The sequence below is a fragment of the Mobula hypostoma genome, chromosome 19 (assembly GCF_963921235.1).
Source record: "Mobula hypostoma chromosome 19, sMobHyp1.1, whole genome shotgun sequence".
Lineage (NCBI taxonomy): Eukaryota > Metazoa > Chordata > Chondrichthyes > Myliobatiformes > Myliobatidae > Mobula > Mobula hypostoma.
In genome coordinates this window covers 19,496,275-20,042,581 of record NC_086115.1, presented here as the reverse complement: position 1 = coordinate 20,042,581, position 546,307 = coordinate 19,496,275, and the positions used below count along the sequence as shown (strand labels likewise).

Here is a 546,307-nt window from a genome sequence, read left to right as displayed (position 1 = left end):
TGATTAACAAAGCCACTCCATCATGTCTCTTACCTCCATCCCAGTCCCTTTTGAAACATCTAAAACTCGGATGTTTCTGCCCTTGTGACAGCCAAGTCTCTGTAATGGTTACAATGGTGTAGTTCCATGTACTAACCCATACCATAAGTTTATCCTTCTTGTTCCTGATACTCCTCACAGTAAAATAGACATTTTCCAGCCCATCCAACTGACTACAATTGTGCTCTTTCCACTGCCTATCCTTCCTCACAATCTCTCCACATGCAGCGACTGGCTTTACACCAACTACCCGACCTCTGATCTACCTTCTGGTCCCCATCCCTCTGACAAACTAGTTCCAACCCTTTACCAGCAGTTTTAAGCGTCGTGCCGAAGACGGAATCAAGGCGGCGTTGTCAGGGCACCAGAGAATATTGAGGTGACTGAACTCGATGTTCGGACGGAGGCTTCACGCCGTGCCGACTCGGAAAGGTCGATTACAGGCCGAGTCAGGGTGGCGGGGTGCGGACACGTGAGCGCACCGATTCGGCTGCGCGATGTTTGGATGGGGGCTTAAGCGCCGTGTCGAATCGGAAAGGTAGGTTACGGGCCGAGTTGGGGTGGCGAGGGCGATTGAGCCTTATGTTTGAACATTGATTTAAGTGCCGGGCCAGGTTGATAAGGTCAGGATGGCGAGGCCCGAGGTTGAAATCGCTGCTCCATGACTCGGCTCTGTGCTGAATTATCGGACTCTCCTGGTGGACCTCAGTTCAGAAAGCTGTTTGCTTGCAGTTGCTGTTTGCATGACGTGTTTTTTCTCTCCGCACATTGGGTGCACGATGGTCTTTTTTAAAATATGGGGGGGGGGTCTTTGTTTCGTGGCTGCCTGTTAGGAGACGAATCTCAAGGTTGTATAATAGTTTGATAATAAATGTACTTTGAACTTTTTTGAACAGTTCTAGCAAACCTGCTCACAAAGGTATTGAACCCCTTGGAATTCAGCTGTTCCTGTAATCTTTTTGTACAGGTCATACCTTCCCCAGAAGAAATCTCAATGATCTACAAATCTGAAACCCTGCTCCCCTGCACCAATTCCTTTGCCACACATTCATCTGCCAAATCATCGTATTCTTACCCTCATTGGCACGTGGCACAGACAGCAATCCTGCCTTTAGCTTTCTATATTCTCTCTTCAGGACCTCATCCCTTTTCCCACCTATGTAGTCGGTACCAATATGAACCACAAATTCTTGGTACTCATCCTACTCTTTTAGAATACTGTGGACCTGATCTGAGATGTCACTGACCCTGGCACCAGGGAAGTAATATACGTGGGAGTCTCTTTCACCTCCTCAGAATCTCCTGTCTGTTCCCATAACTATTGAATCCTCTATCACCACAGCACTCCTCGTCTTCCCCCTTTCCCTTCTGAGCCACAGAGCCAGGTTCAGTATCAGAGACTGGTTACTGCGTCTTCCCCCTGGTGTGTCATCACCCCCCCACCCTGACAATATCCAAACCAGTGTACTTATTAATGAGGGGAATGGCCAAAGGGTTTCTCTGCACTGCCTGCCTCGTCCCTTTCCCACTCCTGACAGTCACCCAGAAAAACATTAAGAAAGGCCACCCAACCAGAAATGACACTCCGTACCTGAAAGTTGGACGTGTAATTCCTAAGGGATGATCCAAGAAAAGCTGGTGATGCTCCCTTTCCCCAGTCCCTACCAGTCAGTGTTGATCTTATTGCTCTCTGTAGACGCAAGTTGGCGTCTGCAACAGTGACTATGTACGGGTCAGAAGTAAACGAATGACATTTAGGAATGTAGAAGTCACTAAAAATGTGCAAGTTATTGTCTGGACCAATGTAGCATAGGAGGTATGGAATGATACAGAACAAAAGGAAATCAATCAATCCATTGTGCCTCCTTGATACCAATTTACCTCCATTCTCCTGCTTTCTCCCTACAGCTTCGTAAGTATTTTCCCTTCAAGTATACCTCCAATTCATTCTTTGAAAGTTACTAATGAAGTAACTTTAAACGTGTTTACAGCAAATCAAACCAACACAACAAAGAACCCAGCTGCTGGGAGCTAGTAAGCATCATCTGAATCCTCGCCTCAGCACCAACCTTGTCTGTATATAACCTACTTTGTTTCCATGGAAGAGTTTGACAGAATGCTGAATGAGGAGCTTTACACTTTAACTTACCTTGTACCTACAATAGGAGCTATATTCTGTATTTATCATATTCTTAACCCTGGGTGGAGTGTTTAGTAGAATGAGTTTTATTCCATTTCTAATACATTCACTGGTTGCTCCTGGAGTATGTGGGACAGAAACATGAAACGGGCATAAAAAGTCATCAAACTGTGTACACACCAGTCTATTAATATGTGCCTTAAGCATTAGAATCTGTGAACCTTTTTGATTTGCTGACCTTTCAGTGGAGTTAGTGACTTTCAATATCTTTGCTTTGTAATCAAAAACACTGAGCACTCCATTATATCAGTAATAAAAAACATTTGCCTTTCACTGTAGGGCTGCTAAGTAGAAGGGTCAAGGGTACGCTATCGCTTCCACGTTAATGCAGAGCTGATCCAACTTTGTTTAATGAAGCAGTTGATTATTCGATTGAAAGCCCCGCTGCTGGCACATGCTGGGTAAGGTGGCCACATAATGTTAAGTGAGCAGAGCGTCGATTCCAAGGCACTCAGCTCTAACCTATGTCACTAACAGAGACGATGAGGTAAAGGGGAAAGGCAGAATGTTCTCAAAGTTTCTTTGAGAAAGCATGGTTATTGACTTTTAGGAGTCCCTGGCCCACGGCTGCTCAAAATGGAGAAACATTAGAGGTGATATTGAGAATCTCTGGTGTGATTGTTGGGAGCAGACAGAAACCTGGTGAAAACAGTCGATAAAGAAAAAATCTATTCCTTCCTCTCCTCCCCTCTCATTGTAAATCGAGACATTGAGCACAGGTCCTTTGGCTCACCAAGTCCCTTCCTCTCAACAACCACCCACTACAGTAAACATCATTTCTTTTGCTCTCATCTACTCCTCCCAGATTCTGCCATTAACCTACAGCAGCTAATTAATCTGCCAACTCTCATATCTTTGGGACGTGGGAGAAAACCCATGGAGCCACATGGAGAACATGAAACACAACAACAGCATGGAATCGGGGTGTGCGGCTCAGATCTGGAGATTAGTTCCATTGCTGCAGGAAACTTGTTGGAGGCGAGGTGCAACACAAAAGATCGATGAAAGTGTTGGCTCTACTACAGGCTGAAGGTTAGAATTACAGCTTGCATGTTGTATTAAAACAAGTGTGAAATGGGGACAAATTTCTGCAGTTTGAGGAGAGTAACCACAAACCCTCCCAGATGACCAGCGACCAATCCGGATATCAGAAGTTTTGACAGGAGGGGATTTCACTCAGGTCCACTGCCCGAGTAGAAAAGGGAACAGTGGGTCGCTGCAGTGAAATAGAGCATTTAAAGCAGGGGCAAGTGCCGCAGCCATCATCGCAGTGGCCGACTTTGGAGTAGACGGGGTCAGAGAGGCTTCAGTCAGAGAAAGCAAAGGAAAGAGAAACTCTAGGTTAAGTTTTTTTTTCCATTCTTTATGTCTGCTCAGCTAGGACAGTAGAGATGCCAGGCAAGATAGTGGAATGCTCCCCTTGCGGGACTTGGGAAGGCAGGGAAGCCACTAGTGTCGCTGACAACTACATCTGTAAGAAGTGCATCCAGCTGCAGCTTCTGACAATCCATGTTAAGGAGTCATTCGGGGTGGGAGGTGCTGAAAGAATATTAGGTAGGACATATAAAGAGGTAGTACAGAACACAGGAAACTGGGTGACAGTCAGGAAGGGGAAAGGGGTTCATGGGCCAATGCAGGTGCCCTGTGGCCAACCTCCCCCCCCCCCCCAACTACAGATATATCACTTTGGATTCTGTTAGGGGGGGCGGTGGGCAATGACCTAACTGAGGAACATCACAGTAGGTGGGTCTCTGGCACTGAGTCTGACTCTGTGACTCCAAATTGAAGGGGGGAGAAGAGATATGCTGTGGTGATAGGGGATTCATTAGTTAGGGGAATGGACAGGAGGTTCTGTGGGCAAGGATGAGATTCCTGGGTGGTGTATTGCCTCCCGGATGCCAGGGTTTGGGACATCTCAGATCAAGTCATCAGCATTTTTAAGTGGGAGGTTTAACAGCTAGAAGTCACAGTCCACATGGGTGCGATGATGGGTGAGGTTTTGCATAGGGAGTTAGGTGCTAAGTTAAAGGGCTGTGATCTCAGGATTTATACCCATGCTACGTGCTAGAGAGGCCAGAACTAAGAAGATTATACAGATTAATACATGGCTAAAGAGTTGGTGTAGGAGGGAGGGCATAAGATTTCTGGATCATTGGGCTCTCTTCCAGGGAAGGTGGGAGCTGAACAGAAGGGAGAGTTTGCACTGGAACTGGAGGGGGATTAATATCATAGCGGGAAGGCTTGTTAATGATGCATGGTGGGATTTAAACTGGAGTTGCAGAGGGATTCAACCAGAATGCCAGAACAGTGAGTGGAGAGGTTGTGGAGACAGATGTTGGCAAGACCTCAGACAAAGTTAGGAATCAGAAGTTTGAGCATGGTGCAACTTGAGTCCTGAGCTGAATTTAGGAAAGGCAGATGATGGTGCTGAAGATGAGGTAGCTGGTTTTACAGAGTCAGTGTGTAGTGGGGAGAGGCTGATGATAGGGCAAAATTGCAGTCAAAAGGATGACTTACAATGTAAATTGCAGACAAAATCAAAAAGGCTGAATACAGGACTGGAGGTGTTATATCTGAATGCACGCAATATACAGAATAAGGTAGATGAATTTGTAGCACAGTTGCAGATTGGGAGATATGATGTTGTAGGCATCACTGAATCATGGCTGAAAGAAAATTATAGCTGGGAGCTTGACATCCAAGGTTACACAACGTATTGAAAGGACAGGCAGGAAGTCAGAGGAGGTGGTGTTGCTCTATTAGGAAAAATGAAACGAAATCATTAGAAAGAGGTGACATAGGGTCAGAAGGTGTTGAATCATTGTAGCCAAGAGCACTCGCATGGATCCCTGCTACGGCTGCTTTTTTGTCGGCTATCCGTAACAGTCTATATTCTGAACCTGCACCGGTATCACTCCCCCACTTTTCCTACACTACATCAACGACTGCATTGGGACTGCTTCATACACCCATGCTGAGCTCGTCGACTTCATCAACTTTGCCTCCAACTTTCACCCTGCACTCAAGTTCACCTGGTCCATTTCCGACACCACGCTCCCCTTTTTTGATCTCTGTCCCTATTTCTGGAGACATGTTTATCTGTGGATATCTTTTATAAACCTACTGATTCTCACAGCTACCAGGACTATACCTCTTCCCACACTGTTACTTGTAAAAATGCCATCCCCTTCTCTCAATCCCTCCATCTCCGCTGCATCTGCTCTCAGGATGAGGCATTTCATTCCAGATCTATTGAGATGTACTCCTTCTTCAAAGAAAGAGGCTTCCCTTCCTCCACCATCATCACTGCCGTCTCCTGCATCTCCTTCATTTCTCGCTAGTCTGCCCTCACCCCATCCTCCTGCTACCCTACCAGGGATAGGGTTCCTCTTGTCCTCACCTACCACCCAAATAGCCTCCGCGTCCAGCACATAATTCTCCGTAACATCTGCCATCTCCAACAGGATCCCACCACCAAGCACGTCTCTCCCCTTGACCAAATTTCAGCTTTCTGCAGGGTTTGCTCCCTACACGACTCCCTTGTCCATTCATCCCTCCCTACTGACCTCCCTCCTGGTATTTATCCTTTCAAGTGGAACAAGTACCACAAATGCCCCTACATCTCCTCCCTCACTCCTATTCAGGGCCCCAAACAGTCCTTCCAAATGAGGCAGTACTTCACCTGTGAGTCTGTTTGGGGTCATCTACTATATCCAGTGCCTCCGGTGTGGCCCCCTGTATATCGGTGAGACACATCGTAGATTGGGAGACTGCTTCATCATGCTCCATCCGCCAGAAAAAGCAGGATCTCCCAGTGGCCATCCATTTCAATTCTACTTCCCAATCCCATTCCAACATGTCAGTCCATGGCCTCCTCTACTGCCATGATGAGGCCACACTCAGTTTGGAGAAGCAACACCTTATTTTCCATCTGGGTAGCCTCCAACCTGATGGCATGAACATCAATTTTTCAAACTTCCGGTAAACTCCCCCCCTCCCAACTTTCACCATTCCCATTTCTCTCTCTCGTCTTACCTGCCCATCACCTCCTTCTGGTGTTTCTCCCCCTTCTCTTTCTTCCATGGTATCCTACCCTCTCCTATCAGATCCCCCTCCTCTAGCCCTAGACCTCTTTCACCAATCAACTTCCCAGCTTTTACCACCTCTCTCCCTCTCCCGGTTTCACCTCCCACCTTGTATTTCTTCCTCCACTCCCCCCACCCTTCTTACTCCTCATCTTTTTTTTCCAGTCCTGATGAAGGGTCTCAGCCCAAGATGTCAACTGTTTACTTTTCTCCATAGATGCTGCCTAGCCTGCTGAGGTCCTCCAGCATTTTGTATGTGTTGCTTGACTGATAAGTAGTTCTAACCTTTCAGGAAGTTCCTGAACACTTAATTAGCCAAGTTCACAAGCAGTACTGATTCCTGTTTAAATTTACTGTTTCAAAATGTAGATGAAAGCAGATAATTTCAATGCTTGTAGATCTTGATAAGGAGATGTATATGCAAATACAGGTCAGGAGAAACTCGGTCACAAAGGTTGCCAACAGGGGTTTGCAAATGAAGCAGAAACTATGTCAATATTCAAGATTAGATTGGCTATGTAAATGAGGGAAGATGGTATGAAGAATGTAGGACTTGTGTGGGTAAAGGTGATTTGAAATTCATGGTTTGTTTGAGGCAAATGGGCTTTTTTCATGAGGTAATTCTTGAGTATTTCCAGTTTGAAGTTAGTCATGCAATGGTTGGAAACATTCAATGGAGGAAGAATCTTTAAGTAAATCAGACATTATTTACCACTCAAACTGTCATTTCATCTGCTGGAAAAGATATGGAATGAAGGCATCTGCAGTTCTCTTGTGTCTTCATCGATCCTCCTGTCACTCTGTGCTTCCAACATTCTCAGACATTCTTTTATGTTAAAACTTTCCATAGTTTTGAAGACCCTTTGTGTTCTACTTCTTGGATGACAATATCATTTAATAAGTAACCTCTTGTCTCATTTTGCCGCACAGACACATGGTATAGGACTACTCATGAAGCATGTTTTCAGTGTGGAGCCTCATTAACGGGGAAAGGGCCATGAGATCACTTCTCAACTTTTGGTGACTCACTGTCAGCACTTGGTTAATTAGCTGAAACACTGCAAGTCAAGGTAAAAGTGAAACCAAAACAAATGACCAAAATAGAGCTGATTTAACTTTAAAATGATTAATCTTACATCTATTCAATTTATTTGTTTCAAAGGCACATTGATGCCAATTATAAATCCAATTGCCCATTGATGCAAATTTCAAAATGGCATCTTTATCAAAAAGGTTGTTGCTACAATCATTTCAACGTCACTTATTACAATCGAGAACACATTTCAAATACACCATGACTCTAAAGAACATTCAGAGGTCATTAAAGGTACTGATTACCTTAAGCTCCTGTATTTACACATATTATCGTCAGGAATGTACAGAAAATAATATAGGGTAAAGCAACAAACACATAAGAACAAAATTAAGAGCAATGGTAGGTCACAAAGCCCCCTGAACCTGCTCTGCCTTTCAAACAATCTTAACAAGCTAAAAACCTCAGTGAAAGATGATTTACTGAGGGGGAAGGGGTGGGTTTCTGTGGATTCCATACATAATCATCTACTCATAAACGGATTGCAAACAGGCTCGAAAACTCTAACCAAATTTATAATAGTGTGCGGCCAACTCCATGAATAACCCAAATGAGGAAGTAAGATTAGTGAGCCAGGAAATGGGGTTGGTAAACTGGAGCCAGGATTGGAAAACTTGATAGGATCTGAGTATTGGGAACTAGGGTAATGGAACAAGGAACAAAAGAGGAACCAGGGAGGTAGAATTGAGAATCTGGCCAGTACATATATTTCTCCATAGCTCTAATATGTATAAGTCTACATGGGAACTGGCAAGTCAGAGGACACCAGCTCTGTGCTGACCTTTAATGCCTCTCATATCTGAACTTTAAAAGTTAGCATTAATGTACAGAGCACGCAAACATCCAGAGATATTATTCACAAAGGATGTTCTGACCCTTTTGAGGCTCGTGTTTATTAGAACAGGAATTAGTGTACCTCAGCAATTGAAGGAAAATCGGGAACCAAGATCAGAAATTTGGGAAATGGAATTCGAGTTGTGAAATGATAAAAATAGAAAATACTCAGCAGGCCAGGCAGCATACATGGAGAGAGCCATTGTTTCAGATTGACAAAGCTCACTTCAGCTGAGAAATATCTGAAATCAGACAGGGGACTGGCCTTGCAGAAGGACAGCATATTGGCAACAGTGATCACAACTTACACACATAAAACAGTACAGCATAGGACAGACCCTCAGCCCACGATGTTGTGTCAAATTAATTAAATCAATGATTCCTAATTAATCTAATCCCTCTTCCAACACATTGGCCATATTCCTCTCTTCTCTGCACATTCACATGCCTATCAAAGAGTCTCTTAAATACTCCTATGCTACCTGCCTCTTCCACCATCCTGACAGTGCATCCCAAACCTCCACCCCTTTGTGTAAAAAAAACCTGCCTTCTACATCCCCTTTATACTTTCCCCCTCTCACCTTAAATACACAAAGTGCTAAACATTTCAAGACTGGGAGAAAGATACTGGCTGTCTTTTCTATTTATGCCTTGTATATTTATAAACATCTTTTAAATCACTCCTCAGCCTCTGTCTCTGGAGGAAACAGCCCCAGCCTGTCCAATCTCTCCTCCCAGCCCATGGCCTCCAAACCAGACAGCATCCTGGTAAATCTCCTCTGCACCTTCTCCAAAGCCTCCCCATCCTTTCTATAATGAGGCGACCAAAAATGAATGCTGAATGCTCTAAGCACAGCCTAATCAGAGTTTTTTTTTAAGCCATGACATAATTTCCTGGTTCTTGAACTCAATGCCTTGACTAATAAAGGCATGCATGCCATATATACCTTCCTTTCATCCTATTAACCTGTGCAAACACTTTTAGTGAGCCATATATCCGGATCACAAGATCCCTTTGTTCAGAATCCTGCCATTAACTGTGTCCTTTTCCTTTATGTTAGATTTCCCAAGTGCGGCAACGCACACTTGTCCTGAATAAACTCCAACCACCAATTCTCTGCCCACAACTGGTCCATACCCTGCTGTATTTTTGGCAATCTCTCATGCAATCCACAGTGCAAACTTCCATGCAAACTCTGTGTCGTCTGCAAACATCCTCACCTTAATCAATTGTATACAAGACAAACAACACCTCAGTACCGATCCCTGAGGAAGACCACCAGTCACAGACATCCATCGGAGTAAGACCCATCCACCATAATCCTCCATCTTCTATGGGAAAGCTAATTTTGAATCTACTCAGCCAAGGAACATGAATCCCATGCACCTTAATTTTCTGGATGAACCTAGCAGGTGGAATCTTAATGAATGCCTTACTAAAATCCATGTAGACAGCATCCAGAGCTCTATCTTCATTAGTCATACAAAACTATGTGTACTATACCCGACTGGATCATTTTTCTCCGTACATACATAAATCTTATCCTTTCCACAAATTTCCCTTCTATTGACATGATACTCACTGGTCAGTAAATTTCCAGGTTTATTCCTATTTCCCTTTTTGAACAAAGGAACATTAGCTACTACCAGTGCTCCAGCACCACACCTGTGGTTAATGAAGATCAAAGATCTTGGCCAAAGCCCAGCTACGTCATCTCTCGCCTCTGTCAGTAATGTGGATATATCCCATCAGGCTCTGGGAACTCATCCGCCTTAATGTTTTACAAGAGACCTAACACTACCTCTTTTCTAATCCTGAATACCCTAGCATCTTAGCATGCTTTTCCGTAGTCTCTCAATCCTCTACATCCTTCTCCTGGGTAAACACCGGGGCAAAGTGTACTCATTTTGGATCTTGGCCACTTCCTCCACCTCAAAGGCCACTTCGCCACTTCCTCCACCTTCTTCATCTTCAAGCAGTCCTACCCTCTCCTTAGTTATCCTCTTCCTCTTCAGGTATGTGTATAATGCCTTAGGATCTCTCTTTGACCCTACTCATCATGACCCCCTACTAGCTCTCCTAATGGATATATGCTGGTCCTTGCAGAAATGCACTATATTGGGGCGGGGCAAATTATGACATAATTAGACCGGAAATTAATTGGAAGCAGCTGTGACTGAGCAAATCAACACCAGTGGGACGTAGAGTCATCGGACATAGAGTTATATAGCATCAAAACAGGTCTGTCATCCCAACTACTCCAGGCCAGTCAAGATGCCTATTCCAAGCTAGACTGATTTGCAGGTGTTTGGACCATAATCTCCTAAACCTTTCTGATCTGTGTACCTGTCCCACTGTCTTAAATCTTGCTTCAGTACCATCTCCTCTGGCAGCTCATTCCACATATCTACTGCCCTTTGTTTAAAAATATTTCTTCCCAAGTTCCTATTAAATCTTTCTCCTTTCAACTTAAACCTGCACCCTGTACTTCTTGATCCCTCAACCCCGGGAAAAAGACTGAGTACTTTTACCTAATCTGTGCCTCTCATAATTTCATACAGTTCAACAAGATCACTTCGCAGTCTCATGTGCTCTAAGGAACAAAGACCTGGTCTATCTAACCTCTCCCTATAACACAGTCACTTATCCTTGTAAATCTTTTTTGCACTCTTTCTAGTTTAATACTATCTTTCCTATAGTAGGAAACCAAAACTGAGCACAATACTCCATGTATATTCTCAGCAGTGGTCTCCCAATTTTATACTCAGTGTCCTGACTTATGAAGGCTAGTATGTCAAAAGCTTTCTTCAGCACCTCACCTACCTGCAACTCCACATTTAGGGAATGCTGTACAGCGAAAATGGAACTAGTACTCCCAAGGTCCTTCTGTTCCACAAAACTCCCCAGGGCCCTGCCATTCACTGTGAAATCCCATCTGGATTTGTCTTTCCAAAATGCAGCACCTGGCACTTATCTGAATTAAGCTTCATTTGTCATTCATTCGTCCACTTACGCAGCTGATAAAGAGCCCCCCGTAATTCTTGGTAACCTTCTTTGTCCACTTTACCACTTTATTTTAGTGTCATCCCCAAACTTGCAAATAATGCCTTGTACGTTCTTATCCAAATGGTTGACATAGATGAAAAATAATAACAGGCCCAGTACCAAACAATGAGTCCACGACTAGTAATGGGCCTACAGTCCGAGAAACAGCTTTCCCCATCTCCCTGTGCTTTCTACCATCAATGCAATTTTGTATTCAGTTAGCCAGCTTTCTCTGTATTCCATGTATCTAACCTTCCAGAGCAGCCTTATCAAAGACCTTACTGAAGTTCATGTAATCCTTGTCGACTGCCCTGCATTCAATGACTTTCTCAGTCACATCATCAAAAAACTCATTCAAGTTCATAAAACATGATCTCCTCTGCACAAAGCCATGCTGACCATCCCTGATCAACCTCGGTCTTTCCAGATCTTATCTCTCACAATCCTCTCCAATAACATACATACCACAGATGTTAAACTTACTGGTCCAAGTTTTTCTTTGCCATCCTTTTTGAAAAAGACACAACATCCACTACCCTTCAATCTACCAACACCTCAACCTGGACTCCCACAATTTCTTGTCTAGCCTCCCACAGAGTTCTTCTATAAACCTGATCAGGCCCTTGGAGATTTGTGTAACTTCATACCTTTGAAGACACCCAGCACCTTCTCTACTATTATGAGGACTATCTCTAGTTCCAAAGTTGTTGTGGGAGGTGCTGAAAGACTAGCCAAACAGAGCTTAGAACTGGCATGTTCCATTAAGCAGGAAGAACAAGGATGGAAGGGTAATGGAATCTTGCATAATTGAGATGGTTTATGAACTTAGTCAAAAAGAACAAGGAAGCATTCTTAAGATTTAGGAAACTAAAATCAGACAGGGCCTTTGAGGAATATAAGGGCAGCAGGAAACAGATCAAGCTAGGAAGTTTCAATCACCAAGATCATTATGTGCTGTGTCGTATGTGGGCGATTATGATCTTACGTCTGTCTTTAATCTACCTGGGGGGAAGACTCCCTTCATGCTGTTATTCTTACTCTTTTCTCTATCCATAACCATGATTGTTCTTGGCAATTATTTCTACAGAAGTGGTTTGCTATTACCTTCTTCTGGGCAGTGTCTTTACATGATGGGTGACCCCAGTCATTATTAATACTCCTCGGAGATTGTTTACCTAGCATCAGTGGTCGCATAACCAGGACTTGTATTATGCACCAGCTGCCCATACCACCATCCACCACCTGGCATTAGGTGACCCTGATCAGGGGTGGGGGGGGGGACTAAGTAGGTGCTACACCTTGCCCAAGCGTGACTACCAAACTTGTGGAGGAAAGAAGCACCTTAAACCTCCTTTGGCAGAGACCTATCTCCTCCATGCCACCCAAGGAAGTTCAAAAGGGGCCATGAAAAGTCCTTGGCAAGTAGGATTAAAGAGAATCCGAAGACATTTTATATTTACATTTAAAAAGGGAGTACAAACAATCAAGGACATAGGATGGAAAGTATAATTGGAAATAAAGGATATAAGCAATATTCTAAACTAATATTTTGTGTTAGTACTCACCACAGAGAAGGATGCAGAGATTTGAGGAACTTGAGATCGAGAAGTAGCTGGGGCCGGGTGCAGGCAGATTTGGAAAAACCAGATTGTGACTGGATCCCAAGAGAGAGAGTTTGTAGAATGCCTATGTGTTGGCTTTTCAAGCAGTTTGTGGCGGAGTCCAATAGGGGAAGGGCAATTCTGGATTGGGTGTTGTGTTGTGTAATGAACCACATTTGAATAGAGAGCTTAAGGTTAAAGAACCCTTAGGAGGCAATGATCATAATATGATAGAATTCACCTTGGAGTTTGAGAAGAAGATAAAGTCATAGTATAACAGTGAAGCAGGGGTTCACAATCTTTTTTTGTACTATAGACCAATACCATTAGGCAAGGGATCCATGGACCCCAGGTTGGGAACCCCTGCAGTGGAGTAAAGGAAATTACAGAGGAATGAGAGACGAGCTGGCCAAGTTGAATGGGAAGGAACACTAGCAGGGATGACAGCCGAACAGCAATGGGTAGAATTTTTGGGGGCAAAAAATAATGGGAATTTACAGGATTGGGAAGATTTTAAAGAACAACAGAAAGCAACTAAAAGCCGTAAGGAGGGAAAAGATGAAATATGAAGGTAAGCTAGCTAATAAGATAAAAGAAGAGACCAAAGGTTTGTCCAGATATATAGAGAGTAAAGGAGAGGCGAGTGGTTATCAGACTGCAGGAAAATAATTCTGGAGAGGTAGAACTGGAGTACAAAGAAATGGCGGATGAAGTTAATAAGTATTTTGCATCAGTCTTCACTATGGAAGACACTAGCAGCATGGTCTTATGGTCTTTCGAAAAGCTTTAAAACTATAACACCAACACATATCAGAACAGAATTAGGCCATTCAGCCCATCAATATTCTCCACCATTCCATCATGGCTGACTTATTACCCTTCTCAACACCACTTGCCTTCCTTCTTCCTGTAACCATTGATGCCCTTACTAATCGAGAAGCTATCAACCTCTGCTTCAAATATACGCAGTTACTTGGCCTCCACAGCTGCCTGTGGCAATGAATTCCACAGATTCACCACCCTCTGGCTAAAGAAATTCCTCGTCATCTCTGTTATAAAGGAACATACTTGTATTCTAAGGTTGTGTCCTCTGGTCCTAGACTTCTGCTGTATAGGAAAAATCCTCTCTGCATCTCCTCTATGTAGGCCTTTCAATATTCAATAGGTTTCAGTGATATACCCCATAATCTTCTAAACTCCAGCAAGTACAGCCCCAGAATCATCTGATGCTCCTCATATATTAACCCTTTCATTCCTGGGTTAACCCTCTCCAATGTCAGCATATCCTTTCTTTGATAAGGGGCCCAGATCTGCTCACAATACTCCAATGACCAATGCCTCATAAAGGCTCAGCATGACGTCTTTGCTTTTATGTTCTGTTCCTCTTGAAATGAATGCTAACATTGCACTTGTTTTCTTTACCACCAACTCAATTTTCAAGTTAGTCTTTAGAGAAATCCTGCATGAGGAATCCCAAGTCCCTTTGCACTTCTGATTTCTGATTTTTCCCCCTTTATAGAATAGTCTACACCTTTATTCCTTCTACCAAATTCATGATAATATACGTCCCTACACTCTATCCCATTTGTCTTTTACAGATTTCCTGTTTCCTCAATATTACCTGCCCTTCTACCTATCTTTGTGTCACCTGCAAACTTGGCCATCAGCTGCACAAAGCCATCAATTCCATCATTAAAACCATTAATGTACAATGTGAAAAAAATGGTCCCAACACAGACCCCTGTGGAACACCATTACTCACCAGCAGCCCAAGCCAACCGTAAAAGGTTCCCTTTTCTCCTGCCATTCAGCTAATTTTTCTCCATGCTGGTAACTTTCCTGTAAAACCATGAGCTCTTGTTCAGCTTATCTTGTTTAGCAGCCTCATGTCAGCATCTTGTCAATAGCCTTCTGAAAATCCAAGTAAACAACATCCACTGACTCTCCTTTGTCTATCCTGTCTGTTAGTTCCTCAAAGGACTCCAACAGATTTGACAGGCAAGTTTTCCCCTTAAGGAAACCATGCCTATTTTTATCATGTGCCTCCAAATATCCTGAAACCTCATCCTTACTGTAATAGTAGACTCCCAACATCTTCCCAACCAATGAAGTCAGGCTAACTGGCCTATAATTTCCCGTCTTTTGCCTCCCTCCTGTCTTAATGTGTGGAGTGGCATTTGCAATTTTCCAGTTTTCTAGAACCTTTTCAGAATCTAGTGATTCTTGAAAGATCATTACTAATGCCTCCACAATCCCTTCAGATACCTCTTTCAGAACCCTGAATGTAGTCCATAAGGTCCAGATGACTTATCTATCTTCAAATCATTTAGCTTTCCCAGGAACCTTTTCTTTAGTAATAGCAACTATACTCGATTCTGCCCCCTGACAGTCTCAAGTGTCTGGCATACAGTGTCAGAGAAGAGTCGATATTTCATCGCTTGCCTTTGTACAGGAGGGTGCAGTGAAAAGGGGAATGAGTGTTGGTGCAGATGAAAGAACCAGAAACTGCAGAGGGAAGAGTCCAGTGAAAATCTGGAAAGGACAGTGATGAGGTGCCACACACACCTCAACCAAAGAGCCAAAGCCCCCTTCCTGGTGAAGGACTCACTTCAGTTTACTGTGTCTGATATGGTCTCCAAACATATATTGGTTCATCTCCATTCAGACTGCAAGTGTGATTTGAGCTTCTAATTGCCTGTTACTTTAATTCTCTATCTATTACCACACATGTCTCTCTGCATTTGGCCTTCAACATTATCTTAAGGAACAGGACTTCATCTTCTGACTTGGAACATTGTTGACATTGAGACTCAGGACTAAATACAACACTGAATACTACAATTTCACAGAACAACCCTTTCCAGTTTATACTAATAGTAACCAGCATTAATTCTTTATATTTCATATTTCCAGTATCTACAGGTTGATGCTTCTCTGGTATGTAGATTACAGTTCCAGCTTTGTTCTTCATTGTCCTTTTTTCTTTCCTCCTCCGGTTTTATTTGTCTCCAATTTACCTCTCCTCCAGTAGCCTTCACCAGTCTCTCTCTCCGCTGGCAGAAGCACCACTTCTCTCACTTAGCCTCACATGATCTCCACATTACCATCCCCATTCTCCTTGGTCTCTTCACCCCCCACTTTTGATGCAAATTAAAACACCTTCCATTTCCATTTCTCAGTCTAATGAGGGATCGTTGACCTGAAATGTTGACAGATTTTCTCTCTGCTGCATAATTTCAGCATTTTGTCAGATTTCCACAATCTGCAGTTTTCTTTTAGCTTTTGGCAAATTATGAATGAAGTTCAGGAGCTATGATCACGAAGTCAGCAATGAGAATGGGGCTGTTTCAGAATCCAGAATCTTCACATCAAGAAGCAGGATCAGAGAGATAGGATCCAGGATCAGAAACCTTGCTGTCAATTGCTGGTTCGCCAAAGCTCTGTTTAAAGCTCATGGAACCCTTTCTTCTTGGTGTACAATCAGTTCTGGATGGAAACCAAACTACTGCAAATCAGCATTGGAAATCATGAGTTGGAGTGAGAGAATTGAGAACAAAGAGAAAAGTATTTGGAGCCAGTCTGAAGTAGGAGGGGCCCAAGATCCAACAATTCAGGATTTACAACTGAGTGTCAGGACCCATGATAAGAAAGCGGAATCAGAATTGGAGAACTGAGATCCTGGGATCATATCTTGTTGTCCATATTTGTGATGAAGATGGATCCACATGGCAGTCATGTTTCATGACCTTCTTGAAGAGGATATCAACCCTGTGGGTGCAAAGCATTGATTAAAAATGAGTTCCAAAGCTGAAGAGTTCTCCCTTTGTCTCCTCTGCTTCATCACAATTTGTACTGCTGTGACTGGTGACCATTGTCTCCATTCTGCTGGTGGTGTAAGTGCTGCTTCGGGTTATTCGGTAGCTCATTGTTTTTGTTAGCTCCTGGTGATCATGTCGACTGAATTGTACAAAAGGACAACACTGGAAAGCTCTCTTGAATCCAATGCGAAATCTGAGAAATTACAGTAAAATAGAATTTATTAAAGTACTGTAAGATGTAACATCTTTTCCCAGATGAGTCCCAATATTTTCTTGTTAAAGAAACCCAATGTTTGAACTTACTATTGAATTTAGTATAAATACCAAAGCAGCAGAAATCCCAGAACATCTTACAGTGTTGCCATATAACCCACACTTCAACTCATCACAATCAATTTCCATTTCAGCAATCTTCTCAATACCATTTATACCATTTATTTCACAAGCTATTGTTCACTGAAGTCCTTCTAGATGTCTCTTCTTATTCCTAAATTGGGACACAGTCCTTCAGAAAAAGAAAAATGAATTATAGGGGAGATTCAGATTGCAATAATCCTTTGTGAAATTCTGGGACATGTTTTGTAACATTAATTCTTAATAGCCTAGCCTGACTTTTAAGGCTGCCTCTCCTTGTTCTGGCCCTTGCCACTTGAAATATCTTGATTACTTTCAAAAAACTCATTTAGATCTTTTCTTCATCTTCTGCTGGAACACAGTGGCTCAGCAGTAATGCGGTAGCTCATGCAGTTGCTTCCCATCTCCAGCCATCCAGGTTCAATTCAGTGCAGAGTTCGTATGTTCTCCCTGTGACAACATGGGTTTCCTGTGGGGGCTTTCCTTTCCTCCCACAACCCAAAGACAAGCTGGATTCTAGGTTAATTAGCCACTGTGAAGTCCCTGGTGTAGATGGGTGACTGGAGTTTCAGAGTGGAGTTAAGGAACATGTGGGAGAGAATAGGTTACACGAGGCTACAACACAGGGAGGCCATTCAGCCCATTGTATCCAACAGTTAATGAATAGTTACCCAACTTTTGAGTGTTTTATCCATACTCTGAAGGACAAGTCTCATCAAGGGCACAACCAAATACTTTAGGAACGCAATGTGGCTTATTTGCCTCTTATTTTCCTACTGATTGAAAAGGCTTTTCCTCATCTCCCCTTTAATCCTATCCATTTTTCAGGATCTGACCATGAATGGGAAGATCAGCATTTACTGCCCATTCCTCATTGTCCGTGACTGACTTGGCCATTTCCGAGTCAACCACATTGATGAGTCTGGAGAAAAAGACAGGCCAGAAGGTGAAACAATGGATTTCCTTCTCTGAAGGACATTAGAAAATCGGACAATGTTTTACAACAAGCTGGCAGTCATCATTTTTCTCAACAATATTTTCTGTTAATACCAAATTATTGATTGAATTTAAATCCCACAACAGCCAATGGTGGGATTTGACCTCAGGTTTCTTGGTTTGTTTTTCCAGGTCTCTGAAGTACTGGTACTTTGATACAATGCCCTGTGATATCATATCCTACACGCCGAGCTTTTTGACATGTCTACTGAAGAAATTAGAATAATGAGAAGAACTTATCTAAACCACTCATAACGGCATTGACCTCAATTGATGTTTCCGATAGATTTCTCTATTCCAAAGACACAAATCCCAGCCTATCTAATTGTGAATTATACCTGACCTCTCTGTTCTTATATTCTATGCTTCAGTTACTTGATGTTTTTAACTACCTTTAAAATACACTCCAAGGCTTCTTTGTTCTTCCCAATCTCTCAGTATCTGCCCATTAGTGTATTCACTGGCCTTGTTGTAGCTCCATGATTTTCTTATATGTTGCCCTGTGCCCATAAATCCTGTTGCAACTAAGTTTTTCATTGCATCTGTGCATACTTGTACTTGCGCATAAGACAAAAAAATATCAATGTTGACTTTGACTTTGACCTTTCTGAGGTAAATTCCATCCACCGTACTTCTACCCAGCTGATCAAACAATGTAAACCTTTCTGCAGCCTAAAACTTTCTCCTTTATTGTCAACCACATTGCCAGTGTTGGTGTTGTTTGCAAATTTCTATATTATTTTCCTCTATTTAAATCTACCAAGCTCGGGACCTTTGCGAATGTACTGATGAACAGCCTTTCAGTTGCAAAGACATCCTTCAGCTGTTATCTTTTACTTTTTGCCTCGGAGCCAACTTTGGATGCAGTTTGTTACTCTACCTTGGGTTCTTAATTTCTTCACCAGCTTGTTCAATGAGATAAACACAAGAGCTTTTGCAGGTCATAAACGCAAGAGATTCTGCAGATGCTGGAGATCCAGAGCAACACACACAAAATGCTGGAGGGACGCAGGAGGTCAGGCAGCATCTATAGAAATGAACAAACAGTTGATGGTTTGGGCCGAGACGCTTCATCAGGACTGGAAGGGAAGGGGGAATGAGTAGATGGAGGGCGGGGAAGGAGCACAAGCTAGAAGGTGAGGTGGGGGAAGTAGGCTGAAGTAAGAAGCTGAGAGGCGATAGGTGCTAAAGGTAAAGGGATGGGGAAGAAAGAATCTGACTGGAGAGGAGGGTGGGCCATGGGATAAAGGGAAGGAGGAGGGGCACCAGGGAGAGGTGAAAGGCAGGTGAGGAGAAACGTTAAGAGGGGGCTAGAATGGGGAAATACAGAAGAGGGAAGTGGGACAAAAATTTACCGGAAGTTGAATAAATCAATTTTCATGCCATTAATTTGGAAGCTACCTAAACAGAATAGAAGTTGTTGCTCCTCCAACCTGAAAAGTGGCCCAAAACAGCCCTTCCAGGTGAGGCAACACTTCACCTATGAGTCTGTTGGGGTCATATACTGTGGCCGGTGCTTCCGGTGTGGCCTCCTGTGTATCGGTGAGACCCAACATAGATTGGGAGACCACTTCGCCAAGCACCTACACTCCATCCACCAGAAGGAGAAGGATCTCCCAGTGGCCACCTATTTTAATTCCACTTCCCATTCCCATTCCAACATATCTATCCGTGGCATTATTGACTGTTGCAATGAGGTCACACTCAGGTTGGAGGAACAACACCTTGTATTCCGTCTGGGTAGTCTCCAACCTGAAGGGATGAACATTGATTTCTCGATCTTCCAGTAATGCCCCCCACCCTTCACCATTCCCCATCCCCCATCCCCTTTTCTCTCTCTGACCTTATCTTCTCGCCTGCTCATCGCCTCCATCTGGTGCTCCTCCCCCCCCCTTTCTTCCCTGGCCTTCTGTCCTCTTCTATTAGACTCCCCCTTCTCCAGTACTGTTACCACTTTCACCAATCAACTTCCCAGCTCTTTTCTTCACTCCTCCCCCTCCCAGTTTCACTTATCACCTTGTGTTTCTCTCTCCCCTCTCCTTTGAAATCTGCTCCTCATCTTTATTTCTCCAGTCCTGCTGAAGGGTGTCAGGCCGAAATGTCGACCGTACTCGTTTCCATTGATGCTGCCTGTCCTACTGAGTTCCTCCAGCATTTTGTGTGTTGTTGCTTGGATCTCCAGCATCTGCAGATTTTCTCTTGTTTGTGATTGGATGGGCCAAAACACCTGTTTTTGTGCTAGAATGTTCTATTTACTCAATGACTCCATGACCATTCAAATTATTCATTACTTGTGTACTAGGTTGATACTTTTTGAGTTATATATTTGGGGCACAGCCAATGTTACCTCTCAATTTTTCACAGCTGCATGAACCAACCATTGCTCTGAGCAGGAAATTTTTACACTGCCTGTAAACTGCCTGTAATTTTTTTTTGTTGTATGCATACTATGAATATTTAGGATAAAAATTGAAAAACCACATACTTTTGATTTTATTTATTAATTGAAGGGTATGATGAAATACAGTACAATAAAGAAAATATTTTACGTTTGTAAACTTTTTCGAGCTGCATCCAATCCCACCTGCGTAATGACAAAGGGTATGTGTGCGAGGGCATTCCGGTGACTGTGTGGCCACGCGTCTGCACAGCTTGAAAGGAACAGTGCCTACTGTACCTCTTTCCTCCTTCACAGTCCCTGGCTTCTCGCCATTTAGAAACTCCATCAGATCCATTTCCCGAAGTTAAACATTAAACATGTTCTGTTTGCTCATTTCCATCTGCTGATGTCCTTTTGAAACTTCAAACTACCAGATACTTTATTTACTGTGCCAAGCTTGGATGAATGGCCCTATATTTTTCAGTCAGCATTAGTCGTAACTGAGAAAATAGGGGCAGGAGCAGGCCATTCGGCCCCTCATTCCTGTCCTGCTCTTCAGAATGATCATGGTAGATCTGCTCTAGGCGTTACCTCATCTTCTGTGTCAATTCCCTGATCTGCTTGCTCTTTTAAGCTCCAGGGTATGTAATTTCAGAGATTCACCACTGTGCTTTTTGCATACACCAGTGTTAAATGACCACCCACTGATTATATAACTATGTCCCTTTGCTTGAGATGCCCCAATCATGGAAACACCTTGACAGTTAGTCCATCACACCCTTTAAGGAATGTATATTTTCAGTCAGATCATCTTCATTCTTTTAAAATTTGTATTGTATAGATTTTTTTTTAGTGAAGAAGCTTATCCCAGGAGAAAGCCAAATGAATCTCTCTCGGACAGCTTTCTTCTTTAATGAGAGGAACAGAACTGCACACTGCTCCAGTAACAATCGTAACAACACTTCTCTATTTCTGAACTCAAGTCCTCATACAATTATGACATTTTCCTTCCTGCTAATATGTTGTGATTTGTGCAGAACACTTAAATCTCTCTGTATACAGAACATAGTACAGCACAGAACTGTCCCACACTCTCCTGCCAAACAAAAGAACTACTACTACGTCGACTCAGGCCTAGGGGGCCGGCGTAAGGCAAATGAAAGAAACTAGTAATTAAATGACTAACTAAACTAATCCCTCTGCCTACATAATGTCCATATCCCTCCATTCTCTGCACATTCACCCGCCTATCTAAGAGTTTCTTTAACCCTTCTGTTATAACCATATAACCATATAACAATCACAGCATGGAAACAGGCCATCTCAGCCCTTCTAGTCCGTGCCGAACTCTTACCCTCACCTAGTCCCACTGACTTGCACTCAGCCCATAACCCTCCATTCCTTTCCTGTCCATATAGCTATCCAATTTAACTTTGAATAATAACATTGAACCTGCCACAACCACTTCTGCTGGAAGCTCGTTCCACACAGCTACCACTCTCTGAGTAAAGAAGTTCCCCCTCATGTCACCCCTAAACTTTTGCCCTTTAACTCTCAACTCATGTCCTCTTGTTTGAATCTCCCCCACTCTCAATGGAAAAAGCCTATCCACGTCAACTCTATCTATCCCCCTCATAATTTTAAATACCTCTATCAAGTCCCCCCTCAACCTTCTACACTCCAAAGAATAAAGACCCAACTTGTTCAACCTTTCTCTGTAACTTAGGAGATGAAACCCAGGTAACATTCTAGTAAATATTCTCTGTACTCTCTCAATTTTGTTGACATCCTTCCTATAATTCAGTGACCAGTTCTGTTGTAGTTGCTTCCAACACAATCCAAACATTCACCACCCTATGTGTAAAAAATCTGCCCTGCACTTCTCCTTTAAACTTGTAGGGGTAACATAAAAGATGAGATAATAGAAATTGTTCTACATAATTCACAAACACAATCATTGAGTTGTGTTCTCTTTAAGAGATGGTGTCTGACATAATGATGTCAGGGAAAGGCGACTGCTTTTGGTTTAGTTGGTAATGGAAATAAAGGGCTGCGGCCTTTGATGAACACATAAAATGACTCGCATGTATTTTATTCTCAAGATCCTACAAATTTATTCCCTACCTTTAGTGCATGCCCTCTGGTATTAGACATGTCGAGATTGAAGAATCAAGAGTCGAGTTTAGTTTCACGTGCATTGAAGAACACAGTGAAATGCATCATTTGTGTTAACACCCAACACACCTAACATGCTGGGGGCAGCCCACAAGTGTCACCACACATTCCACAGCCAATGTAGGATGTCCAGCAGACAATATGGAACACAACAAAACAATAACAGCAAAACAAGCCTGAATTCCTCCCTCCCACCCACACACCTACCCCAAGACAGTCCGTATTCTTCAATTCGCAGACCCGGGACTCCGGCCAATGGACATCAACTTCCAGACTTCTGATTCAAACCCTGGTCCTTAATTCTTCGGACCTGCCAATCACTCAACACCAGGCCTTGAACTCCAGAGTCGCTAATGATGGGACCCTGAAAACTAGGCTTCGAAATCTGGCGTCACTGATTCCCGAACCCAGTGGGCCATCGGAACTCGTACGACCTGCCCTCACAGAACTCCAACTCTGGAATTCACTGTCAACTCAATAACCCTGGGGGAGCCATCATCCTTCATCCACACTGGTCCGTGTCACTGTCCTTCGAATGCGGAGTAGTGACTGGGACCTCACACTCAGGCCTGTTCGCTAATTCTTCTGATTCACCCACAGCCCTGTCTCTAAAACTCTAACCTGACCCCTAATTCCCCCTCTCTGTCCCCAAAATCATCCCCACAAGCCCAAGAAAAACACTACAACTAAAACAAAGCCACAATCTCACCGGAAGTCACAGCTTGGCGCTATCTTGAGCATTGAATAATCTGAGAGTAAATTTTCAACTCTGGGAGAAAGATACCACATCTACTCTATTTATGCATCTCATAATCTTATAAGTGTTCATCAGTTCTCCCCTCAGCCTCCACTGCTTCAGGGAAAACAACCCAAGTTTCTCCAATCTCTCCTTATAGCAGATTTCCTCTAATCCTCCATCGTGGTAAATCTCTTCTGCACCCTTCCAAAACCTTAACATCCTATGTATAATGGGGTGACCAGAAATCAGTGCAATACTCCAGAGTTTTATAAAACTGCAATATAACTTCCTGACATTTGAAGTCAAAGTTCAAAGTAAGTTTATTATCAAAATTCATATATGTCACCATATACAAACCTGAGATTCATTTTCTTGCAGGCGCACACAATAGAATAGAATCAATGAAAGACCGAAGCAACTTGGGCGTTCAACCAGTGTACTAAAGACACAGAATGTGCAAATACAAAAAGAAAGAAAATAATAACAATAATAAATAAATAAGCAATAAATATCAAGAGCATGAGATGAAGAGTCCCTGAAAGTTAGTCCATAGGTTGTGGGAACATTTCAATGATGGGGCAAGTGGAGTTATCCCCTCTGGTTCAAAAGCCTGATGGTTGAGAGGTAGTAACTGTTCCTGGACCTGATGGTGTGAGTCCTGAGGCTCCTGTATCTCCTTCCTGATGGCAGCAGCGAGAAGCGAGCATGTGCTGGGTGGTGGGGGTCCCTGATGATGGATGCTACTTTCCTGTAACAATGATTCATATAGATGTGCACAATGGTGGGGAGGGCCTTACCCGTGATGGACTGGGCTGACCTTCCATTCAAGGGCATTGGTGTTTCAAACTGTGCTTTGATTCAGCCAGTGAATATACTCTCCACCACACATCTATAGAAGCTTGTCAAAGTTTTAGATGTCATGTCAAATCTTTGCAAACTCCTAAGGGAGTAGAGGTGTTGCTATGCTTTCTTCATAATTCCATGTACATGCTGGGCCCAGGACAGGTCCTCTGAAATGATAACAATGAAGAATTTAAAGTTGCTGATCCTTTCCACCTCTGATCCTCTGATGAGATCTGGCTCATGGACCTCTGTTTTCCTCCTTCTGAAGTCAATAATTAGCCCCTTGATCTTGCTGACATTGAGCAAGAGGTTTTTGCTGTGGCACCACACAGCCAGGTTTTCAATCTCCCTCCTAAGTGCTGATTCGTCACCACCTTTACTTTGGCCAATGACAGTGGTGTCATCAGCAAACTTCAATATGGCATTGGAGTGTACTTAGCCACAGAGTCATAAGTGTAAAGTGGGTAGAGCACAGGGCTAAGCACACAGCCTTGTGGTGTACCTGTGCTGATGGGGATCGAGGAGGAGATGTTGTTGCCAATCTGAACTGACTGGCGTCTGCAAATGAGGAAATTGAGGAGCCAATTGCACAGGGAGGTATTGAGGCCAAGGTCTTGTTAATTAGTTTTGAGGGGGTGATGGTATTGAATGCTGATCTGTAGTCAATAAAGAGCATATATGCATCGTTGCTGTCCAGACGTTCCAGGGTTGAGTAAAGAACCAATGAGAAGGTTCATTGTGGACCGGCGGCTCCACTAGGCAAATGGAGCTGATCCAAGTCGCTTCTCAGGGGTTAATATGTTTCATCACCAGCCTCTCAAAACACTTCATCACTGTGGATGCAAGTGCTTCTGGACAATAGTCACTGAGGCAGGTTCCCACGTTCTTCAGCACTGGTATAATTGAAGCCTGCTTGAAGTAGGTGGGTACCTCAGACTGCTGAAGGGAGAGGTTAAAGTTCTCAGTGAACACTTCAGCCAGTTGATCAGCACAGGTCCTTAGTACTTTGCCATATTCTCTGTCGCTTGATTTTACTTTATAAGAGGTAATAGCATTCAAGCCCTGCCACAACTGTTGAGCATCCTTCGTTCATTCGTGTTTAGTCTGGAACTGCCACTGCGATGGCTTTCTGGCGATTGCACCTGGACTTCTTGTAACTTTCTCGGTCACTGGACTTGAATGCCTCTGACCCGGCCCTCAGCAGATTGCCGATCTCATGGTTCAACAGGGGCTCTGGTTGGGGCAGACTCTGAATGATTTTGTGAGGACTCACTCGTCTACAGCTGTTTTAAGTCAGTGCCTTAACTGCTAAAAACAAGCATGCCATGCCAGTTTCAAGTTCAAGTTTATAGTCATTCAACCAGACACATGGATAACGTTAAACAAAACAATGTTACTCTGGGGCCAAAGTGCAAAACACAGTACATATATCACATACTGCACATAAAATAATATCGACACAATAATACTAACAGATAATTTAAAAAATATTCTTAAGATGTACAAGTAATGTCATCTTTTTCACACTATCAGCCTGTGCAGCCATCCTTGGGAGCTATAGACTTGGATCCAAGATCCCTCTGCACATTAACTCTGTTAAGGGTCTTGCCATTAACAGTGCACTGTCCTATTACATATGATATCCCAAAATGCAACACTTCACATTTGGCCGGATTAAACCCCATCTGCCATTTCTCTGCCCACGTCTGAAACTGATCTATATCCTGATGTATCCTTTGGCAACCTTCTACACTATCCACAGTATCACTGATCTTAGTATCACTGTAAACTTACTAACTCAGCCTTCTACATTTTCATCCACATCTATATCACGAACAGTCACTGTAGGGATCCCTGTGGAACAATATAGTCACAGACCTCCAGCCAGAATAGGTGCCATCGACTTCTGTCTTCTATGGGCAAGCCAATTCAGAATCCAAACAGCCAAGTCATGATGGATCCATGCATTTTCATCTTTAGCATGAGCTGACTTTGTGAACCCTTTCAAGTACCTCTTTAAATCCATGTAGACCACCACCCACAGCTCTACCTTCAATCATCACTTCCATAGAAAACTCAAACAAGCTAGCAAGACATGAATTCCCTTCGCAAAGCCATGCCAACTGTTCCTAATTAGGCCATGGTTTTCTAAATGCTCATGAATCCTATCCTGAAAAATTCTCCCCATTAACTTTCCTACCAATGATGTGAGACACATTCATCGACAGTAGTTTCCAGGAATATTCCTTTGACAACCTGTTATTCTGCCTAGTCCCATCGAGCTGCAACTGGCCCATAGTCCTTCATACTCCTCCCATCTATGTACTTATCCAAGCTTCTCTCAACTTTGAAATCAAACCCACATTGCCACTTCTGCTAGTAGCTTATTCCACACTCTCACCACCCTCTGAGTGAAGAAGCTCCCCCTCACGTTCTCCTCAAATATTTCACTTTCACCCATGACCTCTGGTTGTCTTCTTACCCAACCTCAGTGGAAAAATGACGCTTTCATTGACCCTATCTATACCCCTCATAATTTTGTATACTTTTATCAAATCTCCCCTCATTCTTCTACGCTCCAGAGAATAAAGTCTGAACCTATTCAATCTTTCCCTATAACCCAGGTCCTCAAGTCCCAGTAACATCTGTGTAAATTTTCTCTGCATTAAATTCCAACTGCCATTTTCTAACTGGTCCAAATTCCACTACAAGTTTTGATAGCCTTCCACATTGCCCACTATACTCCCAGCCTTGGCATCATCCACAAATTTGCTGATCCACCACTCATCCAGATCATTGAAATAGATGACAACAGCGGACCCAGCACCAATCCATGCAGAATGCCTTAGTCACAAGTCTCCAGTCAGAGAAGCAACCAACTTCTATCACTCTCTGGCTTCTCCCATGAAGACTTAGGGATTTATCCACCCTAATTGGCCTCTAGACGGCAAGCAACTCCTCCTCTATCCTCTATATACGGTTCATGGCATCACTATTGTTTTGTCTCACTTCTATAGACTTTGTGGCTATCTCCTAAGTAAATCCAGATGTAAAAAGTCTACTCAATATATCCCCCTATTCTTTCAGCTCCATGTCTATATGACCACACTGATCATCAATTTTGTCCCTTGCTATCCTTTTGCTCTTAATGTATCTGTAGAAGCCCTTGGGATTCTCCTTCACCTTGTCTTCTTGAGCAAGCTAATGCCTGAAGGCATGCAGTTGGTAATATCTATCACATCTTCTGAGTTGCAGGACATAAGCGATATCGATCATTAAACCATAAAACATAGGAGCAGAGTGGTTAGATAGATTAGAGAGATACGTTCCTGATTAGTCGGGGCATGAAGGGATTTAGGGAGAAGGCAGGTGATCGGCCATGATGGAATGATGGAGCAGACTCAATGGCCCAAGTTGCCTAATTCTGCTCCTATATCTTACGGTCCTAATTAGGCTATTTGGTCCATCGAGTCTGCTCTGCCATTCCATCATGGCTCATTTGTTATTCTTCTCAACCCCATTCTCCTGCCTTCTCTCCGAAACATTTGGTGGCCTGACTAATCAATAACCTATCAACCCCCGCTTTAAATATACTCAATGACTTGGCCTCTACAGCCATTCATGGCAATGAATTCCACAGATTCACCACCATCTATTCCTTCCCACCTCTATTCTAAATGGACAGCCCTCTAATCCGAGGCTGTGCCCTCTGGTCCTAGTCTCACCCAGCACAGGAAACATCCTCTCCACATCCACTTTATCTAAGTCTTTCAATATTCGATAGGATTCAATGAGATTTCCCCCTCGTTCTTCTGAATTCCAAGGAGTACAAGCCAGGGCCACCAAACACTCCTGATACATTAACCCCTTTATTCCCAGAAACATTCACGTGACTCTCTCTGGTCCCTCTCCTTTTGTCAGCACATCTTTTCTAAGATAAGGGGCCCAGAGCTGCTCTCAATACTGCAAGTGCAGTCTGACCATTGTCTTACAAAGTCTCAGCATTACATCCTTGCTCCCATATTCTAGTCCTCTCAAAATGAATACTAACATTCTCTTCCTTACCACCGACCCAACTGACAAGTTAACCTGTAAGGAGCCTGCACAAGGACTCCCAAGCCCTTTCGCAGCTCTGACTTTTGAATTTTCTCCCCATTTAGAAAATAGCCTATGCTTTTATTCCTTCTATAAAAGTGCATACCCATACACCTCCCTGTACTATATTCCATCTGCCACTTTTTCGCCCATTCCCCCAGTCTGGCTAAGCCCTTCTACAGACTCCTTGCTCCCTCAACACTAACATGCCCCTCCATCTACCTTCATAATGACTGCACACTTGGCTACAAAGCCATCAATTCCATCATCCAAAACATTGACATATAACGCAGGGGTCTGTATTTCTTCCCAATACCGACCCCTACGAACACCACTAGTCATCAGCAGCCAATCAGAATAAACGCCCTTTATTCCCACTCTTTGCTTCCCGCCAGTCAGCCAATCTTCTGTCCATGCGAGCATCTTTCCTATAGTACCATGGACTCTTATCTTCATAAGTAACCTCATCTGAAGTACATTGTCAAAGGCCTGCTGAAAATCCCAAGTAAATAATATCCATTGACTCTCCTTTGTCTAACTGCCTGTAATTTCCTGAAAGAATTCCAACAGATTTGTCAGGCAAGGTTTCCCCTTAAGGAAACCATGCTGACTTTGGCCTATTTCATCATGTGGCTCGAAGTACTCCGAAACCCCATCTTTAATAATCTTTATCCAACATCTTTCTAATCATTTAAGTCAGGTTAACTGACCTATAATTTCTGTTCTTCTACCTCCCTCCTTTCTTAATGAGTAGAGTGACTTCTGCAATTTTCCAGTCCTCTGAAACCATTCCAGAATCTAGTGATTATTAATGCCTCCACAGTCTCTTCAGTTACTTCTTTCAGAACCCTGCGGTTTAGTCCATCTGGTCCAGATGACTTATCTACCTTCAGACCTTTCAGTTTCGCAAGCACCTTCTCCGGGCACTACACTCACTTCAGCCCCCTCACACTCTCAAATTTCTGGCATACTGCTAGTGTCTTCCACAGTAAAGACTGACTCGAAATACTTAAGTTCTTCCACCTTCTTTTCTTTCCTTATAGTTTTTTTTAGTTGCCTTCTGTTGTTTTTTTTAAAGTTTCCCAATCCTCTAACTTCCCACTAACGGTTGCTATATTATATGCCCTTTCATTTGCTTTTATGCTGTCTTTGACTTCCCTTGCAGCCACAGTTGCCTCATTCTCGCTTTAGATTTCTTCTTCATCTTTGGGATGTATCTAACCTGTGCCTTCTGAATTGCCCCCAGAAACTACAGCCATTGCTCTTCTGCCGTCATCCCTGCTGGTGTCCTCATCCAATCCACTTTGGCCAGTTTCTCTCTCATTCTTCTGTAATTCCCTTTACAGAGTTGAATTCTATCATATTATGATCACTGCTTCCAAAGGGTTCCTTTACCTTAAACTCCCTAATCAAATCTGGTTCATTACACAGCACCCAATCCAGAATTGCCATTTCCCTAGTGGACTCAACCATAAGCTGCTTTAAAAAAATATCTCATAGGCATTCTACAAATTTCTTCTCTTGGGATCTAGCACCAACTAGATTTTCCCACTTACCTGCATACTGAAAACCCCATGACTATCATAGCATTGCCGTTTATACATGCCTTTTCTATCTCCCGTTGTAATTTATATCACATTCTGGCTGTTGTTTGGATAATTTCCATCAGGCTCTTTTTGCCTTGACAGTTTCTTAACTCTACCCACAAGGATTCTACATTTTTGATCCTATGTCACCCCTTTCTGAGGATTTAATTTCAATTTTTACCAACAGAGCCCCCCCATCCCCTTTGCTTACCTGCCTGTCCTTTCAATACAATGTGTATGCTTGGAGGTTAAGCTCCCAACTATCATCTTCTTTCAGTTATTCCTTAGTGATGCCCACAATGTAATACCTGCTAATTCTCTAATTGTGCTACAAGAGAAGGGCTTATGGTCTAAGATCATTCTGTATACTGCATGCATTCAAATTTAACACCTTCAGTCCTGTATTCATCATCTTTTTCAATGTTTCCCCTATGTTACATTTCAGCTCATCCTACTGACTGCAATTTTGCCCAATCCGTCCCTCCTCACTGTCTCACTACACACTGCATCTACCTGTATACTAACTGCCCCAGCTTCAGCTCTATCACTCCAGTTTCTATCCCCTTGCCAAATTAGTTTAAATGCTCCTCCACAGCTCTAGCAAACCTATCAACAAGGACACTGGCTCTCTTACTTTTTGTACAGGTCATACCTTCCCCAGAAGACCCTATGATGTAAAGCCAAGATCTTCATTGAGAGCATCCCAATACTAACTTCAGTTCCCTATGCCATTCAAAGTTCCCTGTTCTCATCAGCCGAGAGCTGACCCAAGCCAGCATTCTGAGAGCACCAGAGGCTGACACGTGTTGTTGCAAAAATGCACTTCCTGCTCATTTTACTCTTCGTTTGTTGGCAAACCTTTTGGTTAACCATGGAGGGGGCAAGATAAAGATGAGGAGGGGAGGAGTGAGAGAAAGCTATTCAGATATTTTATTTCTGACATCCTACTCTAGTGAAAGTGTTATTTCACCTTCAAAGCAGAAGTTACAGTTGACTACAACCATGATAAAGTTTTGGATTTGTTCTCAAATTCTCTTCATATTCCCACAACAGTATCACTACAGCTGCTCAGACTACCAGTCAAGTCTTTATGTGTTATAAATGATAAGGGTTCTCATTTTGACATGGTGTGCCTGAGCGGGATTAGTTCGCATTCTTCAGATTTGCCTTTGCTTTTGTTTTATTCCTCAATAAATTTTTATTCAAGGAATTACTTCACCTCAAAAGGTAATCGTGCATTCCCCACACTAGATAATCTTAATGCTCATGTTATCCTATACAGCATTGCAAGAATAAAGTCAGCTAGGAATCATAATATTGAAATTAGCAGAGATTGTTTTGGAACATACCGAAATACTTTGTCCCCTGCCTTGATAATCACTCTGGGCCCCCAGATTATGAATTGATTCTTCCTCTATGTGAGAGCTTACTGTAATGATCATTGAACCCAGCTTTGATGCCTAGTTTTACCGGGGATTCGGCTTCACCAGCCGATGGGGTCTTGGGGCAGAATTGCTTTCTTATGGTTGGAAAAGACTTGCATTGGGAGCCAACCTCATGCACCCAGTGGGATACACTGTGTGGTAGCAACATATTCCAACAAGTATGTGACCAGCAATGGACAATTTACCATTCCTCAGAGCATCCACTTAACAGAGGCTCGTGCAAACAAGTAAATATTGTTTACCTGTATACTCACCTACTCCAGTCTTGCTACCAGGTTGTATTGCTGTTGTTGTTGTTAGTCTCCCAATTGTCTGGCCCAGGTATCTAGATAATGGGTCCATGTGCCTATCAGCTCCTATCCATCTGTCTGCTCCTGCCTGATCACAGATCCCTATGTCAATGTGCTCAAATATCTGGCTCTCTATTTCTGTGACCTTCCTATCATTGAACTATTTTTGCACTCACCGGTTGTTTAAGCAGCAGTAAATGATGGGGTTATACATGGTGGAGCTCATGGCAAGCCAGAATATCCCCAGGTACACTTGTTGGATGTATGTTTTAAAGTAGATGTCTTTGTTAAAACTTCCCAGGATGAAATACAAGTGGTAGGGCAGCCAGCAAACGGCAAAGGTCAAAACCACGACAATCATCATCTTTACGACCTGCAACAAAGTAAAGAGCATCCAGTGAGTTGATGGAATTTGCACTTAACTTGGGCTAAATCAATGAGATGTATCAACCTGAAAGTATCGAGGAATTGGAGGTTAGACTCCAACGTTCAGAACAACCCTAGAAAAATGTCATTGGCACAATAAAAACTGTGTCTGAGATCTTGGAAAGATGACTTTCATGCAAGCTCCTTAAAAGCTGTTCCTAAGAAAAATATTTTAGACTGTTATTAAAGTTGAGCTTCATGACCACTTTAAAGGAACAATGGTTGAGGGGATGCCAAACATGACTTCTGGCAAAAGAAGTTTAATCGCAAAGTTCAAAGTAAATTTATTATCAAAGTACCTACTGTATATGTAACACTATACAACTCCGAGATTCATTTTCTAGTGGGCATACTCTGTAAATCCAATAACCGTAATAGAATCAATGAAAGACCACGCCCAAAAGGATAGACAACCAGTGTGCAAAAGACAACAAACAGTGCACACAAAATAAATAAATAAATAAATAAATAGAGAGAGAGAGAGAGAGAGAGAGAGAGAGAGAGAGAGAGAGAGAGAGAAATAAATAGAGAAATAAATAAATAATACTGTATCAAGAACATGAGGTGAAGAGTCCTTGAAATTGTGAGGGAACAGTTCAGAGATGGGGCAAGTGAAGTTGAGTGAAGTTATCCCCTCTGGTTCAAAAGCCTGACAGTTGAGGGGTAATAACTGTTCAAGAGCCTGATGGTTGAGAGGTAGTAACTGTTTCTGAACCGAGTGGTGTGGCCCCTTGGGCTCTTGTACCTTCTTCCTGATGGCAGCAGTGAGAAGAGAGCATGTCCCGAGTGCTGGGGTGCCCTGATGATGGATGCTGCTTTCCTGCAACAACACTTTGTGTAGAAGTGTTCGATGGTGGGGAGGGCTTTACCTGTGATAGGCTGGGCCATATGCACTACCTTCTGTATGACTTTATTTTCAAAGGAATTGGTGTTTCCATACCCGACTGTGATGCAGCCAGTAAATATACTATCCATTACACATCTATAGAAGTTTGTCAAAGTTTTAGATGTCATGCTGAATCTACACAAACTCCTAAGCAAGTAGAGGCAATGCCATGCTTTCTTCGTAATCGCACTTAAATGTTGGGCCCAGGACAGGTCGTCTGAAATAATGACACAGAAGAATTTAAAGTTGCGGACCCTCTCCACCTCTGATCTGCAATGTGGACTGGCTCGTGGACCTCCAGTTTCTTCCTCCTGATGTCAATAATTAGCCTGTTGGTCTTGGGTTGTTGTGGCACCACTCAGCCAGATTTTCATCTCCCTCCCATTTGCTGATTCATCACCTCCCTTTATCCAGCCAGTGATAGTGTGCCGTCAGCAGACATAAATATGGCATTGGAGCTGTGCTTAGCCACCCAGTCTCAAGTATAAAACCACGAGAGTAGACTATGTGGTGCACCTGTGCTGATGGAGATGGTGGAAGAGATGCCAATCTGAACTGCCTGGAGTCTGTAAGTGAGGAAATCGAGGATCCAATTGCACAAGGAGCTATTGATGCCAAAGTCTTGAAGTTTTGAGGGGGGTAATGGTATTAAATGCCAAGCTGTAGTCGATAAAGAGCATCTTTATGTGTGTTTCTTTGCTGCTCAGATGTTCCAAGGTTGAGTGAAGAACTATTGAAAAGGCATCTGCTGTTGACCTGTTGTGCCAGTAGGCAAATTGGTGCGGATCCAAGTCACTTCTCAGGCAGGAGATGATACGTTTCATCGCCAGCCTCTCAAAATACTTCATCACCGTGGGCGTAAGTGCTACTAGACTTTAGTCATTGGGGCAGCTTGCCATGTTTTTAGGCACCACAGTATAATTGAAGCCTGCTTGAAACAAGTGGGTATCTCAGACTGCTGAAGCAAGAGGTTGAAGATCTCAGTGAATCCTCCAGCCAGTTGATCAGAACAGGTCTTTTAATACTCAACCACGGAACCCATCTGGGCTGGATGCTTTCTGTGTGCTCACCCTCCCGAAGAATGCTCTCTTGTCAGCCTCAGAGACTGAAATCACAGAGTCATCACAGGCTGTGAGAGTTCGTGATGGTTCCTCACTGTTTTCAGGTCAAAGTGAGCATAGAAGGCATTTAGCTCATCTAGAAGCGAAGTCCTGTTGTCACCTATGTCACTTGATTTCATTTTGTAAGAGGTGAGAGCATTCAAGCCCTGCCACAGCTGTCGAGCATTCTTCATTGATTTTAAATTAGTCTGAAACTTCCACTTTGCCTGTGAAATGGCTTCCTGGAGATCGTACCTACACCTGAAATGGTTTGAATAATGCGAAAAAGACAGGGTTTATAATAATCGCTGGTCAAATATTATGTATTACAATTCCCAATAATCTTTCAATCCTTCTGCTTAGAAAGTTACATCTGTATTATTGACAGACATCTCTCAGGATTGACTGTGAATTAGTTGTAGTTGTGGTGTTTCTCAGTGGAATTCTACACCTAATAAAGTAGCCATTGAGTTTATGTTCATGGTTTTCTGCTGCTGTAGTCCAACCTCTTCAAGGTTCAATGACTTGTGCAGTCAGAGATGCTCTTCTCCACAGCACTGCTGTGACACATGGCTATCTGAGCTACTGTCGCCTTCCTGTCAGCTTGAACCAGTCTGGCCATTCTCCTTTGACCTCTCTCATTAACAAGGTGTTTTCACCTGTAGAACTGCCCCTCACTGGATTTTTTATTTTTTGTTTTTCGTACCATTCTCTGTAAACTCTAGAGATTGTTGTGTGTGAAATTCCTGGGCAATCAGCCACTTCTGAGATATTCAATCTATCCCACCTGGAACCAACAATCATTCCACGGTCAAAGTCACTTGGATCACATTCATTTCCTCATTCTGATGTTTGATCTGAACAACAACTGAACTTCTTGACCATGTCTGCATGCTTTTATCCATTGAGTTGCTGCCACGCGATAGGCTGATTAGATATTTGCATTAATCAGCAGGTGTACAGGTGTGCCTTCTAAAGTAGCCATTGAATGTATGTGGATCCCAAAGTCTGAGGCCAAAGATTTTGGAGATCACTATCAGTGACTGGGATGAATGCAAGAGGAGTAAAGTCCTTCTGTTAACTTATGTTAACACTCACCTTAATTTTAGAAAAAAGATATTTTGGATGTTAAAGGCACTTGATAAACAATAATTAATTGATAATGAGACATATAGCACCTTTAAAATAAACTACACAACATCATTTATGCAAAATCATCATAGACAAAATTATCATTTGAAGAATAAGATACATGGGATGTTACTAGGACAGATGACCAAAATTTTGATCAAAAAAGGAAAGTGTGCAACACAACAAATAAAGGTAGAAAGAATTCCAGAGCCCAGAGCTCAGGCTACTGAGGGCAAAGCTGCCACAGATGGAACAACTGAATTCAAACATGAACTAAAGCAGAGAAGCTATGGTACAAGTATTAATTGGTCATCATCTTACAGGAAAGATCTGATTGCTTTGGAAAGAAGATTCACTAAAATGTTGCCCGAGAAGGAGTTCTTCAACTATAAGATAAGATTGCATAGTCTGGTACGTTCTATTTGAATCAGACGAGGCTGAAGTGTGAACTGCTTGAGGTGTTTATTATGAGGGACATAGAAAGACTAGATAATGAGAAACATTTCCCCTTGGCTGTGTATAACCAGAGGAATAGGTTTAAGTTAACTGGCAGGGGATTTAGAGTTATTTGAGGAATATTTTTTTTCTTCCAGATCCTTGGGGTCATTGACAATCTGTGGTCTGTGTTCTATCCTGTTTCAGCTTATTTGCTGCTTTCTCCTAGGTTTAATGCCTCCATTTTAAAATGATATTCCAATTAAATTGTAACATTTCAACACCTGGTTCTGCTGTCCAGCTATGTTCCAGATGCTTTACTCTGGTCCACAGGATCTAACAGCATTTGGATAGACAGTGTCATTAAATGGAGTCAGCATGGCTTTATGCATGCAAGGTTATGCCTGATGAAACTTTTACTCATTGAAGCGATAACTAAGAAAGCAGATGAAGGCAGAGCGGTGAATTTTTTTTTCTACAAGGCCTTCAACAAGGTGAAGGCTGATTCACCTTCTTATCTGGAAGTTTAAAACCCACGTAACCCAGGGAAAGTGAGGTGGATTCCAAAATTATCTCAGAGATCGGACACAGAGTGTGGTGATTAAAAAGGTTGTTACTTGGAATGTCATAGTCATTCTTTATTGATCCCGAGGGAAATTGGTTTTCGTTACAGTTGCACCATAAATAATTAAATAGTAATAAAATCATAAATAATTAAATAGTAATATGTAAATTATGCCAGGAAATAAGTCCAGGACCAGCCTATTGGCTCAGGGTGTCTGACCCTCCAAGGGAGGAGTTGTAAAGTTTGATGGCCACAGGCAGGAATTACTTCCTATGACGCTCTGTGCTGCATCTCGGTGGAATGAGTCTCTGGCTGAATGTACTCCTGTGCCCACCCAGTCCATTATGTAGTGGATGGGAGACATTGACCAAGATGGCATGCAACTTGGACAGCATCCTCTTTTCAGACACCACCGTCAGAGAGTCCAGTTCCATCCCCACAACATCATTGGCCTTACGAATGAGTTTGTTGATTCTGTTGGTGTCTGCTACCCTCAGCCTGCTGCCCCAGCACACAACAGCAAACATGATAGCACTGGCCACCACAGACTCATAGAACATCCTCAGCATCGCCCAACAAATGTTAAAGGACCTCAGTCTCCTCAGGAAATAGAGACGGCTCTGACCCTTCTTGTAGACAGCCTCAGTGTTTATTGACCAGTCCAGTTTATTGTCAATTCGTATCCCCAGGTATTCGTAATCCTCCACCATGACCACACTGACCCCCTGGATGGAAACAGGGGTCACCAGTACCTTAGCTCTCCTCAGGTCTACCACCAGCTCCTTAGTCTTTTTCACATTAAGCTGCAGATAATTCTGCTCACACCATGTGACAAAGTTTCCTACCGTAGCCCTGTACTCAGCTTCATCTCCCTTGCTGATGCATCCAACTATGGCAGAGTGATCAGAAAACTTCTGAGGATGACAAGACTCTGTGCAGTAGTTGAAGTCAGGGGTGTAAATGGTGAAGAGAAAGGGAGACAAGACCGTCCCCTGTGGAGCCCCAGTGCTGCTGATCACTCTGTCGGACTAGCGGACTAATGGAGGCTGGTGACTAGTGCTGTGCTGCATGGGTCAGTGTTGGAACCCTTGTTACTTATAAAAATTATTTGGGTGCAAATGCAAAAGACGAAAGCAGTAAGCTTGTGGATGAAGTGAAATAAGGAACTGTTGATAGTGAAGAAGGTTATCGTAGATTACTGTGGGATCGTCATCAGTTAGGGAAGTAGAGAAAGGAATGGCAAATGGGTTTCAGTATAGGTAAGGCAGGGGTTGATGTTGGGACCACTTCTTTTCACGTTATATGTCAGTAACTTGGATGACAGAATTGATGGCTTTGAGGCAATGTTTGTGGGTGATACAAAGGCAACTGGAGGTCAGGTACTGTTGAGGAAGCAGAGAGTCTGCTAAAGGACTTAGAGTAGGAGAATGGGCAAAGAAGTTGCAGATGGAATACAGTGTTTGGAAGTATATGGTCATGCACTTTGGTAAAAGCAATAAAGGCGTAGACTATTTCTACACAAGGAGAAAATTCAAAAATCAGAAGTGCAAGGAACTTGGGAGTCCTTGTGCAGGATTTCCTAAAGGTTAACTTGCAGGTTGAGTTGGTGGTAAGGAAGACAAATGCAATGTTAGCATTCATTTCAAGAGGACTGAATATAAAAACAAGGATCGAATGCAGAGGACCTATAAGATGTTGGTCAGACAGCACTTAGAGTGTTGTGAGCAGGTTTGGGCCCCTTATCCAAGAAAAGATACATTGGCATTGGAGAGGGTCCAGAGGAGGTAAACAAGAATGATCCCAGGAATGAAAGGGTTAACTTATGAGGAGCATTTAATGGCTTTGGCCGTACTAGTTGGAATTTAGAGAAATGAGCGGTAACTTCATTGAAACCTATCGAATACTGGAAGTCCTAGATAGAGTGGATATGGAGAGAATGTTTTCTATAGTAGGGGAGTCTGGCACCAGAGGGCTCAGGCTCAGAATAGAGGAACGTCCATTTATGAGGAGGAATTTCTTTATTCAGAGGGTGGTGAATTTGTGGAATTCATTGCCACAGATGGCTGTGGAGGCCAAGTCATTGGGTATATTTAAAGCAGAGGTTAATAGGTTCTTGAGCTGCCTAATTCTGCTTCAATGTCTTATGGTCTTAAGTAAACATAAGGCAATAACATTTGAAAAGGCAAACCAGTTGGACTTATACAATGAATGGTAGGGAACTAAGGAGTGTGAAAGACGGACGCTCTCACAATATAGCTGCAGCATGCCACCTTGGAGATTCCTTCACTCCAGGGAAAGCAGAACCAGCCTATTCAATCTGTCCTGATAATGCAAGCCCTCTAATGCAGGGAACATCCTTGTGAATATCTTCTGCACTTGCTGTTACTTAAGCACATTCTTCCTATAACAGACAGACCAGAAATCCTCCACACAATTCTCTTGAGTGGAACCTAATGAACATTTTGTACAACTGTAAAATTATGCTGGACTTTTACACTCAAAGTCTCTGGAGCGTAAAACATAGAACAGCACAGGAACAGACAATTCATCCCACCATGTGCTGAACTGATTATGCCAACCCTTTCTGCCCACACACGATCCATATCCCTCCATTCTCTGTACATTTATGAGCCCAAGAACCTTTTAAACCCCATGTCAAATCTACCTGCACATTCCAGAATCCACCATCCTGTCCTGCGCATCGCCTTTCAAAATTTCCCACTCTCATCTGAAATGCACGTGTTACAATACGCACCGGAATGCGACAGCTTCTGAGTTTAGATGCTCCGACTCTCTGGAATATGGATAGCTGGTGCAGTCCCTTCAAAGATTCAGGCCCATCTCCCCACCCCTCTAATTGGCGGCCATATTTTGGTGCCAGGATTTTAATGTTTAACGAGCACCTGAACTGAGGTTCAGTGATCAGTCGTCAACCCTGCTTTGGATTCTCATCTAGCGTCTGGTTTAGAACTCTGTCCTCATCTCAGTCTTGTATTGTGTCTTGATTCTAGTCTCAGATACCCCAGCACCTGGGTCCTCAGCATCCTTGACCAGGTCTCTTGTCTCAGTATGCCCTCTGGTATTAAACATTTCAACAATGGTACAGAGTTACCAGCTGTCCACTCTAGCTGTGCCTCTCACAATGTCATATACTTCTGAAAGATCTCCCATAAGGTCATAAGACATAGGAGCAGAAGTGGGCCATTCAGCCCAGCGTGTCTGCTTCACTATTCTATCATGCCCAATTTATTATCCCTCTCAACCCCAGTCTCTTGCCTTCTCCCCATGACTTTTGATGCCCTGATTAATCAAGAACCTATCAAACTCCACCTTAAATATATCCGATGACTAGGGCTGCGCAGGCATCTGTGGCAATAAATTCCATAGATCCACTATCTCTGGCTAAAGAAATGTATCCTTATCTTTGTTCTAATTGGACATCCCCCAATTCTGAGGCTGTACTCTCTGGTCCCAGACTCTTCCACTACAGAAAGTATCCTCTCCACACCCTCTTTATCCAGACCTTTCGATATTCAATAGGTTGCAGTGAGATCCCCCTCATTTTTCTAAACTCCGGTGAGCACAGCCCCAGATCCATCAAACACTCATGTATTAACCCTTTCATTCCTGGGATCATTCTTGCAAATCTCCTCTGGACTCTCTCCAATGTCAGCACATCTCTTCTGAGATAAGGGGACCAAAACTCATCGCAGTACTCCAAGTGCGATCTGACCAATGCCTTATAAAGCCCCAACATTATATCTTTGCTATTGTATCCTAGTCCTCTCAAAATTAATGCATTTGCTTAGCTTACCACTGACTCAACCTGCAAGTTAGCCTTCAGGAAATCCTGCATGACAACTCCAAAGTCCCTCTGCACCTCTGACTTTTGAATTTTCTCTCCATTTACAAAATGTTTACACCTTTATTCCTCCTGCCAAAGTGCATGACATACACTTCCGTCCATTATATTCAATCTAGCATTTCTTTGTCCATTCCCCCAATTTGTCTAACTCCTTCTGCAGACACACTGGTTCCTCAACACTAACTTCACCTCTATCTATCCTTGTACTTGTCCACCAACTTGGCCACAAAACCATCAATTCTTTCTTCCAAATCACTGACACACAATGTGAAAAGAAGAGGTCCCAACACCCTCCTGTGGCATACAACTAGACACCAGCAGACAACCAGAAAAAGCCTCCCCTTATTCCCACTCACTGCCTCCTGTGAGTCGGGCAATCTTCTATCCATCGTAGTACCTTTCCTGTAATGCCATGGGCTCCGATCTTGTTAAGCAGCCTCGTGTGAGTCACCTTGTCAAAGGCCTTCTGAAAATCCAGATAAACAACATCCACTGACTTTTCTTTGCCTATCCTGCCTGCTATTTCCCCAAAGAATTCCTATAGATTTGTGAGGCAGGATTTCGCCTTTAGAAAAACATGCTGACCTTGGCCTATTTTATTATGTGCCTCCAAGTACCCTGAAACCTCATCCTTAATAATGAACTCCAACATCTTCCCAATCACTGAGGTCAAGCTAATTGCCTCCCTCCTTTTTTTAAGGAGTGAGATGACATTTGCAATGTTCCAGTCTTCCAGAACAATTCCAGAATCCAGTGATTCTTGAAAGATCATTATTAATGCCTCTACAATCTCCTCGGTTACCTCTTTCAGAACCCTAGGTTGTGGTCCATCTGGTCCAGGTGATGTACCTACCTTCAGACTTTTCAGATTCCCAAGCATTTTCTCTTTAGTAATAGCAATGACACTCATTTCTGTCCCCCTGACACTCTCGCATTTCTGCCATTCTGCTCGTGTCTTCCACAGTGAAGGCTGAAGCAAAATACTTAATCAGCTCCTCCACCACTTCTTTGTCATCCACTACTACCTCTCCATCATCATTTTCCAGCAGTCCAATATCTGCTGTAGTTCTTCTTTTACTCTTTATGTATCTGAAAAACTCTTTGTATCTTTTATATTAAAATTTCTCCGCACCTCTGTTTTGAAAGGGCACCCCTCTATCCTGAGGCTGTGCCCTCTTGTCCTAGACTCTCCCACCATAGGAAACATCCTTTCCACATCAACTCTGTCCAGGCCTTTCAACATTCAAAAGGTTTCAATGAAATCCCCCCCCCCCATCCTTCTGAATTCCAGCAAGTACAGACCCAGAGCCATCAAACATTCCTCGTATGATAACCCTTTCATTCCTGGAATTCTCCTTGTGAACCTCCTCTGGACCCTCTCCAATGCCAGCACATCTTTTCTAAGATGAGGGGCCCAAAACTGTTCACAATACTCAAGGTGAGGCCTCACCAGTGCATTATAAAGCCTCAGCATCACAACCTTGCTCTTGTATTCTAGACCTCTTGAAATGAATGCTAACACTGCATTTGCCTTAGGCTTCCTAATCAAATCTGGGTCATAACATAACACCTAATCCAGAATTGCTGCTTCTCTAGAGGCTTCAACACAAGCTACTCTAAAAAGCCATCTCGAAAGCATTTTACAAACTCCCTCTCTTGGGATCCAGCACCAGTCAGATAGTCCCAATGTACCTGCACCCATGATTATTGCAACATTGCCCTTTTGACATGCTTTTTCTATCTCCTGTTGTAATTTGTAGCCTACAACCTCGCTACTATTTGGAGGCCTGCATTATAACTCTCATCTGGGTCTTTTTACCCTTGCAGTTTCTTAACTCTACCCATAAGAATTTTACAGCTTTCAATCCTATGTCTCCTCTTTCTAAGCATTTGGTTCCATTTTTTATCAATAGAGCCTCCAGACTTCCTCTGCCTACCTGCCTGTCCTTTTGCTACAACGTGTATCCTTGGATGTTAAACTCCCAACTATGATCTTCTTTCAGTCACAAATCAGAGGTGCCTACAACATCATACCTGTCGATCTCTAACTGCAAAACAAGATCACCTACCTTATTCCGTATACAGCAAACATTCAAAAATAACACCTTCAGTTCTGTATTAATCACCCTTTATGATTCTTGGCCCCCTGTTACGCTTCTAATCGTCCCACTGACTGAAATTTCACCTTATCATCTGCCTGTCCTTCCTCGCAGTGTCACTGCACACTGCATCTAGTTGTATACCAACTGCCCCATCCTCAGCCCTATCCTTCCAGTTCCTACCCCCCTGCCAGATTAGTTTAAACCCTGCCCAACGGCTCTAACAAACCTGCTGGCAAGGATATTGGTCCCCCCTAGGGTTCAGGGGTAACTGGTCCTTTTTGTGCAGGTATTACCTTCCCCAGAAGAGATCCCAATGATCCAGAAATCTGAAATCATCCCATTCTTACCCTCACTGGCACATGGCCCAGGTAGCAATCCAGAGATTACTGCCCTGGAGGTCCTGCACTTCAGAGTTTTGTCCGACTCCCTATATTCTCACTTCTGGACCTCCTCCTTTTCCTATCTATATCGTTGGTATCAGTATGTATCACGACTTCCGTCTGTTTACCTTCCATCTTTAGAATGAAGTGGATATGATCTGAGACATTCCTGACTCTGGCCCCAGGGAGGCAACATACCATCTGGGTGTCGCTTTCACATCCACAGAATCTCCTGTCTGCTCCTCCAGTTATGGAATCCCCCACCACTACTAAACTCCTCTTCTTCCCCCCGCCCCATTCCTTTCTGAGCCCAGAGCCAGACTCAGTGCCAGAGATCCAGTTGCTGTCGATTCCCCCGGTAGGTCGCACCCCACTTCCCTCCCACGGTATCCAAAGCTGTATACTTATTATTGAGGGAAATTGCCGAAGGGGGTGCTCTGGTCTGGCTGCCTACTCAATTTCCCTCTCCTGACAGTCGCCCAGGTGCCTGCCTCCTGCAACCTGGGTGTGACTACCTCCCTGTAGCTCCTATCACCCTGTCCGTTTCCTGTCTGAGCTAAAGGTCATCCAGCTGCAGTTTCGGTTCCTTAACATGGTCCTCTCAGTCTCTGCCACTCCAGGGAAAACAACACTACTTTATCCAACCTCTCCTTGCAAGCTCATACCCTCTCGTTCAAGCAGCATCTTAGCAAACCTCTTCTGCACCCTCTCCAAAGCCTCCACATCCTTCCTATAATAAGGCAACCACAATTCGGCCATCCTGTCTACCTGTGCTTCCATTTTCAGTGGACAATCTATTTGAACTCTGTTCAACAATACTCTCCAAGGCTCTGCTTTCCCAAAATGCATCACTTCACAATTGTCCCACTCACATTGCGTTTGCCATTCCTTTGCCCACTTTGCCAGTTGCCTTATATCTTTGTGTAATCTTAGACAACCTTCCACTATAACATCAGTTTTGGTGTCACCTACAAAGTTAAGTACTAATCATGTCACTTACACTTCCTTCCATATCACTAATATACAGTATATGACAAACACCAGAGGACTGAGCAATGATCAATGCAATCACTACTGGTCACAGGCTTCCAGTCAGAAAAATTACCTCCCCATCATCACTCTCTAACGCCTTCCACCAAGCCAATTTTATATCCAATTTGCTAACTAACCCTAGATCCCATGGGTTCTAACCTTTCAGACAAGCCAAGCATGCCAGAACTTGTCAAAGGCCTTGCTAGAGTCCGTGTAGCTATTGCCATTACCTTGCCTATATCATTGGCTTGGTCACATCATGGAGGATAGAATTATACAGCATGGAAACAGGCTTTTTGACCCATCTTATTCACGCCAACCGTAGGACTTGAGCAGGGGGTCAAGTGTTGCTCCTCTCTTGGGCCATCTCCACGTTGCTTAAGAAGACTTTCCTGAATATACTTAACAATTTCTACACCATTAAAACTCTTAGCTCTACAGCAGTTGACTGTTTATTCATTTCCACAGATGCTGCCTGACTTGCTGAGTTCTTCCAGCATTATGTGTGTTACTGTGGATTTCCAGCACCTGCAGAATCTCTTTCATATGGAGACACGAGAGTCTGCAGATGCCGGGATATGGAATAATAAACAGTCTGCTGGAGGAACTCAGCAGGTCAGGCAGCATTGCTGGGCTGTCGACATTTCCAGTCAAAACCCTTCATCAGGACTGAGAGTGGAGAGATGAGATGGCCGGTGTAAAGAGTAAAAGAGGGGTAGCAAGGAAGGAGTCCACTGTCTCAAAACAAATACAATTATGGTCACAGGAGGCAAATCGCTCCGTGACTGCCACTTCAGTTATTTGTCCTGGGTCATTCCCTAAGAGATCTGGTACTGTGCCCTCCCAAATAGGGCCCTCTATACATTGACCCAGAAACTTCCTGGACACATTCCATAAACTCGGACCCTTAATGCTCTGGGTTGCCTAATCAGTACAAGGAAATTAAAATCTCCCACAAATACAACCCTACTAGTCTGACAACTATGAGCAATCTCTCTGCACACCTGCTCTCCAGTACACACTGACTATTGGGCGGTAGGGGGGGTTTCTATTATACAGTTCCGCGAGAGTTCCCAGGTTCTAACCACATAGCCTCATGGACAATCCCCCAAGGATGTCACCTCTAATTACAATTGTTACGTTCTCCCCTATTATTAGGGTAGCACCCCCTTCCTTGCTTACTTGTACCTCTGTTCGTCTGTACTATCTTGTATTGTAAAGAGTTATATTTCGTGCTTGTCAGATTTATCACCACCATGGACTTGAGTGTATGTGAACTGGCTGTAGGATCTTTAATTACACTACGGGGAATACAGCCATGAGAATGCAGTACCACTGTGGGAACAACCGTGGGTGTTATCTGTACATAATAAAGAACTTTATTTCCCAGTGGGCAATGCAAGGGGTTCACCTGGAACCGGATGCTGTGTTGGTGACCTGGTCAGGGCACACAGTTCAGTAATAAAATGTTCTAACGTAAACCCACGCCAAGTTTGTCTTTATTAAGAACAAACATAACATGGTGTCAGAAGACAACGTGAGGTCTGAATGGACAGTAACATGCACAACTGAGAAAGAGACTGCGCGAGTATGAAAATTGTTAGCAGCATGTGAGGTTGGACGCTACTTACAATGCAGAGAAGCTGGCCAGTGAGGTAAGAGAGCACGTTGTTCCTGAAGTTCAGCTGTCACTGGATTCAGGTGAGAGGCCAAGAGTTTCCATCATGGTTAAGCTAAGTTGTCCCGCACCTATGCAGTTTACTAGCAATCTAACTGATAACTAGAAACACTTCAGTGATTCAATATATATTTAGCTGCTAGTGGGACCAATGAAGAATTGAAAGCATCTATTTTTCAACATGTAGATGCTTTGGACATCTATAACAGCTTTCAAATTAATAAGACATCTTTTACATTGGACATTCTGATGATAAAATTAGAGACATATTTTGTCCCAAGTAAAAACATCACATTTGAGAGAGATAATTTATTTCACTATGACCAGAAACAAGGTGTTGGCTTCAACCAATACTTAGCTGAGCTTCACACAATGAGTAAGTTCTGTGAACTTGGAGATTTGAGAAACTCACTAGTTAGAGACAGAATAGCTTGCAGAATTCCAGATAATGGGCTCCGAAAAAGGTTGCTCTGTGAAAAAGATTTGATGCTGGAAAATGCTGTGAATATGTATAGGGCAGCAGAGACCACACAAGCACAAGCTAAGGAGCTGCACAGGACAGACACAACAGTGTATGCTGTGAAAACAGAGCAGCAGCGCACAAGGCGTTTCTCAAAGCAACAACAAAGCAAAGAGGAAGGCTCAAACAGCAAATACGGTGAACGTGGACGTAGTCACATTCCAAAGGCATGTCCTGCTTATGGAAAGTCCTGCAATAATTGTGGAAAGAAGAATAATTTTGCAAAGTGCTGCAAAGTTGTGGCTACCAAGGGAAAGGTGCACACAGTTGATGAGGAAACGGAGGAAATCTTTGTGGATTCTCTACAGATTGCTGGAACTGGTAAAACAAAATGGATTGTTCCAGTGACTGTGAATGAGACAGGTTTTCCATTCAAGTTTGACACCAGAACCCCAGGTGAATCTGTTATCCATGGATGCTTACACAACTTTCACAGTAAACAGCAAGATTTACCCAGAGAAGTTAAAAGTAATGGGCTACACTGGAGAGAATGTTCTAGCAACCTTCAAGTACAAGAGGCAGCACCTAACCTCACAGCTACAGATTGCAGAAAAGAGAGTACAGCCAATATTAGGTCTGAGTGCATGTGAAAAGCTCAACCTGGTGAAAAGAGTTTTTACAGTGCTTCACAGACCAAAGATGACCATACAACACTCATGGAAGAGTATACAGATGTCTTTGAGGGGCTCAAATGCTTACACAAAATGTGTAGCTCTTGTTGTCCATGCATGCAGGAAAGTTCTGTTTCCACTTAGAGACAAACTTAAACAAGAACTAGCATGCATGGAACAAATAAGTATACGGAAATTTGAAGAACCAACAGAACTCAGTGATCATTGTGCAAAAGAAAAACAGAGCATTGTGGATATATCTAGTCCCAAAAGATCTCAATAAGGCCATCAGGAGAGAGCATTTTAAACTGCCATCATGGGAGGAGATCATGTCCTGGTTTGCAGGTGCCAAGTTGTTTAACAATCTAGACTCATCATCTGGGTTTTGCCAGGTAAAGCCTGGTGAGTCAAGTTTGAGACTGTGTACTTTTATCACACAACAGGGAAGATATCACTTTCTTTGGCTGTCGTATGTGATTCCATCTGTACGTGGTCTACTATAAAACCATCCACATGATTTTTGAGGGCATACATAGAGTCGAGACCATGATGGGTGACATCATCGTCCGGGGATCCACCATGGATGAACGTGATACACGACTGAGGTGTGCATGACATGACATAGAATGTTCATTTGGAATTAAATGAAGAGGAATGTGAGTTGGTGTTAAGGCACTGATCTTCACAGGAAATGTCATATCGGAAGCCTGATCCAAGAAAGACATCAGCCATTGAAAGCATGAAGAGGGGCCAAAACAAAGAGGAGGTGAGACGTTTCTTGGGGATGGTGACTTACCTGGATAAGTTCATTCCTCGACTCTGTCTACTGTGTCAGCACCATTTAGAACACTCCATGAGTAGCAAAATTAGTGGATTTGGTCTCACGAGTGAGAAGAGTGTTTCCAGATGCTGAAAAGAATCGTAACTGAAGAGCCCATGCTGAAGTTTTATGATCCAGAAAGGTGTACTAGGATCTCAGCTGATGCATCCCAGTACAGCCTTGGAGCAGTACTACTGCAGCGGCATGATTACACATGGCAACCTGTAACCTATGCATCAAGGGCTTCAACAAGTGCAGGAGCCAACTATGCACAGAGAAAGGGCTTCTTGCCAGCATGTATGCATGTAAAAGTTTCCATCAGTCCATCTATGGACAAGCTTTAGAAGTGGAGACAGACCATAAACGACCGGTCTCAATTATGTCCAAACCACTGAACGACTGTCCCATGAGGATGTTCATAAGGCTGCAGAAACGTGATACAAAGATAATCTATAAACCAGAAAAATAGATGTTTGCAGCTAATGCGTTGTCTTGAGCAGCTAACAAGAAAGAAAAGGGTGACCAAAAGGTTAATGCAGATATACAGGCCTACGTTGACATGATTGTCACCTCCCTTCCAGTAACTCCTGATAGAACAGAGCAGATTAGGAAAATAGCAGGGACAGATGAAACAATGAAAGGACTGAAAGAGACAATACAGAAAGAATGCAGAATGACTCTCCAATGTGTATTTGGGATTATTGGGCATGCAGAGCTGAACTGTCAATAGTGGAAGATATGGAAGGTTTGTGATTCAGTGTGGCTATGCAGGGAAGTGCTCCAGAAGATACATGAAGGGCATCTTGGTGAGGAAAAATGTAAACGTAGGGCTCAGGAAGTGATGTACTGGTCAAGAATAATCCAAGACATCAGCCAGACCACTGCTTCATGTGAAATATGCCTTAACTACAGACCAAAGCAGCAAACAGAATTGCTTACACCACACCCTGTACCAGACAGGCCGTACAAAGTTGGAGTAGATTTGTTTGATTGAAGTGGTAAAGTCATATTATTGTAACAGACTACTTTTCCAGTTACCCAGAGGTTGCAACACTGCAATCAACAATCAGCAAAGCGGTCATCACTTTCCTGAAAGCATGGTTTATGAGGCATGGAGTTCCACGGGAAGTGGTGTCAGACAATGGTCCACTATCTTTGAGCTGTGAATTTCAGTCTTTTGCCAATGTTTGGGGGTTTCAACATAAAACTTCAAGCCCACATCACACAAAATCTAATGGCCTAGCAGAGAGTTCAGACATGGTAGTGAAGGATCTCAGGAAGAAAGCACAAGATGGACGAGAGCATTACCCTAAGTCTGAAGTTTTACAGAAGTGCGTCACTGCAGAATGATCTTTCACCAGCCCAAGTGCTGATGGGTCGCACCATATGCACTAACCTTCCAACACATGAAAACCTGTTGACATTTAAAGGAGCACACAAGGTCACATTGGCTAAAGTGGAGAGGAAAGGAAAGAAAAACAGAAACAGTATCACGATAAGACTGTGAAAAGCCTTCTAGCCCTGAAGCCTGGAGATCAAATTCGAATCCAAGATCATGATCCTGGCACATGGCCAATGCAAGGATACATGCTACACATTCCTACCAGATTCAAATGAAGTGAGAGAAACGTCTGAGAAGAAACCAGGTGGATCTATGACCACAAGCTCCAACTCATAGCTATGATGTGTCACCAGTCAGTACACCAAAGGGGCCAACATATGTAAAAAAATGAACATGTTGATCAGAGTTCTCAGAAGGACACAAATATTAACAAAGTGAAGCAAGCACTATACCTATGGAAACAAATAGCAGACCTAAAAGGACTACTAAACCACCTCAGAGACTGATTGAAAGGAGATGAGTGGATAAGGGACTGTACTTGCTGATTACAATTGAAGTCGAAATGTTAAATAGTTGAAAATTCAAGAAAAAAAGAAAAAGAGACCAGCTATGGAATCTTTATTGGAAAGGATTATTATTCCTTGCAGGTTTATGAGGACCTAGTGTTGTCATGGTCCGGATCGGGGTCCCTTTAAATTTACCTTGTTTATGTTACGATTGGACCGTTGATTCCCTGTTTTCCCATGTCCCTCGACTTTGGTGATTAGAGTCAATTAACACTCGGCTGAACCGGTAGTTTATAGTCTCCGGCTTTCAGCCGTTCGGCGCGAGAGCGTCTGCAAGGTCATCTAAAGTCACGGCGTGCCAATGTCATCTGGCCACAGCAAGCCTAGTCTCTGCCGATGCGAGTGCTGGTAATTCGCCTCTCCTCACCAGAGCAACCTTGTCCAGTTACCTCGCCAAAGCGAGCCTGAAAAGTTTCCTCACCGAGGTGGGTCCGTCAGTTAACCCGCCGGAGGGAATCAAGAACCGCTGTCTACTATTCCCGGGCCAAGTCGAGAGCTCGCCACTACCTGGAGGTTCCAAGTCAAGTCCTGGCTCCGGCGACATTCAAGTTCCAAGTCAAGTCCTGGCTCCAGCGGCATTCAAGCACCAAGTCAAGTCCTTACCCTGGCGGCATTCAAGCACCAAGTCAAGTCCTGGCCCTGGCGGCACTCAAGCACCAAGTCAAGTCCTGGCTCCGGTGGCATTCAAGCACCAAGTCAAGTCCTGGCCCTTGCGGCATTCAAGCACCAAATCAAGTCCTGGCCCTGGCGGCATTCAAGCACCAAGTCAAGTCCTGGCCCTGGCGGCATTCAAGCACCAAGTCAAGTCCTCGCCCTGGCGGTATTCAAGCACCAAGTCAAGTCCTCTCCCTGGCGGTATTCAAGCACCAAATCAAGCCCTGGCCCTGGCGGCTTCCCAATTCTGAGTCAAGTCCTGGCCCTGGTGGTCTGTGATTCCTGTCCTACCCCCTTGTCTGAATCTCTTCTCTGCCCCTTTCGCCTCTAGCCCTCGTCTGCAGCCCCCGCTTGCACTTCGGTCTAGTTCCATCGCCGGAGCTAGATAGGTACTGTCTGGTGTTCATTCGTGTTGGTCTTGTCTTGTCCTCGCCTCCGTGGGGTAAGTCAGGCCGTCTTGCTATTGCTCCGCGGGGGGTCATGTCTTGTCTTGTCTGGTCCTCGCCTCCGTGGGGGTAAGTCTGGCCGTCTTGCCGTTGCCCCGCGGGGAGTCATGTCTTGTCGTGTCTTGTCCTCGCCTCCGTGGGGTAAGTCAGGCCGTCTTGCTATTGCTCCGCGGGGGGTCATGTCTTGTCTTGTCTGGTCCTCGCCTCCGTGGGGGTAAGTCTGGTCGTCTTGCCGTTGCCCCGCGGGGAGTCATGTCTTGTCGTGTCTTGTCCTCGCCTTCGTGGGGTAAGTCAGGCCATCTTGCCGTTGCCCCGCGGCGAGTCTTGTCTTGTCTTGTCCTTGCCTCCGTGGGGTAAGTCTGGCCATCTTACCGTTGCTCCGCGGGGAGTCATGTCTTGTCTTGTCCTCACCTCCGTGGGGTAAGTCAGGCCGTCTTGCCATTGCCCCGCGGAGAGTCATGAGTCCCGGCCCTATGTCCTGTAGCCAAGGAGGCATCCCGGCTCTCTGTTCTGTGTGTGAGTTCTGGCCCTATGTCCTGTACCCAAGGAGGGGTCCCGACTCTGTGTTCTGTGTATGTGTCCATGGTTCCGTGTACCTGCTCCCCGAGACCGGGGCTCTGTTTGCCATGTTCCTCCTCTCCCTAGCCCATGTCATGTCCTTGCCTGGTTCTGGGGTCCGAGCCCGAGGCAAGACCCAAGTACTGTGTCCTTGCCCAGTCTCTGGCTCGGAGTCCATACCCTAGCCATTTCATGTCTCCTCTAGTTCTGGGATCCAATTCCGAGTCCAAGCCCAGACCCTTGGTCCCAGCCCTAGTCGTAGTCCTGAGTCCCTGTCCAGTTTGCTATTTCCTGCTCCTGCCTTGCTCTCCTGGTATCGAACAATAAATTAAATCTAAGTAACCTCACAAGATGTGTCTTGCATTTGGGTCCACCCTTGTTCCCAATGCCCCGCCATTGTGACAAGTGTTGTGTTTTTTTTTCAAAGGGGAGGATATGTTATTATGTGCATATAATAAAGAACTTCAGTTCCTAGTGAGCAATGTGAAGGGCTCACCTGGAACCGAAAACCACGATGATGAACTGGTTGCACGTGCACAGGGTTGAGTAGCAGTTCGGTAATAAAATGTTCTAACATAAACCAACACCAAGTTTGTCTTTATTAAGAACAAACATCATAGTGGGAACATGAAAGTTAGGTGAATACAGGGATGGGATTCGAAGAGTGTGACAAGTGAGGGTTTGTTCTGATTTGGTGGTTTGAGCCAGTGCTACGCATTGGTCCACTTACTGCAGCATTTCACGTCACTGAAATGGGTACTAAAATAACATTCAGTGGGCTTGAGGTAGGTTTTCAGGGCCTCACTGATGACTGGCCACAAACAATGCCACCAATAGACAGAATGGCAAGTGTGCTACAGTAAGTGGGGCCCATGCATACCTGGGTAAGTATTTTAATACTTGCTCTCTTTTGTCCTGATACACAAAGTTATGTAGTTCTAAGTAGATAATTGGAGGTTTTGTCTTTCTGCCTATCCGAGCTGAATCCAAGAACCTTTTGGATGTAACACAACACATCTGTCTCCTGGAATATTGAGGTGCCAGTCCTGCCCTTCTCTTAGCTATGTTTCTGTTATAGCAATAGCATCCGATCCTCAGAACCAATCCACACTCTGTGTTTGTCCACCTTACCTGTTAAACCTCAAGCACTGAAATAAATGCAGATTAATTGAATATTCTTTTCCCTGCCTTTATGGCACCCCTGATTTTCCTGATTACTCGCCTTGTTCTCACTGGCTAATGCTTTATCCCATGACTTGCTCCTGCTCAGAATCCCACCCCCTTTCAATCTACTTTAAACCCTCCTGTGTAACACCAGCAAATGTTCCTGCAAGGACATTGCCCCTCAGGCTCAAGTACAACCTATCCCCCTCATACAGGTAGCCTCTACCCCAGCAGAGATCCCAATGATCCCAGAAGCTGAAATCCTGCCCCCACACCAGCCCTTGAGCAATGACTTCATAAGCATATGGCACCAGAAGTTCTTCATTCTGTGGTATCTTGTCCCTTGTCAGACCCGTGTTAATTGTATCAACATGTAGAATGACCTCTGGCTGTTTTCCCTTCTGCTGGAGAATTTTCTACAGCCACTCACAGATATCCTTGATCCTGGCACCCAGGAGGCAACATTCATCCTAGCATCCCTTCTACAACTACAGGATCTCCTGTCTGCTTTCCACCCCCTCACTAATGAGTCTCCCGTCACTATCACGTCTCTGATTGCACTCATCCCCTCTGAGCCTCAGGGCTGGTCACAGTACCAGAGACGTGTCTACTATTGTCAGCTCCTTTTTTCTTTTCTTTTTCAATCTTTTTATTAATTTCATAAATATAAACATAACATAATAGTACAAAGTTATTGGGAATACATTGTTGTACTTAACATCAGAACCAAATAGTACTTAATTAACAAAACTCCCAATCATATAGGATACCAATGAATAATACAGAACAAAAAAAAATCTGGACAAAAATCATGAAAAAAGAAAAAAAAAACAAAAACAAAAAAAAAATAACCCCCTCAAAAAAAACTAATCTAAATAGAATTAATTAACTAAACTAAAAAAAAACCTGGGCTGTTTTAACATCGTAAAAGATGGGAGAAAAGAAAAGCTTAGTGTCAACGACTCTGTTCCTCTCAACTAACACTACAGAGAAGTAAAACAAGTTTGGAAATGGTCAAATTACATCATATGAAAATGCTGAATAAATGGCCTCCAAGTTTTTTCAAATTTAATGGAAGGGTCGTAAACCACACATCTAATTTTTTCCAAATTTAAACACAACATAGTTTGTGAAAACCAATGAAATATAGTAGGAGGGTTAATCTCTTTCCAATTGAGCAAAATGGATCTTCTAGCCATTAAAGTAAGAAATGCAATCATCCGACGAGCCAAAGAGATTAATTGATTTGATTCTATCACTGGTATCCCAAAAATAGCAGTAATTGGGTGAGGTTGTAAGTCTATATTCAAAACCGTTGAAATAACATCAAAAATATCTTCCTAATATTTTTCCAACAAAGGACATGACCAAAACATGTGAGTCAAAGAAGCTATCTCGGAATGACATCAATTGTCAGCTCCTGAAAGGCAACTGCATCTGAGGGGGTATATTTGTTAGTGAGGAGAATGGCCACAGAAAACTCTGTACTGTCTCTCTACTCCCCTTACCGTCCTGGAGGTCACCCACCCATCTGAAGCCTGTGCCCACCTCAGTAAAGGACTCATCTCTGATGTTCTCAGAATCCTGGATGACTACTGCTCAGCATTCAACACAACCACACCTTCAGTTCTAATCAAAAAGCTCCAAAACCTGGGCCTCTGTACCTCCCTCTGCAACTGCATCATTGACTTCCTCACCAGGAGACTACTGTCAGTGTAGATCAGAAATAGTATCTGCTCCTTACTGACAATCAACACTGGCGCACCTCAAGAATGTGTGCTGAACCCACTGCTCTACTGTCTCTATACCCACAACTCTGTAGCTAGGCACAGCTCAGACACCATATATAAATTTACTAATGACACAACAACTATTGTCAGAATTTCAGATGATTGTTCACAGGAACAATCTTGCACTCAGTGTCAGTAAAACCAAGGAATTGATTGTGGTCTTCAGAAAGAGTAAGTCAAAGGAACACACTCCAGTCATCAATGAGGGATCAGAAGTGGAAAGGTTGAGGAGTTTCAACCTCCTGGGTATCAACATCACTGAGGATCTATCCTAGGCCCAATATATTGATTCAATTACAGAAATACAACAGCAGCTATATCTTAAAAACGCAAACAACAGGAATTCTGCAGATGCTGGAAATTCAAGCAACACACATAAAAGTTGCTGGCGAACGCAGCAGGCCAGGCAGCACCTCTTCCTAGAGATGCTGCCTGGCCTGCTGCGTTCACCAGCAACTTTTACGTGTGTAGCAGCTATATTTTGTTAGGAGTTTGAGGATAATTGATATGTCACCTTAGACATTTGCAAATTTCTACAGATGTACCATGGAGAACATTCTAACTGGTTGCATCAGCATTTGGTTTGCAGGGGCTACTGCACAGGATCAGAAAAAACTGCAGGAAGCTGCAAATGCAGCCAGCTCCATCATGAGCACTGGCCTCCCCAGTATCCAGGACACCTTCGAAAGGTGATGCCTCAGAAAGGCAGCATCCATCATTAAGGACCCCATCACCCAGGATTTGCCCTCTTCTCATTGCTACCATCCAAGAGGCTCATACTCAACATTTCAGGAACACCTTCTTCACTTCCGCCATCAGATTTCTGAATGGTTAATGAACCCATGAACACTTCCTCAGTATTATCCCTCTCTTTTGCACTACTTATTTAATTTATTTTTTATTTATATACCTTATTGCAATTTATAACTTTTATTATTATGTACTGCTACTCCAGACCAACAAATGCTTTCAGAGGCTGGTTAAGTACTACATCTGCAGCATACTGCCACCCACACTGGACTCCCTACAACTCACCTACTGATGCAACTGATCAATAGATGACACAATAGCCACAGCTCTACACGCTGTCCTTACACATCCGGAGAAGAAGGACGCTTATGTGAGAATGCTGTTCTTGGACAACAGTTCAGCATTCAACACCATAATTCCCTCCAGGCTCGACGAGACCTCGGCCTTCACCCTGCCTTGTGTAGCTGTATCCTGGACTTCCTGTCAGATCGCCGGCAGGTGGTAAGAGTGGGCTCCCTCACCTCTGCCCCTCTGACCCTCAACATAGGTGCCCCTCAGGGCTGTGTACTAAGCCCCCTCCTTTACTCTCTGTATACCCATGACTATGTAGCCACCCACAGCTCCAATCGGCTAATTAAATTTGCTGATGACACTACACAGATTGGCCTAATCTCAAATGATAATAAGGCAGGCTACAGAGAAGAAGTCATCACCCTCACACAGTGGTGTCAAGAAAACAACCTCCCCCTCAATGTCACAAAAACAAAGGAGTTGCTTGTGTTTAACAGGAGGAATGGAGACAGGCTAACCTCTATTGACATCAATGGATCTGAGGTTGAGAGGGTGAACAGTTTTAAGTTCCTCGGCAAAAACATCATCGAGGATCTCACCTCAGACAGTTGAAGAAGTTTGATGTGGGCCCCTACATCCTAAGAACTAAGGGCACAATTGAGAGCATCCTGCCTGGTATGGGAACTGTACTTCCCTCAATCGCAGGACTCTGTAGAGAGTGGTGGGGACAGCCCAGTGCTTCTGTAGATGTGAACTTCTCACTATTCAGGACATTTACAAAGACAGGTGTGTAAAAGGGGCCCAAAGGATCATTACAGACCTGAGTCACCTCAACCACAAACTGTTCCAGCTGCTACTACCTGGGAAATGGTAATGCAGCATAAAAGTCAGGACCAACAGGCTCCAGGACAGCTTCTTCCACCAGGCCATCAGACTGATTAATTCACGCTGACACAACTATATTTCTATGTTACATTGACTATCCTGTTGTACATACTATTTATTATAAACTACTATAAATTGCACATTGCACAATTAGATGGAGATAAAACATTAAGATTTTTACTCCTCATGTATATGAAGGATGTAAGTAATAAAGTCAATTCAATTCAATGCAATTTCATGACATATGCCAGTGATATTAAACCTGATTCTGAGTTTCGATTCCTTTACCCAGTCTGTCAGGAGCTGCATCCGAGAACACCTTCCATAGATGTAATTATAAGGTCCCCTCACTTCCCACATCTTTATGGAGGAATGTTCCACACTAAGTCAAGTGCTAAGAATAAAAAAGAAATTAAAACACCTCCCTACATATTTTGAAACATAGAACATAGAAAACCTACAACACAATACACACCCTTTGGCCCACAATGCTGTGCCGAACATGTACTTACTTTAGAAATTACCTGGAGTTACCCATAGCCCTCTATTTTTCTAAGCTCCATGTAGCTCTCCAGGAGTCTCTTAAAAGACCACCTCCACCACCGTCGCCAGCAGCCCATTCCACACACCCATCACTCTCTGTGTAAAAAAACTTAACCCTGACATCTCCTCTGTACCTACTTCCAAGCACCTTAAAACTGTGCCCTCTCATGTTAGCCATTTCAGCCCTGGGAAAAAGTCTCTGACTATCTACACGATCAATGCCTTTCATCATCTTATACACTTCTATCAGGTCACCTTTCACCCTCCGTCGCTCCAAGGAGAAAAGACCGTGTTCACTCAACCTATTCTCATAAGGCATGAGAATACTTGCTCCTCTAATTCCTGTTTATGAGTTGGGACCTTAAATATAATCACAGCAAAGTAATCAACCCCTCCTGATATCTAGATTCACCTCTTGAGAAATGAATTCCAAAGCACAAAGTCATGTGATGACCAAAAGAGATCTTGATGGATTTATGAAAAACAGAAATTATTTGGTTTCAGAAATAGATTACCAAAATATTCCCTGCCTTCCAGAACAGATTACCAAAAAAATTGACTAGTTCTCTAAGCAACAGAGAAATTAATATCTGCTTTGCTAGTCTGTTTGTGTGATCAACCAGCCTTGTTTTGGCTAGCTGTTCCTAAATGCAATGACGTGATGATTTGGTGACCTATTCCAGGTATCAATCATTTCTTTTTGTAATCTATTAGAACTTAGAAAATCTACAGCACATTACAGGACCTTCAGCTCACTATGTTGCGCCGACCATGTAACCTACTCTAGAAGCTGCGTAGAATTTCACTACCACATAGCCCTCGATTTTCCTAAACTCCATGTACCTAGCTAAGTATCTCTTAAACGACCCTATTGTATCCATCTCTCCACCTTCGCCGGCACTGCATTCCACACACCCACCATTCTCTGTGTGAAAAACTTACCTCTGACATCCCCCTTGTACCTACTTCCAAGCACCTTAAAACTATGCCCCCTCATGTTAGCCATTTTGGCCCTGGGAAAAAGCCTCTGGCTATCCACACGATCAATGCCTCTCATCATCTTATACACCTCTATCAGGTCACCTCTTATTCTCCGTTGCTCCAAAGAGAAAAGGCCAAGTTCACTCAACTTGTTCTCAAAAGGCATGATCTCTAATCCAGACAACATCCTTGTAAATCTCCTCTGCACTCTCTCTATAGTACCCACATCCTTCCTGCAAAGAGGCGACCAGAACTGAACACAGTCCTCCAAGTGGGGTCTAACCAGGGTTCTATACAGCTGTAACATTACCTCATGGCTCTTGAACTCAGTCCCATGGTTGATGAAAGCCATTACATCATACACCTTCTTAACAACACAGTCAATCTGCGCAGCAGCTTTGAGTATCTTGTGGTCATGGACCCCAAGATCTCGCTGATCCTCCACACTATCAAAAGTCTTATATTAATATTATTTTCTGTCTTCAAATTTGTCCTACCAAAATGAAGCAGTTCACACTTATCTGGGTTGAACCATCTGCCACTTCTCAGCCCAGTTCTACATCCTATTGATGTTCCATTGTAACCTCTGACAACCCTCCAGACTATCCACAACACCCCCAACTTTTGTATCATCAACAAACTTACTTACCCAGCCTTCTACTTCCTTATCCAGGTCATTTATAAAAATCACAAAGAGGAGGGGTCCCAGAACAGATCCCTGCAGAACACCACTGGTCACCATCCTCCAACAGAATATGACCTGTCTACAACCACCCTTTGCCTTCTGTGGGCAACCCAATTCTGGATCCACAAAGCAAGGTCTCCTTGGAGCCCATGCTTCATTACTTTCTGAAGGAGCCTCACATAGTGAACCTTCTCAAATGCCTTACTGAAATCCATATACACTACACCCACTGTTCTACCTTCATCAATGTGTTTTGTTACATCCTCAAAGAATTCAATCAGGTTCGTAAGGCATGACCCGCCCTTGACAGAGCCATACTGACTATCCCTAATCAGATTATGTCTCTCCAAATGCTCATAAATCCTGCCTGTCAGGATCTTCTCCAACAACTTGCCCACTATTGACGTAAGACTCACTGGTCTATAATTTCCTGGGTTATCTTTACTCCCTTTCTTGAACAAGGGAACAACATTTGCCACCTTCCAATCCTCTGGTACTCCTCCCGCCCTTTTGATAATGCAAAGATCATCTCCAGAGGCTCAGCAATCTCTTCCCTCACGTCCCACAGTAGCCTGGGGTATATCTCATCCGGTCACAGTGACTTATCTAACTTAATACCTTTCAAAAGCACCAGCACATCCTCTTTGTTAATGTCTGTACACTCCAATGTTTCAGTCTGCTTTTAGTCATCCCCAGAATTGCCATGTTCCTTTTCACAGGTGAAAACTGAAGCAAAGTATTCATTAAGTACCTCCGCTACCTCCTCGGCTCCATGCACGTTTCCACTCTCACTCCTGACTGGTCCTATTCTCACATGGCTCATCCTCTTGCTCTTCACATACTTGTAGTCACAGGAACTAAGACTCAATAACTTATTAGCATATAATGCAGAAATTATTGACCTGAGCATTAAATTACCAAGACACAGCTGGTTGTCCTCTAAAGCAAATTACCAAAATGAAGGTAATTGCTCTGAAGAATAGATTTTCATCACAGAATTATTGTAGACTTGTTAGATTGGCAAAACTGAGGCATGTTGATCTCAGACAAATGGTATTAATGCACTCAGCAACAAAACAAAACAGTGATTGATTTCTGCATGACCCAGCACATGAGCCTTTGTTCTCAGGAATATAATTTGAACAATGATTGATGCCTGGAAGAGTTGAACAATACATTGAATCATTGTTTTCAGAAGCTTTTAACCAAAACAAAGACTAATTGAACTCATGGTATCAAAAGAGATACTCATTGTACTCTGGAACATATTGCCCACACCAAGTCAATAACTTTGTCACTAATCACAACAAACAGACGTTATTGATAAAGAAGGTAACCAAAACAGAAGATGCTTTACCTCCTGAACATGTTACCAAAACAGAGAATCATTCAAGTGATAACTATATTGTCAAAATGGAAAGTAATTATCTTCCAAGGAGAGAATATTAGAGACATTAGACAGTGAGAGATTTCAATAGATAACAAAAAGAGATTAATCAATCTCAGGAATAGATTACCAACACAGGGCCGCTGATCTCAGTTAACCATTAAGAATTCTGCGTGCCTGAGATAGTAAAGAGCCACTGGTGAACGCATTGTGGGAGTGAGATTTGAAAGAGTAAGCAGGGCCAGTTAGGACATTTTGCGTGCCTGAGATCACTGGGCAATTAGGTTCTTGCCAAGGGACAATAGAAAAAGAAGTCGGGTTTAAGCAGAGTGGTGATTGTGGGAATGCCATAGTATGTGTAGGTCAGTGTTCGAGTGGAGAGTTGGAAGCTTTGGCGAGAAGAGGAAAAGGCAAAGGGAAGCTTCTGGCAAGTTTCTTTCTTTCTTTGTCTATTAGTGCAGAGCTAGTGTAATGAGAATGAGTCCAAGGTCAGTGCTGTGTGCCTCATGTCAGACGTGCAAGTTCTAGGAGACGTCCAGGCTCCCTCATAACTACATCTGTGCGGGGTGCATCCAGCTTCAGCTCCCAACAGGTGGTGTTAGGGAACTGGAGCTACAGTTGGATGACCTACCACTCATATGGGAGAACAAGGAGCAGATAGTAAGACCTAAAGTAAGGTGATCACCTCCAAGTTCCAGGAGGCAGGCAACTGGATAACCGTCAGGAGGGGGAAAGGAAATAGGCAGCCAGTGCAGAGTACCACTATGGCTGTTACTCTCAATAATAATTATATTGTTTTGGATACTGCAGGGGGGAGCGATCTATCAGGGGAAATTCGCAGTGGCCAGTTCTCTGGCATTGAGTTGGAATGGAAGGGGATGGCGTGGGAGAAGAGGATTGCAGTGGCGATGGGGATTCAATAGTTAGGGAAGCAGACAGGAGATTCTGTATGACCTGTACAAAAAGGATGGTTTAGACAAGGGGGAACCAATATCTCTGCAGGCCGGTTCGCTGGAGCTGTTGGGAAGAATTTAAATAGCTTGGCAGGAGGGTGGGAACCAGAGTGATAGGTCAGAAGATGGGGTAGTTGGTGTACAGGTAAATGCAGCAAGTAGAGAGAAGGTGAAGAAGGAAAAGCTGTGGACGGGCCATAATTGTAGTACGTGGGATGGGTTAAAAATGTCTATTTTAATGTGAGAAATATCAGGAACAAGGGTGATAAACTTAGTACATGGAAATACGATGCTGTGACCATTATGGAGGCTTTGGTCTCACAAGGGCAGGAATGGCTGGTGAATGTGTGAGGGTTTAGATGCTTCAAAAGGGATAGGGAGGGAGGTAAGAGATGGAGGAGTGGCATTACTAATCAGTGATTGTATCACAGCTGCAGAAAGGGAGGACCTCGTGGAAGGATTGCCCATTGAGTCAGGGGTATTACAAGTATTCTATAGACCCCCTCCTTCCAGCATGAGCAACGGGGGCACTGAAGAACAGATCAGGAGGCATGTTTTGGAAAGCTGCAACTTAACTGGATTGCTATCATGGGGGACTCCATCTTCCTTAATAGTGCTTAGCACCTCCTTAGTGCAAAAGGTTAAATGGGGGGGAATTTGTTAGGTATATCCAGGAAGGATTCTTGAATCAACATGTAGACATGCTGACTAGAGGACAGACCATATCAGATCTGGTGCTAGCAAATGAACTAGGTCAGGTGTCAGATGTCTTGATGGTGAGCATTTCAGAGGCAGCGACCACAACTTCCTGACCTTTACTTGGAGAGGGATAGGAGCAGTATGGGAAATTGGACAAATTGTAGGAGGAACTTGGGAGCGTAAATTCAGAGTGGATGCAGTCAGGGAAATGCACATTGGAAATTTGGATATTGTTTAGGGTGCACTTGCATGGGGTCTGCATTGTTTGTCTCAGTGAGGGAGGGAAAGGGTGATGGAGGAAGGAATCATGGTTAACAAGAGTTGTGGAGCATCTTGTCAATAGGAAAAAAGAAGCTTACTTAAGATTTAGGGAACAAGGATCCAGCAGGGTTCCAGAGAGTTACAAGGTAGCCAGGAAGGAGCTGAAGAATGGACTTAGAAGAGCGAGAAGGGGACATGAGAAGGCCTTGGTGAATAGGATTAAGGAAAACCCCAAGGTGTCCTACACATATGTGAAGAACAGGAAGGTGGCCAGAGTGAGGGTAGGACCTATCAGTGATAAAAAAGGAAAATGTGTGAAGTTGGACGAGGTAGAGAGAACTTAGTGATTATATTTTTTAAGTATTCATCACTGAGGGGGACTTGACGATTGTGCAGACAGTGTAAAACAGGCTGATATGCTGAAATGTGTGGACATTAAAAAAGAGGATGCTTTGAAAATCATAGGACAGATAAGTCCCCGGGGCCAAACTGGCTATATCCCTGATTACTACGGGAAATGAGGGAAGAGATATTGATTGCCTTTAGCGATGATCTTTGCATCTTCACCGGCCATAGGAGATTATTGGAGGGTGGCAAATGAGGGAGTCTTTCAAGATGGTGCCATTAAATGGCAACTGTTTGCTGCAACTCCGATGGGAATCATCAAGTATTCCTGTTTAGGACTACGACACAGTCACGGCCATGAGTACTCCGGTGAGCAGCATGAACACTCCCTCTCCTTTTGCGCTGCCACTTTATTTTATATATACATCTTATTGTAATTTATAGTTTTTATTATTGTGTATTGCAATGTACAGCTGCAGCAACACAACAAATTTCATGACACATGCTGGTGATACTAAACCTGATTCCAATTCCGATTCTGATTCAAATGTTATTCCTTTGTTCAAGGAAGTGAGTAGGGATAATCCTGGGAATTCTAGACCACTGAGTCTCACATTAGAGGTGGGCAAACTACTGGAAAGAATTCTTAGAGACAGAATTTATGAACATTTGGAGAAGCATCGTCCAATTAGGTATAGTTGGCATGGCTTTATGAGGGGCAGGGCATGCCTCATTAGCCTGATTAATTTATTTGAGGATGTGACAAAGGACATTGATGAAAGTAGAGCAGTGGATGTGGTGTAAGAAGATTTTAGTAAGGTACGTGATAAGGTTTCCCATGGTATGCTTATTCGGAAAGTCAGGAGGCATGGGATCCAGGGAAACTTGATTGGGTGGGTACACTATTGGCTTCCCAATAGAAGGCAGAGGCTGTAATGTGCCCGGAGCTTGGTAACAAGTGGGGTTCTGCGAAGATCTGTTCTGGTCCTCCAGTTCTTTCTAATTTTTATGACTCGGATGAGGAAGTGGAAGGATGGTAAATTTACAGAAGAGATGAAGGTTGGTGGAGTTGTGGACAGTCTGGAGGGTTGTTGTCGGTTGCAATGGGACTTTGAAAGGATGCAGATCTGGGCTAAGAAGCGGCTACGGAATTCAACCTGGAAATGTGTGAAGTGTGAAAAAGCCTGAATCGAGGCCTGGGCCTGACAGCGAGGATTGACCTGAGGTTTGGCCAATTTAAGAGCCGGGCCTGATGGAAAAGGTTAGGGTGTCAGGGTCAGAGGAACTGGTCTGGTATTCTGCTTGCTGTTCATGAGGTTTGCTCACCTCTGCGCTGAACTGAGGCTGTGGCCTGCAACTAATGGGCTCCTGCATCGGCTTCATGGCTTTGAACACTTTTGTGAACTTCAGTTTTGAATGTTATTTGCTTCCTTTTATTGTTTGCATGATTTGGTTTTTTTCTTCACATTGGGTGTTTGATGCTCTTCTTTTTTAATGGTTCTATTGTGTTTCTTTGTCTTGTGGCTTCCTGTAAAGAGATGACTCACAAGGTTGTATATAGTATACGTCGATAATAAATGTACTTTGAACTTTGATTCACTTTGAAATTTCAAATTTGAAGGTGGAATACAGCGATGAAGGCAAGACTTTTGGAAGCATGGAGGAACAGAGGGATCTTGGGATCCACGTCCATAGATTCTTTGAAGTTACCATGACATTTGATAGGGTTGTTAAGAAAACATATGGTATGTTGACCTTCATTAGTTGGGGGATTAAATTCAAGAGCCACAAGGTAATGTTGCAGCTCTATAAAACTCTGGTTAGACCACACTTGGAATATTATATTCAGTTCTGGTTGCCTCATTATAGGAAGGATGTGGAAGCTTTAGAGAGGGTGCAGAGGAGATTTACCAGGATGATGTCTGGACTAAAAGGCATGTCATATGAAGACAGGTTGAGCAAGTTCCACCTTTTGTCTTTAGATTACTTGATAGAGGTGTACAAGATGATAAGAAGCATAGAGTGCATAGTCAGAGACTTTTCCCAGGGAAGGAATGGCTGATGAAAGAGGGCATAATTTTAAGGTGATTGGAGGAAAGTGTATAGTGGGAGGGGGATGTCAGAGCTAAGCTCTTTACACAGAGTGTACGTGCATGGTAGATCCAGTGAGGGTTGGTGGTAGAGGCAGATGCATTAGGGACATTTAAGAAACTGTTAAATAGGCACAGGATTGATAGCAAAGTGGAGGATCTTAGAGTAGGTTAACAGTTCAACACAACATCATGGGCTGAAGGCCCTGTACTGTGCTTTGGTGTTCTATGATTGTTATTGATCCCGGGAAAGGAGTCGTTATTCCCAGAAACACAGCACTGTGTGTTATGATTTTCAGGAATGTAGGAGCTATACAGAGTCAATGCTGTCATGACTAGATTACTAAAATAGGTTAGTTGCTCTCAGAAACAGATTATGTCAAGGACAGAAAAAAATTGACAAGACACTGATCTCACAATAGGTTACCAAAGAAGAGAGTCATTTTCACAGGCTTAGAAGCCAATGAACACTTCCTCTGAAGAACTGGTTAACAAAACAGAGTGACTGATCATTTTTACCCCATGTAGTCCTCACTTCACCATTATTGTCAATCTAGAAAAGCAACTTTGATTTACCAAGTGCTGGAAGCAAAAACAGGTTTCCTTAAAGTTAGATTGGCAGCTGAGACATAGCCACAAGGAAAGGTGCATACTGAACAGTGAACGAGCTACAAGACCTCACACCAATTGATCAAGCCAACTCTGATACATTCAGAGGTGGAGATGTTTTCTGATCCATTTACAATGTTCACTTCCATTCCAAACTCTTCAGTAAATGAACAGACCATTGCCCTCATTGCAGTAAGATAGTCTGCAGTCTACAAGTTAGGCAATGAACATTTGCAGCACAAAATATCCAGGCTATTACTAGCAGAGTCTAAACAGATATGTTGAACATCTAGGGCCTTCACCAACACTAAGTTCCCCTGGGGATGCCAATTTAACTGGATTAGCTGCATAAAACCAGGTAAGATAGCAGCACACTCAGTCACAGCGGTCTCTCTGGGTCCAAACCAAGGTGTAATTGTTTGTCCTTTGCAATCACAAGACACTCCTGGATGTTAAGAACATGAAGTGCTGCAGATCTGCTCCCCGGTGAGTTGTTCAATGGCGATGGAGCTAGATGTGTTACACACCGTGTTGCTACAGCCACCCAAGGAGGAAGGCATCAGAGGTAATGTGTGCCCCAACAAATGGAACAAATAGTTGTCTTGAACGTTTCTTCTTGAGATCGCAAGACACTGTTGGACATCAGTAATGTAGAATACTGCAAGTCCGGTTCACTGATTGATTGGCAAACCGATGACGGGGAACTGCACAGCCTGGGCTGTTGCATGGACCAAGCCCTCATGCCTTGGAGTCTCACACAGGGATGGAGACACTGGAGCTGGTGTAGGAGCGAGCTGTGATCCACGCTGGGCTGAGGTCTGGCCCGTCCCATCGGTGCTGCTCTCCAGTATTCACTCAGTGGGGGATGTGTTGGATTGCGTTTGTCTGCTGCTGCAGTAGCACGTGATGTGGACTGCTGTGCCATGACACTCGGGCTTGAGCTTTATACTACTTTTGTGACTGTATATTTTTCTTCTATAGTAACCATCTGCGCTGTGTGCTGTTGGTGCTGTGTTTTCCGCCTTGGCCCTGGAGGGATGTGGTTTTGTTTGGCTATATTCATGTGTATGGTTGAATGACGATTAAATTTGAACTTGAACATCAAATACTATCACTGCAAAAGTTTGGAATCTTGCAGCAAGTGACTGATCTCCTGAGATCTTAAACCTTTTCCAATGTTACAAGGCACTTCGGGAGTGCAGTGGAATACTTACCTGGATGAAAGCAGCTCCAACAACATTCAACAAACTTGACACCATCCAGGACAAAGTACCGTCCACATCCACCAAAATGCAGTTATTCCCTAAAACTACGGAGATGCCACCACCATGGACAACAGTGGCAGCAGGGGTTCCCTTCCAGCCACGTACCTTACTGACTCTGATATAAACTATTATTTCCTCATTGTCACCAGTCCTAGAAATTTTATGGAACAATATCATTAGAACACCATCACCATAAGGATGCCATTGTTTCAGAGGGACACTGCGACTTTTCTCAAGAGCAATGAAGGATGGAAAACTCTGACCATTAATGTAATTGGTCAAAACGTACATAATTCACAGCCACCAACATTGAGTCAGGGTTCACTTTAGCAGGCTGGTCTGACGTGATGATGTAATTATGTAAAGTACTTTTACCGTGCTTTGTGTTCGGTGTATGCTGTACAATAAATGAGTTGTTATATTTTTTCTTAAACACAAAACGCCTACACCGTTTTTATTTGCAAAAACCTACATTGGTGACCCCCAATGTTCTAGAACAATTCCAGAGTTATTGAACATGTCGGCCGATGCGTTTGGTTTGAAGCTGCCGGGTTTTAGGAGCAAAATGCCATTTCTTGGTTTCTACAAGCCAAAGCCCTATTAGCACTGCACGAGATCTTCACCGACAGCACCAGATATTTCTATGTGGTAGCATTGTTCAACAACTCCACGGCTGTGAGAGTGGTGAGTCTACTAGAACACCCGTCTGAATACAATAAATACGTATCACTGAAAACTAACTTTTTACAGACTTTAGGACTACTAGTCTGAATACTCTCCTTGCTCAGCCTCAGCGATGCTAATCCTTTGGAGCTAATGGGCCACATGCTGTCTCTGCTGGGAAATCACCATCCTTGTTTTATGCTACAAGTGCCTGATCAAGCCTGCATAGCCCTCACTAACGCACACATGAAGGACTATAGGGAACTTGCTAAAACGGCTGATAGTCTACACTCAGCCGGGCAGCAATGTATCGTTCCTCCTCTTTTCCCTGCTTCGATATGCCTGGCCAGCAATGCTTCCAACAGAGGAGGCCTGCAGCTGCGGAACAAACTGCGCCGAGTCTATGTTTTTACCACGTCACTTCGTACCAATGCTGGGAAGTGCCGACCGCCTTGTAGCTTCGACAGCACATCGGGACATCAGAGGTCTGCGAACACTGTGGGTTCCAGCTGCCAAGGTCATCTACTGTTCATTATGGAAGGCGTTCAGGACGATGCTTCCTGTGTGAAACCAGCGCTCCAGTGATTGTGATGCCAGCGTTGCCTATTCATGAGAAGCCAAAGAGCGACGAAACCTCGCTGGAGGTCGCCAGTGGCAGCAGGATCCAGATTTACGGGACACGATGGGTGGCGCTCTGCTTCAATGGGCGATGGGAATTCCTCCTGGCTAAAATGGCTAGACCTCTGCTCGGTGCAGATTTCCCGTGTGCCCGAGGACTATTAGTTGACCTTAAGAACACCCAGCTTGTGGAAGTCAAGGACTCGGGGTCATTATGCTGCTCCCCCAGTAAGTTCCCCACAATGACTCTGTCAAGCGCCTGCTCCACTGCATGTGTTTACTCAACTTTTGGGCAAATTCCCAAACCTCACCAAGCCCACATTCTCCACTGCAGTCACAAAATATGGGATCAAGCATCACATTTCTACAACTGGCCTGCCAGTCCATGCCCGCATGCATAGACTAGACCCAGAAAAGCTGTCAACCATGAAGGCTGAGTTTGCCAACATGGCATTGTATGCCAGTCGATAGCTCCCAGGTTTTGCCCCTCCATATGGTCCCTAAATCCGATATCGACACCTTAACAAGGCCACCACCTCCAATCCTTACCCGCTCCCGCACATCCAAGATTTTTCAGCATGTTTCACCGGAAAGTTAATTTTTTCTAAAGTCTGTCTAGTTAGAGGCTCTTTTCAGGTGCCTGTGTGCTCGGAGGACTTTCCCAAAATGGCTGTGGTAACCCTATTTGGCCTCTGAGTTCCTGCACATGCTGTTTGGGCTGAAAAATGCAGCACAGATTTCCAACGGCTGGTGGACTCTGTATTAAGACTTAGATTTTCTTTTTGTTTACCTGGATGATATACTTGTCGCCAGTGTATCCAAACCCGAACACTGATCTCATCTCTGCACATTTTGAGCACTTAAACCAACATGGGTCGATTATTAACCTTGCTAAATGCCAGCTTGGGCTGTCAACTATTGACTTTCTCAGGCATCACATCTCCGCAGAAGGTGCAAGACCCCTCCCATCAGAAGTAGCTGAGATAATTGACTTCCCACCTCGCCGCACTATTAAAAAATGACAGGAGTTTTTAGGCATGGTGAACTTCTATCACTGCTTCATTTTATGAGCTGCTGAACTAATGGTCCCCCTGTATATCTGCTTAAAGGCAATAACCCAAATCATGTGCATGACTGGTCAGCGGATATGACCAGAGCATTTGATGACATCAAACAAGCTCTTTCCAGTGCAACACCGCTGGCACACCTGTTCTTCAATTCACCTACAGCCATTACTGCTGACGCTTCAGATTATGCTGTGGCTGCTGTGCATGAACAGTTGGTTGGAAGCGTGTAGCAGCCACTCACATTTTTCAGGTGGCAGTTCCGTCCTCCTAAAAGGCTTGACTGTGAGCTTCTTGGTCTCTATCTGGCTGCCCGCCATTTCCATTTTCTTCTGGAGGATCACCATTTCACTGCATTAGTTGACCACAAAACCCTCGTGTACATGATGGCCAAAATATCAGACGCTTGGTCTGCATAGCAGCAACGCCAACTGGCCTAGGTATCAAAGTTCACGACATATCAGGAGGGGAAATAATGCCATGACTGATTGCCTCTCATGGCCAGCCATTGAGGCCATAAATATAGGGGTTGACTATACCAACATGGCTGCTGACCAAGTTACTGACCCAGAGGTCCAGGCTTGCCGAACAGCAGTCTTGGGTCTGCGGTTGGCTGACATTAAGTTTGGGGAAGCTGAGGTTTCTCTCCTGTGCGATGTCTCAACTGGTCGCTCTTGTCCCATAGTGCCTGCAAACTGGAGACGGACATTTTTGACTCCATACATGGCCTCTTGCATCCGGGACAGAAGGCCTCGCAGAAACTGGTAGCACTGAAGTTCGTTTGGCACATCCTTGGAAAGGACATGTGTGATTGCACTGCAGCCTGTTTGGAGTGCCAGCAGGCACAGGCGTGTCATGCCCAGGTGCCATTGGCACCTTATGAGGTCCCCAAGTGACGGTTTGCCATGTCAATGTTGACCTTGTTGGTCCTCCTCCTCCTCCCTCCCGCGGTTTCACTCCCCTCCTTACCAGGGTGGACCATACCACCAGATGGCCAGAGTTTGTCCCTTTAGCATCGACAACAGCCGCAGATCGGCTCCAGCATTTATCAGCACCTGGATCGCTCGGTTTGGCACCCTATCTGATATTTTCTCTGATCGCGGTGCCCAATTCATATCAGACCACTGGGCTGCGATGGCCCGGAACCTTGACATTAGGCCACACCCCATGCAGTCCAATGGCCTATGCGAGCGGTTTCACCACTCCTTAAAGGCTGCTCTGAAGGCTTCCCTGACGGACACATGTTGTCATGATCATCTCCCATGGGTCCTGTTGGGGCTCAGAACAGCTCCAAAAGAGGACCTGCAGTTGTCCACAGCTGAGTTAGATTAGATTAGATTATGAGGACACGCAGTCCCCTTTTATTGTCATTTAGTAATGCATGCATTAAGAAATGATACAATGTTCCTCCAGAATGATATCACAGAAACACAAGACAAAGCAAGACTAATAAACTAACAAAGACCAAATAATTATAACATATAGTTACAACAGTGCAAGACAATACCGTAATTTGACAAAGAACAGACCATGCGCACGGTTAAAAAAAAGTCTCAAAGTCTCCCGAAAGTCCCATCATCTCACGCAGACGGTAGAAGGAAGAAAACTCTCCCTGCCTTGAACCTCCAGCACCGCAAACTTGCCGATGCAGCACCCTGGAAGCACCTGACCACAGCCGACTCTTGAGTCCGTCCGAAAACTTCGAGCCTCCGACCAGCCCTCTGACACCGAGCACCATGCACCATCTCTGCCGAGCGCTTTGACCCCGGTCCCAGCAACAGGCAATAGGCAAAGCTGAGGGTCTGGGGCCTTCCCCTCCGGAGATTCTTGATCGCACAGTAGCAGCGGCAGCGAAGCGGGCATTTCAGAAGTTTCTCCAGATATTCCTCCGTGTTTCTCACATCTGTCTCCATCAAATCACAATTGTGCACGGTACCTACTTACAAATACGATATAATTCGGAACGGCGCACGCACTGCGTCACACCACCATCTTCTCCTCCCCTCAGATTTGGTATATGGGCGGCTGTTACAAGTGCCAGGGGATTTTATTCCCAATGGCACAACTGCCTGTTTGGCCTCTCAGCAGTTTTCCAGCCTCCTCAGTAAATTCAATTCCTTTTCACCCATTCCTACCTCCCATCGTGGCGTACAGCACCCTTGGGTTCCTGTTAACTTACATTCCACCTCGTTTGTTTTTGTCTGCCATGATAAACACCAATATCCCTTTAGGCCCCCTAATGATGGCCCGTTCTGCATTTTGGGATGGGTGGGGGGAAAGACTTTCATCATAGATAAGAGGGGTAAGCCTGAATGTATTTCAGTAGATCAGCTTAAACCGGCCCACCAAGATTTGGATGATCCCACCACCCTGCCCCTGCCATCAGGCCATGACCATGAGTGCGTCAACACACCTCTGGATGAAGCAGAGGTCTCTGCTGTTCCTCCACCCATGGAAGATAGGACCCAAGCCAGGCAGCTCATCCTAGCTCTGGAGAGGCTTTAGTGAATCCTGTGGGGGGGAAGGGGGCCTGTGTAGGGTAATGTAATTGATGGAAGCTTACATAATTCACAGCCACTGACCTTGAATTGAGGTTCACTTTAAGAAGCTGGTCTGACATGATGACATAAATTATGTAAAGTACTTTTACCGCGCTTTGTGTTCAGAGTTTGGAGTACAATAAGTGTTTTTTCTTAAACATAAAATGCCTCTGCCATTTTTGTTTGTGAAAACTTACAATACCATCCTCCCAAAAAAATTGAAAAGTCTGTTCCTGAAATTTGGCTCCTTTTAAGTCAGTGGGGATTATCAAAACGGATTCAGTGGTCATCCAGATCATAGTTTACCAAAGTAGATAGTTGGTGTTATCAGCAATGATTCACAGTACAGAAAGTTATCAATATATAAACGTTGCTGGGGGTGAAATTGTTGTGGGCTGATTAGCTGCCCCACTGTTCAAAAGGAGAATCTGACACGAGTTGTTTATTAATGGTATTCAGCCATTGATTTGGAAGCTGGGAAGGACTTTAGGCAAATCATCCATTCCACTGTAAACAACGTCTATTTACTCAGCAGAGTTTATTCAAACAGTACAAGCAATCGAGAGGTTATTTAAAATGCCTCTATGAACTGGAGGAAACAGACGTGTGAAATTAAAGCAGTTTATAGCAAAGGTACAGCAAATAGCAAAATAAACATGTGAAACAAGCTGATGTTCTAGGTGCCACAGAGAGAAATATAGCGAAATGTCTATTCAAGTTGGAAATGACAGTGAATACATTCTGCTACAACAAATAGATCCGTTGGTTAGATCGGTTGGGTTTTGTGATACCAGTAAATCATTCACCATCCTTTCCTAATCTCTCCACAGTGAGAGATAATATTCAAAGAACCTTGGCAGAAATGCTTCTCCTTAAGCCCACAATCAAACGCAACTAACTTGTAACAGCTTAGCGATCAGGTTAAATAAACCATAACAATTTTGTGTTGTCCAAATTTTGTGAGCCCATGGTAGAACAAAGGGTCTTATGCTTGGTTAAATAATACTATACAATATTCATCTTCTATAAACAAGTTATGAGTTTTGCCACAAACCTTTCGTTTTGCTTTTAGCTGCTCATGATATCTCTCTGTTGAGTCTCCAGGTATTTCACTGGCCCATAGTGTTAATCCCACCTTTGTGTATGTGACTCCCATGACTATCAGTGGCATCAGGTAAATCAATGCTATCACCACCAGCTGGTACCTGCAATACACAATCATCAACGATGGTGACAAATCTATTCCAGAAGAGATTTGCAAAGATTGTCATGAGAGCTCATTACATAAAGTCAAAACTTCGTGGTTTGAGAGTGAATTCTGAAAATGGATAAGAAACTGGCTGAAAGGTAGGAAATGTGGAATCTAATTTACCAGATACTTTCCACTCATGCCTGTGCTCTGATTGCCATCTGTGTAATTTGAATTTGAATTTATTTAAACCTTATATCTATCCCACAATGTGAGAGAGTAAAAATCTTTGTGTTATGACTCTGTCACAATGTATAAACATATGAATTTATAAATCTAATGGCTTGTAGGAAGAAGCTGTCCTGTAGCCTGTAGGTCCTGGCTTTAATGCTGCGGTACCGTTTGCCAGACGGAAGCAGCTGAAACAGTGTATGGTTGGGGTGACCGGTGTCCCTGATGATCTTCCAGGCCTTCTTTACACACCTGCTGCTGTAAATGTCCTCAATGGAGGGAAGTCCACATCCATATTGGCAGCAAGGAATGATTATTACTTCAAGGCCATCAACAATCTAAGGGTTGAATCCCATGCATTATTCTTAGCTGGGACATAGACTGCCAGTAAAGATTTTTGAATACTTTGTACAAACTTTCTCTCAACTCTCCATGTCTCATTCATGTCCTGACTTTGGAGAGGGTTCAAGAAAATGATTCCAAGACTGAGGAGCATTTGATGGCTCTGTACTTACACTCACTGGAATTCAGAAGAATGAGGGGTGACCTTGTTGAAACCTATCAAATTTTCAAAGGCCTCGATAGATGGATGTGGAGAGGATGATTCCTCTGGTGGGGGAGTCTAAGATCAGAGGACGTGGCCTCAGAATAGAGGGACATTCCCTTAGAATGGAGATGAGGAGGCATTACCTTAGACAGAGAGTGGTGAATCTGTGGAACTCGTTGCCACAGGTGGCTGCAGAGGCCAAAAGAGGTTGAAAGATTCTTGATTAGTCAGGGAAGGCATGAAAGAATACAGGGAGAAGGCAGGAGATTAGGGCTGAGAGGAAAATTGGATCAGCCATGATGAAATGGCAGAGCAGACTCGATGGGCCAAATGGCCTAATTCTGCTCCTATATCTTATGGTCTTATGCCTGTCCTAGCACGCAAAGTCAGCTCCAGTGGCTGGGCGGATGAGATCTACAGAGCGATCCAACAGCCAGGAAGGAGCTACTGCAACGCTCCATGGAGAGCGAAGCGCTTGACAAGGTACAGAAGGTGTCATGGTCATCCACTGGAACCAAGGAAGACCCCAGTTTGTGACGTTTGTTTGTACGACCTGACCCAGTCTTCTGCGATACAGAGAGTGGAACTGCCCCAGTACAACAGGTTTTCTTTCCACTTTAAAAACTCTCACACACAGGTTTCATTGATTTGCCTTTGTACATTCTGCCACAGAATTAAAGGTTAACTCACTAAGCGCACATCCTGGTGATGAGCAGAACAAAGACTCACAGCTCTTAGAATGACAAAATCATTGAGAAAGGTTTTACTATTTTTTGCCAATAAAACATGGTTTTATTAGTGGGGTCTGTCTGTGAAGTTTATGTTTAATCCCAGCATGTCTGAGGTGCAGATTGAAAGAAAGTAACAAATACAGCAGCTGCAAAATTGATTGGAAATGAACAGACAAGCCTGGTTACTGATAAAGTGGTAGATAGAACATAGTAAGTCAATTATAGGCCAGTTGTATCAGAAATTTCAGTAGTTTTGACAAGGGTCAGAAGCCTGTAAATTTGTACAGTATGTTAAAGCAATGGAATTTTATTTTAGATGAATAACACATTGAAATGATGGGCAAGATTGAAGTTGTCTAGAATCAGACACAAGAAGGCAATTTTGTTCATGTGTGATGCAGACAAACTTACTTGAATCCTTTGGGACATTTGTTCTCCCGGTTAACATAGTTCTAAGGAACTTACAAAATCATTTCAGCCCAATACCATCAGTAGGTTGTAAGTTTAGAATGAGTTAACAGACAGAAAGCAAGGAGTCCCTACAAAGGACTGAGAGAACAGCTGAGAGGATCATTGGAGTTTGTCTACCATCCATGTGGACATTTATCAGGAGCGCTGCATACGCAGGGCCCCTCGTATTATTAAGGATCCCACCCATCCATCCAGCATCCTCTCTGACTTTCAACCATTAGGCAGGAGACTAATTTGGATAAAAATAAGAACTGTCAGGAAGAGAAACAGGTTCTTCCCCAGGCCATAAGGCTTCTGAACTCCCTGCTGCATTGTACTCAATGTGTCATGGGTTAATCTGTTCTGTACCTACCAAAATTTAATATTAATGCACTTTAGTTTGTTATTTGTGTGTGATTCATCTGTAGATTTTATCCTTACCTTCATAAGTTATCATATGTCATGTGTGTTATTTGTACTACTGTGACCTACACCCTAGTTTGGAGAAACGTCTCGTTTCTATATACATTATATGGTTATATATATTATATTTACATGTATATATTAAATGACAAGAAACTTGACTTGACTTGACTTGATTTGAGCGGTGATAACTGGACCTTTCTCAGATTAGCTGGTTCAAATTACAAGGGTATCACAGTGTACTGACTTGTCCTTAGTTCCAATTATTCAGTGATTTGACAGAGAGAATTAAATGTCAATTAAATGTTTCTTTTCTTTCTATTTTGTTTTTTCTCTTTTTCTACTTCTGTTTTCTCAGAATCGGAATCAGGTTTATTATCACCAGCATGTGACATGAAATTTCTTTTTTGCTACTTTATATATATACATAATGTACATATCATATATATGTCTTATTGTAATTTATTGTTTGTTATTATGTATTGCAATGTACCGTTGCCACAAAACAACTAATTTCATGACATTCAGTATGCCAGTAATATTAAACCTGATTCTGATTCTGATTTGGATTCACTTTTAAGCTTGTTGGTGTTACAAAACTAGATTGAATTGTGAGTTGGAGAGAGAACTTAAACAGGCTTCAGGCAAATAGAGACAAGTTGAACAAATGTCTAAAACCTGGCAGATGGGAAAATGGAAACATGGTAATTGGTTTTGGAGTCCAAAAGAGAAAAGCAGGTACATTTTAAATGGTCAAAGCTTGAAGAAAAGAAGTTTATGTTCAAACAGCCTTAACAACTTATCTTTTGATTCTTCCCATTTTAAAGGTGTGGCCATGGGAACCCAGATAGATCCCAGCTACTCTTGTCATTTTGTTGACTACATTAATAGTCCTTGTTACAGTCTTACCTTGACGTCCCTTCCCAACCCTCCCTCTGCAAAGTCAATAACCACATTGCTGCTGATCCCATTTTACCACCTTTGCTGCTAACTTCAAATCCCTCTGGGCCATTTCTGACTTCTCTCCAGATCTCCTGGTCTCCACCCCAGGAGATGATCTATCCACTATTATCTACCATAAACCCACTAACTACCACAACTAGCTCCACTACATCTCTTTCCACTCTGTCTCCTTTCTCTCCTTCTCCATCACATCTGCTTTAAGACTTCCTGTTCCAGGACTTCTGAAATGTCATCCTTTTTCAGGTAACACGGCTTTGCCTCTACCAAAACCGATGGAGCCCACTCACATTTCCTCCGACCCACCTCTCCCCAGATAGAACAGAGATAGACGTCCCTTGGTCTTTACCTTTCACCCACAAATATCCACATCCTCACATCCTTGGTCATCTCCACCAGTTGCTATGTGATCCCACCACAAGTCACATCTTACCCTCTTCCCACTTTCTGCAGGAACAGCTCTCTCTGTGATTCTTTGCTTGCCTGCTCCTCCCCCACCCACCCACCCATCTCCATTTCCCAGCCCACTCCTCTGCTGTACACACCTCCTCCCTCAGCATCGTCCGAAGGTCAGGCAACCTTGTTTATATCATATTGTCATTATCCCCTTTGTTTTACTCTGTCAGAGACATTCCCCACCAGCATACTCTCACTCCCTACTTCTGTTGCAACCACACTCAAAATGCTGGAGGAACTCGGTAGGTCAGGTAACATCTATGGAGGGGAATAAATAGTCGATGTTTTGCGCTGAGGCCCTTCATCGGGACTGGAAATGAAGGGGGCAGAAACCAGAAGAAGCAGATGGGGGATGGAGTGCAATTTGCCAGCTTATAGGTGAGACCAGGCAAGGCGAGTGGGTAGGGAAGGGAGGATGAAGTAAGAAGCTAGGAGGTGATTGGTGGAAGAGGTAAGTTGCTGAAGAAGAAAGAATCTAATAGGAGAGTACAGTAGACCACGGAAGAAAGCTAAGGAGGAGGGGAACCAGAGGGGCTGGTGAGAAGAAGAATAGGAGTGAGAAGGTAACCAAATGAGGAATGGGAAAAGAGAGGAGGGAGGAGAAAGAAATTACTGGAAGTTGGAGAATAAAATTTTAAAAAATAAAATTGATGTTCATGCCATGAGGTTGGAGACAACATAAACAGAATATGAGGTGTTGTTCCTCCAACCTGAGTTTGGCAGGAGAAGAGGCCATGGACGTGTGTCAGAATAAAGGGAAGTGGAACTGAAGTGGGTAACGACTGATACTTGTCAAAGCAGCCCCCAATCTACACCAGGTATCACAGATATAGAAAAGGCCACACTGGAAACACTCGATACTGTAGGTGACTGCAACAGACTTGCAGGTGAAGTGTTGCCTCACCTGGAAGGGCAGTTTGGGGCCCTGAATGGTGATGGTGAGGAGGTGTAGCACTTGTCCTGCTCGCAAGCAGGATTTCCAGGATGGAGAGCCGTCGGGAGAGACCAGTGGACAAGGGAGTCACATAGGGGGCGATCCCGATGAAAAGCAGAGAGAGGAGTTGGGAAGGATGTTGTTTTTGGTAGAGTCCATTTGGAGATGGAGAAATTACACAGAATGACAGAGAAATCTTCTTTTGGCTCCTACCCAGTTCTGATTTAGGCTTTTCGATCTGAATCAACAACTATGTTTCCCTTTACATTGGTGTTGTCTGTCCTGTTGAGTATTTCCAGTATTTTCTGTTTCTATTTAGACTTACAGCAGCTGTTTTATTTGAAATTCTAAAGTTATCTGCCCTAATTCTTCAAAAGTTTTCCCCACTAAATCTAAAAACAGGGGCATACGTGCTTTACCTAGAAAGCATTTATTCTAAAATGAAATCTGTAAACAGATTTGCAGCAGTTCTTGTCCTCTGAACCTATGGAAAACTTCTGTGCAATGCCAATGGCTTTTAGGACCACCTGGTAAAGGAAGCCTTTGAAATAAAACTAGAGGAAAAGAATTTTAGTAAAGATGAAGGTCTCACTCTAAGTAAGAACTGGAATTCCATTGCAAACAAAGTGGGAGAGCAGAAACCTGATTGGATGAGGACTAACCAATCAGGAGGGATGGATTACTGGGGTATAAATACCACTGGGCTAGACATGCCAGGCATCATCCCTGAAGGAGATGCCAGAGTTTGTCATTGAAATGTCGGTTACAATTGATACTTGTACCCGGCTGGAAGCCCAAGAAGAGTTTATTCGCCTGTGGAAATCAACTTCTAAAAATAACCCTCAATTTCACAAATGGCATTGTAACATAAGCACAGGGAGCTGATAAACAGGTTCTTACGCCAGTTGATGTTGTCCTCCAACGTCTCCAGGCCAGTCCACTATACAGATGATTCTGCTGCCCAAGTACTCTATCCGAGCATAAAAACACTGTGGGAATGCTAGGGCCAGAGCCAGGAGCCAAATGACAACAATCACTATCTTCGTTGAGCTGGATGAAAGTCTCGGCTTCAGGGGGTAGATGATGGCAATGTATCTGTACAGTGAAGCAGAACAAGTGTTATGTAGCATTTCTTACTAGTGCATATTACTATCCACAGTTCACTGATGCAGAGATTGCACATCACAGAAACAGGCTTCTTCATCAGACTTATTTATGATCCAAATTAACTATTCTCACTCTGCTTCAAAGTTAAAAGTAAAGTTTATTATCAGAGTATATGTATGTCACCGTGTACAACGCTGAGATTCATTTTTCTGTGGGCATACTCAGCAAATCTATAGAACAATAACTATAACAGGATCAATTAAAGATCAACCAGAAGACAACAAACGCAAATGCAAATATAAATAACTAACAAGTACATGAAATAACAAGATAAAAGAGTCCTTAAAGTGAGTTCATTGGTTGTGGGAACATCTCAATGGATGGGCAATTGAGTGCATTTAGCCCCTTTTGTTCAAGAGCCTGATGGTTGAGGGGTAGTAACTGTTCCTGAACCTGGTGGTGCAAGTTCTGAGGCTCCTGTACCTTCTTCCTGATGGCAGCAATGAGAAAAAAACATGGCCTGGGTTGCTTGAATTCATTAACCAACCAATATTTTTTTCCACTCCTTTCCTCCATTCTTCAGCTCCTTCCTGTCTAGAGCCTTGTCTGATCCTTGCTTCCTAAGCCTTCAAAGCTTGCTAGAGTAGATTAAAAGAAATCAGAGTAGGTTAAAAGGTTGGCACAACATTGTGGCTGAAGGGCCTTCACTGTGCTGTAATGTTCTATCTTCTATGTTCCTTTCTTGTTTATTTGTTTATCCACTTTCCTTGAACATAGTAAGCAGAAGCAGGTGTTTGTCATTTGGCCCCTCTTGCTTGTTCTACCATTCAATAAAACTATGGCTGATCCTTTGGTGGCAATTTCCAGACCTAACCCTAAATCCATTGATTCCCTTGATAGAGAATTCCAAAGATTCGCCATCCTGAATGCACTGACCCCTTATTTTGGGACTGCAAACACCCCTCTCCTCCCCACCCCTAAATCCCTTACGACATACAACAAATAAGGGAAATATAATCCCTGCATTGACTTCGTTAGACCCCTAACAGAGTTTGGACACTTCAATAAGATCACTCATCAATCAGTTAATCCTGTCCTTGGGTGTATTGGTCAGCATGGAAGAGATGGGCCAAAGGGCCTGTTTCCACACTATATGACTTTAACAAGACTTTTGACAAGTTCCTGCATGGTAGTTTGGTCCAGAAAGTTAGGACACTTGGGATCCAAGGAGTTTTGGCAAACTAGATCCAAAATTGGTTTAGTGATAGGAGGCAGAGGAGAAGTCTTGTTTTTCTGATTGGAAGTCTGCAACCAATGGTGTACGATAGGGATTGGAGTTAGGATCTTTGTTGTTTGTCGTAGATGTATACATGATTTGAATGAGAATGTCTGTGACCTGATAACTAGGTAGAAGATAGTAAAGAAGATTGTGAAAGGATACTGAAGGACAGGTCAGCTGGAAAGTCACTTGTTGTGGTAGCAGAGAAAGCTAATCCAAAGAAGCATGATGTAATGCAGTTTGGGTTGTCAGACATAGGCAGTAAACAGTAGAGATATTAGAAGCTTTGATGTACAGAGACTTCGGGGTGCAAGTTCATTACTACCTGAAATTGGCTACAAAAGTGTATAGGATAGTCAAGAAGTCACTTAGAACAGTATAGCAGTTCAGACACAACATTTTGTGGAATCAATTAACTGAATGAAGTCTAATTAAACTAACCCCCACTGCCTGCATATGATCGGTATCCCTCCAATCTCTGCAAATTCATGTGCTCGTTTGCAAGTTGTATAAAGCTGCAACATAACTTCCTGACTCTTCAAATCAGTGCCTTGACTAATAAAAGTGAGCTTGCCTTCTTAACTGCCCTGTCAGTCTGTGCAGCCACTGTCAGGGAGCCATGGAGCTGGGCCCCAAGATGCCTCTGTACATTAACACATCTAGTGGTCCTGCCATTAAAAGTGCACTGTCCCTTTTATTTTGGATCTCCCAAAGTGCAACATCCCACATTTGGCTGCATTAAATTCCATCAGCCATTTCTCTGCCCATATCTGCAAATGATCTACATCCCACTTATAACAACAGGAATTCTGCAGATGCTGGAAATTCAAGCAACACACATCAAAGTTGCTGGTGAACGCAGCAGGCCAGGCAGCATCTCTAGGAAGAGGTGCAGTCGACGTTTCAGGCCAAGACCCTTCATCAGGACTAACTGAAGGAAGAGTGAGTAAGGGATTTAAAAGTTGGAGGGGGAGGGGGAGATCCAAAATGATAGGAGAAGACAGGAGGGGGAGGGATGGAGCCAAGAGCTGGACAGGTGATAGGCAAAAGGGGATACGAGAGGATCATGGGACAGGAGGTCCAGGAAGAAAGACGGGGGGGGGAGGGGACCCAGAGGATGGGAAGGGGTATATTCAGAGGGACAGATGGAGAAAAAGGAGAGTGAGAGAAAGAATATGTGCATAAAAATAAGTAACAGATGGGGTACGAGGGGGAGGTGGGGCCTTAGCGGAAGTTAGAGAAGTCGATGTTCATGCCATCAGGTTGGAGGCTACCCAGACGGAATATAAGATGTTGTTCCTCCAACCTGAGTGTGGCTTCATCTTTACAGTAGAGGAGGCCGTGGATAGACATGTCAGAATGGGAATGGGATGTGGAATTAAAATGTGTGGCCACTGGGAGATCCTGCTTTCTCTGGTGGACAGAGCGTAGATGTTCAGCAAAGCGGTCTCCCAGTCTGCGTCGGGTCTCGCCAATATATAAAAGGCCACATCGGGAGCACCGGACGCAGTATATCACCCCAGTCGACTCACAGGTGAAGTGTTGCCTCACCTGGAAGGACTGTTTGGGGCCCTGAATGGTACATCCCACTTATCCTTTGGCAATCTTGTACACTATCCACAATGTCACCAAAACTTGTATCAACTGCAAACTTACTAACCCACCCACCCATCCACATTTCCATTCCAGACATATATAGATCCCAGTACAGATCCCTGAGGAACACTACCAATCATAGACCCTGCCAAAGTAAAACCCATCGACCTCTAAACTCTGTCCTGTATGGGCAAGCCAAATCTGAATTCAAACACCAACTCACCTTTGATTCCATGCATCTTAAGTTTCTGGATGAGTCGCCAATGAGGGACTTCTCTAAACACCTACTAACATCCACGTAGACAACATCCACAGCTCTAGCTTCATCGATCACCCTCATCACCTGTAAAAACTCAGCCGAGTGACTTGCTCTGCACAAAGCCATACTGACTATTCTCAATTAGGCCATGGTTTTCCAAGTGTTCATAAATCCTCTCCAGTCCTTACCACTGATATCAGACTTACCAGTCTACAATGTCCAGCATTAATGTTATTTCCCTTCTTGTACAGAGGAACATCACTAGCTACTCACCAGTGTCTGGGACCTGGCCAATTTAGTTTGCTTGCCTTCACAGGCAGAGGTATTGAGTATGAGAGTTGGCACATTATGCCAGTGCTGTAGAGAACATTGCTTAGGCCAGACTTCAGAAAGGATGTGGTAGTGCTAGAACAAGTACAGGAGAGATTCACAAGTTGTTGCCTGGAATGGAGCACTTGAGTTAAAAAGAGAGATTGGCTAGGCTGGGATTGTTCTCAGCACAGAGCTGGAAGCCGTGTGGTGAATTTATAGATGTTTATAAAATTATGAGGGATGTAAATAGGATAGGGTTAGAGTCTTTTCTAAAGATTAGAGAGTCTAAAACTAAAGGACATAAATTTAAAATGAGAGAAGAAATATCAACAGCAGATCATGGGGGAGGTTTGAGAGAGAGAGAGAGAGATAGAGATAGAGAGAGATAGAGAGAGGGAGAGGGAGAGAGAGAGAGAGAGATAGATATGGGTGAATAGAACAAGCTGCCAGAGGAGGTGATGGATACGCATACTATTGCAACATTTAAAGAGCATTTGGACAGGTGCAAGGACAGAAAATGAACAGAGGGATAGGGATCATATGTAAGGAAATAGACTTAGTGTATTAGGTATCTCAGATTGGAAATGGACATGTGGACTGACAGCATGCTTCACTGCTGTAATACTGTGACTTTATGACCAAACTACAGGGAGTTTTGATCCAGTCTACCTCATCACTCACCATATGACAAAACCACAAACCAATCAATCAGCCTGGTGAACTGTCCCTGCATTCCTTCTATCGCACTACATTCAGGAGGTGACCTCACCAAGCTGATATATAATTGGACAGAAGTATCTTTACTCTTGCTGTCAAGTCCACTTGCAAAGAAGCCCAACAGACCACATGCTTGCTGAACATGAATGCTAACTTTCAGTAATACATACACAATGACACCTATATCCCACTGAACATGAACATATATAACCCATTTCATTTACAAAGTACCCCAGCTTTAAGCTTATTTCTCCTGAAGTGGGAAGACTCATTTTTTTCTACATTATATTAAATATGCCACATCCGTCTCCTGTCTATATTCACCTGAACTCTCTCCACCTTCCATACAGCTCACACTGCTATCCTTGCTTTGTCATTCCTTTGTCCACTCGCACAATTGATCTACTGGGCTCCTCATAATTGTATAAACCTCTAGCAGGACACCCTTCAGTCTCCGGCACTCCAGTGAAACAATCCCAGTGTGGAAGAACTGAAATTCCTGTAAATCTACCTTCTGGTTCCCCTGTAACAACCTTTATTTAGTAATTTCCTCCAATCCCTATTGACTGACTAATTCTACAGTCCTTAATCTCAGGGAGATGTGAACACCTCATGGAATCAGTAACAATCCCTCCTGCACTGTTCTGCATTGGTTGGATCTGCTCAGACTCCAGCTCATCAACTCTGCACCGAGCTCCTCAACCTACTGACACTCACTTTAATTACAGGCGTCAGGCACCCCAATAATTTTCATTAGGTTGCAAATATAACAGGTGACATAAATTAACCACCTTGCCATACTTTTCTTAGAAAGTTTAATTTAGTAATTTCACTCTTCCACCATCACCCTCAGTGAAATTCCCGAACAATCTGTAGCCATTGCAATCGGAGGCGCTATCGCACCCGTCAGCACAAATGTTGTAGAGATTATTGTAGGATTATTTGTTTATTTAGAGATACAGTGCGGAATAGACCCTTCTGGCCCTTCAAGCCTTACTGACCAGCAATCCACCAACTTAACCCTAGCCTATCACAGGATAACTTAAAATAAGCAATTAACCTACTAACAGTAAGACTTTGGACTGTGGGAGGAAACCAGAGCACCTGAAGGAAACACATGCGCCCACGGGAAGGAACGTACAAACTTACTTACAGAGGGTGTCAGATTTGAACCCCAAGCTCCATTGCCCTGAACTGTCATCGCACTAACCACAGCTTTCCCCACCTCCTGCTTTTGTTTTACCATTCCTTTCCAACTTCTGTTGAAGTTTCATGATCCCCCAAAACCGAGCAGAAGCTGGTTGAATGGAAGGGATAGTTCCTCACTATCAATAATAAGTAGTTGCATGAACTAATCAGTGCTATTCCTTACACTTCAGGCTTAGACCGTTCCCGTATCACTATCGTCACAAGCAGTATTCCATTCAGTCTGTAAGTCTACAACATCATCTCCTCATCTCTGTTCTAGAAGGACATTCGTCTATCCTGAAGCTTTGCTCTCTCATCCTAGAATCTCCCACTTTTGGGAACATCCTCTCCACATTCACTCTATCTAGGCCTTCCAATATTTGATGAGTTTCAATGAGATTCCCCTTCTTTCTTCTAAATTCCAGTAAGTACATGCCCAGAACCATTAAATGGTCCTCATATGTTAACCCTTTGATTCCTAGGATCATTCTCGTGAACCTTCTCTGGACACTCTCCAAAGCCACCACATCTTTTCTTAGATAAGAGGCCAAAACCACTCGCAATACACCAAAGGCGGTCTGACTTATGCCTTATGAAGCCTTAGCATTGCATTCTTGTTTTTATATTCTAGTCCTCGATATGAATGTTAACACTACATTTGCTTTCCTTATTACTGACTCAACATGCAAGTTAACCTTTAGGAAATTCTGCATTAGGGCTCCCAAGTCCCTTTGCGCCTCTGATTTCTGAATTCACCCCCTGCTTGGAAATAGTCTACACTTTTATTCCTTCAACCAAAGCCCATGACCATACACGTCCCTGTTACAGAAGCATTTATAAAAATAGGTCTGATAAAAGGTCTTCAGCCTGAAGTATCACTCCATTTCCCTTTCTACAGTTGCTGACGACTGAACCCAGCATTTAATATTTCTGTTTATATTATAGAAACATACATGGTCTTTAGTTTTACATAATGAAGCATAGAATACAAAAAAAATTAGGAACGGCACACTAAACCTTAAAATAATACTGATTGTGATTCAGCTGCAGAGGTAAAAAGAGATTTTTGGGGTGATGCCAGGGATAAGGCATTGTAGTATTGCAGAAAAACTACAGAATTGAATCCTTTAAATTCATCGCTAAAGGAGAAGCGAACAGCATTGAAACAATATTAATACTTAAATACATGTCCTCGTTATCCATCGCTAAATGTTCTCTTCTGAAAAATCAACTTCCAACACTCACAACACGCTGGAGAAACTCAGCATGCCATGATGAGGCTAAACTCAGGTTGGAGGAGCAACGCCTCATATACCGTCTGGGTAGTCTCCAGCCCCTTGGTATGAACATAGAATTCTCCAACTTCCGGTAATTCCCTTCCCCTCCCTTCCCCTATCCCTATGTCACTCTGCCCCCTCCCCCAGCTGCCTATCACCTCCCTCATGTTTCCGCCTCCTTCTACTACCCATTGTGTTTTCCCCTATTCTTTCTTCACCTTTCCTGCCTATCACCTCCCTGCCTCCCTTCCCCCACCCCTTTATCTTTCCCCTAACTGGTTTTTCACCTGGAACCTACCAGCCTTCTCCTTCCCACCCTCCCCCCACCTTCTTTATAGGGCCTCTGCCCCTTCCCCCTACAGTCCTGACGAAGGGTTCTGATCGACCGATCTTTTCCATGGATGCTGCCCGACCTGCTGAGTTCCTCCAGCGTGTTGTGAGTGTCGCTTTGACCCCAACATCTGCAGAGTATTTTGTGTTTACAACTTCCAACACTCCTCTCTCTATTCCAGTGGCCAATATTGCATCCACGCCACTGTGCTATTTTGATCCAGCAGACATGGTCGAAAGAATTAAAGCCTATTATATGGCATCGTTTTAAAAGCCTTTTAGAACTCCAAATATACATCATCACTGTACCACCTCTACAACCGTTTGCATCTACGGTACCAAAATACCCAACAGAGTTTGTAAAGCAACGGCGGGTAACAAACTAAGGTGTGGCAGCGAAAGGGGCTGAGAGTGAGTGCAAGGGTTGGGGTTCCAGCATTTTCCAACACTGACCAGCACGCTAAATCCCGTGTTCTGTTTAAACTTAGCAGCCTCACTAGAATGTTTGCTTTAATGCCGAGTAATACCTAAAAAGAATGAACTAAATGCATGTGTTGGGTCGTGAACACCACTCAATAGTCTGGAAGACCACAGGAGTTTTACTATAATGGGTTTGCTCCCTGGGAGCTGGCAAGGAAGTTCCGTTTGGTTCAATGGAAGGGACGGGCTAGATCGCTTTCTTTAGTCGTTCTCAGATGGGACTGCTATCTCACTAAGGCGCTGTAGAATCGTTGTAAGATGTGTTCTTTCCTATTCCTTTCCCCTTTCAATGTAGCTCGCCACACCACTCCTGTCGCTGGCTACGGCAGTGATGTCTGTGACAGAATGGCCAGGCCCTTCTGAATACCAGCACCTCCTGGCATGCTACGGTAAACCCCTCGTAAAGCCCGAACATAACGTATCCACCGGCTCACCCGTTACTGTTCCGACGTTACTATTTGCCAAGAAACTTACTACCATTTCCACAGTGATAAAACGGAGCTGTGGAGGCGCCAATCTGCTGTCAGCTGAATCGCGCCGAATAACCGGGGGTTACTTCACGGAGATCATTTCACTGAAACGAAGAAAAGGGAAACCCACGAAAGTAACTAACGAGGAACCCGCCCAAACGGCGTTTACACCTGCGGGCAGATAGTCAGCATTAACGAGTTGGGCCGAAGGGATTACGAGCTGGCTCACGACTCGATATGCCCCTGTGCACTATCTCCACCCTCTGAAATCCAATCCGCCAGGTTAGCAAAATAAGAAATCATTAAGGAAGTCCTTGTTGAGGTGGAATCACAGAATGTGATCTCTTCACTTTAAACAAAGACGGAAAGCGATTCCAAGAACTAAATACCCGGCACCGAGGTTTAAACTAACCGGAGTGCGTGGAAGGAACGCGGACGATTCTGCAGAGATGCCAGAAATCTTGAGCAACGCACACAAAATGCTGGAGGAACTCAAGGGGTCAGGCAGCATCGATGGAGGGGAATAAACAGTCCGTTTCGGGCCGAGACCCTTCATTGGGACTGGAAATTGCTTCGGTCCACTTCTTTTCCAGTCCGAAAACGTCGACTGTTTATTCCCCTCCATAGATACTTCTCGGCCAGCTGAGGCTGTCCAGCATTTTGTGTCTGTTGCTCACGCAGGGAGCAGCTCGCTCTCCGTCCCGGTCTACTCTCCCGTGAGGAGAGACTCCCTGCCGCCGTGCCCTTGTAGACGACGCGCAGCCAACCTTACCTGTCCAAGGCGATGGCAGTCATCGAGTAGATGCTGGCGAAGACGGCTGTGATGGGCAGAAAGTTCTGGAAGCGGCAGTAGTGTAGACCAAAGTACCAGTCATTGTGAACGGCATAGATGAAGTTGAAAGCGGTGTTGAAGGCAGCCATGGAGGCGTCCGCCGCCGCCAGGTTCACCAGAAAGTAGTTGGTGACAGTTCGCATTGTCCGGTGCGCCAGAATGATCCACACGACGATCACATTGCCGCACACCGCCGTCAGCACGATAACCGAGTAGGCGATTGCCCAGAGACACACTTGCCATGTGGGCTGGACAAACATGTTGCCCAGGGTCTCATTGGTACAGGGAACGGTCTCATTCAGCTCGGCTTCCATGGCTCTCGCCTTTTCCCCCAGCCCGGGCGTTCGGACCCACCGGCGGGCAGCTTCAGTCGCGCACCACGCGCCGTCCGATCCCGGGACTGAACGCCAGCCTACAGTTCACAGACGCTAATATTCCGACTATTTCCACAGAAACTCGTGGGCCAGCTCATAATGCCATCGTGGAGACAGAGCCCGCTATCCCGAATGCGGGAGAAACGCAGCTCCTGCAGAAACCAGCCTGCAGTCCGCTAGCTGGAGAAAACCAACCCGCTCTCCCGGCACCTAAGGAAACCAGCCTGTTCTCCGGCGACCACGGGCATGAAACCGATGTCCCAGACCACTGTATCGGCTCACACTCTTTAGAGCTGCCAACTCTCCCGGCAGCTGGAACTTGCAGCAGACGCGGAGAATCAGCCCAGACTGCCGACGGAGCAGCCGACCCGCACGGGAGCTGGAGAGAAACTGTCTGCTGTGTTAGTGGTCGGTTGCAACCGGTGCACTGCTTCAACAGGTGCAGGGCACACGCCTCGCTCCTCCAACACCGGAAAAGACCAGCGGACTCTCCCAACACGCGGAGAGACCAGCCCCACCCTCCAAACACCGGGAAAAAAAACCAACCCCTCTCCCCCTACAACCAGAAAGGACCGACCCACTCTCCTAACACCCAGGGAGACCAGGCCCACTCTCCCAACACCGGGAGAGACCAGCCTCACTAAAGACACAGCCAACTATCCGAGCACACCACCAACACAGGAGAGTCTGTCTGCAGAGACTGGAAATCTCAAAATGACGGAGGAACTCGGCAAGTAAGGCAGCATCCATGGAGAGCAATAAATCGACGATTTGGGCAGAGACCTTTTGGACTTCTTTTTTTCATCCTCACCTGGTCTCACCCATCACCTGACACGTTTGCACTCCTCACCCTGCCCTCACCACCTTATTCTGGCTCCTGACCTGCCGAGTTCTTCCAGCATTTTGTGTGTGTTACTCAACTAGCCCAGGTTCCAGCTGAAGTTCAGTATGTGGAGGCTTTGGTTCAGAAGACGTTTGCCAGGATTAGAGGGTTGGTGCCATTAGACAACTTTGGATTGTTTTCTCACAGGTATCAAAGACTGAGTGGAAGGAACCCCGACAGAAGTTTACAAAGTTAAGAGGGGCAGAGATGGAGTAGATGGGCAGTACCTTTTACCTAGTGTAAGTGGGCAGAGCAAGCTTTTTACACAGAGAGTTGTGGGTGCCTGGAATGAGCTGTCATTGGTGGTAGTGGAGGCAGTTATGATAGTGGTGTCAGATGAACCTGCAGGGACTGGAGTGCCATTGTGTTCAGCTTAGACATGATGGGCCGAAGGGCCTGATCCTGGCTGTAGTCACTTTTGTCAGGACTTGGAGAAACCCAGTCCACTGTCCAGCCCAAAGACAGCAAGGCACAATGCCTGAATCTCAGAGGAACAAGAGAATGCCGTCTGGACCCAAAGTGAACCAATTCACTTTCCCACTGAGGCTTGTCCCACCATCCCAACTCCTGTAGAATTCTAGCTTAATATTCCAGCTTTGGGAAACATTTAGCCCCCTATTATGACTCTTGGAGAGACTCAGCCTCCTATCCCAGCAAATGGGTAGGCTTTGGTCACCATCCCAGTAGCTGGGGAGGCTAACAACCATCCCAGCGGCTGTGGTGACCCACATCTCTCCTCCAGCAGCTTCTAAATCACCATCCAATCGCCTCACATCTGGAACTGAAATTGGAATCGGTTTATTATTGTCACGTGTACCGAGGTACAGTGAAAAGCTTGCCTTGCGTACTGTTCATGAGGGTCAATTCCAAGCACAGTGCATTGGGTAGTACAAGGTAAAACAATAACAGAATGCGTAATAAAGTGTGACAGCTACAGAGAAAGTGCAGTGCACATAGACAGTGTGGTGCAAGATCATAACGAGATAGATTGTGAGGTTAAGAGTTCATCTTACGGTACCAGGGAACATTCAGTAGTCTGGTAGAAGCTGTTGACTCTGGTGGTACATGTCTTCAGGTTTTTACATCTACTGCTTGATGGGAGAAGGAAGGAGAGAGAATGTTCAGGGTGGGTGGGGTCTTTAATGCTGGCTACTTTCTGAAGTAGCAAGAATTATAGGCAAAGTCCATGGAGGGGAGTCTGGTTCCCATGATGTGCTGAGCCTTATATCATTCTGCTAGCTATTCCCACTATCTAATTGTAACATGATTATTTTATCATTATTTTCCATCTTTCAAGCCAATCCCATCCATTACGTTAACCTATTAGTATTTTGTAGCATTTCTGTGTCTTTTGCAGTCACGGGCAGAGCATTTGCCACATTAAACCAGTACGACGTTCAGAAAGGATAGTTTCTATGGTGCATTGATACAAATTGGTAAAGATCAATATTGATGATGTACCGTACTTCTTTAACCTCAAGGGAGAAGAGGCATTGGTGAACTTTCTTGGCCATGGTGGCTATGTGGTTGAACCAGGACAGGCTAGGGTAATGTTCACCTCTCACAACCTCAGTACTGTTAACAGAAGTAAGCTCGTGTGCACCACACCCCTTCCTGAAGTCAATGATCAGCTCTTTCATTTAGGAAAGGGTTGTTGTCATGACACCATCTCCTATCTCCTCAATCTCCTTCTTGTACTCCGCTTTATCATTATTTGAGATACAGTTATCTCAAATAATTTTGTGCTGTCATCTGCAAACTCGTGGACGGAGTTAGAGCCGAATCTGGCCACACACTCATGAGTGTACAGGGAGTGGAGTAGGGGGCTGACGATACATCCTTGTGGAGCACCAGTGTTTAGAATAATCGGGGCAGAAGTGTTGCTGCCTATTATACTGATTGAGGTCAGTTGGTCAGGAAGTTGAGGGTCCATATGCAGAGAAAGGTGTTGATTCCCCGGTCTCAGAATTTGGTGATGAGTTTGCTTGTATTTAGTATTGAAGGCTGATCTGTAGTCTATAAACAATAATCTATCATAAGTATCTTTACTGTCTAAATGCTCCAGTGTAGGGCTAGGGAAATGGTGTTCACTATAGACCTTTCTCAGGGTAGATAAGACCATAAGATATAGGAGCAGAAGTAGGCCATTCGGCCCATTGAATCTGCTCTGCCATTCAATCATGGGCTGATCCAATTTTTCCAGTCATCCCCACTCCCCTGCCTTCTCCCCATACCTTTAATGCCCTGGCCAATCAAGAACTTGTCTATCTCTGCCTTAAATACACCCAATGACTTAACCTCCACAGCCGCTCATAGCAACAACTTCCACAGATTTACCACCCTCTGACTAAAGTAATTTCTCCACATCTCTGTTCTAAGTGGACGTCCTTCAATCCTGCAGTTGTGCCCTCTTGTCCTAGACTCCCCTACCATGGGAAATAACTTTGCCATATCTAATCTGTTAAGGTCTTTTAACATTTGGAATGTTTAGGTGAGATTCCCCCCTCATTCTCCTGAACTCCAGGAATACAGTCCAAGAGCTGCCAGACATTCCTCATACGGTAACAGTAACCCTTTCATTCCTGTATATTGCTGTGAGCTCAGGTTGTCTGGGAGGCTGGAGTTAATGTGCACCATGACCAGCATCTCGAAGCACTTCATGATGGTGGATATCAGAGCCACTATGCGGTACTGATTAAAGCATGTTACCTTTTTTCCCCATGGTACCAGGATGATAATAGTCTTCTTAAAGCAGGCGTGAACCTCAGATTGAAGCAGGGTGAGGTTAAAAATGCCTGCAAATATCCCCTGCCAGCTGGCCTGCACAGGATTCAATGACATGGCTAGGGACACCACCCAGGTCAAATACTGTCCATGGGTTCACTCTCTGGAAGACTGACCTGCAATGGTGACTGTGGGTTCAGCTTCATTAAAGGCTGTCAGGTTGGGTGATGACATTCCAGTCCCATTATGAAGAGTCCAAGCCAGGATTCCAGACCTCAGGAGACCTACCACATGATCTTAGGGCCCACACAATCTCACAGTTGGTCAAATCCATCACCACCTGAGCAGGTTTAGGAAATGCACCCTGCACTTGGGGAGACCCAATCTATTAGGATGTATTCTGGAGTTATGGAATAAGGCAAATATTAACTTCAACACAGGGAGTCTCTCTCCGGAGTGACTCCAAATACTGTCAGCTTGTGTGTGCCAAATAAATATTTAGTATTACCGGCTGCGTGTCTCTCCAGTAACTTTCATTGACAACCGCAACACAATCCCTCATTGCACCACTTAAGGAGATGGAACACCCAGAGATACCGAACACAGCGTCATAGAACCCAGCACTCAAGGAGATCCAGCTCATTGTGCTAAGCTCTTGGGGAGCTCGCCCAACACACAAAGAAGTCTGGATCACCTTCCCAAAATGGGAGACGCCCAGCCCAGATTTTAACACTCACTGACATTCTAGAGCAATTTACAGTGGTCATTCAAGACCATATGGTCTTTGGGCTGTGGTGTGAATCAAAGAACCTAGAGAAAGCCCACGCAGTCACGAGGAGAATGTGCGAACTGTCCCAGTCGCAGAGAGACCTTGCTCACTATATCAGCAAGAGGAGGTGTGGGGGGGGGGGGGTGGTGTGTGGAAGATTTTGACCACTAATCCTGCACTTAGGAAGGCCTACAACACTATTCCACAGCACACCTTCCTGCACAATTTCTGATATTTTGTAATATATATTCTTTTTACTCTATCTGCCATGTTTATAAATTGACAATATCAGCTTTGCTCCTCATCATACCAAATAAGCATCATCTATTTGCATCAACAGATTCCATGGGCATCACCTATTAGTAGCCCCATTCATGCCACTCCAGACTTTTTCAAGCCCTGCCAATATGATTACAACAATATCAGTACAACTATAACTTTATTTGCTGCTCGGCAGGTGTGGAGAAATATTGCCAACATCTGAAGTAATCTGATTGCAGGAGAAAGACAAATGAAATTCAAACAAATCTGCCACTGGAATGCAATTCCTCAGGGCCCAATACAGAAACAATGTAACATTAATGCTGGCAGCATAGTTACTCAGCCAGCAAAAACCTCTTCAATGTAAAAGAACTTTTAGATAGATAGAACAGTGGTAAATATAAATCATTCTGTGTAAGAATGAAGATGAAGAATGTGCCATAACCAAAATTATTTTGAGCTGAAAGATGAGAAGTGGGATGGCTCATCAGCCCTTCCTTTCACTGCATGAAAACATTGGGCTAAATGGCCACTTTCTGCTCCTTAAATATACTAATTTTATAGGTTTTGGTTTATGCTTTTATCAGTAATACAATAGTTTTGGTTTCTTAGTGTTTATTGGTAATACAATAGCTTTAGGAATGGCAGTAATACTGGAACAAACATATTGACAACTATTTCAGAATCACTTACAAAATGTTACAAAATATTAATAGGTTAATTTAATGGACAGGACTGGTTAAAAGTTGGAAAATAGTGGTCAAGAATAATTATGTCACAATTAGATAGCTATCAGAATGATATAGGGATCAGTTTCTAACCTATGACAGATAATGGACTGAATGTAAAATAATAAAGCAATTTGACGACAGAATATGAGGTGTGGCTTAGCTGCAGATTCAGTGTTGGGCAGGGTAGGTTGAGATGGAGTGGAGGAGTGAAGGGAAGAATAGAAACAATTGCTGAAGAAATTCAAAATTAAGATGGACACTCATGCACAAAGTCAACGGAAATGCCAGCGGTCATGGAAAGCAGGGTTGATGTAGACTTTCAGCTGTGATCCATACTGAGGTGAAACTAACAAGAAGTTCATATTCTCATGTAAAGAATTTTCTCGCCTGTACTCCCCAAAACAGAATGAGCCAACAGCTCCTCACATTCCAATGTTTCATTCATTTATTTTAGTCAGGACTGTAAGCTAAACATGTCAGGATAAACACCAGTGTTCTTAATGTTTGAACAGACCTGAAAGCTGCATGACTTTCTCCTGTGTTGTTATGATCTACTGATACATATGAGGCAAAGTACTCATTAATCACCATTAATAAGTCTTAAAATATCTATTTTACTTAATCTTCAGTAACATCCTATCATCATGCAGAAATAATCAGAAACACTTTGCTTCCACGTCTAATACCCATTGTACTCCCAGTCTCAGGAGATACAGAAATACATTCTAATCTTATGTGCTGCACAAGATCCATATCAGTCTACTCACCACTTGTCCATGGGTCCATCTAAATACAGTGGATTCCAGTTAACTTGGCCATCGTTTAATTGGGGCAGCTGCTTATTTTGGATAACTCTTAAAGAACAAATACAATTGAGAAAATTGCTGGGATTCCCTTCCTTAATTTGGGTCGCATGCCACTTAATTGGGGGAGGACAAGTTACTGCTGAACAGGTTCTAACTAGTGTCAGTGGTGCACACCTGTATGGCCGTTGACACTGCCGTGTGCTTAAAGTTTTTAAATAGCACCAGTTGTGTGTGTTTGTGTTCAAAAAGCAGTGATTTTGTCACTGATAGTTGGTGAAAAATAAGAACTGTTTTGGTCACTGAGGTTTCAAGCATTCAGGCTTGGAGATATCACAAGTCCCAAGCAAAAATGAAATGATTTCACTACTTCAACAAGTTAGGAACTACAAAGGATTTGAAGGTATAGACAGTCATCTTCAATGTTACAATAAAAATGAAGATTTGGAGGATGCAATCGTCAAAAACATTGTCTGAAAGCAGTTGACTATCTGCACTAGGTGCCTGTACTGATTTTGTTCATTTACAGTCAGTCAAAAGAATGCAGCAGCATACACAGGATAAATTCCTCCATTGATAACTATTAGGAACTAATACACGGTTTTATAGTACTATAGTACTATTGGTTCTGTTCTAATTTGTTCTGTATTTTATTTACATACATCTTGCGTCACTCAGTTTGACTTCTTTATATCTTTTTAACTATTTCTATGAAACTTCGGCTAATTGGCACAGCTGCTTAATTGGGCCAATATATACTGGTCCCGATGTGTCCTAATTAACTGGAACCCACTGTAATGCTTAAATGTCAGTATTCTAACTTCCACTTCTCACTGTAAACCTCTGCCCCCTAGTGGTGTGACATTTTCATCCTGGGGAGAAACTCTGTCTGTACCTATCTATCTGTGCTGCCACCTTCAGGGTTTCTCGAACCTGTACACCAAGTTCCTTATTATTAGTCCACTCAAAGTGCATCACCTCACCCTTATCATGATTGAATTCCATTTCCTGAAATCTTCAGCATACCTCCATCATTATAGAAGTAGTCTGCAGCAACTTCATTTAACTCATCAATGGTTCTGATGAAGAATCATTGACAGAAAATTTTAACTGCTTCTCTCTCCACATACGCTCTCCCATCTACCGAGCATCTCCAGCATTTTTTGTTTTATTATCACAGCTGGATGTCAGATATCAGAATGACTGGGCCACTTTTAAGATGGTCTTTGAGCCTTGCTCAATGGATACCAAAGTCAAAGCACTCCACACGAGGTGTCAAACCTTGTAACAGGGAAAGTTGTTAGTGCTGTTGGCTGTCAAATAACCCAGCCCCAGAATATCATTTTGACATTTTCTCAGGGCAGAGATCTAAATACCATGCTTCTAGCCAGCGTCTGTCACTGAAGTCACCTGTGCCTCCAATCTAAGTACCACGATAACAAGGGCAAGTCAAAAGCTGACAATCCTTATATAAGAAACAAGAGAAAATCTGCAGATGCTGGAAATCTGAGCAACACACACAAAATGCAGGAGAAACTCAGCAGACCAGGCAGCATCTCGGAAATGAGTAGAGTTGATATTTCAGCCCAAAATGTCGACAGTACTCTTTTCTTAGATGCTGCCTGGCCTACTGAGTTCTTCAAGTATTTTGTGCGTGTTGCTTGAATAAGAGATCTTTCCTCATAAGATAAACCTCTCATCCCTGAAATCACTATAAAGAATCTTGCCTGCGCAACCTCCAAGGTAAATATCTTATTTCATAACTATGTTATTTCATACCAAACCTACATGGAGTATTATGTGTGATATGAACAAGGTCCTGTACATTTAAAGCAAGACTTCCCTCCTTTTGACCCTCTTATATTAAAAATAAACAATTCATTTTTTTTAGATTATGAAGGCACACAGTCCTCTTTTATTGTCAATTAGTAATGCATGCATTAAGAAATGATACAATATTTCCTCCGGTGTGATATCACAAAACACAGGACAGACCAAGACTGAAAAAACTAACAAAACCACATAATTATAACATATAGTTACAACAGTGCAACAATACCATAACTTGAGGAAGAACAGTCCATGAGCACAGTAAAAAGTTCAAAGTCTCCCAAATGTCCCACATCTCACGCAGACGGGAGAAGGAAGAAAAACTCTCCCTGCCATGCCCGACCTCAGTCCGACTCTGAGTCATCCGAAAACTTCGAGCCTCCAATCAGCTCTCTAACACCGAGTACCGAGCACCATCTCTGTCCGAACGATTCGACCTGAATCTTGGTCGCCAACAGCAGGCAAAGCCGGGGATTTTGAGGCCTTCCCTCCGGAAGGATTCTCGATCGCGCAGTAACAACAGCAGCGGACCTGCGTTTCAGAAATTTCTCCAGATGTTCCTCTGTGCTTTCACGTCTGTCTCCATCAAATCAGAATTGTCCATTGTCGCTATTTGGTTTTCCATATCTATTCCATATCTGCAAACTATGCACCTAAGCCTTTGTAAATGGATGGCAGCTCTCTCTGAACATTAGTGTTTATTAGTCTCCTACTATTTGCTTAACTTCCATTTTGCTTGGCTCCGTGATGCCTCACTCAGAAAAGTAGTGGCAAGGGTGTCCAATCTCATTGCATCTCTGCGACTGAACTCAAACTGGACACACCGGAAGCTGTGGTAGAACAAAAGACCCCAATGGAAAATCCTGGCAATTCTGGACAATGTTTCTCACCCTCTGAATACCACCCTGGCTGACAGAGGGGCACTTTTACTAACAGACTAAGACAACTGCGCTACTCCAAAGAGCGATATATGAGGTCATTAGGCTCTATAATAAGTCAACCTATAGCCGGGGAAGTGATGACCCCTTTCTGTTAGACTGTTTGAGGTAACTTATTTTTTATTCTTTCTTGCTTCTCTTCTAATAATTGTATATCTGTGCACTTGTAATGCTACTGTGACACTGCAGTTTCCTTTAGGATCAATAAAGTATCTATCTATCTTTTCTATTGGCTGAGGATGGGCTGATTGAGCAGTAATGAGATAGGCTGGATTTGTCTTGCTTCTTCTGGGGACGGATCATACCTGGGATTTTTTTCTTATTGTCAAGAACATTCCAGTGTTGCAATTGTACTGGGAGAGGTTGGCCAGAGAGCCAACTTGGAGCTTGGTTCCTCGGTACTACAGTTGGGATATGGTCTGATCTCATAGACTTTGCTGAAACTAGTGCTTACATGCGTTTTTGATATTAGATGGTGTAAATGGAATTGTTTGTACCAGCTACTATGAAAGTGAGATCTTGGCAGGGGGGTGAGCTGGGTCTTCCACTCAGCAGTTCCATTCTTGCCAGTGACTTGTTTTACTACTTACCTGCTTAGCCTTGCCAGATTTGAGGAACAGAGAACCACAGAACAGTAGAGCACAGGAGCGGGCGCTTCAACACATCGATTCTGTGATGACCACAGCACCACTCTCATTAATCCCTTCTGGCTGCACATGGTCCATATTCCTCCATTACCTGTTCATGCGTTTGTCTAAATGCCTTTTTAAAGTTGCTATTGTATCTGCTTCCTCTGGCAGAGTGTTCTAGGCACCTGCCACTCTCTGTGTACAAAAACTCGCCTTGCAAGTCTCCTCTAACTTTCTTCCTGCTCACCCTAAACTCTAGAATTTGATATTTCCACACTTGGAAAATCTACCCTGTCTATACCACTTGCAATCATATATACTATTATCAATCACTCCTCAGCCTCCAATGGTCCAGGAAAGGCAATGGAAGTTTGTCTAGTCTCTCATTATAGCTAATGCATTCCAATCCAGGCAGCATCCTGGTGGACCTCTTCTGCATCTTCTCCAAAATCTTCACATTCCACTCTACTGTGCTGACCAGAACTGCACACAATACTGTTCCGAAGAGTCTGGCCATTTACTGTATATGTTCCTATTGTGTTTGACTTTCTAAAATGTATCACCTCACACCTATCTGGATTAAACTCTATCTGCCATTGAACATATACTCTTTATGTGTGGTGGTGGTGGTGTTGGCATCCGCTAGCCTTGCGAGACCATGGATCTGTGCCTGGAAGGTCTCGCTTCAGTCTGTGTTAGAGCAGCGTCTGTTGTGGCTGTAGAGGCCCACACGGGAGTGACAGTCTCGGCTGCAGCGACTGCACTTGAAGGCACTGTCCTCCAGTGTTGTCTTGGTGCTGTTTTTCCGATGAGTGCGCTTTTCTTCAGCAGCAAGCCTCAGCTTCTCTTCTCCTCTTTTTAGACCTCTGCGTAGTTCCAGCCTCCAGTGAGAGCGACCGCTTGCGATGTCCTCCCACCTCTCAACATTCATTTTCAGTGACTTCATGTCTCTCTTGCAAACGTCTTTGAAACAAAGATGGGGCCGTCCTTGTGCTCTCTTGCCGGAGGCCAGTTCCCCGTACAGCAGGTCTTTCGGAATCCTTCCATCTGACATGCGGTGTACGTGGCCCAGCCAGCGGAGACAGCGTTGTTGGAGCAGGGTGAAGAGGCTGGGGATCTGGGCGCGGACCATGACCTCATTGTTGGTGACTCGGTCAGTCCACGTGATGTCCAGGACGTGTCTCAGGCTGCGAAGGTGGAAGGCGTTGAGACGCCGCTCTTGTCTGTAGTAGAGGCTCCAGGTCTTTTTGTGTATATAAATAATAAATGGAAGATGGGGATTGATACATACAAATGTAGATTGCTGTGTGTGATTGAGTTTTTGAGCAAGTGAAGATTATTGATGAGGATAGGGCAGGGAGTGTTGTATACATGGACATTATTAAAGCCTCTGATTGTGTCCCTTGTAGTAGGCTGATAAAAAAGATCAAGGCACCTGTGCTCTACGATCACTTGCTAGATTGGATTCAAAACTATCATCCATAGAAGCCAGAGGGGTGTTATTGTGACTGGAAGGCTGGAATCAGTGGTGTTCCACAGGATGCATTTCTGGGATCTCTGCTGTTCATGACATAGAGTATATGAAGTTCTAGGTGGGCTGATTAGTAGGTTTTGCAGATGGCAGAGTTGTGGATAGTGATGAAGGTTATCAATCAATAGAGCAAGATACAGATCAGTTTAAATCTGAGCAGAAAAATTGCACCTGGAGTTTACTCCAGACACTTTATTCAGCTAAATGCAAGAGGAAAATGCACAGTAAATGGCGGGACCCTTTGGGCACTGATGTACAGAGGAATCTTGCAAGCAAGTCCATAGGTCCAGAAAGTGACAGCACAAGTAGATCAGGTGATACGAAAGGCATATGGCACATGGCATACTTGCCTTCATCCATCAGGACACCGAATAGAAAAGTTGGCAAGTCCTGTTGCAGCTGTATAAAACTTTGGTTAGGTCACATTGGGAGTATCTCACCATGATGTGTGTCATTCTACTTGGTGAAACCCAACCTAAAGCACTCATTATGGCCCTCGCCCACTTCCGTGCATTAAATCACTCATTTGTTCTAGTGTGAACTACCCTTTCCTTAGGTAACATCTTGCTTCTAAAAATATGCATAAAATTCTTTGGAATTCTCCCTAATCCTACTTGCCAAGGACATTTCATGGCCCCTTTTAGCCATCCTAATTCTTTGTTCAAGTTCAATCCTGATTTATTCATATTCTTCAAGATCTTGTCTGACTTCAGCTTCCTAAACCCTACATACACTTCCCTTTATCGTTTTGACTAAACTGACAATATCATTTGTTACCCATGGTTCCCAAACCTTGCTGTCCTCATCTCTCAGCCTTATAGGTATATACTTACCCTGAAATCTAACCAACTAGCTTTTAAAAGGCTCCTACATATCAGATGTGGATTTACCCACAAACAGCCACTGCCAATCTACTGCCTAATACTGTTACCATTAGCTTTCCCAAAACTGGCACATTCACCTGAGGACCAGCTTTTATCCACTTAGGTTAGGCCTCATTTGGAGTATAGTGTGCAGTTCTGATTACTGCATTAAAGCAAGGATGTGGAGTCTAAAAGAGATTGACCAAGGTGTTGCCTGAGCTACTGTATGAAGAGAGGTGAAGACAAATGTGGACTGTTTTCACTGGAGCATAGGAGCCTGAGGGGTGACCTGATAGGAAGGTGGAAATTTCAAGTATTGATGGCCATGTTCAAGGTGAGAACAGGAAAATTTAAATAAGATTTATGAGGTAAATCTTATTTACACTGAGGGTGGTAAGTCCCAGAATGTGCTGCCAGAGGAGGTGACAAAAGCAGACGCAATAACAAACTTTAAGAGGCACTTAGGCAGGCAAAAAAATGAAGGGATAGAGAGAAGGTGAAGACTGACAGAATTAAGGTTGGCACAAACACCAAGAGCCAAAGATCCTGTTCATTTTCAGTACCGTTCTATGTTAAGGTGATGAAAAGGCATAGCATAAAACATAGAGCAGCAGTCCCCAACCACTGGGCTGCAGACCGGTACCGGGCCGTGAGGAAACGATATGATTTGGCGATGTGAGTCAGCTGCACCTTTCCTCATTCCCTGTCACGGCCACTGTTGAGCCATTATGCATGCGAGGTCATTACACATGCGTCATCCATGTCAGCGCGGGAAGGAGATCAACTCCTCGAGCTTGCAAATGATGGCGGGTTGAAAAGTATGTTTGACATAACATCTCTGCCGGCATTCTGGATCAAAGTCAAGGCTGAATATCCTGAGATAGCCACGAAAGCGCTAAAAACGTTGCTTCCATTTCCAACATATCTCTGCAATGAATGCAACGAAAACTAAATTGCGGAATAGACTGGACATTAGGAACCTCCTTCGAGTATCGCTGTCTCCCATCACCCCTCGATGGCACCGTCTTGTTGTAGGAAAACAAGCCCAGAGCTCCCACTGATTCAGCGATATTGGTGTGTTGCAATGATTTTATATGTTCATACGGGGAAAATATGTGCTGTGTGTTTAATATCCAGACGTTACTTAAAATGTTAAGATGCTATTGACTTATATAACCATATAACCATATAACAAATACAGCACGGAAACAGGCGATCTCAGCCCTTCTAGTCCGTGCCAAACGCTGCTCTCACCTAGTCCCACCAACCTGCACTCAGCCCATAACCCTCATTCCTTTCCTGTCTATATACCTATCCAATTTTTCTTTAAATGATAATATGGAACTTGCCTCTACCACTTCTACTGGAAGTTCGTTCAACACTTACTTCAAGCTCCCCTGTCCTCCCCAGTAATTGACTTATCACTATATTCATGCGAGGAAAATATGCGCTGTGTGTTTAATATTAAATTCGTTAGATAAACCCTTTTAGAAACGAAATTGAGTGTATTAGCCACTTATCACCTATATTCCAGTCATGATTAACACTCCCCCCACCCCCGAACAGAATTACCAAAAGCGATTTGTAGAAAAAAATCGATACGTACACGCATGCGCACTGGTGCCTGCACAAGACTTCATGGTCATTGTAGTCTTTTCAGGGTAAACACAACGTATTTGACTGCTACTCTTGCCCTCCACCCCCCGCCCCCCCTGCCGGCCGGCCAGTCCGCAAGAATATTGTCAATAATAAACCAGTCCACAGTGCAAAAAAGGTTGGGGACCCCTGCCATAGACACAGTAGGTCAAAGGGCCTGTTCTACTATCATATGACTAGGAACTCTTTAAGATGAGTATAGATGGTTATTGATAGTTCCTTCCTAGCATGTCGTATCAGACAGTCAGCCATTCTTGTCTGGCGCGTAGTGTCGGGATTGATCTCCTTCCGGATTAACCAGGTCACAATATGAACGTTCCTGACTCGACCCTTGTTTTTTATGAGGTTGAGTGGCTAGCTTGACGATCAACCCGGCACGGATGGAAAGCGGGCTCGGGGGGGGGGGGCGGCCCAATTTGGATTGGAACTCGGGAGCCTTCGCTCCAGTCCAGTGCTGATGCCATTGCGCCACCAGCCAGCCGTTATTGATAGTTGCCATAGACACAGTGGGTCAAAGGACCTGCTTCTAGTGTCATATGACTAGAAACTCTTTAAGATGAAGCTGAACATAGCTGCAGAATTTCCCGCCCTTTCTTTTACACTCACATTGGATCCACTATCATTGTGAATGAGGATATCCTTTGAATATCCTCCTTGCTTTCATTTGCGACTGAATATGGCAGACTGCAGAACTTTGGACCGATCCTCAGACTGTGATCGATCTACTTTTGTAGTTAGGCGTGAATTGGCCTAATATTGCAGCTGCCCCAGATCGGCTACTCGTTACTGGTCACAGTGGATGCTGACGTACCCCCTAAACCAGACCAAGAACTCAACTGGACATGTACAACTCAGAGGCCGGCTATCCTGTGCAAGTGACTCATCTCCTGACAAAGCAAAGCTTCTCACCTCTATAAGGGACATCAGGAGGGTGATAGAACACTCTTCATTCAATCGGATTGCGCAGCTGCAACAACATTCAAACAAGTCAAGTACACTTAGGCTAAAGAAGCCCATTTGATTGGTACCCAGCAATGACCCTTTCTATCAAAGGTACACTATCTGAGTGTGTGCCACCTATAAAATACACAATAAGTGCTGACCTAGGTTGCTCTGAGAAAACCTCCAAAACTTGCAGCCTCCTTAACACTAGAGTAGGCTAAAAGGTCAGCACAGTATTGTGGGCTGAAGGGCCCGTACTGCGTTCTATTGTATATTCTACAGTATGTTCTATAAAACACAAGGGCAGCTGGTGGATCGGAGTGTCATCTTTCTGTAGGTTCCACTCCAAGTCAGACATTGAATTGGAAATATGTCACAATTCTGTCATACCATAAAACTAAACACATTGGGCGAGTACCTTAAGCTGAAGGACTAAGAGGTGAGAGAGATGGATCACCACCTTTCCAGGAGCAATTAGAGATCCTAGCCCAGCCAGCAATGTTCACTTCCCAAAAAGTGAATAGTGTTACGTACCCCGTAACTGGGTTGCCAAACCAGCAGAAATGGATCACTCAGTTGGAGGGATTACTAGAACTAAGAAAGTTTTATTAAAGAAACAAGCAACACAGTACTCTAATCAAAAAGATAATAAATGCAACAGTTCAGCAATGATAAACATACATGTACACAAAATTAAGATAACAGGATCAATCAAGCTCTATCGTTGTCTAGGGGTAAATGACCAATTTCAAAGTGACGCAAAGTTCAGTTCAATTTAGTTCAGTTCAGTTCGCAGACAATGGGGGGAAGGAGAGAGAGAGCAAAACTAATGAATATTCAAACGGCTTCCACACACAGACCTTGGCAGTCAGCTTTCGTGCGAGCCCTTCGTGATGTCATCTGAGGTCACCGACCGTGACCCCTCCGTTTCCAGATACGAATCGTTTCCCTGCGGTGAACCTGGCACCCAGGCAAGGGTGGACACACACCAGGTTCCCGCCGATCGTGCCTTTCCACCCTGAGCGTCTATGGCTTGATCCCGTGATCAGCCGTCCAAAAGCTTCCCACCGACTTGTGAGAGGCGCACCGCTTCCAGGGTCTTGTTACCTCGGGTGTTGTGTGTGTGTGCCTTAGCGAACCTGTCCCTTTTTATCCCCCTGCTGGGGTATTGCCTGTCCATCACTTCAAACAGTTCAGGGTTCAAAGGGGGAGCCGCTCTTGACAGCTCTCCTTCCCCTTCATTACACATCTCCAAATGCTGCTCCATTGTTTTCCTTATCTCTCTCTCTCTCTCTCTCTCCTGAAGACAGGTGGCAGACCAACTGCTGATCACACAGGACAGCTAACATCTTAATCTATGTGTATTCTCGTCACAATAGGTATATAGGTCTACTGGCTTGATTGTAATGGTTGACTGATAACACTGAAAATGTATCTCCATATCACTCCAATACTGTCCAAAGGGCCTTAATGGCTGTGAGCAATAGCATCTGAGTAATCACCATACACACTGAGATAAAGTAGCAAATAAAACCCACAGGAAATTGTCCTCTTAGTATCAGCAGCAAGGTTAATTTTCTTTGCAACTGGTTTTACTTCTTGCTGATGTTATTGTGGTGAGCTTGTATTAAGTATTTTCATGGAACAAAGTTAAGGCACAGAATAGCATGAGCGAGTTACTTTTTAACTTCTAGTGTAACACAAAATTCTCTCTAATATTATCTCTCTAGCATTCCATTTCCTTCCAGTGAAACCCAAAAGTCATGATTTTTTAGGCTATGTAGAACATACTTCAGAGGTATGTCAAAAGTTCAAGGTGTGTCTGATGTCAAGTATGGGCAAGACCAGCTAGAAAGAGAGATTTCCTTCCATGAAGAACATTGTTGAGCCAAATGGGCTTTTATAACATCATGCTGGTTAGCTTCTCTTTATTCTTCCATCTTTTCCCTGGATTTTCAACACAATTCTTTCCAACCACTTTACCACTACATCTTTGGTCCCTTTCCTTTAAAAATTATTTTACGTTTACAGCCCTTTACACCTCTAAAGTAATTGTGCCCTTTGCTTGTGGATGATGACCCCATCCTATACAAATGTGGCTTACCAAGTCAAGGAAAAGCATCCTGGGAAATCTACAGGGCCTGAGATGTGCAGGCAGTAAACCTCAATTGTTTTACATATCAGCCAGTGCTTATTTAATACAATATATATATTTTATAGTTATAGCTAAACAGTCACAGAGCACTACAGCACACAATCAGACCCTTCATCCCACCTAGTCTGTGCCAACCTGATCTTCTGCCCTCTATATCCACTCATCCATGTACCTGCCTAAACTTCCCCTAAATGTTACAATTGAATCTGTATTTACCACTATTGCTGGCAGTTCGTTCCACACTTGCACTTCTATTTGAGTGAACAGGGTCCTTCTCAGATTCCCCTTAAATATTTCACCTTTCACCCTAAGCCTAGGACCTCTAGTTCTAGTTTTATCCATCCTGAGGAGGAAAAGCATGGATGCATTCACCCTTCCATATCCTTCATAATTTTGTAAACGTCTATAAGATCCCTCCTCATTCTCCTGCTCTCCAGGGAATAAAATCCAAACCTATTCAACAATTCCTGTATCTCAGGCCCTCAAGTCCCAGCAATATCCTTGTAAATTTTCTCTGCACTCTTTCAATCCTATTGATATTTTTCCTTTAGGTAAGTGAGCAGAACTGCACACAATGCCCTTTTCTTATTCTGGTGTCTTCCCCCTTCCTTTCCAGTCCTGAAGAAGGGTCTTGGCCCGAAATGTTGACTGCTTATTCATTTCCACAGATGCTGCCTGACCTGCTGAGTTCCTCCACCGTTTTCTGTGTGTTGCTCTGGATTTCCAATATCTGCAGAATCTCTTGGCCTTACCAATGTCTCATACAACTTCAACATAACATCCCACCTCCCGCACTCAGTGCTCTGATTTATGAAGGCCAATGTGCCAAAAGCTCTCTTTATGACCTGTGATGCCATCTTCAAGGATTCCCATATGTCTTTGTTCTACTGCACATCTTAGAACTCTACCATTCACTGTGTAAGTTGTACCCTGGTTTGTCCTGCCAAAGGGCAACACCTCACATTTATCTGCATTAAATTCTATCGGCTATTTTTCGACCTACTTTTCCAGCTGGTCTAGATAACTCTGCAAGTTTTGAAAGCCTTCCTCACTATCCAATATAGCTCCATATTGCATGAATTAGAGAAGCAAATATATAGGGAAGTATCTTAATTTCTTTTTTATCCTTAGCATATACAGTATATGTAATACAAAAAGAGGGGAAAAATACTGAGGTAGTGTTCATGGGTTCTTCGTTCATTTCATTGAGACATCTAATGGTGGAGGGGAAACAGCTGTTCCTGAAACACTGAGAGTGTGTCTTCATACTCCTGTGCCTCCTCCTTGACGGTAGCAATGAGAAGAGGGCATGTCCTGGGTGATGGAGGTCCTTAATGATGGACGCCACCATTGTGAGGCATTGCCTTTTGAAGGTGTCCTGGATGCTGGAGAGGCCAGTGACCATGGTGGACCTGGCTGAGTTTACAACTTTCTCCAGCACTTTCCAATCCTTTGCAGTAGCCCCGCCGTACCAGATGTTGATGCAACCAGCTGGAATGCTCTCCACGGTACATCTGTAGAAATTTGCGAGTGTCTTTGGTGACGTTCCAATTCTCCTCAAACTCCTAATGAAATACCGCCACAGTTATGCTTTCTTTGTGACTGCATCAATCCGTTCAACCAAGGATAGATCCTCAAAGATGTTGCCATCCAGGAACTTGAAACTACTCACCCTTTCCACTTCTGATCATCCACATAATCATGCAGATTGTTGATATAGCTGATAAACAACAATGAACCCAGCACTAGTCTACAACACACAATTAGTTACTTGCCTCTAGAAACAGAGACAACCATCTACTACCACTCTCTGGCTTCTCCTGCTGTGCCAGTGTTGAATTCAGTTCACTACTTCATCCTGAGTACTAAGCATCTTAACCTTCTGGACCAATCTCAGAAGTGGGAATTTTCAAAAGTCTTACTATATACACAAGATCCACCACTTTTCCTTCACCAATTTTCTTGATTATTTCCTCAAAAATTCTGTAAGATTGGTTATACATGACCTACCACACACAAAGTCATGTTAACTATCCATAATCGGGTCCTCTTTATCCAGATACTTATATGTCCTGTCTCTTAGAATACTTCTCAAAAATTTACCACAACTGACGTCAGACTCACTGGCCTATAATTTCTCTAACTTATTTTTATACACACATTCTTTCTCTCACTCTCCTTTTTCTCCCTCTGTCCCTCTGAATATGCCCCTTGCCCATCCTCTGGGTTCCCCCCCCCCACGTCTTTCTCCCTGGGCCTCCTGTCCCATGATCCTCTCATATCCCCTCTGCCAATCACCTGTCCAGCTCTTGGCTCCATCCCTCCCCCTCCTGTCTTCTCCTATCATTTTGGATCTCCCCCTCCCCCTCCAACTTTCAAATCCCTTACTCACTCTTCCTTCAGTTAGTCCTGACGAAGGGTCTCGGCCCGAAATGTCGACTGCACCTCTTCCTAGAGATGCTGCCTGGCCTGCTGAGTTCACCAACAACTTTGATGTGTGTTGCTTGAATTTCCAGCATCTGCAGAATTCCTGTTGTTAACATTAGCTATCCTCCAGTCTTCCAGCACCTCACCAGTGACTACGGACATTATAAATGTCTCTACCTGGTCCCTGCATTTTCTGCACTAGCCTCCTGCAAAATACAAGGGGATGCTTTGTCCTGCTCTGGGGGTTTATCCATACTAATTACCCCCAGATCAGCCAGAACTTCCTCTTCCATCGTCCAGATTTGGCCCATGACCTCATTACTCTTCTGCCTCAGTTCTATAGACTCTGTGTCCATCTCATGAATTAATACAGATGCAAAAGGAATTTCATTTAAGATGTCCCCCACCTCTTTCAGCTCAAGCATGGATAGCACGCTGATCCTCAGGAGGACAAATTTTGTTCCTTACAGTCTTTTTGCTCTTAATATATACAGTACCCAATGGCCACTTTATTAGGTAAATACAGTATGTACACCTGCTTGTTAATGTAAATATCTAATCAGAAAATCATGTGTCCATAACTCAATGCATAAAAGCATGCAGACATGGTCAAGAGGTTCAGTTGTTGTTCAGACCAAACATCAGAATTGGGAAGGAAAGTGATCTATTTGACTTTGACCATGGAATAATTGCTTAACCAGATAGGGTGACTTGTGTATCACAGAAACTGCTGATCTCCTGGGATTTTCATGCACACAGACTCTAGAATTTACAGAGAATGGTGTGATTTAAAAAAAAACTATCCAGTGAGCAGCAGTTCTGTGGCAAAAATGCCTTGAATCAGGTTTATTATCACCAGCATGTGTCGTGAAGTTTGTTAACTTAGCAGCAGCAGTTCAATGCAATACATAATATAGAAGAAAAGGATAATAAATAAATTACAGTATATGTATATTGAATAGATTAAACATCGTGCAAAATCAGAAATAATATATATTTAAAAAGTGAGGTAGTGTTCATGGGTTCAATGTCCATTTAGGAATCAGATGGCAGAGGGGAAGAAGTTGTTCTTGAATCACTGAGTGTGTGCCTTCAGGCTTCTGTATCTCCTACCTGATGGTAACAGTGAGAAAAGGGCATGCCCTGTGTGCTGGAGGTCCTTAATAATGGACGCTGCCTTTCTGAGACACCGCTCCTTGAAGATGTCTTGGGTACTTTGTAGGCTAGTACCCAAGATGGAGCCGACTAAATTTACGACCCTCTACAGCTTCTTTTGGTCCTGTGCAGTAGCTCCCGCCCCATACCAGACAGTGATGCAGCCTGTCAGAACGCTCTCCACAGTACATCTATAAAAGGTTTTGAGCATTTTTGTTGACATACCAAATCTCTTCTAACTCCTAATGAAGTATAGTTGCTGTCTTGCCTTCTTTATAGCTTCATCGATGTTAGGACCAGGTTAGATTCTTAGAGATCTTGACACCCAGGTGTTACGTAACCGGCAACAATGAATATCAATCGAGACAGGTTATATAAAAACAACCAAACATTTATTAAACACAGATAAACGATAAGGAAAAAACAAACGAAAACTTTAATTGGAAGTTAACCGTTATGCAGCCGTTCAACAAATCGTCACTTGGCACTGGTTCTTAAAGCGTTAAATGCGAAAACAATTCTTAAAGCGATAAAGTCAGATATAGTTCTTAAAATGGTAAATTCGAAAGTCCAACAGATTTATACGTTCAATTGGGAGAGACTTCTCTGGAGAAGGATTTCTTCATAGATGTGACTTTCCTGCTGGTTCTGTCCAAAGGATTCACGACGCAGTAAGTAAACAGTTTGAAACAACTGACCTTAGTTTCTAGAGAGCAAACTTTTGCATGAACTCTTTTCTCTTTTGGCAAGAGTTATCTCCGATGCAGGTTGCTACTCCTTCAATGAAGACTCAATAAGGTCGATCCTTTGTTAAACTGCCAAACGATGCCGACTCCTCTCAATCCCTTGGGTCCTGTACTTCGATAAAGTCTTCACTCTCCCTTCTACTGCTGGAATAGGGTAAATCAGCACATCTAGCCAAAAATTTCCAGTCCAATAATATTGTATCTTGCAATAGAACGCAACACTCCGTTTTAAAAAATGAAACTGCATCACAAAAACACACAACAGAAACGGAGACACAGCATCTTCTACCTGGAAATCTACAAACTAAAAACTAACTGTGTCATCTGGGGTCTTCCCTTATATACCCATGATGCACATGTCATCACATGACCTCACATCGGTGGGAAAATCACATCAAGTGACCTCCAAAAGACCATTACATCATTCTCACAAAAAAAACAGATCTCCTTGAGGCATGTAACACAGGAACTTGAAACTGCTCACTCTCTCCACTTCTGACCCCGCTATGAGGATTGGTATGTGTTCCTTCGTCTTACCCTTCCCGAAGTCCACAATCAGCTCTTTCATCTTACTGACATTGAGTGCCAGGTTGTTGCTGCGACACCACTCCACTAGTTGGCATATCTCACTCCTATACACCCTCTTGTCTCCATTTGAGATTCTACCAACAATGGTTGTATCAGACCAATTTTATAAATGGTATTTGAGCTATGCCTAGCCACATAGTCATAGGTATACAGAAAATAGAGCAGTGGGCTAAGCACACACCCCTGAGGTGCACCAGTGTTGATCATCAGCGAGGAGGAGATATTATCACCAATCCACACAGATTGTGATCTTCCAGTTAGGAAGTCGGGCATCCAATTGCAGAGGGTGGTACAGAGGCCCAGGTTCTGTAACTTCTCAATCAGGATTGTGGGAATGGTGGTGTTAAATGCTGAGCTACGGTTGATGAACAGCATTCTGACATAGGGGTTTGTATTGTCCAGGTGGTCTAACGCCGTGTGAAGAGCCATTGAGATTGTGTCTGCCATTGACCTATTGTAGTGATAGGCAAATTCAATGGGTCTAGGTCCTTGCTGAGGCAGGAGTTCAATCTGGTCATGACCAACTTCTCAAAGCATTTCATCACTGTCGATGTGAGTGCTACTGGGTGACTCACATTATCCTCCTTAGGCACTGGTATAATTGTTGCCTTTTTGAAGCAAGTGGGAACTTCCACCCATGGCAGTGAGAGGTTGAAAATGTCCTTGAATACTCCCGCCAGTTGGTTGGCACAGGTTTTCAGAGCCTTACCAGGTACTCAGAATGCCAGACATGTACAAGCTGACAGGAAGGTGACAACAACTCAAATAAATATGCGTTACAACAGTGGTGTGCAGAAGAGCATCTCTGAATGCAGAGCATGTCGAACCTTGAAGTGGATGGGTTACAGCAGCAGATGACCACGCACATACACTCAGTAGCCATAATATTAAGTACAGGAGGTCCCTAATGAAGTGGCCACTGAGGGTGTGGCCCCTTGAAGTCAGCTCGTATGGATGGACTGAAACCAGACATTGGCAAAAGGGAGAAGCTGACAACACCGAATTGGAGTGAAACTGGTGTTCCATATACTGAGCTAGTGCAATCTGCCAAACAAGTGGAACATGATATTGAAGTCCGAGTAAGATCATTATAGGTGGGGCTGTTACCTGTTCATCAACAGCTACAGCTGCTACAGGCAATTCAACAACCAACATCCAGTAACCAACAGAAAAAAACAGGAAAGGGCAAGGTTGCAAAGGAAGGGGAGGCAGGTAGATACAGATTTCCTTTATATTGAGTGTAATTCTATTGTACAGCTTCAGGATATCAGAAAACACTTTGTAGCCAATGAGGAACCTTTCAAGTTTAGTCCTTGGCATAATGTAGTAAAGTGACAACTAATTTGTACGCAGCAGGTTCCTATAAACAGTAATACTGAGCTTGATAAATATTGGCCAAAATATCTGTAACTGGTTATTAGGTCAATTGGTCATTATAAATTGTCCACTGTTTAGGGTAGGGTTAATTGGTGGTTTGAAAGGCCAGAAGGGTCTACTCCATGCTGTATCTCTAAGTAAATAAATATACAAACAAATAGATAGATAGATAATCTAACCTGAATATCAATAAAATAATGCAAGGGATTTTTTATATCAATATGAATAAAATGATTCCACTGGAAAACGATGCTGAAGAGGTAGTAATGGGGGATAACAAAATGACGGATGAACTGAATAAGTATTTTGTGTCTGGCTCTTCACTGTGGAAGACACTAGCAGTATGGTGTCAGGGGGCATAATGTGTGTGCAGTTACAACAACTAGACAGAAGGTTCTTGGGAAACTGAAAGGTCTGAAGGTAAATAAGTTACCTGGACGAGATGGTGTACCCACCAGAGTTCTGAAAGGGGTGGCTGAAGAGATTGTGGAGGCATGAGTAATGATCTTTCAAGATTTTGGAATGGTCACCCAGGTGCTGCAAGGCTGCCCAGGCACTCAGTGTTACCTGAATGACATAAAGTAATTTTTATTGGTAAGGATGGCATGGAACATATCCAAAACATCAAGACTGTGTTAAAAAGATTAAAAGATTATGGGTTCAGAGCATAATGCAACAAGAGTGAATTCTTTAATCCAAGCATCACTTACTGTGGCCACACTATTGATGCACAAGAATTACACAAGTGTGCTGAGAAAATTCAAGCAGTGGTGGATGCTCTAAGGGTATAAGATGAATCACAGTTGTGGTCCTTTTTAGGATTCTTCAACCACTGTAGCAGGTTCCTGACAAACCTGGCTACTGTGCTCCATCTCTTGAAGTCATTACTGCAGACTGGGAAGGAATAGCAAAGGACAAAACAAGGTGAAGTGACTTTCAGAAAGGCAAAGGAAATGGTGACACCTAACACTGTACTCACATATTATAATCCGCATCACTCAGTGAAGCTTGTCTGTGACACCTCACCTTATGATATAGGTGCAGTTGTGCCTCACGAACACCCCATAGCCTTCGCATCCTGTTCCCTTACTGCTGCAGAGAGGCCTCGCGTTTGGTTTGGGTTGTAAAATGTGTCAACCAGTACTTGTATGGGGGAAAGAGTTTACCCTCATTACTGATCCTCAACCACTCGTGTCCATTTTCAATCCACAGTAGGGTGTTCTACTAACAGCAGCTGCCCAAATACAGAGGTGGGCTCTGTTTCTTGGAGGACACAATTACAAGATTGAATTGAAGAGGACAACTAATTATAAAAATGCTGATGGATTGTCCTGTTTACCCTTGCAAAAGGAAATACTGGAAAAATTTACAAAAACAGACACTCCTCTTGATATGTTCTCTCTAACGCATATCGAAAGTCTTGGATCAGGAGAGATGATCCAAAGATAAACCAGAAAAGTCCCCACACTGTCTCCGGTCTACATGGCCACCCAAAATGGCTGGAATGTACATCAGAAACTTCAGTTCCCCCATTGTTACCAGCACTAAGATGAGCTTTCCCTTGATGGAGGTTGCCTTATGTGGGGATTGAGAGTTGTCGTACCATCAAAGCTCAGAGCTAAAGTGATGGAGGAGCTACATACCGGTCATCCAGACATGGTTAAAATGGAAGTGCTGGCTTGAAGCTTTGTCTGGTGGCCTGGCATAGATCAGCAAATTGAGCAACTCATCATGCACTGTTCGGGATGCCTACATGTTCCGAAGATGCTGCACCTCTCCATCCCTGAGAATGGCCTGCATTGGCCTGGCAGAGGATTTGTGTGGATTTCGCTGGACCATTCATGGGCACAAATTTCTTGGTAGTAGTAGATGTAGCTACAAAATGGCCAGAAGTGGTCCCAATAGCCTTCACTACAGCCTCACACAATGTTAATGTGTTGAGAAGCCTCTTCTCAAGGACTGGTGTTCCAGAACAGTTAGTCAGTGACAATGGACCACAGTTAGTGGGTAAACAGTTTCAGTCTTCCTAAAAATGAATAGAATAAGACATATTGCATCTGTACCGTACCACCCAGCTACAAATGGCTGGTGGAAAGGTTTGTCCAGAGTCTAAATAACACACTGTGAACAATGTCAGTGGAACACACTGCACTGACCCTAAATCAGAAACTCATCAATTTCTTCGTTTTATATCACAATGCAGCTCACTCCATAACCAGCCATGCTGTTCCTGGGTCGTTCATGCTGCTGAGACAAATTGAGGACTCCTCAAACAAGGAGGTTCAATGTTTCATTCCTGGACCGGCAGCCCTGGTGAAGGACTACAGAAGTATCAAAAGTGGGTACTTGGAAAGATTAAGGACAGACTGGACCACTTTCCTACACAGTGAAGATTGTGTCTGATGTCATCTAGAGACGACACATCGATCAGTTGAGGAGAGTAAATTGTTAGAGAAGAAAGTTGGTTACTGCTGCCAGAACCACTTCCAACAGTCTCAACTCCTACAACTATCACGGAGGAGGCCCCAGAACTAAGATCGTTTCACAGCCATAAGCCTCACCCGACAAGCAGTGTGATCCTTCTTGTCAGCAAAAACATTATCTCACAAGAGTAAGAAAGCCTTCGCAGCAATGAAACCTTCAGACCTGATGGAACAATTTAAAAATTGACAATGCTGTGGAAGTCTGTACATAGTAGTTGCATTATACGTATAGTATACTGTGTACACAGTTGCTATGTATTCTCTATTGAGTTGGAGTTTATATCTAAGCAGAGAGAAGTGTTGTGTATTTGATATTTCAGTAATATTTGAGTAATCTTGTATACATATTGCCTGATTAAGCATTCTTGTCCACTTAAATAATTCATTATGGGTTACATGTATGAATACATGAATCGCATACGTCATTATGTTACCAGGTGATACATGCGCACGTCACTGAAAGTAAACACGAAGTTAGACTCACATTTGCAACTCCCACATCTTCCTTTTAATTAGTTTAATACTTTGAAGTTAGAAAACATAAAAATACCCTTCACAATTTTGTATACCTCTATCAAATCTCCCCTCAATCTTCTAGGTTCTAGAAAATAAAGCCCTAACCTATTCAACCTTTCCCTATAACTCAGGTCCACAAGCCCCGGCAACGTCCTTGTAAATTTTCTCTGTACTCTTTCAATCTTATTTACATCTTTCCTGTAGGTAGCCATGCAGTTTTGGTCACAATACTCCAAATTAGGCCTCACCAACATCAATATAATTTCAACATAACATCCCTACTACTGTACTCAATACTTTGATTTATGAAAGCCAATATGCCAAAAGCTTTCTTTACAACCCTGTCTACATGCAATGCTACTTTCTATGAATTATGGATATTATCTACTATGATCTTCAGTGCCCTACCACTCACCGTAATAAGACCCACCTTGGATGGTCCTCCCAATGTGCAACACCTCACATCTGCTATTTTTCAGCCTATTTTTCCAGCTGATCCAGATCCCACTGCAAGCTTTGATAGTCGTCCTCACTGTCCACTACACCCCCAATCTTGGTGTCATCTGCAAATTTGCTGATCCAGTTCATTGATATAGAAGACAAACAAGAATGGGCCCAGCACTGATCCTTGCAGCACTAGTCACAGGCCTCCAGTCAGAGAGGCAACCATCTACAGCCACTCTTTGTCTTCTTCTGTAAAGCCAATGTATAATCCAATTTACTACATCTAAGCGACTGAACCTTCTTGACCAACCTCCCATGGGTACTTTGTCAAAGCCTTTGCTAACATCCATGTAGACAACATCCACTGCCTTGCCTTCATCAGCTCTGCTAGTAACTTCCTCAAAAAGCTCCATATGTTTGGTTGGTGCATCCCTGTCTATCCAATATTTATAAAGCCAGTCCCTTAGAATAACTTCCAATAACTTCCCCACTATTGGTGTCAGGCTCACCGCCTATAATTTCTTGGCTTATTCTTAGAGCCTTTCTAAACAAAAGAACAACATTAGCTATCCTCTGACCCTTCACCCATGGCTATGATTGTTTGAAACATCTCCACTAAGGCCCCTGCAGTTTCTGCACGAGCCTCCCACGGGGTCTGAGGAACACATTTTCAGGTTCTGGGGATTTATCCACAGTAATTTGCCGAAAGACAGCAAACACCTCCTCTTCTGTAATTTGTACGAGGTCCCTGGTCGATGCTGCTTTGCCTCACTTCTATACACTCTGGGTCAATCTCCTGAGTAAATACAGATGGAAAAAAATCACTTAAGATCACCTCCATCTCTTTTGACTCCACATATGGACTATCATTCAGATCTTCCAGAGGACCAGTTTTGTCCCTTCCAATCCTTATGTTCGGACAATCCCTTAGGATTGTCCTTCACCTTGTCTGTTGAGGCAACCTCATGCCTTCTTTTAGCCCTCCTGATTTCTTTCTTAAGTGTTCTCTTGCATTTCTTATACCCCTCAAGTATGTCATTTTGTTCCTGCCTGCTTATACCTGCTATCTGCCTCCTTTTTTTTTCTTAACCAAGGCCTCAATATCTTTCAAAAACCAAACTTTCCTAAAGCTTGGCACCCCAACACTCATCTCTTCCCTGGCACCACTAACTCTCTTCCCCCCTCTGATCCCAGTGTTAATTCTTGCTGTGTCTTCACCATTCCCTCCAACCTTCCCCACTCCGAGGCAGAATGTTCTGTTCACAGCTAGGGCCTTACCCTTGTCCCCCTTTGCCCGCGCCTCAGTGAGTTCCACGCACGCCACAACATCAAGCTCTTCTTCCCTCGTCTCTGTCTCTGAGCCCACTTCTTCGGCAAGAATTACGCATGGCGCACTGATGACCTCTTCTCCTGCCTTCAATCCTCCTCCTGTTGGACACCCCGATCTGGTTCACTGCTTGCTCCGGATGTTTTCATTTCAAATTGCCAACAAGATATCAACCATCTTGACTTCAGCATTCCTCTGTTCTCCTTGAACCTTAACTCTTCTGAATGCACTGCCCTCCACGCCCTCCTCCCCAATTCCAACCGTATCATCAAACCTACAGTCAGAGGGGGTGCTGTTGTAGTGCGGTGCACTGACCTCTACCTTGTTGAGGCCAGGTGGCAATTCTTATTCACCTACTCATACCCACCCTTTGAAGAGAACTCCTCTCCCCCATCAGAAAACTGACCTTTTCAGCTCTGGAGAACTCCCATCCACTGCTATCAAACTCATAGTTCCCTTACCCTTCACTGCTTACTTTTACCTCCTACCCAAGATGGACAAGCCTGACTGACTGGTAGGCTTATTGTCCCTGCCCTACTGAATCCGTGTCCTTCTACCTCAATTCCATCTATCCGCCTTAGTCCAGTCCCTTCCCACCCACATCCTCAACACTTCTCATGCTCTTGATCCCCTCGGTAACTTTCAACCCTGGCCATGGCTGCCTCATTTTCACCTTGGATCTTCAGTCCCTATACGTTTCTACCCCCATCAAGAAGGCCTGAAAGTTCTTCACTGTTTTCCCAACAAAAAAAAACAACCAATTCCGCTCTTCCGCCCTCCTCTATCTGACAGAACAGGTCCTCACCCTCAACAACTTTTCCTTCGGCTCCTCCCACTTTCTCCGGACTTGAGGGGTAGCTTTGGGCCCCAGCTATGTCTGCCTCTTCACTGGCTATGTAGAACAGTCCAGGCTCAAAGCCTTCCCCAGTAAAATTCCCCAACTCTTCCCCTGCTACATTGACAACTGCATTGGTGCTGCTTCATGCATCCACGCTGTGCTCATCAATTTCATCAACTTTGCCTCTAACTTCCATCCTGCCCTTAAATTCATTTGGTCCATCTCTGACAACTCCCTTGTCTTTCTCGATCTCTCTGTCTCCATCTCTGGAGACAAACTGTCAACTGGCATCTTTTATAAACATACCAATTCCCACAGTTATCTTGACTATACTTCCTCCCACTCTATGTCCTATTAAAATGCTATTCCCTTTTCTCAGTTCCTTTGCCTCCACCACATCTGTTCCTAGGATGCTGCTTTCCTTTCCAGGACATCAGAGGCGTCCTCCTTCTTCAAAGAACAGTGTTTCCCCTCCTCCATCATTGATGCAGCCCTCACCCACATCTCCTCCATTTCCCAAACATCCACACTCACCCCATCGTCCCACTGCCTTAAGAGTAATAGAGTTCTTCTTGCCCCCACCCCATGAGCCCAAGAGCCTCCATATCCAACACATTATCCTCCACAGCTCTGCCATCTCCAAAGGGATCCTACTACTAAACATATTTTTACCTCCCCCCCCACCCCGTTTTCCACAGGGAACGTTCACTCCACAAATCTCTTGACCGTTCGTCCCGCCACACTAATCTCCCTTGCTGCACTTAGTGCTACACCTGTCCATTCATCCCATCCCTCACCTCCATTCAGAGCCTCAAACACTTCATCTGCGAATCTGCTGGGGTTGTCTGTTGTGTCCGTTACTCCCAATGCCAGCTCCTCTACATTGGTGAGACCCAACGTAGATAGGGGGACCACTTTGTTGAGCACCTTCGCTCCTCACCTTCATTCCTTGTGGTCAACTATTTTACTTCTGATGCCTATTCCTGTTCCATGGCCTCCTCGTGCCAGGATGAGGCCTCCCTCAGGGTGGAGGAGCAACACCATATGTTCCATCTTGGTAGCTTCCAACCTGATGGCATGAATAGCGATTTCTCCTTCTGGTAAAAACATTTATTTTCCCTCCTCCTCCCATCTCCTTCTATTCCCCACTCTGACCTTTTACATCTTTTCACCCGCTTATCACCTCTCCCTGGTTCCACTCCTCCTTCTCTTTCTCCCATGGTCCACTATCCTCTCCTATCAGATTCCTTCTTCTCCAGCCTTTTACCTTTCCCACCCACCTGACTTCACCTATCACCTTCTAACTAGCCTCCTTCCGCTCCCCCCACCTTTTTATTCTGGTGTCTAAGCTCTTCCTTTACAGTCCTGAAGAAGGGTTCAGCACGAAACATCTACTGTTAATTCATTTCCATGGATGGTGTCTGACCTGCTGGTGTGGTGGCAAGGAAGACCACCCCTTCTCCCAATGACCAGGTGCTGTTGTTTACCGTGGCCAATGCAGTGGATAGTGAGGTCAGCTGAAGGGATCACTGGGGTCCCTCTTCTCGCCATTACAGACATTTATACCACACACTGCATCCGCAAAGCTAACAGCATTGTGAAGGACTCCACACACCCCTCACACAAACTCTTCTCCCTCCTGCCATCTGGCAAAAGGCACTGAAGCATTTGGGCTCTCACGACCAGACTGTGTAACAGTTTCTTCCCCCAAGCTATTAGACTCCTCAATTCCAAGAGTCTAGTCTGACAGCAACCTACACCCACACACACACTCAACTGAAAACCACTCCACTCCCTTTTGCAATTTTTGCTCATTTCTTTCTCAATTCCTGCTAAAACATTGCTTACATTTACACTTACATCATTTATTATTATATTGTAATTTGTTCTTTATTGTGCCTATTGTCTTGCTTATTAATTATTGTACTGTCTTGCACTGTTTTGTGCACTTTATGTAGTCCCGTGTAGGCCTGAAGTCTAATGTAGTTCTGTGTTGTCTCAGGTAGTCTAGTGTAGTTTTGCATTGTTTCATGTAGCACCATGATCCTGGTGGATCATTGTTTTGTTTTTACTGTGTACTGTACCAGCGGTTATGGTTGAAATGACAATAAAAGCAACTTGACTTGACTTGACTTGAATTCCTCCAGCATTCTGGGTGTGTTGCTTTGGATTTCCAGCATCTGCAGATATTCTCATGTTTATGTTCCCTAAGTCCATTATCCTAGCCTTTTATTCTGACAGGAACATATAAAATCTGTACTCTCAGAATTTCACTTTTGAAGACCTGCCACATACCAGGTACACCTTTGCCAGAAAACACCCTGTCCTGATCCACACCAGGTACACCTTTGCCAGAAAACACCCTGTCCTGATCCACACTTGCCAGATCCTTTCTGATATCATCAAATTTAACCTTTTTCCAAATTTAGAAACTCATCCTGTGGACCAGACCTCTCCTTTTCCATAATTACCTTAAAAGTAATGGCACTATGATTCTATCCCTAAATAATGCAAAGTGTTCCCTTACACAAACTCCTGTCACCTGCTCCGTCTCATTCCCTGATAGGAGATCTAATATCACATTCTCTCTAGCTGGGAACTCTAAGTATTGATTAAGGAAACTTTCCTGAACACATGTGACAAACTCTTTCCCATCCAGCTCTATTACAGTACGGGAGTCACAGTCAATATATGGAGAGTTAAAATCACCTACTATCACTACCTTATGTTTTTTCAACTATCTGTGATCTCTCTACAAATTTGGTCCATTAAATCCCATGGACTGTTGGGTGGTCTATATATAATCTCATTAACATGGTCATACCATTCTTATTCTTCATTTCTACAATAAAGCCTCTCTAGATGAGCTCTCCAGTCTGTCCTGACTGAGCATCCCCATGGCATTTTCCCTGACTAGTAATCCACCCATTTCCCTTTAATCCCTCCTGTTAAAACAGCAGAACCCTGGAACACTGAGCTGCCATTTTTGCCCCTCCTGCAACCAAGTCTCACTTATTCTGGCGTTCTGGTTCTCATCCCCCTGCAACTCTTGTATAAACCATCCTGCCCCACCCCCGCACTAGCAAACCTTCCAACTGGGACAGTAATCCCCCTCCATTTCAGGTGCAAAGCATCCCTTCTGGACAGGTCCCACCTTCTCTGGAAGAGAGCCCAATGATCTAAAAATCTGAAGCCCTTCCGCCTGCACCAGCTCCTTAACCACGTGTTAAACTATATGATCTTCCTATTTCTGAATTCATTAGCATGAGGCATGGGTAGCAATCCTGAGATCACAACCCTGGATGTTCTGTCCTTTCACTTAGCACCTTCTTTGCAGAAGCTTGTCACTCATCCTGCCCATGTCATTGGTGCATACATGGACCATGACCTCTGACTGCTCACCCTCCCACTTTAGAACGCTGAGGACTTAATCCAAGATGTTCCAGACCCTGGCACCCGGGAAGCAACATACCACCTAGGAATCTCATTCTCATGCATGGACCCTCCTTTCTGTCCCCCTAACCAACAAATCCCGTCACCACAGCTCACACAGAGCCAGACTCGGTGCCAGATATCTAACCGCTGTGGTCTCTATTCCTCTGCTAGGTCATCCCCCACAACAGTATCCAAAGCGGTATATCTGTTATTGAGGGAAATGGCCACAGGGTACTCTGCACTGGCTGCCTATCTCCTTTCCCCCTCCTGACAGTCACCCAATTACGTGTGTCCTACACCTTGGTTGTAACTACTTCCCTGTACGTCCAGTCTATCAAACCTTCAGCCTCCCAAGTGATCCGGAGTTCATCCAGTTCCAGCTCCAACTCCTTAACATGGACTGTTAGAAGTTGCACCTGGGGGCACTTGTTACCGGTGTAGTCATCAGGGACGCCGGAAATCTCCCTGCCTTCCCAAATCCTGCAAGAGGAGAATTCCACTATCCTGTCCAGCATCCCCATTGCTCAAAATGTGCGATAAAAAAGAACAAAAGAATAAATAACAAAAAAAAAGCAGGTCTCTAGAATTGAACTCCAATGCCACGAGCTGCAATAATGTTGTGCTAACCGCTACACTACTGTGGCACCACTGAGGTGTTTCATCTGAAATACAGCACCTTTACAGCATTCTGGCAATTAAGTATCAGCCTGTGATTTCATACTTACCTGGATGAAAAAACTCTTCTTGGGCTTCCAGCCAGGTACAGGTATCAATTCTGACCGATATTTCGATGAAAATGGCAGAGTTTGTCATTGGGGATGATGCCTGGGCACATTTAGACGAGTGATATATATACAGAATATACAGGATAGTGGAATTCTCCTCTTGCAGGATGTGAGAAGGCAGGGAGACTTCCAGTGTTACAACTAAGGTGTAAGTGTGTATGTCCCATCTTGTTTACAATCAAATTCCAGTTCTTAATTAGAGTGAGACCTTCATCTTTGTGTCATAAGGGGGGCATTGGAGGCGGACCTAAATGCAAGACACAGGCACTGAAGTACCAGGAACAGGACTAGGTGTGACAAGAAAGCAAGGGAAGTGGGAAAGAAACGACGCTGGACAAGACACAGGCCCTGGACAAGACTAGGATACAGGGCCTGGGCTAGGACATGGACAAGAAACACAGAACCCGGACGAGGAACTAGGAACAAGAAGCCTGGACTAGTGACAAGGAGCTCCGGAACCAGAGCCTGGATAAGGAACCTGGGTCTTGGTTGGGACTCAGAACCTGGGACTTGACCCAGGCTCGGACTCCAGATCTAGGCGAGGACAAGATGTGGAAAGGCAACAGGACTAGACATGGCGGCAGGACGCGGGACCAGAACTGGATGAGGACACGAAGCTAAGACTTGGACTTGGGAGACTGGAACGCAGAACACAGAGCCTTGGTAATCTTGGGAGACAGGAATGCAGAACACAGAGCCTTGGTCTTGGGAGACAGGAACGCAGGACACAGAGCCTTGGTCTTGGGAGACAGGAACGCAGGACACAGAGCCTTGGTAATCTTGGGAGACAGGAATGCAGAACACAGAGCCTTGGTAATCTTGGGAGACAGGAATGCAGAGCCTTGGATTTGGAAGAACAGGAACATGGAACACAGAGCCGGGACCCCTCCTTGGGAACAGAACTTGGGGCCGGGGCTCTACATAGAGTCAGGACCCCTCCTAGGGAGCAGGACGTAGGGCCGGGATTCATACACAGAACACTGAGAGACAGTTCCCAACTCAAAGTAGCGGCAAACAGCCGGACCTACCTAGCGAAGGAGGGGACACGGAGACAGTTCCCAACTCAAGGTAGCAGCAAACGGCCGGGCCTACCTAGCGAAGGTGTGGACATGGAGACAGTTCTCAACTCAAGGTAGCAGCAAACGGCTGGATCTACCTAGCGAAGGTGAGGACACAAAGAGATAGTTCCAAACAATGGTAGACAGTTCCTCATCTAGACACAGCAAGGCTCCAGTCTTGCTCCGGCGAGAGAACTTGACAGCGATACAGGCGAGGACGCAAGCGAGTTTGCAGGCAAGGCTTCAGGAGGAAGGTGAAGAGAAGGGAAGGGAACAGTCCAGCTACTGAAGTTTCTTCTTCTTCTTTTTTCTTCTTCTTCTTCTTCTTCTGTTTCTGGCTGTTTAGACGCATCTGGGCATATTACAGCCCTCCACAGGATGTATAATTAATTATAGAACTTCAAGGAACTCAAATTCTCGAATACAGCCTAGTCTCATGTATAAACTGAATAATAGACTCTTCAATCAGATGTTGATTCTCTTGATGGCCAAACAAAGATTTAATAGAAAACCAAAATAAATTTAAGCCAGATAGCGTCTTGAACAACATGCTTCTTTCAATTTTGTATCGATTACAGCTCAGCAAAACATGCTAGACTGTCTCTGGACTACCACAGTCACATAATCCAGTAGGATGTTTTCCTATTATCTTTAAATAATAGTTTAACCCACAATGCCCCAACCTAAGTCTTGTAAATTTCACCATATCTCTACGACTTAAAAGGTAACAGTCTGAGACCTTTTTAACTATGGATGACTAGAAAAATAATGCCTGCCCCTTAATTCATTTTTCCAATCCTCCTGCCACTTCTTCGCTATACCTTTTTTAATCCTACTTCTCAATTCTGCTCTGCCTAGGGGAAGTCTAATTTCTACTTGCCTGCTCTGTAAGGAAGACTTTGCAATGCCATCCACAATTTCATTTCCCTCCACCCCAGCATGCCTAGGTATCCATGAAAATCTAACTGCACAACCCATCTTCCCTACTCTAAACAACACTAAGAGAATCTCAATAACTATGTCAGGATGAGCTTTTGAGTTACTCCCTTTTATAGACTCTAAGGCAGCAGCAGAATCCAAACAGATGATAACCCTACGTGGTCGAGAGTCTTCTATCCACCATAAGGCCCAGAGGATTGCTAGTAATTCTGTTGCAAAGACAGAAACACCACCTGAAACCCGGTGACCAATCTTAACTCCAAGTTGAGACACACACATCCCAAATCCTGCCCTACTGCTCTCTGGGTACACTGAGCCATCAGTAAAAATCTTCAGATAAGATCCCCATTTATTATTTAAATATTCATTTGTGATTAACGCTGATGAAATTGCACTGCTTCCTTTAAACTGAAAAAGGAGGAATAGGTCTACTTCTGGTTCTGGAAGGAGCCAAAAAGGGACAGGTGGCAAGCAAATTTGGTCAACTATGTCTTCCTCAGTCAGTTTCAATTTCACAGCCCAGTTATTAAGCAAATCTAAAAATGGGAATCTTTTAACTTTACTTCGGCACTCCAACTTCCTCTACAAAAGACACTTTGATGGACAGCTGTGATTGAATCCATTTAGTTTTACCCAATACTGCAGGCCCAACTGAATTCATCTTAAATGTAGAGGCACTTCCCCCATCTCCACACATAATGCCGGGACTGATGTTGAAAAGCTCCACAACAGAGTCTAAGTGCTTTGGACTGCACAGTGTCCAGTTTTCCAAGCAATGCCATGGCAGCGGAACCATAAGCAATACAGCCATAATCTATAACTGATCTAACCATAGCTAGATATATTAAGTACATAGTTTCCCGCCCTGCTCCCCAGTCGCATCCAGCAATACTTCTCATAATATTTAAAACTTTCTCACACTTTCCAATTGTTTTATCGATATGAACCCTCCAAGTAAGTCTTTCATCAAACCAGACACCTAAAAACTTGAATACCTTGACTTTTTCTAGTGAGGAATCATATAGACACAATTCACAATCAGGAATCTTTCTTCTAAAGCCAAGAATCATATATTCGGTCTTAGAAGCAGAAATCCTGAAACCCCATTTATTAGCCCAGTTTTCAACTGATCTTAAAGCCTTTTGTACCTGCCTTAATATATACTTGATGTTTCTTCCTCTTTTCCAGATTGCACCATCATCTGCAAACAGTGATTTGCCAAACCCTGTCCCTACCTGATCAAAGATATCATTTATCATGACATTAAAAAGAACTGGACTGATGACACTTCCTTGAGGGCTACCATTACCTATTTTAAATGACTTGGAGCTTGTTCCGCCTATTCTTACTTGAATTGTCCTTTCCTTAAGGAAATCTTTGATCCAATTAAACATTCTACCTCTAATTCCCACATCATAGAGTTTAATTAATAAGTCATCCTTCCATAGTGAGTCATATGCTCTTTCAATATCTAGAAATACTCTTACCATTACTTCTCTATTTTGAAATGCTTTTTAATATCATAATCTAAAAGGGCAACAGATTCCATTGTTGATCTTCCAGTTCTAAAACCATTTTGATAGGCAGCAAAATATCCCTTATTTTCCAAAAAATAAACAAGTCTGTTGGTGACCATTTGTTCCATAGTTTTACAAAGCACTAACGTTAAAGCTATAGGCCGATACGAACTAGGACTACACGCGTCCTTACCTGGCTTTAAAACTAGCAACTGAAGCTGAACCCAGGAGCTGTTTCTACAGCCAGCCCAAAATGGGAATCATGTGCCTCAGTTAAGGCACACAATAGGACAAGGGAAAACTAGAAAACCTGGGATAAGGAACAATGGACCAGACCGTGAACCGGAATACAGACTTCACGGACCGGACCATGATACTTTGTTAAAATTCTTATTCTCTAATCTTATTTCAATAGCCTCCTTCACCAGGCAGCCCTGGTGGGACAGTGGAAACCTGATTAGTTGAGGACTAGCCAATCAGGAGGGAAAGATAAGGGGGTGTATAGATTAGATTAGATTAGATTATGAGGACACTCAGTCCTCATTTATTGTCATTTAGTAATGCATGCATTAAGAAATGATACAATGTTCCTCCAGTATGATATCACAGAAACACAGGACAGACCAAGACTAAAACTGACAAAAACCACATAATTATAACATATAGTTACAACAATGCAAAGCAATACCGTAATTTGATAAAGAGCAGACCATGGGCACGGTAAAAAAAGGTCTCAAAGTCCTGATAGCCTCATTATCTCACACAGATGGTAGAAGGGAGAAACTCTCCCTGCCATGAACCTCCAGCGCTGTAAACTTGCTGATGCAGCACCCCGGAAGCACCCGACCACAGCCGACTCTGAGTCCATCTGAAAACTTCAAGCCTCCGACCAGCCCTCCGACACCAAGCACCGAGCACCATCTCTGCCGAGCACTTCGACCCCGCCCCGGCCGCTGAAGACTCAGGGCCTTCCCCTCCGGAGATTCTGGATCACACAGTAGCAGCGGCAGCAAAACAAGCAATTCAGAAGTTTCACCAGATGTTCCTCTGTGCTCTCACGTCTGTCTCCATCAAATCAGAATTATGCACGGCACCCTACTTGACAGATAACAGATATTCATCACCGGAGTGGCCGCTGCGCGTTGCGTCCTCCAGGAGAAGGAGAAGTAATACTGGATGGACGTGCCTAGGCATCATCCCTAATGAAGATGGCAGTTTGTCATTGAAATGTCGGTTAAAGTTGATACCTGGCCTGGCTGGAAGCCTGAGAAGGGTGTATTCATGATATATGCAGGGAAAGCACTAGATCCTTTTTCACTTACCTGGATGTTTACTGCACACACTCAACAGGAAAATCCAGTCCTTCTAATAGAGGTGCATGAGAGGCACAAATAGAGTGGAGAACTAGAGATTTTTTCATAGGGTGTAAAGGGCTAACACGAAGATCATCATTTTAAGGCAATTGGAACAAAATATAGGGGGGATGTCAGAGGTAAGTATTTTTGCAGAAAGTGGAACAGCCTGCAAGGGGATGGTGGTAGAGGGACACATTAGGGATATTTAAGAAAGCTTTAGATAGGCACATGGATGATAGAAAAATGGAGGGCTGTGTAGGAGGGAAGGGTTAGAGTAGGTTAAAAGGTAGACCAAATAGCCTGTAGTGTGCTGAAATGTTGTAAGTTCTAGAAGTCCACAACCCTGTCTCCCATTATCCAGTCTTTTCCCATCTACATCTAGGACGCCTTGCATACATTTTTGACAATATCTGATTCCCTGGCCTCCAGGGTTTCATCTTCACTGTGGATGTTAAGTCTTTATCGACATCTGTCCCCTGTCTGGAAGGTCATAGATCCCTCCTTTTCTTTCTCCACCAAAGATCCAGTCAGCCCTCTTCCTCCAACATTCACGTCCACCTGGCAGAACTTGTGACAGCCCTCAACAGCTTCTCCTTTCATCGCTCACGTTTCCTACAAATGGAGGGTGTAGCCATTAAGGCCACTCACATGGTAACTGGCTGCACTTGTCTTTTCGTTGCATGCATGGAATGGTCCTTGTTCCAGACTTTCTGCCACTAGAACTCTTTCCCGACCATACTGAAGCTGCTTCCTGCACGGGCGCAGAGCTTGGCACTCAAGTTCACCCTGCATTGAAGGCGAGAGGGAGTAAATTCTAAGAAGCTGTGAGGGCCAAGTTTTTTTTAGAAAGAGAGAGGTGGATGCCTGGATGGAACCACCAATGTGGTAATGGAGGCAATATAACAGCGTTGTATAAGACCTAGGCACACGGCTATACAGAGAATGGAGAGATTTGGACCTTGTGTAAACAGAAGGGACTAGTTCGGTAGACTTTCACTGCATAGCTTAACTTGCTCAGCACGTCGTGGCTGCTCTTGTGCTGTACTGTTCTATGTTGTTCCATGTTCACTTGACTCTTTCTGACATGCCTTTTCGCGTTCAAGATAACTCCACTCCATCTCAGGAGTCAAACTTTCCACTGACATCCACTATAACCCCACTGACCCCCCCCCCCACCACACACACACACACACACACACACACACACACACACACAGCAACACGTTTGAAGTTCAAAAGGCAGATTTATATTTAAATAAAACTCGAAACGCCAACGGGATCACTGATATCCGACTTCATTACCGAGGCTTTATGCAAAGGCTAGAAAAGATAACACTTCCTGTCCTCAAACCCAAACTCTGAGTACAGTACCCTCGTCATACTCAGAAGAAATGAAATACAGGATACCTTTAACTAAATCAACAACATATTCAGCGATGTCAAGTCTACAATGGAAGGAGAAAATGAGAACCGACTCGCGTTCCTGGATGTACATGTCACGGAAAGGACTGGCGGTACACTACAGACCCCGTCTACCAGAAGGGTACACGCACGGACCAGGTACTGAACTACCACAGTAAACACCCAGCCTGCCACATGAAAAGCTTCACTCGCTCCTTATTTAAGAGAGCACAAACACACTGCAGCACCACTGAACTTCGAGCAAGGGGAAAGAAGCGCTTACTCAGAGTGTTCCAGAACGACGGCTACCCACGGATTTTCATCAGGAGATGAGAGAAAGTCACGCAGACCTCAATGCACATTGAAATGTGCAACCTTGCCCTGCGATCAGAATTTATCAGAACTGCTGGACTGCTCGAACCTCACGGAATCACAAACCAACAGGGACTTTAAGGTAGCTTGTCTCAAGAATCAAAATACCATTAAAGGCAATCAACAAAAGCAATATGGTCAACACACATCAAAGTTGCCGGTGAACGCAGCAGGCCAGGCAGCATCTCTAGGGAGAGGCACAGTCGACGTTTCAGGACGAGACCCTTCGTCAGGACTGTCTGTCTGTCTGTATCTTGTTTTACGGCGGTTGGCATCCAGCTTAATGGTGCATTACCGCCACCCTCTGCTCCAGAATGTGCACTAGACATATATTCTAAATCCCTTCACCCAATCGCGCGCACACACACACACAAACCTACACTTCACCCTCCCATCTTTGACCATCCTAGTATCCTATTCCTGCTTATTCGTCATATTCTATAAAAAACCCCTGTACCCCTTAAAAACGCTAAAAATACCCGGACTTGTGCTCTCTCACCCATGCCCAGCAACCCTTTTAATGTGAATTCCTGCACCCCCAACTCCCTTAATTTATTCCTCATCATCTCTCTCTGTATCCCATACTTCCTGCAACTCAGAACTACATGTTCTACTGACTCCTCTTCCTGACATTCCTCACACAATCCCGTCTGGTGTTTCCCTATCATTTTCAATGTTTTGTTTAATGCACAGTGCCCCAGCCTTAACCTAGTCCACACAGTTTCCTCTCTTCTGTTTCAATTACCTACCCTAGTAACTGCAACACTCTTTTGTATTTGATATAAATGCCTCCCTTTCCCCTCCCTGTCCCATCTTTCTTGTCACATTGGGTTGACTTTTTCCCAGATTACACACTTAACCTCTGCTTTACTGATACTAATGTGCATTTCCACATTTTCTTTCTTTAACGCCCTCTTTGCCAACTCATCCACCCTCTCATTCTCCTTCACCCCTACATGTGCTGGAACCCATAGAAATTTTACCTGACCTCCCTGATTTGCAATTCTTGTAACTAACTGAAGGACTTCATAAAGTACATGTTGCCGACTGTTTGTGTGAAAAGACCTTAAACTTGCTAGAACTGAGGATGAATCTGAACATATCAATGCTTTGGCTTGTCTGGCTTTCTGCACCCATTGCAACGCAACCAACACTGCCAGCATCTCCACTGTAAACACCCCTAACTTATTAGATGTTCTTCTGCTGATTCCAATTTCTTTTGCTGGTATAACCACCCCAAACCCTGTCACTCCTGTTTCAGGTTCCTTCGCACCATCCGTATAAATGTGAGTATAATTACTATACTTTTCCATCACATGACAGTTAAATGCATTTACCAAATCTGTTTTATATCTTTCTTTCCGTTTTACCTCTAACAAATGCCAGTCTATGTCAGGCCATACAAGCTTCCATGGAGCTACAACTGGATAAACTACTGAAGGACTATCCTCAGATCAAATACTCCACATTCTTTCGCAATATCATTCCCTACCCGACTAAAGGTATCCCTCTGAAACCTCCCATTTCCCAGCACTCCTGCAACACTCCTTTAGTAGGGTGAGAATCATTGTGCCCCTGCAAGTTAGCCCAGTAGTTTGCCATCAGTTGCATCCTTCTTAGTTCCAAAGGCATTATTCCCATTTCTACCTGTAGGGCTGACAATGGTGACGTTTTAAAAGCCCCACTGCACACTCTCAAGGCCTGAGCCTGAATCACATCCAGTTTTCTTATAAGAGACCTAGCTGCTGATCCATATACTATATTTCCATAATCCAATATAGATCTTACTAAAGCCACATACATTCTCTTCAAAGCTGAACAACTTGCTCCCCATTCCCTACCAGTCAAACATCTCATCACATTTATTACTTTTTTACATTTCTCCTCAACTTTCCTGATATGGTCTGCCCATGTTAATCGTAAATCAAATATAACTCCCAGAAATTTAAATGATGCAACCCTTTCTAATTCAACCCCATACATCCTTAACTTCTTCCCTACCTCAACCCTTTTCCTGTTAAAAAATACAGTTTGAGTTTTATCTACTGAAAATCTACATCCCCAATCATAACCCCACTCCACCACTTCATCAATTGCTTCTTGTAGTTTCCTGATTATACGGTCCATGTTCCTGCCTCTTTTCCACAAGGCCCCATCATCCGCAAACAGTGACCTACCTATATCCACTGGTACCTTTGTGAAGACATCATTGATCATAATGATGAAAAGTAACGGGCTAATCACACTACCTTGAGGTGTGCCATTTTCCACTATGTACTGTTTTGATAATTCTGATCCAATCCGAACTTGAATTTTTCTACCAAACAAAAAATCTTTAATCCAATTAAAAACTCTCCCATCACTTATACTACCTTTAATATAACATATAGGCTAAAAATGACACAGGTCAAGCTAAGCATTAAAAACAAAAAAAAAACACACTGGGCAACTTAAACACCCGAGATATAAATCCCAAATATTTACATTTTGCTGGTTGAAAGGTTTTGTTAGTCAGTTTCGGCAGCATAGCAGTTCGACCCGATCGCGTTCCACAAATTAAACTGGAAAAAATGAACAAAGAAGTGGATTGTGAAAATTAACAGTTTGCTTCGGCATGAGGCACCTTCAATGCTGCATGAATAACCTAAAAAAAAGTCATTGCTCTTCTCGTTCTTCTTCTCCCCAGCGCGAATGGTAAAACTCTTTGGCCGCCTCTGGTGTATCGAAATAATGCTTTTTACCTTCATGCATGACCCGGAGCTGGGCAGGATACAAGAGGCAGAACCTGACCCCTTTCCCGTAAAGCAGGGATTTCACCTCCTTGAAAGCTGCTCGTTTTTTACCCAGCTCCGCACTAAAATCTTCATTAAAAAAACACGCGGTGTCCGCGGAAATACAGCTCCTGCTTCCGTCTGTTGATGATGCGTTGCTTATCTTGAAAGGAGTGAAAGCAAACCAGGAACGTTCTTGGTCTCGTTTGCTTGGCTCCAGAGACACCGGATGGTTTACGTCCGACTCGGTGAGCATGCGAAAGCACGAGAGGACTTGGGAAAAAATCTGCCCCCAGCACTTCGTCAAAAAACTCGGTCATAAATTTAACAGGATCCGAACCTTCCAAATTTTCAGGAATGCCGGCCACTCTCAAATTGGATCTCCGTGACCAATTTTCGAGGTCATCAAGCTTTCCCTTCAGAAATGCGTTTTCGCTCTGCAACGCTGCAATGGCGGCTTCGGCGCTCACCAGTCGGTCACTGTAATCATTCAGGCTGTCTTCAACCCCACGAATGCGTTTGTCGTGTGTCTCGTAAGCAGACATAATTTGTTCCATGGTAGCATTCACTGGTGATAAAGCATCTTCAAGTTCTCTTTTTAGGGCAGAATGCACCGCTTGCGTCATGTCAGAAATAAGTACTAAACGAAGCCTCTCCAAGTCATCGGGTAGCGCAGGGCCGGGTCCAGGTCCAGCAGCGTGCAATGGCACCATTACTGTAACATCCGCCTTCTTGTTCGAGGCTTCGCTATCCTTTTCCCCAGTTTTACTTCGAAGGTACATTCTACTTGCCATTTCAATATCCAGCTATGTCCCGCGTTGTTCACAATGGTAAATATTCAGTTATCTCGAGCATGCGGCAACGATAAACAGGTAGATTTTCAATAAAAATCGGGAGCCACACTCACACGCACCAACTCACTCCATACTCGACCCCGGAAGTTTTAAGGAGGGGAGCCACCCTAGATTAGATTGAAAGTTGGGTTGTATGGGGAACACCTTGGAAGTTTTCTGTTGGGTACTGCCTACGATCATCCTCAATTGGGGAAGTAGATCTAGGTTTCGGGGGTTAATTGGGTTTTGTTGTTGTTTGTGTAAAGGGGTGGGGGAGTGTTTTGGGGGATTACCATGGCAGTTTATTCTTTTGTGTGTTACGGATTGATCAGACTTTCTTTTCATTGTGCGTTATTATGTGCAACTTATGCCCTCGCACTGTTTTGGATTGTAGGCCCTGTGTGTCTTTTGATATGGTTAACGTGAGCGCTGCTGATGGAGGCCACCCTGTGAGGTTTATTTCTTGGAATGTGAAGGGGCTCAGTGGTCCGGTTAAAAGAGTTAAAGTTTTCTCTCATCTGAAACAATTAAAAGCAGATATACTATTTCTACAAGAGACACATTTAAGAGTGGAGGACCATAATAGACTTCGTAAAGCATGGATTAGTCAGGTTTTTCATTCCAGATTTAATAGTAGGTCCAGGGGGGTGGCAATATTAATCACCAAAAGAATGCAGTTCACACCATCTGATGTAATCAGTGACCCTAATGGTCGCTTTATTATAGTCTCTGGCTCTCTCTTTCAGATACCTGTTATTTTGGTAAATGTTTATGCTCCTAATTGGGACGATGTCCAATTTGCAAATAAGGTTTTGTCATTAATACCTAACCTGAATACACATAAGCTAATATTTTCCGGAGATTTGAACTGTGCTGTTGACCCACTGCTTAATAGGTCTTGCCCTAGGGGAACATTTTCTGGTATGGCAAAGGCCTTCTCGATGTTTATGCAACAAAATGGTTATATGGATCCTTGGAGATTTTTGAATCCATCAGTTAGGCAATTCTCTTTCTTCTCTCATGTTCACCACTCCTATTCCAGGCTAGACTATTTCTTTATAGATAATTCCTTGATACCTATGATTAGACAAATTGAATACACTGCTATAGTTATATCTGATCACTCGCCCGTGAAACTGGACCTATGTTTTCCTTTAAACATTAGAGAACGGCCTCTGTGGAGACTTAACCCCCTTTTGCTTTCTAATGAGAAATTTTGTAGTTATATATCGGCTAACATTGACACATTCTTCGAGACTAACAAAACTGAGTCGGTATCGTACTCTTTACTTTGGGAAACTTTAAAAGCTTACTTGAGGGGTCAAATAATATCTTATACTTCACATGCCAATAAAGAGCGTAGGAAGGAAATGCAAGTGTTATTGAAATCTATTTGGGACCTGGATAGAAAATACTCTGAGGCACCCACTGCGAAATTATATAAAAGCCGGGTTGATTTGCAAGCGAAGTTTAATCTTCTATCTACAAACCTATCAGAACAATTAATTCTTAAGACACGTGGCCTCTATTATGAATATGGTGACAAGGCGAGCCAGCTTATGGCTCATCAGTTGAAACGTCAAGCTGCATCACGACTTATTCCTCAGGTAAGAGACATGCACCAGAACTTGACAAGCAATCCAAAAGAGATTAATAACATCTTTGCAACTTTTATTCCTCTTTGTATGCCTCAGAGTTCCCCTCAGATAAAACAAATATGGATTGTTTTTTAGATAATTTGGAAATACCAACTCTTGAACCAGAGGAAGTGGAGAACCTAGATCGGGCTCTTGGGCAGGAAGAGATTAATAATGCCATTATGGCTATGTAGAGTGACAAGTCCCCAGGTCCTGATGGTTATCCAATAGAATTTTATAAGAAATTTAAGGATAAGCTCACACCGGTCCTTCTAGAAGTGTTTCAGGAATCTTTGGAGAACGGCTCCTTACTCCCTTCTCTTTCACAGGCAGCTATTTCACTACTTCTTAAAAAGGACAAGGACCCGACTCAATGTGGATCATATCGCCCCCATCTCACTTTTGAATGTAGATGTGAAAATTTTGGCTAAAGTGCTTGCATGTCGTTTAGAACGTCCCCTTCCCAAGATAATTTCAGATGATCAAACAGATTTTATTAAAAATCGCTATTCTTTTTTTAATATCCGTCGACTGGCTGATGTGGTTTATTCACCGAGTGATTCTCCAAGTCCAGAGGTTGTTATCGCCTTGGACGCGGAGAAAGCATTTGATAGAGTGGAGTGGGTATACTTATTTAGGGTTTTGGAGAAATTTGGATTTGGCAGAATATTTATAGCTTGGGTTAAGCTATTATACCACTCGCCTTTAGCGTGTATACAGACAAATTATTTTCGATCTGACTATTTCCCATTAACATGTGGCACTCGCCAAGGCTGCCCACTGTCCCCTCTTCTTTTTGCAATTGCAATTGAGCCTCTTTCTATTGCACTTAAGTCAACTACATTATTTCAAGGTGTTAGGAGAGGGGACATGGAACACCATGTATCCCTATATGCTGATAACATCTTACTTTATGTTAGCGACCCTATAGGTAGTAGTCCTGCTATTGTGTCATTATTAGGTCAATTTAGAGCCTTCTCTGGCTATAAACTGAACTTTCAAAAAAGCAAATGCTTTCCCATTAATAACTTGGCCCTACATATCCGACAGGAATCCTTGCCCTTTCCTTTATCTCAAGATGGTTTTGTATACCTAGGAATACATATTACTCGCTCTTTTACATCTCTGTTTGAAGCTAACTACAGGCCTCAGGTTAGCCAAGTGAAGGCTGATTTCGAGAGATGGCGCAGTTTACCCCTTACTATAGCTGGGAGAATTCAGTCAGTGAAAATGACTATACTTCCTAGATTTCTCTATTTGTTTCAGTGTTTGCCAGTTTTCTTATCTAAGTTATTTTTTAAATCAGTTGATCAAGCTATAACCTCCTTTATTTGGGAAAATAAGGTCCCAAGGGTTAATAAGCACATTCTTCAAAGAGGTTGTGATGTAGGTGGAATAGGTCTTCCCAGCTTTATTCATTATTACTGGGCATCGAACATTCAAAAAGTATTATTTTGGCTTCACCGGCCAGATATAATCTGGTGCCTGCTTGAGTCACGGTCTTGCCACTCCTCATCTCTCCCAGCTTTGGTGTATTCTTCCTTACCATTGAAATCCTCTCAATTCACATCTAACCCGGTCATGCTCTCCACCCTCAAAATTTTTAATCAATTTCGCTGCCACAATAAGTTCATATCAGCTTCAGTTTTGGGCCCCATTCATAAAAACCATTTATTTCCTCCCTCCACATTCAATTCAGCTTTTAGACAATGGGGTTTGAACGGTCTTATGCGCATTAAGGATTTGTATACTGCTAACATATTTGATAGTTTTGATAACCTGCGTGGTAAGTATGGCCTTCCGCATAATCATTTTTTTAAATACCTGCAGATTCGCCACTTTGTCAAGGAAAAATTTCCCTCTTTTCCTGTTCTACCACCTGCTATGTTATGGGAAAAATTCACTCTTAGCTTTAACAATAAGGGGCTGATTTCTGAACTATACTCTCAGCTGATGTCTTTGGGAGTTCAAGATCTAAACAAAACTAAGAGTAGGTGGGAGGACGACCTCGGTATGGACCTTGCGGAAGAATATTGGGCAAAAGTATTGAATAGGGTTCATTTCTCATCATCATGTGCTAGACTGGGGCTCATACAATTCAAAGTTTTACACAGGGTACATTTAAGTAAAGCCAGACTGGCAGACATATACCCTGGGACAGACGGTGGCTGTGACAGGTGTTCCTTCTCTCCAGCTGGTTTAATACATGCATTTTGGTCATGCCCTCGGCTTGATGACTATTGGGCACTGGTTTTTAAAATTATCAGTGAGATTTTGGGGGTGACACTGAGACCTTGCCCGCTTATAGCTGTATTTGGTGTGGCAGATGATGATTTGGGTTTAAATGCAAGCCAGTCGGATATCATTGCATTTACATCGCTATTGGCCCGTAGGAGAATTTTGCTGGTTTGGAAATCTACCACTCCCCCAACTGCAGCTGCTTGGTTAGAAGATGTAATATTTTTTCTGAAATTAGAAAAGATTAAATTCACTTTGAGGGGGTCTGTGAAAAAGTTCTATTTGAAATGGGGACCTTTCTTATCATATTTTGGGAGTCTTAAGGAATTACCTACCAGTTGAGCGCATTTGATTGTACTTGGGAAGTTGCCTCCCATTTAACACACCTATAATTTACCTCATAGGGTGGTTGATGAATTGTAAATATGAGTGTATTTTGGATCATCTGACATGTTGCAGATGTGTATGAGCTGTCGTATTGAAGTAGTGTGGGGGTATGGTTGTGAAATGTCCGTACTTGTATTTGTGAATTGTTGTGTTGTAGATATATTAGCTGCCATGATATGTTCGGGGAGGGCGGGTGGGGGGGAGGTTTGTTTTGGGGGTACAATACTAAAGCAAAATGGAGGAAAATGTAATCCATTATATATTCTGTATTACGTCATTCCTTCAATAAAAAAAATAAAGAAAAAAAAACTCTCCCACCAACCCCCATCTTGTGCAGTTTGATTAATAATCCTTCCTTCCACATCATATCATAGGCTTTTTCAATGTCAAAGAACACTGCCATTACTGACTCTCTATTTGCCTGGGCCTTCCTTATTTCAGTCTCTAACATAATCACTGAGTCCATGGAATTCCTTCCCTTTCTAAAACCACTCTGATAACTTGCCAGCATTCCCCTCTTCGTCAGGACTAACTGAAGGAAGAGTTGGTAAGAGATTTGAAAGTGGAAGGGGGAGGGGGAGATCCAAAATGATAGGAGAAGACAGGAGGGGGAGGGATGGAGCCAAGAGCTGGACAGGTGATTGGCAAAAGGGATATGAGAGGATCATGGGACAGGAGGCCCAGGGAGAAGGAAAAGGGAGAGGGGGGAAAACTCAGAGGATGGGCAAGGGGTATGGTCAGAGGGACAGAGGGAGAAAAAGGAGAGAGAGAGAGAGAGAAAGAATGTGTGTATAAAAATAAATAACGGATGGGGTACAAGGGGGAGGTGGGGCATTAGCAGAAGTTAGAGAAGTCGATGTTCATGCCATCAGGTTGGAGGCTACCCAGACGGAATATAAGGTGTTGTTCCTCCAACCTGAGTGTGGCCTCATCTTGACAGTAGAGGAGGCCGTGGATAGACATATCAGAATGGGAATGGGATGTGGAATTAAAATGTGTGGCCACTGGGAGATCCTGCTTTCTCTGGCGGACAGAGCGTAGGAGTTCAGTGAAACGGTCTCCCAGTCTGTGTCAGGTCGCACCAATATATAGAAGGCCGCATCGGGAGCACCGGACGCAGTATATCAGCCCAGCCGACTCACAGGTAAACTGTCGCCTCACCTGGAAGGACTGTCTGGGGCCCTGAATGGTAGTGAGGGAGGAAGTGTAAGGGCATGTGTAGCACTTGTTCCGCTTACAAGGATAAGAGCCAGGAGGGAAATCGGTGGGAAGGGACGGGGGGGATGAATGGACAAGGGGGCCATGTAGGGAGCGATCCCTGCGGAAAGCAGAGAAAGGGGGGAGGGAAAGATGTGCTTAGTGGTGGGATCCCGTTGGAGGTGGCAGAAGTTACAGAGAATTATATGTTGGACCCGGAGGCTGGTGGGGTGGTAGGTGAGGATAAGGGGAACCCTATTCCTAGTGGGGTGGCGGAAGGATGGGGAGAGTGGAAATGTGCAATGGGAGAGATGAGTTTGAGAGCAGAGTTGATGGTGGAGGAAGGGAAGCCACTTTCTTTAAAAATGGAGGACATCTCCTTCATCCTGGAATGAAGATCCCCTCATATCCCTTTTGCCAATCAACTTTCCAGCTCTTAGCTCCATCCCTCCCCCTCCTGTCTTCTCCTATCATTTTGGATCTCCCCCTCCCCCTCTCACTTTCAAATTTCTTACTATCTCTTCTTTCAGTTAGTCCTGATGAAGGGTCTCGGCCCGAAACGTCGACTCTACCTCTTCCTATAGATGCTGCCTGGCCTGCCTCACCAGCAATTTTTAAGAGACAGATATTCCTTGGTCCTCACACTTCACCCCAATGGCTTTGATATCTTTCATATTATTCTTCATATTATTCTTTATAGTTTTCACCAGCTGCAACAGTATCCCTCCAGCAGTCACCTCTTACCCTCTCCATTTCTTACGGCTTTCTTGCAAAGACCAATCTTCTGTAACATCCTGGTTTGTTGATCCCTCCCTGTCCTGGTACACATTCTCTCTGCAACTGCAGGAGGTGTAACTCCATTAGCCTAAATAGCCTTTCCAGCCTCCTAAAAGTTTCCATACCTCTATCAGGTCACCTTTTAACCTCTTTGGCTCCATGAACAAAGCAATCACAGCTTATCCAATATCTCCCAATCCAGGCAACATCCTGGTGAAAATGCTTTGCACGCTCGCTGGCATTACCACATCTTTTCCAAAGTGTGATGATCAGAAATACTGACAATAATCCAAGCACAGTGTCACCGGTGTTCTGTAAAGTTACAGCATTTACATTCTATGTCCTGACCTGTGAAAGAAAACATGTCATGTGCATTCTTCACCATTCTGTCTACTGGTGTTGCCCATTTAAGGGAACTTTGTACCTGAAAGTCAACATTCCTTTGCAACCTTCCATTTACAGTACATTTTGTTGCTATTCAACTTTTTAGTATGAAGTCACCCTTAAACAGCTATCAAAGCTTTCTTGAATATTCATGTGGATTCATGCAGCCTGGTATGGGAATATCAATGCCCTTGAATGGAAAAAGACTGAAAAAATAGTGGACACAGCCCAGTCCATCACAGGTAAAGCCCTCCCCAGCCCTGAGGACATTTACAAGGAGTGCTATCGCAGGAGAGCAGCATCCATCGTCAAGGGCACCCACCATCGAGATCACGCTCTCTTCCCGCTTCCACCATCAGAAAGGAGGTACAGGTCCCACACCACCACGTTCAAGAACAGTAATTATCTTCAATCTTCAACCAGAGTGGATAACTCCAATCACCCCAAACCTGATTCCACAACCTATGAACTCACTTTTAAGGACTGTATGACTCGTGCTCTTCATGCTTATTATTTATCTATTTATTTTTCCTTTTGTATTTGTAGTTTGCTGTCGTTTTCACTATGTTGTTGGTCCATCTCTGCCATATAACTATATAACCATATAACAATTACAGCACAGAAACAGGTCATCTCGGCCCTTCTAGTCGGTGCCGAACTCTTACCCTATCCTAGTCCCACCGACCTGCACTCAGCCCATAACCCTCCATTCCTTTTCTGTCCATATAGCTGTCCAATTTAACTTTAAGCGACAACATAGAACCTGTCTCAACCACTTCTGCTGGAAGCTCATTCCACACAGCTACCACTCTCTGAGTAAAGAAGTTCCCCCCCCTATGTTACCCCTAAACTTCTGTCCTCTAATTCTCAACCCATGTCCTCTTGTTTGAATCTTCCCCACTCTCAATGGAAAAAGTCTAACCACGTCAACTCTATCAATCCCCCTCATAATTTTAAACACCTCTATCAAGTCCCCCCTCAGCCTTCTATGCTCCAAAGAATAAAGACCTACCTTGTTCAACCTTTCTCTGTAACTTAGGAGATGAAACCCAGGCAACATTTTAGTAAACCTCCTCTGTGCTCTCTCAACTTTATTGATATCTTTCCTATAATTCGGTGACCAGAACTGTACATAATACTCCAGATTTGGCCTTACCAATGCCTTACACAAATTCAACATTACATCCCAACTCCTATACTCAATGCTCTGATTAATAAAGGCCAGCAAACCAAAAACTTTCTTCACCACTCTATCCACGTGAGATTTCATCTTCAGGCAACTATGCACCATTATTCCTAGATCCCTCTGTTCTACAGCATTCTTCAATGCCCTACCATTTACCATGTATGTCCTATTTTGATTAGTTCTACCTAAATGTAGCACCTCACATTTTTCTGCATTAAACTCCATCTGCCATCTTTCAGCCCACTCTTCTAACTGTCCTAAATCTCTCTGCAAGTTTTGAAAATCTACCTCATCATCCACAACACCACCTATCTTAGTATCATCTGCATACTTACTCATCCAATTTACCACCCCATCATCCAGATCATTAATATATATTACAAACAACATTGGATCCAGTACAGATCCCTGAGGCACACTGCTACACACCGTCCTCCAATCTGACACACAGTTATCCACCACTACTCTTTGGCATCTCCCATCTAGCCACTGCTGAATCCACTTTACTACTTCGATATTAATGCCTAACAATCGAACCTTCCTAACTAACCTTCCATGTGGAACCTTGTCAAAGGCCTTACTGAAGTCCATATATACAACATCCACCGTTTTGCCCTCGTCAACTTTCTTAGTAACCTCATCAAAAAATTCAATAAGTTTTGTCAAACATGACCTTCCACACATAAATCCATGTTGACTGTTCCTAATCAGACCCTCTCTATCCAGATAATTATATATACCATCTCTAAGAATATCTTTCATCAATTTACCCACCACTGACGTCAAACTCACAGGCCGATAATTGTCAGGTTTACTCTTAGAACCCTTTTTAAACAATGGAACAACATGAGCAATACACCAATCCTCCGGCACCATCCCCGTTTCTAATGACATTTGAAATATTTCTGTCAGAGCCCCTGCTATTTCCACACTAATTTCCCTCAAGGTCCTAGGGAATATCTTGTCTGGGCCCGGAGACTTATCCACTTTTATATTCCTTAAAAGTGCCAGTACTTCCTCTTCTGTAATTGTCATACTTTCCGTAACTACCCTACTTGTTTCCTTTACCTTACACAATTCAATATCGTTCTCCTTCGTGAATACCGAAGAGAAGAAATTGTTCAAAATCTCCCCCATCTCTTTTGGCTCTGCACGTAGCTGTCCATTTTGTTTCTCTAAGGGACCAATTTTATCCCTCACTATCCTTTTGCCACTAACATAACTGTAGAAACCCTTTGGATTTATTTTCACCTTACTTGCCAAAGCAGCCTCGTATCTTCTTTTAGCTTTTCTAATTTCTTTCTTAAGATTCTTTTTACGTTCTTTATATTCCTTGAGTACCTCATTAACTCCAAGCTGCCTACATTTATTGAAGATCCCTCTCTTTTTCTGAACCAAGTTTCTAATATCTCTTGAAAACCATGGCTCTATTAAACTTTCAACCTTTCCTTTCAACCTAACAGGAACATAAAGATTCTGAACCCTCAAAATTTCACCTTTAAATGATCTCCATTTCTCTGTTACATCCTTCCCATAAAACAAATTTTCCCAATCCACTCCTTCTAAATCCTTTCACATCTCGTCAAAGTTAGCCTTTCTCCAATCAAAAATCTCAGTTCTAGGTCCCGTCCTATCCTTCTCCATAATTACACTAAAACTAATTGTATTGTGATCACTGGACCTGAAGTGCCCCCAACAAATACCTCCGTCACCTGCCCTGTCTCATTCCCCAACAGGAGATCCAACACTGCCTGTTTCTTTGTATTTTGTATCTTGCGGAGGGTTTAAACTAAGTTAACAAGAGGATAGAGACTGAAGTGATTGGACTGAAGATTGGGGCTGTTGGTGCACAAATAGATGCAATGTGTAGTAAGACTGTGAGGAAGGACAGGCAGAGATGAAGGGGCAAAATTTCAGACAGCGGGATAAGATGAAGGGTAACATGGGGGCAAAATTGAAAAGGATGAATACAAGACTGAAGGTGTTATATTTGAACGCATGCAGTATATGAAATAAGGTACTGTATATAATTTTGTAGCGCTATTAGAGATTAGCGGGTATGACACTATTGGCATCACTGAGACGTGGCTAAGAGAAGATCATAGCTTGGACCTTAACATTCAAGGATACACCTTGTATCAAAAAGACAGACAGGTAGGCGGGGGGTTGCTCTGTTGGTAAACATGAAATGAAATCCACAGAAAGAGGTGACATAGGATCAGAAGGTGCAGAAAAATTTGTGGCTAGAGTTAAAAAACTGCAAAGTTTAAAAAGTCCCTGATGGGAGTTATACACATGCCCCCATACAGTACCAAGGATGTGGGATATAAATTTCAACAGGAAATAACACAGGCAATGATGTAATAATGGCAATGTTACCATAGTCTTAGGGAGTTTTAATATGCAGGTAACTGGGAAAATCAGATTGGTGCTGGATCCGAAGAGAGAGAATCTGACTACGAGATGGCATTTTAGAGCAGCTTGGTTGAGCCCACTAGGGGAAAGGTAATTCTGGATTGGGTGTTGTGTAATGACCCAGATTTGATTAGGGAGCTTAAGGTAAAGGAACCCTTACCTTAAGGTGATCATAATATGATAGAATTCACCCTGCAGTTTGAGAGGAAGAAGATAAAGTCAGATATTTCAGCAATGTTGTCCAAAACTAACCACAGTCTACAAATCAGTGAACTTGAATAATTAAAGGACAGTGGAAGTAGAAAAGCTAACAGTCTTTGTTCTTGTCATGTGCATGAAGAAAATGGAGGTGGCCATTTTGTAAGACTGTCCTTGCAGCCCCCATTTTGTGAACTCATTAATGAACTGGTTCTTGCTCTGGGATAACTTAATCAGAGCAATTGAATGTGGACACAAGAAATTTCAGCTAATGACCTGCTAGACCTGAGAGCATTCTCAGACAAGTATCTATGTAAAGTGGCAGGTTTTCAGGAGGAGGTCACCTACTTTGACTGGGTTTGAACCAGTCAGAGTTAAAAAGAGCAAAGGCATGAGTTTGAGGGCAGAGACCATAGAACAATGCTGGTTGTAACCCTGGACCAAGGGCCAACAGGATGGAGATGACACCTTTGAAATGATGAGAGACACTTTAAGAGGAGCGTTAAATGCAAAAGAGCCACAACTCTCCAGAGACAAACATGGTTTTGGAGGACCACATGAACATGTGGAGATTGGAGCAGGACCATGAGGAATCCATAGCAGCGTAGACTCCTTTCTCAGGTAATACCTTTTCTCTTCATTAACTGTTCATGCAGGGTCAGGGAATCCTAGTGGGTGTGTACACAAGTAGTTAGCTTGTGAACCCATGTGCTTCTTAGTTGAGACAATAAAAGTTACTTGTCGGTAAGTACAGATTCTCTTTTTTCCCTCTCTCACCTTATTTCCTTGCCCGCCCATCACCTCCCTCTGGTGCTCCTCCCCCTCTTCTTTCTTCCATGGCCTTCTGTCTCTTTCACAGATCAACCTCCCAGCTCTTTACTTCATCCCTCCCCCTTCAGGTTTCACCGATTACCTTGTGTTTCTCTCTCCCCTATCCCCACCTTTTAAATCTACTCCTCAGCTTTTTTCTTCAGTCCTGCCAAAGGGTCTCGGCCCAAAACGTCGACTGTACTCTTTTCTATAGATGCTGCCTGGCCTGCCGAGATCCTCCAACAGAATTATAGTGGAGTAAAGGGAATTACAGAGGCATGAGGGATCATCTGGCCAATGTGATTGGAAGGCAACACTATCAGGGAAGAGGCCTGAACAGCAGTGACTGGAGTTCCTGGGATCAATCTGGAAGATACAGGATAGATACACACCAAGGATGAAGAAGTATTCTAAAGGAAAAATGAGGCAACCTCGGCTGACAAGGGAAGTCAAAAACAGCATAAAAGCAAAAGAGAGAGCACATAATATAGCAAAAATTAGTTGGAATTTAGAGAATTGGGGAGCTTTTAAAAACAAACAGAAAGCAACTAAAAATACATAAGGAGAGAAAAGATTAAATATACCTAGCCAATAATATCGAAGAGAATGCCAAAAGATTTTTCCAATATATAGAGAGTAAAAGGGAGGCAAGAGTGGATATTGGGCCACTGGAAAATGATGCTAGAGAGATAGTAATGGGGGACAAAGAAATGGCAGACAAACCCAAGTAGTGTTTTGCATAAGTCTTCAATGTGAAAAACACTAGCAGTATACCAGAAATTTGGGAGTGTCAGGGGGCAGAAGTGAATGTTGTTGCTATTGTTAAAGAGAAGCTGTTTGAAAAACTGAAAGGTCTGAAGGTAGATAAGTCACCTCAACCAAATGGACCACACCCCAGGGCTGTGAAAGAGGTAGCTGAAGAGATTGTGGACACCTTGGTTATGATCTTTCAAGAATCACTAGATTCTGGAGGACTGGAAATTTGAAAATGTCACACCACACTTTAAGAGGGGAGGAAATTACAAGCCAGTTGGCCTGACTTCAGTGGTTGGGAAGATGCTGGAGCCCATTGTTAAGCTTGAGGTTTCAGAGTATTTGCAGGCACACGATAAAGTAGGCCAATGTCAGCATGGTTTCCTTAAGGGGAAATCTTATCTAACAAACAGGCAGGATAGACGAAGGAGAGTCAGCGGATGTTGTTTACTTGGATTTTCAGGCCTTTGACATGGTGTCGCACATGAGGCTGCAAGATAAGAGTCCATGGTCTTACAGGAAGGGTACTCGCATGGAAAGATCAGTTGATTGTCAGGCGGTAGAGCCTGAATAAAAGGGGCCAATTGGGGTTGGTTGCTGGAGATAAATGGTGTTCCACGGTGTTTGATATTGGGACTGCTTCTTTTCATGTTATATGTTAATAATTTGGATGATGGAATTGATGACTTTGTGCCCATGTTTGCAGATGATACGAAGATAGGAGAAGGGGCAGATAGTGTTGGGGAAGCAGGGAATCTACAGAGGGACTTAGATTGGGAGAATGGTAAAGAAGTGGCAGATGGAATATAGTATAGGGAGGTGGATGGTCATGCACCTTGGTAGAAGGATAAAGGCATGGACTATTTTCTAAATGGGGAGAAAATTAAAAAATAAGAGGTGTAATGGAACTTGGGATTCCTTGCGCAGGATTCCCTAATGATGAACTTGCAGGTTGAGTCAGTGTTAAGGAAAGTAAATGCAATGTTAGCATTTGTTTCGAGAGGACTGGAATATAAGAGCAAGGATGTGATACTGAAACTTTATAAAGCATTGGTCAGACTTCACTTGGAGTATTGTGAGTAGTTTTGGGCCCTTTATCTAAGAAAGGATGTGCTGGCATTGGAGAGGATCCAGAGGACGTTCTTGAGAATGATTCTGGGATTGAAAATGGAAACATATAAAACACAGAACACAGAACAGGCCCTTCAGCCCACAATATTGTGCTGAACCAGTTAGAAAATATATCAAAAAAGCCCCAAAAACTAATCCCTCCTCCCTACAACATCCATAACCCTCCATCTTCCTCATATTCATGTGCCTGCCTATGCGTGTCTTAAAAGCGTCTAATGTAAAGATACTCCCTCTCTACTCTATCTATGCCTCTCATAGTCTTATAAACCTCTGTCAGATCTCCCCTCAGACTCTGCTGCTCCAGAGAAAACAACACAAGTTTATCCAGCCTCTTATGGTAGCACATGCCCTCTAAACCATAAACCTTCTTGACCACCCTATCAACCTGTGTATCCACTTTCAGGGAGCTATGAACTTGGACCCCAAGATCTCTCTGCTCAGCAACACTGTTAATGATCTTGCCCTTAACAGTATACTGTCTCCTTGCATTTGTCCTGCCAAGGTGCAACACCTCACATTTGTCTGGGTTAAACTCCATCTGCCATTTCTCAGCCCATACTTGCAACTGGTCTATATCACATTGTATTCATTGCCAGTCTTCTACACTATCCACAACTCCACCAATCTTAATATCATCCGCAAACTTACAAACCCACCCATCTATATTTTTGTCCTGGTCATTTATATATATCACAAGCAGCGGAAGTCCAACACAGATCCCTGTGGAACACCACTAATTACAAACCTCCAGCTCAAATAGGTCCCTTCAACCACTACTGTCTATCTTCTATGCGCAACCCAGTTCTGAATTCAAACAGCCAATTTGCCAGGGATCTCATGGATCTTAATCTTCTGGAATAGCCTCCAATGAGGGACTTTGTGAAACACCTTGCAGACAATATCCACTGCTCTACCTTCATCAATCTCTCTTATCACCTTGTCAAAAAACTCAGTCAAGTTGCTAATACATGACTTGCCCCGCACAAATCTGTGCTGGCTCTCCCTAATTAGGCCATGGGTTTCCAAATGCTCATATTTCCTGTCTCTAAGAATTTTCTCCAGCAATTTCCCTACAACTGATGTGAGACTCGCCAGTCTATAGTTTCCAGGATTTTCCTTTATTCCCTTCTAAAAAAGGCACAACCAATATCCCCTCTAAGGTGTGCGCATATGCACGTGCACGCATATTTTGCTACTAGCGCACAAAGGAACTTGAACTGCGTCCAAAAGTTTGTCACCCTTTACCTTGTTGGCATAGTCATAGTCATAGTCATACTTTATTGACCCCAAGGGAAATTGGGTTTCGTTACCGTTGCACCAACCAAGAATAGAGTATAGATATAGCAATATAAAACTATAAATAATTAAATAATAATATGTAAATTATGCCAGGAAATAAGTCCAGGACCAGCCTATTGGCTCAGGGTGTCTGACCCTCCAAGGGAGGAGTTGTAAAGTTTGATGGCCACAGGCAGGAATGACTTCCTATGATGCTCTGTGTTGCATCTCGGTGGAATGAGTCTCTGGCTGAATGTACTCCTGTGCCCAACCAGTACATTATGTAGTGGATGGGAGACATTGACCAAGATGGCATGCAACTTGGACAGCATCCTCTTTTCAGACACCACTGTCAGAGAGTATATTTCACAATCGTACACAATCACATTTCCTTTTCCAGTTTCTGATGCAAATGGTGTTGACAACATGGAGATGCAATGATTTGTCTGCAGATTTTAGAGTTTACATATTTATACATTTTTATTGAATAAATTATTGATTCACTGTGTCGAATTCCAAAGAAGCACGAAGGAACTTATAGTTCATTTAAAGTGGAATGGCTGGAGGAAATCAGCAGGCCAGGCAGCATCTATGGAAAAGAATACAGTTGACGTTTTGGGCCGAGACCCTTCGGCAGAACCGATAGATGCTGCCTGACCTGATGAGTTCCTCCAGCATTTTGTACGTGTTGCTTTGGATTTGCAGCATCTGCATATGTTCTCTTGTTTGTAACTGGTGTTACCCGCATGTATTGTCACGATGCAAAAGTTGCTGGAGAATTTGCAAGTGGGAAGAAGTGGAGTGATATTTGGAAACTTGAATTTTTGAAGTGTCATTGAGCAAGCAAATCACATATGGATGATGTGCAAAAGCTCCAGCGAGAAAATCCTTCATTACCCGCTACAGGCCTGCGACATATGTTTTGTGAGTACAGATGAATAAGAGTGAAAATAATCAAACCCAGAGGAGATTAAAGTTCTTATTGACAGTGTTTTGCTATCTGTTAAAATGAATACCTCTTTATACAAAATTCAGTGTGCACGTGTTGTTGTCACAGGGCAAAAATTTGCACAGCACAAGATTTTTGTGCACATTGGCCATTACAAATTAGAGAGAAGACTGGATACAACAATAGCCACTCATCAGTCCTCTGGGAAGTCACCTGTAGCTAGAAAGAACACAAAGGTACTGGTCAAGGGCCCAGCAATCTCATTTCTTGCCTCCTTCAATAACCTGGGGAGTTATCCACTTTAAAACTCATTGAGGCCCAACACTTCCTCCTCCTTGACCTCTCAACACCCTAACATATTTATCCAGTCAGCACTGATCTACCTTTTCCTTGGTAAATACTGAAGCAAAATACTCATTGAGTACCTCACTCACATTCTCCACATCCAAACAAATGTTCCCCTCTTTATCCTTGAGTGATCCTACCCTCTCCCTAGTTATCCTCTTGCTGTGGATGTATGTACAGAATGCCTTGAGATTCACCTTAATTGTACTTGCCAAGGACTTTTCATGGCCCCTCCTGGCTTTCCTAATTCCCTTCTTTAGTTCTTTTCTGGCTTCTTTATATTCCTCATGTGCTCAGTTTGATCCCAACTTCCGAAGCTTTACATACTTTTCCTTTTTCTTCTTGTCTAAATTCATCACTTTCTGGACATCCAAGGTTCTCTTACCTTTCCATCCCACCCTTCCTTCTAACAGGAATGTAACTTCCCTGCACTCTGTGCAATTGGTCTTTAAACACCCTCCACATGTCTGATGTGGACTTGCTAGAAAAATGTCGTTCCCCATTAACTCTTCTTAGTTCCAGCCTAATGCCCTTGTAATTTGCCCTACTCCAATTTAAGACTCTCCAACAAGGAGCATCCCTATTCTTATCTTTTACTACCCTGAAAGTTAAGGAGTTGTTCTCACTGTTCACCCACTGAAAGGTCAGTCACCTGGCCAGGCTCCTTTCCCAACACGAGGTCCTCTCATTAGACCATCCAAATATTGATTTAAGAAACCCTCCTGGATACACTTAACAAATTCTGTCCCATCTGAACCCCTTACACTAAGAAAGTCCCAGTTTATATTAGGGAAGTTAAAATTCCCCATACAACAACCCAATTATTTTTACATATTTCCTTAATCTGATTACATATCTGTTCCTCTCCCGGTGACTATTAGGGGGTCTGTAGTACAATCCCATCAATGTGATTGCAACTTCCTGCTCCTGAGTTCTACCCAAATGGACTCAGTATCTTGACCCCTCCATTATGTCTCCCCTGAGTGTAGCTGTGATATTATCCCTGATTAGTAGTGCAATTCTTCACACACACACACACACTTCTTTTACCTCCTTCTCTATCTACCTTTTCTAAAACTTCAGAAACCTGGTACATTAATTACCCATTCCTGCCCCCCTCTCAGCCAAGTCTCTACAATGGCCACAACATCGTAGTTCCATGTACAATGCTCTAATAAATTCATCACTTTTACCCATAATACTCCTAGCATTAAAATATACACACTTCAAACTATCAGTCCCATTGTACCCATTATTTCAACACTTTCCCTGACATCCACCTCCCTGTCTGATCCTTCACTTGTTGACCTGGTAATCTGCCTACCAGCACTCCCACCCCCCACCCCCCAGAACTAATTTAGATCTTCCCAAGTAGCAATAGCAAACCTCCAGGCCAAGATATTAGTTCCCCTGAAGTCCAGGAGCAATCCATCCCTCTTGTACAGGTCACCCCTTCCCCATAAAATGTTCCAATGATCCAAGAATTTGAAACCCTGCCCCTGCACCATCTCCCCAGCCACTCATTCATCTCCGCTATCATCCCTTTCCTATCTAGACTATAGGTATTTAATGGCTCTGTGCTATGCTTTAAATATACTCAATGACAAAAGAAATTCCTTCTCACCTCAGTTCTAACTGGACGTCCCTCTGTTCTGAGGTCCTATTGGAACCATTCTCTCCACATCCACTCTATCTAGGGATTTCAATTAGAAACCCCTCCTTGTTCTAAACTCCAGCTAGGACAGACCCAGAGCCATCAAACGCTCTTCATGCATTAACTCTTTCATTCCCGGGATTATTCAAAATGTCTATATCTGAGTCCTGAATCTCCCGATAAAATGCCAGTAGCACCACATGAAACTGCAACCATTCAGCAGTGCACTCTACCTGTGGACTAAAAACTGCACTTAGAATCTAACAGTTCAGATCAGCAGCAGCGTCCCTCGTCAACTTTCTGAGATTAGTTCTTGCTAGTAGAATTCTTAAAGTAGCTTTTATATATTGTGTCTCCTTACAAATATTGTCTCAATGGCAATCTTTTTAAAAGTACTTATCAACTAACGATACCCGTTTAAATTACATCTACACTAGTTACTTAAGTTTCTAATTTGGACCTTCCTTTGTTGAACCTATTGTGTGAGGCTCACAATGCTTTTCTGATCACGAATTCGTTCGTGAACGGGCTTTTCGATACGTTTGTTGACTTCCTGAACTTAGATAGTTATTTCCCGCATTGCTGCTTGTTAATTCGACCAGAGATAAAGTCTTTATATTGAGGAAACTATTTATGGAAAGGGAGTTGTTGGTAAAACTCCAGTTTGCCAACAACTGGACAACCAACCGCCCTTCCTTGGCCGCTGTTCCCACCCTCGCCCACGGTGGAGGGCGCACTGCTTCCTCGGTTGGTTTTGGGGCTTGGCTTGCTCTGATTGGTGGCTGTAATGTCAGTCACAGATAATCGAGTTGCTGATTGGCGACTGTGCCAGGGCGTGGTGGAGTCTGGTACGAATAAACCGGAAAAGAGTTTGTCAACCAGGACCTGACTTCAGGTAAAGTGGACTGACAACGGCTAGAATGGCAAATCGCGCAGTGGGGCCGCGCAACTATTGCCAACGCCTCAGTTATATGTACCTCAAATTCACGCTGGTCGCGTACGCCACCTTCTTCTGGGTAAGTGTCAACCGGCAGCGGCGGCAACTCGTGTGAAGGGAGGGAGAGCACTGCATATGTGGTGGTAGGAACAGCCCACGTCCGAATGTCAACAGAGCACCTGAACTTCGGGAACAAACTGACATTAACCAGAACCACCTCTTTCCTGACAATTATTCCATCTGAATTAGTTTTCCTAACTATGGCCCCGCTCAACTCTTGTTGAAATACGTATCCATGCCCTTGTTATATTGTGCAAAGTTCAGATCATCCAAGACTTTTGCCAGTATTTTAACATTCATCACCTGCTTGCTGGCAGACCTGGTTAGTAAAGCGATCATTTATAAAATTCTCACCTTTTGTGTTTACACGTCTCTGCATGGCTTGCCTCATAACAGCACAGAAGGATGCCCTTCTGCCCATCATGTCCATGCTAACCAACTGCATCGGTCCATAATCCAGTTTACCTTCATGAGGATATAGCCTTCTTTCCCCTGGTGATTCAAGTGCCTGTCTGGATTCTGCTTAAACGTGTGAGAATATCTACCTGTAACAGGTGCTCAGGTGGTGCATGCCAAACGTCATTACAGTCTGTGTGTAAAGATATCTTCACACCCCAAAACCCAGATCCCTTCTAAGTCTCTCCTATAAACCTCCTACCTCCCACGTTAAGCCCAAGGGGAAATATTCTTATTATCAGATTGAGAATCAGGTTTAATATCACTGGCATATGTTTTGAAATTTGTTGTTTTGCGGCAGCTGTACATTGCAATACATATTTAAAAACACTATAAATTACAATAACATGTATGTATATAAATATATTAAATTAAATCCAGTAAGTAGTGCAAAAAGAGAAGGAAAAAAATACTGAGGTGGAGTTCACGGGTTCATTGTCCATTCAGAAATCTGATGGTGGTGAGGAAGAAGCTGTTCCTGAAACATGGAGTGTGTGTCTTCAGGCTCCTGTACCTCCTCCTTGATGGTAGCAATGGGAAGAGGGCAAGTTCTGGGTGATGGGGGTCCTTACTGATGGATGCCACCTTTCTGAGGTGTCCTGGTTGCTGGAGAGACCAATACCCATGACAGGGCTGGCTGAGCTTACAACTTTCTACAACTTTTTCCGATCCTGTCCCTCCATACCAGACGCTGATGAAATCAGTTAGAAAGCTCTCCATGGTACATCTGTAGAAATTTGTGAATGTCTTTGATGACCTATTAATTCTCTTTAAACTTCTATTGAAATGTAGGCACTGTCAGGACTGCTTTGTAATTGCATCAATATATTGGGTCCAGGATAGATCCTCAGAGATGTTGTCACCCAGGAACTTGAAACTGCTCGCCCTTGCCTCTTCTGATCCCTCATTGAGGATTGGTGTGTGTTCCTTCAACTTCCCTTTCCCGAAGTCCTCAATCAGTTCCTTTGTCTTACTGACAGTGTGTGCAAGATTGTTGTGACACCACTCAACCAGCTGATCTATCTCACTCCTGTGTGCCTCCTCATCACCATCTGAAATTCTGCCAACAATAGTTGTATCGTCGTTAAGTTTACAGATAGCATTTGAAATGCGCCTAGCCGCACAGCCATGGGTGTGAAGAGAGCAGAGCAGTGGGCTAAGGATGCATACTCGGGGTGCTCCAGTGTTGATTGTCAGCAAGGAGGCAATATTATTTTTGATCCACACAGAATGTGGTCTTGTGGTGAGGAAGTTGAGGATTCAGATGCAGAGGGAGCTATGGATGCCCAGGCTTTGGAGCTTGTTGAGTAGAACTGAGGGAATGATTGTGTTGAATATTGAATCAAGAAACAGTGGCCTGATGTAGCTATTACTATTGTCCAGGTGATCCAAGGCCACTTGGAGAGCAGATGAGATCGCATTTGCTGTCGACCTATTGTGGCAATGGGCAAATGGCAGCAGGTATAGGTTCTTCCTACAGCATGAGTTGGTTTTAGCCATGTCCGATCTCTCAAAGCACTTCATCATAGTAGTTGTGAGTGCCACTGGGTGATAGTCATTGAGGCAGCTCACCCCTGCTCTTCTTGGGCACCGGTATGATTGTCACCCTTTTCGAGCAGGTGGGAACCTCTGCCTGTAGCAGTTAGATTGAAGATATCCTTGAATACTCCAGCCAGTTGGATGGCACAGGTTTTCAGAGCCCTACCAGGTCTACCATCAGGACCCGATGCCTTGAAAATGTTCACCCTCTTGAAAAATGTTCTGACGTCAGCCTTCAAGACAAGGATCACAAGGTCACCAGATGCTGCAGGGATTTGCACAGGTGTAGTTTTATTCTCCCTTTCAAAGCATGCATAAAAGGCGTTGAGCTGATCTGGAAGTGGAGCATCACAGCCATTCATGATGTTAGGTTTCACGTTGTAGGAAGATAATGGCCTGCAAACCCTGCCTGAGCTGACGTACATCTGATTCTGTCTGTAACCTCAATCAGAATTGTTTTACCACCCTTAAAATAGCCTTTCAAAGGTCGTAACTGGACCTCTTGTATAGCTCTTGATCACCGGTCTTGAACCACAGATCTAGACATTAGCAAACTATGAATCTCCTGGTTCATTCACAGCCTTTGGTTGGGTATGTCTAGTATGTTCTTGAAGACACACACTCATCCACATAGGTCTTGATGAAGTTAGTGACAACTGTAGTGTAATCATTCAGACTCAAAGATGAACCCTTGAATATTGTCCACCCCACTGACTCAAAGCAGTCCTGTAAGCGCTCCTCTGCCTCCCTTGGCCCTCACCATTGGTGTTCAGACTCTGCCTTTGCACTAGGAGTAGAAGTACAACCAGGTGATCAGACTGTCCAAGGTGTGGGTACGGGATGGCATAGTAAGTGTCCTTGATGGTGGTATAACAGTGATCAAGTGTATTGGCTCCTCTGGTTCCACAGGTGATACGTTGGTGGTGGTTGTTCAGAGAGTTCTTCATTTAGTCTGAGGTGGAACGTACACCACTACCAGGATTTAGATTATGAAGACACGCAGTCCTCTACTATTGTCATTTAGTAATGCATGCATTAAGAAATGATACAATATTTCCTCCAGTGTGATATCACCAAACACAGGACTGACCAAGACTGAAAAAAATTAACAAAACCAAATAATTATAACATATAGTTACAACAGTGCAACAATACCATAACTTGATGAAGAAGTCCATGAGCACAATAAAAGTTCAAAGTCTCTCAAATGTCCCACATCTCACGCAGACAGGAGAAGGAAGAAAAACTCTCCCTGCCGTACCCAACCACAGTCCAACTCTGAGTCATCTGAAAACTTCGAGCTCTGATCAGCTCTCTGACACCAAGTACTGAGCGTCATCTCTGTCCGAACGATTCGACCTCCATCTCAGTCACCAACAGCAGGCAAGGCCGGGGATTTTGATGACGGTAGTTCCAGCAGCACAGCCCAACATTCTCTCTGTCCTCCTCCACACCCCCCTGGCTCTACACACACTGGAGGCTCTGGTGGATTCCGGCAGAGGAGGTAACCTTCTGGACTGGACTTTGTGTGTGCAGCACTCCCTACTGAGCATATTTCTCATCCTGTCGGGAACACGGCCATTAATGGACATCCCTTCGGGTCTGAGATGGTCAGAGTGTGCACACCACCTGTTCACATGAGCATCAGAGAACACTGCGTCCATTCACTTTCTCCTTATTGATGCACCCAACGCTCCTCTCATCCAGGGTTATTCCAGCTGTCCACTCACAACCCCCACGTTGCGTGGTCATCTGGTTCACTGCTGTGTTGTGTACCCACCTGCCCACAACCTCAGCTGACTTCACCCGAGAAATCCACGTAAACAGAGGAAATTGTCGACCTCACCAAACTCCCACAGGAATACCTTGACTCAGCCATCGCCTTCAGAAAAAGGGAAGCCAGCCCTCTGCTGCCCGACAGACCACATGACGATGCAATCTGCCTTCTCCCGGGCACCCACCCCCCACCCCCCAGGTTGTCTGTTCACCCTCTGCCTTTCTTTGCCGAAGCGCTAGAGCACAGCTCCGTTCATCCATCCCAGTCCCCGAACGATGCGGGACTCTCAGCATGAAGAACCACTACCCTCTCCCATTTTTAGATAGCACATTCAAAACACTCCACAGGGCCCAGATATTCACCAAACTGGGTCTGTGGAGCGCCTACAACCTGATCCACATCCACAAGGGGGTGAGTGGCAAACAATGTTCATAACACCCAACGGCCACTATGAATATTTGGTGATGCCTTTAGGACTTTCCAACAGTCCAGCCGTTTCCCAAGCCTTCAACAACGAGATCCTCTGAGATATGCCACGAAGGTATATGTTTGTCTACCTCAACAACACCCTCATCTTCTCCAAGGACCGAGGACCCCAGAGATCACGTCTGTCATAAACGTTCAGTCCTTCAGTGTCTCCTTGAAAACCAGCTGTATCTGCAAGTTAGAAAAATGCCAGTTCCACACCCCAGTAATTTCCTTCCTGAGTTATGTCCTTTCATCCATTCATAACTATGGACCCAGAGATGGTGCACAGCATAGTTGAATGGGTCCGACGGCGCTCCCTCAAACAGCAACCTCAAGCATTTGCTCCTAGCTTTCAGTTACCTTGTTGCCTTGTTGTGTTAAGTCTCTGTTCTGGCTTGTTATTCTGCAGTTTATTATTAAAGTTATAGTTCACCACTATATAAAATAGTACAGCACGGTACAGGCCCTTCGGCCCACAATATTGAACCGACCCTCAAACCCTGCCTTCCATATAACCCCCCACCTTTAATTCCTCCATATACCTGTCTAGTAGTCTCTTAAGCTTCACTAGTGTATCTGCGTCCACCACTGACTCAGGCAGTGCATTCCACGCACCAACCACTCTCTGAGTAAAAAAACTTCCTCTAATATCTCTCTTGAACTTCCCACCCCTTACCTGAAAGCTATGTCCTCTTGTATTGAGCAGTGGTGCCCTGGGGAAGAGGCGCTGGCCATTCACTCTATCTATTCCTCTTATTATCTTGTATACCTCTATCATGTCTCCTCTCATCCTCCTTCTCTCCAAAGAGTAAAGCCCTAGCTCCCTTAATACCTGATCATAATGCAGACTCTCTAAACCAGGCAGCATCCTGGTAAATCTCCTCTGTACCCTTTCCAATGCTTCCACATCCTTCCTATAGTGAGGCGACCAGAACTGGACACAGTACTCCAAGTGTGGCCTAACCAGAGTTTTGTAGAGGTGCATCATTACCTCGTGACTCTTAAACTCTATCCTTCCACTTATGAAAGCTAACATCCCATAAGCTTTCTTAACTACCCTATCTACCTGTGAGGCAACTTTCAGGGATCTGTGGACATGTACCCCCAGATCCCTCTGCTCCTCCACACTACCAAGTATCCTGCCATTTACTTTGTACTCTGCCTTGGAGTTTGTCCTTCCAAAGTGTACCACCTCACACTTCTCCGGGTTGAACTCCATCTGCCATTTCTCAGCCCACTTCTGCATCCTATCAATGTCTCTCTGCAATCTTCGACAATCCTCTACACTATCTACAACACCACCAACCTTTGTGTCATCTGCAAACTTGCCAACCCACCCTTCTACCCCCACATCCAGGTCATTAATAAAAATCACGAAAAATAGGGGTCCCAGAACCGATCCTTTTGGGACACCACTAGTCACAACCCTCCAATCCGAGTGTACTCCCTCCACCACGACCCTCTGCCTTCTGCAGGCAAGCCAATTCTGAATCCGCCTGTCCAAACTTCCCTGGATCCCATGCCTTCTGATTTTCTGAATAAGCCTACCGTGTGGAACCTTGTCAAATGCCTTACTAAAATCCATGTAGATCACATCCACTGCACTACCCTCATCTATATGCCTGGTCACCTCCCCAAAGAACTCTATCAGGCTTGTTAGACACGATCTGCCCTTCACAAAGCCACGTTGACTGTCTCTGATCAGACCATGATTCTCTAAATGCCCGGAGGTCCTATCTGTATATCTTCTCCGCTGTTCTGCATTTGGGGAAAGCCGCTTCTAGATTTCCTGACATCTGTACTCTTGATCTTGGTTTTAATCACTGTGTTGCTGGTAATCTAGCTTTCAGATTCCAAGGCCTTCAATTCAGGAATGCCTTCCATAAAACTTTCTATCTTTCTTTCCTTCTTTAAGATGCAGCTTATGAAACTTAACACCTCATGGTGTATCCTGATGAATTTTTACTCAGCCATCATTGAGCGTGTTGTGACCACCTCCGTCAGCTCCGTCAGTTGGTTTCCTGCTGCCTCCTCTCTCCAAGTCCAGGCTGCAAAAAGTGATCCACTCATCAAAGAAGATCATTGTCTCTCAGCTACTGACATTAAGAGACCTGTTTACTGCCCTAGCAAAGAAAACATCTAAAAAAAATTACCGCTGACTCCACCCTCCCTCATAGTCACATATTCACCAAATTGCCATCAGGGAGAGACTACAAGTTCATCAACACCAGGACTACACATCATCTCTGAAGCTTCTGTCCTGTAGCTACCCAGCTTCTCAACAATACTCACTCAGGTGTAATATCCTAACTGTCCCTGCACAACATTTATTAAATGGCCTTTCCTACTCTACTCGTTCTGTTGATAATTATTGAATCTTTTCATATGTTCACATTCATTTAAGTTTGATTCTTGACGTTTGTGTATGTGACTATTCAGCTAATTGCTCATGGCTGTTTGCGCTATTGTCTTGTAAACTGTTGGTTGTTATTGTTTTGTCTGTTATGGTATTGTCCCGTGTTTTATGCTTGGCACCAAACTGCAATCAATTCTGCTGTGTTTCACGTACTGGCAATAAGGTGAATCTGATTCTGAAAAGCTGCATCCTTGATTGTTCATCTAGTCTAAAATCTCCTCAGGTGGTTTCCTTTGATAATGCTACTGTTGAACACTGGGATGTTTTCCTTCGTGTGATGCACCACAAGAGCACAGAGTGTTCTGAATTTTTGTACCAGGAAGCCTGGCACTGGCACATCCTCAGACTTCGTATTGCAAACCTTTGTATTGTCCCATGGAAGGCAAGAAGAGAAGAAGTTAGATCTTTCATTTCACAACCTTAATACACCCCAAAGAAACTTCATTCAATGATATAGTTACTTTTGCCAATTAGGAAACACTGCTAACACGAGGAAATCTGCAGATGCTGGAATTTCAAGCAACACACATAAAAGTTGCTGGTGAACGCAGCAGGCCAGGCAGCATCTCTAGGAAGAGGTATAGTTGACGTTTCAGGCCGAGACCCTTCGTCGGGACTAACTGAAAGAAGAGCTAGTAAGAGATTTGAAACACTGCTGTCAATTTGCAGGCAGCAGGTTTCTACAACTTTTAACAGCTGCTGAGGTGACATAAGAAGCAAAAATTGCTAAATACACCAGGGGTAACTTCCCTGCCTTTCTTCCCACAATCGGCTGGTTTTGTCTGTGCTTTTCAAAAGCCAGCAGTTGAAGGTATCATCTGAGAAGGTACCATGCTGGTAGTGCAGTGCTCCTTGAACTGGAATATCAGTCTAGGTAACATGCCCCAGAGTACAGTAAGGAAGTTTTGAAACTTGTGACTCCAATGTGAAACTGTTAACACTGAGATAAAGCTAATGTTTGTAGGGTGTCACCAGAACATCAATGAGGCATATAGGAAATTGAGCGGATCCTGTTCTCGGTGAGCTGCTATGGGACTGAGTTAATATGAAATATTGTTATAATTGATGATGTCCTTTGTGGGGGTACGGCTGTTATAGAGAGTGTAGTGTTATTGTGGTGTTGGTGTTATGGAGCCGAGTGTCAGTTCATCAACACAGTGTCATTCATGAAACATCAACCTCCCTTCGGTTTTGCAAATTCAGCTTGACACACTGATTATGTATTTTGTTCCAGATTCCTGCAAATGTAGTCTCTCTTGTGTTGCTACACCTTTCCCGTTGATTAAGCACTGGAAATGATGATGTTCTTCCTTGTGGTTATAGAGGTAACACTGCTCCCGCCCCTATCCCCATCCCTGATGTGAAGAGGGATGTGAGTGATGCGAGTTCTTCTGAAGACCACAAGACATAGGAGCAGAATTAGACCATTTGGCCTATTGAATCTACTCCACCATTCTATTATGGCTGATTTATTATCCCTCTTAACCCCATTCTCCTGCCTTTTCTCCATAACCTTTGAAACCCTTACACCCTGAAGTCAATATCAATCTCCTTGTTGACATTGAGGAAGAGGTTATTTGCCTGGCTCTTCCACCTCCTCTCTGAAGGCTGTCTCATCATTGTTGGTGATGAGCCCCACCACTGTTGTGTCTTCAGTGAACTTGACAATGTGATTGCCTGGGTGTTTGGCCGTGCAGTCATGTGTGAGCAGACTGTACAGCAACGGGCTCAGCACACGGCCCTGGGGGGGCACCTGTGCTGAGGATGATGGGGAGGGAGCAGGTGGCTGTGCATCTTGACTCTGGGGAGTCTGTTGGTTAGGAAGTCCAACACCCAATTGCACAGTAGTACATTTAGACCGAGCAGTAGGAGTTTGTTCACCTTGATCTGTGGGACAATAGTGCTGAATGCTGAACTAGAATCCAGAAACAGCATTCTGGGGTACTGTCCTAGTTTTCTAGGTATGTCAGGACCAGGTGCATAAAGGGGGTCTGTTGGTAAGCATATCGGTGAGTGTCCAATGTGACAGGAATAGAGTTTTTGATAAATGAACTTACCAGCCGTTCAAAGCACTTGATGACGTTTGGCATCAGTGCCGCTGGGCAGTAGCCTTTAAAATCTGAAGGTGGCGTGTGGGGAATGCAGCCTGAATGAGTGAAGTGTTGAAGATGCCATTGAATTGGTGTGCACACTCCCCGAGTACTTAGCCTGGGGTGTTGTCTGGCCCGGCCACCTTACGGGGGTTGACTCTCTGCAGAGTCCTTCTCATGTCTGCTGCTGTTATGGACAGTGGGTCACTCACCTGGGAGAGGGGCAGCTTTCGTAGCTGGCATTGTGATGCATGTCTCGAAGCATGCGTAAAAGTTGTTTAGAGCATCAGGGAGGGAGGTGTCACTGCTTCAGCCGATGCTGTTTCTCCTTGTATAGTCTGTAATGCCCTTAAAGCCCTTAAAGTTTCGACATATGCTGGGATCATTATCAGAAAGGCGTTCCTGAACTTTTTTGCGTGTAGGTGGTCTTTTCCCTCTTGATGCCTAAGATGAGGTTTCTTCTGGCTGCTGCTCTGAGAGCTGTTCTGTCGCCAGACTTGAAGGCTCCATCATGAGTCTCAGAAGATGCGTTGTTTATCCTGATACAGCTTAGAAGACGAAGGCTGATAATATGTAATAATGATAGTTTGATGGATGCCTTGTAGGCATCAAAATATTAAGCTGTGATTTTAAAAATTCAATAAGCATGCTTATTTGTGTGACTAATTCAGATGTTGGTAAATTCACCCTCATGTATATCTGATTATATAATACTGCCTTCTTGAGTTACCACTGTCCTTCCTGTGATGTCTGGTAGGGAACGCCAGAATTTGGCAATGTTTCCAAGTGGGGATAGTGATGACTGAATGGTGTGTTCTCTTAGGCTGGTTACCTTCTTTGTTCTGATGGTAGAGGTCTTCAATTTCAGAGGTTGTCAGAGTATCCAAGATAAGTAATTACAAAGTATTTGTGGATGGTGTACAATGTGCTGGCAGTTGTTTGCTTAGCCCTGCTTGAAGAACTTCTTGAATGTTGTAGGGTCACGCACATCTTCACAAATGGACGTACCACTTTGAACAAACTTTTAGAAATCTATTTCTTATTTCCTTATATTGCTTGGGTTTGTTTTGTCCTGTGGAATTCTTTTCTGATTCCACACTGAAGTACTATATAATTGCAAATTAGTGTTGAGTTGCTGTAGTGCACTCATAAATCATACATATTGTAGCCAAAGTATAAATTAATAACGGGAGGAATGGATGCTTCATCAGCTGAATGAGCCAATCATGAGTTACAGTAGCTATAATTCTCTTTCCACAGCTGTTGCCAGAGTGCATTTTCTATTTTTATTTAGATTTCCAACATTTGTATTTTCTTGGTAACGGGTTTTGGACTCGGAGTTCAGGGTTCATGCTCAAAGTTATTAAGTGCTGTATGTCCCATGTTACTGAACAAAATACTGTTTGATTGTTAAGAGGTGACTCGTTCACTGCAGAATTCCCAGTATTTAATTGTCTTTGCAACCAATATTTTTGAAGGCTCTACAGTTGAATGCAAGTTTACTTTTTAATGTTCAGGAATTCAGTGATGGGAAAACAATTGATGGTCAAAAATAAATAATCTGTTCCTTTTTAGATTTATGTGACAAGAATTTTACTTGTGAGTTTACTCACCAGAATTACAAATAGAAACATATGATGCAACCTTATTACTTCTTGAGCCAATCAAAGAAAGTTTAACTTTGAAATCTATAAAACTGATACAGCAGTTTTCTGGACTGAACTGCTTGGGCTCCACCAGTCACAATTTTTCATTGGCGGTTGCTATGACCATTGAGTCTATGGGACAAAAAATCTTTGTAGAACAAATTGCAGATCATTTTTCCTATTCTTCCCCCATTACCTTACTTTATGCCTTCTCAGATTCCTTTTTTTAAATTGCTGAATGGCTAGTTTCCGTCAGCCTTGCAGACATTTAGTTAAAATTACAATCACTGTCAGCATATAAACTTTTCTCTTACGTTCCCCTTGGATCTTCTGCCCATCGGCTTAAATCTGTGTTCCTGCTTATGAAACATCCGCTAGTAAGAGAAGTTTTTTCTATTTTTTTCTGTATCTAAGCTGGGATCAAACTTCCCCTCAACTTTCTGTGTTCAAAGAAAAGGATAATTTCAGTTTCTCCAATCCGATCTTGAAGCTATATTTACCCATCTCATTTCTTATCGTGGTACAGTATTTGTGTTCTGGACCTTCACAGCTGATGACATGACTATTATTAGCAGAATCTCAGATGTACAGGAGTGAGATAGATTGGCTGATTGAGTGATGTTGCAACTAAAACCTTGCACTCAACATCATTAAGACCAAGGAATTAATTATGGACTTCAGGAAGGGGAAGCTGAGGAAACACATACCAGTCCTCACCGAGTGGTCAGCAGTTTCAAGTTCCTGGATGTCAGCATGCCCAACATATTGCTGCAATTATGAAAAAGGCCATCAGTAGGAGTATCTCATTAGGAGTTTGAAGAGAATTGGAATGTCACCAAAGACTCTTAACAAATTTATACAGACGTACCATGAACAGCATTCTAACTCTTTGCAATATTTGGCGGAGCACTGCAGAGGATCGGAAGAAAGCTGTGTAGGGTTGCAATCTCACCCTGTCATGGGTGCTAGCCTCCCCAACATTGAAGATGTCTTCAAGATGTGATGCCTCAAAAAGGTGTCATCCAACATTATGAGCCCCCCCATCACCCAGGATGTGCTCTTTTGTTATTATTGCCATCAGAGAGAGTGTACAGGAGCTTGAAGACACACACTCAATAATTTAGGGACAGCTTCTTTCCCTCTGCCATCAATTTCTGAACAGATAATGAACTCATGAAAGCTACCTCACTATTTTTGCTCATTATTTGCACAACTTGCTTTAATTTTTTTAATATATTTCTTATTGTAAGTTATAGTTGTAAGTTTTCTGTATTGTACTATACTTCTGTTGCAAAACAACAAATTTCATGACATATATCTGTGATATTAAACCTGACTCTGATGCCTTTATTGATAACCAGAATTACGAAGAAACAGAATTGTAAAATTCCAACCATTGGGTATGAAGTTTCATTTTCTCTTGATTTCCCTGTTTGTTCCGCTAGCCCACCAGGCCCTCTTCACACTCTACCACATCACATGCTTGGTGTTTGAAAATTTACTCTGTATTTTCATATCTAAGTCTTTAATGTATCATTTGTCCCATTATTGAATTTTGGAAAAGCCATTGTTCCAATGTTACCCTCATTTTAAAAAAGTCAGTTTAATTGAGCACTATTTACCTTCAACAAAGCTCTTGGCTCTATTAACTGGGCTTCTTCAAATGCCTAGTAAATTTTCTTTGATTTATTGTTTCTTAAACTTTTCCCACCACAGATGTTAAGCTGACCCATCTATACTTGTCAGGCTTGTCTATACACCCAATTTCATTCCTTTGTATCAAGACAGGATTGGAAGACTATGGAAAGTTGCCCCTTGATGCTAGTTGATTTTGATTTCATTTGAGTTTCTTGTTGCTGTACTCAAAATGATATAGACTCAAGGGACTGCAGATGATGGAATTTGGATCAGCAATCTCCTGGAGGAAGTTCAGTGGGTTGAACCCCATTCACGGGAAGAAAGAAATTGTCTACAGTTCAGATCAAGACCTTGCATCAAGACCGTTGGTGTTTCAGGCCAAAATTCTGCACCAGGGTTCTACTGCTGTGGTTTGACCAGAAATGTCAACAATTCCTATCTTTCTGCAGATGGTGCTTGACCTGTTGTGTTTCTGCTTGATGTATCTATGTGTCTTTCACCTTGAGCTGAATCTTAACTCTCATAACACAGGAAATGGAAGTGAGAGTCGGAGGAGGGCTTGACACCAACAGGTGGTAGATCTGAAATTCTTTGCAGAGTGTTTAGCAGAGGCAATGCAATGCAGCTGTTGTGACCAATTATAATACCATAAGACATAAGACAAAGGAGGAGAATTAGGCCATTCCATCTTGGCTGATTTATTATTCCTTGCAGCCCCATTCTCCTACCGTCTCCCTGTAACCTTTGATGCCCAGATGAATCAAGAACCTATCAGCCTCCACTTTAAACATACTCAGTGACTTGGCCCTCACCACCGTCCATGGTAATGAATTCCACAGATTCACCACCCTCTGGCTAAATGGACATGACCCTGTATCAAGACAGTTTATTCTATTTTGAGGCTGTGCATTCTGGTCCCAGACTCTCCGACAATTGGAAACATCCTCTCCACATCCACTCTACCTAGGCCTTTCAATATTCGATAGGTTTCAATCAGATCTCCCCTCATTCTTCTAAACTCCAGCAAGTACAGGCCCAGAGCCATTAAACACTCCTTATATGTTAACCCTTTCATTCCTGGAATCATTATCATGAACCTCCTCCGGATCTTCTCCAATGCCAGCACAACTTTTCTTAAATAAGGGGTCCAAAATTGCTCACAACTCTCAGAGTGCAGTCTGGCCAAAGCCTTGTAAAGCCTCAGCATTTTATCCCTACTCTTATACTCTAATTCTCTTGAAATTAATGCTAACATTGCATTTGTCTTCCTTACCACCAACTCATACTGCAAGCTAACTTTTAGGGAATCATGCACATGAACTCCCAAGTCCCTTTCCACCTCTGATTTTTGTATTCTCTAACTGTTTAATCTACCCCTTTATTCCATCTACCAAAGCACATAACCATACACTTCTCTACACTATATTCCACCTGCCTCTTCTTTGACCATTCTCCCAATGTAAGTCCTTTTGCAGACTCCCTGCTTTCTCAATAATACCTGCTTCTCCACCTATCTTTATATCATCTGTAAACTTGGCCGCAAACCCAAATTCCATTATCCAAATTGTTGGCATATAACAGGAAAAGAAACAGTTTCAATACTGACCCCAGTCACCGGCAGCCAACCAGAATAGCCCCTCCCCTTAATCCCACTATTTGCCTCCTGTCAGTCAGCTAATCTTCTATCCACGCTAACATCTTTCCTGTAATACCATGGGTTTCTACCTTGCTAAGCATCCTCACGTGAGGCACGTCGTCAACTCTTTCTGAAGATCCACGTAAACAACATCCACTAACTCTCTTTTGTCTACCCTACCTGTTATTTCCTCAAAAAGTTCCAGCCAATTTGTCAGGCAAGATTTCCCCTTGATAGTTTGTCCTTTTTCTCTGTATGGTTTTTTTTTCATCCCTTCTGTTTGTTTTTAAAAGCTTCCCAATTTTGCTATATTTATATGGCCTTTCTTTTGCTTTAATGCTGTTTTTGACTTCCTTTGTCAGCGACGATTGCCTTATCCTCTCATATAAAAACTTCTTCATCTTTGGGATATATCAATCCTACGCCTTCTGAATTGCCCCCAGAAACTCCAACTCTCATCCCTACTAGTGCCTCCTTCCAATCAACTTTGGCCAGCTCCTCTCTCTCTCATGCCTCTGTAACGTCCTTTACTCCACTGTATTACAGATACATCTGACCTTCTCCCTTTCAAACGGCATGGTGAATAATATCATATTATGATCACTGTCTCCTAAAGGTTCCTTTACCTTAAACCCTCTAATCAAATCAGGTTCATTACATAACACCCAATCCAGAGGTGCCTTTCCCCTAGTGGGACAACCACAAGCTGCTCTAAAAAGCTATCTTGTAGGCATTCTATAGATTTCTTCTCTTGAGAACTAGCACCAACCTGATTTTATCAATCTACCTGGAATTTATTCACTATGTCCATGAGAGTTTTTTCTAACAATATGTGGCTGGCCCCACTAGAGACTGTGTGCAGCATTTCCTGTTTGGAATGGAGGCTGGCAACAAACAGAAACGAGGGAAGCACATTGGAACCAGTGGCCATAATTTTAGATTTTAGATTTAGAGATACAGCAAGGTAACAGGCTCTCCCGACCCAGCAAGCCCACACCATCCAATTACATCCATCTGACAAATTAACTTGCTAACCCACAGGTCTTTGTAATATGGGAAGAGACTGGAGCACACAGAGGAAACCCTTGCAGTCACAGGATGAACATGCAAACACCTTATAGACAGTGGCACAAACTGAACCCTGGTCACTGGCAGTGTGGTAGCATTACACTAACCTCAGCACTAGTGTTTTGCCCAACTTCCATAATTCTAAAAGATTGGACTGTTCCACACATTAAAGTCCTAAGTCAGGGTGAGGCAAATTTTGAGGGCGTCACACGGGAATTTGCAAAGGTTACTAAGGTGAGGCTGTTAACAAGCAAAAGCATGCCTGGCAAGTGGGAGTCTTTTAAAAGTGCAATGAGGAGAGTTCAGGGACAACAGATTCCTGTTAGAGTGTAGTGGGAAATCAGGAAGAAGGAGGAGGTACATGGCAGGCTTAGGCAGTTGGGATCAAGTAAATTCCTTGAGAAGTGTTAGGGATGCAGAGCCACAACTAAGAAGGGAATCGGGAAGGCTTGAAGAGAACGTGACATGAGATAACCTTGTCGGATAAGGTACAGAAGAATCCTTAAAGATTCCATTGGCATACTGGGAGTAACTAAGGGAAGAATAGGTCCCATTAAGGCAACTGTGGTTTTCTTTGTGTGGAGCCACAGGAGATAAACAAAGTCTTACCTGAATACAGTGAAGAAGGTTCACTAAGGTTACAACAGGTTCTAGATCAACTATAAAAGTGAGGCAAGGAATCGCAGATGGAATTTAACTCAAGGCGTGCAAAGTAATGTACCTTGGGAAGATAAACCAGGATAAGACATACATAGTGAGTGATAGGGCCCCAGAGAGTGTTGTAGAACAGAGAGTTCCAGGGGTATAAGTATATGGTTCCCTGAAAATAGTGACACAGGTAGACAGGGTGGTGGAGAAGTTGTACAGCATGCCTGTCATCATTGATAGGGACATTGAGTACAAGGGTTCGGATATTATATTATAGCCATATAAGACTTTCATGAGAACACATATTGGGTGCAGTTTTGCTTGCCCAAATTTCGGAAGACTATGATTAAGATAGAAATAGTGCAGATCAAATAGACAGCCAGTGACTTTTTCTCCAGGTGGAAATGGCTAATATGAGGAGGGGGGGGCATCATTTTGAGGTGATTAGAAGAAAGTAATCTTTTTACACATAGAGTGGTGGGAGCATGGAATACACTGCCAAGGGTGGTGGTAAAGGCAGATACATCAGAGGCATTTAAAAAATTCTTAGATAGGCACGTGGATGATAGAAAATGGAGGTTATGTTGGAAGGAAAGGTTAGATTGATCTTAGAGTATGTAAGGTTGGCACAACATAGTGAGACAAAGGGCCTGTAGATACTATAGTATTCTACGTTCTGTTTTCTAAATGATTCACAAGGCTCTTGCTGGGACTTGAGAGACTTGATTAGATGGGAGTCTTTTCCCTGGAGTGAAGGAGGCTGAGGGCTGCTCTGATTAAGGACCTTATAACCCAACGTTTCAGGAACAGCTTCTCCTCCTCTACAATCTGATTTCTAAATAGACATGGAAACTATGAACACTACCTCACTATTTTTTTGTTTCTATTTTTACACAACTTATTTAACTATTAAGTATATATATTATTTAAAATAAATAAATTGTGCAAACCTTATATATATATTTAATTTAACTATTTTATATATAAGGTTTTCCACACAGAGGGTGGTGGGTATGTGGATCGAACTGCCAGGGCAAGTGGGAGAGGCAATTACAATTGCAATGGCTGAAAGCTATTTAGATAGGTACAGTATATGGATAAGAAAGGCTTAGAGAGCTGTGGGCCAAATGCAGGCAAAAAGGAGCAGCTCAGGAAGGCACTTTGGTCAGCATGGGCAAGTTGGTTCGCAAATGCCCGTTTTCCTGCTGTATGGCTACAAATGGACTAGCTGTGTGAGTGTTAAAGTGCCTTTGAGGTCAGCCACTTTGATCCACGTGACAGAGAAACAGAGTATAGTTTGTTGAATGGTGAACAATTGGTTAGTTTTAATATTCAAAGGGACCTTTGTGTGCTGTGTGCATGTCATTAAAAGTCAACACACTGGCACAACAAACCACCAAGTAGGCGGGTGGTGTGTTCGCTTTCATATGAGAAGGTTTCACTACTTTGATTAAGGAAATATTGTTGCATTTGTATCAGAGTTTGATGAAACTGCACCTGGAGGATTTGTACATTTGGTTAGGTCACAGCTAGCGTTCAGGTCCTCGGGCCAGAAATCAGGAAGGACATAATTGCACTGGAGAGGATACAGAGGAGGTTCACCAGGATGTTGTCTCAGATATTTTATTCATCCAGAAGATAATGAGAATCTGAAACTCTGCCTGTTGCAAATACTCTCACAGCAACTAATGGAAGTGCTGCCCTCTCCCTACCCCTCCCCAGCTCCAGGTACCTGGACTCAGATCTGACCTGTTCAGCTGTCTGAGTGGCATACAAGTTTTTCCCAAGAATGTGTGTGTTTCCTCTAATATTCCAGCTTCCTCACACATCTCAGAAATGGTCAGTAATGGCCCTCTGTAAAATGCCCCTGATAAATCCTTCAAATCTTCATTTTTATTGTAACATTCAAGATGATTGTCGATACCTGCAAATTCTTCATAGTTCCTAACTAGTTGAAATAGTGAAATCGTTCCATTTTCACTCACAGCCATTTCCGGCATCTCCAAGCCTGAATGCTTGAAACTGCAGCGAGCAAAACTATTACAAATTGTCTTACTGCTTATTTCTCGCCAACTATCAAGGACAAAAATCGCTGCTTTTTGAACACAACCAAATGCGTCTGACGCTATTTAAAAATTGTTTGCTGCGTGCACTGCATAGTATCCAATGGCCGCATGCATGCAGCCAGCGCTAGTTAGAAACTGTTCAGTGAGAGTCTCCCAACCCCATTAAGCAACATATCGTGCCAGAAAAAATGAAGGGAATCCTGGCAATGTTATCAATTAGTTTTTGTTCTTTAAGAGTTGCCCCAAATAAGCAGCTGCCCAATTAACTAGAATCCACTGTATAGTGTATGGTCATGCCCTTTAGTAGAGGAAGTAGAGCTGTAGACTATTTTCTGAACAGGAGAGAATTCAGAAATCGGAGGTGCAAAAGGAGCCCTAGTGCAGGATTCCCTGGAGGCTAACTTGCAGGTTGAGTCAGTGGTAAGGAAGGCAAATACAATGTTAGCATTCATTTCAAAATGACTAGAATAGAAAAGCGACATTGTAATTCTGAGACTTCATTAGGTTTTGATCAGACCATACTTGGAGTATTTTGAGCAGTTTTATCTAAGAAAGAATGTGCTGGGCCGGCTAGTGGTGCAACTACATTGGCACTGGACCCGGAAGTGGAGGTTCCCGGGTTCGAAACTAGTCAGGTCCGCTCCGAGTAGGCTTTCCATCCGTGCCGGGTTGAGTGTCGAGATCGCAACTTGGTCCCGTAAAATGAAGGGAAAATACTGCGAAATTGTCTGTGTGAGGAGTGGCGCCCCACACAGTCTCTCTCTCTCTCGCTCTGCGCCTTGTAAAAAGCCATGAAAAAGACATCATCACAGACGCACACACGGACACGCAGACGCACAGACTCGCACGCACACAGACGCGCATGCACACACACGCACACAGACGCGCACGTGCACGCACACGCACAGACGCGCACGTGCACGCACACGCACAGACTCGCACGTGCACACACACGCAGACGCACAGACTCGCACGCACACAGACGCGCACGCACACACACGCACAGACTCGCACGTGCACACACACGCACATGCACAGACTCGCACATGCACACACACGCACACGCACAGACGCGCACGTGCACGCACACGCACAGACTCGCACGTGCACACACACGCACACAGACGCGCACGTGCACGCACACGCACAGACTCGCACGTGCACACACACGCACACGCACAGACTCGCACGTGCACACACACGCAGACGCACAGACTCGCACGCACACAGACGCGCACGCACACACACGCACATGCACAGACGCGCACGTGCACGCACACGCACAGACTCGCACGTGCACACACACGCACACGCACAGACTCGCACATGCACACACACGCACACGCACAGACGCGCACAGACGCGCACGTGCACACACACGCACAGACTCGCACGTGCACACACATGCACACAGACGCGCACGTGCACGCACACGCACAGACTCGCACGTGCACACACACGCACAGATGCGCACGCACACACACGCACACAGACGCGCACGTGCACGCACACGCACAGACTCGCACGTGCACACACACGCACAGACTCGCACGTGCACACACACGCACAGATGCGCACGCACACACACGCACAGACGCGCACGCACACACAGGTGCACACACCAGAAAAAAAAAGAAAAAAAAAGAAAGAATGTGCTGGCATTCGAGAGGGACTTGCGAAGATTCACAAGAATGTAAAGGATTAACATAGGAGTGTTTGATAGCTCTGAGCCTGTACCTGCTGAAGTTTGGAAGAGTGAGGGGGGATCTCATTGAAACCTATCGAATATTGAAAGGCCTGGATAGAGTGGATGTGGAGAGGATATTTCTAAAAGCGGGAGAGTCTAGGACCGGAGGGCACATCCTTATAATAGAAGGACATGTCTTTAGCACAGAGATAAGGAGAAAATTCTTAAGCTAGAGGTGGTCAGTCTGTGGAATTCATTGCTGCAGAGGCCAAGTCATTGGGTTATTTAAAGTGGAGGGTGATAGGTTCATTCATTATGTGCTGTGTCATATAACGTGGGCGATCATTGTCTTGGCCATAATTGTTCTTGGCAAATTTTTCTATAGACGTGGTTTGCCATTGCCTTCTTCTGGGCCGTGTCTTGATTAGTAAGGACATGGGGAGAAGGCAAGAGAATGGGGTTTGAGAGGGAAAACAATCAACCGTGATGGAATTGTGGGGCAGACTCAATGGGCCGAACGGCCTACTTTTGCTCCTATATCTCATGTCAGGGGCGTTAGAATTAGAGGACATAGGTTTGAATGAGAGGGAGAAATCTAAAGGAGATCTGAGGGGTATATTTTCTGAGGTTGGTGAATGTTTCAAAAGAGGGGCCAGAGAAGATAGTAGAAGCAGATGCCATTGCAATATTTAAAAGACATCAGAATAGGTGCCGGGGGTAGGAAAGGATTTGGGAGGAAATGGGCCCTAAAGCAGTGAGCTGGTAGCATAGATAGACATTACAGTCGACATGGACACATGGGCTGTCAGGGCAGCAATTGTGTTCTGGATCTCACCATTCCAGCTGGTTGCTAGTTCCTCTCTGACCTCCTCCGGACAAATGAGTTGCCATTAACGACATCTTCAGGCTCACGGCTTCAGACACTGTCACAAAGGAGACGATTGAGAAGAAGCAGTGCAGCAGAACTAAGGATGCCTGGGCACCAGAAACAGATGAAAATTTTCAAAGCACTCTTACAAAGTGTATAGGTTGGTCAGTGTAAAAGTGAATCCTGACACACAAGTAGTTAAAAGCATCTGACTAGTTAACAGGTTAGTAAATAAATGGTTAACAATAGTTTTATTTTTAGATTGTTTTTTTTCACACCACTACTTATGGGTTTTCAATAGTTAACAGAAGCAGAAGCCAATTTAATAGCAACATCCTGAGATCCTACCTTGAAGTGGTGAAAGGGTTGGTGCATGTCATTACAGGAAAGAATGGTGCAGTTTGAAAAGTTTAATGAGCTTTGAAGAGCTCAGCATTCGAATGAATAACAAGATACGTCCGTTTCAGAATTAACCTAGTTACCGTGAATGAAAGAGCCATAGAGTCAAAGGATCTTTACAACGTGGAAACGGGGCGTTCAGCCCAACTCATCGTGTGTTATTCCCATCTACGAGCAGTTGGTCATAGCTTCTCGGTCTGGGCGATTCCACTGCGCACCTCGAAGCCTCATAGCTACCGTCAGTGATCCTGCTTCCAGCACTCCGTCCAACAGCGTGTTCCAGGCACCTGCTCATCACTCTCTGGGTCACCTCAGCTTCCCTTCCGAATCTCTTTCCCCTCACTCTAAATCTGTGTCCTTTAGTTTCATCCACTTCTGACATGGTGAATACTTCCCTGCTGTCTAACTTACCTCTACGCTGCATAGTTCAGCAGTCCTCAGTCATGTGACCTTTGTTCCAGGGAGGACAGACTGAGCCTCTCCCACTTATCTCCATTACTGAGCTGTTTTTTCTCAGGCACTTCTGCCTCCTCTCCTCCCCTTCATGTGGCACAGTGGCAGAACCACACACTGGGCTCCAGCTCAGCCCTGACCAAGGTTTCGTAAAGTTGGAGAATAGCCTCCCTAACTCTGTATTCAATGGCCCCTGATGAAAGCCAGTATTCCATAGGCCTTCCTATCTTTGTGAAATACCTGTTTAAATGATTCCGTTTATTATCAGAGGATGCATACAGCATACAACCTGAAATACGTAGTCTGCGAAGATATCCATGAAAAACAGAACCCCAAAGGAATGAATGACAGAAAAACGTTAGAACCCCCAAGCCCCCTATCCCCCTCTCCCCACATAAACAGCATCAATCTCCCCCCTCCCCACTGTCAGCCCCTACCACCCACCAAGCAACAGCACAGCACACAAAGAGAGACCATGATCTCCAGTCAACAAAATCTATTGTTTGCCTGACAGTTTGACTTGTCACAGATTCATTCTCTTTCTCTCTCTCTCTCTCTCTCTCTCTCTCTCTCTCTCTCTCTCTCTCTCTCTCTCTCTCTCTCTCTCTCTCTCTCTCTCTCTCTCTCTCTCTCTCTCTCTCTCTCTCTCTCTCTCTCTCTCTCTCTCTCTCTCTCTCTCTCTCTCTCTCTCTCTCTCTCTCTCTCTCTCTCTCTCTCTCTCTCTCTCTCTCTCTCTCTCTCTCTCTCTCTCTCTCTCTCTCCCCCCTCTCTCTCTCTCTCTCTCTCTCTCTCTCTCTTCCCCCCCCCCCCTCTCTCTCTCTCTCTCTCTCTCTCTCCCCCCCCCCCCCCCCCCACTAACAAGAGACAGTGAGGTGTCATCCATTTCACAATGAAACCGGAGACCAACAGTCACCATTATGATGTCACAGTTTGCCATGTCATTTTTTATTCTGACATTCTCTGACTCGAGAATCATCAGCAAACCCTCCGCTCCATTGAGAGAGAAACAGCAGACGCTCGACTACAGAGAGCTCCATCCACACATCCGTCACAGCGAGATCCTGATGCTCCTTCCCCCGCGACGTATCAGTCAGCGGTATCGGCTGCACCCCAGCGCCTTCCATGCCACGACTGAAGAGTGTAGGAAAATGGCGCCTCTCAGTCGGTGAGTTCCAAGAACAGCAACTCATCGCCATGAGAAAAAGTATTTTTTGAGTGTTGTTGCAGATCAGGGACCTCAACAGAACCCCAGCCACCTTGAAAAGGGAAAAAAAGAGACATTAAAGAGAGGAATTTAAGCTATTTCCGCAGATTAGCTCGGAGAGTCTGCCATTTGGCACCATCTTAACTCTGCCCATTCTTTACTTTCATGGATCTTTGGATGTTCTCCAAGGCCCTCTGTTCCTCAGTAAGACCCTACCATCCATGGTGTACATCTGGGCCTTTTTAGTGCTCCCAAAATGCACCACCAGTGGATTAAATTATTGCTTTGCAACCTCGAATGAGGGAGCAAATGGGAGATATTAGTTTAAATGGCTTTGCCTTTGATGGCTTCTCATTTTGTATGCTTTCCTCATGGAAGCAGAGGTGAATTAATGAAGGTTTCTACTCCCTTCTGTTGTTTGTGATATTAAGTAAATGACTTAGCTAAACTTATCAGTGGACTGGTTAGTAAATTTGTAAATGACACAATAATTGTTGGAGTTGGGGATAGTGAGGAAGGTTTTTGAAAGAGACAGCAGGATAAAGAGCAGCTGGACATATGGATGGAGAAATGGCAGACAGAGTTTAATGCAGACAGGTGTGAGCTGTTTCAGTTTGGGAGATCAAACACAAGAGGAAACTATATAGTAAATGAGACCAAAAAAAGCAAGACAAATTAACTTTGACAATCCGTTGATGATGCTGGGAAGTGGGGATAAATTTGCTCTATTTTCTGATTAGGAGTTTAATTTGATTTCCACAGATACTCATAATTGAGTGTTTTCAGGATGCAGGTCCACACTGCTATCAATTCTGTGGGACTGACAAAGGCTAAAACTGATTGAAGTGATTTATGCCATTGAACACACAAAATCACTGTAATCTCCTGCATTTCAAATGTGGATATCATTGCTGGTGGCTGCTTGTTACGCATAGCAGTATAAACAGAAGCTAGGCTGTTAGGTTCTAGCAGTTGTGTTTTCACATACAGTGTGGCCTTCAGAACTGATTCGGATTGTCAACTTGGCCCTCTGCCAGCTTAAGTTGTGCACCCAGTACCTGAACTTCTCTATTGCTATCTGATTTCTAATATTAAATTGCCTTAAGACATTCATTTTAATTTGCTCCACAGTTTTTGTTATATTTTATTGGCTTTTACTGTGAAGACCAATATACTCATTTCCTCCTTTCATATCATAATTTGTCCTGCCTCTGCCTCTAAGGAACTGATGTTTACCTTTGCCTTTCCCTTTATTTTTACACATTTGACATATTCATTACCTGTGTAAAATGACGCAATCTCCAGGTTTTCCATTTGCCTAATTTAATCTTCCTACTAAATGATGTAAAATTATAGAATTGGAGGCCAGCAAGTGTGGAACCATATTAATCGATAGGTTGCTGTGGAAGAGAATGATTTCGTTTGGCAATAGCCATTACTTGCTGCTTTTCACCTTCACTGCCGTTCCTCACATTGGGCCAGGCCACTTAGACCCAGAGCCAAAACCGTTTCTTCTTCATATCTGGGTGAATTTGGGTAGATAGCAGAGCTGTCAAACAGAAGATCATCTGACCACCTGCTTGCCAGTAAGCTGGTCCCCAGACACACCACTAGTGTCATTACTTGATCATTAAAAACATTACAATAAACAAAGAGAAATTCCACTGGAAGAGTTCTATGACAACAATGTATCTACATTTAAAATTCTTACATCTTATATCTATATTTAAAATTCTTAGAGAGGGAAGTTTGAAGCTTGGTTTGTCTGGCTGTTGTCCTGCACTGAAGAATTATACAGGAATAGCGAGAATGTTGATTACCAGAGTGCTATACCTGGGCCAGAACCTCAGCAGCTCCTACATCAAGCAGCAAAAATTAGTTGAGATAATATTTTCTGCACTACCTTCCTCAGCTTTGCTGTATAATCTATGCCTATGGATCATCTTGAACACCATGCTGTCATTGCATTTTCAAATAATTCTTCGGCAACTTGAGTATCCAAAATCCTTTAGAATGTGTTTTGAATCTTAAAATAATAATTGGATTTGCGTGAAAATTTTTTTTAAAAAACTGAACCCTTTAAAAATTGTGAAACATGTTTGCAATTTGGGTATAAATATCTAAGGTTTTATTATTAAGTCTACAGATGAAAGGAAAGTTAGTAGCAAGGAAAATTGTCCAAGTCTACAGGAGGATACAGATGAGATTAAAAATTGGGTGGAGCATTGGCAGATGGAATTTAATCTCTTGAGAAGTGTGAGCTCATAGAATCAGAGAGTCATACGGCTCAGAAACAGGGCCCTGGTACATGCCAACCAAAGTTCCCAGTTGCCACTGTTTGGCCCATATCCCTCTAAACTTTTACCATCCATGTACCTGTCCAAGCACTTTTTAAATGTTGTTAATGTAGCTGCTTCAACCACTTCCTCTGGCAACTCTGAGCGAAACTTTCTCACTTTAAACCTACGCCTTCTAGTTCCTGGTTCCCAAACCTGGAAAAAAGACAGCGTGCTTTCACTCTATCTATGCCCCTCATGATTTATACACCTCTATAAGATCAACACTTATTTTCCTATGCTCCAATAAATGTAACTATGAAAATGGACAAGGGAGAGCCAGTAGATGTAGTGTACCTGGACTTTCAGAAAGCCTTTGATAAAGTCCCACATAGGAGATTAGTGGGCAAAATTAGGGCACATGGTATTGGGGGTAGAGTACTGACATGGATTGAAAATTAGCTGGCTGACAGAAAACAAAGAGTAGCGATTAATGGGTCCCTTTCGGAATGACAGGCGGTGACCAGTGGGGTACCGCAGGGTTCAGTGCTGGAACCGCAGCTGTTTACAATATACATTAATGATTTGAATGAAGGGATTAAAAGTAACATTAGCAAATTTGCAGATGACACAAAGCTGGGTGGCAGTGTGAAATGTGAGGAGGATGTTATGAGAATGCAGGGTGACTTGGCCAGGCTGGGTGAGTGGGCAGATGCATGGTAGATGCAGTTTAATGTGGGGTTATCCACTTTGGTGGTAAGAATAGGAAGGCAGATTATTATCTAAATGGAGTCAAGTTAGGAAAAGGGAAAGTACAACGAGATCTAGGTGTTCTTGTACATCAGTCACTGAAAGCAAGCATGCAGGCACACCAGGTAGTGAAGAAAGCTAATAGCATGCTGACCTTCATAACAAGGGGAATTGAGTATAGGAGCAAAGAGGTCCTTCTGCAGCTGTACAGGGCCCTGGTGAGACCACACCTGGAATATTGTGTGCAGTTTTGGTCTCCAAATTTGAGGAAGGACATTCTTGCTATCGAGGGAGTGCAGCGTAGGTTCACAAGGTTAATTCCTGGGATGGCGGGACTGTCATATATTGAAAGATTGGAGTGACTGGGCTTGTATACACTGGAATTTAGAAGGATGAGAGGGGATCTGATTGAAACATATAAGATTATTAAGGGATTGGACACGCTGCAGGCAGGAAGCATGTTCCCGCTGATGGGTGAGTCCAGAACCAGAGGCCACAGTTTAAGAATAAGGGGTAGAACAGAGTTGAGGAAAAACTTTTTCACCCAGAGAGTGGTGGATATATGGAATGCTCTGCCCCAGAAGGCAATGGAGGCCAAGTCTCTGGATGCTTTCAAGAAAGAGATGGATAGAGCTCTTAAAGATAGCGGAATCAAAGGTTATGGGGATAAGACAGGAACTAGACACTGACTGTGGATGATCAGCCATGATTACAGTGAATGGTGGTGCTGGCTCGAAGGGCTGAATGGCCTACTCCTGCACCTATTGTCTATAAATAAAATTCCAGCCTGCTTAAACTCTTTCCATAACTTGGTCCCTCGAGTCCTGGCAACATCCTTCCAAATCTCCTCTGCACTCCTAACTTAGTAACATCTTTCCTAAATGATAATCCAAACTGAACCCAATATTTCAAATGCAGCCTGGCAGTGTTTTGTACAACTGCAATATAAGATCCCAACTCAGTACTGCATGATAAAGGCCAGTATGCCAAAAGCCTTCTTCGCCACCCTGTCAACCTGTGTCTCCATTTTCTGGAAAGTGTGTATCTGTACTCCTGTCTCTTGGGTCCCCTCTGTTCTACAACACTTCTCAAGGCCTTACCATTCACATTCCTAATCTCATTTATATTCCCAAAGTACAACATCTTGCACTTAATTGGAACTTAACATCATTTGTCATTTCTTGGCCCACTTGCCCAAATGATCAAGAACACTTCGTAAGTCCAAATGAATCAGCTTGAATGTTATTGCTCTGGAATTCAGTAGAGATTCTGCAGAATCTCTTGAGTTTACAATGAAGATTAAAGTGTAACAGCTACTGAAAAATGCAGTACAGGCAAACAATAAGATGGAAGATCATAACGGGCAGATTGTGAGGTCGAGTTCATTTTATCATACAAGGGACCCATTTAATATAACAGTGTGAAGGGGACTGGGGACATTACTGGAAGCTCGTGAAATCCCACCCCCCTTCACCATTCCCCATCCCCTTTTCCCTCTTTCAACTTAACTCCTAGCCTCCCCAGTGCCTCCTTCTTGTGCTCCTACCCCTTTTTCTTTCTTCCATGGCCTTCTGTCCTCTCCTGTCTGGCTCTCCCTCCTCCAGCCCTGTATCTCTTTTACCAATCAACTTCCCAGATCTTTACTTCATCTCTCCCCCTCCCAGTTTCACCACCACTGATGTGAGACTCATGGGCCCCATCATTTCATGATTACTCTATCTCCCTTCTGGAGCAAAGGAACAACATCTTGTGTTGCCTGGCCCGCTGTGGGTACAATATGCCCAGACAGGAGAGTAACACAGTGGGTAGTTCTGCTGCCTCAAAGCTCCAGTGACCCTGGCAAAATCCTGACCTCTGGTCATAGTCATAGTCATACTTTATTGATCCCGGGGGAAATTGGTTTTCGTTACAGTTGCACCATAAATAATAAATAGTACTAGAACCATAATAGACCATCCTATCGGCTCAGGGTGTCTGACCCTCCAAGGGAGGAGTTGTAAAGTTTGATGGCCACAGGCAGGAATGACTTCCTATGACGCTCTGTGCTGCATCTCGGTGGAATGAGTCTCTGGCTGAATGTACTCCTGTGCCCACCCAATACATTATGTAGTGGATGGGAAACATTGACCAAGATGACATGCAACTTAGACAGCATCCTCTTTTCAGACACCACCGTGAGAGAGTCCAGTTCCATCCCCACAACATCACTGGCCTTACAGATGAGTTTGTTGATTCTGTTGGTGTCTGCTACCCTCAGCCTGCTGCCCCAGCACACAACAGCAAACATGATAGCACTGGCCACCACAGACTCATAGAACATCCTCAGCACCGTCCGGCAGATGTTAAAGGACCTCAGTCTCCTCAGGAAATAGGGACGGCTCTGACCCTTCTTGTAGACAGCCTCAGTGTTCTTTGACCAGTCCAGTTTATTGTCAATTCGTATTCCCAGGTATTCGTAATCTTCCACCATGTCCACACTGACCCCCTGGATGGAAACAGGGGTCACCGGTACCTTAGCTCTCATCAGGTCTACCACCAGCTCCTTAGTCTTTTTCACATTAAGCTGCAGATAATTCTGTTCACACCATGTGACAAAGTTTCCTACCGTAGCCCTGTACTCAGCCTCATTTCCCTTGCTGATGCATCCAACTATGGCAGAGTCATCAGAAAACTTCTGAAGATGACAAGACTCTGTGCAGTAGTTGAAGTGGTGCCAACGTCCTTTAGTTTGTATGTTCTCAGAGTCGGCTGTGGTCGGGTGCTTCCAATGCATCGGCAAGTTTGCGGCGCTTGGAGTTCATGGCAGTGAGAGTTTCTCCCTTCTACCGTCTGCGTGAGATGATGGGGCTATCGGGACTTGAGACTTTTTTTTACCGTGCCCATGGTCTGCTCTTTATCAAATTACGATATTGCTTTGCTCTGTTGTAACTATATGTTATAATTATGTGGTTTTGTCAGTTTTAGTCTTGGTTTGTCCTGTGTTTCTGTAATATCTCTCTGGAGGAACATTGTATCATTTCTTAATGCATGCATTTCTAAATGACAATAAACGAGGACTGAGTGTCCTCATAATCTAATCTTTTTATGACCTTGTGCATTTCCTCTCCGGGCTGGCAGATTAGTTGGTATATGAAATGTAAGTTTTGGGGAGAAATGGTGGAACTATGGGGAAAAATAAAAAGGGATTAGTATAAGTACAAACGTTTGTAGATACTGTAAGGTCAGTGAGCTTATTAGGCTGAACTGCTTGTGTCTGTACTCCCTGGCATGGTGACATCATAATTCTGCACATTGCGCTGCGAAGCCGCTCTTAACACTAAATAGACAACTAATTTATAAGTCTGCACTTAATACATACAAACTTGTAACACCTGCACAATGTTAATGTGCACAATTATGTAAGCTGTCTCCAGGCAACTCTCTGTCTAATCTAAATAACATTCATTTAAAATGGCCAAACACACTTAGGATCTGCTGGACTGTTAGATGTTATTAGATCACTTTTGCCAGATGTTTTACAAAGAATGTTCCATTTTCCAGTAAACCAGATGAGCTTAGAGGAAACAGGGCCAGGTGAGTTTTCAGGGAGCATGGGACCCTGAGCCCTAAGCAGTTGAAAGGATTTAATGGTCCCAGAACTTAGCTGAGTGAAAGGGAGGCAGGAAGTACTCCTGATTCTAAAGCCCTGGGGATTCCTGATGATTGGACTATTGAAGTTCCACTGAAGTCTATCTGTCATGTTCTCAGCCTCTCATGTGTCTATGTCCTTTTGAAGTCTTGTTACATCCTCTTCATAATTCCATCTAGGCGTTTGACAGAGGTACAGGAGACTGCAGATGCTGGAATCTGGAACAAAGTCCAGCAGCATCTGTGAGGGAAAGGAATTGGTGCTGTTTCAGGTTGAAACCTGCATCAGCTTTGAGTTGGAGTGCTGTGACGGAGGCTTGAGGTGATTGAAGTGTGGAGGGGTGAAAGGTTGTAGGCTGAGTGAGGAGGGGGGAGATGGTTTGTAGATTTGAGTGGCAATGGCAGGTGGATGATAGATGGAGGCAGACAACAAATCATCTCTGGCTCCTGTCTCACCACTCCCACTCTGACTATTTCCCCAGTCCCAATGCAGGGTTACAACCCGAAACTTGGGTGCTGATATTTTCTTTGCTCAGTGTAGATCGAGAATAGCTCAGTCTTGAGCATCACTTTGTGTGCTACCCCATTTTAATCAGCCTGCTAACTTAAGGGAAACTAATTTATTTCCACTGTGTCCTTTTGGTTTATTAACCCCATCTTGATCTAAAGTGTGCCATTATATTGCGCCAGACGCCATGTGTTGTAACTTTATTGATCAACCTCTGGTAAGGGACCTTACAAAAGCCATCCAAAAATCCAAATACCCAGTGTCTGCTTGTTCCCCCTTGCAATATTCTGCATTTCTGTTCCTCCTCCCAAACTAGGTAACCTCACATTTTCTCTCGTAATACTCATCTGTTTTATTTGTAGGAAAGTTTACCCCACAGTGTTCACTTCCATCAAGTGAAGCTTATAAAATTGTGAGAACTTTGACGGGCCCTGTACCTCAAGAGGTACAACGAGGGGAGATTCAGAATCTAGCTTGTGAAGTCCTGCCAGAATCTAGCTGATGGGTGACTGACTGTTTAAGCCATAGAATTGTACAGCACAGAGGGAAGTGGATAGGGAGGTAAGTATCTCATTTTTTCCCTGGATTCTTGTTTGTTAAGGAAACCCCACTAATCCAGGACAATTGAGTGTCTTTTATCAAACCCAGACTTTTATCTTGTAGAAGACAATGAAAAGTGCTTTAGGGGGTTGAAGAGTGAGTTGCCCATTTAGGGAAACACAGCCTCTGGGTTGCTCTTGTAACTGCAGAATTAATCTTGGTTGTTTAATTACTTTTATAGAGGTATATAGAAGAGTACAGCGCAGGAACAGGCCATTCAGCCCACAGTGTTCTGCTGAACCAGCTAAAAAGCAAATCAAAAACACCCAAACACTAATCCCTCCGACCGATACCATGTCCATATCCCTCCGTCTTCCTTACATCTACGTGCCTGTCCAAACGTCAGTTAAAAGCCTTTGATGTACCAGGCAGCGCATTCCAGGCATCCACCACTCTCTGAGTAAAAAAACTTACCCCTCATATCCCTTTTGAACCTACCCCCTCTCACCTTAAATGGATGCCCTCTGGTATTAGACATTTCAACATATGTCTAATATATATCATCATAATCTATGGTCAACATAGATCTATCCCCTCCCCCACAACTGGAATCGAAAATGAGAAAAGCTTGGGGTCTGCTGGAAACCTGGAATGAGAACAAAACATATTGCCAGTATTCTGCAGAGGCAGCATATTTGGAAAGAGAACTGGGAAGGGAGCAAAATAAGTTAGTTTTAAGATGCTGAGAGGGTAAATGAGAGATGGATAGGACAAAGGGAATAGCTTTGAAAGAGTTGCTGAAGTTATTTCAGTATATTCAGAGTAAACTTGTAAATGAGTGAATGAGGGCAGATAGAGAGAGGGAGAAAGAGAGAACACAAACATAGGGATGTGTTGGAGCTGTGAATTGGGATGAGACTGGCAGCAAATGCACAGAGAGCATCTGTGGGACAAAATAAAAACTGAGTTGATGTTACAAATGGATAACCTGTGGCAGAAATGGCCAGATCTGACTCAAACAGTTAAATTCTATAATGATTCCAAAAGGATGCAGGGTGCTCAGATATCATGGTACATGCACAGTACACTAGACCCAAATCCATTAAACTCAATATAGATCAGTATTTCCAGATCCCTCGGCTCTACCACACTGCTTAGTGCCCTACTGTTCACTGTGTAAGACCTGCCCTGGTTTGTCCTCCAAAGTACCACACCTCACACTTGTCTGCATTAGGTTCCATCTGCCATTTTTGAACCCATTTTTCCAGCTAGTCCAGGTCCTCTGCTGTTCACTGAGCACCCCCCCCCCTCCCCAATCTTGATGTCTTTGAGATTTGCTGAAATTGTCATTTGGATTGTTGATATAAATGACAAACAACAATGGTCCCAGCACCAGTCCATGCAGCACACCACTAGTCACAGGCCTCCAGTCTGAGAGGTAACCATCTTTTACTACTCTCTGGCTTCTCCTGCGAAGCCAATGTCGAATCCAATTTACTACCCCATCCTGAATACCAAGCAACTGAACTTTCTTGACCAGCCTCCCATGCAGGATCTTGTCAAAGGCTTTGATAAAGTCCATATAGACAATATCTACTGCCTTTCTTTCAACAACTTTACTGGTAATCTCCTGAAAAAGGTTTAAGATTGGTTAGACACAGCCTACCGCACACAAAGCTGTGTCGACCTTTTTTGCTAATCAGGCCCTGGCAATCCAGATACTTATATATCTGATCCCTTAGAATATCTTTCAATAATTACCCACAACTGACATCAGGTTCACTGGCCTATAATTTCTCAGTTTAGAGCTTTTCTTGAATAATGGAACTACGTTTGTCATCCTCCTGTCCTCCGTCACCTCACCCTGACTAAGGACATTTTAATTATCTCTGCCAAAGTCCCTGCAATTTCTTCACTAGCCTCCCAAGGTCCAATGAGAACCTTGTCAGGCCCAGAACACTTATCCAACCTAATCTGACTCAAGACAGCAAGCACCTCCTCTTCTGTAATCTGTTCATGGTCAATAATATCACTGCTGATTTGCCTCATATCTATAGTCCCTGTGTCTGTCTGTCGGGCAAATACAGATGCAAAAAAACCATTAAAAATCTCGCCCATTTCTTTTCGCTCCATGTAAAGTTTGATTCAGCGATAAATGCGGAGTGGGCCTTTCCAGCCCTTCGAGCCACACCATCCTAGCAACCCCGTGACCCGAATTAACCCTAACTTAATCATGGGATCATTTATAATGACCAATTAACCTACCTGTTAGGTCTTTGGACTGTAGGAGAAATCCAGAGCACCCAGGGAAAACCCACACATTCCACGGGAGGATGTACAGAGAGTCCTTATAGAATGGTGCTGGAATTAAACTCCAAATTCTGGAACGCCCTGAGCTGTTATAGTCGTGCTATTCGCTACGCTACCATGGTGCCCCATGTGACAACGCTGATCAAGGGACCAATTTTATCCCTTGCTATCCTTTTGCTCTTAATATAATCTGTAAAAGCTCAGGATTGGCCTTCAACACACACACAAATGCTGGAAGAACTCAGCTGGCCGGGCAGCATCAATGGAAAAGAGTACAGCTGAGCCCAAAATGTCGACTGTGCTCTTTTCCATAAATGCTGCCTGGCCTGCTGAGTTCCTCCAGCATTTTGTGTGTGTTGTTTGGATTTCCAGCATCTGCAGATTTTCTCTTGTTTGTGATAGGGTTCTCCTTCACCTTGTTTGCCAGAGCAACTTCATGCCTTTTTTTTTAGCCCTCCTGATTTCCCTCTTATGTGTTCTCTTGCATATCTTATACTCTTTGAGTACCTCATTTGTTCCTTTCTGCCTATACCTGCTATGCATCTCCTTCTTCTTCTTATCCCGAGCCTCAATGTCGCTTGAAAACCAAGGTTCCCTAAACCTGTTATCCTTGACTTTTACTCTAGCAGGAGCATACAAGCTCTCTACTCTCAAAATTTCATTTTTGAAGGCCTTTCACTCATCGAGCATCCCCTTGCCAGAATACAACCTATCCCAAACCACACTTGCCAGATCCTTTCTGATGCCGTCAAAATTGGCCTTTCTCCAGTTTAGGATCTCAACCTGAGGACCAGTCCTATCCTTCTCCATAAGTATGGACAAACTAATGAAATTATGATCACTAGATCCACAGTGTACCCCTACACACACCTGTCCTGTCTCGTTCCCTTTCAGGACATGCAGTATCACCGTCTCTCTAGATGGGACTCTATTTTGATTAGGGAAGTTGATTAAGGAAAATTTCCTGAATACATATGATAAACTCTATCCCTTCCTGTCCTTTTACAATATGAGAGTCCCAGTCAATATGTGTAAAGTTAAAATCACCTACTATCACCACCTTATTTTTCTTGCAACTGTCTGCTGCCTCTCCACCAATTTGCTCCTCAAATCACACTGACTATTGGGTGTTCTATAATATAATCTCATTAACATAGTCATCCCATCTTATTACCCAATTCCACCTATATAGCCTCAAGAGAGAAGCCCTATAGCCTGTCCTGTCTGAGCACTGCCGTGACATTCTCTCTGACTAGTACTGCCACCCTCTCTTCTTTAATTCCTCGCATTCTATCGTGTCTAAAACAACGGAATGCCAAAGCTGCTAGTCCTACCCCTCCTGAATGGCTAAAATATCATAATTCCACATGCTGATCCATACTCTGAGATCATCCACCTTACCTTCAATATTCGTTGCATTGAAATAGACACATCTCAGAACATTATTCTCACCTGCACACATGGGGCAAGGCAGAGTCATCTGCGTGCCCACTCTGCTCCAAGCGAGGAACCCTGGAGCACATCCTCAGCGGCTGTGCAAGGGCACTTGGTGAGGGACGGTATAGGTGGAGGCATGATCAGATCCTGAAGACCATCGCTGAAGCCATCAGCGCAGGAGTTGAGTGGGCGAAGCAGTCCCGACCCTCCAAGCAGACCATTGCCTTTGTCAGAGCTGGGGAGCAGCCAATACCTGCCAAAAGGACATCTGCAGGCATTCTGACCTCTGCAAGGGACGGGCAGCTGTTGGTGGACCTCGAAGGGCAGCTGAAGTTCCCCAACCATATCGCAGCCACCACCCTGCGACCAGACATTGTCCTAGTGTCTGAGTCTACTAAGCAGGTGGTGCTGCTGGAGCTGACAGTCCCATGGGAAGATCGCTTGGAGGAGGCCTTTGAAAGGAAGCTCTCCAAGTACGCAGGACTGGTCAGCAACTGTCAGCAGGCTGGATGGAGAGTGAGGTGTCTCCCAGTGGAGGTTGGTTGTAGGGGATTCATAGCCCGTTCTTTAGTTAGAGCCTTCAGCATTTTGGGCATCGAGGGAGAGAGGAAGAGGAGAGCCATCCGCAGTGCCACCGATGCGGCAGAGAGGGCCTCAAGATGGCTGTGGCTCAAAAGAGGGGAGCCATGGAGTCATAAGTAGCTAGCCATCTGGTCACAAGCTGGGCTCTGATCAGCCCCGGCTGGGTCACCTGGAGGAGGTTGTATGATGTTGAAAGACCCGAAACACCCGATGATTCCAGGAACATCACTGAAGATGTGTCCAGAAGCATCAATAGATGTATGTACACAGCTCACCATGTTCAAACCTTTCAACATCTTTCCCCACAACCATGCTATGTGCGATGCTGGTATTCTGATTCCCATACCTCTACGACTTTAGTTTGAACCGCCTGGAACAGCACTACCAAATCTTCCTGGAAGGATTTTGCTCACCTTCCCCCTCGATCTGAGATGTCCCTGACCCTGGCACCTAAGAGGCAACATACCATCCAGGAATCTTGTTCTCTTCCACAGAACCTTCTGTCTGTTCCCCTAACCAATGAATCCCCTAACACGGGGGTCGGCAACCCTTTTGCCTCTGTGGGCCGGATCGTGTATTAATGAGCGGATGGTGGGCCAGATAAATGCCATAAAAAACTTGAAATATGGGAATTATCCATTTAAATACATCTAGTTATGTTTTGCCTCAAATTAATGAATAACACATGCTAGAAAATCATTTGTGCTTAAGGTTGCCTACCCCTACCCTAACACAACTGGTCACCTCTTCCCTTTCGAGTCACAGAACCAGACTGCTGTGGCTTTCCTCTGCTAAGTCAACCCCCCTCCGCCATTAGTATCCAAAACAATACACTGTTATTGAGGGGATGGCCACAGGCCACTATCTACCCCTTTCTCTCTCCTGACAGTCACGCAGATACCTGTATCCTGCAGCTTAAGTGTAACTACCTCCCTGTATATACTGTCAATCAACCCCTCGACCTCCTGAGTGATGCGGAATTCTCCAGCTCCAGCTCCTCCGAATCCGGGGAAGAAGTGGCAGGGATTCAGTTCTCAAAATAGAACAGGGAAAGGAGTGAGGTATATTATGAGATTGGTTTTAGATTAGATTAGATTATGAGGACACGCAGTCCTCTTTTATTGTCATTTAGTAATGCATGCATTAAGAAATGATACAATGTTCCTCCAGAATGATATCACAGAAACACAAGACAAATCAAGACTGAAAAACTGACAAAAACTACAAAATTATAACATATAGTTACAGCAGTGCAAAGCAATACCGTAATTTGATAAAGAACAGACCATGGGCACGGTAAAAAAAAAGTCTCAAAGTCTCTCGAAAGTCCCATCATCTCACGCAGACGGTAGAAGGAAGAGAAACTCTCCCTGCCATGAGCTTCCAGCGCCGCAAACTTGCCGATGCAGCATCCTGGAAGCACCCGACCACAGCCGACTCTTGAGTCCGTCGGAAAACTTTGAGCCTCTGACCAGCCCTCCGACACCGAGCACCGAGCACCATCTCTGCCAAGCGCTTCGACCCCGGCCCCAGCAACAGGCAATAGGCAAAGCTGAGGATTCGGGGCCTTCCCCTCCGGAGATTCTGGATCGCACAGTAGCAGCGGCAGCGAAGCGGGCATTTCAGAAGTTTCTCCAGATGTTCCTCCGTGCTCTCACGTCTGTCTCCATCAAATCAGGACTGTGCACTGAAACTGGAAAATCCAGCACTCATTCCAGAAGGTTACAAAATGGACAGGTGGAGGTAGATGTTCTTCATCTTTACGCTGAGCTTCACATTGTCAGTGTAAAGACCACACGCAGACCGGGTGAAATGGGTGGAACTGAGGTTTAAAGTGACCTGCAGCACAAAGGTTTGAATCACCCCGGTGTGCCAGGCACAAGTGCTTCACAAAATAATCTCCCAGTCTGCTTTTGGTTTATCAAGTGAACACATGCAGCAGACTGGAAGAAGTGCGAGTAAATCGCTGCTTCACCTGGAGTGGTTGTCTGGGTCCCTGCTGTCTAATCTGCTGAGGATTTCTTTCCTTAGCTCAGTTTTCCAACAGGAGTCAGAATCAGGTTTAATATCACTGACATATGTCATGAAATCTGTCAACTTACCGGCAGCAGTATAATGAAACACATGATAAATAAATATAGAGGAAAAACTGAATTACATTAAATATATATATATAATACTTAAGTTAAAATTAGTATTGCAGGAAAAAAGAAATAAAAGTGTGTGAGGTGGTGTTCATGGGTTCAATGTCCATTCAAAAATCAGATGGCGGAGGGGAAGAAGCTGTTCCTGAATTCTGAGTGTGTGCTTCAGGCTTCTGTGCTTCCTTCCCGATGGTAACAGTGAGAGGAGGACATGTCCTGGGTGGTGGAGGTTCTTAATGATGGACGCTGCCTTCCTAAGGCACCGCTCCTTGAAGATGTCTTGGATACTATGGAGGCTAGTACCCTTGATGGAGCTGATTAATTTTACAAGTTTCTGCAACTTACTTCGATCGGTAGCCCCCAGCACCAGATGGTAACACAACCTGTCAGAATGCTCTCCACAGTACATTTGTAGAAGTTTTCGAGTGTTTTACTTGACAAACCAAATCTCCTCAAACTCCAAATGAAATATAGTTGCAATCTTGCCTTCTTTATAGCTGCATCAATATGTTGCATCCAGGTTAGGTCCTCAGAGATATTGACACCCAGGTACATGAAATTGCTCACTCTTTCCACTCCTGATCCCTCTGTGAAGACTGGTTTGTGTTCTGTTGTGTACCCTTTCTGAAGTCCACAATCAGCCCTTTGGTCTTGCTGATGTTGAGTGCAAGGTTGGGGCTGTGACACCACCCAACTAATTGGTACATCTCGCTCCTGTACACACTTCCATCACCACCTGAAATTCTGCCAACAATAATTATATCATCAGCAAATTTATAGATGGCATTTGAGCTGTGCCTAGCCACACAGTTGTGGATGTAGAGAGAGTAGAGCAGTGGGCTAAGCACACACCCCTGAAGGAGGAGGAGAAGATGGCGGCGCGACGCAGCGCACAGCGGCCACTCCGGTGATGAATATCTGTTATCTGTCAAGTAGGGTGCCGTGCACAATCCTGATTTGATGGAGACAGATGTGAGACCATGGAGGAACATCTGGAGAAACTTCTGAAATGCCTTCTTCGCTTCCGCTGCTACTGTGTGATCCAGAATCTCTGGAGGAGAAGGCACCGAGTCCTCGGCTTTGCTTGTTGCTCAGCGGCCGGGGTGGGGTCAAAGCATTCGGCAGAGGATAGTGCTTGGGAGCCTGTATCGGGGGGCAGGTCAGGCTCAACGTTTTTGGATGGACTCATGGTCGGCTGTGGTCAGGTGCTTCCAATGCATCGACAGTTGTCGGCGCCTGGAGATTTGTGGCAGGGAGAGTTTCTCCCTTTTGCTGCCTGCTATCGGGACTATCGGGAGTCGATCAGAACTTTGAGACTTGTTTTTACCATGCCCATGGTCTCCTCTTTATCAAATTATGGTATTGTTTTGCACTGCTGTAACTATATGTTATAATTATGTGGGCTTGTCAGTGTTAGTCTTTGGTTTGTCCTGTTTTTTTTTTGTGATATCACTCTGGAGGAACATTGTATCATTTCTTAATGCATGCATTTCTAAATGACAATAAACGAGGACTGAGTATCCTCACCATCTAATCTAATCTAATCTGTGTGGTGCACCAGTGTTGTTTTCAGTGAGGTGGAGATGTTATTTCCTATCAGCACAGATTGTGGTCCACAAGATCACAGTTCCTCTGTCCTAATAAACTATCCTTCATTTCGCTCTCATTTCACTGGTATTTAAAGCTGTAGACTTCCTGCGATTAAGTATATGCACAGTGAAACATAAGACATAGGAGCGGAATTAGGATACTCGACCCATTGAGTCTGTTCTGCCAGGATTAAGGCAAGATGGTACCAGTGACCAGCGGCAACATCCTGCAGACAACTCACAAAACTACTAGGTATTTCTCTAATTATAAATATACTTCTGAACTGAGATCAATTGCATTTTAAGGATGTCTTTTTGAGCTGACTAAATGATCTGGCACTATCGCAATCTCCTGTGGGATTCGGTGAGGTTAAGAGTGGAATGTGCAGGTGTTGCCATCAGTCCCTGATGGGAGAACACAACCCCGTGGTTGGCTCCATTACTCCACGCCAATTAAAGCATCAAGCAAGATTAAAATTGACAAGGATGAGAGCGGAAAACAAATGGATGTCCAGTGCTGTCTGCCTGTGTTTGACCTGTCTCCCTCTCTCTGCTGCTGGCAGAAGGTGTATAAGTCTTGAGTCCCACACTACAAGGTTCGTTTGCCTCGTGGATCTTGGCTGTGGACTTTGCCGTTTGATGTTTAATGTCCTTGGCGCTGAATGCATGCTGCAGCTGTTGACTCACTTTTGGGGACTCTGCAGTTTACATTCCATTTGTCTGTCTTTACTCTTTTTTATGATCTGTGTGATTCAGTTGCGGTGCCTCGGCATGGAACTTGCCTTGCACCCTGTGGCCTGCAGCCGACAACACAGTACTGAGCTGATTAAGTCAGTGGATGTGGCTCGTGGACTGTTGTGGGGACTCTGTGGGTTGATATTTAATATTCTGTGTGTTACTTGCTCGCTTTTTGCAATTTGTTTTTTCGAGTGTTGGGTGTTTGATGGCTTTTGTTGTGTGGGGTTTTTTGTCTTTAAACAGGTCCTATGGTGTTTCTTTGTTTCGTGACTGCCTGCAGGAGGACAAATTTCGGGGTTGTATACTCTATACATACTTTGATAATAAGTGTACTTTGAACTTTGAATTCCAACATAGCTGATTTATTATCCCTCTCAATGCCATTCTCCAGTCTTCTCCCCATTATCATGGATGCCCTGACTAATCAAGAAACTATCAACCTACACTTTAAGTATACAGTGACTGGGCCGCCACAGCTGTCCATGGCATTGAATTTCGCAGATTCATCACCCTCTGACTAAAGAAATTCCTCCTCATCTCTCTCCTAAATGGATGTCCCTCTATACTGAGGCTGTGCCCTCTTGTCCTCGACTCCCCACCTTAGGAAACATCCTCTCCAAACCTGCTCTATCTAGGTGTTTCAATATTCAATAGGTTTCAAATGAGATCCCCCCCTAATTCATGTAAACTCCAGCGAGCACAGGTCCAGAGCCACCAAACGCTCCTCGAAATTTAACCCTTTCATTCCCAGAGTTATTTTTATGAACCTCCTCTGGATCCTCACTAATGCCAGCACATCTTTTCTTAGATAAGGGGTACAAAACTGCTCACAGTATGCCAAAAACAGTCTGGCCAATGCCTTATAAAGACACAACATCACACCCTTGTTCTTATATTCTAGTCCTCTTGAAATGAATGCTAACATTGCATTTGCCTTCCTCACCACTGAAAATTAACCTTTAGGGAATCCAGCACAAGGACTCCTAAGTCCCGTTGTACCTCTGATTTTGAATTTTGAAATTTCTCCCTGTTTAGAAAACAGTCTGCACCTTTATTCCTTCTACCAAAGTGCATGATCATACACTTCCCTATACTACATTCCATCTGCCATGTTTTCACCTTTCCCCCAATCTGACCTTCTGCCGATTCCCTGCTTCCTCCACACTGCCTACTCCTCCACCTATCTTGTATTGTCTGCAACCTTGGCCACAATGCCATCAATTCAAGCCATCCTGAGAAAACTAAAGAAATTTGGCCTGTCCCCTAAAACCCTCACTAATTTTTATAGATGCACCGTAGAAAGCATTCTTCTGGGGTGCATCACAACCTGGTATGGAAGTTGTTCTGTCCAAGACCGAAAGATGCTGCAGAAGTTCGTGAACACGGCGCAGCACAGCACACAAACCAATCTTCCGTCCTTGGACTCACTTTACGCTGTTGGAGCAGTGCTGCCAGGATAATCAAGGACACGACCCACCCAGCAACACACTTTTCGTCCCTCTTCCTTCCGGGAGAAGGCTCAGGAGCTTGAAGACTCGTACGGCCGGATTTGGGAACAGCTTCTTTCCAACTGTGATAAGACTGCTGAACGGATCCTGACCCGGATCTGGGCCATACCCTCCAAATATCCGGACCTGCCTCTCGGTTTTTTTTGCACTACCTTACTTTTGATTTTTCTATTTTGTATTTATTATAATTTAAATTTTTAATATTTACTATCGATTTGTAATCCAGGGAGCGGGAAGCGCAGAATCAAATATCACTATGATGCTTGTACGTTCTAGTATCAATTGTTTGGCGACAATAAAGTATGAAATATAAAGTATCAATTACATCATCCAAATTGCTGATATATAACATGAAAAAGTGGTCTCAATACTGACCCCTGTGGAACACCACTAGTAACCAACAGCCAACCAGAATTATTCCCACTATTTGCCTCCCATCAGTCAGCAATCTTCTATCCTTGCTAGTAATTTTCCTATAATGCCATGGGCTCTTATCTTGTTAAGCAGCCTCATGTGTGGCACATTGTCAAAGGCCTTCTGAAATTCCAAGTGAACAACTTCCACTGGTTCTCCTTTGCCTATATTGCCTGTTCATAGAATTCCAACAGATTTGTCAGACAAGATTTCCCCTTAAGGAAACTATGCTGACTTTGGCTTACTTTATCAGCACCTCCAAGTACCCCGAAAACATTTCCTTAATAATAGACTTCAACATCTTCCCAATCACTGAAGTCAGGCTAACTGGCTGACAATTTCCTGTCTTCTGCCTCCCTCCCTTCTTAAAGAGCAGAGTATATTTGCAAATTTCCAGTCCTTTGGAACCATTCTAGACTCCAGGTGACTTATCTACCTTCAGACCTTTCAGCTTCCCAAGCACCCTCTCCTTAGTAGTGGTGACTTGAATGAGACTCGAAATAAATAATGGGAGGTATTAACGGGAATAGTAAGGAAATGGGAGATCCTTGACCATCAATGTGTCATTATACAAGAAAACTCTAAAGAATATCAATATCGGCAGGCTAAAGAGATGGAGTAACTGCAATTTTCTGCAATGAACCTAATGTTTCTGTACCTGATGGCCAGCATTGTAGAGTCTAAAAAGAAGTAGCTACAAGGATTGTGTTACGATCTTCCACATATCTGCAGATCCTAAACATGTCCCAACAGAGGGAAGTAGAAGCCATGTATCAATAGACCTATCATTGGAATTCACTACCAAGGAAGTGACAGTGTGACATCCTTGGTAGCAAAGTTAGCATCAATTTTGAAAGGGGAGTGAAGTATGGCAAAGTATAGAACCAGAAGTGGATAGTGCATTTGTATTCCTAAAAGGCATTCAATAAAATGCAATGTATGATATAATCAAGTTCAAGTTTAATTGTTATTCAACCAGACACATGAATACAGCCAAATAAAACAGTGTTCCTCTAGGACCAAGAGTTGTGTATTTAATATTTCAGTAACATTTGAGTAATATTGTAAATATATTGCTTGAGTAAGCATTCTTTAGTTGTTGAAATAATTCATTACAGGGTTATATATAAAAAATACATGAATTGCATACATCATGACACTACCACATCATATAAGTGTACCTTGCTTCAAGTAAAAACAAAAAGTTAGACTTGCATTCCAAACTCCCTTGTTTTTCTACTAGTTTTATGTTTTGGAGTTACAAAACATAACAGTGGAGACAAGGATGTTTTAAACGAACCCCGAGATGACTACCTATCTGTTGAAGTGCAGTGAGACGTTTGAGTTAAAACAAAAGTGAAGTGAGACATCTAAGTTAAAAAAGCGCAGCATAACGTTTAAGTTAAGAAAAGGTAGAAACGGAGGAATTTAGCGGTTCATAAACAGTGAGTACTAGGTGATAATAATCATAAATTTTTAAAAAGAGCAGAAATAACTGGTTACATCAGAAAGGTAGACCCGTTCAATTGCTCAAAAGTTAACTGGCTGCTATATACCGAATGAAATGAACAGCTTTTGGAGAAGTGAGTGTCAGTTTTGCTGATTGCTTTGGGTTTAAAGACAGACAGTTTGCTTAGAAGTTTGACTGCTCTTACTAAACCAGCTGAAATGAGCTCTGTTGATATCGTGAAAGTAATATAGGAACATTTAGAAATGAAACCATTGTTGATTGCAGAATGCTTTAGGATTCAAAAGCACAATCAAAAGGAATTGTAACTGTTTCAGTGTATGTGGCTGAACTGAAGTTGTCTAAGCATAGTCAGTTCAGTAATGGGCTTAATGATGCACTGAGAGATCATTTAGTTTGTGAATCTTATAAAACAACATTCAAAAATGGCTCCTAACTGAAGCACAACTTGCATTTAAAAGAGCAGTTGAAATTGCTGTAGCAATGGAAACAGCGGACAGAAATGCAACTGAGTTGCAGTCAGGAATGAAAGTGAACATGAACAAAATTGCATCATCTAAACAGAAACCAGCCTGGCTAAAATAAATTGTGTTACCATTGTGGTAGGAGCTCATGTTCACCAAACAGATGCAGAATTAAAGACGAATCTTGCAGAAAATGCAACAAAGTAGGACACATATAAAGAGCATGTCAGGCAGATAAAAATAAATGGTCAGTATCGTTAAGAGAAAAAGATAAAAAGTCAAGTAACAGTTTCAAAAAGAGCACTAATCTGCATGCTGTTGATGAAAATTCTGAAAATGATGAGTGACACAGAACAGAGTAGCCTTAAGATTTACAATGTGAAAACCAACAATAGACAAGCAATAATGGGTTACGCCAGAAATGAACAGCAAATTAATTAAAATAGAATTGGTTGCTGGCTCAGCTGTTTCAGTCATTCTATAAAATGAGTTTGAATGACATTACAAAGATATTAAACTGAAGCCTGCAGATATCCAGCTAAGAACTTATGCTGGAGAAATGATCATTCCTGTGGAACTGACATTTGTAACAACGAAATGCAACAACCAACAAGCCACATTGAGCTTATATGTGGTAAAATTAGGAGGGCTAGCATTGGGGGGGGGGTGTGATTGGCTGGGACAACTACAACTTGATTAGAGATCCATCACAACTTGCATGTCATATCCCCCGCAATGAAGCCATCTGAAAGTGAATTAAGAAAGGTACTAGATTGTGCCAAAGCAGTGTTCAAGGATGCCATTGGAAAACTCAAAACGCAAGAGGAAAATAAGGTTAAATGAAAATGCTACAACCAAGTTTTACAAAGCCTGTCCAGTTCCTTATACCATCCATGATAAAGAAGCCAAATTCACATGGAGGCTGAAGGAATCCTTTCCCATGGGCAATACGGTGATCCCAGTAGCAAAGAAGAAAGGATCTGTCAGGATCTGTGGTGATTTTAAGCTCACTATCAACCTAGTACTGAAAGTAGATCAGTAACCTCTGCCCAGGATAGAGGATATTATTACAAACCTTTCTGGAGGAAAACATTTAAGCAAAGTGTACTTTTTTGGGCTTACCTACAGATGGAGATGGAAGAAGAGTCCAAAGTGTTTCTCACCATAAGCACTCACAAAGGGCTTTATAGATATAATAGGCTTATTCTTGGAGTTGCATCTGCAGAAAGCCATGGACCAGGTGCTGTACGGCTGTCCAGGTACTCAGTGTTACCTGGGTGACATCATTGTTAACGGTGAGGATGATAAGGAACACCTCCAAAATTTCAAGATAATGTTAAAAAGATTTGAAGATCATGGGCTCAGAGCATGACACAACAAGTGTGAGTTCTTTAAACAAAGCATCACTTATTGTGGTCACATCATTGACACACAGGGATTATACTTTATACTTTATTGTTGCCAAACAATTGATACTAGAACGTACAATCATCACAGCGATATTTGATTCTGCGCTTCCCACTCCCTGGATTACAAATATTAAATAATAAAAATAGTAAAAATTAGTAAATATTAAAAATTTAAATTATAAATCATAAATAGAAAATAGAAAAATGGAAAGTAAGGTAGTGCAAAAAAACCGAGAGGCAGGTCCGGATATTTGGAGGGTACGGCCCAGATCCAGGTCAGGATCCGTTCAGCAGTCTTATCTCAGTTGGAAAGAAGCTGTTCCCAAATCTGACCATACGAGTCTTCAAGCTCCCGAGCCTTCTCCTGGAGGGAAGAGGGACAAAAAGTGTGTTGGCTGGGTGGGTCGTGTCCTTGATTATCCTGGTGGCACTGCTCCGACAGTGTGCGGTGTAAAGTGCGTCCCCAGACGGAAGATTGGTTTGTATGATGTGCTGCACCGTGTTCACGATCTTCTGAAGCTTCTTTCGGTCTTGGACAGAACAACTTCCATACCAGGTTGTGATGCACCCTAGAAGAATGCTTTCTACGGTGCATCTATAAAAATTAGTGAGGGTTTTAGGGGACAGGCCAAATTTCTTTAGGTTTTCTCAGGAAGTAAAGGCACTGGTGGGCCTTCTTGGCAGTGAACTCTGCTTGGTTGGACCAAGTCAGGTCATTTGTGATATTGAACCCGAGGAACTTAAAGCTTTTTGACCTGTTCCACTTGCGCACCACCGATGTAAATTGGGTTGTGCAGTCCACTACTCCTTCTGAAGTCAACAACCAATTCCTTCGTCTTGCTGACGTTGAGGGATAAGTTATTGTCTTTGCACCATGCCACCAGGTTCTTAATTTCCTCTCTGTACTCAAAGTCATCATTACCCGAGATACGGCCTACAATTGTTGTGTCATCAGCAAACTTATATATTGAGTTTGATGGAAACTTGGCTACACAATCATGGGTGTACAGTGAGTACAGCAGGGGACTGAGTACACAGCCTTGTGGGGCACCGGTGCTCAGAGTGATTGTAGAGGAGAGCTTGTCCCCTGTTTTTACAGCCTGGGTCCTGTCTGTGAGGAAGTTGAAGATCCAGCTGCAGATCTGAGTGCTAAGGCCCTGGTTCCGGAGCTTAGGAATCAGTTTATTTGGAATGATGGTATTAAAGGCAGAGCTGTAGTCAATGAAAAGGAGGCTTACATATGCGTCTTTATTCTCCAGGTGTTCTAAGGAGGAACGTAGGGCCAGAGAGATGGCATTTGCCATTGACCTGTTGCTCCGGTAGGCGAATTGCAAAGCATCGAGGTTGACCGGTAGGCTGTGGTTGATGTGTGCCATAACCAATCTCTCAAAGCACTTCATAGCAATTGATGTCAGAGCCACAGGTCGATAGTCATTCAGGCATGCCACCTTGCTCTTCTTCGGCACTGGGATTATCGTTGCCTTCTTAAAACATGAGGGGATCTTAGACTGAAGCAAGGAGCAGTTGAAGATGTCAGCAAACACTTCAGCTAGCTCGCTTGCACAGGCCCGGAGAACCCGTCCCGGGAGGCCGTCTGGGCCTGTCACCTTCCTTGGATTTATCTTCAGGAAGGCCCTTCTAATGTCCTCGGTGACGATGAATCTCGATGCCACCAGGTCCGGTTCATCCGGAGGGAGCAGGACACTCCTCTTCTGTTCGAATCTTGCGTAGAATACTTTAAGTTCATCAGGAAGAGAAGCGCCGCAGTTATTGATATTCCCAGCCTTTCCTTTGCGCCCAGTGATCTCATTTAGACCCTGCCATTGTCTACTGGCATCCCTCTGGTTAGCCTGGGCTTCCAACTTGGCTCGATATTGCCTCTAGGCGCCCTTAATAGCTTTCCGGAGTTCACGCCCAGATTCCGTGTAGCTTACACAAGTATGCTGATAAAAATGAAGCAATAGTGGATGCCCTAAAGCCAAAGGATGTGTCACAGGTGCGGTCCATTTTAGGAATGTCAATTAATATAACAGCCAAACCTGGCTACTGTGCTCGACCCCTTGAACTCATTACTACAGAACGGGAAGAAATGGCAATGGACAAAGTAGTGTGAAGTGGCTTTCCAAAAGGTGAAGGAAATGGTGACGCCAGACACTGTACTCACACATTCTGATCCACATTGTCCAGTGAAGCTTGCCATGCACTGTTCGAGATGCTGACACTTCCAGAAGAAAGGTGTCGAGAACTGTCAGAGCCTCCTCCTGCAGTCCCAGAGTCAACTCCTACAACCACCAGGGAGGAGGCCCCAGAACCTGCGATTGTTTCACAGCCACAAGTCTCTCCTGACAAGCAAAGTGAATCACCTTGTCAGGAAAGACTTTATCCCACAAGAGTAAGAAATCCTCCCCAGCGATTAAACCTTTAGGCCTGAATGGGACAATTTAAAATTTACTATGCTGTGGATGTCTATATAGTGGTTGTATTATATAGTATATTGTATATATATTATAAAAGTTGAAATGCATTCTATATTGAGTTGGATTTTGTAGCTAAGCAGGGAGGAGTGTTGTGTATTTAATATTTAAGTAATATTGTAAATATATCGTTTGAATAAGCATTCTTTGTTTATTAAATAATTCATGTTATATGACTCACATTCCAGGCGCCCTTGTATTTCTTCCAATTAGTTTAATGTATTGGTGTTACAAAAAATAACACCGAGTGCAAAGCATATTATCAACAGTTACACACAGCTTACAGCTCATATAGCATATGCAATTATGATAGCAGAAAATATACAGTTACAAATAAATAAATAATATAGCCCAAGTCCCTGAGTGTCATGGCCTGTAGATTTATGGTGCATGGATGTTGGCCTGGAGCCACGTTTCTGCAAGAACATAGCTGCAGCAGTTTCTCATACCGCGCAGTGCAGCTGCAGACCAATTCCATCCAGCTTGTCTTCCATCGAGTGAACACTAGAGGGCAGCACTGTTGGGAGGGGCTAGCCCCAACCCAATACAGAATCCAGCGACATGCAGCCAGTCTGGCAACTCCTTCCTTGGCAGTCACAGCAGGCGACCCCGAGGCCTGAGGCCTGGTCTGCACCACAGCCAAGGCCATGCAGCCGTTGGTCTCCCCAATGAACCAGTGGATCAGACTCACAAACAAGAGAAAGTCTGCAGATGCTGGAAATCTGAGCAACACACACAAAATGCTGGAGGAACTCAGCAGGTCAGGCAGCATCTATGGAAAAGAGCACAGTTGACGTTTCAGGCCGAAGCCCCTTGACAGGACTCACATATTCTACATTACCAGTGTCCGACAGGGTCCTACGATCACAAGAAAGGTGTCTAAGACAATCACCTACACCATCCATTCAACCACACACCACCTCTATACACCACCTCTTCTCCTGGTGGCGCAAACAGGTTACAACACGGTGCACAACAAATCTAGCTCCCCTACTATCGAGCAACTCACTAGTGGTACTTGTAACACACATAAAAGTTGCTGGTGAACGCAGCAGGCCAGGCAGCATCTGTAGGAAGAGGTGCAGTCGACGTTTCAGGCCGAGACCCTTCGTCAGGACTTGTAGAACTTGATATTCTTGATAACCAGCAGTGTCTTGCGATTGTGAAAAAGGACATGAAGGACAAACAATTAATTGGTTGGTTGTACCCAGTGTTGCTGTGTGTCTGAGTGCGTCACCATCTTACCGTTTATGGTTTTGGGTGAATGTATTAGCATGGATAGCAAATTGGCTCATTAACAGAATCAGCAGAAGCAGCCTATTTGCTGAATGGAAGCTTTATCATGTAGCATGCAACAGGGATTAGCGTGGGGGCCTCAACTATTTACAGACTACACGAAAGAAATTAGTATACCATTTTCTCAACGATACAGAGACAGGAGGGAAAGTAAATTCTGAGGAGAATGCAGGCCCTGCAAAGGGACGAAGATAGATTAAGTGAAAGGGCAAAATGTAACAGAGCTTATAAATGTGAGATTATCCAGTTTTAGTAGGAAGAATAGAAAAGCAGAATATCACAGAAATTGAGGACGGTGGAATGGAGAGAGATCTGTGGTTGGAATCTTGGCTCATATTGCAAAGAGGATGGAGTTCCAAAAGAAGAAACCATTGCTGCTGACTACACCTGGACTATTAAGTACAAGTCTGGTCATGTTATGTAATGAATGATTTACTTGTATTGGAAGGAGTTCAGGAAAAGCTTCACTAAATTGGGTCCCAGGATGAATCGTCTTAGAATTCTTTAAATCATAGAGGAATGATGTGCCAGAAGGAGACAATTCATCCCATGTCTTCCTGGCTGGTCAAAAATGAACGATCCAGCCGAAATGCAATGCTGTGCAGTCAGTCCACAGTCTTGCAGTTCTTCCGCCCAAGTACTCCCTGGTGCGTTGAGTTTTGTTTCTCTCACTCTCGGAGGCAGTGGGCTAAGAGGGATGATTGCATAGTTGGGGCTACGCTCTTTCACAAGAAGGAGAAGGATCTTATTGAAACAAGAAAAACTCTTGCGTTAGATAGTGAGTTGAAGTTTCACCCTCCGGGATAATAAGGAATCGTCCATTTAATATTTATCATAATTCCTTATGACCGGGAAGGAGGCCATTTGGCCCATTAAACCTATGCTAGACTCAGAGCCCATTCCCCATTGATCTCCCTGCAACCAGTTCTCTCTGTATGCCCATCAATTCTTCACCGATTCTCCTGTTTTCCAACTACACCATGGACAATTTACCATAATGAGTAACATGCAAGCGTGACCTTGGAGTGTTGGAGGAAACTGAGAGAAGCCCACACAGTCACATGGAGAACATGCAATTTCTTACACCACACCTGTGTTAAATCAGTGCCTGGATTTATTATGCATCACATGGTACAGCCTTAACTCTCAAAATAAAGTATACTGTACTTTGTTATCCTTGAGCAGTAATACAGGAGTTCTACTGATCCTGTGTGAAGTCTACAGGATACATTGCTAAATGTACTACTTGATAGCTATAAGACTGCTTGATGAATTGTTATCAGGTGTGGGGCTTCACAAACAGACACATCAAACACGGAAATGGAGTGACTACATGAAGTGGTTATAGTAACTCTACACCATCATTAAGACTTACATGAATAGAATTTGCTCTGAATATCAGTGCTGTGGGGTGACTGATGGAGGCTCAGTGGCAGGAGTCACAAGAAGAACCAAAGAACCCAAGAAAAGAACAGAATTAGGCCACCTGGTCCTCAAGCCTCGTGTTGTATTTGTACTCACATCTCATTGATCATTCCACCACACTGTTTGTAAAAAGAAGTTGCCCTTCAGATCCCTTTCAGATTCTTCTCCCTCTCAACTCAAACCAATACCCTGTAGTTTTAGATTTCCCTACTCTGAGAAGAAGATTGTGACGATTCACCTTATCTAACCCCCACATTACAAACCTCTCCAAGGTCACCCTCAGCCTCCTACATTCCCAGCCTATCCAGTTCCGGAAACATACTTGATGCTACCACGTCATATTTTCTGTGGCCTTTCCAGCCTAATGACATCCTTCTTATAACCAGGTGCCTAGAACTGCACACACTATTCCAAGTACAATGTGGCCAAAGTCTTGTACAGCTCAAGCTCTTATATTCAATCTAGGGACCAAGGAAGGTAAGCAAGCCAAACACTTTCTTCACCACCCTGTTTCCCTGTATCTCCACTTTCAGGGAGCTAAATATCTACAGAAGGATTGTCAAAAGTTGTTTTTGGGTTTTTTTTGTAATTATTGCATTGTTTCTCATGACTTGTCAATCATTGTCAAAAGGGCTTGTTAAAAAGTTGGCATGCCAGTCCCAGATTCCTGCTGCAGGGCTCTTTTGGGAAATGGCTCATCTGCCTAATTCACTGTGGTTTCTGATTCCATCTTTGCTAAATCATCACCAGTGATGCCCTCCTCTTCCTTATGCCTTTTTTAAAATTTCACTTACAGTCTCTGTTGGTGATATTTGTACCGGTCCTTCATGATATTTCAGAATCTTCAGTATATCTTAGCTCACGTTTTAACCCACACTGTTTTGTTCAATAATCACCTCTATTCTTAGGTAGTCACATGGGAGAAATCTAATATTAATGCAGTTAACTCCTTTCTGACCTTTCCCTTCTCCTCATGAGGTCCTGCAGTGCAGCCCTGGTGGGTTCTGCGATCTTCTGTTTGTATTTCCTGCTTTCTCCATTGCTACACTGCAGATAACAAATTTTCTTGTCAATAAGCTTTGGAGTTTTATCTGATCTCTACAACTGCTCTTACAAGCCAATGGAACATCTTTGACTGCCCCTCCGAATTTTTGTTGTGTCTGTCTAAAGCCTGCTTTTAAGTTTGGCTTTGATTTTTTTCATATTGGAGATTCATCTAAATTCAAATGGTTCTAAGTTAATAATTACATCCCTGTCTTTACAAATCTGTGATGAAGTTCTATCTGGCATTATGGTATTTTAATTATGCCCTTGCTGCCTTAGAATAATCGACCTTTACTCAGTGGACCTCTTTGTTTGAAATGCTCCACCTTCTGATTAACAGGTGACATAATAGGAACCTAGGTAAACTGAAAACTAACAGGGTAACATCAAGTACAGTGCTGCAACATGCAGAGAACGAAAAATGCAGATTTCAGATAAGGAGTGATATAATCACACTGAGATGCAATAGCATGTGATTAGTATAAAGTGTGTGCTTAATGGTTGGCGTAGGCTCAGTGGATTGAGAAGGGCCTGTCCTCATGCCGTGTCTCACTATGATTCATAAACAGGACCATTAAGTGGCAGTTTCAACTAATTATTGGCAAGCTGAAAAGCAGATTTGCAAGAATCCTGGCGGGGCATCATCCTTGTGCCCAGAGTATATAGGACAGTGGACATATTTGGATGCAATTGATCTTTGCAAAAACAGAATTCCACATTGCTATTTTATACCAATGTATTTTAATGTGTTGTTTTTCAGATAATAGGAGGATTGATCCTGTGCATTGGGATATATGCAGAGGTTGAAAGACAAAAGTACAAAACATTGCAAGGTGTCTTTCTGGCTCCGGCTGTAATCCTGATTGTCCTCGGAATTCTGATGTTTGTGGTTTCCTTCATCGGTGTTCTAGCATCTCTCCGGGATAACTTGTGTCTTCTTAATGTGGTAAGATATTCTCTATTTATAACTTGTTTTTGCATTGAACTTTCACCTCTGTACTTTGTTTCAAAGTAACCTGCTCACTTTGAATTGAATTGAATTGACTTTGTTACTTACATCCTTCATATACACGAGGAGTAAAAATCCTTGCGTTACGACTCCGTCTAAATGTTCAATGTGCAATTTATAGTATTTTATAATAAATAGTGTGTACAACAGGACAGTCAATATAACAGAAATACGGTTGTGTCAGCATGAATTAATCAGTCTGATGGCCTGATGGCAGAAGCTGTCCCGGAGCCTGTTGGTCCTGGCTTTTCTGATGCGGTACTGTTTCCCAGAGAGTGGCAGCTGGAACAGTTTGTGGTTGGGGTGACTTGGGTCCCCAATGATCCTTTGGGCCCTTTTTACACACCTGTCTTTGTAAATATCCTGAATAGTGGGAAGTTCACATCCATAGATGCGCTGGGCTGTCCGCACCATTCTCTGCAGGGTCCTGCGATTGAGGGAAGTACAGTTCCCATACGAGGCAGTGATGTAGCCAGTCAGGATGCTCTCAATCGTGCCCCTGTAGAAAGTTCTTAGGATCTGGGGCTCCATGCCAAACTTCTTCAACCGTCTGAGGTGAAAGAGGCACTGTTGTGCCTTTTTCACCACACAGTTGGCGTGTACAGACCACATGAGGTCCTCGGTGATGTGGATGCCGAGGAATTTAAAGCTGTTTACCCTCTCAATCCCAGGTCCATTGATGTCAATTGGGGTTAGCCTGTCTCCATTCCTCCTGTAATCCACAACCAGCTCCTTTGTTTTTGCAACATCGTCTTGAATGCTACGCTCAGATCAAGGGAAGTTCAGGTGATAATGATGTGAAATAGAAGTCATTGCTGCTAAGGTCATGAATATAAACATCTGCTGCACCTCAGAACCAATTACCAATTTCACATGTCCTGTCTGATATTGGAGTTGTTATCTTTTTTGTGTGCTCATAAAAAGAACATTATTTGATTATTCTGCTAAACAAGGTTTTGCCGGAAATCATTTTGTATTTTTAGAAAAGGTTGATTGCATTAGAAGGAAAATTCTTGAAATATAATAACTGGTCATTTTTAGTTGTTTGGAAATGGTAATGTTATCTAATGTACATTAAATATATTTGTGTCAAATTCTTTTCTCTCCTGGTCTAACAAAGGCAATGATAGGTTTTATCTTAGATTTTTAATGCACTACAGCTATATAATCAGTTGTTCATAAATTGATTTTCTTTTGCAGATGTTTAACATAAGGAAAACTTAGATAACTTTGATACAATACTGTTCTGACTTATATCCATTTCAGGGATCAACTTTATTCACCTTATACATTTACATCCAATGGTGAATTTATGTGAAATTTTAAAAAATACTCTTGCAGGATAAGGATTGAAATATTTTACACCAATAATCTAAATAAATTTATGCAGATTGACTTGACTTCCTAACTAGTCCCTCAGAAAAAAGTGGAGTGTTTAATTTAAACTGACACATGAGTGCATTGCCAATACACATACAGTATTAGGATATTTTGGTCAAAGACACAGAGTACCTGGTCAAGCACTGTAAGAATATTCTAAAGTACAATATTTCACCTCTCATTCTAGAAAATACAGATTTCTCTTCGTATGGAAAGCCTGTCATCCCTGGAATCAAATCTGTGAACATTTATAGCACCCTCTCCGAGGCGAGTACATCCTGTTTTCAAGCTAGGTACATGTCAACACAATCCTATATACAGTAACTGCAGCAGGATACCTTTAGCTCTATTCAAATCCTCTCTTAAAGGGCAGCATATCACAAGCCTTCCCACCTGCTTGCTGCGCGTTACTTTCCAGTTAGTTGTGCATAAGGTCCTGGGTCCCTTTGAGCACCAACATTCCTCAGCCTGTCACCATTTCAAGGTTCTCGCCGGTGTCTGTAAGGAGTTTGCACACTCTCCCCATGACTGTGTGGGTTTCCTCCGGGTGCTCCAGTCTCCTCCCACATTCCTAACTCCAAGTTAGTAAGTTATGGGCATGCTACATTGGCGTCGGAAGTGTGGCACCACTTGTGGGCTGCCCCCCCCCAAGCACGTATTCTGACCACGTGTTTCACTGTAGGTTTTGATGTTTCGATGTACATGTGATGAATAAAGCTAATTTTTAATCTTTAGTGTGCAATTCTGTTTTCTCAATGGAGATAGATGACTTCACAAATTTCCTCATTATATTCCATATGTCATATTCTCACCACTTATTTAGCTTGTCTATATCCTCTGAACCTTCCTTATATCCTCCGCTCTGCTGAATTGTTTAGTATCATCAGTAAACTTTGAAAATATTGAAGTAAAAACTGTAAAATCTAGAAATACTCAGCAGACCCGGCAGCATCTGTGGAGTGAGAAAGGTGTTGTTACAAGTCAATGATTTTTTCTTTGAGATTTGAGAAAATTTAGAGATGAACAAGTTCGTAGATACAGAGAAAAAAGGAAGGAAAGAGAGAACAATAGTAAAGGTCTCAGATAGGGTAAGTGATGGAAGGTGTGATCATGCAAGGTGTTAGGGATAAATAAAGGTAAATGCCTTTCTTTTGTTGTCTCATAGTGCCTTACAAGGCTGGTGGGATGGATCCAGGATCAGGGGGTGTTCCTCATGTCAGATGTGGGAACTTTGGGAGACCTCCCGTCTCCCTGATTGCTACATCTGCACAAGGTTCATCCAGCTGCATCTCCTTACAAGCCATGTTAGGGAACTAGAGCTGCAACTGGGTGGCCCACAGCTCATGTGGGAAAATGAGGAGGGGATAGGTAGGAGCTACAGGGAGGTAGTCATCCCTAAGTTGCAGGAGGCAGATGGCTGGGTGACAGGAGAGGGAAAGGGAATAGGTAAATAGAGCAGAGTACCTCTGTGGCCATTCCCCTCAATAACACTGTTGGGGGAGACATCTTACCAGGGAAAAGCTGCAGTGACCAGATCCCTGGCACAGAGTTTGGTTCTGTGGCTCAGAAGGGAAGGGTGGAGAAGAAGAATGCCATGGTGATAGAGATTCAACAGTTAGGGAAGCCGACAGGAGATCCTGTGGATGTGAAAGAGATACCCAGAAGGTATGTACTATATGTTACCTCCCAGGTGCCAGGGTCAGGGACATCTCAAATCAAGTCCACAGCATTCTAAAGGGGGAAGGTGAGCAAATAGGATGATTTGACAGATAAATGTGTGACGGAGGCATTTGTGCAGGGGATGGGATTTCAGATTCGTGGATCATTGGGCTTTCTTCTGGGGAAGATATGACCTATACAAAAAGGACAGGTTACATTTAAACGAGAGGGGGACCAATTTCCATGTGTGCAGGTTTTCTACTAGGGTTTAAACCACTTTGGCAGGGGGATGGGAATCAGAGTAATGGGTCAGAAAATGGGGCAGTTGGTGTGCAGGTAGATGCATCATGTAGAGAGACTGTGAGGATGGATAGGCAATTGACAGGGCAAAATTACAGTCAGTGGGATGGTTTCAAATGTGTCCATTTTAATGCAGGAAGTATCAGAAATAAGGGTGATGGACCTATGACATTGTGGCCATCGTGGTGTCAGATGTCTTGGTGGATGAGCATTTTGGAGATAGTGACAACTCCCTGACCTGTGCCATACCATTAGCCTTGGAGAGGGCAAGGACCAGGTGATAAGGGAAAGTTTTTAATTGGCGGAGGGAGATTATGATGCTATTCGGCAGGAACTTGGGCGCATAAATTGGGAACGGATTTACTCAGGCTGTACAATGGAAATATGGAGGTTGTTTAGGGAGCAATTGCATGGAGATCTGGATAGGTTGGTCCCATTGAGGCAGGGGAAGGGTGGTGGGATGAAACCAATATCCTTTCTCTGGTGACATCCTTGCCTCATAGTTGACAAGAGATGTGGAACATCTGGTCAAGAAGAAGAAAGAAGTTTAGCTTTAGGAAGAACTTCAGGTTTAGGAAGCAAAGATCATACAGGGTCATAGAGAGTTACAGGTTAGCCAGAGCTGAAGATTAGGCTCAGGAGAGCTGGAAGGCAACATGAGAAGGTATTGGTAAGTAGGATTAAGGAAAATGCTAAGGTGGTCTACACATACATGAGGATGACAGGAGTGAGGGTAAGAAGTTCAAAGTTCAAAGTAAAATTTATTATCAGAGTACATACATGTCACCAGATACAACCCTGAGATTCTTTTTCTGCAGACGTACTAGACAAATCTATAGAACAGTAACTGTAAACAGAAGCTGTAAACTGTAAACATCAAGAACTGTAAACTAAATAAACTGCTCAAATTCAGGTAAAATAAACACAGGTAGCAATTAATAACGAGCATGAAATATCAAGATAAAAGAGTCCTTAAATGAGTGTAGTTATCCCATTTTGTTCAAGAGCCTTTTTTAAACGCAAACAACAGGAATTCTGCAGATGCTGGAAACTCAAGCAACACACATAAAAGTTGCTGGTGAACACAGCAGGCCAGGCAGCATCTCTAGGAAGAGGTGCAGTCGACGTTTCAGGCCGAGACCCTTCGTCAGGACTAACTGAAGGAAGAGTGAGTAAGGGATTTGAAAGTTGGAGGGGGAGGGGGAGATCCAAAATGATAGGAGAAGACAGGAGGGGGAGGGATGGACCCAAGAGCTGGACAGGTGATAGGCAAAAGGGATACAAGAGGATCATGGGACAGGAGGCCTAGGGAGAAAGACAAAGGGGGGGGGACCCAGAGGATGGGCAAGGGGTATATTCAGAGGGACAGAGGGAGAAAAAGGAGAGTGAGAGAAAGAATATGTGCATAAAAATAAGTAACAGATGGGGTACGAGGGGGAGGTGGGGCATTAGCGGAAGTTAGAGAAGTCGATGTTCATGCCATCAGGTTGGAGGCAACCCAGACGGAATATAAGGTGTTGTTCCTCCAACCTGAGTGTGGCTTCATCCTTACAGTAGAGGAGGCCGTGGATAGACATGTCAGAATGGGAATGGGATGTGGAATTAAAATGTGTGGCCACTGGGAGATCCTGCTTTCTCTGGCGGACAGAGCGTAGATGTTCAGCAAAGTGGTCTCCTGGTCTGTGTCGGGTCTCGCCAATATATAAAAGGCCACACCGGGAGCACCGGACGCAGTATATCACCCCAGCCGACTCACAGGTGAAGTGTTGCCTCACCTGGAAGGACTGTTTGGGGCCCTAAATGGTGGTAAGGGAGGAAGTGTAAGGGCATATGTAGCACTTGTTCCGCTTACACGGATAAGTGCCAGGAGGGAGATCAGTGGGGAGGGATGGGGGGGACGAATGGATAAGGGAGTTGTGTAGGGAGCGATCCCTGCGGAATGCAGGGGGGGGGGGAGGGAAAGATGTGCTTAGTGGTGGGATCCCGTTGGAGGTGGCGGAAGTTACGGAGAATAATATGTTGGACCCGGAGGCTGGTGGGGTGGTAGGTGAGGACCAGGGGAACCCTATTCCTAGTGGGGTGGCGGGAGGATAGAGTGAGAGCAGATGTATGTGAAATCCTCCCTTACCCATCTTTCCCTCCCCCCCCCTGCATTCCGCAGGGATCGCTCCCTACGCAACTCCCTTGTCCATTCGTCCCCCCCATCCCTCCCCACTGCTCTCCCTCCTGGCACTTATCCGTGTAAGCGGAACAAGTGCTACACATGCCCTTACACTTCCTCCCTTACCACCATTCAGGGCCCCAAACAGTCCTTCCAGGTGAGGCAACACTTCACCTGTGAGTCGGCTGGGGTGATATACTGTGTCCGGTGCTCCCGATGTGGCCTTTTATATATTGGCGAGACCTGACGCAGACCGGGAGACCGCTTTGCTGAACATCTACGCTCTGTCCGTCAGAGAAAGCAGGATCTCCCAGTGGCCACACATTTTAATTCCACATCCCATTCCCATTCTGACATGTCTATCCACGGCCTCCTCTACTGTAAAGATGAAGCCACACTCAGGTTGGAGGAACAACACCTTATATTCCGTCTGGGTAGCCTCCAACCTGATGGCATGAACATCGACTTCTCTAACTTCCGCTAGGCCCCACCTCCCCCTCGTACCCCATCTGTTACTCTTTTTTATGCACACATTCTTTCTCTCACTCTCCTTTTTCTCCCTCTGTCCCTCTGAATATACCTCTTGCCCATCCTCTGGGTCCACCCCCCCCCTTGTCTTTCTTCCCAGACCTCCTGTCCCATGATCCTCTCGTATCCCCTTTTGTCAATCACCTGTCCAGCTCTTGGCTCCATCCCTCCCCTTCCTGTCTTCTCTTATCATTTTGGATCTCCCCCTCCCCCTCCAACTTTCAAATCCCTTACTCACTCTTCCTTCAGTTAGTCCTGACGAAGGGTCTCGGCCCGAAACATCGACTGCACCTCGTCCTAGAGATTCTGCCTGGCCTGCTGCGTTCACCAGCAACTTTGATGTGTGTTGCTTGTTCAAGAACCTGATGGCTGAGGGGTAGTAACTGTTCTTGAACCTGGTGGTGCCAGTCCTGAGGCTCCTGTACCTTCTACCTGATGGCAGCAGTGAGAGAAGAACATGGCCTGGGTGATTAGGATCTTTGATGATGGATGCTGCTTTTCTCCGACAGTGTTTCATGTAATGTGCTCAATGGTTGGGAGGGCTTTACCCATGATATACTGAGTCAAATCTACTATCTTTTGAAGGATTTTCCACCCAAAGGCATTGGTGTTCCCATTCCAGGCCGTAATGCACCCAGTCAGCACACTTTCCACCACGCATCTATAAGTTTTCCAACGTTTTTGATGACATGCCAAATCTCTGCAGACTCCTGAGGAAGTAGAGGCACTCTTGTGCTTTCTTTGTAATTATATGTATATGATGGGTCCAGGACAGGTCCTCTGAGATAGTGACACTCAGGAATTTAAAATTACTGACCCTCTCCATCTCTGATCCTCCAATGATTACTGGCTCAAGGACCTCTGGTTTCCCTCTCCTGAAGTCTACAATCAGTTCCTTGGTTTTATTGACAGTGAGTGAGAGGTAGTTGTTATTACACCACCCAGCCAAATGCTCAATATCCATCCTGTATGCTGATTCATCACCACCTTTGATATAGACCGCAACGGTGGTGTCATCAGCAAACTCGTATCTGTACTTAGCCACACAGTCATAGGGGTAAAGCGAGTAGAGCAGAGAGCTAAATACACATCACTGTGGTGCCCCTGTGCTGATGGAGATTGTGGAGGAGATGTGTTTGCCAATTCAAACTGACTGAGGTCTACAAGTCAGGAAATCCAGGATCCAATTGCACAAGGGAGTAGTGAGGCCCAGATCTTGGAGTTTACTGATTAGTTTTGAGGGGATGATGAAGATAAACGCTGAGCTGTAATCAATAAAGAGCATCCTGATGTATGCACCTTTGCTGTCCAGATGTTCCAGGATTGTGTGAAGAGCCAGTGAGATGGCATCTGCTGTAGACCTGTGGCTTCGGTAGGCGAATTGGAGTGGATCCAAGTCACCATTCAGACAGGACGTGCTTCAATACCAGTGTCTCGAAACACTTCATCACTGTGGGTGCAAGTGCCACTGGGCGACAGTCATTTAAACAAGTTACCACACTCTTCTCGGGTACCGGTACGATTGAAGTCTTGCCAGGTGGGTATCACTTGCCGAAGCAAGAGATTGAAGATGTCTGTGAGTAGACCAGCCAGTTGGTCAGCACAGGTCTTCAGTACTCAGTCAGATACTCTGTCTGGACCGGATGCTTTCCTTGGATTCACTCTCTTGAAAGCAGCCCACATGTCATCTTCAGATGCTGAGACCAAAGGATCATCGGAAGACATGGAGGTTCATGATGGTTCCTGCCTGTTCTGATGATCAGAGTGAGCATAGAAAGCATTGAGCTCATCCGGAAGTGAAGCCCTGCAGTCCCAAATGTCACAAGGTTTAACTTTGTAACTTTGTAGGAGGTTATGGCATTCAAACCCTACCACAGCTGTTGAGCATCCCTCGTTGATTCCAGTATTGTCTGGAATCTCCACTTTGCCCAAGAGATCACTTTCCAGAGATCATACCTGCACCTCTTGTAGCATTCTTCATCTCCAGACTTGAATGCCTCTGTTCTGGATTTCATTGTTCATCATGGCTTCTGATTGGGGAAAACCCTGAACGATTTAGTGGTGGACACACTCATCCACAGCTGTTTTAATGAATTCTGGAACGACCCTGCTGTAGTCACTCATGACCTCAGATGAGCCCAGACTCAAGGTAATTCCGTAATCATTACTGCACTTCCTGCGACCACATTGTAGTTGTCTTGATACCTGGAGCCTTGCTCTTTCAGCTCTGTCTGAACACAGGTAGGATCAATCAGGGATAGAAAAGGAAACATGTACCTAAACCAGAGGAGGTAGGGAAGGTCAATGTTCACTAGTGTGAGGGACCTTGATGTCTGTGAAGACAGCATAAAATAGGCTGACATGCTGGAACATGTTGACGTTAAGAAAGAGGATGTGCTGGAACTTTTGAAAAACATTAGGATTGATAAATCCCCGGGGCCAGACAGGATATATACCAGGTTACTACAGGAAGTGAGGGAAGAAATTGCTGCACCTTTGGTGATGATCTTCCCATCTTCACTGGCCACAGGAGTGGTACCAGATGATTGGAGAGTAGCAAATGTTATTCCTTTGTTCAAGAAAGTGAGTAGGATAACCCTGGGAATTAGACTAGTGAGTCTTACCTCAGTGGTGGGCAAATTATTGGAGAAGATTCTTAGAGACAGAATTTACAAGCATTTGGGGAAGTATAGTCTGATTAGGAATAGTCAGCATGGGCTTTGCGAGGGGCAGGTCATGCCTCACAAGGTGGAATGAATTCTTTGAGGACGTTGATGAAGGTCGAACAGTGGATGAAGTGTATATGGAATTTAGTAAGATCTTTGATAAGGTTCCCCTTGGTAGACTCATTGTGAAAGTCAGGACGGATGGGATACAGGGAAACTTGGCTGTGTGGATTCAGAATTGGCTTGCTTATAGAAGGCATAAGGTGGTAATAGGTAGAGCATATTTTGCCTGGAGGTCGGTAACCAGTGGTGCTCCTTGGGGATCTGTTCCGGCACCCCTGATCTCTGTGATTTTTATAAATGACTTGGATGAGGAAATGGAAGGATGGATTACTAAGTTTGCAGATGACATTCGACAGCTTGCTCTCCATTATCATACTGCCCTGGCTTGTGTATCACATAGACAGCTGGGACACATCACCCATGGTCAACCCTGACAAATGGAGGGCCTCAGATGACATGAAGGTTGGTGAAATTGTGGGTAGTGTGGAGCTTTGTTGTAGATGACAGTGGGACATTGACAGTTTGCAGAGCTGGGCTGAGAAGTGGCAGATGGAGTTCAACTGGAAAAGTGTGAAGTGATTCACTTTGGAAGGTTAAACTTGCTGGCAGAACACAGGGTTAATGGCAGGATCCTTAGCAGTCTAGAGGAATAGAGCAATCTTGGGGTTCACATCCATAGACCCCTCAAAGTTGTAACACAAGTTGATAGGGCTGGTAAGAAAGCGTATGGTATGTTAGCTTTCATTAGTCATGGAATTGAGTTCAAGAGTCACGAGGTAATGTTGCAGCTCTCTAAAACTGGTTAGATCGCACTGTGTTCAGTTCTGATCATCTCATTATAGAAGGATGTGGAGGTTAAGTGAGCTAGGGCTTTTGTCTTTGGAGCAAAAGAAGATGAGAGGCGACTTGATAAAAGTGTACAAGATGATAAGAGGCATAGATTGAGTGGATAGCCAAGATTTTTTTTTTCCTCAGGGCTGAAATGGCTAATACGAGGGGAGCATAATTTTAAGTTGATCGGAGGAAAATATAGGGGGATATCAGAAGGCAATCTTTTTTACACATAGAGTCGTGGGTGTGTGGAATAACCTGCCAAGGATGGTAGTAGAGACAAATACATTACGGACATTTAATAAACTCTTCAATAGACACATGGATATTAATGGAGGGTTATGAGTAAGGGAAGGGTTAAATTGATTTTAGAGTGGGTTAAAAGATTGGCATGACATCATAGGACGAAAGGCCAGTACTGTGCTGTAATGTTCTAGCTCTTTGTTCTGAAAGGTATAATGCTGCCTAAAAAATACTAGGCTTGAAAAATACAGATTTCAGCAGAGGAAGACCAGGGATGAAGAGTTATCTAGTCAGAAGTATGAAATAGACTGAAAAGTATTTCAGATATGTGAAAATTCAAGTGGGTTCTTACAAACTGAGCTGGAAGAAATTGAATTGAGGAATAGAAAGCAGCGGAAAATTTAAGCAAATATTCTGTTCCTGAAAATCAAAACTGGAAATCTGAAATGAAAACAGAAAATGTCTCCTCGGGTTGGAAGGTGGAAAATGTAACTTCACTACTTAAGAGAAGTGAGTGAGAGAATAGAGAGAAAATGGAACTGTAGATGAGTTAGCCTGAGTGGTAGAGAAGAATTTATCATAAGTAAACGATGACAGTGAACTTAAAATAATAATATACATCAGTGTGGTAGCATCAGCATGAATTTAAGAATGTGGCATTATGTTTAACAAATGGTTGACTGTTTCTAATTGGTAACTAATAGGTTAGATAAGGGGGAATAAGTGGTGCTTTTCAACCTTCAGGAGGCCTTTCATAAAGTGCAAAAGACAAGATTATTGATTAAAATTAGAGAAAGTGAGATTGGAATAATATAATTGATTGTGACTGCTTAGAAAACAGTGGGTAGGAATAAAAAGATAGCTTTTGAATGGAATGCTGTGACTAGTGACATGTCGTTGCTTTATAAGGCATTGGACAGAGCACATTTGGAGTATTGTGAGCAGTTTTGGGCCCCAAATCTAAGAAAGGATGTGCTGGCCTTGGAGAGGGTCCAGAGGAGGTTCTCAAGAATGATCCCTGGAATAAAAGGGCTAATTTATGAGGAGGGTTTGATGGCTCATGGCCTGTACTTCTTGGAGTTTAGAAGAATGAAGGAGAATCTAATTGAGACCTACCGAATATTGAAAGATCTGGAAAGAGTGGACATGGAGAGGATTTTCCAACAGTGGGAGAGTCTAGAATCAGAGGGCACAGCTTCAGAATACAAGGACATCCCTTTAGAACAGAAATGAAGAGGAATTTCTATAGCCAGGGGATGGCGAATCTGTGAAATTCAATGCTAACAGACGGCTGTGGAGGCAAGTCATTGGGTATATTTAAAGTGGAGGTTGATAGGTACTTTCTTTCTTTTCTTTTTAAATCTTTTTATTGAATAAGAATACAAAAAGGTAAGCCATATAGGCACTAATACACTGTTAGAATATAATAAAATTACAGAAGATATTAATACAAAAAAATACTACAAACAATGTAATTTAAACATAACGTACCAAGGTAACATAATAGTATACTAATTTTTATATATATATCAATAGAGAAAAGGAAAAAAAAAACCCCAAAAAAACCACCGTGCAACTAACTAAAAGCAAAGCAAAGCAATGGGCTAACTTGAAACCAAACAGAGTTAAAAAACTTAAAATCACGTCCTCAATCCCGACCTCCATTAAAAACAGTAAAAAAAAAGCAAGAAGGGTATATATTACATTAAATGAAAATATTGAATAAAAGATCTCCAGGTCTGTTCAAATTTAAATGAGGAGTCATAAAGATTGCTTCTAATTTTCTCCAAATTCAAGCATAATATCGTCTGAGAAAACCAAAAAAAGGTAGTTGGAGCATTGAGCTCTTTCCAATGTTGTAAGATACATCTTTTCGCCATTAAAGTAAGAAATGCAATCATTCTACGGGCTGAAGGGGAGAGATTACTGGAAATTTTAGGTAGTCCAAAGATAGCAGTAATAGGGTGAGGAGAGATATCTATATTCAATACCTTGGAGATAATATTAAAAATGTCTCTCCAAAAAGTTTCCAGAGTAGGGCAAGACCAAAACATACGAGTTAAAGAGGCTATCTGCCCCGGACATCTATCACAAAAAGGATTAATATGAGAATAAAAGCGCGCTAACTTATCTTTGGACATATGTGCTCTATGAACAACTTTAAATTGAATTAGGGAATGTTTAGCACAGATAGAGGAAGTATTGACTAATTGTAAAATCTGCCCCCAGTCATCCACGGAAATGATAAACCCCAATTCCTGTTCCCAATCTACCCTAATCTTATTAAATGGAGCTTTCCTAAGTTTCATAATAATATTATAAATCATAGCCGATGCACCTTTCTGACATGGATTAAGGTTAATTATAGTATCTAAAATGTATGTAGGAGGAAGCATTGGAAAGGAAGAAAGTATAGTACTTAGGAAATTTCTAACTTGTAGATATCTAAAAAAATGTATTCTTGATAAGTTATATTTATTAGATAATTGTTCAAAAGACATAAGGGAACCATCTAAAAATAAATCCAAAAACCGTGAAATACCCTTAGTCTTCCAAATTTGAAAAGCACGATCCGTAAAAGAGGGAGGAAAAAATATGTTACCTAAAATAGGAATCACTAACCTAAATTGATTAAGATCAAAAAATTTTCTGAATTGAAACCAAATACGTAAGGTATATTTAACTATCGGGTTAGACACCTGTTTAAGGCATTTCAAATCAAAAGGAAGAGAGGAACCTAAAATAGAGCCAAGTGTATAACCCTGAACAGATTGTAATTCCAATGCTACCCATTTAGGAATGGATAGTATATCCTGGTCAAGTAACCAGAATTTCATATGTCGAATATTAATTGCCCAGTAATAAAATCTAAAGTTAGGTAATGCTAAGCCTCCATCTCTCTTAGCTTTCTGTAAATGTATTTTACCCAGTCTCGGGTTTTTAGGTACTTAATTAATTAGGGTGCCAAAGGGTTCAGGGAGAAGCCAGGAGAAAGTGATTGAGAGGGAAAGTAAATCAACCATGACTGAATGGCTGAGCAGACTTGATGAGCCATATGGCATATGGCTCCGATGTCTTATCTCTTGCATTGGAAAGATCAGTGCTGGAGCACCAGCTCTTTCCATGATACAGAGAGGAGGACCAAGTGTAATATATCTTGGTTTGAAAAGGATACAAAACTGGGCGTCAGTGTGAGCGGTGAAGAGAATGCAGAGAGGCTCCAAAACAATGTTGACAGACCAACTGAATTCAAGCATATTTGGCGGGTGAAATATGTGTAAAGATGTGAGGTTATTCACTTCTGTCAGAAAAATAATAACCTGGACGTTTCACATCATATGTCACTCATTAGAAATCTGATCCTAATTCTTTTTTCGTATGGTGAGAGGTTGAAAGACGTTAGTTTTCAGAGCTTACTAACTTAGGCATTATTGTACAGGAGTAATGGAGAGTTAACATGGTGATATTGGGTGGGACTACAACTAGAGGTTAGGGGTTAAGAGTGAAAGGTGAAAAGTTTAGGAGGAACATAAGGGGAAGCTGCTTCACTCTGAGGTTCATGAGAGTGTGGAATGAGCTGCCAGCACAGGTGGTACATGTGAGCTCGATTTCAACGTTTAAGAGAAGTTTGGATAGGTACATGGATGGTAGGGGGTATGGAGGGCTATGGTCCCAGTACAGGTCAATAGGAGTATGCCATGTAAATGGTTCAGCACAGACTAGATGGGCCAAAGAGCCTGTTTCTGTGCTGTATTTTTGTATGGCTCTATGATATAACAGCCAGCTGGGATAGTACTGTAAATAGTTTGGTGATCTTCATTGCAAAAGGATTCGAGTACAGGAGTTAAGCTATGTTATGCAATTTCTAGATGCAGGCGAACCTGCGGAGTGCTCCAACTATCTTCAGTTCCATTATTCAAAGTTCACCACATTGACTTGTGGAGCAGTACAACTGAGAGGGGGGTGGGGTGAAACTGGTAGAGACAGTGCAGTTATACCACATGGGACCTGTTCTGAGGAAAAGTGATATACTTTGTTCGCTTTAGGAGAAAGCAAGCACACTAAGACAGAAATTTCTTAGGAGGTTTGACAGAGTAGATAGAAGCTGAATGAACTGCTTCAGTTTCTTGTGTTGCTGCAGCAGCCATTCGATGCTTTACCTAAAGAAGCAAATATCAGCTTTATAAGTGGAATATTGATAATAAGAGACATTGTAGTCAACCAAAATGACATTAAGATGTTACTATGATTTTTTTTTTCTTCACGCAATTATAATATCTATCAATTCTGTGTAAAGCAATATCAAAACCTCACTTGCACTTCCTGAACCCACAAACAGTATTTCTAAAAATATTGGTGCATTTATTAAGTTTAAGACTAAGACAGAACTATTTTCTTTTTCTACATAGTTTCTCTGCACACTTGCAATTGGATTGATACTTGAATTGATTGGTGGAATCGTAGCATTGATCTTCAGGAATCAGGTAAGTAATTAATACCTCATCATTAAATTGATCATAATGCATATTAGCAGACTTTGAATTGTTAAGCTCTGCATTAACCTTTTTATACTCCATTTTGCTATTGTTTTTCCTTTGCTTAATATTGTTGGATAATTAGAATGATCCTACACAAAAAAAAAGCACAAAATGGACTTTCATTTCCAGTTTTTAATGGAGACATTTGGGTCTCATTTCTAATCATTGTTTTAGATTTTGACAACAGGCAGTTTTGTTCCAGTTCCAATTATGGATATATGGCAGAACAAGATGGAATTTAATTCTCCCTAGTGTGAGTTGGTGCATTTTTGGGGGGACAATAAAGAACAGCAACAGCCAACAGTAAGGCCTAGGGAATATTGAGGAACATAGGAGGAGACTGTGTCACAAATCCAAGGACCTCTGAAGGCAGCATCCCAGGTAGATGACGCGATACTGCCTTCATTAGCTAGGTCATAGAATATACAAGTTTAGAGCACATGGTACAACATTTTCTAAAGGATTTGCAAGGCCACAGCCAGAGTACTGAAAGCAGTTTTGATCATTACACTGTATGAAGGATGTGATTGCCTGAAGATTGCAGAGAGAAAACTCTCCAGGATGTTGTCTGGGATAGAGTGCTTCCATTACAAGGCTGAATACAGTTTACCTGGAATGGAAAAGGCTGAGGGGAATTTAGTAGAGGTTCAAAGTAAATTTATTATCACAGTACATATATATGTCACTATATATGACCCTGAGATTCATTTTCTTGAGGGCATACTCAATAAGTCCATAATAGAATAATAAGCAAAACAGAATCAATGAAAGGAGATTAATGACAGAAAGAATGAATGTTGTACAAATGTATGAGGGAATAGACAGTATAAAGCCCTTCCCAATGGCAGTACTTGGAAGTCTAAAGCTAGAGGGCATAGAGAAGAGTAAGAGTTTTAGAGGCTCTGAGGAGGAACTTTTCGTTCAACATTAGAATGCACTGCCTGAATGGGTGGTGGAGGCAGGTCTCTCTCACAAAACTGTCACCACGGCAGTGTAGTGGTTAGTGCAACGCTGTTACAGCTCGGGGAATCGGAGTCCGAAGTTCAACGCCAGTGCCTTCTGTAAGGAGTCTGTGCACCCTCCCTGAGGAAAGTGTGGGCTTTCTACAGATACTGTGGTGCCCTCCCCACAGTCCAAGGACGTACAGGTTCATGGGTTAATCGGTCACTGTAAATTAGGTTAGGCTTAATGGCAACTGTCAGTGGTTGTTGGGTGCGTGGCGCGAAGGGCTGGAAGGGCCACTCTGAGCAGTGATAGCGTCACCCTAACGGCTACGCTAACGTAGCAGCCTACTCGGTCCGGGAGGTGAGATCACATGAGATTCAGGGTGAGCTAGACACAATTGGGAGGATTTGGCAGAAAGAGTCAAAGGGTAATGGTGCTGAGTTGTCTTTCAGATTGGAGGCCTGTGAAAGGTGGTGCGTAGCAGGCATCGATGTGGATGCACTGTTGTTTGTCAGATATACTTATGATTTGGATGAGAACATAGGCAGCGTGATTAGTAAGTTTATGGATGGCAACAAAATTGGTGGTATAGTGGAAAAAGAAGAAGGTTGTCTGAGGTTACAGTTGAATACTGAACAACTGGGAAAGTGGGCAAAAGAATGGCAGATAGAATTTAACGCGGACAAGTTCCAAGTGATGCGTTTTGGGAAATTAAACCAAAGCAGGACTTTGTAAATGGCGAGTATTGTAGAAGAGAGAGACCTTGGGGTACAATCACATTGTTCCCTGAAAGGCGAGGAAGTGCATATGGCACCCCTTCAAGGGACAGGCACTGTGTACAAGAGTTAGGACATCATGTCACAGCTGACTAGAATGCTAGTGAGACTGCATCTGGAATAGTTCTGATCAGCAGACCAAACGAAGGATGGCCTCCAGTTTGGACCCACCAATAATCTCATCCGATTGACTGCTTCTCCTGACACTTCTCTCTCCAGATTCTATGGAGCACCTTCTCTGCCATGTGGCAATACCTGTAGACCCTGTCTCTTGCTCTGCCACAGCTCCAGGCCTCAATTTCCACTATCTGCTAAGGAACTCACCTACACTTTATCTCCACCAGATCCATGCCTTTATCCACTGGTTTTTCTCCTTCCTCATGTCCAGGAATGATCGGAAGATCACCTGTCTCCAGACTGCGAGGATGCTGTTGTAGTTTGGTTTGACTGACCTCTACCTTGCTGAGGCCAGGCAGCAATTCTCAGACATCTCCTCTTACTTATTCCTTCAACAGCTCCACACCATCACCAACCTCATTGACTCTGGAGATCTCCCATCTATTGCACCAACCTCATAGTTCCCTTACCCTGCACTGCTTATTTCTACCTCCTACCCAAGATCCATAATCCTGACTGTCTAGGTAACCCATTTGTTTCTACCTGTTCCTGCCCACTGAACTTGTCTCTACACATCTCAACTCCATTTTGTCCCCTTTTCCCACCTATAAAAACAACACTTCACATGCTCTCAATCTCTTCAATTGCTCTAAGTTCCCTGGCTCTGATTGCCTCATTTTCACTATGGATACCCAATCTCTATGTACGCCTATACCCCATCACTAAGGATTTAAAGCTCTTTGTTGCTTTCTAGACAACAGACCTAACCAGTTACCCTCCACCACCGCCTTCTTCTGTCTGGCAAAAGTAGTTCTCTTCCAGCTCCTCCCACTTTCTCCGAACCCAAACTGTAGCCATAAGCCCCACCTCGGCCTGCCTTTTCATTGGCTGTGTGGAATAGTCCATGTTCCAAGCCTACACAAGTAACACTCCCCAACTCTTTCTGCACTACGTTGATGACTGCATTGGTGCTGCTTCCTGCACCCATGATGAGTTCAACAATTTCAGCAACTTTACCTTCAACTTCCACCCTGCCCTCAAATTTACTTGGTCCATCTCTCTCCACTTTGTGAATCTCTCTGCCTCCATCTCTGGACACAGATTGTCTAGTGTTATCTTTAATTAATCTACTGACTCTCACAATGACCTTGACTATACCTCTTCCCACCTGGTATCTTGTAAAAATGCTGTTCCTTTCTATCAGTTCCTCTGTATCTACTGCATCTGCTCTCAGGATGAGGCTTCCCATTCCAGAACATCTTTGATGGCCCCCTTCTTCAAAAAAAATGGACCACCCTTCCTCTACCATCAATGCTGCCTTCTCTTCTGCTCATGTGCCCTTCACCTCCCTGTAGGGCCCCGCCTTCCCTTTCACCGTGGTCCTCTCATTGCTCCTGTCAGATGTATTCTTATTTAGCTCTTTACATCTTCCACCTATCACCTCCCTGCTTCTCACCATCACCCCTCCCCCACCCACCTACCTTCCCCATCACCTGGTTTCACCTATCACCTGCAAGTCTGTACTCCTATCGCTCCCCCCTCCTTATTCAGGCTTTTTCCTCTTTCCTTTCCAGTCCCTATGAGGGGTCTCAGCACGAAAAGTGAACTGTTTGTTCTTCTCCATAGAAGCTGCCTGACTTGCTGAGTCTCTCCAGAATGTTGTGTTTCTGCATTTTGAAGATATGGTTAAGTTAGAGAAGGTTCAGAAAACATTCACAAGGATTTTGCCAGGACTGGAGGCTTTGAGTTCAAAGGAGAGACAGCAAAGGTTGGGAGTGTTTTCTGTGGAGTGAAGGAGACTGAGGGATGAACTTACAGAGGTTCATAAAGTCACAGTCTTCTTCCCATGGTAGGGGAGTCCAAAACAAGAGGACTTAGGTTTGACGTGAGAGAGGAAAGATGTAAGGGGACCTGAGGGCAAGTCTTTCACACTGAAGGTTATAGGTATATGGCACAAGGTGACAGAGGAGGTGGTAACAATGACAACATGTAACAGACACTTTGACAGGTACCCAGGTAGGAAAGGTTTACAGGGATATGTGTAAGTGCAGACATATAGGCCAAGTAGCTCAGCAAGGTACCTTGATTGGCATGAATGAGTTGGGCCAAAGAAGGTATTTTTGCACTAGGACCTTGTTGTGCAATGACAATCGTGTCCATTTTACTCCTGGTGAATGGAATCCACACTGATCCGTGCAATCGCTTGGTTACTTGGAGGAGGCAGCTGAGGGGATCTTGGTGATATCAGTTGATTATCTTAGATTGAAAGTTGTGCTTATCTTCTTCTCACCCTCCTCCTTCCCCAACTTAGGAGGGGCCCTGTGTTCCTGGATTGCCACGTGAGTGCAGTTGATTACAGTCTGAGTTCTGAAGAAGCAGAAATTGCTGGTAGAGAACGTACAGAAGTGTTTTCTTCTAGAGTACAGAATGCCAGCAACCTTCATAGTGCTGCAGTGAGGTGTCGTCTAGAGTACTCATTACCTCATGACTCTGGAGAGGTATTTCAGGCACCTGTGACCCATGTGGAGGTCCCCTGTATATGCCTTCTGCCTCCACCCTCAGGTCTCCTAGTATTACGTTTGGTATCTGTGGCACCTGATCTGAAAACCCAGCTCCGATAATCTTCTATTATATGGATGATATCATTAGCTATTTTTCTGTCATTGGAATTGCAAATACCAGATTTCATTTCCATTGGCATCCCACTTCAGGCTGAAAGACATTTCTCACTGTGTAATGCGGAGAAAACAGCCCTCTGCAATATGATGTCTGTGGCATTGTGTTCATTCCAAGTTGACATCATTCAGCAGGGTATCTGCATTATTTGATTGATCTTTGTTTAATACACTCGCTTGACATTTTAAACACAGAACGGGTTCTAACGTGAATTTGTACAGTCTAAGAAAACTACGGAGATGCTGGGAATAAATTACAGTACCTTAAGTCAAAACTTAGGCATTCTGCCTGAGTGCAAAACCAAGTACGTGCATAGCTTCCAGAAAAAAATAGGTGTGTTTGGTGGTTTCTGAAGATAAGAAATCTGTTTGAAAAGTATGTAAGTCAAAATGATTTGGCTGCAAGATAAATCTGATAGAGATGGGAGCTGATGACCACTTGAAGTTATTGCAGAAAATATTTGCCAGTGCATATGTCCAAGTGAGACATTTGTGTTGCATGTATATGGTGGTGTTCTATAGTGGCATTGAATGGTGCACTCGTACAAAATTCGACTGTGTAAAAAACCCACAAGAATATGGAACAAATTTTTAAACAGAGGACTAAACCCCGCTTTGACTTTGGTTTAACATTTCCAAAGCTGCTTAACATGCTGTTGGAGAGTATTTCAATATTCACCATTCAGAATCAGAATCAGGTTTGTTATCACCAGCGTGTGTCATGAAATGTGGTAACTTAGCAGCAGGAGTTCAATGCATTACATAATAATATAGAAAGAAAAAAAATAAATCGATCAATCAATTACAGCAAGTAGATATATATGTACAGTTGAAGTCAGAAGTTTACATACACCTTAGCCAAATACAGTTAAACTCAGTTTTTCACAATTCCTGACATTTAATCCTAGAAAACATTCCCTGTCTTAGGTCAGTTAGGATCACTATTTTAAGAATGTGAAATGTCAGAATAATAGTAGAGAGAATGATTTATTTCAGCTTTTATTTCTTTCATCACTTTCCCAGTGGGTCAGAAGTTTACATACACTTTGTTAGTATTTGGTAGCATTGTAGTCACGCGCAAAGGCACTACTAAAGAAACACATGGAGGCAGAGAGAGCTGAACTCAGAATGTCTTTACTGATTCAAAATTGCACGCTTAAATCTCCCCTCCCATGGGCCCCCTGCGACCCACGGGGCGGACGTGACGTCAGACTGTCCCCGGAAGGTCCGCCCCGAGCAGGTAGTTCCAAACGCGCCACTACGTGTCTGCCCGTGGCTTCTGATGGTGGTTCGAGTCCCGTGTGTGCGGACCGCCACACCCCCCCCCCAGAAACATCCATCGGGGGAGTGGAGCCCCCCAGTCTGTGTGGCTTGCCTGGGTGGCCGGCCTCGCCAGCGCGGTGCGGGTACCCTCACTGGTTGCTCAACGTCCAAGTGCGCCGGTTTCAGGTGGCTCACTGTAAAAGTCTCTTCCCGGCCACCCACCTCCACGACACACGTGGTTCCGTTGTGCCAGATCACCTTGAAGGGTCCCTCACACGGCCGCTTTAGAGATGACCTGTGCATGCCCCTGTGAATAAAAACATACTCACAGTATCGGAGGTCTTTAGGGGTGAAGGATAGCATGGGACCATGCCTGGAGGATGGGACTGGTGCCAGGGTCCCTACCTTGTCCCGAAGCCTCGTTGGCACTGCTGCTGGAGTTTCTTCCGAACCTCGGGCCTCTGGTACGAACTCGCCTGGGACAGTCAGGGGGCGCCATAGACTAATTCCACCGAGGAGGTGTCCAGGTCCTCCTTGGGGGCTGTGCGGATGCCCAGCAGGACCCAGGGAAGCTCATCTGTCCAGTTGGGACCCTTGAGACGTGCCATCAGGGCCAACTTGAGGTGCCGGTGGAATCGCTCTACCAAACGGTTGGACTGGGGATGGTACGCTGTGGTGTGATGCAGCTGGGTGCCCAGGAGCTGCGCCAGTGCTATCCACAAACCAGACGTGAACTGCACCCCTCTGTCGGAGGTGATGTCCATTGGGAGGCCGAACCTGGCGATCCAGTTTGCAATGAGTGTCCTGGTGGAGGACTCAGTGGACGTGTCTGCGAGCGGTACGGCTTCCGGCCATCTGGTGAACCTGTCTACCATGGTAAGGATATACCTGGCACCCCGGGAGTCTGGCAGGGGGCCGACGATGGCCACGTGGATGTTTTGGAACCTCCCGTGAGTCGGCTGGAACTGCTGGAGGGGGGCCTTCAGGTGCTGCTGGACTTTGGCGGTCTGGCAGTGTACGCAGATCCTGGCCCAGTGTCCAAACTGTTTGCGCAAACCGTGCAAGATGAATCTGTCCACTACCAGCTTGATGGACGCCTGGATGGACAGGTGGGCCAGGTCGTGCAGCGTGTCGAACATCGATGCCTCCGTGTTGCTGGTACCACGGGTTGGGGTTTGCTGGTAGACACGTCGCACAGGAGTTGATCCGCTGCCGGGCCGATGGAGACGTCCTCCAACTGGAGCCCCGAAACGGCAGTGCGGTAAGCCAGGATCTCGGTGTCTGACCGTTGTGCTTCTGCCAGTGCTGCATAGTTTATTCCTGAGGACGATATGCCTACTGAGTGGAGGCAGGGGCGAGACAGTGTGACGGCGACGACGTTGTTCTTCCCTGCGATGTGGCGGACGTCCGTGGTGAATTCTGAAATAATGGACAGGTGCCTCTGCTGCCGAGCCGACCATGGGTCCGATACCTTGGCCAGTGCGAAGATGAGGGGCTTGTGGTCCGTATACACGGTGAACTCCCTTCTCTCGAGGAAGTATCGGAAATGCCGGACAGCCAGGTAGAACGCTAGCAACTCTCTGTCGAAAGCGCTGTACTTCACCTCTGGTGGCCGTAGGTGCCGGCTGAAGAAAGCAAGTGGTCGCCACTGGTCCTCGACGAGCTACTCCAGGACTCCGCCGACCTCCGTGTCGGAAGCGTCGACTGTGAGTGTCGTGGGTACATCGACTCTTGGGTGCACTAGGAGGGCTGCCTTTGCCAGCGTGTCCTTGGCCTGCTCGAACGCCTCCATGGGCTCCGCGTCCCGTGTCACTGCTTTGGCCTTGCCGGCCATCAGGCTGAACAAGGGTCTCTGATGCGTGCCACCACCGGCATGAACCGATGATAAAAGTTGACCATCCCTACGAACTCCTGCAGGCCCTTGACCGTGCTGGGCTTGGGGAACCAGTGGATGGCCTGGACCTTGTCCGGTAGGGGAACTGCACCATCTCGGTTGACTCTGTGGCCCAAGAAGTCGACCTCTGTCAGCCCGAACTGGCACTTTGCCGGATTGTTTGCCGGTCCGTGGTCGCTCAGGCGTTGGCAGAGCTGGCGCAAATGTGCCACGTGCTGTTGGTGCGAACTGCTGGCCACCAGGATATCGTCCAAGTAAATGAAAACGAAATCCAGGCCGCGTCCCACTGAGTCCATGAGCCTTTAGAAAGTTTGAGCTGCATTCTGGAGATCGAAAGGCATCCTCAGGAATTCGAACAAGCCGAACGGGGTGATGAGGGCTGTCTTGGGCACATCGTCGGGGTGCACTGGGATCTGATGGTATCCCCTGACCAGGTCGATTTTCGAGAAGATGGTTGCTCCGTGCAGGTTCGCCATGAAGTCCTGGATGTGGGGCACCGGGTATCTGTCGGCGGTTGTGGCGTTGTTGAGCCTTCTGTAGTCTCCGCAGGGCCTCCATCCTCCTGCGGACTTGGGCACCATGTGCAGTGGGGATGCCCACGAGCTGTCTGAGCAGCGTACGCTTCCCATCTCTTCCATCTTACGGAACTCCTCCTTGGCGAGGTGGAGCTTGTCGGGTGGGAGCCTGCGAGCTCAGGTGTGCAGCGGCGGTCCTTGTGTAGGGATGTGGTGCTGCACGCCGTGCTTGAGGTCGGCCGTGGAGAACTGTGGGGTGACTATGGAGGGGAATTCTGCCAACACCCTGGCGAATTCGTTACCCGAGAGGGTCACGGAATCCAGGTGGAGGGCCGGTAGCTTGGCTTCTCTGAGCTGGGAAGTCTGGAATGTCTCGGCATGGACCAAACGCCGGTCTTTTAGGATGACCAGGAGGCAGTTGGCTGGTAGGAAATCTGCCCCTAGTAGTGGCTGTGACACCGCTGCCAATGTGAAAGTCCAAGTGAAACGGCTGGACCCGAAATGCAGTGAGATAGTTCGCAGACTGTACGTCCGAATACTGGTGCCATTTGTACCGGTGAGTTCGGGGCCTGGGACCGTGTTACGAGTGTCCATGTTCGGGGGGGGGGGAGTATGCTGACTTCGGCCCCGGTGTCTACCAGGAAGCGCCGCCCAGAGTGTTGGTCCCAGAGGTACAGGAGGCTGTCTCGGTGGCCAGACGTCATAGCTATTAGCTGGGGCTGGCCTGGCATTTCCCAGAAAGGCACATGGTAGACGGCAGCGGCGCATGCCTGAGCCCCATCTTTGGTGATGGAAACACCATTGTTCCGAACTTTCGTCTTTCTCCCCCGTGGGTCTCAACGGTCTCGGTTGTGGGGACTGGGCTTTGGGGCGCTTGATCGTGGCTAGGCCAGTGGAGGCTGCTCCACGTTGCTTGCTCTGCCAAAGGACGTTTGTTTTAGCCGCGATCCTGTGTGGGTCACTGAAATCCTCACTCGTGAGGAGGAGGTGAACGTCCTCTGGCATTTGCTGGAGGAACAAGTGTTCAAATAAAAGGCACGGCTTATGGCCGTTCATGAGTGCCAGCATATCATTCATGAGCTCGGATGGCGTGCAGTCGCCCAGGCCATCCATATGTAGGAGCCGCACGGCCTGTTCGCGGTGGGAGAGTCCGAAGGTACGGATCAGGAGCACCTTAAGCTTAGTGTACCTGTCCTCTGTTGGTGGCTGGCGTAGGAAGTCGATGATCCGGCCTGCCGTCTCCTGGTCGAGCGTGCTGACCATGTAGTAGTACCGCATGGCGTCGGCTATAATGTCTCTGATACTGAACTGGGCCTCAGCCTACTCGAACCAAACGTGGGGCTGAGTGGCCCAGAAAGTCGGGAGCTTCAGAGAGACCGTGCTGTGTGAGTTGCTCGAACTCATGGCAGGTCGCTGAGTCGCCGGCTCCAGATGCCGTCTGGAACGTCGGGGTCACCAATGTAGTCGCGCACAAACCCGCTACTAAAGAAACACACGGAGGCAGAGACAGCTGAACTCAGAATGCCTTTACTGATTCAATCTCCCCTCCCATGGGCCCCTGCCACCTGCGGGATGGACGTTACGTCAGACTGTCCCCGGAAGGTCCGCCCTGAGCGGGTAGTTCCAAACGCGCTACCACATGTCTGCCCGCAGCTCCCGATGGCGGTTCAAGTCCCGCGTGTGCGGGCCGCCACAGCATTGCCTTTAAGTTGTTTAACTTGGGTCAAACTTTTTGGGTAGCCTTCCACAAGCTTCTCACAGTAAGTTGCTAGAATTTTGTTCCATTCCTCCAGACAGAACTGGTGTAACTGAGTCAGGTTTGTAGGCCTCCTTGCTCACACACACTTTTTCAGTTCTGTCCACAAATTTTCTATCGAATTGAGGTCAGAAAATGATGTCAAGTCTTGTTCATCCTTGGGAGAAATTTCCAAATGCCTGAAGGTACCACGTTCATCTGTACAAACAATACTATGCAAGTATAAACACCATGGGACCACGCAGCCGTCATACCGCTCAGGAAGGAGACGCATTCTGTCTCCTAGAGATGAACGTACTTTGGTGCGAAAAGTGCAAATCAATCCCAGAACAACAGCAAAGGACCTTGTGAAGATGCTGGAGGAAACAGGTAGACAAGTATCTATATCCACAGTAAAACGAGTCCTATATGGACATAACCTGAAAGGCTGCTCAGTAAGGAAGAAGCCACTGCTCCAAAACCGCCATTAAAAAAGCCAGACTACCATTTGCAAATGCACATGGGGACAAAGATCTTACTTATTGGAGAAATGTTCTCTGGTCTGATGAAACAAAAATTGGACTGTTTGGCCATAATGACCGTCATTATGTTTGGAGGAAAAACGGTGAGGTTTGCAAGCTGAAGAACACCATCCCAACCGTGAAGCATGGGGTGGCAGCATCATGTTGTGGGGGTGCTTTGCTGCAGGAGGGACTGGCGCACTTCAAAAATAAATGACATCATGTGGAAGGAAAATTATGTGGATATATTGAAGCAACATTTCAAGACATCAGCCAGGAAGTTAAATCTCAGTCGCAAATGGGTCTTCCAAATGGACAATGACCCCAAGCATATCTCCAAAGTTGTAGCAAAATTGCTTAAGGACAACAAAGTCAAGGTATTGGAGTGGCCATCACACAGTCCTGACCTCAATCCGATAGAAAATTTGTGGGCAGAACTGAAAAAGCGTGTGCGAGCAAGGAGGCCTACAAACCTGACTCAGTTACACCAGTTCTGTCTGCAGGAATGGAACAAAATTCCAGCAACTTACTGTGAGAAGCTTGTGGAAGGCTACCCAAAATATTTGACCCAAGTTAAACAATTTAAAGGCAATGCTACCAAATACTAACAAAGTGTATGTAAACTTCTGACCCATTGGGAAAGTGATGAAAGAAATAAAAGCTGAAATAAATCATTCCCTCTACTATTATTCTGACATTTCACATTCTTAAAATAAAGTAGTGACCCTAACTGACCTAAGACAGGAAATGTTTTCTAGGATTAAATGTCAGGAATTGTGTTGAATGTATTTGGCTAAGGTGTATGTAAACTTCTGACTTCAACTGTATATTAAATAGTTAGATTAAAATAGTGCAAAACAGAAATAATATATAAAAACAAAGTTGCAAGCTCAGTGTTTCATTGTAAACTTATTCTCGTGTTTCTTTACTGTTCACACCATCCCAACCCTAAATCATTTTCTTAACTCCCCTCCCAAAATATTTAACTGCCTGATCACTCCAGTCCTCAAGATATGATGTCAGAATCTGAATCAGAATCAGGTTTGAAATTTGTTGTTATGCAGTAACAGTGCATTGCAATAGATAATAATAAAAACTGTGAATTACAGTTAAAGTAAATAAGTAGTGCAAAAAAGTAGGGAGGTAGTGTTCATGGTTTAAATGTCCATTCAAAAATCTAATGACAGAGAGGTAGAAGGTGTTCCTGAATTGTTGAGTGTGTGCCTTCAGGCTCCTGTTCCTCCTAGCAATGAGAAGAGGGCATGTCCCGGGTGATGGGGGTCCTTACTGATGGATGCCACCTTCTTCAGGCACTGCTCCTCGAAGATGTCCTGTATGCCAGGGAGGCTAGTGCCCATGATGGAGCTGACAAGAGCTTACAACTTTCTGCACCTTAAAATCGATCCTGTATAGTGCCCCCCGTACCAGACAGTGATGCAGCCAAGTAGAATATTCTCGTGAAATATTTGTAGAAATTTGTGAGGGTCTTTGGAGACATACCAAATGGCCTCAACCTCCTAGTGAAATATAGCCATTGTTGTACCTTCTTTGTAGCTGCATCGATATGTTGAGGTCAGGATAGATCCTCAGAGATGTTGTCACCCAGGAACTTGAAATTGCTCACTCTTTCCACTTCTGATCCTTCTATGAGGACTGGTGTGTGTTTCCTCGTCTTATACCCTTTCTGAAATCCACATTCAGTTCTTTGGTCTTACTGACACTGAGGGTAAGCTGGTTGCTGTGACACCACTCAACTAGCTGATATATCTCGCTCCTATGTGCCTCTCATCACCATCTGAAATTCTGCTAACATTAGCTACAGGTATCCTCATAGCTGTAGTTTTACTCTCCTTTTCAAAGCGTGCTTAAAAGGCGTTCAACTCATCTGGGAGTGAAGCATCACAGCCACTCATGATGTTGGGTTTCACCTTGTAGGAAGTAATGGCCTGCAAATCCTGTGGTCTTCAGTCTCTGCTTATACTCAGGGAGCAGAAGTTCAGCCAGGTGATCAGACTTTCCAAAGTGTGGGCGGGGGATAGCACAGCAAGTGCTGTTGGAGGAAGGATAACAGTGGTCCAGTGAGGTGGCTTCTCTGGTTCCATTAGTGAAATGTTGGCAATAAATGGAGACGTTTTTCAAGCCGACCTGGTTAAAATCCCCCAAAATGATCGGGAAGGCATCAGGATGTGCTGTTTCATGCCTGTTGATTACGTCTCTCAGTTCGGGTGGGATGTACACCACTACCAAGATGATGGCTGGAAACTCCTGTGGCAGATAAAATGGGCAACACTTGATCGCAAAATGTTCTTGGTCTGGTGGACAGGACTGGTACAGCATTCATGTACCACAAGGAGTTGATCAGAAAGCATACTCCACCTCCTCTGCCTTTGAAAGACTCAGCGGTCCTATCTTGGCAGTAAATTGTGAATCCACCATCTGTACCACGTTGTCCATGACTTTGGGAAACAAAAAACACAATAGGTGCTAATGTCCCTTGGTACAGTAATCTTGCTCTTGGGTCATCAATTTAATTTACCAGAGCCTACATTGCCCAGCAGGATAGTCGGTAGTGGGAGCCAGAAGCCTTGTCTCCTTAAGTGAACTTTTAAACCAACGCGGCATTCTCTCTTCCACTGTCTCAAAGGAGAACCACACCAGTGACCAGAGACTACGATCCAAAAGTAATTGACTTTGAGTAGCAATAGATTTTTTTAATTGCCTTAAAATAATGTCGCTTACACTATTGTCCATGGCTGTAGCTGTGGATTTCAGCTGTAGCAGTCTAAAATGGGAATGTTTGCTGATTTCCATCAGAGCGGCTCACTCAAGTTGCCTTCTTAATGGCGCCCTGAAAGTGCTTCGATACATAAAGTATTTCTCAGCTTTCAGGTCATTCCCACTAGTTCTATTTCCTTACTTACATCTCTACTAATATAATGTCTTTCATGTTGCCATCAACTCCCACCCACCCACTCTCCACTCACATAACACCACCCAAAGTAGGGGAAATTTACTGCAGCCAAATAACCAGCCAACATACCATTGGGATGAGGAAGGAAACCAGAGCACCCAGGTGAAACCCTGTGGTCACAGGGAGGACATTTAAACTCCACCACAGGTCAGGACTGAGATGCCCTGATTTATAGGACTTGGCTTCTTTCTGTGCACAGTTGCAGTCTTCTAAAATAGTTGTGTCAGTTGTTGTGGAGAGCATCCATGAGACTTTCCAATTTTCAGTAGGGAATCGTCTTGTTTCTCAGAACATAGACAGGACTAGGTTTAAATCTAGAGGAATATGGAAATTGCATGATAATGTGTTCTGTTTAACATGAATTTATATACATTTAAAGGCAAAAATAAACACATTCAGAGATTTGGACAGGGAACTTTACTCTTGAGAATGATTTAAGATATGAAAATCTTAGCTCTTTGAACAAATTACTTCCTGTGGTGATTTTGCCAGCATTTGAATGTCTGCTAAGAGAGCCCTCTGCATAAAAACGTAATAAATATAATGTTAAACTTGTGTACCACCAAATACATAATCACAATTGAAATTCAGACACTGTTCTAAAGGATATCTAAAGGTAACAATTGATAAATAACTGTTATATCTCTTATATAAATATGAATATTCAGAATGCCTGCATTACATACAGTATTTCATTGTCATTATTATTGATTGGTTATGAATTCCATCAAAGCTTTCAAGGTTTAACTTTGTGTACTTTTCTCCCCAGACATTAGACCTCATGAATGAAAACATCCGCCGAGGAATTGAACATTATTATGATGACCTGGATTTCAAGAACATAATGGATTTTGTCCAACAGGAGGTGGGTCGGATTTTAAAATATTGGTGTCTCCATGTACAGTATGTGAGAAGGTTTACAGGCATCGCTAATTCCACTGTCTGATAATGTGGTTTCGTAGCAAATTTTGAGTAGAAGGGAGGCCAGGACTCAATTAAATAAAATAACCCTGTTGTAGATGATGAATTTTTTAGGAACTTAGCAAATATGTATGCTACCAGACTCAAATGAAATCTAAGCAAAATGAAAAGCAATAGCCGGCTGGTCAGGCAAAAATGTTTCATGTCGGCTACCCTTCCTCATAGCTGATAATGATGAAACAGAGACAGATACTCACAGTAATATCCATGATGGGACAGAGACCATGGAATCAAAGTTATACAGCAAGGAACCAGGACTTTGGCCCAACTCGCCCATGCTGACCGAAGTCTACCTGTGCTAGTACCTGCGTTTAACTCACATTCCTCCAATCCTTTCGCAGCCATGTACTGATCTAAATGTCTTTTAACCATCGTTGTACCCACCTGCACAGCTTCTTCTGGCAGCTCATTCCATTTACACACCATCCTCTAGATGAAAGGTTTGCTCATGAGGTCATTTATAACTCTGACTCCTGTCACCTTCAAGCTATGGCCTCTTGTTTTGGACTCCCCTACTCTGGGAAAAACTGGGACCACTCCTCAAGCCTCCTGTCCTGTTAACATCCTTGTGAATCTTATCTGCACTCTTTCAAACAACAACGTGTACAGCTGTAACATTAACATCCCAGCTCCTGTACTCAATATCCTAACCAATGAAGGCAAACTAGACAGGCTCCTTGGTTAATGCGTATCCGTGTCTCCACTTCCAAAAGGCTATGAATCTGTATCTCTAGATCTCATATCTTTGGCCCTTGTGTCATCTTTGTTCAGATGACACAATGACTGAGAACAGTTAGAGAAAATGAATGAACATGCTGGACAGTGTGAGGAAGAACAAAGCAATTGCTGGGAATCTTAGACGAAAGAGAAATTGAAAATGTCCAACAGATCACTGCATCTCTAAGAGAGGAAGATAATTGTACAGAGATGGATAAACTTCATCACAAGTGGCTACTACTAGATCCAGCTAAAGCACCTCTCCTGTGCCATCTATACCTTTCAGGACTTTTACATTGACCATATCCTACTTGGTACTGGGGTGATTGAAATCTCACATTATCACGAATTTTACATGTTAGAAATTTGCTTACAAATTTACTCTTTGGACTACTTTGAAGTCTAAGGTACAGTTCCAATAATGTAATTGCCCTTTTTTATTCTTGAGTTTAACTTGCATCATCATTCTATGAGTCATGGTGTCGTAGAAAAGTACAGCACAGAAACAGCCCCCTCGGCCCATCCAGTCCATGCCGACCCGTTTAAACTGCCTACTCCCATCGAAATGCACCAGGACCGCAGCCTCCATACCTCTACCATCCATGTACCTAGCCAAACTTTTCTTAAATGCTGAACCCAAGCCTGCATGCACCACTTGCACTGGCAGCTCATTCAACACTCTCATGACCCTCTGAGTGAAAAGGTTTACCCTCATATTCCCCTTAAACCTTTCACCTTTCACCTTAACCCATGACCTTTAGTTGTAGCCCCACCCAGCCTCAGTGGAGAAGCATACTTGCATTTATCCTATCTATACCCCTCATAATTTTGTATACTTCTATCAAATCTCTTAATCTTCTATGTTCCAAGGACTAAAGTCCTAACCTATTCAATTTTTTCTTATAGCTCAGGTCCTCCAGTCCCAGCAAAATCCTTGTAAAATTTCTCTGTACGCTTTCAACTTTATTTTATCTTTCCTGTAGGTAGGTGACCAAAACTGCACACTATACTCCAAATTAGGCCTCGCCAATATCTTGTACAACTTCAACTTTACATCATATCTCCTGTACTCAATACTTTGATTTGTGAAGGCCAATATGCCAAAAGCTTTCTTTATGACCCTATCAACCTTTGACACCACTTTCAATGAATTATGGACCTGTATTCCCAGATCCCTTTGTTCTACAACACTCCTCAGTGCCCTGCCGTTTACTGTGTAAAACCTACCCTGGTTGGTCTTACTGAAGTGCAACACCTCAGGCTCGTCTGCATTAAATTGCATCTGCCATTTTTCAGCCCATTTTTACAGCTGGTCCAAATCCCACTGTAAGTCATAATAGTCTTCCTGGCTGTCCTCTACACCCCCAATCTTGGTTCATCCACAAATTTGTTAATCCAGTTGATCACGTTATCTCCAGGTCATTGATATAGTTGATAAACAACACTGATCCCTGCAGCACTCCACTAGTCACAGGCCTCCAGTCAGAGAGGCAACCTTTTACTGCCACTCAATGGCTTCTCCCACAAAGCCAATGTCAAATCCAAATTACTTCCTCATCTTGAAAGCCGAGCGACTGAACCTTCTCGACCAACCTCCCATGCGGAACCTTGTCAGATCCCTTGCTAAAATCCACGTAGAACACATCCACTGCCTTGCCTTCATTATCTTTCCTGGTAACTTCCTCGAAAAACTCTATAAGATTAGTTAGAGACAACCTACCACGCATGAAGTCATGCTGAGTATCCTGGATCGGTCCACGTCTATCCAAATATTCATATATCCAGTAACTTTCCCACTACTGATTTCAGGCTCACCGGCCTATAATTTCCTGGTTTATTTTTAAAGCCTCTCATAAACAGCGGAACAACATTGGCTATCCTCCAGTCCTCCGGCATCTCACTTGTCACAAAGGATGATTTAAATATCTCTGCTAGAGCCCCGGCAGTTTCTGCACTGTCCTCCCACAGGGTCCAGGGGAAACACTGTGTCAGGCCCAGGGGATTTATTCACCCTAATTTGCCGCAATTTTCTCCCTTGGAATCATTTTGTTCTTAACATATTTGTAGAATCCTTTAAGATTCTCCTTCACCTTGCCTGCTAAGGCTACCTGATGCCTTCTTTTAACTCTCCTGACTTCTTTCTCTTGCATTACTTATACTCCATAAACACCTCATTTGGTCCTACTTGCTATACACCTCCTTTTTTTCTTAACCAAGGTTCCCTATACCTGTTATCATTACCTTTTGTTTTGACTGGCACATACAAGCTTAGTACTCTGAAAATTTCACTTTTGAAGGCCTCCCTCTTACCAAGTACACCTTTGCTAGAAAACAGTCTGTCCCAAAGCACGCTTACCAGATCATTCAATGTGAATCTCAACCCATGTGCCAGTCCTATCTTTTTGCATATTTACTTTAAAACTAATGGCATTGTGGTCACTAGATGCAAAGTGTTCACCTACACAAGCTTCTGTTACCTGCCCTGTCTCATTCCCCAATAGCAGATAAAGTATCGCGTACTCTCTCATTGGGACTTCTCTGTACTAATTAAGAAAACTTTTCTGAATGCACTTGACAACCTCTATCCCATCTAGTCCTATTACAGTATGGGAGTCCCAGTTAACATATGCAAAGTTAAATCACCTACTATTACAGCATTATGTTTCTTGCAACAGTCTGCAATCTCTCTACAAAGGGGAGGAGAAGATGGCGGCGCGACGCAGCACGCGAGGCCGCTCCGAAATGATATCGTATTTGTAAGTAGATACCGTGCACAATCCTGATTTCATGGAGACAGCTGTGAGGAGCACGGAGGAACATCTGGAGAAACTTCTGAAATGCCCGCTTCGCTGTCGCTGCTACTGTGCGATCGAGAATCTCCGGAGGGGAAGGCCCCAAATCCTCGGCTTTGCCTATTGCCTGTTGCCGGGGTCGAAGCGCTCAGCGGAGATGGAGCTCGGTGCTCGGTGTCGGAGGGCTGGTCGGAGGCTCGAAGTTTTCGGACAGACTCAAGAGTCGGCTGTGATCGGGTGCTTCCAGGGTGCTACATTGGCAAGTTTTCAGCGCTGGAAGCTCATGGCAGGGAGAGTTTTTCTTCCTTCTACCGTCTGTGTGAGATGATGAGACTTTCAAGAGACTTTGAGACTTTTTTTTTACCGTGCCCATGGTCTGTTCTTTATCAAATTACGGTATTGCTTTGCACTGCTGTAACTATATGTTATAATTATGTGATTTTTGTCAGTTTTTCAGTCTTGGTTTGTCTTGTGTTTCTGTGATATCATTCTGGAGGAACATTGTATCATTTCTTAATGCATGCATTACTAAATGACAATAAAAGAGGACTGTGTGTCCTCATAATCTAATTTAATCTAATTTGTTCCTCAGACTGCTGGGTGGTTTGTAATATAGCCCCTTTAACGTAGTCATACCTTTTTATTTCTCAGTTCCACCCATTACACCTCACTAGTCTCCTGACGGAGCACTGCAGTGACATTTTCCTTGACTAGTAACACCACTCCTCCTCCTTTAATCCCTCCTGCTCTGTCACGTCTAAAACAATGATCCTTCGAACAAATCATTGTTTTTCATAGAACCAAAATGGCCATTTCCCCCACCCCTCAATTTCACTTTTCCACTTTCCTCCCTCTTCAAGTTTGCATGAGATGTCATTTATCTGGATTGTGTTGGTGCAGTGTTCACTCCTCTCCCCCTCCCCCCTTCAGTCTGATCCATCACTGTGGCCAATCATTCATTTGCATCAAATTGCAACTTATACGGGTCAAAGATGACCTGGGACTCAGGTCGGCTGATGTCTACAGGATTTCCTGTGACTGTGGAACAGTGTATATTGGCCAGACGGGACATACAGTGGAAACCCGTATAAAGGAACACAGGAGGTGTTTGGGTTACCTGGAGAAATCGGTGGTAGCAGAACACTGCATTCACAATAGCTTGAGGACTGACTTCGAGAGCACTGAACTACTGCACCACACCACTGGTTTTTGGGACCACCTGGTGGAGAAAGCCATTGAAATAAAACTAAAGGAAAAGAGCTTTAACAAAGACAAAGGACTTGCTCCAAGTAAGAACTGGAATTAGAAGGTGATGAGGCAGGAAATGCAGACTCAGTATTTCTGATATTTATGGAAGATGTCCCAGCTTTTGCCTGAAAATAGAAAGGTATATGATTGGGTAGTTTAAGCAGCCAATTAATGATGCAAAAATTGATAATACTTCTGGTTGTGTGTGACAAAATGTCTTCACCTGCTCCGGCATTTATGGGTTGTCATGGGTGAAAGCTGATTGAGTGTGATTAGGAGATTTGGGGATCGATCAATATGTCAGGCCAAGTGGTCGGTACTAGGGCTTGTGAGGTGTGCTAAGGTGTGTCAGTTTCTAGGGTTCATTAATCTGCATAGGAGAAGATCATTATCCTATCGTTGAGGTGGTTTATCAGGGTAATTTTGTGCTGGCAAGAGGGTGATGATTGGCAGATTGTTGCATTGGGTGGGAACGGTGGGGGATATAGGGTTAGCACAGCAGATTGCAGGCTAAGTGGGTGGGCTGTGTCAAGCAAGGATGGTGAGCTTTTGTGGGATGGCTGTGGTTTCTGGGTGTTGGTGCTGGTATCATCATTGCATAGGGATGGGGAGCCTGAAAAAGAGCTGGCTAACTAGATACACCAACTTCAGCAGCATTCCCAGGCTTGACTTAAGTTGTCTGGGCTCCTCTATTTCTTAACGTGTCAGAGTGGACCCCAGAAGGATGAAAATTCTGTTCAACTTACTTCAGTGTATTTACTGTGTCTTGTATTTAACTGAAAATGAATGTAGCACACAAAACTTACAAGATGGATGATATAATTTCTAGGCATTTATATCCAATGTGGAAATTAATTTGTAAAATTCATAACCAATGCTGGAACTCTAAACAGTATTTCAGAGTACTTGGAGTTACTGTGTTGAGCTAGACTATTGGCATTGTTTTCTTTCCCCTTACCACACTGCTTTCTTTAGAAATAAACTGAAATATTGGTTATGTTGGCTTTGTTCCAGTTTAAATGCTGTGGTGGACAAGATTTCACAGATTGGTCAGCAAATATGTACCATAATTGTGAAGGAACTGGACCATTGGCTTGTGGTGTACCGTATTCATGTTGTGTTCATAATAAGGTAAGACTCATTCTGTTATGTTATTTCCAACTTGTTGGAAAAGTTTAGCATCATAACTCTGGATATGTTATAACAAGCAGTAGTAAATCAAGACACCTGGACTTCTAGCCAACACAGCAAGTCATTCATCTGGGAAGCTTCTTCAACTCTGATCCATGGTAGGTAATTTTCCCACCATGGTGGATCAGAACTGAAGAAGCCTCTCAGGTGAATGGCAAAACGTCTTCTAGACAACACAGTTGCCTTGATTTACTACTGCTTGATATACAATGACCTGGATGACTGAGTACCTTCACAGACACTCTGGATCCATTAGGTAAGATGAGCATCCTTTGGTGGCACATGTATGCCCTGATGACTTACACAACTGCAACATAATGTCCCAGCTCCTATGCTCAGTACCCTGACTGATGAAGGCTAGCACACTAATCGCCTTTTTCACCAACTTGTCTACATGTGATGCCGCTTTCAACAAACTACATTCTCGTACTCTGAGGTCCCTCTTTTCTGTTACACTCCCTAGTGCCTGACCATTCATTGTATAAATCTTATGCTGGCTTGACTTTCCAAAATGCATTACTTCACACTTACCTGCATTGAAAACCATCTGCCCGCTTCTCAAACTGATCAAGATCCCTCTATAATCTGCAATAAAGCTCTTCACTATCAACAATTTTGTGTCTTTACTGATCAGACTTTGTGCATTTGCATCCAAATCATTTCTATAAAAACTAAACAACAAGTGTCCCAATACCAGCCCCTATAGTTAGTACACCACTAGTTTCCAGCCTCCATTTCAAGAAACAACCTTCAACTACCATCCTTTGCTTCCTACCTCCCAGCTAACTTTGAATCCACCTAACTTGCTGTCCCTGTATCCCATGGGACCGAACCTTGCAGACTAGCCTGTCGTGTGAAATCTTGTTGAAGGCCTTGGTGGAGTCCAAACAGACAACATCCACTGCCCCACCTTCATATCTACCTTTTTAGTTACCACTTCAATCTAAAAGATTCATCAAGCATGACTTTCCACGCATTACTTCTTGCAATCAGACCCTCTCTATCCAAATGCTGGTAGATCCTGTCCCTCAGAACTCAAAAGGGCACTGATATGGGGTTATTATATTTCAGAAATCACAGAAATGTGATAGAGGAATGGCAGCTCAATATTCCTAGCTATAGTATTTTCAGGCATGATGGGGAGGGGCTTATGAAGCTCAAAAGGGGAGGGGCTTATGCTCAAAAGGGGAGGTGGTTTTGCTCTGCTGACCGGGAGAGCAGCGCATCAGTATTCATAGAGCATAAAACATTTCAATATACTACAGGCCCTTCAGCCCACAATGTTATGCCAACCTTTTAACCTATTCTAAAATCAATTTAACCTTCCTCTCCTACACTGCCCTCTATTTTTCTATCATCCATGTGCCTACCTAAGGGTTTCTTAAAAATCCCTAATGTGTCTGCCTCTACCACCACCCCTGGTACCTACCACTTTCTGAGTAAAGAACTTATCTCTGACATTTCCCTTATACTTTCTTCCAATAACCTTAAAATTATGCTCCCTTGTATTTGTTATTTCTGTCCTTGGAAAAAGTCTCTGGCTACCTACTCGATCTATGCCTTTACCATCTTGTGCAATTCTATCAAGTCACTTCTCATCCTCCTTCACTCCAAAGGGAAAAGCCCTAGCTCACTCAACCTATCCTCATAAGACACACCCTCTAGTCCAGACAGCATCCTGGTAAATCTCCTCTGCACCCTCTCTAAAGCTTCCACATCCTTCCCATAATGAGGCAACCAGAACTGAACACAATACTCTAAAGAGTGATCTAACCAAGGTTTTATAGAACGCAACATTATCTCGTGACTCTTGAACTCAGTGCCCCAACTAATGAAGGCCAACACAACATACAGCTTCTTAACAACCCTATCACCATGTGTGGCAAGTTTGAGGGATCTATAGACATGGACACTAAGATCGCTCTGTTCCTCCACACTGCTAAGGATCCTGGCATTAACCCTGTATTCTTCTTTTATTGGGGAAGGGTTAACTCCAGGAGTTAAAGTGAAAACCTGGGGCAAGTAGAATGGAAGACAACATCCACTAAATGGAAAGTGTATAAAAGCAAAATGTTATAAGATCAGAGTCAACATGTCTCCATAATGGGAAGGGGCAAAAATGATAAGATTAGGAAACATTGGTTTAAAAAAATTGAAAGTTTTATTGGTTTAAAAAAGTAAAATATGTCAAGTATAGGAAATTGTTATCAAGTGCTACTTCAGAGGTTTATAGAAAATATAGGAGTAATCTTAAGGATATAGTTAGGAAGACAAAAAGAACAATGAAATAGTACTGAACAACAGAACTAAAAAGAATTCCAAAGCTTTTATAAATAAATTGGAAGCAAGAGGGTACCTAGGGAAAGAGTGGCCACCCTCAGGATGAAAAGGGAAGCCGTTATGGGGAGCCAGGCAGATATGTACGGAGTCCTCAATGAATACTTTACATCATTATTAAGCAGTGAGAAGAATGGGGAGAATGGAATGTTAGGTGAGGAGTCTACTGATAGTTTGAAACTTGTGTTATCAGGGGAAAGGAAGTATTAAAGAGACCGATGCACATTAAGGTAGATAAAGCTCCAGGGTGTTATGGAAAGCAAAAGGGGTTTTTGAGACTCTGTTGGAGATTTTTGTAATGTCTTTATCCAAGGGTGATGAAGATAGAAGCGTAGCTTTGTGTGTAAATGTTTGAAATGAGAACAAGGGACTACCACAGATCCTCCCAGAGGAAAGAAATGGATATAAAAAATGACACCATTGTTTCTGAAGGGTGATTAAGGCACTAAGGATGCAGAGGTGGGTAGACACTAACCAGGCACTAACCAGAAGAAGAGAATATGAGTCACATTAAAGAAGGGGCAGGGACAGAGGAAACAGAAGGGAGTATTGGGGCTGATGGGAGGGACAGAGGAGAGTGGTTACTAGAAGTTGTCACGAATGGGCTGGCAATATCGGATCCCAAGTGCAGAGGAAAGACAGACTCTGATGTAGAGATGGCAACGTGAGTTTATTCATAATAATTCCAAAAGAACATTGGTAGATCGGCCAAGTGAGACCGTGAGAAGTAAAATTCTCAAAACTGGGACCCTGCAATTAACGTTAGTCAGGCATCCACTTAAATAATACAAGTAACACAGAATACCCGAGCCTAACAAAATAAACTTAACAAACTTAAAGAGAAGGCACGAGGAGACCACATTACAAAGATCAAGTCACTTGAGAAAAACACAACAAACTCTAACTGTTTAACAACTGTCATTGAACAACAACTAACCAATTCAGGTGCTCTAAAAACCTCAGGGCACAAAGCTTTCCAGTGCTCCACACAGCCCGAAGAACTCATTACAAGGGCCCCCCTTCCCTCCATGGATGCACCTGATGGCCCAGGGAGACCTGAAATCTCAAGAACCAGAGGAACCCCGAGAGACTGAGAGACCAGGGAACCTTAAGGGGAACCTGGAGCGAGACATAAAAACATAAGAAATAGGAGCAGGAGTCGGCCATCTGGCCTGTCGAGTCTGCTCCACCATCCAATAAGATCATGGCTGATCTAGCCATGGACTCATCTCCACCTACCTGCCTTTTCCCCATAACCCTTAATTCCCCTACTATGCAAACTACAAGACCAGGAAACTTTGAGCAGGGCCCCAAGAGGGAGGTTTGGGAGTCCTTGAGATGGGGAGAATATTGGGGAAAAAAACTTGGAAACATTGAGAAAAGTCTTTGGGAAACCTGGAGAACCTTGACAACCCTGAGAACTTTGAGAATCTTGAACACTTAGACAGGAACACTTGGACTTGGAAAAAGCCTTGAGACCTGGAAACCTGGTTCCTTGAAAACACGAAACTCGAAACCTAGGGAGGGATCCTGGAAGGATCTTCCTCACAGTGTTTCATTCTTCACTATTTTCCAGAGGCAATTAGAATGCAGAAGGCTGTACTCTCAATTTTACAGGTTGAGACAGCATAGGCAGGCTTATGTTATCACTGAGCGAGCTGTCTCCGTGTAAATCTGTTTAATTTGTTATACGAAAATTCATTTTCACAGTCTGTAGCATGATTTTCATCAAGGGGCCAAATGTAAGATAGTGTACACTTAATAGGGTTACTTTACTTGTGTTTGCACACTCTAGCCAGGGATCAGCTGTTGGAGAACCTGAATGTTGATTCGTTGAATCAAACGAACTTTATTGATAAGCTTGCTTGAAGCGCTCCATTGTTATGCAGACCCAAGTCATAGGAATCTGAGGCTGGAGACCAGGGTACTTGCAACTTGAAAAGCTCGGAAGAGAGACTGGAGAAACTCAAAAAGTAGACTAGAGAAGCTCAAAATGTACACTCGGAACGTAGACTCAGGACACTTAGAATGTAGACTCGGGACATGCACCGAGAATAGAAGGCCCACTTGCCTCCAGCCGACCAATATCCAAAATGCTGCTGTTCCACCTCTGCTGGGTCCGTTACTTGGCAGAGTCTTTCCATCATGGATGTACGCTGGCAATATCGGAACCCAAGTGCAGAGGAAAGACAGACTCTGGTGTAGAGATGGCAACGTGAGTTTATTCATAATAATTCCAAAAGAACATTGGTAGGTCGGCCAAGTGAGACCATGAGAAGTAAAATTCTCAAAACTGGGACCCTGCAATTACCGTTAGTCAGGCATCCACTTAAATAATACAAGTAACACAGAATACCCGAGCCCATCAAAATAAACTTAACAAACTTAAAGAGAAGGCACGAGGAGACCACATTACAAAGATCAAGTCACTTGAGAAAAACACAACAAACTCTAACTGGAATCCCTGAGCCTATGGACTTTGTGTAGGTAGGGGAGATTAGTGTTTGAGTGTATTTGATTTGCTTTTTAGCTGGTTCAGCACCACACTGTAGGCCGAATGGCCTGTTCCTGTGCTGTTCTATGTTCCACGTTCTACCCGTCCAAGTGTCTTAAATATTGTTGAAGTACCTGCCTCAACCACTTCCCTGACCGCTTGTTCCATAGAACCACCACCCTCCGGATGAAGTTCTGAACCTTTGCCTCTTACTGATTGTTGTTGGTGAAACAGTGTGGAGATGCAGGCATTAGTAGAAAAAGAAGTTTGAAAGTATTTAGATCTGTGAAAAATAACTTGTATGCTCTTTTTCATTTCAGATGGATGTTGTCAACACAATGTGCGGATATAAAACTCTTAAAAAACATGTAAGTATCTTTAAAAGTAATTTATTCTCCACTCTACTTCCAGAAAGCTTTTCTATTTCCTTTCCTTCTCGACTATGAGTGATGCACTGGTCACTATGCATTTGAGGGGATGTCAGTGACACAGGCCTCAATTGTTCATTCCTAACTGCAGTGCAGTAGATAGTATTGAGCAGTTCAATCTTCTCCCAGTAAAAATATTCGCACTGTGTGGGTGGCTATTGAGACCCAGCAATGATAAAGCAACATACATCAAAGTTGCTGGTGAACGCAGCAGGCCAGGCAGCATCTATAGGAAGAAGCGCAGTCGACGTTTCAGGCCGAGACCCTTCGTCAGGACTAACTGAAGGAATGTTGATTGATTTACAGTACGTACCAAGGTAGAGAACGACTTGAAAGAGAAATTGCAGTTGTAGTTTTCCCAAACATGCTTGACTTTCTGGGTGGTAAAGTTGCAAGTTTGGAAGGTCATCAAAACCATTGATGAGTTGTTGCATTGTATTTTATTGTGCATTCTGAGACGCATTTGTCAGTCCATATGTGCATTTGAGGAGCTGCGAATGTGTACTGCAGCTGCTCTATGTAGGACAGTGGTCCCCAACCACCGGGCCGTGGACCGGCACTGGGCCGCAAAGCATGTGCTACTGGGCCACGAGGAAACGATATGATTTGGCGATATGAAACGATATGAGTCAGCTGCACCTTTCCTCATTCCCTGTCACGCCCACTGTTGGAACTTGAACGCACGCGAGCTCATTACCCACATGAGGTCATGACCCACGTCATCCATGTCAGCGCGGGAAGAAGATCAACTCCTCGAGCTTGCAAATGACGGCGGGCTGAAAAGTATGTTTGGCATAACATCTCTGCCGGCATTCCGGATCAAAGTCAAGGCTAAATATCCTGAGATAGCCACGAAAGCACTGAAAACGTTGCTTCCATTTCCAACGTATCTCTGCAAAGCAGGCTTTTCTGCATTGAATGCAACGAAAACTAAATTGCGGAATAGACTGGACATAAGGAACCCCCTTCACGTATCGCTGTCTCCCATCTCCCCTTGATAGGACCATGTTGTTGCAGGAAACAAGCCCAGGGCTCCCACTGATTCAGCGATATTGGTGTGTTGCAATGATTGTATATGTTCATACGGGGAAAATATGCACTGTGTGTTTAATATTAAATTTGTTAGATAAACACTTTTAGAAACGAAATTGAGTGTATTAGCCACTTTTAAGTGACTTAGTTGACTTATCACCTATATTCCGGTTGTAATTAACACCCCCCCCCCACACCTCGTCAGCCGGTCTGCAAAAATATTGTCAATATTAAACTGGTCCGCGGTGCAAAAAAAAGGTTGGGGACCCCTGATATAGGAGATGGTGGACCTCGTGAAATAGCTGCACTATGTAAGAGACGGTGGACCTCGTGCTGTAGCTACATTATGTAGGAGATGGTGGATGTCATTTTAGTTCCTGGTGACCACGTCTGCAGTAACTCTCTGTTGCTTAAGGAATTCAGGCTCAAAGTTGATGACCTGGAATCTGAGCTTCAAACTCTGTGATGCATCAGGGAGGAGGAAAGTTACCTGGACACTGTTTCAAGAGGAAGTCACGCCCTTTAGATTAACTACTTCAAATGTGGTCTGTAGCCAGGAACAAGAGATATGACTGTAGGTGAGGCAGATAGGGATATCCAAAAGGTAGTGATGGAGGAGCCTCAGTCCTCGAGTTTGCCCAACAGGTCTGAGATCGTTGCTCCCTGTGAGGATGAGAATAGGGGCTGTAGGAAGGACGAGCTACTGAACTGTGCACTATGGTTCAGAGAGCTATTCGGGGGTTGGGTAGAGGAGAGAAATATACATGCTGTACATAGTTGAACTTAGGGATAGCGTAGTTAGGAGAATAGACACAATCCTCTGTCACAAGGATCAAGATTCCCAGAAGATGTGTTGTTTGCCTGATGCCTGGGTTCGGGACATCTCATCTGATCTGCTCAGGAATTTAGAGTGGGAGGGGAAAGATCCAGTTGTTATGGTCCATGTGGATACCAATGATATAGGAAGAACTAGGAAAGAGGTTCTGCTGAGGAAATTTGAGCAGCTAGGGACTAAATTAAAATGCAGAATAAAAGGGTAATAATCTCTGGATTGTTACCTGAGCCACATGCGAATTGGCGCAGGGCTAATAAGATAGAGGTTGGTGTTGGAGCAGTGGGTTTGAAAAATTTGTGGGACATTGGCACCACACTGAGGAAGAAGGAAGCTGTTCTAATGGGTGGGCTCCACCTAATCCATGCTGGCACCAGGGTCCGAGTGAATCACGTACATAACTAGGGGTGTAAGTAGGGCTTTAAACTAAATAGCAGGGGGAGGGGGAGTTCAATAGCTTTGAAAGGTTTTAATAAAGTAAAAGGGAAGGAAAGTGCAGGAGAGGTTACTGACATCTCCAGCTTAAAGAATAAGACAAAAAGTTTAGACAAGGATTAGAATTTAACTACAGGCAACATGGAGACAAAACTGAAAGGAAGGGCGATGAATACAGGACTGAAGGTGTTATATTTGAATGCATGCCGTCTACATAATAAGCGACATGACCTTGTAGCTCAATTACAAGTTGGCAGGAAGGACCATCACAGAGTCATGGTTGAAAGAAGATCAGAGCTGAGAGCTTAACATCCAAGCATACTCATCATATCTAAAGGTCAGACAAGTGCGCGAAGGTGGGGTGACTCTGTTGGTAAAATCTGAACTCAAACTCTTAGAAAGAAGTTACATAGGATCAGAAGATATAGAATCCTCATGGGTAGAGTTGAGAAACTAGAAGAGTTAAAAGACCTTGCTGGGAGTTGTATACTGTACAAGCCTCCAAACAGTAGCTAGGATGTGGGGTACAAATTACAATGGGAGATAGAAAAGGCATGTAAAAAGGGCAATGGGGGATAGTCATGGGGGATTTTAATATGATTGGCAAAATCAGGTTGGTGCTGGATCCCAAGAAAAATAATTTACAGAATGCCCAGGCTTGGACTTTCAGAGCATCTTGTGGTTGAGCCCACTAGGGAAAAGGTAATTCTGGATTGGGTGTTGTGTAATGGACCAGATTTGATTTGAGAGCTTAAGGTAAAGGAACCCTTAGGAGAGAGTGATTGTAATCTGATAGAATTTACCTTGCAGTTTGAGAGGGAGAAGCTAAAATTAGATGTATCAGTACTACAGTGGAGTAAAGGGAATCACAGAGGCATGAGAGAAGAGCTGATCAAAGTTGATTGGAAGAGGACACCAGCAGGATGATTGCAAAGCAGCAGTAGCTGGAGTTCTTGGAAGTAATTCAGAAGATGCAGGATTGGTTCATCCCAAAGAAGGAACAATCTTCTAAAAGGAGGATGAGGCATCGATGGTCAACAAGGGAAGTTAAAGACAGTGTAAAAGTCAAAGAGAGGGCATACAATACAGCAAAATATAGTGGGAAGCTTTTAAAAAATCAACCAAAGACAACTAAATAAGTAATGTGAGAAAAGATGAAATATGAAGATAAACTAGCCAAGAATATAAAAAAGATACCCAAAGTCTTTTCAGATATAAAGAGTAAAAGCGAGACAGGAGAAGATATCAGGCCACTGGAAAATGATGCTGGAGAGGCAGTAATGGAGGACAAAGAAATGGCAGGTGAACTCAGTAAGTATTTTGTATTAGTTATTATTGTGAAGACAACAGCAGTATGCCAGAAATTCTAGAGTGTCAGGGGGCAAAAGTGAGTGTAGTTGCTATTACTAAGGAGAAGGTGCTTGGGCAGGTGTAAAGTCTGAAGGTAGATAAGTCAGCTGGACCAGATGGACTACATGCCAAGGTTCTGAAAGAGGTAGCTGAAGAGATCATGGAGGCATTAATAATGATCTTTCAAGAATCTCTAGATTCTGGAATGGTTCCAGAGGGCTAGAAATTTGCAAATATCACACCACTCTTTCAGAAGGGAAGGAGGCAAAAGACGGAATTGTTAGTCTGACTTCAGTAGTTGGCAAGGATGAGGTTTTGGAACACTTGGAGGCACATGATAAAATAGGCTGAAGTCAGCGTGGTTTCCTTAAGGGGAAATCTTGTCTGACAAATCTGTTGGAATTCCTTAAGGAAATAACAGACAGGATAGACAAAGGAGAGCCCGTGGATGTTGTTTACTTGGATTTTCAGAAGGCCTTTGACAAGGTACCACACATGAGACTGCTTAACAAGATAAGAGTTCATGGTATTACAGGAAAGATACTAATATAGATAGATGATTGACTGACTGGCAGGAGACAAATAGTGGGAATAAAAGGGGCCTTTTCTTGTTGGATGTCTGTGAATAGCAGTGTTCTGCAGGAATCGGTGTTGGGACCACTTCTTTTCATGTTATATGTAAATTATTTGGATGACAGAATTGATGGCTTTGCGGCTAAGTTTGGAGGTGATACAAAGATAGGTGGAGGGGCAGGTGGTGTTGAGGAAACGGGGAGTCTGCGGAAGGACTTGGACAGATCAGGAGACTGGGCAAAGAAGTGGCGGATTGAATACAGAGTAGGCAAATACTGAAACTGGAGGTCAAAGGGACTTGGGAATCTTTGTGCTGGATTCCCTAAAGATTAACTTGCAGGTTGAGTCGTTAGTAAGGAAGGCAAATGCAATGTTAGCATTTATTTTCAGAAGACAGGAGCATAAAAGCAAGGATGTATTGCTGAGGCTTTATAAGGCATTGGTTAGACATCACTTGAAGTATTGAGAGCAGTTTTGGGCCCCAGATCTATGAAAGGATGCGTTGGCATTGCAGAGGATTCCGAGGAGGTTTATGAAAGTGAACCCAGGAATGAAAGAGTTAATATACTGTTTGGGTAGCGTTTGACGACTGTGAGCCTGTACTCGCTGGAGTTTGCTAGAATGGGGAGGGGAGAATCTAATCAAAATATATCAAATACTGAAACGTTTAAATAGAGTGGATGTGGAGAGGATGTTTCCATTAGTGGGAGAGTCTGGGACCAGAATGCAGGGAATAGAAAGAGAACAGAGGTGAGGAGTAATTTGTCTCACCAGAGGAAGGTGAATCATTGAAAATCATTGCCACAGCCAGCTGCGAAGGCCAAGTCTTTGGGCATATTTAAAGTGGAGGTTGATAGGTTCTTGATTAATAAGGGTGTCAGAGGCTATGGGAAGAAGGGGGTTGAGAGGGAAAATATTTCACGCATTATCGAATAGCAAAGCCAACTCAAAGGGCTGAATAGCCTAATTCTGCTTCTCTGCTTCTATGTCTTATGGTCTAACTTCCTCACTTGTAACATTATGATGGAAGATAAGGTTTGAAGAATTTTCTCTGTGACATCCTGCAGCTGGACTGTCCATCCTATTGGGCGGAGCCCTGCATCAAATTCTCTATACAAAATCACCAGCGAGTTTTCCAGGCTGATGCTTTGGGTCAACTTTTAGAGTCTGGTGGCTAAGTTCAAGTTTAAGAAGAACGGCCAGCCAGTGTTTTACATTGCCTTATGCAGTGGGTCCAAAAGGTAGAAGACAAACTTGACTGACTACAAAGAGAAGATCTACAACCAACCGGCCTGGAGCAAATTTGTAGCAAGCAAGAGGCCTTGAAACAAAAATATGGTACACACGCCAGGTCGTGATTGTTTGGTGCCAGTGACAAAACGTAGACTCGCATGGTGCAAGCTGGCTACCAGCTTGCACTTGAGCTGACAGACTGAAAAATTAAAAGGCAACATTTGAACCATACACACCAGCGAAGCTACGGAAGTATCCTCTGTGGATGGAACCTGCATCCCCGCAGATAATCTAATGGATGGTTCATCAGGAAAAGAGGAGATTCACAGTCCACTGCCCTCAACATCAGCTAACCAGGAAGGCACAGGGAGGGACGTTGCCTGCCTGCGACTGTCCAAAAGGGTGCACCAGCCAGTTGACCGCTACCAAGCGTGATAGATAGTTCATCATTTTTCTCTGTTTACCTCACTTATTCCCTTCCTCTGCGGTTTCTATTATCATGGGGTGGATGTAGAGTACCAGATCTTCAGGTCAGTTGGGAGAATGTGGCACGTGAACATGCAGCCATTTGATAGCATGGTGAATCAACTGGGCCTCCTGATTGTGGAAGGCTCTCTCCTTAAGCAAAGGCTTTTGGGTGCACATGTTTTTATCTTGGCTCCTGCACCGTACGTTTCACAACATGTACAGGTATTAGCAGGACTCAGTGAAAACGTTTAATCATACTTCTGTGTTGTTGATCTTGCTCCATGCATACATAACAGAATGACGGGCATCCAACAACAAAATGACCTTATCTTAGTCCAGGTCTGACCATGGTGGAGACACTTTTCCTTCATTCTCATTGACTTGCATTTTGCCTTTTCACACAGTCAGTGACAGTAACTCTCGTGCCATTTCCAGAAGTTGGCTTTTTGTTCTATGCCTCGACCAAACCCACAGTGGGACATGGTGCTGAGTGATGATGGCACACTACACCCCGCCCCCCCGCCACCAAACGAAGCACCAATGAGGAGGTTAAATGTGAATAAGTGCCACATAAGCACATCGTCCAACTCTTTGCTGCAAACTATGATAGAATGAAATGGCTTCAGATGCCAGATTATTCTGCTTTTTTAAGAACTTTATTGGATTTTTGAACACCATTTTGCCGAGATCACAATACAGCCTTGGTTGGCTATATAGGGCAAAAGAACTGAATTTCCAAAGCTTTGAGAAGGTGATTGCCCCTCACAATGGAGACGGGAATTGCTCCAGCAGTAGGGGAGATATCAGCCACTTAGAAAGATACTTGTATTTGTAACTAGCAACATAAAAAATCAATTTGGAGTATAGTAATGTAAGAAGAAGCTTCTCAAAACCAAGGGTTAGCAATAAATGGCCTGAAGACAATGTTCATATAATGAGAATTCATTTTTAGAAATGTGAATGAGGTAATTCTACTCTCAGTCATAATGTTTTAGAGTTTTAAAGATTAGTTTTATTTTTCCGGTGTACATTGAAACATACAGTGAAGTGCATCGTGTGTGTCAACAACCAAAGGAGCCCAAAGATGTGCTAAGTGTCGCTGTGCATCCAGGGCCAACATGGCATGCCATAACTTACTAACCCGAACCCATACACGCGTTTGGAATGTAGGACGAAACTAGACCACCCAGAGGAAATCCCCGCAGTCATTGGGAGAATGCACAAACTCTTCACTGGTGCTGTAAAGCACTACACTGACTGCTATGCTATTGTGCTGCTCATAAGTAATTAAGTAATGCTCTTGTTGCATAGGCATGAAAGGGCACTATGAAATGTGGTTTTTGAGGGGGATGCAAAGAATATCATGGACGAAACGAATATCTAACGAGGACGTCGTGAACAGAGCAAACGCAAACAGAGAAATAATGTATGAGATCATGAAAAGGCAACGTAATTTCATTGGACATGTGATTAGGAAAGAGGCGTTAGAATGCATGGTAATTATGGGAAAGATGGAAGGGAAGAAAGCAAGAGGAAGACAAAGACAAATGATGATGGAGACAGCAGCCAGAGAAGTGGAAATGAATACCAGTGAACTGATCCACTTGACCCGAAACAGGAGTGTGTGGGCCATGGCAGTCAAAGTTCAAACTGGGCATGGCACCTGATGATGATGATGCCAAAGCAAATTCTGAGATCTTTCAATAAATAGATTCCTGGTTATGACTGTCCACCTGGAGCGGACAATTTGCTCATATGAAACCCACATATCGCACAGTAGATGGGTCCATGAACTCAGGTGGGTTATCGTGCTGCTTCCTGGACCCATGTCTTGCACCTCAAGTGATTACAATAACATGCTTTTGAAGCCCACATACTGTGTTACACACAAAATGCTGGAGGAACTCAGCAGGCCGGGCTGCATCAATGGAAGATGAAGGGTCTCACTCTTTTCCATAGATGCTGCTGAGTTCCCCCAGCATTTTGTGTGTATTACTTTGATTTCCAACATCTGCAGATTTTCTCTTGCTTGTGATTCAACCCATATAGTGTATGATTCGCTTCCAGGTCCTATTACTAATGCTGTAATTATCATTGCATACTAAATGCAGAAGGAACTCAGTAGGTTGGCTAACATCTACAGATGGAAGTGAACAGCCAATGTTTATTACAAAAAGCAGAGACCCTTCACTAGAACTGTTTATTTCCCTCCACAGATGCAGCCTGGCTTGCTGTGTGTTACTCCAGACTTGCAGAATCTCTTATGTCCATATATTTTTCATGTTAGAGGTCTGGTGCAAGCTTCTCACACTCTTTACTTCCAAGTTCTCTGCAGTTTTGAATTCTTTGCATGAGCAAGCTTCAGATTCTCAAGGCATATGCATGTGTAGTTACTATTTTGAAGTCTTTCCTGCAAGCTCGTCACTGGCTCTGGCTGCTATGTATGTACAGCATGTGGTTTATCCCAAGCTTAAAGCACAGGGCACAGGGAATAAATCCCCTGCTCTTCTACAAATCAGTGCAATCACATCCTTTGCGTCCATGTGAGAGGCAGAGAATTTAATACCTCTTCTGAACATCAGCACCCTCTGACACTGCAGCATTAGAATGTCAGCTCCTGTCCCTCAAGCACAACCTTCTAAATCTTAGGTGTGTGTTCTGTCAACTGAGTCAAGACTGACACCCATATTTCATGCTTTTATCCACAGCGCCTCAGTCTTCTTAGTATCATCTATGTCCGTGGGTGCACAGATACGGTCCTGAATTGGTTCTTGGCACACCATGCGGCTATGGCTGCTCTCTTGTTGGGTATAATAGTACCACAGGTAACTTTATTATATCTTATTTAATGTCATGTTTTACAATTGATAACATTTCTTCCTCGGATATGCACAAACTAATACTGTCTCATTCCTCAGCCTCAATAAAAGCACTCGAAAGACTTACTTTAGATAGTAATGTCTTAAGTGATTGAGCTAATGGAAGATCAATCACTTTTACTAATCTTTTACTAATCCTGCAGAGCATACCAGTCCAGAACAAATAAAATTCCAGCAGAACTGTTTGACAATTATCCGGAATATAGAGCCGACCACACCATAGGGCAGCTTTGTGTAAACTATAAAATGAGGAGTTTCTTTTCCACATTTTGCCTCCTTTTCCCACTTTATGGATTGATGTTGAAAACATTTCCTGTATTTATACTCATGACTTGCAGTGTGTAAATGATTTGCATCAAACAAAATTTAAAATATCATATAATTCTATATAAATCCTTCTGCTGCTGAGTTGAAACCAAAAGGAATTTGCACTGGTGGAATGCCCTCTGCTTTGAGGCCATCGAATAAGGAGAACTTCTGATGAAACATACTTATTTAAATTCTTGTGCACTGTTTTCTTACAACAAATAAACCTATTCAAAACCAATGGGTCAAAGAGTCCATACCACATTCTATCTACTTCAGTTATATCCAGTTGAACTTCTGCCTAAATGATTGTGAACTCCAGTGAACTGACTCCTTATTTGCCATTCCCTTAATCTTTGTTCTTTCATGATTGGACTTCGTCCTTTTAGAGTCTTTCTCCAAGTCAGTCCCCCTCCTAGATCACACTGCATCTTCCCTCAGATGCACTTACGGTCCCTCCTGCACAAAACTGCTCCACAGCCACACACTTCGGCTAATCAGACAGTTCTTCCTAATTCCTAGTCTTGCACCACCAAGGAAAACGAGATTTCAGTGCATGGAAAACTATTGTCCGTCACTATAACTGAAACGCTCCATCCTAGGCACATCTGGTACATATTCTCTGCACGGTCTCCAATTCAATCACTTCCTTCCCACAGTGTGATGACTAGAGCTGTAAACAAGTATTCCATTTCTGGCCTACCATTGTTTCTTATCGTTATACTGTAAACTTGATGCTCTTGTATTCTAAGACCTGGGTAATGAACATAAGTGTCCCATATTCTTTCTTCATGTCTTATTTACTTGCACTGCCATTTTCGAGGATCCTTGGACTTGTACACTGGTTCTCCCTCCTCCCATTCCTGCCATCACCATCTTTCTTGGATCCAGCTATCACCCACCAGCTCTTACTCCACCCCCTTCCCCCTACCTTTTACACCAGCCTCCCTCTTTCTTTACAACCCTGATGAAGAGTATCAATCTGAAAAGTTCACTGTCCATTTCCCTCCATAGATGCTGCCTGACCTGCTGAGTTTCTTTGTGTGTTGCTCCATATTAAAAACATTGTCATCCAAATTGTTAATATATAACAAACAGCAGTGTATCCAAACCTCTAATATCTGTGGCACACTGCTGGTTACAGGCCTCCAAACTGGAAAAAAAACCCTCCACTGCCACCCTCTGCCTCCCTCCTCCAAGCTAATTATGTACCCAATTTACATTCCATATGATCTCACCTTCCAGTTCAGCCTACCACAAGGGACATTGCCAAAGGCCTTGCTAAAGTCAATGTAGACCACAGCTACACCCTCCTCTCAGCGATCTTCATAATCACCTCTTCAAAAAAGTTCAATTAAATTTACATGACACAGTTTCTCACACACAAAACCATGCTGGCTATTCCTTGCCTTTCCAAAACAGAGACACAGGAGAACTGCCTGTCTGTGGCCCTGATGAGAAGGCCTGCATCATTACTGCTCTCCTGGGCTTTGCCCAACTTGTCCATCACCTCCGTCGTGAGCCACTCATGGAGTCACTGATCTGGCCACTGCTGCTATGTTCCCAGAGAGGCTATCTCTCCAACAGTATCCAGTCCTCCACTGGTTCTCACAAAACGCATCACTTCACATTTGTTTGGAATAATCTCCACCTGTCATTTTTCTGCCAGTTGCACCAACATCTCCCTGCAGCCTTCCACGTTGTCAAAAACTCCACCGATGTTCAGCTCTTCCACAGACTTACTAAACTCGCTTCCCGCATCCACTTTGAAGACATTCATGTACACTCGGTGGCCACTTTATTGGGTACAGCTGTACATCTGCCCATTTATGCAAATATCTGATCAACCAATCATGTGGCAGCAACTCAATGCATAAAGGCACGCAGACATGGTCAAGTGGTTTGGTTGTTGTTCAGACTAAATATCAGAATGGGGAAGAAATGTGATCTAGGTGACTTTAACCGTGGGATGATTGTTGGTGGCAGACAGGGTGGTTTGAGTATCTCAGAAACTACTGATCACCTGGGATTTACACACACACAACAGTCTCTAGTTTACAGAGAATGGTGCAAAAAACTAAAAACATCCAGTGAGCAGCAGTTCTGTGGGCAAAAACGCCTCGTTAATGAGAAAGGTCTGATGAGAGTGGCCAGCTGATAGGAAGGCGATAGTAATTCAAATAACCACGCAATACAACATTGTTGTGCAGAAGAGCATCTCTGGATGAACAACATGTTGGACCTTGAGATGGATGAGCCACAGCAGCAGAAGACCATGAACATACACTCACTGGCCACCTTTTTAGGCACAGGAAGTACCTAGTAAAGTGGACACGGAGTGTATATTACAATCAGCAAGGTATCCAAGGCCGATACTTGTGGGACACCACTGGTCAGAGGGATCCAATCACAAAACAATCCTCCATCTCCTGGTGCCAAGGTGTGTGAGAACAGCCTGCCTGTAACCTTGTTGGGGGAAGGATGGTGATAATTGTGCTTTTTGGAAGTAAGCTGAAGAGGGGCCTGTTGTGTTGGAAGTAGGGGGTGAGAAAGGATGAGGAATGACCTTACACAGGTTAAAATGTGTAAGTCTCAGCCACAAGGAGAGATCCTTGAGTGGATCTCTGTTATTTCTTGAGAGAAGAGATTTGCCCTGATCTCCTTGACACATGAGGAGGAAGGGGCTGTATGCCCCGTTCTCACTCCTGATTCTTATGCTTTTATCCAATATGTCAGTTAAGAAAACTGACAATTTACAACTCGCTCACCAGACAGCATTATTAATGGCAGGTTTGGGTCGGTCACGGAGACCAATGTAGATTTTCAGTTACGTTTGTAGCCACAAAGATTATGCAAAAGATCTACTATTCAATCTCTAAACGTGATGTGGTCTATTAATACTCATGAAAGTAGGAGTGTGTGAAGATGAAAAGCGGTGGATGGAAATTCAACAGCTTTCATTCGCAACATGTCAAATGGTTCATAATTTCCATTGCGTTTGGCATTGGTTCTAATGAGGATTAATGTTTATTAACATTCTATTTTTAGACAGGATTCAAACAAGTGAACATCTTTCATTTGCTGAGGTTTTATTATTCCTCTTTACATGGTAATTGGATTCCCTGAGTGTTTTTGCGCTGCTCCGCAGTGTAACGTGTGCAGTGGGTGACTGTTGTGTCAGGCACAGTGTAACGTGTGCAGTGGGTGACTGTCGTGTTAGACAGTGTAACGTGTGCAGTGGGTGACTGTCGTGTTAGGCACAGTGTAACGTGTGCAGTGGGTGACTGTTGTGTCAGGCACAGTGTAACGTGTGCAGTGGGTGACTGTTGTGTCAGGCACAGTGTAACGTGTGCAGTGGGTGACTGTTGTGTCAGGCACAGTGTAACGTGCAGTGGGTGACTGTTGTGTTAGACAGGGTAACGTGTGCAGTTGGTGACTGTTGTGTCAGGCACAGTGTAACGTGTGCAGTGGGTGACTGTTGTGTCAGGCACAGTGTAACGTGTGCAGTGGGTGACTGTTGTCTTAGGCACAGTGTAACGTGCGCAGTGGGTGACTGTTGTGTCGGGCACAATGTAGCATGTGCAGTGGGTGACTGTTGTGTCAGGCACAGTGTAACGTGCAGTGTGTGACTGTTGTGTCAGGCACAGTGTAGCGTGAGCAGTGGGTGAATGTTGTGTCAGGCACAGTGTAACGTGCAGTGGGTGACTGTTGTGTCAGGCACAGTGTAACGTGCAGTGGGTGACTGTTGTGTCAGGTACAGTGTAGCATGTGCAGTGGGTGACTGTTGTGTCAGGCACAGTGTAACGTGCAGTGTGTGACTGTTGTGTCAGGCACAGTGTAGCGTGAGAAGTGGGTGAATGTTGTGTCAGGCACAGTGTAACGTGCAGTGGGTGACTGTTGTGTCAGGCACAGTGTAACGTGCAGTGGATGACTGTTGTGTCAGGCACAGTGTAGCATGTGCAGTGGGTGACTGTTGTGTTAGGCACAGTGTAACGTGCAGTCGGTGACTGTTGTGTTAGGCACAGTGTAACGTGTGCAGTGGGTGACTGTTGTCTTAGGCACAGTGTAACGTGTGCAGTGGGTGACTGTTGTGTCGGGCACAGTGTAACGTGTGCAGTGGGTGACTGTTGTGTCGGGCACAGTGTAACATGCAGTGTGTGACTGTTGTGTCGGGCACAGCGTAGCGTGAGCAGTGTGTGACTGTTTTGTCAGGCACAGTGTAATGTGCAGTGTGTGACTGTTGTGTTAGACAGTGTAACGTGTGCAGTGGGTGACTGTTGTGTTAGACAGTGTAACGTGTACAGTGTGTGACTGTTCTGTCAGGCACAGTGTAACGTGCAGTGGGTGACTGTTGTTTTAGACAGGGTAACGTGTGCAGTTGGTGACTGTTGTGTCAGGCACAGTGTAACGTGTGCAGTGGGTGACTGTTGTGTCGGGCACAGTATAGCGTGTGCAGTGGGTGACTGTTGTGTCAGGCACAGTGTAACGTGCAGTGTGTGACTGTTGTGTCAGGCACAGTGTAGCGTGAGCAGTGGGTGAATGTGTTAGGCACAGTGTAACGTGCAGTGGGTGATTGTTGTGTTAGGCACAGTGTAGCGTGTGCAGTGGGTGACTGTTGTGTTAGGCACAGTGTAACGTGCAGTCGGTGATTGTTGTGTTAGGCACAGTGTAACGTGTGCAGTGGGTGACTGTTGTCTTAGGCACAGTGTAACGTGTGCAGTGGGTGACTGTTGTGTCGGGCACAGTGTAACGTGTGCAGTGGGTGACTGTTGTGTCGGGCACAGTGTAACGTGTGCAGTGGGTGACTGTTGTGATGGGCACAGTGTGGCGTGTGCAGTGGGTGACTGTTGTGTCAGGCACAGTGTAATGTGTGCAGTGGGTGACTGTTGTGTTAGACAGTGTAACGTGTACAGTGGGTGACTGTTTTGTCAGGCACAGTGTAACGTGCAGTGTGTGACTGTTGTGTTAGACAGTGTAACGTGTACAGTGGCTGACTGTTGTGTCAGGCACATTGTAACGTGTGCAGTGGGTGACTGTTGTGTTAGGCACAGTGTAGCGTGTGCAGTGTGTGTCTGTTGTGTCAGGCACAGTGTAACGTGTGCAGTGGGTGACTGTTGTGTCAGGCACAGTGTACCGTGTGCAGTGGGTGACTGTTGTGTTAGGCACAGTGTAACGTGCAGTGGGAGACTGTTGTCTTAGGCACAGTGTAACATGTGCAGTGGGTGACTGTTGTCTTAGGCACAGTGTAACGTGTGCAGTGGGTGACTGTTTTGTCGGGCACAGTGTAACGTGTGCATTGGGTGACTGTTGTGTCGGGCACAGTGTAGCGTGTGCAGTGGGTGACTGTTGTGTCAGGCACAGTGTAACATGCAGTGTGTGACTGTTGTGTTAGACAGTGTAACGTGTGCAGTGGGTGACTGTTGTGTTAGACAGTGTAACGTGTGCAGTGGGTGACTGTTGTGTTAGGAACAGTGTAACGAGTGCAGTGGGTGACTGTTGTGTCAGGCACTGTGTAACGTGTGCAGTGGGTGACTCGTGTTACAGAGTGTAACGTGTGCAGTGGGTGACTGTTGTGTTAGACAGTGTAACGTGTGCAGTGGGTGACTGTTGTGTCGGGCACAGTGTAACGTGTGCAGTGGGTGACTGTTGTGTCGGGCACAGTGTAACGTGTGCAGTGGGTGACTGTTGTGTCGGGCACAGTGTAACATGCAGTGTGTGACTGTTGTGTCGGGCACAGCGTAGCGTGAGCAGTGTGTGACTGTTTTGTCAGGCACAGTGTAACGTGCAGTGTGTGACTGTTGTGTTAGACAGTGTAACGTGTGCAGTGGGTGACTGTTGTGTTAGACAGTGTAACGTGTACAGTGTGTGACTGTTCTGTCAGGCATAGTGTAACGTGCAGTGGGTGACTGTTGTTTTAGACAGGGTAACGTGTGCAGTTGGTGACTGTTGTGTCAGGCACAGTGTAACGTGTGCAGTGGGTGACTGTTGTGTCAGCCACAGTGTAACGTGTGCAGTGGGTGACTGTTGTCTTAGGCACAGTGTAACGTGCGCAGTGGGTGACTGTTGTGTCGGGCACAATGTAGCATGTGCAGTGGGTGACTGTTGTGTCAGGCACAGTGTAACGTGCAGTGTGTGACTTGTGTCAGGCACAGTGTAGCGTGAGCAGTGGGTGAATGTTGTGTCAGGCACAGTGTAACGTGCAGTGGGTGACTGTTGTGTCAGGCACAGTGTAACGTGCAGTGGGTGACTGTTGTGTCAGGTACAGTGTAGCATGTGCAGTGGGTGACTGTTGTGTCAGGCACAGTGTAACGTGCAGTGTGTGACTGTTGTGTCAGGCACAGTGTAGCGTGAGAAGTGGGTGAATGTTGTGTCAGGCACAGTGTAACGTGCAGTGGGTGACTGTTGTGTCAGGCACAGTGTAACGTGCAGTGGGTGACTGTTGTGTCAGGCACAGTGTAGCATGTGCAGTGGGTGACTGTTGTGTTAGGCACAGTGTAACGTGCAGTCGGTGACTGTTGTGTTAGGCACAGTGTAACGTGTGCAGTGGGTGACTGTTGTCTTGGGCACAGTGTAACGTGTGCAGTGGGTGACTGTTGTGTCGGGCACAGTATAGCGTGTGCAGTGGGTGACTGTTGTGTCGGGCACAGTGTAACGTGCAGTGTGTGACTGTTGTGTCAGGCACAGTGTAGCGTGAGCAGTGGGTGAATGTGTTAGGCACAGTGTAACGTGCAGTGGGTGATTGTTGTGTTAGGCACAGTGTAGCGTGTGCAGTGGGTGACTGTTGTGTTAGGCACAGTGTAACGTGCAGTCGGTGATTGTGTTAGGCACAGTGTAACGTGTGCAGTGGGTGACTGTTGTCTTAGGCACAGTGTAACGTGTGCAGTGGGTGACTGTTGTGTCGGGCACAGTGTAACGTGTGCAGTGGGTGACTGTTGTGTCGGGCACAGTGTAACGTGTGCAGTGGGTGACTGTTGTGATGGGCACAGTGTGGCGTGTGCAGTGGGTGACTGTTGTGTCAGGCACAGTGTAACGTGTGCAGTGGGTGACTATTGTGTCAGGCACAGTGTAATGTGTGCAGTGGGTGACTGTTGTGTTAGACAGTGTAACGTGTACAGTGGGTGACTGTTTTGTCAGGCACAGTGTAACGTGCAGTGTGTGACTGTTGTGTTAGACAGTGTAACGTGTACAGTGGCTGACTGTTGTGTCAGGCACATTGTAACGTGCGCAGTGGGTGACTGTTGTGTTAGGCACAGTGTAGCGTGTGCAGTGTGTGTCTGTTGTGTCAGGCACAGTGTAACGTGTGCAGTGGGTGACTGTTGTGTCAGGCACAGTGTACCGTGTGCAGTGGGTGACTGTTGTGTTAGGCACAGTGTAACGTGCAGTGGGAGACTGTTGTCTTAGGCACAGTGTAACATGTGCAGTGGGTGACTGTTGTCTTAGGCACAGTGTAACGTGTGCAGTGGGTGACTGTTTTGTAGGGCACAGTGTAACGTGTGCATTGGGTGACTGTTGTGTCGGGCACAGTGTAGCGTGTGCAGTGGGTGACTGTTGTGTCAGGCACAGTGTAACATGCAGTGTGTGACTGTTGTGTTAGACAGTGTAACGTGTGCAGTGGGTGACTGTTGTGTTAGACAGTGTAACATGTGCAGTGGGTGACTGTTGTGTTAGGAACAGTGTAACGAGTGCAGTGGGTGACTGTTGTGTCAGGCACTGTGTAACATGTGCAGTGGGTGACTCGTGTTACAGAGTGTAACGTGTGCAGTGGGTGACTGTTGTGTTAGACAGTGTAACGTGTGCAGTGGGTGACTGTTGTGTCGGGCACAGTGTAACGTGTGCAGTGGGTGACTGTTGTGTCGGGCACAGTGTAATGTGTGCAGTGGGTGACTGTTGTGTCGGGCACAGTGTAACATGCAGTGTGTGACTGTTGTGTCGGGCACAGCGTAGCGTGAGCAGTGTGTGACTGTTTTGTCAGGCACAGTGTAACGTGCAGTGTGTGACTGTTGTGTTAGACAGTGTAACGTGTGCAGTGGGTGACTGTTGTGTTAGACAGTGTAACGTGTACAGTGTGTGACTGTTCTGTCAGGCATAGTGTAACGTGCAGTGGGTGACTGTTGTTTTAGACAGGGTCACGTGTGCAGTTGGTGACTGTTGTGTCAGGCACAGTGTAACGTGTGCAGTGGGTGACTGTTGTCTTGGGCACAGTGTAACGTGTGCAGTGGGTGACTGTTGTGTCGGGCACAGTATAGCGTGTGCAGTGGGTGACTGTTGTGTCAGGCACAGTGTAACGTGCAGTGTGTGACTGTTGTGTCAGGCACAGTGTAGCGTGAGCAGTGGGTGAATGTTGTGTTAGGCACAGTGTAACGTGCAGTGGGTGATTGTTGTGTTAGGCACAGTGTAGCGTGTGCAGTGGGTGACTGTTGTGTTAGACACAGTGTAACGTGCAGTCGGTGATTGTTGTGTTAGGCACAGTGTAACGTGTGCAGTGGGTGACTGTTGTCTTAGGCACAGTGTAACGTGTGCAGTGGGTGACTGTTGTGTCGGGCACAGTGTAACGTATGCAGTGGGTGACTGTTGTGTCGGGCACAGTGTAACGTGTGCAGTGGGTGACTGTTGTGATGGGCACAGTGTAGCGTGTGCAGTGAGTGACTGTTGTGTCGGGCACAGTGTAATATGCAGTGTGTGACTGTTGTGTCGGGCACAGCGTAGCGTGAGCAGTGTGTGACTGTTTTGTCAGGCACAGTGTAACGTGCAGTGTGTGACTGTTGTGTTAGACAGTGTAACGTGTGCAGTGGGTGACTGTTGTGTTAGACAGTGTAACGTGTACAGTGTGTGACTGTTCTGTCAGGCACAGTGTAACGTGCAGTGGGTGACTGTTGTTTTAGACAGGGTAACGTGTGCAGTTGGTGACTGTTGTGTCAGGCACAGTGTAACGTGTGCAGTGGGTGACTGTTGTCTTGGGCACAGTGTAACGTGTGCAGTGGGTGACTGTTGTGTCGGGCACAGTATAGCGTGTGCAGTGGGTGACTGTTGTGTCAGGCACAGTGTAACGTGCAGTGGGTGACTGTTGTTTTAGACAGGGTAACGTGTGCAGTTGGTGACTGTTGTGTCAGGCACAGTGTAACGTGTGCAGTGGGTGACTGTTGTCTTGGGCACAGTGTAACGTGCGCAGTGGGTGACTGTTGTGTCGGGCACAGTATAGCGTGTGCAGTGGGTGACTGTTGTGTCAGGCACAGTGTAACGTGTAGTGTGTGACTGTTGTGTCAGGCACAGTGTAGCGTGAGCAGTGGGTGAATGTTGTGTTAGGCACAGTGTAACGTGCAGTGGGTGATTGTTGTGTTAGGCACAGTGTAGCGTGTGCAGTGGGTGACTGTTGTGTTAGACACAGTGTAACGTGCAGTCGGTGATTGTTGTGTTAGGCACAGTGTAACGTGTGCAGTGGGTGACTGTTGTCTTAGGCACAGTGTAACGTGTGCAGTGGGTGACTGTTGTGTCGGGCACAGTGTAACGTGTGCAGTGGGTGACTGTTGTGTCGGGCACAGTGTAACGTGTGCAGTGGGTGACTGTTGTGATGGGCACAGTGTAGCGAGTGCAGTGGATGACTGTTGTGTCAGGCACAGTGTAACGTGTGCAGTGGGTGACTGTTGTGTCAGGCACAGTGTAATGTGTGCAGTGGGTGACTGTTGTGTTAGACAGTGTAACGTGTACAGTGGGTGACAGTTTTGTCAGGCACAGTGTAACGTGCAGTGTGTGACTGTTGTGTTAGACAGTGTAACGTGTACAGTGGCTGACTGTTGTGTCAGGCACAGTGTAACGTGCGCAGTGGGTGACTGTTGTGTCAGGCACAGTGTAGCGTGTGCAGTGTGTGTCTGTTGTGTCAGGCACAGTGTAACGTGTGCAGTGGGTGACTGTTGTGTCAGGCACAGTGTACCGTGTGCAGTGTGTGACTGTTGTGTTAGGCACAGTGTACCGTGCAGTGGGAGTCTGTTGTGTTAGGCACAGTGTAACATGTGCAGTGGGTGACTGTTGTCTTAGGCACAGTGTAACGTGTGCAGTGGGTGACTGTTTTGTCGGGCACAGTGTAACGTGTGCATTGGGTGACTGTTGTGTCGGGCACAGTGTAGCGTGTGCAGTGGGTGACTGTTGTGTCAGGCACAGTGTAACATGCAGTGTGTGACTGTTGTGTTAGACAGTGTAACGTGTGCAGTCGGTGACTGTTGTGTTAGACAGTGTAACGTGTGCAGTGGGTGACTGTTGTGTCAGGCACTGTGTAACGTGTGCAGTGGGTGACTCGTGTTACAGAGTGTAACGTGTGCAGTGGGTGACTGTTGTGTTAGACAGTATAACGTGTGCAGTGGGTGACTGTTGTGTTAGGCACAGTGTAACGTGTGCAGTGGGTGACTGTTGTCTCAGGCACAGTGTAACGTGTGCAGTGGGTGACTGTTGTGTTAGACAGTGTAACGTGTGCAGTGGGTGACTGTTGTGTCAGGCACAGTGTAACGTGTGCAGTGGGTGACTGTTTTGTCAGGCACAGTGTAACGTGTGCAGTGGGTGACTGTGTGTCAGGTACAGTGTAACGTATGCGGTGGGTGACTGTTGTGTCAGGCACAGTGTAGCGTGTGCGGTGGGTGACTTGTGTTAGGCACAGTGTAGCGTGTGCGGTGGGTGACTGTTGTGTTAGGCACAGTGTAACTTGTGCGGTGGGTGACTGTTTTGTCAGGCACAGTGTAACGTGCAGTGTGTGACTGTTGTGTTAGACAGTGTAACGTGTACAGTGGCTGACTGTTGTGTCAGGCACAGTGTAACGTGCGCAGTGGGTGACCGTTGTGTCAGGCACAGTGTAGCGTGTGCAGTGTGTGTCTGTTGTGTCAGGCACAGTGTAACGTGTGCAGTGGGTGACTGTTGTGTTAGGCACAGTGTAACGTGCAGTGGGAGACTGTTGTCTTAGGCACAGTGTAACGTGTGCAGTGGGTGACTGTTGTCTTAGGCACAGTGTAACGTGTGCAGTGGGTGACTGTTGTGTCAGGCACTGTGTAACGTGTGCAGTGGGTGACTCGTGTTACAGAGTGTAACGTGTGCAGTGGGTGACTGTTGTGTTAGACAGTGTAACGTGTGCAGTGGGTGACTGTTGTCTCAGGCACAGTGTAACGTGTGCAGTGGGTGACTGTTGTGTCAGGCACAGTGTAGCGTGAGCAGTGGGTGAATGTTGTGTCAGGCACAGTGTAACGTGCAGTGGGTGACTGTTGTGTCAGGCACAGTGTAACGTGCAGTGGGTGACTGTTGTGTCAGGCACAGTGTAGCATGTGCAGTGGGTGACTGTTGTGTCAGGCACAGTGTAACGTGCAGTGTGTGACTGTTGTGTCAGGCACAGTGTAGCGTGAGCAGTGGGTGAATGTTGTGTCAGGCACAGTGTAACGTGCAGTGGGTGACTGTTGTGTCAGGCACAGTGTAACGTGCAGTGGGTGACTGTTGTGTCAGGCACAGTGTAGTATGTGCAGTGGGTGACTGTTGTGTTAGGCACAGTGTAACGTGTGCAGTGGGTGACTGTTGTCTTAGGCACAGTGTAACGTGTGCAGTAGGTGACTGTTGTGTCGGGCACAGTGTAACGTGTGCAGTGGGTGACTGTTGTGTCGGGCACAGTGTAACATGCAGTGTGTGACTGTTGTGTCGGGCACAGCGTAGCGTGAGCAGTGTGTGACTGTTTTGTCAGGCACAGTGTAATGTGCAGTGTGTGACTGTTGTGTTAGACAGTGTAACGTGTGCAGTGGGTGACTGTTGTGTTAGACAGTGTAACGTGTACAGTGTGTGACTGTTCTGTCAGGCACAGTGTAACGTGCAGTGGGTGACTGTTGTTTTAGACAGGGTAACGTGTGCAGTTGGTGACTGTTGTGTCAGGCACAGTGTAACGTGTGCAGTGGGTGACTGTTGTCTTGGGCACAGTGTAACGTGTGCAGTGGGTAACTTGTGTCGGGCACAGTATAGCGTGTGCAGTGGGTGACTGTTGTGTCAGGCACAGTGTAACGTGCAGTATGTAACTGTTGTGTCAGGCACAGTGTAGCGTGAGCAGTGGGTGAATGTTGTGTTAGGCACAGTGTAACGTGCAGTGGGTGATTGTTGTGTTAGGCACAGTGTAGCGTGTGCAGTGGGTGACTGTTGTGTTAGGCACAGTGTAACGTGCAGTCGGTGAGTGTTGTGTTAGGCACAGTGTAACGTGTGCAGTGGGTGACTGTTGTCTTAGGCACAGTGTAACGTGTGCAGTGGGTGACTGTTGTGTCGGGCACAGTGTAACGTGTGCAGTGGGTGACTGTTTTGTCAGGCACAGTGTAACATGCAGTGTGTGACTGTTGTGTTAGGCACAGTGTAGCGTGTGCAGTGTGTGTCTGTTGTGTCAGGCACAGTGTAACGTGTGCAGTGGGTGACTGTTGTGTCAGGCACAGTGTACCGTGTGCAGTGGGTGACTGTTGTGTTAGGCACAGTGTAACGTGCAGTGGGAGACTGTTGTCTTAGGCACAGTGTAACATGTGCAGTGGGTGACTGTTGTCTTAGGCACAGTGTAACGTGTGCAGTGGGTGACTGTTTTGTCGGGCACAGTGTAACGTGTGCATTGGGTGACTGTTGTGTCGGGCACAGTGTAGCGTGTGCAGTGGGTGACTGTTGTGTCAGGCACAGTGTAACATGCAGTGTGTGACTGTTGTGTTAGACAGTGTAACGTGTGCAGTGGGTGACTGTTGTGTTAGGCACAGTGTAACGAGTGCAGTGGGTGACTGTTGTGTCAGGCACTGTGTAACGTGTGCAGTGGGTGACTCGTGTTACAGAGTGTAACGTGTGCAGTGGGTGACTGTTGTGTTAGACAGTGTAACGTGTGCAGTGGGTGACTGTTGTGTTAGGCACAGTGTAACAAGTGCAGTGGGTGACTGTTGTCTCAGGCACAGTGTAACGTGTGCAGTGGGTGACTGTTGTGTTAGACAGTGTAACGTGTGCAGTGGGTGACTGTTGTGTCAGGCACAGTGTAACGTGTGCAGTGTGTGACTGTTGTGTCAGGCACAGTGTAACGTGTGCAGTGGGTGACTGTGTGTCAGGTACATTGTAATGTATGCGGTGGGTGACTGTTGTGTCAGGCACAGTGTAGCGTGTGCGGTGGGTGACTTGTGTTAGGCACAGTGTAGCGTGTGCGGTGGGTGACTGTTGTGTTAGGCACAGTGTAACTTGTGCGGTGGGTGACTGTTGTGTTAGGCACAGTGTAACTTGTGCGGTGGGTGACTGTTGTGTCAGGCACTGTGTAACGTGTGCAGTGGGTGACTGTTGTGTTAGGCACAGTGTAACTTGTGCGGTGGGTGACTGTTGTGTTAGGCACAGTGTAACGTGTGTAGTGGGTGACTTGTGTTAGGCACAGTGTAACGTGCAGTGGGTGACTGTTGTCTTAGGCACAGTGTAACGTGCAGTGGGTGACTTGTCTTAGGCACAGTGTAACTTGTGCGGTGGGTGACTGTTGTGTTAGGCACAGTGTAACTTGTGCGGTGGGTGACTGTTGTGTTAGGCACAGTGTAACTTGTGCGGTGGGTGACTGTTGTGTCAGGCACTGTGTAACGTGTGCAGTGGGTGACTGTTGTGTTAGGCACAGTGTAACTTGTGCGGTGGGTGACTGTTGTGTTAGGCACAGTGTAACGTGTGTAGTGGGTGACTTGTGTTAGGCACAGTGTAACGTGCAGTGGGTGACTGTTGTCTTAGGCACAGTGTAACGTGCAGTGGGTGACTGTTGTCTTAGGCACAGTGTAACGTGCAGTGGGTGACTGTTGTTTCAGGCACAGTGTAACGTGTGCAGTGGGCGACTTGTGTCGGGCACAGTGTAACGTGTGCAGTGTGTGACTGTTGTGTTAGGCACAGTGTAGCGTGAGCAGTGGGTGACTGTTTTGTCAGGCACAGTGTAACGTGCAGTGTGTGACTGTTGTGTTAGACAGTATAACGTGTGCAGTGGGTGACTGTTGTGTTAGACAGTGTAACGTGTGCAGTGGGTGACTGTTGTGTTAGGCACAGTGTAACGTGTGCAGTAGGTGACTGTTGTCTTAGGCACAGTGTAACGTGTGCAGTGGGTGACTGTTGTGTCGGGCACAGTGTAACGTGTGCAGTGGGTGACTGTTTTGTCAGGCACAGTGTAACGTGCAGTGTGTGACTGTTGTGTTAGGCACAGTGTAGCGTGTGCAGTGTGTGTCTGTTGTGTCAGGCACAGTGTAACGTGTGCAGTGGGTGACTGTTGTGTCAGGCACAGTGTACCGTGTGCAGTGGGTGCCTGTTGTGTTAGGCACAGTGTAACGTGCAGTGGGAGACTGTTGTCTTAGGCACAGTGTAACATGTGCAGTGGGTGACTGTTGTCTTAGGCACAGTGTAACGTGTGCAGTGGGTGACTGTTTTGTCGGGCACAGTGTAACGTGTGCATTGGGTGACTGTTGTGTCGGGCACAGTGTAGCGTGTGCAGTGGGTGACTGTTGTGTCAGGCACAGTGTAACATGCAGTGTGTGACTGTTGTGTTAGACAGTGTAACGTGTGCAGTGGGTGACTGTTGTGTTAGGCACAGTGTAACGAGTGCAGTGGGTGACTGTTGTGTCAGGCACTGTGTAACGTGTGCAGTGGGTGACTCGTGTTACAGAGTGTAACGTGTGCAGTGGGTGACTGTTGTGTTAGACAGTGTAACGTGTGCAGTGGGTGACTGTTGTGTTAGGCACAGTGTAACAAGTGCAGTGGGTGACTGTTGTCTCAGGCACAGTGTAACGTGTGCAGTGGGTGACTGTTGTGTTAGACAGTGTAACGTGTGCAGTGGGTGACTGTTGTGTCAGGCACAGTGTAACGTGTGCAGTGTGTGACTGTTGTGTCAGGCACAGTGTAACGTGTGCAGTGGGTGACTGTGTGTCAGGTACAGTGTAATGTATGCGGTGGGTGACTGTTGTGTCAGGCACAGTGTAGCGTGTGCGGTGGGTGACTTGTGTTAGGCACAGTGTAGCGTGTGCGGTGGGTGACTGTTGTGTTAGGCACAGTGTAACTTGTGCGGTGGGTGACTGTTGTGTTAGGCACAGTGTAACTTGTGCGGTGGGTGACTGTTGTGTCAGGCACTGTGTAACGTGTGCAGTGGGTGACTGTTGTGTTAGGCACAGTGTAACTTGTGCGGTGGGTGACTGTTGTGTTAGGCACAGTGTAACGTGTGTAGTGGGTGACTTGTGTTAGGCACAGTGTAACGTGCAGTGGGTGACTGTTGTCTTAGGCACAGTGTAACGTGCAGTGGGTGACTGTTGTCTTAGGCACAGTGTAACGTGCAGTGGGTGACTGTTGTTTCAGGCACAGTGTAACGTGTGCAGTGGGCGACTTGTGTCGGGCACAGTGTAACGTGTGCAGTGTGTGACTGTTGTGTTAGGCACAGTGTAGCGTGAGCAGTGGGTGACTGTTTTGTCAGGCACAGTGTAACGTGCAGTGTGTGACTGTTGTGTTAGACAGTATAACGTGTGCAGTGGGTGACTGTTGTGTTAGACAGTATAACGTGTGCAGTGGGTGACTGTTGTGTTAGGCACAGTGTAACGTGTGCAGTAGGTGACTGTTGTCTTAGGCACAGTGTAACGTGTGCAGTGGGTGACTGTCGTGTCAGGCACAGTGTAACGTGTGCAGTGGGTGACTGTTGTGTTAGACAGTGTAACGTGTGCAGTGGGTGACTGTTGTGTTAGGCACAGTGTAACAAGTGCAGTGGGTGACTGTTGTCTCAGGCACAGTGTAACGTGTGCAGTGGGTGACTGTTGTGTTAGACAGTGTAACGTGTGCAGTGGGTGACTGTTGTGTCAGGCACAGTGTAACGTGTGCAGTGTGTGACTGTTGTGTCAGGCACAGTGTAACGTGTGCAGTGGGTGACTGTGTGTCAGGTACAGTGTAACGTATGCGGTGGGTGACTGTTGTGTCAGGCACAGTGTAGCGTGTGCGGTGGGTGACTTGGGTTAGGCACAGTGTAGCGTGTGCGGTGGGTGACTGTTGTGTTAGGCACAGTGTAACTTGTGCGGTGGGTGACTGTTGTGTTAGGCACAGTGTAACTTGTGCGGTGGGTGACTGTTGTGTTAGGCACAGTGTAACGTGTGCAGTGGGTGACTTGTGTTAGGCACAGTGTAACGTGCAGTGGGTGACTGTTGTCTTAGGCACAGTGTAACGTGCAGTGGGTGACTGTTGTCTTAGGCACAGTGTAACGTGCAGTGGGTGACTGTTGTGTCACGCACAGTGTAACGTGTGCAGTGGGCGACTTGTGTCGGGCACAGTGTAACGTGTGCAGTGTGTGACTGTTGTGTTAGGCACAGTGTAGCGTGAGCAGTGGGTGATTGTTTTGTCAGGCACAGTGTAACGTGCAGTGTGTGACTGTTGTGTTAGACAGTGTAACGTGTGCGGTGGGTGACTGTTGTGTTAGACAGTGTAACGTGTACAGTGGGTGACTGTTGTGTCAGGCACAGTGTAACGTGTGCAGTGGGTGACTGTTGTGTCAGGCACAGTGTAACGTGTGCAGTGGGTGACTGTTGTGTCAGGCACAGTGTACCGTGTGCAGTGGGTGACTGTTGTGTCAGGCACAGTGTAACGTGTGCAGTGGGTGACTGTTGTGTTAGACAGTATAACGTGTGCAGTGGGTGACTGTTGTGTCAGGCACAGTGTAACGTGTGCAGTGGGTGACTGTTGTGTCAGGCACACTGTAACGTGTGCAGTGGGTGACTGTTGTGTTAGGCACAGTGTAACGTGCAGTGGGTGACTGTTGTCTTAGGCACAGTGTAACGTGTGCAGTGGGTGACTGTTGTCTTAGGCACAGTGTAACGTGTGCAGTTGGTGACTGTTGTGTCAGGCACACTGTAACGTGTGCAGTGGGTGACTGTTGTGTTAGGCACAGTGTAACGTGCAGTGGGTGACTGTTGTCTTAGGCACAGTGTAACGTGTGCAGTGGGTGACTGTTGTCTTAGGCACAGTGTAACGTGTGCAGTGGGTGACTGTTTTGTCGGGCACAGTGTAACGTGTGCATTGGGTGACTGTTGTGTCGGGCACAGTGTAGCGTGTGCAGTGGGTGACTGTTGTGTCAGGCACAGTGTAACATTCAGTGTGTGACTGTTGTGTTAGACAGTGTAGCGTGTGCAGTGGGTGACTGTTGTGTCAGGCACAGTGTAACATTCAGTGTGTGACTGTTGTGTTAGACAGTGTAACGTGTGCAGTGGGTGACTGTTGTCTTAGGCACAGTGTAACGTGTGCAGTGGGTGACTGTTTTGTCGGGCACAGTGTAACGTGTGCATTGGGTGACTGTTGTGTCGGGCACAGTGTAGCGTGTGCAGTGGGTGACTGTTGTGTCAGGCACAGTGTAACATTCAGTGTGTGACTGTTGTGTTAGACAGTGTAACGTGTGCAGTGGGTGACTGTTGTGTCAGGCACAGTGTAACGTGTGCAGTGGGTGACTGTTGTGTCAGGCACTGTGTAACGTGTGCAGTGGGTGACTCGTGTTACAGAGTGTAACGTGTGCAGTGGGTGACTGTTGTCTTAGGCACAGTGTAACGTGTGCGGTGGGTGACTGTTGTGTCAGGCACAGTGTAACGTGTGCGGTGGGTGACTTGTGTCAGGCACAGTGTAGCGTGTGCGGTGGGTGACTTGTGTCAGGCACAGTATAGCGTGTGCGGTGGGTGACTTGTGTCAGGCACAGTATAGCGTGTGCGGTGGGTGACTGTTGTGTTAGGCACAGTGTAACTTGTGCAGTGGGTGACTGTTGTGTTAGGCACAGTGTAACGTGTGCAGTGGGTGACTGTTGTGTTAGGCACAGTGTAACGTGTGCAGTGGGTGACTGTTGTCTTAGGCACAGTGTAACGTGCAGTGGGTGACTGTTGTCTTAGGCACAGTGTAACATGAGCAGTGGGTGACTGTTGTGTTAGGCACAGTGTAACGTGCAGTCGGTGACTGTTGTGTTAGGCACAGTGTAACGTGTGCAGTGGGTGACTGTTGTCTTAGGCACAGTGTAACGTGTGCAGTGGGTGACTGTTGTGTCGGGCACAGTGTAACGTGTGCAGTGGGTGACTGTTGTGTCGGGCACAGTGTAACATGCAGTGTGTGACTGTTGTCTTAGGCACAGTGTAACGTGCAGTGGGTGACTGTTGTGTCACGCACAGTGTAACGTGTGCAGTGGGCGACTTGTGTCGGGCACAGTGTAACGTGTGCAGTGTGTGACTGTTGTGTTAGGCACAGTGTAGCGTGAGCAGTGGGTGATTGTTTTGTCAGGCACAGTGTAACGTGCAGTGTGTGACTGTTGTGTTAGACAGTGTAACGTGTGCGGTGGGTGACTGTTGTGTTAGACAGTGTAACGTGTACAGTGGGTGACTGTTGTGTCAGGCACAGTGTAACGTGTGCAGTGGGTGACTGTTGTGTCAGGCACAGTGTAACGTGTGCAGTGGGTGACTGTTGTGTCAGGCACAGTGTACCGTGTGCAGTGGGTGACTATTGTGTCAGGCACAGTGTAACGTGTGCAGTGGGTGACTGTTGTGTTAGACAGTATAACGTGTGCAGTGGGTGACTGTTGTGTCAGGCACAGTGTAACGTGTGCAGTGGGTGACTGTTGTGTCAGGCACACTGTAACGTGTGCAGTGGGTGACTGTTGTGTTAGGCACAGTGTAACGTGCAGTGGGTGACTGTTGTCTTAGGCACAGTGTAACGTGTGCAGTGGGTGACTGTTGTCTTAGGCACAGTGTAACGTGTGCAGTTGGTGACTGTTGTGTCAGGCACACTGTAACGTGTGCAGTGGGTGATTGTTGTGTTAGGCACAGTGTAACGTGCAGTGGGTGACTGTTGTCTTAGGCACAGTGTAACGTGTGCAGTGGGTGACTGTTGTCTTAGGCACAGTGTAACGTGTGCAGTGGGTGACTGTTGTCTTAGGCACAGTGTAACGTGTGCAGTGGGTGACTGTTTTGTCGGGCACAGTGTAACGTGTGCATTGGGTGACTGTTGTGTCGGGCACAGTGTAGCGTGTGCAGTGGGTGACTGTTGTGTCAGGCACAGTGTAACATGCAGTGTGTGACTGTTGTGTTAGACAGTGTAACGTGTGCAGTGGGTGACTGTTGTGTTAGACAGTGTAACGTGTGCAGTAGGTGACTTGTGTTAGGCACAGTGTAACGTGTGCAGTGGGTGACTGTTGTGTCAGGCACAGTGTAACGTGTGCAGTGGGTGACTGTTGTGTCAGGCACTGTGTAACGTGTGCAGTGGGTGACTCGTGTTACAGAGTGTAACGTGTGCAGTGGGTGACTGTTGTCTTAGGCACAGTGTAACGTGTGCGGTGGGTGACTGTTGTGTCAGGCACAGTGTAACGTGTGCGGTGGGTGACTTGTGTCAGGCACAGTGTAGCGTGTGCGGTGGGTGACTTGTGTCAGGCACAGTATAGCGTGTGCGGTGGGTGACTTGTGTCAGGCACAGTATAGCGTGTGCGGTGGGTGACTGTTGTGTTAGGCACAGTGTAACTTGTGCAGTGGGTGACTGTTGTGTTAGGCACAGTGTAACGTGTGCAGTGGGTGACTGTTGTGTTAGGCACAGTGTAACGTGTGCAGTGGGTGACTGTTGTCTTAGGCACAGTGTAACGTGCAGTGGGTGACTGTTGTCTTAGGCACAGTGTAACATGAGCAGTGGGTGACTGTTGTGTTAGGCACAGTGTAACGTGCAGTCGGTGACTGTTGTGTTAGGCACAGTGTAACGTGTGCAGTGGGTGACTGTTGTCTTAGGCACAGTGTAACGTGTGCAGTGGGTGACTGTTGTGTCGGGCACAGTGTAACGTGTGCAGTGGGTGACTGTTGTGTCGGGCACAGTGTAACATGCAGTGTGTGACTGTTGTGTCGGGCACAGCGTAGCGTGAGCAGTATGTGACTGTTTTGTCAGGCACACTAACGTGCAGTGTGTGACTGTTGTGTTAGACAGTGTAACGTGTGCAGTGGGTGACTGTTGTCTTAGGCACAGTGTAACGTGCAGTGGGTGACTGTTGTCTTAGGCACAGTGTAACATGAGCAGTGGGTGACTGTTGTGTTAGGCACAGTGTAACGTGTGCAGTGGGTGACTTTTGTCGGGCACAGTGTAACGTGTGCAGTGGATGACTGTTGTGTCAGGCACAGTGTAACATGCAGTGTGTGACTGTTGTGTTAGGCACAGTGTAGCGTGAGCAGTGGGTGACTGTTTTGTCAGGCACAGTGTAACGTGCAGTGGGTGACTGTTGTGTTAGACAGTGTAACGTGTGCAGTGGGTGACTGTTGTGTTAGACAGTGTAACGTGTACAGTGGGTGACTGTTGTGTCAGGCACAGTGTAACGTGTGCAGTGGGTGACTGTTGTGTCAGGCACAGTGTACCGTGTGCAGTGGGTGACTGTTGTGTCAGGCACAGTTTAACGTGTGCAGTGGGTGACTGTTGTGTTAGACAGTATAACGTGTGCAGTGGGTGACTGTTGTGTTAGACAGTGTAACGTGTGCAGTAGGTGACTGTTGTCTTAGGCACAGTGTAACGTGTGCAGTGGGTGACTGTCGTGTCAGGCACAGTGTAACGTGTGCAGTGGGTGACTGTTGTGTTAGACAGTGTAACGTGTGCAGTGGGTGACTGTTGTGTTAGGCACTGTGTAACGTGTACAGTGGGTGACTGTTGTGTTAGGCACAGTGTAACGTGTACAGTGGGTGACTTGTGTCGGGCACAGTGTAACGTGTGCAGTGGATGACTGTTGTGTCAGGCACAGTGTAACATGCAGTGTGTGACTGTTGTGTTAGGCACAGTGTAGCGTGAGCAGTGGGTGACTGTTTTGTCAGGCACAGTGTAACGTGCAGTGGGTGACTGTTGTGTTAGACAGTGTAACGTGTGCAGTGGGTGACTGTTGTGTTAGACAGTGTAACGTGTACAGTGGGTGACTGTTGTGTCAGGCACAGTGTAACGTGTGCAGTGGGTGACTGTTGTGTCAGGCACAGTTTAACGTGTGCAGTGGGTGACTGTTGTGTTAGACAGTATAACGTGTGCAGTGGGTGACTGTTGTGTTAGACAGTGTAACGTGTGCAGTGGGTGACTGTTGTGTTAGGCACAGTGTAACGTGTGCAGTGGGTGACTGTCGTGTCAGGCACAGTGTAACGTGTGCAGTGGGTGACTGTTGTGTTAGACAGTGTAACGTGTGCAGTGGGTGACTGTTGTGTTAGGCACTGTGTAACGTGTACAGTGGGTGACTGTTGTGTTAGGCACAGTGTAACGTGTACAGTGGGTGACTTGTGTCGGGCACAGTGTAACGTGTGCAGTGGATGACTGTTGTGTCAGGCACAGTGTAACATGCAGTGTGTGACTGTTGTGTTAGGCACAGTGTAGCGTGAGCAGTGGGTGACTGTTTTGTCAGGCACAGTGTAACATGCAGTGGGTGACTGTTGTGTTAGACAGTGTAACGTGTACAGTGGGTGACTGTTGTGTCAGGCACAGTGTAACGTGTGCAGTGGGTGACTGTTGTGTCAGGCACAGTGTAACGTGTGCAGTGGGTGACTGTTGTGTCAGGCACAGTGTAACGTGTGCAGTGGGTGACTGTTGTGTCAGGCACAGTGTAACGTGTGCAGTGGGTGACTGTTGTGTTAGACAGTATAACGTGTGCAGTGGGTGACTGTTGTGTTAGACAGTGTAACGTGTGCAGTAGGTGACTGTTGTCTTAGGCACAGTGTAACGTGTGCAGTGGGTGACTGTCGTGTCAGGCACAGTGTAACGTGTGCAGTGGGTGACTGTTGTGTTAGACAGTGTAACGTGTGCAGTGGGTGACTGTTGTGTTAGGCACTGTGTAACGTGTACAGTGGGTGACTGTTGTGTTAGGCACAGTGTAACGTGTACAGTGGGTGACTGTTTAGTCAGGCACAGTGTAACGTGTGCAGTGGGTGACTGTTGTGTCGGGCACAGTGTAGCGTGTGCAGTGGGTGACTGTTGTGTCAGGCACAGTGTAACATGCAGTGTATGACTGTTGTGTTAGACAGTGTAACGTGTGCAGTGGGTGACTGTTGTGTTAGGCACAGTGTAACGTGTGCAGTGGGTGACTGTTGTGTCGGGCACAGTGTAACATGCAGTGTGTGACTGTTGTGTTAGACAGTGTAACGTGTGCAGTGGGTGACTGTTGTGTTAGACAGTGTAACGTGTGCAGTGGGTGACTGTTGTGTTAGGCACAGTGTAACGTGTGCAGTGGGTGACTGTTGTCTCAGGCACAGTGTAACGTGTGCAGTGGGTGACTGTTGTCTCAGGCACAGTGTAACGTGTGCAGTGGGTGACTGTTGTGTTAGACAGTGTAACGTGTGCAGTGGGTGACTGTTGTGTCAGGCGCAGTGTAACGTGTGCAGTGGGTGACTGTTGTGTTAGGCACAGTGTAACGTGTGCAGTGGGTGACTGTTGTCTTAGGCACAGTGTAACGTGCAGTGGGTGACTGTTGTCTTAGGCACAGTGTAACATGAGCAGTGGGTGACTGTTGTGTTAGGCACAGTGTAACGTGCAGTCGGTGACTGTTGTGTTAGGCACAGTGTAACGTGTGCAGTGGGTGACTGTTGTCTTAGGCACAGTGTAACGTGTGCAGTGGGTGACTGTTGTGTCGGGCACAGTGTAACGTGTGCAGTGGGTGACTGTTGTGTCGGGCACAGTGTAACATGCAGTGTGTGACTGTTGTGTCGGGCACAGCGTAGCGTGAGCAGTATGTGACTGTTTTGTCAGGCACACTAACGTGCAGTGTGTGACTGTTGTGTTAGACAGTGTAACGTGTGCAGTGGGTGACTGTTGTCTTAGGCACAGTGTAACGTGCAGTGGGTGACTGTTGTCTTAGGCACAGTGTAACATGAGCAGTGGGTGACTGTTGTGTTAGGCACAGTGTAACGTGTGCAGTGGGTGACTTTTGTCGGGCACAGTGTAACGTGTGCAGTGGATGACTGTTGTGTCAGGCACAGTGTAACATGCAGTGTGTGACTGTTGTGTTAGGCACAGTGTAGCGTGAGCAGTGGGTGACTGTTTTGTCAGGCACAGTGTAACGTGCAGTGGGTGACTGTTGTGTTAGACAGTGTAACGTGTGCAGTGGGTGACTGTTGTGTTAGACAGTGTAACGTGTACAGTGGGTGACTGTTGTGTCAGGCACAGTGTAACGTGTGCAGTGGGTGACTGTTGTGTCAGGCACAGTGTACCGTGTGCAGTGGGTGACTGTTGTGTCAGGCACAGTTTAACGTGTGCAGTGGGTGACTGTTGTGTTAGACAGTATAACGTGTGCAGTGGGTGACTGTTGTGTTAGACAGTGTAACGTGTGCAGTAGGTGACTGTTGTCTTAGGCACAGTGTAACGTGTGCAGTGGGTGACTGTCGTGTCAGGCACAGTGTAACGTGTGCAGTGGGTGACTGTTGTGTTAGACAGTGTAACGTGTGCAGTGGGTGACTGTTGTGTTAGGCACTGTGTAACGTGTACAGTGGGTGACTGTTGTGTTAGGCACAGTGTAACGTGTACAGTGGGTGACTTGTGTCGGGCACAGTGTAACGTGTGCAGTGGATGACTGTTGTGTCAGGCACAGTGTAACATGCAGTGTGTGACTGTTGTGTTAGGCACAGTGTAGCGTGAGCAGTGGGTGACTGTTTTGTCAGGCACAGTGTAACGTGCAGTGGGTGACTGTTGTGTTAGACAGTGTAACGTGTGCAGTGGGTGACTGTTGTGTTAGACAGTGTAACGTGTACAGTGGGTGACTGTTGTGTCAGGCACAGTGTAACGTGTGCAGTGGGTGACTGTTGTGTCAGGCACAGTTTAACGTGTGCAGTGGGTGACTGTTGTGTTAGACAGTATAACGTGTGCAGTGGGTGACTGTTGTGTTAGACAGTGTAACGTGTGCAGTGGGTGACTGTTGTGTTAGGCACAGTGTAACGTGTGCAGTGGGTGACTGTCGTGTCAGGCACAGTGTAACGTGTGCAGTGGGTGACTGTTGTGTTAGACAGTGTAACGTGTGCAGTGGGTGACTGTTGTGTTAGGCACTGTGTAACGTGTACAGTGGGTGACTGTTGTGTTAGGCACAGTGTAACGTGTACAGTGGGTGACTTGTGTCGGGCACAGTGTAACGTGTGCAGTGGATGACTGTTGTGTCAGGCACAGTGTAACATGCAGTGTGTGACTGTTGTGTTAGGCACAGTGTAGCGTGAGCAGTGGGTGACTGTTTTGTCAGGCACAGTGTAACATGCAGTGGGTGACTGTTGTGTTAGACAGTGTAACGTGTACAGTGGGTGACTGTTGTGTCAGGCACAGTGTAACGTGTGCAGTGGGTGACTGTTGTGTCAGGCACAGTGTAACGTGTGCAGTGGGTGACTGTTGTGTCAGGCACAGTGTAACGTGTGCAGTGGGTGACTGTTGTGTCAGGCACAGTGTAACGTGTGCAGTGGGTGACTGTTGTGTTAGACAGTATAACGTGTGCAGTGGGTGACTGTTGTGTTAGACAGTGTAACGTGTGCAGTAGGTGACTGTTGTCTTAGGCACAGTGTAACGTGTGCAGTGGGTGACTGTCGTGTCAGGCACAGTGTAACGTGTGCAGTGGGTGACTGTTGTGTTAGACAGTGTAACGTGTGCAGTGGGTGACTGTTGTGTTAGGCACTGTGTAACGTGTACAGTGGGTGACTGTTGTGTTAGGCACAGTGTAACGTGTACAGTGGGTGACTGTTTAGTCAGGCACAGTGTAACGTGTGCAGTGGGTGACTGTTGTGTCGGGCACAGTGTAGCGTGTGCAGTGGGTGACTGTTGTGTCAGGCACAGTGTAACATGCAGTGTATGACTGTTGTGTTAGACAGTGTAACGTGTGCAGTGGGTGACTGTTGTGTTAGGCACAGTGTAACGTGTGCAGTGGGTGACTGTTGTGTCGGGCACAGTGTAACATGCAGTGTGTGACTGTTGTGTTAGACAGTGTAACGTGTGCAGTGGGTGACTGTTGTGTTAGACAGTGTAACGTGTGCAGTGGGTGACTGTTGTGTTAGGCACAGTGTAACGTGTGCAGTGGGTGACTGTTGTCTCAGGCACAGTGTAACGTGTGCAGTGGGTGACTGTTGTCTCAGGCACAGTGTAACGTGTGCAGTGGGTGACTGTTGTGTTAGACAGTGTAACGTGTGCAGTGGGTGACTGTTGTGTCAGGCGCAGTGTAACGTGTGCAGTGGGTGACTGTTGTCTCAGGCACAGTGTAACGTGTGCAGTGGGTGACTGTTGTCTCAGGCACAGTGTAACGTGTGCAGTGGGTGACTGTTGTGTTAGACAGTGTAACGTGTGCAGTGGGTGACTGTTGTGTCAGGCGCAGTGTAACGTGTGCAGTGGGTGACTGTTGTCTTAGGCACAGTGTAACGTGTGCAGTGGGTGACTGTTGTCTTAGGCACAGTGTAACGTGTGCAGTGGGTGACTGTTGTGTCAGGTACAGTGTAACGTATGCAGTGGGTGACTGTTGTGTCAGGCACAGTGTAACGTGTGCAGTAGGTGACTGTTGTCTTAGGCACAGTGTAACGTGTGCAGTGGGTGACTGTCGTGTCAGGCACAGTGTAACGTGTGCAGTGGGTGACTGTTGTGTTAGACAGTGTAACGTGTGCAGTGGGTGACTGTTGTGTTAGGCACTGTGTAACGTGTACAGTGGGTGACTGTTGTGTTAGGCACAGTGTAACGTGTACAGTGGGTGACTTGTGTCGGGCACAGTGTAACGTGTGCAGTGGATGACTGTTGTGTCAGGCACAGTGTAACATGCAGTGTGTGACTGTTGTGTTAGGCACAGTGTAGCGTGAGCAGTGGGTGACTGTTTTGTCAGGCACAGTGTAACGTGCAGTGGGTGACTGTTGTGTTAGACAGTGTAACGTGTGCAGTGGGTGACTGTTGTGTTAGACAGTGTAACGTGTACAGTGGGTGACTGTTGTGTCAGGCACAGTGTAACGTGTGCAGTGGGTGACTGTTGTGTCAGGCACAGTGTAACGTGTGCAGTGGGTGACTGTTGTGTCAGGCACAGTGTACCGTGTGCAGTGGGTGACTGTTGTGTCAGGCACAGTGTAACGTGTGCAGTGGGTGACTGTTGTGTTAGACAGTATAACGTGTGCAGTGGGTGACTGTTGTGTTAGACAGTGTAACGTGTGCAGTAGGTGACTGTTGTCTTAGGCACAGTGTAACGTGTGCAGTGGGTGACTGTCGTGTCAGGCACAGTGTAACGTGTGCAGTGGGTGACTGTTGTGTTAGACAGTGTAACGTGTGCAGTGGGTGACTGTTGTGTTAGGCACTGTGTAACGTGTACAGTGGGTGACTGTTGTGTTAGGCACAGTGTAACGTGTACAGTGGGTGACTGTTTAGTCAGGCACAGTGTAACGTGTGCAGTGGGTGACTGTTGTGTCGGGCACAGTGTAGCGTGTGCAGTGGGTGACTGTTGTGTCAGGCACAGTGTAACATGCAGTGTATGACTGTTGTGTTAGACAGTGTAACGTGTGCAGTGGGTGACTGTTGTGTTAGGCACAGTGTAACGTGTGCAGTGGGTGACTGTTGTGTCGGGCACAGTGTAACATGCAGTGTGTGACTGTTGTGTTAGACAGTGTAACGTGTGCAGTGGGTGACTGTTGTGTTAGGCACAGTGTAACGTGTGCAGTGGGTGACTGTTGTCTCAGGCACAGTGTAACGTGTGCAGTGGGTGACTGTTGTCTCAGGCACAGTGTAACGTGTGCAGTGGGTGACTGTTGTGTTAGACAGTGTAACGTGTGCAGTGGGTGACTGTTGTGTCAGGCGCAGTGTAACGTGTGCAGTGGGTGACTGTTGTCTCAGGCACAGTGTAACGTGTGCAGTGGGTGACTGTTGTGTTAGACAGTGTAACGTGTGCAGTGGGTGACTGTTGTGTCAGGCGCAGTGTAACGTGTGCAGTGGGTGACTGTTGTCTTAGGCACAGTGTAACGTGTGCGGTGGGTGACTTGGGTCAGGCACAGTGTAACGTGTGCGGTGGGTGACTGTTGTGTCAGGCACAGTGTAACGTGTGCGGTGGGTGACTGTTGTGTCAGGCACAGTGTAACGTGTGCGGTGGGTGACTGTTGTGTCAGGCACAGTGTAGCGTGTGCGGTGGGTGACTGTTGTGTCAGGCACAGTGTAACGTGTGCAGTGGGTGACTGTTGTGTCAGGCACAGTGTAATGTGTGCAGTGGGTGACTGTTGTGTCAGGCACAGTGTAACGTGCAGTGGGTGACTGTTGTGTTAGGCACAGTGTAACGTGTGCAGTGGGTGACTGTTGTGTTAGGCACAGTGTAACGTGTGCAGTGGGTGACTCTTGTGTTAGGCACAGTGTAACGTGTGCAGTGGGTGACTGTTGTCTTAGGCACAGTGTAACATGAGCAGTAGGTGACTGTTGTGTTAGGCACAGTGTAACGTGCAGTGGGTGACTGTTGTGTTAGGCACAGTGTAATGTGTGCAGTGGGTGACTGTTGTGTTAGGCACAGTGTAACGTGTGCAGTGGGTGACTGTTGTGTTAGGCAGTGCTCCTGCAGGCAGCAACACATTAAAGTCCCCTCCTCTTCAAGTAGTCAAAATCCTCCGGTCTCTTGGCCTGCTGTCAAATGCAGCACAAGTTACTCATGAATCCTTAAACCATGAAAATAGCTTTAAAACTTCCCAAATGATTTTGAGTTCGCAATTATAATCAAAAATGGCCAACAAAGAATTTGTGAAATGTGAATTAATCTATCTTATTGATATACTTGTAAAGTGATACAGAATGGAAATACCTAGATCCCTGGCTCGATTTGTCCATGCTGACCAAGATCCCATTAGCAACACACACACACACACACACACACACAAAATGCTGGAGGAGCTCGACAGGCCAAACAGCATCTGTGGAAAAGAGTAAACAGTTGATGTTTCGAGTCAAGGCCCTTCAGCAGGACTGAAAAAAAAGATGAGAAGTTAGAGCAAGAAGATGGGGAAGGGCAGGTGATAAGTTGTTTGAAATCATCAAACAAAACTTATAAAATTACAAATCTCGTTGACAAAATATCCAGATAGGTATTTTACTTGGAAATCATTGCATACAGCACAGATTTTGTAGCTCTACTATTCCATTAAGCCATTCAGCTTTAAATGAACTTGCAGATCTTTTGTGCCATAGAGCACTAATCGCAGAGTCCTAGCTTTGAGGACATTAGATCTCAGCTGAGCCACCGACGTTCTGTTAGAATTGTTATAAGTAAACTCTGGTTGCCACCTCTATCCTGGAGCCTGTCTGTCCCACACACTTGGGTTCCCACATTGCCAGTGCACCTCGTGACAAGACAGGGTAGTTGAATGCTCCTCTTGCGCAATGTGAGAAAGCAGGGAGATCTCCAATGTCCCCGACGACGACACCTGCAAGAAGTTCATCCAGCTGCAGCTTCTAACAGATTGTGTTAAGGAGCTGGAGCTGGAATTGGATGAACTCCAGATTATTCGGGATGCTGAGGACAGGTAGTTTCACCCAAGATACAGGAGACAGGATACTGGGTGACTATCAGGAAGGAGAAGGGGGAATCAGCAGCCAGTGCAGGGTACCCCTGTGGCCATTCCGCTCAACAACAGGTATATCACTTCAGATACTGGAGGTAGTATGACCCAGCAGAGGAAAGCCACAGCAGTCAGATCTCTGGCACAGAGACTTGCTTTGTGGCTGAGAAGGGAAATGGGGAGAAGAGGCGAGCTGCAGTGATAAGAGATTCATTGGTTAGGAGAGCAAAAAGGAGGATCTGTGGACGAGAACGAGATTCCCAGATGGTACGTTGCCTCAAAGGTGCCAGGGTCAGGGACATCTAGGATCGAGTCTACAGTATTCATAAGTGGGAGGGTCAGCAACCAGAGGTCATGTCTGTGTCAGGACCAAAAACATGGGTAGGAGGGGTGATGAGGTCCTGCAAAGTGAGTTCGGGGAGTTAGGTACCAAATTTAAAGGACAGGACCCCAGGATTGTGATCTCAGGATTGCTGACCATGCCACAAGCTAGAAATAGGAAGATCATAACTTTAACATGTGGCTCAGGAAATGATGCAGGAGGGGAGGCTTCAGAATTTTCGATCAATTTTCAATACCAGGTAAGGTAGGACCTGTACAGAAGGGGCAGCTTGCACCTGAACTGGAGCGGAATTAATATCCTAGTGGGAAGGTTTGCTAATGCTGTAAAGGTTGGGAAGGCGGGTTGGTCGGTGGGGGCGGGGGGGGGTAGTTAGTCTTGAGTTGCAGGAGGATGGGAATCAGAGCACTAGAACAGATTGTGGAGTGGAGAAAGATGTTGTTAAGCCTACGTACAGAGTCAGGAATCAGAAGTTTGAGCATGGTGGTACTAGTGTCCTGAGCTGTGTATATTTCAATGCAAGGGGCGTGGATCAGCATTCGGAATTGGAACGTTGTGGCCATTATTGAGTCTTTGATGCAGGAGAGGCAGGACTGGCAGCTCAATTTTCTGGGGTTCTGTTGTTTTACACGATAGAGTGAGAGGGATTAAAGGGGGTGGGATGGTATTACTGGTTATGAAAAATGTCACAACAGTTCTTATTCAGGATAGACTGAAGAACTCATCTGGTGAGGGTTTATGGGTAGAACTGAGGAAAAAGAATGGTATGACCATGTCAATGGGGCTGTTATAGATTATCCAATAGTCCGTGAGATTTAGAGGAACAAATTTGTTGAGAGATCTCAGACTGTTGCAAAAAACATAAGGTTGTTATAGTGGGTGATTTTAATTTTCCATATATTGACTGGGACTCCCATACTGTAGAAGGACTGGACAAGAAAGTTTGTTAAATGTATTCAGGAAAGTTTCTTTAAGCTGTACGTAGAGAACCAACAAGAGATAGCGATAGTAGATCTCCTATTAGGGAATGAGACAGGGCAGATGACAGAAGTTTGAGTAGGGGAACACTTTGCACCTAGTGATCATAATGCCATTAATTTGCAGGTAATTGTGGAGAAGGATAGGTCCGGTCCTCGGGCTGAGATTCTAAATTAGAAAAACCCCAATTTTGATGGTATCAGAATGGGTCTGGCAAATGCGGATTGAGACAGGTTGCTTTCCAGCAAAGGTGTACTTGGTAAGTGGGAAGTCTTCAAAAGTGAAAATTTGAGAGCAGAATTTGTATGTTCCTGTCAGAATAAAAAGCAAGGATAACAAGTTTAGGGAATCTTGGTTTTCAAAAGATATTGATGTCCTGGTTAAGAAAAAGAAGGAGGTGTATAGCAGGTATAGGCAGGCAGGAACAAGTGAGGCATTTGAGGAATATAAGAAATGCAAGAGAACACCTAAGAAGCCTACACTGGGATGCCTACCCTGAAGAAGTTTAGATCTTCCCGTTGACCGGAGTTCAGTGCAACCCTCTCTCACTGCTCCCCCTCTGTGACCTCTGCTGCCCTCCGACTCCACGACCAGACCCACTACCACAGCCACGTATCCTTCCTGGGAGCCTGTCTTCACCGCCATCTTGTGCCACGTGGTTCTGGATCCATTTTCAGGTTTCTCAGTTAGGATCCACCGAGGGCCCCAGATACTCCTATTCAATTGACTGCTTCTCCTTCCGCATTCTATGTGCTGCCCTTTCTGCCGTGCAGAGATACCTAGTGGCCCTGTCCCAGTCACCGCTACAGCTCAGGCCCTTCTCTCCTCCACCTGCAACAGACCTCCACTTTATCCTCCACTGGATCCATGCTTTCAACCACCAATTCTTCGCCTTCCTCACATCCAGCAAAGATCAGAAGATCGCTCGTCTCCAGACCACGATCCTTGCTGCCTCCTGCTCGGACTTTGATTCCATCGGACACCCCCAGATTACGGATCTCCCCGAATCCATCCCTGGCCCGACAGCTCTGCACTCCTCCATACCAGTGACAATACCATCACCATCACTGGCTCCAACGATCCCAAGCAGATCCAGAATCCGGATTCCACCGCTATCAGTGCTGGTTCCTATGACCCCTTGACACCTTCTAACTGCTGATTACGTGACCTCTAGCTCTGGTTCCAGCCCGGACCTTGACTGCCAGCACCTCCAGGCCGAGACTTTACGCATTGCTGCTGGACCCCGTCTCCCCTTCCCTCACCATGACTCTGCAATCTCGTGTCTCTCTGTTACCCCGTCAGCTCTTAGGTCCTCAGAGTCTCCATCTTCCTTCCAGCCCACCTCCACCCTCCTCTCTCCACAAACTCTACATACTCTCACCCATGCCTGGTCTTCACTATTCCCTCCGACCTTCCCCTCTCTGAGGCAGAACGTTCTGAGCTTAGTACAGGCCTCACCTTTGTCTCTCTTTGCCCACACATCCGTGAATTCCATGCCCACCATGACGTTGAGCTTTTCTATCGTCACGTCCATCTCCGAGCCCACTTCTGCAACAAGGATTCCACACCCCACGCTGATGACCCCTTCTCAGTTTCACCACTCCTCTCTCTTCCTCCATCATGACACCTTCTGAACACACTGCCCTCCGCTCTCTCCGTGCCAATCCCAACCTTACCACCAAACCCGCAGACAAAGGGCGTGCTACTGTAGTGTGGCACACTGATCTCTCCCTTGCTGAGGCCAGGCAACAACACTCAGACACCTCCTCATACCTACCGCTTGAGGAGGGCTCCACTCCATCAGAAATCTGTCTCCAACACCATCACTGGTCTCATCCACTCTGGAGAACTCCCAACCACTGCCACCAAACTCATAGTTCCCTTACCCCACACTGCTCCCTTCTACCTCCTACCCAAGATCCACAAACCGGACTATTCAGGTAGGCCTGCTGTCTCTGCCTGCTCCTGTCCCACTGAACTTTTGTCCTCATACCTCAATTCCGTTCTATCCCCCTTGGTTCAATCCCTTCCCACCTACATCTGTAACACTTCTCGTACCCTCGATCTCCTCAGTACCTTTCAATTCCCCAGCCCTGACTGCCTCACCTTCACCATCGATGTTCAGTTCCTGTACACTTCTATCCCCCATCAAGAAGGCGTCAAAACTCTGTTTCTCTCTTGACAAAAGAACCCCCTCCACCACTACTTTCCTCCGTCTGGCAGAACTGGGTCCTCACCCTCAATAATTTTTCCTTTGACTCATCCCGCCGAGGGTTAACCATGGGCACTGACGTGGGCCCAAGCTACGTATGCCTGCCTCTTTGTTGTTAATGTAGAGCAGTCTAAGTTCAAAGCCTTCTCCAATTATAATCCCCGAATCTTCCTCCGCTCATTGACGCTGCTTCATGCACCCGTGATGAGCTTGTCAATTTTATCAATTTTGCCTCTAACTTACACCCTGTTCTTAAATTCACTTGGTTAATCTCTAACACCTCCCTCCCCTTTCTTGATCTCTCTGTCTCCATCTCTAGAGACAAACTGTCAACCAATATCTTTTATGAACCTACTGATCCCATAGTTATCTCAACTATTCCTCTTCCTACCCTGTCCCCTGTAAAAATGTTATTCCCTTTTCTCAGTTTTATTGCCTCTGCCACATCTGTTCCCAGGATGAGGCTTTCCATTCCAGGACGTCCTGTCCTCCTTCTTTAAAGGATGGGGTTTCCCTCTCTGTACTATTGATGTTGCCCTTACCCACATCTCCTCCATTTCCCATATATCTGCGCTCACTCCATCTTCCCGCTGATTTAACAGCGATAGAGTCCCTCTTGTCTTTACCTACCACCCCATCAGCTTCTGCAACCAACACATTGTCCTCCGCAACTTCCGCCATCTCCAAAGGGACCCTACCACTAAACATATCTTTACCTCCCCCCTCCCCCCACCATTCTCCACTTTCCGCAGGGATCGCTCCCTCCACGATTCCCTTGTCCATTCGTCCCTCCCCACTGATCTCCTCCCAGCACATATCCCTGCAAGTGGCCAAAGTGCCACACCTGCCCATACACCTCCATTCAGGGCTCCAAACAGTCCCTCCAGGTGAGGCAACACTTCACCTGTGAATCTACTGGTGTCGTCAATTGTGGCCAGTGCTCCCGATGCAGTCTCCTCTACATTGGTGAGACCCGTCATAAATTGGGGGACTGCTTCATCGAGCACCTCCACACCATTTGCCACAAGTGGGATTTCCCGATGGCCAAACATTTTAATTCTAATTCCCAGTCCCATTCCGACATGTTGATCCATGGCCTGCTCTTGTGCCAAGATGAGGCCACTCTCAAGGTGGAGGAGTAACACCTTATATTCCGTATGGGTACCCTCCAACCTGATGGTATGAATATTAATTTCTTCTTCCGGTGAACAAAATTTCCTGTTCCCCACTCTGACCTTTTACTTCTTCCCACCTGCCTATTGCTTCTGCTGGGTCCCCTCCTCCTTCCCTTTCTCATATTGTCCACTCTCCTCTCCTATCAGAGTCTTCCCCACCCTTGACCTTTCCCACCCAGCTGGCTTCACATATCACCTTCCAGCTAGTCTCTTTCCCCTTCCCCCCTCAATTCAGGCATCTCCCCACTTCCCTCACAGTCCTGAAGAAGGGTCTCGGCCCGAAATGTCGACTGTTTACTCTTTTCCATAGGTGCTGCCTGACCTGCTGAGTTCCTCCAGCAGGGCTAAAAGAAGGCACGAAGTTACTCTCACAGACAAGGTAAAGGAGAATTGTACAGGCTTCTACAGATATACACGGCATGGTAGTATAGTGGTTAACATAATGACCAGTGACACGGGTTCAAATCCCGCTGCTGCCCATAAGGAGTTTGTATGTTCTCCTTGCTATCATTTGGGTTGATGAAGACAAGGCAGTGGATGTTGCCTACATGGACTTTGCTGAGGCCTTTGACTAGGTCCAGTATAGGAGGTTGTTCAAGATGAGGTAGTAAATTGGATTAGACATTGGCTGTGTGAGAGAAGCCGAAGAGGAGTGCTAGAGGGTTGCCTCTCTGACTGGAGGCTTGTGGCTAGTGGCATATAGACCATGTGCAGGCAGATGGGATTAGTTTAAATTGGCCAGATCCTGTACTGTACTGTTCTATGTTAACATATTTTTATCCATCAGTTGCAAGTGAATTCATCATAGACTTCAAGTACTAGGTGTGATAGCAAAGTGGATAAGTTACTGAACTAGCAGCCAATAAAACTACCTAATTCTCATTTTTAAAAAACCCTCAGGTTCACAAATGTCTTTTAGGAAAGTTAATCTGTTATCATTATCTGTAGATGTCTCCAAATTCACTAACGTGGTTAACTCTTACTGCCAGATTAGTTAAAGGTTAATCAGGAATGCACAGTAAACATCAACATCATTACCCATCAAGAAATGAAAGCAAGCATGAAAACAAAAATGAAATTAGCATCTGAATACCTTGTTGCTTGTTTTTATCCAACCCTCCTGTGGTATTATTGCAACCTCTCCAAAGCTAACCACAGTGGTGAGATGATCTGAACTCCTTGTAACAAGGTAATCACACCCATTTTTCCTCCTTTAAGAGGGGCAGTTGTGGCATCTGTTAATTACCCTTTTCCTGTCATATGATAACTGGAATTGTACATAGTGTTGAACTTGTAGTTTAACCAGCATTAGAGGAAATTCTAGCATAACTTCTGGCACTTACATTCTATGCTTCAACAAAGAAAACATCCCATGTGTTTTAAATTAACCTACTAACCATTCTGGCAATATTAAGGATTTGTAGACATATTCTCCAAGGTTCCTCATTCCTCCAAATCTTTAACCTCCCTCTCATTTATTGTACATCCTCCTGCTCTGTTGTAGCTCTAGTTAGTGAGACTACTCTCGATTAAATTCCACGTCATCTTTCTGCCCAATAGTCTAGACAGGGGTCCCAACCTTTTTTATGCCATGGACTAAAATCATTAAGCAGGGAGTCCATGGACTCCAGTTTGAGAATCCCTTGTCTAGACCATCTATTTCTTCCAACAATTTAGCATTTTGTTTCCTTTACTGTCAAACTCATACTGATTTTTTTCCATTATCTATAGACTTCTTCGGCATCCTAATTAAATCTAAATCTCAAACATTGATATACTTTAGAAAATCTAAGGGACTGACAACTGCACATTACAGAAACCCATTGGTAATAGCCTTCCAGTCACTAAAACACCTTTTGCTTCCTGCCACTGAGTCAGTTTTGAATTCAAATGATAGAACGTAGAAGAGTACAGCATAGTACAGGCCCTTTGTGTGATCTAACCAGAATTTTATATAGATCCAACATCATCTTACAGTTCTTGGGCTCAATCCCCTGACTAATGAAGTCTAACCAATAGGCCTTCTTAACAACCCTTTCAACTTGCTACCATCCCCTCGATTCCATAGGTGTTCCCCTTCTGATCAGCCACTTGTGGCACTTTGCCAAACCTTCCTAAAAATCCATCATCGTCCATAACCAATCCACTGCCCTGATAAATGGTCTTGGCCCAAAATGTCAACTGTTTATTTCCCTCCATAGATGCTGCCTGATCTTCTGAGTTTCTTCAGTATTTTGTGTGTGTTGCCGTCTTCCAACCACCTTGATGCCTTAGCGAACAAATAAACAGGCAGACCCTCAGACAGGGAGAATCCACACTGACTCTTCCTGGAATCAAAATTCTGAATTCCCTTCACTAAACTTACTGGATGATTTCAAGATAGGGGTTCACCACCACTTTCTCAGGACAATTAACAATTGGCGATAAATGTTAGACTTCCCAATGTTGCCAACTTCTCATGAGTTAATTAACAAATAAGCTGTCCTCTCATGAATTAACTAATAAACTGTCCTCTCAGAACAAGCCAATGTCCCATAAAGACAAATGATCAAATGATGTGCTTCGTCACTTTTATTTCCAATGTTTCCTTAGAATAAATTAACATTTGATATAATATTTCAGGTACTTACTCAAAATGATTAATTCATTAGGAATAATATTTCAGGGCCCAATATTTGTGTCTATAAATCAAACAGATGAAAACTTGAAACCTTCAAGAAATAAACCAGAGAACACAAGTAATAACAGAGTACTTGAAGTCTATGATTAATTAATTTGCAACTGATGGATAAAAATGTTAACATAGAACAGTACAGTACAGGATCTGGCCAATTTAAACTAATCCCATCTGCCTGTACATGGTCTATATGCCTCTTTCCTCTGCCTGTTCATGAGCTTTCTAAATACTTCTTAATGTTGCTATCAAATCGACTACCACCACCTCTCTTGCCGCAGTGATCCAAACATCTACCACAACCTGTACAAAAAAAAACACACCTTGCAAATCTCCCCTCACTTACATAAAATCCATGGGTATTTGACGCTTCCACCCTGAGTAAAAGGCTTAAATATCTACTCTATCTGCCCTGCTCACAATCTAATATGCTTCTCTCAGGTGGCCACTCAGCCTTCAGAATTCCAGGGAAATTGATTCAAGTTTGTCCAGACCTTCTTATATCTAATACTTTCTAATGCAGGCAATATCGTGCTGAGCCTCTTTTACACCCTCTCCAAAGTCTCCACATCCTTCCTGTAAAATGCACAATTCTCCATAACCAAAGTTTTATACAGCTGCAGCATGACTTGCCAACTTTTATATACCAATAAGGACAAGTATGTCTATACCTTCTTCACCACCCTATCTTTTTGCAGTCCCGCTTTCGAGGAATGATGCGCTCATATACCAAATCCTTCTGTACATTAGTACTCCTAAGAGTTTTGTCATTCACTGCACACTTTTCTCTTACCTTTGATCTTCCAAAGAGTATCATTATGTTTTGTAACTTTAAACTAACTAAATGAAGATGGGGTCCAAACTGTGGATGTGTCTTCATCTTTACTTTTAGCAAGGTGTGCACTTATCGTGTGGTAGCATGGTAACATATACTGTTACTATTTCCACATATAACCCATAAGTAATTGTTTAAATGAATATTAAAGTGTGTGTGTATATACACACATACGTATTTCCAACTGATCTATATGACAACTTACTATTCAGAACTCCACTCATTTTGTGTCATCTACAAATTTACTAATCAGTCTACTTACATTTTTATCCAAACCATTTATAGAAGTATATGTATCATAAACAACAGAGCACTGATCCTTGTCACCCGCCAATGGTGAGAATAATATAGTACTCCCTCCACCATTGCAGTCCATCTTCTGTGGCCAAGCCAATTTTGAATCCAATGTATCAAGGCTCTATAGATCCTCGTGCCTTAACCTTCTGGATCATCCAACCATGAGGGGCCTCTTTCAATGTTTCGCTATAGTCCACACAGACAACATCCTCTGTCTTATCCAGTTATCATTCAGTGGCATCACCTATTCAAACAGTTCAATCAAGTTTCTAAGACATGAGTTCCCCTGGTTAAAACCATGCAGACCATCCCCAATAAGCCTCTGCTTTTCCAGATGTGAGTAAATCTTGCTCGTTACAACCTTCTCCAATAATTTCTCTACCACTGATGAAAGGCTCTTTGGCCTATAATTTCCTATTTTGCCCCAATTATTCTTATTAAACAAAGGTACAATATTGGCTATTCTAAAGTCCTCATCTGTGGTTAAACAGGGTACAAAGACCTCCACTAAAGCCTCAGCAATCTCTTCTTTTGCTTCTCTGAATAACCAGGGATAGATAAATCATCAAACATGACTCTCCACAAGCAAAGCCATCCTCCAAATCAGATTCTGTTAGTTAATAGTTGATTGGCTAATTAACAGCAGCTAATAGAAGTAAATTAGGGTCAAGTGGAGCAGCAATTTTTTTTTATCCTTTGTCCTTGATTCAGTGTCGACAGGATTGTAGTCAGGGAACCTGGCTGTTTCCCTAATAACCATGTACATTGGAAGTGCACATAGGTGCAGCTCCTGACAGACTGGGAACTGGAGGTACCCAGGATCATGCGGAAAGCCGAAGGATGTTTGCAAAGAAAAAGAATTTCAGGATGTATATTGTGTACATTTCTCTGACATTAAATGTACCTATTGATTCATAGATGAGACTTTAACTGAGGTGGTGAGGTGGTTACACCCAACGTACAGGCTTCAGGTATAGGGGTGACTACAGGGGAAGGGGAATAGGGATTCAGAGCAGGGTTTGTCTGTGGCCATTCCCCTCACTAACGGGGGGATACTGTTGAAAGGGATGTTCTTTCAGGGGCTGGCAGCAGTAGACTGGCTGTGAGGCTCCAAGGGAAAGGGTGCAATCAGACAGGGCAAGAGTAACAGAAAACTTGATAGTGTAGGTTTCGTGGATAGGATGGTGTGTTGCTTTCTTGGTCCAAGGTCAAGGAAATCTCTGAGTGGGTGCATAAAATTCTAGTGGGGTGGGAGCGAACAGCTGGAGGTCTTTGTACATGTTTGTACAAATGGTACACTGTACTTAGAACCAGGGATGTGGTCCTGCAGAATGAGTATAGGGAGTTAAGTAAGACATTAAAATACAGGATCTCAAGCGCAGTGATCAGTGAATTACTCTGCATGCCGTATGTTAGTGAGTCCAGGAATAGCGATGTAGACTGGATGAATGTGTGGCTGAAGAGCTGGTGAAGGGGCAGGGATTCAGGTTCTTGGATCGCTGATCTCTTCTGGGGTCGACACATCCTGTACGTTTGAACCACAGGGGTACGAATATCCTTGCGGGGAAATTTCCCAACAGAGTTGGTTGTCAGGGGGCTGGGACTCGGAGGAGGTCAGTGAGGAGGCAGGGTTATTTGCAATGACTAAAGCATGCAAGCCTAGCGATCAGGAAAAGCCATATTTACAGTAAAAGGACAGACAGACTAAATTGCATCTGTTTCAATGCACATAGATTAACAAGTAAAGTGGATGAGCTGAGTGTGTGAAATGCCTCACTGAACCAGAATATTCTGGCCCTAATGTTAACGTGGCTGACAAGAGCAGGACTGGCAACTTAGTGTTTTGGGATAATGATGCTTTTTGATGGGAGGACATTTCAGCAGTGCTTAGAGCAGTTATTTTTGAGGGATCAACTCACAAGGCCATTTGGGTAGAAGTAAGAAGGGGATGCTCACCTTAGACTATATTATAGACTCTGCCAATAGTCAGTTGGAAACTGCGGAGCAGATGTGTCAAAACTTTGCCCGGAGTTATAAGAATAGCAAAGTAATGCTAGCAGGAGATTTCAATTTTTCTGGTATTGACTGGGTCACTCAAAATGCAAAGGGCCTGGATGGGGCAGCATTTGTGCGGTGTGTCCAAGAGTTTCTTCGCACTATTTATGGAAGGACTTACTTGGGAAGGAAGGAGCAAAACTCTTAGGGAATGAGGTGGGCCAAGCCGCTGAAGTAGCAGTTGGGGAGTACTTTGGTTCCAGTGACCACTATTCTATTCGTTTTAAGATAGTTATGGAAAAAGATAGAATAGGTCCATAGGTTAAACTCCTGAACTGGAACAGGACTGATTTTGAGGACATTAAGCAGGATCTAGCTGGGATCGATTGGGGGATAAATAAAGGCAAAGAAGTAGTTGATGTGGGAGTCTTTTAAAAGGATCATATCAAGAGTCTGGAGATAGCATGTTCTTGCTATGGTGAAGGGTAAACATTCCAACTTCAGGGAATCCTGGTTAACAGGAGATATCGAGGCTCTGGTAAGGAAAGAGGTGGGAGCATACATCACGTTTAGACACTGGGTGCTAATGAATCCCTTGACAAATATGAAAAGTTTTAGACCAGGCTTAAGTTAACTCAGCAAAACAGCAGCATCTGTGGAGGAGAATAACAAGTCGCCATTTCTGGCTGAAAGCCTTCATCAGGACCTGCTGAGTTCCTCCAGCATTTTGTGTGTTACTCTGGATTTCCAGCATCTGCAGAATCTCTTGTGTTTATGAAATTACACATGAGTCTCTTGATATCTTCCTGTCAGCTCATATGCCCATCCAGCTCTGTAAACATGGAGATAATACATTTAATTCTTTCAGTAAAATAATTCACATTTATTGTGAATATCTGGGATTAAGTACCAATTCCTGCAGTACCTCAGTAATCACTGGCTACCACACAGAAAAGAACCTGCTTACCCTACTCTTTTCTACTAACCAGTCCTCTGGACGTGTCAGTATACTAACTCCAATTCCATGTGCTTTAATTTTGATCATTTACCTCTTCATTAAGAAGAGTAATAGTCCATCATTTGCAGTACTGTGTGCAGTTCTGGTCACCACAGAATAGGAGGGATGTGATTAAATCAGAAAGGTGCAGAAAAAAATTGCAAGGATATTAACTGAATTGGGGGATTTGAATAATCAGGTCCAAGATTGGATAGGCTAGGAATGAAGGAAGTTGAGAGGTGACATGTTAGGGGTGTACGAAATTATAAGAGGCAGAAATAGGATACATAGCCAATGCAACACAAAATGCTGGAGGAACTCAGCAGGTGAGGCAGCATCTATGGAAATAAACAAATAGTCGACATTTCAGACTGAGACCCTTCTTCAGGACTGGAAAGGAAGGGGGAAGGTCCCAGAATAAAAAGATGGTGGGGGGATGAGAAGGAGTCTAGCTAGAAATAAGTACATTGCCAGTGTCTGTTTTCCATTTCAAAAACTAGAGAGCATCAGTTTAAGGTGAGATGGCAGAGATTTAAACAGATCTAAGGGGTAAATTCTTCTTACAAAGAGTAGTTGGTATCTGAAATAAGCTACCAGAGATATGGTGCAGGCATTATGACTGGTACTTAAATGCACAAAACATAGAGGGAAATAAAATTAATGCAGGATAGTGGGATTAGTATAGATAGGCATGATGGTCAGACAGATTATGTGGTCTAAAGGACCTGTGTTTACATTGCACAAGCCTATGACTGTAAGAATCCTTCGCTCCAGCCCCAACTTTCCTCAGAACTTTACTCTGTCTCTGAACTGTCATAGTTCTCTAGCAGCCCCCACCTCCCTAAAGCTTCTAGATTTTGTTTGAACACTCCTTAAAAGCTACATCATTTACAAAGTTATGTTATTGTCTGCTCCTTTCGCCTAGTGTCATATTTTTGCCTGATTACAATCTTGGGAAATATTGTGGAATGTTTTAATGCATTGAATGTATACAAATCCAGGCTGTTACTTAAACGTGCAGACAGAAAGTTGGACAGTTCCCCTAATGAGCCTGTGGATTTCTCAGCCCAGTCTCCCTGTTAGATTGTAGTTTCCTCACTAAGATGTTGCATTGTTTTAATATTTTCCAAGTTTTTTTTTAAACACATGAGGTCTACAAGTTAATCTATGAAAGGCTATTACATAAGAAGTAGGAACAGGAAGCCATCTTCCCTTCAGACAGTCTTTACCATTCATTAAGATCAGTGCCATTTCCCAGCACTGGCTCCATATCTCTTAATTTCTTTAATGTCCATAAATCTAAATCTGTTCATATTTCCTTACAATATTCAGTAGATCAAGTCTATAATGCCTCGCGGAGCAATCCTAATTCCTCAAGTTTTTTCCGTGACCTATTCTCCCTACATCCTCATTTGCCTACATAGGGCCAATATACAATTAGCCAATCAATCAACACATCTTTGGGATGTGGAAGGAAACTAGAGAGTGGGAGTTCCATTGTTTAGTGTTGGCCATAGATATTGCACCCTAACTGTCTATATGATAGGCAAGCCAGGAAGTATGATATGGAGAGCAAGCTGTTGCCCTTGTAGCAAGCTCCCCCCCACCGCCCCAGAGGAACATCAGAGGCCAGTACAGTTTGGCACCAGCTGTGTCACAGGAGTTGCCAGTCAGCATTGACTCGGTGTAGGACTGCCTTAGGGACTCCAGCTCCAGATTTTTCTTTGGGGTTTACTCCTGAAGCCTTCCCGATGAATGGGTACAGTCACAAGGCAACAGGAGTCTGAGGTCAGAGTGTTCCTTCTTCTAGGTGAGCTGCCAGCCACAGCTGACAAGTCCCATCTGCCCAGAGCAACTGGTTTTAAGGCGCCAGTAACCTGCCTCTGCCCCTTCTCCTGTCAGTAGAAATGGTTAAACTGGGCTTAGTAGCTAAACCACAGGTGAAGACCAGGAGTGGGCCTTGATTGTCAAAGGTTATTTAATAAGCATGCCATTGGGAGAATTTAATAGATAGTGGGACCTTATTCCCACTACTGCTTGTATGCCCCCTCCCTCCCCACCCCAGCTGTGACTACTTTAAGGAAGCTAGTACAGAGTACCTCTGTGGGCATTCCCCTTAATTATAAGTATACCACTTTGGATACCACTGGGGGACAACCTACAAGGGGGAAGCCGCAGAGACTGGGTTTCTGGCACTGAGTCTGGCTCTGGGGCTCAGAAGGGAAGGGGAAGAAGAAGAGCACAGTGGTGATAGGGGATTCCATGGTTAGAGAAGCAGACAGGAGATTCTGTGGACGTGAAAAAGACACCCCGATGGTATCTTATGTCCCAGGTACCAAGGTCAGGGATGTCTCAGATCAGGAGGGTGAGCAGTCAGAAGTCTTGGTACATATTGGTACCAATGACATGCTGTAGGTAGGAAATCCTGAAGAGATAATATAGGAAGCTCGGTAGAAAGTTGACAAGCAGGACTTGCAGAGTAGTAATCTCTGGATTGCTATCTATGCTACGCACCAGTGAGGGCAAGAATAGGATGATTTGGCAGAAGGGTGCAAGGGCAGGGTTTCAGGTTTCTGGATCATTTGGGATTTCTTCTTGGGAAGGTATGACCTGTACAAAAGGATGGGTTATATCTGAATTCAAAGGAGACCAATATCCTTGCAGGCAGGTTTTCTAGAGTTGCTGGAGAGTTTTTAAATTAATATGGCAGGGGGATGGCAACTGGAGTGATAGGGCTGAGGATGGGGCAATTGGTATACAACGAGATGCAGTGTGTAGTGAGACTGTGAGGAAGGACAGGCTGATGATCAGGCAAAACTGTAGTCAGTGGGATGAGTTGAAGTGTAACATGGGGGAAAAGTTGAAAAGGTGATGAATACAGCACTGAGGGTGTTGTGTTTGAATGCACACAGTATATGGAAGAAGGCAGATGATCTTGTAGTGCATTTAGAGATTGGCAGGGATGATATTGTGGGCATCTCTGAGACCTGGCTATAAAAAGATCATTGTTGGGAGCTTAACATCTAAGGATACACATTGTATCAAAAGGACAGGCAGGTAGGCAGAGAGTGTGGGTGGCTCTAGGTTGGGTGGGGTGTTGTGTAATGAATCAGATTTCATTAGGGAGCTTAAGGCGAAGGAACCCTAAGGAGGAGACAGTGATCATAATATGCTGAAATTCACCATGCAGTTTCAGAGGTGGAAGATAAATTAAGATGTATCAGTATTATAGTAGAGTAAAGGGAATTACAGAGGCATGAGAGAGGAGCTGGCCAAAGTTGATTGGAAGAGGACACTAGCAGTGATGACAGCAGAACAACAATTGCTGGAGTTTCTGGCAGCAATTCGGAAGGCACAGGATAAATACATCCTAAAGTTGAAGAAGTATTGTAAAGGGAGAATGAGGGAACCATAGCTGACAATGGAAGTCAAGGACAGCAAAAAAGCAAAAGAGAGGGCAAATAATATAGCAAAAATTAGTGGGAAGTTAGAGGTTTGGGAAGTTTTTTAAAAAACCAACAGAAAGCAGCTTAAAAGATCATAAGGAGAGAAAAATGAGATTTGAAGGAAAGCTAGCCAATAAAATGAAAGCGCATACCAAAATAATTTTTTTAAGATTATACAAAAGTGAGTTAAGAGTGGATATGGGACCACAGGAAAATTCATTAGAGAGTTAGTAATGGGGGACCAAGGAATGGAATCTTGCCCTCACACATCACCCCACTGGCCTCCACATCCAGTACATAATTCTCCACAACTTCCGCCACCTCCAATGGATCCCACCACCAGGCACATCTTTCCCTCTCCCCCAATACCTGCTTCCTGCAGGGATCACTCCCTACAAGACTCCCCTGTCTACTCGTCCTCCCCACTGATTTCCCTTCTGGTACTTACTGTTGCAAGCAGAACAAGTGCCACACCTGTCCCTACGTCTGCTCCCTCACTACCATTCAGGACCCCAAACAGCCCTTCCAGAGGAGGCAACACTTCACCTGTGAGTCAGTTGGGGTCATCTACTGTATCCGGTGCTCCTGGTGTGGCCTCCTGTATATCAGTGAGACCTGACGTAGATTGGAAGACCGCTTCACTAAGCCCCTATGCTCTGTCCACCAGAAAAAGCAGGATCTCCTGCTGGCTACCTGTTTCAATTCTCCTTCCCATTCCTCACTCCATGGCTTCCTCTACTGCTGCAATGAGGCCACACTCATGTTAGAGGAGCAATACCTTATATTTCATCTGGGTAGCCTCCATCCTGATGGCAAGAACATCGATTTCTCAATCTTCCAGTAATTACCCCCCCCCCATTCCCCATTCTCATTTCCCTGTCTCACCTTCTTACCTGCTCATCACCTCCCTTGGTTGCTCTCCTTCCCTTCCTTTTACCCTTTCCTATCAGATTCCCCCTTCTCCAGCCATTTATCTCTTTCACCAATCAACTTCCTAACTCCTTACTACACCCCTCCTCCTCTCCCAGTTTCACCTATCACTTCTTCTTCACCTTCTCCCCCACCTTCTTACTCTGACCCCATCTTTTTTAGTCATAGTCATACTTTATTGATCCCGGGGGAAATTGGTTTTTGTTACAGTTGCACCATAAATAATAAATAGTAATAAAACCATAAATAGTTAAATAGTAATATGTAAATTATGCCATTAAATTATGAAATAAGTCCAGGACCAGCCTATTGGCTCAGGGTGTCTGACCCTCCAAGGGAGGAGTTGTAAAGTTTGATGGCCACAGGCAGGAATGACTTCCTATGACGCTCTGTGCTGCATCTCGGTGGAATGAGTCTCTGGCTGAATGTACTCCTGTGCCCACCCAGTACATTATGTAGTGGATGGCAGACATTGACCAAGATGGCATGCAACTTAGACAGCATCTTCTTTTCAGACACCGCCGTCAGAGAGTCCAGTTTCCAGTCCTGATGAAGGCTCTTGGCTTGAAATGTTGACTATTTACTCTTTCACATAGATGTTGCCTGGCCTGCTGAGTTTATCCAGCATTTTGTGTGTGTTATAGGCCAGTTAGCTTGACTTCAGTGGTTGGGATGAGTTTGGAGTCCACTATTAAGGTTGAAGTTTCAGGGTACTTGGAGGCACACAGTAAAATAGACCAAAGTCAGCATGGTTTCCTGAAGGGGAAATCTTGTCTGATAAATCTGTTGGACTCCTTTGAAGATATAACAGGCAGAATAAACAGAGGGAAGTCAGTGGATGTTGTTTTCTTGGATTTTCAGAAGGCCTTTGACAAGATGCTGAACATGAGACCGATTAACAAGGTAATACCACTGGCTCTTACAGAAAAGATATTATCAGGCTGACTGGCAGAAGGCAAATGGTAGGAATAAACGAGGCCTTGTCTGGTTGGATGCTGGTGACTAATGGTGTTCAGTAGGGGTCACTGTTGGGACTGCTATTTGTTATATGTCAATGATTTGGATGGAGGAATTAATGGCTTTGTGGTCACTTCTGCGGATGATACAGTACTGTGCAAAAGTCTTAGGCACATGTCAAAAAATCTGTAAAGCAAAGATGCTTACAAAAATAATTAAATTAAATGTTTCTAGATATTAAAAAATACTATAAAGAGCAGAAAACAGTAAAAAAGAAATGAACTAAATCAAATCAATATTTGGTGTGACCACCTTTAAAATTAAAATCTCTTAGGTACACTGTTGTGCAGTTTTATAAAAAAAATTGGCTGGTAGGTTGTTCCAAGCATCTTGCAGTTCTTCTGCACATCTTGGTTGTCTCATTTGCTTCTGTCCCTCCACGTAATCCCAGACAGCCTTGATGATATTGAGATAAGGGCTCTGTTGAGGCCATAGCATCTGAAACCATATAAAAGTCTAGGGTGTACAAATCAGTACTGTATAAAGATAGGTGGAGGGGCAGATAGTGTTGAGGAAGCAGGAGTCTGCAGAAGGACTTAGATAGTATAGGAGAATGGGCAAAGATTTGGCAGATGGAATATAGGAAGTGTATGGTCATGCACTTTGGTAGAAGGAATAAAGGCATAGACTCGTCGTGGCTATCCCTCGAGGTCGAGGATGATGGACTTCGTTCTGAAGAAGGGGCCCACAGAGTGAAGATGCCTGTGTGTGTATTTGTTTAACGGGTACTTGATGTTGCACTCCAAGAAGCACACGATACTTCACAAATCATCCAACTGATTCCAATGGCATGGAAACCACAACAATTGGAGCTGATGGATTTGTTGCAGCCTTCATCCGCCTTCACAGCCGTTGAGTTCGAAGTAATTTCATCTGCCTGTTCCACCGTTGAGGTCCTGCTTGGATTGTTCTTTGTCGGGGACCTCACCCTCGACCTTACCGCCATGGGTGACCCTACCAGGAGCATAGCTCCAGACAGCATCGCTCTCAGGATCACACAAGCTTCTCCACCATGACAAGGTGACAATCCGTGGAGAAGAAAGGCAGACTATTTTCTAAATGGGAAGAAAATTCAAAAATCAGAGGTGTCAGGGGACTTGGGAGTCATTGTGCAGGATTCCCTAAAGGTTAACTTGCAGCTTGAGTTGGTGGTGAGGAAGACAAATGCAATGTTAACATTCATTTTGAGAGGGCCAGAATATAAGAGCAAGGATATAATGCTGAGGCTTTAGAAGGCAATGGTCAGATTGCACTTGGAGTACTGCGAGCAGTTTTGGGCCCTTTATCTAAGAAAAGATGTGCTGGCATTGAAGAGGATCCAGAGGAGATTCACAAGAATTAGTCTAGGAATGGAAGGGTTAACATATGAGGAGCATTTGATAGCTCTGGGCCTGTACCCGCTGGAGTTCAGAAGAATGAAAGGGGGTTCTTATAAAACCTATCAAATATTGAAAGGTATAGATAGAGTGGATGTGAAGAGAAAGTTTTCTATAGTGGGTGAGTCTAGGATCCAGAGAGCACAGCCTCAGACTAGAGGAACATCCATTTAGAACAGACATGAGGAGGAATTTCTTTAGCCAGAGGTAGTGAATCTGTGAATTCATTGCCACAGATGGTTGTGGAGACCAAGTCATTGGGCATATTTGAAGTGTAGGTTGATAGGTTCATGATTAGTCAGGGCATCAAAGGTTATGAGAAGGCAGGAGGCTGGAATTGAGAGGGACAATAAATCAGACATACTGGAATGGCAGAGCAGACCTGACAGGCTGAATAGCCTAATTCTGCTCCTTTGTCTATGGACCTATGGACTAACATGTGGAGGAAACCAATGTAATAAAAGGAAGAACCTACAAACTCCACATAGTCAGCATTGGAAGTCAGAAATGAACATGAGACACCAGGGCTGTGGGGGAGTACCTGTACTGTTATTATGCCACCTATGGATATGCACTTCTAATGTATGCAATGACTGAATGAGCCACCACAGTCCTCTGGAGCATTTCAAAGATTTCTCAATGAAGATATTTCTTTCATCTGGATCCTACATGGCTTGCCCCTTATTCTGAAACTGTAGTCTGCCTAGTCAGGGTAAAGATGTTCCTTGCATCTAGCCAGTCAAGCTCTTTAACTGCTTTGAACATTTTGATCAGATCTCTTTTCGTTCTTCTAAACTCTTAAAATATTCAGGCCATTCCCCTTTTTTATGCACCAAACCACCTTCCCTGGAGCCAGTTGTGAATCTTTCCTGTACTCCCTTCACTGCATCTGTACACAGTATTTGTTATTTTAATTTATTTTGTTTTGCTTATTCATTTACGGGATGTGGGCATCGCCAGCTAAGCCAGCATTTATTGCCCATCCCTAGTTGCCCTCGAGAAAGTGGAGATGAGCTGCCTTCTTGAACCACAGCAGTCCCTAAGGTGTAGGTGTATGTACACCCACAGTGCTGTTAGGGAGGGAATTCCATGATTTTGACCCAGTGACAATGAAGGACTGGCAAAATGCTTCCAAGTCAAGATGGTGAGTGACTTGGAGGGGGATTTCCAGGTAGTGGTGTTCCCAGGTATCGGCTGTTCTCGTCCTTCTAGATGGTAGTGGTTGTGGGTCTGGAAGGTGCTGCCTTAGGAACTTTGGTGTGTTGTTGCAGTGCATCTTGTACACACTGCTATACCAGGTCAATCTCACCAAAGCCCTTAATAAATAGCAATAGAACTTTCCTATATCATATCCTCTCATACTGTTTGCCTTGCTACATTTGCAAGTTGGCCTTCGGTGATTTGTGTACAAGGATACCTGACCTCCTTTGAGCATCGACACTACCTACTGCCACACCATTTAACAAGTTCTCTGCTTTTAGACTATGTGTACCATAATAGATAACACTTTCCTCACATTAAATTCTATCTGCCATCTTCTTGCCCCCACATTTAGGCACCCAAATTCCATTGAAGCTTGTTTACATCTTTCTTTCCACATAGAATCCTGGTCAATTTTGCATCATCAGTAAACTTGCAAATATATTTTGTCCCTGCAAACACTTTGTTGACATAGGTTGTGAAAAGCTGAGGCCTAAGCACCAATTCACATGGTACGCCACTGGTAACAGCCTACAATCCTAAGAGAGGCACATTTAATTCTATTCTTTGCTATCTGCCTGATAACCAATTATTAATGCGTAGCAATTAGACTGTGAGCCAGTAGGGTTGGTCGGTACCATCTGAGGTGAATAATGCTCATAGTGATTTTTGGCAAGGTGTACATCTCTAGAGTTAGAAAATATGTGATAGCATTGCACCAGTGGTAGCTTTGTTACTTCAAATAAGTAATCACTTTTTGTATATACTCCATATTAACATCAGTACAGCAGAAAATGTTACCCCACCCCCCACAAAGTAAAAAACCTCATTTGGAGAGATTTCTGGAGTTTTATCAATGTCATTATATTTTCCATATTGTTGTATCAAATCAAAACAATCTTAAGCTTTTGTCATAGCACATAGAATTACAGTACAATAATTCAAATGTGGGGTTCCACACGGCCATAACCTAGGCCCCATTTGGTTGTAAGATGAATATATTTAATCAAAGACTGCTTTCCGAGTCTTCCACATCTTAGATTATGAGAACACTCAGTCCTCTTTTATTGTCATTTAGAAATGCATACATGCATTAAGAAATGATACAATGTTTCTCCGGTGTGATATCACAGAAAACAAGACAGACCAAAGACTAACACTGACAAAACCACATAATTATAACATATATTTACAGCAGTACAAGCAATACCATAATTTGATGAAGAACAGTCCATAGGCACAGTAAAAAAAGTCTCAAAGTCCCCAAGTCAATCGACTCCCGAGTTCCCGATGGCAGCGGCAAAAGGGAGAAACTCCCTGCCATAAACTTCCAGGCACCGTCAACTTGCTGATACCTTGGAAGCAGCCGACCCCAGCTGACCCTGAGTCCATCCATCCGAAAACTCCAAGCTTCTGAGCAGCCCCTCAGATACAGCCTCCCGAGCGCCATCCTCTGCCAAGCGCCTTCGACCTCTCCCCGGCCGCTGAAACACGCAAAGCCGAGGATTTCGAGGCCTACGGCTCCAGAGATTCTGGTTACCACACAGTAGCAACAGTAGCAAAGCAGTCATTTCAGAAGTTTTCTAGATGTTCTGCTATGCACTCACGTCTGTCTCCATCAAATCAGAATTGTGCACGGTCCCCTACTTGACAGATAACAGATATTCATCACCGGAGAGGCCGCGCGCGCTGCCGTCGCGCTGCCATCTTCTCCAAAGACTCATCTGAACTTTCCACACTCTCTGAGGTGGATGCCTGGTTCTCACATGTCAGTACACCCGAGGCCATTTGCAACACACATACATCTTGGAAGTGAACATTTTTTTGGACAGTTCCTGTCCCGACCTGTCTCTTCACCCCACAGAGATCTTTCACTATTCTTGATCGAGTTCTCCTTGTATGTGTCAAACACAACATCTATTCTGTTACTCTGACTGCCTTCCCTCAGAGCCATACCCAGAATTGTTGTGGCAACATCACTGAAAGTAACTTGATCACCTTTCACTCTCTGGACCAAGTTCATTCCATCAACCACTGTAGAAGAGTTTCCTGTGAGTTGCTCTTCTACTGCTACATTTTTCTGCAAGGTTGTGGCTAAAGTAGCTTTATTTGTCTTTCTCAGCAATCCTTCTGGTGTGGACAGGGCCCAGGGCAATGGTCCAAGGGGATGAGAAAGGATATCCTCCATATGTAGACTGCGCCCTTGTGCCATCACTATGATGCGTCCAAACAAAGACCTGTCTGCTTTCAAGATGATCACCCTCCCATTTGATTTCACTTCTCTCTTCTTACACATATGTTTGCAGCTTGTTGGTTTTCATTGGGTCTTGGAATTTCTTTTCTGGTGGGTCTTCCTCTAGTCTCTCATCCTTGAAGGTTGCATAGCATTGCTCACCAATCTCATACGCCTTCATCAGGTCAAAGGCAATGTCCTTGGGGGCTGCCTTTGCCATAGAGATGCTAATGAAGTCCCGCTTCTCTGCAAATGGGTTGACTCATTCCTGTATGAGGCTAACCACTGCTGAAACTGCTTCCTCATCTTTCTGGATTCTTGGCCGCTGTAGCTCCGCATGACAAAGCTCCGATTTGTTGCCTTGCACCATCTCCCTTAACTGTCCCAGGAATGCACTGTGGTGCTCAGCTGTTATGTAGTAACACTTGATAGCTCCAGCGTTCAGGCTGAGCCGTGATGTGCCTCCAGGAGTCTGTGTGTCTTTGTTCACCGTGGCTTCAATAGCCTGGTCCACAGGGATCTGCCCAAAGGGGTTGTTACTTGACAGCTGCACTGAGAATTGGCCTGTCTTGAAGGCCTCACACACAGAGGATTCTTCTCTGAGAGGTTCATCATCTGAGCAAAGTAAGGGGACGGGTACCTGACATAATTCATCTTATCATAGGCAAAGCACCATGGGATCATGGTTCTTATATCATGGAGATGCAACTCCCAGTCCCCCTCACAGAAAGCTACCACTGCTGCAATGCTATCACATAGCACTAGGGGTGTACACCTTGCCAAAAATCACTATAAGAATTATTCCCACCAGATGGTACCGGTGGCCCAAATTTGTGGTCCTGGCTCACGGACTAAATATGTAACCCCAAGTGGGTCATTCCTAAAATCCAAATATACCACATTCATTGGTTTCCTCCTTATTTATCCGGCTAGTCATACCTCCAAACAATATCAAAAGATCAGTCAAATGTGATTTTAGTTCATAAATGGATGTTGATTTTGCTAAATTCTACTTTTATTACACATTTCATTATAGGTTTTGCACCACTTTCCCCAGTACTGAGGTTTTCCATTTCCCCCCACCTTTGCTTAAGTAATGGGATCATATCTGATATCAGGTAAACCATAGGAACATTTTCAGAACCTACAAAATCTTGGAAGGTGATGTACAGTACATTCCCCATCTCTAAAGCTATTTTGGAATGCAAATAATCAGGTTGTTGGGATATCACTGTTATTTGGTTAATACTAAGTTATTTATCCTGACTAGATCTTTGATTTTCTAATATATGTGGCAGGTTTTGTTGAGTCTTTTCTATGAAGTTAGACAAAAGTAATTGCTTATTTCTTCTATTTTCTTATTCTTTATAAATCCTCTTCTCTCTGTCTGTAAGGGGCCCACACTTAGAGACATAGAATAATACAGCACAGACACAGGCCCTTCGGCTCAACGAGTCCTTGCAAATCACAATGCCCACCCAGCTAGTCACAATTTTCTGTGTTTGATTCATATCCCGCTAAGCCCTGCCCCTTCATGTACCTATCCAACTGCTTCTTAAATAATACGATTGTACCTGTCTCAATCACCTTCTCTGGCAGCTCATTCCAAATACTCACCACTCTCTGCATTGAAAAAGTAGATTCTCAGGTCCTTTTTAAATTTCTATGCTCTCTCCCTAAACCTGGGTCCCCTTGTTTTGGACTCTCCTACCCTGAGTAAAAGACTGTTACTGTCCTCCGTATCCATGCATCTCATAACTTTAAACATTTTCTTAAGGTCGGCCCTCATTCTCCCAAGTTCCAAGGAATAAATCCTAGCCTAGCCAAATTTTCCCTAAAACTCAGGCCCTCTAAACCAGGGAATATCCTCATTAATGGATAGGGAGAAATTACTTCAGTCAGAGAGTGGTAAATCTGTGGAATTTGTTGCCACAAACAGCTGTGGAGGCTAAGTCATTGGGTGCATTTAAGGCAGAGATAGATAGGTTCTTGATTAGCCAGAGCATCAAAGGGTATGGGGAGAAGGCAGGGGAGTGGGGATGACTGGAAGAATTGGATCAGCCCATGATTGAATGCCAGAGCAGACTCAATGGACTAAATGGCCTACTTCTGCTCCTATATCTTATGGTCTTAAAAATTCCTGTACTCTTTCTAGTTTAATCACATCTGCCCTATAACTGGGTGACCAAATCTGTACATGGTACTCTTTAAGTGCGGCCTCACCAACAACTTATACAACTGCAATATAGGGTCTCGGCTCAAAAGATCGACTGTTTATTCAATTCCCTAGATGCTGTCTCACCTGCTGAGTTCCTTCAACATTTTGAGTGTGTTGCTTTAGATTTATGGCGTTTGCAGAATTTCTCATGTTTATAATGTTCCAACTCCTATACTCAGTGCCCTGTCTGATGAAGGCTAATGTGCTAAATGCTTTTTCAGCACTCTACCTGTGAGGTCACTTTCAATGAACTGTGCACTTGTATTCCTGTCTCCGTTCCATGACACTCTCTAGTGCCTCTCATTCATAATATACATCCACATTGGTATGACTTTCTAAAATGCCTCACCTCACACTTCATTGAACTCATATGCCAGTCCTCAGCCCACTGTCCTAGCTGATTAACATTCCCTTATAATGTACAATAAACTTCACTATGTCATCCCCAGACTTACTGATCAAGCCTTGTGCATTCACATCCAAATCATTTATATAAAAATGAACAAGGGTCCCAATATTAACCCCTGCAGCACACCACTAGTCACAGGATTCCATTCTGAGAAACAACCTTCATCTATCACCCTTAGCTTCCTACCTTCGAGCCAATTTTGATTTCACCTAACTATCTCTCCCTGGATTCATAGTACTTAATCTTCCAGACCAGCCTACCATGCAGGACCTTGTCAAAGTCCTTATTCAATCCACTGCCATATCCCCATTTACCTTTTTGGTTACCTCTTCAAAAACACTAACAAATTCGTCAAGCATGACTTCCCCCACACAAAGCCACGATGACTCCCCCTGATCAGACTGTCTTAATCCTGTAGATCCTGTCCCTCAGAAATCCCTCCAGTGGTGTCAGGCTGACCATCTTGTAGTTCCATGGCTTGTCCCTTCTTAAATAAGGGAGCAATATCGGTCACCTTCCAGTCTTCGGAAACTTCAGTGTTGGTTAACAATGAAGCGAGTTGTCTTTGGCCTCACTGGCCTCCCACAAGGTTTGATGCACATGGTCGGGCCCTTGAGATTTATCAACCTTAAAACATTGTAAGGCTTTAGGTACCTTCTCCCTGGTAAAATGAATGTCCTCCAAACCATCTCACTTGTTTCCCTTATCTTTTGAGCAACCTTGAATTTCTCCTCAATAAACACCAAGGAGAAATAGTAATTAAAGATCCCTCCCATCTCCAGCAGCCCAAGACACAGGGGGCCCCGCTGATCTCTGAGGGGAACTACTCTCTCCCTAGCCACCCCTTTACTCTTAATATAACTAAGAAACTCTTGGGATTTTCCTTAACCTTCCCTGCCAGATCAAGTCATATTCCCTCTTTGTTCTCTTGATTTACCTCAAAGTGTATTCTTAATCTTTTAATAGTGATTGAGGGATTCATTCATCCCTGAACCCCCCTCCCCAAACCCTGAATCAGAATCATGCTTAATACCACTAGCATATATCACAAAATATGTTGTTTTGTGACAGCAGTACAATGCAATACACAATTTAAGAACTATAATTTACAAGATATAAAATTTTTTAAGTACAAAATGAAAAAAAGTGAGATGATGTAAATGGTTTAATTGTCCGTTCAGAAATCTGATGGTGGTAGGGAAGAAGCTGTTCCCTAAAACATTAAATGTGTACCTCATTCTGTGATAATAACAATGAGAAGAGGGCATGTCCTGGGTGATGGGGGTCCTTCATGAAGGATGCCACACTTTTGAGGCATCGCCTTTTGAAGATGTTTTCGATGCTGGAGAGGCTCTTTACCATGATGGAGCTGGCTGCACTTTTTCAGATCCTGTGCAGTCACTCCTCCATACCAGATGGTGACACAACCGGTTAGAATGTTCTCCATGGCACATCTGTAGATATTTGCAAGAGTCCTTGGTGATTCACCAAGTCTCCTCGAACTTCTAATGAAATATAGCCACTGTTGTGCCTTCTTTGTAATTGTGTCAATATGTTGGGCCCAAGATAGATCTTCAGGGCTGTTGATACCCAGGAATTTAAAACTGCTCACCCTTTCCACTGCTGATCCCTCGATGAGGACTGGTGTGTGTTCCTCGACTTCTCTTTCCTGAAGTCCACAATCAATTACTTGGTCTTACTGATACTGAGTGCAAGGTTGTTGTTTTAACATTACTCAACCAGCTGATCCATTTCACTCCTGTGCACCTCCTTGTCACCATTTCATATCCTGCCAACAATAGTTGTATCATGGGCAAATTTATAGATGATATTTGAGCTCTGCCTAACCACACAGTTGTGGATGTAAAGAGATTAGAGCAGTGGGCTAAGCACACACCCCTGAGGTGCACCAGTGTTGATTGTTAGCGAGGAGATGTTATTTCTGATCTGCACTTTCTGGTCTCCGAATGAGGATCCAGTTGCAAAGGGAGGTACAGAGACCCAGGTTTTGGAGCTTATTCATTAGGACTGAGAGTGTGATGGTATTGGACACTGAGCTGTAATTAATAAACATCAGCCTGACGCAAGTATTGCTATTATCAGGTGATCTTAGGCCGAGTGGAAAACCAATGAGGTTGCATTCACTATAGACCTATTGTGGTGAAAGGCAAATTGCAGTGGATCCAGGTCCTTGCTTAGGCAGGAATTGATTCTGGCCATAACAAGCCTCTCAAAGCACTTTATCATAGTAGATGAAAGTCTACCTAGACAATAGGTCACCCTGCTCTTCTTGGGCACTGGCATGATTGTCACCCTTTTGTTGCAGGTAGGAACCTCCAAATGCAGCAGTGAGACATTGAAGATGTCCTAGAACACTCCTGCCAGTTGCTTGGCACACGTTTTCAGTGCTCTACCAAGTACACCATCAGGGCCTGATGCCCAGATCAGTGTTTGCATCCCTCTTTTTCTTCACCAGAGCCTCAGTATCTCGTCAGCTAGGGTTGACAGGTTTACCCTTTCCCCTAACAGGAACATGTTGCTCCTGGACACTTGCTATCGCATATTTAAAAGCCTTTCTATCTGCCATTTGTTCCTTTTCTTTGAAACAATCTCACCCTATTGACTTCTGCTAGATGCTGTCCAATAACCCTAGAATCAGCACTGGTCCAATTTAGGAACCCAACCCATAAACCTGACCTATCCTTTTCAATCACTATCTTAAAACTATCAGAATTATGTTCAATGGAGCCAAAGTCCTCCCTGACTGCAGCCTCAGTTACTTGCCTTGTCTCACTTCCTCAGAGGAGGTCTAGTATTGCACCCTCCCAACTTGGGCCTTAATAATATTGACTGAGGAAACTTTCCTGAATACATTTCACAAAATCCACCCCATCTAAGCCCCTAACACTCTGGGCAGTCTAGTCAGTTTGGGGAAATTTAATTTTCCCACCAATACAAACCTACTATTCTTACAACCATAAGCACTTTTCCCCAAGTTTCCACTGAATATTGGAGGGTGGAGGGTTTATAATATAGCCCCACTAGAATGACCCTCCCCTTTTGTTCTTAAGTTCTCCCCATCTGGTTTAGCTGGATAATTCCTCAAGAAAATCACCTCCAAGTACTGCTGTTATACCCTCCAGTATCAAAAAGTCAATGCTCCCTCTTTGCTTACCTATACCCAACACCTGTAGCATGTTTCCTGGAATATTGTGATGTCCGTTCAATCCTGCCCTTCCCTCAGCCATGCTTCTGTTATGGTTATAACATCCCAATTCTCAGACCAAAGAGTGTGTCTTCTGTACCCATTTAACCTCAAGCACAGAAATAAATGCAGTTTAACTGAGTAATCCTTTCACTGCCTTTACTGTGAACCAGTCTATCCTGATTAATACACTCTGTGGTCACTTTATTAGGTACCTCATATCAAATGAAGTGGCCACTGAATATACTGTTGGTGGTCTTCCACTGCTGTAGCCCATCCACTTCAAGGTTTGACATTTTGTGGGTTTAGAGATACTCTTCTGCACACCATTGTTGTAATGCATGGTTATTTGTTGCTTCCAGTCAATTTGAACCAGTCTGACCATTCTCCTCGGACCTCTCTCACTAATAAGGCATTTTCTCCCAGACAACTGCCACTCACTGGATGATCTTCTGTTTCTCGTGCCACTCTCTGTAAGTTCTAGAGACTGTGTGAAAATCCCAGCAGATCAGCAGTTTCTGAGATACTCAATCCACCCTGTCAGTTATCAACAAACATTCCACAGTCAAAGTCACATTTCTTCCCCATTCTGGAGTTTGATCTGAACAACAACTGAACCTCTTGACCATGTCTGTATGTGTTTATGTGTTTGAGTTGCTGCCACATGATTGGCTGATTAGGTATTTACATTAATGAGGGCTACAGGTGTACCTAATAAAGTGGCCAGAGTAGATATGCTCTCACTGCCTACTGCTTTATCCCATGATGTACTCCTGCTCTGGGTTCCAAACCCTGCCAGTCTAGTTTGAACCCTCCCACGTTCATTTTTACTTATCTATAAAAGCTCTTAAAGTCTACTTTTATAGTTCTCACCACTCTGCCCTCATTTCTATCTTCCTATTCTCAATCATCAACTTTGTAAGACTCAATAGTATCTTTAATTTCTCCCATCAGTCATGAATGAATCACTTTTCCTATTAGGACTTAAAGGATTTTTTAAATCCTGGGCATTATTTTTTGAATGCCAACCATTGAAGGTTATAACATTGAATATACAATGTCTTCTCCCAGTGATCCACAGCCAACTATTTTTTTTAAGTGAATTTATTATCAAAGTACCATATACAACCCTGAGATTAATTTTCTTAGGGGAATGTTCAATAAATCCGGTAACCATAATAGAATCAATGAAAGACCACACCAATAGGGTGGTAATCAGTGTGCAGAAGACAACAAACCGTGCAAATGCAAAAAGAAAAAATAATAAATAAGAAATATCAAGAACATGAGATGAAGAGTCCTTGAAAGTGAGTGATGGGGCAAGTGAAGTTGAGTGCTGGTTTAAGAGCCTGGTGGTTAAGTGCTAATAACTGTTTCTGAACCTGGTGGTGCGAGTCCTGAGGCTCCTGTAGCTTTTTCCTGCTGGCAGACGAGAGAAGAAAATATGGCCTGGATCACTTCCTGTGTTTAAATTAAAGATACTAGTTTCACATTGAGTTTCAAAAGTGATATAGTTCAATGTCAATTTCTATTGCATTATGGTTACTTTTCCTCCATAGCCCATTAACAACAAGAATATCAATTAATTTTCCCTAGCTGCACAAAATGAAAGGCAAAATAACCTTTTTCCTAATTGGGTCATCAACACATTGATCGAGAAAAGCATTTCACATACATTTCAGGAATTCATCTTCCAGTTTATTGTATCAAAATGTATTCATCACTATGGAATATTATTGAACATTGTGGGATATTTATTTTCCAGCATTAGTCACCTTGTATCACCGATTCCATACTGGAACGGAGATCAGCATCATCATTCAGTCTGTGCTGTTAATTCATTTACCTTAGAAACATTGAAAACCTGCAGCACAATACAGGCCCTTCGGCCCACAAAGCTGTGCCAAACACGTCCCCACCTTAGAACTACCAAGGCTTACCCATAGCCCTCCATTTTTCTAAGCTCCATGTATCCATCCAGGGGTCTCTTAAAAGACCCTATCATTTCCACCTCCTCCTCCACCACCACTGCCAGCAGCCCATTCCATGCATTCACCACTCTCTGCGTAAAAAACCTACCCGACATCTCCTCTGTACCTACTTCCAAGCACCTTAAAACTATGCCCTCTCGTGCTAGCCATTTCAGCCCGGGAAAAAACCTCTGACTATCCACATGATCAATGCCTTGTTGCAAATGCTTCAAGCATTCAGGCATGGTGCCTTTAAATTCCGCACTTTGACTTTATTTACTCTCACTTACCATTTTTCCAACTTTCCACAGCACTTCTTCCGTGACATCTTTGACTCAGGCACCAGGAAGGCAACATACCAAGGTGGAATCATATATAAAGCTACAAAAATATTTGCCTGCTTCCCAGCTATTGAATCCCTATACCAGTCGGCTGAGATCCATCTCACTAATAACTTATAAACTATAAGCATCTCTTACCAATTAACTTATACCAGTGTTGTATGGTCAGATCAAAAGCCAGTATACAGTCTTGAGATTTTCCCACAGACTTTATTCTCTTAAGATAATTGCACTCCAAGGATGGCAGAATACAAACTAAACCATAGTTTCTGAGCCTTCCATATTAAATTCCAAGCAGCACTGGGGAGTGATGTTAGCTGACATCACTTAATCTGAGTTGAAAGATTTCCTTTATATCCAATTGCAGTGGGTCTTCCCTGAGTTCTGTATTTATTTATCCCAACTGAAACATTCAAATCCAGAAGGACACCTTTAGCAGTCACTAGATTTGATTATTAAATTGAATTTAAGAACAATTAAAGATAAAAAATTGAATACACTTGAATAAAATTGAATACTCACCAAAGCCCAAATTCTAAGAATAGCTGTAATCTAGGGATTACTGTACATAAACCATAAATAGTATTTGAAACAAGTATATTGTGTCCTTCCTGGTGTATTTCTAATTAGTAGCTCTCACTGCTTAATTGTAAATTCACAGCTGTTGTTGATTACTCATTATCACATTGTTAAGCAATTCCCTTTTGTCATCAGGTGGGCTCTTTTATATCTTTAGTAGATAAGACCATAAGACACATTGGGGATGCAGGAATTCACATTAAAAGGGTTGCTGGGCATGGGTGAGAGAGCACAAGTCCGGGTATTTTTAGCGTTTTTAAGGGGTACAGGGGTTTTTTATGGAATATGATGAATAAACAGGAATAGGATACTAGGATGGTCAAAGATGGGAGGGTGAAGTGTAGGTTTGTGTGTGTGTGTGTGTGTGTGTGCGTGTGTGTGCGTGTGTGTGTGTGTGCGTGTGTGTGCGCGCGATTGGGTGAAGGGATTTAGAATGTATGTCTAGTGCACATTCCGGAGCAGAGGGTGGCGGTAATGCACCATTAAGCTGGATGCCAACCGCTGTAAAACAAGATACAGACAGACAGACCATAAGACACAGGAACAGAATTAGGCCAACTGGCCCATTGAATCATTTTGCCATTCAATCATTTTTCTTCTCTTCCTCAACCCCAGTTCCCGGCCTTCTCCCCATAACATTTGATGCCATGTCCAATCAAAAAGCTATCAATCTCTGCCTTAAATACACTCAGTGATCTGGCCTCCACAGCTGCATATGGCATCAGATTCCACAAACTTTCCACCCTTTGTCTAAAGAAATTTCTCTGTATCTCTGTTTTGAAAGGGTGCCCCTCTATTCTGAGGCTGTGCCCTCTTATCCTGGATTCTCTCACCATGGGAAAAATCCTTTCCACATCTACTCTGTCGAGGCCTTTCAACATTCAAAAGGTTTCAATGAGATCCTCCCTCATCCTTCTAAATTCCAGTGAGTACAGACCAGGAGCCATCAAATGTTCCTCGTATGATAACCCTTTCATTGCTGGAATCATCCTTGTGAACCTCCTCTGGACCCTCTCCAATGCCAGCACATCTTGTCTAAGATGAGGGGCCCAAAACTGTTCACAATACTCAAGGTGAGGCCTCACTAGTGCCTTATAAACCCTCAGCATCACATCCTTGCTTTTGTATTATAGACCTCTTTAGATGAATGCTAACATGGCATTTACCTTCCAAACCACTGACTCAACCTGCAACTTGACCTTTAGGGTGTTCTGCACAAGGGCTCCCAAGTCCCTTTGCATCTCAGATTTTTGGATTTTCTCCCCATTTAGAAAACAGTCCGCACATTTATTTCTACTACCAAAGTACATGACCATGCATTTTCCAACATTGTTGGAAGGTCAGTGGGACTAGGCAGAAAATGGTTCGACACAGCCAAGAAGGGCCAAAAGGCCTGTTTCTGTGCTGTAGTTTCTATGGTTCTATTGTATATCATTTGCCACTTTCTTGCCCATTCTCCTAATCTGACTAAATCCTTCTGCATCCTACCTGTTTCCTCAACAATACCTGCCCCTCCACCAATCTTTGTATCATCTGTAAACTTAGCAACAAAGCCATCTATTCCATCATCTAAATCATTTATATACAGCATAAAAAGAAGTGGTCCCAACACCGACCCCTGCGGAACACCACTAGTCACTGACAGCCCACCAGAAAAGGATCCTTTTATTCCCACTCGCTGCCTTCTACCTATCAGCCAATGCTCTAACCATGTTAGTAACTTTCCTGTAATACCATGGGCTCTTAACTTGGTAAGTGGCCTCATGTGCGGCACCTTGTCAAAGGCCTTCTGAAAGCCCAAATATACAACATCCACTGCATCCCCTTTATCCATTCTACTTGTAATCTCCTCAAAGAATTCCAACAGGTTCATCAGGCAGGGTTTTCCCTGAAGGAAACCATGCTGAATTTGTACTATCTAGTCCTGTGTCACCAAGTACTCCATCACCTCATCCTTAACAATTGACTCCAACATCTTCCCAACCACTGAGGTCAGGCTAACTGGTCTATAATTTCCTTTCTGCTGCCTTGCTCCTTTTTAAAGAGTGGAGTGACGTTTGTAATTTTCCAGTTAGAAACCATGCCAGAGAACAATGATTTTTGAAAGATCGTTTCTAATGCCACCACAATCTCTAACGCTACCTCTTTCAGAACCCTAGGGTGCAGTTCCTTATGTACCTTTAGGTCTTTCAGCTTTTTGAGCACCTCCTCTCTTGTAATAGTAACTGCATCCACTTCTCTTCCTGCAGACACTACAACATCAGCCATACTGCTAGTGTCTTCCACAGTGAAGACTAATGCAAAATAGTCATTTAGTTCATCAGCCATCTCCTTGTCCCCCGTTATTATTTCTCCTGCCTCATTTTCTAGCAGTCCTATATCCACTCTCATTTCTCTTTTATTTTTAACATACTTGAAAGAACTTTTACTATTTCCTTTGGTGATATTTGCCAGCTTGATTTCATATTTCATTTTTTCCCTTCTAATGATTGTTTTTAGTTGCTCTCTGTAGGTTTTTAAAAACTTCCCAATCCTCTATCTTCCAACTAATTTTTGCTTTGTTGTATGCCCTTTGTTTTGCTTTTACAATAGCTTTGACTTCCCTTGTCAGCTATTTGAGTATTTCTTCGTTTCTGGAATACGTATGTGCTGCACCTTCCTCATTTTTCCCAAAATGCACACCATTGCTGCTCGGCTGACATCCCTGACAGCAGCTCCTTCCAATTTACTTTGGCCAACTCCTTTTTCATGCCACTGTAATTTCCCTTACTCCAATGAAATACTGCTACATCAGACTCTACTTTCTCCCTATCAAATTTCAAATTGAACTCAATCATATTGTGATCACTGGTTCCTAAGGGTTCTTTTGCCTTGAGCTCCTTAATCACCTCCATTTCACCCAATTATATAACAACCAATCCAGTATAGCTGATCCCCTATTAGGCTCAATGACAAACTGCTCTAAAAAGCCCTCTCTTAGGCATTCAACAAACTCACTCTCTTGAGATCCATTACCAACCTGATTTTCCCAATTGACCTGCATGTTAAAATCTCCCATGACTACCACAACATTGCCCTTTTGACTTGCCTTTTCTATTTCCTGTTGTAATCTGTGGTCCACATCCCAGCTACTGATGGGAGGCCTGTATATAACTGCCATCAACGTCCTTTTACACTTGCAGTTTCTTAACTCAACCCACAAGGATTCAACATCTTACAATCATACATCACATCTTTCTACTGATTTGATGCCATTCTTTACCAGTAGAGCCACACCACCCCCTCTGTCTACCTTCCTGTCCCTCCGATATAACGTGCAACCTTGGATATTCAGCTCCCAACTACAACCATCCTTCAGCCACGATTCAGTGATGGCTACAGCATCATACCTGGCAATCTGTAATAGTGCAGTGCAACAAGATCATCCACCTTATTTCTTATGCAATGCACATTTAGATACAACACCTTGAGTACTGTATTTGCTATCCTTTCTGATTCTGCATCCCTAATGTTTTGATACTCAGCCCGTTGGCTGCAACTAAGTCCAATCACCTGCCCGCCCTTCCTGATAGTCTGACTGCATGCTATCTTTACTTTTTTACCATCTGGCCTATCTTGAGCCCCTTCACCCTGGTTCCCACCCCCACCCCACCAAATTAGTTTAAACACTCCCCAACAGCTCTAACAAACCTGCCCGCAAGAATATTGGTCCCCCTCGGGTTCAGCTGCAACCTGTCACTTTTGAACAGGCATACCTCCTTCAGAAGAGATCCCAACGATCCAAGAACCTGAAGCCCTGCCCCCTGCACCAGCTTCTCAGCCACGCATTTATCTGCCAAATCATCCTGTTTCTACCCTCACTGGCGCATGGCACAGGCGGCAATCCAGAAATTACTACCCGAAAGGTCCTGCTTCTCAGGTGGAAGCACCTGTTAGAAGTTGTAGGAATTTCAATCAATTTTTGAATCTGCCTCTTGTAAGAATGCCGAGACGTATGGTCTTTTTACACCGGCTCCTTGCATACCGTAACACACTGGTGAATAATAAAACCATCTTCAGCTATAGCTACGCTGGGACCGGAGTTATCTCTGTCTAGTTCAAGAAAGCAGGAAAAACTCGTGAGCGGGGGCAGAATAAGGTTGTAAAAAAGTAAAGTCAGGAAATCATTGCCACCTTTCACTCACTTCTTTTTGTTCTCTGCCATTCTGCAGTTTTTGGGGGTTCTGTTAACTTGGCTGTACACCACCCGGCTACAGGACATCATCTATGAGCATGATAGAATGGACGTTGGTCTGATGAGTGGACGGTCTTCTGGACCTCGGAAAGCAGATGTCAGCACGTCAGGAACAGGATGCTGTTGGTGCTTACCTAATCTTGATACTGTTGCATAAAACTTTTCAAGGGTTCTGATAATCTTAAACCTGAGAGAGACAGAGGGAGAAGGAGAGACTGCAGCATCAAGTTCCCAAAAACTGTCACATAGCTCAGGGATGTAAAGAAAATCAATTTTCAAACCTTGCAGCGTATTTAATAGTAATTGAGTCCAGGGAAGATGAAGAATAATTTTCAGAGATGGTACATCCACAACTAAAATTGTTAAGACGTCATTCAAATATTAACATCTTAGGGTATATCAGCATTTTTGCTGTCTTAATTGATACCTTTCTTTATTTCTTTCTTTCTTTATTAATCTTTTTATTGATTTAAAAGGAACATAAATACAAACAAGAGGAGAATCATCTCAAATATATATATACTGTATGAATAACAATACAGAGATTGAAATAGACATTATCAAAATCATACATAGTGTTAAGCTAGTATATAATATATAATAAAAAAAGAAAACAGTGATTCTCCTCTTATCAGTTCATGAAGAGGAAAGAAAAAACTTTGAATTTTAAATGAAGAAAAAAAACCACTACACTATACAAAAAAAAGGGAAAAAAGGGGACTGGGCGGTCCATTGTGAGGATACAACCAAAAAAAAAAGAAAGACCTTCTGGTCAAACTTAAAACTTCAAAAAAAAAAAAATTGGAAGAGTAATAAATCAAATCAAATGAAAATATTGAATAAAAGGTCACCAGATTTGCACAAATTTAAAGGATGTATCAAATGTCTGACTTCTTATTTTCTCTAAACTTAAACAGGACATAATGGAGGAAAGCCAATAAAAGACAGTAGGTGGATTAGAATCCTTCCACTTCAGGAAAATGGTTCTCCTAGCCAATAAAGTTGAAAAGGCTATCATACGTTGAGCAGAAACAGGAATATTTCCTGGTTTCGATGGGGTATCCCAAATATTGCTGTAAGTAATTTAAGTTGTAGGTCCAGATCCAAGACTTATGATAATGCTTTAGAAACATCTCTCCAAAAATTGTCTAGTTTTATACAAGACCAAAACATATGAGCTAAAGTGGCCACCTCACTATCACATCTGTCACAAATGGGATTGATGTTGGAAAAAATATGTGCTAGTTTATCCTTTGACATATGGGCCCGAGGCACTACCTTGAACTGTATCAAGGAATGATGGGCACAAATAGATGAGTTATTAACCAAATGAAGAATTTTGCTCCATTGATTATCTGAAAATGACTCTTGAACTTCCAATTCCCAAGCACATTTAATTTTATCGTTAGATATCACTTGTAAATTCAATATCCATTTATAAATTATAGCTATCAACCCTTTTTGAAGTGGTTTAAGCTGAAAGAGAGCATCCGTCATATTAGGTGGATAAGCAGAAGGGTAACTGGGCAGCAAACCACATAAAAAATTCCTAATTTGTAAATATCTAAAGAAATGTACATTAGGTAAACCATATTTATCCACTAACTGAGAAAAAGACATTAAACAGTCACGTAAAAGCAAATCTGAAAATGTTGTTATTCCCTTGGTTTTCCAAATTAAAAAGGTCTTATCCAAAATTGATGGTTTAAAAGAAATTTAAATGGATATTACTAGAAAGAACAAAATTATTCAACTGAAAATATCTACGAAACTGAAACCAAATTCTTGAAGTATGTTTAATAATAGGATTAAAGTCTTGTCTACTAATCTTAGAAAACAAAAAGGGAAGAGGAGCTCCCAGTAAAGAGGCCAAATCCTTTTTTTTACAAAATCTTGCTCTTATTGCTATAGGCATCCGTTAGTCTCATGAGACCATGGATTTGCACCTTGGAAGGTTTCCAGGGCGCAGGCCTGGGCAAGGTTGTATGAAAGACCAGCAGTGGCCCATGCTGCAAGTCTCCCCTCTCCATGCCACCGATGTTGTCCAAGGGAAGGGCATTAGGACCCATACAGCTTGGCACTGGTGTCGTCGCAGAGCAATATGTGGTTAAGTGCCTTGCTCAAGGACAGACACACTGCCTCAGCCAAGGCTCAAACTAGCGACCTTCAAATCACTAGACGAACTACTTGGCCACACGCCAACAATATTGCTATGATGCACTGTATTGCATTGGGCGTTCAAAGCCAGCATTGAGATTTACTCATAATTTGATGTTAGAACCAGCATATTTCCCTATCATCCTGTGACTTGGTGTTTGCTGTCCCTCAATCTTACCTCTTCAGTAGCTTGGTTCACCCCACCCCTCCGTTCCACCACAAGGTGATTCTAAACATTTCAGAAATTAATACAACATGAGGAAGAAATGGCTTCATTAAATTTTGGCCAGGAATGAACTGTAGATATGGGCTATCCTTGGTATCGATTAGACTTATGTTTACAAAGACGGCCAAATTATGCCCATTCCTCCCGTTACAACCAACCTCTATCCTGCAGTTCTGGATGTTAGTCCGTAATACACATAATGCTGTGAAGGCTCTGACAGGGAGTCTGTGATTTTTGTTTTTGGCTTCAAATTAATATGTGTACAATTAATTTTTGAAAAAGAATAAATGAGTGATTTTGCAAACACGATTTTGTATTGATCACTAGAAGCACAAAACACAGTTCTTTTATTTGCTTTAAATGAATGACAATTTTCCAGAATGTACAGCTGGTGGGAGCACGTACAGGTTCACATTAAATAAGGACTATCAGGGCAAATGCAGAAGTTGAAAATTTGATTGGCTCCTACTATTGTTTTTCCCTAGTTCCAGAACTGATTTAACAAAGTAGCCAAGAGTATTCTTTAAAATGGAGTGTTTACATTGCCTTGGATCTACCAATAACCCATCCCCATTCACCTGGTCCTCAAGGTGTTAAAAACATTTTGTTGTGGCACAATGACATCAGTGCCGGACTCTGGAATGGAGGTTCCCGGGTTCGAACCCAGTCGCAGCCACTCCCGAGTACGCTTTCTATCCATGCCAGGTTGAGTGTCGAGATTGCAACTCGACCTCGTAAAATAAAAGGGAAAAATACTGTGAATTGTCTGTGTGAGGAGTGGTGCGCCACACAGTCTCTCTCTCTCTCTCTCTCTCGCTCCGCGCCTTGTAAAGGCATGAAAAAGACATTGTCCCACCAACATTGCACACGGACGCACGCAGATGCACATGCCAAAAAAAACCAAAATGAAACATTTTGTTTTTGACTCACAGAGTCATACAGCATGGAAACTGGCCCTTTGCCCAAGACGTCCATGGCAACTGGAGAGCTAGTTCCATCTATGGTCCCACGTTTGGACCATAGCCCCCTAAACCGCTCCTATCCATGTACATATCTAGATGGCATTTAAATGCTACTAATGTGCCCACCTCAACCAGCATTTCTGGCAACTCATTTCAAATACACATCACCTCTTGAGTGAAGATGCTGCCCTTGATGCCCACTTCAAATCTCTCAGCTCTGATCTTAAACCTCTTGGTTTTAGCACGCCCTCCCTTAGGAAAAGACTATATCCCTCATGATCTTATATACTTTAATCAGGTAACACCTCAATCATAGGGAGTATAAATTATAAAGCCACATGGTGTTATTGTTTATATTCCCCAGAAGATTGTAGCAGAATTAAACTATTTGGCTCGTCAAGACTGCTCCATCATTCCATCCCAGCAGATTCTTTTCCTTCTCAGCCCCATTCCTCTGCCTTCTCCCTGTAACCTTCGACACCCTTACTAATCAAGAACCTATCAACCTCCACTTTAAATATACCCAATGACTTGGCCTCCACAGCCATCTCTGGCAATGAATTCCACAGACACATCATCCTCTGGCTAAAGAAATTCCTCCTCATCTCTGTTCCACACAGACATCCTATTTTGAGGCTTGTGTCCTCCGGTCCTGGACTCTCCCATTATTTGAAACATCCTCTCCATGTCCACGCCATCTAAGCTCCCATGAGTACAGACCCAGAACAATTAAATGCTCCCCACATGTCAACCTTTTCATTCCCAGGATCCTTCCTCTGGATCCTCTCCCATATCAGCACATCCTTTCCGATCATAATCTAAAACAGAATTCACCATGCAATTTGAGGGGAAGAAGCTAAAGTCAGATGTATCAGTATTACACTGGAGTAAAGGGAGTTGCAGAAAGGAGCCTGCCAAAGTTGATTGGAAGGAGACACTAGCAGGGATGACGACAGAGCAGCAATGGCTGGATAGATACATCCCAAAGAAGAGGGAGTATTCTAAAGGCAGGATGGCACAAGGTAAGTCAAAGCCAACATAAAAGCAAAAGGCAGGGCATTTAATAGAGTGGAAAGTTAGAGGAAATTTTTTAAAACTAATAGAAGGCAACTGGAAAAAAACCATAAGTGGGGGGGGGAGATGAAACATGAAGGTAAGCTAGCCTGAAGTATCAAAAATGATACCAAAAGTATTTTTCAAATATAAAAAGAATAAAAGAGAGGCAAGAGTAGATATTGAACCGCTGAAAAATGATGCTGGAGAGATAGTAACGGGGGCCAAGGAAATGTTGGATGAACAGAATAAATATTTTGCATCAGTCTTCACTAGTAGTATGCCAGAAGCTCAAGAGTGTTAAGGGGCAAAAGTGAGTGCAGTTGCTATTAATAGTTGTTGGGAAACTGAAAGATCTTAAGGTAGGTAAGTCACCACAACCTGATGGACTACACACCAGGGTTCTAAAAGAGGTAGCTGAAGAGATTGTGGAGGCATTAGTACTAATCTTTCAAGAATCAGTAGATTCTGGCAGAGTTCTAGAGGAATGGAAAATTGCAAATGTTACTCCACTCTTCAAGAAAGGAGGGAGGCAGAGTAATGGAAATTATAGGCCAGTTAGCCTGACCTCAGTGGTTGGGAAGATGTTGGAATCGATTGTTAAGGATATGATTTTGGGATACTTGGAGGTACATTACAAAATGGGTCAAAATCAGCATAGTTTCATTAAGGGAAGATCTTGCCTGATAAATCTGTTGGAATCATTTGAAGAAGTAACAAGCAGGATAGGCAAAGGAGAATCAGTGGATCCTTGGATTTTCAGAAGGCCTTTGACAAGGTGCCACACATGAGGCTGCTAATCAAGACAAAAGCCCAGGGTATTACAGTAAACATATAAACGTGGATAGAGCATTGACTGTTTGGCAGAAGGCAAAGAGTGGGAATAAAGGGATCCTTTTCGGATTCCCAGTGACTAGTGGTTTTCCACAGGGGTCTGTCTTGGGATCGCTTCCTTGTACGTTATATGTCAGTAATTTGGGTGATGAAATTAATGGCTTTGTGGCTAAGTTTGCAGACGATACACAGATAGACCGTAAGACCATAAGATAGAGGAGCAGAATTAGGCCATTTGGCCCATTGAGTCTGCTCCACCATTTCAACATGTCTGATCTATTTCTCTCCCAGCCCCAATGTCCTGCCTTCTCCCTGTATCCCTTCATCCCCTGAATAATCAAGAATCTATCAAGCTCTGCCTTAAATACACCCAATGACTTGGCCTACACAGGTACCTGTGGCAACGAATTCCACAGATTCACCACTCTCGGGCTAAAGAAATTCCTCCTCATCTCCATTCTATTCTGAGGCAGTGTCGTCTGGTCTTAGACTCCCCCACCACAGGAAACATCCCCACCATATCCACTCTATCAAGGACTTTTAACATTCAATAGGTTTCAATGAAATCCCCCCCCCCCCCACCATAGGTGGAGTGTTGAGGAAGCAGAGAGGCTGCAGAAGGACTGAGTCAGATTAGGAGAATGACCAAAGAGGCGGCAGATGGAATACGGTGTCAGGAAGTGTCTGGTCATGCACGTAGGTAGAATGAAAGCAAAGACTATTTTCTAAATGGGGAGAAAATTCAAAAATCCATGGTGCAAAGGGATTTGGGATTCCTAGTGCAGGATTCCCTAAAGGTCAATTTGCAGGTTGAATCAGTGGTGAGGAAGGTGAATGCAACATTAGAATTCATTTCAAGAGGAGTTGAATATAAAGGCAAGGATGTAATGCTGAGGCTTTATTAGACACTGGTGAGGCTTCACTTGGTGTAGTGTGAGCAGTTTTGGGTCCCTTATTTAAGAAAGGATATGAGGAGAGGGTTCAGAGGAGGTTCACGAGAATGATTCCAGGAATGAAAGAGTTGTCATTTGAGCAGCAATTGAAGGCTCTGGGCCTGTACTTGCTGGAAGTTAGAAAAATAAGGAGGAAACTCATTGAAACCTATCGAATATTGAAAGGTCGACACAGAATGAATGTGAAGAGGATGTTTCTCTGGTGAGGGGCTCTAAGACACTGCCTCAAAGTAGAGGGACATCCATCTAGAACAGAGATAAAGAGGAATTTATGTAGCCGAAGGTGGTGAATCTGTAGAATTTGTTGCCACAAGCAACTGCGGATGCATTTAAGGTGGAGTTTGATAGATTCTTGATTAGTCAGGGCGTGAAAAGTTATGGGGAGAAAGCAGGAGAATGGGGTTGAGAAGGAAATGGATCAGCCATGTTGAAATGGTGGAGCAGACTCGATGGTTCGAATGGCCAAATTCTGCTCCTGTGTCTTATGGTCGTCTTAGATATGGGGCCAAAAACTAGTCATGATACTCCAAATGTGGTCTGACCAATGCCTCATAAAGTTTCAGCATTACATCTTTGCTTTTACATTCTAGTTCTCTCAAAATGAATGCTAACAATGCATTTGCCTCTCTTACTACCGACTCAACCTACAAGTTAACCTTCAGGGAATCCTGCGCGTAGACCCCCAAGTCATTTGCACTTCAAATTTATGAATTAGCTTCCAGTTCAGAAAATAGTCTATGCCTTTATTCCTTCTACCAAAGTGCATGACCATACACTCTATTCCATCTGCCACTTTGATCTAAGATTTCCACTGAAGGAAACCATAATGATAATAGCCTATTTTACCATGTGCCTCCAAGTACACCTAAACCTCATACTTAATAATGGTCTCCAACATCTTTTCTGTTATTTGCCTTCCTCCCTTCTTAAAAAGTAGAGTGACATTTGCAATTTTCCAAACCTCCAGAACTATTCCAGAATCTAGTGATTTTTTAAAAATGACTACTAATGCCTCCACAATCTCTTCAGCTACCTCTTTCAGAACACTGGTGTGTAGTCCATCTGGTGCAGGTGACTTTACCGATATACCTGCAGGCCGTTCAGCTTCCCAAGCACCTTCTCCTTAGTAATGGTGACTACACTCACTTCTGTCCCCGACACTTGAATTTCTGACATACTGCTTGTGTCTTCCACAGTGAAGACTGATGTAAAATATTTATAGAGCTCGTCTGCCATTTATTTGTCCCCCATTAATAGCTCTCCAGCGTTATTTTTTGGCGGTCCGATAACCACTCTCACCCTTTCTTTTATTTTTTTATACTGTATACCTTGAAAAACTTTTGGTATCCTCTTTTATATTATTGGCTAGCTTACCTTCATATTTCATCTTTTCTCTTTTTTTTAAAGCTGTTGGTTTTTAAAGGCTTCCTAATCCTCTAGCTTCCCACTAATTTTTGCTATATTACATGCCCTCTCTTTTGCTTTAATGCCGTCTTTGACTCCCCTGTCAGCCACAGTTGCCTCATCCTCCCTTTGGAATCCTTCTTCTTGGGATTAATCTATTCAGCACCTTCCGAATTGCCCACAGAAACATCAGCCACTGCTGTTCTGCCATTATCCCTGCTAGAGTCCCCTTCCAATCAACTTTGCCCAGCTCCTCTTTCATGTCTCCGTAGATCCCTTTACTCACTGTAATACCAGTACATCTGACTTAAGCTTTTCGCTCTCAAACTACGGTGTGAATTCTGTAGTATGATCACTGCCTCCTGAGGGTTTCTTTATCTTGTGCTCCCTAACCAAATCTGGTTCATTAAACAACACCCAAACCAGAATTGCCTTTTCCCTAGTGGGCTCAACAACAAGCTGCTCTAAAAAGTTATCTTGGATTCTACAAATTCCTTCCCTTAAGATCCAGCACCAACCTGATTTTACTAATCTACCTGCATATTGAAATCCCCCATGACTATCGTGACAGTGCCTTTTTTACATGCCTTTTCTATCTTCCGTTGTAACATTATACCTATTGTTCAGAGGCTTGTATGTAACTCCCATCAGTGTATTTTTACCCTTGTAGTTTCCAAACTCTACCCACAAGGATTTTATATCTTCTAATCCTATGTCACCTCTAGGGATTTGATTTCATTTTTTAACTAATAGAGCCACCCCACCCCTCTGCCTACCTGCCTGTCCTTTTGTGACAATGTGTATCCTTGGATGTTAAGTTTCCAACCGTGATCTTTCAGCCACAATGTCATACCTGCCAATTTCAAACTGTGCTACAAAATCATTGACCTTATTCTGTATACAGCATGCTGTGTTCATCCCCCATTTTTCATTTTGCCCTCATGTTACCAGAAATTAAATTCTTATCCCTTTCCAAACTTTTTATCTTTTTATTTTGAAAACTTTCGTAACTTCTCCTGCACAGTCCTTCCCTTATACTACATCCTCACTTTTCTAAACAGTTGAATCCATCCCCTTACTATTTAGCTTGAAGACACACTTCAATCCATTCCACTGACTGCAGTTTTGCCATATCATTTCTCACTTTCTCACTACACACTGCATCTACTTGTATATCAACCGCCCCATCCTGTGCCCCGTCACTCTGGTTCCCAACCCACTGCCAAATTAGTTTAAACTCTCCACAACAGCTCTAGCAAACCTGCCTGCCTCTCAAGTTCAGGTGGAACCTGTCCTTTTTGTACAGGTTATACTTTCCCGAAAAGAGATCCCAGTAATCTGGAAATCTGAAATCCTGCTCCCTGCAAGTATTCATCTGTCAAATCATCCCATTTTCACTCTCACTGGTGCATGGCACAGGCAGCGATCCAGAGATTATTACACCTAAGGTCCTGCTATTCAGCTTTCTACCTATTCTGTCTTCAGGACATCATCCTTTTCCTCTGTCACTGGTACCACAACTTCTGGCTGCTCACACTCCCCCTTTAGAATGCCATGAACCACCAAGGCTTCCCTGACCCTGGCACATAGGAGGCAACATACCATCGAGGTGACTGCAGAATCTTCTGTCTGCTCATCTAACTTTTGAATCCCCTATCACCACTGTACCCCTCTCCTTTCCCCTTCCATTCTAAGCCATGGAGACAGACTCAAGGCCAGAGACCTGGTCACTGCAGCTTTCCCCAGCCGGGCTGTTCCCCCCTCCCCAACAGTATCCAAACCGTACATTGAGGGGAACAGCCACAGGGGTAATTTGAACTGGGCGTTTTGAGAAGTCCAGCACTTATTCTGCTATAATGTGTACTGTCGCCGAAACCTTCCATTATTTATTTAAAGGTTCAAAGTCTTCATGTTTTTCTCCAGAGCAAACAAAAAAAAGGACAATTTGTCTCTGAGTTTATGGCCTATGTCCTGCAGCTCCACACAAAATGTACATTTTGGTCTTTGAAGGGCACTTATACTTTCCCTAGTTACTCTTTTCTGCTTAATAAACTATAATATATATCTGCGTAATATAAAGAATATATAATATATAATCCTTTTAATATAAACGCCTCCTTAAATCTTCTCTGCCAAAGCTGTCTCATTTCACATTTTTTCCCTCCTGATTTCCTTTTTAAAATCCCTCTCTGGCATCTCGAATACTGCGATAGGGATTCAGTTGATCTCAGCCGCCCGTACCTGACCTCTCTCTGCTTCCTCGTTTCCTGAACCACTGTCTACAGCCCTTGAAGGAGGAGGTTGCACGGCTTGCGATTTGTTGCAGCTCTGGAGGCAGTAGCGGAGTGAGTGACTCGGGTGACGGATGGGATGGCAAATGAACTGATTTGTTATGGCGAGTGGCAAGCTGTTCGAGGTTAATTATTCACCCACCCAGGCATATTCTGACTGTTGCATCCGCGGGGGGACGAGCTTTTGCAGCGGCGAGTTGATGCCGGGCTGTCCCTGATGGGCTGGCAGCGGGGAGGTGGACTAAGGCAAGCTTCTCGGAGGCGGGACACACCCATCGCGGCAGGAGCAGCGGAGCCGCCGGGATCGGTGCGGAGCCAAACCGGTACATGGCGAGTCTGGAGCGAGAGCGCGATCCAGGGCTACCCCCAGGCCTCGGCCTAGCGGACGGGGACACTCGGGATCCAGAGCGGACCTTCGGGATCCTGCGGCTTCAGGAGGAGCGGGGCCCGGCGGCAGAGGTCGGCTGGCAGGCCCCGGGCCCCGAGCTGGTCCGCAGAAGGTTAGAGACCTCCTCGGTAGCAGGTTCGGACGGTGACCCGCAACCCACAGGCAGTGGCAGCGGTAGCGGTGAGTCGGGCTGGGCGCGGCTGCAGGGAGAGGGGTGGGGTTGTGGGGAACAGTAGGTGGGTAGTGAAGGTGGGGGGCGAGTGGGACTGGGATGGGGTGGGGGTGACGGTCGGTGAGTGATGGGTGGGGCGCGGGGGTCGGGTCAGGTGGGGTGGGGACGGGCGGGGATGGTGTCGGGGGTGTGGGTTGGGTGGGGAATGTGGTGAGAAGAGTTGAGAAGGTAGGGGGTGCGTTCAGTTCGGAGTGAGGGGGAGTACAGGTGGGGGGAGGGGCACGGGGCGGGTAGTGTAGGGGGAGCAGGTGCGATTTGGGTGAGGTTGGTGTAGGGTGGAAGAGAGAGTGAGGGTATGGAGAGGAACAGGGTGGGGTTGGAAAGAGGGGAGGGGGGAACAGGGTGGTATTGGGAGGAGGAGGAAAGGAACAGAGGGTGGGGTTTGGGAGAGGAGGGGAGGAAGATGGAAGGGTTACTGGAGGAGTGGAGGGTGTGGGCAAGATGTCCCTTCAACCCATCTCTTCTCATCTGCCCATCACTTTCCTCTGGTTCTCCTTCCCTCTCATCCCTGGTCTACTCTCATCCCTATTGATTTCCTCTTCAGCCCTTCACCTCTTCTACCATCACCTCCCCTCCACCAACCACCCACATTCCCCCTCACTAGGTCTCACCTCTTATATATCAGCTAGTACAACTTCCCTTCCCTCCACCCCCCCTTGTTTTTAAAGAGATGGGGGGATGCCCCATTGCTCAGGACATGAGAATGTGGGGAAGTGGGGTTTATGGAAGCAGAGGGATGAGGAATAGGGCACTTTGGTGTGTCAGCTCTGGAGGTATATGGCATATGTGTTTGGGAGCGAGGAATTCGATGGGTACAGAAATTGCCCTGGTGATCAGTTTGCCATCCTGAGCAAGCTGTGACTATTTGTTTTTGGTTGCTCAGTGTCAAGGGACCCAATGACCATTGAACGAGCAAACCTACTGAACATGGCGAATCTGAGTATCAAAGGACTGATTGAATCGGCCTTGAGCTTCGGTCGGACTCTGGACTCGGATTATGCCCCACTACAGCAGTTCTTCATTGTGATGGAGCACTGCCTCAAACATGGATTGAAAGGTATCGTGTAACCTATCCCAAATTCCGTCTATTCTCAGTGACTTGCATTATCTTGTTGTTCAGCTGTGTATTTCATACTATACAGACAAAGGATTGAATGTTGTTTCCTCTAGCCTGAGTGACGTGTGTCTCAGGAGCCTACTCTTCATCCTTGACTCTGGCCTGTAAGTGTTAGTCAGTCCACTTTCATCCACTTGGATCATCAGTAACCAATGTGGTTTCTGTATAATTAGGAGTTTATATAATGCTTCATTCTACAACTCCTGTATTACTGATAATTCACATTTCTGCCTCACGTAAAAATGAGAGTGCCACAAATTCAGAAAGTCACAAGTCCTATAAACGTTGCTTTCTTTACGTCTCTGTGCATTAATAGTTACTAGACAATGGGGTGACCCATTGGGGCACCCTTTAAAAGAAGGGTAATGCAGTCTGATGTGACCAGAATGAACATTAAATTTTCCTGAACGCTATTGGTATCGTTTTAATTTGGAAACTGAAGTAGAAAACCTCAGTTTATTAAAAAAGAATGACGCGTAGCAAAGCAAATATAGCTGCTCCTCATTTAACGAAGGACACTTTTGATGGATTTATTTCTGGTTTATCTGCCACCCTCGTGCCTCCCGTTGTCATTCTGGAGACGTGCAGTCTTTTCATCCCCCATCTCTTCATCTCTTCTGCTGTTTGTTGTTTGTCTCTGATCCTGGAGATGTGCATGCCTCTCCTCCTCTGTCCCTTCTTCTCTCATCTTTTTTTTGTCCTGACTCTTTGTTCCTGGAGTCGTGCAGGCCTGGCCTCATCCGATTCTTGTTCTCCCCCTCTCCTTGCCGCTTCCCGGCGACGTTTGGTGTCATCTCTTGACCATAAAGTCCCCCTTCACTTTCCACACGGCATAATTAGGCTGACCATTTTTTTTAACCCTAATGCTGGATAGAAGATACGAAGCAGTAACACCAAAGGATGCTGATTATTCTTGATGATGTGGTTGGTGCTCTCCTAAGTGGACGTGATATAGTCACCTCTGTCCTTTGACTGCAGTAAAGGGTTTTATGGGTGTCTCGAGGTATGTCATTACAATAAGATTTAATTATCTCTTATTGATGGGTGGCAGTTAGACCTGTCCCAATCCTGCACATTCTGATGGTGATTAGCAGAATGTGACCCCTCAAAATAGAGCTGCCCTGCCCTTTTGCTCCGGTAGGTGTCGCTGCTGAGGCTGGACGTGCGCATGCATCGGACTGTTGCGTCCGGATTTCCATGATGGTCGATCCCGTCTCGGGTGAAAGCCAGCCTGTTGACTTTTGGCGAATGAGCAATTTCATACGAATATATAACCCTGAACTTTGCCTGCATTCTGTAAGTTGGCGCATTTTAATTTGATTTAGCCAAAAAAAGTGCCGCTGTAATGCACCATTTGCACTAATTGGAGGTCGCAAACAGACAGACAGAGCATGAGAGTTTTAGTAGTATATAGATATTAATTTGGGAGACTGTGGATCAATATTTACTTAGCTGTCCATTTGATTCTAATGCACCTGAAGTTGAAGTTACTACCTGACATTTGTGCAAAGGAATTGTGATGAGCCTGGGTGAAAAAAAAATTAATTTTTTTTGCAACACTCACAACACGCTGGAGGAACTCAGCAGGTTGGGCAGCATCCGTGGAAACGATCAGTCAATTTTTCGGGCTGGAACCCTTCGTCACCCTAGTTTTTTTTTTGACTATTGTGGGGTGTCTCTCTAAATTTTGGTATATTCCCCAGATATGAAAACAGGATATCTAAAAATACTTGGACAGGTCAGGAAGCATCTGTGGAGAGAGAAGCAGTTTTGGTTGTTGACAAAGATGGAAATGAACACATTTTAAGATGCTGAGGAAAAGAGGAGGGAAAGAAATAGCTGAATAACAAGAACCTCCCACAGGGAATAGTAAAGTGTGTGAAAATAACCGGGCCGGTCAGGCAGCATCTATGAAAAAGAAACAGAGTTGATGTTTTGGATTAAGGACTGTTTATCTTTTGTTTTTAGTTACAGATTTCAGCATCAGCAGCTTTTCTTTTGATTTTCATTTGATTTTGATGAAGGTTGGTATGGTGGGAAATGAGGACAATGTGTAAGTTGATCTGATTTTTGAAGTGGGAAGAACGCTATGATTGATTAGACTTGACAGAGGCCCCCATGATCTCTGATGGAAGGTGTCTGCAGAATAGATAGGCAGTTCTAGTTTGTGGCCTGAGACATTGTGGGCTACATGGAACCTTCTCAGTTTCAGTCCTGTTGAACTCAGTTCTACCAATGATTGACTCAGTGCCATGTAACAAAGTAGAAAAAAAATTATCTTCCAGTTAGTCACATCTTCTGTACTGAATATTGAATTCAACACATTCGGGTAGTCTGCATTTCTGGTTACTTCATGCCAGATTTCCAGCATTTCTTCATTTCTCTGGTAACTGCAGAGAATTATTCTTTCAGGCTTTTATTACTGATCTGTCAAGCAACATCTGTTGTGTTTCACTCTTATAAGCCTTCCCTTTTCACATTCCCACCACCACCACCCTTCTCACATTTTCTGTATCTTAAAATTAGCTTTTTCTCTAAGTGTTTCTCGTTCTGGTGATGAGTGTGATAAGTTATCAGTTTGGAATATTAGTTCTGGTTATCTGGAATATTAGTTCTGGTGATAAGAGTGAGAAGTTGTCAGTCTGGAATATTAATTCCATTTATCTCTCCATGCCCACGTAGTGCATTGCTGAATATTGATGGGATTTTCTGTTTCTATTTCAGATTTCCAGCATCCATATCATTTTGGTTATAGTACTTGTTCCCAGGTGTTTATGAAGACAATTTTGCAGGGTTTATTGAGCTGTGCAGTCCTTTATCATGCCTGGGCTTGTGCTGTGTCGCTCAGTGCATTCATATCAGCCTAGGATTCCAAATAGGGCAGATTTTCCTCACTATAAGATGTTAGTGAACTAGGTGAGTTTTCAAGACAATCAAATAGTTTCACGGCCAGTATTAATAATAGTAGCTTATTAATTCCACATTAATGAATTTACTATAATTATCTGTGCATTAAAATTTCATTGGATCCCAGTTTAAAATCAGAGGATCTTCTGGAACAGGTGCCTGAAGAGCTCCTCGGTTACCCATCTCAAGTGCCCTTGACCAAGTGACAGGAGTCGTTCTTGTGTTACTGGCTCTAGCTAGGCATATCTCAGTGGAAGTGGTATCTCGGAGCGGAATCGAGTTGGACTTGATTTGCTACCAGTTACATGGGGATTGTACATCACAACCTTATTCTGGTCTTTCTTACCTCTGAAACCTACTGCTATGCTTCAGAGGCTTCAATGATAAATTTCAGATGTCGGTGCTATTTATAATGTGGCCTTGCTCTGTCCTTTGTTGTAGTGAAGAAGTCTTTCCTTGGTCAGAACAAGTCACTGTGGGGCCCCTTAGAACTCGTGGAGAAGTTATGTCCTGAAGCTGTGGAGATTGCATCAAGTGTCCGGGACCTGCCTGGGTTAAAGTAAGAAATCTTTTTTCACTAAGTGTAGGAAATATGGGACTGTTTTTGAAATATGTGCAGAGGAATCTCTTGGTTCAGGCCCTTCATCTCAGTTTCCTATTGAGTTAGGTGAGATATCAGCTGCTGCTCCTTCTGTTACAAATGGCCATTAAGCCAGGATGTGCGCAAAGGATCAGTTTTGACTGAGTCAATTTTCATATACTGGAGCCGCAGGTTTTCCCGCTGACAGACACAACACGAGGCTCATCAGGCCTTAGCAGGGTGCAGTACTGTGCTTAGTTGTTCGCAGCTGGGAAGCAACTTAAAAGGTCTGTTGCTCACTGTGGTTGCAGGTCTTGACTGGCTGATTTAGGCTCAGAGGTGGTTTGGACCTTGCAGATGGTCGGACTATTTTCTGAAGTGCTACAGCAAGCTGCTAAGATTCCCAAATACCTGTAGTGACTGCACTCTCAAGGTCTGAGCTGCACATGACATAGCTTGTTTGCAGTGGGAGTGGGAGTACGAACACATCTGTGATGTCCTGAGGATGTAAATGCACAGTTTTGTGTGTTTATTCTATAGTACTTCCTCCTATCAACGTAGTTATAAAGAAGGCAAGACAGCGGCTATGCTTTATAAAGAGTTTAAAGAGATTTGGCATGTCAACAAATACACTCAAAAACTTCTATAGTTGTATCGTGGAGAGCATTCTGACAGACTGCATCACTGTCTGCCATGGAGGGGCTACTGCACAGGACCGAAAGAAGCTGCAGAAGGTTGTAAATCTAGTCAGCTCCATCTTGGGTACTAGCCTACAAAGTACCCAGGACATCTTTAGGGAGCGGTGTCTCAGAAAGGCAGCGTCCATTATTAAGGACCTCCAGCACCCAGGGCATGCCCTTTTCTCACTGTTACCATCAGAAGCCTGAAGACACACACTCAGTGTTTCAGGAACAGCTTCTTCCCCTCTGCCAACCAATTCCTAAATGGACATTGACCCCTTGGACACTACCTCACTTTTTTTTAATACACAGTATCTCTGTTTTTAGTACAATTTTTAATCTATTTAATATATGTATACTGTAATTGATTTGCTTGATTATTTTTTTTTAGTGTTTTTATCTCTGTTAGATTATGTATTGCATTGAACTGCTACTGCTAAGTTAACAAATTTCACATCACATGCTGGTGATAATAAACCTGATTCTGATTCTCTTCTTGGGTGGCTCCATCTCTCTGGTGCTATCCCAATTACTGAAGTTTGTTGGATTGGGATAGCTAGTGATGCTGTTGCCACATCCAGCATCAGGTCAGGTTCTCGCTTGTGTATACAGAGCACTGCCGTGGTGGTTCAGCACACAGAGCAAGTGCAGACGTTCTAGTGTCTGCTGGAGATGTAACTAACCATTGTGGCTGCGGTTCCCTTGCAGGACTCCTCTGGGACGAGCTCGTGCCTGGTTAAGGCTGGCCATGATGCAGAAGAAGCTGGCGGACTATCTGCGGTGCATGGTTTTCAGAAAAGATGTGTTCAGGTGGATCTTGTCCTTCTGTATTTCATGTTGGACGAAAAGTGAAATAATGACCTGTGGTTGCCTGGTGCAAAACCAGTGACTTAAATCTATCTGTTAATCCCAGGTCGTTGAAAGTTGAGAACCAAGAATGATAAATAGCAGAAGTTAAACCTTTGTTTAAAAGATATTGAGTGGGTGAATAGTTCCAGTAACTCCAGACCAGTCATTATAAAGTGAAAGTGAAGATGTAGTGTGGATTTATTGGAGAATATCTGTAGGGTTTTTCTTTAAAAGACAAAATGTCATTTTTGTTTTTGGTTGAATGGTACAGAGGATTGATGAGGGAAAGTTTGTTGATCTGTTTCTGAACTTCCAAAGGCTTTTAATAAGGTGTCATGTGTAAAGTTTGTCATCAAGATTGAATTGCAGAGAACGTAAGGGGCCAGAGTCCCATGAATGCAAAATGGCTAAATGGGAAGAAACAGAGATTACTAGTGCAAAGTAGCATTGTGGATTGGAGTGAAGGGTCCTGATATCAGTCCTCAGTACCAGGACCACCTCTAGTGATACTGCATATTTAATACAAAACACACAAAAGGCCGACCAGCGCCTTTACTTCCTGAGAAAACTAAAGAAATTTGGCCTGTCCCCTAAAGCCCTCACTAATTTTTATAGATGTACTGTAGAAAGCATTCTTCAAGGATGCATCACAACCTGGTATGGAAGTTGTCCTGTCCAAGACCGGAAGAAGCTGCAGAAGATCGTGAACACGGCGCAGCACATCACACAAACCAATCTTCCGTCCTTGGACTCACTTTACACCACACGCTGTCGGAGCAGTGCTGCCAGGATAATCAAGGACACGACACACCCAGCCAATGCACTTTTCGTCTCTCTTCTCTCCGGGAGAAGGCTCAGGAGATTGAAGACTCGTACGGCCAGATTTGGGAACAGCTTCTTTCCAACTGTGATAAGACTACTGAACGGATCCTGACCCGGATCTGGGCCGTACCCTCCAAATATCCAGACCTGCCTCTCAGTTTTTTTGTACTACCTTACTTTCCATTTTTCTATTTTCTATTTATGATTTATAATTTAAATTTTTAATATTTACTATCAATTTGTAATCCAGGGAGCGGAAAGCGCAGAATCTGATGTCGACAGTCTGGGATGTATCTTTGTCAGGGACTGGGTCTGATCCACTTTTACACCCGCTGAGACATCTGACTTCTCCTTTTACCTTAAACCTTAAGGTGGGAAAAGTATCTTGCACCCCTCAACAGCTTGTGTAGCCTTATATAGTCATCCTTTAGTGCCCTGTGCTCCAGGGGGAGAAAAGCCCCAGCCTATTCAGCTTCACCTTATGAACCAAGCTCGGTGGTGACATTATTGTGAACCTCTCCCTGGTGTTTTCCAGCTTATTGATATCCTTGCTGTAGAATATCATTGTGCTGGCATCCGGTATTGTGGTCTCAACAGCTATGTGTACCATGGCAATGTAACAGTCCAGCACCAGTAGTTGATGCCCTGAGTGAAGAAGGTGAATGAATGTGCTGGGTTCCTCCATCAATATCCTGTCCTACCTGTATCACCACTTTCACAGAAACATGCGCCTGTACCCCTCAACACTCTCTAGGTACTGCCATGGCATATGTGTACACATCGGAGGAGCAGGGGTGAAGAGGGTCAATAACTTTAAATTCCTGGGTGTCCCTATCTGTCCTGGACCCTGCATATAAATGGAGTTGCAAAGAAAGCACGACAGCACCTCTACTTCCTCAGGAGTCTGCGGAGATTCGACATGACATCAAAAACCTTGACAGACTTCTATAATGTATGTGGAAAGTGTGCTGACTGGCTGAATTATGGCCTGGTATGGGAACACCAATTCCTTTGACTGGAAATCCTTCAAAAGGTAGTGGATTTGGTCCAGTACATCACGGGTAAAGCCCTCCAAACCATTGAGCACATCTAAATGAAACGTGGTTGTAGAAAAGCAGGATCTGTCATCAAAGATCCTCCTCACCATCCAGGCCATGTTCTTTACTCACTGCTGCCATCAGGTAGAAGGTACAAGAGCCTCAGAACTCACACCACCAAGTTCGAGAACAGTTACTACCCCTCAACTATCAGGCTCTTGAACAAAAGAGGATAACTGCACTCATAAATTGCTGGAGGAACTCAACAGGCCAAACAGCATCTATGAAACAGGGTACATAGTGCAGAAAAGATTCACAAGGATGTTGAAGGAACACTCACAGTGTGCTGGAGGAACTCAGCAGGTCAGTCGGCATCAGCTGAAAAAATTAGTCGGCGTTTCAGGCCGAAACCCTTCATCAGGACTGAAGAAAGAACTTTGGGGAGGGTTTGAAGAATGCTGGTAGTTGAAAAAAAACAGTAATTTTTAAGACAAAGGGGTGGGGGAGGGGAAGCAGGGAGGTGATTGGCAGGAGAACAATAGTAGAAGGAGGCGGAACTATGAGGGAGGTGATGCGAAATAGGGATAGAGGAAGGGAGGGGGAGGGATTACCGGAAGTTGGAGAATTCTACATTCATACCAAGGGGCTGGAGACTACCTAGACGGTATATGAGGTATTGCTCCTCCAATCTGAGTTTAACCTCATCATGGCAGTAGAGGAGGCCATGTATGGACATATCTGAATGGGAATGGGAAGCAGAGTTGAAGTGGGTGGCTACTGGGAGATCCTGTCTGTTGTGGCGGACGGAGTGGAGGTACTCGACGAAGCAGTCCCCCAATCTGCGTCGGGTTTCACTGATGTAGAGGAGGCCGCACTGGGAGCACCAGATGCAATAGATGACCCGAACGGATTCGCAAGTGAAGTGTTGCCTCACCTGGAAGGACTATTTGGGGCCCTGAATGGTGGCAAGAGAGGAGGTCTAGGGACTGGTGTAGCACTTACGCTTACAGGGATAAGTGCCGGGTGGGAGATCCGTGGGGATGGGTTTCGGCCCGAAACGTCGACTAATCTTTTCAACTGATGCTGACTGACCTGCTGAGTTCCTCCAGCGTATTGTGAGTGTTCCTTTGACAACAGCATCTGCAGATTATTTTGTGTTCACAAGGATGTTACAAGGACTAGAGGGCTTGAGTTATAAGAAGAGACTGGACAGGCTTGGGCTATTTTCTTTGGAGCAAAGGGGGCTGAAAGGTGACCCTACAGAAACTTATAAAATCACAAGGGGTGTAGATCAGGTGGACAGTCACAGTGTTTTACCCAGGGTAGGGGCATCTGAAGTAAGAGAGGACAGGTTTAAGGTGAGGGGGGTAAGATTTAAAGAGATCCTGAGGGACAAGTCTTTTTTTTCCCCCACCCAGAGGGTGGTGGCTACATGGAACGAGTTGTCAGGGGAGGCGGTAGAGGATGATACAGTTAGAACTTTTCAAAGATATTTGAACCGGTTTGTTGTATAAGAAAGGTTTACAGGGATATGCACCAAGTCAGGCAAAATTGGGTGGGCACCGTGGTTGGCATTTGTGAGATGGGCTGAAAGGCCTGTTTCATTGCTGTGTAACTATGACTCTAAAGGTTTCTCCTGTTTTTAAGTGTTCTGTGCCTACCAGATCGCGCCTCTTTCGCTGTAACAGTATAGGACTGTGTTCATATCCTTTCGTGTCCACAGTTCTGTAGACTGTCATCCTTACCTGTCCTTTTTTCATCAGGTTAGTCCCTAAATAACCTGTGACAGAAAAAGGCTCCTGGATGCACTTCAAAAATTCCGCCCCCATCTAATCTTGGTGACCCCAGTTAATATTATGGAAGTTGAAATCCCCTATGAATTTCCGGGAGCGAATAATAGAAACAGATTTGGTTGTGGCATTTAAAAGGAAAACGATAATTAAGTACAACGAGAGATGTATGTTTCTGCTGCTGTTTGTAAGGAGTTTGTATGTTCTCCCCGTGACCATGTAGGTTTCCTCTGGGTGCTCTGGTTTCCTCCACATTCCTACCGGTTAGTAGGTTAATTGGTCATTATAAATTGTTTAGTAATTAGGCTAGCATTAAATTGGGGGGTTTTTGGGCAGCACATCTTGAAGGGCTGGAAGGGCCTATTCCACACTGTATGTTAATACATAAATAGTTTTGCTTGATTAGTGAAGCAGGCAATTCTCATCATTGCAGCAGAAACTAAACTCCAGCATGTTGTTATACTTAAGGCTGATTTATACAAATCGACGTGGTAGGTACGACGTTGCTGCGAACACTATGCAGTGCCTACGTGGATCCCTACGCCGTAGCCTAACGCGCACCTCTCCCAAAATGTAACTACGCATCGTGGCAACGCAGACCACAACAATTGTGATTGGTCCGCTTGGTAGCATTGCATTTCCTCATACTCTGCAGTAGCTTCCTATTGGGCGACTGAAGGGCAGAGAAGGAACTCTGGCTGCAATGCTTTTCATAAACATACAGACCTCTGAAATTATGGAGGACACATTTTGCTTTTATGAAAAAAAACGCTCGCTTTAAACTTGTTTACCCCGAGAAAGACTGCCGTGACCATGAAGCCTTGCACGGGCAGGTGTGTGCGCACGTGTGATGTGCGTGAATTGCAGAGCGACGCAGAGACACCAACGCACAAGTATTAATGCTCACAATGGCGTAGCCCACTTGCGTAGGCTATGGCGTAAGCTGGTATTCACAAGTATAAATCAGTCTTTAGGAAGAGATGGGACTTAGCTGGAATAATATCAATTGATATTAAAGAAATTAACATTCCAATAACCTTCTCTTTTGGACAAAACATAATCTCATTTGTTTCAGAGGGTGCATCGAATCACTGTTGTTTGCTGTTTTGTTTGCAGTGATTTTTATGAGGAACACGCAGTGATGATGCAAGAGGAAGGAACAGTGATCGTTGGACTTTTGGTTGGACTCAATGTGATTGATGCTAATCTCTGTGTCAAGGGAGAAGACCTAGATTCCATGGTAAGGCTGTAGACTAGTCTGTAACGATTGGTCTGAAATACTCATCTATTATCCGCATGACTCTTCCTCAGAAGGGACACACTTCTCTGCCGGCTCACGTGTGTATACTCATCCAGGGCACGTGCTGTTACGGAGATATGTACAATTATTAAAGAGGTAAAATTTCCAAAGACGGAAACTTGCGGTGGGCCCCATTGCTGAAGGCACAGGAAGTCTCTGGAACCCCGTTCCTGAACGTGCTGGGGATCACTTCTGTGCTGTATCATTGAAGCAGAGATTTTGATCTATAAAGGGCTGAATTGTTTTTAAGTATTTAATTGTGTAATATAGTTTAACTGTTGGATTTTGGATTGAAGTGGAAAGCAATAATGTAGACTGCCAGTTAATTAGCTTAACTGAAGGCAGCTGACTCGAGTTAGTGAAACCTGGGAATCTCTTGTAAATCTGAGGTCTGCTAAGGCACAGCAGTTTCTTTGTCCTTTGGCTTTGATGCTGTAAGGGGAAAAGTGTAATTGCTTTTAAGAAATTAAATTATTAAATGAAGCTTAGCAGAGTAGGTAATGCTTTATTGCTGCATGTGTGCTGGCTTATGGAAACATGATTCATAGTGACATCTACAGAAAGTGCCTCGGCACACGGAGCTTAGGTGATGAGTTGGACCCAAGATTTGGACCCTGCAATGCATCGGGGGGGCAGGGGGGGGTCATCTTAATTATACACATTGTTCCAGGTTGCATCCACACCTCTAGAATTAGATGCTGCAGAACTGATCAGTGAAAAGAGACAACACGGTGGGATGCTTTCCTATGAAGATCCAGAAGGTAGCCTTGCACTTGTTGAATAAAGTCATTAGATTCCTGCCACCTTTGTCGTTGAAAGTATGTGTCACTTTGTGTGCTGGCCAGGAATAGACAGACAGATGGAAGATTTGACCACAAGTTGTTCAGGTGCCACAAAGTTCTAAATGCATCCCCTCAGGCTCCTTTACACCCCTGGGAGTGGCCATCTTCACCGTGGCAAAGAGTGCATATTGATATTGCTGGGCCATTCATGGACTCCATGTTTCTGATTACTGTGGATGCTCATTTGAAGTGGCTGGAGGTCATATCAATGAAGTCAACCACCTCAGCAAAGACTGTTTCCACTCTGACGACTATCTTCTCCAGAAACATAGAAACATAGAAACATAGAAAATAGGTGCAGGAGTAGGCCATTCGGCCCTTCGAGCCTGCACCGCCATTTATTATCATGGCTGATCATCCAACTCAGAACCCAGCCTTCCCTCCATACCCCCTGACCCCTGTAGCCACAAGGGCCATATCTAACTTCCTTTTAAACATAGCTAATGAACTGGCCTCAACAGTTTGCTGTGGCAGAGAATTCCACAGATTCACCACTCTCTGTGTGAAGAAGTTTTTCCTAACCTCGGTCCTAAAAGGCTTCCCCTCTATCCTCAAACTGTGACCCCTCGTTCTAGACCTCCCCAACATCGGGAACAATCTTCCTGCATCTAGCCTGTCCAATCCCTTTAGGATCTTATACGTTTCAATCAGATCCCCCCTCAATCTTCTAAATTCCAACGAGTACAAGCCCAGTTCATCCAGTCTTTCTTCATATGAAAGACCTGCCATCCCAGGAATCAATCTGGTGAACCTTCTTTGTACTCCCTCTATGGCAAAGATGTCTTTCCTCAGATTAGGGGACCAAAACTGCACACAATACTCCAGGTGTGGTCTCACCAAGGCCTTGTACAACTGCAGTAGTACCTCCCTGCTCCTGTACTCGAATCCTCTCGCTATAAATGCCAGCATACCGTTCGCCTTTTTCACCGCCTGCTGTACCTGCATGCCCACTTTCAATGACTGGTGTATAATGACACCCAGGTCTCGTTGCACCTCCCCTTTTCCTAATCGGCCACCATTCAGATAATAATCTGTTCTCCTATTTTTGCCACCAAAGTGGATAACTTCACATTTATCCACATTAAATTGCATCTGCCATGAGTTTGCCCACTCACCCAACCTATCCAAGTCACCCTGCATCCTCTTAGCATCCTCCTCACTGCTAACACTGCCACCCAGCTTCGTGTCATCCGCAAACTTGGAGATGCTGCATTTAATTCCCTCATCCAAGTCATTAATATATATTGTAAACAACTGGGGTCCCAGCACTGAGCCTTGCGGTACCCCACTAGTCACCGCCTGCCATTCTGAAAAGAATTATTCCCACTCTTTGCTTCCTGTCTGCTAACCAATTCTCCACCCACACCAATACCTTACCCCCAATACCGTGTGCTTTAAGTTTGCACACTAATCTCCTGTGTGGGACCTTGTCAAAAGCCTTTTGAAAATCCAAATATACCACATCCACTGGTTCTCCCCTATCCACTCTACTAGTTACATCCTCAAAAAATTCTATGAGATTCGTCAGACATGATTTTCCTTTCACAAATCCATGCTGACTTTGTCCGATCATTTCACCGCTTTCCAAATGTGCTGTTATCACATCCTTGATAACTGACTCCAGCAGTTTCCCCACCACCGACGTTAGGCTAACCGGCCTATAATTCCCCGGTTTCTCTCTCCCTCCTTTTTTAAAAAGTGGAGTTACATTAGCCACCCTCCAATCCTCAGGAACTAGTCCAGAATCTAACGAGTTTTGAAAAATTATCACTAATGCATCCACTATTTCTTGGGCCACTTCCTTAAGCACTCTGGGATGCAGACCATCTGGCCCTGGGGATTTATCTGCCTTCAATCCCTTCAATTTACCTAACACCACTTCCCTACTAACATGTATTTCGCTCAGTTCCTCCATCTCACTGGACCCTCTGTCCCTTACTATTTCTGGAAGATTATTTATGTCCTCCTTAATGAAGACAGAACCAAAGTAATTATTCAATTGGTCTGCCATGTCCTTGCTCCCCATAATCAATTCACCTGTTTCTGTTTGCAGGGGACCTACATTTGTCTTTATCAGTCTTTTCCTTTTTACATATCTATAAAAGCTTTTACAGTCCGTTTTTATGTTCTCTGCCAGTTTTCTCTCATAATCTTTTTTCCCCTTCCTAATTAAGCCCTTTGTCCTCCTCTGCTGAACTCTGAATTTCTCCCAGTCCTCAGGTGAGCCACTTTCTCTGGCTAATTTGTATGCTACTTCTTTCGAATTGATACTATCCCTAATTTCTCTTGTCAGCCACGGGTGCACTACCTTCCTTGATTTATTCTTTTGCCAAACTGGGATGAACAATTGTTGGCTTACCTGAACAGATTGTGAATGACAACAGACCACAATACACGTCAGAAGAGTTTAGACTATTCATGAAGAAAAATGGTATCAAACATTTCAAGTCAGCTCCTCACGACCCAGCAATGAATGGGTTAACTGAAAGGATTGTCCAAACCTTCAAGGAGTCCCATTAAAGCGATGGATAAGGAGGATATTTCTGTACAGCACATGGTGGACAACTTCCTTTTTGTGTATGGGAACTCTGTTCATGTGACAACAAAGCAAACAACTGCAATGCTGTTCATGAACAGGAATCTGAGATCCCACGTAGACTTCCTGAAACCAGATCTACAGAGGGAAGTGCAGAATGAACAGTTCAATCAGTTGCGAAGTAAAGCAGCAAGGAGCTTCGAGTTGGAAAGGAAGACCTAGTGTGTGATTACCGAGAAGACAAGTGGACTCCTGATAGGAAAGCTACCGATACACACAGTGGATGTTGGAGGTCATACATGGAGACGTTATGTGGACCTGATACTGGATGCTCAACTGAACAAGACATCTGAGTTGACTGCATCCAACAAGAAGGACAGATTACATTCACTGGGCTTACCTCTCAGCAATGATCATGTCATTAACAGCAACGTGACACCTGCAACAGAGAAAGTTGTCTTTGACAAGATACCCTGCCAAACCTGATGCCACTCTATAGGTCTAAATGCACTGTCCTGAAAGAAACAGCGCCACCCGAATAACTGAATTGTTAGTATAGTGAAGTTATAGACTGTTATTTTTAAAAAAAGAAAAAAAATCAATCAAACTCTTGTTATTGTAGAAGCATGCTTGTTTGAATAGGGTCTGTTAAAGAGAAATTGAATGTTTTGTTACTTACGAAGTTTTATGTTATATTAATCTAAAGGGGGTGGAACTGTAATGTATGGATCTATTTCTTTTAGTGCAATGACTCCCTTTAGGGCTAATTGACTGATAACGTACTCACGCACATTGATTTGTTGCTCTCTCTGCAAAGTGAAAACTTCACCTCTGAATACCTGCCTTTTTAAAAATTTGATATGTAGTTGCACAGACACAACAAAAACCATCCTGACTTTGCCCTGTTATCATGTTATCCTAGTACTCTGAAATCTCATCCTTAATAGTGGACTCCAACATCTTCCCAACCACTAAGGTCAGGCTAACTGGCCTGTCATTTCCTTTATTCTATCTCCTTCCTTCTTGAAGAAAGAAGTGACATTTGCATTTTTTCAGTTCTCAAAAACCATTCCAGAATCTAGTGATTCTTGAAAGATCATTACTAATGTGTCACAATTTCTTCAGCCATCTCGACCTTGGCTTTGGCCTATCTGATTCAGGTGACTTATCTACCGTTAGACTTTTCAACTTCCCAAGCATCTTTGACTTAGTAATAGCAACTGCACTCACTTCTGACCCTGACACTCTCGAATTTCTGGCATTCTGCTAGAGTGTTCCACAGTCATAGAAACATAGAAAATAGGTGCAGGAGTAGGCCATTCGGCCCTTCGAGCCTGCACCGCCATTTATTATGATCATGGCTGATCATCCAACTCAGAACCCCGCCCCAGCCTTCCCTCCATACCCCCTGACCCCTGTAGCCACAAGGGCCATATCTAACTCCCTCTTAAACATAGCCAATGAACTGACCTCAACAGTTTGCTGTGGCAGAGAATTCCACAGATTCACCACTCTCTCTGTGAAGAAGTTTTTCCTAATCTCGGTCCTAAAAGGCTTCCCCTCTATCCTCAAACTGTGACCCCTCATTCTGGACTTCCCCAACATCGGGAACAATCTTCCTGCATCTAGCCTGTCCAATCCCTTTAGGATCTTATACGTTTTAATCAGATCCCCCCTCAATCTTCTAAATTCCAACGAGTACAAGCCCAGTTCATCCAGTCTTTCTTCATATGAAAGTCCTGCCATCCCAGGAATCAATCTGGTGAACCTTCTTTGTACTCCCTCTATGGCAAGGATGTCTTTCCTCAGATTAGGGGACCAAAACTGCACACAATACTCCAGGTGTGGTCTCACCAAGGCCTTGTACAACTGCAGTAGTACCTCCCTGCTCCTGTACTCGAATCCTCTCGCTATAAATGCCAGCATACCATTCGCCTTTTTCACCGCCTGCTGTACCTGCATGCCCATTTTCAATGACTGGTGTATAATGACACCCAGGTCTCGTTGCACCTCCCCTTTTCCTAATCGGCCACCATTCAGATAATAATCTGTTTTCCTATTTTTGCCACCAAAGTGGATAACTTCAATTTATCCGCATTAAATTGCATCTGCCATGAGTTTGCCCACTCACCCAACCTATCCAAGTCACCCTGCATCCTCTTAGCATCCTCCTCACTGCTAACACTGCCACCCAGCTTCGTGTCATCCGCAAACTTGGAGATGCTGCATTTAATTCCCTCATCCAAGTCATTAATATATATTGTAAACAACTGGGGTCCCAGCACTGAGCCTTGCGGTACCCCACTAGTCACTGCCTGCCATTCTGAAAAGGTCCCGTTTATTCCCACTCTTTGCTTCCTGTCTGCTAACCAATTCTCCACCCACACCAATACCTTACCCCCAATACCGTGTGCTTTAAGTTTGCACACTAATCTCCTGTGTGGGACCTTGTCAAAAGCCTTTTGAAAATCCAAATATACCACATCCACTGGTTCTCCCCTATCCACTCTACTAGTTACATCCTCAACAAATTCTATGAGATTCGTCAGACATGATTTTCCTTTCACAAATCCATGCTGACTTTGTCCGATCATTTCACCGCTTTCCAAATGTGCTGTTATCACATCCTTGATAACTGACTCCAGCAGTTTCCCCACCACCGACGTTAGGCTAACCGGTCTATAATTCCCCGGTTTCTCTCTCCCTCCTTTTTTAAAAAGTGGAGTTACATTAGCCACCCTCCAATCCTCAGGAACTAGTCCAGAATCTAACGAGTTTTGAAAAATTATCACTAATGCATCCACTATTTCTTGGGCTGACATAATATTTACTGAGTTCTTCCATCATTTCTTTGTCCCCTATCACTACCTCTCCAGCATCATTACTCGTGGTCTGATATCCACTCTCGTCTCTCTTTTATTCTTTATATATACTTTTGGTATCCTCTTTAATATTGTTGCAGCTTACTTTCATATCTTTTCTCATTTTATGGCTTTTTAGTTGCCTTCTGTTGGTTTTTAAAAGCTTCCCAATCCTACACCTTCCCACTAATTTTTGCTATATTATATGCCCCCTCTTTGCCTTTTATGCTGTCTTTGACTTCCCTTGTGAGCTATGGTTGCCTCATTCTCCTTTAGAGTACGTCTCCGTCTTTGAAGTGTATCTTTCCTGCACCTTCTGAATTTCCCCCATGAACACCAGCCTTTACTGTTCTGCAGTCATCTCTGATAGTGTCCTCTTCCATTCAACTTCGGCCAGCTCCTCTCTCGTGCCTTGGTAATTCCCTTTACTCCACTGTAATGCTGATTGATACATATGATTTTATCTTCTCAAACTGCAGGGTTAATTCTATCATATTATGATCACTGCCACCCAAGGGTTCCTTTACTTTAAGCTCCCTAATGAAATCCGGATCATTATATCATATCTAATCCAGAATTGTGGGTTCAACTACAAACTGCTCTAAAACGGCATTCAATAAATTCCCTCTCTTGGGATCCAGCACCAACATGATTTTCCCTATCTACCTACGTATTGAAATCCCCTCTGATTATTGCAACATTGCCCTTTTGACATGCCTTTTGGATCTCCCATTGTAATTCGTAGCCCACATTCTGGCTACTGTTTGGAAATCTGTACCTAACTCCCATCGGGGTCATTTTATCCCTGCAATTTCTTAACTCTCCACAACGATTCTACATCTTCCAATCCTACATCATCTCTTTCTAAGGATTTGATGACATTTTTTACCAACAGAGCCACCCGGTCCCTCTGCTTACCTGCCTGTCCTTATATTACAATATAATGCCTATCCTTGGATGTCAAGCTCCAAACTATGATCATGCCTGCCAATCTCTTAACTGCGCTGCAAGATCATCTGCTTTATTTCTTATACTGCATGCATTCAAATGCAAACCTTCAGTCCTGTATTCATCACCTTTTTCAGTTTTGCTCCCATGTTACACTTCGACATCTCACTGACTGCAATTTTACCCTATCAATTGCCTGTCATTCTTCACAGTCTCACTACACACTGCATCTAGTTGAGCACCAACTGTCCCGTCCTCAACCCAATCACTCCAGTTCCCATCTCCCCGCCAAATTAGTTTAAACCCCCACCAACAACTCGAGCAAACCTGCCCGAAAGGATATTGGCCCCCTCGGGACACACCCGCTCACTGACCCTATCTCGTACGTCTTTGGAATGTGGGAGGAAACGCACGTGGTCATGGGGACACAGTCCTAATGCAGGCAAATGGTTTCAGTGTAATTGGGCTAAAAGGTCAGCATGGACGGGGTGAAGCCTGTGCTGTACAACTTCTGACTCGAGTTACAGGGAACAGGAAAAGCTCTAAACGTGACAGGTAGTTATGACTTCAAACAAACTCTCCCAGGATGTTGGAAGTAAATTCAGGAAGGTATGAACTGTGTAATTGCAGATGAACAGGGAAGGAGTGTGACAGGAAGTTAAGCACTGACAAGAAACAGACAGGAGTATGTAGACTGGAGCCCACTGTGTAGTAACTATTCTATCAGTCCACAATTCTGCGTGGTCTCACCTTATTCCCATCTCTTCTCCAGGTTGGAGTCATCGACTTCTCCTTGTACCTGAAAGGTGATAATGAGAACAGCCGGTGCTTTGAAAGGTAATTTTTGTATATGTAGTTCTAATATTTTGAATCATATGTCTTATGGGAAAGTTTGGAAGTTTTCCTTAGAAGGCAACTATTATTGAAATTTTCTTTGCTGTTTTTACAAAAAAAAACTCTTAGAGTGAAGACATCACAGTCTTAACCAATCTGGCATCTCATAACCTAATATCTGAATTAACTCTCAGGGTGCATTCCCAATGTCAGGACTAGTGGGATGAGCTCTAAAAGATATGGTTATAGCAGTGTATTACAGGTATCAACCCTCAACAATAATGATCTGTTCGGCAGAAAGAGAGCCTGTATTTACAGTTAACAACAAGCACATGAGTTCTCTCTGACCCCCCCCCCCCCGAATACTCGAGAAAAGGAGTCTCTGATTGTCAGGGTTCCTTTTGATTCCAATGTAATCTCTATTTCCGACACCCACGATGGTTGTTCTCCAAAGTGTTCACTGCCTGTATTTTGACCTATGGGTAGTGTTGTAATTTTTTTGTTTAGTTTGGGCTAGGGTAGGGATTCATGGCAAATCAGTGGGTGATGGACGTGGGAGGGCAGTGATAAAATGCTGGCTTGGACTGTAAGAAGCCTGGTGGGTTATATTGGGTCTCTAGAAGGCACTATGCAAAGCTAGTTTTTAACTTTTAGATCAGCATTTTGAGAAGTTAGTGTTTTAACATAGAGCATAGTGCAGCACGGTACGGGCCGTTCAGCCCACGATGTTGTGTTGACCCTTTATCCTATTCTGAGATCAATCTAGCTCTTCTCTACCACTTAACCCTCCTTTAATTTATGTTTGCAATTAATGCAATTAGCATAATCAATTGACAGCCTTTTATTAATGGAGGTGTAATTGGACATGCAGAATGGTTTTTCATCCTACTGTCTTTTAAAAATAATTCGTGTATAATCTTAAGGTGTTTGGAGAAAGATGTAAAGGGAATGTTAGAGCTTAGTGTTTTTTTTAACAGGGTGGTGTGTCCTGTCAGGAGTAGTGGCAGAGATGGATACACTAGGGACATTTGAGAGATACTTGGATAGGCACGTGGATTTAAAAAAATGGTTGATCTTGGAGTAGGTTACAAGATCAGCACAACTTTGTGGGCTGAAGGGCCTTACTGTGCTGTGATGTCAGTATTTGGTGTTTACCTGATGCCTTATAAATTTGTCTCTTTTTATTAGCGATGGACAGATTGCTGCAATCCTAGATCAGAAGAACTACGTGGAAGAGCTCAATCGGCAGCTGACGTATGTTTCTCTCAATGTTCGATATCCTCCTGTAATGATTTTGTTCTTGTCTGTGAGGTGCGTATTTTGACCATGTCTGTGACATGTGATGACTCTGGCCTTGTCATAGAGTCATAGAAAAATACAGCACAGAAACCAGCCTTTTGGCCCATCTAGTTCGTACAGAACCATTGAAACTGCCTACTCCCATCGACCTGCACCCGGACCATGCCCCTACCAACCATGGGGAAAACTTCTCTTAAATGTTGAAATCGAGCTTGCATGCACCATTTGCGCTGGCAGCTCGTTCTACACTCTCAAGACCCTCTGAGTGGAGAAGCTTCCCCTCATGTTCCCCTTAAACTTCTCACTTTTCACCCCTAGCCCATGGCCTCTAGTTTTAGTCCCACCCAGCCTCCGTGGAGAAAACCTGTTTGCATTTACCCTATCTATACCTCTCATAATTTTCTATACCTCTATCAAATCTCCTCTCAGTGGTCTACATTTCTCAATGTTCATCATTTATCAAAACTCTCTTGACTCTGGGCTGGTCCTGGCAGATTGGAAGACAGCAAATGTCACGCCACTTTTTTAAAAAGGATGTAGGCAAAAGGTGGGCAACTATAGGCCAGTTAGCTTAACATCTGTAGTTGGGAAAATGCTTGAAGCTGTCATTAAGGAAGAAATAGCAAAACATTTAGAAAGGAGTAGTTCCACTAGACAGACACAGCATGCATTCAGGAAGGGCAGGTCCTGTTTGACAAACTTACTGGAGTTCTTTGAGGACATAATGAGTGCAGTGGATAGAGGTGAACAGGTGGATGTCATATACTTGGATTTCCAGAAGGCGTTCGATAAGGTGCTGCACAAGAGACTTATAAATAAGATACGGATGCATAGAGTCAGAGGAAGTGTATTGGCATGGATAGTGGATTAGTTAACCAATAGAAGGCAGAGAGTTGGTATAAATGGGTGTTTCTCTGGTTGGCAGTCGGTGGTGAGTGGGGTGCTGCAGGGGTCAGTGCTGGGCCCGCAGCTGCTTACCATTTACATTGATGATTTGGAAGAGGGGACTGAGTGTAGCGTAGCAAAATTTGCTGATGACACTAAACTGAGTGGAAAAGCAAATTGTACAGAGGATGTGGAGAGTCTGCAGAGGGATATAGATAGGTTAAGTGAGTGGGCCAAGGTCTGGCAGATGGAATACAATGTTGGTAAATGCGAGATCATCCACTTTGGAAGGAATAATAGGAGAGCAGATTATTATTTAAATGGTGAAAGATTGCAGCACGCTGTTGTGCAGAGGGACTTGGGAGTGCTTGTGCATGAATCGCAAAAAGTTGGCTTGCAGGTACAGCAGGTTATTAAGAAGGCAAATGGAATGTTGGCCTTCATTGCTAGAGGGATTGAATTCAAGAGCAGGGAGGTCATGCTGCAACTATACAGGGTACTGGTGAGGCTGCACCTGGAGTACTATCTGCAGTTCTGGTCTCCATACTTGGGGAAGGATATACTGGCTTTGGAGGCAGTGTAGAGGAGGTTCACCAGGTTAATTCCAGAGACGAAGGGGTTAACCTATGAGGAGAGATTGAGTCGTCTGGGACTATACGCTCTGGAATTCAGAAGAATGAGAGGGGATCTTATAGAAACATACAAAATTTTGAAAGGGGTAGATAAGATAGAAGTAGGAAAGTGGTTTCCATTGGTAGGTAAGACTAGAACTAGGGGACATTGCCTCAAGATTCAGAGGAGGAGATTTAGGACGGAGATGAGGAGAAACCGTTTTTCCCAGAGAGTGGCGAATCTGTGGAATTCTTTGCCTGGGGAAGCAGTTGAGGCTTCCTCACTAAATATATTTAAAAAAACAGTTAGATAGGTTTTTACATAGTGGGGGAATTAAGGGTTATGGGGAAAAGGCAGGTAGATGGAGCTGAGTTTACGGACAGATCAGCCATGATCTTATTGAATGGTGGGACAGGCTCGATGGGCCGGATGGCCTACTCCTGCTCCTATTTCCTATGTTTTTATGTTCTTATGTTCCAAAGAATGAAGTCCTAAACTGTTCAATCTTTCCTTATAACCAACAACATTTCTTAGGTTGATGACCAAAACTACTCCAAATTAGGCCTCCCCAACATCCTATACAACTTTAACATGATATCCCATCTCCTGTACTCAATAATTTGATTTATGAAGGCCAAAATGGCAAAAGCTTTCTTTATGTCCCTCTGTATCTGTGCCCCGCGTTGAATGTATTATGCACCTGTATTCACAGATCCCTTTGTTCTAACAGCACTCCTCAGTGCCCTATCGTTCACTGTGTAAGACCTGCTGAAGTGCTCCTGGTCCTATTGAAGTGCAACACCTCGCACTTGTCTGTATTAAATTCCCTCTGGCATTTTTCAGCCTATTTTCGCAGCTGGTCCAGACCCTGCTGCAAGTTCTGATAGCATTGAACAGCAATTTTTTTCAAAAGTGTTGCTTCCTCAGAATTTTTTTGTGGTTATAATGGACTGCTTGAAGCTGAATGCAAATATAATTTCATACTACTTGTATCACGTAGAAATCTGGAGAAGCAATAAATTAACGTTTATTGAATATAATGTGTTTAATTGCATAACAGTGCTGACGCTTTGCAATAGTTAACTACGCTAAAAATGTTCTATTGATGATTTTCATTTGTACTCAGCGTTTGAGGCTTCTGGCTTAAGTATCCAACAATAATCAGCCAGCATTGATGGATTCCAGTTGCCCTGATACCGTTTCTCTGCCACTGCAAAGTCCTGGTGAAACGTTTCACCATGCTCATCACCAACAGCACCAAGATTTGCAGGGAAGAAATCTAAATGGGAATGCAGCAAATTAATCTCTAGTGACATGTTGCACTTCATGGTTTTGTACGCTTGAAGCTCGTTGTCATCCAACTGCATATAGTTTGGTGCTCTGTAGTTGCCAAGAAAATTTTAAACAACATCCTTGAATGCCTTCCATACGATCTTCCTCGATCCCACTGGAAGATCTCTGAATTACCTGTCTCTGACAACTTGTTTGATTTGTGGACCAACAAAAATGCCTCCCTTAATCTTGGCAGCAGTTGTTCTGGGAAACATCTGCTCAAATATCGAAATCCTTCATGGCATTTTTGTGCCTGGTGACAGCAGTTTCCATCCTCGCAATCTTGAACCCAGTGATTTTGCTTTTGCCTTTGACAAACCCAAGTCTCTGACCAGGTCATTTAACTTTTACAGATGAGGCTCACATGACATAAAGGGTTCAAAATCTGTATTAGTGTCAGTGTCGTTTTGCATTCCTGACTCGTGTATCGTGGCATCTTTGTCTGCTTTCTCTAGCCTCCATGTCTTTGGTGGCTTTGAAGACTGTCAACGTGCAACACAGGTCTCATGGCTAAAGGGAGATTGGGGTGTTCAATAGATTTCTTATTTTTAGCAGAGAAACCAGACACACTGGCCAAACAGAAGTAGCAGTCTGTCACATGACCCTTCTGCTCTCGCCTTATCATCGGAAGACTGAACAGCATTGACTTCTGAGTATCTCTGAGCCAAGCTCTAGGGTTGATAGCATGTTGCACAACAAATGTGAGCAGACCAGGCTTTTTCTTTGTCACCAATTTTACATTGTGGGCAACATTTTAATTGACTTATATTTGTAATTTCAATTCATAATTTAAGCAATTTTTAAAAAATAGTGCGTGATAGGGAAATTTCATGGTGATTTTCATGATCAGCAGTGCAAAATTCGTAAGATGCACCTAAAAGTACTCAGGAAGCAAAATCTTTTTTGTCCAGTATAATGGGGTGACCAACACTGTGTGCAATACTCCAGATGTGGCCTAATTAGAGTTTTATAAAGCTGCAACATAACTTTCTGACTTTTGAACTCAATGCTTCGACTAATAAAGGCAAGCATGCCATACGCCCGTTGGGGTGGCACGGTAGCATAGTGGTTAGCACAACGCTTTACAGTACAGGCGTTACAGGTTCAATTCCCGACACTGTCTGTAAGGAGTGTGTATGCTCTCCCCGTGACCATGTGGGTTTCCTCCGGGTGCTCCAGTTTCCTCCCACAGTCCAAAGACTTACTGGTTGGTAGGTTAATTGGTCCTTGTAAATTGTCCCGTGATTAGGCTAGGGTAAATGGGTGGGTTGCTGAGAATGTGCCTCAAAGGCCCGGAAGGGCTTATTCCATGTTGTATCTCAATAAATAGATAAGTGGCTTCTTAACCGCCCTATCGAACTGTGCAGCAACTTTGTGAGTTATGAACTTGGACCCTAAGATCCTGTCCTCTATGCCATTGGCCTTTAAACACCCTCCACACGTTGTATGTTGTCTTGACCAAAAACAGCAGTTCCCAATTAACTCTCCCTAATTCCCGCCTAACGCTCTCGTAATTCGCTCTGCTTTAATTTAATACTCACCCGCAAGCCCACAAGGTCCATACGTCTTATCTATAGTTAACTTAAAACTTAGGGAATTGTGGTCATGTTTCCTAACTGCTCACTTACTCAAAGTTGGGTCAGCTGGCGAGGCTCATTACCCTACACAAGGTCCAGTACTGCCCCTTCTCTTTTTGACCTATCTGCATATTTATTCAGAAACCCTCCTGGGTACATCTAACAAATTCTACCCCATCTTAACCTTCTGCACTAAGAAGGTCCCAGTTTATATTAGGGAAGTTGAAGTGCCCCGTAACAACAACACTATTTTTACACCTTTCCTTAATCTGTCTGCATTTCTGTTCCTCAGTGTCCCATGGCTACTGGGGGGTCTGTAGTACAAACCCATCAGAGTGATTGCATCTTTCCTATTTTTGAGTTCTACCCATATATATACACATCTCTACCAAAGAAGGTGCAAGGCTTCTTCCCTCCATGGACTTTCGACCTTAGTGATGTCTCAAGAATAAAGGTCATAGAGTTATAGAACATCGAAGCAGGCTATTCAGCCCAACTGGTCAGTGCCAGCCAAGATTCCCATCTAAGCTAGCCTACTTGACTATATTTGGCCCGTATCCCTCTAAACCTCTCCTATCTTCATATGTGTCCAAGTACTTTTTAAATGCTGTTAAGGTACCTATCTTAACAGTGACTGCCTTATCAATAGTATATTTATGCACTGACATTTGGACTACAAGGTAGTTTGAGAGCATATGGAGTCATAGGGTTATACCATATGGAATAAGACCCTTTGGCCCAAACTTGTCCATGCCAACTAAGGTCTATATTCAAGCTATTCCCATTTCCCAGCACTTGGCCGATATCCCTCCTAAACCCTGTCATCCATGTATACCTGTCCATTTACTAATGTACCTTCCTCAACCTCTTCCTCGGGCACCCAGTTCCACATGTTTACCACCCTCTCTTTTTTTTTAAAAAAGAAACAAGTTACCCCCCTCAAGTTCTTATTAAACCTTTCACTTCTAACCTTAAAACTATGTCCTCTACTTTTTTGAATCCTCAACCTGGAAAAAAGATGTTATCTACACCCCTCATGACTTTGTATAACTTGCTAAGATCACTGCTCAGTCTCCTATGTTCCAAGGAGTAAGGCCCAGCCTATCTAGGCTTTCTCCATAACTTAGTCTCTTTAAGTTCTGTTAACACCCTTGTAAATGTTCTTTTGCACTCTTTTCAGTTTGATCACATCCTTCCTCTAACAGGGTGACCAAAACTGAACACAGTGCTCCCAGTGTGGCTCACCAACATCTTGTGCAATAGCAACGTGACCTCCCAGCTTCTATAACTCAATGCCCTGACTGTTGAAGGCCAGCATGTCAAAAACCTTCGTCGCTGCTTTGTATCCCTGTGACTCCATTTCAGGGGAACGATGCACCTGTACTCCAAGATCCCTCTGCTCTACAACAGTGGTGAGTGAGCAATTAATTTATTTATTGAGAGACAGTGTAGAACAGTCCCTTCCAGCCCTTCGAGCCACACCACCCATTATCCCCCGATTTAACCCTAGCATAAACATGGGACAATTTACAATGACCAGTTAACCTACCAATTGATATCTCTTTGGAGTGTGGGAGGAAGCCCACGCAATCACAGACAGCTGTGGAAATTGAACCCCCGTCGCTGGTACTGTTACTAAGCACTATGTTACCATGCCAACCCACATAAAGTTTAAATTCCAGCACGAGATTTTAAAAAAGCGAGCGGGGCCCTTCAGGATTTAGCGGTAATTTTGAGATTGTTGGGTAATTAGGCACTTGTCAAAGGCAAATTAAAAAAAAGTTAGGTTTAAGTGGAGTGGCCATTGTGTGAGTGAGCCAGGGTTAGAGTGGGAAACTTGAGGCTTTGGCATGGAGAGGCGGAGGCTAGGATAGGTTTCTGGTAAGTTAGTTTCTTTCTTATTGCACAGTTAAAGCAGTGGGAATGCCAGGCAGGACAGTGGAATGCTCTTGCGATATGTGACAAGACAGGGAAGCCTGCAGTGTCCCTTACAACTCTACCTATGAGTATTGCATCCGTCTGCAGCTTTTTACAGACCGTGTTAGGGAACTGGAGCCGGATGAAGTCCAGAATATTTGGGAGGCTGGGGGGTTGATTGACAAGAGCTACAGGGAGGTAGTTGCATCTAAGCTGCAGGGCACAGGTAACTGAGTAACCACCAGGAGAGAGAAAGGGGATAACCAACCAGTGCAGAATAACCCTGTGGCCATCCCTCTCGATAACAAGTATAACACTCTTTGGATACTATTGGGGGGCCGACCTAGCAGAGGAAAGCCATGGCAGTCAGGTCTCTGGCACAGTGGCTCAGAGGGGAAGGTGGGGGGTGGGCGGGGGGCAAGGGGAGAGCGGTAGTGATGGGGGCTGATTAGTTAGGGGAGAGGACAGGAGATTTTGTGGTCGAGACAAAACAACAGGAATGTTGCCTCCCAGGTGCCAGGGCCAGGTCCACAGCATTCTAAAGGGGAGAGTGAGCAGTCAGAAATTGTGGTCTGCATTGGTACCAACAACATACTGTCGATGAGAAAGGGAATGAGGTCCTGGAAGGAGAATATAAGAGCTAGGTAGGAAGCTGAAAAGCAGCACCTCCAGAGCAGTAATTTCTGGACTGGTGCCTATGCCAGCCGCCCGTGAGAGTAAGAGTAGCATGGTTTAGCAGAACAATATGTGGCTGAGGAATTGGTGCAAGGGGTGGGGTTTCAGATTTATGGATCATTGTCATCTTTTCTGTGGAATTATGACCTGTACAAAAGGGAAGTGTTACACCTGAACTCAAAGGGGCCCAATATCCTTGCAGGCGGGTTTACTAAAGCCATTGGGGAGGATTTAAACTAGTTTGTAGTTTGGCAGGGAGGTGGAAACCGGAGTGATAGGGTAGTTGATGTAAAGGGAGACGCAGGATGTGCAGAGACTGTGAGGAAGGATAGGCAGTGGAAAGGGCATAATTGCAGTCAGTTGGATGGGTTGATAGGTGTCTGTTTCAATGCAAGAAGCATCATGAACAAGGACAGTTAACAGAGCATAGGGTCAGTACATGGAACTATGACATTGAGGCCATTACAGAGACTTAACTGTCACAAGGATAGGAATGGCTGCTGGATGTTCAGGGGTTTGGCTGTTTCAAAAGGAACAGGAAGAGTGGCAAAAGAGGTGGGGGAGTGGCATTGTTAATCAGGGATAGTATCACAGTTGCAGGAAGGGAGGACATCGTGGAGGGATTGTGGACTGAGAGTGGGTGGAAGTGAGATACAGGAAGGGAGTATTCGCTTTATTGGAGCTATTCTGTAGATTTCTCAATAGCATTGAGGTGCAGATCGGGAGGAAGATTTTAGAAGGGTGCAAAAATCAGGGTTGTTGTCATGGGTGATTTCAACTTCCCTAATATTGATTGTACCTCCTTAGTAAAGGATAAATTGGAAATGCATGTACTCAGAGAAATACGCAATGGAAATGTGGAGGTTGTTTACGGAGCACTTGGTTAATTTGTTCCACTGAGGCGGGGAAAGGATGGGGGGGGGATGTGAAGAGGTGTGCCATGGTTGACTAGAGATGTACAATATCTAGTTAAGAGGAATAAATAAGTATTCTTAAAGTTTGGGGAGCAAGGATCAAACAAGTCTCTAGAGAGATGCCAGGTAGGCAGGATGCCAGGTAAAAATTGACTTAGGAGAGCTAAAAGGGGGCTTGAGAAGGTCAGCTTGGATAATTAAGGAAACCGCCCAAGAGGCTCTGCTAATATGTGAAGAAGTGAGAGTAAGACTGATCAAGGATAAAGAAGGAAGCATCCCTGGAATCAACATGCCAGGAGGTCCTTGATGGATACTTTGCTTCACCAGTGGAAGGAACCTTGACCTTTATGAGAGGTGTAGATCGGGGAAATGCAAGCACCGTTTTCCACTGAGGTTGGGTGGAACTACAAGCAGAGGTCATGGGTTAAGGATGAAAGATGAGAAGTTTAAGGGGAACATAAGGGGAAACTACTTCACTTGGAGGGCCATGAGAGTGTGGAACGAGCTACCAGCACAAGTGTATGTGAGTTTGATTTCAAAGTTTGGGTAGGTACATGGATAGTAGGGATACTGGGAGGGGGGCTATGGTCCCAGTGCAGTTCGATGAGAGTAAGGCAGTTTAAATGTGTTCAGCATGAACCAGATGGGCCAAAGGGCCTGTTTCTGTGCTGTACTTCTCTATGATGAATGTGAGGTTGGCATAGAATAGGTTTGTATGCTAGAACATGTCAACATTAAGAAAGGGGAACATCTGAGAAACATATTAATATAAATATGTCCCCATGGCCAGATGGTATATACCCCAGGTTACTATGGGAAGAAAGCGAGGTAATAGATTGCTGCATCGTTGGCAATGATCTTTGTGCCTTTATCAGCCACAGGGGTAGTATCAGAGGACTGGAGGATGGCAAATGCATTTCTTTGTTCAAGAAATGTAATAGGGAATTTTAGACCAGTAGGTCTTCTGTCCATGGTGGGTTAACTACTAGAGAGAATTCCTGGAGACAGGAATTACTGCATTTGCAGAAGTGTAATCCAATTAGAGATGGTCAGCATGGCTTTGTGAGGGCCAGGTTGTGCATCACGAGACTGATTGAATTCTCTCAGGAAGTGACAAAACATATTGATGAAGGCAGAGCAATGGATGTGGTGCATATGGATTTTATTAAGGCATTTACAAGGTTCCTTCATGGTAGGCTCATTCTGAAAGACAGGGTGCATGGAATCCAGGAAAACTTGACTGCATGGATTGTGAATTGGCTCCCCACAGAATGCAGAAGGTGGTAGTGGATGGAGCATATTCCGCCCACAGGTCAGTGACCAGTGATACTCTGCAAGGATTTGTCCTGGGGCCCTTGCTCTTGGTGATGCTTATAAATGACTTGGACAAAGAAGTGGAAGGTTGGGTTAGTAAGTTTTCAGATGACACAAACGTTGGTGGTGATGTGGGTAGTGTACAATGGTGTCGTAGGTTACAACTGGATATTGTCAGGATGCAAAGTTGGGCTGAGAAGTGGCAGATGGAGTTCAACCCGCAAAACTGTGAAGTAATTCAGTTTGGAACGTCGAACTTGAAGGCAGAATGAAGGGGTTAATGGCAGGATTCTTAACAGTCTGGAGGAATAGAGGGATCTTGCTGTTCACATTCTTAGCTCCCTCAGAGTTGCAGCACGAGTTGATAAGGTGATTAAGAAGGCGTTATGGTTTGTTGACCTTCATTAGTCAGGGGATTGAGTTTAAGAGCCACAAGGTAATATTGCAGCTCTATAAAACTCTGGTCAGACCACACCAGGAATATTGTGTTCATTTCTGGTCACCTCATTATAGAAAGGATGTGGAAGCTTTAGAGAGGGTGCAGAGGAGATTTCCCAGGATGCTGCCTAGATTGGAGAGCATGCCTTTTGAGGATAGGTTGAATGAGTTAGTGCTTTTCTCTTTGTAGTGAAGGAGGATGAGAGATGACTTCATAAAGGTGTACAAGATGATAAGAGGCATAGATAGAGTGGATAGCCAGAGACTTTTCCCTGGGGTGAAAATGGCTATTGCAAAGGGTATAACTTTAAGGCATTTGAAGGAAAGAATGGGGGAAGGGGTGGATATCAGAGGTAGGTTTTTACACAGGGTGCATGGAATGTTGCCAGGAATGGTAGAAACGGCAGACACTTTGGAAACATTTAAGAGACTCTTAGGCACACTGATGAAAGGAAAATGGACTGACTATGTGGGAAGGAAAGCTTAGATTGATCTTGGAGTAGGTTAATGGGCTGACACAACATTGTGGACTGAAGGGGCTGTACTGTGATGTTTTCTATTCTAACTAATACACTACACCAATCTGAATTAAGTTTCATTTGACATTCCCAGGCCACCACCCTCCACCCCCACATACCAAGCTGATCAGGATCCTGCTGTAGTTCTTAATACTCCTTTTCGCTGACTACAAAACCATCTATGTTAGTGTCATCCTCAAATGTACTAACTATTCCATGTATCGGTGTGCAATGAGATTGGAGCTGCAGAACAAGCTTCAATTTACTGTAAATGAATGTCAGTGGAGACATTCAGAACCATTTTGCTATTTGGTCTCCAAGAAAGCATGAACAGATTCTAGCTAGAACCAGAGTGCAGGTTAAACTTCTAATATCTACTTTGTGCTCAGGAACCTTCTGAGGGACCAGTCCTGGTAAACTTCTCCCATACTTCAAAGTCATTGTTATATATGTATCAATGGGCAACCATCGAAATGTCAATTCTGTTTCGCTGTTCATAGATGCTACCTTACATGCTGAATATCTCCAGCATTTTCTGTTTTTACCTTGCATCGTATGGCCTCGTCTACTGAAAATTTGGTTATTTCAGCAGATAATTAATTGTGTTTTTGTTTTCAGTTCAACAGTTGGTAGCCTGCAGGGCAGAGTTGCATCACTCGAGGTGGCAAATTCTAAACTAATTGAAGAGGTACCAACTTCAAAATTTAAGAATTGCTTGTATGTTCTCCAGATTTTAAATTTTCAAGTGTTTAACCACATTAAAGGTAGAGATTTTATGTTAAATAAAGAGACTTTTTGCTATGGAATGGTGATATTGTAAAGCATTAAGTGGGTTTTAGATCACTTTTCCACACTTTCTTTGAGAATGCACTAATGCAGGTGGGATATAATTTAACACTAGTGCCCAGTGTGATTCATTGCCCTTAAGACGGTCCTGATGCATATCACAACAGTATTATGCCCATACTCTGAGAACAGAAAACAACAACTCCGTGGAATTACAGCCAGGAACATATACTCAGTGACCACTTTGTTGGGTACCTCCTGTACGTAATAAGTTGGCTATTGAGTTTATGCTTGTGGTCTTCTACTGTAGTCTATGCACTTTAAGGTTTGACATGTTCTGCATTCAGAGATGTTCTTCTGCACACCACTGTTGTGAAACATAGTTATTTGAGTTATTGTCACCCTCTTGTCAGCTTGAACCAGTCTGGCCATTCTCCTCTGACCTCTCTCATTAATAAAACATTATTTGCCCACAGAACTGCTGCCAACTGGATGTTTTTATGTTGTTGGTTTTTTTTTGCACCATTCTTTTGTAAATTGTAGAGACTGTTGTGCATGAAAATCCCAGTCAATCAGTTTCTGAGATACTCAAACCATCCCATCTGGCACCAGCAATCATTCCGTGGTCAAAGTCACTTATGCACATTTCTTCCCCATTCTGATGATTGGTCTGAACAACAACTGAACTCTTGTCCATATCTGCATGCTTTTATACATTGAGTAGCTGCAACATGATTGGCTGATTAGATATTTGCATGAACGAGCAGGGGTACAGGTGTACCTTAAAAGAAGATGGCCACTGAGTGGTGTTCATTGCTCTGACTGAATGATGTTCATCCACCCAGATAGAGCCACTGACTATGCTATGCATCACTTCTAGAAATAATATTTCACATTACACCAGGATTGCTTTAACATTCTAGGATTGACACCTACATTACTCCCATCATCATAAGCAGAAAGTGGACTATCCAGTGAGAGTTACCCAGCATTAAAATGGTCATTTTGGGCATTGAGTCTGTGTCAACTTTCAACCTCTTGTTTACACTAATTTTTGTATCAATTCCATTTAGTTCACCCCATTTTCCTATCAAATCTCCCCAAATTCTACCACTTGCTTAAAGGCAGGGGCCAATTTACAGTGACCATTTGACCATCCGATCTGGACAGTGTGGGCGGAAGCCTACGCAGGGGGAGTTGCCGAAGCCACTCTACAAACCACGCCTCCTGTCTGTCCAGTTCTTGAAAATTCTCGGAAAGCTGGAGCCATTGTCGTGTGCTCTGGGTCACACATGATCAGGTCTGTGGCCGGAGCCACTGACCATGGACGATGGTGTGTGTAGACACAGTGCTGGAAGTCCTCTGCATTGCGCAACAGGAATGGTCTTAGCAGTGATTCCGATTGACATCTGAATCACCGTCAGAGATGTCTGCACTACCCCTGAGAATACAGACTTGCAATATAAGCAGTCTATATTGTAGCTGCAACGTGCGAGTATGACCCCTGTAGATGGAGACATATATTCAAGTAGGGTAAGTGTCTGTCTATAGAGTCGATGCCTACGATACACAAAGATTAGTTCTGTTAGCAGAAGCCTGAACTATCGCCGATTATTTTGAGGATGATAATGCCAATTTGAAATATTATTGGGAAACCATGGAGTAGAAATGCACCCTGCATCTCCATGTGTGGTGCTCGCTTCATTGAAGTACGTGAGCATATTTGGTGCTGGTCACTGGGTGTCTCGGACTAATTCTAATCTCATATGGCCCTACGGTCTTGAATTAATCCTGATGTGATTCAGTTGTTGGCTCAGGAGGAAGGTTCAGGTGGTGTGTGGGCTTCCTCTTGATTTCTAAAGAGGCTCCGCTAAGTTCATCCTCCAGTCAATGAAGTATTTTGCCCTTTGACTTTTAATTGTACAAGGACATGGAAGTTGTGGAAGATGACGATAAAGAGCCAGGGTGTACTATGAATTTATGCTGAAGCTGCTATTTGATGACTTGGTCCTCTCTTCCTCCCCCCCCCCCCACCCCGCCCCCAAAGTTAGCAATTGCCAAGAACAGTATCATTCGGCTGCAAGAAGAAAATCTCCAGTTTCGCAATGAAAATGTTCAGATGTTGATAACAACACAAAAACATCTAGAGGTACGTGTGAGGATGCTAAAGTTTGCATGTTCGGTTTCAAAGGTCTGTCTTCCATCCATCAGACGTATTTATCAGGAGCACTGCATATGCGAGGCCCTTAGCATTGTCAGTGATCCCTCCCATGCATCCAACAATCTCTTTGACCCACAACCCTCCCAACAGGCAACAGGTGCCGCAGCATTTAGACAAGAATTGTTAAGATGGGAAGGAGCTTCTTCCCCCAGGTCATAAGACTACTGAATTCCCTGCCACTACTTGGGTCTCATCACTCGTGAAGCAACAGAGTGTTTACTTGTTAAACTTCTGTCCCAGATGCACCTTATTATTTGTTAATTTAATAGTGGTAATAGTACTTAATGTGTTGGTCGTGTGTTATGTTGTGCACCTTGGTTTGGAGGAATGCTGTTTCGTTTGGTGGTATACATGAGTACAATTGAATGATAATAAACTTGAACTTGAAGACTGTGACTAGGAGGGTTGGAATCGAATGTATTGGAGACCGGACAGCCATTAAGTGACAGCATGGAAACAGATTGTTCAACCCAAAGAGACTATGTTGGACTTGTTGCACCCATTTACACCAGTTCCATGTTATTCTCCCTACATTCCCATGAACCCCTCTTGATTTTATCACCAATATTCACGGGGACACTTTACAATGCCTAATTAACCTGCCAACGTGCACAGTTCTGGAGTGGAGGATGTGCAGACGCCATTCAGACACCAGCCAAGGTCAAGTTCAAATCTAAGCTGCTAGCACCATGAGGCAGCAGAGCTGCTGTACTTCCTGAAGCAGCAAATACTCCACATTTCAGTGTTTAGTGTTTGATAGAGAAAACATCGCAACACATTTTAATATTGTAGATTCACTTGTCAGCTGCTTGGGAAAAGGCCATTTCAAGCTTGCCCTCCTAACAGCAAGATCAACTAGAGTCTCAACCTGGACAAGACTGAAGTGATGATTGTGGACTTCAGGTTGACCATTCCTCACTGCACATAAGCAGCTCCTCCTTGGAGAGAATTAGGAGCACCAAGTTTCTTGTCCCTCAACACCACCTGTTTCAAAAAAAGCACAGCAGCATCTCTGCATCCTGGGGAGATAGAGGCAACTGAGTGTCCTAACCATCTACGTCACCAACTGGCACAGGAATTGCAAGGCATCTACAAAGGATTGCGAGGACTGCTGAAGAGATTATTGGGATCTCTCTTCCACCCTTCAGAGATGTTTATCAGGAGTTCTGCATATGCAGGGCCCTTAGCATTGTCAATGATCCTGCCCATCCATCCAACAATCTCTTTAACCCACAACCCTACCATCAGGCAGGAGATACCATAGCATTCGGATGAGCTGTTAGGATGGGAAACAGCTTCTTCCAGGCAGAAGTCTACTGAGCTCCCTGCCCCTACCTAGATTTCATCACATAGGAAGCACCAGCAGCGATAGACTGTACACTTCTTAACTTGTCATAAATGTACCTTAGTATTTGTTAATTTTTTTTTTGTAGTAATGTTATTTTTATGTGTTGAGTGTGTGAGCTATATGTATTGTGTTGTGCACCTCGGTCTGGAGGAATGTTGTGTCGATTGGCAAAATACTTGTGTGTGGTTGAATGATAATAAACTGAATTTGAAGAGGTAACACACAAGGTGGAGCAGGCACTGTGGCTGTTCATTACAAATATTTTTGAAGAAATTGAATAGATCTAATTTAACTTTTTAATTTAAAAAATTGATTTAAAACCTTAAAATACAGATTTATTTTTAAAGTACACTTGTTCAAAAATTTACTTGCATTTGCCTTTTTTGAAAAATAGTCAAGAAAGGAGTATGACGTTGTTTAAGGGCATTAACCTGCATGTAAGGTACTTATGAACAAGACAGAGGAGCATCGGTGGGAGTGTACAACCTGCTGAGGAAAATAAAAGACCAAACTCAGTAAATTATGGTACACTCAGTGTGTACGTTATAGATGCAAGGTGTGCCATGAAGAAACCAGATGAGCTGATAGATGTGAATGTAGAGTTTTCCAGCATAATGTTTCTAGTTCCAGGCATGATGGAAAGAATGATAAAAAGGAAAGGTATGGCGTACTGCTTGAAGGAACAATCAGAACTATGAATTCCTAAATAGTGTAGAGGCTTTTTTTTTGGATAGAGTACAACAAGCCCAACAACAGGTGGATAGATAATACATTTCTGGATTAATTTTATGAAGTCAAGCAAGCAGATGAAAGGAGCAGTGGTGGTGGTGTTGAACATAGTTCATTTACGTTTCCCATTACTATTGAAAAAGACAAATAGGAATGAATCTTCTAATTGGGTTAAGACCAATTTTACTAGACATGAAAGTGATTTAGCAATCATGGACTGGAAAGAACTAGTTATTCAATCTTGAAGAATTTAAAAAAAGTATTGTGCAGTTCAGGTTAAATGTGTTACAGCAACGAGAAGTAATGTGATTGCCAAATCTAGAACCCTCTTGTTGGCTCAGTGCATGGAGGGGAAGACGAGCCAAAGGGGAAGGGTATACTGAGACTTTAGTACAGCTGAATGTGTAAGAATAAGATTAAGAAAAGGAAACAGGAAAAAGGAGGGTTTGTTAAATACTGGTAACTAAAATTTAACAGAATCAGATTTTTATATAGTGTTTACAGAGCAAGAGGATAACTGCTGAAAGTGATGGTTCCCTTTGTCTCCAATGCATGTATAGGCAGTGAGCTGCTTTAGCAAAAGGAAGACCATTCTAATCTGTATTGTTGAACTTGCAACTTCTGGCTGCTCTTTCGTCTAACGAAAGATATTTACCTCTTCAGCTGGAGAAAGAGAATCTGTCTGAGGAACGGGAGACCTGCAAGGGTTGTCATCGGAGCCTGGATGATGTGTATAATGAGGCTCACAGACAGCTGAGAGCAGAATCACGTCTGCGTCAGGTACGTGCTGGTTACGTAAATAGGCTTCAGATTGTGGTTTCCGTGAATAGCAGCTTGGATTAAATTGGATTTGCACCAGCACATTTGCGGTCTCTCTTTAATTCACATGCTGGAATTGATGATTTTAATATTCTCTAGGGGTGAATTACTTGCCCACAGGAAGACAGACCTTGAGAGTGATTTCTATTTATCTAACCAGCAAACTGATGAAACGTTGAGGAGTAATTATGTTTTGAAGAGGCCTTTCAATATTGGGAGGGTGTGCAGAATCATAGAAGGAGGGAAACACTGTTTATTCTCAAGTACACACATTAATGCCTTTCTGTGGAAAACCATTATTGATCAATATCAATAAATGGCTAAGTTCACACAAAACCTTCTGCGTGGCAAAGTACAGTTCCATTGCCATTTTTAACCACTGTCAATGGCCAAATCAACAGGAGGGAGATTGAAAATCTGGCCGAGTGGTGCCACAACAACCTCTCACTCAATGTCAGCAAAGGCAAGGAGCTGATGATTGACTTCAGGAGGAAGAAAGCGGAGGTCCATGAGCCAGTCCTCATCGAGGGATCGGGGTGGAGAGCGTCAGCAACTTTAAATTCCTTGGTGTTATCACTTCAGAGAACCTAAACTGGGCCCAGAACCCAAGTGCAGTTATGAAGAAAGCATAACTTCCTGAGGAGTTTGTGAAGATTTGGCATGACATCATAACCTTTTACGAACTTCTACAGATGTGTGGTGGAGAGTATATTGACTGGTTGCATCACAGCCTGGTATGGAAACACCAAAACCCTTACACGGAAATTCCTACAAGAAGTAGCTATTCGTATTCAGTCTGCCACAGGAAGAACCCCTCCCACCACTGAGCACATCTACACAGAGCATTGTTGCAGGAAAGCAGCATCCAACATCAGGGACCCCCACCACCCAGTTTGTGCTCTCTTCTAACTGCTGACATCAGGAAGAAGATACAGGAGCAGTTGTTACCCTTTAACTATCATACTTTGTATAACTTCACTCAACTTCTCTTGTTCCATCACTGAACTGTTCCCACATCCTATGGACTTACCTTCAAGGACTCTTCATCTCATGTTCTCGATATTTATTGCATATTTTTATTACTATTATTCTCTTCCTTTTTGTATTTGCACAGTTGTGTTTTACGCACTGGTTATTTGTCGCCCTGTTGGGTGTGGTCTTTCATTGATTCTGTTGTGATTCTTGGAATTACTGAGTATGCCTGCAAGAAAATGAATCTCACTCTGGGTTGTATATGGAGACATATATGTATTTTGATTATAAATTTGAACTTCAAATTAGTTCAGATTTTCCATTTAACCTTCTGTCTAATTACTCTTCTGACCCCGCACTCTTCACCCTATCGCCAACCCTCACCTGTCACCTCTGCACACTACCCTCTCCTGTACATGTTTCCTCTGCCGCTGTCTCTGTCTCACCATCTTCCACAGTGCTTGTCCCTCCCTCAGCACCCGCAACCCGTAAACCGATTGCACGTCGTCCTTCTCTAACCACACTGCTCTCTGGGCTCCCCACCACCATATATTGCTTTTTGCCCATCTGTTCTCACCTGTCTGTATCCACCTCCACCCCACCCCCAACCTACCTGCTTTAAGGTAACTTTTGCCTGTTATTTACTTAATCCTGCTGGCATTTGCTCTCTTTCCTCCCCTCTCCCCCTCTGTCTCCTGCACCCCATTTCCCCTCTCTTCCTGCAATTTTCCTCTCTTACGCCATCTATCCAGTCTATGAATAGCTGACCATGTGGACAGAATGGCCTTGTACAGCAGACATACAGAGATAGTATTGATGTGGAGAGAATGGCCTACTGTACAGCAGAGATAGTATTGATGTGGACAGAATGGTCTTATACAGCAGGGATACAAAAATAGTATTGACGTGGACAGAATGGCCTTATACAGCGGGGATACAGAGTGGTATTGATGTGGGGAGAATGGCCTTGTACAGCAGAGATACAGAGATAGTATTGATGTGGGGAGAATGGCCTTGTACAGCAGCGATACAGAGATAGTATTGATGTGGGGAGAATGGCCTTGTACAGCAGAGATACAGAGTTAGTATTGATGTGGACAGAATGGCCTTGTACAGCAGGGATACAAAAATAGTATTGACGTGGACAGAATGGCCTTATACAGCGGGGATACAGAGTGGTATTGATGTGGGGAGAATGGCCTTGTACAGCAGAGATACAGAGATAGTATTGATGTGGGGAGAATGGCCTTGTACAGCAGCGATACAGAGATAGTATTGATGTGGGGAGAATGGCCTTGTACAGCAGAGATACAGAGTTAGTATTGATGTGGACAGAATGGCCTTGTACAGCGGGGATACAGAGATAGTATTAATGTGGGGGAATGGCCTTGTACAGCAGAGATACAGGGATAGTATTGATGTGGACAGAATGGCCTACTGTTCAGCAGCGATATAGAGTTAGTATTGATGTGGACAGAATGGCCTTGTACAGCGGGGATACAGAGATGGTATTGATGTGGGGAGAATGGCCTGCTGTACGGGGATACAGAGGTAGTATTGATGTGGGGGGAATGGCCTTGTACAGCAGAGATACAGAGATGGTATTGATGTGATTGTGCTTTCCTATCTGGCAGGATGTGGAGAGTGACCTGTCGGTGCAGATCAACATGAAGAAGGAGATAGAGATAGCGATGAAGCTGTTGGAGAAAGACATTCATGAGAAGCAGGATGCTCTGATCAGCCTCCGGCACCAGCTGGACGAAGTGAAGGCCATTAATGTGGAGATGTTTAAGAAACTCAGGGTAAGTTGTTTGATGTTGACAGTTGTTGCTATCTAAGTAAGAGCTTAATAATTTTTTTAAAAGCATTGCAAAACTTTATAAATAGCAGGACAGTAACTGAATGTTTGGGGAAGTACATGCTGCCCACTGCATTTGGCTTTTCTTATCTCCCTTAAGCTTGTGTATTGCGTACTTCAGGTCAGATGGCATCAGAAAATAATTAGAGTAATGCAATTCTAATTGCATTTTGAACTATTTTTACAGTCAAAACCGTTTAAAATTTAATTAGAAGCTGAACCAAGTAGGCTCTACACTTGCAGGATGAGGGAGTAGAAAAGCTACCTGGTTCACTTTCTATTGTACTGGTTGCAACATAGAAACATAGAAACATAGAAAATAGGTGCAGGAGTAGGCCATTCGGCCCTTCGAGCCTGCACCGCCATTTATTATGATCATGGCTGATCATCCAACTCAGAACCCAGCCTTCCCTCCATACCCCCTGACCCCTGTAGCCACAAGGGCCATATCTAACTTCCTTTTAAACATAGCTAATGAACTGGCCTCAACAGTTTGCTGTGGCAGAGAATTCCACAGATTCACCACTCTCTGTGTGAAGAAGTTTTTCCTAACCTCGGTCCTAAAAGGCTTCCCCTCTATCCTCAAACTGTGACCCCTCGTTCTAGACCTCCCCAACATCGGGAACAATCTTCCTGCATCTAGCCTGTCCAATCCCTTTAGGATCTTATACGTTTCAATCAGATCCCCCCTCAATCTTCTAAATTCCAACGAGTACAAGCCCAGTTCATCCAGTCTTTCTTCATATGAAAGACCTGCCATCCCAGGAATCAATCTGGTGAACCTTCTTTGTACTCCCTCTATGGCAAAGATGTCTTTCCTCAGATTAGGGGACCAAAACTGCACACAATACTCCAGGTGTGGTCTCACCAAGGCCTTGTACAACTGCAGTAGTACCTCCCTGCTCCTGTACTCGAATCCTCTCGCTATAAATGCCAGCATACCGTTCGCCTTTTTCACCGCCTGCTGTACCTGCATGCCCACTTTCAATGACTGGTGTATAATGACACCCAGGTCTCGTTGCACCTCCCCTTTTCCTAATCGGCCACCATTCAGATAATAATCTGTTTTCCTATTTTTGCCACCAAAGTGGATAACTTCACATTTATCCACATTAAATTGCATCTGCCATGAGTTTGCCCACTCACCCAACCTATCCAAGTCACCCTGCATCCTCTTAGCATCCTCCTCACTGCTAACACTGCCACCCAGCTTTGTGTCATCCGCAAACTTGGAGATGCTGCATTTAATTCCCTCATCCAAGTCATTAATATATATTGTAAACAGCTGGGGTCCCAGCACTGAGCCTTGCGGTACCCCACTAGTCACCGCCTGCCATTCTGAAAAGGTCCCGTTTATTCCCACTCTTTGCTTCCTGTCTGCTAACCAATTCTCCACCCACACCAATACCTTACCCCCAATACCGTGTGCTTTAAGTTTGCACACTAATCTCCTGTGTGGGACCTTGTCAAAAGCATGGTACAGTGGTAATGTCACTTACTAACCTTGATCATCACTTTCATAATAAACCTGAACATTGGGTAAGATAAGCCCAGAGGGTGAAAGTTTTGGGAGCCCTGAGAAGGGGTTAACTATCTTCAGATCTGGGATCTCAGTGTGCCTCAATTTCTCACACATTTACAAATTTTCCTTTAATTAAACAAACCCACCCAAATTTGCATTGTAACCTCTCCCAAAGCTGTGCGTACAATAGAACAACTTGTTCTCTGAAATAAATGTTTCTGCAGGTTAACATTGAATTTATTTCACTTTAAAAGTAGTCCTCTGTTTTGTTCATTTGTTACGTGAAAGTTGATCAAAGCCATGGATACAATAGGGTTTTTTTTAAGAGACTCTTGGGTAGGTACATGGAGCTTAGATAAATAGATGGCTATGGGTAATCAGAAGTAATTTCTAAAGTAAGTACATGTTCGGCACAGCATTGTGGGTCAAAGGGCCTGTATTGTGCTGTAGATTTCTCTATGTTCTATGTTCTATTATGAGTTTCTATAGGACGATGGAATTTGTGGTTCTGTCACCTTTCATTTGTTTCATTCTCGTGAGTGTATCCTCATCCCAGATAATTATAAATATAATTACCAGATACGTTCACTCGTGTTTGGCATTTCTGCACCTTTAAGTACCTCATAGTCATGCCAATACCATATAGGTGTGTTAAGTGTTGTTGAAGCAGGCATCTATAAAGTAGCAAGGCAACATCATTATTTTTGGTCCAAAACTGCAATCTTTTGCTTAATGCTGTCCCGACCCCCCAGCCCCCCTCCATCCCCAGGAGTGCTTATTTTTCATAATCCACTTAGTCCGCTGGGTTGAACAGCCAAGTATTTGTCTGTACACTGAAAAAAGGACTTGGGAACCTGGCACAGGACCCCCTCGGTGCAGTAGATAACCCCCTTTAATGTTGGTTCCATTAGTGCCATCGTATTGACTGTGAGGTGAGGTACCAGTGTTTTGACTTTTCATTGCATTTCAGCAGCAAATCTGTAAGAACTGTTGTGACAGCCCTCATTCATTGTTGATAAGATCTCCAGAACTCTTATGGCAACCGTGACACTTTCTTTTGATTCAAGCAATCTGTTATTATATCCCCTTTATTTATTTATTTCATTTTAAATTTGGAATTACAGCGCATGCGCGCGCGCACACACACACAGTCTCTCTCACACAGTCTCTCTCTCTCTCTCACACACACACACATACACAGACAGACTGTCTCTCACAGTCTCTCTCTCTCTCTGTGTGAGAGAGAGTGTGTGTGTGTGACAGTCTCTCTCTCTGTTACTCACACACACACAGACACACACGTACACACACACACACAGACTCTCTCTCACACAGTTTCTCTCACACACACAGACACACACACGTACACACACACACACAGACTCTCTCTCACACAGTTTCTCTCACTCACACACACAGACACACACACGTACACACACACACACAGACACACACACGTACACACACACACACAGACTCTCTCTCACACAGTCTCTCTCACTCACACACACAGACACACACACACACACAGACTCTCTCACACAGTCTCTCTCACTCACACACACAGACACACACACGTACACACACACACACACTCTCACACACAGTCTCTCTCTCTGTCTCACACACACACACAGAGCTATGAATCTGGCAAGATTTTGGTCATCCCCTACCAGCAGCCTCAACACAAATGGAGAATGGAGCTTGGCATCAGTTCCCACACCAGACTGGCAGAGGGAGGAATAACCAGTGTTTCTGCTTCCATTTGTTATTGAGTGATCTGTGCAGACAGTTGTCAAACTTATTGCTGATTTATGCCCGGCTTGCTGGTGTTGAATATCTTTCAGTTCTGGAAATTGACAAAAACACTCTGTGCAGTATCACTGAGCATTACACTGAAATGTGTTATGTATTTGATAAAGGCGTCTGGAACAAGAATTTGTTGCATCTTTTTCTTCCTAATGCAAAGCATGAATCAGTCAGTGTCGGTCTTTTTGAATATTATCAGACCATTGCATTTATTCAAATGAGAGACTGCTGTGTGGAAAATTCAAAATCCAAATTTATTTGTCACACGTACATCGAAACATACAGTGAAATGCGTTGTTTGTATTAGAACCAACACCACCGAGGGTGTGCTGGGGCAGCCTGCAAGTGATGCCACACGCTCCAGTGCCAACATGACATGCCCATCTTGACATTAATTCAGTCCTGATGAAGGGGCTCGGCCCAAAACGTCAGCAGTTAATTCATTTCCATAGATGCTGAGTTCCTCCAGCATTTTGCATGCATTGCTCTTGACATTAATGGCAACGTTTTCTCTTGCTTACCTTGAGGAAGATTGCCAGAAGCAATTCTAACCGATGAATATTCAAGTAGAGGTGAAGTTTAGTGGCTTTGTGGCTTTCTTTGAGTTTTTACTTTCCCAATACATTTAGTTAGAGTTTAGTGACTGCTTAAACCCTAATGACATCAAATCATGTAAAATATTACTCAGATTTCTGTGGTTTCAGGGTTCTGAAGATGGTTTGAAGCAGAAAAGTGAACTGATGAGTCAACTGGAAGAGAAGACTAACCAAGTCACTGCCGCAATGAAGCGAATGGAGCAAAGGTACGATTTCGTAGTTCCATAGTTCCACTTCCTTCCCTTCTCCTTAGGTTTAGCTGAGTATCAGCCTCTTGGGTGCTGACTCCTGTCCCTCATCAGGCTTCTCAGATGTGACCTGCGATAAGCACGGTGTCCAAACAGCAGGTACTGGTGTCTTCACTGGACCATCCTCTCCTGGCTTAGATTGTGTACTCTTCAGCTGCATCTGCCAGCAGCATCTTCATTCAGTGTCACCTACCCTTTCCCCCGTAACGTACATCTGAATGAAGGTCCAATTATCAGGAGCAGGCGCCTTAGCCATCTCCTCCTCCAGCCATCAGACCCGAAAGGACAAAGGCTATGGTTTTAGCTGAGCACAGAGGAGAACAAATCTGAAATGTCCCCGGCGTGTGGCTCCGGATTACTTTGAACAGAGAGACCCCGCCCCCCACGATATGATTTAAGTAACTGTCACTGTAAATGCTTTGAAGTAATTTTGTATCAGAGAAAAGGTGTTCTTTTATTGCAACTGCATAATGTCACTTCAGTCGCAGTTCCAATTTGCAAAATGGCCAGAGTCAGATTTATAGACAACACCATTGACCCAGGCGGGTGTATCCAGTACCTCTGGTCTTGGTGAAGTAATACCCATAGCTTGAGGCTTTGTGTGTGAAGGTGGCAGAATTAAATCCATCCAGTAATATTTAGTTGGGTGTGATTCCATGGAATGTATCACTGGTTTCTGTATTAGATCCTAGTTGCTGCTCACAGCTTATATTTACCATCTTCATGTGATGTCCTCCTGTCTTATCCATTACTATCTTTACTTTTTATATTCAGATTGTTAATATCTTTAGAAATGTTACTGCTATTAACATCTTTTTCTTTCTTCCCCTTTAATTTTCATTTATGTTTTCCTTTCTCTACCTATTTGCTTCCCCAAATTTGTCCCTTTATTTTGTGACCCCCACCAAGTGACAAAGATTTAATAGACCAAACACGAACTATCATAGTCACTTGTTTGAAGTGCATTGGTAGACAGAGTAACATGTAGAATTGCTTTTGTAACCAGATAACTAGCAGCAAGCTAAGAGAGTAACATTAAATTGTATTCAGAAGAACTGTGTAAGAGCTTAAATGTCTAAAAGGATAGTGTAACCAGCCAACCATTCCTTCAAATACTCAAATTTATCTGTCCTACCTGTTTATTCTTCCACTCACTCACTCTCTTGCTTCTTTCCTCTCTTCTTTCTGCCTCAGTTTCCCTAGCCTTTGACCTCAGCCTCCGTCCCCTCCCCCGCCCTCGCGCCTCCGTCCCCTCCCCCGCCCTCGCGCCTCTGTCCCCCCCATCCCCCGCCTCAGTCCCCCTCGCCCCCCCGGACTGTGGTCCCTCGTTCCTCCCTGCTTTCCTGCCTCTGTTCTTTCTCTTCCCCTCGGTCTCTCATGCCTCTTTTCTGTCTCTTCTTTCTGGCTACTCCAACTATTGTCCTTGGAAACAGTGCTGTTTAATTGTCTTTTCAGTACAGCAAATGAGTTGGCACATCACTGTTAGAAACCCAGTAATAGTAATGAAATAGTGATACATTGTTAAATCAGAACGAAGTGTGAGTTGTTTTGGAGTATGGAAGCGTCTCTATTTCCATGTGCCTCCTGCCCTTTCCCTTCCATTAAGCTGAATTCACAGATCTGGGAAAATGTGGGATAAAATTTATCAAGTTTCTGCAAGTTGTATATTGTACAATCTTGACCTATGGGCTCCTGGTGTTGGAAGAAATGAACATTTATTTGGTTGGAGAGATGAAGTGGACGATGTTGGTGGGCCAGCACTTGTAGGAACTATTTGGAAGTTGAGTATAATCTATCAGTCCTGATTTATCATCATGAGAGAGCCAGCCTTTGAGCTGCTCTGAATTTCTTAGTGCAGTTAAGGTTCTGATCAATGGTGGCACCAAATCAGAGCTTTGGCAAAGATAATGCTGTTGAATATTGTGTTTGCAGGTTGTTGACGATGGCGATACCATTGCCTGAGCTCTGTGTGGTGTGAATGTTACTTGTCCATGCCTGAATGGATTCTAGTTCATGCTGAGGGCAGGCATGCATGTTGTGCTCTTTCAGGAGTTAAGAATGCACTTGAAATTGTGTATTCATCAGCAGGCACCACTGTTTCTGACCTCAGGAGAAGACGGGTCAATCATAAAGCAACTGAAGGATGTTGGCTATTGGAGCTGAAATCTGTATGTTTATCCTCTGTGTGGTACCTTCTTAGCTATCCACCCCTCTGCCCACTGTATCCGCATATTCTCACTCCTTTCTCGCTTCCTCCTTCCCACTCTGTTCCCCTCCACGTATCTCCAATTTCGCCTGCCACACTCTCACTTTGACTCCATTCCCACTCATCCTCTTGCATGCATCCTGTTCCCCACATCCACTCTTCCGGTGGTACACTAGAGGCGTAACGAATTACTATCAGTAACAATGAAAATGAATAAGTAAATGGTGCGAAAGAGGAACGGTGAGGTAGTGTTCATGGACCATCCAGAAACTTGATGGCAGAGTGAAAGAAGCTGTTCGTAAAGCATTAGTGTGGATCTTCAGGCTCCTGTACCTCCTCCCTGATGGTAGTAAAAAGAAGAGGGCATGTCCTAGATTGTGAATGTCCTTAATAATGAATACTGCATTCTTGAGACAAAAGATGTCCTCAATGGTGGGGAGGCTTCTGCCCATGATGGAGCTGGTTGTGTCTACAATCCTCTGAAGTGTCTTAAAATACTGTGCTTTGGAGCCTTCATACCACGTGGAGGAGGTGGGTCAGAATCCTCGCCACTGAAATTTGCAAGTATAGTCACTTGTATGCCTTCATCACAATTGCATCAGTATGTTGGGTTCGGGATGGACGCTGTGAAATGTTGATAACCAGGAACGGAGCCACTCTCCCTTTCCATTGCAGACCCTTTGATGAGGATTGGTGTGTTTCCCAAACTTCCCCAACATGAAGTCCTCAATCAGTTCCTTGGTCATGCTGATGTTGAGTGCAAGGTTGTCACTGCAACAGCAGATCTCTTTCACTCTCCTACGCCTCCTTGTCACCTTCTCAGATTCTGCCAATCGCTGGTGGAGAGTGAGAGCATTGACTATAGAATGTGGGAGATGTAACGTGCAGATCAGATTAACAAGTCCAGTCGATCAGTGCTGTACTCCCAGAGGGTGTAAAAAGAGAAAATAAGCATAGATCGGTAGTTGATTGATGTAATCAGAGAGATAAAGTAACCTGAAGTTGTGGAACTTAGCATTGAATCCAGAAGGCTGCAGTGTGCCCAAATGGAAACTGGGGACTGTTCCTGAAGCTTGCGTTGATCATCGGTATAACAGTCGAGGAGGCTGCAGACTGATGGGTCAGAGTGGGATGGAGAATTAAAGTGGCAGGCTCTGGGAAGCTGAGGGTTGCCCTCCTCACCACGTTCTCTCCACCTGTGTTTGGTTTCGTATAGTAAGCACCAGATGCAGTATACCAGATTGGAAGAAGTGAAAGGGCAGGAGTTACTTCACCTGAATTTGCAAAGGGAAGTGCTGTCAGGAGTTGGATGGTTGGCAGAAGTAGAAGATGTATAGATAAGGCCCCACTGAAAGCCGAGAAGAGGGGAAGATGGATCTGCTGATGTAATTTCTATGAAGCCGCTAAAAATCTGTTGGAAGATGGAGGTTAGTGAGGTGGAATGTGAGGACCAGTAGAACCTCATCCTCGTTCTGTCCCAGGGAAGCAGGGTTGAGGATAAGATGCAGTCGAGGGATTTGTAAACAAGAATAGAGAGAAAGCCATCGTTTAAGAACATGGCACCTGTATCGGAAGTCTCATCATTGGAGCAAATATGACCAAGACTGAGGAACCTAGAGAATGAAAAGTCATTGCGGAAGGCAGAATGGCTGAACAAGTCATTCAGATAGCTGTGGGAGTTGGTAGACTTGCAATGAATGTTAATAGCTAGATGGAGACAGATGCCAGGAAAAGGAAGAGACAGGGACGGACTGTTTGAAGGTGAGAATAGAGTAGAAATTGGCAGCAAAATTAATAATATTATCAAGTTCCACATGAGCACAGGAAGCACCATCAGTCATTGATGTAATGGAAATTAGGGAGTGGGCTTAAATAAAAAAATACTGTTCCACTAATCCCACAGAAAGACAAGAATATCCCACACCTTTGATCTGCAGAAAATGAGTGGAGAGGGAAACGTTGTTCATTGAGAACAGGTTCAGCCAGGTGAAAATGGGGTTGATGGAGGGGCAATGATTCAGCCCCTGCTCAAGGAAGTGGGATGAAATTACAGAAGTACTGTACACCCAAGGTAAAAGATTAGGACCAAGGATTTGGAAAGAATCAAAGTGACATCTGAGGTTTTTTTTCATGCCAAACCAGACACAGACATTGATATGCACATGGACACATACAGACAGACAGGTGCGCGCGCGCACACACACACACACACACACGCACACACACACACACTCTTCTGCTGTGCTTTTCAAAACTCGTGCATTCTGTGTTTTCTCTCTCTCTCTAACTGCGTGCATTTACTCATTGAGCAGATAAGTGTGTTTACAGCATATCCCCATGGTCATCGTCATTTTACCTATCAGACACACATCCTCTTTACATCCACCTCACAGCTGCTTTCGAACCGTCTCCTTGGCAGTTCTGAAGAAGACCTGAAGCATCTGTTCCCAGAGAGGTGACCTGTACAGGAGGGATGGGTTGTACTAGGACTGGAAGGAGCAAGGAGATATGCTCGTGTTACTCAAGGAGGCTTTAAGCTAGATTGGTGCAGGAACAGGATCCAAAGTGGCAGAGAGTCAGATTGGATGCTGAAAGTTGAGACAGAATTCAATAGGAAGCAGAAGTAGCTGATCAGAAAGTGGAGGGGCTAGGGGAAAGTTGGGTATCGTGACCACAAGTCTGTAAGGAAGGACTGGCGGGAGCAAAGTCAGATACACAACAGGACCGAAGGTTGAAATGTGTTAATTTTAATGCAAGCAGTACTATGGGTAAGGGAGATGAACTTAGAGCGTGGATCGGTACATGAAGCTATGATGTGTGGTCATTACAGAAACTTGGTTGAGAGAGGCTTAGTTCTGGCAGCTTATTGTTTCAGACGACAAACGGGATAAAAAAGAGGTAATAAAGGACAGTATTAGAGCTATATTCAGGGGGCTTACCCTCTGAGTATGTATGGGTAGAACTCAAACATAAGAAAGGTACAATTATTCTGATGGGATTGTAATACAAACCACCCCCCCCGCCCCACCGAGGCTTCGGGACGTTGAGGACCCAATATGCACATAGATTAGGGAAAGGTATATAGAAACAACAGGGTAGTTGGAGTGGGTGACTTCAGCTTCCCTAATATAGACTAGAACCTCCTTCGTGCAAGAGATTTAGATGGGATAGAATTTGTTAGGTGCATCCAGAAGTATTTATTAAAACAGAATGTAGATAGTTCGACTAGAGGAAGGGACATACTGGACTTGCTGTTGGGGAAATAGCCCGACTAGATGACTGACTTGATAGTGGGAGAACATTTAGGAAACAGCAATCTCAACTCTAAGTTTTAACAATAAGGGCAAGAATGGACCTAGCAGAAAGTATTAAATTCATGGAGGGCAAATTACGAGAGCATTAGGCAGGAACTAGGGAGAGTTATTGGGAAAAGCTGATTTTGGGCAAGTCCACATCTGACAGGTGGAGGGTGTTTGAAGACCAACCATACAGAGTAAAGGACAGGTACGTTCCAGTTAGAAGGAAGGACAGCAAGGTAAGGGAATCTTGGATGTCAAGAAAGAAAAAGAAGCATATCGAATGGGGTCATTGAGGATTATAAAGAAGCCAGAAAAGAACTCAGGAAGGGAATTGGGTGAGCCAGGAGGGCTGTGGAAAGTCGTTGCGAAGGACACAGTGTGGGAGAGATTAGAGGCACAGCAGGCTCGCTGGAATCTGTGCTAGGTTGGGGGCTGCCCCCCCCCCACCAAACCTGCTCTCCTGTCAGTGCTGTCTCCAGAATTCCCTCCAAGGAAGATGAGCTGGATTGCCTTCGTCTACAGCTGTGGGAAATGAGGGACTGCTGTGTGCTTGTTCTTGCAAAAACATGGCTCCAGGACAACATTCCATGCGCCGTCAATCTTCAGGCCATGTCACTCATCCTGTTTGCTGAGTGTGACTGTAGGTACTGTGGTTTGCACTTTGGCCCCAGAGCAAAGCTGTTTTGTTCAGATGTACACGTGAGTTTAGCTGAGTGACAATTAAACTTGAACTTAACTGTTCTCACATATAGAGGGATCTTCAGTTCCTTGACAATGACACAGAAGTTGTGTGGGAAAGAAGAAAAATGGCAGTCTTGCCTATACTAGTTGAGGCACTGAGTTCAAGAGTCAGGAAGTTATGTCTGGCTAGGCTGCATCTGGAGAATTGCATTCAGTTCAGATCTCCCAACGTAGGGAGGATGTGGAGGCTTTGGAGAGAGTTCAGACGAAGTTGCTGCCAGGATTAGCAGGTGTGTACTTTAAAGAGAGATTAGACGAACTAGGGTTGCCGTCTGTTAAGCTGTCAGGAGATCCAATAGTAGTTCATAAAATTATATGAGGCACAGAAAGCCTGTATTTTTTCCCCTAGTTAAAATGTCTGTTACTAGAGCGCATGTGCGGAGGAAGTTTTGTTTTACTCTTAGTCCTAGAATGTGCTATCAGTGTGTTGGGTGTCTAGGGTGCACTGTCAGTAGTGGTGGAGGCAGACGTGACAGAGGCGTTCGAGGATTTGAGATCCTCTGTGCAAAGTTATGCAGAGAAAGGAGAGATATGGACCATATTCAGACAGAATGGATTCGATGTGGTTATCTTAATTACAACAGGAGGTAAAGGGGCCTGTTACAGTGCTGTACTGTTCTGTGCTCCAGGTGCAGCCTGACCCACCAAATGCTTTTGAAGCATTTTCTGTTTTTGTTCTGGTTCTGACAGGGAACTTTGTTCTTCCTTTCCACGTATGTATGTGTAGGTTGGAGTCATTGTTATAGTCACATTGCCATTACTTACAGGTTGGGGTGGTACGGTAGTGTAGTGGTTAGGACAGCACTTTACAGTACCAGTGACCCGGGTTCAATTCCTAACACTGTCAGGAGTTTGTATGCTGTCCCCGTGACCGTGTGGGTTTCCTCCGGGTGCTCTGGTTTCCTCCCACAGTCCAAAGACGTACTGCTTGGTAAACATAGAAACATAGAAAATAGGTGCAGGAGTAGGCCATTCGGCCCTTCGAGCCTGCACCGCCATTCAGTATGATCATGGCTGATCATCCAACTCAGAACCCTGTACCAGCCTTCCCTCCATACCCGCTGATCCCTTTAGCCACAAGGGCCATATCTAACTCCCTCTTAAATATAGCCAATGAACTGGCCTCAACTGTTTCCTGTGGCAGAGAATTCCACAGATTCACCACCCTCTGTGTGAAGAAGTTTTTCCTAATCTCGGTCCTAAAAGGCTTCCCCTTTAGCCTCAAACTGTGACCCCTCGTACTGGACTTCCCCAACATCGGGAACAATCTTCCTGCATCTAGCCTGTCCAATCCCTTTAGGATTTTATACGTTTCAATCAGATCCCCCCTCAATCTTCTAAATTCCAACGAGTATAAGCCTAGTTCATCCAGTCTTTCATCATATGGAAGTCCTGCCATCCCAGGAATCAATCTGGTGAACCTTCTTTGTACTCCCTCTATGGCAAGGATGTCTTTCCTCAGATTAGGGGACCAAAACTGCACACAATACTCCAGGTGTGGTCTCACCAAGGCCTTGTACAACTGCAGTAGTACCTCCCTGCTCCTGTATTCGAATCCTCTTGCTATGAATGCCGGCATACCATTCGCCTTTTTCACCGCCTGCTGTACCTGCATGCCCACTTTCAATGACTGGTGTATAATGACACCCAGGTCTCGTTGCACTTCCCCTTTTCCTAATCGGCCACCATTCAGATAATGATCTGTTTTCCTGTTTTTGCCACCAAAGTGGGTAACCTCACATTTATCCACATTAAATTGCATCTGCCATGAATTTGCCCACTAACCTAACCTATCCAAGTCACCCTGCATCCTCTTTACAACCTCCTCACAGCTAACACTGCCACCCAGCTTCGTGTCATCCGCAAACTTGGAGATGCTGCATTTAATTCCCTCATCCAAGTCATTAATATATATTGTTAGGTGGTCATTGTAAATTGTCCAGTAATTAGGCTATGGTTAAACCGGGGGTTGCTGGGTGGTAAATTGAGCAACTTTCTTCGAACTGGACTCTCCCACCACTGTTACTGAATCAATAGCATTGCTGAGTTGTGAATATTTAAAGAGAGTAGGGTTGCTTTTAATTGCCATTAAATTATGGAACCTTTAGTCCGAATCTTTGTTGAATTTGTTGCATCAGATTCAAATACTTAAGTAGTTCATAAATGAAAACAGTAGGTAGCTGTTCTATTAATCAGTAAGTTTATGACTAACCTGTTTGTACAACTGATTCCCGTATAATCTATTCCCTTATAGTACTTGATGCCTCTGCACCCGCTGCTCTCTGGCGATGCATTTGTAAAGGTTTACAGTCTTCCTTATCATACCAATCCCTTTATTACAAAACTACACTTCTTGTAGTCACCAGGGATTCTGCAGATGCTGGAAATCTTGAGCAACACACACAAGCTGCTTGAAGAACTCAGCAGGTCAGGCAGCATCTACGGAGGGGTATAAACAGCCAATGATTCCGGACGAGACCCTTCATCAGTCCTGTTGGCATGGGTACCTCTGTAGTTCTAGGTTCTGCTGTCAGGAGGAGCATTTTCATAGCATTTACTGAGTGAATCAAATACAGTCTGTGCTGTATGACCCAATGACTTTATGATCAACATTCATTCTTCAAAACTTCTGCCCAACCTTCTTGATCTTTCACCCGAAAGCTTAATTCAACCCAGGAATCAATCTGGTAAGGCTTCCCTGTGCTGCCTCTTAATCAAAGCTCTGCTCAGTACTCTGGGAGTAGTTGTATTAACATACAATTCAGTTTTTGCAGGACTTGCCAATATCTGTACTCTGTTTTGTAATAAAAGCTAGTATTATATTTACCTTCCTGACTGCTTTTGTTATTTTCCTTCATGTGTGAGTTGGAGCTATCTGAACACCAACATTTTCACACAATGTGGATGATCTTTTCTGTTCTTTCCACTAAAGCTCACATTATTTTCCATCTGCTATCTTTTGCACACTGTCAATATCCCAGCAACATCGCGTGTGCTCTTCACAACTTGCTTGTATCATCAGTAAGCTTAAATGCAATGCACTGTTATTAATATAAATATATAGGCAGACAAAATTGAAAAGGGTGAATACAGGTCTGAAGGGGTTGTATTTGAATGTGTGCAGTATACAGAATAAGGTCGATGAACTTGTAGCACAGTTGCAGATTGGCAGGTATGATGTTGTAGGCAAAACGGAATCATGGCTGAAAGATTGTAGCTGGGAGCTTCATGTCCAAGTGTACACATTCTATGGAAAGGACAGGCAGGGGGTGGCGTTGCTCTGTTGGCAAAAGATCAAATCAAATCATTAGAGAGCGGTGACGTAGGGTCAGAAAGTGTTGAATAACTGTGGATAGAGCTAAGGAACTGCAAGGATAAAAAGACCCTGATGGAGTTGTATAGAGACCCCAAACAGTAGTAAGGATGTGGTCTACAAATTACAACGGAAGATAGAAAATGCATGGCAAAAGGACAATGTTACAATAGTCATGGAGGATTTCAATGTGCTGGTAGATTGGAAAAATCAGGTTGGTGCTGGATTCCAACAGGGGGGAGTTTCTAGAGTGCCTATGAGATGGCATTTTAGAGCAGCTCATTGTTGAGCCCACAAGGGGATCAGCTGTTCTGGATTGGGTGTTGTGAAATGAACCGGAATTGATTGGAGAACTTAAGGTGAAAGAACCCTTGGGAGAAAATGATCATAATATGATCAGATTCATCCTAAAATTTGAGAAGGAGAAGCTGAAGTCAGATGTATCAATATTACAGTGAAGTAAAGGGAATTACAGAGGCATGAGAGAGGAGTTGGCCAGAATTGATTGGAAAAGAACACTGGCAAAGCAGCAATGGCTGGAATGTCTGGAAGCAATTCAGAAGGCACAGGATATATATGCATCCAAAAGAGGAAGATGTATTCTAAAGGCAAGATGACACAACCATGGCTGACAAGTCAGAGCCAACATAAAAGCCAAACAGAGGGAATATAATAGAGCAAAAATTAGTGGGAAGTAGAGGACTGGGAAGTTTTAAAATACCAACAGAAGGCAACTAAAATCATCAATAAGAAGGTAAAGGTGGAATATGAAAGTAAACTAGCAAGTAATATTAACAATGCCAAAAGTGTTCTTCAGGTACATGAAGTGTAAAAGAGAGGCGAGAGTGGATATTGGACCGCTGAAAAATGATGCTGGAGAGGTAGTAATGGGGGCCAAGGAAATGCCAGATGAACTGATTAAGTATTTTACATCAGTCTTCACTGTGGAAGACATTAGCAGTATGGCGGAAGTTCCAGGTGTTAGCGGTCATGAAGTGTGTGAAGCTACCATTACTAGAGAGAAGGTTCTTGGGAAACTGAAAGGTCTGAAGGTAGATATGTCACCAGGACCAGGTTGTGTATACCCTGGTGGCTGAAGAGATTGTGAATGCATCAGTAATGATCTTTCAAGAATCACTAGATTCTGGGATGGTTCCTGAAGATTGGAAAATTGCAAATGTCACTCCGCTCTTCAAGAAGGAAAAGAAGTAGAAGAAAGGAAACTATGGGCCAGTTAGTGTTTGACCTCATGGTTCTGAAGATATTGGAGTCGATTATTAAGGATGAGGTCCCAGGGTACTTGGAGGCACATGATAAAGTAGGCAGTAGTCAGCATGGTTTCCTCAAAGGAAAATCTTGCCTGACAAATCTGTTGGAATTCTTTGAAGAAACAACAAGCAGGATAGACAAAGGAGAATTAGTTGATGTTGGCTGCTTAGATTTTTAGAAGGTCTTTGACAAGTTGCTTTACAGCACCACAGACCTGGGTTCAGTTCAACCACTGTCTGTAAGGTATTTGTACATTCTCCCCATGACTACATGGGCTTCTGGGTGCTCCAGTTTCCTCCCACGTTGGAAAGATGTATGAGTTAGTCAGCTAATTAAACGCACACAGTAGTGAGTATGGCCTTGCCATCTGCAACATAATGTCCCTGCTCCGATACTCAGTGCCTTGACATGAAGGCTTCTGTGCTCTCTGCTTCTTTCACAATCACGTTTACCCGTAAAGTTGCTTTCTATACACTTGTACTCTGAAAGTCCCTTTATACCATTGCACTCCCTAGTGCCCTACCAGTCTCTGTCTAAGTCCTACGCTGGTTTGACTTTCCAAAAAGCATCACCTCACGCTAATCTGCATTGAAATCTATTTGCCGATCCTCAACCCATTTCCCTAACTGATCAAAATCCTTCATAATCTACAGTAACCTTCTTCACTATCAACAACGCCCCTCTAATTTTGCATCATCCGCTTGTTCTAACTTCTAACTTTCCCTCAATCCCTCCAACTGCTAACCTGCTACTGCGGTTCCAATCCCCTGTCGTGCTAGTTTAAACACTGAAACGGCAATAGCAAATCTCCCAGTGAGGATATTGGTCCTCCCCCAGTTAGGTGTGATCTGTCCTCCTTGTACAGGTCCGACCTGCCCTGGAAGAGAGTCCAACAAGCCCTTCCCCCTGCACCAGCTTCTTAGCCACACATCGAGTCTCCTAGCCTGTGGCATGGGAAATGATCCTGAGATTACAACTCTAACTGCCCTGCTTTCCTCCTAAGGCACAACATAGAACTTGTTCTAACTTCCTAGGTTTCATTGCAGAATCTTACCCCTCTTTGTACCTACTGTATATTATTGGTACCACATGGGCCACAACCTGTGGCTGCCCACCCTGCCATTTTGCAATGTTCTCTGCCCGCTCAGAGATATCCTTGACCCGGCAACCTTGAGGGAACATGCCATCCTGGAGTCCAGCTCTTAGTCACAGAAACGTCTGTCTTTGGCCCTGACTAAAGTCACCTGTCGCTACTGCTTGCCTGGACTTAGCTCTGAACTTCTGTAAAACGGAGCCAGTCATGTGCCACTGAACTGGTTGCTGCTGTAACTTTTTTCCTGAGTAACTATCCACTACCCCCCCCTCGCAAATAGTATGCAAAGTGGTATTGCTATCTGACACTGCTATTCAATGCTATTTCCCTGTTCACTTCAGCTAGCTCTCCTCTCACTTCATTGTAAATGACTGTATTTGATTTCAAGATCCTACCTTTGGACTAATGTTAATTGCTCTCAAACTGAATGAGAGGTTCTCCCATGCTGTGATCACTCTGTCATAAAGCTTCCTTTGTAGTGAGCTCAATAATTACCTGTGGCAAAATAGCCTGTGTATTGTCGGAAGCTAACTTGAATTCTTTTGATGGATCTGTTGTCATGACTTCCTCTGTCAATTTGATATGGCAAATTTAGGATTAAAATTGCCTCTGGAATTACATTACCTTTGTTATGAGCTTTATTTTTTGTTTATTCTTTCTAATGGCTGGTAGAGAAAGGGGAGCTAAAAGCCGCTGTCTCTGCTGGATTTATTATTTCATATCTCAATTTTTTTTTAAATTTCTAAGGCAAGATCATTTCTCATTCTGAAATGTTTCTAATCACACTCTGTCTCCTTGTTGAGTGTCAGAGACGCAGAGTTTTAATTTCCCAGCCATGGTTATACCATTTATCTCTATATTATCGTTGGTTCCAAATGATCTGTGAATTCAGAGGAAGAACCTTTAATGCTGATGCCATCCACTTTTCCTTCCTTCGTCTCTTTGCTGACGTCATTATATGCTCTATCTCTTCTTGTTACACTCTGCAATACATGAACTGTACTGTTACAGTGGTTTTTAACAGAACATTTCTTAACTTACCCAGTCCCTTTTTCCTCCTCTCTGACTTTGCCTTCTGCCCAGTCACACTGACGCATTTTGTTTGGTAGTTGTTTGTTTTGCCAGGACGTTAGCCCCAGCTACATCCAAGTAAAGGTCTTCCCAGTGAGTGTGGTCTTTCACTTTCCCAGTACTGGTGTGAGCGTCCCATCAACTGAAACCTCTCACTCCCAAGTTTCTCTTAAATGCAAGTTCAGTCTGAACCTTTAATAAAAATGCGGGCAAGTCTGGAGAATTATACTCCATGTGCAGGCTGATGGGCCTGGGCAGAATAACAATTGGGCATGGACTGACGGGCCAAAGGACCTGTTTCTGTGCTGGACTCTCTGGCTCTTCTATGCACGTCTTTGGGTCCTACATTTCCCTTTGACCCCATACCAGTTTGCATACATCTCGGGTAGAAACCTAGTTAGAAGTATTTGGTTTTGCTTGCTGTTTTAGATTCCAGCTCCTCAAAACCCTCAGCAGAATGTTTTTTTTTTGGTTGCCTATTTATCTGCTTGATATTTGGTCTGCAACGACTGTATTTTGCTTCCTGAGTTTTTCATCTGATTAAATTTCCTTTTCCAGCACACAGCCTGTCTTTTATTTCTCCACCATCCCTTTCCCTGCATCTTTGCATCCATTCCTCTTTCTTCCCTTCCTCCAGTTTAATTTGCTGATGTTTGTATCCTGTTATTTGCTTCTTTTTTTTTTGGTCTGTTTTCCACCCTGCATCCCTGTCAAAGCCTAGGCTTTATCCAGAGTTGATTTAACTTGCACCAGATTGCAACAAGCGGAACGAGATCAGGAGACGGCAGAGAAGGGAAGCTACGAGTGCCGGCATGAACTGGGCAGCAAGGTGGAGACACTGCAACGAGAGAGTGACCAGAAGGAGCAACAACTGTAAGTATTTCTGTATATACGGGGAGAACGGAAGTAGAATGGCGTTCAGATCCAGCACTCTGAGATAAATGCACTTAATAATGTGCTTTCTGCACAATCCTTTCAAACATTGCCATGATCTCCAACCTGTACTGTCTTCTCTCAGCCTTTTCTCTGGCTCTTCAGCTTCCTCTTTTACCTGTGTCTTGCTACCCTCACATTTCTCATTTCTGTTTGCCATTTTCTGTCTCTCCTCCCTCCCTCCCTTTTCCCTGCGCTCATTCCCACCCCACACACATTCTTTTTTCTCACAGTCAACCCTCTGTCTGATGGGTCCCTTCTCTTTAACATCACACCCTGTTCAGTTGTCTGTCTAGATTTGCCTTCCATTTCAAACAAGAGAAAATCTGCAGATGCTGGAAATCCAAAGCAGCACACACAGAATGCTGGAGGAACTCAGCAGCCCAGACAGCGTATGTGGAAAAGAGCAAATAGCCAACGTTTTGGGCTGAGGACCTTTCATCAGGGCTGGAAAAAAGAGATGAGAAGTCAGAGTAAGGGGTGGGGGGGAGGAAGATGACAAGGTAGTAGGTGATAGTTGAAACTACGGCGGGGGAGATGAGGTACGAAGGTAAACTAGCCAAAAATATAAAGGAGGATAGTAGAAGCTTCTTTAGGTATGTGAAGAGGAAAAAATTAGTTAAGATCAAAATTGGGCCCTTGAAGACAGAAACGGGTGAAATTATTATGGGGAACAAGGAAATGGCAGACGAGCTGAACAGGTACTTTGGATCTGTCTTCACTAGGGAAGACACAAACAATCTCCCAGATGTAATAGTGGCCAGAGGACCTAGGGTAACAGAGGAACTGAAGGAAATTTGCATCGGGCACAAAGTGGTGTTGAGTAAACTGATGGGACTGAAGATTGATAAATCCCCAGGGTCTGATGGTCTGCATCCCAGGGTACTTAAGGAGGTGGCTCTAGAAATCGTGGACGCATTGGTAATCATTTTCCAATGTTCTATAGATTCAAGATTAGTTCCTGCGGATTGGAGGGTAGTTAATGTTATCCCACTTTTCAAGAAAAGAGGGAGAGAGAAAACAGGCAATTATATACCAGTTAGTCTGACATCAGTGGTGGGGAAGATGCTGGAATCAATTATAAAAAATGAAATAGCTGCATATTTGGATAGCAGTGGCAGGATAGATCCGAGTCAGCATGGATTTATGAAGGGGAAATCATGCTTGACTAATCTTCAGGAATTTTTTGAGAATGTGACTATGAAAATGGACATGGGAAAGCCAGTGGATGTAGTGTACCTGGACTTTCAGAAAGCCTTTGATAAGGTCCCATGTAGGAGGTTAGTGTGCAAAATTAGAGCAAATGGTATTGGGGGTAGGGTACTGACATGGATAGAAAATTGGTTGGCAGACAGGAAACAAAGAGTAGGGATTAATGGATCCTTTTCAGAATGGCAGGCAGTGACTAGTGGGGTACCGCAAGGCTCGGTGCTGGGACCGCAGCTATTTACAATATACATTAATGATTTAGATGAGGGGATTAAAAGTAACATTAGCAAATTTGCAGATGACACAAAGCTGGGTGGCAGTGTGAAATGTGAGGAGGATGTTATGAGAATGCAGGGTGACTTGGACAGGTTGGGTGAGTGGGCAGGTGCAGTTTAATGTGGATAAATGTGAGGTTATCCACTTTGGTGGCAAGAACAGGAAGGCAGATTACTATGTGAATGGTGTCAAGTTGGGAAAAGGGGAAGTACAACGAAATCTAGGTGTCCTTGTTCATCAGTCACTGAAAGTAAGCATGCAGGTACAGCAGGCAGTGAAGAAAGCTAATGGCATGCTGGCCTTCATAACAAGGGGGATTGAGTATAGGAGCAAAGAGGTCCTTCTGCAGTTGTACAGGACCCTGGTGAGACCACACGTGGAATACTGTGTGCAGTTTTGGTCTCCAAATTTGAGGAAGGACATTCTTGCTATTGAAGGAGTGCAGCATAGGTTCACAAGGTTAATTCCCGGGATGGCGGGACTGTCATATGTTGAAAGATTGGAGCGACTGGGGTTGTATGCACTGGAATTTAGAAGGATGAGAGGGGATCTGATTGAAACATACAAGATTAATAAGGGATTGGACACGCTAGAGGCAGGAAACATGTTCCCGATTTTGGGGGAGTCCAGAACCAGAGGCCACAGTTTAAGAATAAGGGGTAGACCATTTAAAACGGAGTTGAGGAATAACTTTTTCAGACAGAGGGTTGTGGTTCTGTGGTATGCTCTGCCTCAGAAGACAGTGGAGGCCAATTCTCTGGATTCTTTCAATAGAGTTAGATAGAGCTCTTAAAGATAGCGGAGTGAAGGGATATGGAGAGAAGGCAGGAACAGGGTACTGATTGTGGATGATCAGCCATGATCACAGTGAATGGTGGTGCTGGCTCAAAGGGCTGAATGGCCTACTCCCGCACCTATTGTCTATAAACCCGAAGAGGAGGTGAAGTAAAGAGCTGGGAAGTTGATTGGTGAAAGAGATAAAGGGCTGGAGAAGGGGGGAAATCTGACATGAGAGGACAGAATGCCATGGAAGAAAGGGAAGGGGGAGGAGTACCAGAGGGAGATGATCTCCTTTGCCTGCCCATCCCCTTCCAGCACTTTGTGTGGGTGTTGCTTTGCCTTCCATTTGTTTACTTCGCTGTATCTTCTCTAGCCTTTCTAGTAGACCTCATTCTCTCTAGTGTGTCACCCTATCTCACTCTCCCTTCTGCTCTTGTTCTCATTGTTTCTCTCTTAAAAGTGTCATTACTAAACTTTTGCCTGTATCATGACCACCACTTTAGTTGTGGTTCATTTTATTTCTGTGCTTTACAATCTGCCTTGCCCTCAGTCTGTCTCCTGCCTCTACTCTTTGCTCTCTCTCTCTCTGCCTGTTGCACACACTCTCGCACTCTCTCTCACACCCTCCCAACAAGTATAACAACTGGACTCTGGCCGTGTTGAGGGTCTCACTGTTTCCATGTCCCACCCTTCCCCAGGCTGTCTCATGTAATATAGTTTTACCTGTAAAACAAATTAATTTCCAGGCGTAATATCTTTTCTAAACAAGATAAACAAGCTGGTGGTTATTGAGTTGTACTAGCTTTTACTCTTCAGCCGTATGTTTATACTTCAGCCTGCAATGCACGAGACTGCCTTGTTGCCATTGGAGATTAAATTCAGGGAGTGTGGAGCTAACCTCTACCAGCTCTGAGCTAAACCTTCAAAACTCTGATTGGTCAAGACCTTATTTATTTGAGACGGACAATTTGTGATATTTTCTGTAAAGCCCCTCATGGCACACATTTAATGACTGTTTCATTACAACCTCCCCTGTTCACATCCCGTCAGATGTGCTCATTTTCAGAAGTGTTCAGTTTGATGGGTCTTTTGTCAGACACTGAAGTAAATTGTTTGGATCACTATTCCCACATTTTGTGTGTTCCTGGGAGTTAGCCCTTTTGAATGCAAACTTTGTATTGTGTAACCAAAATCCTCCTAGGGTTAAACTGAACAGGATTTAAATATTAGTTGTATTTTATTTTATTTAGAAATGCATGCAGAACAGGCCCTTCGAGCTGTGCCATCCAGCAACCCCGATTTAACCCCAGCCTAATCATGGGACAATTTACAATGACCAGTTACCCTACAGAACGTCTGTGGGCTGGGGACCACCCATAGAAAACTCGTGCATTCCACAGGGACAGCATACAAAGTCCTTACAATAGACAATAGGTGCAGGAGTAGGCCATTCAGCCCTGCCATTTACTGTGATCATGGCTGATCATCCACAATCAGTATCCAGTTCCTGCCTGATCCCCATAACCTTTGATTCCGCTATCTTTAAGAGCTCTATCCATCTCTTTCTTGAAAGCATCCAGAGACTTGGCCTCCACAGCCTTCTGGGGCAGAGCATTCCATACATCCACCACTCTCTGGGTGAAAAAGTTTTTCCTCAACTCCGTTCTAAATGGCCTACCCCTCATTCTTAAACTGTGGCCTCTGGTTCTGGACTCACCCATCAGCGGGAACATGCTTCCTGCCTCCAGCGTGTCCAATCCCTTAATAACTTTATATGTTTCAATAAGATCCCCTCTCAGCCTTCTAAATTCCAGAGTATACAAGCCCAGTGGCTCCAATCTTTCGACATATGACAGTCCTGCCATCCCGGGAATTAACCTCGTGAACCTACGTTGCACTCCCTCAATAGCAAGAATGTCCTTCCTCAAATTTGGAGACCGAAACTGCACACAGTACTCCAGGTGTGGTCTCATCAGGGCCCTGTACAACTGCAGAAGGACCTCTTTGCTCTTGTACTCAATTCCCCTTGTTATGAAGGCCAGTATGCCATTATCTTTCTTCACAGCCTGCTGTACTTGCATGCTTGCTTTCAGTGACTGATGTACAAGAACACCTAGATCTCGTTGTACTTCCCCTTTTCCTAACTTGACTCCATTTAGATAATAATCTGCCTTCCTGTTCTTACTACCAAAGTGGATAACCTCACATTTATCCACATTAAACTGCATCTGCCATGCATCTGCCCACTCACCCAGCCTGTCCAAGTCACCCTGCATTCTCATAACATCCTCCTCACATTTCACACTGCCACCCAGCTTTGTGTCATCTGCAAATTTGCTAATGTTACTTTTAATTCCCTCATCTAAATCATTAATATATATTGTAAACAGCTGCGGTCCCAGCACTGAACCCTGCGGTACCCCACTGGTCACCACCTGCCATTCCGAAAGGGACCCATTAATTGCTACTCTTTGTTTTCTGTCAGCCAGCCAATTTTCAGTCCATGTCATTACTCTGCCCCCAATACCATGTGCTCTAATTTTGCCCACTAATCTCCTATTATCAAAGGCTTTCTGAAAGTCCAGGTACACTACATCCACTGGCTCTCCCTTGTCCATTTTCATAGTTACATCAGTCAAGCACGATTTCCCCTTCGTAAATCCATGCTGACTCGGACCGATCCTTTTCTGCTATCCAGATGTGTCGTAATTTCATCTTTTATAATTGACTCCAGCATCTTTCCCACCACCAACATCAGGCTAACCGGTCTATAATTCCCTGTTTTCTCTCTTTCCCCCCCCCCCTTCTTGAAGAGAGGGACAACATTAGCCACCCTCCAATCCACAGAAACTGATCCTGAATGTACAGAACATTGGAAAATGATTACCAATGCGTCCACGATTTCTAAAGCCACCTCCTTAAGTATCCGAGGATGTAGACCATCAGGTCCCAGGGACTTATCAGCCTTCAGACCCAACAGTCTATCCAACACCATTTCCTGCCTAATATAAATTTCCTTCAGTTCATCCATTACCCTAGGTCCTTTGGCCACTATTATATCTGGGAGATTGTTTGTGTCTTCCCTAGTGAAGACAGATCTAAAGTACCTGTTCAACTCGTCTGCCATTTCCTTGTTCCCCATAATAAATACAGCGGATGCCAGGATTGAACTCTGAACTGCCAAGTTGTAGTGGTGTTGCGCTATCTGCCACTCTACCGTGGCCCCCTTGTATTGTGTTTGTGCAGATGTAGGTCTGTTTGATGCAAACGGATGATTTGTGAACTAACAGGATCCAACTGGAAACTGATTTGAAGATTGAGAAGGAGTGGAGAAGAGCGTTACAGAATGACCTGAAACGAGAGAGGAACACCATCTCGGAACTGAGAGCACAAACCCAGCAACTCAGCGCCCTGAAGAAGGTACCGGAAACACAGGTTTCACTCCCATTTTTGGTGTCCCAAAGTCCACAATTATCCGGCAGTGTGAGATTGAAAGCAGGGCTTTGACATTGACAATTCCTCTGTCCAAGCCATTTTCTCATGTTATTGATTGCCATGTCTTGCATATGTTGGTTAGTCTACAGTTGATATATTGCTGGTGTATCCATGTCTCCTAGTATTTTTCTTACTGTTAGATGATATTTCAGTTTATTGTTACAACCTCTGGGAATCTCTCTTGTGTCTCCCTCACTCCCCCGTGTACCCATTCAACCTCAACTCACACTCCCTCCTGCATTCTCCATCTCTGTATCACTTATGACCATTTTCTCCCTCTTTTGCTCTCACCCTTGTCCCTTCTATTTATTTCCTATCTGCTTATCTCTCCCTCACTTTCCCATCTATTTTTGTGTGTCACTCTTCCTATTCCTGTCTGTGTACTCTCACCTTTGCGTAGCCAGCTCTCTGTCTCTCTCTTTCTTTCTCACCCTGACTCATCTCAGTGGCTCTCTCATTTATATTTCCTGCCTCATTCCTCTATTTTTTGTATCAATCACTCCTCCTTAATATCCACCTGCCACCCTCCCCCCTCCATCTCTCCCTCCATTCCACCCCATCCTTGCCACTTTCTTGTTCTCACTCTGTGTCCGCTCTTTCTCCTCTCTCCTCTCTCCCTCTGCCTGTCGCAGTATAGTAACACTTTGGCCACTTTGTGCTACAGTGGACTTTTTTGTGTTCTAATTGTGTTTTCTTGGATCAGTTTATATACTTAATGCTCTTCCTATTGAACATTGTGTAGCTGGCACAATGTGCCTGTGAATCTGCATCTGAGCACTGGATGGTTAGATTGGTGTAATCATCCACACCAATATGGCAACGCTCATGGGCTGCCCCCAGTGTATCTCAGTCTGTGTTGGTCATTGGCGCAGTTAACGCATTTCACTGTATGGTTCGACATGCATTGACAAATAAAATTAATCCTCTAATATTTTATCTTGCCTCCCACACTATAAGCTTTTACTTTCTGTAGTAATTTTCATTTGGTATCTTATGATACGTCATTTTGTTCATTTTTATCCACGACACATTACCTTCTCCTAGAAATTGGTCAAATATGATGTCTTTGTCTTTAATAACTGCTTCTAACATTTTCCCTGTGACAGATGTTAAGCAAATTGGCCTGTAATTTCCTGCTGACTCCCTCCCTTTTAGAATGCTTCATTTGTTATTTTCAGATCTAATGGAACCTTTCCAAATCTAGGAAATATTGGATAATTAAACCAATCCATCAATGATCTCTGTCACTCTCCCTTTTAAAACCAGGGATGAAATTCATCAGGACCTGGAGATTGTTTGCTGCACTCTTCTAGTTTCTCTGTTCCATTGCCTCGTGATTGTATTGTTACTGATTTTCCTCCTCCCTGTTTATTTCATCTGCTTTCTATTTTAATTCCACAGACTCACTGGCTATACAACCAGCGCTTGTTTTGTTAACTACTTAAAGTACCTTTAGAATTCTTTATTCTTCAGAATTCTCTTAATAAAATTGTGTTTGTTTTTACTCTCTGGATTGCTTTATCACATGCTCTGTCTTTTCTTTCCGTATTAACATTCTTCTAATCTTGGCTTTCCTCGCTGTTGCTGTAATCCAGGATCATTCCTCCCTGATTCCCTCTGGCTTCTGGTCAGATTCTGTCTTACTCCTTTTTCTGGTGCTCACTGGCAATCCCATCCCTAATTGCTATAGTGGAGGTACCAGCCAATCTGGTACCTCCACTGTGCTGTTGGGAAAGTCCACGAGTTAGAACCAGCAAAAGGACCTGCCAGTAGTCTATAAATGCATTGACTCCTACAGTTACCTGGTCTTCACTTCTTCCTCCCCTGTCTATTTTCCTATCCATCCCTCAACCACACATTCCTCCCACTGGTTCCCCGCCCCATCTCCTACCCATTATTCCATGCTCTAATGTCCTCTCCTGTCAGGATTCATCGCCTTCAGTGATGTGTTCACCAGCAACTTTGATGTGTGTTGCCTTCAGCTCTTTGTCATTTCCACCTATCACCTCCCAGCTTCTTGCATCATTCACTGTCTTGTCTCCTGTCTGCCGTCTGCTGTTGTATCCTTGTGAGAATGCCTGCGTTTTGAAACCACCAAGTTTAGGAATGAAAATACTTACAGATGAGTTTCAACTTGTGGAACAATAACTTGCTACTTGCAAGTAAATTTTGAATTGTACATTCAAACAGTAAGATGGCATTGATGAAGTTAAAGCTAATATGGGTTCACGACTGCTGTGTAGCCTCAGGATCTGCGAGCTATAGAGCCTCTGGTTGTTCTCTAACCACGGCCCACAGGGCCAAATTAATGGCCACAGCAGCGAATGAGGTCCTAGTTCATGTTCTAGCTGCTACCTGAAGGATCAGTGCATTACCCACTGCAACCTCCAGTGTTACCATTTTCTCTCATTTAACATTACCATGTTGGTGTGGATTCTGGAACAGCGTGGAGTTAAACTGAAGGCCAGTGTGTGACGTTCATAAGTCCATTCTCCATTATCCCCCTGTGTGAAGGAGTGCTCCTATCAGGTTCTCTGTATTTTCTAGTGTTCTCAAAGAGAGTGGGAACTAGATGGTGCAGGTGTTCTGTAGCCAATAAAAAAAAGATTTTTGTAAAGATGTGACAGGTAAATAACATCCCAGAGTCATTTCAGCCTGATCTATCTGTTCATTATGTGCTTCCTAGGAATTCCTCGGATTACAAGAAGAGAATGGACAGCTTCAGAGGATTTGCAGTGACCAGGAGCAGGCACTGCAGGAGCTGGGCTACAAACTCAGCGAGTAAATCACCCCCCTCGTCTCATTAATCTTTCTGTTGGATCATTGGTACATTTGTCCCCACTACCTACCCCCAGACCCATCAACAGCATTCACTGTAGGCAGGTGATATGCGTGCATGTTGTAGATGGAGGGAGAAGTGGTGGGAGGGCTGCGATGGTGCTGTGGGTTGTATTTAACAATTTATCTGGGTACAATCAATTTGTAATATTTACTTTGGGACTCAATCTTTTCACATAGGTCAAAGCTCAAAATCGAGACCATTAAAGAAGCTAACAAGGCCTTGCAGGTAATTTATAAAGAATACTAGTGTATGTCACCATTTTGGTTGGTGGTCATGATGTGCTGCTTTATAAAGTTATATTCCTTGCATATAGAACAGTGTAGCACATGAACAGGCTCTGTGGCTCACAGTTCTGCCAAACTAATTAAACTAGTAATCAAGATGCATAAGAAAACGAATCCCTTCCACCTACATAATGTCTATATCGCTCATGTGCCTCTTAAGTGCCTTTATCGTATTTGCCTTCACCACCACCCTACACTCCCTGTGGCTTCATCTACACCTGTAATCCTGAGGGCTTTTCTTTGAATGGAATCAAGCTGGCTGAGGACACTCTGTGAGGCATTCATCCATGATAAGTAGGCATACTCCATGATACTTTGTACCTAGGCTTTGTAAACCGCGGCTCTGCCCTCTGTCTAGTTTGGATGCTGCTTTCTGCAGTGCTCCAAGCCTTTGTCCAGCCTTGTTTGAAATAGTGGAAAGGTATTTATCCCACACCAACTTGCTGTCAATATTAACACCAAGGATTACTAGCTCCTTCTTTAAATCCAGCTTGCAGTTCCCAAAATACAGATTGGGGTTAGATGGATTCCTCTTCCTAGACATCACCATCACCTTGCAGTTAGTAGACTCAAAGGTGACATTCCAGTCGTCTACCCAGGCTTTCATCCTGTCAAGATCCCTGTTCAGGCTTGCTGCCACTGTATTACTCTCTCCTGCTCTAATTGGTGCAAATTGCATGGCCATATACTTACTGTATTCCACCTGCCACTTCACACATTCTACTAATCTGTCTAAGTCTTTTGTAGCCTCCTTGCTTCCTTAACACTACTTAACCCCTCCACCTATCCTTGTATCATCTACAAACCTGGCCACAAAGCCATCAGTTCCATCATCCAAATCATTGAAATACAATGTAAAAAGTATGGTCCCAACATCAATCCTGCAGAACACCACTAGTCATCAGCAGCCAATTAGAAATGGCTACTTTTATGCCCAAGTTTTGCCTCCTGCCAATCAGCCAGTGCTAAGCAAATTCATGTGTGATACCTTGTCTTAAGTCCTTCTGAAAATCCAAGTGCAGAACATACACCAATTCTCCTTTGTCTATACTGCTCGTTATTTCCTCAACTAATTCCAACTGATTTGTCAGGCAAGATTTCCCCTTAAGGAAACCATGTTGACTTTGGCCCATTTTATCATGTGCCTCCAAGTTCCCCCAAAACCTCATCTGTAACGATCAATTCCAACATTTTCCCAACCAGTGAAGTCAGACTAACTGGGCTATAATTTCCTTTCTTCTGCCTCTCTTCGTTCTTGAAAAGTGGAGTGACATTTGTAATTTTCCATATCTCTGGAACCATACCAGAATCAATTGATTTGTAAAAGATCATTACTAAGGTCTCCACAGTCTCTTCAGCCACTTTTCAGAACAGTAGCGTGTATAGCATCTGGTCAAGGTGACTTATCTACCTTCAGATCTTTCAGTTTCCAAGAACTTACACTTCTACCCCCACACAGAATAGAACTTCCTGCATACTGCTAGTGTCTTCCACAGTGAAGACTGATGCAAAATACTTAATTCAGTTTATCTGCCATTTCCTTGTCCCCCCATTACTACCTCTCCAGCATTATGTATCAGAGAAACATTTGGTATCCTCTTTAATATTATTGGTTAGCTTACCTTCATATTCCATCTTCTCCTTTGAGTTTTTAAATTTTGCTCTGTTATTAGCCTCTCCTTGCCAGCAGTCTCAAAACACACTACCTCATCCTCAGCACTATCAGTCCAGTTCCCTTCTCTCTGCCAAATTAATTTAAACCCCCTCCAACAACTCTAGCAAATCTGCCCCCAGGATATTAGTCCCCATCAGGTTCAGGTGTATCCTGTCCTTTTTGTACAGGTCATACCTTCCCCAGTGACAATCCCAATGATCCATTAATCTGAACCCCCAGCCCTCTATACCAGTTCATCAGCTACACATTCACATGCCAAGGCATCCTATTCTTGCCCTCACTGGTGCATGGCACGGGCGCAATCCAGAGATTACTACACTGGGCCTCCAGTCAGCATTCTACGTAGCTCCCTGAAGTCTCTCTTCAGGAGCTCCTTACCTTTTCCATCTATGTCATTGGTACCAATATGCACCAATGCTACAGACTTGATCTGAGACATCCATAATTAGGAAAAGGGGAGGTGCAACGAGACCTGGGTGTCATTATACACCAGTCATTGAAAGTGGGCATGCAGGTACAGCAGGCGGTGAAAAAGGCGAACGGTATGCTGGCATTTATAGCGAGAGGATTCGAGTACAGGAGCAGGGAGGTACTACTGCAGTTGTACAAGGCCTTGGTGAGACCACACCTGGAGTATTGTGTGCAGTTTTGGTCCCCTAATCTGAGGAAAGACATCCTTGCCATAGAGGGAGTACAAAGAAGGTTCACCAGATTGATTCCTGGGATGGCAGGTCTTTCATATGAAGAAAGACTGGATGAACTGGGCTTGTACTCGTTGGAATTTAGAAGATTGAGGGGGGATCTGATTGAAACGTATAAGATCCTAAAGGGATTGGACAGGCTAGATGCGGGAAGATTGTTCCCGATGTTGGGGAGGTCCAGAACGAGGGGTCACAGTTTGAGGATAGAGGGGAAGCCTTTTAGGACCGAGGTTAGGAAAAACTTCTTCACACAGAGAGTGGTGAATCTGTGGAATTCTCTGCCACAGCAAACTGTTGAGGCCAGTTCATTAGCTATGTTTAAAAGGAAGTTAGATATGGCCCTTGTGGCTACAGGGGTCACGGGGTATGGAGGGAAGGCTGGGTTCTGAGTTGGATGATCAGCCATGATCATAATAAATGGCGGTGCAGGCTCGAAGGGCCGAATGGCCTACTCCTGCACCTATTTTCTATGTTTCTATGTTTCTATAATCCTGGCACCTGGGAGGCAGCATACCATCTGGGAGAATCCATAGAATCTCATATCTGTTCCTCTGGCTTCACCTTCACCTCTTCACCTCTCTTCTCTTCTAAGCCACAGCACTAGATTTAGTACCAGAGACCCAGTTACTACGCCCTCCACATCCACTAGTAAATCGTCCCCCTCAACAGTATCTAAAATGCTATACTTATTGAGGGGAACAGCCTCAGCGGTACTCTGCACTGGCCATGTATTTCCCTTCCTTTTCCTAAGTCACCCAGTTACCCGTCTCTTGTAACCTACTTTCCTGTAGCTCCTATGACCTTCTTCTCACTCTCCCGTATTACCTGAAGCTGCAGCTCCAGCTCCTTAACATGTTCTGAGGAGTGGCAGATTGGTGCACCTGGTGCAGAGAACTGAATTGACTATTTCTTACATCCTTCACATACATGAGTTAAAAAATGTTTACATTACATCTCCGTCTAAATGTGCAATTTATAATAAATAGTTTGTACAACAGGAGTGTCAATATAACAGAAATATAATTGTGTCAGCATGATTTAAGCAGTCTTATGGCCTGGTGGAAGCTGTCCTGGTGGAGCCTGTTGGTCCTGGCTTTTATGCTGTGGTACCATTTTATCCATTGATTAAGAACAAAAAGAATTAACCCCTTCATTCCTGGGATCATTCTCAAATCTCTGGACATCCAATGCCATCACATGTTTTCTTAAATATTGGGCCTAAAACTGCTCACAATACTCCAGATGTCATCTGACCTACGCCTTATAAAGCCTCAGCATTATGTCCTTGCTTTTATATTCTAGTCCCTTTGAAAAGAATGCTAACATCGCATTTGCTTTTACTACCAAGCTAACTTGCAAGTTAACCTTTAGGGAATCCTGCACTAGTACTTTCAAGTCTTTTTCTACCTTCAATTTCTGAATAGTCTTCACTTTCATTTCTTCTTTCTTCCTCTTTCCTTTGAGGTGATAATCAGAGAACAAATTCCTTCAACGCAAAGTTAGCTGAAATATCACTATCGCTTAATGTGCTTCATCCACAACAGTTCAACTAAGAATTTCTGGTTGAGGCAACTAAACATGACATTGGCTGAACCTTCTCTTAAGGCAAAATGCTGATACTCGGAATAATGATTTGTTAACTATTGTGTTTCTGTCTCCAGGGTTTGGTGTGGCTGAAAGACAGAGATGCTGCCTGCTGTAAACTGTGTGGAAAGGAGTTCTCCATCAGTACAAGGAAGGTACACAACATGTATTGGTAGAGTAAAGCTACATTGGAGTGCAAATCATGAAATGAGAGCAAGGAAGTTCAAGGTTAAAGTCAAGTAGTACTTCTTGTCACGAGATCTTGAACATTATTACCCAGAATGTTGGAGAACATTAAATAGTGACACTGGCAGAAAGAAGTGGAACAAAGCTGGGATGAAAATGTTATCATCCAAACACTGCCTACAAATCCAAAGCTGTATCAACTCACTTTCTGCTGCTGACATGTTATCAATTCATCACTGCCAGCAACTTGGTCTTCATTCTTATTTTGACATTCCTCTTATGGTGTTGCTCCTCCATTTATCCTTTGTGAGGGCTTATGAAGGTTGAACCCTTTTCTATCACAAACTGACACCAGTCCATCATTGCTCATTAGCTTTGTGCTCTGCATTCCAGAATGGCTAAACTAAGGATGGGTGCACATCTAATTATGTCTCATCAACAGTGATATAGAGCATGTTGCTGAAATAATTACATAACAGTGGCAGTGCAGCACTAACTTAGCTTATTTTTTTATCTTTTTAGCATCACTGCAGAAACTGTGGGGAAATCTTCTGCAATGCCTGCTCTGATAATGAGCTGCCTCTTCCTTCCTCTCCAAGACCTGTGCGTGTATGTGACACCTGCCATGCACTTCTGCTGCAGCAGTGTTCATCCAATACCTGAGCACTTACACTGCAGCTCTCATACTTTAGGCCTAGTAGCAGGAGGCAGCATTGGTCTTTATAAAGTCTATGCCAATCTCCATCAAATATGAAGAGCGGATGGGATGGGAAAAATGGTATTTTCTTTATCATGATCAGACAGTCTTATCTGCCAAATGCAGCTTATTCAGGAACCAACTAAAAAAAACATTCACCTTGTTAATTTGTAATCACACTATCTATGTAATTAAAGTTAATCACTCACTAATACAATATATTTTGAAAGATGAAATTTTGCTGCTTTTCAGTTTATTCATGGAGGACCAGGTATGATTTTTTTTGTTCATTGAAATCATCTGATGATTATAATGTGAAGACTAGTATTCATTAGTATTAAAATCAATCTTTTGGAGAACAATTTAATCATTGTTTTATAATTGTGTAATAGGTTTTGTTACTTACACACATGAGAATTGCTTTAATTCATGCATAGCCTGTGGATGATGATGGCAAGACCACCTTTTCATTTCTATTAACTGCAATAAGTATTTGTTTACAATAGAAATAGAAAATGCTTACGTTATTATTGTAAAATTTGGCATGAATGAGTACGGTTCATAAGGGATGAGGGTATTGGAATAATTCAGCCAAACCTAGACTAGATTTGTTAGTTCCTGGATCTCAGACTCAGCATTGAAGGCACAGAGTTGATCCGAGGAATAGGAATACACTGGCAAGTTTATTGCCTGCCAAGTGAACCATACAAAGGTTTCCTGCCAAAGTGCTCTATGCTACTGTTTTTGGAATTGTCCTACAGACTAAGCCAACACTGTTGTCCATATTCCTACCAGATTTTGGCAATCTGTTTCAGTTGGAATTGGTGCATTGCTATACACCAACATAGAAAAGTAGCTCTGAGATGTCCCCAACATTGGATTCTGATCCCATAAGTCTCAAAACATCTGGTCAAACATATGTAAGTAAACCCACTATCATTTGCCATCATTTTGCTGAGAAGCTTCCTCTTCTTACTAAACACCTGGAAGATAACAAAACACAATGCACAGTAGGTGGAGCACGTAATCATCTACTGAAAAAGGTAGTTGAACCTGGTGACCATAACTGCCAGAGGCGGTGAAAGAACAAAATTTTATTCTTAGTCATTGCAGCCCTCTCACAACAAACATTTGTTTCATGTTTGAAGAGCTGTTTATTGTGGGGTAGCAGTACCAATGAGCAAAATGTTATACTGTAACCCTTCATCCATCATTTTCTTCACAAGCCAGGAAGCTGTGACCTAAAACTAGATGAATGAATCATGCAATAGGCAAGGCTATCCGCAACCCAATCCATACCCTAGTTATCTGGTTTGCTTTAAAGCATGATTGAACCCGTTAATGCAGCATATTATGCAGTTTGGTCAGGAAAGCAGCGGGAAGATGAATGATAATTATAAACAGTGCCTATAAAAAGTATTCACCGCCCCCTTGGAAGTTTTCATGTTGAATTGTTTTACAACATAGAATCAAGGTATATTTAATTTGGCTTTTTTTGACACTGATCAACAGAAAAAGTGTCAAAGTGAAAACAGATCTCTACAAAGTGATCTAAATTAATTACAAATATAAAACAAAAATAATTGATTGCCTATTTATTCACCACCCTTTAATATGACACACCAAGTCATCACCAGTGCAGCCAATTGCTTTTATAAGTCAGTTATTTAAATAGAGATCTGTTTTGGAGACCTGTGTGCAGTCAAGGTGTTTCAATTGTATCTGGAAGGTCCAACTGCTGATCAGTCAGTATCCTGGCAAAAACTACATCATGAAGACAAATGAACACTCCAAGCAACTCCATGAAAAGGTTATTGAAAAGCACAAGTCACAAGATGGATACAAGAAAATTTCCAAATCACTGAATATCCTGTGGAGTACAGTGAAGTCAATCATCTAGAAATAGAAGGAATATATATGCCTAGAGCAGGCAGTCCTCAATAACTGAGTGACCTTGCAAGAAGTAGACAAGTGAGGGAAGCCACCAAGAGACCAATGACAACTCTGGAGGAGTTACAAACTTCCACTGGCTAAGATGGGAGAGACTGTGCATACAACAACTTGTTGGCAAGGTGCTTCAGTTGCAGCTTTATGGAAAAGTAGCAAAGAGCTGGACACTGTTGGGGGAAAAAAAAATGTAATCTTGGCTAGTTTGCCAGAAGGAATGTGGTAGTCTCTGAAGTCAGCTGGAAGGTTCTATGGTCTCATGAAACCAAAATTGAGCTTTTTACCCATCAAACTAAACACAATGTTCAGCATAAGCCCTACAATCCCTACTGTAAAGCATGGCAATGGCTGTGTCGTGTGGGCATGCTTCACTACAGCAGGCCCTGGAACATTTATGAAGGTGAGGGGGCAAAATTAATGCAGCAAAATACAAAATCCTGGAGAAAAAAACTGATGTGGTCTGCAAGGGAACAGCACTTGGGAGATTTATTTTCCAGTAAGACAATGTCCCCAAATAGAAAGCCAAAGCCATACAGGAATGGCTTAAAAACAACAAAGTTAATGTCCCGGAGTGGCCAAGTCAGGGTCTAAACCTCAATCCAATTGAGAAAAGAACTGTTCACTCACAATCCCCATGCAACCTGAGTTTGACCAGTTTTGTAAAGAATGGGGAAAGACTGCAGTGTCCAGATTGCAAGGCTGGTAGAGATCTATCCACACTCAAGGCTGTAATTGCTGCCAAAGGTGCAACTACTGAAAATAGGGAATACTTATGCAATCAATTATTTTGTTTTATATTTGTAAATTATATCACTTTGTAGAGATCTATTCCACTTTGACATATCTTTTTCTGTTGATCAGTGTCAAAAAAGCCAAATTAAGTCCACTGCAATTCAATGTAAAACAACAAAACAGGAAAATTTCTTGGGGGGGGGGATATGAGCTACATGAAAATCTCAAGTAATTAATAATCTGCCATGGAACTCACCTGTGAAAGTGGGAAAGAACTGTTGATGTTTCAGGTCAAATTCCTCATCATACACAAGTTCCTTCAGCAGACGGGTGGTTGCTCCAGGAGCTAATGCGAGAGCTAACATGACTTTGTCAAGGATAGCATTGTGCTAACCCCCATGCTCCTGTGCCACCCAAATCTGATTTAAATTCTTTGGAATAAAAAGTATATTGGAGAGCACAGGGTAATAGATGTGATATATATGATTTTCAGTTAACATCAAACATGGGAGACTGGTTTGAAGGGTTGGGGCCCATGGAACTGGTGGCAAGCTATCCAAAACTTTTATGTCAAGAGACAGAGAGTGATGCTTTTGCAATTGGTTGCCTGTGATGGACCTTGTTTGCACTATATAAAAGACATGAATGTGAATATAAGCAAGGTGAATTCCCAGCTAACATGAATGATTTAAATACAAGTTGCTGTCAGGTAGTCTAAACTGCAGTCTCAAAGAACCACCTCGTACTTTGTGAATGAAACACCTTTCGCATTTCTTCACTGTCCAGTGACCTGCATCCTGCCACAGTTCTTGGTAACTTTTTGCACTTTTTAGTTTCAGTAAGAAAGGAAGACATTACCGTACCTTTGACAAGTGATTCTAGCATTTTCACTGACCACAGGTAGCCCTGGCCACCAACACACTGATCTTTTATATATAAATGATTTGGGTGAGGAAGGAGGCTGGGATAAGTTTGCAGATGACACACAGATTGCTGAAGTTGTGGATAGTATCGGTTACAACAGGACATTGCCAGGATGCAGAGTTCAGCTGAGAAGTGGCAGGTGGACTTCAACTCAAAGTCTGAACTGATTCACTTTGGAAGTTGAATTTGAACATAGAATACAAGGCTAATGTCAGATTTCTTAGCATTGTGAAGCCACAGATGCAAAGTTGTAATGCAAGTTGGTATCGTTGTTAAGAAGGCATATGGTGCCTGGAGAAGGACCATTTTGCCTGCTTTCTATGTAAAGAATATAAACTGCAAACAGAAAATTTGCAGATGCTGGAAATCACACATAATGCTGAGTTCCTCCAGCATTCTGTGTAGATAAACTGCAGATAGCTTACTTAAGACTTACCATATAAGACAGCGAAGAATAAAATTTGGGGATTTTCTTCACTTGGAGTGTCAACAATGCAGAAGGCTCTGACTGAATGAAGATGAGTCATTGATTGCATCTAGTAGGTAGGGGGTGTGTGGGGGTGGTGTGGGTGGGTGTGCATGTGTGGGGGGTGTGTTCGTCCATTGTTGTCATCGATGGAGACCTCGGCACCATTAGATGATAATGGCGTCAAGACAAGCACTTGATTTGGATTTAAATGAGGGAGAGTAGCACAGCATCGGCCTCACTCTCTCTTCCCATCTGGACCCAGTGGCAAGACAAGAGTCGAGATGGGACTAGGCGCAGTGGATGACTAGGATGTCTTCTGTGTCTTCCTGTGCTCTGTATGTTTCACGCTTGCAGAGACCGCCTTCTTGACTGTTGGGACCTTCCATTGGTCTTGTCCACTCAATCCGCCGGAGTCTGTCTTCACAAACTGGGATAGGATAATTTCCTGGGAATATAACACCATCACCCAGCAATTTCTTCATCCAAACTGTTGCCTAGGTGTTGGGCAAAATGACCTGATTCCATGCAGCATGATTTTATGATTCCAGAAACCCACTGGGCCATTGAAAGGAACTAGATTCAGTTCCAATTTACTAACATCTATTTAGATCATGTGTCGTGCAATGATACAAGTGGCAAATCATATGAATTAACCTTTTCAAAATAGATTTTAAAATCTTTATTAGACTGAGTATTTAATGGGATTTTTAAATCAGAAAATTAAAATGAAAAAAAATAAAGCAAAAATGAAACCTTAAGATTTGAATTAACATTATCACCAACACAAACTATTGTGTCCAGACCCCATTTTAGAAACAGAGCAGAAACATCACTGACTCAATCCTGCACAATATGAAAACAAAATATCCTCAAAAATGATTAGAAGCGGCCAGTTTCACCCTGGAGCCGCGCATAGTTCCTAATACATTCGCCAGCCTCCACTTCCGCCCAGTCCCCCCATTCCTCCCATGTTACCCCCCATTCCCATGCCTCCAGAGCCGCCGTAGTAGCCCCCTGCACCATTGTTGCCTCCGCTGTGTCGACCTAAAATAAAGAATTCAATCGTAAAGCCTTCAAATCAAAATTTAATCAGGTAGCCTCAAGCATCAGAAAGATCAATTATATGAAACAAATTCAAACGGCAGGTGAAGGGCAAACATGTGGTTTATCTTTAGATAAAGTGATCATAATCCCTTTAATTCAAAACATTATGGACAAAGATAGGACTGATCCATGGGTTGAGATTCTAAATTGAAAGCCAATTTTGAATGCAGAACAAATCTGGCAGGTGTGGATTGGGATACAGTCTTCTGACAATGGGATACAGTCTTCTGACAAAGGGATACTTTATAAGTGGAAGGGCCTCAGAAGTGAAATTTTGAGAGTAGTTTTTATGTTCCTGTTAGAATAAATGTGCAAGGCTAACAGCTTGAAGGATATTGCGGCACTGGAGGAGTACAAGAAATCAAGTGAGGCCATGGACCATTTCCAGATTACCGAAAAGATAAATCGTGGATAAGTCCCAAGTGCCTGGCAATTTGTCCTCTCAAGACTTAGTGGGAAGTGGGCTACAGATTAGGTGCCGGAGAATTGATTTTGTTCCATCGTTCAATAAATGCTCAAAGCATAAGACATGAAATTATAGGCCCGTGGGTATTCCAAAGGACCCTCCAGGAGGACCACAACCTTATAGCTTGGAGGCTTGCGTTCCTCGATGACCTGGAGAACTATGTTGGCTGGAGTTTTGGCTCTTGGTACAGTCACACATGCTAAACAGGTCAACGGGTAGCCAGACTAAGGGTGATCCATCAGACCTCCATGTTCAGGGGTTCAGCTCAGGGCTAACAACTCCTACTGGTAAAACAAAATTGTTACAGGAACAATGAAGAATCCTTCTACACCTGAGTGTGGCAGTATTCCAGAGTCTCCACCCAGGACTGTAGTGAAAACAGAAGAAGCTACTGACACAATGAAGGAAACAATTTAACACCACAAGTGATGAAAGTCCTTTCACTGCTGCCCTAAGTGACAGTATAGATACTTGGATAGACAGGGCCTGATTAGGGATAGTGAGCATGGCTTTGTGTGTGAGAATGTCTAATCAATCAGTGTCTTTCCAAGGAGGTTACTAGGAAAACTGATGAAGGAAAAACAGTGAACATCATCTACCAGACCCAAGTCCTGCATGGGAGACTCGTCAATAACGTCGTCACTTGGCATTCAGGATTGTAATCAATTGGATTCAACATCAACTTAGCAGGATTAACCAGAAAGGTAATAGATGGTTGCTTCTTACCAGTGACAGGTGGTGTGCCACAGGGATCAGTGCTGGGTCAGTTGCAGTTTATATAATATATAGTATATCAATGATTTGGAGAATAGTATGGTAAACTGGATCAGCAAATTTGCAGATGACACAAAAACTAGGGTCCTAGTGAACAGCAAGGAAAGCTATCAAAACTTGCAGGATCTAAACCAGCTGAAAAGTGGACTGAAAAAATGCAGATAGAATTTAATTCAGACAAGAGTGAAAGTATTGCACTTTGGATAAGTCTTACACTAAGAACAGTAAGGCACAGGAGCACAGTAGAACAAAGGGATCTGGGAATACAGATCATTAACTCATTAAAAGTGGCATCACAGGTAGATTGGGCTGTAAAGAAACCTTTTGGCATGCTGGTCTTCATAAACAGAGTATTAAGTGCAGCTCTGGTCACCTACCCTCAGTAAAGATATCAATAACATTGAAAGAGTATAGAGAACATTTATAAGGACGTTGCCAGCTCTCAAGGACCTGACTTAGAAGGAAAGGAGGAAAGGTTAGGACATGTAAAATTTCTCTTCATTGTCCTATGCTCCAGGGAATAGAGGTATACAAACTGATGGATACAGAGCCTGTGCCTGTGCTGTAGTCGTCTATGATTCTTATAATGAAACTTATAAACACTAAATTCCGGGATTTCAGGGGCAACAAGCCCCCGGAAACAACATGTGTATTTCTGCATCTCCACACGCTGAACAAGGTTAAGATGAAACTCTAAGAAAGTGAGTGTTCACATTTAGTGTAGTTACAGACAATAAAGGTAGTCAAAGTTCAGCAAGGTATGGGGTTGAGAAATTGACAGCTATAGTTCAGTCTGTGCTAGTTTGAGTTCAAAGGTAAGTTAGTGCCAGGACCATAAACAGTTCTAATGTACTTAAGGATCTTGGCGGCTTACTCCGTAGCTCAACAAAAGTGGCCGTGCAAGAATAGAATGGTAAGGAAGGCACATGGCAGGCTTGCAAGTGTAGGCATCAGGAACACAAATTGCAGCTGTATAAAATTTTGAAGAGTGTACAGAAGGGATCTATCAGGATGCTGCTTGGTCTGATGGGATACAAGGAATTTTGGATTGTTTTCTCTAAGCACTAGAGATCAGGCAGAAATTATGAAAGGATAGATGGCCAAAATCTATTTTTCCTGGGTAGAAATGTCAAGTACTAGACATTTAAGCTGAGGTAGAAAAATTGCAGGAGATTTTTTTAAATTAAAAAGCACCAAGTAGTAGGTGCATTTGTACCTAGTGAACACTTGCCAGGAATGGTAGTATAAGCAGATACAAGAGGCATTGAAGGGGCTTTTAGATAGACAGAGGAATGGAAGAATACAAATCAGATACATGCAGAACGGATTAATTTAATTCAACCTATGCAGAGACATGGACCAAAGAGCCTGCTTTTCATATGCTATAATATCTATGATCATCTATAATTGAAGCAAAAGAATGTAACTTTCCTTACCATAAGATCCCATGCCGCTCTGATTCCCATAACCAGCTCCGTAATTACCAGACATCCCGTGGTTCCCAGAGCCACCATAACCTCCCTGGTTTCCTACAAAATAGGAGTCTTTTAAATAAATATAAGAAAACATTCTCACTGCAGTTGAAAAGGCAGTTATAAAATACAACTCACCCATTCCATGGCCTCCATAGTTACCACCATAGCCACCAGAGCCTCCCCCGGCAGTAGAGTTCAAGAACAGTTCAATATAGCGATGCTCTGAAATAAATTCAACTGCATTAACTAAAAGGTTTTCAAAAACTACCCATGTAACTTTTGCAGCAGGCATTCCCTGGCAACATTTTGACACCTTCTGAAGCTTGGCATTTCCAGACATTGAAAATTTCCACAGAATTGCTTTGTTAAGATGGTATGGTGATAGACTATCAAGGAAATTTTACAAATATTACTAAAACAATTAAATCAAAATCCAGGAGACTGTCATCATAGAAAGCCAGTAACTATCTTAAGCTATCTAATAATAACAAATTCACTAAAAATGCCCCTGAAAGTAATCATCCTGGCCCTTCTACTAGTCAAAGGCCATACTTAAGAGTTTTAACCATCCTCTAAATAATCACTTCAATGAAACTACATCCAGTCTTGCTAGCAGAGTTTATCCGTTCTTGATAGGACACATTGGGCAGGCAATATCACAAGGAATCTATGCAAAGAAGCATTACCTACAGCCAGCCATATGACTATAGAGGAATTTCTCTATATATCCTACATCCCTATCAACAGTATTGGCCATGGCAGGATTCTTTTGCTAAAACAGACGACAAATTTGGTTCCAGCTCCACAGTCAGCAAACTAAGCAAATGAATGCAGACTCTGCAATATATACAGCTGACCCATATCACTTACGCATATGAGCTTTATCCTTAGACATGGCAGCCACAGCATCCTCATGCGTTGCAAATTCAACATCAGCTTCCCCTGTAGCTCGACCATCATTTCCGTACTCCAGGTGAATACGAAGAGGATTCAGAGGGGAAAAGAACTATAAAGAAACAATAGAACATAGAATGTTACTCTCCATTGATCAGTTTTGTTTTGTAAAATGTAGAAAGTTAAAGAACCTACATGAGCAACATCATCCTCCGTAGCCCTGAAGGGTAGACCTCGCATGTGCACAAAGTGTCCACTCAGGTAGCTCGAGCCAGCATCTCCAGCTCCTCCATATCCCTGGTTACCCATTCCTTTCAACAACAACAAAAACTGGTAAGTAATGTGGAAAAAAACTGCATCCCATTCTACTCCACATTTCATGCCAAACTTTATCCCATCATTCCATCCAAACTTATCACCAAGCTTCAAGACCTCAGCATCTGTACTTTCCTCTTGACCTCCATGAAGTTTGGTAACATCTCACTGATGCAGGTGCACCTTAAGGCTGTGTGCCAAGCACCCCCCCCCCACACTACACTCGAGGCACAAATAAGCAGCGCACCAATGCAATATACAAGCTGTGCCAATGACATCACTACTATTGGGACAAATCACGGGTGAAAACGGGTCAGCGTACAGAAGCTTGATAGGGATCTAGTCGAGTTGTGCCACAACCACCTCTCGCTCAAAAAGTAAAAACTAAGCATTGAGCTCATGTAGCAAAAGGAAGGTGATCACACACCAGTCTATAGTGGAGAGGGTCAGCAGCTCTACACTCTCGAGCAGGGGCTCCCAACCTTTTCTATGCCATGGAACAATACTAGTAAGCAAGGTGGGAATATAATTAGGCGACCTGCCCAAGGTGGTACACTAGCACCTTTACTGTTTTGGAAGGTTAAGAAGATTCCTACATAGTAAAAGCATTCTGACTGGTTACATCATAGTCTAGTATGACAATTCAAATGTGCTGGAATACAAGATCGGTAGACACTACACGAGGCACTACCATAAAGAGGCAACAAATATTCAAAGATCCCCACCTCCACCCATGCCATCTTATCTCTGGGCAGTAGATACAAAAGTTAAAGAGCCACACCACACAGTTCAAGAACAGCTACTTCCCTACAATCATTCAGTCTTGAAGCAACCTGCACAACCCTAATCACTACCTCACTATAGCAATACTATGACCACTTTGCACTGCTATAGGTGATGTCTTTTGTTTTTATTATGTTCTTTCTGTTCTTGTAAATGTTGTGTATTTGGTGCAATAGGCAATTAAGTTTCTTGTTGCACCTGTGCATACATGTATCTGTGCATATGGAAATAAATTCCACATTGACTCTCTTCCCAATTACTCTCTCTAACTAAACAAAAATCATTTTAAACATCAAACTTACCTCTGTTGCCTCTCATTGGCCCATCATATTCATCGCCACCATAACCATAGTTGTCATATCCGTTGTAATCATCGTACCCACCATATCCTAAAGCATAAATGCAGATGAAATTGAAGTAAGGAACAAGATCCTAAAATACACTTGTACATGCATTGAAATCATTTAGAGAACAAAACCAGGACTGCTGATCAAAGGAAATATGTTAATTTAAAAAATTACCTCACAAAGCTCATCTACTCACAACAGCAAAGCAGACACACAACCTGGTTCTCTTATCCCCTTCTGCAACATGTTCCATCTTTCCTTATGAGATTCCAACATCTGCCTTTACCCTTCCTTCCCTCCACCTGCACCATGCCCCCCCCAACTTCCTCATGCCCTATAGACACACTTGTCCCTATATTCAACTCTAGCACTAACACTAGTCCCAAGAGAGGATTCTCCACCTCCATCTCACACTATCACACATCTCCTTTTCATCTCTTTAGGCTGCCGCTCCCCTCTACATATTCAGTCCTAAAACAGGATCTCAATCTGAAACGTCAACAATATGCTGCTGGATCAGCCAAGTTCCTCCAGTAGTTTGTTCATACAACAACGTTATTAATTGTTCAAAGGTGTGACATTCTAATTAAAAAGCTTGTATTCTGACAGCAAGGACAATTTCATTAATGAATCTTACCACATGTTCTAACTCTTGGTCACATCTCTTTAGACCTTTGAAAACCTGTGGATATTTTCAGGTTTGCACAATTTGATAGATTTGTTAACAATGAACAAATGACTGGTTTCTTCATTTCTGTGCCTGTTCACCTATTTACAGCCTAGACACACACAAATGATAGGTATGGCAGTAGCTTCCAGCCACCTTGTAAAATCACAAGAACCTTGTTCAGCATGTGGAGCTGCACAGGCACAAATAATGCTTTTAATCACTATGCAGTTATCTACCATAAGTGAAAAACATTTCAGTAAAGCAATACTCACCACCACCATAGCCTCCACCTCTGCGCATTCGATCGTAAACACCTCCTCGCTGGGGACCACCAAGGTAACCACCTCGTCCCATTGGCCGGTCATATGGGCCTGGTCTCTGTCCCATCAGCCTCTTTGGTGGATCATAGTATGCCCTGACCTCACTTCTGCTGCTTTTAAATATCTCAATATACCTAAATCACAATGAGCAGAGATTAACATTCAGGGAAAATACTGTAATGATAGAATTATGCTGGACAATTAATGCTTAAAACATTTGTATCTCAAGTTTACTTTTAGAAAAACGTAAACTATTAACAGAATTAATTCTAGAGTATTCCAATGTTACACGTTTAACTCCTAAACATTTTAATTTAACATTTTGTTAATGGAGCAAGCATATTGTCAATAAATTACAAGATTCAAATACTACATTGCAAATAATCTGAAAACTTGTTCAGTAAGTAATTCTCAAGCCAAAACAATGCATTCTATACATGAAAATATGGTTTAATTACAACAGTTGTAATAATTGTATTTACAATACTGTTCATCTCAGGTATTCACTGATCTGCAGCTTGGAGGGAAAATAAAGAGGACGCTAGCAGCCCCAAAGGGGACTTGGCAGTTCTGGCAAATTAGACCATTGATAAAGGGTGCTGACAGAGCAGAAATTAAATTGAAGGGAGAAGTGTTGAACATGGAAAACAACAACATGAGTGAGCAAACATGCTGTGAGTAATGACAAGATAAAAGTGAAATTCTACTGATATCAACTCAAAGACTTGTAACAACCCCAAATAAAAATGGGGTAATACAGCACTCCATTTTTGACTCTTACTGGGATAATACAAGATCACAACAAGCCACCTAAAATATAGGGCAGCCATGAGACCTTGCCATAACATTTGCAAACCATTACGCTGCATTTTTTATCCATTCAATCCAAACAGGACGATTATGTTTTTTAAAGCAATAATTCAGTGAAGCTACACTTGTAGCTCTTTCTTGGGATTTTAGCATTTATAAAATATTTTTTATATTTATATTATTCTTAACTGACTGCAAGATCAGTGTGTAGTCCCAGCTTCAATGCGTCATATACCAGCACCTAGTGATTAAACTCAACTTTAAGATGAATAACCAACCCGTCCGTCCATCCCCACCTGTGCCCTATTCTTTCCTTGTGTTTCCCCAGTGCTTTTTCTGCTATCTCCTTTGAAGCAAACTGCACGAAGGCCTCCCCTGTGCTTCTCCCCTGGTAGTCCATCGGCAAAGTTATCCCATTTGGCACGATTTCCAACCCTTTAACCCAAGGACAAAATAACCCCATCAGGGGAACAATATTAAATGATGCACATTTCCCAACATTATCTACAAATATATAAAAGATTAAAACCCAGTTACTAACATACAAATATGTAAAATACTAATAAGACTTAAAATTAAAGTAAACCCAACTTCTACAATTATTAAAGTGTTCAGCTTCAAATTAATTAAACAGACTACATGTCAACTACATAACTCATTTCAATTACAACTCTTAATAAGAACTGCTGTGAAGATATAGCTGCAATCTATTATGTTGAATCCAACTACGGACAAATCAAAGCTTACATTCAGTTGAGATACTGAAATTACATTTAGGTACAGGATGTCTCAAGCAAAGATATACAAATCCTTATATGATTCAAACTCAACATTTTTTAACCTTACAACTAAACTATTCAGTTGTTATTGTTGCCAAAGTTTTAAATTTAAACTAATAAGCACACAATTGAAGCCAACAGATAAATAATTCAGATTAATTCTTAAAATTTGATACCAACAGTTACCCATTACAAGTCACACAAATCTAATGACAAGTCAAAATACTAATACCCATTTCCTGTTAAGACCTAAGTAGGTGAAAAATACCTGTGAAAAACTGAACAATTTCCTCCTTGCTGCAGCCAAATGGAAGTCCTCGGAGCCGCACTGTGCCATCATTGGATGTATCAGAATGATTGGTACCACTATGCTTCATAACCCAGTCCATCTCACTGCCATTAGATTTGAAAACTAAGTTGGAAAATAAGATATGCTGTTATTTGTATAGGAGTCACTCAAAAATGCTGCCTCAATTATCTCCACAAGAAAAGACAGCTACTATTCAATTATGCTATCAGGCATTAACATCCATTAATAGTAATTGGGCACAGGCGTGAACTAGTCAAATCAATCAGAAACCATCAGGGAAATTTCAAAGGATGATTTGTTTAAAAGAAGCTAGTCTACTACTATTTTGACTAAATATCTAACAGATATCATTTGCAGAAAGCAATATGCATACCTGGCCCAGTCCACATACAACTTGGCACCCAAAACTATTAACTACCCACTGAAATGCTACTCAGCTGCACCAAAAGAGGTCAGCAAAGAATAAAAGCACACTTACCACCACCAAAATAGTATTCAGATTTGAAAATGACAGAGGCAAGACAGTTGTGAGATTATCTAAACCAGGAAGAGTATACTACAGACTCGTTGAGCCACACTAAATCAGACGCTAGGTTCTTCCATGATAATCATTAGCAGCACCACCATCCCACCACCTTTTAAGTTCTTAACATAACTTTAAGATCGTCCAAAAGATGATCGAACACACACCAAATGAAAAGGATAAAGGACCAGCAACTCCTAAGTGAAGACCTACCCAATATAAAATTATTGCCCCATTCACAACCATCAACAAGATGTTGGATGATGCTGTGAACAGCACCAAGCAAAGGTTTGGAATATGACCATGTACCAAATTATAGCAAATCACAAAATAATTCAGAAACAGAAAGGAGCTTTTACATAGAACATTACCACAAAGCAACATTACAACTTTAATACACAAAAGCATTCACTCAAGTGCCTAACTTTAATAATCCCTTCTGCCTATACAAAGTCCATATTCTTCCATTCTCTGATCATTCAAGTCACTATTCAAAAATGCAGTGATTTCCGTCACTAAAACTTGGTGAGAAATAAGCAGTAAGCCAATTCAGAACTGTTTTGCTCACTGTCGTTCATAGCATTCAGGCTTGGAGATGATAGAAACCCCCAGAAATGAAAATGAAAAAATTTCACTATTTCAACCAGTTAGAAACTATGAAGATTCTGAAGGTATCAGCAACCATCTTTAATGAAAATAAAATATTGGAGGAATGTATAATTGCACTGGGTGTAAGTGCTGATTTTGTACATTTCCAGTCAACAGATCACAGCAGCATACAATGGTTGAATTCATTCATAATTATTGGTGGTTAATGTCCTAATTTCTTCTGCATTTTGTTTAAATACATAACTTGTTACACAGCTAACTAGTAGTTTTTCTTTTTATACATTCGTAATTATGTCCATGAAACCTATTCAAACAGCCACTTAATTGGGTCAAAATGTACTGGTCCCAGCATATCCCAATTAACTGGACTCCACAGTAATACAGATTCCTCTGCAACTCAAGCATCAACTTCTTTCCCCTTTCTACTGAAACAAAGGCTCTATCAACCTCATCCTTTAATGGACAACACAGAAATTTGCTCAGTATAATCGCTGATATTGAAGCTGAACCAAATCTTGGTGGGATATTTCAAAGTCTCCCTTTAATCTACACAATGCAGTATTGTTACTGACCTTCAATGTATCTGTGGCCCATGTACTTTCTGTCTTTAGCTAAGGCTTTTTTAAAGTCTTCAGCAGTAGCCAGATGCACATAGGCTTCACCACTTGGACGACCATCTTTAGAGACAGTGAACTGCACACCTCGCAATCCATTACGAATATCACACTCTAAATAAAAAGAAAATGGTAAAATTATGCATGGCCTGTTACTAAATATGTAACTAGTATTGATCACACACAGTAATACCTGAAAAGAAACGGGCTACTTCCTCTGGTGTACATGACCAAGGCAAACCACGTACTCGCACAACAAAGTCTTCTTCCTTTTCCGGAACTTCTGGCTCTTTCTCTGAAATCATTGTGAAACAATGAACAACTGCATTGTTGAGTAGCTAAAAGCTGTACAATTCATAAACTGATTCAGTGCTTACCTTCAACTGTTTGTTCCAAGTTAGAAAAGATTTCTGCGAAACAATCACATGTTTGATATATTAATGGAACGAAGAATGGATGTTTTTCTCTTCAGAGAAAATCCTCAAGCGCATTCAGAAAACAAGAATAATTCTGCATCCACATTGTGAACAACAAAGGCAACCACACTAATTGCTCCAAATACTGAACCTTCCAACCCAAATGAAATTCGGCGGCGTAGACCTAGAGACCCTGCACCAAGGCCAACTTGGTCAGTTTGGGGAAAGCACATGCCATGCCACTCGCCGGTGGCGCTGCGGCGCCGAAACTAGGACCGCTCGGAGTCCGAAAAAGGGGGAGGGGGGGGGGTTGTTGCGGAGCCAGGCCGCCGGTGGTTTAACACAGCCGTTGTGCGCCAACAGGCCTGGGCCGCTCACAAGTAAGTGGGCCCGCCGTGATGCGGGAGGTCCGTGGGCTGCTCTCGGGGAGAGAGGCCGCTATTTACTGGACGCCAGGGCCACTCACTTGTGGAGAGAGGCCGCCGTTTCCTGGAGGCCCGGGACATTCACTTGTGGAGAGAGGCCGCCGTTTCCTGGACGCCAGGGCCACTCACTCGGGGAGAGACGCCGCCGTTTCCTGGAGGCCCGGGCCACTCACTCGGGGAGAGAGGCCGCCGTTTCCTGGAGGCCCGGGCCACTCACTCGGGGAGAGAGGCCGCCGTTTCCTGGAGGCCCGGGCCACTCACTCGGGGAGAGAGGCCGCCATTTCCTGGATGCCCGGGCCACTCACTCGCGGAGAGAGGCCGCCGTTTCCTGGAGGCCCGGGCCACTCGGGGAGAGAGAAAGGACGCAGTTCCCGGAGGCCCGGGCCGCTACTACGCCATAAACACGAGCTGCGGCCGTATGTCCACAGCCTGCATTTTTTCTTCGGAGGAAGGGACAGCGGGAACGAGTCTCCGAACCGCTGCCCGTGGAGGTCCAGAGCCCAGGAGGCACACTGGGTCCCACATGCGACGCCTCCGCCATTATTACCAGGAAGTCATCGCGAACACAACTTAAGAGACCAAAGTACCCGCCAGGCCAGGTAAGGCCTGGAGACGGCCCACGGGGAGCGCAGGGCCGGCTCCGTCGGACCCGGGTCGCGCAGCCAAAAGCGGGCCATCACCCGCTACCCTCCCCCCACACCACCATCACAACCACAACCACCCACCGCGCTCCATGCAGCCATCCAGGTCAGTGTGGGGCGCAGTAAGTCGGCTCAGGGGCTCCGTGGGGCAGAGCATGGAACCATCGGGTGACTGATTGCCTTCTTCCTGCGCCATCGTTGCCGCTCCTCCGGTCACCGCCGCACACAAAGGAGACCGCGCAGCCGACTCGCCACAAAATGGCGCCTGCTCCAGCCCACTGCGCGCTCCTGCTCTCGCGAGAGTCGCAGGCCCCGCCCCGCGAGATCGGAAGCGCCTGTCACTCGGCGCCGAGCCCACCACCTATTGAGCGTTCGCTTCGCTCGCGCCGTCACCGTGCCGCTCGGGCGCCGGGAGAGGCCATTACGGCCCGCGATCGTGCGGCAACGATTTTCTCCTCGACGGCATGGTGAAGGAAAATTCACAATCCACAGTGAATAAAAATCAACAAAGAAACTACGAATACTGGAAATCTGAAATAAAAATAGAGATCCATGCAAAGAAAACCAGCTCGGACAGAATAGATTCTTCAGATTGTGGAAATCTTGAGCAACACACAAAAAGCATCTCAGCCCAAAAGCGTCGACTGTTTGTCTTCATAGATGATGCCTGCCTGCTGAATATTTACAGACTTTTCAGTGCTGATTCCGAATACCCATGAACTGTTTTGAATACAATCAATAACTACTCTTTTAAGTAAAGACTAAAAGAAGAACGTGCCAGTGATTCAATTACCACAAACTGTGTAGAAAACTTAATTAGGGATTCTTATTAATGACAAACGAGCAGAATAATCAAGGAGGGAAAATCAGGTGAATATACGCCAGTCCTCCTTGAAGGGTCTGCAGTGGAAACGATGTAAGTGAGCTTCAGGTTCCTGGCAGTCAGCATCTCAGAGGAACTATCTTAATGTCTAGTACATAGATATAATATGTAGAAAACACATTAGCGAATCTACTTTCTTACAGTTTAAGGAAATTTGGCATGTCATGAAAGACTCAACAAACTTCTACAGTGGAAATCATTTTGACTGGTTGCATATGATCTGAAGGCCGGCTTACATGATGTGAAATTTGTTAATATAGCACCAATGCGATGCAAAGACATACAATTATTATATTACTGTAAAAAGGGCAATGTTACAATAGTCTTGGGGATTCCAACATCCAGGTAGATTGGGAAAATCAGACTGGTGCTGGATCCCAAGAGAGGAATTTATGGAATGCCTTTGCTTGTGGTTGAGCCAAGTTGGGAAAAGGCAATTCTGGACTGGGCAGGTGTTCAGTAATAAATTAGATTTGATTAAGGAGCTTAAGGTAAAGGCACGGATAGAATTATTCAGTTTGAGAGGGAGAAGCTAATTAAGTGTATCAGTACTACAGTGGAATAAAGGGAACTACAGAGGCAAAGTGATTGGAAGGGGACACTAGCAAGGATGACAGTAGAACAGCAACAGCTGTACTTTCGGGGAGCAGTGCAGAAGGCAAAGTATAGATTCATTCCAAAGAAGAAATGTATTCTAAGGAGAGGATGAGGCAGCTGTGGCAACAGGGGAAGCATAAAAGTAGAAGAGAGGGCATACACTATAACAAAAAAAATTGGTGGGAAGCTGCAGGATTAGGAAGCTTTTAAAAACCAATATAAAGCAATAAAGAGAGAAATGATGAAATAATGAAGGTAAGCTCACCAATAATATAAAAGCATACCAAAAAAATTTTTCAGATACAGTAGGAAGAGTAAAAGGAGCAGTGAATGGCTATTGGTCCACTAGAAAATGGCACTGGAGAGGTAGTAATCAGGGACAAACCCTAAAAGTATTTTGCGTTAAGTCTTCACTGTGGAAGTCACGAACAGTATGCCAGCAACTTAAGAGTGTCAAGGGGCAGAAGTGAGCAAAATTGCAATTTTTCTTGGGAAACTGGAAGTCTGAAGTATACAAGTCAACGGAACCAAATGGACTACACTCCAGTGTTTTGAAAGAGGTAGCTAAAGAGATTGTGGAGGCATTGGTAGTAATCTTTCAAGAATCACTAGTTTCTGGAATGGTTCTGGAGAACTAGGAAAGTTGTAAATGGTACTCCACTAATTAAGAAGGAAGAAAGGCAAAATACAGGAAATTATTGTACAGTTAGCCTGAGGTAGAGGGGCAGGTAGTGTTGATGAAACAGAAAGCCTACAGAAGAACTTAGACTGGATCAGAGAATGGGCAAAGAAGTGGCAGGTGGAATACAGGGTAGGGAAGTGTACGGTCATGGACTCTACTAGAAGGAATAAAGGCACAGACTATTTTTCACTCCTCATCTGTTAGAGCGTAGTAGTTTAGTGAGGATGGCTCCACGGACAGTGTTTGGTTCTGTGTGTGGGATATGGGAAGTCTGGAAGACCTCCAGTCTCCCAAATAAACACAGCTGCACCAAGCTGCAGCTTGATGATCTTGAACACATACGGGAGACTCAGGAGGTGATAGACAGGAGCTACAGGGAGGTAGTCACTCCAAGGTTGTGGGAGACAGGTAACTGAGTGACTGTCAAAAGAGTGGAAATGAACAGCCAATGCAGAGTGTACCTGTAGGCATTCCCCTCAATAATAAGCATACAACTTTTAGATACCATTGAGGAGGAAGTACAACCGCGGGGAGCCACAGTGACCAGGTCTCTGATGGTGTGGCTCAGTAGGGCAGAGAGGTAAAGATGACTGCAGTGGTGTTAGGAGATTCCATAGTCAGAGGAACAGAGACGAGATTCTCTGGGAGTGATAGAGACACCCAGATGATATGTGACCCCTCCCCCCACCTGATGCTAGAATCGGGGATGTCCCGGATCGAGTCCACAGTATTCCAAAGGGCAAGGATGAGCAGGACAGAAGTCTTGGTACATATTGGCACCAATGACAGAGGTACACAAGGTGAGAAGTCCTTGAAGAGATTTTAGGGAGCTAGGTAGAAAGCTAAAAGAAAGGACCTCCAGGGTAGTAATCTCTGGATTGCTGCCCATGCCACATGCCAGTGAGGGGAAGAATAGAATGATTTGGCAGGTGAATGCCTGGCTGAAGAACTAGTGTAGGGGGCAGAGGTCCAGATTTATGGATCATTCGGAACTCTTCTGGGGAGGGTACGACCTGTACAAAGGGGATGGGTTACACCTGAACCAGAGAGGGACCAATAACCTTGTGGGCAGATTTGCTAGAGCTGTTCAGGAGGGTTTAAACTAATTTGGCAGGGAGGGGGATGGGAACCAGAGTGATAGTGCTGAAGATGAGATAGTTGGTTTAGAGAGGCAAGGCGTAGTGAGGAGAGGCAGATTATAAGGAAAAATTGCAATCAACAGGATGAGTTGCAACGTAAAAGGCAGACAAAATCAAAGCAGGTGAATACAGGACTGAAGGTGTATATTTGAATGAGTGGAGTATACAGAATGAGCTAGTTGAACTTGTAGCACAGTCACAGATTGGTATGTATGATGTAGGCATCACTGAATCATGGCTGAAAGAAGATTACAGCTGGGAGCTTAATGTCCAAGGATACACATTGTATCGAAAAGACAGGCAGAAGGACTGGTGTTGCTCTGTTGGTAAAGAAATGAAATCAAATGATTAGAAAGCGGTAACCAAGGGTTGCAACTCCTGCTGGGAGTTGTATACAGACCCCCCCCCCCAATAGTAGTAAGGATGTGGTCTAGAAATTACAACAGAAGATAGAAAATGCATGCCAATAGGGCAATGTTACAATAGTCAAGGGGGATTTCAATATGCAGGAAAATCAGATTGGTGCTGGATTTCAAGAGGAGGAATTTTGTAGAATGTCTATGAGATGTCTTTTTAGAGCAGCTGGTGGTTGGGGATCAGCTATTCTGGATTGGGTGTTGTGCAATGAACTGGATCCTTAGGGGAGAGTGATCATAATATGATTAAATTCACCCTGAAATTTGAGAAGGAAAAGCTAAAACCAGATGTATCCATATTACAGTGGAGGGAAGGGAATTACAGAGGCATGAAAGAGGAGGTGTCCAGTATTCATTGGAAAAGAACACTGGTAGTGATGAAGGCAGAACAACAATGGCTGTAATTTCTGGAAGTAATTCAGAAAGCACAGGATATATACCTCCCAAACAGGAAAAAAAGCTGTATAAATATTATGCATCAGTCTTCACTGTGGAAGGCACTAGCGGTATGGTGGAAGTTCCAGGTGTCGGGGCAGAAGTGTATGAAGTTTTATTACGAGGGAGAAGATTCTTGGGAAGCTGAAAAGTCTGAAGGTAGGTAAGTCACCTGGACCAGATGGTGCACATCTGAAGGTTCTAAAAGAGGTTGCTGAAGAGATTGTGGAGACATTAGATTCTGGAATAATGGAAAAGTGCAAATGTCACTCCACTCTTCAAGAAGGGAGAGAGGCAGAAGAAAGAAATTTATAGGCCAGTTAGTCTGATGTCAGTGGTTGGGAAGATGTTGGAGTCAATCGTTAGGATGAGATCAAAGGGTACTAAGAGGCACATGATAAAATGGGCCATACTCAGCATGGTTTCATCAAGGGAAAACCTTGCCTAACATGTCTGTTGGAATCCTTAGAAGAAATAACAAGCAGGATAGTCAAAGGAGTCATAGTTAATGTTGTGTACTTGGATTTTCTTGAAGGCCTTTGACAAGGTGCGACACATGAGGCTGCTCATAAGCCCACGGTATTACAAGAAAGATTGTAGCCTGGATATAGCAGTGGCTGATTGGTAGGAGGCAAAGAGTAGGAATAAAAGGAGCCATTTCTGGTTGGGACCAATTCTTAATACGTTATATGCCAATGATCTGAATGATTGAATTGGTGATTTTGTTGCAATGTTTGCAGACAATACGAAGAAAGGTGGAGGGGCTACATAAGGACTTAGACAGATTAAGAGAATAGGCAAAGAAGTGGCAGATAGAATTAGTGTTGGGAATTGTATGGTCACACACTTTGGTAGAAGAAATGAACGGGTAGACTATTTTCTAAATGGAGAGAAAATACAACAAACTTAGGTGCAAAGGGATTTGGGAGTCCTTGTGCAGGATTCCCTGAAGGTAAATTTGCAGGGTGAGTCTGTGATGAGGAAGGCAAATGCAAAGTTAGTATTCATTTCAAGAGGACTAGAATATGAAAGCAAGGATGTAATGTTGAACTTTGTAAAGCACTGATGAAGCCTCACTTAGAGTACTGTAAGCAATTTGGGGCTCCTCAACCTTGAAAAGATGTGCTGAAACTGGAGAAGGTTCAAAGGTTCACGAATGTGATTCCAGGATTGAATGGCTAGTCAAATGGAGAATGTTTTATGGCTCTGGGTCTGTATTCACTAGATTTCAGAAGGATGAGGGGTGACCTCATTGAAACCTGTCAAACGGTGAAAGGCCTTGATGGACTGGATGCGGAGATGTTTCTTATGGTAGGAAGAGTCTAAGACCAGAGGATGCAGCCTCAGAATAGAGGAGCATCCTTTTAGAATGGAGAATTCTTTTAGCCAGAGAGTGACGAATCTGTGGAATTCGTTTCCACAGGCAGCTGGGGAGGCCAAGTCTTTAGGTATATTTAAGGCTGATAGATACAGGTTGATAGATTTCTGATGAGTCAGAGCGTAAAAGGGAAAGGGGGGGGAGGCAGGAGATTGGGGCTGAGGGAAAATGGATCAGCCATTATGAAATGTCCGGGCAGACTCAATGGGACAAATGGCCTAAATTCTGATCAATTAAATAACACAAAAAATTATATTTGTTTATTTATTTTTAGAGAAAAATAATCCAATATTACATGTATTTGTTAAATAATGTATGTGAACCTCAGGGGTTAATGGCTTCTACAAAAGCTATTTGGAGTCAGGTGTTCAAATCAATGAGATTGGAGGTGTGGGTTGTAAAGGTACCTATCCTATAAAAAAGACACAAAAAGTCAGGATACTGACAGACCTTCTCTTCTCAAGAAAGATCTGTTTATGTGCACCATGCCTCGATCAGAACAACTTTCAGAGGACCTTAGAAGAATTGTAGAGATGCACAAAGCTGGAAAAGGCTACAAGGGCATTTCTAAAGACCTGAGTGTTCATTATTTTACAGTAAGAGAAATTGTCTACAAATGGGGGAAACACAGTACTGTTGCTACTCTCCCAAGGAGTGGGCATCCTGCAAAAATCATACCAAGAACACCAGGCAATGCTGAAGGGAGTGAAAAATCCCACAGAAATCTCTAGGACTTGCTGTTCATGTGTCCACTATAAGAAAAACACTAAACAAGAATGGTATTAATGGAAGGACACCACGCGGGAAACCACTGCTCTCCAAAAAAAAAGTTGCTGCACATCTCAAGTTTGCAAAAGGCCACCTGGATCTTCTGGAACAATGTTCAGTGGACAGATGAGACAAAAGTTGAACTTCTTGGCAGTGATGCACATTCTTATGTTTGGAGAAAAAAGGGCACTGCACACCAACACCAAAACCTCATCCCAACTGTGAAGCTTGATGGAAGGAGCAAAGTAATTTGGGGCTGCTTTGCTGCCTCAGGGCCTGGACAGCTTGCGATCATTGAAGAAATAAGGAATTCAAAATCATATCATTTTACAGGAGGATGTCAAGGTAGCAGTTTATCACCTGAAGCTTAATAAAAGTTGGATAATGCAACAAGACAATAATCCAAAGGACAAGAGTAAATTGACAACAGAATGGTTTAAAAAAGAAAATTTGTGTTTTGGAATGGCCAAGTCAAATCCTACAGAAATGTTCTGGAAAGACCTGAAGCAAGCAGTTCATGTACGGTAGCCCACTAGCATCTCAGAGTTGAAGTAGTTTTGTAAGGAGGAATGGCCTAAAATCCCCCCAAGTCAATGTGCAAGACTGAACAATTGTTACGGGAAATGTTTGGTTGAAGTTACTGCTGTACCAGGGGTCACACCACTTACTGAAAGCAAAGGTTCACATACTTTTTCCAGCAAACATATGTAATATTGGATCATTTTTCTCAATAAATAAATAAAACATAGAATAGTACAGCACAGTACAGGCCCTTCAGCCCACAATGTTGTGCCAACCCTCAAACCCTGCCTTCCATATAAGCCCCCACCTTAAATTCCTCCATATACCTGTCTAGTAGTCTCTTATAAATGACCAAGTGTTATTTATTTAATTGGGTTCTCTTTATCTAGTTTTAGGACTTGCATGAAGATCTGATCAAATTTTAGGTCATATTTATGCAGAAATAGAGAAACTTCTACAGAGTTCACAAACTTACTAGCACCACTGTCCGTGGATTTTCCCTATAATCCTACACACCAAGGCCTTCTCGTGCCCCCTTCTAGCCTTTTTAAGGTCTTTCCTGGCTACCTTGAGCCTGTCTGAATTTTGCTTCCTAACCTTAAGTATCCTTCCTTCTTCCTCTTGGCTATATGTTTCACCTCTCGTCAACCATGATTCCTTCACCTTACCATCTTTTACCTGCTGTAGTGGGGCAAAGCTATTCAAAACCCTTAAACAAGCTTACATTTCTGCACAAGAGGAATGGGTTGCAGTTAAAATGGAGGGGAGCCATTATCCTAGTGGACTGATTTGCTTGTGAGAGGGGCTAAACTAGATTGACAGAGAATAGAACAGGGTTGAAATATCTAATGCCAGAGGGCATGAGCTGAAGGTGCTAGGGGGCAAGTTTTTTTTAAAAAACAGACTGGTGGGAATGCGCTTCCTGGGGTGGTGGCAGAGGCAAATACATTGGGGATTTTTAAAGGACATTTAGATAATGAATGACAAAAGTAGAATGAGATGGACATTGTGTAGGCAGAAGAGAATAGTTTAGTTGACCATTTGATTACTAATTTAGTTGGTTTAGCACGACATTGTGGGCTGAAGGACTTGTTCCTGTGCCGCACTGTTATATGTTCTAACTCAGAGCATGCATAGCTATATTGGACTAGGTTATTATTGTCAAACGGTATGGATGCCTAACTCACGTCTCCCCAAGCAGATCCTGTACTCCCAGTTGGAAGGTCAGAGAGTCCCTAATGGGCAAAGGAAAAACTACAGGTGGGTTAGAAAAGAGGAGAGTGTTGCATTTCAGATTAAGCATCACAGCTGTTGTCTATGATGAAGTTACTGTGATGAAATCCAGTGAGGATTTATGGGTGGAGCTGAGAAGTGCAAGATGCTCAGCTTGTTGGGATTGTTCTATAGGCTCACAATGGGAATTAGAAAAACAAATACGAAGGGAGACAGCAGATAGTTGCTATATTAAATAGTCTCATAATAGGTGATTTTACCTTCCCGAGTATAGATTGGAACTCCCACAATATTAAGGGCTTATATGGGATGGAATTTGTTCAATGCATTCAGGAACATTTCCTATTACAATATACTGAGAGCTTGACCAAGGAGAGGGCCAAGTTTGACCTACTTTTGAAAGATGGGACAGGATAAGTCACTGAGGGATGACTTTGGGATCAGAGACTACAGTTCTAATAGTTTTAAATTTGTTATGGAAAGGAGTTGATCTGATCAGCGAGTTAAAATTCTAAATTGGAGTAAGCCAGATTTTGACAATAAAAGACCCACATTGATCACGTGGATAGCCAGTGGCTTTTTCCCAGGGCTGAAGTGGCTAACACAAGGGGGCAGAGTTTTAAGGTGTTTGGAAGTAGGAAGTAACTCTATAACAACCTACCGATGCTCACCACTAAAATCAAGGCAAGAAGACTGCAACTAGCGGGGCACTGCCTACGCCTAGTCATCATGTTGGACCCCAAGCACAGGAGGATGAACCCTGGGTGCCCTCCCAAGACTATGGTCAACACACTCCTAGAAGACAATGGCGCGGCTAATGTAGATGAACTGAACACACTGATGAGCGAGACAGAGGAGTGGAGAGTCCGTCATCGTGCCCGATGCCGACCCCCTTAGCCTGAGTCGACGTAGTAGTAATAGAAGTAGGTTCAAGGGGGATGTCAGAAATAAGTGTTTCACACGGAGTGGTGGGTGCGTGAAATGCACTACCAAGTAACGGTGGTAGAGGCAGATACAATAGTGTCTTTTTAAGAGACTCTTAGATAGGTACATGGAGCTTAGAAGAATAGAGAAATTATATGCAGTTTCTAGAAAAGAGTAGGCACGTGGCCAAGTGGTTAAGACATTGGACGAGCGACCTGAAGGTCATGAGTTCAAGCCTCAGCCGAGGGAACGTGTTGTGTCCTTGAGCAAGGCCTGTGGAAAGCGGCCAGTGAGTGAGTGGGCCAGTGAAGGAGTGGAACTTAGAGGCTTTGATTCGAGAGGCTTCGACGAGAAGAGGCGGAGGACAAGCTTGCTCGCAGTTAGTCTTTACAATGTCTCCTGAGACGGTGATGTGCCTCTCATGTGAGATGTGGCAGTCTTGGGGGAACGCCCCTCTCCCGCAGAGTCACATCTGCCAGAAGTGCATACGGCTGGGCGATCTGGAAGACCGTGTAAGGAATCTGGAGCAGCAGCTGGATGACCTTCGACTCATAAGGGAGAATGAGGCAGTCATAGATGAGAGCTACAGGGAGGTAGTCACACCTAGGCTGTCGGAAGCAGGTCGTTGGGTGACAGGGGGGCGGGGGGGAAGCGAAGGTGAGCAGACAGGTAATGCAGAGCACCCCTGTAGCCATTCCCCTGAATAATAAGTTTACCATCCTGGATACTGTTGGCAGGGATGACCGACCAGGTGTGAGCCACAGTGGCAGGGCCTCTGGCACTGAGTCTGATCCGGTGGTGCAGAAGGGTGGGACGGAGAAGAGGAGGGCTGTCGTCATTGGAGACTCTATAGTCAGGGGAGCAGACAGGAGATTTTGTGGACGCGAGAAGGACACCCGCATGGTTTGTTGCCTCCCGGGTGCCAGGGTCCGGGATGTCTCTGACCGGGTGCATGACATCCTAGTACGAGAGGGAAAGCAACCAGAAGTCGTGATACACATTGGTACCAACGACATAGGCAGGAAGAGGGATGAGGTCCTGAAGTGTGAGTTTCGGGAACTGGGCAGAAGGCTGAAGAACAGGACCTCAAGGGTGGCGTTCTCAGGATTGCTGCCAGTGCTACGTGACAGTGATTGTAAGAATTGGAGGAGATGGCAGTTGAATGCGTGGCTGAGGAGTTGGTGCAGGGAGCAGGGATTTAGGGTTTTGGACCATTGGGATCTCTTCTGGAGAAGGTGGGACCTGTACAGATTGGATGGGTTGCGCCTGAACTCGAGGGGGAGCAATATCCTTGCAGGTAGGTTTGCTAGCATGGTTCGGGAGGGTTTAAACTAATTTGCAAGGGGGATGGGACCCAGAGCAATAGAGCAGTAAAAGAAGTGCATGGAGTAAAGCTGGATCTAACATATAGAGAGGCTTTGAGGAAAGAGAAGCAGAATAAACGGTGTAAAGGTAGTAAGGTAGAAGGGCTAAAGTGTGTGTACCTCAATGCAAGAAGCATCAGGAACAAAGGTGATGAACTGAGAGCTTGGATACATACATGGAATTATGATGTAGTGGCCATTACAGAGACTTGGCTGGCACCAGGGCAGGAATGGATTCTCAATATTCCTGGATTTCAGTGCTTTAAAAGGGATAGAGAGGGGTGGCATTACTGGTCAGGGATACTATCACAACTACAGAAAAGGTGGGTAATGTAGCAGGATCCTCTTTTGAGTCAGTATGGGTGGAAGTCAGGAACAGGAAGGGAGCAGTTACTCTATCGGGGGTATTCTATAGGCCCCCTGGTAGCAGCAGAGATACAGAGGAGCAGATTGGGAGGCAGATTTTGGAAAGGTGCAAAAATAACAGGGTTGTTATCATGGGTGACTTTAACTTCCCTAATATTGATTGGCACCTGATTAGTTCCAAGGATTTAGATGGGGCAGAGTTTGTTAAGTGTGTCCAGGATGGATTCCTGTCACAATATGTGGACAGGCTGACTAGGGGGGATGCCATACTACATCTAGTACTAGGTAATGAACCAGGTCAGGTCACAGATCTCTCAGTGGGTGAGCATCTGGGGGACAGTGACCACTGCTCCCTGGCCTTTAGCATTATCATGGAAAAGGATGGAATCAGAGAGGACAGGAAAATTTTTAACTGAGGAAGGGCAAATTATGAGGCTATAAGGATAGAACTTGCGGGTGTGAATTGGGATGATGTTTTTGCAGGGAAATGTACTATGGACATGTGGTCGATGTAGAGATCTCTTGCAGGATATTAGGGATAAATTTGTCCCGGTGAGGAAGATAAAGAATGGTAGGGTGAAGGAACCATGGGTGACAAGTGAGGTGGAAAATCTAGTCAGGTGGAAGAAGGCAGCATACATGAGGTTTAGGAAGCAAGGATCAGAGGGGTCTATTGGGGAATATAGGGAAACAAGAAAGCTTAAGAAGGGGCTGAGGAGAGCAAAAAGGGGGCATGAGAAGGCCTTGGTGAGTCGGGTAAAGGAAAACCCCAAGGCATTCTTCAATTATGTGAAGAAAAAATGGATGACAGGAGTGAAGGTAGGACCAATTAGAGATAAAGGTGGGAAGATGTGCCTGGAGGCTGTGGAAGTGAGCAAGGTCCTCAATGAATACTTCTCTTCGGTATTCACCAATGAGAGGGAACTTGATGATGGTGAGGACAATATGAGTGAGGTTGATGTTCTGGAGCATGTTGATATTAAGGGAGAGGAGGTATTGGAGTTGTTAAAATACATTAGGATGGATAAGTCCCCGGGGCCTGACGGAATATTCCCCAGGCTGCTCCACGAGGCAAGGGAAGAGATTGCTGAGTCTTTGGCTAGGATCTTTATGTCCTCGTTGTCCATGGGAATGGTACCAGAGGATTGGAGGGAGGCGAATGTTGTCCCCTTGTTCAAAAAAGGTAGTAGGTATAGTCCGGGTAATTATAGACCAGTGAGCCTTACGTCTGTGGTGGGAAAGCTGTTGGAAAAAATTCTTAGAGATAGGATCTATGGATATTTAGAGAATCATGGTCTGATCAGGGACAGTCAGCATGGCTTTGTGAAGGGCAGATCGTGTCTAACAAGCCTGATAGAGTTCTTTGAGGAGGTGACCTGGCATATAGATGAGGGTAGTGCAGTGGATGGGATCTGTATGCATTTTAGTAAGGCATTTGACAAGGTTCCACATGGTAGGCTTATTCAGAAAGTCAGAAGGCATGGGATCCAGTGAAGTTTGGCCAGATGGATTCAGAATTGACTTGCCTGCAGAAGGCAGAGGGTCGTGGTGGAGGGAGTACATTCAGACTGGAGGATTGTGACTAGTGGTGTCCCACAAGGATCTATTCTGGGACCTCTACTTTTTGTGATTTTTATTAACGACCCGGATGTGGGGGTAGAAGGGTGAGTTGGCAAGTTTGCAGACGACACAAAGGTTGGTGGTGTTGTAGATAGTGTAGAGGATTGTCAAGGATTGCAGAGAGACATTGATAGGATGCAGAAGTGGACTGAGAAGTGGCAGATGGAGTTCAACCCAGAGAAGTGTGAGGTGGTACACTTTGTAAGGACAAACTTCAAGGCACAGTACAAAGTAAATGGCAGGATACTTGGTAGTGTGGAGGAGCAGAGGGATCTGGGGGTACATGTCCACAGATCCCTGAAAGTTGCCTCACAGGTGGATAGGGTAGTTAAGAAAGCTTATGGGGTGGTAGCTTTCATAAGTCGAGGGATAGAGTTTAAGAGTCACGATGTAATGATGCAGCTCTATAAAACTCTGGTTAGGCCACACTTGGAGTACTGTGTCCCTTTCTGGTCACCTCACTATAGGAAGGATGTGGAAGCATTGGAAAGGGTACAGAGGAGATTTACCAGGATGCTGCCTGGTTTAGAGAGTATGCATTATGATCAGAGATTAAGGGAGCTAGGGCTTTACTCTTTGGAGAGAAGGAGGATGTGAGGAGACATGATAGAGGTGTACAAGATAATAGGAGGAATAGATAGAGTGGATAGCCAGCGCCTCTTCCCCAGGGCATCACTGCTCAATACAAGAGGACATGGCTTTAAGGTAAGGGGTAGGAAGTTCAAGGGGGATATTAGAGGAAGGTTTTTTACTCAAAGAGTGGTTTGTGCATGGAATGCACTACCTGAGTCAGTGGTGGAGGCAGGTACACTGGTGAAGTTTAAGAGATTACTAGACAGGTATATGGAGGAATTTAAGGTGGGGGGTTATATGGGAGGCAGGGTCTGAGGGTCGGTACAACATTGTGGGCCGAAGGGCCTGTACTGTGCTGTACTATTCGATGTTCTATCACACATTGCTCTGCGACAACGCTGGTGCTAAGCTGTATGGGTCCTAATGCCCTTCCCTTGGACAACATCGGTGTGGTGGAGAGGGGAGACTTGCAGCATGGGCAACTGCTGGTCTTCCATACAACCTTGCCCAGGCCTGCGCTCTGGAGAGTGAAGACTTTCCATGCGCAAATCCATGGTCTCGCAAGACTAACGGATGCCTAGAAGAGATTACATGGTCAGCACAACATTGTGGACCAAAGAGCCTATAATGTGCTGTATACTTCTGTTCTAAAAGGCAGGAACTTTTAAAAGTTGATTGGAGTAGGATTTTGCAGTATCGGCACATCCGGCAATATCAAGTGGGAGGATTTTAAAAGTGAGATATTGTGAGTTCAAGGTACTACACGACATTTCTTCGAAAAATAGAGGGTAACCCTAGGTAATTTCTAAGGTAAGGACATATTCAGCACAGCTTTGTAGGCCGAAGGGCCTGTATTGTGCTGTAGGTTTTCTGTGTTTCTATGTTCCAATTAGAGTGAAGGGCAAGGTTGTAGGGAACACCTGGATGACCAGGGATATTGAGGCTCTGGTCAGGAAAAAGGAAGCATGAGTTAGTTGCAGACAGTAGGGATCAAGTGAGTCCCCAGAGGAGTAGAAGTGATGTAGGAGTATACGCAAGAAGGATATGGTAAAGGAAAAAGTTTAACTAGGTAGAGAACTGGCCCCTCAAAGACCAAAGAGGACATCTTTGTAAGGAGCTGCAGGAGATGACATGGTCCTCAATCAGCATTGAGATAGTTAATATGAAGGTTTTAGGGACAGTGCATTACAGCTGAGGAGGTATTGGATATCTTAGATTGAGGAACACTACAGAAACCAAGTGAGAAATTGCGGGAGCCCTAGCTGAGGTTTACAGTGTGCATCACTGAAGTGCAGGAAAACTGGAGGTTTGTGAATGTTGTGCCTTTATGCAGGAAAGGCTGCAAAGAAACCCCTGGGAACTAATGAACAGCAAGTCTAACTAATGTAGTAAGCAAGTTACCAGAGGGGATTCTGAGGGCATGCAATTTTGGTAACACAGGTGTTGAATAGGAATAGGTGTCCCCCGCTTTTCGAATGTTCGCTTTACGAAACCTCACTGTTACGAAAGACCTACATTAGTGACCTGTTTTCGCCAACAGGTGTTTTCACTGTTACGAGAAAAGGCTGCACGCGAAAAAAGCAGTGCGTGGGAAAAAAAAGGCAGCGCACGCCCTGAGCAGCCACTCTCCCTGGGATTCGGAACTGCATTCTAGCCGGCATTGCTTAAACACATGCCTGTGAGCATCCGTTAACAAGATGAGTTCTAAGGTATCGGAAAAGCCTATAAGAGCTCGTAAGGGTGTTACACTTAGCGTAAAACTAGACATAATTAAGCGTTTCGATCGTGGTGAACGAAGTAAGGACAGAATGAGTTTGGCTTGTGGAAGCTGACAAAGATGATGTTGAAGAGGTTTTGGCATCCCATGACCAAGAACTGATAGATGAAGAGCTGATGCAATTGGAAGAGGAAAGGATAACAATTGAAACTGAATGCAGTAGCGAACGGACCGAAAGTGAAGTTGTCCAGGAACTGAACGTGAAGCAACTGCGTGAGATTTTCACTGCAATGATAAAGTACGACTTTAATTTTGAAAGCGTACATCGGTTTAGGGCATATTTGCAAGATGGTTTGAGTGCTTACAAAGAACTGTATGGTAGAAAAATGCGCAAGGCTCAGCAGTCAAGCATACTGTCGTTTTTCAAGCCTTCCACATCAGTCACAGCAGACGACGAACCTCGACCTTCGACATCAAGGCAGGCATTCATAGGAGAAGATGAGCTGCCTGCCCTGATGGAAACAGACGACAACCCAGTGTCCCACCACCCCAACCCCCAGGCCACAGACAGATACCGATTCACAGAGAATGCAGCAATAGCCAGGAGGCACAGAGCACATCTTTAAGAAAAAAAGCCGAAATAAACATGCTAATTAATTAGGTGCCGCCCAGCACGTAAATGTCGGCCCAGATCGGAGGCAATTGCCGATTGCGTTGCCTCTGATCTGGGCTGACAATTACGTGCCGGGCGGCACCTAATTAATTAGCATGTTTATTTTGGCTTTTTTCTTAAAAGATGTGATGTGTGCCTCCTGGCTACCGCTGTACCCCTACATTCTTCGCGGATCGGTATTGGTTGGTGGCCCGGAGGGTGGGAGCCACTGCACCACCCCAGCCTCCGACGACTCAGCCTAACACACCATCATCAGTGTGCTCTGCGCTGTCTTCCTGATTCCCATAAGTGATACTACACTGCACATAAATTATTTCTACTTTAAATAGGCTGTGTATTTTTACGTGTTATTTGGTATGATTTGGCAGCTTCATAGCTTAAAGGTTACTGGAGAGAGTGTTTTTGCCAACAGCACTTGTGTGAGGTTTTCTGCCGAGAGCGCTTGCGCCGTTTTTGCCAAGAGCATTTGCGTGAGATTTTTGCTACGGAGAACAGTGCAGGCAATGATTGTGGAAAAGTATTTCTACTTTATATAGGCTGTGTATTTATCATATTATTCCTGCTTTTACTATATGTTACTGTTGTTTTAGGTTTTATGTGTTATTTGGCATGATTTGGTAGGTTATTTTTGGGTCTGCGAACACTCACAAAATGTTCCCATATAAATAAATGGTAATTGCTTCTTCGTTTTACGACATTCCAACTTACGAACCATTTCATAGGAACGCAGTACCTTCGGATGGCGGGGGAAACCTGGTAGTCAGCATGGTTTTGTGCATGAGAGATACTGTCTCCTGAATTTGATTGAATTTTTTGAAGTACTTCTTCATGCCATGGCATGCCTTACAGTTCTGTTTAATTCTGTAAAGAGTTTATGTTTTCCTTGTGACCATGTCAGTTTGCTCACACGTTCCGGAGATGTACAGTTAGGGTTATGAGTTGTGGGTGTGCTAAGTAGGTACCTGAGGTGTGGCACAGCGCAATCTGATCATTTTAGTTTGACACATTTCACATGTGCAAAATAAAGCTAACCTTTAAAATAAAATTGATCAGGGCAGGGAGGTAAACATGGTCTATATGGACTTCAGCAGGCTTTTGATCAGATTCCACATATAAAGCTGCTGTGGAAAGTTAGATCACATAAGATCCAGGGAGAGCTAGCTAATTTGATACATAGTTGTCTTGATGAAGGAAGCAAAGTGGAAGGTTGTTTTGCGGATTTAAGCCCATGACTAGTTGTGTTCTCCAGGGGTTGGTGCTAGGCCCATTGCTATTTGTCAGTGATATCGATGTTTGAGAAGAAAATGTATATGGCATGTTCTGTAAGTTTGCAGATAAATACCAAATAAGTGGTGGTGCTGACAGTGAAGATGGTTGCCAGGATTTTGGGCATCACGATCAACTGGCTAAGTGAACCAACAGCAAATTAGCTTAATCCGGATAAGTTGTTGCATTTTGGGAAGACAAATGAGGTTAGACTTTCACAGTGAACAGTAGGGCCGTGAGTAATGTTGTAAAACAGAAACCTAGGACTACAAGCACGTTTCCCCAAAAGGGCTGTCACAGATCGGCAGGGTGGTGAATGCAGCTTTTGCCATGTTGATCTCCACCAAGTATAAAAGTTGGGACAAGGCCATATTTGGAGTATTTTATTCAGTTTTAGGTAAACCAGCTATAGGAAAAGTACCATTAAATTGGAAAGAGTGCAGAGATTTATGAGGATGTTGCCATGACTCGAGGGACAGAGTTATGGAGAGATTGGAGATTGTGAGCATAGGAAAATGAAGAGCACTCTGTAGTTACAGAGGTATATAAAACCATGAGGGGCACAGGTAGGATGAACGTGCAGTCTTTTCCCCAAGGCTGGGGAATCAAAAACTAGCGGGCGTAGGTTTAAGGTGAGAGGAGAAAGATTTAACAGAAACCTGAGGGGCAAATTATTCATCCATAGTTGTCAGTATATGAAATGAGCTGCCAGAAAAACCAATTGAGGAAGATACATCACCATTGGAAAGACTCTTGGACAGCTATATGTATAGGAAAGGTTTAGAGGGATATGGGCCAAAGGATATAGGATTATTTTAGATGAGAATCTTGGTTGTCATGGACCAGCTGGACACATTTCCATGTTGTATGAATCTATATGCTTGGAGGCAGAATATATAGGTGAGCTCCTAAATGTGTACTTTGTATCAGTGAAGAACATACTAATGCAATTTGGCATTTTGAGATTAAACAAGAGGTGATGTAGAGTCTTTTGAAAAATGTTAAGGTCAAGTCAAGGCCTGATGTGATTTATCCCAGGAATTGACTTAATCAGATTGCTGGGGCCTTGAACAAAGTTTTCATGTACTCTCTAGCCACAGGCGATGTCTGGACAACTTGTGAGTAGCTAATGTTGTTCCTTTCCTCAAGACATAATCAGGATAATCCTGAAAATTATAGATCGATGAGTCACCTATCAGTCATAGGGAAGGTATCGGAATGGATTCTTGGATAGGAGTTATGAACATTTGGAAACTATGGCCTAATTTAGGGAGTCATTATCACTTACCAACTTGAATGGGTTTTTCCAAAAATGTGATTGATGAGGTAGAGATGTGGATGTTGTCTATATGGATTTTAATAAGGCCTCCCATGGAAGACTACATCTGCAGCAAGTGTTGCCTGCCCGTGGAACTCAGGCTCAAAACTGATGACCTGGGTTCTGAGGTTCAAACACTGTGATGCATCAGAGAGGGGAAGAGTTACTGTGTTTCAGGAGGCAGTCACACCCATTAGATTAACCACTTCAAATTCAGTCTGTGGCAGGGACAAGAGGGTGTGAATGCGAGTTAGGCAAGTAGAGGTACCCAAGAGGTAGTGTTGGAGGAGTGTCAAGCTCTTGAGCTGACCCAACCTGTCTGAAATGGTTGCTCCCTGTGAAGGTGGGGGGGGGGGGCATGGGAAGGATGTGCAACTAAACCATGCACAAGGAGTCATTCGAGGGGAGAGAGAAAAGTAATCTAGATGTAATTGGGGATAGTATAGTTAGGGGAATAAACACAATTCTCTGTTTGCAATGATGGGCTGTGTTGTCTGCCTGATGCCCAGGTTCAGGACATCTTATCTAACCGGCAGAGGAATTTGGAGTGGGAGGGGGAAGATCCAGTTGTTGTGGATCATTTGAGTACCAACTATGCAAGAAGAACAAGAGGTTCTGCTGAAGAAATTTGAGCAGTTGGAGACTAAATTAAAATGCAAAACCAAAAAGGCAATAATTTCTGGATTGTTACCTTACCCAAGTACAAATCGGCACAGGGTAAATATGATCATAGAACTAAGTGTGCGGCTCAAAGATTGGTGTTGGAGAAGTAGGATTAAATTAGTGGGATATTGGCACCAGTATAGGGGAAGGAAGGAGCTGTTCCGATGGATGGGCTCCACCTGAATCATGCTGGGACCTAGGTCCTGGCATATCACCTAACTAGGGCAGTGGATAGGGCATTAAACGAAATAGAAAGGGGTGCAGCCTCGTCAACGTTTTGTTCAACTGCAACATAATGTCTCAATTGTTTATAGAAATAAACTAAAAAGTCCAGTACCAAACCCTGTAGTACACTTCTAGTCACAGGCCTCCAGTCCCATAAACAACCTTCAACCATCACTCTCTGCTTCCAACCACTGGGTCAATTACAAATTCAATTAGCTAGCCCTTTCTAGATTCCATGCGATCCAACCTTCCAGATTAATCTGCTAACCAGGAACTTTGTCATTGTCCTTGCTCAAATCCACATGGACAATGTCCACTTATCTATCCTCTTGGTTAATTCATCTATCACCCACTTATCTATCCTCCTTTCATCTATCCTCTTGGTTACCTCTTTGAGAAACAATTTCCCAAGTTATCCCTCATTAGACCCAGCCTATACAAATGTTGATAGATGTTGTCCTTCAGAATCCTCTCCAGTAATTTTTTAACCAGAATATAGACATTACACAACATGAAAATGTTCAGTTACTGCGAAGTGCATAATGATTGAATATCTCACCCACTAATACTGTTCAGGCATGTCATAATGGCTCAGTATGATCGTAGCCAATCACACGCTGGTTTGAGCATACAGTACTATGCAATTACATGCTTTGGTCTGCGATGTTATAAATGCTCTGCATAGTCACCTGGTGGAAAAAAAACCAAGGTTTTGAACCCGAATACAGTTAGCTTTAAACAAACCAGTCATAATATTTCTCTTTCCATTTACAAGGAACATGAAAGGGCACAAATAATTCTGAACAGATTCAGCAATAAGGTTTTCTGGTTTTGAAATTTTATTTAATAAGACAATAATATTCAAATTATAGTCAAACATAGGTTACATTAATAAGACAAACAACACTTAATGAAGAGGTAAAAGATGCTAAAAAGTTAGTATGTTATTCACTGAGTTGTGTACCAGGAAGCAGCTGTTCACAATCTTTGCATTATTCACAATGATAAATTGGCTCAGTTCACAGTAGTGAGTTGGTGTGCTGCAGGAGGAAGGTCAATGATGTACACTTAAAGGAAAAGAAAGACTTGCTGTGCATTCTGAAAAGACTGGTCCAAAAAAATCACGCGCCAGCAGCTGAAGGCACAGACCAGTCATGATCAAGGCTGCAGTGTGCAAAGGCAGTTTAAGATTCAGACTGGCTGGTGCTCAGGCTGAGGAGTGCTGTAGTGTAAGTAGGACATTATCATTTGTCATCTGAGCTCATATCTGGTGGCTTATTAATCTACAAGGCTTACTTGTGAAGGCACTGCTGGCAACGGTTGAGTTCAGGAGCCAGGACAACTTGAACCAAGGATCTCCTTGTTACAGCTTCTCTCAGCTGTGCAGGCGTCACCTACACATTGGCCCAAGGACCACCCTCATCCCACACTCTGATGTAAGAAAGGGAAGGGTAATGTCAATCCATCTTAAAAGAACACTCCATCATCCCTAAAGGAGAGACTACCATCTCTTCACCACAGCACACCCCCCTCATATTTCATAAAACTGGCAAAAAAAGGGAGCTCAATTTCAACCTATCTGCTTCTCACTGTCAAGAGATTTTGGGATAAAGCATCAGGTAGTTCACTGTGTAGCTTTAGACACCTCATTACAGGAAAAGTATTAAAAGGCAAAGTGCAAAGACTCACCAGAATCATTAATCACACAAAGAAAAATATATATTTCTACAGAACAGAAAAAGGCTCTGTGACTTCTCTCCATCTTTTCCTAATTGGGTGAGACATTTTCTTTTTCACATACTCACGGTTTCTGTGGCTGGACAGTGTACATAGTGAAATTATGGGAATTAAGGTTAAAGGCCCAATCCCATTGGGATCTGTATCAAGACTGCCCAACACATTTCACAAATCAAATACAAGTTTCATCCAATCAGACCAGGCTGAAATTTTACCCAGAACATCTTTGTCCCACACCCCTGCTGTCTTCAATCTGTATATTCCGTTTAATTGGGCCATTGGTTAATCAGGGCAGCCACTTATTTGGGACAACACTTAAAGAACAAAATAGCAAGGATTCCACTTGTTTATTTAGGGCACCACACCACTTAATTAGGACAAGAGACTGTTAACAGTTTCTAACTAGCGTCAGTCGCTTATACTTGTGTAGCCACTAGACCAGGGGTCGACAAAAATGGCGGAGCAGACTCGATGGGCTGAATGGCCGACTTCTGCTCCTTTGTCTTATGGTCTTATGGCAACCTTTTTGCCTCTGTGGGCTGGACTGCATATTAATGTGCAGACGATGAGCCAGATAAATGCCATAAAAAACTTGAAATATAGGAATTATCCATTTAAAAACATCTAGTTATGTTTTGCCTCAAATTAATGAATAACGCATGCTAGAAAATAATTTATGTTTAAGGTTGCTTACCCCTGCACTAGACACTACATTGTGCTTAGGGTGAACAGTTTCTAAATCATGTAGTTACACGTATTTGTGTTCAAAATGCAATGACTTTTATCACTGATAGTTTGCAAGAAATGAGCAGCAAGACAATTCAGAACTGTTTTGCTCACTGCAGTTTCGAACATTCAGGCTTGGAGATGCAAGAAACAGCTGGAGGTGAAAATGAAATGATTTCATTACTTCAACAAATTAGGAACTACGAAGAATTTGAAGGTGTAGACAGTCATCTTGAATGTTACAATGAGAATGAAGATTTGGAGAATGCAATCATCAAAAGTATTGTACGAAGGTAGTCCATTAGCTACACTAGGTGATTATGCTGATTTTGTCAATCAAAAGAACACATACTCAGTTGCAACCTGTGTAGTACACCACTAGTCCAATGTCTCCAGTCCTTGATAACAACCTTCAACTATCACTCTCTGCTTACAAATCCAATTAGCTAGCTCTTTCTAGATTGCATGCAATCCAACCTTCCAGATTAACCTCTATCCAGGAACTTTGTCATAGGTCTTGCTCAAGTCCACATGGACAATGTCCACTTACCTATCCTCTTGGTTTTTTCATCTATCATCCACTCATCTATCCTACCTTCATTTATCCTCTTGGTTACATCCTTGAAAAACAATTTCCCAAGTTATCCCTCATTAGACCCAAATGAGGGATACATCCAGTCCTTCAGAATCCCCTCAAGTAACTTTTTAACCAGAATATAGACATTATACAACATGAAAATGTTCAGTTACTGCCAAGTGCATAATGATTGAACATCTCACCTACTTATACTGTTCAGACATGCCACAATGGCTCAGTATGATCGTAATCAATCACATGCTGGTTTCAGCATACAGTACTATGCAATTACATGCTTTGGGCTGCAATGTTATAAATGCTCTGCATAGTCACCTGGTGGAAAAAAAGGTTTTCAACCTTAATGCAGTTAGCTTTAAACAAACCAGTCACGATACTTGTCTTCAATATCACAAAGAACATGAAAGGATAGAAGTATTTTTGAACTGATTCAGCAATAAGAATCTCAGGGCTTGAAATTTTATTTAATAATACAATAAAATTCAAATTACTGTCAAACATTGATAAGAGAAATAACACTTATCAAGGAGGTAGATGATGCTAAGATCTTAGTATACTTATTCACTGAGTTGTGTACCAGGAAGCAGCTGTTCACAATCTTCGCATTATTCACAATGATAAATTGGCTCAGTTCACAGTAGTGAGTTGGTGTGCTGCAGGAGGAAGGTCAATGATGTACACTTAGTTAAGGAAAAGAAAGACTTGCTGTGCAATCTGAAAAGACTGGTCCAAAAAAATCACGCGCCAGCAGCTGAAGGCACAGACCAGTCATGATCAAGGCTGCAGTGTGCAAAGGCAGTTTAAGATTCAGACTGGTTGGTGCTCAGGCTGAGGAGTGCTGTAGTGTAGGTGGGACATATCATTTGTCATCTGAGCTCATATCTGGTGGCTTATTAATCTGCAAGGCTTTTTTTGTTACAACTTCTCTCAACTGAGTAAGCACCACTTACACATTGGCCCAAGGTCTAACGTCAACCCATCTTAAAAGAACACTCCATTGTTTACCAAAGGAGAGATTACCATCTCTTCACCACCACGCATCCCCCACATATTTCCTAATCCTGCCAAAAGGGAGCTCAATATCCACCTATCTGCTTCTCACTGTAGACATTTTGGGATAAAGCGATAAGGCATTGTTTGGGTAGCTTTAGACATCTTGTTACAAAAAAAAAGTATTAAAAGGCAACGTGCAAAGAGTATAGAATCATTATTCACACAAGAAAAAAATATACATTTCTACAGAACAGAAAAAGGCTCTGTAACTCCCCTCCATCTTTTCCTAATTGGGTAAGACATTTTCTCCATCACACACAGTTTCTGTGGCTGGACAGTGTACATAGTGATTTTATGGGTATTAAGGTTAAAGGTTGGGATCTGTATGAAGACTGCCCAACACATTTCACAAGGCAAACATTGGAGTTTCATCCAATCAGACCATGCTGAAATTTTACCCAGAACCTCTCTGTCCCACACCCTGCTGTCTTCATTACTTACCTGTACATATACTGGATTCCATTTAACTGGGCCAATGGTTAATCAGGGCAGCTACTTATTTGGAACAACTCTTAAAGAACAAAAACTAATCAAGAAAATAGCAAGGATTCCACTTGTTTATTTGTGGCATCACTCCACTTAATAAGGACAGGGACTAACTAGCATCAGTCACTTGCACTTGTGTAGCCACTAGACACTACACTGTGCTTGGGTGAATAGTTTTGAAATTGCGTCAGTTGCACGTATTTGTGTTCAAAAAGCAGTGATATTTGTCACTGATGGTTGACGAGAAATGAGCAGCAAGACAATTTAGAACTGTTTTGCTCACTGCCATTTCAAGCATTGGAGATGCAAGAAACAGCCAGAGATGAAAATGAAATGACTTCATTACTTCACCAAGTTAGGAACTACAAAGAATTTGAAGATATCAACAATCATCTTGAATGTTACATTGAAAATGAAGATTTGGAAGATGCAATCGTCAAAACCAATGTATGAAGTCAGACTACACTAAGTGGTTGTGTTGATTTTGTTCACTTTGTCAATCTAAAGAACACGGCAGCGTACACTGGATGAATTCCTCCAGCAATAACTGTTAGGAACTAATATACAGCTTTATAATACTCTTGTAGTATTGGTAGTGTTCTAATTTGTTCTGTATTCCATTTAAATATATAATTTGTTACTCGGTTAAAATTAGTTTATCTTTTTATACCTTTTTAACTATTTCTAGGAAACTTCAGGTAATTGGGGCTTCTGCTTAATTGAGCCAAAATGTACTGGTCCCGATGTGCCTCAATTAACTGGAATCCACTGTACTTTGTTATCTAAACAAATCATTAGTAGTTAAGGATATCATTTCTTCATTCTTCAAGTGATCCAGTAATTTTTTCAAAGGAGCATATTGGCACAGGGTTGATATACATCCCATCATTACCAGCTTGTGTTTTGCTCTAGTCAGAGCTACATTTAATCTTCGCCAGTCCTTCAATAATTCTCCAAGCTTTAAGAAAGAAAGTTCAATGGAGTTACTGCCTACATTTTGTAATCCTATTCACATGCACTAAAGAGAATTTGTAGCTTGCTGAAATGAGCAAATCAGGAACAATTATATTCAAATTACTGTGCTGTTCAAATTAAAATCAAAAGCAAAAACCTGTAGTGTGGACAGAGCGGAACTGTTACTGGGGTTAACAGCATAATGGGGCTTCAGAATGGTTATTCTTTGGTTTTTCTCTAGAATGACATCTGTTGTAATTAAGCAGGATTTTCAACATGAGCCAACATGAAGACAGACCAAGCCGAAATGGGAGGGCGTTAACATTCTTTCACCACATTACACAACAGCTTACAGCACAGACATCACCTTACTCACCTTTCCTTCACTGTTACTCCTAACAAAGGACAAAATGATAACACTTTTGTCTCTGCCCTGGTACTTGTCCACCGTATTCACCTCAACAGCACTGAAAGCTTTGTCCTTCATCAGCAAAACTGAGATTGTCTTAAGCTGCTGTCTGTATGGTGCAATAATCCCAATATTACAAGGCTTACATCCAGCCTGTTTACAAAATAACACAAGAATTTGCATTAGCACATCAATCACCTCCAATATCCAATATCACTCTTGGCCACAGCTTACTTCCACCTTCAGCATTGCAGCCTAGGTCATGCCGTGACCTGCACAATTGTTAAAAGGATAGCAAGTAGGTGAGATAAAAGAGACCAGAGTTTAAGAACACCAACTGCAGGCACAGGACAGGAAGAGAAGCTGGTGATTCACCAGACATGATCAGATAAATACAAATGGCACTAAGTGTAATTGCACAAAGCTGTCTAATTTTTCAGATTCATGGTTTTTATATTCTGTGTTTTTTATTGCCGGTTCATTTACTATTTTGTTGTGTGAGGGGAGGGTGTTTGGGGGTTGATGTTCTGTTAGTTTTTTGTGCAGAAGGGGTGGAGTGGGGTAGATGTTCCTGTTCTGTTTCGTGCGGGTGGAGTTTTTTTTGGGGGGTGGGGTTGATGATCAGGATGCCGTTCTTTTTTTGTACAGGGGGTGTTGATGTTTCTCCCTGAATGACTTTCATGTTGCTTTGTTTTGTGGCTATCTGGAGAATACAAATTTCAGAGTTGTACATGGATACATGCTTTGATAATAAATAAATTAACCTTTGATGTGGAGGAAGGTTGGAGAAGGATACTAAATCAAACCAAAGGCATTGATAAGAATAAGAATAATATTTGGTCACAATCACAGAAGTTCTCTTTGTGATGACAGATATACCAACATTCACACAGTGGTTGCTAGCAAGTATGCACATACAGTTTTAGTCACAAATTAGAGGCATTTCTATACCTCCCTCACACGGTGATTTAATTTAAGCATTTCAGATAACAATCAGAAACATGCTGCAGTTTAGGCAAATTAGCATTAATGGAACACTCTAGAATGTATAATTATGCTCACTAGTGTTAAGAACACTTCACCTTGGTAAAGTGCATAAAGTTCTTTCAAATCCAAACAGACCTACCTTTATTAAAACTGTTATCAAACAGTACACCAGATCAGCCTCGGTTACATTGCTCACTCCACACTGTTCTTCCGTCTCAGGGGCTGGAACCTTGGATAAACAGTATACCTCAATTGAAATGGGACTGTACTGCATGTGACATATTCTACGTAACATTAAAGGCTGGTTTACAACAAAAATAATCCCCCCATGCCACCTTTCCCTCAACTGAGAGACTGTTCTCTCACTCTCTTTGGTTTTTATATCCCTGTCGTGTGCCCCAATGTCAGGCTCCTCTTCCTGTCCATTCTCCCTTCTAATCACTTGCGGCCACCTTCTCCCCCTCTTCAGCTACCAGACCTTCAGCTAGTTTCCTTTTAAATAAAGCCCTCATCTATCTTCAAACAACAGGAATTCTGCAGATGCTGGAAATTCAAGCAACACACATCAAAGTTGCTGGTGAACGCAGCAGGCCAGGCAGCATCTATAGGAAGAAGCGCAGTCGACGTTTCAGGCCGAGACCCTTCGTCAGGACCCTGACGAAGGGTCTCGGCCTGAAACGTCGACTGCGCTTCTTCCTATAGATGCTGCCTGGCCTGCTGCGTTCACCAGCAACTTTGATGTGTGTTGCCTCATCTATCTTGAAGTGTTTCCCTCCTTTCCTGCACAGTAAGTATGGAAATCATTTAAATATTACATAGGCTGAGTGGGTGGGGATATTGGGCACTGAGCTGAGGAAGAAGGGTATAGGATTTTTAGTCAGATTAAGAGTATCTATGTTATTGATTTGCTAAGGTTCCTGATAACCATTACTGATATTCCTGTGCCTTGAGCGAGTGATGCCAGTATTAGTTTAACTTCAGAAAAACACAGCAGAAATTCCAAGGCATTACCATTCCTGTAGATGACACGAAGGATGATGGAATTGTGGATAGTACAGAAGTTTGTCGTAGGTTTCAATAGGAAATTGACAGGATGCAGAGCTGGACTGAGAAGTGACAGTTCAACCCGGAAAAGTGAGGTGATTCACTTTGGAAGGTTGAAATTGAATGCAGAATACAGATTTAACAGCAGGAATCTTGGCAGTGTGTAGGAACAGAGGGATCTTGGGGTCCACATCCATAGGTTCATCTAAGTTATAGTGCAAGTTGATAGGTTATTAAGAAGGTGTATGGTGTGTTCATTAATCGGAAGACTGAGTTCTAAAGCCATCGGTAATGTTGCAGCTCTATAAAATTCTGGTTAGGCTCTAGTCGTCTCACTGTAAGATGGAGGTGGAAGCTTTCAGAGAGGTTCAGAGGAAGTTTAGCAGGATGCTGCCTGGACTAGAGAGCATGTCTTTATGAGGATAAGTCGAGCAAGGGATTTTCTCTTTGAAGTGAACGAGCTTGAGAGGTGACTTAATAGAAGTGCACAAGATAATAACAGGCATGTTAGCCAGAGACTTTTTCCCCAAGGCAGAAATGGCTAACGAGCATAATTCTAAGGTGATTGGAGGAAAGTATAGGGGGATATCAGAGGTATTTTTTTTTACATTCAGAAAGTGGTGGGAGAGGCAGATACTTTAGGAACATTTAAGAAACTTTTAGACAGGCATATGATTGACAAAAAAATGGAGGGCTATGTAGGAGGGAAGGTTGATCTTAGAGCAGGTTAAAAGATCGCATAACTTCATGGGCTGAAGGGCCTATCCTGTGCTGTAATGCTCTATGTTAACATTAAATGTCATCTCACCTGTTCCGTGTTAAGGAAACAAACTGGATTATTTGGCTCCAGAGCACTCTTCAACCAGGAAGCCCCTGGAATATCTATGGCCAGTTCACACGACTTGGGCAGCTTTAACATTGCGGACGCCACTTGTTCAGATCCACAGACTAACTTTCCCTCATACATTAACGTATTACTGAGTGACATTATTGTTCTGTGGAGGTTGATAAAGCATTGTTAAAGGACTATCAAAACACTTTTAACAAACCATGCATTTAATTAAAGGTGGTACCTGTTCATTCTATATTGAACATTTAGCTGAACCACTGCATCGGAATTTTTCTCCAGACGTTTAAACAAACTCTCATCCATTCCCAGAGCTCTGTGGGCACAGAATGCATTGAAGGGTATCATGAGGATTGAACAAATGCACTGCTGTTATGAGAATACATACTGTGCTGCAGGTAATGCAGAATAATTTGATACTTGCATGAGGTGAAGTGAACGTGGTATATATTAGCAAATACAGGTAGGAGGGTAATTAAAAGTACTGCAGTGTGGGTGAAGGACTTTTGTAAATGCAGTGCAATGGGAATGATTTGCCCGAGGTGATGGAGGAGACAAGAGCAGTGACTCTATTTATTTTTTGAGATACAGCACAGAATGGGCCTTTCCAGCCCTTCGAGCCACACCGTCCAGCAACCCTCAATTTAACCCTAGTCTAATCACAAGACAATTTACAATGACCAATTAACCTACTAACCAGTATGTTTTTGGACTGAGGGAGAAAACCAGAGCACCCAGTGCATACCCACTCATTCCACGGGGAGGACACACAGACTGCTTACAGATAACAGAGGAATTGAACTCTGATCTCCAATACCCCAAGCTGTAATAGCGTCATACTAACTGCTACACTACCATGGCACCTTGTAAAAGGCCTCTGGACAGACATTTCAATGAACAAGGAATATAGGGATGTGAAATTAATGTAAGCAAGCAGGATTAGTATTAAACCATAAAACAGGAGCAGAATTATGCCATTCAGTCCATCAAATCTGCTTCACCAAACATGGCTGATTTATTTTTCCTCTAAACCCCACCTGCTGCCTTCTCTCCATAATTTTATTCATTAAGAATCTATCAACCTTCACTTTAAATACACCCAATGACTTGGCCTCCACAGCCATCTGTAGCAATGAATTCCACTGATTCACCACCCACTAACAATTTCTTCCCTAGCTTCCCACAATGTCCCAAGATAAACCTGTTCAAGCCCCAAAGATCTATCCAGTTTTCTGTGCTTTGAGAGCTCCAGCATCTCTTCTTTTGTAAAGTGTACATGTTTTAAGACCCATTATTCCCTTCCCCAAACTTGCACGGCCTTCACCTTATGATATATTGCTTGAACGACCAGGTTCAAGAACAGCCAAACCTGTCACCAAACGGTTTGTGAACTGCCGGACAAAACCCTGATCACTGGAGTTTAGCAACAATATAACCACTTCAATCACTTTGTACTATACAGGACTTTATTCTTGTTCTAATTGTGGTTTTGTAAATATTGTGTATAATTTATGGTTAATATATGTTTAACTTGTGAATGCTGCTGATGATGAAGTCATGTGCATCTGATGCTGCTGCAAGTACTTCATTTCACCTTTCCAAATGTGTACTTATACATATGACAATAAACTCAACTTTGACTTTACTGAAGCTTTACTGAACATACTTAACAAATTCCATCCCATCCAAGCCCTTTGTAGTCCCAGTCAGCATGAGCAAAATTAAAATCACCTACTATTGCAATCCAGGTATTTACAGATTATCTTGCAATTCATCTAGATCCAGTTGAGGTCATACCTGGCATGTGAACTCTGAATGACAGGTGGTAACTGTTGATGATCTCCCACCAATACAAACCGATCAGCAGCAAACAAGGGGCCCAGGCATATCAATTGATTGATCTGGGATGCCTCATCCACAATACAAAAATCAAAACGTCTTTGACCGAATAAGGGATGTTTCATTCCCATACAGGTTGTTGCAACCACCAGCTGAAACATAAACACCTTTCTGTCATTACATAGGCACATTATATCCAACTAAACACCAAAAATTACCCCTAGTTAAATTAACAAGTTCCTTCATGCACAGACTGACAGAATAGTTTTGTAAGATTTGGCGGAGGCAAACAAACAAATAGGAATGGGAGGACAATACTTACGCTGTACCTTAGTGATTGATACTGAGATTATATCTGCAAAAAAGTGTTTAATCTGAACACGAAGAATTATAACTGCACTCTGAGTTTATTGGTGCATAGAAAGTTAGGAGTGAGCAAACAATGATACCTGAGATCACAAGAGGGCACAGACTATGAACTTGGAAAATGATATTAAGTAGGGGAAACGAGAGTACATGTGGCAGGAGGATATGTAGCAGTAGCAGTTCAATGTGGCTCAGGGGAACTGCTACATTTTAGAAAATAGATACATTATTCAGGAATGTAATAATGCTATTGTAACATCTGCATATTATTACATGAATAGACAACAAGAGGTGAAAGTAGTGGGGTTAAAAGATAGAAACTGAAGGTTGAAATCACATATAGGGAGGGTATAAGTGAAACAAGGAGGAAGAGAACATGCGCTTTCATATGGAAAGCCAACACAATGGCACACAGCCACACCATTTACATGGACCATGAGAATAGTCAAAATAAGCTTGTACGAATGGGCCAGAGGGTAGAATGCGTGCATGAGTGACACTTTAACATAAACGATAAGAGCCAGGGGGAGGGGGGGGAGGGGGAGAGGAAGAAGGAAAATGTGGTTGTATTTCTATAACACTACACTGTAGAAGGACGAAGTCCTGTGGGAGTGGGAAATTCCAGCAAACTTTTGGATAACCTTAAGCTTTCAGGGGATTGAACAAAAGAAAGCAATGGAACAGTTAAGTGCAACAGAGGCAACAAAAAATATTTTTAATGGATTCTTCTGGTATGTTTTTTGGATCAGAGTAATGAGACATTCAGTTATAATCGGAGTTTACTCTATAAAAACAGTGCCAACTCTGCAATTTCTAACTTTCAATACAATGAAATAACCAGAAAGTTAAATTTTACCATATGCCAAGAATATACTATTGATTTTCAAAGCTGCCCATAAGTATATATTAAAAAAAAATCAAAGGACAACTTCATTAGAAACTTTGACAAACTTCTACACATGTGTAGTAGAGAGTATATTGACTGGCTGCATCACAGCCTGGCATGGAAACATCAATGCCCTTGAAATGAAAATCCTACAAAAAGTAGTGGATACGGACCAGTTCATCATAGGTAAAGCCCTCCCAACCACTGAACACATCTACATGAAACACTGTCTCAGGAAAGCAGCCTCCATGATCAGGGACCCCCACCTCCCAGGACCTGCACTCTTCTCGCTGATGCCATCAGGAACAAGGTACAGGAGCCTCTGTACTCACACCACCAGGTTCTAGAACAGTTATTACCCCTCAACCATCAGGTTCTTGAACCAAAGAGGATAACTTCACTTGCCCCATCAATGAAATGTTCCCACAACCAATGGACTCATTCCAAGAACTCTTCATCTCATGTTCTCAATATTTATTGCTTATTTATTTATTTATTATCTTTGCTAACTCTTTTTGTATTTCCTCAGCTTGTTGCCTTCTGCACTCTGGTTGAATGCCCCAATTGGGCCGTCTTTCATTGATTCTGTTATGGTTATTATTCTATAGATTTATTGAACATGCCCACAAGAAAATGCATCTCAAGGTTGTATGTGGTGACAGATATGTACTTTGAACTTTGATTCAAACAAACCAATTTGGTGGACTGGGCAGTCCATCTGTGGAGTTGAAGGACTGATTGACCTCTTGGGTTGAAACATTGCATTATAAACCCACAGATGCCACTCGACTCTGAGTTTCCCTAGCAGCTTATTTTTTGCTCCAGATTACAGCATCTGCTGTCTTTTTTGTCCCCATTATCATACTGATTACTTGGTTCAGCATTTGTTAGGTAGCTTTACATTTTGTGATGATGACAAACATTGAAGAGCAATAAGGAAGTTTATCTGGTGCAGGATCCTGATCTTTGAATTCAGGAGCACACTTATATATTCTGTATTTGAAGATGTCACCATGCCATTAACCTTATTTTCAGGCTATAAACATAAGACGTTCCTGAACAGTCAGTACCTAAAATATATCATCTAAAGCTTTCTATTGGGAAACTATTGTTTTCATTTCAAGTCACATATGGCCTTGGACATTCGAATGAAGGAAGGAAACAACAATGAAAAGTGAAACAGCAATTACTTTAATCTTCATCAGAGTGCAAGATAGATGAGAACAAGACCATGCTAATCTGCTTGCATTCCACACAGAAATGTGAGAAACCAGCCATCATTGGCTGTGGAACTCTCACTACAGCACACAACCTGAGCAATCAGGATTTTTACACTTACTTCACTCTCATACAGCCCTTTCAACTCAGCCAGACTTCGGATGGATTTTCTTTTGCAGATATCCTCATCAGTAAATTTCTGGATATCAGAGTGAACCTTCTGCTTCCGGCCCAAACGCAGGAAGCCCACTTTGAATCTAACCAGCTTCAATAAAATGTTATCCACAGCCGAATGGGTGTAGCTGGTAAGGAGGACACTGAAACCACAGGCATAAAGAATCCGCACCTTGTCAAAGAGCAGAAAAGTAACCACTTAAGTACATCTCCAAAGTAACAATTAAACTAATTATTCTATTAAGATAAAGGGAAATTAGATTTGATGAAGGATCATTGACCTGGAATGTGGACTCTTCAACTCTCCACAGAATCTGCTTGATCCACTTTTATAACAGACAAATGTAACAAGTAATAAAACTAAAACAAGTAATATCTTAAGAACCACCCACAGTTCCCGCTGCAATAGGAGGAAATGCAACCCCCTAAGTAAACACCACCAGTGACAAACGAAAGGTCTCATCCAAAAATGTCAACTGCTTTTCCCTCCATAGAATCTGCCTGCACTGAATTCCTCCAGCATTTTTTGTGTAACATCAGTCACAATTTCTATAATTATATGTCAATTTGAGTTACCAAGGCTTACAGGTCAAAAATTTTTAGCTGCAGATTAGGCATAACCTATCTGAATGCTAAATTACCTTTGAAGAATTGAGTGACAACTAACCTAACAAATCAAAGCAAAGATCCTTGTTTGATTCCTTAATGATGCTGATTAACCCGCCTTACCAGAGTGCAGACAGTGGTAGTTTTCCCTGTCCCAGGCATGCCCACAATCAACGTGTAATCCTTTGACAACAACACCCGTTTCATTGCTTGTTTCTGAGGTTTGTTCAGGCCTTGAATATAAAGAAAAATATTGGATCAGATACATAAGAAAATGAATCTCAAGGTAGTATATCAAAGTTCAAAGTAAATTTATTATCCAAGTACTTATATGTCACTATATACTACCCTGAGATTCATTCTCTATACATATACGTGCTCGATAAATTTTACTTTGACTTTGATCGAAGGCCAGCTTCAGTAAATTATCAACTGTAAAGGGAAGATAACTGCAGGGGGAGCATGGAATTAGGTACAGGATGAAGGAATGTGGCAACAATCATAGTTAAGGAGAGGCAGGGAAGGTAGTCCGAAGAAATAGGAGAGAGAGATAATTGAGATGAGTTAGGGGGTTGAACAAGGGGGAGCATAAGCACTGGGGATTGAGTACAGGGGAAAAGTGGAGCTGACTTCTGGGGAAGTGCAAGACTCACAGTGAGCCCCAAAGAAAGATCAAAATAAGCACTGTGACAAGGTTATGGGAGACACTGAGAGCTTCAAGGGCACTAGGAGAGTGGGTTGCTGAAGACTGGATTGATATGTGTAAATCCTAGAGGAAGACATGAGAACTCCAGTGAAGAAATTGTATTTGAGCTCTGAGGAGGGTGGGGTAAGATCAATACAATTTCTTCCCTGGAGCCATAAATGTACATAGTCTCAATGGCCACTTTATTCAGTACACCTGCTCATTAATGCAAATATGGTCAACAGGTTCAGTAGTAGTTCAGACCAAACATCAGAATGTGGAAGAAATGTGATCTCTATGACTTTGACCGCGAAATGATTGTTGATGCCAAATGGGGTGGTTTGAGTATCTCAGAAACTGCTGATCTCCTGGGATTTTCACACACAGCAGTATGGGATTTTCACTATCTAGAGTTTACTAAAAATGGTACAATGAACAAAATGGCCTCTGACCTCTCAAGTTTCAAGCTAACAGGAAGGCAACAATACCTCAAATAACCACGCATTTCAACAGCAGTGTGCAGAAGAGCAACTCTGAACATACATGTCAAACCTTGAAGTAATGGGCTACAACAACAGAAGACCATGAACAGAGACTCAGTGGCCAAGTTATTAGGTACAGGAGGTATGTAATAAAGTGGTACTGAGTGTAGTGTTGCAAGTCTGGCATCACCATTTTCCTGTACAAATGTAACAAAACTTCGTTTCTAAACCAACCCTCTTGACTTAAAACCAATTCAAGAAGACTGATTGCATCCTGAGCACTCAAAGCTGAGAAATGAGATGAATTGTGGCTGCCTGTAACCAAAAAGAATCTGAAGGTTGTATAATTTATATATACTTTGATAAAATGAATGCACTTTGAATCTTTGAATTGACTGCAGGTTCCTGCATTTGTTTTAAATGATGTAGGACTTCTCCGCCCCCCCCCCCCCCCACATTTGGCTCAACAAGCTCATGCCAACTCTAAGAACAATTGTATTCCCCTATTTTCTCCAATTCTGTCTCATGTCCATTAACTCAACTCTCCTCTGATTCGATAATCAGGGCTAATTTAGGATCTACCAACCAGCATGTCTTTAAAGCATGAGAGGAAAGTGGAGCACCTGAGGGAAACCCATGTAGTTACAGGGAACACATGTAAACTCTGTGCAGACTGAACGAACCACTATGTTACCCAAATTCATTTTGTTAATGCCAAGTTAATGGTTGTTGCTAATTTCACACTAATACCAACAGAGTATATAACAATATGAAATAGTCAGACTACCTCTCAAAATATTAGCCACTGTTTCCTTTGTTTCAAGTGGTAGTACAGTGCTCAGATAAGGAACAAACTGTGGTGGCCTCAGTCCTACGATGAGTTCTCGAAGCTTATCGCTGAAGAAATAGAGAACAGCTTATTATTTTCCTTGTACATTATTCCTCAAAGATAAATAAAAGTAAACAAATTAGGAAAGTCATTCTAATTTTGGAATGGTATCTGAAAGGTGCCCCTCAACATTTTGAGGCAATAAGCAGGGTGCTTTTCTTTGATCCAGACTGTACTCACAGAACAGGAATGATGCAATACACAAGGAATTATTTGGTCAGAAATTAGATGATGTTGTTTTCTGTCTTTAACCATTCTGTTACCACAGTCAAATGTTACACTCAAACCTGGGGCAGTAAAATTACACTTTAGTAGATGCTTTTGAAAATCCAGTTATACAATTGGCTCCTTATTTCCTGCCAATTCCATCCTTCTAGAACACAAATTAAATTGCTAACCAAAAATGATGTCATATCTGTTAAATAGGGGCCATGGACAATTCTGACTTGGTGGAGAATGGATGTGAAATCACAGAGGAACATCTGGAGAAATTTCTGAAACGCCTGTCCGTTGCTGTCGTTACTGAGTGGTCGGGAATCTTTCGGAGGGTAGGCCTCAAAATCCCCGGGCTTGCCTGCTTTTGGCGACCGAGAAAGAGGTCAAATCGCTCGGACAGAGATGGCGCTCAGTACTCAGTGTCGGCGCTGATCAGAGCTCGAAGTTTTCAGATGACTCAGTCGGATTGTGGTCGGCATGGCTGGGAGAGTTTTTCTTCCCTCTCCCGACTGCGTGAGATGTGGGACATTTGAGAAACTTTGAACTTTACTGTGCTCATGGACTTTCTTCATCAAGTTATGGTATTGTGCACTGTTGTAACTATATGTATAATTATGTGGTTTTGTCAGTTTTTTCAGTCTTGGTTTGTCCTGTGTTTTGTGATATCACACCAGAGGAAATAATGTATCACTTCTTAATGCATGCATTACTAAATGACAATAAAAGGGGACTACATGTCTTCATAATCTAAAAACTACCTAATCATGCTATGCTTTTCAAAGTCCCCTTTTAAAATTTTCTTAATTAGGTATTTGGGACTTGCCTGTAGACTGATGTTTGGATACTAGTCTTTAATCCTGTGCTTCTCTAATTTTCCCTTTCTTCAATAGCACTGTTACATTTGCTGTTTTCCAAGAACCTAGGAAATTATGGAAGATAGCAACAAATGTAGGCACAGCCAGGCAGGCAAGAAGATGAACTCCAAACATAGATTAATACATGGGACAAGGATATTTAAGCCTATTACCAAAACCGGGTTCAGGGAAGGGCAAGACTGGCAGCTCAATGTTCCAAAGCTCTGAAGCAGCAACACTATATTCTATGTTGCTTTACTTCTCATTACCTCAATGTACGTAAGTACGGCAGGATCTGCATGGATGGTATGCAAACAGCAGCTTTTCACTTCATCTCAGTACATGTGACAAGTGATAAAACAACACCAAGAACAAATGCTACAGGTAGAGATGGAGGTACAGTGAGTTGCTTTTCTAATTAGGGAGAGCACCACACTGCTACCAAAGAGAAAATATTCCTGGGTATCATCCTGTGAGACTGAATGGGTAAGATTTAGAAACAAGAGAGGGTGATCACTTTGACGAGACAGTATGATAGAATACACTCTGAATGGTCAACAGGAATTAGAAGAACAAATACTTAGATAGCTGTAAAAATAACAGTGGGTGAATTCATCTCCCCTCATATTGACTAGGTCTGCCCTAGTCCGAAGAGATTTGGGCAAAATTTGTTAAGTGTGTCCAACAAAGATATCGCAAGCAATACAACCCCACCAAAGGGGCAACACTCAAACTTCTGATGGGAAGTGAGGCAAGGAAAGTAGCTAAAGTGTCAGTGAGGGTGCACTTTGGGAACAGTGATCATAATTCTATTAGTTTTAAAATAGTTCTGGAAAAAGACAGAATGAGTCCAATAGTTAAAACCCTAAACTGGGTAAAGGTTATTTTAGGTAAATTGATTGGGAGTGACTGCCAGCAGGTAAAGGACCATCTGGCAAATGGAAGGTTTTTAAAAGGTAGAGGAGGAGACATATGTCAAGTGGGACTAGGTAAACCTTTTGTGTACAATGCATGGAGGACTGCCCTTGGGAGGGAAATCAGGAGGGTAAAAAGAGGACACAAGATATCCTTGTATAATAAGATAAAGAGAGAAATTGCCTTTAAACTCACAAGAGAGCACAGGCCATCAACTTTTTGCTGTTGAGGTTTCTGTAGCTGGCAATTTCTTTCTTACGAGGTCGAGTTGCCAGCTCGACGCTCAACCCAGCATGGATGGAAAGTGTGCACGGGTGCCGGCTGGATTCGAACTCGGGACCTTCCGCCCCAAAGTCCAGCGCTGATGCCACTACGCCACCAGCCGGCAAGATAAAGAAAATTTGTAGAAAATTCCATAAGTATGTGAAGAGCTAAAATGTAACTAGGGAGAGACTAGGTTCCTTTAAGGGTCAGTGTGGTCATCTATGTGAGGAGCCATGGGAGATGGGCAAGGTCTTAAATGAATACTTCTCAAACGCATTTACCATGGAGAAGGTCATTGAAACTAAAGAATTCAGGGAAGAGAATAATGATGACCTAAAACATATCCACATTACAAGAGAGAAAGTGCTGGCAGTTTTTGAACACACAAAGGCTGTTAAATCCCTGGAGCATGTCTAAGTGTATTCTAGGACACTTAAGGAAGCTAGGGAAAAAAATAGCTGGAGCCTTGGCAGGAATTTGTATCAGCATTAGCCATTAGTGTGCCTTTATTTCAGATATCTGTACTTCTGTCACACCTGTAGTATCTGTATCCTGGAACACTGAGGTGTCAGGCCTGCCATGTTTCTGTCATGGCTAGAACATCCCAGTCAGAGTCAATCCATGCTCTGAATTCATCTGCCTTACCTGGTATACCTTGAGCATTGAAATAAATGCAGTTTAGCTGCATTTCCCTGCTTTCATTGTCCCTTGACTATCCTGACTACTAGACTTTCACTCATTGATTCCCTACAGTTGTTAGAGCCAGGGGTGGTAATGGGGACAAGCTCCCACTACCTTTTAAAAGCTCCCAATGGCGTGTGCCTCAAACAGCCTCTGACAGCCAAGTCCAACTCCTGGCCTTTACATGGGGCTTAGCTACTAATCCTGGCAGAACCATTTCTACTGACTGGAGGAGAGTCAAAGGCGGGTTACTGGCACCATAAAACCAGACGCTTCGGACAGATGGGGCTTGTCAGCCGTGGACGGCAGCTCATCTAAAAGGAAAACTCTGATCCCAAACCTTTGCTGTCTTGCAGCTATACCCACTCATGGAGAAGGCTACGGGAGTAAACCCAGAGGGAAAAATCTGGAGCTGGAGTCCATGCTGACTGGCAACTCCTACGACGCTGCTGGTACCAAACTGTATTGGTCTCTGACATTCCTTTGGGTTCATCAGATGTGTGGAGAGGGGGTGCTTGCTCTCCATATCGTACTACCCAGGCTTGCGTATCCAGACAGCTAGGATGCAATAGCCATAGTCAACTTTAACTGACGGAAGCCTTCACCTTACTCACTGCTTACTGCTTTATCTCAAGACTTGCTCCCGCTCCCCACGCCAATCTAGTTTAAACCATCCCATGTAGCACTTGCAAATTTCAATGAATTGCAAGGATATTGTCCCTGTCTGGTTCAAGTGCACCCTGAACCTCTCATACAGGTCGCCTCTACCCTAGAAGAGATCCCAATGGCCTAAGAACCTGATGCCCTGCTCCCTGCACAAGCTCCTCTGCCACAAGTTCTATTTCTGACCACGCTAGCACATGGCATCAGCAGTAATACAGAGATCACTGCTTCTGAACCTCATCCTTTGCTCTACCAATTGAGATTATTTGTCACATATACACTGAAACATAGAGTGAAGTGCATAGTTTGCATTAAATTATATCGGCGAGCATTAGCAATTGGTACATAGCTCTTAAGCTTCACCCCGCCCTTGAGAATTTTCTGCAGTCACTCAGACATCCTTGACCTTGGCAGCCAAGAAGGAACACACCATCTTGGCCTTCCTTCTGCAGGTGCAGAATCTCCTGACTGCGCCCCTCACTATGAAGTCTCCTACCACTATTGTCCTGAGTGCATCCTTACCCTCTGAGTTTCAGAGCTGGTCACAATGCCAGGGACTTGACTACTACTGCTGGTTAGCCTGGGGTTGTTTTCGCTGGAGGAGCGACCTGAAGAAGTTATACAAAATTGATGGGGTTGGGATGCTTGGTGAGAAATTTCTTCCGATAGTAGAGATGTCTAAAAGGAGAGGGCTTTTTAAAGAAAAAAGGTATTACTCCTCAATTTATGAAGCCAATCTCATACTTGTTTAACAGCTGCTCACTATATCTCCAAACATCTGTACACATACTCCTGTCCCTCTTTTCCTGCTCCTTTTAAGAACAATTAATTTAAATGTCTACATAAGATTACATCAGCCATATTTGCTCATCTTAACAGTCTGAAAACAGTTCAGATTTTTCTTCTACATTATTTGCACAGCTGACACCAGACAGTTTAAACAGACATACTATTTCAAGTTTGGTCGTGAGAAGAAATATCAAGTCAGAGAAAGGGTCAAGGATGTGCTCAAGCCTTCCTTGAAATAGAATACCTTACTAACTCCAGGTAACTTTAGGTCATGACTGCACACGATAGAAAAGATAGTCAAGGGGGACTTCCGGTAGCACTCATGGAGTGAAGTCGCATTCTTGACTCGCTCCATTACCTCTGAGTTTTTTTTCTATGATCAGCTATACTTTAATTAACCATTAAGGTATCAACTCTTACAATACTTTGAATTAAATTGAACTCTCCGATAACTGGATGCATCTTAGATCTGCTATGTCTAAGAACGGGAAAAACGGCAAGGATGGTAAACCTCCGGTTAAACCGAAAGGCATGGATTTTCCTCCGACTGAATCACCGGTGACTTTGAAAGCTATATCGGAGTTAATTCAGAGGGAAATTTCAACCTCTGTTATGGAGATGATTCGTACGGAAATTGCAGTCTCTGTTAAGGACCTGATTCATACGGAAATCTCAATTAATCTCCAGAAAATTGCCGATTCAACCGATAAGATGCAAACATCTATTGCGGAACATCAGTCAGCTATATCTGATCTTCAAAAAACCACGCAACAAAGTGAGCTTAAGATGGGGAAAATCGAAGAAACAATTAATGTAATGAAGAAGAAACTTGACTTTCTGACTTTTAAAAACTCTGACTTAGAATCTAGAATGCGACGGCAGAATTTACGAATGATTGGGGTGCGTGAAGCTGTTGAATCTAACAACCCCATGAAGTATTTTTCTCAACTTTTAAAAGATGCATTCCCTACTGTATTTCCTGACCAACCACCGCTACTGGATCGTGTTCACAGAGTCCCATCATACTCGTCTAGGTCAGATAGACCTAGACATGTTATCTTACGTTTTCATTACTTTCAAGACAAGGAGAGACTGTTTCGATTCGCTCGATCTAAAAGTTTCATTGATTTTTCTGATCTTAAGTTCCGATTCGTGGAAGATTTCAGTAAACCAATCTGGGACCAACGGGTTCGCTACAGATCTGTGATGTCGGAATTCTATAAGATGGATTTAAGACCAGCGCTGCTGTACCCTGCACGTCTAAGGATTCGCATGTTAGATGGAGCCCTTCGTTTTTTTGATTCTCCATCAGATGCCCAGAGTTATCTGGATCAATTTTCACCTTCAACATCTTAATTGTTATTTTTTTTAACTATCTCCGTTGATCGGAGGCTGTGAATTGGTTGGTTTTAACTTTTTCGTGCCCTATTTGGGCAGAAAAGTTTATTTTTGATTTCTTAATATGGTTGCTAAACTTTCTTTTTAACTGCGTCATTTCTTTCTTTTCCCAGGGGATTCTGGGTGGTTACTTCCTTATTGTCATTTTACGTATTTCCTGTGTGGCCTTAAATTTTGTAGTTTTTTTTTAAATTTTATTTTGTTTTGCTTTTTATAACTAGTTTATGTTAATAATCTTATTTTTTCTTGTTGTTGTTTTGTTTATTCATGGGTTTGGGGTTTATTGTGGTTTTTTTTTAATATATATTTTCTGGCTTTTGTTCTGTTGTGTGTGTATTTTAATTGAGTTACCTTTTTTTTTACTTTTTTACTGTTTTACAATTAGCTGATCTTTTTCATATTTATACCTTTTTTTTAGGGAGCGTATACCGGAAGTCATGGGGGTAGTTTTAGCGCTTGCTTCTTTCGGGCGGGTCTGCCTTGGGGTCTTGGGGTGGGGGGTGGTGGGAGGGGCTTCACGTTTTAGTTTTTTTCTCTTTGGGCTATATACATTATTGAAGTACTGGTTGCGTCCTTTTTCCCGGTATCTTTTGTATGTTCTGTTTCCTCTCCGGGTTCGTGGGTCGAGCCTATCGTCAATCCTCCTCGTTGTGGGTTGACTTTAGGATTTATGGAGTCTATTATTAATTTTGTCTCCTGGAATACTAACGGTCTTAATCATCCTATTAAAAGGAAAAAAGTTTTTAAAGTGTTCCGGAGACTTAAAGCACAAATTTTATTTTTACAAGAGACCCATGTACGGAGGGGGGACAGACTACGTTTTTTAAAATTCTGGAAGGGTCAACAATTTCATTCGAACTCCAATGCTAAGATTCGAGGCGTCTCTATTTTTATAGACTCCTCAGTTACTTTTATACAACAGGATATTTTTTCTGATCCGAATGGTAGATTTTTATTGGTTAGTGGTTTACTATTTAATAAAAAAGTAGTTTTGGTTAATGTTTATGCTCCTAATATGGACTGTCCAGAATTTTATAAATCATTATTTAATCAGTTTCCGAATTTGAACGAGGTTTCATTGATCTGGGGCGGAGATCTTAATACCTGTTTGTCTCCAGCTTTGGACCGTTCGGCTCCTTTACGGACCTTACCTAATAAATCTGCAACTTTGATTAACTCTTTCCTTTCTGATTCTGGGTCGACGGACATTTGGCGTTTTCTGCATCCTCAGGAAAAAGATTTTTCTTTCTTTTCACATGTTCATCATTCCTATTCAAGAATTGATTATTTTTTTTATTGATTCTCGTCTTATTCCTTCAGTGATTAAATGTGATTATGATTCTATAACCATTTCGGATCATGCTCCACTTAAGCTTTCTATTAAAATTATGGCCAATATACAAAATAATAGACAATGGCGTTTTAATTCGCTGTTGCTTCAGGACTCGGACTTTGTTAACTTTATGAATGAACAGATTGAGCTTTTTTTTACAATTAACCATACAGAGGATATTTCGGTTAACACTCTTTGGGACACTTTTAAAGCCTATATTCGTGGTCAGATTATCTCGTATTCTGCTGCTTTGAGGAAGAAGCAGAAGCAGGAGGAGATGGTAATTGTGGACAAGATTAAAGGAATTGATAAGAAATATGTTATGGCTCCTTCTGAGGAGTTCTACAAACAAAGAACTGAACTTCAAATGGAACACAGTTTACTACTCTCGTCCTCGATTGTAAACCAATTAAAGAAAACAAGAAGTGAATTTTATGTTCACAGTGACAAAATCGGCAAGCTGCTGGCTAATCAATTGAAGTCTAATTATGTTAAATCTCAAATCAATCAGATTTATAACCAAAGTGATCGATTGATACTGGATCATGTGGAGATTAATCAAACCTTTTGTGATTTTTATTCTTCTTTATATCAATCAGAGTCTCCTCGAGATTCTAAATATATGAATGATTTTTTAGATAATTTAGACTTCCCTCAGATTTCACAGGATATGTCTTCTTTATTAGATACTTCCATTACTATGGATGAGATTAAGAATGTTATTCTTTCTATGAATTTGGGGAAAGCTCCTGGCCCGGATGGGTTTACCGTTGAATTTTATAAATGTTTTGCTTCTTTATTGATCCCTTGGCTCTGTAGGGTTTTTGAGGCTTCTCTGAAACTTGGTAAACTTCCTGAATCTTTTAATAGAGCGTCAATTTCTTTAATATTAAAGAAGGATAAAGACCCTGCTCAATGTGCATCTTATAGACCAATATCTCTATTAAATGTTGATTCTAAAGTTTTTTCTAAGTTATTAGCAAATAGACTAGAAAAAGTACTTCCTTCTATTATTTCGGAAGACCAAACGGGTTTTATTAAAGGTCGTTACTCTTTTTATAATATTCGTACATTGTTAAATATCGTTTATACTCCCTCACAAAATGTTCCTGAGTGTGTTATTTCTTTAGACGCCGAGAAAGCTTTTGATAGAGTAGAATGGCCTTATTTATTTAAGGTGCTTGAAATGTTTAATTTTAGCTTGAAATTTATATCCTGGATTAAACTGTTATATCATTCCCCTGTAGCCTCGGTCCGTACTAACTCTTTAAACTCACCTTTTTTTCCTCTTTTTCGAGGTACTCGACAAGGCTGTCCTCTTAGTCCCCTATTATTTGATATTGCATTAGAACCTCTTGCAATTGCCATTCGAGAATCTTCAAATATTACTGGGATAACTCGGGGATTAAAGTCCCATAAATTATCACTCTATGCTGATGATTTACTTTTATATATTTCTAATCCTGAGAAATCCATTCCTGCTGTTTTAGAATTATTAGCACAATTTGGTTTTTTTTCAGGTTATAAATTAAATCTTAGTAAGAGTGAACTCCTTCCGATTAATAAACATCTTCCCTTATATTATAAATTTCCATTTAAATTGATTGATAACTATTTTTCTTATCTTGGGATTAAAATTACTTGTAAATATAAAGATTTATTTAAGATTAACTTTTTACCATTAATAGACCATATTACTCAACTTTCATCTAAATGGTTTCCTTTATATTTAACTTTGATTGGTCGTATTAATGCAGTTAAGATGTTTTTTTTGCCAAAATTTTTATATGTGTTTCAGGCATTACCAATTTTTGTTCCAAAATTTTTCTTTGATAAAGTTGACTCTAAAATTTCTTCATTTATTTGGCAGAATAAAAATCCGAGACTGGGTAAAATACATTTACAGAAAGCTAAGAGAGATGGAGGTTTAGCATTACCTAACTTTAGATTCTATTATTGGGCAATTAATATTCGACATATGAAATTTTGGTTACTTGATCAGGATATACTATCTATTCCTAAATGGGTAGCATTGGAACTACAATCTGTTCAGGGCTATACACTTGGCTCTATTTTAGGTTCCTCTCTCCCTTTTGATTCGAAACGCCTTAAGCAGGTGTCTAACCCGATAGTTAAATATGCTTTGCGTATTTGGTTTCAATTCAGAAAATTTTTTGATCTTAATCAATTCGGGTTAGCAATTCCTATTTTAGGTAACATATTTTTTCCTCCCTCTTTTACGGATCGCGCTTTTCAAACTTGGAAGACTAAGGGTATTTTACGGTTTTTGGATTTATTTTTAGATGGTTCCCTTATGTCTTTTGAACAATTATCTAATAAATATAACTTATCAAGAATACATTTTTTTAGATATTTACAAGTTAGAAATTTCCTAAGTACTATACTTTCTTCCTTTCCAATGCTTCCTCCTACATATATTTTAGATTCGATAATTAACCTTAATCCATGTCAGAAAGGTACATCGGCTATGATTTATAATATTATTATGAAACTTAGGAAAGCTCCATTTATAAGATTAGGGTAGATTGGGAACAGGAATTGGGGCTTACCATTTCTGTGGATGATTGGGGGCAGATTTTACAATTAGTTAATACTTCCTCTATTTGTGCTAAACATTCCCTAATTCAATTTAAAGTTGTTCATAGAGCACATATGTCCAAAGATAAGTTAGCGCGTTTTTACTTGCATATTAATCCTTTTTGTGATAGATGTTCGGGGCAGATAGCCTCTTTAACTCATATGTTTTGGTCTTGCCCTACTTTGGAAACTTTTTGGAGAGACATTTTTAATATTATTTCTAAGGTATTAAATATAGATATCTCTCCTCACCCTATTACTGCTATCTTTGGACTACCTAAAATTTCTAGTAATCTTTCCCCTTCAGCCCGTAGAATGATTGCATTTCTTACTTTAATGGCGAAAAGATGTATTTTACAACATTGGAAAGAGCTTAATGCTCCAACTACCTTTTTTTGGTTCTCTCAGACGATATTATGTTTGAATCTGGAGAAAATTAGAAGTAACCTTTATGATTCTTCATTTAAATTTGAACAGACTTGGGGATCTTTTATTCGATATTTTCATTTAATGTAATATATACTCTTCTTGTTTTTTTTCACTGTTTTTAATGGAGGTCGGGATTGAGGACGTGATTTTAAGTTTAACTCTGTTTGGTTTCAAGTTAGCCCATTGCTTTGCTTTGCTTTTAGTTAGTTGCACGGTGGGTTTTTTTTGGGGGGTTTTTTTTTTCTTTTTTTGTATTGATATATATATAAAATTTAGTATACTATTATGTTATCTTGGTTTCTTATGTTTAAATTACATTGTTTGTAGTATTTTTTTTTGGTATTGATACCTTCTGTAATTTTATTATATTTTAACATGGTATTAATGTTTATATGGCTTACCTTTTTGTATACTTATTCAATAAAAAGATTTAAAAAGAAAAGAAAGAAAAGATAGTCAAGATGTTATCAACGCAAAGCATCTGCAGTCTTGTGTAGTCGGGGAGGAACACATCTCCTCTCACCTAACTTTCTGCCTGCTTATGGAAGCACTTGCAGTTCTGATATTGACCTCATCAGTCACCTCAGAACCAAAAAAAAACAAGCATTCTTCAATCAGGTGAAAGGAGGAAGAAAAGGACTACATATCTAAGTTTCATACATGCTATAAACATTATGATTATGCCTCGTATCTAACTTATGCTATGGCCATTTGATGCATTCATTAGCTAGACAATACATTAGCTAGTCTACCCCTGTGAATCATAAATTACACTGCAATACCTGCTTTACAGCAGTGCCTTACCTGATTTCAGATTTTTCCATCAATTTGGAAAGATTTCCTAAATGAACATTCATATTTCCAGCTCCTTCATCCTGATCAAGTCTGAAGACAGTTTCCTGAGGGAGTCTGGAGAGATTCCTGAACAGTAAAGTAAAGCTTTAGAATCTCCCAATAAACGTAGAACACTCAAAGAAAGCTGGACTGAAAAGCATGATGAAATGTGTGTGAATATCGTCATTCAAACAAACCTGACAGCAGTAGTGTAGGAGAGCTCCCTCTCTCATTATTGCAGTTTTCAACTTCCCCCAAGATTGAAAAAGTAATGCAGTTAAGCACACGTAAAGCAACACAGTTAGTTTAAAGTTATAAAATATTGAACAATAATGTGGCAGGTTCTTGCCCTAGATGAAGCATCTGCAGGAGTAGCTGCTGGATTTATTAGTTCAAATCAGAATGCACTATAGTACCTATAGTCAAACAGTAATTATTTTGAAGATTATGTACCGCAACCTTAAAAATGAAGAGGTAGAAATGAGGGACAAAGAAATGGCAGACAGACTTAATAATTATTTTGCACTAGTCTTCATAGTGGAAAGCACTAGCAGTATGCCGGAAATTCAAGAGTGTAAGGGGAGTTATTACTAATAGGGAGAAGGTGCTTGGAATGCTGAAAGGTCTGAAGGTGGCAAGTCACTTGGATAAATAGACTACACCCCAGGGTTTTGAAAGAGGTAGCTGAAGAGATTGTAGAGGTATTAGTAATGATCTTTCAAGAATCACTGGACTCTGGAAAATTGCAGAGGACAGGAAAATTGCAAATGTCATTACACTCTTCAAGAAGGGAAGACAAAAGAAAGGAAATTATATACCAGTTAGACTTATTTTAGTGGTTGAAAAGCTGTTGGAGTCTATTTTTAAGAATGTGATTTCAGGGTACTTGGAAGCACTTAATAAAATAGGCCAAAGTCAGCATGGTTTCCTAAAGGGGAAACCTTCCCTGACAAATCAGTTGGAATTCTTGAGGAAATAACAAGCAGGATAGACAAAGAAGAGTCAATTGATGTTGTTTACTTGGATTTTCAGGTCTTTGACAAGATGCTGCACATGAGGCTGCTTAACAAAATAAGAGCCCAAGATATTAAATGAAAGATACGAGCATGGATATAAGATTGGCTGACTGGCAGGAAGCAAAGAATGGGATTATTTATTAAGAGTAAACATAGAACATAGAAATCTCCAGCACGTTATAGGCCCTTCAGCCCATAATGTTGTACTCACCACGTAACCTGCTCTAGAAACTGCCTAGAATTTCCCTACCATATAGCCCTCTATTTTTTAAGCTCCATTTACCTATCTGAGAGTCTCTTAAAAGACCTGAATGTATCCACCTCTACCACCGCCGCTGGCAGTGCATTCCACGCACCCACCACTCTGTGAAAAACTTACTTCTGACATCCCCCTTGTAACTACTTCCAAGCACCTTAAAACTATGCCCCCTTGTGTTAGCCATTTTAGCCCTGAGGAAAAGTCTCTGGCTATCCATACAATCAATGCCTCTCATCATCTTATACACCGCTATCAGGTCACCTCTCAACCTCCGTCACTCCAAAGAGAAAAGGTCAAGTTCACTCAACTTATTCTCGTAAGACATGCTATCCAATCCAAGCAACATCCTTGTAAATCTCCTCTACACTCTTTCTATAGTATCCACATCCTTCCTGTACTGAGGTGACCAGAACTGAACACAGTACTCCAAGTAGGGTCCAACTACGGTCTTATATAGCTGTAACATTATCTCACGGCTCTTGAACTCAATCTCACAGTTGATGAAGGCCATCACACCATTTTAACAACACTGTCAACCCGCATAGCAGCTTTGAGTGTCTTATGGACACAAACTCCAAGATCTGCCTTCAAGTTTGAACTAGTGAAATTAATCACTTCACACTTATCTGGGTTGAACTCCATCTGCCACTTCTCAGCCCTGTTCTGCATTCAATCGAAGTCCCACTGTAGCCTCTGACAATCCTCCAGACTATCCACAACACTCCCAACCTTTGTGTCATCAGCAAACTTACTAATCCACCCTTCTACTTCATAATCCATGATCATTTATAAAAATCACAAAGAGCAGGGGTCCCAGAACAGATCCCTGCAGAACACCACTGGTCACCATCCTCCATGAAGAATACGAACAATCTACAACCACCCTTTGCCTTCTGTAAACAAGCCAATTCTGAACTCACAAAGCAAGGTCTCCTTGGATCTCATGCCTCCTTACTTTCTGAATGAGCCTGGCACGGGGAACTTTATCAATGCCTTACTGAAATCCATATACACTACATCCACTGCTCTACCTTCATCAATGTGTTTTGTTACATCCTCAAAGAATTCAATCAGGCTTGTAAGGCACGACCAACCCTTGACAAAGCCATGCTGACTATCCCCAATCAGATTATGTCTCTTCAAATGCTCATAAATCCTGCCTCTCAGAATCTTCTCCAACAACCTGCCACAACTGAAGTAAGACTCACTGGTCTATAATTTCTTGGGTTATCTCTACTCCCTTTCTTGAACAAGGGAACAATATTTGCATCCTTCCAACCCTCTGGTACTTCGCCCATCCCTATTGATGATGCAAAGATCATCGCCAAATGCTCAGCAATCTCCTCCCTCACTTCCTGCAGTAGCCTGGGGTATATCTCGTGGAAAAGAGGGGTTCTTTTCTGCTTGGCTGCCTGTGACTAGTGGTGTTACACGATGTTGGGACCATTCATTTTCTACTGGGGGGGGGTTAAATACCACCAGACTAGACATGCCCAAGCATCATCCTTGAAAATGGCACGGTTTGTCATTGAGATGTCGATTATAATCAATACCTGTACCCGGCTGGAAGCCTGAGGAGAGTTTATTCGACATGCCTTTGCTTCATAAGTACTTACTTAAACCTTGCAACCTAAGCAACAAGTTTTCCAATACTGAGTACTGTTAGGGATTTTAAAATAGAAACATAATAATTTTGTACCATGGCCTCAAGTTCTTTCCAGTGGCTTAAATTTAAAAATTAATCTTGGAAATGCTGTGTTATATTCACATTAAGCAACAAGCTCCTAGCTTCAGTGCAAAAATTTGATCTAAAATGATTAAGAAATATTTCATTCAAAGAAAGTTGCAGATGTACATGACAAATACTGATCTAAATCGCTTTGTTGGATCTGCTATAATTCCTCTTCTAAATTTATTAAAATTTAAAAACAGAGCTCTTACCGATCCAATGAACAGGTAATCAGCGAGGCGTTGATTTCAGTGACATAACCCGAGGACACAGCAAACAGCATTTTCTCCTGACCACTTACTACAACCCTGTCTCCAACTATTAATGCAGTTTTCGAAATGCACCCACTTTTTCGTGTGAACTGATGTTGATATTGTCCATCAGAAACAGTTTGTACACAACCACTCCGCACTAGATTAGCAACACACCAACCTTGCAATTCTCTATTGAAAGAAAACATCAGAATATCAATATACAGTGTCAAAATAATTATAATCATCTTGTTTTGAATCAAAGATAAATTAATATTACCACACTAATGTAGCACTTGTGTAAAATTTCCTTCATGTTTACTAATACAGAAGTTGATTGGTGCAATGCTAGCTAATGGACATTCAGGTCATTACATCATCTTTACATTGTGGAAAATTTCCAACATGCTTTTCCAATAGAGAAGGGTTCTCTTTTTATAAAGATTTAAAAGGTTTCCTCGATTTAGAGGGGAACTGGATACAGCACAGGTAACTAGGAAGCAACCCCTACAGTTACTGCTTTAGGACAAAAATCAGACAAACTGGAATTGTGTTTGTCATGTTAGATTTTAATTCCGTGAGATTCGAGGGGTTACTCAACACCTTTGAAAATTTCCTAAGCAAAAATGCTCATTGAGTTAAAATTCCCAATCTTTAGTTCTCGCCTTTCCTGATATTGAAATTCAGGCTCGAAGGTCAATCCTGTGATTGGCAAGCCCTGGGGCAAAGTCCGAAGTTAATGGCCCGATGTCTGTAAGTCTGAGAGGCTGCCACTTCATTACGATTTTGAGATTTGCCATGTTATCAAAGATTCTAGCAAATTTTTACTGTGGAGAGCATTCTGACTGGTTACATCAGCAATATGGCAGCTCCAGTGCACAGAATCAAAACTGGTTGAAGACTCAGTCAGATCCATCATACACACCAGCCTCCCCACCATTAAGGACAACAAATTTCAGACATATTAAACGTGATCCTGACTGTGACATCTTCAAAAACAATGCTTCAAGAAGACAGCATCGATCATTAAGGACCTTTACCATCCGGGACATGCTCTCTTCTCATTACTAGCATCAGGAAGGAGATACAGGAGACCAAAGGTACACACTCAACATTTTAGGAATAGCTTCTTTCCCTCTGCAATTAGATTTCTGAATAGTCAATCAACACTACCTCGCTACTTTGCTTTTTTTGCACCTATTTATAAAATTTTCTTCTTGTAATTTATAGTAATTTTTTATGTGTTGTACTGTACTGCTGCTGCAAAACAAAACATTTCACAACATACGTCGGTGGTAATAACCCTTATTCTGATTCTCGACTTTACCTGCACAACAGAAGCAACAAAAGACTCCACCAAACAGGATGGACAAAGAACCAACGTGCAAAAGACAACAATAAATAAACACACACACACACAATAAATATCAAGAACATGAGATGAAGAGTCCTGGAAAGCGAGTCCATAGGTGGTGGGAACAGTTCAGCGATGGGGCGAATGAAGTTATCACCTCTGGTTCAAGAGCCAGGGGTAATAACTGTTTCGGAACCTGGAGGTGAGGGTCCTGAGCCTCCTGTACCTTCTTCCTGATGGCAACAGTGAGAAGGCAGCATGACCTGGGTGGCGGGGGTCCTTGATAATGGATGCTGCTTTCCTGCAATGGTGGGGAGGGAACCTGTGATGGTCTGGGCATTCATTTCTAGAGGAATAGAGTATAGGAGCAGGGATGTAATATTGAGGCTCTATAAGGCGCTGGTGAGACCTCACTTGGAGTACTGTGGGCAGTTTTGGTCTCCTTATTTAAGAAAGGATGTGCTGATGTTGGAGAGGGTACAGAGAAGATTCACTAGAATGATTCTGGGAATGAGAGGGTTAACATATGAGGAACGTTTGTCCGCTCTTGGACTGTATTCCTTGGAGTTTAGAAGAATGAGGGGAGACCTCATAGAAACATTTCGAATGTTGAAAGGCATGGACAGAGTGGATGTGGCAAAGTTGTTTCCCATGATGGGGGAGTCTAGTATGAGAGGACATGACTTAAGGATTGAAGGGCGCCCATTCAGAACAGAAATGCGAAGAAATTTTTTTAGTCAGAGGGTGGTGAATCTATGGAATTTGTTGCCACGGGCAGCAGTGGAGGCCAAGTCATTGGGTGTATTTAAGGCAGAGATTGATAGGTATCTGAGTAGCCAGGGCATCAAAGGTTATGGTGAGAAGGCAGGGGAGTGGGACTAAATAGGAGAATGGATCAGCTCATGATAAAATGGCGGAGCAGACTCGATGGGCCGAATGGTCTACTTCTGCTCCTTTGTCTTATGGTCTTATATCTACTACTTTTTGTAGGATTTTCCATTTAAAGACATTTTTGTTTCCATAACAGGCTGTGATGAAACCAGTCAATATTCTCACTACCACACATCTATAGAAGTTGGTCAAAATTTTAGATGTCATGCCAAATCCATCATTATTGCTGTCTGACTTGACCTTTCCCTTCTTTGCTTCAGAGTTGAGCACGGTGCCACTGACCCGTCTCCTGGTGCTATATCCAAACACGTATATCTATAAGTGAGAGCCACGACAACAGCAGAATCCTGCACTATCTGCCTTCTGTTCTTACTTCTCCTCATGGTCACCCATTCACCTATAGACTGCATCTGAAGTTTGACTACCTCAGTAAAACTCTACTCTCTAATCTATGTTCTGTTATCAATGTCCTCTAATCAGAGAAAAAGGATCATTTGTACAGCACAGAAATAGGCCAATTGGCCCATCATCAATCAACCATTTACAGGAAGAATAACTAAACCTACTTTTTAAACACAAGAGATTCTGCAGATGCTGGAAATCCAGGGCAACACACACACAATGCTAGAGGAACTCAGCAGGTCAGGCAGCATCTATAAAAATGAATAAACAGTCAATGTTTCGGGCTGAGGTACTTCATCAGGACTGGAAAGGAAGGGGGAAGACGCCAGAATAAAAAGGTGAGGGGAGGGTAAGGAGAACAAGCTAGAAGGTGATAGTTGAAGCCAGGTGGGTGGGAAAGGTAAAGGGCTGGTGAAGAAGAAATCTAATAGGAAAGGAGAGTGGACCCTAGGAGAAAGAAGGAGGGACACCCGGGGGAGGTGAAAGGCAGGTGAGAAGATGTAAGCAGCCAGAGTGGGGAATAGAAAGAGGGAAGAGGGAGGAAGGAAGAAATTACTGGAAGGAGAAATCAACGTTTATATCATCAGGCTGGAGGCCACCTAGACAGAATATGTGGTGTTGCTCCTCTACCCTGAAAGTGGCCACGTTGTGGCAAACAAGGAGGCCAAAGACTGACATGTTGAAACGGGGAAAAGGAATAGGAATTAAAATGGTTGACCACCAAAATTTCCACTTCTGGCAGGTAGAGCAGAAGTGCTCAATAAAGTGGTTCCCCCAATATATGCTGGGTCTCACTAATGCAGAGGAGGCTACATTGAGAGCACCAGAGACAACAGATAACCCCAACAGATTTGCAGGTGAAGTGTTGCTTTACTTGGAAGGTCTGTTTGGGACCCTGACCCTGAAGGGAGGAGATGAATGGACAGGCATAGCATTTCTGTCATTTGCAGGGATTTGTGCCAGTAGAGAGATTACTGGGAAGGTACGAAAGGACAAGGAAATCACAGAGGTAGCAAACCTTGCGGAATGCAGAGAATGGGGGGGGGAGGGGTAAGAGGTAAGCATGTGTTTAGTGGTAGGGTCCTGTTGAAGATGGCAGAAATTACAGAGAATAATGTGTTCGATGCAGAGGCTCATGGAGTGGGAGGTGAGGACAGGAGGAACTCTATCCTTATTCAGACAGCGGGAAGATGGGGTGAGCACAGATGTCTGGGATATGGAAGAGCTGCGGGTGAGGGCAGCATCAACGATGGAGGAAGGGAAACACCGTTCTTTGAAGGAGGACATAGAAGGGAAAGCTTCATCCTGGGAACAGATGCAGAGGAGACAAAGGAACTGAAAACAAGGAATAGCATTTTTACAGAAGACAGGGTGGGGAGCGGTATGGTCAAGATAGCAGTGGGAATCGGTAGGTTTATAAAAGATGCTGGTAGACAGTTTGTTTCCAGAGATGGAGGCAGAGAAATCGAGAAAGGGGAGAGAGATGTCAGAAATGGATCAAGTGAAGTTAAGGGCAGGGTGGAAGTTGGAAGCAAAGTTGATGAAATTGATGAGCTCAGTATGGGTGCATGAAACAACATCAATGCAGTCATCATTGAGTTGAGGAGCATGGGAAGGCTTGAACATGGACTGTTTCACGTAATCAACGAAAAGGCAGCCATAGCTGGGGCCCATGTGGCTGCCCATGGCTACACCTTGAGCTTGGAGAAAGTGGAAGGAGCTGAAAGAGAAATTTTTGAGAGTAATGAGCAATTCTGCCAGACAGAGGAGGGTGGTAATGGAGGAGAACTGATTGGATCTTTTGATGAGACCAGACATAAGTCGGGGGACCATTTTGTTAAGCATCCCTGATTCATCTGCCAAAACCAAAATTTCCCCGTGGCCAAACATTTTAAATCTTATCCCCATTCCTGTTCTGGCATGGCAGTCCATGGCCTCCTCTTTTGCCACAATGAGGCCACTCTCAGGGTGGAGGAGCACCACCTCATATTCCGTCTAGGTAGCCTCCAACCGGATGGCTTGAACATCAATTTCTCCTTCCGGTAATTTTTTCCCCCAGCCCCTCTTCCCTCTTCTTTTCCCCATCTCTGGCCTCTTACCTCTTCTCCTCATCTGCCTATCACCTCCCCCATACCCCTCCTTCCCTTTTCCTATAGTCCACTCTCCTCTCCTATCAGATTCCTTCTTCTCCAGCTATTTACCTTTCCCACCCACCTGGCTTCACCTATCACCTTCTAGCTTGCCCTCGTTCTCCTTCTCCCACCTTTTTATTCTGGAGTCTTCCCATTTCCTTTCCAGTTCCGATGAAGGGTCTCAGGCCGAAACGTTGACTGCTTATCCATTTCCACAGCGGCTGACTCCCACTTTTTGTTTACTTTCCCCATACTGCCACCAATTTCTCCCAGATTCTACCACTTAGCTACATACTAGGCACAGTTTAAAGGTGGCCAATTACCCTACCAATTCATGTCTCTGGGATTTGGGATGAAACTAAAACACTTAGAGAAAACCCACGCAGTTATAGGGAGAACTTGGAAGCCCTACCTATCTCAGGCCAGGACTGAATCCAGGTCACTGGAGAAATGAGCTCTGCTCTAGAGGCTGCCCGATCCTTCATTGCCCAGAAAGGCTTTTAAAAAAGTAAGGGCCGAGATTTGGATACAAATATTGAGTCCACAGGAAAACATCAATGCCACAAGGAAAGAGAATTTTAAGTTGCTGAGAAAGATATTGCCATACCTCCATGCACCCCATTTTTGGAGAACATCCACTTGACATTAAATATATAGCTCACAGAATGTGCCATCACAGGTAGACAGGATAGTAATGAAGGTGCTTCACACAGTGTCTTCATCAATCAGACCAATGAAGGGGGTAAAGGAATCTTAGGTCCCACACCACCAGGTTTAGGAACAGCTATTACCGTACAATCATCAGGCTCCGGAACCAGTGAGGATAACTTTGCTCACCCCAACACTGAACTGATTCCACAACTTATGGACTCACTTTCAAGGATCTACAGCTTAAGTTCTCAATATTTATTTATTTGTATTTGCACAATAGCTGTTTTCCTGTCTCTGTTTGTATTTCATGAAATATTTTCCATTCCTTCTTTGTATTTACTGTGAATCTCTGCAAGAGAATGAATCTCAGGGTAGAAAATGGTGACATATATGTACTTCAATAATAAATTTACTTTGAACATTGTGTTGCAGATGTACAAGATGTTGAGACCACACTTGGAGTTTTATGTAGTCTTGGTCTCCCTGTTATAGGAAAGACAGTATCAAAATGGACAATAAACTAGAGCAGATAGATTGACAAGATGCTGCGCGCTGAAGGGCCTGGCTAGGCATTCATTCCTTGGAAAATAGGAGACTGAGAGGTTAGCAGAGATGTATTAAAAAAATCATGAGGGGTATAGATAGAGAATATGCACATTGCCTTTCTTCCCAGGGAAGGAGAACGAAAAATTAGAGGGCATAGCTTTAAGGTGAGAGTGACAGATTTGAAAGGGATCTGAGGGGCATCTTCTCCTTCATACTGAAGGAGGTATGTACATGGAATGAGCTTTGACTCTTTGACAGTTAAATCGTGAAGTCAGCATACAAATCAGAGAAAACCTTCTCTATGTCACACCCTAAAATTTCAAAATGCTTGAACATTACTTTTGCTCCAAAGTATTGTATCTCCTTCATCCTTCCCACAGAGCTCCTACATTCTAACTCACCTGCTTTCTGCAGAGTGCATCCAGATGTTTTTGGACCCTCCCTTGCTGTCAATTGCATGTGCCTCCAGAACACAGAGGAGGTACCAGTGCCTAAAGTACTGCAGATGCATAGGTTCCAAGTGCTGAACTTCCTGCTGCAGAATCGGTCTCACATCTGCGGGCACAAAATATTCCTCCATTTCTTGTTCCACTGCCCTGTAGAATAACAATAAATTGAACTTGTAATCAATGCCTTATTCACAGATGCCTGCAGCATTTGTCCCATCATTTCTGTTTTCTGTATACTGCACACTCACCATCCTTGAAATTTCATTGTTTCACAGTTAGCTTGTAGATTGAGTTAGCATTCATCTTAAGAGGACTAGAATATGAAAGCACAGATGAATTGCTGACACTTTAAAAAGCATTGGTCAGACCGCCTTTGAATTTTTGACAGCAGTTTTGGCCCCTCAACTGATAAAATTGTGCTGGTGTTGGAATGGATCTGGAGGAGGTTCACGAGAATGATCCCAGGAATGAAAGGGTTAACATATGAGGAGCATTTGATGGCTTTGAGCCTGTACTTGCTGGACCTTGGAAGAATGAAGGGAATCTAATTGAAATGTATCAGATAATGAAAGGACAGACGTGGAAAGGATGTTTTGTAGAGTGGGAGAGGCTAGGACCAGAGGGCACAGCCTCAGAATACAAGGATGTCCCTTTAGAAAGAGACGAGGAAGAAATTCTTTGGCAAGAGGCTGGGGAATCTGTGGAATTCTTTGCCACAGACAACTGTGGAGGCCAAGTCATTTGGGTATATTTAAAGAGGAGGTTGATAGATTCTTGATTTTTAGGGGTGGCAAAGGTAATGGGGAAAGGCAAGAGAATCAATGGAGTTGAGAGGGATAATACAACAACCATAATCAAAAGGAAGAACAGACTCAATGGGCCAAATGGCCTAATTTTGCTCCTATGGCTTATGGTCTTAATGGGATTAGTGCCAATAGGGAAAAATGGCAACAACAGAGTGGGCATTTATACTGTACAGTTCTGTAACTAAGATGACACAGTCATGGCTCAGTACATGGCAACCTCATCTTAAGAGTCACAAGTTTGGGTTTAAGAGTGCCACAGTAGTGTAGCAGTTAGCACGATACAACTACAGCTCAGGATGTCAGAGTTCGGAGTTCAAGTCCAACAGCATCTGTAAGGAGTTTGTACGTTCTCCTCATGACCACGTGGATTTCCTCTGGACACTCCGGTTTCCTCCCACAGTCCATCGACATGCCTCAATGACCATTGTCCAGTGAAACTTACATCTACTGTGATGAAGTTCTCTGAGATGTTGGTAATGAAGCATTTCATCTCCTGCCTGAGGAGCGATTTGGATCCACTACAATTTTCCTACAGTCAGAACAGGTCAACAGCAGATGGTATTTCATTGGCTCTTCACTCAGCACTGGAACATCAGGACAATAAAGATGCATACATCAGGATGCTCTTCATTGGCTACAGCTCTGCATTCAATACCATCATTCCCTCACTCAAAACTAATCAATAAGCTCCAAGACCTTGGCCTCAATACTTCCTTGTGCAACTGGATCCTCAATTTCCTCACTTGCAGATCCAATCAATCCACAATCACCATCAGCACAGGTGCACCACAAAGCTGTGTGCTCAGCCTCTGCTCTACTTGTTTTAAACTTTTGACTATGAGGTTAAGTACAGCTCCAATGCCATATTTAGGTTTCCTGATGACACCACTATTGTTAATCAAATCAAAGGCAATGACAAATCAGCAGATGGGGAGGAAATTGAAAATCTGGCTGAATGATACCATAGCAACAACCTCTCACTCAATGTCAGCAAAACCAAAGAGCTGATTATTGACCACAGGAAGAGGAAACCGGAGGTCCTTGAGCCAGTCCTCATCAAGGGAGCAGAGGTGGAGATGGTCAGTAATTTTAAATTCCTCAGTATTATCATTTCAAAGTATCTGTCCTGTGTCCAGCATGTAAGTGCCATTAGTACAAAGGCACAGTAGTGCCTCTAATTTCTTAGAAGTTTGCAAAGATTCAGAATGTCATCTAAAAGTTTGACAAACTTCTATGGATGCATGGTGGAGAGTATACAGACTGGCTGCGTCAGGATCTGGTATGGAAACACCAATGCCTTTGGATGGAAAAGCCTACAAAAGGTAATGGTGCAGCTCGCTCTATCACAGGTAAAGCCCTTCGTACCCCATTGAGCACATCTACAAGGAAAGCTGTCTCAAGAAAGCAGCATCCATCATTAAGGACTCCCACCATCCAGGCCATGCACTCTTCTTGCTACTGCCATCAGGAAGGAGGTACAGGAGCTTTAGGTCCCACACCACCAGATTCAGGAACACTTATTACCCCTCAACCATCAGGTTCCTGAACCGGAGTGGATAACTTTATCCACCCAAACCTACAACCTATGGACTCACTTTCAAGGACTCTACAACTCAGGTTCTCAATATTACCTATTTACCTAATATTATTATTTTGCTTTTCTTTTTGTATTTGCACAATTTGTCATCTTTTGCACATTGATTGTTTGTCCATCTTTGTTTGCGTGTAGTTTTTTTTCCATTGATTCTATTGTTTCTTTGTATTTACCGTGACTAGCCACAAGAAAATGAATTTCATGGTAGTATATTCTGACATACACACATGCACTTTGATAATAAATTTACTTTGAACTTTAAATTCGAGCCTGAGCCAACTATCAAACATCAAATTTATACTAATGCTGTGCTAACCCTATTTTGTTCTCTCCACTTCCCCTCAACCCCTCACAGATTCTACCACTTACCTAAACACAAGGGGCAATTTGCAATGGCCAATTAACTATCTAACTTGCATATTTTGGGGATGTGGGAGGGAACCGAAGCACCCAGAGGAAATCCACACAGTCACAGGGAGAACATGCAAACTTGGCAGACAGTGCAGCTGCTCAGGATTGGACCCAGGTTGATGAAGCAACAAGGTTATGCTCTACTAGCTGTGTCACTTGTGCCATCTAGTACAAATATAGCAATCATACCTCACTGCCATCACCCAATTAATTTGTATAAATGGTAAAAAGCTGGAGTTTCAGTACTGCTTAACTGTGGCAGGACTCAGTACAACTTTCCAAACAGAAAAAGATCCTTTTATGCCTACTCACTATTTCCCGCTAGCTCCCAATCTTGTATCCACACCAATGTCACCTCCAATGTTACAAGCTTTAATACTTGCAATAACCTTTCATGAAGAATGTATCAAATCCTCCGCAAATCTTGGGACATCCAATGATTTCCCATTTAAATACAATGCATAATACTTCTTCAAAGGACTCTAATAAGCTGGTCAAATATGGATTGCCTTCTGCAAAACCACATTGACTTTGCAGCCACAAGTGATTGCAGCAGCGGGACTTACAGTCTCTTGAATATTTGCACCATGTTGTCTCTGCCCAATTATCCTCGTATTTCAGGGCATCCATTGATCTGACATTTTCCTCATGGTCTATTTTAAGATAATTGGCTTATACACTCAATGACTACTTTTTTTGGGTACACCTGCTCATTAATGCAAATATCTAATCAGCCAATCATGTGGCTAAAACTGAATGCATGGTCTAGAGATGTGATCTAAGTGACTCTGACTATGGATGGATTGTTAATGCCAGACAGTATTTCAGTATCTCAGAAAATGCCGATCTCCTTGAATTTTCATGCACAACAGTCTCTAGAGTTTTCAGAGAATGAAAAACAAAACATATTCAGTCAGTGGGTGAAAACACCTTCATAATCAGAGAGGTCAGAGGAGAATGGCCAAGCTGGTTCAAGCATACAGGAAGGTGACAATAGCTCAAATAACCAGGTATTACGACAGTGGTGTGCAGAAGAGTGTCTCTGAACTTTAAAGTGCATGGGCTACAGCAGCAGAGCACTGACAGGTTCTCGATCTACTTTCCTGCTTCCTACCTTTTTTTGGAATAAAGAAATAACTTTTGTTATTTTCAGTTTAATGGAAACTTCCTCAAACCCAGCGAACATAGAAAAATTAAAATCAATGCATGAAAAATCAAAACCAAAATACACATGCCAGAATCTGAAATATAAACTCAAATGTTACAAACAGTAGGTCAGGCACCATCTGCAGAAAGAAACAGGTTTAAATTTTCTTTCAGCTCAAAGACGACATGAATATCAAATATCTCACCCAGCCATATATTTCAAGACCCTTGCATGAAGTCCATCAGGGCCTAGAGACTCGACAGCTTGGAACTCCAACAATTTACTCACTACCACTGCCCTGGTGATCGTAATTTTCATTTTTTTCTATCCCTTCCAGTTCCAGATCTACAGCAATTACTAGGATATTACTTTCAACCTCTTTGTGAAGACTGTCACAAAATCATGTTTAATTTACTCCATCAGCAAATACACTTCAAAGCATAACAATCTCTATTGATGTACTTAAGGAAGTCAAGACATCATGAGGGCTGCACATATATGCAATCCTTCCTTTTCCTTTCAAGACCCCATATTACACAAACTCTTTCAAATGCTACGCTGCAACCTCCCATCGTAGCTTCCAGACACATTCCATTCTTCAGCACTCAAATAATTGGACAGTCTCTTGGGTTTTTAGGAATCACGCACTTGGTCTCCCTTTTCCCATCATTACACACATCTTCACATTTTGAACTTGCTGGCATTTTCTGATACGACCCCACGGACAGGACATACCTGCTGTATAAAGCGCAATTACGTCGCTGTGAGCAGAATGTGCAAGCCTGTTTGTCACTGATGACTGGAGGTAACAGGGCAGGGTAACAGGTTTTCTTCTGCTCTGTCCATACTATGCCACTCATCAAATAGAAAGCCAGCTGATTCCTTAGCTTCAACAATTCTAGATAAAGAACAAAACAGGAACAGCTTTAGATAAAATACAAAAGCAAATGTTGTGGATGCTGGAAATCTAAAGGAGAAACAGAAGACGTTACATTTTTGTATTGCCTTACTTGTCTTTTCAGTCCTCTTGCAATATTCCCTTTAACGCTTTCCCCTTTGTTCTCCCCTCCCGTATTCCCTTTCCTGAAGCTCTAGTCCTATTTCCTCCATCATTTCCCAGTTCTGATACAAGGTCATTTACTTGAAATGTTAACTCTTTCCACCAGTATTGCCTGGTATACTTAATATTACCAATATTATGTTTTCATTTAACCTGCAAAAAAAAAACCATACCAGGTTGTGATGCACCCTAGAAGAATGCTTTCTACAGTGCATCTATAAAAATTAGTGAGGGTTTTAGGGGACAGGCCAAATTTCTTTAGCTTTCTCAGGAAGTAAAGGCGCTGGTGGGCCTTCTTGGCAGTGGACTCTGCTTGGATGGACCAAGTCAGGTCATTTGTGATATTTTGTAAGGGACTATGATTTCAAAGTGCGGGTTTGGGCAAGAAAGACAAATGGAGATCAGGCAAGGTTTCTTCCCTCCTTCTTAATAGAAAGGACTGCTGACAAAGAACATGAACACTAAATATTCTCCTCCTACAGTTTGTGGGAGATCAGGAACATTTCTAATGTCCATGATGAGTATCCTGTTGGAAGTGCGTTCAACTACAGCTACCGTCAGACTGCACAGAGCAACTGGACTTGCTAGGGAGTATCAATGATGTGGAAAATATGCGAGATAACACATTTAGTGAATTGGGCACACCAAAGGAACCGAAAGGAAGGAGATGAGAGAACACCACACAAAAAAAACATTTAAGGGGAAGCAAATAGTGCAAGGGTTCAGCTAATAATCTCTCAAAAGGAAATCAGCACCTTGGAAGCAGTAACAACATTCTGTAAGTTTCAAGGTAGTTATAGAAAGGAATGAGTTTGGTCCTCAAGTTAGGTCCTAAATTGGGGAAGGGTAATTGAACAAGAGAGGACTTAGGCAAAAGATAGAATGGGAGCAGATGCTTGTGAGAAAAACTATATCTGATAAATAGAACTTTTTTTTATATAGAAGAGTACAGTATATGACATTTATTTTACAATAAACATCTAACTTTACTAAAATTATCAAATGCTATTTCTGGTGTTTGGAAATCATGTTGTGAGTTCCCTACACTACAATACTTTCAAAAAAATACCGAATTAGCTATCATCTTGAAAGGCCAGCACAATGGTAGAGCAGCTGCCTCACAGAATCCCAAGTTCAATCGGACCTCAGGTGCACTTTGTGTGGAGTTTGCCCTGTAACCCCATGGATTTCCTTCCACATCCCAAAGACAGATTAGTTGGTAGTTCAATCAACACTGAGTTGATCCTTGTGTAAGTAGAATTTAGAGGCTGAAGAGAACGTGGGTGGAATAAATGCAACAAGGATCCTATGGGACAGAGGGCTTGTCTCTACAGTGCCTTATAAAACTATTTAGCCCCCAATTGTTTGTTCACATAAGTGAGTGTTACAACCATGAATTTTGATCAATTTAACTGAGAATTTTTATTTGTGAATCACGTGATCCTTTTCTCCCCACACTAAAGCCCAAAAAACAGGGAAATTTTTAAAGCATGAGAAACTAAAAATTCCAAACCTGAAATGTCAGCAGTTCAAAAGTATTCATACCCCTTTGCTCAGTACTGCCAGAGATGTCTGATAGGGTCAGACTTTGACTAGAGCTATCAAGAACGTCAATTTTCTTCATTTGAAGTCACTCCATGATTCTCTGGCAGTGTGCTCTGGGTCATTATCGTTCTGAAAGATTAACTTCCTCCCCAGTTTAAGCTTTCTGGCAGAAGCTGGCAGGTTTTTAATCCAGGATCTCTCTGTATTTAGCAGCACTTATCTTCCCATCAATTCTGACCAGATTTCCAGTCCCTGCTGTTGAAAATCACTCCATAGCATGATACTTCCTCCACCATGCTTTATAATAGGGGTGATGTTACCTGGCTGATGTGCAGTGTTAAGATTTATGCCACACGTACTGCTTAGTGTTGAGGTCAAAAAGTTCCACTTTAATTTCATCCAACCACAAGGCCTTCTTTCACATCTTTACAGGATTTTCTAAGTGACGCTTTGCAAAGTTTTTACAGGCAAGGATATGCTCTTTTTTAACCAGACCTGCTTCTTTGCCACTTTCCCATAAATACACATTTTGTGCAAAACCTTAGAGATTGTGGAGCCATGAACTTCATCTCCAGTTGCAGCCACTGACTTCAGCAGCTCACTCAGAGGAAATCTGCAGATGATGGAAATCCAAGCAACACACACAAAATGCAGGAGGGACTTAACAGGCCTGGCAGCATCTATGGAAAAAAAGTACAGTCGACATTTCGGGTCGAGACCCTTCAGCAGGACTAGAGAAAAAAAGACGGGGAGTAGATTTAACTGCCTGGCCTGCTAAGTTCATCCAGCATTTTACGTGTCAACTGCTGGCATTACGGTAACCTCTCTTACTAGTTGCCATTCTTCTCTGGCAACTAAGCTTAGAGGAGCAGCCTGACCCAAGCAACGTGGTTGTAGTCTCATATCTTTCCCCACTATTTCACAATGCATTGCACTGAGCTCTGAGGTATGTTCAGTGCTTTTGAGATGGTGTTGTACCCTTCCCTAGATCTGTGCTTCTCTATTATCATTTCCCTTACTTGTCCTGAATGCTCTTTTGACTTCAATTTGGTTTGGTCTGTTGAAGATCTACCACACTGTTGGATCTTACAGAGAGAGGACCTATTTATTCCTATTAATTATTTGAAAACAGGTAATCCTCCAATTTTCTACATCAACAAATTGGGCAAGTTGGTAAGGTAATATATTGCACCTGAGGAAAGATACTGTAGCAATTACAAAGGGAATGAGTATCTTTTTGCCTCATTATTTTGGTTTTTAATTTTTTGTAAATTGTTAAGAGGTTTTGGAATTTTTCTTTTGATTTGAAATGATGCACATTGTTTTGTAGGTTGGCTCAAAAAAATCATACTTCAATATGTTTTAAATTTCAAAAATGAGACAGTAAAATGTGAAAATATTTGTGGGGGCCCAATACTTTTTAAAGGCACTATATAAGGCAGGAAACAAAGGCCAGTGGTGGGAGAATGTTTTCCTGACTGGAAGTCTGTGATGAGTGATGAATCTTAGCGATCAGTGCAGGAGCTTCTGCCATTTCTTACATATACTAACAACTTTAATGTGAATGCCAAAGAGATGATTAGTAAGTTTGCAGATTACATGAAAACTGGTGGTATTGTGGATAGCAAGCAAGGTTGTCCAAGGTTAAGCAGGATAAGGATCAACTGGTAAATTGGGTACATTGCTGGCAGGTGGAATTTAATCTCAGAAGAAGCAGCATATAAATCTATTGTCGTTTGCACATCTTTACAGAAATAGTGCACCACTGCAACAGGAAGACAGGGCGAGAATCTTCTTATGAAACTGCCTATTAAGTTCTTACAAACTCAAAAGCTATCATTTCAACGAAAAGGCCAGCATTGATACAACTCCAAATAGGAAAGGCAAGCTAAATCAGATATCTTACCCCTATCTGATTATTTCATTTTCAAACTCATGAATGTCAAGGTTATTATTGTGGTCCAACTCTTGCCTTGGTGTCAGACTCACAGACACAAAACTGCCCTATACATTTCCCAATGAATAATTAGTTCTTTCAAGATAATTTGTTTGAAATGGCCACATTGACAGTTTTACCCCTTTTTCTCTTTTGATTATCGTAAAGTTTATCGTAAAGGTTATCGCAATGTATTCGGCCATATTTATTCTAGATTTATGTGTGCCTTGCCAACTGGTCAGAATTAAATTGTGAGAATGTATTTGTTGATCTACCAGCCCAATCCTGCGTCCCTCGTCCCACATCTAATGAGTACACATTATCTTCAGAAAGATGTGGGTGGTAGCGTAGCAGTTAGTGTAATGCTGTTACAGCACCAGAGAACTGGGATCAATTCCCACCACTGCCTGTCTGAATGTTCTTTCTATGACCACACAGATTTCCTCTGAGTACTCTGATTTCCTCCCACATTACACAGTGTTAGCAGGTTAATTGGCTCTGACTGGACTGGTGATGGCCAACATGGCAGAGCATTTCACCATGTTGACAAAAACTGAGCATGAGTCATATGCATTTTGTAAGTTTTTGATACCTCTCCTGTCCATATGATTGCCTGGTACTGGATACATGGCACCGGTCTTGAGGTAAAGCAGAAATCCAGCCTCGGGATCTTCCCTGAGCTCTTGGCTCAACAAAGTGTACAGAATAACCTAGAGGAAAGGAGCATTTGCACATGTAGTTTTAGATGAACCAACTTAAACAAGTTTTAAAACCAAGTTTTATTTACTGCTTGAACATCACAACATCAATTTGCCTACCTAAATAAGTACAGTCACACACACAAAATGCCGAAGGAACTCAGCAGGTCAGGTAACATCTACAGAGGAAGATGAACCATTTGAGGCTGAGACCTTTCATGAGGACTGGAAAGGAAATGGGCAGAAGACAGAGAAAAAAAGTGGGGGGAGGATTACAACCAGCAGGGGAGAAGGGGAGGAGGAATAAAAACTAACGATGTGAGAAGCTGGGAGGTGATAGGACATAGAGGAAAAGAGCTCATGGGGGATTTTAATATGCAAGTAGATTGGGAAAATCAGGTTGGAGCTGGACCCCAAGAGAAGGCATTTGTAGAGTACCTATGAGATGGCTTTATAGAGCAGCTTGTGGTTGAACTCACTAGGGAAGACGCAATTCTGCAATAGGTGTTGTGTAATGAACCAGTTATGATTAGGGAGCTTAAGGTAAAGGAACCCTTTGGAAGCAGAGATGATATTAGGGTAGAATTCACCCTGCAGTTTGAGAGGGAGAAGTTAAAATCAGCTGTATCAATATTACAGTGAAGTGAAGGGAATTACAGAGACATGAGAGAGGAGCTGGCCAAAGTTGATTGGAAGGCCACACTAGCACAGATGACAGCAGAACAGCGATGGCAGGAGATTCTGGAGCAATTCAGAAGACGCAGGAAAGATACATCCTAAAGAAGTAGTATTCTAAAGAGAGGATGAGGCAACCGTAACTGACAAAAGGAAGTCAAGACAGCATAAAAGCAAGAAAGGGTACATAATATAGCAAAAATTAGTGGGAAGTGAACAGTATTAGGAACTTTCATAAACAAATAGAAAGCATTAAGGAGAAAAGATGAAACATGAGTCTAAGCTAGCCAATAATATAAAAAGGGTAACTAAAATGTTTTCAGATACATGAAGAGTAAAAAAGCAGTCAGCGTGGATATCGGACCACTGAAAATGATGCTCAAGGTAGTAATGAGGGATAAGGACATGGCAGATGAACTTAAGTATTTTGTATCCATCTTCACTGACACACACCAGCAGTATGTCTGAAATTCAAGAGCATCAGGAGCAGAAGTGAGTGTAGTTGCTATTACTAAGGTGGTGGTGTTTGGGAAGCTGAAGGGTCTGAAGATAGACAAGTCACATGGAACCACATCCCAGTGTTCTGAAAGAGGTAGCTAAAGAGATTGTGGAGACATTAGTAGTGATCTTTCAAGAATCACTAGATTCTGGAATGGTTCCAGAGTACTGAAAAATTGCAAATATCCACTTTTTAAGAAGCAAGGGAGATAAAATACAGGAAATTATAGGCCAGTTAGTCTGACTTCAGTGGTTGGGAAGATGTTGGAGTCCATTATTAACAGAGAGGTTTTGGGATACATGAAACAATAGGCCAAAGCCAGCATGGTTTCCTTGAGGGGAAATCTTGCTCGACAAATCTGTTGGAATTCTTTTGAGCAAATAATAGATCGGATAGACAAAGAAAGTTACTGGATCTTGAGAAGGCCTTTGACAAGGTGCCACACATGAGGCTGCTTAACAAGGTAGGAGCCCATAGTATTACATGAAAGGTGGATAGAAAATTGGCTGACTGGCAGGAGGCAAAGAGTGGGAATAAAGGGAGCCTATTCTGGTTGGCTGCCAGTAAATAGTGGTGGTCAACAGGGGTTGGCATTGAGACAGTTTCTTTTCATATTATATGTCAATGATTTGAATGATGGATTTGATGGCTCTGTGGGCAAGCTTGCAGATGATACGAAGATTGGTAGGGGGGCAGATAGTGTTGCAGGTATGACAGAGTGTGCAGAAGGACCTGGATAGCGTGTGAGAATGGACAAAGAAGTCGCAGCGGGAATATAGTGTAAGAAAGTATATAGTCATGCACTTTGGTAGAAGGAATAAAGGAATAGGCTATTTTCTAAATGGGGAGCAAATTCAGAATCAAAGGTGCAAAGGGGCTTGGGAGCTTTCCTACAGGATTTCCTAAATGTTAATTTGCAGGTTGAGTCGGTGTAAGGAAAGCAAATGGAATGTTAGCATTTGTTTCAAGAGGACTAGAATACAAGAGCAAGGATGTCATGCAGAAGCTTTATAAAGCATTGGTCAGACCACACTTGGGAGTATTGTGAGCAGTTTTGAGCCCCTTATCTAAGAAAAGGTGAGCTGTTATTGCAGAAGGTCAAAAAGAGGTGACGAGAATGAATCCAGGAGTAAAAGGTTAACCTTTGAGGAACATTTGATGGCTCTAGGCCTGTACGCACTGGAGTTTAGAAAAATGATGGGGGGACCTCATTGAAACTTATCAAATATTGAAAGGTCTGGATAGAGTGGATATGGGGATGTTTCCTATAGCGAGGGGGTCTAGGACCAGAGGGCACAGACTTACAACAGAGGGGCATAGATTTAGAACAGAAGTGTGGAGGAATTTCTTTAGCAATAGGGTAGTGAATCTGTGGAATTCAATGCCAGATGGCTGTGGAGGCCAAGTCATTGAACATATTTAAAGTTGAGGTTGATGGGTTCTTGACTAGTAAGGGTGTCAAGGGTTACGGGGAGAAGGCTGAACAATGGAATTAAGGGATAATAAAACATAGAATGGCAGAGTAGACTCGATGAGTTAATGGCCTAATTCTGCTCCTTTTTCTTATGGTCTTATGATGCTGCTCTTGTGGTCTAAGCATCTGCCCTCTATCTTGTAGAGGCCAAATATCAGCTGACGGTCAGCTGCTAAATCATAAACAATAGCCCACTATTGCCCAGGCAGTTACAAATCCTATTTTTTCAAAAGATCTTCCCTTCACAGCTTTCACTCAGTTTTCGGTGCCAATCCCACATTGCCCACTTCTACCTTTCGTTTCATTATGATCATGCCCCTTTGACTTCCTCTCCATTTTGGCCAGTCCAATGCCCTCAGCCACTCTGTAAGTGTCCTCTACTCTTGGCTCAACCAGCTCATCTCTATCACGCAAAACAAAATCAGACTGCTAGAGGGAATCAGTAGGTTGGGCAGCATCCACAAAGGGGAATGGTTAATGGATGTTTCGGGTCAAGGCCCTTCCACCGAATTGTCCAGTGCCAGATGGAGGTGTTAACCCAAAACATCAGAAGTCCTCTTCCCTCTACACATGCTGTATGACCCACTGTGTTCCTCCAGCACTATCATTTTTCTCCAGATTCCAGCATCTGCAGTTTCTTGCATCTCCAAGTTTATCAGAGATGCACAGTACAATCCTTCTACTATTGTGTTTCACAACAGGAAGCTCTTCCGGTCCTCTGCTTCTTCCTCAAATGTGGACACGAACAGTTCTCATTCACCTTACACACCCTTGCATTGAACAACCTCCTTGAACTCCAATCACTTTTTCCAGTTCAGAGCTATAGATAAGGGAACTCCCATAAACCCAAACAATGCCTGCCTTTTTTTAATCTACAGGGAACAGACTTTGCCATCAACAACTTCATTTGATGCTGCTTCTTTCCTGCAAGTTTACAAGTCTCAAAGATTTCAGTACCTTCACTGCTAATTTCCACACTATTCCTTTTCACATGTTCCTTCTCTGATTCTTCCCTTTCTGATCTTCCCTTCTCCAAATACAAGCCAACCACAAGCATTAATTACAATCTTACAGACTCCACACCTGTCTTGAACTATACCTGCTCCCAAACTGGCTGTAACGAATCCTTTCCATTCCTCCGTCTCCACTGTATTTGCTCCAATGAATAAATTTTCCATAGAAATGAAATGTTTTCCTGCTCCCTGTGTCAGAGCTCCTAACTTAGTGGGCTACTTTCAACAGTTCAGCTCTCAGTACTCAACTCCCTTTCTCCTCCTAGACAGAATTTCCATGCTCCTCACCTTCCACTCTACCAGCCTCCTTATTCAAAAGAAATTTTTCAATTTTCTCCAGCTCCAGCAGGATTCTACCACCAGATACAAACTCCCCTTCCTCATTTCAAATATTTCCTCCTTTGTGGTCCCTCCTTAGTCCTCACCAACCACTCTCTAACACATGGTACTTTCCAGTGCAATCACAGGAAATTCAAGTACCTCTCCCCTTCAGCTGACCCTGGGAAACACTTTTTGTCCTAACCAGCATGAAAATACGCAAGATCTGGTGTCCTCGATGATGTGCAGAACCACAACATCAGTAACAAACCTCTGCTGGGTTTGTCCTGCTGGTGGAACAAGACATATTTTACAGATCACGACAAAAGCATCTGAGATGATGGCTACAATTGTCCCAGCAGTTGCTGGATGAGTAGCTTGTGGAACAACTCTCCCAACCTAAGTAAAAGTCCTCAGAACATTGAGTGAATCCGATCAATGTCAGTCCTCAGCATCCATCCAGACTGACATTTTAAATTCTAAACTTAAGTTGAAAAGGTAACACAGGAGCTTGTTGGTAAAATAAAAACGTCAACAGTGAAAGGAAGCTGGGATCAAGGTCTAAATTCAGAGAGTGGTTAATGAGTTGGTCAATGTTCCCTTTCTCCCTCATGAATGTCAGCACTTTTGGAACCACAACCCAGCAAGGGGTAACATCTTCAGAAACACTGTCCCAATATGCTGATGACTATACCTGACTTCTGTGCTCCACAGAGTTGGATTGCTTCCCAGTTTTAAGCTCCAAAGGCATGACTCTGTTCTGGCTCCTGCACCGGCGGTGAATTTTAACAGAAGCAGTTACATCAATCTTGCCCTTCAAGCCAAACCTTGGGGACCAAATATTCTCTTCAACGTCTTCAATATCAAGAATTGTGATACCACATGCTGAATCTGATTTGATCAGATCACCATCACTAGGACTGGAAAAAAAATAGAAAAAATGTATCTTAGGTATAAATGCCTAAAGATCGGGTAACCACTTTGTGAGCATTTCCATTCAGATAGTGTTCCTTATTATCCCATCTTTGATTCCAACATTTAGGGTATTAGGTAGCAGATTAAAGAGCAGAACCCGCAAACTATAATCCGTGGATACTTCCAGCGCCATCAGTACAAGGAATAAGAAGATGACGGTGTGGCTAAAGTTATGGTGTAGGAGGGAGGCTTTAGATTTTTGGCCCATTGGTAGGTGCATGGTCCTACCTACTCTCTGGAGTAGATGGGACCAGTGAAAGCAGGATGAGTTACATCTGGACTGCAACAGATCCATCATCCTTACTGGGAGGTTTGATCAGCACTTGGGAATATGATTTTGCTGTAATCGCCGAGACACGGTAGAATGAAGAACAGTACTGGCAACTCAACATTCCGGGTATGGATGTTTCAGACGTGATAACTAGGGAAAAAAAAAGAGGAGAGGGTCCGGCATAATTGTTCAAGGAGACCATTATTGCAATACTGAAGAAGAATGTCTTAAACGACTCCTCAAATGAGTAGCGTTTAAAATAAGAAAAGGTGTGATCACTTTACTGGTATTATACATAGAGTAGTTATGGGTGACAGATGATACATATTCAGAATAGAAAATGGGTCTACATAATCCACAAACACCATTGAGATGTTGTGCTGACTTTAAGAGATGGTGTCTGATGTAATGAAGCCAGAGCAAAGCGGCTGCTTTTGGCTTGTTCATAAGGAAGTAAAGGGCTGCGGCTTTTGTTATGCATATAAAAATCCTACATTGGTGACCCCAACACTCTCAGACAATTCCAGAGTTACTCAACAACATGTTAAGGTTCAAGATACATTTACTATCAAGTTATGTATACAGTATACAACTCAGATTCATCTTCTCCAGACAGCCACGAAACAAGAAACATGGTAGCCATTCAAAGAAAAACATCAAACCCCCATGCCCAAAAAAACTAATTACATAAATGGCAACAGGAACATCAACACCCCACATGCAAAAAAAATTATTTGTCTGCACGTGACTTTCACCTATTACAGACTTTTGTACTGTGAGTTTGAGACTGCCAAACAACTGCTCTTCTTGCCTGGCCTGGGTGATGTTCAGCCTTCAGAATGAATGCTATCTCCCCTGGGCAATCACCAACCTTGTTTTACTTTTAAAGAACTCTTTATGCAACAAATGCCTGATCAAGTATACACAGCCCTCACTAATACACCTATGAAGGACTATAGGGAGTTTGCTAAAATGGCCAACAGTCTAAACTCAGCCAGGCAGAGGTGCATCATTCCTCCTCCTTTCTCTGTCAGCAGAGCCTCCAGTAAATTCACATCTGCAGCTCTACATCAGACAACACCAGGTCTATGATTTTACCACACACTTCTGTACAAATGCCATGCAGCTTCGACAGTGCCAACCTCAGGTCGTCTGTGAACACTGTGGGTTCCAGCTGCTAGGGTTGACTATTGTTCATTACGGATACCCTTTCAGGGTGACGCTTCCTGTGTGACATAGGCACTCAAGTGGGTATGCTGCCAGCATCGCCCATTGATTATAAGGCAGAGTGACAGAACCTCGCTGGAGGCTGTCAACAACAGCAGGATCTGGGCTTATGGAACACAAAGTGTGACGCTCAGCTGCAGTGGATGACGCTGCACACGTGTCTTTGTCTTGGCTAAAGCAGTTCAACCTCTGCTTGCCGGAAATTTCCTGTGCACTAAAGGGCTATTAGTAGCTTTTAAGAACTGCCAGCTTGTGGATGCAAAGGACTTCGGGTTGTTATCCTGTACCCTAAGTTCCCCATGACAACTCTGTCAAGTGCATGCATCACCACATGTGAGTTTACTCACCTACTGGGCAAATTCCCAACCTCACCAAGTCCACATTTTCCACTACAGTCACCAAGCATGGGGTCAAGCACATTTCCACAAATGGCTCACCAGTCCATGCCTGTGTGCGTAGGCTGGATTCAGAAAAGCTGGCCAGTGTGAATGCTGAGTTTGCTAACATGGAAATGCTGGGCATTGTACACAGGTCAAACAGCCCTTGAGCTTTACCCCTCCACATGGTCTCTAAGCCCAACAGTGGTTGCCGTCCATGCGATAATACTGCTGTCATAAGTGAGGCCTCCACCCCCGATCAGTACCCGGTGCCACATATTCAAGACTTTTCAGCACCTGTGAAAGATAATGGTTTCGAAAATGGACTTAGGCAGGTTTTTGTGTGTGCTGAGAATGTTTCTAAAACTGCTGTTATAACCGCGTTTGACCTATTTGAGTTTCTGCAAATGCTGCTTGGGCTGTAAAATGCAGACTTTCCAGCAACTAATGGACTCTGCGTTAAAAGACTTAGATTGTCTTCTTGTTTACATACTTGTCACAAGCGCATCCAAATCAGAACACTCATCACACCTCCGCACACTTTTCAAGTGTTTAAGGCAACATGGGCTGATTATTAACCCCGTTAAATGCCAGTTCGGGTTGTCTACTATTGACTTTCTCAGCCACCGCATCTCCACAGAAGATGCCACATCCATTCCGTCAAAAATCACCAGTTTTATGGACTTTCCACTGCCCCACACTACCAAAGCAGTGCAAGAGTTTTTAGGTCTGATGAATTTCTATCACCCTTCAGCGAGCCACTGAACTTGTGCTCCCCTGTACAGTACCCTTAAAGGCAATACCCCTAATCACATACTTGAGGGCTCAGCAGACACGATCATCTCCCATGGGTCCTGCTGGGGCTTAGAACGGTCTAAAAGAGGACGTGCAGACTTCCACAGCTGAGTTGGTGCACGGGCAGCCACTATGGGTGCCAGGAGATTTTGGTTTTCCCAGACGATACTATGTTTAAATTTGGAGAAAATTAGAAGTAATCTTTACGATTCTTCAGTTAAATTTGAAGACTTGGAGATCTTTTATTCAACATTTTCATTTAATGTAACTTTTTTTCTTTCTCTGGCCATATCTACATTCCCTTCTTGCTTTTTAACTGTTTTTAATGGAGGTCGGGTTTGAGGACGTGATTGTTTTAAGTTGTTTAACTCTACTTGATACCTAGTTAGCCCATTGCTTTGCTTTTTAGATTAGTTGCACGGTGGGTTTATTTTCCTTTTTCTATTGACATATTTGAAAATTAGTACACTATTATATTACCTTGTTATTTTATATTTAAACTGCACTGTTTGTACTAACTTCTTTTTGTGTATTAATATCTCTTAAGTTACATTGCAACAGTGTATCAGTGCCTATATGGTTTACCTTTTCGGTACTAATTCAATTAAAAGATTTAAAAAGATGTCATGACAGTCTCGTTAGCGTCTAAGCAGTGTTCTGCCCTCCATATTAAACTCAATTCTTTTGCCCCTATTCCTACCTCCCATCATGGCACACAGCACACTTGGGTTCTAGTTAACCAACATTCTACCTCGTCCATTTTTGTCTGCTACGTTGCCCATCAAAACCTCCTTAAGCCCCCTTACAATGGTCTATTCCGCGTTTTGAAATGGGGAGAAAAGACTTTTATTGTAGATAGGAAGGGTAAACTTGAAAGTATTTCTGCAGATAGCCTTAAACTGGCCCACCAAGACCGGGATGGTTCCACTACCACACTCCCTGCATCAGAACATGAACACGTGCGTGTTAGCAAAGCCCTGGATGAACCAGAGGCACCTGATGTTACTCCAACCAAGTCACATAGGACCCGGGCCAAGCTTCAGACAGACTTACAATGTTGGTTTAGGTGAATTCTGGCGGGGGGGGGGCGGTAAAGGGTAATGTAATGGGCGACAGATGATAGATATTGTTCATAATAGAAACTGTTCTACATAATTCACAAACACCATCATTGAACTGTTGTATTCACTTTCAGAGACGGTGTCTGTAATGATATCAGCGTAAGGCAACTGCTTTTGGTTTGTTCGTAATGGAAGTAAAGGGCTGCAGCTTTTGGTAAGCACATAAAACAAATCCCGCCATGTTTAATTCTCAAATCCTACAATACTACAGGTGCATCCCAACGGGCAGCAGGAGATGGAAGAGCAGATCCATTGACAAATCTGAGATAGGAGACAGAATAGGGTTGAAGTGGTACAAGATTTCAACTTTCACAATGTCAACAGGGAACGCCTTAGTGTGAAAGGATTAAGAACTTTTGGATGCATGTATATAGGGATGGGTCGATGCTAGACCTAGTCCTAAGGGAATGAAGCTGGATGAAGTGTTGGGGAAACATAATTTAAGCATGTTAGCAATCAGATCACAAACAAGAGAAAATCTGCAGATGCTGGAAATCCAAGCAACACACACAAAATGCTGGAGCACCTCAGCAGGCCAGGCAGCACCTATGGAAAAAAGTACAGTTGATGTTTCAGGCCAAGACTTTGACTGTGCTTATTTTCCATAGATGTTGCCTGACCTGCTGAGTTTCTCCAGCATCTTGTGTGTGCTGCTTGAAGACTGTTAGCTTATCTTAATATGTTACAGTGTGAAAGGATAAGGATGGTGTGGAAATTACGGAACTGAACTGGGGGAGGCCACTTCAAGGTCATTAGACAGAAACTGGCAAATACTGAATTGAAATGGCGACTTGCAGATAAACCAACATTCCAAAAGTAGGAGTCTTTTAAAATTGAAATACCATGAGTTCAGGGTCAACATGTTTTCATAACCCTGAAGTGCAAGCATGGCATGTCCAAGGAACCCTGACTGTTAAAGGCACTCCATCTATGGGCCTCTTACATCACAGGCATAATATGCAGTTCAGAAACTAAGGTGGGAAAATATGACTTGCTTGTGAGTTTAACATCAGCAGTTACCCCAAACAGCTTATTCCATTGCAAGTACATACATTTCACTCACTTCATTTACATTCAATGCAATAGTGAGATACACCTACAGTTTAAGCTGCAATTGGCGTTTGCCAGACTGAGGGGAATCATGCATATAATCTTGGGCCCAGGTCACCAACGATGGGAGATATTCTTCTACTGTACACACCACATCTCCTTGACTCAAATTTAGGCTGTACCTACACGTCAAAAATAAGACAAGATCATAGTTAGTCCAAAGGTGTGGCAAAGTTGGATGTCACAACATCTAGCAATTTCGTCTAGTGGATAATTGGAGTCTGAAATTGATATGTTAAAGGACAAATCAACAAAATGGACATTACATTTCTTCTCAAGCTTGCTAGCTACAATACACAAATAACACAGAATTTTAATTCTGGAATACTGTTTCTGATTAGGATCAATACTTGATTCAACAGTCCATGCTCATTATTACACATTTCATATAGAGAAACAGTTCCAGATGTTCTACAAAGACAAAAGGAAGAATGGAAGGGAAACCACTGGAGAACCTATCATTTAATTCCCATAAGAACCACACTAACATTTCCAAAAGGGAATAGCTACCACACTCGACAGTATAGTCAGGAGCCACATTCCAATGAGAAATGTCCTTCAATGTTTCGCTGCTTGTTAGGGAGTGAGGGTGGGATCTGTTCAGAAAAGCAACACATCCATTTTAGCTGTGGCCCTCTACACGCACGCAATGGAACCGCAATTACAGACCAAGCTGAATGTGTGGTAACAAATCATCTACTTTATGGAAACTAATATATTGTTTCCCTTAATATGATTGTGTCTTTCACAATGAGGAAGAACAAGAGAAGGAATGCAGCGGGCACGTCCCAAAGACCATAACTGAAGATGAAGCACTATGCTGAATATTACAGTCTGAAATTGTTCTAGTAGATAAACATAATTACTACCGAACAATACACAGTATGCTATTATTTTTACATTCTTTTACACTTCAATAAAATTAAATTGAGAAGTTTGGATCGGTAATACATGGCATGGGTATGGAGGGTCCTGGTACAGGTCAATAGGATTATGCAGCTTAAATGATTTGACATGGACTAGATGGAAACAAACACTCTGTCATACATGTTATTCCTTCAAGCTGTGGAGTCATACAGGATGGAAACAAACACTCTGTCGTACACGTTATTCCTTCGAGCTGTGGAGTCATACAGGATGGCTTGCTTCTGTGCTGTACTTTTCTAACAATCTATCTAGATACCAATTAAAATTCATTCAGCTACCCTTCAAAAATTAATAGGAAAATCATGAAGGTTCTTAATGTAAACACAGAACATTACAGCGCACTACAAACTATTTGACCCATGATGTTGTGCCAGCCTTTTAAACGACTCTACGATCAATCTAATCCTTCCTTCCTACACAGCCCTCCATTTTCCTATCATCCATGCGCCTATCTACGGCTTTCTTGAAAGTCCTTAACGTACTTACTTCTACCAGCACCCCCTCATACTGCGTTCCATAAACCCACTGCTCTTTGTGTAAAATACTAACCTCAGACATCCCACCACTAATCACCTTTAAATTGTACTGCCTCATATTAGCCATTTCCACCGTGGAAAAAAAGTCTCTAGCAAACTATGCTTCTTGTCATCTTGAACATCTTGTCTATCAAGCCACCTCTCATCCTCCTTCACTCCAAAGAGAAAAGCCCTCGCTCACTCAACTTATCCTCATAAAGCATGCTCTCTAATCCAGACAGCCTCCTGGTAAATCTTCTCTGCAGCCTCTCTAAAGCTTCCACATCCTTCCTATGAGGTAACCAGAACTGAACACAATATTCCAAGCATGCTCTAACCAGGGTTTTATGAAGCTGCAACGTTACTCGCAGCTCTTGAATGCAAATCCATGAATAAGGCCAATACACCGTACACCTTCTTAACAACCCCATCAACCTGCATGAAAACTTTGAGGAATCTATGGACATGGGTCCCAACATCCCTCTGTTCTTGCACACAGCTAAGAATCCTTCCATTAACATGAGCAAATCTGCAGATGCTGGAAATCCAAGACAACACACACAAAATGCTGGAGGAACTCAGCAGGCCAGACAACAGCGATGGATGAAGAGTCTCTGCCCAAAATGTTGCTCTTTACTTTTTTACATCGATGTTGGATAAGTCGCCAGGACCGGATGAGATGTACCCCAGGCTACTGTGGGAGGTGAGGGAGGAGATTGCTGAGCCTCTGGCGATGATCTTTGCATCATCAATGGGGACGGGAGAGGTTCCGGAGGACTGGAGGGTTGCGGATATTGTTCCTTTATTCAAGAAAGGGAGTAGAGATAGCCCAGGAAGTCATAGACCAGTGAGTCTTACCTCAGTGGTTGGTAAGTTGTTGGAGAAGATCCTGAGAGGCAGGATTTATGAACATTTGGAGAGGTATAATATGATTAGGAGTAGTAAGCATGGCGTTGTCAAGGGCAGGTCATGCCTTACGAGCCCGATTGAATTTTTTGAGGATGTGACTAAACACATTGATGGAGGATGAGCAGTAGATGTAGTATATATGGATTTCAGCAAGGTATTTGATAAGGTACCCCATGCAAGGCTTATTGAGAAAGTCAGGAGGCATGGGATCCAAGGGGACATTGCTTTGTGGATCCAGAACTGGCTTGCCCACAGAAGGCAAAGAGTGGTTGTAGACAGGTCATATTCTGTATGGAGGTCGGTCACCAGTGGAGTGCCTCATGGATCTCTTCTGGGACCCTTACTCTTCATGATTTTTATAAATAACCTGGATGAGGAAGTGGAGGGATGGGTTAGTAAGTATGCTGATGACACAAAGGTTGGAGGTGTTGGGGATAATGTGGAGGGCTGTCGGAAGTTACAGCGGGACATTGATAGGATGCAAAACTGGGCTGAGAAGTGGCAGATGGAGTTCAACCTAGATAAGTGTGAAGTGGTTCATTTTGGTAGGTCGCATATGATGGCAGAATACAGTATTAATGGTAAGACTCTTGGCAGTGTGGAGGATCACAGGGATCTTGGGGTCCGAATCCATAGGACACTCAAAGCAGCTGCGCAGGTTGACTCTGTGATTAAGAAGGCGTACAGTGTATTGGCCTTCATCAATCGTGGAATTGAATTTAGGAGCCGAGAGGTAATGTTGCAGCTACATTGGACCCTGGTCAGACCCCAATTGGGGTAGTGTGCTCAGTTCTGGTCGCCTCACTACAGAAAGGATGTGGAAGCCATAGAAAGGGTGCAGTGGAGATTTACAAGGATGTTGTCTGGATTGGGGAGCATGCCTTACGAGAATAGGTTGAGTGAACTCAGCTTTTTCTCCTTGGAGCAACAGAGGATGAGAGGTGACCTGATAGAGGTGTATAAGATGATAAGAGGCATTGATCGTGTGGATAGTCAGAGGCTTTTTCCCAGGGCTGGAATGGTTGCCACAAGAAGACACGGGTTTAAGGTGCTGGGGAGTAGGTACAGAGGAGATGTCAGGGGTAAGTTTTTTACTCAGAGAGTGGTGAGTGTGTGGAATGGGCTGCTAGCAACAGTGGTGGAGGCGGATACGATAGGGTCTTTTAAGAGACTTTTAGATAGGTACATGGAGCACAGTAAAATAGAGGGCTATAGTAATTTCTAAGGTAGGGACATGTTCAGCACAACTCTGTAGGCCGAAGGGCCTGTATTGTGCTGTAGGTTTTCTATGTTTCTATGATGCTGTCTGATCTGCTGAGTTCCTCCAGCATTTTGTGTGTGAATCCTTCCATTAACCCTGTATTCTGCCTTCAATCTCAACCTTCCAAAGTAAATTACTTCACATCTTTCCAGACTGAACTCTATCTGCCACTTCTTAGCCTACCTCTACATCACATCAATCTTCCGTTGTAACCTATGACAACTTTCTACACTACAGCTCCACCGACCTTCATATCATCTGTAAAACTTACTAATCTATCCTTCCCACTTCCTCACTTATAGAGCAGGGATCCCAGAACAGATCCCTGCAGAACACCACTAGTCACCGACGTCCAGGCGGAATACACTCCATCTACACCCACACTCCGCTTTCTATGGGCAGGCTAATTCCGAATCCATGCAGCCACATTTCCCTGAATTCTATGCCTCCTGATTTTCTGAATGAGCGTACATGGAAATCTTATCAACACCTTACTAAAATCCACCCACTGCTCATCCTTCATCAATGTGCTTTGTCACATCCACAGAGAATTCAATCAGGTTCATGAGTGATGATCTACCCCTCACAAAGCCATGCTGACTATACCTAATCAGATTATATCTGCTTGCAAATTCTGTCTCTAAGAATCTCCTCCAATAATTTGCCCACCACTGAAGTAAGACTCACTGGTCTGTAATTCCCAGGGTTATTCCACTTGCTTTCTTGGGACAAAGTAATAATATTTTCCTCCCTCCAATCAGCTGGTAATATTCTAGTGGCCAGTGAGAAACAAAGATCATCGCAAAGGCACAGCAGTCTCTTCCCTGGCTTCCTATAACCTGGGACATATCTGTCCAGCCCCGGGGACTGATCTATTCTAATGTTTAAAAGTTCCAGCACTTCCTCTTTCTTAATGTCAACATGTTCTACCAAATCAGTCTTTTCGACACAATCCTCACAAAGGTCAGGTCCCCCTCACTGAATACTGAAGCAAAGTATTCATTAAGGGCCTCCCTTACCTCCTCTGATTCCAAGCACTATTCCTCTAATATCCCTGATTGACCCTATCTCCACTCTAGTCATCCTCCTGTTCTTCACATATGATAGAACACCTTGGGGTTTTACGTAATCCTACTCACCAAAGCCTTCTCATGCCCTCTTCTAGCTCTCCTAAATCCATTCTTAAGCTTCTTCCTGGCTACATTCTAAGTCTCTAAAGCCCTATCTGATCATTGCTTCCCAAGCCTTAAGAAAGCTTTTTTCTTTCTCTTGAAAAGATGTTCCACTCCTCTTGTAAACCATTCACCCTACCATCCTCTCCCTGCTTCAATGGAACAGTGAAAAGTGTAAACAGTAGAAAGAAATAACATGGAAATTCTTCCCTTTTCTTTAAATTTACTTCTAAAAGATGCAAACATTCTTCTGGCTCAGGAGAAAAAAAAGACTAGTGACATTTGTCTGAAGTGCAAGAATAGATGCCACAAAATTTAGTAAATAAAATTTCCCCAAAATTTTTACAGTACATGCAAGCTTTCATGAGTTGCAGAAGTGGCGAACTTATGGCATTTGACAACATTTTGTTGGCATGCAGCATCTAGCGTTTTCCCACGATTCTTTAACCTTGATTCTTTTTGTGAACAGGCTTTTTAAAATTCATTTATTTCAATCTGTCCCTGTTATACTTTAGCTTATAGTTAAACCATGAATACACTTAAATAAGCATATAAAACACCTCAGAAGTTCATCACATCCTGATCAAGCTCCCACTTTCAGAAGGTAAAATTACATTAAAAAATTAACCATTATTTATCTCACTTGATGTTTTTAAAACCCTCCTTGGTGGAAAGTGGTTACTGCGGTCGCCAGTGATGTAATTTCAAAATTAACTGGATATGTTCCATACATGAATACGAACAATGATAAATATGACTCCATTTTCTGCAAGTGCTAGCAATTACATTTAGTTTTGATCTGTCTTGCTCCATATAAATCTTTGGCAATGATGATCAAAGGCAACTTGGTTATGAATGGCTTAATACTCCAGTTTGACTCATTTAGTTTGGTCTCAGATCCACATATTACACAGTGAATGACAGGGCAATGGAGAATGCTGAAGAACACAAACACATAATTCTCTGAGAGTGGAACACAGATAAAAGGGGTGGAGAAGAAGACATAGTGTACACTTAACTTCATCAATTAAGGAAATGAACCCCAGCTCTGCAAGACTTTGGTGAGACTACACTTGGACTTGTGTAATTCTAGTCACCATAATGTATGAAGGATGTGATTAAACTAAACCTCATGCTGGAAATATTCACAAAGGCTTTGCTGGAACAAGACAGCTCAAGTTATAAAGAGAGACCATTTCCCTCGAGCATAAAGGGCTAAGAGGGTGACCTTGTGGATTTTCTCCAGTACAGGATGACTGACATATGGAAAGAGCTGCCGAAGGAAGTGATGGCGGGGGATCAATTACAACATTTAAAAAATAATTGGACAAGTGCATGGAATAGAAATGTTTAGAGCAATATGGGTTATATGCAGACAAATAGGACTTGGGTCAGTAAAGACGAGTTGGGCGAAAGGGCTTGTTTCCATCTAGCATAATTATGACTATGACATTATAACATGTACTTCCCATCACAGCTCAACAATGATTGAAAGGGAGCCTTGGATTACCAGAACCATAGCCATCTCTCAAGGGCTCTGAGGAGACTTGAAACAGGTTTCTGAAGACAAGGATGTCTAGGATTAGAGGGCACAGGTTTAAGGTGGGGGGATAACCTAATGATGACCTAAGGGGCAAGTTGCAGAAATTTCTAAAATTAGTTCCATCATGGGTACTAGCTTCTGTAGTATCCAAGACATCTTCAAAAAGCAGCACCTTAGAAAGGCAGCGTCCATCATTAAGGACCTCCATTACTCAGGCTGCGCCCTCTTCACACTGTTACCGTCAGGAAAGAGGTACAGAAGCCCAAAGGATACAGGAATAGCTTCTTTCCCTCTACCATCTGATTTCTAAATGGATGTTGAATCCATGAACACTACCTCACTATTTGTTTATTCCTGATTTTTTGGCACTACTTATTTAAACTTAGCTATTTAATAGACATACAGTATATATACTTACTGTAATTCAGGTTTTTCTCCCCTCTATATTTATTAAGGATTTCATTGTACTGCTTACAAATTTCATGACATATGCTGATGATATGAAACCTGATTCTCATTACTACACTGTGGGTGGTAAATATCTGGAATGAGCTGCTTGAAGAGGTGGAGGAAGAAAATGACATTATAATGTTTAAAAGGTATTTAGACCGGGGGTTCTCAACCTGAGGCCCACGGACCCCTCGATTAATGGTAGGGGTCCACCGCATAAAAAAGTTTGGAAACCCCTGATTTAGACAGATATATCTAGATAGCGTAAAAACACATCAAAGCCATCATGAATAAGGTGGAGCAAAAGAGCCAGTTTCTGTGCTGCACCTTTCTAAAATTGTATGAATTTGAAGAAAATTATGCTTACATCTCTCCCAGATACTTTGGAGTACAAATAGTTTCAGAGGTAATTTCTTGCAGTTCGTGCTGTGTAAGCCTCTTGCTTGTTACAGCTTTTTGAAAGACCTCATGAACTAAAGTGCCGACCAACATCTGTTTTGTCCCCCTTTCACAAGCCTAGAGACAAAAAACAAGCATATTTATTACGAAGTGACTGGAGGAGTTAGATGCTAAACAGTCTACTGAGTACAATAACATTGTGAAAGTTCACCACACTTCAGATCATAAACAGAAGAGATTCTGTAGATGCTAGTTCACCTGACTTCTGATCCCTGTCACACATCTCTGGAAGTGTGGAGCTATACAACTCTACCAAGTAATAAGCTCTGCTATAGATATAAGAATCAAGATATAGGGGAACCAAAAAAAAATCAATGTTAAATACCAGTCACTAACTCATTGTGGACTCCATTCCTAAAATGTCTGAATTGAAGAGGATGCTGTAACATATAATTACATTCAAATTAAACAAAAGCAATGGGGTCCACAATGAATTTTGTGTATTCTGACGCACTGGTAAAAATATTTCCATGAAACACGTTGAATGAATGAATGGTACAGATACAGATCAGAGTCTACTATAAACCAGCAGAAAGGTTAAACTTTCATCTCATGAAGTATTTGTGTTAGCCCAGGAACAACCTCTGTAGCCAATCATGTTTGCACCAATCAAGTTCACCCCTTCTACCTGTACACGGTCAGTATCAGCCTGTCCCCTGCCTGTACACGGTCGGTGTCCCTCTGTCCCGCCTGTACGCAATCGGTGTCCCTCTATCCCGTCTGTACGCGGTCGGTGTCCCTCTGTCCCCTGCCTGTCATCATCATCATCATCATGGCTTGGCTTCACGAACGAAGATTTAGGAAGGGGACTGCCCATGTCTACTGCAGGCTCACTGGTGGCTGACGAGGCCAATATGGGACAGGCAGGCCCGGCTACAGCGGCTGCAAGGGAAATTTTGTTCTGGGTTTGGTGCTGCTGTGTCACGGTTCTTCCTCCTTCTCCTTTTGTCCTCAATGCCAGCCCAACGTGCGTTCTCGAAGGAGGAGTCGGACTGGTGAATGGTGTGATCGGAGGCTAGATTAGACCACTGGCGATGGTCAATGTGACAGGCACCAAGAGATTTCTTCAGAGAGTCCTTGTACCTCTTCTTCGGCTCCTCTCTGTCATGGTGGCCAGTGGAGAGTTCACCACACAGCACAATCTTGGGCAGGTGATGATCCTCCATCCTGGAGACGTGCCCTGCCCAGCGCAGCTGCGTCTTCATCAGCATGGCCGCGATGCTGGTGACTTCTGCCTGTTCAAGAACTTTGATGTTGGTGACAAAATCACTCCAGTGGATGTTGAGGATGGTGCGGAGGCAGCGCTGGTGGAAACGCTCAAGGAGTCATAGGTGGTGACGGTAGGTGACCCACGACTCGGAGCCGTACAGGAGGGTGGTCAGTACAACGGTTCTGTACACATTGATCTTTGTGCCTTTCTTCAAATGCTTGTTGTTCCAGACTCTCTTGTACAGACTGCCGAATGCGCTGTTTGCCTTCGCCAGTCTGTTGTCAATCTCTTTGTCGATCTTGGCATCTGATGAGATGGTGCACCCCAGGTAGCTGAACTGGTGGACTGTCTTCGGCTCTACCTCATCAATGGTGATGCGGGGAGGGTGGTAATCTTCCTGAGGTGCAGGCTGATGGAGAACTTCTGTCTTCAAGCTGACTTCTAGTCTGAAGAGCTCAGCAGCCTCTGCGAAGCAGGATGTTATACGCTGCAGGGCTGTCACCGTGTGGGCAACAAGGCCAGCACCGTCAGAGAAGAGTAGCTCTTGGATGAGTTGCTCCAATGTCTTGGTGGGGACCGTGGTCGCCTCAGGTTGAACAGGCTGCTACCGGTGCGGTATCGAATGTAGACACTATCCTCGTCATCAAGGTCTTCTGTGGCCCTTTCGAGCATCATGCTGAAGAAGATGGTGAAGAGAGTCGGCGCGAGGACGCAGCCTTGCTTTACTCCGTTGCCTACTGGGAAGGGTTCTGAGAGGTTGTTGTTGTGCCTGACTTGGCCACTCTGATCTTCACTTAGCTGGATGACCATGCTGAGGAACTTTGGGGGGCATCCCAGTTGTTCCATGATTTGCCATAGACCTTCCCTGCTCACGGTGTCGAAAGTTTTGGTAAGATCGACAAACGTCACGTACAATCTCTTGTTCTGTTCCCTACATTTCTCTTGGAGCTGCCTGAGAACAAATACCATGTCGATGGTGCTTCTGTTGGCTCTGAAGCCACACTGGCTCTCTGGGAGGTGTTCTTCTGCAATGATGGGCCCCAATCTGTTCAGGAGTACTCTTGCGAGGATCTTTCCTGCGATAGAGAGAAGAGTTATCCCCCGGTAGTTGGAGCAGCCATACTTTTCCCCCTTGTTCTTATACAGGGCGATGATGACAGCATCACAGAGGTCCTGTGGTAGTTTACCTCGTTCCCAGCAGCAGACAAAGAACTCGTGGAGTTTGGTGTGTAATGCCGGGCCCCCATGCTTCCAAATCTCAGGTGGGATTCCATCAACTCCTGCTGCCTTGCCACTCTTCAGCTGCTCTATGGCCTTGGCTGTCTCTTCTAGGGTTGGAAACTTGTCCAGTTCTATTTTCTCTGGCTGTTGTGGGATGCAATGAATTGCTGAGTCTTGGACTATGCGGTTGGCGTGGAACAGAGTCTGGAAATGTTCCGACCACCGGTTCAGGATGGACGCCTTGTCTGTGAAGAGCACCTGACCGCCTGTACTGCGTAAGAGACTCTGGACCTGGTGCAAAGGGCCGTACACCGCTCTCAGGGCCTGCCTGTACGCGGTCTGTATCCCTCTGTCCCCTGCCTGTACGCGGACGGTATCCCTCTGTCCCCTGCCTGTACACGGACGGTATCCCTCTGTCCCCTGCCTGTACACGGTCGGTATCCCTCTGTCCCCTGACTGTACGCGGTCGGTATCCCTCTGTCCCGACTGTACACGGTCGGTATCCCTCTGTCCCCTGCCTGTACACGGTCGGTATCCCTCTGTCCCCTGCCTGTACGCGGTCGGTATCCCTCTGTCCCCTGACTGTACGCGGTCGGTATCCCTCTGTCCCCTGCCTGTACGCGGTCTGTATCCCTCTGTCCCCTGCCTGTACACGGACGGTATCCCTCTGTCCCCTGCCTGTACGCGGTCGGTATCCCTCTGTCCCCTGCCTGTACGCGGTCGGTATCCCTTTGTCCCCTGCCTGTACATGTGCTTGATTAAATGCTGTGATTATAATCATTGCTACTGTACCTGCTTCTACTTACCTGCCCTGTAGGACATTCCAGGCATTTACACCCTCTGTGTAAAAACACTTGCCTTGCACATCTTTCTAAAACTTCCCCACTCTTACCTCACAGTTAGTGAAGTGCTTTACAGTGCCCACGACCACCAGTCAGGATTCAGTTCCCACTGCTGCCTGTGAGGTGTTGGTATGTTCACCCTGTGGCTGCATGGGTTTCCTCCGGGTGCTCCGGTTTCTCCCCACATTCCAAAGATGTACGGTTAGGGTAAACGAGTTGTGGGCATGCTATGTCAGCAGCATGGCAATACTTGTGGGCTGCCCAGCACAATTTTCCCTGATTTGATGCAAACGATGCATTTCATGGGACATTTCAATGTTGACGTGACAAATTAAGCTAATCTGATCTCTATTATCTGACATTTCCACCTGGGGAAATAGACTCTATCTACCCTATTTATGCCCCCCATTACTTCTACCAGGTTGTCTCTCTGCCTCTGACACACCAACAATCCAGTGGAGACATGGCAGCATACCGGTTAATGTAACGTTATCACAGCAATGACTCAGGTTCAATTCCTGCTGCTGTCTGTAAAGAGTTTGTACGTTCTCCCCGTGACCGTGTGGGCTTTGTCCAGTTTCCTCCTACATTCTAGAGACATAGTCGGTTAATTAGCCACGTGGGTATAATTGAGCAGCACAGGTTCACTGGGCTGAAAGACCTATTATTATGCTGTATCTCTTTTAAAAAAATGGAAAAAATAAAAACAATCCAAGCTTGTTCAAATTCTCTTTAAAGCTACTACTCTCTAATCCAGGCAATATCCTGGCAAACTTCTCTGCATCCTTGTTTCAGTGTCCATATCCTTGCTGTAGTGTGCAGCCAGAAATGCAGATAATACTCCAAATAGGGCCGAACCACAGTTTTATACAGCTGCAACATGACATCCCGACATTTATGGAGATTCTTAACCAATAAAAGCAAGCATGCTGTAGGTCTCCTCTATCACCCTATTCACATGTGCTGTCACTTTTAGAAAGCTAGTCAGAGAAACACCGCTCTACCACTACACTCTGTCTTTCGTGAGGAGGCCAATTTTGGATTCAATCTACCAACTCGCCATGGATCCCAAGTGAATTGATCTCCAGGCCAGCCTACCATGTGATTCCTTGTCAAGTGTGTTAATAAAAGTCAGGTAGACTACATTCACTGCCCTACCTTCATTATCTTTGTCACTTCCACAAAAAACCTCAAAGTTATGAGTCAGGAACTCCCATGCATAAAGACTTGCTGACTTTCCCAACAAATAGGCAACAAAAAATTAGTAAACAGACAAAAGAAAACACGTGAATAAATGTAACTAATATGACCTGTTGAGAGCAACTAGAAGTGTACGTATTTTTCAAATGATATTTGAGCCAGTTAGTCCAACCATACTCTCTCAGGATAAATTATAAACCTCACCTTAAACCGCTCAGTCAGTACAGCCCTGCGCATACACCGGATACCACTCACAACACTAGTCCCAGAGATAAGACGGTCAGGATTTACGATCATGTACCCAACATCTCTTCCTATCATCCAGGTGTCCAAGTGTTTCTCTCCTTCAAGGTGAATTATGTCCCCAGCTTTGACTTCAGTGGTGTCCCTAAAATGAACACAGTTTCTCAGAAACACCCCAAAATCTATTATTAATGTTACAAGTAATTCAATGGAAAATCAAAACACCCTGAACCTTAAATTGTGAGAAACATTTTGAGCTGGGGAGGCTTAAACCAATTCGGCAGGGAGATGGGAACCAGAGTGTTAAGGCTAAGGATAGGGCCGTTTGTTTACAAAAAGAGGCTGTGTGTAATGAGACTGTAAAGAAGGCACGGCAGATGATAGGGCAAAATGCAGTCAGTGGGATGAAATATGTGTAAAAGGGGGATGGATACAGAACTTTAGGTGTTATATTTGAAAGCACATGGCCTACAAAAAAAGGTACATGATCTTGAAGCACAGGCAGAGATTGACAGGTATGACGTTGGCATCACCGAGTCATGGCTAAAAGAAGATTACAATTGACAGCTTAACATCAAAGGATACACATTGTATCAAGAAGACAGGCAGGTAGGCAGAGACAGTGGGATGGCACTGTCGGTAAAGAATGAAATCAAATCTTTGGAAAGATGTAGAATCCTTTTGGGTAGGGTTAAGAAACTGCAAAGGTAAAAAGACCCTGGGGTAAAGGCCTCTGAACAGTAGCTAGGATGTGGGCTACAAATTACAACAGGAGATGGAAAGGGCAGGTTAAAAGAGCAATGTTACAATAGTCAGAGGATTTCAGCATTAAAGTGGAGTAAAGGGATGAGAGAGGAGCTGGCCGATGTTGATCAGAAGGGGACACTAGCAGAAATAATAGCAGAGCATCAATGACTGGAGTTTCATCCCACAGGAGAAACATTCTAAAGGCATGATGATGCAACCATGGCTGACAAGGGAAGTCAAATCAACATAAAAGTAAAAAAGAGGACATGTAATAGATCAGAAGTTAGTGGCAAGTTAGAGGATTGGGAAACTTTTAAAAGCCAACAGAAGACAAATGAAAACAACAGGAATTCTGCAGATGCTGGAAATTCAAGCAACATACATCAAAGTTGCTGGTGAACGCAGCAGGCCAAGCAGCATCTATAGGAAGAGGCGCAGTCTCAGAAGACAAATGAAGAAGTCAAAAGAAAGGAAAAGACAAAATATGAAGGTAAGCTAGCCGATAATACCAAAGAGAATACCAAAAGTTTTTTTTTCCAGACATATGAAAAGAAAAGGAGAGGCAAGAATAGATATTGGACTGCTAGAAAATGAAACTGGGGAGGTATTAATGGGGCCAAAGAAATGGTGGACAAACTGGATAAATATTTTGCATCAGTCTTCACCGTGAAAGACACCAGCAGTATGCCAGAAGTTTGAGAGCGTCAGGGGGCAGAAGTGAGTGTAGTTGCTATTACTAAGGAGAAGGTGCTTGGAAAGCTAAAAGGTCTGACAGTAGATAAGTTACCTGGAGCAGATGGACTACATCACAGAGTTCTGAAAGAGGTAGCTGAAGAGATTGTGGGGGCATTATTAATGATCTTTCAAGAATCAATTGATTCTGGCATGATTGCATAGAACTGGAAAATTGCAAATGTCACTCCACTCTTTAAGAAGGGAGTGAGGCAGAAGTAAGGAAATTGTAAGCCAGTTAGCCTAACTTGTAGTATTGTGAGCAGTTTTGGGCTCCTTATTTAAGAAATTATGTGCTGACCTAGGAAAGGATTCAGAGGAGGATCACGAGAATGATTCCGGGTATGAAAGGCTTATCGTAAGTTTCCTATGGTGGCAGAGTCTATGACCATAGGGGACAGCCTCAGAATAGAACAGGGAAGATGAGGAATTTTACCAACTGAGGGTGGTAAATCTGAGGAATTTGATGCCAGAGGCAGCTGTAGAGGCTAGGCCATTAGGTGTATTTAAGGTAGAGATTGATAGGCTCTTGATTAGTCAGGGCATGAAAGGTTACAAAGAGAAGGCAAAAGAAAGAGGTTGCAAAGGAAATGGATCAAGCATGATGAAATAGAGGAGAAACTTGATGGGCCAAATGGCCTAATTCTGCTCCTACTGTATGTCTGATGGTCTAATTATGCTTATCCAGAGAGGAACAGGAGTGAACTTCCAACATTCAAAGTACATTTATTATCAAAGTATATATACTATATACAACCTTGAGATTTGTCTCTTTATAATTTATTGCCACCAAAAAAAAATTCCAATAGGACCATTAAAATGTGTAAAAAAAACAAGTCGTGCAAACAATAAAAGTAAGCAAGTAACATTCAGAACTAATGTTCACGTAAGTGAGTTCACAATCACAAAGCCAGTCATCATTGCTGCTGGTCCAGGAACCCATTAGTAGCAGGTCACAGCCTCGGACGAGTAAACCGTGCCAAGCAGCAAGCTGAACACTGGCCCATGCCTCACCTCACTTTTATCTCTCTTTGCAGATGATGCCTCACTTTTGGTGGGCGACGACTGACGAAGAAAACAAAAGCAACATCCAGGTCTGTGGCACCAGGGTTCTGAGGCTCAGCAGGGAAAGTCTACAGCAATAGGAGACTCAGTGGTTAAGCTAGGAGATTCTGTGGTCACAAAAAAGGATTCTACGATGGTATGCTGCCTCCCTGATGCCAGGGCTGAGGATATTTCTGAACATCCTCAAGTGGGAGAGTAAGGAGCCAAGAAGTTATTATGCACTTTGGTACAAATGACAGAAGTAGAAAAACTGTTGAGGTTCTACAGAGTGAATGTAGAGAGTTAGGAAAGAATAAAACTCAGGACTTTAGTGGTGATAATTTCTGCATTACCCCTGGAGCCACATATTAGTGACAGAATAAACAGGAGGACATGGAGGCTGAATGTGTGGCGGAACAATTGATGCACAAGGGCAGTGAGTCAGAGTTTTGGGCCACTGGGATCTCTTCTGGGACAGAGGCGACCTGTATAAGAAGAATGAGCTGCACCTGAACTGGAGGAAGACCACTATCCTTGCAGGCAGATTTGCTAGCGCTGCTAGGAGGTTGAAACTGGATTTAAACTAGACCCACGAGGGGTGGGGATGGTTGGATCCAAAGCAGCAGATGGGAGACTGGAAATTAATATAGAATTCAACAACAGTAAGTTCTGTTTTCAAGACAAGCAGCAACACAGCAGGGAGCAAGGAAAGTCTCTTGGATTAAATTCCATTTATTTCAGTACAAGAGCCCTGACCTGCCAGGTGGATGAACTTGTGACATGGATAGCTACATGGGACTGGGATATGACTACAGAGGAAATTTCCGAGGATGTTGTTCAGAACTCAAGGCACTGGGTTATAAAGAGAGGTTGAGCAGGTTGGCACTTAAACAAGATCTAGAGGTCTTAGCTTTAGGATGAAAATGGAGAGACTTTATAAGAATCTGTGAGCAAGATCTTCACCCAGGCAATTGCCTGTATACGGAATTACCTGCCGGAGGTGGTCAAACCAGATTCATTAACAATTAATAGACAGTTGGACAGGTACATGAATAGCAAACATTTGGAGGAATATAGGCCAAACATAAGGAGATGGAACTAGCTTAGATGGGAATCTTGGCTGGCATGTACTAAAGATCCTGTTTCTATGCTGTATGACTCTATGATTCTAATGAGGCATCATGGTTGGCATAGACATGTGCCAAAGGGCCTGTTCCAGTGGTACATTGTTCAATGCTCTGTGTGAAACATGTACCAACAAACTGACCAAACAAAGTGCGAAGACTTCCATCACAAATAGCTTCTATGTTATGCAACTCATTTCAGCATGCATCGTTATAGCGATGCGTTCAAATTTTTCCAGCCTTTGAGACTTTTGAGTAACAACATCCTGTAAACTATAACGACTTGCCCAACTTTTGCCTCATTTACACTTCATCCATCAAGGTAACAGTACTATAGTTTATTTTATATCCTACAGAAATTAAAAACAAAACTGCAAACATCATGACAAGTTGTCCAGGATTCACTGATCCAACTGAACACTCTGGGCTCCTGATTACAACAATCTGACACACATTACAAACTCCCGTAAGAGCAAGAGAAACAAAAAGGTGCAAAGCACTAAGTACAAGACCTGCTATGGCAGCATTTTTGGAAACACTTTGACATTGGGCATAGACTCTATTATTATACATACATGAGAGAAAAAAAGTTCTGCAAGTCCTTACCAATCATCCCTCAGAATACATCGCTCTGTGCTGTTGTTACTCAGAGTACCTGGCTGGTTCACTGTAATGGTCAAATGTTTTTCAGGATCTCCACAGGAATTAAGGACATCATTCACTGTCACAACTTGGAACCGACCCTTGTGAAAGCTTACACCATCATCTGAACACTTCTTACTAATGGAGAAAAGAAAAAGACAATGTAGAACTTTAATCACATTGATTAAAAAAAACAATCAATTCCAATCATAACAGCAACATTAACAAAGAATAAAAAGATCCAAGTTTCAGTCTCAGAGTATGCTGAACAGGATACTTCTACAACTGCTGTGGGCTTAGATGTTAAGCTTCCTGCTCTAAATCAGTATGCAGTGACTCCTGATTGAAAAAAGTATACCTTTGGCCTGAGCTACAACTTCCTGCCACTTCTCATGCTAAACAAAAATCACTCTTGACCACATGCCAGAGGCTGAATACGCTCCAAAGCAGAGGGAGAAAATACACTAATTTGACAGGCAGCTGAATGCAAAGCAACAAACACAAAATGCTTTAGGAAATCAGCAGGTGAGGCAGCATACATGGAAATTAATAAACAATCTTTGTTCAGGCCAAGACCCTTCTTCAGGACTGAAAGGAAGGAGGAAGATGCTGGAATAGAAAAGTGGGGGGAGGTGGAGGATAGCTAGAATGTGATAGGTGAAGTCAGATGGGTAGGAAAAGGGCTGGAGATGAAGGAAGCTAATAGGAGAGGATAGTGGATCACAGGAGGAGGGGAGCCAGGGAGAGGTGATAAGCAAGTGAGAAGAGACCAGAGTGGGGAACAGAAGAATAGGGAAGGAGGAGAGAAAAAATCTTGATTGGAAGAAGAAACTGATATTCATGCCATCCGGTTGGAGGCTACCAAGATGGAATATCAGGTGTTGCGCCTCCACTCTGAGTGTAGCCTCATTGTGCCACAAGAGGAGGCCATGGACCAACATGTCGGAACGGGAATGGGAATTGAATTAAAATGGTTGGCTATCAGGACATTTCATTTTAGCGGATGGAAAAGAAGTGCTTGACGAAGTAGTTCTCCAATTTACAATTGTTCTCACTAATGTAGGAGAGGCCACATCAGGAGCACTGGACAAAACAGACAATCCCAGCAAGTTTGCAGGTGAAGTGAAGGGCCTTGGATGGAGGTGAGGGAGGAGGTGAATGGCAGGTGCATCACTTTGGCTGCTTGCCGGAAGGGAGATTAGTGGGGAGGGATGAATGGACAAGGGAACCACGGAGGGAACGATCCCAGTGGAAGGAGGAAAGTGAGGGGAGGTAAAGATATGTTTAGTAGTAGGATCTCTTTGGAGATGGCAGAAGTTGCAGAGAACGATGTGTTGGATGCAGAGACTCACAGAGTGGTAGGTAAGAACAAGAGGAACTCTATCACTGTTAAGATGGCAGAAAGATGGGGTGAGTGCAGACGTTCAGGAAATGGAGGAGACACGGGTGAGGGCAGCTTCAATAGTGGTGGACTGGAAACCCTGTTCTTTAAAGGAAATCATCTCTAATGCCTTGGAAAGGAAAGCCTCTTCCTGGGAACAGATGTGGCAAAGACGAAGGAACTGAGAAAAGGGAATAGCATTTTTACAGGAGACAGGGTGGGGAGAAGAATAGTCAAGATAAGCATAGGAATCAGTAGGTTTATCAAAAATGTCCGTCAAAAGTTTGTCGCCAGAAACAGAGACAGATCAAGAAAGGGGAGGGAGGCATCAGAAGTGAACCAAGTGAACTTAAGGCCGGGGTTAGAGGCAAAGTTGATAAAATTGACAAGCTCAGCATGGGTGCATGAAGCAACACAAATCCAGTCGTCAATATAGCAGAGGAAGAGTTAGGGAGCATTGACCAGGGAAGGCTTGAAACATGGACTGCTCTACATAGCCAACAAAAAGGTAGGCGTAGCTGGAGCCCATGATTACCCTTTGAGTCTGGAGAAAGTGGGAGGAGCTGAAGGAAAAACTGCTGAGGGTGAGGACTAGCTCTGCCAAACAGAGGAAGGTGGTGATGCAGGAGAAGTGATTGCCTCTTCCATTGAGAAAGAAACAGAGAACTTTAAGGCTTTCTTGATGGGGGGATAGAAGTGTATAGGGACAGGACATCCATAGTAAACATGAGGCAGCAGGGCCAGGGAATTGAAAGTTAGTGAGGAGATTGAGACCATGAGAAGCATCACAGATTTAGTTGGGAAGGGACTGAACCAAGGAGGATAGAATGGAGACGAGGTGCTCCATGATGACTGCGCAGCCTCGACCTATTTTGACCAATGATCTTAATGACATTGAAGTGCTCAGAAAATTTAAGGAAAAATATATACTGACATTCAAGTTATCTGTGTAGATTCCATACTGGAGAATTATTTAACTATACATAACCTACATAAAAATATGCATTTATGCTTGGGCCAGTGATGGGTTTTCAAGTGGATAGCATGTACAGAACCTGATTCTGAGGGAGACCTGATAAAAGTTTATAAATTTAGGAGAGATAAAGACAGGGTTTAAGTATTTAGTACTCTTAGATAACTGTTGTCTGTAAAATTCATACTGACTCTTGAGCTCAATGCCTCAACTAATAAAGGTATGCAGGTAATAAAGGTTTACTGAGCAGACACTTTCAGGGAGCTATGGACTTGAACCATGCATTGACAAGGAGTTATGGACTTGGACACCAAGATTTCTCTATGCATTTACATTTACAGGTTCTGTTCCTCTACATTCGATCACCCAAAGTGTAGCGCCTCACGTGGCCTGATTAAACCTCAGCTGCCATTTCTAAGCCCATATCTACAACTGACCAATATCCTGGTGTATCCTTTAACAATTTTCTACACTGTCCACAACATCATTGACCTTTGTATTGCCTGTGAACAAACAGTATAGGTCATAGTACAGATCCCTGTAGAACAGCACCAGTTAAGGACCTCCAGCCATAGTAAGAGCCATTGACCATTACCCTCAGCATTAGCAAATGCTGAATCCAAATGACCTAGTCACTGTGGATCCCATGCATGTCACTCTCCAGCTGAGCTTGGCGTGAGGAAGTTTGTCGAATGCATTGCTAAAATCCACATAGACAACATCAACAGCTCTACTCAATTGTTAGTAAAATGTTACTTGCCCCACAAAAGCCCTGCTGACAGTATGTACCTAATGCTTTACTAAATTATTATAAATACCATCCCTATTAATCCTTTCCCATAGTGCTGCTAGAAAATTTGTGAACCCTGTAGAATTTTCTATTTTTCCATAAATATGACTTAAAATGTGATCAGATCTTCATATAAATCCTAAAACTAGATAAAGAGAATCCAATTAAATAAGCAACACAAAAACATTATACTTGTTCATTTATTTATTGAGAAAAAAGATCCAATATTACATGTACAAACGTTTGTATTTGATGGGAAACATATGTGAACCTCTAGGGTAATGCCTTCTACAAAAGCCATTTGGAATCTGCTGTTCCAATCAATGAGATGAGATTGGAGCTGTGGGTTGTAGAGGTGCCCTGCTCTATTAAAAAAGACACAAAGTCAGGTTACAGACAGAGCCTGTTCCTCTCAAGAAAGATCTGTTTATAACCATATAACAATTACAGCACGGAAACAGGCCATCTCGGCCCTTCAAGTCCATGCTGAACTCTTACTCTCACCTAGTCCCACTGACCTGCACCCAGCCCATAACCCTCCATTCCTTTCCTGTCCATACATCTATACAATTTAGCTTTAAATGACAACATCAAACCTGCCTCAACCACTTCTGCTGGAAGCTCATTCCACACAGCTACCACTCTCTGAGTAAAGAAGTTCCCCCTCATGTTACCCCTAAACTTTTGCCCTTTAACTCTCAACTCATGTCCTCTTGTTTGAATCTTCCCCACTCTCAATGGAAAAAGCCTATCCACGTCAACTCTATCAATCCCCCTCATAATTTTAAACACCTCTATCAAATCCCCCCTCAACCTTCTACGCTCCAAAGAATAAAGACCTAACTTGTTCAACCTTTCTCTGTAACTTAGGAGATGAAACCCAGGCAACATTTTAGTAAACCTCCTCTGTACTCTCTCAATTTTATTGACATCTTTCCTATAATGTGCACCGCAACTCGATCACAATAACTTGTGAAAAATTGTAGAAACACGTGAAGCTGGAAAAAGCTACAAAAGCATTTCTGAAGACCTGAGTGCTCATCAGATCACTGTAAGAGATATTGTCCATAAACAGAGGAAACTCAGTACTGTTGCTACTCTCCCAAGGAGTGGGCATCCTGCAAAGATCACACCAAGAGCACAGCAGCAGGTGAAAAAGAACTCAAGGGTAACAGCAAAAAAAAAACCTGCTGTAATCTCAGGAACTTGCTAAAGTCTCTGTTCATGTGTCCACTATAAGAAAAACACTGAACAAGAATGGTGTTCGCGGAAGACACCACTGCTCTCCAAAAAAAAAACATTGCCGCATGGCTCAAGTTTGCAAACGACCACCTGGATGTTCTACAATGCTTCTGGATCATTGTTCGGTGGACAGATGAGACAAAAGATGAATTTTTTGGCAGTAATGCACATTACTATGTTTGGAGGAAAAAGGGCACTGCACACCAAAACCTCATCCCAACTCTGAAGGAACATCATGGTTTGGGGCTACTAAGCCAAATTGTATCAAGATACTTGACAGGAGAATGTCAGAGTAACAGTCCGTCAACTGAAGCTCAATAGAAGTTGGATAATGCAACAAGACAATGATCTGAAAGACAAGACTAAAACAACAACAGAATGGTTTAAAAAGAAGAAAATTCATGTTTTGGAATGGCTGAGTCAAAGTCCTGAACTTAATCCTATAGCAATGTTGTAGAAGGATCTGAAGCAAGCAGCTCATGCAAGGAAGCCCAGCAACAACTCAGAGTTGAAGCAGTTTTGTGAGAAGGAATTACCTAAAATTCCTCCAAGCCATTGTGCAGGACTTATCAACAGTTACCGGAAACTGGCTGAAGTTATTGCTGTACAAGGGGGTCACATCAGTTACTGAAAGCAAAGGTTCACATACTTCCATCAAATACATGTAATATTGGTTCATTTTTCTCAATAAATAAATGAACAAAGTTAATTTTTTGTGTTGTTTATTTAATTGGGTTCTCTTTATCTGGTTTTAGAACTTACATGAAGATCTGATCACACTTTAGGTCATATTTATGGAGAAATAGAGAAAATTCTACACGGTTCACAATCTTTCTAGGGTACATAATACAGTGGCATGCAAATGTTTGGGCACCCCAGTCAAAATTTCTGTTACTGTGAATAGCTAAGCGAGTAAAAGATGACCTGATTTCCAAAAGGCATAAAGTTAAAGATGACACACTTCTTTAACATTTTAAGCAAGATTACTTTTTTATTTCCATCTTTTACAGTTTCAAAATAACAAAAAAGGAAAAGGGCCTGAAGCAAAAGTTTGGGCACCCTGCATGGTCAGTACTTAGTAACACCCCCTTTGGCAAGTATCACAGCTGGTAAACGCTTTCTGGAGCCAGGTAAGAGTCTTTCAATTCTTGTTTGGGGGATTTTCACCCATTCTTCCTTAAAAAAAGGCTTCTAGTTCTGTGAGATTCTTGGGCCGTCTTGCATGCACTGCTCTTTTGAGGTCTATCCTCAGACTTTCGATGATGTTTAGGTCGGGGGACTGTGAGGGCCATGGCAAAACCTTCAGCTTGTGCCTCTTGAGGTAGTCCATTGTGGATTTTGAGGTGTGTTTAGGATCATTATCCTGTTATAGAAACCATCCTCTTTTCATCTTCAGCTTTTTTTTTTACAGACGGTGTGATGTTTGCTTCCAGAATTTGCTGGTATTTAATTGAATTCATTCTTCCCTCTACCAGTGAAATGTTCCCCGTGCCACTGGCTGCAACACAAGCCCAAAGCATGATCGATCCACCCCCGTGCTTAACAGTTGGAGAGGTGCTCTTTTCATAAAATTCTGCACCTTTTCTTCTCCAAACATACCTTTGCTGTTTGCGGCCAAAAAGTTCTATTTTAATTTCATCAGTCCACAGGACTTGTTTCCAAAATGCATCAGGCTTGATTAGATGTTTCTTTGCAAACTTCTGACACTGAATTTTGTGGTGAGGACGCAGGAAAGGTTTTCTTCTGATGACTCTTCCATGAAGGTCAAATTTGTGCAGGTGTTGCTGCACAGTAGAACAGTGCACCACCACTCCAGAGTCTGCTAAATCTTCCTGAAGGTCTCTTGCAGTCAAACAGGGGTTTTGATTTGCCTTTCTGGCAATCCTACGAGCAGTTCTCTCAGAAAGTTTTCTTGGTCTTCCAGACCTCAATGTGACCTCCACCATTCCTGTTAACTGCCATTTTTTAATTACATTACGAACTGAGGAAATGCCTACCTGAAAATGCTTTGCTATCTTCTTATAGCCTACTCCTGCTTTGTGGGTATCACTTATTTTAATTTTCAGAGTGCTAGGCAGCTGCTTAGAGGAGCCCATGGCTGCTGATTGTTGGGACAGGGTTTGAGGAGTCAGGGTATTTATAAAGCTTTGAAATTTGCATTACCTGGCCTTTCCTAACGATGACTGTGAACAAGCCATAGTCCTAACAAGCTAATTAAGGTCTGAGACCTTGGTAAAAGTTATCTGAGAGCTCAAATCTCTTGGTGTGCCCAAACTTTTGCATGGTGCTCCTTTCCTTTTTTTCCACTCTAAAATTGTACAAAACAAAAATAATACACTAATCTTGATTAAAATGTTGAAAAGAATGTTTCATCTTTAACTTTATGACTTTTGGAGATCAGTTCATCTTCTACTCACTTAACTATTCACAGTAACAGAAATTTTACCATATAACCATAACAGCACGGAAACAGGCCATCTCGGCCCTTCTAGTCCGTGCCGAACTCTTACTCTCACCTAGTCCCACTGACCTGCACTCAGCCCATAACCCTCCATTCCTTTCCTGTCCATACAGCTATCCAATTTAACTTTAAATGACAACATCGAACTTGCCTCAACTACTTCTGCTAGAAGCTTGTTCCACGCAGCTACCACTCTCTGAGTAAAGAAGTTCCCCCTCATGTTACCCCTAAACTTTTGCCCTTTAACTCTCAACTCATGTCCTCTTGTTTGAATCTTCCCCACTCTCAATGGAAAAAGCCTATCCACGTCAACTCTATCAATCCCCCTCATAATTTTAAACACCTCTATCAAGTCCCCCCTCAACCTTCTACACTCCAAAGAATAAAGACCTAACTTGTTCAACCTTTCTCTGTAACTTAGGAGATGAAACCCAGGTAACATTCTAGTAAATCTTCTCTGTACTCTCTCAATTTTGACCAGGGGTGCCCAAACTTTTGCATGCCACTGTATATTCCTTAATGGTGACATGAGACTCACCAGTCTATAGTTTCCAGGAATAACCTTATATTATCCTTATCTCCCTGCTTGAACATCCTGATTCCATTCTTGAAATTACACAAATAACTGTACACTGCAAAATCAAGAGCTAATTTGTACCTTAGGCAGCTCATCTTTGCTGCTCTGTCGAAACTTTGTAGCTTGATCCCCATCTTTGTTTCTTGTGAGTTGTCTGATAATGTAACTTCTGCAAACCGGGTTTTGTTTAATATATTGGAATGTAGTTCATGCTGATATGTCTCTGTCTCCAAAACTGTGACAGCCTTTCCTTTGTTGCCTGTATAATCAGTCTGTGTCTCTTCACAGATTTTATGTTTTGAATTTATGCAGTGAGGTACAGTATCCCCTTTGCACAGTTCCCATTGATGTTCTGCAGGTATGTCTGGAGTTTTCAGGAGATCCAGCTTTGAGGGCATTTGCAGTGTCTGTAGCTGAGCTTTATTCATTGGCATTGTAGACTGAATCCATTCACCCTCCCTTTTACTGCAGCCATCATATTGTGTTTTTGTCACTCGAGTCAATGCAGAATCACAATTTTTATTCTGTATATTTGTATATCGTCTTGTATCTAATCTCGGAAAAAGATTTGTATGTGTGGGTAATTGTAGGTTCCCCATCTTGTTCTTTCTAATCGAACAAAACTTTGCATCTTTCTGTACAGTAGCTGGAAATGGGAACACCTTCGAAGTACTATTTACACACTGTCTTGTCTTCATACTTTTCAGCTTCCCATTCTCAACTCTCTTCACAGGGCTGCATAGCCGAGACCCAGAAGCAGTCTGCTTAATAGCCATCAGACACTTTTCTAGAAGAATATCAGAGGAAGCCTCTGTGTCTTGGGATGCGGTATCACCTTTCTCTTTAACCAGGGTTCCTTTCCATTTCTTTGACCTCAGTGCCCCATCGGGACTAGTAAATCTTTTCCCAGGCAGCTTAACGGAACGAAGTGTCTCACAATCTTTCAATAGACTTCGCCTCTTTTTGTTCTCAGTAAATCTATATTGTGGAACCGGTATCTCATTTTCTTTATCTGAACAGCTCAAAAAATGCTGAGATTCAGCTATTATATTTTCCTTTGATTGGTTAAAACTATAACGGCGGACTGGTATCATAGTGGGTATTGCAATCTCATTCATTTGTGTTTCAGGAACAGTAAAAATTTCTACATTATTCACTGGACATTCAGGGACAGCTTCACTGACATCGGGAGTGTCTGGAATACTTGATTTCACAAAATTCTCTTCATTGCTGCTTAAGTCCATGGGGAAAGTTTTTATCCCTTTTGTTTCATCAATTCCATGTCCAAATGCAATTTCCTCAAAGTGTTTCTTTTCCACTAACGATGACTGTATCAAGGAAGGAAATAAAAATGTATTAATATGTCAGATAGGTTTACTGCTGCTCTGAAGAGAAAATGATGTTCCATAAACCAACTACAGGTTCCCCCCAGATTACTAATAACCAATATGGACATTCCTTGCATATGAACAAGTGCTTGGGAGACTGATAAAATGGATGGGAATGGATTTGCCGACAGTTGTGGTGTTGCAGGAATCTTTTGCTAGTTGGGAACAGGGCACCTCCATGTGACTTCTCTCCCAGATGACAGCAGAGCTGGGAGCACTGAGCAGACTCATTCACTCACTTACTGAACCAGCAAGGCCATTTGGGGGACACCTCCCTCTCCCTTATTAGGGAGAGAGAGAACCTGTGGTTTGTCGAATGCCAGATGAAATGCGATAGTCTTTGGGGTAACTGTATCTTTGCTATTGCCTATTCACGCTTGTGCTCAGTAGGCAGTGTGCTTTTTTTTGCCGGGGGGAGAGGGTATCACTGCCTTGCTGCCGTTTACGCGCAGGAGGGAGGGGGGAGCTGGGGGGACTTTGGGGTTCTCACATTTAACTGTTGTTCATTCTTTGGGGCACTTCTCTGTTTCTGTGGATGTTTGCAAGAAAAAGCATTTCAGGATGTACGTATACTGTTTACATTTCTCTGATATTAAATTGGACTTTTGAACCTTTGAACTTCTCATGCCTGCTCGTTCTCCCATCACATCTATTTCTGTGATTCTCTCCCACACAATTGTTCCTGTTTAATGCCAAACTAACAAAACAGTTCAGATTACAAATGGATCTCAAAACAGTACTCTGCTATAACTCTGGTAACCTAGTCAATGAAGAGAGGGAAGAGCAACGGTCAGCAAACATTGTAGATTCAATAGTCTGGTAGAAGGACAGTGCAGGAGAAGGGCATCAACAGAGAAGGCAAAATGTATGAGGGTCAAAATGAGGCATTTTTGGGCAGTATATGGTTTTGAAGTACAGTGGATTCTGGTTAACCTTAACTGGGACACATGTGAACCAGTACCTTTTGGCCCAATTAAGTGGCTATCCAGTTAACTGAAGCTTCAAGGAAATAGTTAAAAACACATATTAAAAAAAAGGCAAACTACTGTTTAACTGAGTAGCAAATTATGTATTTAAATGAAATACAGAACAAATTAGAACACTAACTAAAGTATTCTAAAACTGTAGTTCCTAATAGTTATCAATGAAGGAATTCATCCTGGGTACGCTACCATGTTCTTTTGATTGAATATAAATGAACAAAATCAGCACAATCACCTCATGCAGATAATGGACTGCCTTCATACAATGCTTTCGATGACTGCATCCTTCAGATCTTCATTTTCATTGGAATATTCAATGATTGCCAATACCTGCAAATTCTTTGTAGTTCCTAACTTGCTGAATGAGTGAAATAATCACTAGTAGTGGGCACCACAGTGGTGTAGCAGTTAGCACAATGTATTTACCACTCGGGGCAACAGAATTTGGAATTCAATTCCAATGTCATCTGTAAGGAGTTTGTACATCCTGGCCATCAAATGCATGGGTTTTCTCTGGGTGCTCTGGTTTCATCCCACAATCCAGACACATGCTGGTTAGTAAGTTAATTGATCATGGTAAATTGTCTTATAATTAGGCTAGAGAGTGGGGAGGCGATCCTGCGCAGCACAGCTCGGATGGCCAGAAGGGCCTATTCCGTGCTGTGCCTCAATAAATAAAATAATTTCGTTTTCACTCCCAACTGTTCCTGGCATCTCCAAGCCTGAATACTTGAAACTTCAGAGAGCAAAACAGTTCTAACTTGTCTTACTACTTATTTCTTGCCAACTATCACTGATTTTGAACACACACACAGCTGACGCTATTTAAAAACTGTTCACTCTAAGCCCTGTGTACTGCTTAATGGCAAAGCAAGGGCACACAACTGATGCTAGCTGGAAACTTCGGCAACAGTGTCCTGTCTCAATTAAGCAGCATAGTGCACCAAATAAACAAAGGGAATCCTGGCCATCTTCTCAATTAGTTTTTGTTCTTTAAGAGATGTCCCAAACAAGCAGCTGCCCCAGTTAACTGGAATCCATTGTACATGGTGGCCTGACAGTGGAAGCACAATACAATGTGATGGGGAAAGCAGTCCATGGAGATTCAAAAGTAAAGCAAATGAATGACATGATAATTGCTGAGATGATAATGGGGCAGGCTGGTGCAAAAGGACGCTCTTTGGGATCCAATGGGATGTTGTGTCTGGAAAGGAGCTGATGGATATGTCTGGGTTTGGAGACAATAGACACTAGCAGATCCTCAGCAGTCCCGTTCTGCTTGGTCTGTCTCCACATGAAGATGCCACAGACAGAACTCAGAGAATGAGACTCCCGTGGCTATCTTACTCTCTTGGCTGGAACTCATGGAAGGAAAGCCATGCAATTTGGCTGAGAGGGTGTTATATTTGAGGATAAGAGACTGCCCCTTGTCTGAGAGTCCAGGATTGAGGGAATTTATGGAATTCAATGAGGGAAGGATAAGATGACCCATAGAAAGGGACATATTGTTAACTTTCCCTGGACATGACATGCAGTCTGAGGGTGACAGCCAACACAAGGAACCAGGTTGGTGGCCAGTTTGGTTCCAGTATCCACATCAGACTTTGGCAATCGATGTTCAAGAGTCTCTGAGTGCTAATAAGGAGGGGAGAGAGAGACAGCTCTGGCATCAAAGTGATAGTGTTGGGGGGCGGTGGGGGGTGGGGGAGGTGGTTGCTGCACACAATATTTATGAAAGGATAGTATTTGGGTTACAACATCCAAGGACAGCAATGACATTTCCTGCGAGCAGTTTTGGAGGTGCCATGATAAATAAAGATGGATGCACATTTTAGGCATTTCCTGCGACTGAGAAGTGGCAGTGTTTGGATGTCCTGGTTACCCGTGGACTCGCGGCGATCCATTAAAGAGTGGTGTACATAGATGCTTTTGGGTGTGTTGTGGCGTGGGGCAGTATTTGGGAGACTGGCCTTTCAGAGATGGTAAAGGACACATTCCGAGGTGCAATGGGGTGTTGTATATGGAACTCCAGGGACAGTAATAAATACTTTCAGTGTGAGGACCTATTAATTCTGTGAGCATGAGCAATTTTAGAAGTTATATGTGGTTCAGTAAGTGAAGCTGAGCAGCAGTTAGAAGCCCTGTGGATTAAAAAGCAGTCGGTGGGAATCTGATGGGAGAGAGGTGCAGAATTTGACGAGTCTGTGGGGCTACTTTGTGGGACTGAGTGACAGGATTCCGATCACGTAGAAAGAAGTAGTTCAAGAGTGTATAGGGTTTGAGCATGTGTCTGCCATGTGCTCAGGTTGAAGATGGTAGAGGGACAAACATGGTGGGCAATTGGTGGCCAGGTGGGAGGTGGGAAGTGTCCGGGGTGCAGAGTTTGTAAGGCAGGGAAGTGCAGAGCTGCTGAAACTCAGTATTATTTAGGGATCTGGTGCAAATTGAAGAGGGTGTTTCACGAAGTGGACCCAGTTTGTGATAAACTGGGAGCGGGGCAGCGCTAGCTCGCAATGGCGGGGACCCCCCCCATACTGTGGAGACAGCGTTTGTAGGTGGGGGGGGAGAGGGCGATGTCAGTGAAAGGGATTGTAGTTGTGTGGCAGGGACAAAACAGTAACGCCTGCATGAAGAGCAATGCTTTGTAGTCGGCTGGGCGAATACTCGCAATCACAATTGCAGAAAGAAAGCGGTACTCACGGCCATAAAGAGCGGCTTCTTTTTCCACATGGCGCCAACCATCAACGGCACCGCTGGCCAACGGCCGCCGGCTCCGCCTACCTCTGACGTCACCCTCCGGGCGGCGAAACGGCTCCGCCTACCTCTGACGTCACCCGCCGGGCGCCGAGCCGGCTCCGCCTACCTCTGACGTCACGCTCCGGGCGGCGGGCCTGGGATGGTTTCGTCCACCTTCGAATTTCCTGTGACTCCAAAAGAATTTGCTGTTGTTATGGATGCAATGAATTCCCTCTGATGTAATTATGTTGCTTAGAAATACATCGTATTCGGAAGTTGAATTACCCAGCTTGGATCCATCCAGTACAGCTGTAGGAAAGATTTGTTTACCTCCGTTTTTAAAAAAAATAATAGAGGTATTAGGTTTGTTTCAAAAAGACATTACTGCTATTCCTACGGCTGTTAGTTTTTGGAACAGTCGCTTGGGGAATCTGAGGTGGAGGAGTATTTGGGGCTTATTTAATTTTTTTTATTGAGGAATAAAATTAAAGGAATTTCTTTTAAAATTATACATAGATATTATCCAACCAATGTTTATTTGACAAGGTTTAATTCTGATATTGAAACTAATTTTTCTTTTTGTGGTTTATACCCAGAGGAATTATTTCATCTGTTTTGGGATTGTGAATATGTTAAAACCTTCTGGGTCGATGTTTGTCAATTTATAGATCAATATGTTAATGTGGATTTTACTTTTTGTTTTGAAAATGTTTTATTTGGGTTTACTAATAATACCAAATTTCATAGGGATCATTTCTTTATCATAAATCAAAGGTTATGGGGATAAGGCAGGAACTGGATACTGATAGTGGATGATCAGCCATGATCACAGTGAATGGTGGTGCTGGCTCGAAGGGCTGAATGGCCTACTCCTGCACCTATTGTCTATTGTAAATCTTTTGTTAATTTACAGTAAATTTTATATCCATAAATGCAAATACAGCAATAAGAAACCTTCATTTTATTTTTTTACATTAGACTTCAAACTATACAATAATACTCTGAAAACTTCCCATAACCAGAAAGCTGTAAAGACTGTACAAATTTGTCAACGTTTCGGGTTATTTCTGTAAATGTTTTTGTTTTGTGACTCCCTTTAGATATAGTTCCTTCTGTCCAGCAGTATTTAGAGTGGATTATCATTTTTGTTTGTATATTTAAAGTTAATAGTTATATATTTGTTGCTGCTTATGTATGATTCCCTGGCTTTGTGAGCATAAGTTCAATGTTTTTGTTTGTGTTTAATAAAAATTAATAAAATATTTTTTAAAAGGCGGGCGCCGAGCCCCGGGCCCGTCCCGGCGGCTAGAAGCAGCGCCAATATATCCTTATATATTTATTTTTGTAATTCCGTGCCTTTGCACTCCGCTGCTGCCGCTAAACAATAAATTTTTTGTCATATAAATCAGTGCTAATAAACCTAATTCTGAGTCGTAGCGTCATACAATACAAAGCACCTCCGTGCCGTGCCTAACGTGCACCTGTTCATACTAATCCCCTTAACTCGGTCCATAGTCTTTTATTATGCCTTGGCGATTACAGTGCTGTCCACTCTGTCATTATGACAGGGTGCTGTTCTTCACAGGATCTGTTCATAATCTGAATCGTTCCTAAAACGGAAAATTACAATAAAGGACCTATTTTCAGGAACGCGACGGGCCAAGTAACTGAGGAAGCGGTTGTGGAGCACTTTCGATACAGTGACCACAATTCTCTTAGTTTTAAAATAGTTTTGGAAAAAGATAGAAAAACATAGGGTAAAGCCCTGAACTGGTGCGGGACCAGCTTTGACTTCGAGGGCATTAGATGTGATCCAGTTGATATTGACTGGGTGACTATTTGAAGGCAAAGAAACAGTTGGCAATTGTTTTTTTCAAAAAGTCATATCATAACAAGAGGGGCAGTATGTTCTTGGAATGGTGAAGGATAGACATGTCAAGTTCGGGGAACCTTGCTGACCTGAGAAATTGAGGCTCTGGGAAGGAAAGAGAAGGAAGCATGCTTCATAGGCAGCTGGGTGCAAATGAATTCCTCAACAAATGTGAAAAGTTCAAGACTAGGCATTACAGGGGAACCAGAAGGGCATAAAGAGGGCATGAGATGGATCTGACAGGCAAGATGATGATAAATCCCAAGGGATTCTCACCATATGGACATGGTGTAGGTAGGAGGGATTAGAACTTACATATTAAGTTTACATATTAACTGTAAAAGTGTGACAAGTTTGAGACTTAGGTCCTCTTAAAGATCATCAAGATCACCTATGTGTGGAGCCATGCCACAGGGTATAGCTGAGATTTTTAATGTCTATTTCTACTTGCTGTTTACAAAGGAAAATTTCATGGATGATGAAAAATTGGGAGTAATAAGTGGTAAGGCCCTATGCATATGATCCAAAATGGAGGTCGGACTTGCAGCCTTGTAGTGCTTTGAGGTGGGCAAATCCCCAGTGCCTGACCAAGTGCACCACTGGATGTTATGCAAGGCTAATAAAGAAACTGAGGAGGCCCTTGTAGAGATACTTGCTTAGTCCTTAGCCACTGACAAAATTCCAGAAGACTGACAAGTGGCTAATATTTTCCATCGTTTAAAGAACGGTAGCAAGGACAGGCTGGGTACTTGCAGGCTAGTGAGCCTGACTTCATTTGCAGGAAAGTTACTGGAGGGAATTCTGAGGAATAAGATCTACCATCAAAGTCAAGGCCTGATCAGGAGTAGTCAGCATGGTTTTGTACATGGGAGGTATGCCTGACAAACCCTTGGGACTTTTTTGAAGAGGTGACGTGGAGAGAGCTGAAGGCAGGGCAGTGGATATTGCTTATATGGGCCCCCGACAAGGTCCTGCATGGCATACTGAACTGGAAGGTCAGATCACATGGGATTCAGGGCAGCTGCCAAGGTGGATTCAGAATTGGCTCAATGACAGGAAGCAGATGGTGATGTTACCGTTAGACAATCCATTGATGCACTTGGAGTATTTGTACAGTTTTAGTCATCATCTTTATATGAAGGATATTCTCAAGCTGGGGAAGATGCTGAAGAGATTTATGAGGGTGCTGCCTGGGTTATAGGGGAAGGTTGCCCACATTAGATTTTTGCTCCGTGAAGTGCAGGAGAAAGAGCAGTATGGATTAGGAAGACAGTCGTAGTCTTTTCCCTAGAGCTGGGGTGTCCAAAACTAAAGGATGCAGATACAAGATGAGAGAGAGAGAGGGCAGAGAGGTCACCCCTTACAGAGAGGATAGTGAGTACCTGGAATGGGCTGCCAGGGAAAGTGGTCAAAGCAGGTTTATTTGCAACATTTAGGAGGCATTTGATAGGTACATAGAGGAAAGCAGCTTGTGGGGTAATGGGCCAGTCCGGAGAAAATAATGTATATTCTGTAATCCAGACAACATCCTGGTGACCCTCTTCTGCACCCTCTCCAAATCCAATTCTTTCAGTAATGCAGCAACCAGAACTACACACAATACTCCAGATGTGACCTAACCAACATTTTATATAGCTGCAATATGATTTCCCAACTTTCGTATTCAATGCCCTGATCTCTGAAGTATGCTATCCATTACCTTTATCGCCCTATTTATTTGTGTTATCACTTTCAGGGAGCTATGGACTGGCACACCAAGATTCTTTCTATACATCAGTGCTCCTAAGGGTTTTTCCATTTACTATATATGCACTTATATTATATTTGACAACTCCCCCCCCCCAAAGTACAACACCTCATATTTGTCCACATTAACCTCCAATTGCCACTTCTTTGCCCATAGATCCAACTGCTCCACATCCTGCTAAATCCTTTGACAACTTTAAACACTATACATAATTGCCAATTTTTGTGTTGGTCTGCAAACTGACCCGCCTACACTTTCATCTAGATCATTTATATATCTCACAAACAGCAGGGGTTCCAGCACAGATTCTTGTGAAACATCGCTGATGACAGACCTCCAGACAGAATAACACCCATTTACATATTACCACCTTCTGTCTTCGTTAGCCAAGCCAACTTTCAATTCAGTCTAACAAGTATCCACAGATCTTGTGTCATTTAAACTTTTAGATCAACCTACCAAATTAGACCTGCAGTAATGGGACAGGATGGCTTAAAATACTCTTCAAATGAGGCCATTTAGGTAGAACTTTGGAACAAATCAGAAACAATCCCTTTGCTTGGGATACTTTACAGGCCTGCTAACAGTCAGCACAAAATACAAGAACATCTATGCAGACATATACAGTCTGACCCTATGACTTCCCTTCTTTCTTTGTTTATCTATCTATCTATTTGCCTATCTGTTTGTTTGTTTATTTATTTATTTATTAGGATACAGTGCGGAATAGGGTACGCCACCCAGCAATTCCTCAATTTGATCCTATTGTTGTGGTCTGATAGCACTAGCATAGCCTCAATTGAAGTATTGTGAGCAATTTTGGAACCCTTATGTAAAAATGATGTGCTGCCATTGGAGAGAGTTCAGAGATGGTTCACAAGAATGATCCTGGGAATTATAGGGTTAACATATGAGGAGCATTTGATGGCTGTGGGCCTATACTCGCTGGAATTCAGAAGAATGAGAGGGATCTCATTGAAACCTATCAAATATTAAAAGGCTTATTTAGAGTGGACAAAGATGAGGAGTAACTTCATTAGAAAGAGGGTGGTGCATCTGTGGAATTCATTGCCACAGACACCTGTGGAAGCCAAGTCATTGGGTATATTTAAAGTGGAGGTTGATAGGGGCTTGATTAGTAAGGGGTCAAATGTTATGGGGAGAAGGCAGGAGAATGCAGTTAAGAGGGATAAAAAAATCAGCCACGATGGAATGGTGGAGCAGACTCTTTCCTCTATTCTCTCTGCGTGGTTGTCTAGAATATTCAAAGAAGCAATCAGTTTAGGTAAATTACCACAATCGTTTTATGAAGCCTCTATTTCCTTAATTCTTAAAAAGAATAAAGATCCTACTGATTGTGCATCATACAGACCGATATCTCTTTTGAATGTAGATTCAAAACTTTTTTTCAAAAATTTTAGCAACTAGGTTAGAGCAGGTATTACCTCAAATTATATCTATGGACCAAACTGGATTTATTAAAAATCGTTATTCATCCTTTAATATTAGGAGGTTAATGAATATTGTTTATACTCCTTCACTTATTACCCCGAAATGTATTATCTCATTAGATGCTGAGAAAGCCTTTAACAGAGTTGAATGGCCTTATTTATTTAGTGCGCTTCAGAAATTTAATTTTAGTTTGACATTTATATCTTGGATTAAATTGTTATATTATTCCCCGGTAGCTTGGGTTTGTACTAATAATCAAAGATCTCCCTTTTTTCATCTTTTTTGTGGTACTAGGCAAGGATGTCCTCTTAGTCCTTTACTATTTAATATCGCCCTTGAACCTTTAGCAATTGCTATCCGTGACACGCCCAATATTTTTGGTATTACCCGCGGAAACGAAATACATAAATTATCACTATGTGCAGATGGTTTGTTATTATATATCTCTAATCCGGAGAAGTCAATTCCTGCTATTCTAGCTTTGTTGATTCAATTCAGTAATTTTTCTGGCTACAAATTGAATCTTAATAAGAGTGAATTATTTCGCCTAAATAAGCAGGTACCTATTTATGGATGTTTACCATTTAAATTGGTTACTGACTCATTTATATATTTAGGGATAATAATTACGAAAAAGTATAAAGACTTATTTAAAGCTAAATTTTTAACTTTAATTGATCAGATTAAACTTTTGTTTACTAAATGGTCACCAATTTCTTTGTCTTTGATTGGTCGGATTAATGCTATTAAGATGATTATTTTGCCTAAATTTCTATATGTATTTCAATCGGTTCCAATTTTTATCCCAAAATCTTTTTTCGATAATGTTGATTCAAAAATTAGAAGTGTGGTTTATGACCCTTCCATTAAATTTGAAAAAACTTGGAGGCCATTTATTCGGCATTTTCATATGATGTAATTTGACCATTTCCAAACTTATTTTACTTCTCTGTACTGTTGGTTGAGAGGAATGGAGTCGTCGACACTAAGGTTTTCTTCTCTTCCATTTTTACGTTGTTAGTATTGCCCAAGTCTTTTTAGTTTAGTTGACTAATTCTGTTTAGTTTAGTTTTTTTTTGGGTGAGGTTTGCTTTTTTTTTCTATTTTTTTTTCATGATTTTTCTCCAGTTTTTTTTGTCCTGTATTATTCATTGTTATCCTACATGTTTGGGAGTTCTGTCAATTTATACTATTTGGTTTTATAATTACTCATTTTAAGAATAACAATGTATTTCCAACAATTTTGTATTATTGCTATGTTATGATTATATTTTATGAAACTAATAAAAAGATTGAAAAAGAAAAGAATGGTGGAGCAGACTCGATGGGCAAATTGGCCTAATTCTGCTCCTATGTCTTATGGCGTAGAATAGAGTGGTGATGCTTCAACTTTACCAAAACATTGTTTAGGCTATACCTAGAATAAGATGACGACACTGGTGCCAAGCTGTATGGGTCCTAATGCCCTTCCCTTGGACAACATTGGTGGCGTGGAGAGGGGAGGCGTGCAGCATGGGCAACTGCTGGTCTTCCATACAACCTTGCCCAGGCCTGCGCCCTGGAGAGTGAAGACTTTCCAGGGGCAGATCCATGGTCTCGCAAGACTAACGGATGCCTTTACTTTAGAATTAAGATGTGCAGTTATGGTCACTGCACTATAAAAGGATATGGATACTGCAGACCAGATTCACCAGAGTATTACCTGGAAGGTGAGATTCAGTTCATGAAGAGAATCTGGATAAGCTGCATTTATTTTCCTTGTAGTGAAGCAAGCTCTGATATGCTTTTATGGAAATATTCCTTATCCCATGGAATGTGTTGTATTCACTCTATTGCCCTAATATCTGTTCTATTGTTTTCCTTGATTAGTGTGCAGAATTCTAAACAATACAGATATTCCAAATGAGGTACAGAGGTCCACTGCAATTGAAAAATAGCTCAAAACTATTAAGTTAATTTACATAATAAAATCAGAAAATGTTGAATTATGATCAATGTTTTTCTGCACTACTTCTTTTGAAAGTCGTCGTCGTGGAAATAAGAAGGAAGAGGACATTCAGATGAACAGTGCCTGGAACAGGATTTGGATACGCATTACTGGCTACAGTAAACTATGAAGCCATTTTCCACACTTGACCAATATAATAATAGCAACTTCCATTTATAAAGAGTGTTTTTATGTGTCACAAAATACCCAGGTTGCTTCAGAAGAGACCAAATACAAATCACTACAGATGATGGTACTTGAGATAAAAACGATTAACATTGGAAATACTCATTCTGTCAAGAAGCATCAATAATCAGTTGTAAAAGTCTTTCTGCCTAACTGTTCCAAGCCAACTAAGATTCCCAACTAAGCTAGACCCATTTCCTCACATTTGGCCCATGATGCTCTAAATCTTTTCTATCCATGTGCCAGTCGAAGTGCATTTTAAATGTTTAACAACAGTGTACTTGCCTCAACACTTCCTGTGACGTGGTATACCTGAGGTTCCTACTAAATGTCTCCCCTTTCAGCCTAAACCTATATCTCCGGTTCATGATTCCTCAGCCCTGGGAAACAGACAGTGCGCATTCACTCTATTCTTGTCCAGGAAGGGTTCATGATGCAAAATGTAGACAGGCCAACGAGGGGAGAGGCCGTACTGGCTCTGGTGCTAAGCAATGAAGCAGGTCAGGTATCAGAATTCTCGATGGGTGTGCACTTTGAAGACAGTGACCACAACTCCCCGATCTTTACCATAGCTTTGCAAAGGGACATGAGCAGATGGTATGAGGAAATATTTAACTGGGGGCAGGTGAATTATGATGGAACCAGGCAGGAACATGGGAGCATATATTGGGACTGGATATACTCAGGGAAATGCACAACAGAAATGTTTAAGGAGCACCCACACAGGGTTCCAGATAGGTTTGCTCCATTGAGGCAGGAAAGGATGGTAGGATGAAGAAATCATGGCTAACGAGATGTGGAACACCTAGTCAAGAGGAAGAAAGAGGCTTACTTAAGGTTTAGGAAGCAAGGATCAGACACGGCTTTGGAGAGTTAAAAGCTAGCCAGGAAAGAGCTGCAGAATGGATTCAGGAGATGGAAGGCAGCATGAGAAGGTGAGAAGGCCTTGCGAGTGGGATTAAGGAAAACTCCAAGGCATTCTACATGTATGCGAAGAACAGGAGGATGACTAGGGTAAGTGTACCAGGGATAGAAGAGGAAAGAGGAGCACGGAATAGGAGGAGGTAGGTGAGGTCCTTAATGAATACTTTGTTTCAGTATTCACCGTTCAGAGGGATCTTGACATCTATGAGGACAGCATAGAAAAGCCTGATAAGTTAGAGCATAGCGGTATTAAGAAAGAGGATGTGCTGCAACTTTTGAAAAACATTAAGATAGATGGAAAGTTATTTCCCCCAGGCCCAATGGGATATATCTCAGGTAACTGTGGAAAATGAGGGAAGAGATTGCTGCACCTTTGCAATGATCCATTGCATCCTCACAGCCCAGGGCAGTCATACTCCTACCAGTGGAACAAGATGGCACCAGCGACCAACGGCAATGTCCTGGAGTCAGTTCATGAAACTACTTCTTCTTTTAATTATGCTTCTTTTCCAGAACTGTGATTGATTGCAGCCTGTAATTTCCATTTTGGCTCTGTATTTTTGGCTGACTGATCGACCTGGCATTTTTGCTCTCTCCTGGGGAATTCAGCAAGGTTGAGAAGAGCATTTCTTTTGGTAAACTGGTGGCGTGTTTGGATACAACGGCCTCTCGGGAGGCCAATCAAAGGTGTTTATTTCTTTGTTAAATGTGTTTTTTACAATTGAAAGACAATGCTGAGTTCCAAGAACTCCAGATACTGCAGGTCTGCCCCATCAGTGAGCTGCTTATCAATCGGAGTAGCTGGACTGGGTGTCGGCAGAGCCGGCTGGGGTGCCAAGAACTGTACCATCTATTTGTGGGACATGTCGCTCAGGATCCTGGGCTTTACATGGGTCTTTTTTGCATGACAATGGTAATTTAATAAACTGGAACAGCAAATTTGAGAAAGATAATAAGTCTGGTGGTACAGTGGGCAGTGAGGAAGCATATAGACTGAAAAAAATGGCAGATGGAATTTAATGCAGACAAGTGTGAGGTGTTGCACTTTGGGAGGACAAACCTGGATTTACACAGTGAATGGTAGGCCACTGAGGAGTGTGGTAGAACTGAAGGCCAAGCGACTGAACCTTCTTGACCAGTCTCTTCTCAAAGGTCTTGCTAAAGTTCATGTAGACAATATCCATTGACTTTCCTTCATCAACTTTCCCGGCAGCCACCTCAAAAAACTGTAAGATTGATCAGACATTCGGGTTAACCCCAACCCTAACCTACAACATTGACTATCACGTTACCATGTTGTCTATTCCTAATCAGTCCCTGTCTATCTGAATACTTATATATCTGTTCTCTTAGAATATCTTCCAATAATATACTCACTGATGTCAGGCTCACTGACCTAAATTTCCCAGCTTATTCTTAGAGCTTTTCTTAAACAATGGAACAACATTAGTTGTCCTCTAGCATCTCACCTGCGGCCAAGAAAGTTTTAAATACTTCTGTCAGAGCCCCTGTAATTTCTTCACTAGCCTCTCATAAGGTCTACAGAAACACTTTTCACACCTTTAGGATGTATCCACCCTAATTTGTCTCAAGTCAGCAAATACCTCTTCTTCTGTAATTCGGATATAGTCCATGACCTCACTGCCGTTTTGCCTCAGTTCTATAGGCTCTGTGTTTATCTCCTGAAAAATCCATTTAAGATCTACCTCATCTCTTTTGGTTCTGTATAAAGATCTTCAAGAGAACCAATCTTATCCTTTGCTATTGTTTTGCTCTTAATCTGTCTGTAGAAGGATTCTCCTTCACTTTAACTCCTACACTCAGTGCTGTGACTCTAGAAGACCAGCATGCTAATCACCTTGTTCACCAGCCTGTCTATCTGTAATGCCACTTTCAACAAACTACTCACTTATACTCCTAGGTCCCTCTCTTCCATTACACTCCCTAGTGCCCTAACATTCATCATGTACAGTAAGTCCTATACTGGTTTGAAATTCCAAAATCCATCACTTCACATTTATTTTATTAGAATACATTTTCAACACTCTCCCCCTTCCCTAACTGATCAAAATCTCTCTGTAATCTACAATAACACCAACCCCTGTGGCACACCACTAGTCACCAGACCTCTATTCCAAAAGACACCTCAACCACCACTCTCTGCTTCCTACCTTTGAGCCAATTTTGAATCCACCTAACTAGCTCTCCCTGGATTCCATGGGACCTAGCATGTCATGCAGGACCTTGCTAAAATCTAAATAGACAGCATCCACTGTCCTACTCCCATCTACCTTTTTGAATACCTCCAAAAACTCTAGAAGCTTCATCAAGCATGACTTTCCACACATAAAACCATGCTACAGTGCCTCCTCCTAATCACACTTTATCTATCCAAAAGCCAGTAGATCCTGAGATCCTGTCCCTCAGAACTCCTTCCAGTAACTTCCCCACTGTGATGTCAGGCTATCGGGCCTGTAGTTCACTTGCTTGTCCTTGCTCTCTTTCTTAAACAATGGAATAAGATTCACCACCTTCCAATCTTTAGGAACAATGGAGCTAACAATGAAGCAAATATTTATTCTCTAGCCTCTCAAAAAGTCCAAGGATTCATTCATTCAGGCTCTGGGTACTTATCCACCTCAATGCACTGTAAGGTTACAAATACCTCCTCTCTGGTAATATAAATGTCCTCCAAAACAAATTGTTTCTCTTATCTGTTCAGCAGCCATGAATTATACCGGTGCCCAAGAAGAACATGATAATCTGCCTCAATGACCATCATCCAGTAGCACTTACACCCACTGTGATGAAGTGATTTGGGAAACCGGTAATGAAACATATCCCTTCCTGCCTGAGGAGTGACATTCATCTGCTCCAATTTGCCTCCCATCACAACAGGTCAACAGCAGATGCCATTTCATTGGATCTTCACTCAGCCCTGGAATAGCAAAGATGTTCTTTATTGACTACATTTCAGCATTCAACTCTATTATCTGCTTAAAACCAATCAATAAGCTCCAAGAACTTGGCCTTAACACCCCCTTATGTGAATGGATTCTTGATTTCATCACTTTCTCAGTCAGTTTGGATTGGCAACAACATCTCCTCTACGATCACTATCAGCACAGATGCATCACAAGGCTGTGTACTTAACCCCCTTCTACTGGCTTTATACTTATGACCATGAGGCTAAGTACAGCTCCAATACCATATTTAAGTTTGCTGATGACACCACTGCTGTTGGCTGAATCAAAGGTGACGACAAATCAGCAGCTAGGAAGGAGAATGAAAATCTGGCTGAACAGTGTCACACAACAGCCTCTCTCTCAACACCAACAAAACCAAAGAGATGATTATTGACTTCAGGAGGAGGAAACTGGGGGTCCATGAGCTAGTCCTCATCAGAGGATCAAAGGTGAAGAGGGTGAATAACTTTGAATTTATTGGTATTATCAGTTCAAAGGATCTGTCTTGGGTGCAGCACGTAAGTGCCATTACAAAGAAGGCATGGCAGCACCACCACTTCCTTAGATGTTTGCATAGGTTCAGTATGTCATCTAAAACTTTTGACAAACTTCTGTAGGTGCATAGTGAAGAGTGTTCTGACTGGTTGCATCGCGGCCTGGTATGGAAATACTAGTGCCCTTAAACTGGAAAGCCTGCAAAAAGTAGTGATACAGCCCAGTCCATTCTAGGTATGTAGTTCTGCTCCTACGTCTTACGGATCTTATAGGTAAAACCCACCCCACCGCTGAGTGATTTATATCCACTCCACATCTACAAGGAGTGATTTCGCAGGAAAGCAGCTTCCATCACCAAGGACCCCACTTCCAGGTTCAGGAACAGTTATTACCCCTCAACCATCAGGCTCCTGAACCAGAATGGATAACTTCACTCACCCCAACACTGAACTGATTCCACAACATGGGAGTTCACATTCAAGGACTCCACAACTTATTATCTCAATATTATTTATTTATCATCATTTAGTTGCAGAAAATGATGTGGAGACTCATGGGGTGGTAGTTGAGGACAAAGAGAACCCTATCTATGTTGTGTTCAGAGGGGGTGATTGGGTGAGAACAGACGTGTGGGAAATAAGGAGATATGGGTGAGGGCAACATCAATAGTGGTGAAAGGATAACCCCAATTTTTGAAAAAAAGAGGAGGGGACATTTTGGATGTTCTGGAATGGGAAGTCTCATCTGACAACAGATGCAGGGGAGGTAGAGAAAATGAGATAAGGGTTAGTACATTCGTACATGTCATCTCCGGGAAGGGGATCTTGAGCAGCCCAGTAAGTGAGCCAAGGAATGTCAAATGGTCTATAATTCAGATAAGTGCAAGAATCACATTTTAGAAAGTTACTTATTTATGGTCTTATTACTATTTAATTATTTATGGTGCAACTGTAACGAAAACCAATTTCCTCCGGGATCAATAAAGTATGACTATGACTGACTAAAGTCAAACTCAGTTAGGCTTTCTCCACTAAGGCTGGGTGAGACTAGAACTATAGGTCTTAGGTTAAGGATGAAAAGTGAAATGCTTTCATGAGGGGGAATTTCGTCACTCAGATGGTGGTGAGAGTGTGGAACGAGCTGCCAGTGGAAGTGGTAAATGTGGGTTCAATTTTAATATTTAAGAGAAGTTTGGGTAAGTACATGGATGGGAAGGGTATGGAGGGCTAGGTCACAGTGGAGTCACAGATAGCCAGTGTGGTGAAGGTGTCTTTGGCACGCTGGCCTTTATCAGTCAGGACACTGAACACAGAAAATGGGATGTCATGGTGTAGTTGTACAAGAGTCTGGTGAGGCTGCGTCTGGAGTATTGTGTTCAGATTTGGATACTTTGCTGCTGGAAAGATGTTATTTACCTGGAAAGAATGCTGAAAAGATTTATGAAGATGTTGTTAAGATCTGACAGACTGGGCAGGGTAGGAGTTTATTTGCTGGAACATTGAAGACTGAGGAGCACAGACAGGGTGAGTGCATTCAGTCTTATCCCACACTGAAGGAATCAAGAACTAAAGGGCATAAGCTTAAGATGAGAGGGGAAAAGTTTTATAGGAAACTAAGGAGAAACTTTTCACCTAGAGTTTGGTCAGTATATGGTATGAAATGCCAGAGGAAGTGCTGAGGCAGATATAATATCAGCCAGATGATTGGACTTCAGAGTCAGAATCAGGTTTAATATCACCAACATATGTTCTGAAAGTTATTAACTTTGCGGCAGCAGTATATCGCAATACATAATAATCGAGTATACATATACGTTTGTATATTAAATAGTTAAATTAAGTAAGTAGTGCAAAAAATAGAAATAAAAATGTAGTGAGGTAGTGTTCATGGGTTCAATGTCCATTCAGAAATTGGATGGCAGAGAGGAAGAAGCTGATCCTGAATCATTGAGCGTGTGCCTTTGGGCTTCTGTACCTCCTTCCTGATGGTAGTAATGAGAAGAGGGCATGTCCTGGGTGATCAGTGTCCTTAATGATGGACGTTACCTTTTTAAAGCATCGCTCCTTGAAGATGTCCTGGATACCTACAGAGGCTAGTGCCCATGATGGAGCAGACTAATTTTACAACTCTATACAGCTTACTTCAATTCTGAGCAGTAGCCCCTCCACCCCGCATACCAGATGGTGATGCAACCAGTTAAAATGCTCTCCATGGTACATCTATAAAAATTTGCGAGTGTTTTTGGTGACATACTAAATTTTCTCAGACTCCTATTGAAATATAGCCACTGTCTGACTTGCTAAATTGCAGGTGTGGGATGACCAATGTGCCTTCTTGCTGGTGGTGTAACAGTGACTGAGGTTGTTAGCTCCTCTGGTTCTGTAGGTGACAGGTTGGTGATAGTTTGTCAGAGATCTCTTCAAGCTGGCCTGATTGAAGTAGCCCGCAATGATCAGGAGGTATCAAGTTGAGTGTCCCATGACTGCTGATCACAGTGCTCTGCTCCTTCAGTGTCACCCTGATGTCTGCCATGTGGTGGAACTTACAGGCTATGGCAGAGAGCTCCCTGGACAGTTAGAATGGGATGACACTTGACCACCGGGTGTAACAGATTGGAGAAGCAACATGGAGACAGAACTGCCATGTCTGTGCACCACAGTGAGTTAATCATGAAGCAAACGCCACTGTCTCTGCCTTTACCTGATGGAACAGTCTGTCCATGTCGTGGAAGGTGAGGCCCTTGGACTGAAGTGTGATGCCCGGGGGGAGGCTACAGTAGGATCTTGTGAAGCAGAGGGATGTCAGGGACACAGTAGTCCCTGATGCTCCTCTGGTGCTGCAGTCTTGCTCTGAGGTCTTCAATTTTATATTCCGGGGGCAGAATATTAGCCTAGTGGGAGGAACTTGGGGCCCTGCGCTTCAGTTTTACCCACAGCCTTCCCCTGCAGCCACGTTTCCTGAGATAATGGAGGCTTCCAGCTGCTGCCCTCACTGCCTGGGTGGTATGGAGACCCTCCTCTGCAAGTTATAAAAATCACTAGAGTTTTTAAACAACTTGAAACAAGGTTAGCTGTAGTAGTTGTAAACTAGTCCTTACCCCTTGCCCTTATGGAAACAATTTGGCTCTAAACATTGCTATTTCACTTTCAGATTTTACCATATTTAGCTAGACCCGCTCTATGTTAGTTCCATCCTACTTAATAACAAAATCAGCTTTCCAATTTACCAATTCAAATTAAACTACCAATCCATATCCTTAGCCACACAGACATTTACCAAGAATGGTCACTGTCCCCAAAGTGCTTTGTCACTGACATTTCATCCACATGCCCAGTTTTATTTTCCAGGATTATCCCATCCCTAATAGGAATACTGTATCTACATACTGGTAAAATAAAAACTGCACCTCTGATGATTTACTGACATATCTGCTCCTCTGTCTCTGCTGAACTTTGGGAGGCTTCCATCACAATCCAATGTGAAGGACTGCTTGCCTTCTCCCCCACAGGGTGGGGTTGACTGTAAACTAGGAGGACTCATATTCCATTTGGGTAGTTTACTAACCAATGGTATGAACGCTGAAATGTCCATTTGCAGGTAACTCCAACCGTCTCTCTCTCTCTCTTTCCTTCCAGTCCACTTCCAGACATTCCACTTTTGCCCCTTTTCCCACCATCATCCATTTTTGTCCCACTCCTACACCTCGTTCCATCTGCCCTCCATCACTCCCCTGATGGTTCCCAGTGTCACCTTGCTTGTCATATTTTTACACACGAAGCTTTGGTGTCCTCACCTTCATCCTCTGTAAATGACTCCATTTACCTCCTTTTCTTTCCCTTGTCTTCTTCCATCTATATCCTCCTGCCTGTCTTCCAGCTCCACATTCAGTAAGACTAGGTGGCAACACCGCTACCACAAGAGGTTGCATCCTCAGCCCCTTACTCTACTCCCTGGATATTTATAGATGGTACTATCTCAAGTACTGATGTCGAAATACAAGAAGGAGTCAACAACCTTTCCCTTAAGGTCAGTAAAAAGAACCTGGTCATTTGCTTTGGAAGGGGCAGTGGGCAGTGAGACTACTCCTGTCTATATCAACAGAGTTGAGGCTGAAATGGTTGAGAGCTTCAAATTTCTGGGTGTGAACATCACCAATTGTCTGTCCTGGTCCAACCATATCTACACACTTGCTGAGAAAGCAATGCCTCTGCTTCCTCAGGAGAAGAAAGAAATTTGGCATGTCCCTTTGACCCTCATCAATTTTTATTGATGCATCATAGAAAGGGCCCTATCTGGAAGCTAGAGGCTTGGTATGGCAACTACCCTGCTTGTGACCACAAGAAAATGCAGTGGCTTGTGGACACAGCTCAGCCACGGAAACCAGCCTCCCCTTCGTCGACTCCGCCTGTGCTTCTCACTGCCCCATTAAAGCAACCAGCATGATCTAAGACCCCATCCATCCCAGTATTCTCTCTTCTCTCAGGCAGAAGACACAAAAACCTGAAAACATGTACCATCAGGCTGAAGGACAGCTTATACTCCACTGTTACAAGACTATTAAATGGTTCCTGTTGTGTCTATGCACAGCTACATATATATTAAATAAAAGCATGCACACGGGAGATGGCTTTAACTGGTGTATTCACATTGCAGCAAGCAAGAGAGAAAGAGAACTATGCACATGCATAAACAATAGCACATATGTAGACAACAAATCAATACATAGTGCTGGGGGGTGGTCATTGTTGTAAAATAAATAGATCCATACTTTACAGTTCCTCTTTTAGATTATTGCAACATAAAACTTAATGTACAAAACATGCAATTTCCCTTTCATAAACCCATATTCCAAATAAACATGCTTTCACAATAACAGTCCATAACTAACTTCACAGTTCTAAAGCTTCAGTCTTTTGGGTGGCGCTCTGTTTCTTTCAGGATTGTACCGCTGGGCCTGTGGAGTGGCATCAGGTTTAGCAGGTGTCTTGTCTAAGACAAGTTCTTGGTTTCCAGCGTCATGTTGCTGTCAGTGACATGATCATCTCTGAGAGGTAAGTCCAGTGACTGTAATGTGTCCATCTTGTTGGATGAGGTTAACTCAGACGTGTTCTTTGGCTGAGTATCCAGTATCTGGCCCATATGACATCTCCATCTCTGATTTCCAACATCCACTGTGTCCACCAGTGGTCCAGTTCTTGTAGCTATCCAACCGGGCGTCTACTTGTCTTCTCAGTAATCACATGCTAGACTTCCTGTCCAATTTTGAAGCTCCTTGCTGCTTCACGTGGCAACTGACTGAACTGTTTATTCTGCACTTCCCTCTGTAGATCTGGTTTCAGGAGGTCTCCGTGAGATCTCAGATTCCTGTTCATGAACAGCATTGCAGGTGTTTGATTTGTGATTCCAATACACAAAAAGAAGTTGTCCCCCTTGCCTATCACTTTAATGGACTTCTTGAAGGTTTAAAAAAAAACTTTCAGCTAACCCATTCATTGCTGGGTGGTGAGGAGCTGACTTGAAATGTCTGATGCCATTTTTCTTCATGAACACATCTGAATTCTTCTGACACATACTGTGATCCGTTGTCACTCATAATTTGTTCTGGTAAGCCGTTTCTGGTGAAGGTAGTTCTCAGGGCAGTGACAGTCCTTGCTGAGGTGGTTGACTTCATTGGTATGACCTCCGGCCACTTCGAATGAGCATCCACAGTAATCAGAAACATGGAGTCCATGAATGGCCCAGCAAAGTCAATTTGAACTCTTTGCCATGGTGATGACGGCCACTCCCACGATGTAAAGGTGCCGGTGGGAATGCATTTTGAACTTTTTGGCATCCCGAACAGATTTTGGCTAAGTATTCAGTCTGTGTATCTATTCCCAGTCATCACACGTAGCTCCGGGCAAGAGTCTTTATCTTGACTGTGTACACAGGTGTCCTTCATGCAGATTCTCTAACATGCTGCTGTGCAGTTTAGAGGGAACCACAGCACGAGATCCACACATCAGTGTTCTTTGACATACTGCTAATTGGTCTTGTCTTGCTGAGAACTCTGGAAACATAGGGTTACCATGAGCTGGCCATCCTTCCACAGTGATTTCATAGACTTTTGACAGTGTTGGGTCATTCCTTGTTTCCCTTTGTATTTCAGAATTTGTTACTGGCAACTGGTCCACCAGTGTGGTGTGGAACACCTCTGCTGGGTCCCAGTATGAAGACTTTTCTTCAGTTGCCAGTGGTGGAAGACATGACAAGCCGTCAGCATTGCTGTGTTGTTTAGTACCCGTGAACTCTATGCCATAAGTGTGGGCTCCTAGGAATAGTGCCCAACGTCGTAATGAGGTAGCAGACACTGCTGGAATTTCCTTCCTGGGATTGAAATGGACACAAGGAGCTGGTGATCTGTCACTAGCATAAACTTTTGTCTGGAAAGGTAGTGGTGGAACTAAGGGTCTCTCGGTCAATCTGTGTGTAGTTGTGTTCTGTGCTCATCAGTGATCTTGGAGCAAACACAATTGGGCGTTCAGATCCGTCTTTCATAATGTACGACAAAATGGCTCCAATGCCGCAAGGAGACACATCACATGCCAGTCTGATAGGCAGGGATGGGTCATAATGGGTGAGCAGTTCATCGTATGTTATTAGTCTCTGTTTCCTTAAATGCTTTTTCACATCTTTCTGACCATTCCCACTTTGCTCCCGTCTGTAACAGTGCGTTCAATGGGTGCAACACTGTAGCAATGTTTGAGAGAAACCGGTAGTAGTAGTTTGCAAGGCCCAAGTATGACCTGAGCTGTGACATATTTTCCAGTTTGGGTGCCTGTAGCATTGTTTCAGTTTTCTCTTGTGACTTATGTAGCCATTCTTGTCAATGACATGTCTACAATACGAGATTTCATTCTCGAAAAACTCGCATCTCTCTTCCTTCACGCGCAGACCATACTCACTCAGCCCAGTAAACACTTTACCAAGGTTCTGGAGGTGCTCTTCATCATTTTTGGCAGTCACAATGATGTCTTCAAGGTAACATGGTGTTCCTGGGATATCTTGGAGCACTTGGTCCATTGCTCTTTGCCAAACTGCTGGAGCTGATGCGATGCCAAAGATGAGACGATTTTACTGGAACAGTCCCCTGTGAGGGTTAATTGTGAGGAACTTCCTGCTTGACTCCTCAATCATCATTTGCAGATAGGCTTGTGACGTCAATCTTTGTAAACCTCTCCCTGCTTGCCTAAGAGGCAAAAAGAGGATACTGCACAGTACACAGCACTGGGTTGATGCTCACCTTAAAATCTCCACATATGTGAACAGCTCTGGTCTTCTCTTTCCTTGATCACCAGAACAAAGGGCATTGCCCAAACACTCCACTCAACTCTGCAGAGAATTCCAGACCCCTCCAAGCTCTGCAGTTCAGCATCCACTTTAGGACATAGTGCGTAAGGCACTGGAAGTGCTTTATGGAATCTTGGTGTTGCTGTTTCATCCAGTTCAGTTCTGGCTTTCATGCCTTTGAGTTTACCAATCCCCTTGTCAAACATCTTCTCATTAGCATTAAGCAGTTGTGCCAGTCTCTGGTAGTGCTACCATTTGGGCTGCCATTGCCTGTTGATGTCTTACTGAGAGCTTTGATTGATTGCCAGTCTAGATGGATTTTTCTCAACCATTCACATCCGAAAACTGTTGGCCCTCCACTTTTCAATACATAAAACTCTAAGTGTTGTGCTTGGCCTCCATACATCACATTTGCTTTCAGTTTGACTTTGGGAGACCCTTTTTTGCCTGTGTAAGTCTTTAGCATCACTGAGGTCTTCTCTAATGGTATCTTAAAAAACAGTTAGCCTCTGGAATTATGGACAAAACTGACACTGTATCCAGCTCCAAGTTCAGTTTTACACCGGACACATCTATTGTGATCCAGATGATTTTGTGATCTGCTTCAGTTATACTATGCAGTTCTAGGCATGACAGTTCACCTTTGTCAAACTCTATGTTGTCTGATTCTGGTTTACATTTGGTTAACTTTATGCATTAGTTTTGTGTTTGAGACTTTTTGCTCAGTTGTGCTCTTTGTCTGTCTTGCATGTTCCCTCTATGTTACCTTGTCTGTGACACTTTTTTTCTTTGAATCGACAGTCATTTGCATAACGGGAGGATTTGCCACATCGATAACATTCTTGGCTTTTTGCACCATTCAGGGATATTTTGTGCATTTCACATTCTAACCTCCTTTCCTGTAGTTCTGCTGCATCCTTTGTGGCAGTCTCTAACAATATTGCAATGGTCAAAGCCTGTTCTAAGATTAGGTCTCTTTCTGCCAGTAGCCTCGTTTGACTATGCATGCTGCATACAAGTCTGTCACTTAATCCATCAGAAAGTCCATCTCTAAAGTCACAGTACTGGGAGAGTTTGCACTGTTCTGCAATGTATTCAGAAAGGCTTTCATCTTTTGACTAAATCTCTCAGCTATTACCAGTGGTTTAGGGCTCAAGTGATTTTGTAAAACCGTAACAATTTCATTGGATGTCTTACTTGCTGGCTTTGTAGGGGTTACTAAGTTGTATAAGAGACTGTACATTCTTGGGTCCATTAAGCTCAGAAGTGTAGGGGCTTTATTTTGCTCCTCCATGTTGTTCACATCAATACAGTTCAACCTTGTCAATATAGGACTCCCAGCCTTCATTAGCACCACCAAATTTATCATCTTTCCCAACTGAAGCATTCACCACGCAATTTTCCCTTTAATTTTGGTGTGTCTCCCCCCTAGACTATGCTTTTAGTTACATATTCACCTGACTTATCTCCTTGTTCTCATACTCAGGAGAATACAATAGTAGAAATAGTCCAGTGAGTCCTGCTATTTGATCTAATATCTAACTCCCCAAATTCACATTCCAAGGCCTCACCGTTTTTCTATCCATGACATTGAGACCCACATGCATCACAACTGGCTGTTCACCCACTCCCCACCCCCTTCAGAATGTGTTGGCACTAGACAGGCAACACAGCATCCAAATCTTGCTCACAGTCACAGAAATATCAGTCTGTTCCCCTATCACTATAAGTTCAACACTTTCCGCCCCTCCCCACAGCCATCAGCAGTGCCACAAACATAGCTGTTATTGTCTTCCCCTAAAGGCCATCCCTCCTGTACCCACCCACAATAGTATTCAACATGCTGTTTCACTATCTGTGTGTGCCTTCAACTCTTTCTGGCAGTAATACTCCACTATCCACCTGTGCAGACATTGTCTGCAGTATGACTAGTCTGTTAAACATGTTATCCACAATACCCTCAACTTTACAGCTGCTTTCTTAGCTGCACAATGCAGTCAGTCAGGACCTGTAACAGAACACATTTCTTGCACACTTCGTTGCTGAGGACACTGAAATTCTCCACAATTTCCTATTACATTGGCTCCATATACAGTACCTCCCACTTCTTTGGACTCACACTTCACTTATTTACGTTTCCTGCTATCTCTCCCCCAAAAAAGTCCAAAGTTCAAAGTTCAACATACATTTATGATCAAAGTATGTATATACTATACAACCTTGTGATTTGTCTACTTACAGGCAGCCACAAAACAAGGACCCCAAAAGAAGCCATTAACAATAGACAAACACCCAATGAGCAGAGAGAAAAATAAACAAATCGTGCAAACAGTACAAGTAAGCAAATAGCATCTAGAATGAAAGTGAGTCCTCAGACACAAAGCCCGGAACAGCTGGAGCCAGCCACTGCCTCAGGCTCAGTTTAGCACAGAGCGGAGTAAACATCGTCGAGCAGCGAGGAGAACCAGCCCAACCCTCGCCTCTGGCCCCAACTCTGTCTTTTCAAGAGCACTGGTGCTGCAGGAGAGCTACTTCAGATAGCAATCCAAATTCTCTTCAAAAGCAAGTCAGCAGACCAGACAGAGGGTATTTTTCTTTAATGTTCATTTGAGGGAAGTGGACTTCACTGGCTGAGTCAGCATTTAGTTGTCTATCCCTAGATACCCTTGAGAAAGTGTTGGTGAGCTGCTGCCAGCCTTGAGGTTTGTTGAGATGCTGAGAAGTGTTCCTGTATTTTGTCTGGTGATGGTGAAGCAAAGTGAAAATGCTTCCAAGTCAGGATGATGTGTAGCCTGGTGGGAAACCAGATGGTGGTGATCCCTGGTTCTTCTAGTTAGTAGAGGTCATGAGCTTGGATGGTGAGTTACTATGGGGCATCCTGTAGACAGTACAAACTGCTGCTACTGTGGTGGTGGAGTGAGTGAATGATTGTGGATGGGGTGCCCATCAAGCAGGTTTTTATGTCATGCCGTTGAAACTGCGCTTATCCAATCAAGTGGAGAGTATTCTATCACGTTCTGGCCTCGAGCCATGTAGATGGTTGACAGGCTTTTACTCACCAGAGGATTCCTAGCTCCTGTAACCACATTGTGTATACTTTAATTTCTGGTCAGTTATAGACCTAACAAGGGTAGGTTTTAAACTCTTCTACCCTTGGGAGAAGGGGAAGGCCAAACAGGATTACAGAGATAGGACCCTTGATAGTTTTGGGAGCAGACAAGAGATTCTTATATCACAGAAGCTGCTCTAGGATGGTGAGTGACCTCCCTCGTGTGAGGATCAAGGATATTTTTGAGCCGTTGCTGAACATTCTTCAGGGCAGGGTGAGCAGCCAGAAGTCATTGTGCACATTGGCGAAAATGACATACAGTGGCATGCAAAAGTTTGGGCACACCTGGTCAAAATTTCTGTTACTGTGAATAGCTAAGCGAGTAAAAGATGAACTGTTTTCCAAAAGGCATAAAGTTAAAGATGACACATTTCTTTAATCTTTTAAGCAAGAAAACTTTTTTATTTCTATCTTTTACAGTTTCAAAATAACAAAAAAGGAAAAGGGCCCAAAGCAAAAGTTTGGGCACCCTGCATGGTCAGTACTTAGTAACACCTGTGACGGGATCCTGAACTACCCCTATGAACTGTACTTTTGAAACGAGAGAGAGAGTTGTTCAACACAGACACCTTGTTAAAAAGAGAGAGAAAGAAAGAGAGAGAGAGGCTTAGACTGCTTGGAGCTGGTTTCCCTGCAGCATGTTTACACTTTGCAAGGACACTGACAGCTTCTAAGTTCTTACAGAGAGAGAAGGGAGGAGCTGTTTGATGGACACCTGGTGTTCAGCACAGTGAGATAAATAGAAGGTCAGCTGCTAGACCTACAGACACATGGTTTTGGACACTGAATGAGCTTTGTTGTGCCCACAGAAAAGGTGGGTTTTGGAGGATCGATCAGTGGCTCTCACAGTGTGAAAAGGGTGTGACCGGTGGGGAGCTATTTGTGTGTCCAACCCTCGCCTGGGTTGATAATTCCACCACAGAAGAACGGGTCCCTTTGTTGTGGTCACAGTTGGTGACTTCTAAAGGATTTTGGAGGACAACAGGAAGATTGACGGCATCAGCTCACCTGAAGAACCAAACACCTCTCTCTCTCCATCACTACTCAACTCAATACCACGAACTGAACTGAACTTTACTCATCACCGTAAGACTATCTATTTACCCCTAGGCTTGAAGAAACTTGGTCTACATATATTTGCACACTTACACATATCTAATCATTGCTAACCTGTTTTATATATCTGATTTATATTACTGTATTGCGTAGTTACTAATAAATACCATTAGTTAATAACAATACTGGACTCCAAAGTGTTTTCTATTTCTGCTGGTTCTTTACCCTGTCACGGGGTACGTGACACACCCCCTTTGACAAGTATCACAGCTTGTAAACGCTTTTTGTAGCCAGCTAAGAGTCTTTCAATCCTTGTTTGGGGGATTTTTGCCCATTCTTCCTTGCAAAAGGCTTTTAGTTCTGTGTGATTCTTGGGCCGTCTTTCATGCACTGCTCTTTTGAGGTCTATCCACAGATTTTCAATGATGTTTAGGTCGGGGGACTGTGAGGGCCATGGCAAAACCTTCATCTTGCACCTCTTGATGTAGTCCATTGTGGATTTTGAGGTGTGTTTAGGATCATTATCCTGTTGTAGAAGCCATCCTGTTTTCATCTTCGGTTTTTTTACAGACGGTGTGATGTTTGCTTCCAGAATTTGCTGGTATTTAATTGAATTCATTCTTCCCTCTACCAGTAAATGCTCCCTGTGCCACTGGCTGCAACCCAAGCCCAAAGCATGATCGATCCACCCCCGTGCTTAACAGTTGGAGAGGTGTTCTTTTCATGAAATTCTGCACCCTTTTTTCTCCAAACACACCTTTGCTCATTATGGCCAAGAAGTTCTATTTTCAGTTCATCAGTCCACAGGACTTGTTTCCAAAATGCATCAGGCTTGTTTAGATGTTCCTTTGAACCTCATTGCAGCCAAAAAGTTCTATTCAAAAGGTTCAAAATTTCTGTTACTGCAAATAGCTAGTAATTCACAGTAATGTAGAGATTATTAACTCCATCCCTTTTTCTACCTACAGTGGTATGCAGAAGTTTGGGCACCCCGGTCAAAATTTCTGTTACTGTGAATAGTTAAGCGAGTAAAAGATGACATGATTTCCAAAAGGCATAAAGTTTAAGATGACACATTTCTTTAATCTTTTAAGCAAGAAAACTTTTTTATTTCCATCTTTTACAGTTTCAAAATAACAAACAAGGAAAAGAGCCCGAAGCAAAAGTAACAGAGATTTTGACCAGGGGTGCCCAAACTTCTGCATGCCACTGTAGGTAGAAAAAGGGATGGGGTTAATAACCTCTGGATTACTCAGTGTGCCATGTGCAGTGAGGGCAAGAATAGGATATGGCAGACAAATGCATAGCTGAAGAGTTCGTGCAGGGGGCAGCATTTCAACATTTTAGGCCATTGGGATCTCTCCTGGGAGAGAAGTAAACTGTACAAGAGAAAAGAGCTGCATCTGAACTGCAGGGAGAACCAACAGCCTGGCAGACAGATTTTCCAGTGCTACTATGGAGATTTTAATCGAGTTAGGTGAGGAGATCCAAATCCAAACTGGAGTAGATGGGAGGCTGGAAGTAGAGAGAACTCGGTGCCAGGAAGGTTGGTAGACAAGACGGGCAGCAGCATGTCAGGGGGAAAGGAAAATCTGTTGCATTAAGTTGCATTCATTTCTATGAAAGAGGCTTGAAAGGTAAGACGGATAAGAATTCAGGGTATGGATAGCTACATTAGGCTGGTATATTATAGCCATTGTGGGAACATGGCTAAGGGAGGGACAGCTAAATGTTCCGGGTTACTGATGATACAGTTAAGGTTTATTTATTGGGCTACAGTGTGAAATAGGCCCTTCAGACTGTTCGAACCACACCATCCAGCAATCACCCAATTTAATCTTGGTCTAATCATGGGACAATTTACAATGATCAATTAATCTACCACCGATACATCTTTGGACTGTAGGAGGAAACTGGAGCACCCAGAGGTAACCTATGCAGTTACATGGAGAATGTACAAACTCCTTATAGGCAGCGGCGGGTGTGGAGGATAGAGTGGGAGCTGCACTTCTAATTAAAGAGAACATCAGGGCAGCAAAGCAAGTATTTAAATGGTGTGCACTTTGGGCCCACCGTCAGCTCCTGGGCCCTCAGAGGCTCCATCTTTCTCTCACCCCAACCCTCTCCTCTCCACTGACACCCCCAGCCTCCCCCCTCCCCCCTCTGATCCCAGCTCTCATCCGTGCCGGGTCTTTACCATCCCCTCCGACCTTCAACTGTCGGAGGCAGAACGCTCTGTTCTCAGTAAGGGCCTCACGTTTGTCCCCCTTCGCCCACACCTCAGCGAGTTCCGTGTTCGCCATGATGCGGAACTTTTCTTCCGCCGTCTCCGTCTCCGAGCCTACTTCTTCGGCAAGGGCTCTTCCACCCCCACCGATGACCCCTTCTCCCGTCTTCAACCCTCCTCTTCTTCATGGACACCCCGCTCAGGTCTTCTGCCTGCTCTGGATCTCTTTATTGCCAACTGCCGACGGGACATCAACCGTCTCGACTTCACCGCACCTTGTCCCCATTCCAACCTCACTCCTTCGGAACGCTCTGCTCTCCACTCTCCCCGCACTAATCCTAACATTATTATTAAACCCGCTGATAAAGGGGGTGCTGTTGTAGTCTGGCGTACTGACCTCTACCTTGCCGAGGCACAGCGACAACTCGCGGATACCTCCTCTTATTTACCCCTCGATCGTGACCCCACTAAGGAGCACCAGACCATTGTCTCCCACACTATCAACGACTTTATCCGCTCAGGGGATCTCCCTTCCACTGCTACCAACCTTATAGTTCCCACACCCGCACTTCCCGTTTCTACCTCCTACCCAAGATCCACAAACCTGCCTGTCCTGGCCGACCTATTGTCTCAGCTTGCTCCTGCCCCACCGAACTCGTTTCTGCATACCTCGACACTGTTTTATCACCCCTTGTTCAATCCCTTCCGACCTATGTTCGTGACACTTCTCACGCTCTTAAACTTTTCGATGATTTTAAGTTCCCTGGCCCCCACCGCTTTATTTTCACCATGGATGTCCAGTCCTTATATACTTCCATCCCCCATCAGGAAGGTCTCAAAGCTCTACGCTTCTTTTTGGATTCCAGACCTAATCAGTTCCCCTCTACCACCACTCTGCTCCGTCTAGCGGAATTAGTCCTTACTCTTAATAATTTCTCCTTTTGCTCCTCCCATTTCCTCCAAACTAAAGGTGTAGCTATGGGCACCCGTATGGGTCCTAGCTATGCCTGCCTTTTTGTTGGGTTTGTGGAACAATCTATGTTCCGTGCCTATTCTGGTATCTGTCCCCCACTTTTCCTTCGCTACATCGACGACTGCATTGGCGCTGCTTCCTGCACGCATGCAGAACTCGTTGACTTTATTAACTTTGCCTCCAACTTTCACCCTGCCCTCAAGTTTACCTGGTCCATTTCCGACACCTCCCTCCCCTTTCTAGATCTTTCTGTCTCTGTCTCTGGAGACAGCTTATCCACTGATGTCTACTATAAGCCTACTGACTCTCACAGCTATCTGGACTATTCCTCTTCTCACCCTGTCTCTTGCAAAAACGCCATCCCCTTCTTGCAATTCCTCCGTCTCCGCCGCATCTGCTCTCAGGATGAGGCTTTTCATTCTAGGACGAGGGAGATGTCTTCATTCTTTAAAGAAAGGGGCTTCCCTTCCTCCACTATCAACTCTGCTCTTAAACGCATCTCCCCCATTTCACGTACATCTGCTCTCACTCCATCCTCCCACCACCCCACTAGGAATAGGGTTCCCCTGGTCCTCACCTACCACCCCACCAGCCTCCGGGTCCAACATATTATTCTCCGTAACTTCCGCCACCTCCAACGGGATCCCACCACTAAGCACATCTTTCCCTCCCCCCCTCTCTCTGCATTCCACAGGGATCGCTCCCTACACAACTCCCTTGTCCATTCGTCCCCCCCATCCCTCCCCACTGATCTCCCTCCTGGCACTTATCCGTGTAAGCGGAACAAGTGCTACACATGCCCTTACACTTCCTCCCTTACCACCATTCAGGGCCCCAAACAGTCCTTCCAGGTGAGGCATCACTTCACCTGTGAGTCGACTGGGGTGATATACTGCGTCCGGTGCTCCCGATGTGGCCTTTTATATATTGGTGAGACCCGACGCAGACTGGGAGACCGCTTTGCTGAACATCTACGCTCTGTCCGCCAGAGAAAGCAGGATCTCCCAGTGGCCACACATTTTAATTCCACATCCCATTCCCATTCTGACATGTCTATCCACGGCCTCCTCTACTGTAAAGATGAAGCCACACTCAGGTTGGAGGAACAACACCTTATATTCCGTCTGGGTAGCCTCCAACCTGATGGCATGAACATTGACTTCTCTAACTTCCGCTAGGCCCCACCTCCCCCTCGTACCCCATCTGTTACTCATTTTTATGCACACATTCTTTCTCTCACTCTCCTTTTTCTCCCTTTGTCCCTCTGAATATACCTCTTGCCCATCCTCTGGGTCAACCCCCCCCCGTCTTTCTTCCCAGACCTCCTGTCCCATGATCCTCTTGTATCCCCTTTTGCCTATCACCTGTCCAGCTCTCGGCTCTATCCCTCCCCCTCCTGTCTTCTCCTATCATTTTGCATCTCCCCCTCACCCTCCAGCTTTCAAATCCCTTACTCACTCTTCCTTCAGTTAGTCCTGACGAAGGGTCTCGGCCTGAAACGTCGACTGCGCCTCTTCCTATAGATGCTGCTTGGCCTGCTGCGTTCACCAGCAACTTTGATGTGTGTTGCAGACACTTTGTACAGCTTTTCTATGTGTTGAAATTCATGAAGGCAACAGTCAGGATGATAAGTTGACAGTGATGTATGCAACACAGGGCAGTTATCCAGATTTAACATGGCCCTTGAAAGTCTAACTTTTGTACAGCCTTTCTATTCAAGCCTGGGCCCAAGGTCACCGAGCATACTCAGACAAGATAAAGACACAACTGAAGAATTCTAGGGCATTACTTACTACTGGACAGTTACTTTACTAACCCAAGTATTATTGGCCTTTAATACATAGATTTAATTGGTTATTGAAAATGAAATATGTATCATGATTCACACTAAAATTTGCAAATAATAGTATTCAGAAGTGCACAAAGTTTCTATTCGATCAACATTTTTATATAACTAGTTAATTCCTGTATAGTAATGCCATTTCTTTGTTCAAACTTCAGAACAGTGTGGCAACAGGGGATATGCTATTCTTGTGCACAATTAAAGTGTGATTTGAAGAACGAATGGAAGTTGTCATTGGTGATGACCGTCTGAGATAGAATTACTAAGAGATCATCCAGTGAGGCTTTATGGGTGGAGTTGAGAAATAAGGAAAAGGTCACCTCTTTGGGATTGTACTATAGGCTTCCTAATAGTCACTGGGAATTAGTGAAACAAATATGCTGAAAGTGATTTCAGAAAGTTGCAAGAATAAAGGGGTTGTTCATAGGAGGTTTTAACTTTCCTAATATAGACTGGGACTGCTATCATGCTAAAACTGCTGTGTTCACAGCATTTTGGTTTAGGCAATATATAGAAGACTAGGAAAAGGAAAAGGGCAAATTTTGACCCACCCTTGGAAAATATGGCAAGGTAGATGACTAAGGAGTCAGTATGGGGCCAGCAAACATCATTCTATTGACTTTAAATTAGTTATAGAAAGGGACAGACCTAGTGCACAAGTTAAAAGTTCTAAATTGGGACAAAGAAAATTTTTACCATATTAAACAGGAACTAGCCAAAGTTGATTGGAGTAAGATGCTTGCAGGCAAAGGGACATCTGGCAATTGGGAGGCTTTTAAAAATGAGCTAGAGATCAAGAAAGGTATGTCCCTATTAGAGTGAAGGGTATGGCTAGCAGTAGTAGGAAATGCTGGACAACGACGGATGTTGAAGATCTGGTCAGAAAAACTGAGGCAGAGGTCAGATCAGATTGAGAAGCTGTTGGCTTGTGCATTGTAGGAGTGAAATTTGAAAAAGTGATTGGGGCCAGTCTGGACATTCTGCACATTTGAGATCACGGGGCAGATGACCGAGCAGAGGCATGCAACAAGTCAGGTTTCTGGCACTGATTTATTAGAAGCAGATAAAATAGCAATATTTAAAGAGTCATTTAGGCTCATGCGTGAACAGGTAAGGAACGGAGGGATATAAACTATGTGTGGGCAGATGGTATTAGGTTAGTTTGGTATCATGGACCAAAGAGATTGCTTTAGTGCTGTATTTTCTGTGTTTTACAAGTTGAGGGAACACCACTAGACTGGTGAGAGCCTGTGATAATTGGAAAAGTCAATGTTTATACCACTGGGCTGAAGGGTGCCCAGATGGAATATGACCTATTGTTCTTCTAGTTTGTGTTTTAGCCTCAACGACTGCACCTGAACTCTGCAATGGCTATCTTGAATTTCCAGTTGTGTGTTATTTCAACTCTTCCCATTTCCACACCAACTCACCCACCTACAGCTTTCTCCGCTGCACAATGTGGCCAATCAGCCATGGGTGTAAAAATGGGTGAAAATGGGAATCTTCAAACTGAAAATAAAAAGGATTTGTTAGCTAAGGTATGAATTACTGAATCATAACAGTGGTTCAATCACAAACATTTTAATTCAGATAATCAGTCTCCTGAACTACTACATCTGCCAGAAGTATACACAACTTTAGCTCCTGACTGACAAGGTCAAGGAGCTGGAGCTGGAGCTGGATTTATTCAGGACCATCCAGGAGGTTGAAAACCTCGTACATGAAAGTTTTATTGAGGTGGTCATACCCAGAGTGCAGGCTTCAGATAGCATATGGGGGTGACCACCAGGAGAAGTAAAGGGAGTAAGTAGTTCCCCTGTGGCCATTCCCCTCAGCAGCAAGTATACCCTTTGGATACTGCTGGGGGAAAGACCCATCAGGGCAAAGCAACAGCAACCAGGCCAGTGACACTGTGACCAGCTCTAGGGTTCCGCAAGGAAGGGTAAAGTCAAGCAGGGCAATAGTGATAGGAGACTCGATAGTTAGGGGGACAGACAGGAGATTCCGTGGCCGTGACAGAAAACCCTGGATGGTGTGTTGCCTCCCAGGTGCTGAGGTCCAGGATGTCTCAGAGCAGCTGCAGAATATTCATAAGGGGAAAATGAGCAGCCAGAGCCAGACATTGGCACCAATGACATAGGTAGAAAGGGGGAAGAGGTCCTGTACAGAGTACAGGGAGTTAGGAAAGAGGCTGGAGTAGGACCTCCAAGGTAGGAAGCTCTGGAATACTCCCAGTGTCACATGCTAGTCAGGGCAGGAACTATTTGATAGTACAGATGAATGAATGGCTGAGGAACTAGTGCAGGGGGTATGGTTTCAATTTCTTAAAACATTGGAACCTCTTCTGAGGTAGGGGTAACCTGTACAAGAGGAATGGGTTACACCTAAACTAGGGAGAGAACCAGTATCATGGCCAAGGGTTTCTCTTGTGCAGTCTGAAGCCTCCGTTGGTCAGATTTGACCATGGATATTGTGTCCTAGCTGTCTAGATACGCAAGCCTGGGCAGTACAATATGGAGAACAAGCTGTTGCCTATGTTCAAGCTCCCCCTCTCCATGCACTGATGAACCCAAAGGAATGCAAAGACTGATGCAGTTTGGTAACAGCAACATCGCAGGAGTTGGCAGTTAGTATTAAACTCAATGTAGGACTGCCTTAGGGAATCCAGCTCCAGAATTTTCCCTTGGGGTTTATTCTCCAAGCCATGAGTGGGTATAGCTGCAAGGCAGCGGAGGTTTGAGATCAGAGCTTTCCCTCTCCTAGATGAGCTGCGAACCACGGCTGATCAGAACCTACTCTGTAAGGTTTAAACTAGTTTAGCAGGGGGATGGGGACCAAGACACTGGGTCAAAAAATGGAGGGATGCAGAGGAAGACTGATGTCAGGGCCTGTAAAGGTAGACAAGAGCAAAATAATAGATGCGATGGAATGGATTAGTTTAAAGTGTGAATTTTAATGCACGACTGTTATGGGCGAAGGTGACAAACTTAGCGCATGGATCAGTACATGAAATTATGTTGTGGCCATTACAGAGACTTGGTTGAGAGAGGGACAGGAATCAGCACTTAATGTCCTAGGGTTTTGAAGTTTTAGAAAAGAGAGGGGGTTAAGGAAGTGAGCGGAAGAGTTGCACTGTTAATTAGGGCCAGTATCACAGCTGCAAGCAGAGGGGACATAATGGAAGGCTTAGCCACTGAGTCTATATGGGTAGAACTCTAAAATAGGAAGAGTGCAAGCACTCTGACGGGATTGTACTACAGACTTACCAATAGCCACCAGGCCATTGAGGAACAGAGATACAGGCAGATTAAGGAAAGATATAAAAACAATAGGGTTGTTCTGAGAGCATAAGGTTTAGATGGGGCATAATTTGTTAGGTTCATGCAGAGGACTTCTTAAATCAACATATAGATAGTCCAACAAGAGGAGGGTCCATACTGGACCTGTTGTTGGGTAATGAGCCCTGGACAGGTGACCAACTTTTCAGTCGAGAACAGTTAAGGAAGAGCGAGCACAACTCCTTAAGTTTAACAATACTGTATCTCTAGATAAAGGTAAGCATGGAAGTGGTAGGAGAGAATCAAATTGAAGCCAAGCAAATTATGTGAGAATTAGGCAGGAACTAGGATGAGTTCATTGGGAAAAGCTGTTTTTGGGCAAGTCCACATTTGACACGCGAATGGTGTTTAAAGACTAACTGAGCAGAGTACAGGACAGGTATCTTGTTTCAGAAGGACGAACAAGGATGGCAAGGTAAGAGAACCTTGGATGTAAAGGGAGGAGATGAATTAAGTCAAGAAGAAACAGGAAAAGTATCTAAATTTAGGGGTTGTTCAACTGCTTTTCATGTTACATGTCAATGATTTGGATGATGGAGTTGATGGCTTTGTGGTCAAGTTTGCAGATAATATTAAGATAGGTGTAGAAGTATAACCTTGAGGAAATAGGGAGTCTGCAGAAGTAAATTAGACAATAAAACCGTAAGACATAGGAGAAGAATTAGGCCATTTGACCGATCAAGTCTGCTCCACCAATCATGGCTGATCCTTTCTTCCCCTCCTCAGCCCACACCCCGGCCTTCTCCATGTAACCTTTGATGCTGAGGTCAGTCAAGAACCTATAAATCTCCACCTTAAATACACCCAATGACCTGGCCCCCACAGCTGCCTGTGGTAACAAATTCCACAAATTCACCACTCTGGCAAAAGAAATTTCTCCACATCTGTTTTAAATGGATGCCCCTCTATCCTGAGGCTACGCCCTCTTGACCTAGACTCCCCCACCATGAGAAACATCTCTACTCTGTCTAGGCCTTTCAACATTTGAAAGGTTTCAATGACACCCCACCCCCCCACAACCATCTAAATTCCAGAGCCATCAGATGTTCCTCATATGATAACACAAAGTCTTTACATTTATTTCTTCTACCAAAACGCATGGCCATGCATTTTTCAGCATTGTATTTCACTTGCCACTTTCTTGCCCATTTTCGTAACCTGTCCTTATGCAGCCTACTTGTTTTCTCAACAATATCTGCCCCTCCACCAATCTTCATCTGCAACAAAACCATCTATTCCATCATCTAAATCATTGATATACAGCATATAAAGAAGCCGTCCCAACACCTACCCCTGCAGAACACCACTAGTCACTGGCAGCCTACCAGAAAAGGATCCTTTCTTTTCCCCTCACTCGCTGCCCCGGACCAATCAGTCAATGCTCTAACAATGCCAGTATCTTTCCTATAATTCTGGGCTCTTAACTTGGTAAGTAGCCTCATGTGTGGCACCTTGTCAAGGACTTCTGAAAATCCAAATATGCAGCATCCATTGCACCCCTTTTATATATCCTACTGGTAATACCCTCAAAAGAATTTCAATAGGTTTTTTCAGGCAAGATTTTCCCTTAAGGAAACCATGGTGACTTTGTTCCATCTTGTCCTGTGTCACCAAGTATTCCTCCTTACCAATGCCTTATACAATTTCAACATTACATCCCAACTCCTATACTCAATACTCTGATTTATAAAGGCCAGATACCAAAAGCTTTCTTCAGCACCCTCTCCACATGAGATTCCACCTTCAGGGAACTATGCACCATTATTCCTAGATCCCTCCGTTCTACTGCATTCTTCAATGCCCTACCATTTACCATGTATGTCCTATTTTGATTAGTCCTACCAAAATGTAGCACCTCACATTTATCAGCATTAAACTCCATCTGCTTTCAGCCCACTCTTTTAAGTGGTCTAAATCTCTCTGCAAGCTTTGAAAAACGACTTCATTACCCACACCTCCCCCTATCTTAGTATCATCTGCATACTTACTAATCCAATGTACCACCCCATCATCCAGATCATTAATATATATGACAAACAACATTGGACCCAGTACAGATCCCTGAAGCACACCACTAGACACTGTCCTTCAATCTGACACAGTTATCCACCACTACTCTCTGGCATCGCCCAGTCAGCCACTGCTGAATACATTTTACTACTTCGATATTAATACCTAACAATTGAACCTTCTTAACTAACCTTCCGTGTGGAACCTTGTCAAAGGACTTACTGAAGTCCACATAGACAACATCCACCGCTTTACACTCAACTTTCGCAGTAACCTCACGAAAAAATTCAGTAAGATTTGTCAAACTTAACAGTGATGAGCAGAGGGATCTTCGGGTCAAAGTTCATAACTCCCTGAAAGTGACTACATAGTTTAATAGGTCTGGTTAAGGCGGCAAACGT

General features: G+C 43.6%; 6 protein-coding genes across 17 annotated transcripts; 3 read left to right on the top strand and 3 right to left on the bottom strand.

The window, feature by feature from the left end:
* Positions 1-31,791: 31,791 nt before the first annotated feature.
* On the bottom strand, positions 31,792-86,401 carry tacr2 (tachykinin receptor 2). Its single transcript, XM_063071147.1, has 4 exons — positions 86,028-86,401; positions 77,141-77,335; positions 71,374-71,524; positions 31,792-31,992 (listed from the first exon to the last, which is right to left on the bottom strand). The coding sequence occupies exons 1-4, from the start codon at positions 86,399-86,401 to the stop codon at positions 31,792-31,794; spliced, it is 921 nt and encodes a 306-aa protein (XP_062927217.1).
* A 61,348-nt stretch (positions 86,402-147,749) lies between these two features.
* tspan15 (tetraspanin 15) lies at positions 147,750-313,905 on the top strand. Of its 2 annotated transcripts, XM_063071144.1 has the most exons (9): positions 147,750-147,898; positions 198,702-198,887; positions 213,191-213,265; positions 227,501-227,596; positions 233,484-233,600; positions 238,812-238,859; positions 247,551-247,667; positions 281,533-281,601; positions 311,156-313,905. In XM_063071144.1, exons 1-9 carry the CDS (start codon positions 147,803-147,805, stop codon positions 311,333-311,335), a joined length of 984 nt encoding a protein of 327 aa, XP_062927214.1. In that variant the 5' UTR covers positions 147,750-147,802; the 3' UTR covers positions 311,336-313,905. The 2 variants fall into 2 exon arrangements, with proteins under 2 accessions (XP_062927214.1, XP_062927216.1); XM_063071146.1 differs by lacking the exon at positions 281,533-281,601 and having other exon boundaries at positions 311,156-313,903.
* Positions 313,906-320,988: 7,083 nt separating this feature from the next.
* rufy2 (RUN and FYVE domain containing 2) lies at positions 320,989-393,420 on the top strand. Of its 2 annotated transcripts, XM_063071484.1 has the most exons (18): positions 320,993-321,626; positions 322,562-322,735; positions 326,144-326,261; positions 327,671-327,772; positions 332,577-332,700; positions 340,720-340,784; positions 341,970-342,035; positions 352,881-352,950; positions 355,096-355,197; positions 358,010-358,126; positions 360,772-360,939; positions 365,031-365,128; positions 378,916-379,035; positions 384,651-384,780; positions 387,542-387,636; positions 387,874-387,922; positions 392,019-392,096; positions 392,650-393,420. In XM_063071484.1, exons 1-18 carry the CDS (start codon positions 321,386-321,388, stop codon positions 392,788-392,790), a joined length of 2,058 nt encoding a protein of 685 aa, XP_062927554.1. In that variant the 5' UTR covers positions 320,993-321,385; the 3' UTR covers positions 392,791-393,420. The 2 variants fall into 2 exon arrangements, with proteins under 2 accessions (XP_062927556.1, XP_062927554.1); XM_063071486.1 differs by lacking the exons at positions 378,916-379,035; positions 384,651-384,780; positions 387,542-387,636; ... (1 more) ...; positions 392,019-392,096; positions 392,650-393,420 and adding an exon at positions 366,080-378,906 and having other exon boundaries at positions 320,989-321,626.
* A 4,139-nt stretch (positions 393,421-397,559) lies between these two features.
* Positions 397,560-409,455, bottom strand: hnrnph3 (heterogeneous nuclear ribonucleoprotein H3 (2H9)). Of its 6 annotated transcripts, none has more exons than XM_063071487.1 (13): positions 409,256-409,455; positions 408,067-408,099; positions 407,883-407,984; positions 407,648-407,803; positions 405,902-406,045; positions 405,151-405,289; positions 403,997-404,178; positions 403,010-403,096; positions 401,805-401,920; positions 401,586-401,721; positions 400,851-400,937; positions 400,674-400,784; positions 397,560-397,942 (listed from the first exon to the last, which is right to left on the bottom strand). In XM_063071487.1, exons 1-13 carry the CDS (start codon positions 409,365-409,367, stop codon positions 397,776-397,778), a joined length of 1,572 nt encoding a protein of 523 aa, XP_062927557.1. In that variant the 5' UTR covers positions 409,368-409,455; the 3' UTR covers positions 397,560-397,775. The 6 variants fall into 6 exon arrangements, with proteins under 6 accessions (XP_062927557.1, XP_062927559.1, XP_062927558.1 ...); XM_063071489.1 differs by having other exon boundaries at positions 397,560-397,940; positions 400,677-400,784; XM_063071488.1 differs by having other exon boundaries at positions 400,674-400,769.
* On the top strand, positions 408,106-445,455 carry LOC134358885 (uncharacterized). 5 transcript variants are annotated; one of them, XR_010020972.1, is made up of 3 exons: positions 409,490-410,087; positions 442,791-443,169; positions 444,343-445,455. XR_010020972.1 is itself a non-coding variant. In XM_063071494.1 (2 exons), exons 1-2 carry the CDS (start codon positions 408,504-408,506, stop codon positions 444,359-444,361), a joined length of 645 nt encoding a protein of 214 aa, XP_062927564.1. In that variant the 5' UTR covers positions 408,106-408,503; the 3' UTR covers positions 444,362-445,455. The 5 variants fall into 5 exon arrangements, 1 of the variants encoding a protein (XP_062927564.1); XM_063071494.1 differs by lacking the exons at positions 409,490-410,087; positions 442,791-443,169 and adding an exon at positions 408,106-409,129; XR_010020974.1 differs by lacking the exon at positions 442,791-443,169 and having other exon boundaries at positions 409,474-410,041.
* dna2 (DNA replication helicase/nuclease 2) lies at positions 427,572-512,423 on the bottom strand. The gene is made up of 22 exons (XM_063071483.1): positions 512,359-512,423; positions 507,369-508,615; positions 499,828-500,001; positions 495,536-495,719; positions 490,767-490,915; positions 483,613-483,744; positions 478,441-478,666; positions 473,662-473,779; positions 469,264-469,426; positions 464,523-464,717; positions 458,107-458,337; positions 454,861-454,977; positions 443,815-443,924; positions 441,984-442,093; positions 441,202-441,426; positions 438,569-438,762; positions 436,998-437,087; positions 436,733-436,919; positions 435,020-435,109; positions 433,861-434,046; positions 433,342-433,488; positions 427,572-431,666 (listed from the first exon to the last, which is right to left on the bottom strand). The coding sequence occupies exons 1-22, from the start codon at positions 512,398-512,400 to the stop codon at positions 431,619-431,621; spliced, it is 4,365 nt and encodes a 1,454-aa protein (XP_062927553.1). The 5' UTR covers positions 512,401-512,423; the 3' UTR covers positions 427,572-431,618.
* Between the last annotated feature and the right edge of the window lie 33,884 nt (positions 512,424-546,307).

Coding starts and splice junctions, on each gene's coding strand:
- tacr2 (XM_063071147.1), bottom strand. CDS start 86,401: ATGGAAGCCGAGCTGAATGAGACCGTTCCCTGTACCAATGAGACCCTG. Junction 71,525..77,140: donor GGAGGACAACATCAACTGGC/GTAAGAACCTGT, acceptor TGTGTATTGCAG/GTACCAGCTGGTGGTGATAG. Junction 31,993..71,373: donor AGCTAAAAGCAAAACGAAAG/GTTTGTGGCAAA, acceptor ACTTTGTTGCAG/GTCGTAAAGATGATGATTGT.
- tspan15 (XM_063071144.1), top strand. CDS start 147,803: ATGGCAAATCGCGCAGTGGGGCCGCGCAACTATTGCCAACGCCTCAGT. Junction 147,899..198,701: donor CGTACGCCACCTTCTTCTGG/GTAAGTGTCAAC, acceptor GTTGTTTTTCAG/ATAATAGGAGGATTGATCCT. Junction 227,597..233,483: donor TGGATTTTGTCCAACAGGAG/GTGGGTCGGATT, acceptor GCTTTGTTCCAG/TTTAAATGCTGTGGTGGACA.
- rufy2 (XM_063071484.1), top strand. CDS start 321,386: ATGGCGAGTCTGGAGCGAGAGCGCGATCCAGGGCTACCCCCAGGCCTC. Junction 327,773..332,576: donor TTCAGAAAAGATGTGTTCAG/GTGGATCTTGTC, acceptor TTTTGTTTGCAG/TGATTTTTATGAGGAACACG. Junction 387,637..387,873: donor CTGGGCTACAAACTCAGCGA/GTAAATCACCCC, acceptor CTTTTCACATAG/GTCAAAGCTCAAAATCGAGA.
- LOC134358885 (XM_063071494.1), top strand. CDS start 408,504: ATGCGGGAGGTCCGTGGGCTGCTCTCGGGGAGAGAGGCCGCTATTTAC.
- hnrnph3 (XM_063071487.1), bottom strand. CDS start 409,367: ATGGCGCAGGAAGAAGGCAATCAGTCACCCGATGGTTCCATGCTCTGC. Junction 405,290..405,901: donor AATTGTTCAGTTTTTCACAG/GTATTTTTCACC, acceptor CTTGGGTTAAAG/GGTTGGAAATCGTGCCAAAT. Junction 401,722..401,804: donor CGGAGGATGATGTTGCTCAT/GTAGGTTCTTTA, acceptor GTTTCTTTATAG/TTCTTTTCCCCTCTGAATCC.
- dna2 (XM_063071483.1), bottom strand. CDS start 512,400: ATGGTTGGCGCCATGTGGAAAAAGAAGCCGCTCTTTATGGCC. Junction 438,763..441,201: donor AAGGGCTGTATGAGAGTGAA/GTAAGTGTAAAA, acceptor TTTATGTTTCAG/CTGGTGGTTGCAACAACCTG. Junction 434,047..435,019: donor TGATAACAGTTTTAATAAAG/GTAGGTCTGTTT, acceptor TTTTGTAAACAG/GCTGGATGTAAGCCTTGTAA.